Genomic DNA, 501,288 nt, shown 5'->3' on the forward strand with positions numbered 1-501,288 from the left:
AAGCAGAAGTAAAAGAAATGCATAGGGTGGACTAGAAGATCTGCCAGGTATTATCTGGTTGACACTTACAGCGGTCCTAATGGGATGGAGGACATCTATCTCAATGGGGACTTGGTGAGTGGTCTTGGTCCCAGTGCCCTGGTGCTCCCTGAAGATTGAATGGGGACAGCTGCAGCTCTCAGGAACAGGCTGGCTGTGACTGCTGAGAGCTCCTAAAACACTCTTTACGCTGGCCTCATCCCTCATCACACCCATCCGTTGGAGATCCCCCAATAAGCATGCTAATCGATAAGGGATTCTTCCACTTAAATCCCAGGTCCCTCCTCCGGGGTGCCAAGGCAGGCAGCAGCCCCACCTTCTCCCCAAGCAGAAATGGGGCAGGAAAAAACACCTCACCTGTAGCTACCACTCACAACGTGAGAAGAAGGACAAGAGGAGTAGCCAAAGATGATTCCTTCTCCTTGTTCAGCAATCACGGGGATGATGAATTTGATCCCCTTTATAAGCTTTATAGCCCCTCTACTTTGGCGTGATACCTTAATTCGTGCCATTTGTAACTCCCTGTGTAGAGCCAAGGGCTACCTCTAAAGTCATTGCTTCTGTGGCCAAAGCTTTGGAAGTCTTGATAAGAATCTATCAGTTCAAGGAGGTAGCACACTGCCTGCTTTATGGCACTCAACAGCATTACTTATGTGGACTTTGACAAACAGCTCATAAAGAAATAGTACTTTGTGTTGATCACTTGTTAACAGTCCAAAGATCATTGTAGTTTTAGTCAAGCCTCTGGTGAACATTAATTTTAATCACCATGAAAAATATGCTTTCCCTGGACCTGGGATTGCCTGTGAATTTCCAGGGAGAAAGGTGGAGATAGAAATATATGTATGGATAGAGATAAAGTCATTGTACAACTTTGAAGAAACCAGGGATATGACTACTTAGAGTGCTTAATGTGAAAATCACTTTTCCATTATGATTCTTACAAAGTTCTACACAATAAATTAATAGTTCTGTAATACTAATAATTACAACTAATATTGTATAGACCAAGATGTAGAAATTAGAGACTGAGATACAGTTCAATTACACCTGTGCTTATTATTCGCTGGGTAATTAATAGTGGGGACTTTGGAGACATGACCAAAATAACGGGCTTACATTTAATGGGTAGGTATTTGGCATATATGCCTGTGACACTAAACTGAGGTTGTACAAACATGCTCATTGATTAGAGATTCTTCCACTTAAATCAATAGCAACAATTTAAAAACACAACCAAAACCAGGATAGGTGAGGGTGTGGTGGAATTGCTGCATCGGTATTGCCATTGGAAATTGCTCCTGCCTTTTAAAATGCATTTTCATAAAATGCATTTTCATAAAATGCATCAAGACTTGTAGAAAATGACCAAATCATTTAACCCTGTCATTTTGCCCTGGGGCCCCCATCTTAAGACAATAGCACAAATGCAGAGAAAAATAAATGCCCAAAAGTTTTCATCAACACATTATTCACAAGAGAGAGAAAAAAAGGAAAACAATGAAAATATCACACAATTAAGGCAAAGTTAAGCAAATTAAATCATATTCATTAAAAGGAACATATGTGGGCTTATTCATGTTAACTATGAAGTATACAGCAATATTTATTCAGCCAACAAATATTTATCGAGCCAGCTTTACTATATCATGCTAAGCACAGGTAATACAATGATGAACCAAAAAATGGAGATTTTTGCCTTCATAGAGCTTTTGTATAACACTTATAGTGTAATATTTGGTATAAATTAAAAAATAAAAAATTCACATGCTTTGATTATCACTGCAAAAATGAAATGCATAGACAAACTAAATTTTATCTGGAGTAGTAATAGCACAGATTGATCCCCACCCCCATTCTTCATCATTTTACATATTGCATTCAGTACTTGTTTAATTGATTTTAGACAGAGAGGAAGGGGAGAGAGATTTTATTTATGCATTCATTGGTTGCTTCTTGTATGTGCCCTGACTAGGAATTGAACTCACAACCCTGGAGTATTGGGATAATGCTTTAACCAACCAACTGAGCTATCCAGCCAGGGCTGATTCACTATTTTTTAAATTGAAAATATTATTCAACATACATTGCTGGTGGGAATGTAAAATGATACAAACATTCTGGAAAACAGCTTATTTCTTTTTAAGAGTAATACTAAAATAAACATGCAAGCAACATATAACCCAGAAATTCACTCTTGGTAATTTATTCCAAACAACTGGAAATTTATGTTTATAGATAAACCTGTACATGAATGTTCCTAATAGCTTTATTCATAATAGCCAAAAAGTAGAAACAATCCAGATTCGATCCCCAGTCAAGGCTTGTACAGAAGGCAACCGATTGAGACTTCTCTCGCACATCGATGTCTCTCTCTCTCTCTCTCTCTCTCTCTCTCCCCCCCCCTCTCTCTCTCCCTCTCTCCCTTCCTCTCTCTGTAAAAATAAATAAAAACATCCTTCAGTGAGGATTAAAAAAGAAGTACTATTGTTAGCTGAAAAGGCAGAATAATGAGTAGTCTATATAGAAGAGCTACAGCTCTGCAAGCAGATGAACAGGGTCTGAAATAAATTTGTGCAAAAAGGAAAGCATTATGAAAAGCAGTAGGATCTGAGCAAACGCATTTTTCTCTTCAACAAATTCTTGTTAATGCTGTTGGTTCAAGGTCTTGTAGCAATGTGTACTTTTAAAAGAGACTTGGAGGATTCTCTTCTGCCAAGTCCAAGAACTCTCGAGAGAGGCACGGGGTACAGGAGAAAGAGCATGGGCATTGGAGGCCCACAGACCCGGCGACTGAGGTGAGCTTGCTGGATCTACTTGAACCTGTTTTCCCTTTTAAAAATGAGGATAATATTACCTGCCTCATAGATCGTTGTTAGTGTTAGAAATTGTATACCTATTTACACAGAGGAAAAAATCTAGAAGGATACTGTATCAGGATTATGATCAGCTACAAAGAACAGAATCTCAACCACTGTGGCCAAACAAGATAAGCCTTCATTTTATTTCATATCACAAATATTTGGAGGCAGACAGTCCAGTTTTCGTATAACAGCTCCAAGATTAAAGCAGGAGACATGGCTTTTCCAGTTTTTCTCCCCTACCGGTTCTGCCTGTGTGTTTTTTTGTTTCTTTTTAACATACATTTTGATTGATTTCAGAGATGAAGGGAGAGGGAGAGAGAAATAGAAACATCGGTGATGAGAGAGAATCATCAGTCAGCCAGCTGCCTCCTGCATGCCCCACGTTGGGGATTGAGCCCAAAACCTGGGCATGTGCCCTGACCGGGAATCCAACTGCGACCTCCTGGTTCACAGGTCGACCCTCAACCACTGAGCCACGCCGGGCCTGCCTGTGGTTTTGATTCTCACGGATCCAACATGGTCCCTCCACCTTGAGGCATCTAGTGGATAGTGTAGGCAAAAGCCCGCGCCAGCTGAGTCTGCCTGGAAGTTTCCTATAAGCTTTTCTGTTTACATTAGTCAAAAATTACACACTCAACATATACCTCAGACATATTCTAGCTTCTAAACTCTTCGCAGATAGAGCTTACATCTGGCACAGTGACACATACTATATGCTCAACAAATATAGGTTGAATTGAAAAATTGAATTGTCCCCTCATCAAGGTATGACTTGCTATGTGAATTAAGTCAAAAGTAAAATATTAACTTCTTGACTTGATATGACTAAATGCTCCTGTCAAGAAAGTTCTGTATGTTGCTTCCCTATTAAACACCCACCGTGAGGAAAAAAAACAAAAAAAACACAACTTTTTACCTGACTCCCAAGTCATCCTATGAGCCACATTGGCTGCTTTGCTTTGCCTTGCAGTTGCTAATCTGAAACCCAGGAGACAGAAGCCAGGGGCAGTCCAGTGTGCGGCCTGTTTGGAGAGCATGGTCCATGCACTCCCTCGGAGATGGAGCAGCCGCAGGTGCCAGGTTAAAATTTCCAGAAGAACTGTGTCTCGAGGGTGGGCCTGACAACTGTTAGGCAGCCATGAGTGTGAGAAACTGTATCGAGAACTGAAGCGTCCCTAAAATGAGGAGCTCAGTTAATTAGCCTCACCTATGGTTCCCAAGGCAACAAGGCAACAACCCCCTTAGGATCCTGGGTAATAAGATCCTTTCAAACTCACTTGGGAGATATCGTTTGTCTGTGGTCTGCACCTGCCTTGCTGGATATGATGCATAGGGTTTTCACCTTCTGGGGAGCCAGGTCAAAGCATCCAGCAAATGCACATTAGTTCTTACGTGTTTTCAGGTCCCACTGATATACACTAAATATCCCCCAACAAAGTTCCTCCTATTACAGATTCACCCACGGTGTGTGGAAGGAGGTGATGCTGAGCAATTCATTCCTACTCAGCTCCATACTCTTGATTCATAGCATCATAGTTGCTCATGAGATTGGTTCAAGCAATAGCCTGTTTTTTGGAGGTTATTTAGGTCCATGATTCCTCAGAATTTTGTCTCTAAAACCAAAAGCTTGGTGCTTAAACTAATTTGGCAGCAAAATCTGACCTGAACTGATGATGTAAGTGTATTTATGGTCCTTCCTTATTCTAGTTGGTACAAAATAAGCATACATTTCACTGGGGATATATCCATGGATTTAATTATGGGAGACCTCCCTAGACTCTGCTGGAAGCATTACATCATGCTATACAGTATATATGCCATATTTCTGAAAGAAAGAAAGAAAGAAAAACCTCAGAGTTCCAAAACATCTGGCCCAAGGATGTCGGATAAAGGCTTGTGGCCCTGTAAAATTAAACCTCAGGGAGATGAGCAGTGATTGATGGGTTGGTTATTCAGCATGTCAAATTGTACTCGGAGCACCGTGATAAACTGTAGAGTCTCTGCTTTCCCTGCCCAAACATACAATATATCTCACCCTAACTACTGCATGCTGGACCAGCCTCACAGACCTTTTTGCAGACTCATTATACACTACCCCCCCCTCACCCCACTCCCCACCCCACCCCCAATTCTTACACTAGGAATTCTCACTGGCTCTGCCTATACGGACAAGGCAGAACAACTCCACTTCCTCTTCCTGCTTTTCATATCGTAAGAAAACAAGCATCCACCTAAGGCAAACAACGCCAGTTTCTGCAAGTTTCCAGGGAAGGCAAATGAGAAGAACACCTATAAGGAGAACACCTTTCCCCCTTTGTGCATTGCCTAATTCCCTTTACATAGGACTTGTTTTTGTGACTGCTATACGTGTTACCACAGCAAGCTCACTTTTCAAATATCCAAAATAAGTCAGGAGCATGATTGGGATCTTTCATTGAGCAGGAGTCACGTGCAGACTCCAGGCACATGAAGGTTTCATGGAGGATAAAGCTATTAGAGTGGATGAATGGATTAAGGTCTAAAGGTATTTCTGTTGTCCCCATAGAGGAGATAGTATGGATATTTCCTTGTTGTCCTCTGTCCCCAGAACAATGGAATGGACTAATTGCTCCTCTCAGGGGAAACCCATACCCACAGGCCAAAGGGCATTCCAAAGAAAACTCAGGAGTCCTTCCCCATATCTGACGGAAGAGAGTCCTATAACTCAAAAAGGAAACTCAGTAGACTTCACATCCTCAAAAATTTGCATTCACAACCACCATGTACTCTTTGGTGCAGGATCGCGGGACAGATACCAAATCCTCGCCAGAATTAAGATCTTGTGCTTAGCCCTGAACTGTCAGGGCACATGCCTGTGTTTCAGGCTTGATTCCCAGTAGGAGATGTGCAGTAAGCAGCCAATCAATGACTCTCTTTCATCTTTTATGTTTCTATCTCTCTCTCTCTCCCTCTCCTTTCCTCTCTGAAATCAATAAAAAAATATATATTTTAAAAAGAGTTCTACCCAATTTCTGGAGATGGATGGTGGTCATGGTCATACAACAGGAATGTACTTAATGCTATTGAATTGTACGCTTAAAAAATTTTGTGTTGTGTATATTTCACCAAAATAATAATTTTAAAAAAGAGCAAGAGCTGCACCCAGGATTCTCCACCCTTCTCACTTGCTTCCTTTTCCTTCTTAGCACTTATCAATCCCAGATACTGTAGATCCATATGCCTACTGCCTGCATCCCACCCAGAAGAAAAGACACGCGGGAGAGCAGGTGTTTCCTTTGTTCTCTCCACTCTTACATTTGCAACACCCAGAACAGTGTCTGTTACGATGTAAAAACTCCTAACGATTTTCTGAAGGGATGAATGGAAGCAAGCAAATAAGCTAGGTCTTCAACTAGTTTTCCCACCTGTAATTCCTCTCCATCTAACCCACTTCATCCTAAACATTGACCCTAGAGTTATCTGGGTTACCTTTTTAAGACATGGATCTGATGTCATTCCCATACTCCACAGAATGTCACATACATAGATTAACTATGAGTAATAACTTCCTGATTTCTCAGCATGCCAAAGTCTCATATAAGACTTAATATAACAATCATAAACCAACACCATGAGTAACAACAACAACAACAAATTCCTCAAAGTAGCCGTGGCTTTTTTTCTTTTAATCCTCACCTGAGAATATGTTTTATTGATTTTAGAGAGGAAGGGAGAAAGAGAGAGAAAGAAACATCAACCAGTTGCCTCCCAAAAACACTGGGGATCAAACCCACAACCTAGGTATGTGCCCTGACCAGGAATTGAACCCGCAACCTTTTCTGGTGTGAGGGATGATGCTCCAACCAACTGAGCCACCCGGCCAGGGCAGTAGCTGTGGCTTTTTACATACTGTATGCGATCCACAGTCTTCCTCTGCTCAGATCCCTCCCTCATCCAGAAGGCCCCCTCTCTCCCCACAGCTTACCCCTTCAGGAGTGCCTTTATCCTCCACCCTCTCCACCAGTTGCTAGCTATTGTACTCATCCCTCAGGCCTTCTCCTCCAATCTTCCCCTGAATCAAAAGCTATTGCTGCCCTAGCTGGTTTGGCTCAATAGATAGAGCGTCAGCCTGTGGACTGAAGGGTCCCAGGTTCCATTCCAGTCCAGGGTTCATACCTCAGTGGCAGAGTCGATCCCCAGCCCTGGTGGGGGCTCATTTGGGAGGCAACCAATCCACGTGTCTCTCTCACATCAGTGTTTCTGTCTCTCCCTTTCCCTTCCTCTCTCTCTAAAAATCAATGGAAAAATATCCTCTGGTGAGGATTAACAAAGAAACAAACAAACAAAAGCCATTGCTACTTTGCTTGTGCTCCTCTGGTCCTTTATTTGAAGTCTCCGTTCCAGCACTATTTGGGGCTTTTGATCATAGTCATGTAAGCCTCTGCGTCTCTTCCCAACTGTCAGCGTTGAGAGGAGTGTGGTGGTGCTGGAATTCCTTGTTAGGTGTGCCTCCAGGACATTACACTCAACACATTTAGACTCTGTCTGTTGTTTCTCAGCTCTCGGTGTGGGTGCTGGTGGCGGTCAGGCCAGAACACAGCGGTGCCAACTGTGACTTCATGGCAGGTGCCCGTGGGCAGAGGGAGAAGAGGCCCTGTGTGGTTCTCCTGACTGAGTCGTAGGCCTGGGGAATTCCTGAGGGAGGCGACCAGGCAGGTGTTTCCGGTGTGTCCTCACCTGGAAAGAGGGCCCTGATAACTGGGTCCTGAAAGTGAGGAAGGTGGAGTCTTGTTGGTGTTTGCCTTTGCGTCGGTGTGGAGAGAGAAATCAGTTTTGACCCCAGGCGGCCCCCTGGTCTGGTCCACCTCACCACAGGCACCTGTCTGCCATGGAAGGATCCTAGCAGTGGCTGGTGGGGGATTAGATGGAGATAAAGCAGAGGCTCCATGTGCCAGCTGCACTTTCTCACGCACAGACCTGGCTGATTTCTAGATTATGAAGGAGCAACCGAGAGTTCCGGTGGAGCTCTTTTTGATAGCGTCGTGAACAGCCTCTCTAATACAGTAGCTTCTGAAAGAAATATTTTCTTAAATTAGTATAAGTTACTTGAGAATTATCATAGCAAAATTAAAAACAAAACAAAAATAACAACAAAAACAATAGTCTAAAACAATATACTTCTACTAGAGGCCCACTGCATGAAGATATTCGTGCAATAGGCCTTCCCTTCTCTTGGCTTCCAGCACCGGTTTTCCTCCGGCACCCGGGACCCAGGCCTTCGCTCCGGCTGGAATCTGCCTTCTTCGTCTTTGCTGAAGGCTCCAGCTGGAGTCTGCCATCTTCCTCTTTGCTGCAGACCCCGGCTGGAGATTGCTGTCTTGGTCTTTGCTGCAGACCCCGAAGTCTGCAGTCTTCGTCTTCGTTTTGCCAGAGTGCCGCTCTGGTAGATCCCTTCGCGCCCTCCCTGCCCACATAGCAGGCGTCCTGCCCCAACCGACCACTCCGCACCTGGAGCAGCTGGGCGGCCGCCATGTTTGTCCTTCTAATTTGCATATTCCCTCCTGATTGGCTAGTGGGTGTAGCAGAGTGATGGTTAATTTGCATGTTTCTCTTTTATTAGTGTAGATTTCTCTCAGTTTAGCTTTCCTGAATTCAATGGGGATAGCCTACTCATCTTTCCCTTCCCAGTCCTCCCCCCTGAGCAGGAAGAAATGCAGGTTGGGTGACAGGTGTGACGAATCAATGACCAGGAGCATTGGGTTTTGTCCTAGCTTTGCCTGTGACTGGTTGTGTAACTTCAGCTCACCTCTCTGGGCCTCAACTTTTTTAGTTATAAAATAAGATTTGGACAAGAGCAGACAAAAACACCCGTGTTAATAGACGCAATAGATGCTCCCCAAAAAGGGTTCTGAACCCAGATATCTGGGACATTCTGAACTAGACAGGCTTCTCCACTGGAGGGTTTTTCAGGTGTTTGCACTGTAACTTTTCAAGAGGGGGAGAGGGAGAGCTGAGTGTCCCAGATTTCCCTGGCCACAGAATTCCTTTATTCCCGTAGAACCCGTGGGGCTCACGTGAGAAGCTGCTGGAGTGGAGAACCTCTCAGCTACTTGCAGAGCCCCCCTTCCCCTCCCCGGCCTGGCCGCACTGCGCCTTCTCTGGCTGTGCTCTACTTTGCTCCACGCATGTCCCTTCCCGTCCCGGTGGCTCGGCTCCTCGTGACCATCTTCCCGGCACAAACAGAAGAACCTGGTCCCCTTCATTTCTCTGAAAATCGAGATCCAACATTAATTGTCAAAACATAAAACTTATATGACTAATTGAAGAAAAACAACAACAAGCAATCCAGGAAAGTACAAGTGAAGAAAATGAAAAAGTGCCCCCTTTCTTACTGTTCAGAAGTAACTCTAACAGAGCACTAATTACCAGAGGACTCTACAATTGGCAATATTTTGTTTGTTTATTTATTGCTTTGATTACAAATGTATATGGCAAACGTTATAGAAACAGAAACTTTAGTACTCCTATATTTCTAAAACGTTGAGTCAAGACCAAGTAATTAGAGTTTTGTGATATTTGGGTGGAGGGAGTTGTTATGGGTGGAATTGTGTCCTCCCCCAAAAATGTGTTGAAGTCCTAACCCTAGTACCTCAGAATATGAACTTATTTGGAAATACAGTCATTGCAGAGATAATAGAATTCAGATGAGTCCTACCGGAGTAGGAGGGTGAGCACCTAATTCAATATGACTGGTGTCCTTATAAGAAAATGGCCACGTAAAGACAAAGGGAATGAGAGGGAAGAAAACCATGTTATTAATGGAGAAATGCCTGGATCAGGGGTCCTCAAACTTTTTAAACAGAGGGCCAGTTCACTGTCCCTCAGACCGTTGGAGGGCCGGACTATAGGTTAAAAAAAACTATGAACAAATTCCTATGCATACTGCACATATCTTATTTTGAAGTAAAAAAACAAAACGGCAAAAACACCCGCATGTGGCCCGCGGGCCGTAGTTTGAGGACGCCTGGCCTGGATGGTCTTCTCTGTTGCTAGTGGGAGTGGGGTCCTTACGATATCGCGAGAAAAATAATTTTCTGATACATGCATGGGACGATGCGTGATTTTGATTTGAGTGGGATTACAACCCTGAGTTTCCAAAGCCGCATTTCCCTTAATCCAGTCCTGGGAGATGTGCAGCCAGGGATTCAGTAGAGCTAGACGCCAAGCCAGTGCCCAAAGTTTCCGTTCCAGGAGGGAGCTGGGTCTGGTTTAGCATCAGGCTAGTTGCAGTCCATCAGTCCATTGTGTGGGGTCCTCAGGGCCATGAGCCACGTGGACGAATGCAGGAGCTCGAGACCCCCGACAAGCCACGAGCCAAGAGACTAAGCACACAAGAGGCTAGAGCACGTGACCCAAGAGGCAAGAGCGCAAAGAGCAAACTCCTTGGTTTAGAAGATTAAATGTCTCAAATCTTCTGATGCTTGCAGTGGCCATGCCTGCTTTGGCCAATGACCTGTTCCCAGCTGTGACTGACAACGTGCCTTCCCTCACCCAGACTTTACTGGGCATGCGTCTATTCTTTCCCTGTCTAGTCCCTCCCCGCATCGATCTGCAGGGAATGGGCTGGTGGTACCCTGGAGAGTGTTACAAGGCAGCTTCCTGGCAAAGCTGCACAAATAACTATATTTGGCCTTGCCTTTGCTCCTTTCCAGTTGGCTAAGAACTGGGTTAATTACAGCTGTATCAGTGTGACAATGGAGGTCCAGGTTCGAGGGATGCAGCTACAAGCCAAGGAATGACTCCAAAGCCAAGAGCAAGGCATGGAGCAGATGCTCCCCTAGAATCATCTAAAGAGCACCTTGCTCCAGACGGCATAGTCACTTGGGCCTAGAAATGGGGAAAAACCTGGTGGCCAGGAAGCCAAGTGAAGACCAGGTGGCCAGAAGGAACATGGGTTAAACGGACCTAAACATGTCATCAGCTCTCCACTCCCTGCTTTAAAAAAAAAAAAAAAAAAAAAAAAAGCAAAATTTTATCTCCTTTCTGACGGCTTGCTTTTCGTACCCTGACATGAAAAATTCCACACGCCTGTCTTTTTCCAAAAGCCCGCCTTTTTAAACAAGCTAGCTTCGTCCCCAGCTTAAAAAGCAGCCAGCAGAGCGAGCCCCCAGCCAGTTCAGAGGCCCTTCCTTGCCTCCCTGGTGCTCAAGCTTAAGTGTAATAAAATCTGAAAAATTCTCTGGGGTTTGTTCTCAATTTCTATCTTGGGGAACCCCAAGAATCCCAATGCCAGTAACAAGAGGGTGAGTGAAATCACTAGATGGATGGGGCACCAGGCTGGATACCTCCCACTCCCAACCAGGTGTCAAAGCCTTGAAAAGAATACAACAGGAATCCCCCTTCCTTACTCTGCTACCTAGCGCATTCTCTACTGTTCCATTCCTCCTACCCACCACTTGCTTAGGACCAGAGGATCCATCTATATAAAATGCACAGCTACTAGGTAGAATGATCCCCAGGGTATAGAGTACAGGAAAACAAACAACAAACTCACAAACCCGAGATGCAGAACCGTTTTCACACTGTACTACCTTTTACAATTCAAAAAGCCCTCTCACACATGCTTGTATAAATACAAGATCGTCTCTGTAGGCCTATAGCACACACTCTTTTCACAGTACATCTTATTCGTTTACTTTCCATTTTTTTGTATACTTTTCTACTTCTTCCAGGAGACCATGACTTCCTTGAGGGGAAGGAATGTGTTTGTTCACCTTTGTACCCTAGCATGTGGCTTGGATCAAGTAGGAAATCATAAAAGTCAGTTGAATAAATGAGAAATAAAGGTAAAAACACTGCCCTTAACAGTTTCCTTGTCTCAGTTAAATTTACTAAGCCAATTTTTAAAAACATAAACACAGATCCATCAAGCGTGTATGTCACTTCCTACCTCTTTAAAGTTTTGGGTTTTTTTAAATCAGGAAGAGCCAGAGGCAAAAAAAAAAAAAAAAAAAAAGGTCATGAAATCATATATATACACACACACACACACACACACACACACACACACACACACATCCAAACATCTAATTAGAAGGGCCAAAACAAAACCCATTTGCAAGCCCTAGCTCATCATCTCACTAGCTATGTGTGCTGATCCTATAATTTATGGCTACTAAACACGGTTATTTTCCTTCTCTGGGCATTAGGCAACTCAGAAAAGGGTTCCAGAAACATTTCAACACTACTGACACTCATGATTACGAATATTATTAATACAGTTTATTTTATTTTAATGGCCTGTCTTCTAAACTCGTGTATCCGATCCTAGAGAAGAATGTATTCGTAGGATTGCAGCCAAGCACAGCCCTGAAGGCTTTCTACAGGGAGTCCCCCGCCTTCCCAGTATTGACCTGCTTCCCAGAGCCCCTGGGAATCGCCCCTCCTTTTCAAGCTGCCCTAGCAAATTCCTGTTCGGTCAGGTCTCTCAGTCACTGACACACCCCTGGAGCCCAAAGAGAAGTGGCCGCCTGCCCAGCCTCCCACCTCTGGGGGTTTTCTGGATCCCAGTGCCAGTCTCAGGGGAAGTGAAAAGGGGATGACGGGCGAGGCAGGGATATTAGTAAAGCCTAGTTCCAACTTCCTCCGTCTCCTCCCTGCTGGACCACTTCCTTTCCCCAGAGGAGGCTAGTGGCTGCAGGAAATACTGCCCTCAGCACCCGCTACCCCCTCTGAGCAGGAAGAAAGGAATGATCGATTCTCCTCCTTTTTGCACACACCCTCTTCCTTGGTTTCCAAAGAACCTCTCAGCTTCTAGAAGGCCATTGATTTCCCTCCTGCTGCAGGGTTCAGATTTTAGTAAACACAGGAACCTACTGGGAGCTTGGTCAAAGATGTGGATTTCTGTTCTGCCCCTGGAGTTTTAGTTTTCCTTCTGGATATCTTGCACTTTTTTTTTTTTTTTACCTTGGGCGTGGGGTGGTTTAGGCAAAACTTCCTTAAACACTGGTGAAAAAATCCTGAGAGTGCCCTGGCCCGTTTTGCTCAGTGGTTGGAGCTTCGGCTTGCAGACCTAAGGGTCACGGGTTCGATTTGTGGTCAAGGACACATTCCTGGTCAAGGGCACATACCTCGGTTGCAGATTCCCTAGCTCCTGCAACCTATGGATGTGTCTCTCTCACGTGGATGTTTCTCTCTCTTGCCCTTCCTCCTCCCTCCCTCCCTTACACACTCTCTAGAAGTCAATGAAGTAAATATCCTCGGGTGAGGATTAAAAAAAAGAATTCCTGGGAGAAGGAAAGGCTGCCAGACCGGGAGCTGGAGTTGCCTCCTGAGTCACACAGTGCTCACAAACCACAAAGATGAGGAGGGTGAGCTGTGAAGGGACGAGGCTGTGTCTGGAAGGGTGTCCGCCGCGATGTTTGTATGGTGCCCTGCAGTCTTTCAGCTTTCCCCTCCTTCTTTTCTAAAACCACTGAAAGACCCCTCCTGCCGCCTGGCTTTTCAAACCCTGAGCCTACTGAGGCTGGAGGCCCTTATCAGAAGCAAGGTCAGGACCCAACCTAAGCTGGAGCCCCTCCCCACCCGGATGCCCCAGCCCAGAGCAGGGGGCCAGATTCATTTTCCTGCTCCCTACTTCCTTCGCCCAGGGCTGGGCACACATCAGGTTAGGATAAAGGCGTGGCACCCTTGGAGAAGCCCATTATTTTGTAGCTAGCGTGTCCAGAGGACATGTGAACGAGAAGGCTCTTCTCTCCTCCCCTCCAGCCCCTGCGCCCTACAGAAGGGTGCCTTTGGGTTTCAAAGGACTGGCTACTAGATCTGGAGGAAGCAGTGAGGCACTTATTGGATGAAAGGACCACAAGGCGCTTAAAAGGGGAGGAAAAAATGAGAAGTTCAGATGGGGAGAGGGTTCTTGATGACAGCTAGGAGGTGCTTTGAGGGGCCCGTGAGGGTCTGGCATTGGAGTCTTAGGCCAATTCTAGAAATTCAGGAAATCAGGGTGGGATTTGGGGGTCGCTAGTGGGATAGCATAGTGGTGTTCAGAACAAGCCACCCCAAGATGTGCCTCTGTGATATGCAGATTGTTTGAGCTAAAAGGCAACTTTAGCTACAGGCTCAAGAGAAACTTCTGCCTCTCCTTTAACTACCTAGAACAGTGGTTCTCAACCTTTCTAATGTCGCGACCCTTTAATACAGTTCCTCATATTGTGGTGACCCCCAACCATAAAATTATTTTCGTTGCTACTTCATAACTGTAATTTTGCTACTGTTAATGAATCGTAATGTAAATATCTGTGTTTTCCGATGGTCTTAGGCGACCCTGCTAGCGGTTCTCAACCTGTGGGTCGCGACTCACAGGTTGAGAACCGCTGCTATAGAGCCTAAGACCATCGGACCCACAGGTTGAGAACCGCTAGCAGGGTCGCCTAAGACCATCGGAAAACACAGATATTTACATTACGATTCATTAACAGTAGCAAAATTACAGTTATGAAGTAGCAACGAAAATAATTTTATGGTTGGGGGTCACCACAATATGAGGAACTGTATTAAAGGGTAGCGGCATTAGAAAGGTTGAGAACCACTGACCTAGAAGAACTAATGGGGCAATAAGCTATTCTCGCAGATAACTTCTTTGACCTATCAAATAGGGGAGGGCAAACTTCTGTTTACTAAACATCTGTTCTTAACTCCTTGCATTGACCCCTTGACGACCCCAGGTGCATTACCTCATCCCTAGCTCAGGATGTCTTATATACCTCCCACCTCCTTTCTGCCTCTGAGCCTCCCCTACCTGTGGGGTCCCTGACTCTCTTAGGTATGTGGGGTTCCCATACATATAGGGGTGGGCAAAAGTAGGTTCAAAACACAGTTTATTGTTTTATTATTTATTAATTATTGTATTATGTGCTTGTATCACAACTGTAAACCTACTTTTGTGCACCCTGTATGCATTGAATGTGTTTATTTTCTTTTGCTAATCTGTCTCATGTTTATTTGATTATTAAACCAGCCAGAGAACCTTCAGGATAGAGGAAAGTTTGTTTCTCCCCCACATTCCCAAACTTTATATATATATATCAGGACCCCTGATGGTTATAGAGGCAGAGCACAGAGGATTGTTAAAGCAGAGAAACTACTCTGTATACTACTGTAGGGGAGGAAAGACATTCCCTCTCCATTCCTGGGTTGATGGCTGGGTCCATGAAATACACTGACAATAGCAGGCAGATGAACAGGAGAGAAATTTATTAGTCTTTAGTATCATGTGCATGTGTGACCACTGAGTGGTGAGTGGAGGAGACCTTGGTTCTTGTCTTCTTGAAGGAAACATTTCAATCAAGAGACAGTGTAGAAAAGCAAGCAAGGATTTATTGGATGCCCTAACCGGTTTGGCTCAGTGGATAGAGCGTCGGCTTACGGACTGAAGGGTCCCAGGTTCAATTCCGGTCAAGGGCATGTACCTTGGTTTCGGGCACATCCCCAGTGGGGGGTGTGCAGGAGGCAGCTGATCAATGTTTCTCTCTCATCGATGTTTCTAACTCTCTATCCCTCTCCTTTCCTCTCTGTAAAAAATCAATAAAATAAATATTTGTTTAAAAAAGGATTTATTGGCTGAAGCAAAAGCACACCTAGGACAGTGAAACAAAGAAGGGCATAGAAGAAGCAACAGGACAGCCTAGGCTGGCTGCTTGGGCTCACTGGGAAGTCAGAGAAAAGGGGGTCTTGGAGGCAGGGTCAGGGGGTGAGCCCGGATGAACTGCCGCTGCCTGCTGCTCCCCTAGTTGCAAATCTTGTGGGGTCTCTGAGAGGTTAGGGGATAAGTGCCTGTGGGGGAAGGGGAGGGAGAAGGGAATTGCTCGGATGTGCTCTCTGGAGGGAGAGAGCTTGCTCTGGGAACTTCATTTTCCGGGGTTTTAAAGGCTGGGTGTTGAGGGGCGATCTTAGGGGAGAATCAATAGATTATTAACCAGCTTTATGCTAATGTGCCCAAATGAGGTTTATTCTCTTAATTTATCTGCCGTGGGTGTGGTTGGCACTAATTGGATTTCTGTTATCTGTCTCCCTGAGTAGGGTGATTGAAGGTATTTACCCTCTGGTTTGGGAGGAGAAGCAAACCATTTGCTCTTAAGTGTCCTTGGCTTCAGGAAGATAGGATTTACTAGGTGGCTGCAAACTGCTGTTTAACTGTCTGTCTCAGTTTCCCTATTCCGCTTGTCCTGGAACTTTCCTAGCTTCTTACTATTCTATAACACACGCGGACATTCAGGAAAAAAGTGAGTTTCCCAAAAGGCAGTGAGATTTGTGAGCTTATATAGCATCTTCATCAGGGAAGAAGATGGGGATTAGGCTACTTAGAGGAGAGTAAATGATTTTTATAAAAGAAGAATGGGCTCTTAGAAGGGCAGATGGGAGACATAATACTTTATGAAGAAAGTCTTTGGGAGCCAATTTTCCTGCCAGGTACAGGTGATTTCCTCAGCAGTTTAAAGAAATCTTCAGAAAAAAAAAAAAAAGAAAAAAAAGAAAAAAAAAAAAGAAATCTTCAGTAAATAGTTCAGTGAATCTGTTCTGGTTTATTGGCTTAAAGTCTGATTCTGATTTTTCATCTTTATAAGAATGGAAACAATCTGTTTCTTTATTTTATCACAAAGTTTGTACTCTCCTACCAATCTCTCCCTGTTTACCACTCCCCCTAGGCCCTGGCAACCACACTTCTACTGTATTGAATTTTTTTAAGTTATATTTATTTATTTTTAGATTTATTATATATGTGATACCATGTAATGTTTATCTTTCTCTGTCTGGCTCATTTCACTTAGCATAATGCCCTACAGGTTTTCCTTTGTTGTTGCAAATGACAGGATTTCTTTCTTTTTATTCAGGCTGAATAGTATTTATACATACAGGCAGTCCTCGGGTCACGTTGGACTCAACTTAGGTCGTTTCCTGGTTACGTCACCAGCTCCCATTTATTTACTAAAAAAAGAAGTTCCGTCATTTCGACGTATGTACATAGGTGCTTTATGTATTTTTATTATTTATTTAACACAAGTAAAGGTCAGGAATTGTTATCTTTCTTTTACTTTTTTTTTTTTTTTTTACTGTTTCACTTCATTACTGCTGCGTATGTGCTTCATGTGAGTGACGTAGGTGCTTATGTAGGTGGGTTCCGACTTACAGCGAAAATCGCATTAGGTTGTAGGAATGGATCTCCGACGTAACCCGAGGACTGCCTGTATGCCACATTTTCTTTATCTAGTTACCCATTAGTGTTTAGGTTGTTTCTACCCTTTGGCTATTGTAAATAATGCTGAATAAACATGGGGTACAGATATATCTCTGAGATTATGATTTACCTTTCTTTCTCTTTCTTTCTCCTCCTTTCCTCCCTCCCTCCCTCCCTCCCTCCCTCCCTCCTTCCCTCCCTTCCTTCCTTCCTTCCTTCCTTCCTTCCTTCCTTCCTTCCTTCCTTCCTTCCTTCCTTCCTTCTTTCCTTCCTTCTTCCTTCCTTTCTTTCTATTTTCTTTAGATATATATCCAGAAGTGAAATTGCTGGATCATAAGGCAGTTCCATTTATAATTTTTTAAGGAATCCCCATACTGATTTCCATAGTGGCTCTACCAATTTATATTCCCACCAACAATGCATGAGGGTTCCCTTTTCTCCAGATTCTTTCCAACACTTGTTTTTTCCCATCTTTTTGATGATAGCCATTCTAACAGATGTGAGGTGATACCTCCTTGTGGCTTTGATTTGTATTTCCTTGATGATTAGTGATATTGAGCACCTTCTCATGTACCTTTTGGACATTTGTATGTCTTTTTGGAAAAATGTCTATGTAGGTCCGCTGCTTTTAATTGGGTTATTTATTTGCTATTGAATTGTATGAGTTCCTTATATATTTTGTATATTAACCCATTCGATAGGTGGTTTGCAAATATTTTCTTCAATTTCGCATCTTGTTTTTAATTTTGTTGCTGATTTATTTTGCTGTGCAGAAGCTATTTAGTTTGATGTAGTTCCACTTGTTTATTTTTGCTTTTGTTGCTTTTGCTTTGATGTGAATTCCAAAACACAAAATTATTGCCAAAAGAGATATCAAGAAGCTTAGCCACTTGTTTTTTTCTAGAAGTCTTATAATTTCAGGTCTTAGGTTCACATCCTTAATTCATGTTGAGTTGATTTTTGTATATGGTATAATAAGATAGGGGCCCAGTTTCATTTTTTCCCGTGTGGCTGTACAGATTTTTTAGGCCCATTTATTAAAAGACGATTTTTCCTGTTGTATAATCACTGAGTGTTTGTCATACATGGCCTTTGTTATGTTGAGTTACATTCCCTCTATACCCACTTTGGCTCTTCGTCATAAATTAATTGATCATATAGGTGTGGTTTTATTTCTGGGCTCTCAATTCTGTTCCATTAATCTACATGTCTATTTTATGCCAACACCATGATGTCCTGACATAGCCTTGTGGTGTCGTTTAAAACCAGGAAGTGTGAGGCCTCCAGCTTTGTTTTTCTTTCTCGAGATTGCTTTGCTACTTGGGGCCTTTTGTGGTTCCATACAAATTTTAGGATTGCTTCTCTTTCTGTGAAAAATGCCATTGCAATTTTGATAGGGATTGCGATGAATCTGTAGATCACTTTGGGGTAGCATGAACATTTTAACAATATTAATTCTTCCAATTCATGGGCATGGAATAGCTTTCCATTTATTTGTATCTTCCATTTCTTTCATCAATGTCTTATAGTTCTCAGTGTACAGGTCTCTTACTTCCTTGGTTAAAGTTATTCCTGAGTATTTTATTCTTTTGGATGCTATTGTAAATGGGATTGTTTTCTTAATTGGTCTTTTGGATAGTTCAGTGTATTGAAACACAACAGAGTTTTGAATATTGATTTTATGTCCTGCAGCTTTAATGAATGCATTTGTAAGTTCTAACAGTTTTGGGTAGAGTCTTTAGGGTTTTCTGTATATAACCTCATGTCATTTGCACAGTGACAGTTTTACTTTTTCCTTTCCGATTTGGATACATTTTATTTCTTTTTCTTGCCTAGTTCCTCTGGCTAGGACTCCTAATACTATGTTGAATAAAAGTGGCAAAAGTGAGCATCATCGTCTTGTTCCTGGTCTTAGAGGAAAGGATCTCAGTGTTTCACTGCTGGATATGCTGTTTGCTGTGCATGTGTCATTATGTTGAAGTACATTCCCTTTCTAACCACTTTGCCAGGAGGTGAAGTACATTCTCTTTCTTAAATAATGCATCCAGAGAAGATGGACTGTGTGAGCGCAGGCTCTGTTTCTGCAGCAGACATAGGATATAAATGATCTCAGGTTTACGTATTCCAGAGGGGCCATTGATTGGGACCCTCAGAATGTCATGGCTAATGAAGTCAAACAAAGCATTTTAAGGCATTTCTTACTCTAACATAGCTATACAAAGTAAGGCTATCATAAAGTCATAGTTTTGAACAGCAGGGTCAATTTACATGAAATGTCATACCTGTGCCTTTCCTTCCCGTCTGGTATGTAGGTGTTTTCATTTGCAAAAGATAAATCCATGCCAAGAATTCAACTGGACACAACCTAAAACTTGAATCTTAGTGCATTCCTTGAGGGTGGGGAACCAGCTTTCCTTGGCAACCTTGTGTAAACCATCTGCACAAATGTCACGTTTATAAACATGGTCTTGCTTTAAAGGTGGTAATGGGGCTATTAGGATTTGGGAGCAGGTATCGCTTGAGAAACTTAGTGTAAACCTGCTATTTAATACAAACGGTCAAACTTAAATTTGGCCAAATTGTTTCTAGAAGCTATGCAGAAGAGGGAGTGCCAATTAGCATTGTAGGGAGCATGAGAGATTGTTCTATGGGAACAGAATCCATCCCCAAGGTCTCAAAATGAGCATTTTGACTAAGTTTGAGGTGAGAAGAGGATGTCATAAATAATACTTCATGGGAAAAATCCACATTTGAATATGAAATTAAGCTGCACATATGATAACAGTATTTTTCATGTACCGAGTGTTTTGCATGTGGGCCCAGGCACTGCAAATTAGACCTCTCCATTGTACAAGTAAGGAAACTGAGGCTAGTGTCAATAACCAAGTGAGAGTTTGGATTAATTTTTTTAAAATTCTGATTAAAAAAACCCTCAAAAACCTCAGGTTCTCTTTTCTACACCCCAGTTCTTCTCTGTATCTTCAGAGAGAGATTTAGAAGTCATTCTAGATAGTTTTATTTTCCAGTGGTTAAAGGTATATCCACTCAGGAAGCTAAACGAAACTGAAAGCTTTCTAAAATTATATTACACATGCCCGGTGGTGTGGTTCAATGGTTGAGTATCGACCTATAAACCAGGAGGTCAAGGTTTGATTCCTGGTCAGGGCACATGCCCAGGTTGCGGGCTCAATCCCCAGTGTGGGGCCTGCAAGAGGCAGCCAATCAATGATTATCTCTCATCATTGATGTTTCTCTCTCCCCCTCTCCCTTTCTCTCCTAAATCAGTAAAAATATATTTAAAAAAATAAAATTATATTACCCATTTTCTTGCCTTTGTTGTTATACTGAATGCTTACAACATTTTCCTGAAAACTCATTCTTTGCATGGTTGGCACAGTAACTATGATGGTCTAGGGGTCTAAGGGGGGCAGGAGGGAAGCTACTGGCACCCCATTGCGTGCTTTTCCTTTGCTTGTCAGAGCAGGATTTTATTTGCCCCCTGGTGGCCGTTCTTGTGCTTGCAGCCCTTTCACTGACTTCATGGGACTCTCCCAGGGCCTTAGAAACTAAATCATCAAACCAGTTAGAATTGTGTGGGAAGTAACAGTAAATAGGCCTGAAAGGCTGGCCCATAAGGAAAGCATCAAGAGCACCGATTCCCTAACTCCCCTTTTCATGTTAGGGCACCTGATTAATACCTCTTAAGTTTTATGTTGTGTCCAGATAGATGAATGCGCCATTTAACTGAGTTCCAAGTGAGGTACAATGAAACTTTCATTAAAATAAGACTAAAACACACACACACACCACACGATTTTTAAAAAATGTTTTTTAATTGATTTGAGAGATAGAGGAAGGGAGAGGGATAGAGATAGAACCATCGATTGGTTGCCTCTGTACACCTCTTATTGGGGATCCCGCCCAAAACCCAGACATGTGCCCTCACCTGGAATCAGACTGGTGACCTCTTGGTTCATGGGTCAACACCCCATCACTGAGCTACACCAGCCAGGCCACAAATGATTTTATATTCTCATTGATTCTAACCTATCACACTCAAAATTTCCACCAAACTAAACAATAATGTTCTTTCTGAAAAAAGAAATACTTTAATACCCATTGAGCATTTGTTTACAGTGCTTTATTTATTTAATATATTTTTATTGATTTCAGAGAGGAAGGGAGAGGGAGAGATAGAAACAATGAGAATCATTGATCTGCTGCCTCCTGCACACCCCCTACTGGGGATCGAGCCCACAACCTGGGCATATGCCCTTGACCCGAATTGAACCCTGGACCTCTCAGTCTGCAGGCTGATGCTCTATCCACTGAGCCAAACTGGCTAGGGCTGTTTACATTGTTTTATTAATAAATCTTTCGCCGAAACCGGTTTGGCTCAGTGGATAGAGCGTCGGCCTGCGGACTCAAGGGTCCCAGGTTCAATTCCGGTCAAGGGCATGTACCTTGGTTTCGGGCACATCCCCGGTGGGGGGTGTGCAGGAGGCAGCTGATCGGTGTTTCTCTCTCATCGATGTTTCTAACTCTCTATCCCTCTCTCTTCCTCTCTGTAAAAAATCAATAAAATATAAAATAAATAAATAAATCTTTCTTTAGTAAGAAAATAATGGATATAACTTTAGATGAGTGTTAATGTTCCTGAAAGTATCAAAATAAGGTCATATGGTGTTGCAGGCCGTCTTAGTCCATTCAAGCTGCTATGACAGAACACTATAAACTGGATGTTAACAAGCAACATAATTTGTTTCTCCCAGTTGTGGAGGTTGGGAAGTCTGAGCTAAAGGTCCCAGCGGACTCAGTGCCTGGTTCACAGGCTGCTGTGCCCCCGATGGTAGAAAGGGTGAGGGAGCTCTCTGGGGCCTCTTTGATAAGGGGACTGATTCCATTCACGGGGGCTCACCCCGTAAGACCTAATCACCCCCAAAGGCCCCACCTCCTAATACCATCACTTTGGGGATTAGGATTCAACATATGAATTTTAGGGGAACAAAAACATTCAGTCTATAGCATATTAGCACAGTCAGGGCACAATAAAGGTTATTATTTGAACATGAATTCAGTGGACATTCAAATAATCCTAATAATCATGTATTTTATTCTAAAGCTTAAAAAAAAATGGTTCCTGTCATCCCCTCGCCTAGCAGAGATAATTGAGCTAGCCTGTTAAGTTGCCTGACAGGAATGCTGGCTGTCTGAACTGGGAATCCACTATACTCTATCTAACCCACCTGTCTCACCTAACACACAGGAAAACAGAGGTCCAGCCAGTATGTGAATCTTGCCCAGAGACAAACAGCACTTTGGGTTGAGCCAAGTGTAAGCCAGGTGTCTTTGCATGAACACAAACACCTCTCTCATTTGGGTGGCCCATCCCCATTTACAAAGAGCCTCCTCGGCTCCCTTTCCTCATTATACAACATCTATGAGCTTATGGAGATGCCTTTCCCCGCTCTTGACTTTGGGAGACTTTTTGCATTCTCAGGCCTGTGCTGCAGCAGCTGATTCTATACTGACCCTAAAATTAAAAAAAAATATATTAAAAGAATACATACACTCAAACATATTTAAATGTGTGTATGTGCATTTACAGGGTGTCCCCCAAAAAATGTATACACACTTTAACAGCTGATAGCCTCAGTTGATGCTTCTTTCTTTTCAGATTTAACCCACTGGGATCAATAATTATTCAAAGTGTGTATACATTTTTTGGGACACCCTGTATATGTACGTATGGGAGAAACAGCACGATATCTCCGAGACACCCCTTGCAGGCTACATACACCCTGGCAGACACAAAGCACAAAGAGAATGGTCTTCGGTTTGAGAATTCCCGAGTTGCCACTGACACTTCAATAGTAACAGGCTTAAGTGTCTATGATTTCAAGAGGCGTGGGAACACTTAGAAGCCCTCTTTAATGAGTCTCATTTTGAGACAATGGTGAGTTTAGCCAGTCACTCTTCATGCAGTTTTTCACGAAGTCCTTCAAAGAACAAATAGTGAAGCCAATTCATTTCTCCTCTCAGAATTTTTCCTTATTATTATTTTTCTTTGTTGCAAGGTTAAATATATAGGTATGGGTATACAGGCATTGTAAAGATACAGGGTATCACGTGAGGGAGGGAATCAGACAATAAGTCCAAAAACGCTATGGAAATTAATCATCCAAAGTCAGAGGTAGGGTGGGAGGTGACCTATTCTTTTCCCAGAGCTGTTACCCACAATGCAACTGCCCTCAAAAGCAGGACCGGAACAAACTAGACTTTCGGCTGCAGAAGGAAGCTGGGTCTTGGCTTTGCAGCTTCCACTGTCTTTCCAACGGGGCTGGGCATCAAGTGTCCTTTCCAGAATAGGCCAGAGAAGACAAGTCCAGTTTGGTTTTGAAGGCTTCCGTCATCTCCGCGGCCAGCAGCTCGTGGAGGGACACGCCGTCGTGGGAGTACACCCAGTTTTTCCCAGTCCAGTCGTAGCGCTTGGGGCCACTACGAGACAAAACACACACAGCTCATCCCGAGGACAACGCTTTAGCAGAAACACTGATTCCACAGAGGTTGCCACCAAAACACTGACTGGAGTGAAGCTCTAGAAAGTAATGTTTAATGAGGCATATATTTGACTTCTTGTCTCAGGGTCTTTCTATTTAAGAATAGTTACACAGCCCAGCCAGTGTGGCTCAGTGGTTGAGCATCGACCTATGGACTAGGAGGTCACAGTTCGATTCCCGGTTGGGGCACATGCCTGGATTGTGAGCTCGATCCCCAGTAGGGGGTGTACCCAGGAGGCAGCCCATTAATGTTTCTCTCTCTCTCTCTCTCCTTTACCTCCCTCTCTCTCTAAAATCACTAACAGTATATTTATCAAAAAAAAAAAAAAAGAAAGAAAATGTCTGCTTGGCAGATTTTCTCTCCAGATTTCTATCATGAATTACAGATTTAAAAAAAATAGTACAACTTGGAATTTCCAGGAATTTATTATCCAGAAGTATATGCTTCTAAACATGGCGGGGATAGGGTCATGTTGCTGGTATGTGTGTCCAAGTACGATATGGACTTTTCGGTTTTCAGACACAACAAAGAATTCTTTTAGTGGAGCCATCACCGTGGCTTCTGGTGCCCTGCCCAGTGTTTACAAAGCCACAGATCCCCAGAGCTGATGGCTGGACTTGAGCGGATCCACCCAGTTTCTCATACTGGTTCCTCTGAAGATGAAGGATAAGAATGGATGGCCCTCATGCGTGGCCACGGTTAGGGCTGAGACCACTGTTTGAGGCCAAAGAGAACAGGCTAACTGGCCCACACAGGGTGAAACCCCTCAACTTCAAATGAGCAGAGGCTAAAAAAGCAATCAATTTGTGATGAAGGGCTTATCAGAAATGACAGTGATTTCTGGAGTTGTTTTTGTTGAATTATAACGTACTCCCTAGATGTGGTTGGGATGAGGGGGGCATAATGCAGCACAGGCCATCTCAACACAACCTTTTAGCCCACTAGATTTGAAAGCACATCCATGGAAAAGGCAGCAGGAATTAAGTGCCTGGAATAGCGGCGTAAAACACTCTCCCACCCCCACAGAGCACACAGCTCAACTCTGCAAATGGGATTCAACTAACCTTTAACTGAGATGCTCAAAACAAACCAGAGGTCAAACTTTAACTTGCTTTGAAGACAAAGTACAGCTTGTTCAGATGCTGCAATATCAAAAGTGGCTTTTTGAAAAGCAGAGCAATGATTTAATAGAGAAAAACTGTCCAGGCCGGGTTCTGACAAGTGATAAACGTTTCACTTTAGATCTCGTTCACAACCCAATATCCACTTACAGCAGCCAAATGATCAACAGACAGAAGTCACATAACCAGAGTAAACTTTCCTCCTGAGAAGGAGGCGTGCCGTCAGACCTCAGGAAAGGTTCGCTTAGACAGACTCTGAAGCAGGAGGGGGGCACCCTCTTCAGTGGTCCCCAATGTCACGTTTCCAACAAGCTGAACAACGAGAGACTTTGACTTCAGAACATACCTGGATGGCGAAGATAACCAGATTTGCTTGTTCGGGGTCTGCTTGTTGATCACGTAGGTCCCTAGATCTCCACCCAGTTTAATGGTTAAAACACCACTCTAGGGGATCGGGTGGACAAAATGGTGAGGAAAAAAGGAAAAAGTTATCACTTCACCATAATGGCTTCGTATTTTGTTATATCTCCACACTTTGCATTCATATACGGATGCAATATTCATCCTAAAGAAATGTCTTTGGTGTTTAGAAATAGGAAGAAGGTCATGCAGAAAGAACATTGCTCCCAGAATCAGGCCATGATGACTCATAACACTTCTGTCTCACAGTGCCTTCCCTCCTTCCCCGGGAGTTCAGCAAGGCGAAAGTAATCCTTCTTTCCCTCTAGAGAGGAGGAAGCACAGGCACCCAGGGCTGCGGGGCCTGTCTGAGGTATTACAGCTGCCGCACAGAAGATCCGCACGTCCATCTCTGCCTGGTGTGCTCCACCGCCAGCGGAACATGCTAAAGGGCGTTAAAAGCCTCAGACACCAGCTCTCTTGGAGTACCACGGTGGCCCAAACCTGAGATAGGATAGGCTCATTACAAAAAAAAAAAAAAGGAAACCAGGCAAGAAAGAAGGAAGGAACTGAGCCAGCCGCTTTGCCTGTCTTGGCCCCGACGCTGCTGGGAGAAGGCAGACACTCCAGACGAGAGTTTCTATTCCCAGACCCTTCCCAGGCATCTCTTCAGCGTCTCAGATGCGCCTCCCCAGCTTTATTTCCCTCTACAACAGCCCCGAATTCTTCAAAAGACCAGTTGGTCCAACTTGGCTCAATAAATGCTCATTTAAATTTGAAAACACTCTTTCAACAAAGAGCCCTTCAGTCCCAAGGCCTGAGGTCTCTTTAAAACTCCCGGGATAGTCAAGAAACAGCTACACCGCCAGCTCCCTTTCCTGGAGCTGGGGGGCTGGGGAGCCTCTCGCTGTTCCCCACCCCCGAACAGCCCGCAGAGACCCACAGCGTCCTTTCCCTCGGCCTCCCAGAGCCCCTGTCCAAACCAGGGGCCCGAATGGTTCTTACATTTTGTGTTTGGTTCACACACACACAGAGCTATGGAAAAGATGGGGAAAGTACCAGGAATAACCTAACTGCTGGGCCTGGATGGGAGGATGCTATTGGGTTATTTTTTAATAACTTTTTTTTTTTTCTGATTAAAAAGAAGCAGAGAAATTATAGGGACGTTGGGAAAATAAATGATGTAAATGTGAATGTGCCCCCTCCCCTCCCCTACTTGAAGCATCTTGTGAGCAGATCTGTCTGTTCATCCTAGCATCTTCAGTGTCGAGAACACCCATCCTTTATGCAAAATACTAGATGGATACAAAATACATTTGTGGATGAATGAATGAATGAATGAATGAGGGAGCAGAAGCGGTGGATAAACGGGTACTGTGATAACTTGGGTCAAAGTTAAGGGCCAAGTTATGCAAGGCAGAAAGTCTCAACACGCACCACCCCCACCTCCTTCCTGTTCATTGTGTGTCATTAGATCTCCCCCCTCTGTGGAGCCTGAAGCTACTTCGGAAGGAAAGTGCGAGAGCAGGAAGGAAACGAGCTGCCTTTCTGGTTCTCCAGGAGTTGGTACTGCGTTTGGAACTGTCTGCAATAGACCAGATGAGGAGGCCGCTTTGTTCTCTATTGCTATTCCTGAGGTAGCCCTCTGAGTCTGTTTTGGGAATGCGGACAGATTTAAAGGCGGCGGCGTGTGTGAGAGTCAGAGACATTTTACTAGTAGCAGCTGCTGAAATACAGGCACCGGTTAATCAGAACAGACCCCGGCCACAGCTGGCGAGGCTCATTCATTCCTGCCCGTCAATAGCAGCTCTACACAAGTGGAAGCAAACATAGCCATTTCTGTTGTCACCAACTGACTTATGGAAATAGACACATATGGGGCAGCACATTAAGTTAGGGGATTTCTAGTATTTGCGGCTTTCCAACACTCCTAAAACAGACACTGACTTCCCATTGAGGACTAAGAATAATGACTATGAAGCAAGTGTCTGTAACCTGAGACCCAGAGGTGGTTTTCAAGGGATCTGCAAACTGCCTCCCACCTTGAAGCTAAAACTGTGCAGATGGGTGTGTGGAGAAGTTTTTCTCAGGTGAGGGTCTAGAGCAGGAAGATTCTTACAGGTTCTGACCCCCAAAGGTTAAGAAACCCGTGCTCTATAGCAGTAATAGGTCAGCAACTGAGTGCATGAAGGAACATGGCAACAAGCAAATTCTCTCTCTCTCTCCCTCTCCCTCTCTCTTAGAACGAATGCATTCCTGGGTGTATCTGGATTACTGTTTTCATTTGCCCACTTGGCCAGCAGCAAGTTGGCAAAATATCTATAAATGCTGAGTAGCATCAATGAAAGTGTGTTTTGGAGAGGAACGTGGGCCCCATTTCGTTTACACCGTGAGTCAACATTATCACTTGGCAATGTTCCTCCGGGCGTTGGGGTACCAAGAACGGACAGTGTCCCTCTGCCAGGAAGTCAGTCCCATCATGGGAGTGGATGTGCAGACAGACAATTAGAACACAGGGTGACCGTGCTCCACAGTCACCCTCAGAGTGCTGGGCAAGGCAGGACCCGTCTGCCTGGAGCAGCTAGAGGGCTTCACGCCCAACGGGACCCTGGAGCGGTTCAGAACAGGCCTCCCCAACATGTGCCACTTTGGCACGTGGATTATTTTGAGTGCAAGGCCATGGAGACCCTGCGGCCCCAAGAGAAACATTTACCTCTCCCTTAAGGGATTTATGTTTGGGGCCTTGACCATAATAAAAGTTATTACCAGAAATAACTTTTTATGGCGTATTTATATGACAGGGCAGACTTCTAATAACAAAACATTTGCTCTCTTTATTGTCCTGCAATGACCTTCCTCCCCTCGGAAGCCCCATGGCGCCGCACCTCATCCTCAGCTCAGGATGCCATCCATACCTCATTTTAACTGTCGGTCCCTGAACCTCTCATGTATATGGGGTTTCCGACTCTCACGTATATGTGGGGTTCCCCTGTGTTGTATGTAATTAAATTTGGTTATTTCCCCTTGTTAACCTGTCTTCTGTAGATTTATTAGAGCAGCTGAAAGAACCCAGGAGCGCAGAGTAAAATTTCTTCTCCCCAGAGCCCCGAGGGCAGGAGAGACGGTATTCCAAGAAAGCTCAAGGAGCAGAGTTAGAGGTGTTCTGCTGTCTGCACTCCACCCGACAAGCTCCGGGGAGGCCTGCGGGGCGGCCTCACAACCCAGAGACCTAGAGCAGCCACACAGGATGGTCTGAAATGAAAACGTCCCAACTAACGGCAGTTTATGGCAGGCGGTCATGTCCTAGGCCGGAATCTTCCCTGACAAAAGTCAATCTTTACCTTAATTAAGCCTGTTGTCTTTTTGCATCCATACTTTTGGAATGTCTAAGTGATTTCCTTTTTCTGGACCCCCTCAAAGATTAGATACTGCACCAGAGCAGAGGTCACAAAGCCCCATTGTCATCGAGTTAATTATTGACTGTTAACTACCCTGTATTCCCATCCCCATCCGTGTAAAAGAAGTCTGGGTCTATTTTATGTTAATCCTCACCTGAGGATACTTTTTCCATTGATTGTCTTTTTAGAGAGAGTGGAAGGGGAAGAGGAGAGGAAAGAGAGAAAGAGGGGGGCGGGAGGGAGAGAGACATGGACTGGTTGCTTCCTGCACACGTTTGGACTGGGCTGGGGATCGAGCCTGCAACCGTGAGTTACGTGCCCTTGACCAGAATCGAACCTGAAACCCTTCAGCCGTCGGGCCGATAATGCTCTAACCATAGAGCCAAACCGGCCAGGGCTATCATTTTACTTTTTATCCAATTCCAGAAGTTTCCCCTCATTGCCTTCTCCTGCCTCCCTAATCTATCACCAATGGATTTCATGTAACCCACTTACGTCCTCTCTGTCCCCTTTTGATTGTAATCTATAAAGCAGGGTGCAGAACTGCCATTTTTCCAGAGCATGTTCTCAACCTGTTGAGATTTTGCTTCCCGGCCATTGTTGTCAATTTGGCTCAAAAAACTCACAAAAATTCTCGAAAGGTTTGAAAGCTTCTTACATTGACATGTCTTATATGTGAAATATGTAGGTTAGCCTGGATGGCATTCATTCCTGTCTTGCCCATTGTCTCTATTTTTTTTTTTTTACCAAGACCCTGCTGTCCTTACAACCAGACTTTGCTGCCTGCTCCTATTGGTGCATGGGATGATGCTCAACCAACTAAGCCACACCGGCCAGGCTGCTTGCTCCCTCTGAGGGGGTCCCTTCTCGATCCAGAGCTCCACCAGCCATATCCAACAGTATTTCTATCACTTTAGCCTGACAGCTGGGTGTCCTAAATAATTCCACGGTTTAATCCAACATGCACACTTCATGACATTTCCCGATATTAATTAAGTGCTGTCAAGAGGATTAACCTCTGCAGGGGATTTTCTCCCAACGGCAAAAAAGAACCGCTCCCAAAGGCCTAAGCAATACAGTGATTCTAAATCCAAAGGCTGACAACTGCCAAGGTCTGCCACCTGGTGGCCAGTCGGTTTAGACCAGCAAGCCCTTGGCTTCCAGGATCTGGGGCTCAAGTTTCATTCAGTCCGGCAGTTCTGGCCTAAGCTGTGTATTACAGTCAACTGGGGAGGGGATTTAAAAAACTTTAAAACCACAATGCCTTGTCTGGGCTGCACCCCGTATCCGTTAAATAAAACCTCCTAGGGCCTTAGCTGGTTTGGCTCAGTGGATAGAGCGTCGGCCTGCGGACTGAAGAGTCCCAGGTTCGATTCTCATCAAAGGCACATGCCCAGTTGTGGGCTCCATCCCCAGTAGCAGGCATGCAGGAGGCAGCTGATCCATGATTCCCTCTCATCATTGATGTTTCTATCTCTCTCTCCCTCACCCTTCATATCTGAAATCAATAAAAATATATTAAAAAAAAAATAAAAACTTTTAGGGATGGGACCCAAGGATGTACATTAGAATTTCAGTTGAGCTTTGAAAATAAATGCTTCCTATGAATGCACCCTGACCTGCTGTATCAGAATCTCCCAGGAGTGGGGCCCCTGTCAGTATAGTCGGAATATTTCTCAGCAATATCTTACCCTACCTAAAACTAGTGGTCTCGTTCAGTGTTCCACACGCCTGCCTGATGAGACAAACACATGCTGGGTCCCTTTCTGGATTATCTTTACGGGTCTCGAATGAAGCTTCAGAATCTGTATTTTTCAGCAAAAATGAGGATCAAAGAAGGTGAGTGACGCACCCAAGGTTACAAGCCCGTGGAGCAGGGCTGGAACGCGAACCCAAGCCTTTTGGTCTCCCCCTTCACCACGTGCTGTTGGATGCTTCCCTCTGCTGGAGGGGAATCCTTTATTTTAGTGAGCTAAGGTTCTTAGGGAGGAAACAGGAAAATGAAAATAAGTGAAGAGGTACCCCAAAGGAGACGTCATAGTCTTCACACGTGTAAGGTGTGTCTGCAAGGTCTTCAAAAAACTCTGCCAAGGAGTCCAGGGTCTCCTCAGCCAGTCTTTCATAGGTGGTCTCATCCAAGGAGCTGCAGGGAAACAAAAACCACCAAACACACACGATCACCAAACCGCTTCGTTTTACTAACATCAAATCACCACATTTACTTTTCATTGAGATTTATAAAACTGATGGAAAATAGCTAACATGTACAGAGTGAAAATTTAAACAGCCCTGGCCAGTGTTGCTCAGTAGTTAAGAATGTCGGCCCACACACTGAAGGGTCTCAGGTTCGATTCCTGGTCAAGGGCACTTATCTGGGTTGCAGCTTCGATTCCCCGTCCCAGTTGTGGCAACCAATCAATATGTCTCTCTCACATCGATGTTTCTCTCCCTCTCTCTCTTTCCCCCTCCATCCTTCCCTTCCACTCCCTCTAAAAGTCAATGGAAAAAAATATCCTTGGGTGAGGATCAACTAAAATAAATAAAACAAAACAAAACAAAACAGTATGAAGGACTAAGAGAAAAGTAAGCTTTTCTTCCCAAACAGGCAGCCTCATCCCCAGAGTCAACTATGATGACAGCCTCTTCTGTATCCTTCTAAAAATGTTATATTCTTTTCCATATACAAATGAAGCACATTATAGTTTTCATTAATATGTCTTGGAAATTGTCCCATATTAGCACATATGGACTTTCATAATATTTTATTTTATCCTAGAGGCCTGATGCACGAAATTCATGCAAGAGTAGGCCTTCCTTCCTCCAGCTGCTGGCACCGGCTTCCCTCTGGCACCGGGGACCCAGGCTTCCTTCGCAGTCCTGGCTTTGTCCGGAAGGTCGTCCAGAAGGACAGCTGGTCTAATTAGCATATTATGCTTTTATTATTATAGAAGATTATTTACTCAACCTATCCCCTTCAGCTGGACGATGAGGTTTCCATTGCTTTTAAAATTAAAATTTATGTCCAGCAAACCACAAAGTGGGGTAAAGTATATGCATTACACACATCTGAAAAAGGACTTATATCTAGAATGTATAAAGAACTCTTACCAATCAGTAAGAAAAAGAAAACCCAATAGAAAAATGGGTAGCTGAAACCAGTTTGGCTCAGTGGATAGAGCATCAGCCTGTGGACTGAAGGGTCCCAGGTTCGATTCCGGTCGGGGGCATGTACCTTGGTTGCGGGCACATTCCCAGTAGGAGGTGTGCAGGAGGCAGCTGATCGATGTTTCTCTCTCATCGATGTTTCTAACTCTCTAATCCCTCTCTCTTCCTCTCTGTAAAAAATCAATAAAATATATTTTTTTAAAAAGTAAAAAAAAAGAAAAATGGGTAAAATACTTGAACAGATTTCATTCAATAAAAAGATCTCCAATGGCCAATGAACATATGAACAAGTGTAAAACTTTGTCAATCTTCAGGAAAATTTTTAAAATTGCTATACGATACCTCCAGAACGGTTAAAATGAAAGAGACAGGTAATGTCAGGAGTTGGCCAGGAAGTGAAGCAAGCAGAGCTTTCATTTACTGCTGATGGGCCAGTAAGTGGGACAATCAGTTTGGAAAACTATGGGGCAGTTTCTACTAAAGTGCATATAGACAAATGCCGTTCGTTCCACACTCGGGTATATACCCAACAGCAATGCATACCAAGCAGAAACAGACTCACAGATATAAGAACAAAGTGATGGTTGCCGAAGTGGCGGGGGTGGGGGAGGGGCAGAATAAGTGAAGGGAATGAAGAGGTACAAACTTCCAGTTATACAATAAATAAGTTATGGGGATGTAATGTACAGCGCAGGGAATGCAGTTAATAATGGCGCAATAACTTTGTAGGGTGACAGATGGTTACTGGATTATTGAGGTGATCATTTCCTAAGGCATGTAAATGTTGAATCACTCTGTTCTACACCTGAGATTAATATAATATTGTATATTACACTTTATAATAAAACTATACTGTACTGTACTATACTTTTTAAAAATATATATTTTTATTATATTAATAAAGAGAGAGGGAGAGAGATATAGAAACATCAATGATGAGAGAGAATCATTGGTTGGCTGTCTCCTACGCGCCCCCCTACAGGGGATTGAGCCCGCAGCCCGGGCATGTGCCCCTGACTGGAATCGAACCCGGGACCCTTCTGTCCCCAGGCCAACGCTCTATCCACTGAGTCAAACTGGCCAGGGCTATACTACACTTTAATAATAAAAAAAGAAATGCATACCTAGGTTCACCAAAAGATATGCACTATATTAGAATGTTCATAGCAGAAGTACCCTATAGCCCCAGACTGCACACTGCCCCAGTAACCACAGGTAATACAGATAAACTGTGGTATATTCATGCAATGGAATACTATATAGCAAAACAGAAATCCTTATAAATATAACAATATGGACAAATCTCACAAACATAACGGTGACTGAAAGAAGCCACATACAAACATTTAGATTTAATGATACAGTTCATATAAAGTAAACAACCAGGCAAAATTAATCCAGGCTATTGGAAATCAGAATGGTAGTTACTCTGGGGCAGGGAGGGGTTAATAACTAGAAATGAGCAGGAGGCTTGTTTTTAGGGGCTGGTAACATTCTACTTCTTGAGCTATTTTTGAGTTACACGCTATGTTCATTTTTTAAAAAATTTATCAAGCTGTACACTTATAACTTGGAGACACTCTTATTTTTCAATTTTAAGAAACTGCTATAAATCCATAGAGACAGAAAGTAGATTAGTGGTTGTCAGGGGCTTGGAGAAGGGAGGAATGGGGAGAGTTTATTAACGGGCATACTGTTTCTTTGTGGAATGATGAAAATGTTCTGGAGTTTGTGGTGAAAGTTGCACAACCTGTGAATATTCTCAAAACCACAAAACGGTACACTTTTTAAATGGTAAATTTCAGGGTATGTGAATTATAACAATAAAAACACTGCTCTGATAAACCTTCTTGTATGAGCTTTGGTGCCTCTATGAGGAAATAGGTGTAGGCTACAAGGCGTGTCCCAGACAACGCCATCGTCTGAGTTTCCAGGAGGCCTAAGGTGAGACACCAGTGGCTGTTAGATAATTCATGCAAGACAGAAAGAGCTGCCATATGACCACCCACCCCCCGCCTCAAGGGTAAGATGTGGGGAAGGTCACAGGACTGATTAGGAGGTGGTAAGGGGCTCTTCTTTAGAGAGTGGTGGGCCTGGTTGGGTGTGTTGGCGAGAACCTGGAGCAGAGGTTGACATGCGTCCTGAGGAGTGTGGGAACATAAAGACGCAGCTGACTCAGGCGTAAAGTCCAAGGGCAAGAGCTTGGCAGGTGCTACCTGACAGCAGCCAGTTGGGCCACAGCAGGAGTGGGCTGCCCTCCTACTCACAGCAGAACAAAGGTGAGCTTCCCAGAAGCCAGAAGTAGACCCTGAAGAGGGGAATTGCACTTGGGCATCCTGCGAGAGCCCCACCGAGCCTGAGAGTCCACCTGCAGGGACAAGGGGACAGCAGCAGAGACTCCGTGCGGGGAGGAGCTGGAAATGGTGCCAACAAAGCAAAAACCTAACGCAGGCAGCTCGCAGCACTGGCTCGGAGGCTGTGTGGAGGGGCCAACGAACACGGATACAACAGGCCGGGCGCTCTCGAGGTCCCGTGAACCCGCTGCCTGGGAGGCCAACACCTGTAGTTGTGGGGATGGTTAGAATGTTCCGGCGTACGGGAGGCTCCTTGCTGTTAGTTGGTGCGGCATGGAAAAGGTGAACCAGGCGAGAACTGGCACAGCTGCAGGTCGGTGGGACGAAACTAAGCGTTGGGGGACTAAAGGCTGCACACAGACGGAAAAGCCAAAGGAGAATGTGGGCCCTGAACAACAAAGGCCTCTCGTGAAGACAAAAGGAGGATCCAGTCCTGGTGCAAAAACAGACTGAGTGAGCTGAGCATGGGGTGAGGATGCAAAAAATAAGGCAGCCCGGGGCTTCCACCCACGGGAGAAATTTGGATGTGGCTACTGGCTACAGGACTGACTCAGGGTAAAGAGGTCAGAAGCCTACTAGGTTTTTGAGAAAAATGCTGTTATCAGAGAAAAATGAGTCTGGCCTACAAGAGCCTGCTGAAGCCTTAAAGTCATGAGGGCCTTTGAAAGCCCAAGTGCTACCAGCAGGAAGTGGGCAGCAAAGGCTGCCTGACCCCAAGCAGGACACGCTCCCCACTGCCTGCCTCCCCTGGGGCCAAGGAGGATACTCCTGGTGGCAGAACTGGGGTTTCATGGAGGAACATCCCCCTCTGCCAGTTGTCCCAGTGTTGTCTAGGGGGACTCTGTCGCTACCACAGGCCAGGGACATGTCTCGCTTCTGAATGGGAGTTGTGGTGGTCGTTATCTTGCCCTGCTGTATGTGTGTGTGTGTGTGTGTGTGTGTGTGTGAGTGTGAGAGTGAGTGTGTGTGTGTGTGTGTGTGAGTGTAAGTCAGAGATGCCACGCCCAGGCCTGAGAGAGAGGCCGGTACAGCACCTGGACATGTTGACCTCTGAGGTAGATGACAGACCACATGGGCTGCAGTGGCAGCCTTGGGACTGGAGGCAGTGTGTGTGGAGGGTGGAAGGGGGTCCGTGCAGGGATCAGTGGCAGAGGGTAAACTGGAGCAGTGCCTGGCAGCTTTCCACCAGAGCCCATCCCTGCCTTCCTCCAGGGCACCCACAAGACTGCGTTTCCCAGCCTTCCCTGCAGCTAGGTGGGGCCATGTGACCAAGTCCTTCCCACTAAAATGTGAGTGAGGGTCAAGTGCCACTTCCAGGCCTTCCATGCTCTTGCCCCTTTCTGTGGAAGAGACCTGGACAGGGCGGCCTGGCCTTGACCACGCAGAGCACAGTGAAGTACTACCCTAACGACTAAGACATCAAAGAGAATAATAACAAAACTCTGGAAACAACCTAAATGTCCAACATTAGGGGATGGGGTCAATGAATTATGGTACATTCATAAAATGTAATACTTCATGAAAAATAACATGGCAGACAGTGATGCGGACAGATGTATGTGAGTGATGCTGCCGAGGGAGAAAATGGGTTCCGTATGGGATGGTCTAGGTAAGAGAAAAGGGAAAAAAAGTTAATAGAAGTGTGTGTGTGTGTAGTATATATGTTGGTGTGTTTGTTGGGGTGGGGAGAGGAAGAGGGAGAAGGAGAGGGAGAAGGAGAGGGAGAGGGAGAGAGAGAGAGAGAGAGAGAGAGAGAGAGAGAGAGAGAGAGAGAGAGATCTGATGAGGAAGGTATGTTTATCTTACCCTGGGTTGCCCAAACTTCCTGTTGTCCTCAAGTTCATCAAACAGACATTCTGCTTTTTGACACTGAGAATCTGGTTGAGGCAGTAGAGGCTCAAACCCTAAAGCCAAAGTTAGGAAGAACATTACAATTTCTCAGTATATTACAGTCCATTCGTGAAAGTTTAAATATCACCACTTCTACATTGGAGACTAACCATGTTAGAGTTTTCCAGGGATATTTCTCAGCACTTTTCACTTTCTTTGAATGTATTACAATGAGTCTCTCTCTGAGCCTGTGCTATCCAGTACGGTAGCCACGAGCCACATGCAGCATTTAAATGTAATTTTATTGCAATAAAATAAAATGTAAAAAGCCATTCCCTTCGTCGCATGGGCCACATTTCCAGTGTCCTGTGGTCTCACGTGGCTGTGGTCCATCGTCACAGGAAGTTCTACTGGGCAGCGCTGCTCCATCTAGGCCAGTGATGGGCAACCTTTTGAGCTTGGTGTGTCAAACTTAGCCAAAAAACTGAGCATAACTCGGGTAGTGTGTCACTTTGAGGAAAAAACATTATTTCGCAAATGTTTCATCCTCAGGAGCAGCAAATGTTTCATCCTCGGCATGCGGCCGCCTCAGCGGCCGCATGTCATCAGAAATGGCCACGCGTGTCAGTGCTGACACGCGTGTCATAGGTTCGCCATCATAGGCTATTAGCACAGGTGACACCCTGAAGCATCAGTGACTCCTAGAACTTGACTAAAATGAGCAACAAGGAACAGCACGAGGCAGAAGTCCCTGCCGCCCAGAAGAGGGTCTGACTGCAGACAGATCTGATTAATCAAAAGATCTGCAGGAGACAATGGGACCTGTTGAATTTCTTTCGCTACATAACTGCTGAACATCCAGCGAGTCTGCGTTACGTCCAACCCTACTGACCAGCTGGCCAGCGGAGAAAATAACGGGAGTGGGTGGGGTGCTAGTGAGTAGAGAGCTAGAGAGGGGGCCCTCGCAGATGATCTACCCCAGGGCAGGAGGGCAGGGACCTGTGAAGGGAGAGAAGAGGGGTGCAGCCTGAGTGGAGATGGCACAGGGAGAGCCTCCACTGGACTTCATCCTGGGGGGGGGGGGGGGGGGGGGAGGGCACCGAAGGCTATAAGGGGTTGGTGACAATATTTGCATTCTCCAAAGGCCCCTCTGGTTCCCACTAAGAGAAGGGGTCAGAGGCTGCCAGTTTTGGCTCGTGAGCCATCATGCCCTTGGCTGGAAAGAAGGCAGAGGGCACGGGCTGAGAGGTGAACCGAGGAGGACAAGGGGGTGCGGAGCGCAGGCGACTTGTTTAAAAAGGTTGGCTCTGAAGGAGCAGTCAGAGTAGCCGTGACAACCGCAGTGACAGCCACAGCACATCCTACGCCGGTCACTGCTCTGTCTGCACAGACCCGGCCCCGCTCAGCCCCGCCGCCCGCGCGGTTTCCGCGGGAGCCGGGCGGCGCGCGTGCGCAGAGCGTCGCCGGCGTGCGCGTCTCTGCGTCGGCGCGCGGCCCGGGCGGCGTCCGAGCGGGTACTCACCGCCTGGCGGGGCGCGCAGGCCGCAGCGGTCCCGGCGCGCAGGTATCGGCGGCCGCCGAGTGCGATGCTCCTCGCGGGCCGCAGGGTCCCAGCTCGGGTCTGGGCCGAGCCCCGGAGCGCCGAGCCGGACAGGAGGCCGGCAAGCCCGGCGGGGCCCGAGCGTCCACATGCTCCCGGCGATCTGCGCCGCTCCGCCCTCCCGCCCGGGGACGCGGCGGCGACCCCTAGTGGCCGCGGGTTCAGGCGCCGCGGCTCTGCGCCGCGCTCAAGGGCTCCTACGTAGGCTGTGCCAAACGGTCAGAGGTTAGACCTCGGGAAGAACTTCCCAGCGTTGCACTTCTCGTGTATTTAACAAAAAACGGAGAGACCCTCTTGGACAACATAGTGAACGAGTGACTAAGGCTCCTGAGCGCGGAGACCTTGGCCTGGTGACCCTTGGCTGCAGACAGTCTAGCCAGGAGGGATGTGGGAGCTGCAGTCTTGCTGGGAACTGGGCAGGGTGCAGGTCTGAAAGCTACTTGGTGGCCGGTATAGGTTACAGACATGGGCTGCCTGGTTTAAATCCGGACCCTGCACCCTTGCTAGCTGTGTGACCAGTGTGCACTTAATTAACCTCTGTGCTTCATCTGTAAAACGGGGTTTATAAAAGTTTCTACTGCATAGGGTTGTAAGGATAAAATGAATTAATCCATGCGATGTTTTGTTGCACAGGCCCTGGACCCTAACAAGTGCACAATATTAAGTTGTTAATGCATTTTAAAAGAAATTTTTATTTAGGTTGTATATTGCAAAGGCATATAAATTCTCGGTCATTAAAAGGATGTAGTTTTGGGGGGATTCTCGCTCTGGGGACCAGTCATTATATTTTGAGGAAATCCAAACTACCCAAGCAGAGAGATGACACAGGAACTGAGGCCTCCAGCCATCAACCACTAGACATGTGAGCGAACTGGTCTCCAGGTGAGTCCAGCCCCAGCCTTAGAGTCTTACAGCTGAGGCCACAGACGCCATGGAACACAGACAAACTGCCCCTGCTGTGCCCTGCCTGGATTCCAGACCCCAAGGATTTTTGAGCATAAGAGATGTTGGCTTGAGTTTAAGCCAGACCTGTATGTGTTTGGGGAATCTGTTACACAGCCATAACAACATGAACACATGGCTGCCTCCTCCTCTAGTAACTCCAACGTCAGATAAGACGTCCTCCAGTCAAGCCTTTCCTTCAACCAACCCCACTATCTCCACAAATGTGTCTTAGGCACCCTCTGTGTTTCTGCAGCTTATAAGGTAATTGTAAGGGTTTTTGTTTGTTTGTTTTTAAGCATGTTTTTATTGATTTCAGAGAGAAAGGAGAGAGAGAGAGATAAATATCAATGATGAGAGAGAATTATTGATCAGCTGCCTCCTGCACCCTTCCCACTGGGGGTCAAGCCTACAATCTTGGTTCATAGGTCAATGATCAACCACTTAGCCACACCAGCCAGGCTCTTGTTTGTGTTTTTACCTGTTGACTCAATGTCTCCCACACTAGAATATAAGCTCCGGGTCTATCCTGTTCACCATTGTATCCCCAGTGCTAGACATTGTGCTGGGAGATAGCAGGTGCTCAGTAACTATTTGCCAAATGAGTGGATCAATACCCCTGCTCTGTGACCTGCTAGATAAGTTTTATCTGTAGAACGGGGATAATAGTGGTACCTACCACATAGTGTTGAAAGAATTAAGTAAAATACTGTCTAATTTTTATGGTAATAATATCTGGCACATAGTAAGACCTCTAAACAATTATTATTTACTAGGGGCTCAGTGCACGAATTTGTGCACCTTGAAAGGAACTGTGGGCCACAAGGCTGAGGTGGGCACAGGGGCGGCTCTTGGCCCCTCCTCTGCACCCCTGCCTGGCCCCTCCCACCATGGCCCCCGGCAGCCCCGCTCCCACTGCCACCGCTCCTATGCGCTGATGGCGCCGGCCCCACTCGCACCGGCTGACAGTGCAGAGCAATTGGGGCCGGCACCAGCAGTGGGTGCAAGAGGCACCTGCGGGCCCCGATGATCGCCCCTCAGGAGCAGGGGGAGGTGGAGAAGCCCTCAGGGGCAATTGGGGCCGGCAGCTGCGGCTCTCGCACCTGCTAATGGTGCTGAGTGATCGGGTATGAGTGGGGCCAGCGCCGGCAGCAGGTGCAAGCGGCGGCTCCGGCATAGGCAGTGGGTGTGAGCGCTGGGCAGGACTGCGGCATGTGGGAGCAAAGAATTTTCAGTAACAACCAGAGGCTCCCTGATGACAGCGACCGGCGCCCAGCCTTGGTCTGGGGCCCCTGCTCACCTGCTCCACCATCCCGCCATAGCCAATGCCTACCATGTTCCACACGTGCCCCCTGGTGGTCAGCGCACGTCACAACGACCAGTTGTTTGGTTGTTCCACCGTTCGGTCTATTTGCATATTAGGGTTTTATATATATAGATTCTCTCCTCTTTCTCTGTCCCTGAGGTCTAGGCTCAACTCTGACCCTGCTTGGGCAAACTTGGGCTAATCACTGACACTATCGGGCTGTCAGAGTTTATTCAGTCAAGTATTTATTGACTGAATAAACATTATTGGTTCTAATGCTGGAGATGTGGTGATGGACAAACTAAACACAAATCTGTGCTCTCAGGGAATTTACATTCTAAGATCTCTAGTGGCCTAGATACTTTCTCCTAAATTCTCTGTCACGCAGGAACTAGAATTATCTGGCTGAGTTTTGATTAGATGAGGGAATGAGAATGGCCATGCCTGACAACTTGGTCTGGTCATCAGCTTCATTTAATCCAGCTCCAGCAGGTTTCTAAGATTATACGGCAGATAGCCTCCAACTGTGCATGTTTATTTGGTACGGCACAATGCCCAATGGTGTCACTGTAGTTCTTCCGTCTGAGAGCACATTGAGGTTTGAAGAGTTAGATGACAGCTAGAAGAGCCTTCTCCTGAAGCAGTGGTTCTCAACCTTCCTAATGCCGCGACCCTTTAATACAGTTCCTCGTGTTGTGGTGACCCCCCAACCATAAAATTATTTTCCGATGGTCTTAGGCTCTACAGCAGTGGTTCTCAACCTGTGGGTTGCGACCCACAGGTTGAGAACCGCTAGCAGGGTCGCCTAAGACCATCGGAAAACACAGATGTTTACATTACGATTCATAACAGTAGCAAAATTACAGTTATGAAGTAGCAACGAAAATAATTTTATGGTTGGGGGTCACCACAACATGAGGAACTGTATTAAAGGGTCACGGCATTAGGAAGGTTGAGAACCACTGTCCTAAAGGGTCTTGGGGAGGGTTGGGGGGAAGAGAGCAGCGCAGGTGGTGGCAGCATCCAAGGAGCCCCACTTTGGGCTAGCATTTCTTCTCATTTCCCTCAGCAAACCTTAAAGTGTCCCTCTTGTTGGAAAATAAAGCCAAAGTTGTTGTAGAAATGCATCCTTTTGGGGCCAAAAGAAAGTGTATACTTGTGTGGGGGGGTGGCTGGGGGTGGCAAAGCAATTGTTAATACAATTCTCTCTGACCTGCACCTAATTTCAGATGAAGAAATGGAGGTTCAGAGAATTTGAATGATGTGCCCATGATCAAAATAGGACTAGAACCCAGGCCTCCTGATTTCTAGTCCTGTGCTCTTACCCTGCAATCTTAAGAAACAATAATTTCCCTAGTTTCAGTAGATCAGTCCCAGGGAAGAGCTCTGATTGGCTCTGTGATCATATGCCCACCCCTTGGAGCAATCACTATTGCTAAGGGGTAACATGATTGGTCGGTCTGGGGGTGGGGGCAGGACATATTACCAGATGAAAGAAGATGGTAAAACTTGCCAGAATACCAAAAATGAGTACTCTCATAGATGAGGAAAACTTAAGTCTCCAAATTCTCATTCTTGCATGGCCCTGGGCTTCAGCTCAGTGCTCTGACTCAGCGCCCATCACTTAATTTCCTGCCAGGAGGTGACTTCAGCTCTGGGGAAAAGCAAGCCCATTATATTTGCTTGGATTGATTGATACGAGAAATTGCTGGGGATGTTCTTCTCTGACATTTGCTAAGGGCAAATTTTTCTATAACGAGAGATGAGAAATTGCAGTGTGTCCCAGGAGACTGATTGCGGGACCAGAATATAAATCCCAGCTCTGGAATGTAATTTGATAACATGATCTTGACCTTAATATAGATTAAGTTAAGAAGATAGTGAAATTAATTGATCAATAATTACAAAGTGTTTTTGACAACAAACATGAAACGGGCATTATTTAAATACTGTGCTAATTATTGAACTTTCAGTGGCCAGAAAAAAAAAGGAGGCTTGGATCGATTTGCTGAGAAAGGTTCCCTACAGGGTCCCTTGGGGCCATGTGTGATTGTGTTTGATCCTTGATCTGACAGATTAAGAAAGCTTCAGGCAAAGGACTCTCACTGGTTGAAGGGACAAGAGAAAAAAAAGCATGTATCTGACATTGCCCTTTAGAAAGTAATTTTGCTTGTTGAATTGGTGTTAATATGCCAGTAGCCCTCAAGCAAACAGCCCGCTGTAGTAAAAAAACAGGTAGACTTTGTGGACTCAGACAGAAGTATTTGCAAAGCACAATTTTCAAAAAGTTAACAACATACTTCTCATACAAATACATGCTGAGCATGTGTCAAAGACGAATTAATTACAGACATGTTATGGGCTGAATTGTGCTTCCCCCCAAATTCATATGATGAAATCCTAACCTCAAGTAGTACTTCAGAATGTGACTGTATTTGGAGATAGAGGTTTTAAAGAGGTAAATAACGTTAAATGGGGTCATAAAGCTGGGACCCTAATCCGACATAACTGGTGTCCTTATAAAAAGAGGAAGAGACATGAGGGGTGCATGTGCACAGAGAAAAGACAACATGAAGAGGCAGCAAGAGGGCAGCCAACTCTAGCCAAGGAGACAGGCCTCAGAAGAGACCAACCCTACTGACACGTTCATTGTGGACTTCCAGCCTCTAGAACTGTGAGAAAACAAATTTCTGTTGTTTAAGCCACCCAGTCTGCGATATTTTGTTATGGTTGTCCTAGGAAAATACAAGAGGGAATCAGAAGAAAGCAAAGCTGGTTTCAAAGAGGATGGAAGAGACTTATTTATCTAGTTGGTGATAATGAGAATTCTGGAATAAGATTGCTGTTAGATACACAATGGTTAGTGTCCTTCAGGTCTATATAACTATGACCTTCTTAGACAAGAATCATCAGTTTTCTACAAGTTGACATTCTTAAGGCCTAATTAATAGCAGGCAATAAGTCAAACATAGTCCCATTGTCCTAGAACATAGTTTCTCAACAGTAGCACTAATGACTTTGTGTACTGGACAATTTTTTTAAAAAAATATTTTTTAATTGATTTCAGAAAGGAAGGGAGAAGAGAGAGATATGGAAATGTGGGAGATAATCATTATAATCAATGATGAGAGATAACCATTAATCGGCTGCCTCTCGCATACCTGACACTGTGGACCGAACCCACAACCTGGGCATGTGCCCTGACTGGGAATCAAACTGTGACCTCCTGGTTCATTGGTCGACACTCAATCCCTGAGCCAATATATATTTTTTATAGTAAGGTTTTTTTTTTGTTTTTTTTTTAAATCCTCGCCTGAGAATTTTTACTTATTTGTTTATTTTTGGAGAGCGAGGAAAGGAGAGGGAAACATTGATGTGAAAGAGAAACATCCATTGGTTGCCTCCCATAAGCGCCCCGACCAGGATCAAACCCACAACCTAGGTATGTGCCCTGAGAATTGAACCTGCAACCTCTAGCATACAGTATGGTGATCCAACCATCTGAGCCACCCGGCCAGGGCATGACCTGGACAATCTTTGTTGTGGGGGCTGTCACATGCAGAAGACGTTCAGCTGCAGCCCTGGCCTCTATCCACTAGATGGCAGCAGGATCTGCTCCCCCATTTTGTTTGACAATTACTGGTAGCAAGGCTTCCTGATGTTGCCACATGCCATTTGAGGCTGGGGCTGGGGGATTTCCCCCCCAGTTAAGAACTACTTTTGTAGTATAATTGAATTAAATACCCAAAGTCATATTTTCGCCTTATTCCCAAGTTTTATTTAAATATTGTTAATGGTGTTCAAATCACTGCTCTGCCCCTTGTTGTGTGTCCTTGGTCTAGTTTTTAACCCGAGTTTCAGTTTTTTCATCTGTTAAACCAAGCAAATACACTTTTACTTCAGGGGTTTGCCTAGGGATTAACTGAAACTACATGTGCAAAACACAGATAATAGCAAACTCAAGTAGTCACACACTGGTCTCATGGTTGGCCGTGCACCTGTGGCCTGGGAGGATCATAGACATCGGGGCTGTGCTTCAGGGGACTACTGGCTGGTTCCCATCACTGAGAAGCCAGGTCCCTGCAGCTGATCTGGGCACCTCCCCTGCCCACTACCAACAGGGCAGAGTGGGTGGTCCTTACAAAGTTAGGTGAAGACAGGAAGGCAGGGTTACCCTTCCTTTACCTCTGGTCATCACATTGTGCCAGCTTTCTTCTCTCCCTCACCTGACGCAGTTGTCAACCCCGTACACTGCTTTCTGCTAGGACCCAGGGCCCACCTGGCTTCTCTCCTCTGCCTTAGGCAATCACAAGTGCCAGGGTGTAGGGTTGGGGCTTCCATATCAAAGTGTAACTGGCATCTTTGTTGCTATCCTTCTACTGCTGATTTTCAGAGGAGAGCTTGTTGATCAACTGAATTGAATTTATAGGGGTGTTGTTAAAATACTTTATGCCTCAGTAGGGGTTAAGGGGAAAGGAGCTGCTGTGGTCTCTGGACCTCTTCCCTGAAGGAGACAATGGGATTACCTAGGAAAGCACTTCAAGACCAGCCTAGATCCCACCCTGGGAGTCCATTGTCCATCAGGGGGTGCCTGTGTGTGTGTGGGGAGTCTGGGACTGGGGAAGGGGTTTCATTGTTGTTGTTTTTTAAGCTTCTAAATTAGCAGCAGTTTGCTTTCTATTGAGGAGGGGGGCTGGTTCAGAGCTGGTTCAGCCTAAGGTGGTACAGCCCTCTGCTGTCCGTGGGACAATGGCTCCCCATTCCTGCTCATGAGAACCAAGCTGAGGCAGCCTGGGCTGAAGCTCTGGACTGGACCTCCTGCCGAGTGAAGGGAGCCTGCCTTTGGACAGAGGAGAGTCGTGCCAGAGCACTCCCCTGGGCCTTGGCTGCAGGCTTCTCAGCTCCCCTTCACCCAGCAGGGCCGGGCTTGCCCGAGTGGAAGTTGTGTGAATCAGTATGAACTATTCATTATGGGAAGCTGCGTGAACTGTTTAGTGACCTCTTCTGTGTGGGTTGTGACTCGCCAGCGATGCTACATGCTGCACGGGGCAGTAGGGAGGCCCTGGAAGAGGGGTGCACCGGGCAAGGGCAGGGGAACCTGTCCTAGACCCACCGGCACCATTTGCTCACCATGGATAAGAAGGCCCTTAATCTTCCTGGATTTCGGTTTCTTCACGAACAGAGTGGGGCATAAACAGGCTGTCCTGTTTTCCTCACAGATTGTGAGAATCAAGTACAAGAATTAAAAAAAAAAAAGCGGTGGCGGTACTTATGCGCTACGACCTTCTGTGTGGGAACGCTGGAGAGTTTCTTATAGAAATACTGCAGCTGGGTGGGTCGTCGTTTATCATTTAACAAACACTCAATGAAGCCCTGCTTTGTGCCAGGCTCCGATCTAGGTGCTGATGACACAACAGAGAACAAAACAGGCAACAACAACAAAAAACACCCTTCTTACATTCTATTGTGGGGAGACGGAGGACCAACAAAGTAAGTTAAATAATGTTAGTTGTTCATAGGTGGCATGGAGAAAAATAAAGCAAGGAAGAGGGGGAGAGAGTGTAGTAGCCAGCCCCGAATGGCCTCACCCCTGGTAGTCACACCCTTGTGTAGTCTCCTTTCACATTACACCAGGGTTGGTCTGTGACCAGCAGATGTGGCCGAAGTGATGGCATGTCCCATCGGAGATTAGGTTTCAGGAGTCGGGCTTCCTTCTAAGGCTCTTTCGTAACGGAAACTAGACCGTGTACCCATTGAACAGCAGCTCCCCATTTCTCCCTTCCCCCAGCCCCTGGCAGCCACGATCTATTTCTAAGAGTCTGACTATGTTAGAGGCCTCGTATAAATGGAATCATGCTGTATCTGTCCTTCTGTGACTGATTTATTAAACTTAGCATAATTCCCCTTAGGTACACCATGTTGTCACATACAAGCAGGATTTCCTTCTTTTAAAAGGCGAAATAGTGTTTCATTGTGTTTATATACATTTTCTTTCTTTATCTGTCAGCGGATGTTTAGGTTGTTTCCATATCTTGGCTATTGTGACTAATGCTGAAATAAACATGGAAGTGCAGATATCTTTTCAAGATCCTGATTTCAATTTTTTTTTTTTTGTATATGTCCAGAAGTGGAGTTGCTGGATCATGTGGAAATGCTTTTAATTTTTTAAGGAAGCTCTGTACTGTTTTTCATAGAGGCTGTATCATTTTGCATTTCATCAGTAGTGCACAAGGATTCCCTTTTCTCTATATCCTCATCAACATTTGTTATTTTTTGACTTTTTGATACTAGCCATCCTAACAGGTTTGAGGCGATATTTCATAGTGGTTTTGATTTGCATTTCCCTGATGATTAGTTGAGTATCTTTTCACATATCTATTGGCTGTCTGTATGTCTTTTTTTGAGAAATGTCTATTCAAATTTTGCCTACTTTTAAATTGGGTTATTTGTTATTGTTTTTTTGCTATTGAGTTGTAGGAGTTTCTTAGATATTAACATTTTGGATAATAGCCCTTAGCAGACATATGATTTGCAAATATTTTCTCCCATTCCATAGGTTGTCTTTTTATTCCATTGATTGTTTCCTTTGCTGTGCAGAAGCTTTTTAGTTTGATGTAGCTCCATTGGTCTATTTTTTCTTTTGTTGTTGTGCTTTTTAGTGTCATAATCAAGAAACCATGGCCAGGACCAATGTTATGAAGCGTTCTCCTGTGTTTTCTTCTAGTAGTTTTAATTTCAGGTCTTGTATATGTCTTTAATTAATTTTGAGTTGATTTTTGTGAGGCAAGAGATAATATAAAAGCATTTACAAAAGCCACATACGTGCTCTGATGGGGTAATTACAGGGTGCATTAGGAGCACATAGGAGTAGCCCAATCCCTAGCTGGGGGTGGTGGTGAGGGCATGAGGCCATGAGACCTGAGACATGAGGAGTTGACTGGGAGCATGAGGAGCTCAGGGAGGGGGAGGGAGGAAGAGGATAGCAGGCAGAGGGGACTGTATGCACAGACCCAGAGCTTAGGTGAGGAAGGTACCAATTACAAAGGGGCTTCTCAAATGGAAGCGAGCTCAGCTGAATTGGTCACCAGCTCCCTGGGGAGCAAGGCTGCACTCCCCCGCTAAGGTTGCAGTCTTCCTTTGTTCTTTTCTTTTCCTCTCCAGGTTAGGCATCCCTACACCTCACAGGTCAGGTTCCGCTCAGCTCCCTCTGTCCCTTATAATTAGTACAACGTTTTCAACCTTCCTGCATGTCCTTAATTCTGGAACTCCCTCTCTGGTGCCATTGTGTGCCCACTGTTTTTAATCCAGTTTTCTCTTGTATTAGAGAGCCATCTAATTATGAAGATAATTAGAGGTGGGGCTCTCACTTCTCAGCAGTTTTGCTCTGTAGGCTCTGAGGCATTTGTGTGCTCCTGTTGGAAAACGTAGTTAGATTTAAGCCAAGGGCACACATCCAAATGCTGCAGGGGCCAGGCAGGTCCTGGAAGTGAGTGGCAGGCCCTGTGGACACATGCCCTCTTGGACTGCCTTTCACTTTCCTGCCTCTGCCGGAGACACAGTGATAAGCACGAGTGTTTCACTGCTCTTCGCACTGATGTGGAAAACCCACAATGCAAGCAGGATGATAAGCAGCCACTGTCATTGGCCCTGTGCTGTGGTGATAGTGTGAAGGGTGGGGGAAATGGTGGAATGCAGAGAAAATGCTGATATCCGGTGTGATTGCAACCCAGCACAGTTGAATAATGAGAATGCAGGCCTACAGTTCACAGATACTCCAACAGAAGCCTGAAACCTGCATGATTTGGGGGTATTTGAAATTGACTAATTTTTAGTTATTAGAAAATAATTTCACATTTTAAATATGCTGTACAGGCTACTGTAATGCAGGCCACACAAAATATATTTATGACTCATTCAGAGGTTCTAAACCCTGGCTGCACAGTAGGATCACCTGGGTAGCTTTTGAAAGTCCAAGTCACACCGCTGGCCAATTAAGTCAGAATCTCGGGAGGCAGGAGGAGTCATCAGCATGTTTTTTAATGTTTCAGGTGATTCCAACGTGCAGTTAAGATTGAGAAGGACTGGGCTTGGTGAGCATCCGTTTGTGACCTCTGAGCTAATAGGCCGTGTTTTGGATGTGGCCAGTGCTTTGCTGCACCGGAGGCCTTTTCAGTGTTAATTGGCACGTGTGCTGTATCACAGATACCAAGTGTCCTGGATGGGACCTCCGAAGGAAAACCTCAAGTTCTCTTCTGTTTCTCTGGAGAACCCCATTTCCTTGTCATGCAATGTGGGTTGTTCAGTGATGGGAGAAGGCGTCACTGAAAAACTCACGTGCTGTTTTACCTTAAATGGTTGCAAAGGTCCTTACATCATGTACACTATCTGGATCTAGCATGTTAGCCTGCATACGATTTCTTATTGTCACCTGGCTACACTGCCTTTATGTTATGTGACAGTGACGAGGCATCATACACGTGCAGTCACATTGCAACCATGAGACCACGCCCAGTCGGTAGGCGCACAAGACGTTATGTTCAAGGTCTCAGAAGGACCGAGTATGACAGGCCTCATCAGATCCAACCACTGTGTGCACGTAAATGACAGTGTCTGACATTCTTTCCCCACCCTCAGCAGTTGGTGTTTCCCATAGTTCCGTCCTTGACTCTGTTGTTTCTCTTGGATCACGTACTTCGGCTGGAATTCTCATAGCTCTTAAATCTGAGCCACCAGTTGAGTTCCAAACCCACTTTTCCACGTGAATACCTTAGAGCAGTGGTCGGCAAACTGCGGCTCGAGAACCACATGCGGCTCTTTGACCCCTGGAGTGTGGCGTTAGAACCACTTCTTCAAAATAGACTCGCCCAGGCCGAAAACCGACTTCTGCTCATGGGCCACGAAGTTTCAATCGCACTGTACGTGCGCACCCGCATGTGGTATTTTGTGGAAGAGCCACACTCAAGAGGCCAAAGAGCCACAAGTGGCTCACGAACCGCGGTTTGCCCACCACTGCCTTAGAGGAAACATAGACTCAGTGTGATCCATCCTGAATTCTTTATTGTTTTCCATAAATTTGTTACTTTCTGTTTGCTTTGTTTTAAAAATGGAATTTACTAGGAGGAAAATCAAAGAAGAATTTAAAAAACCAGGGCTCAGAAGCATAGAAGCCTCGGAATCTTGTTGGTTAACAACCTCAAAAACACGGGCTGTTTAAGATTCTGCCTTTGGATGACTCATTTGTAGATTCCTCCAGTCCCCACGTGTTTCTGCTTTGATTCAGGTTCCTAGAGGAGATAAACTGATTGGCCTCCCTCGGGTCATGTGTCCACCCTGACTTTGACTCAGGTGGTGGTGGGGGTCCTGTGATTGGCAACCCCACCAGAATCAGATATAACGGGATGGGAGCCGTCCTTCAGAGTGCTGTTACAGAGAAGCGGGAGCACTTCCAAACTAGGGGGAAAGATTTCATAAAAATTGACCCTTTTTTAATGATTTAAATATTATACAAGTAGCACCTCAGTGAATGCATTTGGGAAAAATCAAATAATGAACGTTGAATACTACCTGATTCCTCCCTACTCTCATCCCCAGAGGTAAGTACTACCGAGTTATGATGTATATTTATAGGTCTTTTGTTGTGTGCTTTTAGGTATATATGTGACTATATATGTAAAAATATATGTACAGGTATATACATTAATGTAACTCATTTTCTTTTCACATGAATATGACTTTCTGCCTTCACTTAATTTACAGGTCTTTACCATTCTAAAACTCACAGTTCTACCTCATTGCTATTTTATTTTATTTTTTTGGTTAATTCTCACCCAAGAATATTTTTCCCATTGAATTTTCAGAGTGAGTGGAAGGAAGAGAGGGAGAAAAAGAGAGGGGGAGGAGGTGAGGAGGAGAGAAGGAGACATTGATTGGTTGCCTCCCAAACGCGCCCTGACTGGGGCCTGGGGTCAAACCTGCAATCTAGGTATGTGCCCTGACCGGGAATCGAACCCACAACCTCTTGGTGCAAAGGACAATGTTCCAGCCAACTGAGCCACGTGGCCAGGGCCCTCATTGCTATTTTAATAAGAAAAGTAATTCATGGTCAACATTAAGCAGTTCAGAAGTTTATAAAATGAAAAGTAAAAATTTCCCTTCCTAGAATCCACATTTCCCTAAACCCCTAGTGCTATCCCCTGGAGGTGACCACTGTTTCCAGCTTCTTATGTGTCCAAAGAAATCCTCCCGGGTGAACAAGTGGGGCCTACTTCTAGGACTGCTTCCTTTTTGTATCCTGACAACATTCCGATGCTGACTATTTTGTGTGTTCACTCACGCCTACAAATGTTATAGCACAGTGGTCGGCAAACTGCGGCTTGCGACCACTGACCTAGACTCTCAGTTCCAATAATTACAGGCTGTTGTTGTTCCTTGTGATTAAGCCCCTATCCCAGTGGTCGGCAAACTTATTAGTCAACAGAGCGGCAAACCTCGGCTTGCGAGCCGCAGTTTGCCGACCACTGTAATATAGCAAAATCAGCAGTAGCAAGGGATGGATGATCGCCAACCTTTTTGTTAATAAATGTGATTCTTTATATTACTGTTAATGAACCCTTTCTCCATCTTTTAAACTTCCTGACTCCCATCATATAATTATTTTCTCTTTCATATAACAGAGGCCATTCCAGTTTTTAAAATCAACATTTTATAGATAAACTTGCTATTTATGAATTTGACATAGAAGCCTGATGTTCAAAGGTGTTCTTCACTATTCTGCTAGTTAGGAAGGGGATAAACTAGAAGCTGGTTTTTAAAATTCAGTTCTGATCAGCATCTCTCTCTGGACCAGAACAGGCAGTGTTCTGCAGGGAGACAGACATTGGCAAGTTTTTCTGTTTGAATTCTGGGAAGCTTTCTCTTTCCCATAGCAGACTATTTTGTAGATAGAGTGGAAGTTAGAATTGAATGATATACAAGCACACCTTGTTTTATTGAGCTTTGCTTTATTGTGCTTCACAGATACTACTTTTCTTACAAATTGAAGGCAAGACCCTCCACCAGCAATGATTACAAAATTGCTTCATTTCGATGTCGAACTGAACCCACAATACCTCCAAGGTAGGCCTTTAAGCCTTCTTATACTAATTGCTACTGAGAAACAGCTGCACAGAGTAAAAAGGAGCATCGGCTGGCGTGACTGCTGGGGAGCAGTTTCGGGGAGCAGGGGGATCTTGATTGCCTTCTGAAGGGCGCTGGGAAGCAGGGCTTACTCTCACCTCCTCATTTGGCTCCAGGTCAAGCCCCAGGAGGACCTTGTGGACACATTGTGTCCTGCTAGGTAATCTTTTCCAATCAGATAAAAGGGGTCATCTGCATGTAAAGGGGCCCCCATTCCCTTGGGCATGCTAAGGACTCCCCTGCTCCCCAGACTGTGAAGAAAAGCAAAATGGAAAATGGAGAGAAATAAGAGTGTGATTATTCTGTGTTGGTTCTGGGACAACTAAATATTTGATGTTCTGACCTGTCAAGAAAGCCTTAAGATGTTTCTAGATTGCTACGCTCTTCCAGACCCCGGTGCTTCCTCTAATTGAACTTAGGGACTAATGCTATATGAGCTGTTAAGTATTGGCACATGGCGGCTTAAAGCAAACAGTCCTACTTCCAAGGCTCCGGACTACTGCTAAGAGGTTAACTTAGAAGCAATTGCTTTTTGTGTTTCAATTCTATTGAATAATCTTGAGGTAACAAATGGGCAGAATTTTAGCTGATTTACTGTGATGAAAGCAAAGAGGGGATCTCTAAGGTTATTCTGTGGAGAAGACTTAGAATTCCCATCTCCCAGGGAACTGCCTTGACCCAAAACAGAGAGGCAATCAACCTCTGCTATGTTCTTGAGGGAATGTGTTTGTTTCCTTTTGATGGAAGTTGGGCTCCCTTTGTCATCAACCCTAGGTCTTTTCTCCTTCCTCTTCCCCTCCAAACCGACCCTCTCTGAATACATCAATCCCCACTCACTGGCCCAAGAGTAAACCTTAAGTTCAGAACCATGCCTTGTACACGGTAGACACTTGCTTGACCAGCATTTGCTGAATTGACTGTAAAGACTTCACAACCACAGTAGAAACCTTCCAATCAGAAATTCCTCTCCCTTTTGTTTGGTTCCAGCCTGCAGGGCTGGGGAAAGGCTGCTGTGTTTACTTGCAGTAGCTAAATGTGATGTGGCCAGGGTGGGTAATCAGAACCGTGGGTGTGCAGAACTGACTGTCAAACTTAAAGGGCAAGATGAAGAGAAGATGGAGAACAAATGGATGTCTGTGGCTATGTGTTTGCTAAGTGGGACACATCGATTATATAGAACAACTGGGGAGGGCAGTTCAGAATTCACACTGTGAGCAGAAGTGCATGCTGGCTGTCTTCTTATGGTGGGTGTTGTGGGCTGAGGGAGTGATGGAGGGCCCATCGCTTATACACTCTGACTTAAAAAAAATGGTATTTTTAAAAAATCATTGATAGTACAAACAGGCTGAAAATCAAGATTGACCATATTTTGGGCCATGAAACCAGTCTTAGTACATTTAAAAGGATTTAAGTCATACAAAACATATTCTCTGATCACAGTGGAATTAAATTAGAAAGAAATAACAGGAAAATTCTTTAAAAATCCCCAGATGTTTGGAAACTAAATAATATACTTTTAAATAACGCATAGATCAAAGACAAATTGAAAAGGGAACTTAGAAAATATTTTGAACTGAATGAAAATGAAAGCACATGTCAAGTTTGTGCCACTGAAACAATACACAGGGGGAAGTTTATAGCACTAAATGCCTGTATTAGAAAAGAAGAAAATTTTCAAATCAATGACCTCAGTTTCCACCTTAAGAACTGAAAAGAAGAGCACATTAAACCCAAAGTAAATAGAGAAAGAAAATACATTTTTAAAAAAATGAGATGTAATTGACATATAACATGGTATTAATTTTAGGTATACAACATAATGATTTGATATATATGTATATGTTGTGAATTGATTATCACTGAAAGTTTTGGTACCATCTATCACCTCATATAGATACAATTTTTTTCTTGTGATAAGAACTTTTAAGATTTACTTTCTTAGCTACATTCAACTATACAATACAGTGTCGTTAACTAATGACCATGCTGTACTTTACAGCCCCAGGACCTATTTATCTTATAGGATAGTTTGTACCTTTAGACCAGCGGTCGCCAACCTTTCGGACCTCACGGACCACCAGTTGGCGACCACTGCGCCAAAGGTTTCCTTAAACCAGCCGTCGCCAACCTTTCGGACCTCACGGACCACCAGTTGGCGACCACTGCGCCAAAGGTTTCCTTAAACCAGCCGTCGCCAACCTTTCGGACCTCAAGGACCACCAGTGGTCCGTGGACCACCGGTTGGCGACCGCTGCTTTAGACCATCACCCATTCACTCATCACCCACCCCCTCTCCTCCCCACCCTTCACCTGACACCCTGCTTGTGGCAAGCACCAATCTGTTCTCTGAATCTATGAGAAATCTAATTTTTTTAAGATATCACATATATTTAAGAACATACAGTATTTGTCTCTCTGTGTCTGGCTTATTTCACTTACTATAATGCCCTCAAGGTTCACCCATGTTGTTGCAAATGGCATGATTTCATTCTTCTTTATGGATGAATAATGTTCCTGTGTGTGTATCAATTAAAACTATCCATTCATCTGTCAGTAGACACTTAGGTTGTTTCTATGTCTTGGCTATTGTAAATAATGCTGCATTGACCATGGGGGTGCAGATATATTTTGAAATGGTGATTTTGTTTCCTTTGGATAAATAACTAGAAGTGGAATTGCTGGGTTATATGGTAGTTCTATTTTTAATTTTGAAAGGAAACTCCATACTGTTTTTCATATTGGCTGTACCAGTTTACAATCCCACTGACAGTGCACAAGGGTTTCCTTTACTCACATCCTCACCAAGAGTTGTTATATCTTGCCTTTTTGAAAATAGCCTTTCTGACAGGTATGGGGTGATATCTCATTGTGGCTTTGATTTTTATTTCTCTGATAACTGATTTTGAGCACCTTTTCATGTACCTATTGCCCATTTGGATGTCTTCTTTGGAAAAATGTCTATTCAGTTCCTCTGCCCATTATTATTATTTTATTTTATTTTTCAATCAGTTTACTATCAATATTATTTTGTGTTGGTTTCAGGTGTACAGCATAGAGATTAGACAGACATATATTTTTCAAAGTGTTCCCCACCCCGATGTTTCCAGTACTCACCTGGCACCATACATAGTTATCGCAATATTATTGACTGTATTCCCCATGCTGTACTTTACATCCCTGTGACTATTGTGTAACTACCAATTTGTACTTCTTAATCCTTTCACATCTTTCACCCAGTCTCCCTCTGGTAACCACCAGTTGGCTCTCTGTGTCTATGAGTTTGTTTCAATTTTGTTTGCTTATTTTGTTTTTTAGATTCCACGTATAAGAGAAATCATATGGTATTATTCTTTCTTTGACTGATTTATTTCATTTAGCATAATACCCTTTAGGTACATCCATGCTATCACAAATGATATTCTTTTTTATGGTCAAGCAATATCCTGTTGTATATATGTACCATCACTTTTTTTTTTAAATCACTCATTGGGTTGCTTACAGATCTTAGCTATTGTAAATACTGCTGCAGTGAACATAGGGATACATATATTCTTTTGAATATCATATAATTTGAATTAAAAGTAACCAGTTAAATTAAAAAAATACTTAAATACAGTAAAACTGAATTTTTTTCTTTTGGTGAACAGTTCTATGAATTTTAACACCTATGTAGTTTTGTGTAACTACCACCACAATCAGGGTGCAGAATAGTTCCATCACCCCCCAAATTCCCTCATGCTGCCCCTTTGTAGTCAAACCTTCCCCAACCTAACCCTTGGCAATCACTGCCCTGTTCTCTAACCCCATCATTTTGTCCTTTCAAGAGTATCATATAAATTGATTCATACAGTAAGGAACTTGTAGAGTCTGGTTTCACCACAGTGCCTTTTAGATTCACCCATATTATTGAGTGTATTTGTAGTTCTTTCCTTTTTATTGCTGTACATCATTTTATTGTAGGAATGGACCACAGTTTGTTTACCCATTCACCCACTGTGGGACATTTGGGTTGTTTTCAGTTTTTGTTGATAGTTAATAAAGCTACTGTAAGCATCCTTGTACAAGTTTTTATGCAAACGTACATTTTCAAATCTCTAGAATAAATATCAGGAGTGGAATTGCTTGGTCATATGATAAGAATGAGTTTAACTTTAAAGAAGTGACATTATTCCAGAGTGGCTAAGCCATTCCGCCTTGCCGGGAAGTATGAGAGTTAGAGTTGTTTTTCATTCTCACAAGCCCTTTGTATTGTCAATTAAAAACAATTTAGCACGCTGGCTGGTGTGGCTCAGTTGGGTGGTTGCAGATTTGATCCCCCGTAGGGACGGTGCAGGAGGCAGCCAATTGATGTTCTGCTCTGAAATCACATTGAACTTTCTCTTTATCTTTCTCTCTCAAAATTAATAGAAATATATATTTTTTAAATTAGCTATTTTAATATATGTATAGTGGTATACCATTATCGTTTTACTTTCATTTCCCTAATGACTAATGATGTTGAGCATCTTTTCTTGTGCTTCTTTGAGATCTATATATTTTCTTTGAAGTGTCTGTTTAATTATTTTGCCCATTTCTTTTTCAGTTTTAATGAGCTTTTTGGGGAAATAATTTTACATTAACAGAAAAATTTTCAAAGATAGAACGGAGTCCCTGTACACCTCTTCCCTAGTTTCTCTTAATGTTAACTAACATCTTACATAATTGTGGTAAATTTGTTAAAACTAAGAGATGAACTTTTGTATAACACTGTTAACTAAATTCCAGACTTTATTTAGATTTTAGTTTTTCTGCTAATATATATTTTTTTCCTGCTCCATAATAAAATCCAGAATACCTAGAGTTAAAATTTTCTTCCCTCATTGTATAAATCTCTTGGGTGTCTTCATCTTCTTGGAGATGCTGTACCCAGAGCCGTTCTGCTGCAACCTGGCCTGCCTGATTTCTAGAACTCTTCCATAGTTGCTGTCTTGAATCTCCCTTTACCTTCATCCTGGGGACCCCCTCCCCCACCCTCTTGGGTTGAACTTCTTGTGTTCTGGATCCTATGGCTTTCTCTTTCATGCCTTTGTTTTTCTTAGCTTACCCTCTCTTTTCGGTAAAACACATCTTTTTGGAGTTTCCAGAGAAAGGGAAGATGAAAAATGATTTTTGTATAGGTAACTATTCTACCCTCATATTCAATTAATTTTCCTGGGTGTGATTGTTAATGTTCATATCAACTTGGCTAGGGTAGAGTATCTAGTTTTTTGTTTGTTTTTTTGTTTATCCTCAAGAAATAATATATTTTTAGCATAATATCTCTTTTTTTGTTTAAAGTATTACATACTAGTATGTCTCTCTTTTCCCTGATTGAACCCCTCCCCCCACTCTTACACCCCCACTCTTACACCTCAGGACAAGCCCCCACCGCCCCAGTGTCTGTGTCCATTGGTTATGCTAATATGCATGCATGCAAGTTCTTTGGTTGATCTCTTACCTGCGCCCCCTCCTGCCTTCTCTCTGAGGTTGGATGGTCTGTTCAGTGTTTCTTAGTCTCTGGATCTCTTTTTGTTCTTCAGTTTTTGTTGTTCGTTATATCCCATATATGAGTGAGATCATGTGATATTTATCTTTTCTCAAACTGGCTTATTTCGCTTAGCATAATGCTCTTCAGGTCCATCCATGCTGCTGCAAATGGTAAGAATTCCTTCTTTTTTACAGCAATGTAGTATTCCATTGTAGATGTACCACAGTTTTCTAATCCACTCATCTGCTGATGAGCAGTTAGACTGTTTCCAAATCTTAGCTATTGTAAATTGTGCCGCTGTGAACATAGGGGTACATATATCCTTTCTGATTGGTGTTTCTGGTTTCTTGGGATATAGCCCTAGTAGTGGGATTACTGGGTCAAATGGGAGCTACATTTTTAATTTTTTGAGGAAACTCCATACTGTTCTCCACAGTGGCTGCACCAGTCTGCATTCCCACCAGCAGTGCACGAGGGTTCCTTTTTCTCAGCATCCTCTCCAGCACTTGTCATTTGTTGATTTGTTGATGACAGCTATTCTGACAGGTGTGAGATGGTACCTCATTGTCATTTTGATTTGCATCCCTCAGATGATTAGTGACTTTGAGCATGTTTTCATATGTTTCTTGGCTTTCTGAATGTCCTCTTTCAAAAAGTGTCTATTTAAGTCGGTTGCCCATTTTTTGATTGGATTGTTTATCTTCCTTTTGTTAAGTTGTATGAGTTCCCTGTAAATGCTGGAGATTAAACCCTTACTGGAAATAACATTGGCAAATATGTTCTCCCAGGCAGTGGGCTTTCTTCTTGTTTTGTTGATGGTTTCTTTTGCTGTGCAGAAGCTTTTTATTTTGATGTAGTCCCATTTGTTTATTTTCTCTTTAGTTTCCATTGCCTTAGGACAGTGATGGGCAACCTTTTGAGCTTGGTGTGTCAAACTTTGCCAAAAAACTGAGCATAACTCGGGTAGTGTATCACTTTGAGGAAAAAACATTATTTCACGATATTTATAGTTTAAATAACATAAATGTATAATTGTTATATATAATTGTATTTAATAAACCAAAAGCTAAATATTTAGTGCTGACACGCGTGTCAGAGGTTCGCCATCACTGCCTTAGGAGCTGTATCAGTAAAGATATTGCTATGACAAATGTCTGCTATTTTGCTGCCTATGAATTCTTCTAAGATTTTTATGGTTTCCCATCTTACATTTAAGTCCTTTATCCAGTTTGAGTTTGTTTTTGTGTATGGTGTAAGTTGGTGGTGTAGTTTCATTTTTTTGCATCTGTCCAATTTTCCCAACACCATTTATTGAAGAGACTGTCTTGACTCCATTGTATGTTCATGCCTCCTTTGTCATGTATTAATTGAGCATAGTGGTTTGGGTCGATATCTGTTCTCTGTTCTATTCCATCGGTCTATATGTCTGTTCTTGTGCCAGTACCAGGCAGTTTTGTAAACAGTGGCTTTGTAATATAGCTTGTTATCTGGTATTGAGATCCCTCCAACTTCGTTCCTCTTTCTCAGGATTGCTGCGGCTATTTGGGGTCTTTTTTTATTCCAGATGAATTTTGGGGGAGTTTGTTCTGGGCCTGTGAAATATTCCATTGGTATCTTAATGGGGATTGCATTGAATCTATAGATTACTTTGGGTAGTATGGACATTTTAATGATGTAGATTCTACCCATCCATGAACACGGTATATTCTTCCATTTGTTTATGTCTTCCTGTATCTCTTTTTTCAATGTCCTGTAATTTTCTGAGTACAGGTATTTTACCTCCTTAGTTAAGTTTAGTCCTAGGTATCTTAATTTTTTTGTTGCAATGGTAAAATACATTGTTTTTTAGTTTCTCTTTCTGTGAGTTCATTATTGGTGTATAAAAAAGCCATAGATTTCTGGGTATTAATTTTGTATCCTGCTACATTGCTGAATTCATTTATTTTTATTTTTTTTTACATTTTGAGTGTTTATTATCTTTGTTTTGAATATACATTTTAACTATAAGTTTGTGTAATTTAATTTTTTTTGTTTTTTTCCAGTCCATGTTTGTTGTTCTTTTTTTTTTTATTGTCTAAAGTTTTACATATGTTTCCTTTTTCCCCAATTGACCCTTCCCCTCCAGCCATTCCCACCCTGGGCAAGCCCCTACTGCCCCAGTGTCTGTGTCCATTGGTTATGCTCATATGCATGCATACAAGTCCTTTGGTTGCTCTCTAACCCCCTCTCCCCTACCATTTGTCTCTAGATTGATATATTCTTGTTCATCAAATTATGTTGATCATTATATCCCACATATGAGTGAGATCATGTGATATTTATCTTTCTCTGACTGGCTTATTTCACTTAGCATAATGTTCTCCAGTTCCATCCATGTTGTTGCAAATGTTAGAAGTTCCTTCTTTTATATAGCAGTATAGTATTCCATTGTGTAGATATACCAGTTTTTTAATCCACTCATCTGCTGATGGGCACTTAGGCTGTTTCCAAATCTTAGCTATTGTAAATTGTGCTGCTATGAACATAGGGGTGCATATATCCTTTCTGATTTGTGTTTCTGGTTTCTTGGGATATAGCCCTAGGAGTGGGATTACTGGGTCAAATGGGAGTTCTATTTTTAACTTTTTGAGGAAACTCCATACTGTTCTCCACAGTGGCTGCACCAGTCTGCATTCCCACCAGCAGTGCAGGAGGGTTCCTTTTTCTCTGCATCCTCACCAGCACTTGTTGTTTGTTGATGATAGCCATTCTGATAGGTGTGAGATGGTACCTTGTTGTTTTGCGAATTCATTTATTAAGTCTAGGAGTTTTTTGATGGAGTCTTTGGAGTTTTCTATGTACAATACTAGTGGCCCGGTGCACGAAATTCGTGCACATTAAAAGGGGGACCCAGAGTCACGTCCCCGCCCACCCACATGCGCCTCAAAATCACATGAGACCCAGACCTGGCTGCTCCCCACATTGGGCTAGATCCAGACCCAGCCAGTCCCACCTTTGTCAAGCCCCGCCAGGCAGGGGGGTGGAGCCTCAGGTCCCCCGGCCCAGCACCGGGAGGGGGGCGCAGCCTCAGGTTCCCCGTCAAGCCCCACTGGCAGGGGGCGCAGCCTCAGGTCCCCCGTCCAGCCCTGCTGGGCAGGGGGCGTGGCCTGAGTTCCCCCAACCCAGCACTGGGGGTGCATCTTGAGGTCCCCCGTCAAGCCCCGCTGGGTGGGGGGCACGGCCTGAGGTCCCCTAGCCCAGCACCAGGACAGGAAGCGCACCTTGAGGTCCCCGTCAAGCCCCGCCAGGTGCGGGGCGTGGCCTGAGGTCCCCCCGCCAGGTGCCAAGGCAGGATGCGTGGCCTGAGGTCCCGCAGCCTGACGCCAGGGCGGGGGGCACAGCCTGAGGCCCCCTGTCAAGCCCTTCTGGGTGGGGGGCGTGATCTGAGATCCCCTGCCAAGCCCTGCCAGGTGAGGGGCGCAGCATGAGGTCCCCTGTCAAGCCCCACAGGGGCGGGGGAGGGCGAAGCCTCAAGTCCCTGCTGATTGCTCGTTAAGGCTCCTTAAGGGAACTTGGCCTCAGCTGTGGGTGCAGCCATCTTTGTGATGGAGTCATGGTCAATTAGCATATTCCCTCTTTATTAGATAGGATCATGTCACCTGTGAATAATGACAGTTTTACTTCTTCTTTTCCAATTTGGATGCCTTTTATTTCTTCTTGTACTTCCAGTACTATGTTGAACAGGAGTGGTGAGAGTGGGCATCCCTGTCTTGTTCCTGTTCTTAGAGGAAATGGTTTTAGTTTTTGCTCATTGAGTATAATGTTGGCTGTAGCTTTGTCATATATGACCTTTATCATGTTGATATATGTTCCCTCTAATCCCACTTTGGTGAGAGTTTTTATCAAAAATGGGTGTTGGGCCCTAACTGGTTTGGCTCAGTGGATAGAGTGTCAGCCTGGAGACTGAAAAGTCCCAGGTTCGATTCTGGTCAAGGGCATGTACCTTGGTTGAGGGTACATCCCCAGTAGGAGGTGTGCATGAGGCAGCTGATCGATGTTTCTCACTCATTGATGTTTCTAACTCTCTATCACTCTCCCTTCCTCTCTGTAAAAAATCAATAAAATGTATTTTAAAAAATGGGTGTTGGATTTTGTCGAATGCTTTTCCTGCATCTATTGACATGCCATTGGTATTTTAATAGAGAGTGCATTAGATTGCTTTGGGTAGTATGACATTTTGATGATGTTACTTCTACCAATCCATGAACATGGTATATTCTTCCATTTGTTCATGTCTGCTTCTATCTCTTTTTTTAGCGTCCTGAAATTCTCTGAGTACAGGTCTTTTACGTCCTTAGTTAAATTTATTACTAGTTTTCTTAATTTTTTTTTTGCAATGGTAAATGGGATTGCTTTTTAAATTTCTCTTTCTGTGAGTTCATTATTGGTGTATAGGAAAGCCATAGACTTCTGGGTGTTAATTTTGTATCCTGCAACATTGCCGAATTCATTTATTAAGTCTAGGTACTTGTGTCTTTATCTGATTTGGGGATTAGGGTAATGCTGGCTTCATAGAAAAGCTTGGAAGTGTGCCTTCATTTTGAATTTTTTGAAATAGTCTGAAGAGGATATGTTTTAGTTCTTTGAATGCTTGATAGAACTCGCCTGTAAAGGCGTCTGGACCAGGGCTTTTGTTTGCTGATAGATTTTTGATCACTGCTTCAATTTCTTATGTAGTTTTTGGCCTATTTAGGTTTTTTGATTCTTCTTGGTTGAGTTTTGGGAGATTTTATTTTTCTAAGAATATGTCCATTTCATCTAGGTTGTCCATTTTGTTGGAATATAATAGTTCATAGTATTTTTTTCATAATCATTTGTATTTCTGTGGGATTGGTTGTTACTTCACCTCTTTCATTTCTGATTTTGTTTATTTGGGTCCTCTCTCTTTGCTTCTTGGTGAGCCTGGCTAGAGGTTCATCAATCTTGTTTATCCTTTCAGAGAACCAGCTCTTGGTTTTGTTGTTCTTTTGTATTGTTTTTTTGGTCTCTATGTCGTTTATCTCCGCTCTGATCTTTATTATTTCCTTCCTTCTGCTTACACTGGGCTTTTCTTGTTGCTCTCTTTCTAACTCTTTGAGTTGTAGGGCTCAGTAATTTATTACCATTGTTTCTTGTTTTTTGCAGTAGGCTTGTAGAGCTATGAACTTCCCTCTCAAGACTCCTTTCGCTGTGTCCCATAGATTTTGGATTGTTGTATTTTCATTGTCGTTTGTTGCCATGATGTTTTTATTTCTTCTTTGATCTCTCTGGTAACCTAGTCATTGTTTAATAGCATGCTATTTAGTCTCCATGTGTTCGATTTTTTTTGGATTGTTTTTATTGTAGTTGATTTCCAGTTTTATGCCACTGTGATCTGAGAAGATGCTTGATATAATTTCTATCTTCTTGAATTTGAAGAGACTTTGCCTGTGACCCAATATATGGTCTATCTTTGATAATGACCCATGTGCACTTGAGAAAAATGTATATTCTGTGGCTTTGGGGTGAAATGTTCTGAAGATGTCAATTAATTCCATCTGGTCTAGTGAGTCATTTAAGATTGATGTTTCTTTGCTGATTTTTTGTTTAGAGGATTTGTCCAATGGTGATAGTGGGGTATTAAGGTCTCCTACTATGATTGTATTGCTGTCAATCTCTCCCTTGATATCTTCCAGGAGTTTTTTTTTTTATGTATTTGGGTACTCCTGTATTGGATGCATATATGTTTACCAGAGTTATATCTTCTTGTTGAATTGCTCCCTTTAGTATTATGAAGTGGCCTTCCTTATCTCTTGTTATGGCCTTCACTTTGAGGTCTAATTTTTCAGATATAAGTATTGCTACCCCTGCTTTTTTTTTTAATTTCCATTCACCTGAAAAACCTTTTTTCATCCCTTCACTCTCAATCTGTGGGAATCCTTTGCTCTGAGGTGGGTCTCTTGTAGCCAGCAAATATATGGGTCATGTTTTCTTATCCATTCAGCTACCCTATGTCTTTTGATTGGTGCATTTAATCCATTTACGTTTAATGTTATTATTGACAAGTACCTGTTTGTTGTCATATTTTCCCTTAGTGTTTATGTTTCTTCTTGCCTTTCTCTTTCTTCTTTTTACAGCAGTCCCTTTAGCATTTCTTACATTGCTGGCTTGGTAGTGATAAACTCTCTTAGCCCTTTTTTGTCTGTGAAGCTCCTGATTCCACCTTCAATTTTGAATGATAGCCTTGCTGGGTATAGTATTCTTGGATTCAGATCCTTGCTTTGCATCACTTTGTATATTTCATTCCATTCCCTTCTGGCCTGGTGTGTTTCTGTTGAGAAATCAGTTGATATTCTGATAGGAGATCCCTTGTAGGTAACTTTCTGTTTCTCTCTAGCAGCCTTTAAGATTCTTGCTTTGTCGTTGGTGTTCATCAATTTAATTATGATGTGTCTTGGTGTCGGTCATTTGGGGTTCAACTTGTTTGGGACTCTGTGTACTTCTTGGACTTGGATAGTTTTTTTCTAGCCAGTATCAGGGAAGTTTTCTGTCATTATTTCTTCAAACAGGTTTTCTATTCCTTGCTTCTCTTCCTCTCCTTCTGGTATACCTATTAAGCGAATGTTATTTCGTTTTGTGTTGTCCCAAAGCTCCCTTAGGCTCTCCTCTTGCTTTTTAAGTCTTCTTTCCACTTGCTGCTGTGTTTGTGTGTGTTTTTTCTACATTGTCTTCTACTTCGCTGATGCGGTCCTCAGCCTCTTCTAGTCTACTTTTTAAGCCTTCCATTGTGTTTTTTATTGCAGCTATGTCATTCTTCATCTCCTCTTGGTTTCTTTTCATGTTGGTGACATTCTCATTCAGCTCCTTATAGGTCTCATTGAGTTGTGTGCATTTGTCCTCCAGCTGTTTAAACATCCTTATAATCATTACTCTGAATTCTATCTCTGATAAGCTGCTAACTTCGGATTCATTTAACTCCCTTTCTGGAGATTCCTCTTTTTCTTTCCTTTGGGGATTGCTTTTTTGTCTTCCCATGTTTTCCTTCCAATGTTTTAGTTGTAGATCCGCTTGCTTTGCTACCCAGGATCTTTTGGGGATGGTGCTACTAGTGTAATCTCTCAGGTCTCCTGGGCTTGGTAATCTAGTGTAGCTCCCTACTTGAGCTATTTGGGTTCTCTTGATGTAGGCCTGCAAGCTTGAGAGGCACAACTGTGGTGTCTAGAAGTCAGCAGCTATGGAGGAGAGTGTCCCAGTTTTTGCTGTCTTGCACCCTTAGTTGAAATCGCGTGTGTCCAGCGGGGACTCACAGTGGCACCCAGGAACCGTCTGTTGGGGGAGCTCACAATGGCTCCCACTAGCGCCCTGTGTGTAGATGGGCTCAGGGTGCCTGCCTGTTGGAAATTCACATCTGTGGAGGTGTGTTTGCCGGCGCAGAGCTCTGATGCGCTCTGAGGGGTCCTGGCACTGAGGTTGAGCAGCTAGGGTGAATGTGGGAAGTTATTCAGGAAGAGGGGTTTCAGAATTTCTGCTGCGGGGCAGTGCGTCCTTATCTGTACAGAATCACACCCAGCAGGGGCTCCAAGCAGCTCCCCAGAGGACCCTATGGGTATATGGACTCAGGGTGCCTTCCCTTGTCTGTGGCCGTGTGTTTGCCGGCTCTGGAAGTGTGCACGCGAACAGGTGGTGCATTTGCCCGCGCAGAGCTCTGACACACTCTGTGGGGCCCTGGCACAGAAGTTGCACAGCTGGGGTGTCTGTGGGCAGTTATTTAGGAAGAAGCCGTTCAGAGATTCTACTGCAGGGCTGTGTGCCCTTGTCGGTGCAGAATCACGCCCTCAGGGGCTCTTAGTGGTTCCCAAGCACTGCCTGGGTAGTGGAGTGCCTGGGTGCCTAGGGGGCTCGGAATGTGGCGAATCCTGAGTTCCAGCTCTGGGGAGGGGGATGTTGTACTAACTGCTGTCAGGCGGCGCACCTTTGGAAGTGAAGGTCCCAGGGTCCGAGCGTCTGCAGCTGGGGTGGCAGGTCTTCTACCAGAGTGGCTGTAGTGTCCTGGTTTGCTTCCGAGACCAGACTGGGTGGTGGCAAGGCTAGGATTCTAGTCTCAAGCAGTTCTGTTCTTCAAGATGGCATGGTCTCTGTGCCGCTGGTGTCCTCCCTGGAGTGTTTGCAGCGGCCGCGGGGTTTTGCCATCTAAGACTGCCCTGATTGGAAGCCCCCTGGAAGAAATGCAGGGTCTAACTGTCCCTATTGCACTCACACACATACCTACACGCGTCCACACACACCTCTGTCACTCCTGCACTCGATCACACACTCTCCCTCCCTACCTTCCTGCTGGTCGCCATTTTTTCTCTCCCCATGCCCAAAAGTTTTTGTCTCTCAGGTAACGTAATAGGGATTTTATCCATCTATTTTATAGTGAAAACAGTCATAAAAATAAATATGAAGACCCCTGATATTTTTGAGTTAAGAAGCTTTCCAAACACTATACAACCGAACTTCTATAAATAATTTAAAGAGTTGATTTTCCTCCATCTTAAATTAAATTATCATATAAAAGTTGCCTTTTGATAATAGGAGAGAATTGGTGGGATTTTTAGAAACCAAAGGTCATATTAAGAATAAAGAAAAAAATTCCAAGACTGTATAGAAGTTCAACTTCAGCCAGGTGACTATCATTCTCCCACAAGTATGCACGGGGAAAAAAAATTCTATTTAACTATACTTAGTTATATTGAAATATATGCTCTGAATAGTTTATGTCACACTTGTCTTCTGAGTAACCAATATCTGCTTTCTTATGGCTAAAAGAACTTTCATTTGAACCATAAATAAGAAAAAGTTAAGCTTTTAAAAATGTGACTTTTCATTTTTGTATAGTAAGAAAAATAATTTCTTACATAAAGGATGTGTTCTTTTATATTCCACAAAATATTTTGAGACATATTTTTATGAAGAGGTTTGTATTTAGCAATCAAATAAATGAATAAATTACATTTGAACTATGGTTTGAATCCTAACTAAATCAAAACAGAAAAACTGAGAATGAATTACAAATTATATATATTTTTGCATGAACTTCTTGATCATCAGGAGAATCGTCAGAAATAAGAGACTTTTCTTCTGGTAAGTCAGTATTTTCTTTTAGTGCATCAACTTCTATTTCATTGTCTTCTTTTCAATTCAAGTGAGAGGACCCCTGAGGCCTTTATCTGTCAGTACTTAGAGACCCCTGCACCCGCGTTAGCAGCTGCTCAGCTTCCCTAATCCACGTGGACCAGGATTGGTGGAGCCCATGCCCTTTCTATGGACATGAGAGTTTTACCTAATTTCGTCAGTGCTCTGGTGGGTAGTCTCCAAAGTAAATCTTTGAAAAATTGTGCAAGAATTTCTGTGGGGAAGCACTGCCAGGTGCAGGTGTGCCCTGTGGGCCTTGGGCAGGTGCTGCACACTGTTCTCCCAGAGGAGGGGCCATTGCGCTTCCTCCCAGGGAACCTGCGGGGCCTCTGCTGCCTCACTGTGTCCCCAGGGCTGATGGGCCTGAGACCAGAAAACTGCCGGTCCGATGGTGACAGCGCTCTCCCCCCCGTGGTGACAGTGTGTATGTCCCCACCGGGGAGGTGGGGCATCTCTGACATGTGCTGGCATGTGCACCGCCTCTAGACAGACAGTGGTGATGCTGGCCCAGCATCATGAATGCACTTCATGCTCAGGAATGGCACCACTTAAATATGAATAATAAGATTTATTTATTACTTAAACAGGATTATACAATGGAAAAGTGAAGACTAAAAACAGAAAAAAGAAAATAATAAAGGCAAAAACTCCCCAATACCCCAAAATAATAAAAATCAAAAGATGAAAAATTGTATCATGCCATGGAGAACAAAAAAACAACAAAAGAAAAAAAGAAAAGGAAAATATCAAGTTTTGCCCTTATGACAGGGTGAGCACATTCAGCAAGGAGCCCTTGAGCTGGGCCCCTCCACAGGCAGCTCCTCCTCTGAGGCAGGAGCCAGCATGGGCTCCAGGGAGGGTTCTCCATCCAGCGGTGCTGGGGCCTCAGTTTCTTCTGGGGCCGGCCCTGGCTCCACAGCTGCAGCTGGAGAGGCTGCTGGAGGTGGTGAAAGCTCTGGAGGTGGAGGTGCCTCCAGCTTCGCATCCTGCTCCTGAGGATGGACTTCCGGTGTGACAGGAGGAGCCGCCTCTGCCTCCTGGGCTGGTGCTGGAGTTGGGAGAGGAGAAAAGATCACCCAGGTGCCTGCATTTCCATCTGTTCCCCAAAGACAGAACTCTGGGCACAGCCCAGGACCCACCACAGGACGTCCTCCATGCCCAAAGTCCAGCACATGGGTGGTCTGAGGCTGGTCTTTGTTCCTGGCCAGGCTCTGGGGGTGCTCGCTGTGTGTCTGGCAGCAATCCCTCCCCATAAGTTCACATGGATCTCCCCACCCACTCCACCCCTAGCACCCCCACCTCCTCACCCTTGGGCTCTGCCTCATTGGGCTCCAGGTCTTCCCGCCTGGTGTCATTAAGAGGGCCATAGAGCTCCAAGACATACTTTACAATTGCCCTCCGCGTGTTGGGACTGAGCGGCTTCAAGGCTCGAGGCTTGTGGAGCCTGGGCATCTTCAGTGGAGGAGTCCTCCATCCACCCACGGGCCCGGGCTCCCCAGCCGCCCAGGTGGCCACACGCACTTCAGGCCTGCCCTGGCCCTCAGTGGTGTGGCTCACCGGCCCCTCCCTCCTGGAGGAGTCTTCCTCCACCAGCTGCTGCTCCTCCTTGATCTGGGTTGAGCGCTGCAATGACAGTGACCGGCAGCCAGTCAGGAGGACTCAATCGTGGCCCTAGTCATTGCTGTTTCTGCCCCCTGGACCTTCTGGTCCCGGATCAGGCCCAGCCCTGTGTCTGCACAGACCTCCACCCAGGGGAAATGAGAGTCACCTCCAGGGCTCAGGATAGACCTCGGGCAGAGGGGGCCGCCCACACTCCATGTCCACCCAGCCAGCCTTGACCTGGGGTGCAACCTAACCTATTCCTGTTCCGGGCAGACCCTCCCCATGTGAACACCCATTCACCCCCCCCTCCAACACACACACACACACACACACACACACACACACACACACACACACACACACAAGGAGGGGACATAAGGCTGCTCAGGTGGATCAGAGTGGTGGCCTGGCCTGAACAAAACTGCCCTAAGCCTCCCTGTGTTACCTCCAGGTCCAGCGTGCAAAGGGCCACAGGCGTCATCTGGGCTGAGTTCGGATCCAGCGGCGGGCACGTGGGAATACACTCTCATCGCTGCCTCACTTGAGGCCTCGGCCTCGGGACACGGGGAGACAACACGAAAACATGGTGTCCTCTCCAACGTCTCTATCCGAGATGGGAAGGGGCAGTTATAGAATGTAGCTGCCTGGTTACCAGGTTCCAGGTTCTGTTGGGCTTCATCGTCAGGAAGTGAGGTCACTGCTCATGTCTGAGGAGGTGCTTGGGGTAGGGGACCCAGGGGTGACCTCACTTCCTGACGATGGAGCCCAACGGAACCCGGTAACCAGGCAGCTACATTCTATAACTGCCCCTTCCCATCTCACTCGGATAGAGACGTTGGAGAGGACACCATGTTTTCGTGTTGTCTCCCCGTGTCCCGAGGCCAAGGCCTCAAGAGAGGCAGCGATGAGAGTATATTCCGACGTGCCCGCCGCTGGATCCGAACTCAGCCCAGACGACGCCTGTGGCCCTTTGCACGGCGGGACCTGGAGGTAACACAGGGAGGCTTAGGGCAGTTTTGTTCAGGCCAGGCCACCACTCTGATCCCACCTGAGCAGCCCTATGTCCCCTCCTCATGTGTGTGTGTGTTGGAGCGGCGGTGAAGAGGTGTTCACATGGGGAGGGTCTGCCCGGAACAGGAACAGGTTGGGTTGGGGGGTCAGGACCAGTCATGTTCGCACCCCAGGTCAAGGCTGGCTGGGTGGACGTGGAGTGTGGGTGGCGCCCTCTGCCCGAGGTCTATCCTGAGCCCTGGAGGTGACTCTCATTTCCCCTGGGTGGAGGTCTGTGCTGACACAGGGCTGGGCCTGATCCCGGACCAGAAGGCCCAGGGGGCAGAAGCAGCAGTGACTAAGGTCACGCTTGAGTCCTACTGACTGGCTGCTGGTAACTGTCATTGCAGCGCTCAACCCAGATCAAGATGGAGCAGCAGCTGGTGGAGGAAGACTCCTTCCCCATGTCCAGGAGTGAGGGCCCGGTGAGCCACACCACTGAGGGCCAGGGCAGGCCTGAAGTGCGTGTGGTCACCTGGGCGGCTGGGGAGCCCCGGCCCGTGGGTGGATGGAGGAAGACTCCTCTACCAAAGTCACCCAGGCTACACAAGCCTCCAACCTCTAAGCCGCTCAGTCCCAACATGCCGACCACCTCGAAATCACTCAGTCCCAACATGCAGATGGCAATTTTCAATTCCATGTTGAAGTACTATGCCGATGTTAATGACACCAGGCCGGAAGACCTGGAGCCCAAGCAGGCAGAGCCCAAAGGTGAGAAGGTGGGGAGGTGTGGGAGTGGGAAGGGTCGGGGAGGTCCATGTGAGTTTATGGGGAGAAATTGTTGCCAGACACACAGGGAGCACCCCCAGAGCCTGGCCAGGAGAAAAGACTGGCCTCTGACCACCCGTCTGCTGGACTTTGGGCATGGAGGACGTCCTGTGGAGGGTCCTGGGCTGTGGCTGTGTTCTGTCTTTGGGGGACAGATGGACATGCAGGCCCCTGGGTGATCTTTTCTCCTCTCCCAACTCCAGCACCAGCCCAGGAGGCAGAGGCGGCTCCTCCTGATGCAGAGCTGGAGGCATCTCCACCTCCAGAGCTTTCACCACCTCCAGCAGCCTCTCCAGCTGCAGCTGTGGAGCCAGGGCCGGCCCCAGAGGAAACTGAGGCCCCAGCACCGCTGGATGAAGAACCCTCCCTGGAGCCCATGCTGGCTCCTGCCTCAGAGGAGGAGCTGCCTGTGGAGTTGCCAATTCAAGGGCCGCTTGTTAAATGGGCTCACCCTGTCCGTAGGGAAAAAGTTGTTATACCCCCGCTCCTTGATCTTTTCCTCTTCTTTTATTTTTTTATTTTGTTTTTATGTTCTCCATGGCGTGATTCTGTTTTTTATCTTTTTATTTTTCTCATTTGGGGTTTTTTTTGCTTATATTATTATCTTTTTTCTGTTTTTAGTCTTCATTTTCCCATGGTATAATTTATTGTAAATAATAAATAAATGATAGTGTTCGTATTTTAAATGGTGCCATTTCTGAGCATGAGGTACATTCCCATTGCTGTGTAAGCACCACCACTGTCTAGTTGCAGGATGTTCCCTCACCCCAAAAGGAAACCCTGCACCAACAGTACTCACTCCCCACTCCTCCTCCCCTTAGCAACCCTTGATCTGCTTTCTGTCTCTGCCCCTTTACCTGTTCCAGATGTTTCCTAGAAATGGAATCTTACAATAGGTGCCATTTTGTGTTTGTTGAAGTATTTTTTAAAATCTGAAATAGCATTTTTGTAATTTGAAAGGGAAATTCCAGGTAGTGATCAAATGTAAAGAAAAAAGCCCTTTTAGTCAGTGTGTGCATGATCTAAGATTTCCGGGTAGAGAACTCTGTGCCAAATGTGACCCCATGGCCAGAAGCCAGTCAGGCAGTGGCTGGCTCTTCCTGTGCTCAAAACAGAAAAGGAGAAAAATGCAGAAATCTGGAAAGAAACCACAAGCTGGAAAGCACTCCTCACAACCCAAGCACCCAAGAGCGAGTTTGAACATCCCTGTGGTGGAGAAAACTCTCAAAAGTTGGTGTTTTCTAAAGGGACAAAGAGCAAACATAAGCACTTGCAAGGAGAGGCAGTTCACATGCCAGGATATGTCAGAGTTGCCTGACTATCCCAATGGGGAGAGCGCACTGTCGCCATCAGACTGGCAGGTTGTGGTCTCGTGGTGACCAGGCCCCGCCTCTGGGAGGACCGTATGCAGGACCTGTCAGAGCCCCACAGGGGCACACCTTCACCGGGGAGTGCTCACCCTCGGAGGTTATCCCACAGAAACTCTTGCACAATTTCTCACAGATGTATTTTCCAGACTACCCGTCAGAGCACTGATGAAATAGCTGGGGATTAGACAGAACACTAATGTCCATAGAAAGGGTTGGGATCTACCAGTCCTGGTCCACGTGGAGGAGGGAAGCTGAGCAGCTGCTAAAGTGGGTGCAGGGGTCTCTACGTGCTGACAGATAAAGACCTCAGGGGTCCTCTCACATGAGACACGTGGAAAAACTGTCTACATCCAGGATCCCATCAGTCAGACCACATACATGTGATTTTGACAGGTAGACACACATATGAGAAAATGACATGATACTGTATGGAGAGAACCCTAAAGATTCTACCAAAAACTACTAGTACTGATAACTGAACTTAGTAAAGTAGCAGGATCCAAAATAAATTCCAGAAATCAGTTGCATTTACTGGTATATACACCAATAATTAACTATCACAGAGGGAAAAGAAGACAAGAATTCCATTTAAAATGGAATAAAAAATAAATTATACTGGAATAAATTTAACAAAGCATGTGAAATATCTGTACTTCAAAAATTATAAGACACTGCAGAAAGAAGTTGAAGAAGATACATATAAGTGGAAGCATATACTGTGTTCATGGATTGGAAGAATTATTACTACTAAAATGCCCATACTACCCAAAGCAATTTATAAAATCAATGCAATTCCTATGAAGATACCAATGGTGTACTTCACAGAACTGGAACGAATAGTCCAGAAATTTATATGGAACTACAAAAGATGCCAAATAGTCACAGCAACTTGAGAAAGAACAACTAAGTCGGAGGTATCACACTGCCTGATATCAAACTAAACTACAAGGCCATCGTAATCACACAGCATGGCACTGGCATTAAAATAGACATATAAATCCATGGATCAGAATAGAGAGCCCAGAAATAAACCCCTGTACCTATGGTCAATTAATATTTGACAACGGAGGCAAGGACATACAGTGGGATAAATACAGTCTATTCAATAAATGGTGTTGAAAAAAATTGGACAGATAACGGCAACAAATTGAAACAACTACCTTCTTACCACATACACAAGAATAAACTCAAAATGGATAAAGGACTTAAATGATAAACTCGAAGCCACAAAAATCCTAGAACAAAACATAGGCACTAAGATCTTGGATATTTCTCATAGCAATATTTTTTTCTGATACATCTCTTCAGGCACGGGGAACAAAAGATAAAATAAACTAATGGGACTAAATTAAACTAAAACGCTTTTGCACAGGAAAGGTAACCAGCAACAAAATGAAAAGACAGCCCACTGTCTGGGAGAACATATTTGCCAGTGATACATCTGAGAAGGGGTTAATGTCCAAAATTTATACAGAACTCAACACCGACAAAACAAACAATCCATTTAAAAAATCGTCAAAGGACCTGAATAGACACTTCTCCAAAGAGGACATAGAGATGGCCAATAGACATAAGGAAAGATGCTCACTAATTGTCAGAGAAATGCAAATTAAAATGACAATGAGATATCACCTCACACCTGTCAGAATTGCTATCATCAATAAATTGACAAATAATAAGTATTGGCAAGGATGTGGAGAAAAGGGAATGCTTTGTAGTACTGGTGAGAATGTAAATTGGTGCAGAAACTGTAGGAAACAGTATAGGGGTTCCTCCGAATATTAAAAATGGAATTGCCTTATGACACAGTAATTCCACTTCTGGGTATATAATCAAAGAAACCCAAAACACTAATTCAAAAAGATACATGCACCCCTACGTTTATTACAGCATTATTTACAATATTCAAGATATGGAAGCAACCCAATGCCCATCCTATATAATAAAAGGGTAATATGCATATTGACCCTAATGGCGGAACGGCTGGTTGCTGTGATGTACAGTGACCACCAGGGGGCAGACGCTCAACGCAGGAGCTGCCCCCTCGTGGTCAGTGCACTTCCACAGGGAGAGCACCACTTAGCCAGAGACTGGCTCATGTCTGGCCAGCGCAGCGGCAGTGGTAGGAGCCTCTTCCACCACCACAACAGTGCTAAGGATGTCTGGCTAATGGCTTAGGCCCACTCCCTAAAGCGGGCCTAAGCAGGCAGGTGGACATCCCCTGAGGGCTCCTAGGCTGCCAGAGGGATGTCTGACTGCCGGCTTAGGCCCGATCCCCCGGGGAGCAGGCCTAAGCCATCAGTCAGACATCCCCCGAGGGGTCCCAGACTGTGAGAGGGCGCAGGCCAGGCTGAGGGACCGCCCCCTTAGTGCATGAATTTTCGTGCACCGGGCCTTTAGTCAATAGTTGAGTGGATAAAAAAGTAGTGCTACAAATACTAGTATACAGTGGAATAATACTTGGCCATTAAAAACAATGAAATCTTACCATTTGCAATAGCATGGATGGACTTAGAGGGTATTATTGCTAAGTGAAATAAGTCAGTCAGAGAAAGACAAATACCATGTGATTTCACTTATATGTGGACTCTAAAGAATGAAATAAATGAACAAACTAAACAGAAACAGACTCATCGATACAGAGAACAAACTTATTGTTGCCAGATGGGAGAGGGATTGGGGGGTTGGGTGAAGAAGGTGAAGGAATTAAGAAGTACAAATTGACAGTTACAAAATAGTCCTAGGAATGTTAAGTACATCAAAAGGAATATAGTCACTAATATTGTAGTAACTAGGTATGGTGCCAAGTAAGTACTAGACTTATTAGGGGGATAACTTCATAAATTATATAAATTTCTAACCACTATGCTGTATACCTGAAACTAATATAAAATTGAATATCAACAGTAATTGAAAAATAAAATTAAAAAAATCATGACACTATTTTGAATTACTTTATGAATGAAAAAAATGGAAAGAGTAAATATTATGAATAATTTCTTTTTAAATATAACTTACAAAATTGACCCTATTAGAAGCATAAACCCTATACAGAACAATTGTCACAGAAGAAAATGGAGGAAAATATAAAGAGTTCCCCCAAGAAAAGGCCTAGATAGTGTCATGGGAAGTCTTGTCAAAATGTTTATAAGTCAAAATATAAAGAAAACTTAAACTACTCCAAAGCAGAGCAAGTGGCTTTTTTTTTTTTCAAATTTGTTTTATGGAACATTTATCATTGACCCCCAAACTGATGAAGACTTCATAAAAATTTATTAGTTTTAAAATGTATAAACAATCTCCGTTATGACTGTTCATGCAACATTTTAAATAAGAGTTAACAGATTCTAACAGAATATTTTAAAGATAACCAATAAGGTTTCTTCCTTAGATTATTGAGAATCCATTAATTTATTATTCTAGTTGAGCTAAGGAGGAAGATAAGTGTGTGGTCTCCGTGGACGTAATAAAGACCTTTGACCCTTCAGGTCGTCCTGCTCCCTCTCCTAGGCTGCCAGGCTCTGCACCGTCTGCCACCGGGCAGGAGGGCCCTCCGGGGTTCCCGCCCAGCCTCAGTCTGTCACATGCGCCCAGTGGAGGCCCGTAGAGCAGGGTTGTGAGTGGGTAAGGAGTCCACTTGTGTCCGGGACTCCCGGGGATTCTCAACTCCCATGTTCGTCTACCTTTCATCTCTAAAAATTCATTCACTTCCAGCTGATTTTCCCCCTGGTTTTAATTTTCTGCCAAGAGTGGAACAATTTGTATCTTCCATCTCTCTTTAGAGGAGTTTGTCAACCTTTTGAATTCAGTGTGCATGGTTGCTTTGTAACCTCAGCTTTGGGTTTTCTGGAGAGTTCAGAGGGCAGAAGATCTGTGTCCCAGCTTAAGTAATCAGGAAAGAAGGGCTGAATACTTCCTGCCTCTGCCTTTTTGTTTTATTCAAGTCCTCAGAGAATTGGACAATGCCCACCCACATTGAGGAGGGCAACTGACTTTACTGATTGTACCAATTCAAATGCTAATTTCATCCAGTTCACACCTAGAAATAACATTTTTAAAAAAATTTCTTTATTGATTAAGGTATCACATATTTGTCCTCATCCCCCCATTCCCATCCCACACCCCTCCCCACGGATGCCCCCACCCCCCTGTTGTCCTTAACTATTGGCTAGGCTCGTATGCATGCACACAAGTCCCTTGGTTGATCTCTCCCCCCTACCCCCACCCTCCCCTCCCCTCTCTCTGAGGCCCGACAGTCCGATCGATGCCTCCTTGTTTCTGGGTCTGTTCTTGTTAATCAGTCTATGTTGTTCATCATTTCCCCTAGATGAGTGAGATCATGTGTTATCAGAAATATACTTATAAGAACCGAATGTGAGACGAGCAATAATAGTTATGCTGACAGGCAAATGAATCAGTCTGTAGTGAGTTTCTTTCTGGACCAACAGTTCTTTTGAGACCCAATTTCAATGTCCACCAGTTCCTTATGTGTACATGTTAGCACTGACTTTTCAGTTCTGGATGGTGGACAAATGGTGGTAATGCAGGTCCGACTCCCTCTGGTTTGGTCTCGCCCGGACCCAGGGGTGCGTGGCCTCTCCCGGACCCAGGGGCGCGGCCTCACCCGGACCCGGGACCCAGTGTCACCCAGACCCAGGGGTGTGTGGCCTCACCTGGACCCGGGATCCAGCTTCACCCGGTCCCGGGGGCACGCGGCCTCACCCGGACCCGGGGGCACGCAGCCTCACCCGGACCCAGGGGCGCGCGGCCTCACCCGGACCCGGGGGCACACGGCCTCACCCGGGCCCAGGACCCAGCCTCACCCGGACCCAGGGGCGTGTGGCCCCACCCGGACCCGGGGGCGTGCGGCCTCACCCGGACCCGGGACACAGTCTCATCCAGACCCAGGGGTGTGAGGCCTCACCCAGACCCAGGGGTGCGTGGCCTCACCCGGGCCCAGGGGCGCGCAGCCTCACCCGGACCCGGGACCCAGCCTCACCCGGACCCAGGGGCATGCGGCCTCACCCGGATCCAGGGGCGCGTGGCCTTGCCCGGACCCAGGGGTGCGCAGCCTCACCCTGATCTGGGTCCCAGCCTCGCCCGGACCCAGGGGCGCGCGGCCTCACCTGGACCCGGGACCCAGTGGGGCTTCGTCTTCTTGATCCCAATTCCTGTCGGTCAATTCCCTCTCAGCAATCCCTTCGGCCATTTTCTCAAAGCTCCGGGGCGGCTGCTGCGGAATTCGTTGGGCGGCGGGATCAGCGAAGCTCCGGTGCGCCCGGTGCGTGGCGGCGGGCTGGTTCGAGGTCGTTGCTGCGGCACTCGGGTCTGCAGCGGCGACCAGTCGCCGGGCGAGCGCTCCTGGATCCAGGACCCAGCGGGGCCTCGTCTTCCCGATCCCAACTCTCATCGGTCAATTCCTTCTCAGAAATTCCTCCGGCCATTTTCTCAAAGCTCCGGGGCGGCTGCCACAGAACTCACTGGGCAGCGGGCTTGGCGAAGCTCCGGTGCGCCCGGTGCACGGTGGCGGGCTGGTCCGGGGTCGCTGTGATGGCGCTTGGGTCTGCAACGGTGGCCGGTCGCCGGGCGTGCGCACCTGGCCACTTCCGGGGCACTGAGATTCTCGAAGGACTCAGAGGTCAGCAAGAGCGGAGTCTCCCATTCCATGTCTCCCAGGGGCTTGTCTGTCTGTGCTCGGCAGCGAGTGGAGCCGTCCCCTCAGCCGGAGACCGCCGGGTGAACTGCGCCGAGCACGTTCCAGGCCGCCATTGTGTCGACCGAGCTGTAGTTCTTGAAGTGTGAGAGCCATAGTTCTTAAAGTGTGATTTTTGGCTCACCGGCATCAGCATCATCCCGCGTACCCCTCTCTTTTATTCTAGTTGTAGAGCATCTGCTCAGCCAGCCCTCCGGTGGTTCTGGATGGTGTCTGCTCTGTTTTCCCATTGTAGTTTCAAAATTGTTGTGGTAGGCAACAATCAGGCGTCTGCCCTATGCCTCCATCTTGGTCCTCCTCTGTGTAGTTAAGTCTTGATTGTTGTTGGTGTCACTGGGAGGAATTTTCCTCCAGGCCAATTGGCTGTGAGGACCCGCTGTATCTATAAAGGAAGAATTGCTGTGCAGGAGACAAGTTTATGGGCCGGGACTTGTTCCAGTAGGGCTTTGGCACTCACTGAGTCTGCCTCTTGAATGTGTCCCTTATGCGAGTGGTTGAAATCTGGTGTTGTCTCACACCGACCACTAGATGCCCTCGTTTCTGGGTCTCCTGCAGGTCAGCTACTGTCTGAGGCCACTCAGCAGGAGTTACAGCAAAAACTGCAGTTTCTCCTCTTGCTTGAGTGGTTTTGGAGCAGTCTGACTGGAACTACAGTTTATTTGGTTAAGCTGCCACAGGGCAGGCCATTTATATGCAAAAGCTGCTGTTTGGAGCCTGGGCGGGTTTGTAGAATGTGCGGGGCGGGTCTCAGGGTGGGGCGGGGTCTCAGAGCGTCACTAGGCTAGGGTGTGGCAAACAGCAATGGCTGCAAGTCTGCTTTTTATGCCTTTTCTGCCTTTCCGTGTTTCCAAGTCCCCGTGTCCCGTGCTCCAGCGCAGTAAACACTGATTGCTGGGCGCACCTCTGCAAGAAAGTCGCTCTCACTTTCCGACACGATGGCCGAGAGTCCAGCTTCTCCCCATAGGTGTCTGGGTCTCCCGCGTCTCCCCAGAAACTGGATTTTAGAGTGATCCGGAGCTTATCTCCCTTAGGGTTGGAAAAAAAGCCACGTGTCCCGTTGCCCGCCACCAGCCCGATTCACGCGCCTCCGTACCTCAGCCCTTCCGCGTTTGTTCTTTCTTTTTCCTTCTTAGTTGTAAATCTACCATTCAGCCAGCTCTCCTGTGGTTCTGGGTGATAGACGCTTTGTCTTTTAGTTGTAATTTTGAAATTGTTGTGCGCGGCGCAGTTTATTTGTTTAACTTTGCCGCCATCTTCCAGAAATAACATTTAGCCAAATATCTGGATACCCCACAATCCAGTCAAGTTGACACAAAACCCTTACACACACACACACACACACACACACACACACACACACACGGCTTATTCATCAATGTAACCCAGTAACTAGTCACATACACCTCTCCTATTAACAACCTCATTATTGGTTTAAAGTAGACATGTTAAGTTACATTAATTAGAGGATTTTCTATTTTTTTTGTCTTCAATATTTACTCATGGTTACTCCCCAGTAGTGGCATTTTGAAAAAAACTGATAGTATTTATTAGAAAATTATCTGACCATATTTCAGGAATGAAAGAGGAGCTGTAACTAATAAGCCAGTACACAGAAGAAGAGAAATCCTTCTACAGACAAATACATATTATTATATTAAGAAGAAGGAATAATCACCAAGCTTTTCATAAACAGAATACCTTTCTGAGATTAGTCACTAACCTCAGGTTTTCAATCAGAGACTCTCTAAGGACCACCTGGGCTTTGTTTTGTGTTGTCAGAGTTGCTGCTGCCTCACGTGAATATTGGGTTTAGGGAGAAGAGCACAACCACAAACCAAATCGATGCAAAATTAAATGCATAGCTGGGTGATCCTTTAAAACTACATACAGCCAGCAAGACTGTAGAAATTAAGGAGCATTCTATTCACTCTACATCTCTCCTAGCCTCCGTTCTATAATTTGTTTCTCTTGGTTTCTGATTTGTGTCATTTATTTATTGATCTTATTATTTTCAAAAGCACACACTTTGCTTCTGATTTTGGATCCTCGCAGCCATCCTTCTCGTGCCCAAGTTTGGCCTCAGCTTTACTACTTACCCCAGTTCTCGTTTCTCTGACAGGTGTTCCTGTAAGTAAACACCCCTGGTGCGATCAAGCCCCATCCCCTGGCCAGTGTTCCAAATGAGACGAGGACCTCTGCACTTCTACCTTTTCCTCAGATATTTCACATCTCTTTCACCTTTTTTTTTTTTTGTAATTTCTATCCAATGGCAGCTTTTTCTAGGTGAGCTTACATTAATCCATATCCATCTACATCTCCTACTTGCTCATTCACTCAAACTGATTTGTGTGTTGTTGTATCTAAGTGATGAATATACATTTAAAAAAAAATATATATATATATATATATATATATATATATATATATATATATATATATATATATATTGATTTTAGAGAGGGAGGGAGAGAGGGAGAGAGAGATAGAAGCATCAGTGATGAGAGAGAATCATTGATTGGTTGCCTCCTGCACGCCCCCTACTGGGGATCGAGCCCACAACCTGGGCATGTGCCCTTGACCAGAATAGAACCTGGGACTCTTCAGTCCACAGGCCAATGCTCTATCCACTGAGCCAAATGAGCTAGGGCTGTGTGTATACATTTTAATATTTCCCTGTCTTAGTGGAATCTGTGTATGTCTCTGGTGAGTCATTGGTGGATCATTTGTGATATCTCTGTTCATAGGCAAGATGGAAGCTTAACCCATTGCTTAACGTTAGAACAAAGCTCAATTTCATGCTTTTTGAGAGGATGCAATGAAGCCTTTGTGATTCTGGTGCCCTCGTTGTGAGCTGTAATTAACGTATACCCTTTAGTAGTTGTTTGGAAATGCTTGAGTTTAGACATGCTAGGGATGATAATGAGTTATAGAAAAAGCAATTTTACAGAGTTTGTGGAAGATAATAGCAAGCATCCATATTAACTATTCTTATTATCTTTTGTACCATTTTGTTTTGGGACTTAAAAAAAAAAAAAGCATGTCCATAATTATGTAACCGCTGAGGACTCTGATCATCTCCATTTATTACTGACAGTACAGGTGACCAATTCTTTTTTGAAGTGGAACAAATTAATTGTAACCCTGATAAACTTTCAAAAATGCTGCCTCCTTCCCCATTCTCTCTTTTTTTTTCTTTTATTTTTTTATTTTTATTTTTTCAATTTTTTTTATTAAGGTATTATATGTGTACATATCTTACCATTGCCCTCCCCACACCCCACTCCCATATATGCCCCCACCCCCAGAGTTTTGCATCCATTGGTTATGCTTATATGCATGCATACAAGTCCTTTGATTGATCTCTTATCTCCCCCACCTCTCCCTAACCTTCCCCTTGTAATTTGACAGTCTGTTTGATGCTTTACTGTCTCTGTATCTATCTTTTTGTTCAAGTTTATAATGTTCTTTATTATCCATAAATGAGTGAGATCATGTGGTATTTTTCTTTCATTGACTGACTTATTTCACTTAACATAATGTTCTCCAATTCCTCCCAGGTTGCTGCAAATGATGAGAATTCCTTCTTTTTTATGGCAGCATAGTATTCCATTGTGTAGATGTACCACAGTTTTCTGATCCAGTCATCTGCTGACGGGCACCTAGGCTGTTTCCAAATCTTAGCTATGGTGAATTGTGCTGCTATGAACATAGGGGTGCATATATCCTTTCTAATTGGTGTTTCTAGTTTCTTCGGATATATTCCCAGGAGTGGGATTACTGGGTCAAATGGGAGTTCCATTTTCAGTTTTTTGAGGAAACTCCATACTGTTCTCCACAGTGGCTGCACCAGTCTGCAATCCCACCAGCAGTGCACGAGGGTTCCTTTTTCTCCGCATCCTCGCCAACACTTGTCGTTTGTTGATTTGTTGATGATAGCCATTCTGACAGGTGTGAGATGGTACCGCATTGTTGTTTTGATTTGCATCTCTCGGATAATTAGTGACGTTGAGCATGTTTTCATGTGTCTCTTGGCCTTCCTTCTGTCTTCTTTTGAAAAGATTCTATTTAGGTCTGTTGCCCATTTTTTTATTGGATCATTTATCTTCCTTTTATTAAGTTGTATAAGCTGCCTGTAGATGTTGGAGATTAAACCTTTATCAGTGATGCCATTTGCAAATATGTTCTCCCATGCAGTGGGCCTTCTTGTTGTTTTGTTGATGGTTTCTTTTGCTGTGAAAAAGCTTTTTATTTTGATGTAGTCCCATTTGTTAATTTTCTCTTTAGCTTCCATTGCCCTAGGGGCAGTGTCAGTGAAGAATTTCTTTTGGCATATGTCTGACATTTTGCTGCCTGTGGATTGCTCTAGTATTTTTATGGTTTCCCGTCTTATGTTTAAGTTCTGTATCCATTTTGAGTTTATTTTTGTGTATGGCGTAAGTTGGTGATCAAGCTTCATTTTTTTGCACGTATCTGTCCAATTTTCCCAACACCATTTATTGAAGAGACTGTCTTTATTCCATTGTATGTTCATGCCTCCTTTGTCAAATATTAATTGAGCATAGTGGTTTGGGTCAATATCTGGATTCTCTATTCTGTTCCATTGATCTATATGTCTGTTCTTGTGCCAGTACCAGGCTGTTTTGAGAACAGTGGCTTTGTAATACAGCTTGAAATCTGGTATTGAGATCCCTCCTACTTTATTCTTCTTTCTCAGGATTGCTGTGGCTATTCGGGGTCTTTTTTTATTCCAGATGAATTTTTGGAGAGTTCTTTCAAGGTCTGTGAAATATGCCGTTGGTATTTTAATGGGGAGTGCATTGAATCTATAGATTGCTTTGGGTAGTATGGACATTTTAATGATGTTGATTCTACCAATCCATGAACATGGTATGTTCTTCCATCTGTTTACGTCTTCCTCTATCTCTTTTTTCAGTGTCCTGTAGTTTTCCGTGTATAGGTCTTTTACCTCCTTAGTTAAGTTTATTCCTAGGTATCTTAATTTTTTTGGTGCGATGGTAAATGGGATTGCCTTTTTAGTCTCTCTGTCTGTAAGTTCACTATTGGTGTATAGAAAGGCCATAGATTTCTTGGCGTTAATTTTGTATCCTGCTACATTGCCGAATTCATTTATTAAGTCTATTAGTTTTTTGACGGAGTCTTTCGGATTTTTTATGTACAATATCATGTCGTCTGCAAATAAAGACAGCTTTACTTGTTCTTTTCCAATCTGGATGCCTTTTATTTCTTCTTCTTGTCTAATTGCAATGGCTAATACTTCCAGTACTATGTCAAACAGGAGTGGTGAGAGTGGGCATCCCTGTCTTGTTCCTGTTCTTAGGGGAAATGTCTTTAGTTTTTGTCCATTGAGTATGATGTTTGCTGTGGGTTTATCATATATAGCTTTTATTATGTTGAGGTATGAGCCATCTATTCCCACCTTGTTGAGAGCTTTTATCAAGAAAGGGTGTTGGATTTTGTCAAATGCTTTTTCTGCATCAATTGATATGACTATGTGATTTTTATCTTTCAATTTGTTTATGTGATGTATCACGTTTATTGATTTGCGGATATTGTACCATCCTTGCATTCCTGGGATAAATCCTACTTGGTCATGGTGTATGATCTTTCTGATGTACTGCTGGAGCCGATTTGCTAGAATTTTGTTGAGGATTTTGGCATCTATGTTCATGAGGGATATTGGTCTGTAATTCTCTTTCATTGTGTTGTCTTTATCTGGTTTTGGTATTAGGGTGATGCTGGCTTCATAGAAGGAGCTTGGAAGTGTTCCTTCCACTTGAATTTTTTGGAATAGTCTGAGGAGGATAGGTTTTAGTTCTTCCTTGAATGTTTGGTAAAACTCTCCTGTGAAGCCATCTGGCCCCGGGCTTTTGTTTGCCGGAAGCTTTTTGATGACTGCTTCAATTTCGTCCATAGTTATTGGCCTATTGAGCTGTTTAGATTCTTCTTGATTGATTTTTGGAAGGTTATATTTTTCTAGGAATATGTCCATTTCCTCCAGATTGTCCATTTTGTTGGAATAGAGTTGTTCGTAGTATTTTGTAACAATCCTTTGTATCTCAGCAGGGTCTGTTGTTATTTCACCTCTTTCATTTCTGATTTTGTTTATTTGGGTCCTCTCTCTTTGCTTCTTGGTGAGCCTGGCTAGAGGTCCATCAATCTTGTTTATCCTTTCAAAGAACCAGCTCTTGGTTTTGTTGATCTTATGTATTGTTTCTTTGGTCTCTATGTCATTTATCTCCGCTCTGATCTTTGTTATTTCCTTCCTTCTGGTTACACTGGGCTTTTCTTGCTGCTCTTTTTCTAGCTCTTAAGAGTTGTAGGGTTAAGTAATTTATTACCATTGTTTCTTGTTTTTTGCAATAGGCCTGTAGAGCTATGAACTTCCCTCTCAAGACTGCTTTCGCTGTGTCCCATAGATTTTGGATTGTTGTGTTTTCATTGTCATTTGTTGCCATGATGTTTTTTATTTCTTCCTTGATCTCTCTGGTGACCCAGTCCTTGTTTAATAGCATGCTGTTTAGTCTCCATGTGTTTGATTTCTTTGGATTGTATTTATTGTAGTTGATTTCCAGTTTTATGCCACTGTGATCTGAGAAGATGCTTGATATAATTTCTATCTTCTTGAATTTGAAGAGACTTTGCCTGTGACCCAGCATATGGTCTATCTTTGAAAATGACCCATGTGCACTTGAGAAGAATGTATATTCTGTGGCTTTGGGGTGAAATGTTCTGAAGATGTCAATTAATTCCATCTGGTCTAGTGAGTCATTTAGGATTGCTGTTTCTTTGCTGATTTTTTGTTTAGAGGATTTGTCCAGTGGTGATAGTGGGGTATTAAAGTCTCCTACTATGATTGTGTTGCTATTAATCTCTCCCTTGATATCCTCCAGGAGTTTTTTTATGTATTTGGGTGCTCCTATATTGGGAGCGTATATGTTTACCAGAATTATTTCTTCTTGTTTGATTTCTCCCTTTAGTATTATGAAGTGGCCTTCCTTATCTCTTGTTATGGCATTTACTTTGAGGTCTATTTTGTCAGATATAAGTATTGCTACCCCAGCTTTTTTTTCATTTCCATTTGCCTGAAAGATATTTTTCCATCCCTTCACTTTCAATCTGTGTGAGTCTCTTGTTCTGAGGTGGGTCTCTTGTAGACAGCATATATATGGGTCGTGTTTTTTTATCCATTCAGCTACTCGATGTCTTTTGATTGGAGCATTTAGTCCGTTTACATTTAAAGTTATTACTGAAAGGTATTTGTTTGCAGTCATATCTATTTTTGTGTCTGTATTCCTTCTTACCTGTTTATTTCTTCTTTTTACAGTATTCCCTTTAGCAATTCTTGCATTGCTGGTTTGGTGGTGATAAACTCCCTGAGGCTTTTTTTGTCTGCAAAGCTCCTGATTTCCCCTTCAATTTTGATTGATAGTCTTGCTGGATATAGTATTCTTGGATTCAGACCTTTGCTTTGCAACACTTTGTATACCTCCTTCCATTCACTTCTAGCTTGTTGTGTTTCTGATGAGTAATCATTTGACAATCTGATGGGTGTTCCTTTGTAGGTAACTCTCTGTCTCTCTCTTGCCGCCTTTAGGATTCTCTCTTTATCATTTATATTTGCCATTGAAATTATGACATGTCTTGGTGTGGGTCTTTTGGGGTTGATCCTGCTTGGGACTCTCTTTACTTGCGTAACTTTTATCTTTCCCATATCCGGGAAGTTTTCTGTCATTATTTCTTCAAATAGATTTTCTAATCCCTGCTGCTCTTCTTGTCCTTCTGGCAGCCCTATTATACGCATGTTACTTCGTTTCATGTTGTCCCGAAGTTCCCTTAGGCTTTCCTCCTGCTTTTTAATTTTTTTCTCCAATTGCTGTTCAGCTTGAGCTTGTTTCTGTACCTGATCTTCTAACTCACTAATTCGGTCCTCTGCTTCTTGTAATCTACTGTTGAAACTTTCCATGGTGTTTTTGATTGTAGCTATATCACTTTTCATTTCTTCCTGATTCTTGCATAAGTTGTTGATTTTCTCATCCATCCGATGTATAAATTCTATGACCATTACTCTGAACTCCTTTTCAGTCATGTTGCAAGCTTCATTTTCACTAATTTCCTTTCTTGGCGACTCCACATTTTCTTTCCTCTGTGAGTTATTTCGTTTCCCCATTCTGGCTATTACCAGAAAGCTCAAGCTTCTGTTTGCGTGGACCTGGGCCGTGTGCTGTGGGGACTTCGCTCCACCCTAGTTTCACTGAAGTGCACTGACACTAGGACGTGTGGCTGTCTTTGGTTGGTGGGAACCAGACTTGCCCAGGATCAGTGTCCCCAGTGTTCCGTGTGGTCTCGTGTGCACATTTAGAATCAGGGGCCCTGTCTGCACCACACTGTTGGTATGTGCCAAGAATGAGATCCTTAGCATGTGCCAGGAGTCAGAGTTTCCCTGTGTCTGCACCAAGACTCGAGTGTCAAAGTCTCTGTTGCCTTGTGCGGTTTCTCGTTGAGAATCAGGGTCCCTGTGTGTGCACGCACCAACAATTGGGGTCGCTGGCTCTTAGTGTGAATGCGCTGTGAGTCAGGGATCCCAGGCAGCTGTTTTTCGGCGTGCCAAATTCCCTGAAGTGGGGCTGCGTCCTGTGTGTGCTCTCTCTACTGAGCCAAACCGGCTAGAGCGCACATTCTTAAAAACCTGAAGGTGAGCCGGCTCAGTGCACTCTCCCAAAGTCCCAGAAGGGGGGCGGAGTCCGTCCTGCGCGCCAAATTCCCCAAAGGGAAGCCCCTCTTAAGAATCTCCGAAGGGGGAGCTGTGACCCGCGAGCCAAATTCCCCGAAGGGGAGCCCTCTGTGCGCACTGACAGATTTCCCCGACGGGGAGCTGCTTCTGTCCCGTGCGCGAGCGCACGCCAAATTCCCTAAGAGGGAGCGCGTCCCTGCGCAAAGCTCGGCAGCTTGGGCCAGGGGCGGGTCTATCAGTTACTATGGCGCTGTCTGTGCGCGCGCCAGTGAGCAGCTTGGGCGAGGGGCGCGTCTATCAGTTACTATGGCGCTTTCTGCACGCCTGTGGGCGCTCAGCAGCTTGGGGGAGGGGCGGGTCTATCAGTTACTATGGCGCTATCAGCGCCTGCGAGGAGGTGGATAGGCTCTTTGACTCACGGAAATCTGCCGGGAAGTCTGGATTCTTGTTGTTTGTCTGAAGCTGTGATAGCAGTTCTCTGTCCCCAGTGGCTGCAGGGTCCTGGTTTGTGTTAGAAGCCAGGATCCGAGTCTCAGGCAGCTCTGTTTCCCAAGATGGCGTGGTCTCTGCGTCCGCACCAACCGCCGAGAAGTGTCCGCTTTGTGCGCGGGGCTCCGCCGTCTAGGGCTGCCCTGTTCGGGAGCCCCTTGGAAGACCTGCAGAATCTAACTGACCCTATCTCATACACACACACACACACCACACACATCTACACTCTCCTCTATGGGTTCTTCACTCACACTCTCTCTCTCCCTACCTTCCTGCCGGTCGCCATCTTTTCTCCCTTATCGGAACTGTCTCCTTCCCCATTCTCAAATCGGCTGGTTCAGGCGGACTGTCGCCTGTGTCTATCTGTCTAACTGAACAGATAGACTACCTCTATTTTACTTCTCCCTCTGTTGCTTTCCAAGTTAACTCTCCCCACCACCTTGACTTTTTACAAAATTTCTCTTTTCCTCCAAGTTCTTGAAGGATGAGTGTGCTCTAACAAAATACCATAGACGGGTTGTCTTATAAACAACAGAAGTATATTTCCCACAGTTCTGGAGGCTGGAAGGAGGTCAGGGCACCATCATGGTCAGGTTTGGTAACAACCCTCTTCCGGGTGCAGATGGCTGACTTCTCATCATATCCTCACCAATGGAAAGAATTCCTGGGGGTCTCAATTACGAGCCACCAATCCCATTTATGAGAGCTCCACCCTCATGTCCTAAGCACCTCCCAACGGCCCTACCTTCTAATGCCATCATTTTTCATCTTTTGATTTTTATTATTTCGGGGTATTGGGGAATTTTTGACTTTATTTTACATCTTTTTCTATGAATTATCTGTTAATATCTTTTGCACATTATTATTGAATTTCCTCCTTATTTTTAAGATTGCCTTATATATTAAGGATATTAACTTTGTGATATATATTGCAAAATTTTCTCAGTTTGTCAGTTATGTTTTGAACTGCAAACATTTTGTGTCTTTCTACATTAAATTTTATTAATACTTTCTTTAATTGCATCAGTATTTGAGACCAATCCCATTTTTCCTCATGCAGGTAAAAGAAGAATGTATGTTTTTTTCTGGTACTTACATGATTTTATTTTTTATATTTAGGTTTCAGATCCATCTGGAGTTTATCCTTGTGTGTGATGTGTATGATCTAATTTTGTCTTTTTCCAAATGGCTAACCAGTTGTCCCAGAATCACTTATTAAAAATCTATCTTTGGTCTGAAGATTTGAGAGGACATCTTTATATGATAGTTCCAGGTAGTCTTGGGTCTACTGCTAGGCTTTTATTCTATTCCAGCCATCTTTGTGATGGAGTGATGGTCAATTAGCATATTCCCTCTTTATTAGATAGGATAATTAACTATCAAAAAGAGAATTAAGAAAATAATCCCATTTACAATTTCATAAAAAAAAAGTAACATACCCAAGAATAGCTTTAACAAAGGAGGCTAAAGACCTATACTTGGAAAGCTATAAGACACTGAAGAAAGAAATGAAAAAAGATACAGATAAATAGGAGCATATCCATAAGTGGATAGGAACTACCAACATCACTAAAATGTCCAGACTGCCCAAAACAATATATAGATTCATAGCAATCCCTATCAAAATACCAATAGCATTTTTTTCACAGAACTAGAACTAATCTCAATTTTTATAGAAACCACAGAAGACCCCTAATAGGCAGGTTTTTCTTTCTCTCTTGGGTCCAGCCATACCAGTCTTTGTCAATCCCCACAAAGGCCCGATGCAGTAACTTATTCCTCTCATTGCAGAGCTATTCTGCTTTTCCTTTAGCTTTTTATCTGTGACTCATACTTCGATTCAGCTCTGTCACTTGAGGGCACCTCTCTCAGTAATCCACATGAGAGCGAAGTTGCCATATTTTCCCTTCATACCACAGACTAGTTGGACAGTTGTGTGATCATTAAGTGCTTTTTCTAAATACTTCTCCTGCTCTTTCATTTGTGGCACGTTTCTTTGTCTCCACACTTTGGCCGCCACTGGTGTTTCTTTCTATGTATTAGGTAGATCTGCTATGACTCCCAGTCATAGGGTGGCCTTACATAGTACATGCTCTAAGGGACCTCGTGGCTCAGTCTCCTTGATAACCTGTGTTGGGTGCTCCAGGATGTCCTTTCTGTGGCCATGTGGGCCCTTCTGTTGTAATTGAGTCTTGATTGCTTTTGGCCCATTTGGGTGTGGGTTTGACCCTCAGGCTGGCTTACTCTGAGGATCAAACGTGACCACAGTGTACGAGGTGCTGTGCAGACGCTACCCACGCAGAATGGAATTGGCCTCAGCAGGCTCTGGTCCCTGATGAGATCTCCCTTTGGACCTGCCACTTGTGAAGCTAATTGGGTCATTCATGCTCTGATATTGTCTAAAGCTGCCCACTGGGTGTGTTGGTTCTGGGGCCTCTTGGATGGGACTCCGGTGCAGGTGAATCTCAGACGCTGCCTGTGATAAGCCATTTCTGAGAGAGGAGCTCTAGGAAGGAGTGCCTGGGCCTGAGAAGGAAGACAATCTTTAAAAAACCCCACCATTTTTAGGACCATGTAAGGAACCGAAGAAATCATTGTCTGGGAGCCACTTGAAAGCGATTTCTAGTTCTAAGATGGAGTGAGCTTTCTCAGCCAAGATGAGCAATACAACTTAGCCTCGCCTTGTGCTGCAGGGGCCACGGCGTAGAAAGGAGGGACCATAGAGAGCTTTTAGGCCTGAGGAAGCGGTTAATCAGCAATAAAGGACTAACAGGTAAAAAAAAAGTCTGCTCTTCCCTTGCTTGTTGTTGTTGATGAGCTATCAAACATAAACCTTCTGCTCACCTTCTAAGCCAGCAGTTGCCAACCTTTCGGACCTCACGGACCACTGGGGCTGGCGACCGCTGATCTAAGCGACATTCCTGGGCAGCCCGTGTGGCTCAATGGTTGAGCATAGACCTATGAACCAAGAAGTCACAGTTTGATTCTTAGAGCACATTCTGGGGTTGGAGGCTCAACAAATATTTCAAACCCAGTTAGTGAGTCCTGTGCCTGTATAATATTAAGACTTAGATTATGTAGAGAAGCTTGAATATTTCGAAGGGCAGAATCAAGCCTGTTCTGCCGCCTTCAGAGTGGCTAAAGCTGCTGGTGCCAGCCGGTCACTTCTCCCCACCTGCTTCCTCCCTTTGCCACCACCTGGTGCTGACTGATCGTTTTAACTCCTGTCTGTGTGTATGAAAACAGCCACTCTTTTCTTTTTAAGAAGAAAATAAGGGTAACAACAACCAAAAAAAAAAACCAAAAAAAACACAACACACACACACACACACACACACACACACACACACAAAAAAAAAAAAAAACACACACACACACAAAAAAAGGAGGGAGGTGGGGAGGTGTATAGAAAATGAAATACGTAGAGATAAAGAAAGCATTTTAAGTCACTCCGCCCACTGAGAAGTTTTCTTCAGACCTGATGTTTGGGGCTCATGCTTAGGGATCACCTTCAGGCCAAGATCTGGGCATGTTTGGGTGTGCTTCTGAAGTACATACACCTAGCGGGGATCATTTTAATACCTTTCCTTTCCGAGTTTCTTATAGAAAGCCCTACTCCTTCCGTTCAGAAAGAGCACATTCTGTTTCCATGCTGCCTTGGAAGTCTTTTGTAGGGACAAGTTGGTGCTTCATTGAAACGCTGTATTATCTAGAGTTCGTTATCTTTTTGGGCTATGTGATTCTGATTCTAGGGAAGCTACTAGTATGTCACAACTCTGTAAGTTGAAGTTAGCTGATGGCAATGAAAAACCCTTCTTGCCTGGAGATAAGCAAATTCCACCCAGTGGAGGTGCAAGGGACTCCTGGCTTTTCACTGAGAAAAAGCTGGATTTGTCACATGTGCACACTGCTTTCCCTCTGTCTCAGCTATAACTGCATGTGCTCTGTGCATTCTCCTTTGAACTGGTTGTAACATCGGAACAGTTTCCTCATTGAGGAGTTAAATAAAATCTCTAAATCATGTTTTTTTTAAATCTAGGTACAAGTCATGATTTTATCTTTTTTGAAAATTATCCTTAAACCCTTTTTTCTAGTTTGCAGATTAGGAGTTACTTCTGGCAAGCACCTCTGTCACCAGTCATCACTAAGTTATAAATAGACAATGTGTTTGTCTTTCTTATTTCTACAGCCTAAATTCATCCTATTACTTACATTTAATTTCATGTTAATCCATTTCAGAAGTCAGGGGGATGGAAAATAAAACTGTCTTTCCGGATTGGGAAAATATTTTTATTTTTATTAATTTACTTATTTATTTTTAATTCAATTTATTGGGGTGACTTTGGTTAATAAAATTATAGGTTTCAGAGGTACAATTGTATAACACCTCATCTGGATATTATCTATGTTCACCATCCAAATTTCAGACTCCTTCCATCACCATTTACCCCCTGTTTACCTTCTCCTACCTCTCCCCAGCCTCCTATCACTCTGGTACTCACCATACTGTTGCCTGTCTATGAGGGTGTTTTTTTTTTGTTTTTTTAAAAATGTAATTCTTCACCTGTTTCACCCAGCTCTTCTGCCCCCTCCTCTCTGACAGCTGTCAGTCTGTTCTGTGTATCTATAAGTCTGTTTCTATTTTGATTGTTAGTTTATTTTGTTCATTACATTCCACATTTAAGTGAAGTCCTGTAGTATTTGCCTTTTTCTGTTTGGCTTATTTCACTTAGCACAATACACTCTAGGTCCATCCATGCCATCATTAAAAGTAAAATTTTCATTTTTTCTTTTTATGACCAACTAGTATTCCATTGTGTAAATGTACCACATCATATTTTTTAATCCACTCATCTATTTATGGGCACTTGGGCAGCTTCCAAATCTTGGCTATTGTAAATAATGCTGCAAGGGACAGAGGAGTGCATATATTCTTTGGAATTAGTGTTTTGAGATTCTTTGGATACATTTCTAGAAGTGGAATCTCTGGGTCTTAAGGCAGTTCCATTTTTAATTTTTTGAGCTAAGTCCATATTGTTTTCCAAAGTGGCTGCACCAATCTGCATTTCCACCAATAGTGCAAGCGGGTTCCATTTTCTCTGCATCCTCGCCAACACTTGTTGTTTGTTGATTTAATGATAGCCATTCTGACAGGTGTGAGGTGACATCTCATTGTGGTTTTAATTGGTATATCTCTGATTAGTGACATTGAACATCTTTTCATATGTTTATTGGCCATCTGCATGTCCTCTTTGGAGAAGTATCTATTTAGGTTCTTTGCCCATTTTTATTGGATTTTTGTTTTCTTGGTGTTGAGTTGTATAAGTATTTCATAAATTTTGGATATTAACTCTTAGCAGAGGTATCATTGGCAAATATGTGTTCCCATTCAATGGGTTGTCTTTGCATTTTGTTGATGCTTTCCTTTGCTGTGCAAAACTTTTACTTATGAGGTAGACCCATTTGTCTATTTTGTTTGTTTCCCTTGCCTGAAGCAATATATATGAGAAAATATTGCTCTGAGGAATGTCTGAGATTTTATTTCATATGTTTTCTTCTAGGATTTTTATGATTTCAAGTCTAACATTTAAGTCTTTATAAACATTGTTTGAACTCTGTCTCTGGTATATTGCTTTCCTCCATTTCATTTAGTTTTTTTCCTGGGGATTTCTCCTATTCTTTCATTTGGGGCCTGTTTATTTGTCTTTTCATTTGGCTGCCTCTCTGTACTTGTTTTTGTGTATTAGGTAGATCTGCTATCTCTCCCTATTTTCATAGGATGGCATTATATAGTAAGTGTCTTCTGGGGCTCATTAATACAGTCTCCCTGGTCTCCTGAGCTAGCCGCTTCATGAATGTCCCTAATCCTAATCCCAACAACCAACCTGGATAAGAACATTTTCCTACTCCACAAACATTCAATGAGATGATAGACTGGAAATATCCAGAAATGAGGATTCCCACTTACACCATGCCCAAAAGTTTTTTTTTTAAATTACTTTATTGATTAAGGTATCACATATTTGTCCTCATCCCCCCCCCCCCCCCCATTCCCATCCCAAACCCCTCCCCACGCATGCTCCCACCCCCCTGTTGTCCGTGATACTGGTTAGGCTCATATGCAAGCACACAAGTCCTTTGGTTGATCAATCTCCCTTATTCCCACCCTCCCCTACTTTCCCTCTGAGGTCTGACAGTCTGATCAATGCTGTTCTTGTTCATCAGTCTATGTTGTTCATCATTTCCCCTAGATGAGTGAGCTCATGTGATACTAGAAATTCACTTATAAGAACCAAAAATGAGACAAGCAATAATGGTTATGCTGAGAGGCGAATGAATCAGTCTATAGTGAATTTCTTTCTGGGCCAACAGTTCTTTTGAGTCCCAATTTCTATGTCCAACAGTTCCTTATGTGTACATAACAGCAATGATATTTCAGTTCTGGATGGTGGACAAATGGTGGTAATGCAGGTCCGACCCTCTGGTTTGGTCCAGTGCAACCTGCAGTGACGCACAGCTGCTGACTGCTAGTATGGCAAGGCATCGTCAACGTCTTCCATCTCTGGACTGTTTTTCTTCTGTCTTCATGACTGGAGCACTCCTGTCAATTCCTCTCTGTTGCAGGAATCCACATGGTCTCGGAGTTGTTTTCTGAAAATATACAAACATATTCTCGACCAAAAGTTAATAAAGGAAGCTTTTCTATAAATTTGACTTGTGATCCTTTTTCATTTTTTGCCCAAACAATTTTCCTTTGGCTTGTTTTGACCCCATGTATGTTTTACCTGGGTGTCTTGCTGTTAGCATTACAAATGAAAGTTAATTTTCTAAAGTAAAAAATTTCTAGATGTAATCTACTTACAGGATATTTATCCTTACATGATATTCTTCTACTATCCCCCCTTTTTTGGTTTACATATTAGGAGGCTTTTGGAAATTTTATGCTGTAATCTTGATAGCTTTTAAATTTTAATTTTTTGCACTAAAGTGTGACTGCTTTAGGTTCATTACATGTTACGCAATTTTACCATGAGATGAACTACCAAAAAAATTTTAGTTATCACTTTAGGAACAGCTTTTTTGTCCAGTACAATTGATTTTTCTAGAATATTCGCTTATTTCAATTAGCCAATTTAAATTAGCCTGAAAACTTGACTACTATTTTACTGTCAAATTTAATACTCTAACAACCATCTTATTTTACCCTGTAAATATTAGTGGAAAGGATTATTTGCCTTCTTGTGTAGGCCCTGAGCATTCCTGGTGCTAGGCTGGGTTTAGATATCAAAGACCCCAGTTCCCCGCATCATGGGTATAAGACATCTCCATCAAGTCTTGTTTCAGTGAGAGGGCATTTGTTGTCGGCCAAGTCTCTGTCTGTTACCTGGGTCCCGATTTGAGCTGGGCATGGGAAGCTAAGCAGCCATGGGGGCAGGAGACCTCCCTCAGCAGGGGTGAGGGTTCAGGCTCCTGCAAACTTGGGGGGGTGAAGGTCTGTGCCCCACCTCTGTTGACCCCCAAGTTCTCTCCTGATGGCCCCTTTGCAACTGTGCCTGTCTTAGGTTGTTTCTTCCCTGAGGAATCTTTCCCATCTCTGGCTAACCAGCCATCCTCCGGGGCCAAGCAGGGTGATGTGAGGTTCAGTTCTGTCTCCTTGGTCGCCTACGCCCCCGTGGCCTCCACGCCCAGAACCTGCCTTGGGATCCTCTCGCCTGCTGGCAGGGCCCCAGCACTGATCACATATCTTGTGGAACCCAGGTTTCTTCTCCAGGGAGAACCCAGCTCACCCCACTGGGCGAGAGACAGATCCATGGTACCAGTCATCACGAGGCTTCAACCTCGGCATGAACAGAAAGCTCAGGCAATAGCTGTGGGCAATTGGATTGTGCGAAGAGAGTCCTTCTTGGCCAAAAGGGCAAGAGGAGCCAATATAGAATGCTCAGGTGCCTTCCCAGGGGGCCCTCTACACATTGAAAGGGATTAAATCCTTTCATGTCCTTTTTAAATTGCTGCCAGACATTCAAAGAATTAGTTTGTAAGTTTGTTTGGGCTAATTGTATATTATGCTGTTGTAATTCTAAAATATCTAGAGATGTGTTACCTTTGTCTCCAAGCACCAAAAAGATGATTTTTTATGGATACCCAAGGGTGTGAGGTATTATTATAGGTAACGGGATAACACAAATCTGGGAAAAATTATAATGACATTGTAGAATAATATCATGTAAGGATATTCTTTGCTCTAGGCCATGGCAATTCCATTTCAAGCTGGCTGCCAATTTCTTTTTGTATTGACAAGGTCTTAGTCACATTTTCTACTCCTCTCCCAGGAGCAAGTAGTGATAGTCCCTTTCTTTGGTGTCCACACAAGCCAAAAACCTCTCTTTAATTTTACATACAAAGGAGCAATGGTTTGATTTTGTGTCATACAAAAGGGAAGCTGGGTGGAGACCCCTGTGTAATTATACTTCCTTGCCTCCCCCCCCCACACCCCCGCCATGGTCCTTCTGGATGACCAAGGTGTTTGGTATTATTGGTGACTACATTAGGAGGGGGATCAGCCCACGTAAGGGCTCTTACCCATGAAGGGTCAGGAACATAAGTCCAAAATACTTCCCCATTAGCCCCAGGTAATATTACTGTACAGCTGATGACTGCTAGCATGGCAACTAAGATGTTCTCAGGCATCCTTGGGGTTCTGGTTACCTCACAATTTCTTTTTTATATTTTTTAAATTTTTAATTATTATTATTATTATTATTATTATTATTATTATGTGTGTCCTTATTCCCCCATTACCCCCCATCCCCAATTCGTGCCCCACCCCCCTGTTGTCTGTGTCCATTGATTAGGCTTATTGCATGTACACAAGTACCTTGGTTGATCTCTCCCCCTTTCTCCCACTGACCCACTCCTTCCCTGAGGTTTGAGGTTCTGATCGACGTTTCTCAGTCTCTGAATCTGTTCTTGTTCATCAGTCTATACAGTTCATTATATTCCACAAATGAGTGAGATCATGTGATATTCATGTTTCTCTGCCTGGCTTATTTCACTTAGCATAATGCTCTCCATCTCCATCCATGTTGTTGCAAATGGTAGGAGCTCCTCCTTTATTACTGCAGCCTAGTATTCCATTGTGTAGATATACCACAATTTTTTAATCCACTCATCTGCTGATGGGCATTTGGGCTGTTTCCAAATCTTAGCTATTGTGAATTGTGCTGCTATGAACATAGGGGTACATATATCCTTTCTGATTCGTGTTTCTAGTTTCTTGGGATATATTCCTAGGAGTGGGATCACTGGGTCAAATGGGAGTTCCATTTTTAGTTTTTTGAGGAAACTCCATACTGTTCTCCACAGTGGCTGTATCAGTCTGCATTCCCACTAGCAGTGCAAAAGAGTTCCTTTTTCTTCACATCCTCACCAACACCCGTTGTTTGTTGATTTGTTGATGATAGCCATTCTGACAGGTGTGAGATGGTACCGCATTGTTGTTTTGATTTGCATCTCTCTGATGATTAGTGACTTTGAGCAGGTTTTCATATGTCTCTTGGCCTTCCTTCTGTCTTCTTTCGAAAAGTGTCTATTTAGATCAGTTGCCCATTTTTTGATTGGGTTGTTTATCTTCTTTTTGTTAAGTTGTATGAGTTCTCTGTAAATGTTGGAGATTAAACCCTTATCTTTGATATCATTGGCAAATATGTTCTCCCATGCAGTGGGCTTTCTTGTTGTTTTGTTGATGGTTTCCTTTGCTGTGCAAAAGCTTTTTATTTTGATGTAGTCCCATTTGTTTATTTTCTCTTTAGCTTCCATTGCCCTAGAAGCAGTATCAGTGAAGAAGTTCTTTTGGCATATGTCTGAGATTTTGCTGCCTGTGGATTCCTCTAGTATTTTTATGGTTTCCAGTCTTATGTTTAAGTCCTTTATCCATTTTGAGTTTATTTTTGTGTATGGTGAAAGTTGGTGATCTAGTTTCATTTTTTTGCACGTATCTGTCCAATTTTCCCAACACCATTTGTTGAAGAGACTGTCTTGACTCCATTGTATGTTCATGCCTCCTTTGTCAAATATTAATTGGGCATAGTGGTTTGAGTCGATTTCTGGGTTCTCTATTCTATTTCATTGATCTATGTGTCTCTTCTTGTGCCAGTACCAGGCTGTTTTAAGAACAGTGGCTTTGTAATACAGCTTGAAATCTGGTATTGAGATCCCACCTACTTTGTTCTTCTTTCTCAGGATTGCGGCAGCTATTCGGGGTCTTTTTTTATTCCAGATGAATCTTTGGAGAGTTCGTTCTAGGTCTGTGAAATATGCCATTGGTATTTTAATGGGAAGTGCATTGAATTTATAGATTGCTTTGGGTAGTATGGACATTTTGATTATGTTGATTCTACCAATCCATGAACATGTTATGTTCTTCCATCTGTTTATGTCTTCCTCTATCTCTTTTTTCAGTGTCGTGTAGTTTTCCTCGTATAGGACTTTTACTTCCTTAGTTAAGTTCTTAGGTATCTTAATTTTTTTGGTGCGATGGTAAATGGGATTGCTTTTTTAGTCTCTCTGTCTGTAAGTTCACTATTGGTGTATAGAAATGCCATAGATTTCTTGGTGTTAATTTTGTATCCTGCTACAGTGCCAAATTCATTTATTAAGTCTAATAATTTTTTGATGGAGTCTTTAGGGTTTTCTATATATAGTATCATGTCATCTGCGATAAGGACAGTTTTTCTTCTTCTTTTCCAATTTGGATGCCTTTTATTTCTTCTTCTTGTCTGATCGCAATGGCTAGTATTTCCAGTACTATGTTGAACAGGAGTGGTGAGAGTGGGCATCCCTGTCTTGTTCCTGTTCTTAGGGGAAATGGTTTTAGTTTTTGCCCATTGAGTATGATGTTGGCTGTAGGTTTGTCATATATGGCTTTTATTATGTTGAGGTATGATCTTTCTATTCCCACCTTGCTGAGAGTTTTTATCAAGAAAGGGTGTTGGATATTGTCAAATGCTTTTTCTGCATCAATTGATATGACTATATGATTTTTATCTCTCAATTTGTTTATGTGATGTATCACGTTTATTGATTTGCGGATATTGTACCATCCTTGCATCCCTGGGATAAATCCTACTTGGTCATGGTGTATGATCTTTCTGATGTACTGCTGGATCCGATTTGCTAGAATTTTGTTGAGGATTTTGGCATCTATGTCCATGAGGGATATTGGCCTGTAATTCTCTTTCATTGCGTTGTCTTTATCTGGTTTTGGTATTAGGGTGATGCTGGCTTCATAGAAGGAGCTTGGAAGTGTTCCTTCCTCTTGAATTTTTTGGAATAGTCTGAGGAGGATAGGTTTTAGTTCTTCCTTGAATGTTTGGTAAAATTCCCCTGTGAAGCCGTCTGGCCCCGGGCTTTTGTTTGCTGGAAGCTTTTTGATGACTGCTTCAATTTCTTCCATAGTTATCAGCCTATTGAGATTTGTAGAATCTTCCTGAGTAAGTTTTGGAAGGTTGTATTTTTCTAGGAATGTGTCCATTTCCTCCAGGTTGTCTAGTTTGTTAGAATAGAGTTGTTCATAGTATTTTTTAACGTTCTTTTGTATTTTGGTGGGGTCTGTTGTTATTTCACCTCTTTCATTTCTGATTTTGTTTATTTGGGTCCTCTCTCTTTGCTTCTTGGTGAGCCTGGCTAGAGGTTCATCAATCTTGTTTACCCTTTCGAAGAACCAGCTCTTGGTTTTGTTGATCTTTTGTGTTGTTTTTTTGGTCTCTATGTCATTTATTTCTGCTCTGATCTTTATTATTTCCTTTTTCTGCTCACTGTGGGCTTTTCTTGTTGCTCTCTTTCTAATTCTTTGAGTTGTTGAATTAGATGATTTATTACCATTTTTTCTTGTTTTTTGAGGTAGGCCTGTAGAGCTATAAACTTCCCTCTCAGGACTGCTTTCTTTGTGTCCCATAGGATTTGCAATGTTGTGTTATTATTGTCATTAGTCTCCACGATGTTTTTAATTTTTTAAATTTCTTCTTTGATCTCATTGATAACCCAATCATTGTTTAGTAGCATGCTATTCAGCCTCCAAGTGTTTTGTTTTTTTTTGGAATGTTTATATTGTTTATTTCTAATATTGTGCCATTGTGGTCTGAAAAAATGCTTGATATGATTTCAATCTTTTTGTATTTGGGGAGACTTTGCTTGTGACCCAATATGTGGTCTATTTTTTAAAATGTCCCATGTGCACTTGAGAAGAACGTATATTTCGTGGCTTTAGGGTGAAATGCTCTGAAGATGTCAATTAGGTCCAAATCCTTGCTCAGTTTCCTCTCCTTCTGGCACACCTATTATGCGGATGTTGTTTCATTTCATGTTGTCCCAAAGTTTCCTTAGGCTCTCCTCCTGGTTTTTAATTTTTTCTCCAGTTGCTGTTCAGTTTGGGCTTTTTTCTCTACCTTCTCACTTACTAATTCAGTCCGCTGCTGCTTCTAGTCTACTGTTGAAACCTTCCATGGTGTTTTTGATTGTAGCTACCATATTTTCCAGCGTATAAGACGACTTTTTAACCCAGGAAAATCTTCTCAAAAGCCGGGGTTTTATACGCCAGAAAATACGGTACCTGTATCCCCCACAAGCTGCTATTCCAGTGCTGGAGCTGAGAGTGAGTACCGTATTTTCCGGTGTGTAAAACCCCGGCTTTTGAGAAGATTTTCCTGGGTTAAAAAGTCGTCTTGTATGCTAGAAAATATGGTATATCACTTTTGATTTCTTCTTGATTTTTGCATAGGTTGTTGATTTTCTCGTCCATCTGGTGTAAGAACTGTACGGCCATTACTCAGAATTCTTTTTTTGTCATGTTGCATGCCTCCATTTTACTTATTTCCTTTCTTGGTGATTCCTCTTTCCTTTCCTCTAGGGATTATTTTGTTGTCTCCCCACTCTATCCCAGAAGGTTCAAACGCTGAGTTGCAGAGGCCCGGGCCGTGTGCAGTGGGAGCTTCGCACCACCCAAGTGTCACTGAAGAGCTCTGGCTGCTGTGGGTTGGTGGGAGCCATGCCTGCCCAGGATCAGAGTCACTGGTGCTCAGTGCAGCCTCATGCATGCACCTAGAATCAGGAACCCTGCCTGTGCCATGCTGATAAAGAGACCCGGCTGGTGTGTGCCAAAAATAAGAGTCCCTTAATGCATGCCAGGTGTCAGAGTCCTCCTCTGTCTGCACCGAGAATCGAGTATTGGAGTCTCTGTTGCTTGGTGCAGCCTTGCACTGAGAATCAGGGTCCCTGTGTGCGCATGCGCCAAGAGTTGGAGTCACTGGTTCTTAGTGTGTGTTTACTAGGAATCAGGGACCCCAGGCGCGCGTGATGAGAAACAGAGTCGTCACTGTGCTCAGTGCTGCCTCACGCAGAGAATCAGGGTCCCTGGTTTACTTGGGGGGCTGTGTTGCACAGCCGCCCTGTGTTGGCAAGAGGTCCACTCCTGAGCTGTGAAAAACAGACTTCCATGTGCACTTGCCTAGAATCAAAGTCAGGTGGCACTGCCGCCCTGTGTAGGCATGGGGTCTGGTCTCGTGCTTGCACTCTGTGGGAAGCAGATTCGCACTGTCTGTGTGCCCAGGCTCAAATTCGGGCAGCAGAGTGGGAGCTGCCCTGTGTGGGCATGGGGTCTGGTCTCTGCAGGAAGCAGATTCCCAGTGTCCGCGGACCCAGGCTCAAATTCGGGCAGTGGAGCTGGAGCCGCCCTGTGTGGGTGTGGAGTCTGGTCGTGCACTTGTGCCCTGCGGGAAGCAGATTCCCAGTGTCTGCATGCCCAGGCTCAAATTCGGGCAGCGGAGTCAGAGCCGCCCTGTGTGGGCAGGAGGCCTCCTTGCGCAGGGTGGGTCCAGCAGTTCCTATGGCTCTGCAGTGAGCCTGTGGGGAGGAGGATGGGCTCTGTGACTCACAGAAATCTGCAGCCTGGATGTCTGGATTCTTGGTGTCTGTGGATCTGCAGCTGTGGTCACAGGTCTTTGTCCCCAGTGGCTGTAGGTTCCCGGTTTGCATCTGGGACCAGATTGGGTGGTGGTGAGGCTAGAATCCTAGTCTCAAGCAGTTCTGTTTTTCAAGATGGCGTGGTCTCTGTGCCCGCGCTGGCTGCCCCTGGAGTGTCCAAGGAGGAAGTGGGGTTTCGCCATCTAAGACTGCCTGTTTTGGCAGCTCCTTGGAAGACCTGCAGGATCTAACTGTCCCTAGCTCACACATACACACACCACACATGTCCACACACTCCTCTATTGCTCCCTCATCCTTTCACACACTCCCCTACCTTCTTGCCGGTTGCCATCCTCGGAATCCCGACCTTCATTTTAAAGTCTATTTTGTTGGATATGAGTATTGCTACTGCAGGTTTTTTTCTTCTTTTCCATTTGCATGGAAAAATTTTTTCCATCCCTCCACTCTTCATCCTGTGTGTGTCTTTTGTTTTGAGGTGGATCTGTTGTAGACAGCATATAGTAGGGTCATATTTTTGTATCCATTCAGCTATCAGCTACCTTATGCCTTTTGATTGGAGCATTTAGTCCAGTTACATTTAGGGTTATTATTGATAGGTACTTATTTATTGCCATTATATTTCTTAATGGCTAGGTTTCTCTGTTTCTTCTCATTACAGCAATCCCTTTAGCATTTCAAAAGTTAATACCATGTTTGCTTACAAGAAAACGTAAAGATTTTACACTGAACATCTTACTCATCAGGAATGTCTTTCTGCAGCCTTGGTCATTTTACTTTCTCATGTTCTCCCCCCGCCCCCCCCCCCCCCAGTGTATGATTGATTATGCAGCTTCTTGAGCCTGAGCTGCTTGGGACATTCATGAGATGGTGTAGGTATATTCATTGTTTAAAACATTCATTGCTTCTCTCTGTTGAGTCCACTCTTATGTGAGAAGTATTCTTTTCACTCCTTTGACACTGGACTTGTTTCTGTCATTTGCTTTGGCCAGTGGAAGGTGAGTATTGTAAACAGCATTTAAGCTGAAGTTTTTTTTTATGAGTTCCCATTGCTTGGTTACACTACCTTTTTTTTTCTTCTGCCATAAAAGTGACATGTTCTAAATAGGGACTGCTCTAGATCCCCATCCAGAGATTTTGGGATTGTTTGTTACCATAGCATAACAGTAAAAGCTGGCTAATATACCAGGACACTGGGGAAAATCTCCTGAACAAGTTGAGCAGGACCTGCTATTGGCTTCCCAGGGCCAGAGAATTTTCTGTCCATTTTCATCTGCTATGAGAGTCAGTTTATTTAGGATTCTGGAATATCTAAAAATGAGAAGCATCTAAGTTATTTCTTCTTAATTAATAGAAATATACAGGCCATAAACCATTGGAATTACTATACTACCACAATTGAGAACAAAATATTTTATTTTTCTCAATAAAACTATAGTTTACAATAGTATTTACTAAATAAATTATATAATTTCTCTTTTACAAGCAATAAACTAAATCACAAATATTTCAAAGACAACGTGTATGTACACGACATAAGGCCTTTTATAAATAGCTCTGCTTTTCTCATTTCACTAGTAAACAGTGAAAACATCTTTATAGAGGCTAATTATCTCTAAAGTATATGCAGACCTATTATGCTGATCTTTAGATAAAACCAATTTAAACATTTAATGACATGGGCTGTGATTATAATTTTGCAAAAAGAGCAGGATTTATACTTTATGTACCATTTTGCACAGATGAGTTTTTAAAAATATATATAAGCAGATTACATGTGTTGCTTATGTATAATCACTGGATGCATGCAAAATGAAATAATGCAAGTATCAATAGGAAAATAGCACTTTCAAGTCCAAAAAAGTGATTGGCAATGGTATAGAAAGCAGCTTAAATATAGTTCATGCAGTTCTTCACAGTTCGGCAAGCAACAGCAAATGATAGAAGAGTGTGGTATTTTTCACATCACATCTGCTGATCAGCCCATGGACCAAGGCTCCCCTGACATCTCGCAGACTCCTAAGTCCAGTTGATTGTTACTCTGTGTCGTGGGGCTCAGCCAAGTTCCTTTGGGAAATCTGGAGTGGAGGAACGTCTCTCCTACCACTGTGTTCATGTCTCATCCATCTGCTTAGGTGGTCACCATTTGCACTTACTGGGGGGAAAAGAAAGAAAGCAGCTGTAAGACTTAGTTTTGGTGTTGATTGATAACTGCTCCTCATGAGTGGGAACACAAGTCCATTATTTCTCCCAGTGACTTGTGCCTGGGAAATGTGCGAGTTGAAGTTGGGGTGCATGAGGCTGGGATTCTGCGATGATGAGCATAGCAGATGCATCTCTGGCGGATCCGCAATATGTTATTGACATCAAGGTTTATCAAGTCTCTGCTAAATCACAGCCCAGTGCTAGAGACTCAGAAGGAAGCAGCACCACATAAGACGGCGGTCGCCAACCTTTCGGACCTCACGGACCACCAGTTGGCGACCGCTGGAAGACACACTCCTGCCCTCCAGGTGCACAGGGCTTGGAATGTGCTGTGGTATATCAGGTCTGAAGCCAATCAGAACAACTTGAACACTGTCTTGAACTCATGAATGCTGTGTTCATTTTCAAACACTGTTCCTGTGGCCAGGGAGTGAAGATATATCCAGTAAATACTTAACCTAATATGATAATCATTTAAAATCAGAGGCAGCTAATTCAACCAGTGACAGTTCCACTAAGCTGTATATGGGGAAGCAGTCTCATGCTCAGTCTTTAGAGATAGACACAGTGGGTTAACTGTATTGATTTCCTAATTATTACAGCTATAGAACATTATGCTAGTTACTTAACTTTTTTTGCACCTTATTTTATCTGTAAAATGGAGGTAAAAAAACAACTACTCCACTGTATAGAATAGTTGTGAGGGATAAACTTTTCTATGGAGAGGTAGTGTGTATGGGTACACATATATACAAACATGAGTACACATACATACAAAAATACAATATACAAAAATCATAATACATATCACTTAGCACAGTGCCCGGCATATGCTAATGCTCCCATAGTAGTACTTAAGAAGGTTTGAGCTGGATCACGGAGATTGTGTGGCCTAACATCTTCATTTGGAGGCTGAAAAAACTTCAGTAAAAGTTTGAAATGACTCCAAAAATTGTTAGAAAAGAAACTATGTCAAGTAAAGATGATTGTACTTACTTACTTATTTATTTTTTAAATATATGTTTTTATTGATTTCAGAGAGAGGAGGGGAGAGGGAAAAGATAAAAACATCAATGATGAGAGAGGATCATTGATAGGCTGTCTCCTGCACATCCTCTACTGGGGATAGAGCCCGCAACCGGGCATTTGCCTTGACCAGGAATTGAATCATGACTTCCTGGTTCATCGGTTGATCCTCAATCACTAAGCCACACCAGCTGGCCAAGAGGATTCTATTTAAAAACCAGTATTTCATTGTGGAATTTGAGCCTATTGTTAGTTGTAATTTTTCTTAACTTACCAATTTGTTTAATAATTTAGATTGTTCCCTCTTATTAATGTTAGAGAGGTTTCCCTGCTTAGATGTACAATATGCTCAAACTCAGAAATCATCTTTACTCAGAAATCATCTTTCAGAAATAGCTTCAGTGGTTGGTGCTGTGAGCTAGAGCAGTGGGCAAATGGGAATTGCCTACATGCTCGGGGCAGATGTTAAGGTGGACTTTACTTAGGCTCAATGTGATAACTTTGATGTGTGGTACATATCAATCAGTGATATAAAATGATAAGGTCTTACTAATTAGATTTGAGCCCTGCTTTCTTAAAACCAAAAAATAAAAGCAAGTAGTAGTTTGCTCTACTGGCCCTATAGATGACCGCTGGAGTTCTGTGTCTGGTTTCTAATGCCAGACTCTGAGAGGGACATATATCAATCTGAGTCATGTGTGAGAAAATCCACCTGTGAAGGGCTCCAAACTGAGGACTCGATGGAAATGGCTGAAGACCTGGGCTTTTTGGTCTAGAAAATAGGAGTCATAGAGATGGGGCATAATAGTTGTCTGGATATGTGAAGGCTAGCCATGGGAAGAAAGGGTTAGGCACGAGGTTAGTTAGTCCTAGGACACCTAAAAGTGTGACATTGTCATCAATAGTGGCCCAGGTGGCTGTGATCCTGGGGGCGGGGGGCGGGTTGGAATATCAGAATGTGTAAAGTGAGTGGAGTGGTAAAGCTTCACCCCTCCCCGTCCCCCCCATCAAGCATCCTCATCCTCCCTCCACCCCAGCACATGGGCCCAGTGCGCCATCTGCTGCGACCCAATGGGTGAGGCTAAGTGAGTCCAAGGCCAGAACCGGAACAAATGTGTGGAAGCCAGTTTTGCTTCAACCTGGAAGTGCTCTCTAACCAGAGTAGAGAAATGAGTGGTCACTGGAGGGGAGGGGCAGTTGCTGTCACTGGGGGTGAGGCTGAGGCTGACTGGCCGCTGGGTAGAGCTGAAGCAGAAAGGTGTGTGTCCTAAACACGGCACCCAGAAGATACTCGATATGTAGAGGCCAGCAGAGCAGATTCACCAGTCATGGCGGGGCTGTGTCAGATAATCACAAAATTCCATTTCAACCACAAGATTCTATCAAATACTATATGTAATTTTTAGTTTTACATTTATTATTTTTATTTAAATATAATTGGTATACAATATTAGTTTATTTCTCACTCCACACCTCTTTCAGTCTTTTCTCTGACACATATACCCCTCAGCCTACTGTTTAAAAATTCTATTTAGTCAATAGGATTTCCTAAGACCTGGAATGTGATGTGAGGGAATCTCAGGGCAGAGCTGAAAGGAGGCACAACTTCACGACAGTCAGACTGGCCGAAATGCTCAGCACTAAACAGTCCACGAAGTCTCCCATTCTGAAAGTTTTAACCCTCAGGGGTGCTATTTCTTGTTTTTAACTACAACTACTTCAGGGTTCAGCCCATGGGCCCCTCAAAGCAGGATCTTTTCCTTTCTGGAGTCCAGGAGCCTCATTTTGGTTTGAGGTTGGAGTTCCTTCCCAAAGTACCTCCGAGTAGAGCATTTTTCTCCAGGCTTTTGTTGGCAGTAAGCCTGTTATCTATATCCTGTTCCTATACCAAGCCCGCTTCCATCAGCAATTCCTGAGTTCTGCTTCCCCCAGCCCTGCACTCTTCCCTTTCTGCTGTATGTTGTTCTTATTCTTTTGGCCGATGTTCCTTCTGTTGCTATGAGAGCACGACTCCTCCTGCCGCAACATCACTTCAGTCCAAACGCAGCACCACCACACGGGCATGTAAAAGCGTCAGGATGCCTCCCCGTGGCTCTGCAGTCTGTCCTCCTCTGGGTCACTAGATGGCCCTGCATTCGAAATTCAGGGATTTCTGAGAAAGCAGCCACCACTGGGCTGTGGGAAGTCCTGAGTCTTTTTTCTTTTACCTAAGGGTCTATATTTCTGTTTTATTATATTCATATATCTGTCTTATTATATTCATATATCTACCTCAGATTTGGGGATTACTTCCCAAGGCACAATCACTCGGGGACAGATTGGGGTGGGGGATTTCTCTGTCCAATAGCAGTAGGAATCCAAAGCTCATCATTTTCTTGGGAGGTAAAACGACTACCTATGCTAGTGTAGAAATCAGGACACGGCGTATGAATGGAGTTGACCTCACCGCCAAGGGATCTGATAGATGGAGGGAACTTGGAGAAGCGTGGGTCCAAATTTCCTACCTTTGCACTTAAAAAAATCAGACTCGGAATGAGATGAAATTACTCTTTTCCAAGGGCCAGGGACTGTGGGCCTTTAACTAACAATCCTTGATGCGGGACGTGGGACTTGGAATGTCCTTGAAGGGCACACACAGTCCAGATGAAGACGACCATGTTGTCCCCAATCTGGGAGAAGGTTTGTGGAAGTCTGAGGTGGAGGGCCAGGCCTCCTGCCCGCCTCCAGGTGCCCCAGCAGGGCGTTCTCTGCCGACCGGCAGGGAGACCCAGGGAAAGAGCTGGCACTCCTCTTGGACATCTCGTGGGATGGACTTGGGATTACGGCCTCTCGTCTCAAAACCGTTAGTGCAGCCCCAGTATCTCAACATGGTTCCCCGCCTGATTGATTTGTTTTCCGAAGACCCACGGGATGCCTGAGGGCATCAGTGATTTATATCGGCTCACGATTCTACAGCGGACTTCCCAGCTAATTGTGAACCCAAAGGGTTACCTTACTATCTCATACATCATATAGCCCTGGGCCGCAACCGAATCCACTCTGACCCCTGCTTCTTCTGCATTAGGAGAATGTTGTGGGGAGGAACATGGGCCTGGTTTCATTCAAACAGGAGCGCTGGCTTCTCTCCCACGTACGTAGAAGGAAAGCCTGAGATGCCAGCAGCTCCCAGGCATGGTCTCCAGAGGAGGAACTAGAAGCTTCTCCCTCTCAGTACTTTTAACCATTAGGGGTTGAATAGTGTCTCCCCAAATGGCATATGTTGAAATTCTAATCCCAAGTATCTCAGAATGTGACGTTGCTTGGAGATAGGGTCTTTATAGAGATAATCAAGTTAAAGTAAGATAATTAGGGTGGTCCCTAATCCAGTATGACTGTGTCCTTATTCGAAGAGGAAATTTGGACAGGAGACAGACACACACAGAGGGAAGACAATGTGAAAACACAGGGAGAAGATGGACATCCACACGCCAAGGAGAGAACCCGGAACAGATCCTTCCCTCACAGCCTCCCAAGGAACCGACCCTGCTTGGACTTCTGGCCTCCAGAACTGTGAGATGATAAACTTACATTGTTTAAGCCACCCAGTTTGTGGGACTTTTGTTATGGCAGCCCAAAGAAACCAATACGGTAGCCATTACTGAAATTTAGAAAGTTTTTTAAAAAAAGAAATAAGGCTCTACATATATTTGAATTTTATTATACTCAATCCCATCCCCTATAGGGGGTTACTTAAAAAGGCAAAGGTACAGTCTCCTAGAAACTGAGCAGCTGTAAGGGACGACCTATCAAAGAGTGAATGTGAAGAAAAGGCTTTTTCCAACTTGTATTTGTTGATACTTCGTTAAAGTTGCTGCCTAAGCAGGAGAAAAGAGCAGTTTCTGTGCTGAACCCCCGAACTGCCAGCGAGCCCTTTCAAAGAGGCTCAAGTGGACCGGGCCTGCATGGATGGAGAAAGGCACCCTTCCACCCTAGGGAAGATGAGCACCTTTAGTTTTGTGCCTGACTGTAACAGCAGCCTCCAGTCCAACTTGAAAGGAGGAAGATGCTGCCTGTCCCGTGCGAAGGACGTGCCCCTGGCGAGCGTGCACGCACAGCACGGAGGCTACGATAAAAGACATAAAAGACGTGGAGTAGAAACAGTCCATTGAGTGATAACACTCACTCTTAATTAAGCTTCCCTTCAAGGACTTCCATCACGTAGCCCCCTTGGTCAGAGGGGCCTTCCTACCAGTAGGTGGCAGTAGGCCTGCAGGAACCAGGAACACATTCGCAAGCCCAGTTCATAAACTTGAGTGTGGTAGGAGCCTGCTGTTCACCTGGGAATCAAGTGTATTTTCTCTCTCTAATGTAAAGCAAAGCTATTGGCTGAGCTTAGGAGGGGAGCCTGGGGGAGTCACAGCTCTGCCTTACATGTAGCACAGAGGACTGACAGGATGCTCAGAGCTGCATCTCAGCCCTGGATGTGTGGGGAGCTTTTGAAATACCAATGCCCTGGTTCACTTCAGGGGTTTTATTTCTACATACTATAGGCACCCGACAGGTGACTGTATCTGCTAACACATTCATTTACCTGGCACCTTTTTGTGAGATTCCAAAATAATTTGGACACATCTAACGAACCTCCCAGTGACTCAGCCAGGGAGATGAAACGTGAGTGGGGAATGGGGCCATGCATGGCCGAGACCAGGACACCCAGGCAAGCTGAAGGAGGAGGAAACCAAGCTGGCCTGTGAGGCCACAACTCACCGTAAAGCAAGGACAGAACACAACAAAACTGCCGCAGCCTCGCGGGCTGTCATTCAATGGCTAACTGTGGGCCTAATGTAACTGAACAGCCAGTGTGCCTTCAAACTCCAACTCCCGTTCCCTAAGCGAATCCTTAAACTGTAGTTTAATACTGTTTGTTGAAAGTAAAATCCTCCTGGTACCCTCCTAATCTAGCCTGACGGGTTGCCTCATTATTTTGAAGCTTGCATCTCTCATTTCAGTACAGGAATCACTTCTAGGTGCCATGGTGCTCAGGCCGTGGGATTTTTTTTTTTTTCTTTCAGGACTTCCAACTACTTAAGGGGACCAAGCATTTCTGGAGATTTAAAAAAAGGGCCCTATTTTGGCCTTCCTGAAATCTCCTCATTTCTCAACAAGTGGTCAGATGGCGGAAGGAAGTGGCATTTTGGTTAAATGGCCTCCAATCCAAAGGCAGTGTTTTCCTCTTCCTACTTTGCTCCCACTAAAACCTACCAAAAACCTCAGCAGCATTTTTTGTCTTTGTTTTTGTGTCAGTGGGGAATCTTGTTCTCTGCCGAGAAGCAATAGAATTGCCACTGTCTCAAATGAACACCCCTTGCAGCAGCCAACACCAGCCAGAGAAGGAGGGATGAAAGACACCTGCTACTTCACGTGTGTGCCATTCACCGCAACGCCAACCGAGTCCAATCCAGAAGTGCCATTTCTCTTGTCAGAAAGCTCCACTGAATTTTCTAAGACACCCTGACCTGATTTAAAATGTTTTCCTTCTTTTTCTCACACATAACAGGAGAAGCTGTTAATTCAATCATTTCCACTTCTCTGCCGCCCTTGTCCCATGATCAAAGAGTGTTATTAACCACCCTAAGGACACGTTCAGTCATCAGGCCACCCAGCAGCGGCACATCAGAGCGCCATCTCCAACACCAGCATGCCAAGAAAATGGCTCGGCTCTCTCTTCTCCTTTGCCCACAGCCATCTTTGCACTTCAAATAGCCGTTTTGCAGAGACACGTACCTGAGTGAAACTACCTATTACTGAGAGGATGATAATATGTAAAAAGAAAGGGCATATCCTTGGGACTAAATAATAGAGGCAAGAAAATCACTCTTGAGTAGCAGCCATCTTTCAATTATCCATATTTAAAAAGTGATCCTGTCTCTCTCTCACCTATCCATCCCCAGCTAGTCACCCACAACATTTTTCTGCTGCGATGACTTTGTTAGTTGTTCCTCTTCCCATCAACACCAAATTGCATTCTACGCCAGGCAACGAAGCTGCCTTAGTAACTGAAATAACAGCTACCGCGACCATGTCAGTGCCTTAGGATGTCCGACTATTCAAACAGTGGAATCTAGCTCTCCTCCTAAGACCCCACCATTGCCCATTTTAAGTCAGTAGAGCCTGTTAATCTCTATTGTATTCTTTTAAATACCTTAATCCCATGGTCGGCAAACTGCGGCTCGAGAGCCACATGCAGCTCTTTGGCCCCTTGAGTGTGGCTCTTGCACAAAATACCAAGGCCTGGGCGAGTCTATTTTAAAGAAGTGGTGTTAGAAGTAGTTAAGTTTAACCCTTTGCACTTGCTTGCTTTTTTCTCGATTCCTTTATTCTAATGCTAACCGTGTCGAGTCACACTCGACATCCGGGTGCAAAAGATTAAAAAATTTGGCTCTCAAAAGAAATTTCAATCATTGTACTGTTGATATTTGGCTCTGTTGACTAATGAGTTTGCCAACCACTGCCCTAATCTATGTCATCAACTCAAAATTCAATGGAAAACACATCTTTGGTTCTGGGATAAAATCATCTTCTGAAACACCTCCCTTGATTTGAATATTTGCAAATGATTCAGATAACCTGAAACTCCAGAGCAGTGATTTTCAACCTTTTTCATCTCATGGCATATATAAACCAAGTACTAAAATTCTATACCACACACACACACACACACACACACACACACACACACACACAAAAGTATTTTTTGTCAATCTGACCAAATATAGGTATAATTTTCATTCATTCACACAGGACAGCTATTATGTTGACTGTTGTCATTTTTTTATTTGACAATCTAAGGGAAAGAGGTCAGTGCCCCTGACTAAATAGTCAGGTATTAAATGTTTTAAACATTCTTGAAGTGCACAGTTGAAAATCGCTGGTCTAGAGTATGAAGGTGAATGGCCTTTTCAGAGCAGTGCAGATAGCTAGGGACATGGAGCCTGAACGAAATATTTTAATAAGGACAGTGGAATAATGAGCTGTCTTATAAGGTACCCTATCCTTTTAATTTTGTGTCAAATCATAGGAAAAAGCAGGATAGCTGGCCTAATTTACATATACATATGTGGGGCGATCCTTAAAAGAAATTTCAGATGTTTTCTGGTGTGCAATAAGTCATTTGCATTTAAAAGATATGTTTTTAAAGAGGTATAAGCAGTATTGTCCATTAGTACAAATAATAGCACCAGGGGAGGTCACAAGTACCAAGAGAGAAATGCTGTATCTTAAAGGAGGAGAAACATTACAAGAGAAATCTGACGACGTTTGGTTACAACATGGAACACAATGTTACCACAGAAGCCTCCAAGTGCCGTTCAGGTAAAGGTAGCTCTGATTAAGAGAATTCAAGTTAGGTCAAGAGGCAGGAGAGACAAAGGTGTAGGCAAGATGGTTTCCCTTCACATGCTTTTCCTTTCCGTTCTCTTTCATAGTCTTGAGGCAAATAAGAATACTGAAGGGGAGGGTACTGGGCTGTATCCTTTCAGATCTGGAAGAGCATACAAAATCCTATCTAATAAAGAGGGAATATGCAAATTGGCCATCACACTGTCACAAAGATGGTGGCGCCCAGTCCCCTCAGCCCCACCGGAGTCCCCCAGTCCTTTCAGCCCAGCCAGGGGGGGGCGGCAGGCACACGGTGCAGCTGGACCCGCCCTCAGCCCCCCAGCTGCCCAGGGCCAGCCTGAGGTGCAGGCAAGCCTTGGATGTCGGCTGCCCAGCCGACAAGGGCTGCCCGAGGCTCAGGTAACCAGGGCCAGCCGAGGCTTGCACTGCCGGCAGTGGCAGCAGCAGAGGTGTGATGGGGGTGTCGCCTTCCCCTGATCGCCAGGTCGCCTCCCGCCCCTGAGGGCTCCCGGACTGTGAGAGGGGGTAGGCCAGGCTGAAGGACCCCCCACTCCAGTGCATGAATTTTCATGCACCGGGCCTCTAGTAAAAAATAAATCTCCAGCAGGAAAACATACCCTAGAGTTATAAGGTAATGGTGCAGAACTTTCTAGATATGTTGCCATCAAACTTAAGTTTAACTATTGTGAAAGTTTATGGTAGAATATGTGGTGAAACAGTGGAATTTGGAGAAATGACTGTATCTACTCTGGACAAGCCTAGTCTGCAACACCTTGTAATTTAGAATAAGTCACAGATGGTCAGAGCTGGAAGGGTCTTAGCGATGATTTAATGATCCATTTTATAGATGAGAAAACTGAGGCCCCCATAGAATGATTGATTAATTTAAGGTCAATGATGACTGAGAGGCAGAGACAGGCATAGAATGCAGATGTCTATTTGTAATTAATTCACGTCCCATTTGGTTCTGCAACAGGTGAAGGGACTAATTTGAAGGACTAGAACAACTGTAGGGGCTATCATTTCTGGGGATCCATGAGGTCCAACTCTTTTCCTATTAATACTAAGGTGTTATTTGCCTTTTCATTCTCACTCCCTGTCACGGGTGTACATGTGAAGTACAATGATGTGCCATTCTGCAACAGACTAATGTAGAAACATATGAGAGGCCAACTTCTGTTAAGTCACACATTAGGGATTGCAAAAATGTAAAATAATGCCACTCTCCTCACTAAATTTATTTTGTTCTGGATTACATAGTTATTTTCATAAACATTTAATAGAGTTATTTTAAATGAATTAACATTTAAATAATTTCTCATCTTAATTTTTAAAAAATTATCTTTATTGTTCAGAGTATTATCAGTTTAATTTTTAACTATGAACTTACATACAGAAAAACTCTTGGGTTCCTCAATAACTTTTAAGAGTATAAAGGCGTCCTGAGATCAGAAGGTTTAAGAATGACTATACTAGAACCATAAAAAATGGAAACAATGATGAAAGTGGAATTGTACAAAAACCATTCCAACATAAAACCTCCACTCCGTCCTGTTTTGGCTCCATCTCTCACTTTTAAAAGCATGACTGAACGTGATGGCTGTGGGACTGTGACAATCATCAGTAACAAGTACAGCGATTGGGTGCTGCATGGTTCCACGTGTAGGTAGGGCTGGATTGGACTGTCCGCTCTGCCATCTACCAGCTCAGAGAGCTGATCAGGTGCTTCGGTCTCCTTATCTGCATGAATGGAGACACATATAACACCCACCTTCATGAAAGAGCTAGTGTAAGAAGAGCACCAGGACAGTGCCCAGCCGAGGTCACATGCTTAGTTTGGCTATGATTATTATTCAAACTCCTCTGCTCTTCCAACAATACCAAACTGTTTCCCTTACACCATTCTTCTTGAACATTCTCATTCTGTATTGAAATTTAAAAAGAATCAATGCTTATTAACCCAAGCTGTCTCTGTATCCTCTACATTGTTTGTGCAATGTTACCTTGTTGTCTGACTTTGGTTGCGCCTTTTAACTTCTCTAGGTCTAATTTGCATCTTGCAAAGGAAGCCTAATTCCTAATCCAGGCAGCAGTTAAGTGTGTGGCTCGGGGCTAGTGTTTACTGGTTTGAACGCCAGTCTCATTGCTTACTGGCTGCATAACCAGGACAAATTGCATCATCTCCATGTGCCTTAATTTCCTTATCTGTAAAAAGTAGAAGCTAGTAACCACATCTGCCTCATGGGGTTGTTGTGAGTATTAAATAAGTTAATATATATATAAAGTATTTAGAACAGTGTTAGGCATGTAGGAGACACTCAAAAATGTTTCACAGCTTATTGTTATTAGCTACAAAATAAGCTGAGGCTAGATCAGTTTTCCTCCAGCCTTGGGGAGAAGAATTTCCACTATCTTGTCACTCTCTCCATACGCTGACTCCCCCTCCCTTCCCTTCCCTGTCCTCCAGTGCTTCTGAACCACCACAAAAGCTGGGCTGGGATAACTGGTCAGCAGACACACCAGCCAGCTAACCACCTCCACCTTCTCTTTCAGTTCCCAACCCCCATGATTCCTTTTTATCTACTTGATCCTCAAGTGCTCTCACTACAATCAGTGATGGATACCGCAGCTTTCCTCTATGGCTTCTGAGGCAAGTGTCACCCTTTGCTGAAATGCTTTGCTTTCAATATCAAAGACATAAAACAAGAAAATTAGACACTAATAAAACCAGATTTAAGAAGCAGTGTACTCATAAACGAAACTGATAGTTACCAAGTGGAACACAATGATGAATAAGACAGCTTTTCTACCAGAGGGCTAAGGGAGAACGGATAAGGAACTGGTACCGGCTATGCCATTTAACCACCTTGTGATCTTACATTCCCCTCAGCAGAATCACACTCCCTCGGTTGGTGCACATCTGGTTTTTGTAAAGATCCACACAAGTGGCCTGAGTCCTCAGCTCATGAAGATGAAGTTTCACATGGTCTTTCATTTCAGCTTTCTTGGTTTCTACTTTCAGATGTAACAAAACTTAGCATGAGACCAAAAAAGTACTGTATATATGTATTTTCCTATTTAATTTCTTATCTTCTTGGTTATGGAGAGGAACCAACTCTTCTGTGAAGATTTTTAAATATACACATACCTTACTTTTTAAAAGTGTGAAGAGGAGCATTGCTTAGTGGGAAAAAATTCTGTTTGCCACAACCAGGATATGCAGGGGTTGTAAAAAAATTCTTCCATAACATTTTTATCTGGGGAGGGAGCTTCTGTTTTATATAGTGGGTCTTCATGGAAAACCTCTCTGAGAAGGAGATGTTTGGGCTGAGACCTGGAGGAAGTGAGGGAATAAACATGGGACAGCTGGGATGGTGTGCAGACAGAAGTAATAAGTGCAAAGGTCCTGAGGCAAAAACATGCTTGGTCTGTGAGAGGAGCATGAAGGAGGCCAGTGTGGCTGGAACAGCGTTGGTGAGGAGGATAGAGGCTGGGGCAGAGGTCAGAGAGGCGTGGGAGACCAGATTGGATAGGGCTTTGAGGACTGGAGTTTACTCCAGGAGAGAGAGGGAGACACTAGAGGGCTTTGGACTGAGGAGTACAATTTTGGGTGACTGAAGTCCTGCAGAGTACACTTAGGAAACGCAGTGCTACGTTGGGGGATATGGAGAAGCATAAAATGAGGTGTGGAGATGTGCTACTACAAGACAGTGGTGTTGGTTCCCGACGTCAAGCTTGCACAATAACAGTGATGTGGTGTACAGGCTCAGGCTTGGCAAAAGTTTAAAAAGCAGAAAATTCTAAATCAACATTTCCCCGTCCCATGAGATTTGGTGCAGGTGTATAAGGACGTGGAGAATGAGCATGAGATATACTTTTCAGGGAAAATGTGCACTCTCCTCTTTTACAGTCCGGAGAAGCGTCCTAGGCCTCATTTAACGATCCAATTATGCCTCTAGAGACAGCCTGAGGGACAGTAAAGGGTGTCCACACACATGGTCACTCATGATTCTCCAAGCAGCCTGTGAGGTGGGCAGGGCAGGTGTTATTTCTCTTCTTTGGCAAATAAGGACACACGGCCCGAGAGGTCCCTGCCCAGATCACACAGCTGCTTGGTGACTAATGAGGGAGGGAGCCAAGATTCTGGATGCTGAATTCAGGTTCTTCCCACAACCTCCCTTGGTGCTTCTAGGGCACCAAGTTTTCAAGGGCAGTCTTCCTCAAATGAAGATTCACACACAAGGCAATACAGTTGAGTCGAGACAACATTACTTGGGGAATAACATCGAGGAGCCTCACTTTGCTCAGCATTAAGGCATCTGCCCTTTTATTACACCTGGTGATTTAGTATCTTACCCTAGATATTCTTTCGTGTAATGTTCTACGTGAATGGTGGGAAAACATGGCTTGTAAAAAGACGCACCATTTGTAGAAGTGACAGGGTGCCACTATTTCTTCGAACACCCAAGCATGCCTGGTCTTACAGAACTTGTTCCGTGTAAACCATGACCTGTATCCATTTGTAAACCCGAAGGGAAGGGGAAGAAACTAGAAATTACTTACTAAATAAACATCGAGCACGGAGGCATTATCGTCCTGCATTTCCAGAGCATTTGGCTCAGAAGTCAAGTAGATGGTCCCCTCTTCTGAGGTAAATGTTGAACTGGAAGGTAACCCTTTACTGGAGAAATAAAGAAGAATAATGATGAGCGTGTGACCTCCAGAACAAAATACAAGGACACTTCCAAAATTGCAGTTGAGCAGGCTAGGAAAGGTTTTAGGGATACGACATTTTTTTTTGAGAGTTTGAAGGAAATATGGTTACACCTGAGATGTGCTCACTTGAGTTTAAATAATTTGGTTTGACTTATAGTGAATTTTCCATCTCCTTCGGTATATGAAACATTTCTTCACATTTCTGAGAGGTGATCTGTGGGTCCTAGGCCTTGACAGGGAGAATTACTGTGACTCTCCAGGACCACTGTCATCTTTGACTTTGAATAGTTGGTTCTCGATGCTTACGTTCCCCTCTCACAGTATTACTCATGCTTTGCTAGTTTATAGAAGACTAAAGGCCTGGTGCACGAAATTTGTGCACTCGGTGTGGGGGTCCCTCAGCCCGGACTGCACCCTCTCGCAGTCTGGGAGCCCTTAGGGGATGTCCGACTGATGGCTTAGGCCCGTCCCCATAGGCTCCCACCACCACTGCTGCGCTCGCCAGCCATGAGCCCGGCTTCTGGCTGAGCGGCGCTCCCCCTGTGGGAGCACACTGACTACCAGGGGACAGCTCCTGCATTGAGCATCTGCCCCCTGGTGGTCAGTGCGTGTCATAGCGACTGGTTGTTCTGCTGTTTGGTCAATTTGCATATTAGCCTTTTATTATACAGGATAATCTTGTGCATAGTAGGCATTGATTATTTCTTTCTATTGTTTTTTCCTTTCTTTTTCTTTTTGGCAAGAATGGTTTAACTACAGCCATGGTTCTGAAACTTCAGTGTGCATCAGAAGCCCCTGGAGGGCTGATTAAAACCCACTTTCCCGGGCCCCACCCTCCGGAGTTTCTGACTCAGTGCGAGCCCATGGGTTTGTGTGTCTAACAAGCTCCCAGGTGATGCTCATGCTGCTAGTCCAAGGCCTACACTGTGAATGGCAACGAATTACATAAACACATAAATGAATCACATAAATACCGAGCGTGTGCTTTGTGAGGGTAGCTTAAACGTACCCTTAGTAACAACAAAAGCCCAAGTCATATTGAAGAGTCATTGATGAAGGGAAACCACCTTGTTTTGTCATGATACCAGTGCTCACTGTTTAGGTAATTGGTCCATTTTCATAGTATTTAAATTGGGGATTAATTTAAGGGCTCAGAAATGCACAATCTTTCTTCCACTGAAATAAAAGTTAGGTTTTTAACCTGTGGAAATTTGCCATGTGGTGGTTTTGCGGGAACAAAGTATCTGCAGACAATGGTGGAAGAGTGTGATATTGATTTTAGAGGAGCTGGGAGAAGGAGAACTAACTTGGCAGTGGGCTGTGGCTTTCCCTGGGCAGTAAGTAGGGCTGAGAGCAGGAGTGTGGGAGACCGGCTTCCTCTCTCACCTTCCCCATTACCAGGGCCTGTCCCCTTCTGGGCTCCGCTCAGAGCTCACTCCTCCTGAAAACCCCCATCTAAAGCCATCCTCTGAGTTGCTTGTCTGAGCCTCCCAGGTGGATGCGAGATATTAAAGACATTGTATTCCCCTGCCCTGTCCTATTCTATTTCTGTACGTATCTATCTAGTAGTTGAAGATATGTGAAATAGTTAGAAATCCTGACCTTTACGATATCAAAAATTCTTTATGAAAAGAATTGCGTGATCATCATGTTAAGCCCGGCTGGCATGGCTCAGTGGTTGAGCAGCGACCTATGAATCAGCAGGTCACGGTTCGATTCAGGGCACATATATCTTAAAAAAATAAATCATGTTCATTTGAATTATAAAGAAAATTATAAGAATACAGACCATTGCTAAGAGGGAGTGAAGGGAGGAATCTTCCATAAGTCTTCCAGTTGATGTATTTGAGAATGTGGGAATCAAATTTTGATGATGTGATACTGAGGAAATTGGGTATTTTTTTCTGTAATCATATTGAATTTTAACTAAAATAATTCGTAAATGTATCTATTAAATCTCAAAGAATACTCTAGGTTTCAAAGAACTAAAACCACTTCACTTTTAGCTTGATACATTTTCTCCTAAATTCTGGACACAGTATAAGAAGGTCTCTCTCTTAAAAAAAATCTTTATTGATTTCAGAGAGGGAGAGATAGAAACATCAATACGAGAGAGAATCATTGGTTGGTTGCCTCCCTCACGTCCCACACTGGGGATCAGCCTGCTACCCAGGCATCTGCCCTAACCCAGAATTGAACCATGACCTCCTGATTCATAGGTTGAAGCTCAAGCACTGAGTCACGCTAGAAGTTCTCTTGCTGATCAAAAACCCAAGATGGGTTTACAATATGGGAAACAGAGTCTGTTCCAATTGATTTTAAAGAGCAACATGAATGTGGCTTTTCCCTATCTAGCTGTTGATTTTATGTTATAAACCTTCACAGATTTCTTGGGTTAAGTAAACCACCAGTTTTCAAGGGCTGCTATTTTGAGAGGCGCTGTGTAGCAATAAACATGACCCAGGTTATTTTTTGGGTCAAAACAACGATGCAGTTATGGACTTTATTTGACTTTTGCCTTTCAGCTGTTAAGATGCCATTCACTACTCCTGTGGGTACAAAATGATCCTGCTGGTTAAGCCTTATGAGAAAGATAAATTATTTACCTACTTAAACCTCAAAACTAAAAACAAGGTGGTCAGAAAATATGTAATTGTGGTGTGTCACTGGGTTTTTATTTCTATTTTTAAGGGGGGTGGGGATTTGAGTTTATATATAATTAAATAAACCTCTAATGGATCTTGGGTTATTTTGTAAACATATATTTGGTGATATTCAAATTTGGTGATATCCCCTTCTTGTCTGAGTGTTTAGTTATTAATTTTATCGATATTCCTCCTAAGATTAAGGGGATTACTGAGATTACTCTAGAAGTGCTTTTCTTTTTAAAATTATTATTATTATTTCTAAATGTTATTGATTTTTTACAGAGAGGAAGGGAGAGGGATAGAGTTAGAAACATGGAGAGAGAAATCAGCTGCCTCCTGCACACCCCCTACTGGGGATATGCCCGCAACCAAGGTACATGCCCTTGACTGGAATCGAACCTGGGACCCTTCAGTCTGCAGGCCGACGCTCTATCCATTGAGCCAAACCGGTCAGTGGATAATTTAAAATTATTTAAATGGCATTACTGTAGTGTAAAATATAGTCAAAAGTAATCCTTCTCTTTCTACTGACCTCTTGTGATCCAGAGATTCACCTCTCCAGAAGCAAACCCAGTTTGCAAATATTTTTCAATCTAATATTTATCTTTTATTTTTGGAAACTAGGAGTAAGCTACTAGCCTGTTTAAGACAAAATTAAAATATAAAAGAAACCTAGAGTATTCTTTGAGATTTAATAGATACATTTACGAATTATTTTAGTTAAAATTCAATATGATTACAGAAAAAAGAAATACCCAATTTCCTCAGTATCACATCATCAAAATTTGATAAAATCTAATAGGCATATTTAAAAAAACACCATTTTGCTGTTTACACTGTTTTCCACATGTATTAGAATAGTTTCCTATCTTAGTAAGTAGAATATTCTGAGCATTAAGTTTGGGGGACAAAAATGTGACTCACAGGAACTTGTATCAGATTATTTAGAGAACTCATAATTCAACAATGAAAAGGTAAATAACCCACTTAAGAAATAGGTAAAGGATCTGAACAGACGTTTCTCCAAAGAAGATATACAAATAGTAAGCACATGAAAAGATGCTCAACATCACTACTTATCAGGGGAATGCAAATCAAAACCACTATGAGATAGCACTTTGTACCCACTAGGATGGCTGTAATAAAAAAGACAAACAAGTGTTGGAAAGAATGTGAGAAATTGGAGACCTCCCGAATTGCTGATAAGAATGTAAAATGATGCAGCTACTTTGGAAAATAATTTCACGAGTCCTTAAACCATTTGAGCCAGCAATTTTACTCCAAGGTATATATCCAATAAAAATGAAAGAGATTTTTTGAGGTTGAATTATTGCTAAATTAAGAAATAGGGAATTCCCACAAAAACCCAGTTTCCCACCACTTTTTATGAGAAACCAGAACAGCTGGCAACTCTGAATAGCAATGAGGTTGTGGCTGCTCCCTTTAAACTGGGCCTGTCCCCTCCAGTTCTCCAGGGTCCCCACTACTCTCTCCGGCATTATCCCGGGCCTATTCTACTTTGCATCACCTCTGTCTGGCCCCTCTGTGTAGCTCTCAGCCCACCACTTGTACCTCACAGATGAGGAAGCTGAGCCCCAGGGAGGTGCAGTGGCTTGCCCTGGGTCACACTGAATACAAATTTGCCAAAACCAAGGCAGCTAAGGCAATGTGCTTAGGAACTTGCAAATAATCATATAAACCAGCAAAAACAAGTGCAATATATGATGCTTGATGTGAACTTGGTGATTTTTGTTGTCTTGAGAGGAGTAAAGATGGGCCGAAAGGGTTGAGAAAAAATAAGTAGGTAGAATATGCTTTACAAAGCAACATCTTTTGTAGTTATAATGTCTTTATTATGTTAAATTATAAACTGGGTGTTTCATAAACAAATGAAATTCAATGATCACAGTTTGAAACTTTGCATATTATTTTTTGTTTTGTACTTACAAGACATATATGTTTCAGTACAGATTTTCTTTTTAAAAATTTATTGGGGTAATATTAACATTGCTTTAAGTGTATGATTTTATAATATATTTAAGTGTATGATTTTATAATATATCATCTATATATTGCATTATGTGCTCACCACCGAAAGTATAGTCTCCTTCTATCACCCCTTTACCATCTTCATCCTCCTCTCACCCCATTTCCCCCTGGTAACCATCATAGTATTGTCTGTGTCTATGAGTTTGTGTGTTTTGTTTGTTTGTTCTTTCTGTTTTATATCCCACATATGAGTGGGGGGTTCTTGTCCTTTTCCATCTGACTTGTTTCACTTATCATGATGCTCTCAAAGATCCATCCATGTTATCGTAATATGGCAATATTTCACCATTTTTTATGGCCGAGTAGTATTCCACTCTGTGCGTGTACCACAACTTCTTCATCCAGTCATCTGCCAAAGGACACTTAGGTTGTTTCTATGTCTATTGTGAATAATGTTGCACTGAACATAGTGGTACATATATCTTATGAATAAGTGTTTTCAAAATTTTGGGGTAGATACCCAGAAAAGGGTTTGCTGGGTCATATCGTAGCTCTATTCTTTTCTTTTTAATTTTGGTAGCTCTATTCTTAATATTTTTGAGGAATATCCATATTGTTTTCCATAGTGGCTACACCAATTTATATTCCTACCAGCAGTGTACCAGAGTTCTAATTTCTCCAACACTTTTTGATAGTATCTTTCTATCAGGTGTGAGGTGGTAGTATCTCATGGTTTTGATTTGCATTTATCTTATAGCCAGTTAAGTATATTTTTATATATTTGTTGGAAATTTGTATGTCTTCTGTCTGTATGTCTATTTTTAGGTCCTTTGCCCATTTTTAATTGGATTGTTTGTTTTTGAGTTGTATTAGTTCTTTATAGATTTTGGATATTAGCTCCTTATTGGAGGTACCATTTGCATATATCTTCTCCCATTTATTTGGTTGCCTTTTTTGTTTTGCTGATGGTTTCTTTTGCTGTGTAGAAATTTTTTAGTTTGATATAGTCCCATTTATTTTTGCTTTTACTTCCCTTGCCTTTGGGGTCAAGTTCACCTTCAAAACCAAGGTTCATAAGGTTAGTACCTATATATTCTTCTTTGTATTGTATTATTTTAGATCTTATTATCAAGTCTGTAATCCATTTTGAGTTAATGTTTGTGTAGTGTTAGAGAAAAATTTAGTTTCATCCTTTTGCATGTGACTTTGCAATTGTTCCAACACCATTTATTGAAAAGGCTTTCCTTTCCCTGTTGTATGTTTGTGGCTCCTTTGTAAAAATTAGTTGCCCATATATATGTTTCTGGGCTGTCAATTCTGTTCCATTGGTCTATGTGTGTATTTTTTTTGCCAATATAATACTGTTTTGATTATTGTAGTTTTGTAATGTAATTTGAAGTCAGGGAATGTGATACCTCCAGAAAGCAAGATATTCTTGTTCCTCAAAAATTAAAAATAGAATTACCATATGATCCAGCAATCCCATTTCTGGGTAGGTATGTCAAAGAATTGAAAGCAGACTCTCAGATATTTGCTCACTTAGTGTTTTAGACTGAATTGCTTCTCTCCCCTCACCCACAAATTCATATGTTGAAGTCCTAACCTCTAGTACCTCAGAATGTGCCCTATTTGGTGATAAGGTCTTTAAATAGGTAATTAAGGTTACATGAGAGGTTACATGAGATCATTGGGGTGGGCTGTAATCCAGTATGACTGGTGTCCTTATAAAAAGAGATTAGGACAAAGCCACACAGAGAGAAGACTGTGAAGACCGCAATCTACAAGCTAAGGAGAGAGGTCTCACAAGAAATCAACTCTGCTGATACCTTGATTTTGGACTTCTAGCCTCCAGAACTGTGAGAAAATAAGTGTCTGTTGTTTAGGCCACTTAATCTGTGGTACTGTGTTATGGCAGCCTTAGCAAACTAATACACCCATATTCACAGTAGCCAGTAGGTGGAAGCAATGCAAGTGTCAATTTATGGATGAATGGATAAACAAAAATGTGGTATTACATTCCATGGAATATTATTTAGTCTTAAAAAAGGGGGAATTTACATTAAGTGACAGAAACCTGTCATAAGAAGATAAATATTGTATAATTCCATTTATATGCAGGACCTAGAGTAGTCAAATTCATAGAGACAGGAAGTAGAAAAGGGTGGGTGGGAGCTGGGGAATAGAGAGTGGTTAATAGGTATAGAGTTTGTATTTTGCCAAGTGAAAAGAGTTCTGGCAATTGTTTGTACAACACTGTCATTGTACTTGACATTACTGAATTGTGCACTTTAAAATGGCTAAGATGGTAAATTTTATACTATGTGTATTTTACCATAATTATACAAAGCAACATTTTAAAATAACAAACATCTAATATTTAACAAGAACAAAGCTATTTAAGCTTCTACTAGTTTAATTCTTAAACAAGATGACATATATGAAAAAAACTCTGTAAAATAGCCCTATGTAATTAGGCATTTATATAGTAAAGTCCCAGTAAGTATATTCTGAATAATCTGACTTACTAACCCATCTTGGCATTGAGTGAAAGTTACATAACCATTTCATTAATCTCCATATTTGTTATCATTATTCAGTATGAACTGAGTGAGATCGGAGCACAGAACTGGCATGTCACTTCCCTAAAAATCTTAGATTTGGTACTGTCTGCCACCTGAGAAAGGATAAGAGTACATTTTCAGGAAACAGACACCTGAGCTGATAACGCATGACAGGCAGAGCATGAACTTTGGAATCAAATCATTTACCTTTGAATTCTAGCTCTTCTACTTAATGTGTGTGATATTGGGTGCATTTCTTAACCCTTCTGAGTTCTAGTTTCCCACATGTAAAATGATACTATGGAATGTGCAGGGTTATGGAATGATTAGTGATAATGAACATATGACACAAACATCCACATAGGTGCTAGGATGTAGCAGAGATCAAAATAAAAAAAAATCTTTGCCTCATGGAATTTACATAGTATTGAGGAAGACAATGAGATAAATACTTAAAATGTATAGTTATGTTGCTCCAAAGTGCTAAGGAGAAAAATAAAACATGGGAAAGAGACAGAAGCGAGTGAGTGGCTTAGTCAAACTCTCCTTGTTTGATCATGGGAGTTTGCAGGATCTCAGACACTAGGAAGCACAGAGATGTCCCTTACACTGCAAAGTATGGGACTCAGGCAAGCCCCCTCAGCTGGGCTGGGACAGGTGCCCCCACTCCCTGCTTGGTCTCTCTAAAGTTCACATTCTGACAACTCTTGGTTTCTCTAACTGCTTTTAAAGGCCGCAGGTGGGTGGTCAGCTAATGACTGCAGAACTGGTTTTGACCACTTCCTTTGGAAGTCCTGTGGTCTCACACCTTGCTGTTGGTTTGGGCCTCAGCAGAAACTGATAGCAAAAATATTTCATTTTAACAAAATGTTATGTCACTTTTAGCAAAGAGATTAGTAGAGGTTATACACACTCTTGAAGATGAAGGTGCATTTTTTCCTAATCAAGAAACCTGCACGCAGGGCATAAAGTGTTATTTGGGTTTAGGAACTTTTATACTTAAATGTGTATGTCCATTGCTACTTAAAAATTTAGTGAAATGTAAGTATTAATAGAGTAGGGAGATAATACAAGAATAAACCACCCAACCTCAATAAATACATCCAGAGCCTTCTTTGATGATATCCCAGGTAATGTGTTCTGAAAAGGATTTTCACTTAAATGTCTGCTACTGATCAATTTCATATTTATTTTCTTCAGTTCTGGCATTGGAAAATATTCCTGTTATTGCGCTGTTTTCTTACTGTACTGTTGGCTTCCTGGGCACAAGCCTATTTGGAATCAATTTCTAATTTCTCTGGCTGAGAGTTCCCCAGATTCCATTTCAGGGGTAACTTATAAGCGAGGACACTTCTCTTGGGGAGAAATGCCCTCAAAACCCAGAGGCCCTGCCCTTCTTTAGCCTCCTTGTAGCTTGGGAAGATCCACTTCTGGAAGTGGTGTGAAAGACGAGACTTTAAAAGTCTGGCTGTCTGCCTGGGTTCTGCACCACCAAGTTTTGCCACAGTTTCCTCAGTTCAGACTGTCTGAAGGCTAATTGCACCTAATGTGCAACGAAGCACTCAGGAAACTAGTCTACCAGTTCGGTTCTTCCCTTGCAAATGCAGAGGAGCGGCCAGTCCTCGGCAGCTGCTCTGTGCTCTGCTGTCTGCACGGTGCAGGCTTGTCACAGGAAAGAGGGCCAGGAGGGGGTACTTCACATCCTCCTAGCACTCTCCCCGGGAGCAGACATTAATGGCCCTCTGATGCCACACAGGCCTCGCTGTCATTTACAAAAATGCTCCTTTCTGTTCCCAGCAACGTTAGTTTGGCTTCACTGGAGAGCATTAGCCCGGCTGGACTGCTGGAAACAGTCATCAATAATGTTACAGCTTGGAACACTCACTTCTGTTTGCAGACCTAATGAGTGCTTTATAGCTAATTCACATGGGGCGTTTGCTCAGAGAACATGGGTACAGTCCACAGTGTTTTCTATTTTAAAAGTCATCCGCCATCACAATATATCATGTGATACCGAAGACTTATGATGACATTAATAACCTCCTGCCCCTACCCCCATTAACCCTAGGGGCAGCTCCTTTTATGACTTTTCCTTTCAGCTCTTCTGGTGGTTCCCTTCATATCTTCTTCTCCCCATTATAATAATATACTTTATTTAAAAATTTTTCTTAAGTTGAGTTTATTGGGGTGACATTGTTTAATAAAATTATATAGGTTTTAGGTGTACAATTCTATGGTTTTAAGTGTACAATTCTATAATACATCATCAGTATATTGTACTATGTGTTCACCACCCCAAGTCAAGTCTCTTTCCATCATCATTTTTCCTCCCTTTACCCTTTCTACCTCCCCTCAGCCCCCTTTTCTCTGGTAATCACCATACTGATGTCTGTGTCTATCAGTTTTTGTTTTGGCTTAATCTCTTCACCTTTTTCACCCAGACCCCCAACGCTTCTTCCCCCTGACAGCTGTCAGACTGTTCTCTGTATATGTGAGTCTGTTTCTATTTCATTTGTGCGTTTATTTTGTTCATTACATTCCACATATAAGTGAAATCATATAGTGCTTGTCTTTTTTTCTGATTGCTTATTTCACATAGCATAATACCCCCCAGGTCCATCCATCTGTCACAAAAGGTAAGATTTCCTTCTTTTTTTACTGCCGAGTAGTATTCCACTGTATAAATGTACCACAGCTTTTTTTTTTTTTTTTTTTTATCTACTCATCTACTGATGGGCTGCTTCCAAATCTTGGCTATTATAAATAACGCTGCAATGAACATAGGGGTGCATATATTCTTTTGAATTAGTGTTTTGGGTTTCTTTGTATATATTCACAGAAATGGAATTGCAGGGTCACGAGGCAGTTCCATTTTTAAATTTTTTGAGGTACTGCTTTTCACAGTGGCTGCACCAATCTGCATTCCCACTAACAGTGTATGAGGGTTCCCTTTTCTCCACATCCTCGCCAACACCTGTTAATTTGTTGATGATGGTCATTCTGACAGGTGTGTGGTGATACCTCATTATGGTTTTAATTTGAATTTCTTTGGTGATTAGTGATGTTGAGCATCTTTGCATATGTATATTGGCCATCTGTATGTTCTCTTTGGAGAAAGTGTCTATTCAGGTTCTCTACCAATTTTTAAATTGGATTGTTTGTTTCTCTGGTGTTAAGTTTTTAAAGGTCTTTATAAAATTTGGATATTAATTCCTTATCAGAGGTATCATTGGCAAATGTGTTCTCCCATTCAGGGGGTTCTCTTTTCATTTTATTGATGGTTTCTTTCACTGTGCAAAAACATTTTAGTTTGATATAGTCCCATTTATTTATTTTTCCCTAGCTAGAGGGGATATATTAAAAAAAATACTGCAGTGAGAAATGTCTGAGATTTTACAGTTGAGTCTAATATTTAAGTTTTTAATCCATTTAACGTTTCTTATGTATGGTGTAAGAAGTTTCTTTTTTTGCACATATCTGTCCCATTTTCCCAATTTATTGAGTAGATTGTCTTTACCCCATTGTATGTTCTTGCCTCCTTTGTCAAATATTACTCAACCATAAAAGCATGGGTTTATCTCTGGGCTCTCTATCCTGTTGCATATGTCCATTTTTATGCCAGTATCATGGTGTTGTGATTACTATGGCCTTGTAGTATAGTTTGATACTAGGTACCATGATTCCTCCAATTTTGTTCTTTCTCAAGATTGCTATGCATATTTGGGGCCCTTTTTGGTTCCATATAAATTTGGGGGTATTTGTTCTAGCTCTGTGAAATACACCATTGATATCTTGATAGGAATTAGGTTGAATCTATAGTTTGCTTTGGCTACTATGGATATTTTAATGATGTTGCTCATATATGTTTATTTCTTAGATCTCAATTCTGTTCCATTGCTCTGTGTGTCTATTTTTTGCCAATATCATACTGTTTTGATTATTGTAGTTTTTAAATACAGTTTAAAGTCAGGAAATGTGATATCTCCAGAAAGCAAGATATTCTTGTTCCTCAAAAAATTAAAAATAGAATTATCATCTGATCTGCAATCCCATTTCTGGGTAGGTATGCCAAAGAATTGAAAGCAGACTCTCAGATATTTGCTCACCTAATGTTTTAGACTGAATTGCATCTCTCCCCTCACCCCACCCCCAGATTTATATGTTGAAGTCCTAACCTCTAGAACCTCAGAATGTGCCTGTATTAGTAATAAGGTATTTAAATAGATAACTAAGGTTACATGAAATAATTGGGGTGGGCTGTAACCCAGTATGACTGGTGTACTTATAAAAAGAGGAAATTAGGACAAAGACATACAGAGAAAAGATGGCCGTCTTCACACAATCTAAGGAGAAAGGCCTCATAAGAAACCAATTCTGCTGACACCTTGATCTTGGACTTTTAGCTTCCAGAACTCTGAGAAAATAAATTTCTGTTGTTTAGGCCACTTAATCTGTGGGAGCTGGGAGAGGGTGAGGTGCCAGTCAGGCTCAGGGAATGTCACTGACACTCCCTGAGTCTGCCCAGACCTCTGCACTCTGGCCCAGGCAGCTAACTTCTCAGCAGGGCGCAAGCTCCGTAGGGTGGGTTGATGGAGAGTCCAGAGGGTGGGGCTATTGCTTTCTCCCAGGCTGCTGCCATATGGAGGGGAGTGTCCACCTCAGAAGATGGTGTCTACAGTGTGGGAGAGGGACTCAGCACAGGGGCCTCAGCGTCTGTCCTCACACAACTCTAGTCTGTTCCACCTGCCCTCCCTGGGCGTCCAGGGTGAGTGGCTGCAGATGCGATTTTGTGCATCGGGCCTTTAAGAGGGCGCCTGTGTCTCTAGAGGTCTCCTGTCTCTCCCTGCCAGACAATTCCCACTTGTTCTCACAGCCAGATGTTAGGTGGGCATCTCTTCCTGGCTCTGGGCTGGGAAGCCCAGCTTGAGGTTGAGACCCCACTCTTCTTGGGGGGAACTTTTCGCAGCTGAGATATCCCTCTGGAACCTCAGCCGCCACCTGTGTAAGCAGGGCCAGCATTTTTCTCGTCTCCATCCTTCTACCAATCTCAATGTAGCTTCTTCAGTAAATCCTTGGTTATAAGACTTCTGATCAGCTATTCTTCCGTCCGTTATTCTATCTATACTTCAGTTGTAATTCCAGTTTGTCCAGGGAGGAGGTGAGTGTAACATCCACCTCCTCATTATCTTCCCTTCATATCTTTTGTGAACCTCAACCTCAGGCAGCATCTATTGATCCCATCTGAAGGACACTGACCCTCCTACTCTGCACTTCCTCCTGACATTTGCTATTTATATGTTATTTTGTTACTATGAATAATATACTAAATTACCTTTTTATTCCATTAACCACACATTACATCCGTTCTTTGCCCCTGCATTTCTCTTACTTTGTATTAGATACACTTAAAATATTTTTTATTTCTACTTTGTCATGGCTATTACTATTTATATGGTATTTTGAAGTTATAACCAAAATTTTTCTGCTTTATCAATGGATTGGCTCCAAAATTAGAAAATTGATATATACAGTTTATTATGACTATGTAAAATACTGTTTAATGCCTGGCCAGCAGTTAGGGTTACATATCCTTCTCTGGGTGCAAAGTAAAATGATCCTGTATCAAGGTTAAGTGGAATCTCTTTTTTTTTAAACTTCTGCTTAAATCTAGAGAGTGTCTGGACTAAGAGCAGAGGCCTGGATACAAGCCCTGCTCCTCTGGTTATTAGTTGTAACACTGGGCCAATCATGCAAGTGAGCTCCTGGTTCCTCATCTTTATATATAAAAGGCTAATATGCTAAGTGTCCGTCCGACTGGTTGCTATGACGCACATTGACCACAGCAGGAGCTGCTGTGATGCGTGCTGGCCATTTACAGAGAAATGGCAGTGCAGACCTGGTGCCAACAAAGCAACACTCGGTTTCCCCCAAGTGGGACACAGGTCCCGCCACCACCCTGGAGCGACACCCCACCAAATCACAGCCGACGCTGCCATGGCCCAAAATGCCGCCCACAGCCCAGGCCAACTGAAAATGGTGGCTGTGGGTGCCAGGTAATGATGTCACATAGCAACGCCCGGCTTCCTCTCCCTAGCCATGACTAGCCTCCTTGCAGTTCCTTTAGCCCAGGAACACCACTTGGTTTATAGCCAGGTGCACACATTTCACACTTTAATCAAATGTCTGTGAAGTGTTTTCCCATGCCTCATTTCATTTGATCCTCACAGAAGTCCTGGAGTAGGTAGGTAGGAGACTCGGTAGAATCCTATTTTCTTTTCATTAGCCAGAAAAATGGAGATTTAGAAAGTTTAGAAACTTGACCTGACTGAAAAGAAATGGTGGACCTTGAAAATGACTTCAGGTTTTCTCACTGCGCAGAATATAGTCAAACACTGCTGCAGTTAAATATTTTACCCTTTGTTCTCCCTGTGTGATCTACAATAATGATCTGTTTTGTGTTGATATTTACTGCTGTGTTGCTGACAATGACCTGAAAGAGAAGTTGAGGTGCTTCAGGAAAAAGTTTAGCTAAATCAGAAAGCAGGTCTAATTAAGCAAGTTTTTTCTATATACTAGTATACTACAGGCCCGGTGCATGAAATTCATGCACTTGGGCGAAGGGGTCCCTCAGCCCGGCCTGTGCTCTCTCGCAGTCCGGGACCTCTCGCTCCTTACCGCCCACCTGCAGGAGAGGCTCCTGCCACTGCACTTGCCAGCCATGAGCCCGGCTTCTGGCTGAGCGGTGCTCCCCCTGTGGGAGCGCACTGATCACCAGGGGGCAACTCCTGTGTTGAGCGTCTGCCCCCTGGTGGCCAGTGCGCATCATAGCGACTGGTTGTTCCACCAGTTGTTCCGCTGTTTGGTCGATTCGCAGATAGGGCTTTATTATCCTATATAATAAAAGGGTAATATGCGAATCGACTGTATGGCGGAACAACCGGTCGCTATTACACACACTGACCACCACGGGGCATCTGCTTCATACTCAACACTGGAGCTTCCCCTGGTGGTCAGTGCTCTCCCACAGGGGGAGCGCTGCTCAGCCACAAGCTGGCAAGCGCAGCGGCCCACCTCTATGGCAGCGCTAAGGATGCCCGACTGTCGGATATCCCCCGAGGGCTCCCAGACTGCAAAAGGGCGTAGGCTGGGCTGAGGAACCCCCTGACCCGCCACCCCGAGTGCACGAATGTTGTTCACCGGGCCTCTAGTATAGGATAAAAGGCTAAGCTGACTTGTGATGCACAATACATATAAAGTTCTCGCTGGCACCAATCGCACGCATGTTTCGATCTGTCATTGTCGATCGTGAATTTGGTTGACACTTCTATTATATAGAAAGGGCGAATAGCAATATTAAAATATTTCTTCTAATTAATTTCCTTTCAATGTGCACAAATCCATGCACCAGGCCACTAGTGTGTAAATAAAAATGACTGTCCCCGCCCCGCCCACCTCACAGGGCCAACAAGAGGACCAAGTCAGATATGGCAAATGAAAGGAAGGCCAACAGAGGGTAATGCTGTTCTGTATAAACAACAGGAGTTATCACTGTGACTTTTATCTCTGCAGGAGAGGCTCCTGCCGCTGCACTTGCCAGCCATGAGCCTGGCTTCTCTGCCCCCCCCTTTTTTGGGGGTACAAGACAGAGGGAGCTTTGATGAGGTCTGCTTGCATAGACAGATTTATCATGATTTTGGAAAGAATTCCATTTCTGCTCTTCTAAGTTTAGCTACCAGAACATTAACTGATAACAAATGTGGACAGGAAGACTCTACCTGCAGAGAAAACCCACAAATACAATCTGATCTCCGTGAAATACTGTACACACTTGTTCAGTCCTAGAGCCACCTCCTGCTTACGGGAGGGCACATTCCAACACGACTCGGCATTTCAGATGTGGCGGTCAACCCCACAACCGTGTGCTCCTCTCGGAAAAGCCCTCTGGCTTGCGGGGTGGCGGCTGCTCTAGGCTGTGGAATGCTGAGGCTGGGGTTCCTGTGTGTAGCAAATCTCATGCCCCCGCCAGCATGGAGCATCTCCTTCATGCTGAGCTCCTTGCTGAGTGTACACGGAAGTCTCCAAGACTCCCCAGTGCAGACCTAGAGACGTGGGAAGCCCTTGGCCATGGTCACTGTGTCCAGACTGCTTTACCGCCCACCTTCCCGACCCACCATGCCAAACAGGAGGCTGTTTCTTTGTCTTTTCAGCCGTGAACACAGCTGCTGCTCTTCCACGCTCTCCCCCTTTTGCTGATTTTAGACAAGGGGCCCTTCTGTTCCAAACAAAGGCAAGTGGAGCACAGGCTCGCTCTGGTGTGGACAGACGGCTGTCACCTGGGTGTGTCTTGGATTTAACAGTGTGCTGCCAGGTCTGTTAGTGAAACCAGATCCCAGTAGTCCTTCTTCTAGTTTTAAGTGTCTTTCCGGAGAAACAGCAGCCTTCCTCACGGTGCTCCAGAGACCACCAGACCAGACTGGCCCCAGAGACTTGCGAAGGCACGGGTAGCAGCTACGTAACCCTACTCTGACCTCAAGAACACTGTGGAACCAAAACTGATGGACCTAAGGTAGCATAGATGCTACTTTTACCACCTGGGGCCCCTTGAGAAGGGAGGGGACTTTCAATAAAGAAGATCTGGTGCAGGGACCTCGTCTGGACACACACACAGGACTGGTAATCAAACTGCCAGACTAGAATGTCTTGATTCTCACTTGCCCCCTCCCACTTCCCTAACCTTAGATGGCTTAGCTCTAAGACCACCCAATCAGACCCCTGGATTAGAATTAATAATTATGTACAACCTCTCCTTACCCTCACCTCTTAAAATTGATCTCAAGCCTTTGTTCCATGAAAACTCCTGTGAGCCTCGTCTCCTTCGGGTGGCCTGACGAGAAAATCTCTCTCCCCGAGAGACCTGCTGCCTCAGACTTTCGGCTTCTCTGTAAGCCTTGGTTCTGTTTCATTCTGGGGCAGGAAGCAACTGAGATCCCACCACCAGCAGGCTTAGAACTAAACAGAGAAATGTGGGGAGGCCCTCCCTATAAGGCAAGTATGTATACGTGGGTAGTGGCTGGAGGGAGAAACCTTTTCAAAAAGGAATCCTCATCTTCCTCATCAGGGACCCTTTTCACCAAATCCTACATAATAAAAAGGTAATATGCAAATTGTATCACTCCGCTACGCCCACGATTGGGCCAGCTGGAGGCGCGTGGGGCGGAACTCAGGGTGGCCGATTGGCTGGCGGTAGGAGCGGGGGGCGGGGACTCGCGAGTCCCGGACCCCTGCTCCTCTTGCCGGCCTAAACGGCCAGCGCTGCGGAAGACGCTGGTGGTGGAACTCGGGGTGGCCGATTGCGTGGCTGCTGGCACCAGTTTTCTGCCAGCAGCAGTTTTCCTCTGGCCACCCGCCCGATTGGAGCGCCTCCCGATCGGAGTTCCTCTCGGGGTGGCCGATCGTGCTGGCTGGAGGCGCTCTGATCCACGGGTGGCCAGAGGAAAACTGCTGCTGGTGGATAACTGGTGCCGGCAGCCAGGTGAAGGAAAAGTCGATTGCATGAAACTTCGTGCAACGGGCTCCTAGTATCTTTATAAGGTGTTTTTTTCAACATCCACCCAAACATTTAAAGCTACTAGTCATCATCAACTGTGATGACTGTATGACATTATTTCATTTAATCATTAAAGATAACACTGGTAGATTGCATCTCGTCCTGTTGATTTTGTACATGTGAGTACTAAGGTTATACTAACTTGTATAACTACAGTTAATAAATGGTGGCACCTGGGTTTGAACCCAAGTCTGACTCTGGAGCCATGTAAACATATTGCTTCAAGCTATCGGATCACTGCAGAGATGTAGCCCTTTGCTGTATTCCTTTTTAATTTATTGATTGATGGATTTTAAAAAGAGAAACATCAACTTGTTGTTCTGCTTATTTATGCATTCATTGGTGGATTCTTATATGTGCCCTGACCAGGGATCGAACCCCACAACCTTGGCGAATCAGGATGACACTCTACTCAACTGAGTTACCCAGCCAAGGCAATTTGCTCTATTTCTAAGATAGCCCCAGCAACAATGGCTCAGTAGTTACTTTATAAAAAAGTAACTACTCCTGTGGTCAAGGTGGAGTAGGTCAACTCTGTGCTTGCCTCCTCCCACAACCACATCAAAATTGCAACTAAATCATAGAACAACCATCATTGAGAATTGCCTGAAGACTAGCTGAATGGAGCCCCTATAACTAAAGATATAAAAAGAAACCACAATTATAAACTGGTAGAAGGGGTGGAGAAGTGACAATTAAGAATCCAGAGGGATATCTCAGCTGTGGTGGGGCTGGGGTCTCAGCATCACACCCAGCTCCCTAGCTTGGGCACCAGTACCAGGAAGAGGAATCCCCATAACTTCTGGCTGTGAAAACCAGTGGGGACTACTATATCCTAGTGAAACGGAGGGCTGCGGAATCATGGGTATTCCCCTTGGGCCCACACATAGACTCTCACTCTGGGCTCTAGTACAAGTATGGCAGCTCGAAGAGCACCAGGGACATATGGGGAGAAACTGGACTAACAGGACTCAGGGTCAGGGCTGGAAAGGAAGGGGTTAAGGCTGTACTCTCTGGGGACTGAAGCACTGGCAGGCACCATTGCTCCTTTATTGAGCCCTCTCCCCTCCCAACTGACAGGTGCAGGTAAGCACCAAATCTGAATTCTTCATTAACTTGGCTAACACCATTTACCCAGGCCAGGTGCATCCCTGAGACCCCATCCAACTCTCATGTGATGCTCAAACCACTCTCAGCAGCTCTTCCACACAAGCGACCAGCCTTGGTTCATGCTGCAGAATTTCCTAAAATGTCTCAGAGGTTCTCAAACACCAAACAAGCAGTGGCTGGCCTGAGCATGCCCTGTACCTCTTACTAAGTGGTCCCAAGCCACTGGTCTCAACTTGCATTGTAACTCCCATCAGGTGGCCCCAAGCCTGGCATAAGCTGCAACCAGCATTGGTTTGGAATGTAGCTTCAACTAAGCAGCCATAAGCCCAGCACAGTGGAGGATGGCTCCAGTTCACAACATAGCCTCTCCCAAGCACCTCCAAGCCCAGCACAAGTGGCAGCCCACTGCAGGTAACTTTGTAGCTCCCACCAGATGGCCCCAATCTGGGCACAAATAGTGGCTGACCTCGGTCTTCCCTGGAGCCCTCATAAGAGGCTGCAGAACCAGCATACCTGGTGGCTGGCTTCGGGCCATGCTGTGTATCACCCAACCAGCTCACCTAAAGGGCATACACCTGGCACTAGCCTCACAAAGAGATCCCCCACTATGTGGATCATCAATATACAATAGCTTGTCCACTGTAGTCACAAGCAGCCCTCATAGCCACATCCTGAGGGTCAATCCCACCCACTTATTTGATAGCAGCAATCAAGGCTCAGCTATTACACAAGGGACACTCCTGGAATACCTAGCTCAGGTGAACAGGTTAACTGCACAATTGGACCTCATAGGACACTTACTACATAAGATACTCTGCCAACCCTGGGAGACATAGCAGATGTACATACTACATAGAAACAAAGAGAAACAGCCAAAATGAGGAAACAAAGTAACATGTCCCAAATGAACGAAAAGAGCAAAAGCCCTAAAAATAACTAAACAAAATGGAGACAAGCAATCTACCAGATACAGAGTTCAAAACACTGGTTATAAGGATGCTGAATGAACTTAGAGGAAACATAGATGATCTCAATAAGAACTTCAACAAAGATATAGAAATCATAAAAAACACATCCAGTAGAAAGAATGCTATAATAAAAATGAAGACCAGGGAGGAGAAAACACCTAATCAGAACAGCAAAAAAATAAAAAATTAATAGTAATAATTACAAAAATGAGGATAGTTTAAGGGACCTCTGGGACAACACCAAGCATACCAACATTCACATCATAGGGATACCAGAAGGAAAAAGGAGATAGCAAGGGATTGAAAACTATTTGAAGAAATAACGCCTGAAAACTTTCCTAACCTGGCAAAGGAAATAGACATACAAGTACAGGAAGCACAGACAGTCCCAAACATGATGAACCCAAAGAGGCCCATACAAAAGCACATCGTAATTAAATGAAGAAGATATTTGCCAATGATACATCTGATAAGGGGTTAATAGCCACAATATATAAAGAATATAACAACTCCAAATCAAACAATCCAATTAAAAAATGGGCAAAGAACCTAAATAGACATTTCTCCCAAGATGGCCAATAGACATATGAAACGATGTATAGTATCACTAATCATTAGGGAAATGCAAATTAAAACCACAATCAGATATCACCTCACACCTATTAGAATGGCTATCAACAACATATCAACAAATAACAAATGTTGTCAAGGATGTGAAGAAAAGGAAACCCTCGTGTACTATTGGTGGGGATAAATTGTTGCAGCCACTGTGGAAAACAGTATGGAGGTCCCTCAAAATTTTAAAAATAAAATTACCATGTGACCCAGCAATTCCACTGCTGGGTATTTATCTGAAAAAAATCTAAACTACTAATAAAGATTAATGCACCCCTATGTTCACTGCAGAATTATTTACAATAGTTAAGATACAGAAGCAACTTAAGTGTCCATCAATAGATAAATGAATAAAGAAGAGTTGTTACATATATACAATGGAATATTACTTGGCCAAAAAAAGAATGGAATCTTGCCTTTTGCAACAACAAGAATAGATGTACCAAGTGAAATAAGTCAAAAAGAGAAAGACAAATACCATATGATTTCACTTGTATGTGGAATCTGAAAAACAAAATAAATGAACAAAAACAGAAACAAACTCAGAGATACAGGGCAAACAAATGGTTGCCTGATGGAGAGGATTAGGGGTTTGGATGACAGAGATGAAGGAATTAAGAAGTATAAATTGCTAGTTAAAAAAATAGTCATGGGGATGTAAAGTAAAGCATAGGGATTATAGTCAATAATATTGTAATAACTATGTATGGTGTCAGATGGGTACTAGACATTGGAGTGAACACTTTGTCTAATATAATATACACGTGAAACTAATGTAATATTTCATATGAAGAGTATTTAAAATATTTTTATTGACTTCAGAGAGGAAGGGAGAGGATGAGAGAGAATCATTGATGGACTGCCTTCTGCACACCCTCCACTGGGGATCGAGCCTGCCACCCAGGCATGTGCCCTTGACTTGAATCAAACCTGGGACCCTTCAGTCCACAGGCCGATGCTCTATCCACTGAGCTAAACCGGCTTGGGTTAAAAATATTTTTTTAATTAAGTAGATAAAAGCAGATTTATCTGGCTAAGAGGAGCAGAAATAAATATTAATGAATAGTAAGAGAAACTTGGATATACCTCATATGCAAAAATTAGAGATGGATCTTAGACAAAATATGAACTCTATAACAATAAGTTTCTAGAAGAAACCAAAGGAGAATGTGCCCATGACCAAGGGAGTCATGACTAGGAAGGGGCAGAAAGGAATTTTCTGGTGTGAGGGGGTGGTTCTTTATTTTGATCTGGGTGATGGTAACTGGAGTGTACACATTTGTCATCATTCATGGAACTATACATTTAAGATTTGTGCATTTCCCTGTAAGTAAATATTTCAATAATGAACTGTCAACATCAAAAACAGTACCTGCTTTTCTACCAGCAAAACTTTCAATCATCTATTCAAACATATACAGAGTGCCTGCTTTGTCCCAGGTACTGTGCTAAAAGGAAAAAACAAGTGGCAAACAGTTCAGACCTGGCTGGGTCACTGAATTTAGGAGCTTCAACAGTATTAGGGAGATGGATAATAAATGTTAAAAAGTAGCCAATAGCTGCATATATCATTGTTATAAAATACAAAGATGGAAGAAAAATCCACCCAGAGCAAAAAATAAAAATAAAAATAAAAAACCTTGACAATCAAAGGAATTTCTATTGGACTTCACAATACTGAATGGCCCTGCTCTCTTAGAAAACCTGCTTTCTCGTTCACACCTGGCAGAACCTAACATTAGAATTAGTTTTCTTCCCTGAGCTCTTATCCATGGAGTTGAGAGAGAAGATATTTAAGTATGTCTCAGAGTCAAGGCTTGTGGGGATAAAACATTATAATATGAGCAGTCCACAAAAGATCTCCAGGTAAGTGGCATGCACTGCAAACCCTTAATTGTACTCCAGCTAGGGGGCCCCCTGGCCTCCATGACTGGGAAGGAAAAGAATGCCGTGAGAAGAATGAGCTAGAACAAGGGGCTGATTCTGGCACTGACCAGGCATCATTAGCTGAATGTGCTGAGATTGGGGAAGCAATTCAACCTCCCCGAGCCCATTTCCTCCCTGTAAACATCAGGACTTTGCATTGGATGAGGTCCTTCCAGCTTCCAAAAGCTTTGATTCTTGGCCTAGTTGTCCTTCTTTCAACTTTCTCAGAAAACCAAGGTTTGAGCTCAGAGCAGCCTATCAGAAATACAGTATGCTGCAATGGAAAAGCCCTTCGCTGTGTGAGCAAATGAAATCACTCAGGGCTTAGGAGAAAATGAACAAAGAATTCCCAACCGCAGCTAGCCCTACACGGCACCTCAGTGCCGTAACTCCACGGACCATGGTTTGCAGTCAGGTACTCTGCAGTCTCTTTACACTCACTTGCTATCAGAACTGAAAAATCCAGAAGGACACATTTATTCAGACTGATGGTGCTATAGGTTGAATTGTGTCCTCCCCTAAAATTTCTGTGCTGAAGTCTTTGCCTCCCCCCCCCCCAACCCCCCACATACACACTTCAGAATGTAGCCTTGGGAATAGGGTCGTGGCCGATGTAAGTAAACAGGAGGTGTACTCAGGTAGGGAGGGCTCTAATCTGACTGGCGTCCTTATAACAAAGGGAAATTGACACACGGACATATCCACAGGCAGAACCCTATGTGAGGCGGAAATGGAGGTGAAGCTTCTGTAAGTCTGGGGATGCCAGAGACTGCTGGCAAACCACTCAAGGGAGGCCACAGGCATGGGACAGACTCCCTCGGAGCTCTCAGCAGGAAGCAACGGTGCCAACATCCTGGGCTCCCCACCCCCAGAGCGGAGACAATCAAGTTCTGTTGTTTTAAGCCACCAGTGTGTGGCATTTGGTTCTGGCAGCCCTAGCCAACGATACAGGTGATACAGATGCACCAAGGAAAACCTGGCCTTGGCATACAGGCTGGCTCGCTAACGTTCGCTCCCTTTCCTCGCCCACGACGCCAGTAACCTTAACCTGCAGGGAATTTATACTTTGGGGACCTGAAAGGAAACACCATGCCACTGCTTTGCTAAACACTGCCTTTTCTGTCTTTAGAGAGGAGGGCCCTTCCCCAGTAAAATCCACCAAATATTTGTTGGGCTGTTACGGTTTACCAGGAATCTTTAGACAGCGCTTGTGCCTGGACTTTGAGACTTTCCTGGGTCCTCCTCCTAGGACTGTGCTCAGGCGGCACAGCGCTGCAACGACCCCTCCCCACCCCCTCAGCATAGAAGTGGCATCCTTTAGTCAAAACCCAAACACTACCAAGTCTGCAGGAGCTGCTGGGAAAAGAAGAATCTGAGAAGATTTAAAAGGCAGCCTCGCTCTCACAGGTGTACACTGTGATTAGAACTGCTCAGGGCTTTCGGGAAACCACAAGCAGAATTGAGTGTTCTGTGCTTGCTGGCTTCAGAGAGGGACAGAATGACAGGAAGGTTTCACATACACGGCTAGGTCAATACCAAACTAATTACAAGGTCTGACCCGAATAATCAGGAAGTGTCACAGGAACTATGGGTCCCTGCTGGAGAGGTGAGCACCCTGCCCTGAGTCATTAGGAACCGAAGCAGTTTAGGGAGAGGGAAATCGGACAGAGCCCCAGTGCGCAAAGCATGGGAGGCACCTGGCCGGGGTGCTGTGGGAGGAACACAGGACTGGCGCCTCTGAGAAGAACTGGGACTTACTCTGGTTTTTAAATCATAGCTCGGCTTTAATCTCTGGCAGTGACCCTTTAATTTTTAATTTTATCTTTTTATAAACCTAGATAGGCTTTTCTTTTTAATAACAAAGGGAATTTTATTTTGGCAAATCTTTGTAGATTTTTTTTTTTTTTGAATTCTCACCCAAGGACATGCTTAGAGACAGGAGGGGGGAGAGAGAGAGCAACATCGATCAGTTACCTTCCAGGACCGGGACTTGAATTGGCAACCTTTCGGTGCACAGGGCGACGCTCAACCAACTGAGCCATGCCAGCCAGGCTAAATCTATATAGTTTTATTATGACCAAAACTGGCAGTGTGGTATAAAGTTTACATTGAAAGTTTTCACAGAAACCCTAACACATGCCTGAAAAGATTTCACAGTGGAGTGCTGGTTGCTGGTCTAGATGATGTCAAGAACTGATGGATCTCATGATTCAAGACAGAATTATGGGTATCAAGTTAATCCTTAAGGATTAAAAAATAATTTTTGTTTTTCTTTGTGTTTTATAGTAAACTACTGATCAACTATGAAAGTTTAATCTTCTGAGACAAGGGCTTTCAAAATAATCTAGCTCACGAAGCGATTCGATGAACTTAAGAGAGAGTGACTGAACCCTGCCATGGATGGTTTCAGAGTTCACAGGTCAAAAACACCAGAGAGGCTCTGAGCGTTCTCCACCCTAACATCAAGGGCCTTTCTCTCCACTCTCACACCTCCTATGCCACCCTCTCCCCTTCCCCCGATACCTCAGCCAGTGGCGTGGATGGACAAGCTGATATTTATAACTTGATCACTGAAAAAGGATCTGCTTGTCAATTTTAAGAATTAGCACTTCTAAGACAGAAAGATCTGCCCATGCATAAACTCCAGTAAAACACTTCCCTGCCAGTAAAACACTTCCCTCAACCAGTTTCCATTCCAAAAATGGCAATAACTAGTAATACCCAGTAATAGCCAAAACTACATAAGTGCTATGCTGTAAAAATGCAGAGTTGACACTATTGTGGAGATGCTCTCCCCCACCCCCATTCTGCCTGTTTTGTCCTCCATAGAAGGCCCCTTGCTTTTCTCAGCGAAGCGTGGAATGGGTTGCCCTGAAACGCGTGTCCTGCTCCAGCTCCCCTGGGATGGTGTGCAGACTGCACGGCATGGAACGGCTCTAAGGCCGGGGCTGCTGTGGGGCACAGGAACTGGACTGGCTCTCCAAGGACATCTCAAGCCACCTCTATGGTGTCAAGACAAGTAGAACTCCTTCCCTCCCACTGGAAACCCGCAGGCAGAGGTGACAGGGGCTGGGCCAGGCGAGTTCATTCTTGTGTATTAGAGGCACCAAGGGCCCAGGAAATGGCATTTTACAACTTGCTGTTTGTGAAGCAGTTGGTTCTAGAGCTCATACTTTAAGGAATACTGGCTTACAGACACAGAAGGAAAGATACTACATGGTCTCACTTATATGTGGAATCTAACAAAAGTGGACTACGTAGAAGCAGAGAGTACAACAGTGGTTACCAGGAGCCAGGAGGTGGGAAATGGAGATGTTGGTCCAGGGGACAAAGTTGCAGGTCCGTAGGGTGAAGTATGGCGTTCCCACGTACTGCACCTGAGTTAATACTGCTGTGCTGTGTACAGGACATCGGCTGAGAGTAGATTTAAGGTGCTCCCACCACACGCACAAAAAATGCTTGTACAGTTTTCTATCTCTCCCTTCCTCTCTGAAGCCAATAAATATATATATGTCAAAAAATGGTTGTACAAACTTCCAGTTATAAGTAAATCTTGGGGATGTAATGTACAACATGGTGGCTACCGTTAACAAAGTTGCAAGGAGAGTAGATGTTAAATAAATACAAAAACATAAAAATCCAAAACTGAACCAACCAAGCAAAAACAAAACACAAAACACAGTCCCTACCTTCAAGAGTCCAGTGAAGGAAAGAAACAAGCTAACTTCGAGTAAATAAAACCAAACGCTTGGTCTCCACAACACACAACACATAAAATGTAGCTACTATGTGAAGAGACGAGTATGTCGATTAGCTTGACTACAGTGATCATTTCACTATGTACAGCTAATCATCATGTTGTCCACCTTAAATATATACAATTTTATTTCAAAATACATAAAAAAAATAGTTCTGGGTGGGAACAGTTTATAATCACTCATGCAAAATAAGTACTGGAATTACAAAAAGTCCCAAATATATTGAGCATAATAAAACCTTGATGAGTGGCATTATGTCTTATTTCCTACATAATCTTTTTGGAGAAGTTTGTCACAGACATTCACAATTAATGTATCAGGTTGTCATAAGTAAATACTAAAATCTAAGGCAAAAGAAGAGAAGGGAAAAAATACTGGCTTAGAAGAACAGTAAGGCAGTGAGGAGTGCAGACCAGAGGTGACGGCCATGCTTGTGTGCAAGACCGAGGCCGGGGACCGGAAGGATCCATCCTGGAAGGCCTGGGAGGACCGGAGGCCCCATCACTGCCCAAAGCCTGTGCCTGGGTTCCGTGCTGGCTCTGCTGCAGCTGGCGTGGAGGGCGCCGGGAGGGGTGGGCAGGCCGCTCCAGGGGAAGGACCTGGCTGAGGGTGAGGAGCTGTGAGTACTACCACTGACTGTACTGGGGTCAGATCTGTGTCACACTCACCGCCACCTTCCAGAAAGCACACATAAATAAACTAGCATGTAATTAGTCACTTTGTAACACACGGCACCTGTGATTTTACACTGTTCATATACCTGCCTTTTTATGTATTACTGTGCTTAGCAATCTACAATAATAAAAGCATTACATGCTAATTAGACTGGATGACCTTCTGGATGAAGCTGTGGCGGGGGCCTGAGCCCCTTGCACGAATTTCGTGCATCGGGCTTTTAGTCGGTAAATAAAAATATTACGTTTAAAACCTGTCACTGAAATCGTACATCCGCTCCAGAGAAGTCTAAATTATCCATTTTTGGAATCCGACTGGAGCTGTAGTTATTTTGGATAAGGCCCGTCTTTCATGTGCGTGTCTAAATCCTACTTACATGAACTATCTCAATGGCTAGTAGTAAAAATGCTCTCAGCATTTATCACGTGGAGTCCTGCACAGCCTTTCCTTAGATGAACTGGTTCTGTTACTCTGAGCTGACTTAGGAGGCGGCACCGGAAAGCTGTGGTTCTCCTCCGGTTCCCCCTCTAACCAGTGGTGCTGAGCCGCAATGTGGGCAGCTGTCCATCTCTCTGAGCTTATTTTTTATCCATGTACTAGTGGTAAAAATAACTCTTCTTATCTACCTCAAGGTGGCTGTGAATACTTTATATGCACGTGTCTAACAGGCTCCTGCTCTCGGAAAGAACCTGATAAAGATCCTCTTCCCACATAAGCTGGAGGGAGGTGCCGGATTTACCTTCCTCATCGTCTCCTTGTCTCTAGCAATATAAGAGCAGCTGGAGGATTCAGTGAGGTGCCTCCTATACACTCGGTCATTTGTGTTCAGTACATTTTAGCTGTTATCAGTATTATCATGGAAGATTTTTATAATAAAGAAACAGGTACTTTATGGACTTCAGTAGCACAAATGTACTGGTAAATGTTTAACAGACTTTTGGGAAAAATATGTGTGTGTGTGTGTGTGTGTGTGTGTGTGTTCTTCTAAGCCAAAAGAATGTGTAGCACACTTTACAAATAATAAAATATGCAATAGTCTTTACTGTAACTTCCATATAATTAACTGATTGTCACAGAATAATACTCTTGCTGATTTTTGTAGGAATTCTGCATCCATAGCCAACCTATAATTGTAATTGAATGCGTAGTTCTAACACAATGTTTGTTGGTACTTTACATTAATAAGATAAAAGTGAAACGGGAGACATTTGCAGAACTTCACTCATTTGTTACTAACATGAGCTAGTTCTCTGAATAATGGGAAAATAATTTTCAAATACTGGAAAAATATTTCCTCAATTTTTGGTGCTATTGACAATGCATTTATACATGCAACATATGTTTAAGTTTTAAAAAATAGACAACAACAAAACAATATATCTAGCCTACTGTGGAATAAGTACTTCTTCTTCAATCTACCAGAGTGACATCGCTGAATGAGGAGCTGGTAAGATGCACAGTAACATACCGTTATACAGTATATCCATGACATACATCCAATGTATGTCATGAGCAAAGATTAGTAGAATTGCAGTAAAATAATTAGGAAGGGATCACTTTTTGAGTATTACCTTTAAAAATATATGTCATTTACTTGTAAGTTATGTAATTTAATTTTGAATAAGGCCGTGCTTAACAACTGGCTCACAAAATTGACAGCTAACTCTCAGGAGCCAGGAGGAGCAAGCTTCAGAACACCACTCCACAAAGGCAAACTTTAGGGGCCATTTATTGCATAATGATTACCAAACACCTGTGGTAACCATCAAAGCTTAGGCTAGTCCTGTTACAAGTACATAATGAAAAGCATCTAAAAGACCTGGTGGCATAGTGCCTGGTCTTGACCACCTAGAATTAACTCCAACTGTAATTCTAGATGGCACAGAGTTCCAGTGAAAAACAATGTAAAGGAAAACAAATGCTCCTTTAAACAATTCTAGACTTCACCAGTCAATGATTTTAGAAAGTCAGCATCATCCTTTACAATATTTCAGAAAAGATCAATGGAAAGGTCACTGGATTCGGGGTTAAAGGACCTTGATTCAGGTCTTGATTCTGCCACTAACTACCTGAGTGATGTTGGAATAAGTAATGTCACTTCTATGCACCTTAGTTTCCTAATTTCTAAAGTAAGGGTGTTGGACCCTAGCTGGTTTGGCTCAGTGCATAGAGCATCATCCTGCAGACTGAAGGGTCTCAGGTTCGATCCCAGTCAAGGGCATGTACCTCGGTTGCAGGCTCCTCCCTGGCCCGGGCCCTGGTCAGGGCGCGTGCAGGAGGCAACCAATTGATGTGTTTCTCTCACATCAATATTTCTCTCTGTCTTTTCCTCTCCCTTCTACTCTCTCTAAAAATCAATGGAGAAATATCCTCAGGTGAGGATCAAAAATAAAAAAATAAAAAATAAGTAAAGGTGTTGGGCTAAATGGCCAGTTTTTCAAAAAATGAGGAAATCAACCTCTATGATCAAAAGGATATCATGTCCCATAATGAATTAAAAACAAATACATCTTCAATGTTACTCCCCTGATAAATCTATTAAGACCCTCTTACAGATTTTCAAAGTCACACTCCCCTTTGTTCTTCTGAACAAATGTATATTTGAGTTTCTTCTAAATGCGTCTTCCCTTCTGAAGCTTGTTTACTTGTGAGAACAAGGCACTCTTTTCCGGTGGATCATAAAGCAATTCCCGGAAGGGGCTGGGGTGGGAAGCATAGGATATATTCAGGTACAAAAGATAACTTTCAATGTTGATGTGTTAGGAAGACAGGGTGTGGTGGTCCCAGCCCTGGCCTGGTGAGTGGTTCTACCCTCTGGCAGTGTGGTTCTTATAAATGGCCAAGTCTTGTTTTAAAATTCTGAGTGTGTGGTCTTTCTTTTCAACACCGTTCAGTTTTTAAAAATCTACAGTTTTAAGCCTATTGTGCCTGTGATCAAACAATGACAATAATTACCACCCTAGATATAGTAAAGGCTACTCCTAAATGAGGCATTGAGCCTGGCACTTTACATATATTGTCTTTTACAATTTTAGCAGCCCATTGAGGTCGGCATTACCACCTGAAGCAAACGAGGTCCTGAGAGGCTGAGTGCTGTGCTCAAAGACGCAGGTTTGGCAGGAATGCAAGTGTATACGTCCCTCACACTGCCCACCACTACACACAACAGCCCAGCGTGGCCCAGGTGAGACTGCTGCCTGTCGTGGTTTGGAATGAGGAAGAGAGCCTGGACAGCCTGGACAGACCCAGAGCCCGGTGATTTCACTGTTAGCAGCTCTCCTGAGACACAGTTGGGAGCTGGGGTGCCTACTCTGAAGTGGCCAATGTGACACTTTACTAAGCAAAGCTTTATTGTTAACACATATAAAAAACAACAACCCAACCCAGTAAGGCTTGCCCAACATACTGCGCAACCCAACAGGGATTTCCAAGCGAAGATAAATACTATACCTGCAGAACAGACTGGAATATCGTTTGTGAGAAAAGCATGGGCAAGACCTGTGCATGCTATGTAGATTGCACAACTGTGCGAAAATACAACTAACTCTAATTAAGCAATTATCAGAACACGCTCTCAATCAGCTATTAATGTGACCCAGATTTAAACATCAAGAACAATTCTACGCTAATGCTAATCATCGGCAAGGACGTGATGCAACTAGAGTAGTTACACATCGCGGGGGTGGGGGTGGGGGGCAGTTTAAGTTGAAAAGTATGACCACATGCGTACCTTTTGACCCAGCAATTATAATCCTAGGTATATATATCTCATAGAAATGCATTCCTATGATACCAGAGTCTTGTATGACAGTGTCCTTTGGAGCTCTATATAGTAGCCTTAAACCAGAAACAACTCAAATATCCACCCTATATAATAAAGAGGGAATATGCAAATTGACCTTCACACCTTCACATCACAAAGATGGCCGCCCCCAATTGTCACAAGATGGCCGCCTCCACATTGTCACAAGATGGCTGGCGGGGAAGGGCAGTTGGGGGCAACCAGGTCTGCAGGGGAGGGCAGTTGGGGGTGATCAGGCTGGCAGGGGAGCAGTTAGGCGTCAATGAGGCCTGCAGGAAAGCCGTTAGGGGGCAATCAGGCAGGCAGGCAGGCAGGTGAGTTGTTAGGAGTCAGCAGTCCTGGATTATGAGAGGGCAGTCAGACATCCCCCAAGGGGTCCCAGATTGGAGAGGGTACAGGCTGGGCTGAGGGACACCTTCCCCCCCAAGTGCATGAATTTCATGCACCGGGCCTCTAGTTATCAATAGAATGTATAAATAAATATTGGTATAATTACACAGTAGATACTATTCAGCAATGAGAATGAATAAATATAGCCACATTAAGCAACATGGATGAAACCACAAACCATCATATTGAGCAAGGAAGCTAGATACAAAAAGAGTACACACTGTATGATTCTGTTTATATAATGTTCAGAACCAGGCAAAACTAATCTACAATATTGGAAGTCAGGAGGTGGGGACATATGGGAAAGAGGAGGCCAGTACTCATTGCAAAGAGCCTTGTGAGGGTTTACAACAACAACAACTGCAGCTCTATGAGATAGGGATTGTTAATCCCACTTTACATAGATGAGGAAAGGGACTTCTAGAGGGGTTATGGAAACACATCCAAGGTTTACTTATCTATAATAATAAAAGCATAATATGCTAATTAGACCAGACATCCTTCAGGATGACCTTCTGGACAAAGCCAGGGCTGCGAGGGAAGCCCGGGTCCCGTGTGCCAGAGGGAAGCCGGTGCCAGCAGTTGGGGGAAGGAAGGCCTACTCTTGCATGAATTTTGTGCATCGGGCCTCTAGTTTATATATAAGTGGTTTTAGCCAGAATTTTAAGCAGATCCAAGTCTTCTCATTCCTGTCTTCACACTGTTAATATTAAATACAGTGGACTTCTCTTTTTGCCCACTCAGCACTCTTGATTTGTTGGTAGGACCTGCCTACTCAGCCTTTGGAGAATGAGGCTTCCCTGGTTCCATGTGGTGCTGTTGGGGATACACATCACGGTACCTCATCCCAGAGGGTGAGCTGTTGACTCAACCTCTGCCCATCAGACTCTCTGAGGGATATGAATCGTGGGTAGATAAGTGATGGATGAAGAGTGTAGGAACTCAGTAATAATAAGATCAGTAGCAGCCAGATATGAGGCTGTCCATGAGCCTGAGATCCTTTGGATGCAAGCTCCGTGACAGCAAGAGCGTGATAGACTCCTCCCACCCCTATGTCCTCACCCCATGGCACAGTGCTGGGGACATGGTGGAAGCTCAGAAAATGTTGTTCAATGAATAAATAAATAAATCCACTGAGGGGCTATATTTCATATTCTCCCCTTGGCTTGATAGCTTAGCCTTTTCTTCAGATTATGTGAACTAACTGCTATTTTTCTAGTTATTTCCTTTGTAATGCCAGTTTCTCTTGCTTGCAAGCAGAGAACACTATCTGATACCTATTATTTCCACAGAGTTGTTACATGTGCCATACTATTTGAGGACACACCCTAATGGACTTCCTTTTCCTACAACAATACACTACCCATTATTCTCACCCAAAGGAAGGAAGAAGAAAGAGAACTCCTCAGTTGTAATAGCAAGGAACTATATAATCTCTTAGGCGAATTTATTAAGTGGCATGAGGTCTCCATGAAAAAAACAAAAACAAAACACCTACAATATGTGGGGAAGTTGTTTATTGGTATACTGTACTTGATTCATCCTAAATCCAGACCAATTTCCACATGTTTACCTAGGGAAAGTCATGCAAATGAAACCAATGCAAGAGGCATATGAGTTCACAGGAAATGTTAACATTTTCTCAGGAAGGGATGGGCTGATTGTTTCTGAGAAAAGATATTAAGATGTAAAAATCAATAGGGTGCCCAGAACCAATTTCAGAGAAATCATATGCTTTCTTGCTTGACTTTCATCTCCTTGAAGGGGAAAAGGCTGGAGTTGATGTAAAAAGAGCACACTAGACTAATTATGGTGACAACTGTTGCCAAGCCAATAGTCTATGAATAACGTTTCATAAGTCTGCAGCATCTGGGACACGGTCCTACAACACACACCTTTCCCTCAGGAGATACACAGCCTGGTTTTCTAGATTTGAGACACAGAGAAATTACAGCTGTTTGTCCAATATGGGCAGCTACATATAAGCAGGAAATTTTTCCTTACCCTTGACACATATGCATGAAAAACTTCTTTGATCTAACCCCAAACTATGGAAACTGGGAAGTTTGAGCTATTAGAGCCAAAGTTATTCATATCCAGCCTTATCTGGATTGAGATTTCAGGTTAAAATATAATCTTCATACCACACTAATCACAGCTAAGGCTACCTACAAAAAGACCCATACTAGTTGACAGGTTACTGAGTCATCCTTATGTGTACAAGTGGAATACTAAGTATACCTCATTTAAAGCAAAGCCTCAAAAGGTAGTTTTAAAACATGATCCCCAACATTCACCCTACAACAAAATGCTACTGTAATGCATGATTGTAGTATAGGTTTCGGTGATGTTATTTTGAGGGAAGAAGCACCAACTACTTAAAAACAAAACAAAACAACTAAACTCCATTATCATATTTGGATTTTGTATGTTTCCCCTAATGCTCTCATTCTATTCCCATCAGGATATCACATTACATTAGGACATTGTATTTCCTTGGGCTCCTATAGACTGTGAAAGTGTCTAAGACTTTACTTATTTTTGAAGACCGTGCGAGTTTTGAGGAGTTTAGGTATTTTGTAGAAGGTTCCACAATTTGGGTTTGGCTGATTTTTTCTAATGGTTATACAGTATTGATAGATTTTGGGGAGGAAGATCACAGAGGTAAAGTATCAGTCTCATCACATCATAGCAAGGATACATACTATTAGCATGAGTTATCACTGAGGATGTTGACCTTTATTATCTGGCCAATATGCGTGGTATTGATTAGGTTTCTGCACTGTGAGTTACCCCCACCTCCCTTTTCAAAGTGGACTCTTGGGAAGCAAGCCACTAAGTGCAGCCCATTCTTAAGAGGAGTTATGCTCCACCTCTGTGAAGGCAAGTCCCTACACCAGTTATTTGGAATTCTTGTATGAGAGATTTGTCTCTTCTCCCCATTTATTTATTTATGCAATTATATAGTAATTAGTGGCCTGGTGCACAGATTTGTGCACATTGAAAGGAACTTAATTAGAAGAAATATTTTAATATCGCTATTCGCCCTTTCTCTATAATAGAAGTGCCAGAGATGAAAGAAAATTAGTAAAATGTACATGAAAATAATATATAAGTTGATTAATAAACAATAACATTATGTAACAGACATGATATAAAAACAAAAACATATAAAAACAACATTGATAAAAACAATGACTGATAAATTGATTAACCTTTTGCACTTGGATGTCGAGTGTGACTCGACACGGTTAGCATCGGTAGCAGCTCGTATGTCGAGCCACACTCGACACGTAGTTTCACTGCGGGAGGAAAGGGGTTTTTGTCTATTTTTCCAGTATCTTTTCTTGTTTTCATTAGCATGAAAGGACAAGTAAAATGTAAATGCTGTCTCAACTGATGCCAAAAAAGAAAAAATGAAAAACCGATAACGCATGTGAAATTTATTAGGAAACTAGTACATGATCTTGTTGGAGAATTCAGAGATGGTACACTAACTTCCAGGGGTAGATTATTATCCACTAACTTAGATCAACTTTTAGATGGAAAGCTCCATATAATCACACCTCACCCTAACAAAAAACACAAAGATTGTGTTGTTTGTTCTAACAGAAAAATCAAAGGAGGAAGAAGAGAGACGATTTATATTTGCGAAACATGTGAATGTAAACCAGGTCTTCATGTGGGTGAATGTTTCAAAAATATCACACCATGAAAAATTATAGAGATTAAAATTACTCTTTGAATGTATCAATCATTTGCAATATAAAAAAATCCAAATAAATAAGTTTGTATGAAAAGAAACTCCAGTTTTTTATTCTACTGCCGCGCTTTGTAAAATCTGGGGTATTTAAAAAATTAAATCCCGAGTAGAATAAAGGAATCGAGAAAAAAGCGAGTGCAAAGGGTTAAACTTATTCTAATATCTCCCTGTATACCACATTAAGAGTAAAAACACTTTCAGAGTGCGTGACTCATTTCCCTTGTGATGAAGTATTTACAACTTTAACGTCACATGCTCTTCGAACTCGAGAGGAAGCAACATATAACTGACCATGTCCGAAAACGGGTTCAGGTAGGAATATTCCTACTCTGTCTAGAGTCTGTCCTTGTGATTTATTAATAGTCATCGCAAATACTGGCATCACGGGAAACTGTCTTCGAATTAATTTAAATGGGAGGCCAGTGTCAGACGGGGACAAATCAATTCTTGGAATCAGAACAACCTCTCCTTCCACAGATCCTGTTAATACTTCAGCTTCAATTATGTTAGGTTGCAATCTTCCTATATAATAAAAGGGTAATATGCCAATCAACCAAACAGAGGACCGACTGGTCGCTATGACGCACACTGACCACCAGGGGTCAGATGCTCAATGTAGGAGCTGCCCCCTAGTGGTCAGTGCGCTCCCACAGGGGGAGTGCCGCTTAGCCACAAGCTGGGCTGATGGCTGGCGAGTTCAGTGGCCTGCCTCCACAGCAGCGCTAAGGATGTCCGACTGACGGCTTAGGCCCGCTCCCCGAGTATCCTAAGCCATCAGTCAGACATCCCCTGAGGGCTCCTGGACTGCGAAAGGGTGCAGGCTGGGCTGAGGGGGACCCTACCCCCCCCCCCCGAGTGCACGAATGTCATGCACCCGGCCTCTAGTTTGATAATAAACCTAGTACCATTACAAAGACCCCATTTACTATTAAGATTTCTCAGTAGCATGATGATTGCACCTACTTTCAATTTTAATTTATGACACGGCATTCCAGAAGGAGTAATGCTATTAAGAAATTCGATGGGAAAATTTTCCTTTTCAGTATCATCCGCTGAATCGATGGAATCATCACTCAAGTAGGTGTGAAAATCTCCACTGAGTATATCCAAAATTTCTTAATTTAATTGATGAACATGCTCATTTTTTGGACAAAGAATCAAACGTTTAGATATATTTTTAATATTATCTGTAGATATACTATTTCCAAAGGTAGCTTCAATAATAAATCCATTACAAATCATTTCACAGGGGATTTCAACAATATCCATTCCTAAATGAAAACTGCTATCAAGTTTGCCATCTCCAAGTTTTACTAACCATTCACTATATAAGCAGAATCCTCTGATCTCTTATTTGTTTTAAGAGACAACTGTCTGAAACATCCCCAAACACTACAGTACTTTAAATTCGTTTGTACTATGGCTGATCGCATAGCATGGGGCACAACACTGAGACATTGTCGAAAATCCCCTCCGAGAAGGAGAACTTTCCTACCAAATGCAACATTCAGATTCATAATTTCTCTTAGTAATCTATCTATGGCGTTTATAGCATGACTGGATGCCATGGTGTATTCATCAAAAATGATGAATAGTTGGTCTTCAGACATATTTTATCAACGACGCTTTCTTTCAGCTTCAGAATGTCAACAAAACCAACCAAATTCACGATCGACAATGACACTCTGAAACAAACGGTGTGCGATTGGCGCCAGTGAGAGTTTTATATGTATCGCGCATGTGCGAGTCAAAGTTTATCTTTAAAGTGCCAGAACGCGTCATATGTACTGGCTGGCCGGTAGGTCGGTTAGACAGTTGGATGGACAGTCAGTCACTTAGCCTTTTATATATATATAGATAAGAATTCTTGGATATTTATTCATTCTTTGGAGAATTGTTCAATGCTGTGCTATTTTATTGCTCAAATTGTTCTAGCTTTGGTTACTGAGAGCTCTTTCGGTTGGCCCCTATGCCTTCTGACATATTCTTTTTTTTTGCTTTTTGAAGACCAATTCCTTTTTTTTTTTTTTTTAATAGAGAAGGATAGATATCTGTGTTTTTGGATGGCTTGTGAATGGAAACAGTGAAGAACTAGGTTGAACCTTCTAATCCTTAGTAAATACAGAGCTCTGGTGTCATTTTACAGTTAATCCAAAGGATTAAGATTGACCTCATTTACTTCGTCATTCATTTATTGGATAAACTTTATATGCCTCCAGTGTGTTAGAGGATTGAAACTGCGTTAGTTTTCTTAAGCCACTCCTAGTTCATGATGGATATTCAGGCTGAAAGGCTACGTCTTTCAGAATAAGGATGTCCATTGGAGGTGGTGATGGTGAAATAAACTCTGTTGGAACATTAGCCTTTTCCAGGGATACCCTCTGCTTCCCATCTTCACCTCATACTTTCAAATTAAATTGCAGCTTTACAATAACTGATGGGGCCAGTACCCTAGTTAGAACCAGCTTCTAGGCTGCAGGTCCAGGGGTAAGGTAGAACGAATGCAGAATTATTCATTCTTGGGGACCCAGGTACCCTCTGATCCTGCTTGTCGGGTACAGTGCCCAGCAGGGAGTATGTCTATAAAAATGTTCGAAGGGCTACTGTATTTTAAAAAAAGGGTATTTTAGCATATGTTATATTCTAGGCATTGTACTTGATAGTGATATACATTTTCTCATCGTATCCTCACAATAACCTTACTGTCTTGTGTATAAGAGGTTAAGTCATGGAGCTGGTGAATGGCAGAGTGGCATTCTAATGCAAAAGACTGTATGTAGGTTACCTGTGTAAAGTGGACCTCACGGTTAAATAATCTTACGGTTTCCTCAAAGGAAGCCCATTGTGCCAAGTGTGTGCAGGGCAAGCTTCAGGTCTATTTAAGGGCACACGCTTGCTGGTTTGGTTTCACTCCTTTATAAGGAAGGAAGGAGAGGGGTTATACATGTGCCACAGATTTCTTTTCCTCCCAGGAGGCTCTGTAGTTTTTGTGACCAAACACTCAAGAACTGCAGGAGTCAAAGGAAACCTAAAGGCATTCTAGTTAGAAACGCCACGCGATGTTTCTCTGTCTCCTACAGCCGTCTTCCCAGATGGCTGTTCAGTTCCAGTGAGAGGCTTAGCATTTCAGAGGTAGCCTGTTTCTTCCTTAACCACGCCGTTTAACTCTTCCTTCTATGGAACAATCAACTCTTTGTAACCTCCATGCCTGGGTTTAGACTCCCCTGCTGGGAAAAAAGCTCGCAGCCTGCTTCCACACGCCAGCCCCAGCAGCTCACCCTGGACTGACGTGGAGTCAGGTTAGCACTGGGTCAGCGACTGCGTATTCTGTGGAAGCCTCAGGGGAGTACCCCTCACAGCAAGGCGGCCACAGAACTGAGAGGCCAATTTACTCAAAATTCCATTTATCCACACGTACTTCTGTCCTGAGCTAGCTGAGATCGGATGTTTACTTGGGATGAATAAATATTAGCTCTTCACTTCCCTTCGGCCCTTTACTTCTTTTAATGATATAATAATCATCCTTCTGAAATTCTTAAGAGACATTTCTGCCCACTGTCACCACCCTCTATGGGTGAGGGTGGGACCACATACAGTTCTAAGTGTCTATCAGATTCAAAGTTCAAAACAAACAAGTCAAGGAAACCTTGGGCCTGCCTGAATATAAAGCAGTCTTTAAGGAGAATGACGACTTAACTGGCAAAAGAGAAGGAAGTGTAAAGGCTGCCACTGGGGAAGAAAATGCGACTGATTTCATTTCCTTCTGATATGAACAGCAGGTGCTCAGATGCACTGAGCTGAGAACCAAGTGAGATAAGGAGAAAATAGGTAGTTCCACCCACTGCCAGGGGCTGAGAAACAGGAGACATCTCTTCATTCAAGTTCTTTTCCCGTGCGGATCAGATCTCCAGTTTTAATTTAATTTGGCTTGAAGACTCTGACCCAGCGAAAGCTACTGTCAGAGCAGGAAGAAAGCACATGGAAACCGCCATCACCAGAGACTGCCCCCAATGGGAAGCGCGCAGTCTAAGGAGCGATTGTCTCCAGGGTAAGAGCTCTATGGTTTCACTCCAGGAATGCAGAGTCTTAGGCAATGGCTATATAATGAATGGTCACCAGCTGCTCTCATTGTAAAAGTCCCTGAGCAGGGGAAGTGTGAGTCCCTGTAATCGCTGAACCAAAGTAAACTAATATGAGAAGAAGCATCTACAGTATCTCCCCTCAGAAATGGTCGCAGCGCTGGCTTCCTAGGCATGTCGCCCTCAGAGGGGGCCGTGCTGGGTTTCACGCTCTGCTGTTGCCATCTTGAAAATGTTCATACATTTTAAACAAGGGCCTCAGACTTTTATTTTGCACAGAATCCCACGGATGGTAGAGCCAGTCCGGAATGGTTGTGATGCTTTGGAAAGGTTAAGCAATGTTGCGTAATAATCTAAATCAGATATAAGTTCCTTTTATCAATGTAGTGAGATGAAGGTCCTTTCTAAAAGCGAAAGAGAGGTGACATTTTAGGGTGATAAACAGAACCATAAGGTTTTAGAGACTTGGTTACTAATCCTTGAGATCATGGTTACTAACCAGCAGAATTTGGCCCAAGGTTGTATGACATTGAAATGTTTAGTTGGAGGGGGAGACAGACTACTTAGAATTCTCTTGAAGTTGTCCATACGACACAACTAGTGCTGTTGGCTATGAATGTTACCCTCTCTTAGTTTTTCACGTGATAAGCATTTTAAAAAATGTTAACTGGCTTTCCCCAAGTTCATGTGCCCACAGGGCCGGACTGCAGGTCATTTCTTGCAGCCGGGGCGTGAGGGCAGAGTATGAACTGGGGCGGCCTGAGTTGTGGCAGGACAGGTGTTAAAGAAGTTTCTTCCCCTTTCCTGGGGACTCTAATCAACCCAAGAAGAAAGACAAAGATACTGATATCAGCGGTTCCCCCAACTAAACAGCTCAGGCAGCTCCCCCTGCAGTGAAAACCACAGACGATAAGCCTCAGCCACACACTTGAAGATTCTAATCTTGTTAGTGTCCTACTTTGTGTGTTTGCAATAGTTTTATTAAAATATTATACAGACACCACACAACTGGCCCATTTAAAGTGTACAGGTAATGGTTTTCAGTCTATTAGGAGTTGTGTAACTATCGCCACAACCATTTTAGAACATTTGCATCACTCCAAGAAAAAAGCTCATCCTGAGCAGTCACTCTCCATTTCCCCAGCTCTCCCAGTGCTAGGTAACTCCTAATCCACCTTCCGTTTCTACAGATTTGTAGTGGCACACTTAAAAAAAAAAAAGTTTGTTTTTTTAAAAAATTGATTTTAGAGACAGAAAGGGAGAGGGAGAGAGAAACATCAATGAGAGAGAACCATTGATCGGATGCCTCCTGCAGGGGATCAAGCCCATAACCCAGGCATGTGCCCTGACCAGGAATTAAACCAGCGACTTCTCAGGGCATGGGATGATGCTCAACCAACTGAGCACGCCGGCCAGGCTGTAGTGGTACATTTTTAAGTGTGAGCAGACAACCAAGGATCACCAGAAACCTGAGAAAAGTCACTGCTGTAAAAGGTGAGACAGAAATACACAAGAAAGCTAATTGGAGGGAAACCTATTGTGCTGGGAGGAGAAAATGCCAAAAGCCCACATCTCAACTATCAATTATATCCTTAGATAAGTTACTATAACTATGAAATAATGATACTTAAAAAATTAGAAAGAGGTCTTAGCAAGTAAAAATATAATAGCAGAAGTGACTCAATAACAAGGTTCTGCCCTAGCTGGTTTGGCTCAGTGGATAGAGCATCAGCCTGCGAACTGAAAGGTCCCAGGTTTGATTCCGGTCAAGGGCACATGCCTGGGTTGCAGGCTCGATCCCCAATGGGGACTTGCAGGAGGCAGCCTATCCATGATTCTCTCTCATCGTGGATGTTTCTGTCTCTCTCTCCCTCTTCCTTCCTCTCTGAAATCAATAAAAAAATATTTTTAAAAAGCTGAAGGACAAAATTACATACTTAAAAAAAAAAGAATAACAAGGTTCTATGAAAATACAAGGAAATTTCACCACAAAATGGAGCAAAGAGACAAAGAGATGGGAGACAGAATAAAACAACAGAAATATGGAAGACAGTCTAGCAGTTCCAATTTTCAAATGAGGATATACAGAGAGAGAGAGGAGAGAGAAAACAGAGGTAAGAAATCATCAAGAAAATATTTTAGGCTAAAAACAAACAAAAAAGGAAAAATAAAAGAAAAAGAAAATTTCCTAGACCCAAAGGACATGAGCATGCGGACTGAAAAGGCCCATGGAGTATACTTTACAAGGGATGAAAATATGACCCACTCCAAAGCACTTTATCAGGAAAAGAGAAAATCTTTAAACTTTCAGACAGTGGACGAGAGGGCAAAGGGAGGAATATATGTGGAGGATTAGGATGCAGAATGGCTTTGAACTTCTCAACAGCAACCTAGGGAGCTGACGACAATGGAATAATGCCTTTAAAAACCTAAAGCAGTGATTTTCAACCTTTTTTGTCTCATGTCACACATAAACTAATTACTAACATTCTGTGGCACACTAAAAAATGTTATTTTTTTTTGCCAATCTGACCAAAAATAGGTATGTTTTTCATTGATTTACAAAAACATAATAGTAATTTCCTACACTTTTTGCTCGAAAGTGACTTTAAAAAAATTCTTCTATACTTGTACAGAAGAATTTCTGGTACCAAGAATTAATCAATCAGATGCAACCTTATTAGGTGATGCACATGACCAACAAGATGCAACTCTATAAGTGCCCTGACTAAATAGGTATTGCATGTTTTAAATATTCTTGTGGCACACCGGTTGAAAATCACTGATCTAAAGAAATCATTTCCAAAATAAAATTCTATACCATGCCAAACTATTACGTACGAGTGAGCTTAGCAAAAAGACATTTCAGACAGGCAGATGTCAAAAATTTATTTCCCATGAATCCTTTCCTAAAAAAAATACTGGAGGGCGTGTTCCACAGAAACAAGGGAACAAGATGAGGAAGATGTGAAAACTATGAAGCAGGGGAGCCAACACCAGAAACAAAGGGACTCCCCAGAGCAAAGGGGAGAAAGTTCCCCGGATGACAGCTGTGCACCACAGACAGCAGACTGGACCGGGCCACACTGGGGAGAAGGTCTCAGGTGGCTGACAGGACAGTGGTGCACAATATCTGATGCAACTGAACCCATCAGACGTTGGTGAAGAGCTTGAGACTCAATTAGTAAGAAGTACGTAGACAACTAGCATAGCAAAACATCATTTCAGGGGAAAATACCAGGAAAAGTAATGACCTTGCAATAGGGCATATTTGTGAACAGTGTTTATGACATAACTAGAGGCCCAGTGCATGATTGAATCATGCACGTGTAGGGTCCCCTACACGCTTTTGCTTTTGATCACGGGGAGCTGGGTGCCTGTCCGCTAGTGCACCAGGCCTTTCAGAAGCCTCCAGCGCGGCGGAGGCTTCTGAAAGGCCTGGTGTCTGAGCGGACAGGCATCCAGCTGCCACGCTTTCACTTTCGATCGCTGGTGCACCAGGCCTTTCAGAAGCCTCCGGCGTGGCGGAGGCTTCTGAAAGGCCTGGTGCTTGAGCGGAAAGGCATCCAGCTGCCACACTTTTGCTTTTGATCGCGGGGAGCTGGGTGCCTGAGTGGACAGGCACCCAGCTCCCACGCTTTTGATGGTCCGTGGCCGCTGAGGGGGCTACCCTGCTGTTGAGAGGCGCAGGGGGCGGGACTCCCACCCCCTGCGCCTCTCAACGGCCGCTGAGGGGGGCTGCCGCGGACACCTGGCTACCCTGCCGTTGAGAGGCACAGTTGGGTGTCCGCGCAGGCCCCCTCAGCGGCCGTGGATCTGGCCTCGATCTGGCCCTTGAGAGTCGCAGGGGGTGGGAGTCCCGCCCCCCTCAGTGGCAGCGGATCCGTGCCTCTCAATGGCCGGATAGGCCACCCCGAGTCCTGCCCCCCAGCCTCCCACCGCCCAATCGTGGGCGTAGTGGAGTGATGGTAATTTACATTTTACTCTATTATTAGATAGGATAAGGTAGGTAACAACCTAACCTGAATTACAATGCAACTCCACTAGTAGGATAGAGGGAATGAGAAGGTTAGTGAGAGACAGAGGTGATAAAAGGGAGCTATATTATCCTCTTCCAAAGTGAGAACAAAAAACACCAGGAAGTAGTGTTTTGTTTAGAGATGATGGGGAGTTTGCCATCCCCCAAAATGCCTCTTTGGAATATTGATCATTTAAGCTGATTATTTTTAAGGCCTAGAACGCTACAGTTTAATTTGAACTAGGTGTGGCAGAGAGGACTTTAGATCAAAGTTTCTTCTGTGTCCCATTGTCTCTAGATGGCCCAGCAAACATCTGTTTACTCAACATTAACTGTTTTCGTCTATCCATGAGTTGCCTTACTTCCCCCTTTGAAATCCCAGGTTCCTATGCCCTCCCTAATCCAAAATCACTGGCTTTGGAATTCCTCATGCTTATGTGACTTCCTTGTGTGCACATCTTAAAACTTGATTTTCTCCTGTTAATTGCCTTATGTCATTTTAATTATTCAACCAGCCAGAAGAACCAAGAAGGGAAGAGGGGAATTTTCCCTCCCTCACAAGAAGAAATAGCCAAAAAGTTAGATAAAAAGGTAAAAATGATTACCTTTGCTGGAGAGGAAATGGGGTAGGGAGTGAATAGGATATATTTTTATTGAATTAGATCTTGGATAAAAATAAAACCAAACATGAAAAGAAGTATGAAGAGAACATTTGGTACCATAGAAATGTATGATATAATTTAAAGTGGCATTTACACTGCAATTACAATAATATAATGAACCATACAGAGCCTAACTGGGGTTTACAAAGGCAATAACAATTCTATCAAGTGATGGGATTAAGAATAACTACTTTCTTTTCCAAATTTCCTACAGTGTAAAGTTCCTATATAGCTTTCATAATCAGAAAATGAATTCAGAAAGCTGAAAAAGTCTATTCCTTAGCATAGGCTGAAAATTGGTTCAGAATTATTTCTGTTTTTCAAATCCAAGATTTCAAATTATAAAGGAAGATTCTGGGTGGCTGTGTTTTCTTTCTTATTCTTTTTTTCCTTCCAACTCAGCATTGGGAATATTAGGAACCAATCTTCTAAAACTTATCAATTAATCAAAGGTAATGATTATGTTTAATTTCTCCCCTCAGTGCCATGAATCTCTGATATGGTTTTTGCAACACAATAAAAACAATACTTTGCCAAGTCTGAGGAAGTGAGAAAAAAATATCTCCAAATATCCAAAGTTAATACTGCTCGAACAAAGAAAAGTCATCCTTTTAAAATGTGTGGTGTGAGACATTTGTTTTATGATGACTTTCATTTTAATGTTTAAGAAATGAAACAAAATGAACTCTGTAGTCAGTTCTTGAGACACCTCAAGCAACATTCCTAGGAACCCATCGGATTTAAAAATAATTAAAAATATTCATGCCTTTTCATTGCAAATGTAATACATGATGAAAAATCTCAAACTACTGAACAGGAGAAAAAGCAAAAAAAAAAAAAATCATTCTTAGTTCTACAACTCAAAGCTGCAAAATCATAAACGCTGCTTGTCTTGTCTCTGAATGAAAACGAATAGAAAAAACTTAAATTTCTTTGACTAATATTTGCATAAATCTTTGTTTTTTAATTTGTAGGATGCTCAGTTTCAAACCCACTCCAACAGAGGAGGCGTTTAGTTTCAGGGGTAAGTGATCACGTGGGTGATATTTTGATGGAAACAGTCTAAACAATTACTTCAGAAGCTGAAAAATCTGTCTCATTTTTTAAAATCCTGGCTTCTCCCTTACAGGCTGTGTTTGGCACTATCACTGGTGCCTGCACGACCACCACAGTGCTCTGTCTTTGCTAACAGAACCCCCAATTTTTAGTTTAGGTAGAGGGTGGAGACCAGTAGTGTCAGTGCAGGTAGGTCTCTTCCCAGCCTCCTTTGCAAAAAGAGGTGGTCATGTGATCTGGTGGGGCCGGACTGGGAAAGCTCCCCCTAGGTCCCCTGTAAACGGGGTAAAAAACCAAACTGTTGTAATGAGAAACACCCTCCCTTGTTTTCCTTGCTCTTTTTGTTTTCTTCTGGCATAAATCCCTGGAGCGAGGACATGATGTGTGAGGCTGAGGCAGTACCTTGTGACCATGTGGCAATGCAGAGGAGCAAAACCAAAAGGTAGAGAGGGTAGCAAAGGAGGAAGAGGGACAGAGCCTGGATCTCTGGGACTGTCACTGGGCAGCTGTCCTCACCCTGCGCTGCATCGTTCTGAACTTTATGTGAAGTAAATGACAAACATCCTTTATTACGTATCAGGCCAGCACTGCGCAACTGTTTTAGTATCATGCCATTCGTATAGGACATGGTATCAGGGGAACATGGAGGAGACTGCTGGTATCTGAGGTGAATAACCGTGGTGGCTTCAGCTGCCCCAGGCCCCGCTCAGTACCCTGAAGACTGAGGGGATAAACATCTCTGCTCATCTCTTTGGGGCTCACCAGTGGGTCTCACCATCCTGGCTGGAAAGTTCAAGCTCTGTCTACTAACGGGTTTTCTGTTACTTGGGCTGAAGCATTTCCAGTACTGGGCTCACTTCTACTTTTCCATACAAAGTGATGAGATTTGATAAGATATTCTTTCTCTAGCAACATATTGATATGGAGGATACTCTGACATAAGCCGAAATCACATCATGTGAGTCCACTGACTGGACTATTTGCTATTTGTGTTCTTTTTTGTCAGTTATAGGGCCATTTCCAAATTGACTAAGATTACATTGCGTGAGATTTAAAAATGGGAATGCTTTTAACTGATACATTGGAGACTACATTCATAATGGTTGAAGAATTATAGATTTTAGAGGGAAATATTTCAGTAGTGTCTAGAAGTTCATTTTATGGGTCAAGTAGTGTTTTTCATACAATCTTAGGTTTGGGTACACAATGGCCTTGGTCATAATGGACTGTTTTAGGTGACTGTTATGGATGTTTCTTTGTAAGTCCCCTTTTACTCATTCCACCAGTGCTTACCTTATAGGGTTGACAAGTGCATTCAATAAAATAAATCTGTAGAGTGCTCAGCAGACTAAATGGTATAGAATAGGTATCCATTACATGCTCTTAGGGTTATTATCACAAACAAAAAAAAATGAGAAAATTGTGCATTAACTAATGGTAGCTATAACTTACCCGTTTTCAAAAAATTACCTTCTACATATAGTCAGAGGCTTCAAAAATATTAGGTAAGTGCTATGAAAATGTGAAGCTCTCACCACCCCCCAGAATTCATGTAATTATTCCCATCTGAGGCCAGCTCCCAGGTGACCTGCCTTTCTGTCTTGGCAAAGAGGTGGCATCTCCAGTTACATCGGAGAGCTGTGCTCTTCAACAAAAATATCCAGTTCCCTAGCTCTTCAGAAATCCCACTGAGCGGGCTCTATGTGGGAGCCCCTTGTTTATAAAAAACTGTTTCTATGTCACCGAGGCCAGGAAATCAATTTTAAATCTGTCTCAACCACAGACTGACACGTGGGATTGAGTGACAATCAACTGGGGGACTCTGCTAGCTCATGGTGCCTGGGGTGCTGAGCCCAGGGCTCATCAGTCTGCACTTGAAAAGTTAAATGTGTGCCTGGTATTATAACAACTAAGATGTGTTACAATGGCTAGAAGCAAGTGATCAATACACATCTTCCTGGAATTAAACTTTTTTAAATAAAACAGCATTTCACTTTTCCGGGATCCTTTCTTAGTTCATCCAAGCTTAAGTATTTCCAACATTGTATCTGGCTCATGGAGGAACCTCTTCTGAGCACTTACTATGCCAAAGACAATGGCAGGTACTATGAGGGATAGGCAGTTTTTGCCCTTTGCACTCTCCTCCTTTGCTGCGGGCATCACCACAGCTCCGGGCCAGTCATCTTTCTTGACTCTGTTCTCCTAACTCAGTGGTCGGCAAACTGCGACTCGAGAGCCACATGCGGCTTGCGAGCCGCGTTTTGCCGCTCTGTTGACTAATGAGTTTGCGGACCACTGTCCTAACTCACTTTGCATAGGTCTTTCATTGAACTGAACATCAGTAGCCTTCTATTGTATCTATTAATACAAATAGTATAATTTCTTAAGCAAAGATTTTCCATATTTGCTATCCTGTCTAGCATGCCCTGTGCTGAGAAGGCCTTCCCCACATGTTTGGGGATATTGGATTGAAGTGTGAGTATGTGTAATCTCTATATTAATAGATATGATAAGGATCCCAGCCCAAGAACAGACATGAAGCAATATCTATTCGTAGGATTTAGATCTGCCTGGTGGGCTGACCCAGTCCAAGTCTATTTGCTGAGGATTGAGGAAGGTCAGTGAAAGCAAGTGAATTGAATCATGTCTAGTTCATGTAGCAGGCTAACCCAAGGACTCTGTTTTGATCCCAGGGTGAGAGACATAGAGAAAGTCATAGAGGGGAAGGGGAGAGGGAGAGTACAAACCGACAAAAACCAGGAGAGCTATTTCCTCAAAGTCTATAAAACATCAAGCACAAGTAATATTGTTTTGGGGCCCCTCTAACAAGTAAGGGTGCTCTTACCCATGTGCCGTGGCTCTGGGCCTCTGGGCCTCCGCTGTGGATGGCTAAAGGCCCAGCAGGGGGTGGATGGGACCTTCCAGGCCTGGTGGGAGACTGCAGTGCCTGCTGAGGGACGAGTGAGGAGTGACGGCTCTCAGTGGGACTGGACTTGTTGTGATCACCCAGTAGACACCTTCGGGGACTCAAGGTACATTTGCAGGGTACGTGATAGGGGACTCAGCATCTGCCTCAGTAGATGGGAAAGTGGATTTTGGTATCTGACTGTAACCCCATTTGTTCTCACATGTTGGTGGGACCTGGTACAACTCCAGTTACATGCAAAGTTAAAAAGGCGCAAAAGTTAAATGCAGTATAACTTAGCTACTGTTGTGTTATCAACATTTCCCATGAACCTTGCCCTTCCATGGGGTTTGTCTGTGGAGCATGAACGTTGTTGGGAAGACCTCTGATGCTTCCTGATTTTCTGACTCCTAATGAGAAACCAATCTAAGTAAAAATACAAAAAAAGGGCTCTTCACAAAATAGCCTTTGAAACTCATCACACCCTACTAGGACCACACTCACTGTGGATGAATCCATTATTTATGATGCTGTCTATTTGGAAAGAGGCGGCCCTGACCAAGGAGTTAGGAAATGTAGGTCTTAGTTCCTGTTCTGCTATTAAGTTATGTTGCAACCTCAGCATCCTCACTCAGCAACTCTCTGGTCCTCTCTCTTAAAACAATTATATATATATATAATATTCTTATTTCAGAGAGGAATGGAGAGGGAGAGAGAGATAGAAACATCAATGATGAGAGAGAATCATTGATCGGCTGCCTCCTGCATGCCTCATACTGGGGATTGAGCTGGCAACCTGGGCATGTGCCCTGACCGGGAATTGAACTGTGACCTCCTGGTTTATAGGTCAAAGCTCAACCACTGAGCCACGATGGCCAGGCTGGTCCTCTCTTAATTTATGGACAAAGAAGCAGAGGCAGATGGGGCACACCCCAGCTAATTGTAGTCACCTCCAACCCCTCTGAAACTACAATAAAAGGTTAAAAAAGACATAAACCTACAAAAAGGGCAGAAGCTGGGAGAGGCTAACAGATACAACATTTGGGAGCCTGGAAAGCACATGCACAGGTAGTAACTGACCTAACAAACCCAAGAGAACGGAATCCTAAGCCGCCGCTTGGGGAAGCGAAGGGACACATTGCCAGGCAAAAACGCTGCCCAATTCCAACGGAGACAGAAAGCTTTTTTAATTCTCTCTGATGAGGACATAGAACAGAGGATGTCTGGACCCAGGGACACCAGAGGCACTCGAGGGAAAAGAGAGTGATGCAGTGAATGTCTGCATATTAATGCTGAGACATCCACCCTCTTTCCTGCCCCAGGTCCCAGAAAGCTGACAGCCAGGCCTCTCCCCTCCAGCTGGAAGTTGGAAGCCTCTCCTAAAGGGAATCTGACAAGGTCAACAGCAAAGATTGGGAGATACTAACATTGGTTCCACCTCAAATAACCTTTTAGTGAAGCTTGGTCAACTCAAATGCTTAAGCTACTAGTCAGTGTTTTAGCTTCCCATTCAAACACTTGGTTGAGCATCAAGTAAGAATTTCCAGAAATTTGATGAAAACCTTCAATATGAAAGACATTGACCAAAACTGACAGAAAGAGGCAACCTGAATGTAAATTGAGACCAAAAGGGGGGTAGGGGGAAGAAAAAGAAAAATCCAATGCTGATATCCTCAGCGAGAAAAAGAGAAGAAATTATAACCATCATATAAAGAAAGATTGCTGAAAAAAGGACACTTCAGTGAACAAAAAAGAATTCTTATAAAATACGTCAACAGCAATGGAAAACTTGGTGGAAGGATTAGGAGATAAAGTGGAGAAACTTAGAAAGTAGGATAGAAAGACAAATAGATGGAGATGAAGGGAGGAAAGTAAATGAGCGGACAGATAAAGGAGATCGTACAGGCATAAAAAAATGGTAGAAATGAGAAAATAGGGGAGGAAAAAAATAGTTAAGAAAATTTCAAACTCAAAACATGAATGTACAGAATGAAAAGGCCCGCTGAGTGTCCCATACAATGGCTGAAAATAGATTTATTCCATAGCGTATCATCATGAAACATTGAGACAGGAGGGGGAAGCTGAAGAGATTATAAAAAATACAGGCCATACACAAAATTTCAGGAATCAGAACAGCACTGGATTTCTTAATGGTAACCAGAAACTAGGATAATAGAGCAAAGACTTCACAATTTAGAAAAATAATTACAATTCAGAATATAGAGTTGTATATCAGCTAACCTATCAAGTGTTAGGGTTAGAATAAGGCTTGTTTAGACATTCAAGGCCTTGAATATTTTGTCCTCCCTGAATATTTTTCTTAGGAAGATACTGGAGGATGTGCTGCACCAAAATGAGGGAGCAAACCAAAAAAGAGGAAAATACAGGGTATGAAACCGGGAAATCCACGCAGACAAGGAGTTATTAGGATCCTAGTATGGTGGAGAAGGGAGACCCCAAGGTAACTTGTACTTCGGGCTCAAGAGGGCAGTCAGTGCAGACTGGAGCAGGTCAGAGGCTTTGGGGGACACTCATGCCAGACAGTGAAATTAGCGGGCCCTCCTGGCCAGCGTGGCTCAGTGATTGAGCTTTAACCTGTGAACCAGGAGGTCACAGTTTGATTCCCAGTCAGGGCACATGCCCAGGTTCCGGGCTCAATCCCCAGTGTGTGGCGTACAGGAGGCAGCCGATCAATGATTCTCTCTCATCATTGATGTTCCTATCTCTCTCTCCCTCTTCCTTCATCTGTGAAATCCATAAAAAAATATTTAAAAAAAAGAAGTTAGCAGGACTCGATGCATCTAAATAGTTTGAGAAGCAATTAAAACAACTAGTACTAGAGAGTTTGGGCTTCCATTAAGGACAAATACATAGAAAGCTAAGCAAACACAAGAATGAGATGATTATTTATTACAGAGAAAAAAAGATACAGAAAAGGAAAATCAAACATAGTATTCACACAGTCATAATAAAACATGCAATATGTAAGCACAATCATGATGTAACTATACTGGGAGACTGGAAGGGTGAGGAAGGGAGGGGATAGGTGGGGAAGGGTGCATGCGATGGTGGATGTGGAGTGAGGAAAAGACAACTAAGTCTTAATCTTCTACAGGGGGAAGTTATTAGGTAATGCCCACACCCAAAACAGCAAGAAACAGCCAAATGAGCATGCTATTAAAGAGATATGGAATTAACTGCCAAAGGAATCAGCTAAAAGAATTGATGGTAATAACATCTAGAGACAGTAAAGTACTTAAAGGGAGGCAAATAAGGACCTGCTTTTTTTTTTTTTTTTTTTAAATGTTTTTATTGATTTCAGAGAGGAAGGGAGAGGGAGAGAGAGATAGAAATTCAATGATGAGAGAGAATCATTGATCGGCTGCCTCCTGCAGGCCCCACACTGGGGATCCAACCCGGGCATGTGCTCCAACCGGGAATCGAACCACAACCTCCTGGTTCATAGTCAACATTCAACCACTGAGCCATGCTGGCCAGGCAGGACCTGCCCTTTTTCCTAAAAAACTTTATACAGCTATCTGACTGTTAAACTTGACATACAGAATTTTGGTACAAAAAAATAAAAAATAAAAGGGCTGGATGACAAGATGTCAAAAGGACCCTTCCATTTCCATAGCTCCACGATTGTTTGAGGACAAGCTGTGCTCCTGGGATTGGGGAAACATCAGGAGGGTGGGCAGGAAAAAGGCAAAGAAGTGAAAACTTGATCCACTGCACAAATTAGCTTTGCCCTGGCCTTGAAATGCCTGCTTTCTCTCTTCTCATGACTCAGTGGCGGCAAAGAAAATGGCAGTCACGGCCGTTGGGATGACTGGGCACCAACCCAGCTGCACTCACATATGAACAAAAGATAAAACACCTCTCCCAGACCACGCGCTGCAGCACTCAGACGCACCCTGGCAGTGTGATGAGAAACGAGGAGAGAAAAGACGGAGAAATGCTCACATATACTTTCTCCAAGTGGCCACCGGGACGACCTTTACATTTCAGCCAACTCCTTTGTTGAGAAAACAAGTCTGGTTGTTTTAAAGTTCTTGTGTGACTTTCCGATCACTAATTTTTAACATGGCTGGCCAGAAAAATAAGGGCCTCCTTTATGTCATTATATATTTCCTCTTGATTACCTTATCCTTGAAAGCAGGCTATTAAAATAAATACATTTTGGATTAATATTATTCTGACTTGAGATTTTTATCATCGCCTCCCAATTCCCTCATGTCACGTACCCAATGCTCCTGACCCCCCAGACTATAATGAGCTAAAAGCAAAAGGCTGGTTGTGTTTAGTCTGCCTGTCTGGGGCTGGGGCTGTTAGTTTCTCTGAAATTAATGAGTCCTCAACACAGGTTTACTGTGGACTTCCAGGGTGGAATTCTTTTCCCAAAGACCAGCAAGTCATCTAGATGACAAGGAGAGAATTTCACAGGTAACAGAGGATTCAACAGGGGATACGGGAATCAACTTTCTCCTAGCCTTGGAAGAAATAGTTTGTTATTCTTTGTGTATATTTGCGGCTTATCAGAGAAGCAAAAGGAAAGGGGATTCTGGCAGAGCCTCGCCCTACAGGGTGCCAGGGACGGAGGAGGAATGGCGGGCGCTGCTAAAGCGAGCCTGGAGGAGGGTCACCCATCATGGCGCTCAGGCCCTGGAAGTCACCGCCGCTCTGTAGGCGAGAGAGGCGATGGCTCAGAAGGCAAGTGGGAATGCCATGGGTGGGCCGAAAGGGGGCACCTCAGAGCGAGGCCACAGCAGCTGAAGCAGCGGAAGTGAAGCAGACAAGCCCGAGGTGCTGCCCTGGGTGAGGCTGTGGGGCCACTCGGGCGGGAGCAGGACACCAGCTTGTATCAGACCCGCTTAACCAAAGCATAGAACTAGCTATTGAGTGTGATGTGGACAAATAGAAAGGACAGAGAGAAGTGGTCAGGATAGAGAGGGCGACTTCCAGGGGCCCGGAAGGACCAAATAAAGTTCTAAGCAGAACAAGAGTCAGCAAAGCCCATGCAATTCTAAAGAGAAGGGCTTTCCCATGCCCAGCTCAAATCGGGACCCGGGTGACAGACAGAGACTTGGCCGACAGCAGCTGCCCTCTCACTCCAACAAGAATTGTTTGAGTTGTCGTGTACCCATGGTGTGGGGAAGTGGGTTTTTGATATCTAAATCCAGCCTACCACCAGGAATGCTCAGGGCCTACTCAAGAAGGCAAATAATCCTTCCCACTAATATTTACAGGGTAAAATAAGATGGTTGTTAAGAGTAATAAATTTGACAGTAAAATAGTAGTCAAGTTTTCAGGCTAATTTAAATTGGCTAATTGAAACAAGCGAATATTCTAGAAAAATTAATTGTACTGGACAAAAAGCAGTTCCTAAAGTGTTAACTAAATTTTTATTGGTAGTTCATCTCATGATAAAATTGCGTAACATGTAATGAACCTAAAGCAGTAATATTATAGTGCAAAAAATTAAAATTTAAAAGCTATCAAGACTACATTATAAAATTTTCAAAAGCCTCCTAATATTTAAATAAAAAAAAGGGGGGAATAGTAGAAGAACATCATGTAAGGAAAAATACCCTGTAAGTAAATTACATCTAGAAAATTGGTACTTTAGAAAATTAATTATAAGGCTAAAAGCAAGACACCCATGAAAAACACACATGGTGTCAAAACAAGTCAGAGGAAAATCATTTGGGCAAAAATGAAAAAGGATCCCAGGTCAATTTTATAGAAAATATCCCTTTATTAACTTTTGGTCGAGAATATGTTTGTATATTTTCAGAAAACAACTCCGAGACCATGTGGATTCCTGCAACAGAGAGGAATCAACAGGACTACTCCAGCCATGAAGACAGAAGAGAAGCAGTCCAGAGATGGAAGATGCTTACGTCGCCTTGTTATACTAGCAGTTAGCAGCTATGCGTCACTGCAGGTTGCCCAGGACCGAACCAGAGAGGGTCGGACCTGCATTACCACCATTTGTCCACCATCCAGAACTGAAATATCATTGCTGTTATGTACACATAAGGAACTGTTTGACATTGAAATTGGGTCTCAAAAGAACTGTTGGCCCAGAAAGAAACTTACTACAGACTGATTAATTTGCCTTTCAGCATAACCATTATTGCTTGTCTCATTTTCGGTTCTTATAAGTATATTTCTAGTAGCACATGATCTCACTCATCTAGGGGAAATGATAAACAACATAGACTGATGAACAAGAACAGACCCAGAAACAAGGAGGCATGGATCAGACTGTCGGGCCTCAGAGGGAGGGTAGGGGAGGGTGGGGATAAAGGGGAGAGATCAACCAAAGGACTTGTGTGCATGCATACGAGCCTAACCAATGGTTAAGGACAACAGGGGGGTGGGGGCATGCGTGGGGAGGGGTGTGGGATGGGAATGGGGGGATGAGGACAAATATGTGATACCTTAATCAATAAAGAAATTTAAACAAAAAATAAAAATAAAAAAAATAAAGAGAAGGGCTTTGGCCACTCAGTCAGGATCTCTGCAGACTCAGGTCAAGAATAGCTGCTGAGCTGAAATGTCGTCTGGTCTAAGGTCAGAGGGGCTGGGCTGAGAAGCAGGTTTGGGGCCTATGCCCCACAGGTGTTGCGGTATTTATTCCCCACAGGGGGTGCTAACCTAAAATACCTTCAGGGCAAGGGCTCTTTGTTTAGGGCACATCCCGGTCAAACTGAGATATGAGAGAGGACCTGAGGTCCCATCTCCTCACGATAATCTGGAAACCCGTCCATTTTGCTGTGGTTTTGCATCTCAGGTATTACATGCCTGTCCTTTTAATTCCTTGAATGACTCCACCTGTTTCAGCTGAACCACAAGGCAAAGAAATAGTTCCAGTCCTCTGTCAATATAGAGAAGGAGAGGAGTACCTTGAAAGAAGTTTATTTCTTAAACTCTAGTGAGCATAAGTCCTGAGGAGGTAGCGATGCTTTGGGGAGCATTTCTCAGTGTTCTCTGCAATGCCCTCTCCACAAGTGAAAAGATATGCCCCACGCTTAGGTTCGCCTGTAACAAAGCAGGTTTCTGCTTCAGGGCCCTAAGGAGTGTTATTCTCCCCCAAATCTGTATCATCACTTGCTTGTTGACCTAGTTTCCTGACACTGGAGAAAACATGATTAAATCCTTCACTGTAAGAAGAATGGAAGCAAAACCATCCCTCTGCCCTGTGTGTGCTCTAGACTGAGTGATAGTCCATCTGGGGTGGTGTGGGGTCCTGGCATGAGTGATGGCTGACCTGTCTTTCTTTGTGGACGCTGGAGCTGAAGAACCTTAGGTCTATGCTACATGCCTGGAATTAGCTCAAACATTCCTATGAGTTCTTACGATCTACTCCAGTGCAGCACCCGGGAGAGCATTGCTGACTGTCAGAGAGACTTATTGGTAAAAACTGAAGTCTCTAATGGCACCGACCATTTAAAAAAATTACAGCCACTTTCTACTACTCTTACCTTGGCATGGTGAAAAAACCTGTCTCATTTATAAGGAAGTGATTCCTTAAATCAATGCCTGTGCTTGCACACACATTCTCCCTTTGTACAGCTGTGACCTTTGCAAATCTTTTTTGTAAAGACCTTACATCTATCTAGTTTTTGCTCTATGGATTGTGGCTATTATTTATATCCGGTTTCAACTCTGCTTGGCAAGGCTGGGGCCGAGAGTCACCAGGACATTCCTCAGGCTCCTTGGCCAGGTGGTGCCGGTGCAGGACCCTGGCGGGAGAGGAGCAGGTGGGAGGGAGGAAGTCTTTGGGCCTCTTCTCATTTTTTTTCCTTCCTTCTTTGGCTGGTGTCTCTGGAGGCAGCTGTGTCCCCGCCACTATCCCAGCTCTTTACCAGGTAAGTGATATCCTCTGCCTCTGTCCCTGCCCCCAAAGTGGCAGCCGGTCCCCAGGTGGGGTCCGCCTTCATGAGTCTAGGACTTAGGTGATGGCAGCCTCCTGCAGCTACTTACCTGGGTCTCTCCCCTCCCCCCTTCACGCTGCCAGCCTCCCCACACTCCCTAACCAATTCCCTTTACTAAGTCCTCTGAAATCCCAAATGTGCTTTCTGCTTCCTTGACTGGAATGTGTTTAGTCAGAACTAATGAAGTACTCTGCATGGCTTGTTGCCAAGGCAAGCCCATCTTGCCCTTTCCAGTGGAACTTACCGGAAAGCTGCACGGTGTTAGGATCTGGGATCACTTGGTTATTTTAACAAATACTCTGATGTGCTTACTGTGTGCCAGGTATTATAAACACTTTCCGATGGCCATTTAATAATAATGCATATTTTACAAATGAGGAAACAAGCACATAAAGGTAAAGTGACTTGGCCAATGCTAGATAACTAGGAGTGGAAGCCTGAGGGCTAATAATCTAATTAATAACTTATAATAATTAAAATGCAAGAGAAAGACCCAGCCCCAGGAGGGCGTGGGGGTGGTAAGAAGGGCTGTCTGCATGGTTGGAGTAACCAGATTAAGAAGCATAAAAGCACAGAGTCTGGAGAGGTCAGATTTAATCCCGGCATCGGCAGGAGGCCTGCAGAGCCTTCCGAGGGGCCAGTCCCTGTCTGGCATGTAGGCACAGCAGGTGGCTGCTGTGTTTATAACAGGTACTGCAAGCCTGCACTGCCCCTCCCTTGAGGTTATGGTTAGAGAACTGGAGTTAGTACAAACTTCTTGCAACCAACTTTCTTCTCCCTTCATTTTGTAAGTAATGAATGTCCTGCTAACCTTACTATGTCAACAGAAGATAGTTTTCTAAATCAAGCCGAAACCTATCTAACAAAAGTCTCTTCTCAATGATCATGTAACATTTGGTGTCCACCTGCGGACTGGAAATAAAAACGTGAGGAAATAGCCCTAGCCAGTTTGGCTCAGTGGATACAGCGTCAGCCTGTGGACTGAAGGGTCCCCAGTTCCATTGCCACCAAGGGCATGTGCCTTGGTTGCAGGCTCGATCCCTGGCCCTGGTTGGGGTGTGTGCAGGAAGCAACAAATCAATGCATCTCTTTCACATCAATAGTTCTCTCTCCCCTTCCCTTCCCCTCTCTCTAAAATAAAATCAATGGGAAAATATCCTTGGGTGAAGATTTAACAATAACAACAAAACCTTGAGGAAATAGCTGTTTTGGGTTTCTTGTGAATTGAAATTAATATGCCTTATTTTGAGTGTTTGAACACAGCCAGTCTCTCACATCTTGGAAAGTGAAAATCCTCACTCAAAATTACAGGGGAAAAAGACAAGGCAAATGAATGAAGAGGAAGAGAACTTGTGTGGATATTACCGCATTTCCATTAAAGCATCATCTGAAAGTCATCTTTGTGGATGGGGGCAGCCATCGAATAGCTGAGGCCCGAGCCTTTGATTTCTATGTCAGTGCTGTGGGCAGAAACCATGGCTCTACATTTTAGCCATCTGACCTCAGGAAAGTTACCTAATGTTGTAAAGCACCCTTCATCTGTCAGCTAGAGAAAATAAACACAATGTCAGGGTTTGTTTTCAGAGCTGCTGTGAGAATTAAGCAACTTCATTCAGGTAAGGAACTTAACACAGACTCTTAATATGGTCCAATAATTAGCTATTATTGTAGTTGTTATAATTATTAAATTATTATTAACGGTTTGACTAGTACGATGATAAAAAAAAGTCTCCCAGAGCCATGATGCTTTTAAGAAGGAAACTTAGCCAGTGACTTCTAGGATAAACACCATAGGTAGACATTGACTTAAGCCCACCACTTTGCCTACTGGGAATATTTCAGTTATGAAACCGCAAAAAAATGGCTCAAACACAGGGCCAGGATTCATGTTAGGGAGAAGAACACAACCAATCAACTCTCTGCGAATAGCACACACAGCAAGCAGAGGCGGGAAGTACCTGGAGGCCATGACGAAAGAGTGGAACAGTGGGAAGGACAGAGGCTTGGGACCCAGAGACCTGTGCTCTGGTTTACATCCCATTAGCACGTCCTGTGACCTTGGAGAGGTCACATAATGCATAGCTCTGCATTTCTCCTTAAGTCTGTATGATAATGGGTCCTCTGAACTTTACAGATGGATGGCTCTATTTGGGTCCTTAAATGTGAGTGGTAAGCTATTTGAGGGGAGGGGCTTGTGGCCAGAGACAACTGTTCACCCCTCTCCTGGGTCTATAATACTCTCTCGGCAGGAAGAAAGGGGCACAGAGCTGTGGTCCGATCCACTGGCTCGACCTCTGAGGCCTGGGACGTTGGAGTCAGCCTTTAGAAAGCCTTTGCCAGCTGTCCCTCTATGTGCAAATGAGCAGGGACTTTTCCTCTGACCACCTACCCTTCTCACAACGTCCCCAATGTCTCCAGGGTGAGCCCACCATGGAAACAGCCACCAGCAAAGCAGGAGACGGAACAGCATGGCGATGTCGGTGAAGGCATCTTTGATGGTAAAGTAGAAATACATCGGAATGCAGCAGGGCTTTCGATCCTGATGCATAATCAGAGCTTTAGCTTTGCTACCAACTGTGCAGGAAATCATGAAGAGAATTAATATTCATGAGTCTAACCAATTTCCACATCAAATTGTTCTTAACTTTGAGATAACACTTTATTTGCCTCTGCCTTTCTCAGTGCTCAATGCATACCTCCTTTAAAAGAACAGAGTTCCTACTAGGAAAGAAAAGCCAAGGATCAAAAACTCAGAATTTAAAGCCCACTATTTGCCTGGGAAGCGTGTAGCCACAACAGTTTCTCTTCATTCCTGTGAAGTGCACACTCTGACCCCGAACTGCACAGTGAAACCTGGAAATACGTGCTCCCAATCACCAGGGTCAGCAGATGCTTTAAACATGGCACCATTTTCCTTTGCTTCCTAGTCCATTTTTGAAGTACACTTAAAAAGAAAAAGAATGGATCGCCACTGGAGTTTTTGAAGTTACAAAGAATAACCCTTTAAAAAAAGGAACAATTCTAAGGACAGCACTTTCTCGCTGCAGGATGCAATTTTGGAGTGGAGACATCCAGGCATTAATCAACACCTTTCAAAGTCAAGGATTCGAAAAAGACGGGTGGAATGACAACTGCTAGTTGAAGTACTTACAGCTGATTAAAGTGCAGATATATATATAGCATAATGTTCAAAAGGAAAACAACCACTTGGCCTTAACAGAAAAAAAAAAAAGATTCATAAAGAAAGAGAACAACCCCGATGTGAATGATAACATCGATATTCGACTTTCCTTTGCAGGCTCTGGGATTAGATGTTAAACCCTAGCAGGCTAGATGAGGTTTGGAATCCTTTGTATTTGTTGCTTCAAGAGATACCACGAGGGCTAGGAGGGCTGTCAAGGAAGATAGGATAGAAACAACATCTGATCATTTCTCTTCAGTTTGCTGGTAAGGTTTCCCTGTGGAATAGTCAGGGTCGGACGCCGTAAGTGGGAGAAACAGGAATAGTGATTCTCAGGACGCCATTATTTGTCTTGAGGGTTCGCCATTATTTGTCTTGAGGGTTGGGACGCCATTATTTGTCTTGAGGGTTCCTAGCACCTTTGTGTCTTTCCTGCACCTTTTCCATACTACTTCCCTAAGGCAGTGGGTAAGATATGAGGCTTGACTGTGGCTTCTCCTCTCTATCAAGGCTAAAGCTGAAATACCCACAGGCAAGCAACTGCAGGGGTGAGTAAAGCAGAGGGTAGTGAGCTGGAGGGTTCATGCTTCTCCCCTCAGTGGAGCAATACCAGGACCAAATGTAGCCAGGTAGTAGTGCCAAAGCTCATGGTTTCTCTCTCTCTCTCTTTTTAAAAAAATATTTTTATTGATTCCAGAAAGGGAGAGGGAGATAGAAACATCAATGATGAGAATCATTAATTGGCTGCCTCCTGTACGCCCCTACTGGGGATCGAGCTCACAACCCGGGCATGTGCCCTGACTGGGAATCGAACCATGACCTCCTGGTTCATAGGTCGATGCTCAATCACTGAGCCATGTCGGCTGGGCCAAAGCTAGTGGTTTTTCAAAATAATCTGGGTATTTTCATGAAACTGCTTAATTCTCAAATGTTAGCTTATTTAAAAACATTCTGGGTTCACCAAAATGCTTTTCTCTGGCTTGCACTGTTAGCAGGGCACCCACTGATTGTGGCGAAGGCTGCAGGGCTGCAGGCAGGCCAGCTGGGTGGTGTGCTCAGGGCTGATTCCCGATGTCTAGCCGGCGCACATGCCCCCAGCCTTTCCACAGAGTTTGTCAGCACTCAGTTCCCTCTATCACATCCCTTTCTGAGTAAGATAGAATTGTTTCTTGTTCTTGTCGCTGAACCCAACCTAGGCTGACAGTTGTGAAATTGCAACTGGGAGATACAATGCCAAAGAAGACATAGTTCAAACAATTCATTTCAACAACAAAACAAAACAAAAGAGAGAAAACAGAGAGAACGTTTATGCTTTTCATATTCAAATAAATGATAACCGGTGTCAGCATAAATAAAAGGACCAAGAATTACACCACGACCCGGAGCATGCAGAGGTAGGGCATGCACCGGGGGCTCCCACGCTGGCCGGGAGGGTTGGGGGTCAGCAGGAGGCAGTGCCGCACCCTGGGAGAACCTTATAAATTCCCAAGAGTTGAATACCTTGAGAGTCTAAGGCTTAGACCAACACTGGATACCTAACTACATACAACCACTGACACCAAAACAAACAAACAAAAACCCTTTAATTTTTGTGCTGAAAGTTCTGAAATAATTTGATAGCATACCCAATTATATGACCCTGATAATGAAAACAGAAGCAAACCATAAGTCACCACCATGGCTTCATATGAGAATTGTTTTGACCTTGCAAAGAACTTCCTGTATCTTTTCAACCATCTCTCGAGTCTATTTACATCTGAGAGCAAAAGAACGGTGTGCAGCTGGACCATGCAGATAAAAACACATACCTGTTGCTTGACTAATTTACATAACAAATTTGAACAGTCAAAGTACACATTCATATAGGTATACGTCACCTTAAATTTTTCCAATCCAAGGAAGCTAACCAAATCACTTTTGCAGCTCAGGTGAGCCGAATAATTTATGTTGGAGCCTTATTTGTTGGCCTTCCCACAGGGCTATCCAAACTGCAGCCCAGCTGAGATTTGTGGCTCACCGGCGATTTGTTCCGCTTCTCTAGGCCTAGCCTGGCTGCCTCACCTGCTGTCACCTAACCGGTATCCAGCCGAGAGAGAAAGAAACAGCAACGAAAAAGTATTTCTACAGAAGCTCCAAGCCTTCACTTGCCAAAGGACCGAGCTAGAATCTATAAATATGCATATATTAAAAATGAATCTACCATATCGAATGAATCAAGCTGCTAGCCTGAAGGTGGGAAATGACGTACAGTGCAAGAAGCACTTTACCTGCACAAATTTGATCTTGATTCTCGAGGGCTAGATTTCAACAAGAACTTGTTCAATATTTAAAAACAGATAATTATTGAGAGTCTGTACATAGTAGTCCCTGTCCTCAAACGAAATCTAATTATAAAACTGTGTATGTAAAAACAGAAAACGTAAAACAGCTAACCCCACAGACAATGTTGTGACCTCTTTGTGAAGATATTTTCTATTCCTAGAAACAATGTTTGGGAACATTCTGTTTAAAAAGGAAAATGTCTAATGAATTAATTTCCTATCTAACCCACCTCAATGCTCAAATTTACATTAAGTGTTTAAGAGTCACTATATTAGTTTCCCATTGCTGCTGTAACAAATTATCATAAACATAGAGGCATAAAACAATAAAAATGTATTATCTTACAATGCTGGTAGTCAGACGTCCTATGTTCCTTTGTGGAGGCTCTAAGGCAGAATGAGTTGTCTTGCCTTTTTTTGGCTTCTAGATTCTGCCTGCATTCCTTAGCTCATGGCCTCTTCCTCCACTTCCAAAGCCAACAATTGTCCCATCTTCAAAGCTTTCTCTCTCTCTGACCTGTGCTCTGGCATCACATCTCCTTCTCTGACGCTCATCTTCCTGTCTTCCTCTTTTAAGGCCCCAGTGATTACAACTGACCTATCTGAATAATTCAGGTTACTCTTCCCACCTCAGGATCTTGAACTTAATCAAATTGGCAAATTTTGCTATATAAGGTAATATAGTCATGGGTTCTGGGGATTAGGGTGTGAACAATTTTGGGGGGCATTATTCTGTCTACTATAGTCACTAATGTCACTCATATAAAAAGCATTCAAATATCTTTGCAGCTAGCTCTGCAATATTAACAAGATTGCTTGCTTAAAAAACCCATTCATAAGAAATCACTAAAAAAAAAAAAAGAGAGAGAGAGAAAATAAACAAATGAGACTACATCAAACTAAAAGGTATTTGCATAGTGAAAGAAGCCATCAACAAAATGAAAAGAAAACTTACTGAACGGGAGAGGATATTCCTCACCAATGCATCCTATAAGGGGTTAATATTCCAAACAGATTAAGCAACTCATATAACTTAACAGCAAAAAAACTTCCAAATAATCAAATTAAAAAATGGGCAGATGACCTGAATAGACATTTCTCCAAAGAGGACATACAGGTGGTCAACAGACAATGAAAAGATTCTCAGCATCACTAATCATCATGAAAGAAATGCAAATTAAAACCACACTGAGATATTATCTTGCACTCATCAGAATGGCTATCATCAATAAATCAAAAAACAGCAAGTGCTGGTAAGGATGTGAAGAAATGAGAACCCTTCCGCACTATTGGCGAGATTGTAAATTGATGTAGCTACTATGGACATTATGGAAGTTCTTTTAAAAAATTAAAAATATAACTACCATTTGACCCAGCAATTCCATTGCTGGGTAGTTATCTGAAGAAATCCAGAACACTAATTTGAAAAGACATATGCACCCCTATGTTCACTGCAGCATTATTTACAATAGCTAAGATAGGGAAGTAACCTCGCATCCATCAATAGATGAATGGATCAAGAAGATGTGGTATGTATATATGTATGTATGTATAATGAAAAATTACTTAGCCATAAAAAATAGTATCTTGCCATTTGTGATAATATGGATGAACCTAGAGGTTATTGTGCTAAGTGAAATAAGTCAGACAGAGAAAGACAAATGCCATATGATTTCACTTACATATGGTCGCCAAATGGGAGGGGTTTAGGGGGATAAGTAAAAAAGGTGAAGGGATTAAAAAGTACAAATTGGCAATTATAAAAATAGATATGGGGATGTAAAGTACAGCACAGGGAATATAGTCAATAATATTGTAATAACTATCTATGGTGCCAGATGGGTACTAGACTTACCAGGGTAATCACTTTGCAAGGTATATAAATATCTAATCGCTATGTTGTATGCCAGAAACTAATGTAATATTGCACATTAACTGTAATTAAAAAATAAATTTAAAAATTATTAAAATAAAAATGATGAAAGATTTGTCTTCTTCCACGGAATCAAACATAATGATTAACATAAGAATAATCTGAGGAGTTTTTCCCTAAGGTGCATTTCTTGCCACAGTAAAAATCAACCAACAATGTTCTCTCTCTCTCTTTCTTACTACGGAGCAGGTGACAGGCACATCCTGGTTGTGAGGGACGGCATGTTCTCATTAAGAGATACTGATCTAGTTGTGATGTTGATGTGGTAACAGCCAGTGTGGCCATTTGATCGCGCCAAGTATTACCTGTTAGAATACAGCGTCGTCCTGTCGTGTGGATATTGTTCATTGACATATAAGGAAGAGGATGAAATGGTGGTCGTCAAGGAAGCAGCTTCAAACAGGGATGGTGTGCTAGGCACCAGGTCGGGCCTGTGCCGGGATCCCAGCGCTGGGGAACAAAAGCAACACACACATCATGAATCTCAGTAAGAAATGCAGCTTTTGTGTCTATAACCGTTGAAACGCGTCAAAATAATTCATTTTACATATTAGGCTGCAAATTAAGTTAACTGAGCTCCTCTGAACTGCAGCAGAAATGTAAAATAGTTTCTTGCAAACAGGTTAAACAGGAAGGAAATTGCACTAATTTACAAAGTGGCTTATGGAAATGACATTATGAATGCTCTTTTAAAAACCTAATAAAGTGATTTACTGTTTCAAAAGATGACATACAAAGCTCCTAGGGGCTTCAGGAGATAATTCCACAGAGATTAAAAGGATGATTGGCAAAGGTATAAACACAAAATCAAACCTGATTTCCCTCCCCAGGCTATGCACGTATCTGTGATTCTCAATTTAGATCAAGAACTGAGACCTTGTCAGAGCCAGGAAACTCGTTGTACACGTCACAGCCAGCTAGTTATACTTCAACCACATTGGAGCCCACGCATCTTTGAACACTATCCCAGGCTGTTCTTGACATCACATTTTAACAGCAAGGCTGCCCTTTTAAAAATGAGAAAATTCTTATTTCTTTTTTAATATGTAAGTGTCTATGAAAATACTTACCCAAGAGACCTCCCTCAGCAGGAAAGTGGAATACTCAAGGCTGAGGAGTGACCCATGCCTACTCTCAAGATTCGATGTGGATTTTTGAATCTGCATCATTTTCTTTTCTTTTTAAAATATGTATTTTCTTTTTTTAAATATATATATATTTTATATTTTATTGATTTTTTACAGAGAGGAAGGAAGAGGGATAGTTAGAAACATCAATGAGAGAGAAACATCGATCAGCTGCCTCCTGCACACCCCCTACTGGGGATGTGCCCGTAACCAAGGTACATGCCCTTGACCAGAATTGAACCTGGGACCCTTGAGTCCGAAGGCCGACGCTCTATCCACTGAGCCAAACTGGTTAGGGCTTCTTCTTTTTTTTTTAATTTATCTTTATTGTTGAAAGTATTACAGATGGCCCCCCTTTGTTCCCCCATTAACCCCTCCCTTCTCCTCCCCCTCCCTCCAGGCTTTCACGACACTATAGTCTGTGTCCATGGGTTATGCCAGTGGTCCACAAACTGCACTCGCGAGCCACCTGCGGCTTTTTGGCCCCTTGAGTGTGGCTCTTCCACAAAATACCACGTACCATAATTAAGTTAATAACAATATACCTACCTATATAGTTCAAGTTTAAAAAATTTGGCTCTTAAAAGAAATTTCAATCATTGTACTGTTGATATTTGGCTCTGTTGACTAATGAGTTTGCCGACCACTGGGTTATGCGAACATGCGTATAAGTTCTTTGGTTAATCTCTTCCCACCCACCCAAGCCTCCCTGCTTCCCTCTGAGATTCATCAGTCTGTTCCATGCTTCTATGTCTCTAGATCTATTTTGTTCAACAGCTTATTTTGTTCATTAGATTCCACATATAAGTGAGATCATTTTAAATCATCTTATCCTAAAGTTTACACAACTGTACATCCATTACTGGCCAGCCTGTCAGAGACAGTCCTTTAAATAAAGGACGGTCACCCAGAGCAGAGCTCCTCTAAAAGGAGACCTGGGAGTGCCCAGAGAGCGAGTATAATGGGCGGACCAGTCCTATTCTTAACCTTTTGCACTCGGATGTCGAGTGTGACTCGACACGGTTAGCATCGGTAGCAGGAATCGAGAAAAAAGCAAGCGAGTGCAAAGGGTTAAAGTTCTGTGGTTGGGCTCACGGATTTTTTTTTTTTTTTACTTAGGTAGGTATTTCATTTTTTAATTTTTATTGAGATAGAATTGACATATAACATTGCACTAGCTTTAGGTGTACAACATAATGATTTGATATATGTGCATACTGCAAAATGATTAACACAAGAAGTTTAGTTAACATCCATAGCTACAACCCATGACCCATAGTGACAACATTTTTCTTCTTGTGGTGAGAACTTTTAAGATCTACTCTCTTAGCAACCTTCACATATGCAATAGAGTACTGTTAACTGGTGTCACCAGGCTTTTCTGTGGATTCTTTTTAATCATTCTCCCAAATTAAACTAAAACAGACAATAATAAAAACAATATGACTGGAAGGTGTTTCTGGCATTCCGTTATAGGCACAATAGACTCAAAATTATGTATTTTCAGGAAGTGTGTGTGAATGGAAGCTGATCCTAATAGGCACTACCACGTGAGTGTGATGTTTGGGATTTGGGATTTGAATGGGGTATAGATGGATTGGTAAACTAAGGAGAATTCTCATGACCCTAGTTTTATTAACTTGGGACTGGGAATTCCTAACCATGCCAATGTTTAATTGTATACTAAAGTTGCTGAATTTAGGGCTAAATCTAACAAAAGTTAGGTATATGTGACATACAAAGAGAAAATTATAAAACTGATCCAATTCATTAAAGAGGACCTAAATAAATTGATAACTTGTTACACTGTGATTGTATGTGTAAGTATGTGCTTATATGTATTTAATGTGTATATGTGTTTGGAAAAAATATATATCCACACATAGAACAAGGTCTAGTAGTAAAAACACCAAAATGTTCAGATGTGTTACCTTTAGGTAGTGGGATTATAGATCTTCTTTTTGAATATTTTACTGACTTTTAATTTATTTATACCATATATCATATGTTAAATTGTTTATGTGTTTTAAACATTTTATGTTAACTGTATCATACTGTAAATACCCTTTAAGATTATGGGCTTTGTTTTTTAGAGCAGGTATTCTGTAAGCTTCCTACTGTGAGTTTCCATGTATAAATAAAATCACAAGAATGTTTTCTTTCTTCTGCTTTAAAGTTACATATCTTTACCTTCTTCATCAAGGCTGCTGAAACTTTGCCCTTCTGTCAGCAAATCCCGCTTCTCATCTTTCCATTCTTGGCTAATTGAGGACACAATCTCCTGTGAGGTCGCCTTCAGGGCGGCGATGGAATTGCACCGTTTTTTAGAAGGTGAGGCCTTCAAAGCTAGACAAAGGAAAAAGGAGAGACAAATGAAGATACTTACTTTAAAGCCACATTAATATTTTATTTATTAATATTTTGTTTATTATTAACATTTTAGTAATTATTTGAGTAGCATGCAAGAAACTTTGGTTTATATACATGAAGAAAGCGAAGTGAAATTGTGTTTTGGCAATTTTATTTGTTCAAAATGACTTAACCTAAATCAGAATATCCTGGAATAAATTCGAGTTGAAAGTCTCCCCAGATTTTGAAATAAAAGTCTTATTTGAGATGAAATTTAAATGTTTTGTTGCTAACTAGTTATTTTTCCTCCTCCAAGCAATGTTTTTTTTACTGCTGGGAGGAGGCTGGGTGGGTGGGTAAACGCAGATGGTAAGCTAAGGAGAATTCTCATGACCCTAGTTTTATTAACTTGGGACTGGGAATTCTTAGCCATGCCAATATTAATCTTATACTCATGTTGCCCAATTTAGCCAAGTTACTTCCGGTTGCTTTTTTCTTGCAGCAACTTTCCACTAAAATTTCCTGCCCTTTGGGTCTTTTTTAGGTCATGGTTATGTCAGATGTATAATTCACTCCTGATGTTTGTATAACAGTATTCTACAATTTCAGGAGTGTCTTGGGAACATGAACCAAGGCAAATGTACTTCCCCATCAACCATGCTCACAAAGGCTATGACTTTATTTCTGATACATCAGGTGGCGCTGCTTCAGCTGCAGCTGGACGATCCCCATTTATAGTCACTCTTTTTTAAAAAGGGCGTTTTTATTGATTTTAAATAGAGAGGAAGGGAGAATGGGGAGAGAGAGAAACATCGATCTCCTCCTACTGGGGATCAAGCCTGCAACCCACGCATGTACCCTGACCAGGAATCGAACCGGCAACCTTTTGGTGCATTGTTTAACCCTCAACCACTGAGCCACCCTGGCCAGGGTTACATTCACTCTTTGCTGCAATAATTCTTCGTGGCTTTCCATGTTATAGAATTTCCTAGGAGGGTGGGGGAGAGGGAAGTTGAGGCTTATTTATGTTTTGCTGTCCCTTGAACTTGATTTTGGCAGTATCTCTCCTCCTTGAGGTTTGCTTATAGGGGTAACTTGACAGCAGATGCATTATAGTAATCGTGTTTGGCCTTGGGAATTTCAGAGAGTAGATTGCACTGCTTATCGGGGGCCTTCCCATAGGCAGCTTGCAAGAACTTAACTGGAGAAGGACTTTGGGACACACAGATGAGGGAAGCATAGAGGGCAATCTCTCCACTGAAAGCGAAGGGACAGTTTATGTGTCCCATGAGGAGTCTTATCACCATTATAGTATAATCACCATCATAAATAACTTTTGTAGAGGGCTTTAGAGTTTGGAAGCCAACATTCACATTCTCAAATTATCCACATGGTCGTCTGAGCGAGACGGGCCCTTTGATAGGTCCAGAAACTGAGAACAGAAACATGGCCTACTTAAGGTCACCGAGCTAGAAATCATGAAACCCCAGGTGTCTTTCATTTTTTTCTCGAGTTATCTAATTGGGGGTTCATTTCCTCGCTTTCTTAGCATTCTATTTTATAGTTAAAGTAAAGGGGGGGCGGGTGGAGATAAAACTAGAGTTTGTTTTCCCTTGAGAGGAGGAGATTTTAAAAACGGATCAAAATTGATTTTCATGGTAAATAAGTGGCCCAAATAGATCACATTTTCCTTACCCTCCTCATTCTATCAAACAGTGGTCACATTTGCTTTACAGGTCTGAAGTAATGTCCCATACACTGGCTTTTGCTTTAATACTGTGTCTACTAATTTATAAAAAAACGTTTAATAAAACAATAGGCAGATGGTTTGGGTTAGCTGGTTACTTTCTTTTGTGCCACAGAAACTACTGGATTTGTCTTTGGCTAAAACACTATCTGGGGATAGGTATCCCATGTCCATTTCTAGCCCTACATCCTGCCACTCAGCAGCCTCTACACCTACTGCTTTCCAGCTCACCTATCTGCCATTCCCTGAACCTACTCCTGGGCCTTTGTATATGCTGTTCCTTCTCCTCGAGATGCCCTTCTTGCCTCTTTTCCTAATGAACATTGGCCTATATTTTCAGGACTTTGTTTAAAAATTATTGTCTCTGGGAAGATCTTTTGGAAGAACTGGTTTTAATTTTCTCTGTGTACCTATAGTAGTGTATGCAAAAACACTATTCACCATTGCTTTGCTATATTATAAATCTGTAACATGGTCCAATCCCTGACTCAAAACAGACTTTCTATATTACTAATGCTTAGCATAGTACCAGGTACGTAATAGGTGCTCAAATGTTGGTTGAGTGAATGTATTATTGTCCTAAAATCTTAGGATAGTTTATTTCTACAAATTAATGTCTATTTAGTCCTTTCAGGAAACTAAGTTTTAGTACAGTTAGACATAATATCTGAGTAGAGAATTTCAGTGAGGTTTCAACATTATGGGGACTAAAATTTCCAGAAGAATTTATAGGAATTTGCAGACATTATTACATTGGCAGCATGACTCAAGTCTGGATGAGATTAATGGATTTAAGAAGGTTAAACAGACACTGGGTAGCTCAACTGGTTAGAGCATCTTCCCAATTGCCAAGGTTGCGGGTTCTATCTCGGGTCAGGACTCACAAGAATCAACCAATGAATGCTTAAATAAGTGGAACAAAAAATTGATGTTTCTGCCCCAGCCAGTTTGGTTCAGTGGAAAGAGCGTCAGACTGTGGACTGAAGGGTCCCGGATTTGATTCTGGTCCAGGGCACATGCCCAGGTTGCAGACTCAATCCCCAGTAGGGGTGTGCAGGAGGCAGCCACTCAATGATTCTCTCTCATTATTGATGTTTCTATCTCCCTCTCCATTTCTCTCTGAAATCAATAAAAATATTTTTTAAAAATTGATGTTTCTCCCTCTTTCTTTCCCTCCCTCCCTCCCTTCCTCTCTATCTCTCTCTCTCAAATCAATTTAAAAAAAAAAAGAAGGTTAAACAAACTGATTTGAAAAAAAGAAACTTGAAAACCAGGTACTGTTTTCAGGTGTTAGGACAGCGGAGTTTTCACCTACAAAGTATGCCTTTAGGCATTAAAGGCTTTAAATTAATCACAGTTGATAAAACATCTTGAAGTTGTACTTTCACTTGTCAGTCTTACTAATTAAATTACTACTGCTTGAAATGCTGGAAGTAGATAAAAAGTCCATTCATTTGTCTGATTATCAATCAAATAATGATTGAGTGCCTACAGTGTGTCAGGAAATGTGCCAGGTGCTGGGAATATATATGTATATATGAGAGCACCAGACACAGTCACACTTTTAAGGAATTTATAGTCTAGTGGGGAAACAGAAAAACAGCTTTTATAGCTGAGTATGGTAAGTTCCACGGCAGAAGCACCATCTAAACTGAGACCTGAAGGAAGACCAGGATAAGGATGGAGAGAGAGCTGCAGACAAAGGGATGAGCACGTGAAGAGACGTGGGAGTCAGCCTGGCACATCTGGGGAACTGACAGGAGCTCAGAGCTTCAGGAGCCTAGAGGATAGGGTACAGCATGGGATGAGGTGACAGAGGTCACAGGGGAGGGAAAGAAAGGTCACGTCACAAAGGGACTCAGAAGCCAAATTAAGGATTTTATGTACCAGAGAATACATGGACATTAAAAAAACACCTCAACTCCTCTTCAAACCATGGAAGGGTTTAACAGGTACTAGTAATTAGCGAGAGAACATTTATATTTTAATTGATCCCTCTGGCTGCCGTGTTGAGGAGACTAGATTAAATGGGGACAGGACTGGAGGCAAGAGACCAATGTGGGGGCCATAACTGTATGCAAAAACCCTTCAAAAACCAAAACCACACAGACAAAAAAGAAAGTGGTTGTGTTAGAGACATTGTGAAAGAAAGAAAGGGATGAACCCTCAATGTTTCAGAGAGAGACTAGGTATTGGTGAGTGACTGCGTGTGGGAGTAAACATAAGAATGACTGTAAAGAAAGATTAAGAAAATAATTCCATTATAACAACATTAAAAATACTTAAGAATAAATTACACAACCTGCAAGACTTGTACTCTGAAAACTATAAAACATTATTGAAAGAAATAAATAGTCTTAAATAGAAAGAAAGACATCCATCTTCAAGGAGCCTTAATATTGTTAAGGTGGCAGTACACCTCAATTGATGTACAGATTCAACACAAAATCCTTATCAAAATACCAGCTGCCCTTTTTTTGCAGATATTGACAAGCTGTTTCTAAAACTCATACAGAAATCCAAGGGACCCAGAATAGCCGAAACAGTTTTGAGGAAGAACTCAAGCTTTTGAAGGACTCAGACTTCTGATTTCAAAACTTACAACATTGAAGTAATCAAGACAGTATGGTATTGGTATAAGGATATGTAGGCATAGAGATCAACGAGACTTGAGAATCCAAAAATAAGTCCTCACATTTGTGGACAACTGATTTTCAATAAGGTAACAAAGATAATTCAATGGGGGAAATGTAATAGGTGCTTTTCAACAAATGGTGCTGGTACAACTGAATGTTCACATGCAAAAGAATGAAGTTGAACCTATCTCATACCACATACTAAAGATTAAATCAACATTTGTAAGTCATATATCTGATAACAGAAACTTGCTACATATAAAGAACTCTTACAATCAACAAAAAGCCAAATAACTAAAAATGGGCAAAGATGTTTTTTCTAGGTCCTTTCAATTCGGCCTTTTGTGGGCACTATGTTATTTGTGTGGTCTATTTGTTTCTACATTATTTTAGGTGGCTTCTCAGTTTTTAAAATATGGAAAAATAATAACTTCCACAAAACATGAAACATGGAGAAAGCCACAAGGACAGAAATGTCTTAGAACTTTGACAACTATTCACCTGTTAGACAAGAGGTTTGTTGGAATAAACTCTGTAAACCTTAATTCAAAGCATTCAGAGCACGGATGAGACTGTCCCTTAGATTGGGGTTCTATTATTCATCACTACTAGAGGCCCAGTGTGTGAAATTTGTGCACGGGTAGGGTCCCTAGTGGCTGTTGGCCGGGGCCTCCCTTCCCTGGCTGTCAGCTGGGACCTCCCTTTGTTCCACACCGCCCCCTGGTGGTCAGCACATGTCATAGTGAGCAATCAAACTTCCAGTCGGTCGAACTCCCAAGGGGGCACATTGCATATTAGGATTTTACATATATAGATAATAGTAAAAACCATTTACTGAGAAAAGAAATGGATAAAGGATTTGAATAGACATTTCTCCAAGGAAAATATAAATGGTCAATAGGCATATAAGATGTTCAACATCAGTAGTCATTAAAGAATTGCAAATCAAAACCACATTGAGATACCACTTTATATCCACTAGGATGTCTAAAATAAAAGACAGACAATAACATACATTGGGAAGATGTAGGTAAACTGGATCCCTCATATATTGCTGATGGGACTGCAAAATGAGGTAGCTGCCTTGGAAAAGAGTTTGGCAGTTCCTCAAAATGTTAAATGGAGTTACCATCTGATATAGCAGTTCTACTCCTAGACATATATCCAAGGGAAATGAAAACGTATGTCCACACAAAAACTTGAATGTCGGAAACAAATCAGTTTCACTAAAAGAGAGATGTTGACAGAAAGCCAGGAAGGCTGGTCAACAACCTTAATTGCTCTAACCACTCACCCTTTAGTTGAGACATTGTTAGCTGAAGCAGCCTCCACCTTTGTTTTTCCCATGTAAATTTCTATTTATCCTGGCTAAGATGTTTTCCCCAAAGCCTCAATAAAAGGGATGGCAGGGCCAGAGCAGGGAGTAATTCTCCCACTAGAGTTGGACTACCGCCTGGCCCCCCATTTCGCCAAGTTGAATTTCTTCAAGTCTCCTTTCATTTGTGTGCGGCCCTTCTCCAGAACTCGAACCCTGAACCGGAACCCTGGACCATGCGGGACGTGGAAAGGGATTCCTACACTTGTACATGAATGTTCATAACTGCATTATTTATAACAGCCAAAATAGGAACAATGCAAATATCCATCCTCTAATGAATGGATAAACAAAATGTAGTATAGCCATAAAATGGAATATTATTCAGCAATAAAAAAGAATAAAGCACAAGATGACTAAGCCTTGAAAACATTATGCTAAGTAAAAACAGCCAAACACAAAGGCCACATGCTATATGCTTCCATTTATATAAAATATTCAGAACAAGCAAATCCAGAAAGACAGAAAATAAACTAGTAGTTGCCAAGGGCTGGGAAGAAGAGGGGATGGAGAGTAACTAATAATAGCTATGAGATTTCTTTTTGGGGGTAATGAAAATGTTCTAAAAATAAACAATGGTGATGGTTGCACGACTTTGTGAATATACTAAGGATTGCAGACTTGTACACTTTAAAAGGGTCAATTTCATGGTATGTGAATTATATCTCCGTAAAGATGTTATAAAAACAGACTAAAAATCAAAATGGAAAAAAAGTCAATAGATTTGACTACTTGAGAAGTAGAATACTTGTTACATTAAAACATGATAAACTACACAAACTGGGAAGATTTATAACACATGCCATATTTCATGGACTTGGAGATGCTACTTATATACTACTAAGAAACAAACCTCCCAAGATGGAGGAAACTCATTAAAGCTGGGACACCAGGGGCCACATGGTCCATAAACCTACCAGGGCATGGGAAAGTCATGTTTTTCCAGCCTTGGCAAAGGGTAAAGGAAGGTGGAAAATCTTCCTTGAAGATGTGACCACTAGTTGGTAGTCAAACAGGCCTGCAGGCTGAATAAGTACTATCTTACAGTTCCTCTTAGGCAAACAAGCAAACAAAACAAAAACCTTAGAAAATTTAATTGGTCTCAATTTAAGACCAATTTTAAGATTCTACTGAGATAGTCAAGTGTGAGACAAAAGTTTTTCTTAAGACTAAAAAAAGTTAAAAAAGTATTGATATCTTTAATATGTAAAATTCATATAAATTATTTGAAAAAATAAACATCTCATATAAATGAGCAAATATCACAAAGCTCAATTCTCAAGGGAAAGACAAATGGCTAATAAACATGACTAAAGAGTGAACTTCATCAGTACTTAAGAAACACAAAATAAAACAATCAGATAACATTTTTTACTTATCAGCATAGCATAATTTACAAAGAATAATTCTGGCTAAGGGCTAGAAGGGTTCAGACTGCTTTGGAAGTCTACAGTGATATAATCTATCTCTGCAGTTATGTGCATTTTAACCCCCTAATCCTCCTCCTTGAAATATATCCTAAAAAAAATAAATAAAATAAAAATCATAATACGCAAATTGACCATCACACCCTCACAAGATGGCTGCCTGCGACCAGGCTGGCAGGGGGGTGAGGGACAACCAAATGACTGAACAAGCAGGCTGCGTGGGGAGAACAGGCCGGCAGGTGGGCAGTTGGGGGTGACCAAGCCGGCAGGTGGGGGGGCAGTTAGGGGTGATCAGGTTGGCAGAGGGGGGTAGTTGGGGGCGAGCAGGACAGCAGAGGAGGCAGTAAGAGGCAACCAGGCTGGCAGGGGGGATGATTAGGGGCGACCAGGCTTGCAGGGGGGGTGGCAGTTAGGGGTGACCAGGAAGGCAGGCAGGTGAGCGATTAGGAGCCAGCAGTCCAGGATTGATTGGGCCTAAATCAGCAGTTGGACATCCCCCGAGAGGTTCCGGATTGGAGAGGGTACAGGCTGGGCTGAGGGGACCACTCCCCGTACACGAATTTTGTGCACCGGGCCTCTAGTAATATTATAATATTTAATCAATGTCATCCCAATAAATTTAATTTAAAAAATAATAACTGTGTCAGATGGTTACTAGACTTATGGTAATCACTTCATAAGATATAAAAATGGTGAATCCCAATGTTGTAGACTTGAAATTAATCTATTATATGTTAACTATAATTAAAATAGATTTAAAAAGCTTCTTTGTATAATTTCAATCTTTAAATTTATTGAAATTGTTTTTTGACTATCCTGAAGAATATTTTATGAGAATAGTCACTGTTAACATTTTTATATATTCCATTAGAATTTTGTTGTACATTTAGGTGGGCATAAATCTATAAGGACTAAGTGTACCTTTAATATACCATTTTTATTTGTTGCATATTATTCTATTACTTGATTATATCATAATATATTTAGTTAACCAACATATTATAGGGTTAAACATTTAGGCAATTTCCAAGCTTTTCCATTACAAAATAGGACTTTAATGATTATGACATCAATAAATACCTGACTGCGACACTTAATATAATTATTGATTACTGCTTCTGGAAAGTAAATTAACTCTTCCAATAAAAACCTTGCAAAGATACACATACTGAAGTCAGCATGTAAGTGCTAAAAGTAAAAAAAAAAAAATTCATTAAGAATCTTACCTTGAATTTTCTTGAAAACTCGGGAATTCATAAACTTTAGAAATCTGTCTGCATAAAAGCTTGGTCTGTGAACGGAAACAGTGTCCTGAAAAGACAAATCAGGTAGCACAGTTTACCTCTCAGACAGTTCATTTCAAGCTCGAAGAAAGATCTATGCACTGGCTCTCTGTGGGCCAAGGCCCTTAACCAGCAGGTGTGGGTGCGGAGAGCCAGAAAGAGCAGTGCCTGGGTCCTGTGGGGCCCAGGAGTTGGGCTGCGGGAGGAGGCACAAGACTCAATCTGAGCAAAGATTCCAGATACTCATGATGAAATAAAGTATTAAGAGGGGCAGGTGGGAGACAGCAAAAAGGCTCTGCTTTATAAACCCAAACTATCCTTATTCCATTGTGTGCCCTGAGGGACTTTTAAATTCTTTTCTGCAGACAGGTAGCCAGTGCCTCAAGTCATCTGGAAGAAGGGGAACACTTAGTCAGAACAAAAACTGGGGAGGTAAACAAGCAAAACAACCCTAATGTAAGAGTGATATCTAGGCCAAAAAAAAAAAAAAGTGTGCTGGTTTCATCTCCCAGTAATAAGGTGCATTGACACTGGGAAGATGCCTGGAGACAAGGCTGACTGACAACTCGCGTAGCACTGAATTATCTACTAATTAGGTAGAATTGAATTGCATTAAATTGTTGACTCAATTCTCTCATGCTTGGTAGGAGTCTTTAGGATGGAAGGGGCATTTTATTCCAAATCCAGGAAAGGAGATTGATGAAGGAAGTTAATTCTGTATGTTCATTCAGTAATCATCTATTTACTATCCAAGAAATATATTCTAGAAATAGTATATTTGCTTATTTAATGCTCCATTTTGATTCCAGGATTGTGTATTCTGCTAAGAAAACTTCTAAAAATGTGTTTAGATTCAACCAAATGTCTGCAGTGCATCTGGAAGAGAAAACACACCTTGGACCAAAGGTCCGGAGACCTGGTGCTGGTGTGAGTCCTAACTTCACAAGCTTTTGTGACCATGGGAAAAGAGTGTCTCAGTGTATCTGTTTCTTCATCTGTAGAACAGATGAAGGGTATTAATATGAGGCATGAGGCAATTCTGTGACCAGCATGTTATGAAGGACATTGAATAGAACAGCCCTCTTTAGCCAAGTGATAACGGCCCTGTAGACTATCGGTGATGCTGTCAATGTGGTGGGAAGCATCCCACTGGTTGGACATGCTCTCCCCCCAGTATCCTGGCAGCTCCTGTCTGAAGTGGACACATATTCCCCACAAGTACAGTAACTGAGAAACATCTTAGGGAGCAAGATGATTAAGACTCAGCCTTGCCTTCCAAGAGAAGTTGGACTGTGGTTCTCTTTGGTATGAAGAAACATCCTATCTAATAATAGAGTAACATGTAAATTACCATCACTCCGCTACGCCCATGATTGGGCGGCAGGAGGCTGGGGGGCGGGACTCGGGGTGGCCTATCCAGCCATTGAGAGGCACGGATCCACTGCCACTGAGGGGGGCTACCCTGCTGTTGAGAGGCGCAGGAGGCGGGACTCCCGCCCCCTGTGCCTCTCAACGGCCAGATCCGTGGCTGCTGAGGGGGCCTGCCGCGGACACCCAGCTGTGCCTCTCAACGGCAGGGTAGCCAGGTGACCGCGGCAGCCCCCCTCAGCGGCCGTTGAGAGGTGCAGTGGGCAGGAGTCCCACCCCCTGCACCTCTCAACAGCAGGGTAGCCCCCCTCAGCGGCCACGGACCATCAAAAGTGGGGGAGCTGGGTGCCTGTCTGCTCCGGCACCAGGCCTTTCAGAAGCCTCCGCCGAGCCGGAGGCTTCTGAAAGGTCTGGTGCACCAGCGGACAGGCACCCAGCTCCACCGTGAAAAGCGAAAGCGTGTAGGGGACCCTACACGTGCATGATTCAATCATGCACTGGGCCTCTAGTCTATAATAATAAAAGTGTAATATGCTAATTAGATCAGACATCCTTCCGGACAACCTTCTGGATGAAGCCGGGGCTGCGAGGGAAGCCCAGTTTCCGGGTGCCTGCTGGCGGCCGGAGGGAAGCCCAGGTCCCGGGTGCCAGAGGGAAGCCAGTGCCAGCAGCCGGGGGAAGGAAGGCCTACTCTTGCACGAATTTCATGCATCAGGCCTCTAGTTGTTTAAATAAGAGGCACGTTTGTTAACAGACATAAATCTTAATTATTGCTTATAATTTCACAAACATGTAAACACAGAGAGTGTCTTAAAAAAAATCAACACACATACACACACACACACACACACACACACACACACACACACAAAGAAGATGCGTTTTAACTAGACAAAGGTAGGGGTCTCTTAGAAGCATCTGACCAAGAGAGGACCAGGCCATTCCGATCAGCAATCTCATCTGGTAACAGGAATTAACGTTGTCATGGAAAACAGAAGGGGGTGTGAGAGGGCGTGTTCTCTCTCTCCCTTCCATGCTCAAGGCATTATGGAGTCTCTACTTTTCTGAGCTGAAAGGGAAAAACTTAAAGAAGGAATCTTTTATCTGAATAATAAGCCTCACTTTAATTCTTAGAAACAGACTTGTGAACCTGTTGTTTACAAGTGCGTTCCCACTGACGTCATTCCACAGCCTGTGGACAAAATGCAGATTTCCCGCTGAAAGGTTATTACCAGTCTTCCTCAGAACAAAGAAAGTACGTGTGCTAGGAGAAGAACAGCATCTATAATTTATCCCTCTTCAAAGGAAAGCATCTGCTAACATCTTTTAAAATTTTGTGAGCAAATCTGGGACCCATGTATTCTTTGGAATTGTCACTTCAAGTTATTAACTGAGGGAGGCTGAGACCAGTGCATGTTCTGTTAGTGGCAGGAAGTTCAAGTCTAACATCAGATAGGAACACCCTGTGCGCAGGGGTAGGGGGTGGCAGGGAATAGGGAGGGAGGGAGGGGAAAGAGGGAGAGAAGAAGGGAGGGAGGGAGAGGGAGGGAGAGGTGGGGGGAGAGGGAGAGAGAGAGAGAGAGAGAGAGAGAGAGAGAGAGAGAGAGAGAGAGAGAGAGAGAGAGAGAGAGGCGCAGAGAGGCTGCTTCTTGATAACTATATTCTTGTTCTACCAATTCTGGGTCCAAAAGACATTCTCTTCTCAGTGAGCTTTAGTCATGTATAAATTCATAACAATGGAAAAGCCTTTACTTCCCATGCCCTTATTATGTGTTAGGTACATTATTTATTAAATCCTCACATTTGTCCTATGAGGCAGGTACAAGGTACTATGACTTTGCCCTGGTAGAGCTAAGAAATCAGACTAAGAGAGGCCAAATAACAAGCAATGTGTTTGGATCACATGGCTAGTCAAGTGGTGAATGCAGGGTTCAAATCCAGGGCTGCCTACCATTAAGGTCAGGTTCAAAACTCTCTGTAGCTTGGTCTTGTGAAAACTTTCAACTGTCCTACTGGTCTTCCCAGTCCCTATGAGAAGTCTCCATTTACTCCTAATTTCTTCAGATTTCACACAGAAACAAGATCATTTTGTTTTCCTGGCCTTTATATAGCTACCAGACTGGATGGCCTCTATTTGAATAGCTGTTCCAAGTTATGTTGTCTTCGGTCTTAGATTTGAACAAGCTGAGCCTGATTCTGTGTTTGTAAAGACCCTTGTTTCCTCTCCAAGTCTAGTGACACAGCTTTCCAGACATACTCTGAAGTCTCCGAGAAATCAGAGGAATATACAGTTTAATAAGGAACACGATAGCCACTTACCCCATCATAAACAAGAGCTTTCCAGGAATGTTCTAACTTCTTCATTAGCCTAAGTGTAAACGGGCAGAAAAAGAAAATGAGAATGTAAAAATCCCTCTCACTTGGTGAATTTTCAGAATCTTTTGTTGATTTACTTTTTTAAAATTATAAAAGACTCCCCCCAATTTCTTACCTATATGATTGCAGAATGTCAATAATGCCCATAAATAAAAGCAGTTTTTCTCCCCTATGGCTTTTAGCTGGAATCCCTCCCATTCTGTTGATAGAGCAAAAGAGAAAATATTTTGTAATGTAAGAATAGGAAGTTAAAAGTCATTTCTAATAAGTAGGCTGTAAATAAAAATGGACACTCTTTGAGAATTCTGGTCTCAGTTAAAGTTTTCCTTGGAATCCAGCATGATGTCGTTCCCACAGATCAGAGTGACACCTAAGCTGTCAGCTCTGGAGAACTGGGTAGAAAGAGGACAATTTTAAAAGTATTCCTATTTTAAAGCCATGAGCAAGAATTTTAAAGTATTTTAAAATACTGCTTTTTGAAAATGCAACACTTTTATATGTTCACTATGAGATTTCAAAATAAAATATAGAAAAGCACAAAGAAAAAAATGTATAAGGAATCCATTCCCAGGATGCAAAGATAACCTCTCTGAAATCAATAAAAATATATTAAAAATATGCTTTTATTTGTTTTAGAGGAAGAGGAAGGGAGGAGAGAGAGATAGAAACATCAATGAGAAACATCAATTGGCTGCCTCCTGCACATCCCCTACAGAGGATTGAGCCTGCAACCCGGGCATGTGCCCTGGCCGGGAATTGAGCTGGTGACCTCTTGGTACATGGGATGACCTTTAACCACAGAGCCACACCAGCTGGGCAAGTAATATATATTTTAATGACTGTAATATTTCACTATACTGATAGAAAATAAGTAACTTGTTTAATTGATTGTTTGACATTTAGATGGATTTGCAAGCAAGGATTTTTTTACAGTTTAATATGTATGAACTTCCTTTATGAAAGTGAAATATGCTTGTGGTTTAGTCATTGTTGAAGAATCCGAGAAGGAAGCCACTTACAGCCAAGGAAAATGATTTCTTTCTTTCAGTCTCCTTGCTCAGCTGGTACACGCATGTGATACAGTCAGCCATTTCAATAATTTTCTTTGGTAGTAAGTGTTTCTGTTAGTCGGTATTCACTTTATACAATAAGCTAACTAATCCCAAAGTTACTATCACATCTGGCAGTGGTGACGGACCACATCTGCCAGGGGAGAGGTCTAGAACAACAGAATCCTCTTAGGCAGATCAGAAGCTCTTAATTGGGGACATAATTCCAATCATGTATTTGCTTAAATACATGTTTATTTAAATTCAAAGTATGATGGGTGTTTGGAATATGTAGTAAATGGGGGTAAAAACATTTTCAGCCATCATTAAAAAATAGAGCCATTGCGGAGTGGGGGGAAACCAAGTGGGTGAAAGAACGATAACTCAAAGCATGGCTACCCATCCAGTCATCCACAGAAGAATAGAAATGAAGCCTGGCTTAGGCGGGTCCTGGAAATATCAAGGGGAACAGTTTGTAAAGTATATGACTGTCTAACCACTATGCTGTACACCTGAAACTAGTCCTATATAATAAAAGGCTAATATACAAATTGTCCCCTCGGCCGGGAGTTCAACTGGGAGTTTGACCAGGGGGCATGGCTGGCCAACCGCCCACAGCCCCTCCCCCCCGCCGGCTTCGCCCCTGACTGCCCCCCCTACCCTGATTGGGGGCAAGGCCAGCCCACCAACCATCCATGGCCCCTTACCCCAGTCAGCCCGGCCTGATCTTCCCAATCGAGTTGGGCCAGCAGGACCCGACCTGTGCACGCATTCGTGCACTGGGCCTCTAGTACATAATAAAACTGAATGTAAAAATTAATTTAAAAAAGGAGCAGAGTTTGAGAGGAGAGACACCCAGATATTTCTTCTCTGTTCCCTCCATATTTCAGCCCAGGGTTCCAGCAATGGCTGTGTCCCACAACCACAGTTCACTTTGGCACCCATTCTTCAGGGACCATGGGGCTCCTCCCATTGTCCCTGTGCCTTGGAGTGGTACTAGTCTTTAAGCCCTGACTAGCTATTGCTGCTTCCCTTCACCCTACCCACACTTAAGTATCTTCATTGGAAACAAACCAACAAACAAAAAAAGAACTGAAACCTGGCTTAGTTCATTTTAGCATCAAGTAGGAATCTATTCCCAAAGAGCCACCATGAAGGTAACATGATTGCATTTCATCACTCAACGATGTGGGCGGCCCCAACCAAGAGGGCTTGTGGGCGGGTGGCTGCACTTACGTGTCCGGGTTCTCTGCGATGATCCCGTCCCCAGATTTCCCTGGACCCTGGATGGATTCCATTGCTGTGGAGTAGAGAACCTTCTGCATCCCAGGCCGCTTCGCATCAGGCGCGTTTTGTGCCGTGTCCTCTTCTTTCTCTTTGAGGCAATGGTCTAAGATGTGGATTCCCAGCAAAAGGCTATAGTCCATGATCTTGAAGCTTTCCAGCACCTGGATAAGAAAAAGAACCAGGAGTCCGGTCAACTCCAATGGCCTGCAAGTCTCATCTACACAGAACCAGCGAGCTCTAGCTATACAGACACACAGCTCCTGCATCCCTCCCAGGAGGGTGGCTGATAGAGGAAAAATCTAAATAAAAATTATTAGGTCATGTGCTGTAAGGATTATCATAATGGCTCAAAGATAGTATTTCTATGCAAACCTAAAGTATGCACATCTTTTCCTAATGTTCCACGTACGTTACTCTAATGGTATTTATTGAACACTTTCCCTGTGCCAGGTACTAAGTGGTTTACTTGGGTTCAATCCTCACAACTCTATTTCACACGTGAAAAAATAGAAGACACAGAGATAAAGTAATTTGTTCAATGCCACACAGCTCGTAAGTGGCATTGGCTGGACTGAAACCAAAAACCAATGGTCTCTACAACTTGTACCCTCCTCAGCATGAAGACTCAGCTGGAATATTTTTGTCTGGATTTTGCTCTCAACATCTTAATCTTGCGGGAGTTCATTGGTCTTTTCAAAGATTTCCTTTCAAAGTTGCCATTTGGTTCCGTAGCAAGTCTTTTTAAAAATCATGATCTCAACAGAGAACATGACTTACTGCTTAATTATCCACTTGGCAAACAGTGGGGAAGAGAAGGAATTAAAAGTAGTTGGATGCAGCCAGAGAGATAGTGATGTCTATAGGCACTTGTTTACCCAGCGGTTGAATATCCTAGAATTTCCTAGCTTCTCATTTTCCCTCAGCCCAACTGCTTTTTGATCAGCCATTTATGACACTATAAAGAGGGGTCAGGCCTGAGCATTTGCATACCTGTGGCTGCCACTTCATGGACCCTTTGAGAGCAGGCTCTGTAAACAAAGCACATGTGGCCTCGGAAACATGGGTTGTCTCTGGGCCATACATCTTCGCTGTCAGTGAGGAAAATGGAAAGTGGGCTGCAAAGGAGTATCAACTACTCCCTAGGGCTCACCCTTCATCTCTTGGATGCTAAGTTGGGAACTTTCAGAAAGGAGGCAGGCAAGAGCTGAGAGGAGAATCTTAAACTTACGAGGTTGAGGCCGTGAAACGTTCTAACCCAAGAGTCAAGAGAGTGGCCTGATAATAATGTGGACCCAGCTTCCCTAACCTGAGGAGGAGTGCTCCAAATTGGAAGGAGAAGAAAGGATGGAAGGAACAGCTTTCCCCATAGACTCAACACTCTGGCATCAGACCCCCTGATTGGTTTGAGTGCCTCACCCCTCCACAGAGTCGCACAGAGCCAAGGAAGAAGACAGGCCAGCTCTGCATCAGGGTTGCCAAGAACCCAGGTTCTTACAAGAAAACACAAACAGAGACTGGATGCTTACTTCAGACAGAAACAAGTGCAAAGGGATCTTAGGCCTTTTATTAGCCATACTGAATGGACAGCTTGGGGACTGTGTCCACTCAAGAGCTCCATAGACCTGCACAGGGATCACCACCTGCAGATGCCAATTTTCATATCACATTATCAGTGCTAGTGGTCCCTTCTTACACTGTTGGATAAGGACATGCAGGATAAAGAGCATGGACTCTGTGACCTTCGGCAGGTCATAGCACCTCCCTGTGTCTCGGTTTCTTCCCCAGTAAATGGTGACAATGCTATTACCTACTGCATGGGGTGCTTGTGAAGATTAAATATGGCAATGCAGGTCAAGTGCCTAGAAAAATTCCTGGCACAAAGAAAGAGCTAATTAAGTGCTAGCTATTATCATCATAATTATAGGTCATGGTGACTCATTGCTCACGCTAGTGTGAGAGATTATAGATATTCGGTTGAAATAAACACCCCTGGAGTTATATTTCTGAAATAAAAAAACTCCTAAAAATCCAACAAAGACATGACTATTTCTAGCGGCTTACCAATACCCTTTTGGTGAATCCTGATTCCTTTAAAAGCTTTGGGTTGGTGGGTACCCAATAGTATAACTTGGATATTCAACGGGAAAAGGTCAGCTGACAACCCAGCAATTTGGTGAAGAGGCTATAAAATGATGGCCTCGTGACCTAAGGGAACAGTCTCCATTTTAATGGGCAAAAACCATAGCCTTATGCCCTGACAGCCCAAACTACCGCTTGATAAGGATTCCCTCAAAGTGGTGAAATGGCTTCAAAAGCAAATGCTAATCAGAACTAGTGACTATGTGGCAAGTTCCTAACAGGCCTGGGAGCGTACAGTGGAGTGGTACAGATCAAAAGGCACTCCTGATACCATCACACTTATTTCATTTTCTTCTGCAAGCTATCCACACATAAATTCTGCTTGTCTCTTTAGAAAATAATTTTTCTTATATTTTTAATGCATTGTCCAACCTGAACTGCTTTGTTTGTACTTGAAGTCTCTTTTCCTGCCCAAGGACAGGCCAAAGAGAACATGTGCATTTTATAAGTGGTACACAATTAGGCTGTGGTCCAATTTCAGCTACTGATGCTATCCCAGTGCTTTAAGTGGCCGAATGTTTATCCTGGTTTATTTTTAAAAAATAAACTTCAAGAGTTTATTTTTGTGTATGGTGTAATTTGGTGGTCTAGTTTAATTTTTTTGCATGTATCTGTCCAATTTTCCCAACACCATTTATTGAAGAGACTGTCTTGACTCCGCTGTATGCTCTTGCTTCCTTTGTCAAATATTAATTGAGCATCATGGCTTGGGTCGATTTCTCTGTTCTGTTGCATTGGTCCATATATTTGTTCTTGTGCCAGTACCAGGCAGTTTTGAGATAAGGACATGCAGGATAAAGAGCATGGACTCTGTGACCTTCGGCAGTTCATAGCACCTCCCTGTGTCTTGGTTTCTTCCCCTGTAAATGGTAACAAGTGACTTTGTAATATAGCTTGATATCTGGTATTGTGATTTTCTCCTATTTTGTTCTTTCTCAGGATTGCTGCAGCCTTTTTAAATTCCATATTAATTTTTGGAGAGTTTGTTCTAGGTCTGTGAAATATGCAGTTGGTATTTTAATGGTGATTGCATTGAATCTATAGATTACTTTGGGTAGTATGGACATTTTAATGATGTTGATTCTACCAATCCATGAACATGGTATATGCTTCCACTTGTTTATATCTTCCTCTATCTCTTTTTTCAATGTCCTATAGTTTTCTGAGTACAGGTCTTTTACCTCCTTAGTTAAGTTTATTCCTAGGTACCTTAATTTTTTTGTTGCAATGGTAAATGGGATTTTTTCGTTTCTCTTTCTGTGAGTTCATTATTGGTGTATAAAAATGCCAAGATTTCTGGGTGTTAATTTTGTATGCTGCTACGTTGCCAAATTCATTTATTAAATCTAGTAGTTTTTTTATGGAGTCTTTAGGGTTTTGTAGGTACAATATCATGTCATCTGCAAATAAGGAGAGTTTTACTTCTTCTTTTCCAATTTGATACCTTTATTTCTTTTCTTGTCTGATTGCAATGGCTAGCACTTCTAATACTATTTCAAACAGGAGGGGCGAAAGTGGGCATCCCTGTCTTGTTCCCATTCTTAGGGGAAATGGTTTTAGTATTTGCCAATTGAGTATGATGTTGGCTATAGGTTGTCAAATAAGGCTTTTATTATGTTAAGGTATGATCCCTTTATTCCCACTTTACTGAGAGTTTTTATAAAAAAAGGGTGTTGAATTTTGTCAAATGCTTTTTCTGCATTAATTGATATGATCCTGAGAGATTAAGAAAAAGCAACAAATAAATTTGTAAAAGAGATTCATTTTCTCTCTACTCTTAAATTGGATTGTCAGCATCCTTGAACAGTGCCAAATTGTCTTTAGGATTTCAGGCTCCTACTTTCAGAGTGAAAAACCTTAAAAATGATCAATTCCAATCCCATTGTATGGAAAGGACATGATAGTTAGAATTTGGTGAGGCAAAGTCACCATCCCTAAAAAAAAGTTAAAGAAGAAAAAGGTAACTGTACATATATTTTAAATCAGATTTTAAAACTTCTGTAATGAAAAATTCTGGGAACAGATTTTAGGGATGAGCATTGTAGATCTGCATCAATTAGGAACGAAGTAGTTCTGTTATTCATATCCTTCCAGTTCTTTAATTAAAGGAATCCATAAATCTTCCAAAATCTCAACATTGTGAGCTTTGAGAGTATGCAACATTCTGCAACGTGACAGCCACCAATCAGTCTAGTCTGTCACTCAGGCACACACGTTTTTTTTCCAGAATGTCTGCCTATCTGTGCATTTGTTATGCAAAACACAGGTTGCAATGCAAATACAGGTGCTTTTCCATCTAGCCTGGGCAAGACCCTATTTCCTCAGCTGTAAAAATATGAAAGCAGAAAGGGTTTATAGACATATGCAAAGCTGAAAGCAAGCTGGATACCATAATGCTTTTTATTGTCAAAGCCAGATTTTTGTCTCTCTCTCAAGGATTCTTTTAAGTCAATAATAACCCTGGAATGTAGTAAAAAGAAAAGTTAATGATGTCAAAGCAGCTGGTATAATACCCTGAAGCTGTGATCAAAGAAATCTGTTCCTGAAATAAAAGCATATTCTCCAAGCTCTCAGGGCCAGTGATGCATCAGGAATGCTCTAGTCTCATGCAGTTTCTGTAAATTCGGAGACTTAATGTAGATGTTCTAATGCAGAATAATAGACACTGCTGTCCTCTCTTCATGGCTGAAGGTCATAAAGAGCAGCTGGTCCTTCTTTTCTGCCTTCTCTGCCATACCCCTTCACGCTGGCACTGTTACTTGTCCTGCTGCTAGAAGGAGCTGGAATGGCCGCATGGTGGTGAAGACTCCATGCTCTGGGGCTAGTTGGCTGGGTTTGACTCATCTCCCCCACTTTGTCCTTGAGCAAAGTATATAACCTCTTTGGGTCTCGGTACTCATCTGGGCAATAGAGAGAACAGGGATACCTATCTCACAGAGTTAGTGTGAAGACTGAATGAATCAACATCAAGTCTTAGGACAGTCACTGGCATAGAGAAAGCACCCAATAAATGTTAGCTGTTCTTCTTGTCCTGCTCCTCCTGCCCCTGCAGAATCAACCATGGCTGACACTCCTCCTAGAATCTCCACTCAACCTCAGCTGTGTCTTGCTTTCCTTGGTTCTTTGCCTACTTGTCTTTCCCACTCTTTCCTTCTGTGGCCTCAAGAAGGTTCACCAGAGTTCTCTCTTCAACTCTTTTCTTTCTCTGCTGTTCAGTACTGATATTCACTTACTCTTTTGTTGGAAAAAAATTGAGTGTTTTGTCTGTGCCCAGCACCATGGAAGTTGCTGGATCTTAGGGGTAAGCAAAACAGATACCTATACCATCCTCAAAATTACACAAGCCTGAGTTACATATTGGAATAAGGCCTGGGAGGAAAAAAATCAGGCTCCTGCTTTTGACTGGGGACTATTTCAATAGTGCAGGTGAGAGGATATGACACTTGAATGAGGGGGCAGCAGGAAGTTCAATGGAGAAGTGGATAGATTTGAGATTATTTAGAGGGATATTCCAACTATCATATCTCTATAGACAATTCCTAAAATGTCATATTTATTACGAACTCACTCCTAAGCTCTAGTCCTATATATTTCTTTTTAAAAATATATATTTGTTGATTTCAGAGAGGAAGGGAGATGGAGAGAGAGATAGAAACATCAACGATGAGAGAGAATCATTGATCAGCTGCTTCCTGCACGCTCCCACACTGGGGATCGAGCCTTCAACAGGGCATGTGCTCTGACTGGGAATAGAACCACAGCCTCCTGGTTCATAGGTCGACACTCAACCACTGAGCAACACTGGCCAGGCCCAGCCCTATATATTTCTGATGGCCTCTGGACATTTCTAAACTTCCGTACACTGTCTTGCTGCAACCCTACACTCTTATTTTCCCCAAAGCAGTTCTTTTTCTTCACTTCTCTCTTTTATTTGAAACCATTCTAATGTGGATTTGACTCCACGTCTCCTTTTCCTTTCATTAAATTGCCCAATCCTTCAGCTTCTATCATTAAAATGTTCCTCTTCATTAATGATTTCAACTCCCTATTTTCCCCTTTCTGATCCATTCCTGACACCCTGGCTTGACCAGGTCCCATCACACCCCTACTCAAAGCTTTTACTCTCTCCTCACTGCTTGGTGCCAATGCCTCAACTTGACACTGAAGGTCCTCTCTCCTATGGCTCCAGACAACTCTGTTTATTTAATACCTGCCTAGAGTCATTTTGCAGGCGAGTCAAACTGGAATCCCTTAATTACCCCTAAATGTGCCCTGAAGATGGAAGCCCTGATGTTTTTGCTCATGCTGTTTCTTCTGGAAGATTGTTACTATATTTAAAAATTTTACTGGGTCTTCAAAGCCTATCTTAACACTTAACTCTATGAAAATTAGACTCATGATCTCAACAAAATGTTGGGAACATGTCTTCCCTCTGAAAACCCAAGCACATTATCATGCTCCTCTATGGAATACAATTTGACCTCAGGTTGTAACTGTATTTTTCCAATCATGCACACAAGAGTGCTCCTCTCACCAAAGGTTGCTTTACTTTGTGCTCCTTGCTGTGCACTGAGAACATAGCAGAAACGTGTATCTGTTACGTTGCTTTTCATGTGAACAAGTGAATACCAAAGTATTCAGCAGCAAGAATGTATAGCACTGCATCTATGTCTTAAATATGAGGATCTGATCTCCTGCTTCATGATGATGTGATTACTGTGATTATGTGCTCTATATTGTTAGAAAAATAAAGCTAATTGTCTACAGTGTTTTTAAACCTACCCAATACCAGAGAATATTTATACACACTGTGTCAAGGGCAAAAATCAAGCTATGATTTACAGAGGCTCTTTTGATTTACTGTTTTATAGGCACACTAAATGGAAGATAAAAGGCAAGCTTGTTTTGCTACAAACGAGGCTGAGCTCAGAGTCTGTAAAAACATCGCTTTCTTTTTAGGAAGCCTTTGCAAGGAGTGTGCGTCACAGGCTGGGTCAACTGCAAAGACCTTTAACCATCTAAGAGGTTAGAGGGTGCTTGGTGCTGGCCCTAAGGAGGCTCTGTTCTGAAACACTTCTCAGGGCCTCCTTGGTTTTCTGTTTCTTGGCCTTTTCCAATATGTAAGGAATGCACAGTTAAGTTGGCATAAAACTGAGAAAAGATAATCATCAAATAAGTCTTTAAGAACTTCAAAAAACAGCCACATTTAAAAATTGGTACCCAGCACCAAAAGATATTCAGTGACAAAGACAATGCAACTCAGGTAATCTGTAAGTGATGCTTTGTGTAAGATGGAGAAGGATGGTGATACTAGGACAGAAAGAGATGCTTTATTAATTGGATCGCAGGCAAGCAAGGTTTCTGTCAAAGGCATGCAGTAACTTTCCATGTCACAGCGGTTCTTAAGGAAACTAATTCATTCAATAAATATTGCATTGAGTACCTACTAGGTGCCAGGCACTCTCTTGCTTAGAAATCATTTGAGCATTCTAGCTAATGGATGATAAAATGAAAACTTCACCATTTTACAACCCTAATGAATTAATGAATCTAAAATCACAGAAAGAAAGGCATTCTGACATTATGTGCCTCCTGATGGGAAGAGACAAGACCAAATAAAAGTCGTCAAACCTAAATTTGATCAATCATCTAGCTCCAACAACCATTCTACAGGAAGAACAGGAGAGAGGACCATGTTAAAAGAAACCATGGGGAGGTAATTAGCAAAATACAGACTATGGGATAAACAAACCAATTTCTTCAACATATACTCTCACAAAGAAAAAATCAGTTATTGGGGGATTAGGAGGGGCTTAACAAGTAGGCCCTATTTAAATCCTGATCCAAAGGAAAAAAGTCATTTCTCAAAGAATTGGAAATTTGAACAATGACTATGTATATGATAATTAGTAAGAATTAGTAATTTTGTAAAGGTATAATGAGATTGTGGTTATTTTTTAAAGGAATCCTTATTTTCTAGGAATTCTTACTAAAAAAATATATGGGTAAAATGATGTGATACCTGGGATTGCTTCAAATCCTATGGGAAGGAGGACAGTGGGATAAAACAAGATTGGCCATGAGTTGAAAATTGTTGAAGCTGGATACAGTGCACATGGGGGTTCATGGTAATATTCTGTCCACTTTTGTATATATTTGACCTTTTCAAAAATAAAATTGAATACACTGCTTTGAAATGCTTAAATAAAATGCATTTATACTAGTATACTGATTTACTGTTAACTTACCACTGTCTCTTCTGCTGATGGGGTAGAGATGATACAGATAAAAATAAAAATAATTTGGGATCTTAGCTGAAGTGGTTAAAGCAGAAAACTTGCTCTGTTCTATACTGATTTCACCTGATCATTCTCCAATAGAAGCTCTAAAGAATTAACAAGTTAACAAGTGTGGAGCTGACAGGAGGATGTATCAAGGGCCCTGAGTATTTTTCCAATTGGCTTACAGTCCAGTCCCTGAATCAAGAATGAGTGACTGGCAAAACATATGTGTTAATTCAACAATAGAAGACAACTCAAAATAGCATCCTCAAGAATTTATGCAAATAGACAGCCCTGGACACATTGGTTCAGGGAGACATGAATCCAAGGACCTGTCATTCCTCCCAAAGTAGGCCCTCTTGGAGTAGGACTCTAGAATTCCTTGCATGGGAAGTCGAGTTAATGCTGAATGCTGCTTTTAAAACTCAATTTCCTCAAGAAAGTTCAGAGTGTTCTTTGCTAATATAATGAAGAGAAAAAACAGGCTGTGACAAGCCATACAATTTTAGCTGGTAAAGCAGTCTGAAATAAATATTCAATCCTTAGCTTAGTTATGGCAATATTGTGTTTTTCACTGTGTCTAATGTAGTGATTTTTGAATTTTGGGCTGTGCTGGATTGATCTGTACCAACAATTGTTTTGCTCATTTAAAAAGCTTGAAGTAATAGAGGTATACCTTATAGGTATTAGAAATAGCCATCTATGATTTCAAAAGATTATATATGTGTGTGTATGTATATATATATATATATATATATATATATATATATATATATATATAATCAGCTTCTATATTAGATGAGTTTTGGATTTTTCTCTATAGACACTTTGTTTCTAAAGTTGTCTTAATAAATTATTTTGTAAACACATTTAAAAGTAATATTTTATATTAAAATTGCCAAGATTTTCCCATTACATGATATATCTTCTAGTTGGCTTCATCATGAATGATTTGTGGCTTAATAGCTGAGAGTATATGGGCTGGCCAGCTGCCCAGTGAGACTCAGAGGCCACACTTAGTTCAAGTTTCCACATCTCCTTTCAACGTATGAGATGAAATTCCTGAATCCTCATCACTGTCTTTTACAGTCCACCCCCTCAGAAGAACTGCCTCTCTGGGTAAATATCCCTCCTCCCCTCTCCACTTTGCCCTAATGGACAAAGAAAAAGAAGAGAGTGGGAGAATCTGTCCATGATAAATAAAACTTTGATGGTTTGAACTTAGACTTTAAACTCTAAGCTTCTTAAAGGCAAGGACCATATCCTATTCATTTTTTGTACCTGCCATGGACTTAGAATAGAGCCTTATGCACAGGAAGAATTGAAAACTATTTGCTGAATGACAGAATTAATTCAGTAGGCAGTTAAGGCAGGATTTGTCAAATAAGATTCCTGTGGTGTTTTGAAGCCAGAGAAGTCCAGCCAATCCATGCTCTGAGGTCATTAAAGGTTCCCCAGGGCAGGACAAATCTTAGGTCAGGGAAAGTCACCACTGTTGTTGAACAACTTACAATTTAAGAAGAACAGCAAGTATCTATCTGTAGTGGAAGTTTTAAGCAGTGATGGAAAACCTGGGTTGTGCAAGGTATCACTAGAAATGAATTCTTTGGGGTCTTGAGGTATTATAATTTACTTTTAAAATAGTAACATATATTTGGTCAAAATTAAAGAAAGTATAAGAGGTTGGCTCAATGCCACATCCCACACAGCACGAGGGTGATGGTTTTAGGTGGAAATAAAGTATCGTAAGTGGAGGGGTAGTGTTCTTGTCTCTGGTGTTATCAACATGTGATCGAGATCCTACATTTCCAATGGTGTTTTCCTAAAAATATGGAGCAATAAAACAGGGATAATTTACACAAGCCCTGAGAGGGAGTTCAACTTTGAATAAGGACACTATACAGTAAGAGGTAACTGATTACATCAGAAAATACTGAAATATTATGACTAGTACGTTTAAGTTTGGGGAAGTAGATTTTAGTGAGCAAGATTATTTTCTCTGCATATCTGAGGGCAGAGGAGGTAAATATGCAACCTGGAATCACTGATTTCTCTGTTCTTTGAAAATTAGGTGGCTGACATTTCCCCCCTCAAATTGCTAATAATCTAGAAAAAAGTTGGGTAGCTCTTTCTGAAAGGGCAGTATCACAGGATGGCGAACCCCCACCCCCAAAGAAAGTCCATTGTGAACTCAGATTTCCAAGTACTGGTGAAAAGGAAGAAAATGTTGAATTGGAATCTAGAAGAGTTTGTCTTTGGAACAGCTGGGGCTGGCTGCATGTGGGCGAGGCTTACAAATGAGTTCTTCCTGGAGAAATGAAGTTAATGAGATGCGGACTCCAGCCAGGCTCACATTGAAGCTGGATGAGGATAAACAAACATCCCTGATAGCTATGGAGGACTGATATATCCAGTGGACTATGTATCTTTTAAAAATATGTTTTTTTCTGAAGTATACATATAGAAAAGTACACAGATGTGTTTTTTTCTAATGAAAAGTCAAAATTTAATGTGGAAATTCATTAATAACAGATTGTCATTTCACTCTTATAGGGAGGCACAAATTCTCTCATGGAGATTTTCCATCTCACTGTATAGAAGTGCAAAATTTCTAAGGGCAAAGGTGAGAAGAGTTATACTTGCTGGATCAAAATGCCAAACTTAGAAATGTCTTAGAAGGAAGAACATTGGTAACACCAAAGGGACATTCCCTTGCAGAGGCAGGGGGTATATACAATTGTTGAGTGGTACTGACCGGGATGAAGAGTCATACACATGAGTCAAAGCCTTTCAAAAGCCAGTATGTGCTGATCTTTTTGGAAAGAACTAGAACCAGTGTGTGGCCAAGGAATTACCTTGCCTTTCACAAGGAAGTCGAGCAGGTGCCTTTCCTACAACACCATGGATACTCAGTAAATGTGCACTGGATGTTGAATGAATAAAATAAAGCCCTATAAAAACCAAACCCATTTTCCCCTTTAAAAGTGTCTCCAGTTGCCTAAATTAAAGATAAGATTGCATTGAAAAGGTGCACAACAAACCGAGTAACATACCACAAGACACATTTCTGAATCATTTTCTAAACTTTGTAACATTTTCCCAGACCCCAGAAACTCTCACGTACTCCTAAAGTCCTATAACTCAGTCCCTCACCAGATTCCAGAAGTTTCTCCTAATCTGTGGAGCCTCCTCTCTATTTTATAAGTTGCCAGCTTTTGCCACCCTGTCCCCTTTGGCTGGAGTATTTATAACCCTGCTCTATTCCACATGGTCATCTGAGTGACTGACTGACACTGGCCACTGGATCCACACTGGCCAACCTAAGAAGCTTTCCAGACACATCTTCAAAGCCAGGTTGCTGCCATCACACCCCAACGGCCACTTCACCTTCCTGCTATCGCTCTCATCTCTGCTTTCCCAGGATTCCCAATAGGGAAGAGGATATGACCCATGGGGACATTTCCTTACCTTTGCCACCTCCCCTCAGATACTTTGTGAGTCCCCCCATTTGACCTACATTGACCTGACCTCCAGACTTAGGGTCATCTCCAAAATGAAAGACATAGTTTCTTATAACTCTAAGGCAGGAAACTCTGATATACTAGCTATAGCATCACTTCTATTTCATAAGCTGAAAGACTTTAGCTAACATTTCTATTTCCACATCATAAGTTATTTAAAATGAACGCTAGCTAGACACACTACCTCAGGAAATACACTGAGTTCTCTAATCTCTAGGTACTATTTCTTTTAGGAAGAAAAAAGAAAGTTTGCTTCTTAGGGTTGAAGAAGATATTTTCAGTCTCCCATTTCCATTCTTTCGTTGGATTTGTTGTAATGCTCCATATGGTTTGAAGTGAGGGTTTAAAAAACAACTAGTGGCTTGATAACCCTCCAGTTTCTGTAGTTAATGAGTTTTCTCAAGAGCCACTCCCACAGCATTCAACGGCACACCTCTAGCCCCTGGTCTCCCTCGCCACGAGATAGAAAAAAACAAGATTTAAAAACAATAAACTGCACTGTAACCATCACATTCCTCAGAAAGAAGTTTTGCTTTCAGGTTGATAGGATTTCATGTGCACACATGTTGGTAACAGTTGGCAAGTGTCAATGTGCTTGATTATGTTTTTCATTAAACATTTAAAATTAAATGTTTGGATCACTAACTTTACTTTGTGTTCCTCAGTTACTTGGCACCATGTTCCTCTCTCCTGCCTTCCCTGAAGTAGGTTGCAAGATTTCGTTAACTCATTGCCCTATGGATGAACTGAGCCTTGGAAATGTGTTCTTACATGAAATCGTGTATTAAGTACTGTATTTTTGCACATGTAGTTTATGATGTATTTTAAATGCTAAGCTATCTTGGTATCTATAAGTTATATCTAAGAAGGAACCCTCCCTCCACCAAAAACGGGAACAGCTCATTTTGAAATATTGAGAATTACTAGTTGGGCTCAAATTGAGGTATCTCTTACTGAGTAGCAAGATGACTTGAACATCACATAGACGAGTATTTTGATTTTTGTAGCTACTCTGAAAGTCACTGGTCCTCATCATCGTGTCCCTTCTGTTAATGCCAGCCGAGGCCCCTTTGCATCACCTCCCGTGTGAGAGCTGAACTGCAGCAGCTGGCAAAAAGCCTGGACAAACATCAGCCCCTTGCCAGGACTGATGAGCGGCCGTGTTGTACAGACAGCCTTAAATGGGGACACCAGTCACCACCTAAATAAGTAACTGAGTAGATGAAGAGGTCAACACAGTTGCAATTGACTAATTTACTGGCCATTAACAGACACTCGCCAAATGAGCAATATGAATTTACTTCAACTGATTATCCACAAATTCACAACACTGATACGATGATTTACTCTGGTTCTACTTCAAAACAAACCATGAGTAGGGTATTACCAAAGTCTGCTCTTATGCTTGTCAATTAGGTAAGATTCACATTAAAAAAATGTTTGCTATTGTTATCTCTCGTGCTTCACCAAAAGACTAACACCGAGACAAACTGCTATCCTATTAAATGATATGAAGGGTAGGAAAATAAAGTCCCACAGTTCCTAGTCTCCCAGAGAACAGATTTTAATAGGCAAACAATAAACATACACCCAAGTAATTACAATATAATGTAGAAATATCAATGGCCATAAAATAGGGTTAGATGAAGTGCTATGAGCCTTTAAAGTCTCATAAAAATTCTTATCATTAGAAACACACGGTGAAGTCCAATACCTTAGGCCTCTCCTCCTTAGGAATCCCTAGCAATTGCATTAAATCCCATAAACATATGATCAGCCATTTGACTTAAGTGTTTTTCTGTTCCATTGTCACCACTCTTCCTATATCCCCAAACTGCTTCTTTTACTGGGTTTACCTTTGGCTTTGCTAGAGTATATACTCAAGTAATTTTTAAACAAGAGACTTCAATATAGCCCTATTAGAATGGCTAAAATAAAAATTGTAGTAACAGCAGCAAATGCTGGTGAGGATGAAAAGAACCTAGATCATTCATACATAGCTGGTGGGAATGTCAGATGCTACAGCCACTCTGGAAAAGAGTATGACAGTTTCTTACAAACCCAAACATGTGCTTACCATATGACACAGCAATTGCATTCAGCATTTATACCAACGAAATGAACACATACGCTTATGCAAAAACCTGTATGCGAATGTTCCCAGCAGTTTTATTTGTAACAGTAAAAAAACTAGAGAACACCCACATGTTCTTCAGGGAGTTAACGATTGAACTGTGGTATACCCATACCATGAAACATCACTCAGCAATAAAAAAGGGCAATCTATTGGTACACACAATAAGTTGGTGGATCTCAAGGGTAGTGTGCTGAGATCCAATCTCAGAGGTTACACATGATTCCAGTTATATGGCATTCTTGAAATGACAAGATTATGAGATGGAAAATAGAATGGTAGTTATAGAAAGGATTGGAGAGAGCTGTGGCTATACATAAAAGGGTAGCATGATAGATTTTGGTGAAGGAACTGTCTCAGTTGACTATGGTAGTTACATAAATCTACATATGTATAAAATTAAAACTATATACATACATACCCCCCATCACACACACACAAACGAGTGCATGTGAAGCGGGTGAAATCTGAAAAAATTATGTGGATTGTACCAATGCCAATTTCCTGGTTGTAATAGTGCCCTAAGGTCATACAAGATGTTATCCATGGGGCAACTAGGTGAAGGACATATGAGAGCTCTCTGTATTTTTTCCTCCAACTGCATGTGAATCTACAATTATTTAAAAATAATTTTTTTATAAACGATAATTTACATGTAGAAAAAATTTTAAAGTCCTCGCATACATGACAATGTTTTCATTTCTATTCTCACAAGGAAATCTGGCTTGGTTAGGCCTGGACATCTATGTCCAAAATCATTTTCTCTCAGACTAGAGCAGGGAAGGCATGGATCCACAGTTTCCCAAGAAATTCTGATTTATGATTTTTTCCAGCTCAAACTATCTTTGCTTCTATGAGTTGGTTTTACTTATTTGCTCATAACTTTAATATTGCCTTATGTTCCTATTGCAACGACATCAAAATAACTACTATTATAGATAGCAAAATTCATAAAACAAGTAGAATCAGATTATGGGATTATAGTGTTTCTAGAACATATTTGAAAATCAGTGAATGTATCTATGCCTTTTTAAAATTTATCTTTATTGTTGAGAATATTACAGATGTTCTCTATACCTCCCCATTGTCCCTACATGTAAAGTCAATGATACATCTCTCCCCTTCTCATGTTTAGCTGAAGACTAAAAACATCCAATTTCTTACTGATAAAGGCAAGAGCTTAAATGTAAGCACTGTCATAGTAAGAGAGATGTCTTTTAGGTCTGAAGCACTTTTTCCTCTTTAACGATCACTGAGAAAGCAACCAATATTAAAAAAAAGGACAGAGAGAGAGAGAAGTGTGTGTCTAAACTAAATGCAAAAAAAAATTAATGCTAAACAAAATTATAGCTGAGGGATAAGCCCTAGCCATAATGCTAAATTAAGTATTACAGAAAATAACCCACATTGCAACCCATACAAACATGCCCATAGCTGAGAAGAATCTGAATTACAAATTAGAGCTTGCCATACTTAGAAAGATCCCAGTTTGCACATCAGAAAGTCTCATTATTTTTAAGATTGGTTTCATTAAATACTGAGAACCTATTAATATTTATGGTGACAGACATTTGTGTGAAAAAACTGGTTCAACACTATTTAAAAATTAATAACTTTACTGCTCAACAAAAATGATAATAAATGTAAAATAAGTCATTTAGGTAAAAAATGATAATAAATGTAAAATAAGTCATTTAGGTCATTAATTATCAAGACTGTGCCTGATAGACTCCCACTTGAAGGAATAAGAAAGATTTGGATTATAAATGCAAGTTCTTGCTAATATTCTTTGTCAACGTTATTTCCCCAGAATTGTCAATAAATATTTCAGGATGTAACTAACAATTTATCAAATCAATTAAATGAGACTCTTGAGATTTTCATAAATAAGTTACGTCAGAGAAGAAATAATTATAGAAAATTAAAATGCCTATGAAAATAGTTTCTAGTTGTTTTTCTAAAAGTAATACATACATTTCCAAATAAAAGAGTTTTTAAAAATCACAATCTTGTAATATACATTGCATGTCTACAATAACAAGTCCTACAGTGCAGAGAGGTAAAGGAATGAGCTTTGGCAAATGGTCCAGCAGATGAGGCATGCCACGAGAAGACCAAAACTTGTGCAGAATGTGTCTAGCAGATCAGAATGGCTAGAGAATAGGAAGTGCTCCCAGAGTGGGAAGAGAAGGCTGACAAAGGAAGCTAAAGGAGCATCTGGAGATGGCAGGGTGCATCTTAATGTTCCAAGTTAGGAAGCATGGGCTTTGGCCCAAAGGCAGTGGGGAATCTCAGCCAGAGGACCTTAAGGAGCTGGTGATCTGATCAGAGGATCTTTTTGGCAGCAGCACTGGGGACATGTTGGGAGGCAATGATACTGAAAACTAGTCAAGAGGCTACTGCAAAACTCAGGAGATGAATTATCAGGGTCTTAATAAAGGCTGTACATGTAAAGAGAAGGGGAAGATCCAAGAGTTATTTAGGAGGCAGACTGGATAGGACATGGTGATTTGCTGAGTCTGGAGAAAGAATAAGAGAAGGGACGGAAGGAAGGAAAGAAAGAAGGGAGGGAGGGAGGGAGGGAGGGAGGGAGGGAGGGAGGGAGGAAAGAAGAAGGAATGAGGGAGGGAGGGAGGAAGGAAGGGAGGAAGGGAGGGAGGGAGGGAGAAGGAGGGAGGGAGGAAGGGTTAACTTCAAGGTACTGATCTGGGCAGCTGGCTGCATAATGACCACGCTCCCTGGGCCAGGGAAGAGAGGAAGAAAAGCAGGCTTGGGGGAAGATGACAGGCTACATAGGAAGAGCAGTTTTCAAACAGGATGCACCTCTCAGCTACTTTGTTACATGGCGACCATAGGGAATGACTTGAATAAATCCTACTTCCTGTTTTTATAGCAAGTGACCTGTGATGTCCTGGCAGTACTCTCTGCTGTCATGACTCTCACCCTGGGCCAAAAGAGTTCCGAGTGGCCAGTATACTACGTGGAGGAGTTGGTCACAGATGGACAAGGGCCGAAGGCTGAACTGGGGAAGCCAGGGAAAGGGACGAAGGGTGGGTGGGGGAAGATGGCATTTGTCAAAGGGTTAGGAGGCTCATCGTATCTGTCTGGGAAGAACAGAAAAGCTGGGGTCCAAAGGTCTGGGATGTGTGGATTTGCCACTTCTAAGCTTACGAGGACCCTGGCACCATCAGAAAGGGGCTTTTGACATTATCTGGCTCCTGACTGCATTTCTCTCCTACCTCACATGCTCTCCCTCACTGTTAACCACTGCAGCACCAGACGACCCCAATTCATAGAATGCATCGTGCTATTTCATGCCTCACTTACATTGTTTTATCTTCCTAGAAATAAACTTCTTCGGCTTTGCCTACCTGGAGAACGCTTCTCATCCTCCAAAACCAAGTTATGACCTCCCCTACTCTGATCCTCACAATACCTTAGAGTATAATAATTGTACTTAATATACTGTATGTCAGTTTATAAAAAATAGAGGCATTCACCTCACGGTGGCACCTGGTAGGTCTGAGACGTGAGTGAAAGGATGTGTCCTAATATGGTCTAGGGCTCCTTTCTCTGCTGGGCTGCTGACACCATAATACAGTTCCTTGATTGATTTGTTTCTAGAGGCTCAGCAGGACCACCTCACTTAGAGAATATTTACAGCATCGATTCCCCACTATTGGGTGCTGGCATGGGCCCTGGGGAGACCTTCCAGCCTCCCTGATCACCACAGCACCTCGGCCAGCACTAAAGCTCAGTTCTGCAAAGCGAGAGAGATGTGAGGACAAGAGATCCTCTAGGCAATGCCAACCACAGATCCCATACCAGGAGTTGGCCCTTCAGAGGATGACGTGAAGAGAGAGGGATGACTGCTATCTGGCTCTGGGATGGGTCTCGGTCGGTCTCTCTCTCTCCCCCCGTCCCTTCCTCCCTCCCTCTTTTCCCCTCTTTTTCTCCCCCCTCTCTCTGTATGTATGTATATATCCTCCCCCCTCTCTGTATGTATGTATGTATGTATGTATGTATGTAGGGAAACATTGAGCTCCAAGGATTTTCTGAACTGTTGTGTGGATGGGCATTTTTCTGGGGAGACAGTTCACACCTTTAATCAGTTTTGCAAAGAGGTCCATGACTATTACATACTAAGACCTACCATTCCAGATACGTGCCTTTCTTGAGGCAGTTCTGCTCAGAGAACCAACTGCTAACTTGAGATCACAGAGGCCTTGGTCATAGTCAAGGCAGATCATGGAAGGGACTCAGGTTCCTACCCTCCCCCCACCACATACACACACACACTGCCGCACTTACACGCTCCCATACACCCCAGAAAAGCCATTCTAAAGATAAACATTGTGTGCCATTTAAGGAAGGTCCATGGTTCTTCTACAAGATCAAGTGCAATGAGTGAGAAGAGTGAGCCTTATGATACCGCTACACTGGCCTTTATGTTCCTTAGAGCAACAAATATTCCACAAAAAAAAACGGCAAATCTCCAGGGTCTCACTCCTGATGAAAAGTCATGTTGATCCTGTTCTATCAGTCTTGGCCTCAGGAACGGTAAATAAACAGACAAATCCTGTGCCATGGCTCTTTTACATTTGACCTTTCCTTTTTCTGGCATAGAAGCCTGTGGTTTTAAGACAGCAGGAAAAGGTTTCCATATTAAACAGGCAAGAAGCTTGCTTGCGCGAGCGCTCTCACACAGGCACTAATAGAAAGCAAATCTAAAACTGGAGAGGCTTATACTAAACTCTGGGGAATTGAGAGTCACTTTTCACCCACATCCTGTAAGGGCAGAAAAAGCACAGGAAAAGGTTTCTATTAAAATGTATGTTTTTTTTTTCTTTTTTAAGGAAAAACTTAAATCATTCATATTCATCCAGATATCTGAATAGCCCAGCTGGACATTTTCCCCCCTTGGTTCCCACTGTTTTCCCCCCTTACTTCTGAAAGGATAATTTTAAAAAAATCTTTACAGTGAATCTTTTTACATATCAATTGTTAACAGCACATGCTTTGTACCCAAATAGCTGTGGGCTCTGCCACTGACTTGCTAAGTTGCTGGGCAGGTTTCTTAACTTCTTTGAGAACCTCACTGTTCATGGATTAAATGGGAGTATGAATAGTACTGATTTCCAATGGTTACTGAGAGAATGAAATAAAATGGTGCATTAAAAACATCTTCGACTAGCCCGACGCATTCCGAGCATTCACTAGATGGTAGTTAAAAAATAGAAGCTAGGGAATAATATCTCTATCAATGAAACAATTCCATAGACATACCTTCGTGCGTTATCAGACATGTTGAACGTGTAGACAGAAAAAAGTCAGACATGGTAGGACTGTTTTCTCAGGGAGAATTCCCCACCTTACATACCACATGGGGTGGTTAGAATGCCTTCCTGAGCCTCAGGCGAGCTCGAGTCTGGCAGAGAGGGGTCCTCCCTCCCTGGCAACACTGCGGGTCATCTGCCCAGGCCCACACAGGGCCCAGAAAGCCACAGCCTGGAAGGCATCCTTTTCCCAGCGACCAGGCCCTGCTCTTCCCACCTGCTCTTCCCGAAAGCCCTGGTCAGACCCAAACCAACATGCCTTCTGGCCATCTTCACTACGGTGACTCTCCTAGGTTCATCTGAGCCAGGAAATGATATTCCCAAGAATGTGTTCATGAAATGATCATCATCCTTCAGAACCCCTCAGAATTGCAATTTCATCCTTTGTCTTCAAAAGGACTTGTACTTAACTTTCCCTAAATTCACCATGTCAACAAAATCTTCCCTGGGTTTTGGCCTGACACTTTTTTTCTTTAAGTATTGAAGGCTGGGGACTTCAGACTATGAATTCCTCCTTCCTTTGGACAATCACCCTGGCTAAGTTTGGGTAAAATGGTGTTTACTCTGTTAAGCCTCATTCCTGATCGCCTCTTATTCAGATCACATAAAACACATTCAGCAAATGGGCTCACCACATGGTCCGCATCCACACTGGATTTCCAGGAACCCACTTATCAATCCCACCACACACCTTTTCTCTAAGCTTCTCTTGCCTGTTGGAATCTTACTTCTTCCAAGATTTCTACATGGTCTAATCACGGCTTTAAACCTAAATTTCTTCAGCCTCTGGTTTAGCTACCGTCCCCACAGTGGAGGATGAAAAGAAAAACAAATCTTTTTTTCATTTTATATATAAAAAAAAAGCTGACTTAGCTTATTAGTAACATCAACAGATGCTCTAGACAATTCCCTCATCATCCACACATTCCTCTGATGCCAGGGAAGCATGAGTCAGCACCAGGATTGGGACCAATGGGATTCCACGTATCCGCTTGGCACATTTCTTACAATTTCTTACATCACCACAGGTAACTTTTCAAAGGAAATCCAAAGCGTTTCCTTACCCGACAGTCTCTCTGAAGAGTTTTCATGAGCGCATTGTATGTTTCTGTATCAAAATACAACCCTTCGTGCATGTCTTGTAGGAAATCTAAGTCCTTAAAGGTGGGGTTGGACTTTTCTCTTTCTTTTCGGGATGCTCTTCGCTTGTAGGTCGAGCCTTTCAAGTCGTATGTAAAGTGCATTCTCATGGAGCGCGGCAAAACATTGTTCATCACCACGATTCTGATGTTAATGCCCCCTGATTGCATGCAATACAGTCCATAAAATTTTGGCAAAAGAGTCCTTGGATTCTGGTTTAAATTCTAAATAAAGAAAAAGAAAAAAAATGATTAAAATATCCTATTTTTACCAAATAAGCTCCACTAAAGATGTGTTTCCACCTATTTTAAAAAATAGAACATGGTTATCTTTACTAATGGCCATTGCTAAAAGTTTGCTGTCCCTAATCTAGTTCCTTCAATTGGCTTATTTCAATAGCAACTTTATCATTCTAAACTCAAGACACTAAAAGTAGCTGAATTAAAAATGGACAAAGTCCCAAGTTAGCTCCAAGTGAAAAATGGGCAAAGAATTGATTAGTGCCGTGTGTGACTATTCTCTACGGTAGCCAAAGACAAAATTAATTGCTTGGGAATAAGGGATGAACATTTTAAATTTTAATAGCTCCGGAAAAACTGTCTTCCGAAATGGCCGTCCGATTCACAGGCACACTTTGTAAGATTACACATTTTTCATCACTCTTATCAGTGCTGAGTATCAAACTTTAAAAATCTTTGTAAACATGATTGGTGAAAAATGAAAACTTTAAAAAATAATTTGAACACCACTGACTAGAGAAATGTAATATTTCTGATTTATTTTTAGGTACCTCAAAGACAATTTTCTGCTAACATCCATCCCCTTGCTCATTTATCTATAGGTTTTTGTCCTTGTTGGAGTCCTTAATATAGTCTAGATATTCACCATTTTCCTATTCTCTAGGGAGTAAATATTTTGTCCCAGTCTTTTTAAAATATAAAAAGAAAGAATACATGCCTGTTTTTGTTCTACTTGAAAAGTAGGTGAGAAAGGAAAGGCAAATGTATAATGAAAAGTCTCTACTGTGCCTGAACCTTCCCCTAATTCCCAACTTTTGAGGAAACGAATATTCCCACTTTCGTTGTATCATTCCAGAAATATTCTATGTGCTTATCTTAATTTGTGCTATTTTTTTCATTATACAGATGTTTTGTTTTTTTAATGTAGTAACATTTCTGAACTCATTTCTTGGGCTTTTTTGGCTTCTTATTTAACGAAGCATTTTATATCCCAAGGTTATAAACGCCTTCTCTTCCAGAACTTTAATAGTTTTGGTCATTACATTATGTTTTTACACCATATGAAATTTGTATGTGTGTGAAAGATCTAAAACAGGAATTTAATTTTTTTCTTCAATGCTTAGCCATTTATTAAAGAGTCTATCCTTTCCCAATTGAGTTTAAGTCCCTCCTATATCATACGGTAAATTATCAAAACACATTTCTGGACACTTTATTTGAATCCACTGATCTACTTGTCTACCACATCTATAATTTTAGTATGGCTTTATAGATTTTTGATATATTTAGGGCAGGCCCACCATTCTTTTCTCCAAAATGTTTTGTCCATTCTTACAACTCTTCCCTTCCACTGTTTAATTTTTTAGGTGCTCTTAAAATAATACTTGTTTTCACTTGCAAATGAATCAGCTTTGTCAAGTTCTAGGAAAAAATTATATTGGAATTACAATGGATTATATGTTTATTTGGGGGTAATTGAAATCTTTATAATACTGAGTTCAGAAATGATGCATATGTCTTTATATTTCACATCACTTTTATGTCCTTAAATATTTTTAACTTTCCATCATATTAGTCTTTTACATTTCTTTTCATAATCTTAAGTATTTTAGAATCCTTATTATAAAATTTTGCAGGAATTATTGGTCATATGTTATAATAACTTTAACTTGCTTTCCCAATCAGAATTATAGTATGTCTTCATTTACTTATCTTTATTTTTCTAATAATGTTCCTTATATTATCCTCATTATGAATGTAATCTTTCCCCCCTTATATTCTCCAAGTCTATGTGATGTACATAATAGAATACATGGATTTTGTAAATTTGTCTTATATCTGGTGTATTCTTACTACCCAGAAACTACCAGTTTATTTTCTTGAAATTTTGCTGATTTTCAATTTTACAATTTGTAAAGAACAGAGTTTACACTTTTCTTATATTTCCGTACCAAACATTTATTGCTAAGAATTCTAGCAAATGTATCAGAAAGGACCACTGATGAAGGACATCCTTTTCCTTTTCTGTCACATCCAGTGAAAGGGCACTGTTCTTCTCAATGAGATATGTGACTTCTTAGAGACTGATAAAGGTATAATATGTGAGTATTCACTTAGTTATTACATTAAAAGGCTTCCCTGCCCATTTATAGGATTTTAATTAAGAAAAGATGTTGAATTTCGAGTGCCTTAGTTTCTCTTCAATGTCTGTTTGGAAAACTTCATGATGTTCCCATGCTTTTCTTGTTAGTGGGATGAATTATATTGTTTGTTACACTAGCTTACATGACTTGGGTAAAACCACTTGTTCAGCTAAATTTTAAATTTACTGAATGTTCATTAATTTCAATTTAATACCCATGTAAGAGACAAGTCTATCTAGAACTATAGAAGCTTAGAACTACAGACGTTTAAGATTTGCTCACTTAGAGGTTAGCCAAGAGTGTGATGTTAGTTTGATTCCAATTTTATATTACTTTAAAATGTGTGTATGAGTACAATATAGCCCAAACAACATATACCAACTTATACCAAATATTAGTAATACGTATCTCTGGGAAAGGAATTATGGATGGTTACATTCTTTTTTCCTTTTCTGTATTTTTTATATTCTCTAACAGAAAGAAGAGAATTTGCTCAAAAATAAAAGCTGTTCTTTCAGGATCAAGACCTTTTAAAATCTGTGCACTCTGTCATTTAAGATTTGTATTTAGATGTCTGATCACTCTATTTACATGTGTGGCAGACGTACAGCATTTAATGTAGTCTCTAGCAGACTTCAGAATTAAATCATCTTTTACACCTAAATGAGCTGTGTGGCATCTCATCAATTCTGTTTTGAAACAAAGACGGCAGTTATCATCTCTCTTAGCAAGTGAGCAGCAGGACTGGGGGCTTGAAATCTAAACTGCTTCCTGTAGCCATTCCAACCACAGATCATTAATAACTGTCATGAAGGTATCAATACAAGAGGGGGATGAAGATGAAAAGGTTACTTGGAAAAGTGTTTATTTTTGAAAAATTTAGGCTAAATGTCTAGTAAAATCACCTAGACTAGGTTACTGGTTGTTTGTCTCTAAAACATTACATGAAAGGTGATTTTCACGTCATTATACTTACCCTATGAAATTCTGAATTATAGTGGTTATTCTGGAATACATGCTGGGACATAGTGCAGGGGTTAAAGACACAGCCTTCTGGAACCCTACCACCGGTTTTCAAGTCCCACCTCTACAGCTCACTCCCTGAATAACCCCTGGCAACTTATTCCATTTATCTTTGTCTCAGTTACTCATCTACAGAATGGCAATGACTGAAGGGTCCAAGATTGCTGTGAGGATTAAATGTGTTAGTACAAGAAAAGCACTTGTATCTGTTCTTAACACAGTTTAGCACTCAATGAATATTAACCACTCATGTTATTAGTATGTACTGGGAGCAAGGAGCTTTGTAATGAATGCATTGCTTCCTTTATCTTACATCCTGTATATTTTCTTTATCACACCCACCACATGAAACAGGTATTTCCCAGCTTTTAAAGATTGAAAAGATTAAGGCTCAGAGGTTACCTTGCTTCCTCATGGTCACACAGTCAGTTAATGGCTGAGCTGGGATTTGAACCCAGGGCAGGGCGAGTCGACAGCTATGCTCTACTACTCAGTTCTATTTTGCTTTTCAAAATCTAGTCAACAAATGTCATAGTATAGTCTAAATACAAAATAAAGTTCACCAGAGAGAAAGAAACATGCCAAAGAGTCACTGAAAACACACACAGAAATACACTTTTGAAGAGAGCAATTAAATCTCAAGCAGAAGCTTTAATTTTGTGCAGCTACTTACCATGTAATAGCCTGGCAGCAGCTTCTGAAGGAACTCTGCCTCTTTATGCTGAACTGTTTTGATAATAAATTCATCATCACTGGTCACAAAAAACAAGGATCCACTGGCCCCGGGGTTGGACAGCTCTATCAGCGGTTCATTGCAGAGGGAATACTGCAAGAGGAAGGAGGAAAACCACAGCATTACATATCTGGCCATTTGGAAACAGGCAGCACTCTCCATGAGCTTTAAAAAGAGGCTCCAGGTACACTCAGAAGGCCCTGTGTGAGATTTCAGAAACTTTAATTGATCCATTCATCTTAATAATATTTTGATGGGACACAGACATGCCCTTCCTTACCCCTGGTGTGATATGATAGAATCATAAATCATCGCACGTATTCGATGACATAGCTCAAACAGTAGTGTTGACTAAGGTGCTTTGTTTCTAACAAGTACCCATAAAATAACAACTAAAGGTCGGATCCACACTGTGCATTTGTCACTTGAACACTGACACCTGTTCTCTTCTCACGATTTATTCCCCCAAAGGATGTTCTCTACTCATGGCTTCACCAAGGAAATGTCTCTAACATCTGTACCTCCAGCCCAGATCTCTCTCTAGGACTCCAGACCTGTACCCCTAACTTTTTAATGGATTTTTTTTCACGTAGTTATATCACAAACACTCCACATGCAACGAGTTCAAAATCCAATTCATCTCAGGATATGGTTAGCTCATGTGGCGCCTTTGTGGGAATTAGACAGAGGTGCCTCTTTCTCCTGGCAGATGTGGCACTGGGCCAGTTACAAGGTTGGTGAGTAGGAGGGCTGGATTCCAGGCTCCAGACCCTCCCCGTGGCCAGGTGTTCTTGAAGGCGCACACCCTGCACATCCATGCATGGTCACTCTACACCTGCCTCCTGCCGCATCCTCCATCTTCTCCTTTCTCCCTGCCTATCATAGAGAATGGAAGCATCTTTGTTCCCCAACACTTGGGCATTATCCTTAATGCCTCATATTTCTTCACCTTCCACATCCAGACTATTGATTATACCGACCCCCTCATGGCATCTCTTTTGCCAATACCTTCAGTTCAATGGTTTCATCACTTCATGCCTTGATTACTATGGAAAGTTCCACCTCGTCTCAACTACCCACGCTCCAGCCCTCCAGTGCATTCTCCATCAGGAAACCAAGGGTCTTTCTAAAATACAAACCTGAACATATCCTTCCACGCCTTCACCACTTTCAGTGGTTTCCACGGTCTACATAGAAGATAACACCCAAGTTTTTAGAACAGATGTTTTAAGGCCATGAAAGGCCCAGCTCTGCCCTGCAATCCTTTCTCTCTTCACTTCCCTCTTTAAATTCCAGCTCTAGTCATAGAGAGCTGCTTCCCATTTTATCAAATGTGCTGCACCCTCTTAACTACTAGCCTTTTGCATTTCCCTCTACCAGAAACAACCTCCAGACCACCTTCACCTGGTTGACTACCACTCCATCATGAACTCATTCAACATTTAAAATGTCTATTGAACCCGTGTAATTTCCCAGGCACTCATGAAGCTTATATCCTAGGAGGAGGAAACAGTGAACTAACAAGTGAATAAATTATACATCAGTGTGTGGTAAGTGCTATTGAGAAAAATGAAGCATGAAAGGGGGGGCAGAGAGTCCCAGCAATGAGTGAGGTCTGGGTTGCAGTACATTTTAAGTAGGGTGGTCACGGAAAGCCTCCTTGGGAAGGCGGCATTTGAGCAGAGGCCTGTGGAGACCTGGGGCATTTCAGGCCGAGGGAAGGACAACTGCAAAAGTGTGGCGCCCTGGAGAGTTCAAGGCATAGCAAGGAGGCCAGTGGCTGGAGCAGGGTCAGCAAGGAGGAGAGCTGAAAAGGATGAAGCCAGAAGGGTCGGGCTGGCCAGAGCATACAGGTGCCACAGGCCACGGTAAGGACCATGGCCTCTTCCCTAGGGGAGCTGAGAGCCGCTGGCGGGTCTGGAGCAGAGCACTCCTCCGTGTGCTGTGTGAGGACCCCCTGCAGGCGGGCGAAAAGAAGATGCAGGGAGCACAGAGAGGAGGCCGTTACAGTGACTTGGCTTTCAGTGTCGCTAGCACTCATTCCAGAAAACTCCCTGGTTCCGCGAGTCTTGATCAACTGCTTCCTGGCATTGGATGTCCTCATCACACAAGTTACTACGAAACACCTTAATGGCCTATTTACAGCCTCCGAGCTCCCATTAGAGCACGGTGAATGCAGAAACTATGAACATATAGGGGACACTCAGTGACTTTTTGTCAAACAAATGACTCGACTCCACCAGCAACAAGGGCTGTAAATCTCACCAGAAGCGCCAAAAACTAGCAGAGAGGTCAATTTTTGGTTATTGAGCTCAGCATTTAACTAATAATCCTCATTACTGACCAGAGAAACACTGGGCGCAGAGCAAAGGTAAGGAGGCGAATATGCGTGTGATCTGACTAGCCCCGGGGAGTGGCAAAAGCAGGGATTTAAAGAACCATATCCTCTGATGGAGGCCTCTGACCACACGGCTGAACACCCCTCCAAGGCTTCCATCTGGGCTTGTGAAGGTAAGTCCAAATCACAGGAAAGTCAGAGAGGAGGGGCGGCCGAGGAGGGAGGAGAAACTGGGAGAAAATGACTAAAAAACAGTTCTCTAGGTGTTCCCTTTTAGATTCTCCTGCTTTGGCAGCACCGCGGATAAGGGGAACAAAATTCTCCAAGAAAAGAAAGAAACAAGTGCTTACTGCCTTCCTAAAAGGCACTGGCAACTCCCAGCTCCTATCTCTTTCTCCTTCCTCGCTTCTTGACGCTCTTGTGCTGAGCAGCCCTATAGCCTTGCCCTTATGGACAGTTGAGGACAAGGCAGGAAAACAGCAATGGCCATCAGTCTGCGCACAGGATGCCATAAAAGCCGAGAGGAAGCAGAGGGCACTCTCCTGCTGTGAGCGGTGTCCGTGTGGCGGGGTGATCAGTGGCAGGGCCTGGGACTCAGGACCAACGGATGTTTGTAAAACACGGCTCTGCCAGTGGCTGCTTATGGAACCTCGAGTAGGTAATGAAGCATCCTGGAGTCTAAGGCATCTCCTCTCTAAAACAAAGATGATAATGCCTACGAGAAAGCAGCTGAAAGCTTTTAGAGTGGGTGCTTTCAAAATGCCTGGCAACGGCTGGCCATTTAGCTATGGCTGGTGCTCATTTTGATTACATGACCATATGCAGTGGAGAGAGGCACTCAACCTGCAATACACAGGCAGGTGAGGGAGGGCTCGCGGTGCCTTAGGATGTACTGGGGCCTCAGCCCGACTCCGACGACAGCAGGCCTGCCCACAGATACACTGAGAAGCAAGAAAAAAGCTGGGCCTTTTCTACAGTCATGAATTTGAGACCCTGGAAAATAAAGGTCTCATAAAGAATGAAGGCAGAACCCAGACTCTCTTTAGAAATTCTGATTCCTTGTTCCATGGGGTTTGAAGTCTTGGCTCAGAACCTTCTCATGGATAGGAGCAAATGCTGTGAAAGTACAAAAACACAGAGTGTGGAAATTAGAGGCTGCAAATAGAGAAATTAGGGGGTGATTCAGGAAGAGCTGTCTAGAGAAAACTGGAGTCAGACCTGAACATCTGCTCCCAATTAGTCTCAAATTCTGCTATAAGCAGTGACATAATATGGAGATTATTTCATGGGTTACTTAATTGTCCAATAATACCCTTTTATTATGTAGCTTATAAATTAATATGAAGGGGGAAAGTAAAGTGTTCTGCCGCATTTTAATAACTTTTCAGGGGTCTCGACAAGCACAGCGTTAGTGTGCAACAAACTAGCGTCATGATACTGAACAGGAATATTACCATTGTCCTCAATGATTATATGGTTTCTCCACCCACAATTCTGTTACGTTCTCTTCTAAGCAACCTTCCCTGAAAGGTTGCCTTTTAAGAGCAAGTAAGGAGGAGAGATGGGAACATTTTAATTAGCCACACGATCAACAAGCCCCCGGTGCGCTCCTGGGTTTTATGTGCCTTCCAGGCACTTCCATTTGTGCCCGCTGTTCCAATGTATTCACTCTCTGGCTTCTGTTTCCTGCAGGGCCTCCCTCCTATACCCCTGGAAAGAACGCCCCGCTGGGCCCTGCCAAGGTAAATTAACAATGTAAACGTGCGTGGTGTGATCCGTTCCCTGGCCATTTCTTCCCCTGACTGTGTTAAATAAGCACCCTGCTCTCTTTCTCATTGGTATCCGTGAACCTGAAAAGACATCGTATAAATCACCCTGGGGTTTTGATGGAGAAGGAAGTGAGCCGAAGGCTGTTGCCCAAGCAGAGACGGGGGTGGGGGGTGGAGGGGGAGGCTCTGGGGCCCCTTTGCCTTCCCTTGGGAGGTGTTTATTTAGGAACAAATAAGGAAGAAAAAGCGTTTGCATGGCTGAGTGGGGCACGCAGAAGCACCTTCACCGTGCTGTCTCACAGTCCAAATTAGGCATGTTTCATCATGACACTTGCAATGGAACAGCATTTTAATGGAACCGAGAACATAAACAGAATAATTCAGGCTGAAATCTAGATGCAACAGCACAAAACTAAGGAGAAATACGTATGAAGGGGTTCCAATATCAAACCAACCTATCTAGAGTTACCAATCACTACCTAATGTTAGCTCCTCCTTCCCCCACCTTTAGGTCAGTCTAGCTTCACAAATTTGGGTTTAAATGGCCCATTTGACAGATGGCAGGATGCCCTTGGTAGAGATTTGCACTATATCCTACTTTTTTCCACACAGTTTTTCGTGGTACATCTTATTTCATTTTTCTGTGTTTATTTGGGCTTAACTTTCCATAATACGTTTTGTTAGGGCTGTATGAGCTCTTTGGCTATATTCTTCAGACTGGATAATCACTGTTCACAGTTTAAAGAGCTAGAGAATACCTATCTTGAGACCACAATTAATGAGAGGCCTGTGACTTAGTGGGTTGGGAAGCATGAGGCCAGATGGTAAAAGAAAAAGAACACTGTTGGGGGAGGGGGGAAGAGGGATGGGGAGACGGCTGTTTGTTCTGGTATGGACACTGTCCCCACCAACGTGGGTAACCTTGGCATTTCCCTTCACTGACCCCAGCTTCAGATTCCTCATCTAAAATGAAGGGTTGGGCTAGAAAGTCTCTGAGGCTTATACCTGACTTTCTGAAGCATGCCGTGTCATACAAAAGACCATTTCCTCAACTGCCACATTCCAGGTCCCTGGGTGGGGGCCCCAGATTGAGTGGTTTGAAGGTGAGTGTCTAGAAGCTCCAGACCGATAGGGGGAGCTGCCTCAGTACTGGGCTGTGGATGTCCCCAGCGCAGGGCAGGTGGGTGGCTGTGGCCAATGGGGGCCAGGCCATGTATTACTAGAGAGCCACTGCCCCTGCTGTGTTTTTTGAAGGTCCCTGAGATGGACCCAGTTATTGAACTGTGTGTATAGTTATAAGGCTGGTGGAAAATGAAATCAAACAAAAGGATACTTCCTGCCCGGTCTTATCTTTGTCTCCCCTAACTTTTCATTATGGACAAATTTCAAACATATATAAAAGTAGAGAGAACTGTGTAATCAACATCCATGTGTCCGTCTTTTAGCTTCAACATTTATCAACTCACTAGTGGCCCGGCACATGAATTCATGCACATTGAAAGAATTTAATTAGAAGAAATATTTTAATATAGCTATTTGCCCTTTATAATAGAAGTGTCAACCAAATTAACGATCGACAATGACAGATCGAAACACATGCGTGCGACTGGCGCCAGCAAGAGCTTTATATGTATCGTGCATGCGTGAGTCAACTTAGCCTTTTATATATATAGAATAAACTTGCTTAATTAGATCTGCTTTCTGATGTAGCTAAACTTTTTCCAGCCCAGTGAAGCACCCCAACTTCTCTTTCAGGTCATTGTCAGCAACACAACAGTAAATATCAACGCAAAGCAGACTATTATTGTAGACATGCAGGGAGAACAAAGGGTAAAATATTTAATTGCAGCACTGTTTGACTATATTCTGTGCAGTAAGAAAACCTGAAGTCATTTTCAAGGTCCACCATTTCTTAATTCTTTTCAGTCGGGTCAAGTTTCTAAACTTTCTAAATCTCCATTTTCTGGCTAATGAAAAGAAAATAGGGTTCTACTGAGTCTCCGTCTCCTATCTACCTATTCCAAGACTTCTGTGAGGATCAAATGAGATGAGGCATGGGAAAATGCTTCACAGACATTTGGTTAAAGTGTAAAATGTTTGGACCTGGCTATAAAGCAAGTCATGTTCCTCGGCTGCAGAAACTGCAAGGAGGCTAGTCGTGTCTAGGGAGAGGAAGCTGGGCATTGCTATGTGACATCATTACCCAGTGCCCACAGCGACTGTTTCCGGGCTGGGCTAGGCTGTGGGGCGCATTTTGCACCCTGGGGTCTCAGCAACATTGGTTGCAATTTGGTGGGCTATTGCTCCAGGTTGGTGGTGGGGCCTGTGTCCCAGTTGGGGGAAGCCGAGTGTTGCTTTGTCGGCACCAGGTCTGCGGTGCCGTTTCTTTGTAAGTGGCCAGTACGCATCATGGCAGCTCCTGCATTGAGCATCTGCCCCCTGGTGGTCAGTGCATGTCATAGCGACCAGTCAGATGGTCGGAGGGACACTTAGCATATTAGCCTTTTATGTATATAGATGGCTAATTTTGTTTTCTCTACACCCCCAACCACTCCCCTGCCTGCTTCCCTCAGATTCTTTTGAAGTAAATCCGACATCAAATCATATCATCCATAAGGTACTTCTTAAAAGATAAGGACGCCTCCTTTAAAACAGAACAATACCATCATCCCACCAAAACAATAGTTCAACAATGTCAAATATGTAGTCAGTTTCTACATTTCACTCATTTCCTATAATTAAAAGAAAACCTATTTATTTGAATTATCTGGCCATATCCTATATAATAAAACCCTAATATGCAAATCAACCGAACGGCGGAACAACTGGTTGCTATGACACGCACTGACCACCAGGGGGCATTCACTCAATGCAGGAGCTGCCCCCTGATGGTCAGTGTGCTCCCACAGGGGGAGCACCATTCAGCCACAAGCCAGGCTCATGGCTGGCGAGCGCAGCGGCAGTGGTGGGAGCCTCTTCTGCCTCAATGGCAGTGCTAAGGACCCCTTGGGGGATGTCTGACTCCAGCTTAGGCCTGCTCCTAAGCCAGCAGCCAGACATCCCCCAAGGGGTCCTGGACTGCAAGAGGGCGCAAGCCAGGCTGAGGAAACCCCCCTACCACCACCACCAGTGCACAAATGTCATGCACTGGGCCTCTAGTCTTTTTAATATTCCTGATCAAAACCTTTCCCTCCTGCCATATTGGCCCACTCAAAGTTATTCTAAACATTTAATGCATTTGTAGCTTTGGTATCACAGTCATCTCCCTCTGGCCCCTTCCAACATCTTTCCCTTCAAATCCCTTGTAATTTTAAAATCACACACGCCCATAAGAAGCCCTCTTAATCATTAACCCAACAGAGAGAGACCCCCCTCCCTCTCCTCTGAAATCCTGGAGCATTTAATGTGTTGCTTCTGTGTTTTTATTTACTGCCTGGTAGAATGATTGTTTCCCACATAAACCAATGATTCCAATTGGATTCTAAGTTCTCTGACTATCATGAATTATAATGTCTTGAATCACTCGATAATTATTAGTGAAGTATTTTAGTTACAATAGGTGTTCAAAATAGGCAATGATTCGTTTACTTTCTGCCAGGTACATGAAAGAAGATTTTTGCTCCCAGAAGCCATCAGCTTAGTCTCCTATGCACCTTGGTAAACACTTTAACCTCATTATAAAAGTAACCTTTCCAACTTACAGGCTCATTACTGTGACAGCTACATGAGGACTTGTTCAGAAATGAAAGCTGTGCTGTGAGACAGAACGAGCAGCAGCATGGGCTTCCCAGCCTTGGGGGTCAATGGCCACAGGAGAGGCCTACTCGGGAGAGGGCAGAGGGGCAGCCATCCCAAACTGACTGGATCTGTGTTATAAAATGCAAGTGTATGGTACCCCTTTGCCTGCAGAATCTCAAGGAATATCAGAAGGAAAACACATTAATTTCTAAGGTGTGGCAGAAGATGAGGGATTGATCTTATTTTCAATAATATGATATTAAGATCCCAGTGGTTTCCCACAAACACGTTCCTTGAATGACATTGACCCTCAGTAATTACAGACTGGCTAGAAAACAAAGAATCTTCTCTAACCGCCCCCCCCCCCCCCACACACACACACACACGTCAAATGAGTTTGTGTACTTGAGTGGCTGGGATGGCAGGGTTGACAATGCTGGGTAGGGGTACCTGGCATTTCAATTAAAGGGGTGTGATGAGGCAGAGAGCACATGGACACACATTTCAGGAAAGCAGGATGCCCAGGGACTTTCTATTTAGTTCTCCCTGCTCTATAAAGACTTATTAATGTGCCTTGAGGAACCAGTATTATTTCATCGGGCAGCAGTCATATGATTTTCTTAAGGCCAAACGAAAGAAGCGGGTCATTCATGGGTTTTCATTGGCACAAAGGAGAATCTGCTTGGAATTTAATAATTTCCATTGTACCCAAATTAAAAGATGCATTTCAAACACTCTGTTATAAGTGACAAATGTGGCTCTACTTCCGTTGCAAAGCATTATTCCAGGATCTAGCTCAAGTCCTATTCATATCATTCAGAATGAGATGAACCATAAATATTTGATGGCATCCTTCCTTCAGCTTCTTGAAAACTGATTTTGAAGAGCCCCAGGTGTTAACAATGATCAAATGACACAATACACCATTTTCTTCTTGAAACAGAAAGAAGTCCCCGACTCCTTGAACAGGAAAAAAGTAAATATCTGAGGCCACATCAGACTACCTCACAGAAAGGCTGTTGTATTGGTGCTGCCGTGCGCCAGAAGGAAGACAGGGAGAAAAGACAAATCTAAGAATAAAACACGCCCTTGTACCAAATGAAAACACATTTAAAAAGAACCTTTATAAAGAGACGTTGAGAACAAAGATATCCAGTTCCTCTAAAATGATATTCCATTGTAGGTCAAGGTGAAAATGGTGTGGGCTAAGGCAGGATTGAGATGAATGGTGTAAATAAGGCAATTAAAACAGAAAGGCTTTCCAAGAGAATCCAATCAGCAAAATTCACAGGAGTATTTAGAACTAATTATAATATATCTGTTAGAATAATTATCTGAAGTAGAAACCAATACCAGAGATATTTAAGTATCAATCACGATGGCAGATTTTGTAGCCATCAGTTAAAAACTGCAATCAAATCACTTGCTCTGAAGCTAAATATATAATCATGAGAGTTGGAGCTTTTTACTATGCCCCAGAGCTTTATAAAATAAGAGACACAAGTCACTTATCACTGTTGCTATGAGACAAATGTTTACATCACACATTTCTGGAAAAGAAAGGAAAATTATAGATTCTTACCAAGTAATCATCAGGCTTGATGCCAAAAAGCTCTCTGAAATATCGGAATGCTAGTGGAGCATATGTCTTAAATCTGAAGTCTGGGTAGTGATGTGCTGGGGTCAGATTGCTCCCTTCACTGCAGTTAAAATAGTAAAAAGAATAAGAGAAAGAACATTAGCGAAGACAATTTTGATTTCAAATTCTAGCTCTACTGGTCCTGAGCCAATTTCCCCTCTACAAAAAAGCACCCCCTGAGAGTGGGTCTCTTGAAGTTCATGTTTCAAAGGAAGGCGAGTGGCCATCGGGTAAAAACAGATGCTAACTCAGTGAGGGCCACTCCAAGCAGGCAGCCCCTGCCAACCACACCATGTCTTCAGCCTGAGAATGTGTCACCATCCCCCTGTGCTTCCTTCCTGGGGAAATCAACCCATCTTTCTCATGAAGCCATAGTTGACTTGCTTTAGGCGTAAGATCCAGGGTTTAGTGCGTGGAACAAATTTTAGAAATGCTTTTTTTTTTTTTTTTGCCATGAATTTTGAACACTGGATAAATTCTTTGAACTACAAATAAGTAAAATAATTTTTAAAATAGATGAGAACCATGGAACTGGAAATAGATGGGGCCTGGATCTGTCAAGTCTTCCTTAAATCCATAATTATAGGCAAAGAGACCTTAAATTTTTTAGTGATTTAAAAACCTGATTTCCATCCCCACTTAAATCATTTTCTTTTTTTCCCCCTTCTTCTGGGCTCATCTTTGAATTTTTTTTGCAATATTTATGATATATGAAATGTGTAAAGTATAAACCAGTGAATATCCATGACCCCAAAATGCTGCTTAAGAAATAAAATTTATCCATATAGTTGAATCCCTTCTGTACTTTTTACTGATCTTATACCCTTCCTTCCCCTTAGAGCAGTGGTTCTCAACCTTTCTAATGCCACGACCCTTTAATACAGTTCCTCATGTTGTGGTGACCCCCAACCATAAAATTATTTTCGTTGCTACTTCGTAACTGTAATTTTGCTACTGTTATGAATCGTAATGTAAATATCTGTGTTTTCCAATGGTCTTAGGCTCTACAGCAGCGGTTCTCAACCTGTGGGTCACGACGCACAGGTTAAGAACTGCTAGCAGGGTCACCTAAGACCATCGGAAAACACAGATATTTACATTACAATTCATAACAGTAGCAAAATTACAGTTATGAAGTAGCAACGAAAATAATTTTATGGTTGGGGGGTCACCACAACATGAGGAACTGTATTAAAGGGTTGCGGCATTAGAAAGGTTGAGAACCACTGCTAGAGGCATCCCCTAGGCTGAATTTTGATGTTTATGATTAGTTTTATTTTTTTTTACTACATATAATAATGAATTTCACATGATATCAGATAAGTCACCTAATCTGCCTGTACTTTAATTTTTCATTGTGAAAAATTAGAACAATGCAGTAGAGTAATATGATTTTATATAGAGATTCAATATCTCTTTTTGCCACATTCTCAGTGGAATATCAAAACTCTATGCAAGTTTATTTGGGTCTGACTTTCATGATAACACACCGATAAATAAGACTGTATTTCTTTGACTATTATTAAGGCTAGTTGCACTCTCTTAACTCACACTGGATACTCAGTGTGGTAGCTAAGGTGCTCTTAACATCTTGTAGTCCAGGGAGAACTGGGTTCGAGGTCCAGGTCTACCATTTACAAGCTGTTTCCTGAGGCCAGGTACTGAACTTATAAACATGAAACAGCAAAGGGAATGGAAATGTGAATGGCCATGTGAATGGCATGTGGGAAGCCCTTAATATGTTTGAATGACTGAGACTTCATGGGAAACAGTCCAGAGTTGAACACTTCACATGAGTTGACCATATGTTAAAAAAAGGAAAGAAAATGACAAAAGGGGAAAATACTTGTAATACATATCACAAAGGGCTAAACTCCCAATATAAATTGCCCCATGCCCTAGTCAGTTTGGCTCAGTGGACATAACATTGGCCTGTGGACTGAAGGGTTCCAGGTTCGATTCTGGTCAAGGGTGATGTTTCTCTCTCTCCCCCTCCCTTCCAGTCTCTCTAAAAATCAATGGAAAAATATCCTCGGGTGAGGATTAACAAACAAACAAACAAAAGAGCTCCAGTCAACACTAAAGAAAAAGACCAAAAAGTTAATTTAAAAAAAATAGCCAGAGATATGATCAGGTACTTCACAGGAATGGAAATATAAATGATTTAAACATATGAAAAGTTGTTTGACCTCATCTCTATATATAAAAGCCCAGCGGCCGAATGGTGGAACAACCAGACTAACCAGTCGACCAGTCGCTATGATGTACACTGACCACCAGGGGGCAGATGCTCAAGGCAGGAGTTTCCTCCTGGCGGTCAGTGCACTCCCACAGTGGGAGCACCGCTCGGCTGACTGGGATGAGTGGCGCTCCCACAGCTGGCCAATCCTCGCAGGCCACGCCCCCCACCAATGCACGAATCCATGCACTGGGCCTCTAGTTTTATTAAATGTCACTGAGAGACCATTTTAGCTATCAGGTTAACAAAAATCCAACATTTTGTGATAGCTCAAGGGAAACTAGGAACCCTGAAACATTAGTGGGAAAGCAAATTGATAGTTTTCCTATAGAGAATATTTTCACAACTTGTCAACATTACAACTGTACATAACTCTTTGTTCCAGCACATGCATGCTTATACTGTATGCCACAGATAAAGTAGGCCATGGACACACATGTGTGTCTGGTTATTTATGACAGCATTGTTTGTAAGGACGAAGAGTTGGAAGCAACCTAGATGTCTTTCACAAGGGGACTGGTCAAATTAATTATGGTTTGCCATACACTGGAATATTATGCAGATATTTTACAAAGAACAAGGAGGCTTAATATGCAATGACATGATAAGATCTCTAGGATAAATTGAGTGAAAAAAGCATGATGCAGATACTGTGTGTGGCGTGCCACCATTTATATAAAAAAAGGAAAAAATATATTTTGGGCAGGTAGATGTATAAAAAACATCCTTGAAGGATGCCCTGGCCCAGTGGCTAAGTTGGTTAGAGTGTCATCCCGTATACCTGAGGACTGCAGGTTTGATTCCCAGTCAGGGCACATACCTAGGTTGTGGGTTTGATCCCTGGTTGGGGTGTGTTTGGGAGACAACCAACCTATGTTTTTCTCTCACATCAATGTCCCCCCCCCCCCCCTCTGTCTCTCTGAAAATCAATAAAAACATATCCTCAGGTGAGGGTTAAAAAAAATCCTTGAAGGATAAACATGCCCCTAGGAACAGTGATAACATTGAGTAAAAAGGGCACAGAGACCAAAGTGATACTTTTCAGTCTTCCTTTTAAAAGCACCATGAGGATAAACCCTTCTCTGTATTACTATTCACAACATTAGAACATTTTAAAAGTGAGGGTTAAAAGCCATAACCTTACACACACACACACACACGCACACACACGCACACACACACACACACACAGCACTGCACGCTCGGTGCCACAACAGAAGGGGTTGCTTCTGCACATCAAGCTGCTCCAGTGACTAACAAATACCAGCCTGACATGATTGAAGCTTTCCTGAAAGGAATGGAAATTAATGGGGCTGTTGGCTCCAGATGGAGTTTGTCAGGAGCTACAATGCACGAGAGCAGAACCAACCAGCAGGCCTGGCGAGGATCGGCCCGCAGACACCAACCTGGGTTTTCTGAGGTCATGCACTGGCAGAACCACTGGCTGTGGCGTGGGGTCTGGCCACAGATGTCCAACACAGAGGCTCCTCAGCACACGGAGAGACTGCTTAGCTAGGGCAGTTAAACAACCGCAACCAACAGGAATCTGCTGCCAGAGGAAGGGCCCAGGGCTCTCCTGCCTGCGCTCGGTGGTCTTCAGAAGACTGTGCCCAGCACCTAGACCTACTCAGCAAAAGTCAAGTCTCCGGAAGAGCAGACTTCTTCCCAAGTTAAGATTTTATCAATGAACTTATGCAGTGTTTTTTTTTTGTGTTTTTTTTTTGGGGGGGGGGGCGGGGGAGAGGGGAATCTACTTTTCTCTCCTGACATAAATTAGAGGCTATGGAAATTTCAGCTGGGAGGTTTTCAGTGGTGGTTCTAGATGTCTGACCCCCATGAGCTGGTAAAATTCCAACAATAAAACTTTGGAGACCACATGAAATTTCCAACTTTATGTTACCAAGTAGGAACCTACACAATTGAGCAAACACACGGTACTATCCCTATCAAGTTATAAAGGAAAGGGTCTGTTAATGCCATAAGAGGAAGAAACTCTGACTAAAGAACAGTATTTGCTCTATCCTGTACTTTTCTCTCTTATTTCATCAAGAAGCAGTCCAACTTTGAACATGGACTGACTCTGGCATTTTGATATTCACCTTTTCTGAATAGAGTTCAATTTTTATTTAAAAAAAATGCTTTTAATAATTTTAGAGAGTGAGAGGAAGAGAGAGGGATAGAGAGATAGGAATATCGATGAGAGAGAAATTCCCCCTACAGGGGAACGAACCTGCAACCTGGGCATGTGCCCTGACCAGGAATCGATCTTATGACCTCTTGGTTCATGGGTCAATGCTCAGCCACTGACCCACACAGGCTGGGCCAGAGTTCAAATTTTAAGGCCAAAGCCAGTGCTCACTATAAGTCCAAAAATACACATTTCTTAATGGCAACGGATGCTTAGAATTACAGTGTTGAGACTTGAGGAGACATTAGCCACCATCTGAAATTTCCCATTTAGCAGATAAAGAAATCAAAGGCCAGGAAGGGAAAGTAAGGGCCTAACATGGTCAGAAACAAACAAGACTGGGAAATTAGATCCACACCAGAGCAGCCCCTGCCAATTCAGGCCAAGGTGGAGATCCTCTCATTTCCACATATGACTCTATTTAACCAGTGAAATAGAAATCGGTCCTCTCTTTTGACAAATGAGATAGTACTCTTGGATGGAAAAACAAAGCAAAACAAGAGACATACCCCTTGCTGGTGCCAACCCCCACTTGGCTGAGCTGCCTTGTGCGACAGGAGACTGAATCACCTTTTGAGGCCAATCAGCTGGCAGTAGTTTTTAAAAGTCAGTAGCTGAGCCCTAGCTGGTTTGGCTCTGTGGATAGAGTGTCAGCCCACAGACTGAAGGGTCCCGGGTTCAATTCCAGTGAAGGGCACGTATCTTGGTTGCAGGCTTGATCCCTGGCTGTGGTCAGGAGGCAACCAATCAATGTGTCTCGCTCACATCTATGTCAATCTCTCTCTCTCCCTTCCACTCTCTCTAAAAGTCAATGGAAAAATATCCTCAGGTTAGGATTAACAACAACAACAACAAAGTTGGCAGCTGAAAATAGCTTAAATTCTGAAAGAAAATAATGTATTCCGGGTGTCACTTACTGTATTACATGGTGTGTCATTGATTATTTACATGTTAAAACCTCCCAAGTGGTTATTACCATACCAGGAAATTGTGCTTTCAAGAAATTGTGCTTTCAGGGCAATTCCAAATAAGTTAAAATGTTATATAATGTTTGGTACATGCAATAAATCTTTTATTTTGAAATAAAGGAAGAGGTATATAACTTTTATTGCTAGGAAATCAGTTTCTTCCCATCCCCACAACAGATGCTGAGCAAATACTTAAAAGAGTTTTTACTTGAAGGAACATCATATTATTGGCTTGCCCAGCAACAGCCAAGTATCTCACTTAATCCCGAGAAGAGAATTGTGACAGTTTTGTATTCTATGCACAAATATATAAAACTTGGTGTAGAATGTCTGTATAGATTGGGGCAGGGAAGTGGCGATCTTTGAGAGTCTCTGTTGCAGCTACTCAAGCCTGCTGTTGTGGAAAAGCAGCCACAGGCAATATGTAAGTGACTGGATGTGGCTGTGTTCCAATTAAACTTTATTAACAAAAAGAGGCAAAGAGCCAAAGTGTGCTGTGGGCTGTAGTGTGTTGGCTCCATGGGATACATGCAATTCTTGGATGAGTTTATGTCAGCATTACCTGACAGGCAGGTAGTTGGCTAGTGTGTCAAAATCTAACATCTAGCACAGATGTCTGGAAATACTTACATAAACCTTTGATGTATAGGTTTGCGTGGCATTTAGAATAATGTTTTACCCTCACAGTAGTTCTGTGGAATTCTCTCCCCGAGTGAGGGTACTCCCTAGCTATTCAAATAAATCCTGAACAGCATGCCCACCACCACAACGGGCAGTCCATTTTCTATAAGCATCCTCACATCAAGCTCAGTTCTGTTTACAAGGCAGGAGAAATTTGAGAAATTCTTCAGTTAGGTAATTATTTTTGAAAACTGAGAGATATGTAACTTTTACTGCCAGCATTCCAACCGTATTTCCCACCCCGGGGAAGGCAGTGATGGCGCCTCCTGCAGGGGAGCGGAGGAATGGATCAGAGTTGCTGGTCAAGGGGCCAGAGAGGCAGATTCAGGGTCACAACTCTAAGGTAAAAGATGGATTTATTTTCTGATTCAAAAAAGCAGAAATTTTGTTCCTGTGCTTTATTGCCATAGTGTAGGGAAAAACAAACCTTTAGAGCCAGCCACCCCTAAATTCAAATCCTGGCTTTACCATGTATTGGTTGTATAGCTCTGGAGTAAGCCATTTCGTATCTCAAGACCTTGGCTAATTCATATGCAAAATTTTTTTTGTAAAGATGAATGGTAATTAACATTAAATATTAATGTTATATATATATCAATAAAGCTATGCTTGGTTCATAGTTGGTACTTATAAACCTTACCTCCCTTTGCCACCTCTGTTGCAACTACCATATCTGAACATGGTACAAACGTTATGAACCATCCTTTGCTCCTAATCTTACTTGCACGTGAAAATTTATCTGCAATCTTGAATTTATGATCACAGCACAGAATGTGGGGTCAAAATATTAAGATCTGGTCATGGTTCTCTACTCATCTACTTGGTAATATTGGAAGAGCATAGAACCAAACCGTTGACAGGGCTTTTATATTCCCCTTCAAACCTTAATCAGGTTCAGAGCTTTTTCCATCCATAAAATGAAGTAACCTGTAGACCAAATACATACTATCTAAAAATAACCTTGACTCATTTTTCAATAAATAAATAAAAAATAACACAATACACTTGGTTGCTAAGGGAAACGGATTTCGCAGCTTCACAGCAGCAGTGATGAAAACATCTCAAGGCACCCCAAGGAATGAGTTCCCTCCATGATCTGGACGGACTCACCAGAGGCTTCAGAATGCTTCAGTCGCTTCCAGCAAGAGCCAGTCCACCCCACCTTCCCTCATGCTTTTCCCCAGCAAGTGTAGGGTATGGATGGGTAGGGAGGAAGCATTATTGGGCAGCTTTATGGAGATAAAATTGGCATACAATAAAGTTCATGAATTTTGTCATGTGTATACCCCAGTGTAACCATTGCCACAATCATGACACTGAACTTACCATTTTTTTTTTTTGCGGCATTTTGATAGCTATAGTAAAAAGGCAATGCAGTAAGTCCTCCCTTAACATCATTGATAGGTTCTTGGAATTGCTGAGATTGATGTATAACAGAATCAATTTTACTATAGGCTAACTGATATAAACAAGAGTTACGTTCTTGTGGTCAAATAATCTATGGCAAAGGAGGCAAGAATATATAAATGGTATTGGGAAAACTGGACATATAGATGCAAAAAAATGAGACTAGACCACTTTCTTACACCACATACAAGGATAAACTCAAAATGAATTAAAGACTTAAATGTAAGACCTGACACAATAAAACTAGAAGAAAACATAGGCAGTAAACGCTTTGACATCACTATTAGCAATGTTTTTTGAAAATGTCTCCTTGGGCAGGGGAAACAAAAGAAAAAAAAGGGGACTATATTAAACTAAATTAAATTAAAAATGTCCTGCCCAGTGAAGGAAACTATGAACAAAACAAAAAGACAACCTATTGAATGGGAGAAAATATCTTCCAATGATATACCCAATAAGGAGTTAATACCCAAAATACATAAGGAAATCATACAATTTAATATCAAAGAAACAAATGTTCTGATTAAAAAAAAGAGCAGTGTACCTGAATAGACTTCCAAAGAAGACATATAGATGGCTAATAGATATATGGAATCATACTCAAAATCACTAATCATCAGGGAAATGCAAATTAAAATCACAATGAGATATCACCTCACACCTGTCAGAATTGCTAACATCAATAAATCAACAAAAAAATGTGTTGATGAGGATGTAAAGAAAAGGGAATCCTTGTACACTGTTGGTAGGATTATAAATTGGTGCAGCCACTATGGAAAACAGTATGGAGATTCCTAAAAAAGAAGAACAACCATATGACTCAGCAATTTCATTGCTGAGTATTTTATCTGAAGAAATCCAAAACACTAATCCAAAAAGATATATGCACCCCTATATTCACTGCAGCCCTATTTACAATAGCCAAGTATGGAAGCAACTTAGTGTTCATCAATAGATGAATGGATCAAGATGTGATACACACACACACACACACACACACACACACACACACGCACATGCACACAATGGAATATTAATCAGCCATAAAAAATAAAATCTTGCTATTTGTGACAACATGCATGGACCTAGAGGGTATTATGCTAAGTGAAATAAATCAGACAGAGAAAGACAAATACCATATGATTTCACTTATAGGCTGAATCTAAAAAATAAAATAAACAAACAGAAAAAAACTCATATATATACTAATGTATATGTGCATATATATACATACATACATACATATATATATATATACACACACACACACACTAGAATATATATGTGTATATATATCTATAATAATAAAAGTGTAACATGCTTATTAGACCGGGTGTCCTTCCAGCCTTCCAGACAACCTTCTGGATGAAGCCGGGGCTGCGACAGAAGCCTGGCTCCTGGGTGCGGAGGGAAGCTGGTGCCAACAGCCGGGGGAAGGAAGGCCTACTCTTGCACGAATTTCGTGCATTGGGCCTCTAGTGTGTATACACACACACACACACACACACACACACACACACACACACACACACATATATATATATATATATATATATATATATATATATAGAGAGAGAGAGAGAGAGAGAGAGAGAGAGAGAACAATTTGATGGTTTCCAGATGGGAAGGGTTGGCGAGATGGGTAAAAAAGGTGAAGGGATTAAAAAATACAAATTTCCAGTTATAAAAATTGTCATGGGGATGTAAAGTACAGCACAGGGAATATAGTCAATAATATTCTAATAACTACTAGTATGTATGGTGTCAGATGAGTACTAGATCTATTGGGGTGATCACTTTGTAAGTAATATAAATGTCCAATCACTATATTGCACCCCTGAAACTAATATAATATTGTTTTTCAACTGTAATTGAAAATTATAAAAGAGAAAAGTGCCTATGAAGACCTTATTTATGTGCTCCTTATTGTAAAGTATCTCATACAGTGTCATGTATAATTTAGTTGCTCAATAGACATAATTTTAATATTTAAGATTAATTTTAAAATCATGGAGTTTTATTACATGATTCTTACAAGTAATAAGTCTAAGAACAAATTTTGTTATTTACTAGGAAGATTATACCTTAAAATTAGAAGTAATGTTCTAGGCCAGTGGTTCTCTGACTTTTAATCACCTGGAGGGGTTATTAAAGCAGATTCCTGGATCCCACCTCCAGTGTTTCTGAGTCAGGTGACTTGGGGTGGAGCCCAGGAACCTGCATCTCTAACAAGTTCCAAGTGATGCTGATACTGCAGGTCTGGGGACCACATGTTGGCCCATGCTTTCCCCAGTGCCCGACAATGGCTGGCTCTGTTGATTGGACACCGTGAGGAGAAGAGATCAGCAAGGATGGAGCACCCTGCCCTTCTTTATGAACCATCTTCAGCTACCTGCTCCCACCCCCCTGAACTCACTGCCAGCCACCCGCCCACAAAAGGCCTCTGCTCCCCTTGTTCTTTGTAGCTGAAGAAAAAAATAAGACTGACATGTCTGGGAAAAGGCCCTGGAAGACCACGAGAGCTCGAACATCCTGAGAACACATTTATAGGAATTATGGTGCTAACAGATAATACCAAAAGGTTAAGGCAAACTCATGTCCTCCTGAAGTTATATAAAAGTATGTAGTTAATGCATTGTTTTTTTGAGTGATAAACAGACTGTTAAAAACAAAAACATGGAACAATTTCCAGCTCTAGAAAGAAGAGTAGTGTCATAAACAAACAGGATTATATCTTAGGCCTTGGGTTGTCCATTTTCTGTATGGAAACTAGTTCTCGTACCTGCTAAGGGACCCTAGAAAAGCAAACTTCAAAAATGTTGATCAACTTTATTCTTCAACCAAGAGCTATGAAGGAAAATGAGTCTGTCTGGATTCATACCTGACTTTCAGTATTTATGGGCCCCTTAGTGATTAGGTGGGCACAGTCACCTACAGGCTTTACTTCCAGTCAGTTGACTCCTAAACATACAGATAAATGTAAGTAGCACTCCTCTGGAGATTTTAAATATATATACTAGAGGCCCGGTGCACGAAATTCGTGCACGGAGGGGGGTTGTCCCTCAGCCCAGCCTGTACCCTCTCCAATCTGGGACCCCTCGAGGGATGTCCGACTGCCCGTTTAGGCCCTCTCACAATCCAGGACTGCTGGCTCCCAACTGCTTGCCTGCCTGCTTTCCTGATTGCCCCTAACCGCTTCTGCCTGCCAGCCTGTTTGCCCCCAACTTCCCTCCTCTGCCAGCCTGGTCACCCCTAACTGCCCTCTCCTGCAGGGTTGATCACCTCCAACTGCCCTCCTTTGCAGGCTGGGTCCCTCCCAACTGCCCTCTCCTGCTGGCCATCTTGTGGTGGCCATATTGTGTCCACATGGGGGCAGGATCTTTAACCACATGGGGGCAGCTATATTGTGTGTTGCAGTGATGATCAATTTGCATATTACTCTTTTATTAGATAGGATATATATTGATTTCAGAGAGGAAGGGAGAGGGAGGGAGAGAGAGAAACATCAATGATTAGAAGAAATCATTGATCGGCTGCCTCCTGCACACCCCACACTGGGGATTGAGCCCACAACCTGGTCATGTGCCCTGACCTGGAATTGAACCATGACCTCCTGGTTCATAGGTCAGTGCCCAACCACTGAGCCACGCCGGCTGGGCATCCTCTGGAAATTTTTGTAAGAAGTAAGGTAATGAGAACACTGAGAGCTGAAGTGTCACCCAGTCATTCTCATACAAGTCTAGTAATAACTAATAACAAAAGTGGCTTATTTTGAAGAAACATATTTAAAAAAAAATAAATGTGTCTGACAAGTCAAACCTCATAGATCCAAAGACAAAATAATTACCTCCAATCAACAAACTTATTTGCTAGAACATGAGTAGTAAGACATATTTAGGTAAAAGCAGAAACATTATAATAGGAAAATATGCTATATCTAGAATCAAATATTTATATAAAAAATCCTGTCAGTAGTGGTGACATTTCCAATTTAATAATGATTACTTCTCTTCTTAGACTAAGCTAGTACTGGACTTAAATTTTTGGTTTATTTACTTTATTTTGATAGAGCAGACACAATATAAAGCTTGCTATTGTAACCATTTTCAAGTGCACAGTGCTGTGGCATTCAGTACATTAACACTGTTGCCCAACCATCACCATCATCCAAACTCAGATTTATTTGCTGAATTGATTACCCCCTCCCCCAATACAATTAAGTTAAGGTAGCATGTATGGGTAATGTGGGTGTTTTTGCAAATATGTTATCAAAATATTGGGGTTCTCATAAGTTTTCTTGAGGAAAATTAAGTGGAACGAGTTAAGTTAAAAAAGGAGCTAAATGAGTGAACTCAGATGCATGCCTAATTGTGGGTCCTCCCAGCCCCCCTTTTAAATTAGGGGTAACAAGAACCTGGTGCCAGCTGCCGCTTCTTGGACGTCCTCTTATTCTAAACCTACGCAGACATTACTCTGTAACGACTGCACTCTTTCCCACTGAATCTCAGTCTTTCTCCATAAGGCCCTTCAGGCCATATCACAGCTAATGACAACTGGCCCACAGGAGGAAACCCGTTTCCCATCTCCACAGAGAAAATGCAGGCCACCTGATGCGACAGAAAGCAACCATCCGTTGGGCTGCTTTGAGCGTGCGCTGCATTACGTGTGCACTGGCCAAGTCTTCAATGTGGGGTGTCGCAAGGAGGGTTCTTTAGCATGAAAACATCACACAAAATAAATCTTCTTACCTGGGCAGGAACACACTCTCCACCACGTAGAAGTCTTGCATGAGAACATCGCGGTCTGGTTTGGAAGTGAGGTTACCCACTGTGTATCCTATTCCCAGCTGGATAGCACCTTTGATGGCAGATGATGCAGTCTGCAAAGCAAACACGGGTCCGGGATTAGCCTCAATAGTCGGGGCCTTGTTCAGTGTTACCAGCAGCAAAAAAGGAGTGAGGTTTTCTTTTTTGCTCCTAGGCAATGAGGAAGCTAGGCTTGGAGAGACGACAGGCTGCTTCTTTTGATGGAGAGCTCATTCCAAACACCAAGGACTTTTCTTGTCATGAAATTACTTTTGTGGTAATCCTTCCTACCGATGTTTTAAAAGTCAAATTATAGTCCCAAATCTCCATCTTTCTTTTATTGAGAACTTTGAAACTTGCCAGAACACTTTCAGTAGGTAGCACCATAATTTCTACCAAAAGATAAATGGTACACTTATTTTTTTTTTAATTCAGGAGTTCTATACTGTACCTAGGGGTCAGGAAGAATATTTTATCTTCATAAAAAAATGAGAGAACAAAAAAGTAATTTGAGTTTCAGGAATACGCAAAATTTAATTTGGAAACTGCTTACGAATATTGCCATTGATATGGATCCACAATCAAAATTTCCTATACCGATCTGTGATAAAACACATAGCACTAGGTCACCAGTCTTTCCCAAGTACCACTTTTCCAGTATCATTCCATAATTAAATTGACATAATGTTAACTTGGGGAATTATTGTCACATATGTATATATACATGTGTGTATATGAATATATATGTATATATAGTTGTAATCAACGTAATAGGAGATATAGAAGAATAAATCAATTTGAATGCATTCTTCTTAATGGTGAAAATGTATCATATTTCTATGCCTTGCAGTGCCTTAATGTAATACTATGTATACAGAGGGAGCTAAATTAATACTTAAATCAGTGGTTCTCAACCAAGAATATCTGGCATTGTCTGAAGACATTTTCTGGTCGTCATAACTGGTGATGGTAGTTTTACTACCGGCATCCAGTGGGTAGAGGCCAGGGATGTTACTAAACATGCTACGATGCACAGAACAGCTTCTCATCACAAGGAATTATCCAGCCCAACCATCAACAGTGCTGAGGTTAAGAAACCTTGACTCACGTGAATATAACAGAAATCATCTATTTTGTAAAACAATACTTTCTTTTTGAGTTAACATTTTTACTTAGCAATCCCCCCCCACACACATGCTTTATTTATTTTTATTTCTTCACACTTTTAACACAGAACCTATCTCTCTTCTTGAAAAAAAAAAAGTATCCTCTTGATTTCTATGATAGAACATGGTCTTGGGACAACTTTTACCTTTTCCGGTGGGCTCATTCCTTCACGGACTTATATTCTATTTGCTATAATTGCAGCCTCCCTAAAGATTTGGTCATTGACCCTCAGATTTCCTTAATTATATAGATAATCAATCCTTTCTTAATGGCTTCAAAAACTATCTCAATGCATATGACTCTCAGGCCCTGTAAGCCTATTTGGATGCTGTTCTACCATCACACATCCAGCATATACAAACCAAAACTAATATCTTCCAACCTTCCCACCCCACCGCCAAGACTAGTTTCTTTTTCTAAGGCACTAGAAGCCTCAGTCACCCAAGGCTGACCCCCAGACAAACCACATCTAGCACAGGGCTTAGGTCCCCAATAAACACTTGCTGACGTCACCTGAAATGGCCACGATCAATCTGTCCTGCTTAGTCACCCCACTATCACTTGCCCATGAAGTCGTCATTTAATTGCTTTGCTTCTTCCTCCACTGCAAATATTCCATAGCCCTTAGTCTGAGGACAACAACCGACCACTGTCCTCCTCCCTGCAGGAGATGGAAAACTGTCTTGGTGGTTTTCTCTTTTCACTTGTCTTTTTACTTACGATCCTGGGGGCAGCAAGATGGCAAAAGACTGAGACTCAAACCATAGTGCAACTGGTGCTTTAAAAAAAAAAACAAAACAAAAGAAAAAAGTTTGCTATTTTAATACTCCCTCGCTGAGCTCTGCCATGCCACCACTTGGCATTGGTGACCTTTTGTACCAACAGCTCTGACTTCTGAAGGCTGACATGATTTTCATTTTAAGCTCTCATAAAAATTCAAAAGGCATCTCTCCTCCTATCCATCACTCCAGCAATACGGCACAAGATGTGACATCAGTACTTTCCGGGCGACCCAACTCCAAAACGTTCTGTTCCAGACCTATCAATAGCCTCACACGCTCTCCAAGCTTGCTTTCCCCTCCCCACGCCCCACCTGACTCTCTATTTCTGCTTAATTCAGTCATTTAACACTTCATGGGCTGGAACACCTGTCAAACAGATGGAGTAGCTAAGTCTTTGTTGATGGCCCCCCGCCCCCGCCCCCGCCCCAGCAATAGAAAGTAGTCAAGGTTGTAGGAGTCTGTATCTTGTGTTTTCAAACTTTAGAAAACATGAGACTCACTGAACGCTTGTTAAAACAGATGAAAGGCAAAACCATGGAGACAGTAAAAAGATCAGTGGTTGCCAGGGGTTGGGGGAGGGGAGGGATGACTAGGCAGAACAGAGAGGATTTTCAGGGCCAGGAAAAAATCTGTGTGATGCTATAATGGTGGATACATATCATTATACATTGGTCTGAACCCACAGAATGTACAACCCAAGAGCGAACCATAGTGTAAAGTAGGGACTTCGGGTGATGATGCTGTGTTCACGCAGGTTCATCAATTGTAACCAATGCACTCTTTTGGTGGGGGGTGTTGATAGTGGGGGAGTCTGTGCATGTGCAGGAGGTAGATGGGAAATCTCTGTACCTTCCTCTCCATTTTCTGTTAACTTACACGACTCTAAAAAATAGACTTACAAAAGAAAGTCAATGGGCATTGAAAACCAAACCAAAACCAAAACCAGACCGGTGGGTGCAGCCCCAGAATTTCTCACTGAGAAGGTGTGGGGTGAGGGTCAGGAACCTGTTCTTGCTTTAAGGGGCACTGAGAAAGAAGACCGCCTTTCTCCTGTGGTATAAGATCAGATTCTGAGTCCCGGAAGGAGTAAGATTTTGGAAAGGCCCCTGTTGACATCTGTCTAGTTAAAACAAAAAACAGACTTGTAATACAATTGCTTTTCCCTTTAGGCTTCTTAAAATTCAAGTGCTCTGATGGGAGAAGTAATAGAAACTGCAAAAAAAGTTAATCTTTTTTGATCAACCATTTGTGCCAGACACTTGATGGATAACCACAATGATTATCACAATCTATCACAATCATAGCACATACTTATACAGTGTTTACTAAGGGGCAGGCACTGTTTTAAGTGCTTTTGGTTATATGAACTCTTTTATCCTCACAATGACCCTATGAAGTAGGTACTATCATCATCTCCATTTTTCTGACTCAGAGAGGGTTAGTCACTTATACTAGGTCACACAGTGCAGAGGTGGAGATGGGACTCAGACCTGGGGAGTTTGGCTCTGGAGTTCAAAGTTATACACAGGAGCACTGCAGCCTGTCAGAACCTCTGAACTCACTTAACCCTTTCAAGGACCTTGCAAATTAGCAACTACCACACCATGTTACAGGTGGGAGATTTAAGGCCAGCAAGGTTAAGTGATTCACCCTGTTTGCATTGCTAATGTGTGGTGGAGTCTGGAAGCAAAGCCCACAATGTTTACACATCATTTTTGTTGTCTTATGTTTTTTTTTTCTTTCCAAAATGAGCCTAGAATCAAAGTCGGAAGTTCTCCTTAAAGTCTGGCTGCTTGACCTCAGCAAAGGTAGCAGCTTGGTGAAGCCATTCCTTTTGATGAAGTAGGGATAAAAATATTTGATTTGATTTGAATCATATGCAACCACAGGGAAGTCCAAGGAAAACTTGTAAGCCACTTGGTAAACCAGCATGAACACCACTGTTAATGTCACAGCTAGTAACACGGGGAGATATAAACACAAGGAGGTATTTCGCTGCCACAGGAGGACTGGCACCTGGAGGTTTCCGTGTCCCCTCTGTGTAAAAGTAAATGCTTGAGCATTGATGCATGTGGGTGTAATTAAAAAGCATCTTGCCTACTTCAAGGCAGTGTTTGGTTGTGCTCATTGTGCATGTGGTTTCTTGAGTCACAGGAGTAAAGGTCCCATCACCTGACATTTCCCTGCGGTGGACAGGTGGGCGAGGCTGCAGTATTTCCTACCACAGCCTCTCCTGAGCAAGACGTGCCTGATAACTAAAACTGAACCACCACCTGGAGTGTCTCTGATTAGCAGATTGTAAGTCATGATGATGACCAAGAACCTTCTGCGTACTGCAGGTGGTTGCTCCTTTAGAACCAGCAGTTCTTTCCCTGCAAACTCTTGAGCCACTAGCCCTCTCCTCCTTTCTCAGGGACACCCACCAGCAGGCCAGCAAGTCCTTAGAGAGTCAACAGCTTCACACACACGCTCAGCCCTTCCAATTTTCTCTGCACGGCTTTGCGTAGGCTCTCAGAGAACTGAGACCGGGCCATCTTCCCAAAGGGGTCCTTTGACTCCTTTATAACAGACAGCGCTAGATTTCAGAACACAGAAAAACAGTCTATTTTTGATTCAGGACTTTTCGAGGGCTAAGTGGAGGCAACAAGCCTGGATATTAGAAAAACCTCTAAAACACCTGATACTTCAAGAGAAAAACATATAATATTACAAAAGCAAATCATAAACATTTACTTCCATAGATCCTCTTTCCTAACCCAAACTTGTTCAGGGATGATGGTAATTCTAAGAGGAAAATGAATGTCAGCTTGCATGTCTGTAATGTAGTCTACTTTTCAAAGCACTATATTTTTAACTATTGGATTTGATCATCACAGTTGTTACAGAAGTAGGGTTTATAATGCCCATTTTATGATTAAAAAACAAAAAACAAACAAACACCTGTGGCTTTGGGAGATTAACTTGATCTAAACTCCTTCTCTCGTGTGTGATAGAGCCGGGAATGGTCCTCTGAGCTGGGAGGCCTCAGGTCAGTGCTCTCCCACTGCACACTGCTGCAGCTGTCTGAATTTCCTCGGCTGGAGATGAATCTGATGGAAGCTGAGAAGTACTTGAACTAGGAGATGATGATGATAGTAACAATAAGACTAACCGTCTACGCACACCCGCTATTAGGGAAGCAATGATCCTGACAACAGAGTTTAATGACCTTACGTTAGTTACAGGAAACTGCTTTCTACAGCACAATGTCTATGAAATTAGATCACTTAATATGCCATCTGATAACACTGGCTGTAAAAGGAAGTATTAAAATATTTCATGTCAACAGCATTTTTCAACCCTAAAGTGTTTCACCCCTAATTATGAGATTATAATAAGCCAATAGGTATGCTGCCAGAGTGGCTTTTTTCAAAAGTAAAGATATAATTGTGTCACTACCTTGCTTGAAACCCTCTAATGGTCCCTGGTATTCCCTGCAGCTATAAGAACAAACCCCTTAGCTCAACACGGAAGCCCATCTTATCATATTACTTCCTCCCTACCTCACACTGACTCCTGCATCCAATATAAAAAAATATGTTTTTGTTTTTATAAACACTTGTTGACATCACCTGAAATGGCCACGATCAATCCATCCTGCTTAGTCACCTCTATCCTTTGAACTTCCAAGTCCATGAACCCCTAATAACTGCACATGAAAATTTCTGCTTGTATTTTCCCCAAAAGGGGTTCTAATGTTTTCTCTTTTTTTCTCATAAAGTTCATTTTCTCCAAACCACAGGTCTAGAGAGTCTAATTCTAAATTAGAGAAGTCCATTGACAAGGCACCTAAGACTAGGTCATAAAAAGGGGTTCGGTGACACCCCTTAAAAGCAAGAGAAGGCAATCCTTGTCCAGCCAGGGAACACCCACTCCTGTCCCTCATTTCCATGGTTCAAGTCCAGCTCCAGGTTCTCCCTCCTGTCTCTGAACTTATACTCAAGAAAGAAGGCATAGACTTCTTATTTGTCCCAAGGATGGAACTTTGGGAAAAAGAGAGAGGAATCACGCATGAAGCTGGTTGTAGGACTATGGAAATGAGCCAGTTTGCTGGTAGGCAAGCATAAACCTTCTCAAAAAGATGCAGGACCACATCTTGCCTTCAGGTTCCTTGAACCATTTCTCTGGTCCCTCCTTGTGTTAGTTTCTTAAGGCTGCGGTAACAGATTACTTAGTGTCTTCAAACAACATGCACTTATTCTCTTACAGTTTGGGAGGTTGGAGGTCCTGAAATCGAGGCGCTGGTAGGGCGGATTCTTTTGGAGGCTCTGGAGGAGGACCCATTCCTTCGCCTTTTCAAGCTTCTAGAGGCCGGCCGCATTTCTGGGCTTGTGGCCCCTTCCTCCGCCTTCAAGGCCAGCAGCATCTTCAAATCTGTCTCGCTCTCTCTGAATCCCTTTCGGTCTCTCCTTTTCTCTTTTTCTCTCTCTCAGCTCTGCTTTCGTGAACACACCTCATTTTCTGACTCTGACCTTCCTGCCTCCCTCTTATATAGACCCTTGTGATTAGATTGGGCCCACCTGGATTATCCGGATACTCTCTCCATCTTGAGGTCCTTAACTGAATACACCTGCAAATCCCCTTTAACCATGTGAGAGGTAATATAGTCACAGGTTCTAGGGATTAGGACACAGACATCTTTGGGCTCCATTATTCTGTGCACCACACTCCTCTATTTCAAGATTGACTCGGGCGTTTTTCCCAGTGTTGCCCCAAAAAGAGAAGAGCTCCCCTCAGAACTCCATTCACTCAGATGCTGTTCATTCTGAGAATTTTCTGTGAGCTAGGCATTGTGCTAGGTGTTAGGGAAAGCATGAGAAAAAAAAAAAAGGAAAGAAAAAAAAAAAAAAGAACATTGTCCTTGCTCTCATGGGAGTGTCTAAGTCTTGTGGGGGAAAGAGATATTAAACAAACAAAGATATACATACATAATGACATTTGTTGTCAGTGATGTAAGCAACAGGGTGATGTAACTGAGATCACAAGGGTGGAGATCCACTTTAGAATAGCAGAGTTAGGAGAGGTCTACCTGAGGAGTGATATGCAGGCTGAGACTTGAAAGGTGAGTATGAGCCAACAGATGGGTCATATCAACAAAGGCTGGCTGTGTGTACCCATCACGTGCCAGGCATTCTTCCACAAACTGGGGATACAGAACTGACCTGGCCAGAGTCCTTGCCCTCAAGGAATTGAGAATCACATTAGAAGGTTAGGGGAATTGATTGTGAGGCAGAGAGAAGCAGCAGTTCAGGGAACGGAAAGCAAACCATTGTGGGTCAATTATGGTGGGAGAACATCAGAATAGGAGGCTGGAAAGGCAGGAAGATCTAGATCTGGGCCTCAGAGGCCATGTTCAGGGTTTGATATATTTCAATAAGGGAGCAGCATTCTAATTTGGCTATTTCATGGAGAATAGACCGGAGGGAATATATGAAGGAAAGCGATTAGGAGACAGTGGTTCATATTGAGATGGCTGAGAGTAGGAGGATGAACAGGAAGATGGACAGAAGAGTTGAATGTGAGATATACAGGGTGTCCCAAAAATGTAGACACATTTTGAATAACAATTAATTCCAATGGGTTAAATCTGAAAAGAAAGAAACATCAATTGAGCTATCAGCTGTTTAAGTGTGTATACATTTTTGGGAGGACACCCTATATATTGCAAGGAGATACACAGGACTTGCTATGAGCTAGAAATGAGGACTAGAAAAGCACTAAAATGCTTCCTGGTGTTTCCTTGAGCAATCAAGAGGATTGAGGTTGCTTTACTGAGTTGAGGAGACTGAAGGAGGAACACAGTTTTGAGGGGAAGATTAAGAGTTCTACTTGAAATGCCAATAAGACATCCAAATGGAGATGTCAAGATACAAGTCTGGAGCTCAGAATGGAGGTTTGGGTTGAAATTTTGAACTTGAGTGTTTTCAGGATATAAATGGTATTGAAAATTAAAGGGCTGTGTAAGTAACCTAAGGAGAGAGGGGAACGTTCTCAAAGGGCTCTGAGCAAGGTCAACATTTTGGGATTAGACAGAGAAAAGAGAACCTTTGGAGGAAATTTAGGAGTGACTGCAAGGGTGGGAAAACATGGCTTCAGAAAAACCAGAATAAATTTTGAAGAAAGTTGTGATAACTGTCTCAACAAGTGGCTGTTTCATTTGATAAGATGAATGTTACCTACAACTTGATGGAAATATCTAAAGCTAGGCGTTAAATTCACTATTCTTTTCCCATTCACATCATTGATTCATGCATTAAGTCCAAGTCTATTTTTAAAATATTTGACAAACGTATTTAATAAGCTCCAGTCAAATTATGGCTTCATTTGAACCATATTTTAAAAATGTCCTATATATTTAAAAATATTAAGTTAAAAAAGTAGGATATAAAATAAAATGTGAAGAACACAAACTCACAAGTGTGTTTATACACATCCACAGAGGAAAACAAGACAGGAAGGAAATACATTTAACTGCAATAATTATCTCTGGGCAGTGTGACATTGGGTGATTTTTGCTTTCAAGCTTGTGCTTCTCAGAGTTTCTAAATTTTGTGTTATAGGTAAGAAAAGGAATATCCTCCAATGAAGGTACTATTACTATGTTTATAAAGACATTTTGAGGGATAACAAAGGCATGTTTGGGATTTGTTCATCTTTTTATCCCCTGTGATTTATTCTGGGCTTAGATCATCTGCTTTTCTAGGATGACATTTAGGGCAGGTCTATGCCCCTTCTGATGACTCCAAGAATAAAAGGTCTTCTGCTCATTTCTAGTCTCAGATCATTCAAAATGGTCTCATGCAGGGATTTGGTTTGTCTAGTCCATTTAAAGCAAAAACTTTAAGGATACTGGGGGTGGGGGGAGCCATCTCCCCCTCCCTGCCACTGCCACAGCTGGCCTGGCACAAGCTGGCCACCAGCCGTGGGAAGGGCTGGGGGCCTCGTTCTCTTTTCTGCCTGCCTGCTGCAGGGAGCAGGAAAGGTCTTACTTGAAGGGTACAGTTAAGATGTCTCAGGCACTCCACGTGTATCCACCGCTTTCTCTGTGGGATGATGTCACAGAGCAGCAGCTGTCCCTACAGGCGGCAGCTGTGTCCTCACCCTTTGGGAGAACACATCCCTGGCTGGTAGTTCCTCAGAGATGAGTACATATCAGCTAATCTCCATCTCTGTGCCCTCAACTGGTCACAGGTCATTATCCTGAAATTCTGGGAATCAGCAAGCAGTACCCAACCCCAAACTCCCCCTGACCTTGCTCTGATGGTGATCAGAGCAGCTGACAGACAATTCTCTCGTTCTTCCAATTTCCCAGAAAATACTACTGTCTATTGCACACACCCTCCCCCCCCCCACAGGCTCCAGTGAACATATATCACACTTGGGAAAGAGGTCTCACCGAAGTCCTCTTTCTAGGCTGGACATGATGGACAGACCCTCTCTCCACACTCCACCCTACGGGCATTACTCCTGACATATCTACTCTCCAACATTCCTTTTCAGTCTTCATATCTCACAACCCAGCTCCTGCATAGACTCGAGGTGATCACTAAACTGGACTTAGATCACTTCCTTCCCCAAATTCAGGCTGGCACCTGACCTTGCAATGTGATTAACATTCTTCCAGCTTTTCAGTTTATACTGTCCTAGACTGATTCACAGGTCCTGCTCAGAACACGGGGTTTTGGTTAGCTGCTCACTGTGCTCCATTCCACCTGCCACATGACTCATCATTTCAGGCTTTTTTTAAAAAATACTACCTCCCAGCGTAAAAACCACTGATTTTTGGACTTTCTGTAGAAATGATTCTAGTAAATTCCTTGCTTGCTCTTCAAGATTTTCTACAATCTCATTCCTGCTAGTGCTAATTGTAATAAATAAATCACCAAATGCTAACTTCTGTAAAAAGTACACCCGTGAACACATTTATTTCTTAATCAGGAACAGCCCACTGCGGGGGTCCCTGATTGGAGTGCTTTTCTCTGTTGGGTGGTGTCCTGCATGTTTGTGGGGGTATCCCCTAGGGCCGTGGTCGGCAAACTGAGGCTCTTTGGCCCCTTGAGTGTGGCTCTTCCACAAAATACCACGGCCTGGGCGAGTCTATTTTGAAGAAGTGGCGTTAGAAGAAGTTTAAGTTTAAAAAATTTGGCTCTCAAAAGAAATTTCAATCATTGTACTGTTGATATTTGGCTCTGTTGACTAATGAGTTTGCCGACCACTGCCCTAGGGTCTCAAAGTCCTCCAAAGTGCAGCTGCTGATAGGAGAAGCATTAATGGCGAAGGACGCCACTTCCCACTTCTTGCTCCCCATACAAGGAGTCACAATGCAGGATATTCCTCCAGATCTGCTCCGCAACCCTCTCCACGCTGCTCTGGGTCCCGGGACACTCCCTGCTGTGCAGCCACTGTACATTAAAGGGCTTCCCAACTCTGGCCTCCAGGTGGGTTTGGCCAATGGGAACCTCCACAGCAGGATTAAAGGGAGGTTTGAGGGTGACATCAGGTGTTTACTCCTTTCCTTCTCTTCCAGTGCGTTTGACTCAGACCGGTGTGTCCTTCTGAATGTTACAGCTCCTTTCTTGTGAGCCTCTCCAGATAACTCCTATTTGGGTTCTAGAAACTGTACCATTCTCTTACCTCTCAGGCCAACATTTTGACTCAAGATACTGAACTATCACTTGTAGTTTCCTTATACTTCTCCCACATCTTTGCAAACAGTGCCTTTTAAAAACTCTTTTCAGACCCCCCAGTTTTAGTGTGTCATCCATTTACTGTCCAGACCCTCTAGATCAGGGGTCCTCAAACTTTTTAAACAGGGGGCCAGTTCACTGTCCCTCAGACCGTTGGAGGGCCGGACTATAGTTTAAAAAAAAAAACTATGAACAAATTCCTATGCACACTGCACATATCTTATTTTGAAGTAAAAAACAAAACGGCAAAAACACCTGCGTGTGGCCTGCGGGCCATATTTTGAGGACGCCTGCTCTAGATAAAGACCCACTCACAGCTCACTAGCAAGGATGAGCCACACGGCCTCACCAACATGCTAGGAAGGCTGGCTTCACAGCTTTGTTATGGAAGAGGGGCCACAAATTCTGGTGGGAAGTATTGTGTTGGCCATACCACAGATCCTATCGCCTCTACACAAACTCAGAACTTCAGCAGAACCATCCCGTTTACACTTGCCTCATGATTCCTGGCCTGCACATGCTGGTCTCCATGCTTTCAATGTTGTCCTTCTCCATTCTATTTGGTCTCCTACTTACTGTCCTGGGTCCAGTTTTACCACTGTTCTCTCCAGGCACTGTTCACATGGAAGCTAGACAAGATTACCCCCTTCTCCCAGTAAGAGTGATTTCGTAAATGACTTTGGGGTGTTCTGTTACTTTTATGGCTGGCAACTACTTTTCTAATACAATTTCTTCAGCTATTTACATTTTCAAAAATTAAGAATACTTCAGTACCATTATAATGATGTCCTCCCCTGTGCCTGCATGGACCACCTATGGTGAAATTGTCCCCAAACAAGGTCATTCTGACCCACTAGATACTAACCAACCTTGGAAGAAGCCCAAGACAGATCCACTTTATATTTAATTTTCCTTATTACTAAGGAGCCTTTTAAACAAGATCCCACTGTATCCACTTATTTGAAAGAAGATTTGATTCTCTAAGTGTGATAGAAAAAGGCAGAACAAAGAAAAGGTGATTCATGGTTTCTTTTAAATCATCTCCACCTACTTATATGATTGGGGGCGAAGCACACCCTCTCACTGAAATGGAAAAACATATTAAGCAAACACTTCTCATTAACAGGAAAATACTGTAGTCAAGTATTCAGCAGTGGAAAATTATGCACACTTAATTGCCCTTAAAAGAGATATGCCATCAACTGCAAATGAAGTTTTTGATTTAAGATAGAACAGGATTACAAGTGCTATTATATTAGCCTTCTAGAAATATTACCGTGTAGGCTGAGACATTCCTCCTAAATGTGACATAGTATAATATCCTTAATACTATTCCTACACACTAGGGACAAGGTTTCATTTGTTTGTATATTCAAATAAAAATAGTATTTATTTGATACAAATACAAATTTAAATTCAACAGATAAAAATAAGGATTGAGTTTTCATCCTTCTAGAATCATAAAACAAATTTCACATAGTCTTAGAGTATTGCATTTGCTTGCAAGGGAGTTTTCAATTTCAAATAATATGTCAATGCTAAGCACTGTTTTGGAGGAATAACAAAATGCTATGGCAGATGTTGCTAGTTGTCCTCAGTATCTATTCACCCATTTTATTTAGCAGTTGTTTTCAATGAGGGTTGGTTTTGTCTGGCAATATCTGGAGACAATTTTGATTGTCCCAACTAGGCAATGCTGCTGACATCTATTGAATACAGGCCAGGGATGTTTACATCCCACAGTATACCCTTTACCCCCACTCCCCACTCCCCAACTCCCGCCAACAAAGAATTATCCAGCCCCAAATATCAGTAAGGCCAATATTGAGAAATCCTGTTGTACAGTAATAGAAATTTTAGTAGGGTATTTTGCAGGGTTCTCTTGCAGCTAGGTGTAGTCGCATGAGTAATTTCTGACCACTGAGATGTGACAGGAAATGATGTGTCCAACTCCAAGGTCAGACCCCTAACTTCCTGTTCTCTGCAGATGTGAGGGGTGAAAATGAAGCAGCCATCCTTGATCATGTTTGGAAACTGTGCATTGTGACGACAGAAAAACAAGAGAGAAACCTGGGCCCCTGGTGACTCTGCAGAGGAAGTAAATTACCTCTGCACCGTTACATGAGGGAAAAACAAGCTTCAACTTTGCTTAAGCCACAATCATCCTGGTTCTTGCTTCAACACATGAGTGAACCTATATTTCAAGTGCATATAACCTATGAACTTAAACCAAATGCTCTTTATCTGAAAAGTGATGCAGGTTCAAAACTACCTCAAAATGAAAGAGAAATGTCTGCACAGCTAGCCTTGCTTAATTTAAAAAATTGAGCATGTGGTTATTGAGAAAATGTTACGTAACTCTTAACTATTAAAAAGTAAAACACAAATGCACCCTTCTCAATCTTGCTTTTTAGGGTTAACTAGTGTCACTTGTTTGGTGTGTGTTCTTCTAGACTTTTTTCTCTATCCATTGAAAATGTATATACATGTCTGTACATTAAAAATTGGACTCTACTACAAATGCTAGATTGCAGTTTACTTTTTTTCACACAATATCCTTCCATGTCCATGTATACAGATAGCCATTATTTTAATGGTTATACAGATGTTCATAGTTGTATATGTTCATGGTTGTATATGTTTTAATGATTCTCTTATTGGAAGGAATTAAGGTTCTTATTCTTTCGCTGTTTTTAATAGCAAATAATGCTGTAATGAGTGTCCTTGCTCATATATCCTTACACACTTATTTCTGATGTATTTCTGCGGCACAGATTCCTAGAAAAAGAATTGCTGAGTTTAAGATATGCACTTTATGCTTTGATAAGGATGGCCAAAATGCCTTCTAAAAGAGATTTCATCGATTTATATACTCATTGACAGAGTAGAAGAATGCATTTGTCATCAAACACTCACCAACACCATTAACTTTTCCTAAACTTGCTCTTTTAGTTCTTATTTTCCTGATCACTAGAGAAGGCTCTCTTCTTTGTGTGTTCATTGTATTATTTGCCTTAAACTTAATAATTTTCTTCTTTTATGGCCACACCCTAATAACCATGCTTGATTATTTTATACCAATAAAGTTAAACTGCATTTACAAAATAATCCCTGTGGAAAATTTAAAACAATTGGACTCCATATTGACCCAGTGGAATTTTTATTTGTTAAAATTGTAAGCTCTCAGGGGGCAGAAACTGTATCTATTTTATCATCTACACTAATAAAAGAGAAAGATGCAAATTGACCGTACCTTCATGACGCCCACCAGCCAATGAGGAGTGAGTATGCAAATTAACCCAACAAAGATGGAAGGTTAATTTGCATACATAGGCACTGAGCAGCCGGGGGCAGCGTGGGAAGGCAGAAAGGCGGCTCCAGCGGGAGCAAAGGCAGTGCCGGCAGCCAGGGGAAGGAAGGCCCATTCTTGCATGAATCTTCATGCATCGGGCCTCTAGTCTACCCAATGAAGTTCTTCTTTACTCCGCTTTACTGTAACAAAAATATGCACTTCTCTAGATAGTTTTTAAATTTGAAATAGTACTTTAGAATACTTTACACCCATATCACAGTAGAAACTGTTTTTCAAGCTGGCTGGCGTGGCTCAATGCTTGAGAGTCAACCTATGAATCAGGAGGTCATGGTTCAATTCCTGGTCAGGGCACATGCCCAGGATGCAGGCTCGATCCCCAGTAGGGGGCATACAGAAGGTAGCTGATCAATGATTCTCTCTCATCATTGATGTTTCTCTCTCTCTCCCTTCCCCTTCTTTTCTGAAATCAATAAAAAATATATTTTTAAAATTGTTTTTCAATAACAAATAAGAAATGAACTCCTTAGTTGGTTCATTGGGACAGGGGACTTCTGGAGAAACACAATTCTGGTGGTGTGATGGGGGTTGAGAAACACACCTTGGCAGAGAGAGATACAGAGAAGCTGTACAAGGGCCTGCCTACCCATCCCTTTACAGTCTTACACTATAGGGTTGGAAAGGACTCTACAGACCCTGGAGAAGCAATCGGGTATCTTTAGTGGGGACTTTTCATATTAGGGTAGGGTTTTCTGGCCATACCTCTGCTTCATCCCCTTTTTAGGAGAAATGAATGTTGCACATTGAGACCTTGTCACCATTCTACTAGCTGGCTGGCATTTTCTGGGTCCTCATTGTGATCCAGGGATTGAACTAAGTACTTTAGAGGTGCTTTCTCCTTTATATGCATTTACCTTCACAATAACTATACAAGGAAGGAAAAATATTACCCTGATTTACCTAAGATGAAACAGATTCAGAAAGACAAAGAAGCTTTTTCAAGGCCACACAGTGAGGAAGTGACAAAGCTGGCCCTTAAACACAGATCTGTTAACCCCAAGTGCATGCTCATAACCATTACATCCAACATAGAAACACAGAGATATCAGCTTTGCCCACTGTGCATTTCAATGCAGCACAGGTCCAGGTAAATTCCATGGCTACTGCGACTACTTGTTTCTTGGTATGTGGGCCTATTTCTAGGTAACACCGAGCCAGCTTCTATTATTTTTTCTTCTGCATTCTCCATTAACCAGCACGTACATGGTTAACTCTACTTGCCCAGAGGTGTGGAGGTGGGTTAGGGCCAAAGCCAAGCCTCACTCCTACGGAGTTCCCAGGAGACATTTTCACAGAACTCTGCCAGCTCAGGTACATGGAGTCATGGGCACAGGTTTGAAATGCAAACTAGATGGGGCCCAAGTGATCAGGTTTCACTGCAAGGTTGGTATTTAGGAACATTCAGAAAAGAAATTAGGATCTAGGCTCGTCTGTCAGCTTTACATAGGACAGGTATAGGACAACCAACCAACTCCTCTCCCCCAAAAGTAACCCTTCACAATCTCCACTCTCTCTTCATCCTTTTTGGCTTTATATTATCTCCACCTATCTTGAGAGGGTACTAACCCATAGCCCTGCCCTACATGTCTTGCCACCCCCTCCCCAAGCTCTTGGTGAATATGAACACACACACACACACACACACACACACACACACACACACACACAGTTTTTGTTTCTGGTTTAGGAATGGGAGGGGATAATGACAACTCTTTCAGGGAGGCTCAGACCTGCAAGGCAACGTAATATACTTCTGGAAATACCAGTGACATACAAGATCTTGTTGTTATTTATATCTTTTACCACCTCCCCCAAGAGACCCCCAACCTTTCCTTTTCATTTCACCAACTGACCTCTTTAGGTTTTAAAAGGAAACTGTGTTTAGGGAAGGAGGGAAACAGCCAGTGCTCAGGCTCTGCTATGTTGACAGGGCCATCACTATTTCATAGTTCATTCAGTCTCTGACTCCATAAAACAGAAGGGCTTATTGTTGTTCATTTACCCAAATAAAGAGAACAAACACACAAGTGACGCTAACTACTGGGCGGCAGTCACTGGTTATTTTTTCCAATTGTGCCTTGATTTGCATTATACGTAACTTATTTTTATAACTAAGTTTCGTGATCTGTAAAAATTAGATAAAATGAGGAAAATTATAAATAGTATAGAAGTAGGCCCAAAAGAACTAAAAATTTTTTGCTTCTTCTTTCAAATCTCTCCCAGCTTAATATTTTCCCTTAATTTACTAGTATAACATATTATATATATTTATTTCTATAACATAATCATGATATATTTTATATATATATCATATATATTAGTAATACTCTTGAGTAAGAGATATATCTCACTCATATCTATAATCTATAATAATAAAGCATAATATGCTAATTAGACCAGACATCCTTCCGGACGACCTTCCAGACGAAGCCAGGGCTACGAGGGAAGCTTGGGTCCCAGGTGGTGCCAGTGGGAAGCCGGTGGCAGCAGCCAGGGGAAGGAAGGCCTACTCTTGCACAAATTTTGTGCATTGGGCCTCTAGTATATCATAATATATACAACATATACCATATGTATATGTCATAGGAATAAACAACATTTATAGAATAGAAAGACAAGAGAAGGAAGAAAGAGGAAGGGTTCTGATTGCCAAATGAGATAGAATCATTCATAAAACAAAACTAAAAATTTTATAAACTAAAAATAAAGTGATTTTCATAGATTGACAATGAAAAGCATTATTTGCTAGTGATGTGCTGCTTTCCAAACTTCAATCACTTTTCCATATGCAAGCCCTAAACATTCCTTATAGAATAAAAGCAACAGATGTGAGGTTTAAGAAATGATGGATATTGATAAAGGATGAAAAAATGGCTTCTCTTTAAATTCCTATGATTAAGCTTTCTTTTCTGAAAGAATGGGGAGTGAAACATCCCTCTTTTCACAATTAAATTATTTTAAATGATTGTAATGATAATTAACAGTATTATTTCTACCTTCCTGGTAGTTATGGCTATATTTCTGGAAAGCCACAGGAAAACAATGCCAAGAGTTTTAAACAAAAAGATCTGAAATGTTAATGCCAGTAATTTTCTGAAGGGATTTTAAATTTGGAATTTAGGTGTTTCCTGAATACAAAAAGATTGGTTTTAAGCATTTAAAGTCTTAAATGTAATAATTCCATTTTTTATATACATTTATGCACTTATATGTTTATATACAGCAACATGGCCTTAAATTCTGCTGTAATTGTCCTAAGTGCTTATTATGTGCCTGGTCAAATTATCTGCATTATTGATTTCTTATAGTAACATTATTACCTCCATTTTATAGATGATGAAACTGATTCAGAAAGATTGCATATTTGAACAATAAATCTGAGTCGTTTTCACAAAAAGACTATCAAATGGAACTTCCCTAAAAATGTACAGACCGATATATCAGACAGTTCACACATTTTTCAAAAATCCCTATAATCAGGATAAAGCATCAAAGTTGGGGGATAATTTTAAATATTATGTACACATTTAAGTTTGGATTAAGCATTCTTTGCCCATGTAACTTCTATGTTTCAAGATCTAGAACTACCTTGCATCCAAGATGTGATTTTCTCCCTGAACACTTCCAGAACCTTGGAATGCAGTTTCTAAAATCCTGTCTGGAAATCCTGTACATTTGAACAAAAACCCAGCCATTGTAGGTGCTCAGGACTCTCCCATCTGCTGGCAGCTCCCTCATAGCCTTTCAGCTCCCTCACGTCTGATGGACTTTCCTCCCTTATCCTCTGGATCTCTCCTTCATGGCCTTTCAAATCCCTGTGGTTTTCCTGGTCTGAGAGGCTAGGATCACCCCTTCACCAGGAAAGCACTTAGGTCTTTGGAACAGAAGCACTAGCAAAACTGGCTGGATACCCAGGCTGCAAACATGTCAGGATGAAACTGAGTCCCTGGCCAGAGGGTTGCCCGTCACCATGGCACCTGCATCCCTGAGAAGCGCTACGATTGGGCTCTGCCTGCAACTAAGATGCTTCTGCGTGCAACTTCTTACTGTCCCCGGGTCTCTCCAGAGCTGGATGCTGGGGTGGAGGACAGGTGACTAGTCCAGGACACATGACTAGTCCAGGACACAAGTGAAAAGACACTTAAATGGAGGCACCTACCTCTGCCACCAACCTGTTTTTGACCAAAGGTAGAAAAAGGGAAGAAAAAGCATTCATAGACAGTGACTATCGCCCTCATTTCACAAGTGCTCCTCATGTTAATTTGCAAATATGAACAGACATTTGGGATCAGAAATAGCCTACAAATCTGAGTTGGGGGCCCCTTCTGCTACCAGACAGCTGAGAGACTCTGAGGAAGTTATGAGCTATCCCTGGGTCACAGTTTCTTCCTCTGTAAAATGAGCTATCCCTGGGTCACAGTTTCTTCCTCTGTAAAATTTGATTGCCAAATTTCTTCCACATTGAACATTCTACTTTCTAATTTTATTTTTCAGTATGTGCATTTGTCTAAGGTTTAAAATTTAATTCCAACATTTTCTCTCTCTCTCTCTTTTTTTTTTGTTTTGTTAGAGTTACTCTATTAGAAAATTCAACAGCAAGTCACTGCATTTTGCCTACTTTGGATCACAACTCTTAAAGTAAGTAAGACTGATACTGAGAAAGGAGAACAGCGTAGTCATTTCTCCTAAGAAAAGCAGGCGGAAGCAACCTTGCTTCACTCATGTGCAATTTCCAGAAGTGCCAGTTAGAACTTTTCGCTGTTTCTTCCTTTTCTCTTGAACTCAGAGAGAACATTATTAAATGGCTTTTGATGTTGCCTGAGGCTGTAAAAATTGGTGTCAGAGGTACTGACAGATAAACTCCTAGTGCAGGATTCTTCCTACTAGAGGCCAACACCAGACTCTGACACCTTTCTGGAGCACCAGGTGATATGACCGTTCTCAGCAGTTATCCTAGCACTTCTTGACTTGATCCCAACACACCTGTTTTCCAGTGGCCCAGCCTAACATGGACCACTGATGGCCCCGGCTAATGGATGACCTGCTACTGTCACACAAGTGAAAGTGCCTGGCCCATAGTCCATTGCTCAATAGAGGGGTGCTTTCTTCCCCTTTCCCTGGGAACAATTAGAGGAAACTGGTAGGTTTCTGTAGCCCAGACCTCACCACAGCTCTCTCTCCAACTACACTGTCTGCCTTCTAACCACAGTGCCTTACTCAGTGCTCAACTCAGCGTTGGCTAAATGACCAAGTTGATCCTATCAGGTGGGTGAAGACCATCTCAACACTAAGATCCTATGAGGCTATGGATACATCACTTCGGATGTGGGGATTCTCTCTCTTTAGGTCCTGTAGCAGCCAATTTTCAGAATGCCACAAGCAAGCAGTTCTCTTGCCTAGAAATTTGTGTTGCGTTCTCTTACATGCTCCTTGAGTCTGCGGTACAAAGGCCTGGCTGGATCCTGATCTTGTCTTGACCTCTGGTAGACTCCACCTGCCTTCTGACCCACACCCTGGTTCCTCTCTGCCAGGCCCACTTGGGTATGGCCTGTCCCTCTGCATAATCCTTTCACCCCTCTTCCAGCACCAGGATCTGATACATGGCCAGAGGCAGCTACAGAGGATCCATTAGAAACAGCTTGTCTTATGAAATAGGCATAGCTGGTATACTATGTGGCCTGGGGGAAACTTTGACAGTCGGGCTGGGTAAGAGAATAGCTTTATCCAAGAGGAACAGTGTCTCACTGTGAAATGAACAGCCCCACTCTCTTCAATCAACCGCCACCACCCAGGGCCGCTAGACAACAGCGCGGGTGGTCCTGACAGCAAGCACCACAGCTGCTCATCTTACGGGCTTGGGTGGTGGAGAGGTGTCATTTTCATGCCCTCAGTCCTATAAGATGATCATGATTGGAAATACCTGTGCCTCTATCCCATGATTTAATTCGTTAGGAATTTAACCAGTGGGGAAATTCCAAACAATATGGACATTTTCTTTGCGGGAAAAAGCCCAAGCAATAGGGAAATTTTCTTTCAAAGATTCCAAAAGGAACAAGGAAGTACGAATCATTCTCATGATGCTCAGTCCCTGAGTTGGATTACGGAAGGCAGCCTCCTACCCATTCCTCCCTCCCTGGGTCCTCTCTCCTTCCAGCTACCGCTGCTATAGTGGCCTCTGCCAAGGCTGGGCCGTGCTGAGGTTCATCACCTGCCTCAGGCTTCCCCGACTGGGGCTGTTTTTGTAAAGTATGGAAAAGGGTAAGGCATTCCTTAGTTCTTTATATTCTGAATCATCTTCTCTAATTCTGCGCTTGGTTATCCAAACTATATTATGATCCAAGGCAAAACCAAAAACAATACATCTAAATCCTCAACCACAGAGTCCACAGATGTGACGAGGACAGGGAAGCTGATGTTCAATTCTAGTCACTGAGAACAGAGGCCGAGAGAGACTGCACAGGGGCCATCCTGGGCTGTGGGGCAAACTTGTTCCCTTATCCAGCTAGGCTACAGAAACACCCCCACGCCATATACTATCCCAGTTATGATTACTCTACATGCCAAGTAGTTTCTAAATTAATAAACTCTCTTCTAAAGCCAAGTATCAGATAAACCATAAATTCCCTGAGGCTAGGGTTTCTGTGGAATTTTGAACTGGATAATTCTTTGCTGCAGGGACTGTCCGAGTATTGTAGGATGTTGGGCAGCATCGCTGGCCTCTACCCACTAGAGAAGCCTCCGGAGACCACTGGTGGTCCGTGAGGTCCCAAAGGTTGCGACCGCTGCACTAGAGGACATTAGCACCACTTCCTCCAAATGTGACAACCAAAAACGCCTCTATACCCTGCCAAATGCTCCCTGAGGGAGGAGGGCAAAATCAGCCCTGGTGAGGACCACAACTTCATGGAAGTGCAAATCTCTCCAAACCTACACCAAGATCAATCATCCTTCTCTCACAGGTGAATGCTCCGCATTGATGCTTGTTTTCCTGTCTGCTCACATGCTGTCCATGTCAACGGAATGCCATGTATTTTAGGCTTGTCAAGAACAATGTCTTAACCTTTCACAGTTGTTGTAACTCACATTTTGTTTCAAACCAAGTGCAAAACACAATTACTCAAGTGATTTGCAAACGAAACACCAACAATGGAGATGGGGACAGGAAAGTGCACTCTGTTCACCGGTGTCCTGATCCAGGTCCTTAAACAGGCAGCTGGTGTGTGTGTGCGCGCGTGCCACAACCCTGTCTACCCTGCCACCTTCCACACACACACGCACACATGCTCACAGACGCCGCTGCTCTGTCCCACGGCAGATATGGCACTCTGGTTCTCGAGGGTAGACTGCACAGGAAGTACTAGCCATCTGTGCACGAGAAATGCCCAAGCAGAAATCAGCACGGAGGGCATCGCTGGGGCAGATGGCTCGGTGCGGTCACCCCAGTGCAGCTGTCAAAGCACGGGCAGTGAGAGCGGTGCGCCGAGAAAGGCTGAGGATCCAAGGACTCAGAACTTGAGCTCCAGCTCTGCTTCCTGTACTCAGCACGTCCTTGGACGGGGACTTAAGTAGTATTAGGGTTTCTACTTCTTCACGTGCTACCAGAAGCATTTCCACGCTAACAGTTTAAGGTTCTAAGATTATAATGCAGACAAATGTCAGTTCTACCCACTCCACGATCCTTCTCCTTTCTAAATTAATTATTTCTGCTACTTCCACCTCACGTGATGGTAACTACTCTCAATTCAAGAGAAGCTGCAAAAACACCCAGGATATCATTCACTTACTTTCAAGAAAAAGGACTAATGCTGTCATCAGAGGTGATGACCTTATTCCTATTTTTTTTTTTTTGCCTGAGATGAAATCTCTGTAGCTAACTAATGTTCCGTATTCAAAGAACTATTAAAAAGATCCATCCAAGTTTATCTAAATTGTGTGCTGAGAAATGGAAAATACCAGTCCCATGGTACATATGAAGTCACTGGGATATTTACAGTCTTTGATTCCAACCTAAGGATCACTTGACTCTATACCCCATGTAGAGATTTTCCATATATCATTTCCTTCTTCCGGACATGCTTCATAAACATGACCTGCTTCTGTAAACACTAAAGAAATAGCGACAGCAAACGGTACTGTGGGAGATGCATAATAATGTGGGAAATGAAGGACACTTGACTGCACTATCTCTAGCAGTGAGCTGGATCAAAATTTGATTTTCAAAATTGTGTTCAAATATTGACTACTACATGTGACAGTGGTAGCATGAGCCACATTGGCTTTTCCATCACATGGAATAGCATCAGAAGCCCAGTTTCAGGCTTATACCTGGTATAATGATCTCTGATCTATGAGATTTAGGTCCTGGAGGTGTGTTCATTACACTTATTGATTTGAGGGAGAGAGATCAATAGAAGAGGGAAGGGAAAGAGAGGAGGACAAGGAAATACAGACATGAGACAGTCTCCATACCTCAGGACCTCAATCAATGTCTACTGAGCATCCCAGACAGACTGACAGTATATGCTAAAGGGGTGACATGGTGCTCTAGGTGCACAGAAGAGGACACTGTAAAACTATATAGTGGTAGACAGAACAACGGCCCCCAAACACATCATAATCTACAGAACCTGTGAGTCCTTTCACTATGTTACCTTAGAGAGCAGAATATTACCTTACAAGGTTGCTGATAAAACTAAAGTTGCTAGTCAGCTGAATTTGAGACGACAATCTCCCCAGACTGTCTTGGATTACATGGGTCCTTAAAAGTGCAAAAAGAAGAGGCAAAAGAGAGGGTGGGAGTTGGTGCCAGTTGGGGTAATGGAAATACTGAGGGAAACACTATGTAAAGTATGTGATTATCTAACCACTAAGCTGCACATCTGAAATCAACAGGAAGAGAGAGAGAGAGAGAGAGAGAGAGAGAGAGAGAGAGAGATACAATGTGAGAAAGACTCCACTTGCCATTGTTGGTTTTGAAGACGGAGGAAGAGGCCATGAGCCAAGGAATATAAGTGGTCCCTAGAAATGGAAAGAGGCAAAAAAAAAAAAAAAAAAAAAAGGATTTTCCTCTACAATCTTCTAGAAAGGACTAAAACTCGGTCAACCCCTTGATTTAACCTGGCAAGATGTGTATTGCATGTCTATCTTACTGAATTGTAAGACAGTAAATTTGTGTTGTTTTAAACTCCTAAGATTACCGTAATTTGTCACAGTAGCAATAGGAAACTAATACATATATCAATTTTAAAACACTCTCAATACTTTTCAGTCCTATCTACCTTTTCACTCTGCCTCACTAGCCCCAAAAGGATGAATCTATTTTTAAAAAGGTGTTCTGTTAGGACTTCTCTGGGGTTTGGAGTAAGTTATTTTTATGTCAAGGCCGAAGTCACACTTGCCTGTCAGCACACAAGTTTAAACACACTGAAGTCAGACCAAGGGGACTGATTGTGTGCTGAAAGTCTTTGTTTAAATTGAATGCTTATAAATAATTATTCCCAAGCTACTTCTCACTGCTAATTTACACTGGGCCAAAATGAAGGAGTTCAGGTTGTATCTCTGTGGTCCCGGTGTATGGTACAAATCAGGCCCCAGATGGCTATTTGTTGAATGAATGAGAGTGATGGGTTTGACATGAAAGAGTGCATATTGGCCTTTCGGAGGGGAGATGTTCTCTACAGGGCCTCTTTGGTCTAGAGATGACCAAGGCCAGACCCAACAGGAATGCAGTAGTCTGCCTTCCTCCTCTGCTTCCACAATACGACTTCTACTTCTTAGACTCTGGTTATGGCAGAACGCCCCTAGGCTTAAAGAGCAAGTGTGGGCAGGACACAGTGCCATGCTTTATGAATCTTTATTTTCATGACAGACTTCTGATAATTTTCTGATGTATTCATTTTCCCTGGATCACAGAAAAGAGGGGAAATCTCCACTTTTCCCCATAGAGGATTAACCTTTTTAAACCCATAGGATCATTTTCATTTCTAATCCACAGGGTATTTAAGGAAGGGTGGGACAATATGCAAGATATTATCGCTTTGCACCAAAGGAAAATGAACTCTGACTCTCTGAAAACAGATGAGAAATAAAATGTAACCTTTTTCTCCATCTTTCACCTTCTCTTTTACTTTTGCATAGCATCCTCTAGGTTCTTAATAAAGCAATTACTGCAAGAGATGATCACAGAATAAAAACCACACAAACAAACATTAAAGAAAAACGAGCAAAGTAAAAGACATTTAATTGTCATCTACACCCCAAATTTTACAAATGAAGAAATAGAGCCCTAGTCAGTTTGGCTCAGTGGCTAGTGTCAGCCCATGGACTGAAGGGTCCTGGGTTCGATTCCAGTCAAGGGCACATGCCCAGGTTGCGGGCTGAATCCCTGGTGGGGGGCATGCAGGAGGCAGCCAATCAATGATTCTCATCATTGATGTTTCTATTTCTCTCTCCCTCTCCCCTCCTCTCTGAAATCAATATATATATATATATATATATATATATATATATATATATATATATATGAAATAGAATCCCAAATATAATATGAACTTACATTCAAAAGTAAAGTTGAGGTGAATGAACAAAAAATTTCTGGCAAAAACAAAACAAAAACAAACAAACAAAAAACCCCACAACTCTTTTTTCTTGCCTCAGACAAAATTTCTCAGGAGAAATGATTTCAATAACTTGGCTACCCTAGGCTAGCTTGTGAAAAGCATTAAATCTTAGGGTAATTTCCACAGAGATTACTCTGCTCTGTGGGGGAAAGATGAGCAGGCCTAAAGGAAGACATTCTAAAAATTGTTCCAAAGTATAAGGAAATAATATAATTACCCTGTCTGTCTGGACTGACATCAAATCTAAATTAAATAATATTTTATGAGAAACACAGTTTTACTATTTTCAAGTACTTGGAGTAGCTCAAAAAGCAAACTGTGTTTCCATGGACCGTCTTTCCATAGATTGCTTAAATCAATTATATAAAAAGTCAATATTCAATTCAGATTTTAAAAACTTTTAGTAAAATTAAAGTCAGAAAGAAACTTTCTTAATATGAAAAATAATTATTGAGCTAAGTAGCAACATTATGCTATTGGAAGCACAAGAGAGACACTTCCCAAATGTATTCATCAAGGGATTTTTATTTATGTATCTATTAATAACCTGTATGTGCTGAAAAATGTACTCTGGGAAATAGTACAGGAGCCATTTGTCCTTTAAAATCATGAACAAGAGGTGGGAAGAGATCAACCAAAGAACTTGTATGCATATATGCATTACCCATGGACACAGACAATAGGGTGGTGAAGGCCTGGGCAGGGGATAGGGACGGGCTAGAAGGGGTCAATGGGGGGAAAAAGGGACATATGTAATACTTTCAACAATAAAGATTAAAAAATAAAATAAAATCATGAACAAGACAAAGCTGTCCTTTTATTACAAAGATTCTTTGACATATGTTCTGGAAGATCAAGCTAATAAAATAAGACAAGAAAAACCAAGTACAAAATACTGGTTAGAAGATGAAAAAATATAATTTATAGATTATATAATTGCTACCTACAATATTAAAGAATCAATCATGGACCGAGCGGAATAGTTTAAAAACATCAAATTGTAGTTTACAAAATAAACTCACATGAATCAAGATCTTATACACTCCCAGATAAAAGAATATAATGGGAAATAAAAAGAATCCTATTCATAGTAGGAAAAAAAATCCCAAAGCAATAACAACCCTCACATAAGTTACTCTGGGATATATTTAGCTAAAAATAGATACAAAATCTCTGAAGAAAATAAAAACTCACTGAGGACCATAAAAGCTTACATATATAGACAATTCATTTTTGGAACGGAAGACTCAAAGATGCTAATTCTCCCTATGTTATTAATAAATTTAATATAATTTCAACAAAAATCACAACAGAAATCTTTTTAAGAGGAAGTGACCTTATAATTCTAAAGTTCAATTAGAATATTAAATGTAAAAACATCCCCAGGAAATTTTTGAAAATTAAGAATACTATGGAAAGTCTCATGTTACAACGTTATAATTAAAACAATGTTTTACTAGCATAACATTTAAAAATGAGAGCAAAGACAAAAATTTTAAGGGAAATATTAACAAATTTGGCTTTATAAAAGCTTGGGTCCAAACCCAACAACAATAGGTAAGCAAAATTAAAAGACATTTCAAACCAGTAAAATATTTGCAACAAAAATGCATTGCCCTTAATTATATAAGTAGCTCTTACAAATAAAATAGCAAAGGGTATTATTCATAGATAATTGTCAAAAAAAGATATACAAATGGCCCAACTTACTGGGAATAAAAATGAACACAAATTAAAATGAAAATTAAGGCATTTTCACCTATCCAGCTGGCGAAGATCTTTAAAAAAGAACAGTGCTCAGTGTTAGTGAGGACCTGGGAAAACAGGCGCTCCCCTAAATCAGCTGGAGGGAGTCTAGAGTGAAATAACCTCTAAAAGTAATTCAGTAACGTGCAGACCTTTTAACTTGGTTCCGTGAGGTCATAGGCCAAGTCCTTTTTATTCACTGTTGATTCCCTGCTAACACAAGAATGTGCCCAGGTTTATACTGAGCAAGAATGCATGGCATTCTGGGACCTTGGAAAGCAGAGATCAATGATGCTGGTGGGGATGGGGATGCAGCGGGGATAGGATTGCCGAGGGTGAGTTTGGAAGATTTTATACCCATAAGCAGGAAGGTGCGGATGGCTGTAATGTTTCCTATTCAAGTGTAGATTGTTAGTTTAAATTCTTCCTTCTCTGGGAGGGAGCCTGAAAGTAAAAGGATTGTCCAGAATTGGCCAGACTCTGCCTTGTGCCCTGCCACTATGTATGTCCCCAAAGGGATCTTGAGGGCCAGTGGATACCCCACTGAGAATGGCCACATCTGCTTCTGCTCGGTGTGGGCACGTGGCTTCTGAGTGAACGCACCCTTTCTTTGGCTAGATCAATCAATCGCCCTGTGTAGCTTCTTCCCACCCATCTGTAAACGCATCTGAAACAATTTAAGACCACCATAATCCGAAAAAAGACATTTAAAAATTAGCAATATGAAAGTATCCGATATGCTAAACAATAACAACAAAATGCTTAAAAATAAATGAATGAATATAAAGATAACCAAGGCAGCTCAAGTTAGCATACCCCAAATTCTGAAAGGAAATGGAAACTTAGAGCATATTTTACATTAAGTACTTCTGTGAAAAACAGGAATTCATCTTCCCAAGCAGAATCTGTATTGACTGTGCTTAGTTTCTTCCATGATTTTCTTTGAAACACATGTGACACAAAGCTGAACATTTCCTGCTCACCCCCAAGTCCCCACCCTCCTGTCTTCAGTGGACACCCTCACCCCATTCTATCGCACTCTGCGTCCTTAGGAAGATGACACAGCATTTTCCCGGGAGAGGCCCACTGGCCCAGGGAGAGCGGGAGAGCAGTGCAAGGGCAGAGGCAGATGAGAAGGAAGGGCGGCTCTTGAAGCCCAACACAGTGTCTCAGCTTAAACCAGACACTGAGAGAAGGAAGATATGGCTACAACAGAAAACTTTTCATTGATTTAATGTATGATAGCAAGCAAAGAAAGTGTTTTCCCTTCTGGACATAGGGCGCGCGCGCGCGTGTGTGTGTGTGTGTGTGTGTGTGTGTGTGTGTGTGTGTGTATATGTGTGTGTGTGTGTTTGTGTGTGTATATGTGTGTTTAAGGTGTCTTTTATGGACAAAAGTTAGGTTTCCTTTTGCCACAGAATCCCACTGCTTTTTGAAAACCACCTTTCGCCTTAACACTTAACAGTGGGGACTGCCATCAACAGAGAACAGGATCCCAAGGCATGTGGAATTCCACACTTGAACAATGCCCCAGTATGGAGAAGGGGGGGCACCGACCTGTTCCTTCACTAAGCATGGAGTTTTACCCGGTCTGTAGAGTCCTTGCTCTCAGGAAGCTGACGTTCCAATGGGGGTGAGTAGGGATCCAGCAATAATGGTAACAATTGAATATTTATACAGCCAACGACTGTCTTCCAAGTACCTTCTCACATATCCTCAGAGTGAATACTCGAACCACATGTGGTATTGTGCGCAGACAGTAAGCGTCTTGCATGAGGCTGAGCTCATCAATGGCAGAGCCAGCCTGACTGTCCTGGTTGGACGCCCTTCTCAGGCAACGGCGGGTGAGCAAGGAGGGAAGAGTGGAAAGGCCAGCGCTCTCACCACCGCCAGCCTTTGGGTCCTGAGCCCAGCTTCCATTTCTGTACTCCTCCATGGCTTTGTGAACGACGTAGCTGCTTTTAAAACTGCTAGGTTATTATTCCCTCTCACTCCCTTTGAAATAGCAAACCTGAAAAATCATAGATCCGGTTTCTTTCATGTTATAAAGAAAAGGATGTGTACTATGCTTACTAGAGAAATGGGCTGCCAATCAACCCCAAATTCTGATCACCCCCCGGAAAATTACTGGCATCTGTCTAGGGGCAGCCTTTTCATTGGGCCAACATCTGGAAAGAAAAGAACCTTTCAGCAACAGAAAAGACTGCCTTCTTAGATTCATTGCCGAAGCCCTTCCGTGACTGGCTGATCACGAGCAGTCTGCTGACGATAGGCAAGGGACTTAAGGATGCCATATCATTAATAGGCAACTTTCAAAGAGCCATGGAGTGACCCATGATGCAGACAATCACTGTAATCTTTGAAGCCAAAAGAGCTGAACTGAGCTCTTTCAAAGTGTTCTTCCTGCAATGCAAACACTCAAAGCACAAATTCTACCCCTTTCCTGCCCCCTTTATTCCCGCAACATATCTCACCTCTAATTGGAGATCCGGGTGGTAGGCTTGAGAATATATCTATCTGTAAAGTCTATAATAATTTCAGAATTAAGATGAAAAAAGTGATACATCTCTTGAATGCTATGTGACAGGCCCTGTGTGGGACCCTACAGATGTCAAGATGATTGAGCAAGGCACCTGCCCTCCAGCTGCCCCGGGCATAGGTGGCAGGACATTACTGCAAACAATGATTACAGAACAAAGTCGTCTATGATACAAGAGAGGTGGGTACAGGGTGAGGGAGGCCTGGGAAGGAGTGACTAACAATCACTGCCTGGAAGGGTGAAGAATAGATATGACAGTTAGTTATATATATGATATATATGATCGGCATGGGCAGAAAGGAACAGGGATGGACACAGCCCGTGTGGCTGGAGTTAGACGTGTGCCGAAGATAATGGCAGGAGATGGGTCAAGACACACCCATTGGGAATAGACTGTAAAGGACTCATATGCTGTGCTTTGGAGTCTATATGTTCTCTGTAGGTGATGGAGGCCAATGGGAGTTTATATGAGAATGACTTGGCTGGCTTTGTTTATTTTAGGAATATAACTCTCTGGAGGAGGGACTCAGAAGGTAATAGTAACACGTGGATGTTCCCCAGTCCTCGGCCTCTCTTCTCCATCCATCTCACCAATTCCTGTGGACCTTCAGCTCAACAGACTGAATCTGGGCCCTGGACCTCTCCCGCGAGTTCCAGATCCACACTTTCACCACCCACTTGATTCTTCGCCCTCAGTAGCTCATGGACATCCCCAAATCAATAGGTCCAAACTGGAAGATTTCCCCTCACAAACCTTTCCCCACACCCGTGGTTGGCAAACTGCGGCTCACGAGCCACATGCGGCTCTTTGGCCCCTTGAGTGTGGCTCTTCCACAAAATACCACGGCCTGGGCGAGTCTATTTTGAAGAAGTGGCATTAGAAGAAGTTTAAGTTTAAAAAATTTGGCTCTCAAAAGAAATTTCAATTGTTGTACTGTTGATATTTGGCTCTGTTGACTAATGAGTTTGCTGACCACTGCCCCACACCATTCCTCTTCATCTCCATAAATGGGCACACAACCCAGGTGCTCAAGTTGGAATCCTGGGGCCATCCATCCAAGCCCTCACCCCGACATGCAACCATGAGCCAGACCATGGTTGTTAACTCTGAAATGTACATCTAACTTGTTCCCTTCATGCTTCCTCTTCCTAGTCTACCATCTTAGCTTAGACTACTGCCTATTTCTCTAACCCAGGGTTCCTCAAATTAGCACTATTGGCATTTGGGACCAGATGGTCCTTTGTTGTGGGGGGCTGTCCTGTACATTGTAGGATGGGTAGCAGCATCCCTGGACTCATCCTAGATACCAGTAGTACTGCATGCCCACCCCTCAACCCCATTGTGACTGCATTGTCTACTGGGAGACAAAAGCAGCCCTAGGTGAGAGCTACTGCTCTCATTTATCTCATCTTGCCCACTTCCTTGAATCCACCAAGCTCCTTCCTGCCTCCAGGCCTGCTCTTCTCTCTGCCAAAAAATGCTCTTACTTTCACTCTCTGCCTTCCTTCTCATTCTTGCAATGCCAGCCCTTGTGTCACCTCCTTGGAGAGCCCCCCGAATACCTTATCTAAAAGGCAGCACTCCTACCCTTTTTTAGTTCATTAATTGGACTTTTAAAGTTAATAATTATTTTACTTTGTTTACTTTTTCTGGTCTGTCTCTACCATGACAATGAAAGTATTATTGGGGCAGGAACTACGTCTTGGCCTCTATCCTACCCTCAAAGCCCAGCACAGTGCCAAGCGAAATAAATATTTGTCAACCGGATCAATGAATGAATGCAATTAAAAGTATGTCTTATATCCCAGGCATTGACCACACCCTTAAAAATGACAAAGCCACAACATGAAAAATTCACTTGGAAGAATTTAGAATGTCATCCAGACAACCCATATTTCAATCTCCTGCTCAGTAACCAAATGCTCCCTGATCCATAATGCAAAGTAGAGCACTTGCATAAGGAGAATATTGGGCATAAAAGTAAAAAGAGCTCATCTTCTCTCTGCTGGGAAAAAAATGTACAGTGGGATCCTATGAAAAGTTAAGCATTTTCCTTATATGTCCTGACCAATGTGGCTCAGCTGGTTGGGCATTGTTTCATGCACCGAAAAGGTTGCCGGTTCGATTTCCAATCAGGGCACATGCCCAGGTTTTGAGCTGGATCCCTGGTGCAGGAGGCAGCTGATTGCTTTCACATGGGTATTTTTCTCCCACTCCCTTCTCCTCTCTATAAAAACCAATTTAAAAATCTTTAAAATTGTTTGTCCTTATATTTGAACCTAATTTGTGTCTCTGGGTGTGCATGTGTATCAGAAGTTGGGCAAAAAAGATAGGAGGACTAAGAATATTTTTTTAAGAATCTTAATTTACAGTCTGTAGAGACCATGACCACCTTCCTTCTCTTGCCTCCTTAATGTTGTGCTGAATGTCTCAGGCGGGATGGCTTCCACACGAAGGGCCGGGATGTCTCATCTCCCTTTCGTGGTAAAATAAAAGTCGCAGATACAGGGTCCACAAACTGAACAGAAGTGGCCAAAAATCTGGGGGAACTTGATAGTAGATATAAGACTAGAACCTAACTTACATTGCTGGTCTTTTTCAGAATTCAGACTAAAGAAGTCCATAATTTTAACCCTTTGCACTCGCTTGCTTTTTTCTCGATTCCTTTATTCTAATGCTAACCGTGTCGAGTCACACTCGACATCCGAGTGCAAAAGGTTAAATTTCTGTGTTCTCGAGCAAATTCTTAAAAGCCACTTTAAAATTTTCTGTTAAGTATCCAGACAAGGGAAGTGGGGGAGGGGAGATAGGGATAAAAATGGACAAGCCATGGGCCTTGGGACAGGGAGCCTGCTGGCCAGAGCAGAACCACGTCAGCTAAGCTGCGCAGAGAGATGTGCAGATTGCCTGTGTATAGTGAGCCTTTTAATTTAAAAGCAAAAGCAATGGTGTGTCCTGAGAGCAGGCACTCCCCTTCAGAGGGCCTAACCGGCTGCAAAAACAGAAACCCCCGCCTGCCAGCCTGCCCTTAATGCCAAACGCAACAATGTGACACCTGTTGTTGCCCCTGAAGGAATCTGTGAGCAAGTGTTGGGTATAGAGTTTTCTCTCCTAGAGTTTTGGAGACATCAATGTAGATAATTCAATGAAGTCACCTAAGAAATGAGAGTTCTCTGCCATGAAAAAAAGCAAAAAAACAGCTATGAAATTTTTATTCCAGCAAAATGCTCTGCTAACAAACAAGTCCACAAAAAAGAATTTCCCCCAGAAGATTGTCATGAGCTCTAGGTTCATCAGAACTTAGGATCGAGTGAAATGCCATTTGTCTTGGCACTTAAAATCAATTTGAGTCATTATTTGATTTTTTCACAAGGGCCCATATTTTTTCTCTTAAGTAAATTGTATGGTCATAGGAAGCAGGGACCACATCTTACATGCATTTCTTTTCTTTCTTTCTTTCTTTTTTTTTAAGATTATCTTTTTATTTATTTTAGAGAGAGATGAAGAGGGACAGGGAAAGAGCGAAACATTGATCAGCTGCCTCCTGCATGCCCCCTACTGGGGATCAAGCCCGCAACCCAGGCATGTGTCCTGACTGAGAAACTGGGAATTGAATCCGGGACCTCTTAGTGCATGGGAGGACGCTGGACCAACTAAGCCCCACCAGGCTGGGCTTACAGCATTTCTTTTGCATCTCCCTCTTCTATCTCATGTCTCTACCCAAATAGTGGGGAGATTGCAAACTGGCCCCTGCCTGAGGGCCAGGGTACATTTTTGAAAATTTTTGAATCACTTTCCAACCTTAAAAAATGGGAAGATTTCATATCAGCATCCACATTTTTGGCTTCCTGAAAAATCTGGCAATCCTGAGTGAACACTCACGTGTAGCTCTATTCGCTGGAGCTGAGTGCCCCCTGCCCCCTCTATGGGCGTATAATTTCCTATATGTTTACCACTTTCCTCCTGGTTATTTCACTCCCTTACTACCTGCCTGGCCCCTGAAGGCTTTTGTGTTTACAACTCTTAGGAAAGATCCTCAATGAAAGAGCGGAGAATGGAAATAACCACCCTCTGTAAACGCCGCTAGGCAGCCCTTCATGTCTGTCTTAATGGACAACATGTTTGTTTTAAGCAGCTAAAATAAGAATGATCATTTTAGCCATTACCTGGAGACATTAACTTCACCTACTCACGTTAGCTGTTCCTCCTGATAATGGACGAGAGAAGCGGGCCCCTGGAGGAACAAGCAGCAGCCAGCCCTGGTAATCACGTGCAAACATGTGCGACTCGGAGTGCCTGACATTATTCCAGGAACACTGAGTTCCCTAGAAACACGTGGAAACCACAGCACTCATGATGCTGAGTACTGCTGGCAGCTGCCCAATAAATCTGGGGATTGATACAGAAAGCCTAAGACTGCTTGTTAACTCTCACCCACACCGATTTCTCTTCTTTCGGACTTTTTTTGTCATAGACCCCTGTGTTCTGAAATTGTTTTCATGTCTTCCCTTCTCCATCGACTGTAAGTTCCTTATAAACGCCTTTGATAGCCTTCTCAATGCCAAGCATAGTCGATGGGGTTGGTAGGGGGCAGTTCTTAACCTGGGGCCTATAGATCGGCTTCAGTCACAGGCAAAAACCTAATTGAGTCGTCAAAGCTTCTTATTGAAAAGGTGCAAATCCCATAGTCAGGACTGGGGAAAAATTTTAACTTCAAGGCATTTGTAAAAGGGACAACAGGTAATAAAATGGTTGGTGGCCTTGATGACACTCATCTAGTCCATTAGTTCTCATTCCCAGTTTTTTTGTCATAGCTTTTATTATGGTCATGGGCAGAAAATGTTAAGCTACACAGGGTCAACTCATGCATCCCGCTGGTAGAGGCTAAGTCAATAAAGAGCAAATTGACTTAGAGCATCAGCCTGTGGACTGAAAGGTCCCGGGTTCAATTCTGGTCAAGGGCACATGCCCAGGTTGCAGGCTCAATCCCCAGTAGGGGGCGTGCAGGAAGCAGCTGATCAATGATTCTCTCTCATCATTGATGTTTCTCTCTCTCCCTCTCCCTCTCTGAAATCAATAAAAAAAATATTTTAAAAAAATAGGGAGCAAAACCGCCATATTTTGGGAACATTAGTCCAATCAGGTATAGCACACTAATCATAATATCTAACCCATATTTGTCTACCTTGCCTGAACGGATGCTATCAGAATCTTCCAGGTGACTTTAAATCAAGATTCATAAAACCTGAGCATTCTCCTTATCAGCGATTAATTTAATGACTTGCTCATAATAGCAAATGTAGTTCGTTTGAAATAAACTATATCTTTATGAAGTTCTGCAGGTTTGTGGAAGACATGTTTCTTTTCTAAATGTATATAAACCATATGTGTACTAATTCATGCTAGATTTATGCTAAGGAGCAATCTCACATCTAGTTTCCAGAATGTACTTTCTCCTCATTCAGAAAATAGGGTTGCTATTTGCTTATCTCCTGTCTTTGGACAATTTTTCCTTTCTTCTGATTTCTCAAAGCTCACATTCAGTGGTTTCCCTATTCTAGCTTCAGGTTCTTTCACCTAGGAAATGGCTCACCTGGGCCTAGGGACAAACATATTTGCTGTAATGTGACTCTATTATCACCTCTTCTAACCTCACATGGACACCACCAGTTTCAGGATCTTTTTGCTTAACTGAGGAGAGTTAAATGGAATAATTCAGCTGGGCTTTTACCAGCCAGTAAAGCAACACTTTCTCTACATGATCCCTTCTTGCTGTGCATATCAGCACCATGTTTACTGAGGACTCAAGTCCTAGGCACTGTGCTGAATTTTAAAAAAATATATTTTTATTGATTTTAGAGAGGAAGGGAGAGGGAGACAGAGATAGAAACATCAAAGATGAGAGAGAATCATTGATCGGCTGCCTTCTGCATGCCGCCTACTGAGGATCAAGCCCACAACTTGGGTATGTGCCTTGACCAGGAAATGAACTGTGACCTCCTGTTTCATAGGTCGATGCTGAACCATTGAGCCACACCGGCTGTGCTGTGCTGTCTTTTTGGTACTTTTCTTACACAGAGACTGCATACCTTCTCCTCCATTGTTTATATTCCTTTTAAAATTAGAAACCATCAAAAGCATCCCCATGCCATCACATATTTTTTAAAAAAAATCATTGGGTTTTTTGTGTGTGTTTTTTTTTTTTGTCTTCTTAAATTTCCTACATCTTCTCTTACTTATTGGAATTATTTGCTCTCTTGGGATCTGATTTTTGGTTTTATAACCTTCCCAACATTGCCGAGTCGAATATCCTTTAGAGACACTCATCATAGAATCATACCTCTAGTATGATTAAAAACTTACTTTACTAAATTCTTGGGCAGGGTATGCTTAGCAAACTCTAAGATGGCACGGCCACATTCTATTACTTTTGCATCACTAAAGAGCTCCTGAAAGTCAGAATTCAGTCAAGAATCATAGTGCATTTGACTGACTGAGACAACTGCCTAAAACTGATAGGAAGCAATGACAGGCTGGCCATTTGACCTTCTCTATGTTGGTCTCATGCTTGACTGAATTTACAAGAAGTAAAAAAAAAATCTCTTGAGTAAAAGAGATAGGATTTGGTTTTCTAACGGTGTCTAAAAATAAATAGTGTATTGTTGGCTTAGGCCAGATGCATAAATTTTATAACACATATTATGATTTCTGAGTGCTTGGATCTTCACCCTACTCTTCCCCAAGCATAACATCGCTTAGGACGGCAACCTCCCTGTTTATATTTCTAGGTTTGGCTGAGCAGAAAAGTCCAAAGACAAGATATACCAGGAAAAAGGGCGTATTTTCCTACATGAAGATGGAACAGGAAACACGACCGGTTCCTGTTAGTTTCATGACCTGAACATACGGACAGATCAAATGCAATTCATGACAAAACTTCTCGCTAGCTATCTGTTAAAAAGTGAAATGTAAAAGGAAAAGTTACGATATAATAACCCTTTGATACATAATCTTCCTACTCCCAAGGGGAAAGGAGGACAAGGACTTTTAAAAAGTTAAAATGCATAGTCAATTTAAAATCAGGAGTAGTGGTGCTTGGGAATGTATACTACCCAGTGATGTTTCTCGATATTAGCTTGGTGGCTAGGAGCCAGGGGTTATCAAAGTGAAAGAGCAGTAAGGTAATGTACACGGGGAAGTCTAGAAGGAGATTTTGTGGAGTGAGCGGCAAACACAAAATCTGGGAGGCTTGGAAAGAGGTGGGCAAGAATCTCATCTTTAAAAATATTTTTTCAAATACAAAGGTAGAAAATGTTTAACATTTTGATGGAAAGTAGTGAGTCAATTAAAGGATTTACCCGAACACAGAACACTGTGCATCCATCAGGACCTTCTTCTTAGGAATAAGAAGGGTCTTCAAAGGACTGCCTTCTGTCGGTGTTCTCTATCATCGTCACTGGTGGGCAGAAAAATGTCCGTGTCCTAACCCTCGGGACTTTGAATATGTTATGTAACATGGCAACAAGGAGTTACGGTTGCAGAGGAAATTAAGGTCGATACTCAGCTGACTTTAAAATAAAGGGATGAGCCCTGACCAGTTTGGCTCAGTGGATAGAGCATCAGCCTGCAGACTGAGGGGTCCCGGGTTCGATTCCGGTCAAGGGCATGTACCTTGGTTGCGGGCACATCCCCAGTGGGATGTGCAGGAGGCAGCTAATCGATGTTTCTCTCTCATCGATGTTTCTAACTCTCTATCCCTCTCCCTTCTCCTCTGTACAAAATCAATAAAAATATATTAAAATAAAATAAAGGGATGATCCCAGATTAGCCAGGAGGGCTCAGTGTAATCACAAGGGTTCTTTAAAGTGTGAAGACCAGTCTTCGCTGGCTTTGAAGTTGGAAGTGAGTCATGACACAGGGAATGTAGGCCGCCTAGGAAAGCTGGAAAAGACAAGAACATGGGTTCAGCCCCTGGAGCCCCCAGAAAGGAAAGCAGCCCCGCAGTCAGACTCCGACAGAACTGGAAGATAATACGTTGGTGCTGTCTAAGCCACCAAGTGTATGGCACTTCGTTATAGCAGCAATGAGAAGCGAAGGTAGTAACTTACATACAAGAACCTGTAAGGATACTAACATTCTTTCTGAGCTGAGGCAAGAAAATCAAACACTCGCTCACCTTTTTATAGGTCTTTTCTTCGTTTTGTTTTCCAGGTGCTGCATCTCCACTGTCCCCAGCCGACGACATCTGCAAGAGAAAAGAGTCCCTATTTGAATTTACAGCTGTACTCCCAGGTACAATATGCCAATAATGTTGCTAACGGAGAGCATCTATTTTGGTTAAGTACATTTTTGTCGTTTATTGTTGCTATCTCCAAGAAAGGAAGAGATTTCTCAGAATACTAAAAAAAGAAAGAAAAAGAAAAATCAGTGGTCCCCAATCTTTCCGAAATAAGTCTTTACTTCTAAATCATTTTAGTAGCATACTTTACTCCATAGGAAAGATGCTATGGAAGTCCAACCCATAAAGTTTCTTTCTAAAAAGACTTTATTTTTTTTTCCTTCTGGTAATGGATGCTTCCTGTACAAATATCTGGAAAGTACCAAAAAATAAGAACCAGAAGACAAAATTACTCAATTCTACAACCCTTGGGCAACTCCACCATTATGGCATATTTGCTGCTACATCTTATTCCATTCATTTGCATACTGAATATATTATAATACCATCTTACCCAGCATTTTTCACTGAACATTTATGTGATAAGCATTTTCCCATTTGATTATAAAAATCTCATTGTAAGAATAAATTGTTTTTCTAGTTGCAAAATATCACTGTGCAAACACAATTGTGTGTTATTAAAGGATAGCTGATGTGGTCCAAGGATTTTACCTGTACAACTAAGTATTTTATGTTTCTGTCTTTGCTCAACTTCAATGTTTTCTTGGACTAGATTTCTAGAAATACTAGGCCATTATAAAACTGAAAGTTCTTGCCTAGTTGGTGTGGTTCAGTGGTTGAGAGTCAACCTATGAACTAGGAAGTTGTGGACTAGATCCCCAGTACGGGGGCATGCAGGAGGCTGATCAATGGTTCTCTCTTACCATTAATGTTTCTCTCTCTCTCTCTCTCTCTCTTTCTCTCTCTCTCTTCTTCTCTGAAATCAATAAAAATATGTATTTTTAATTGAAAATTCTTACTACATAATGCTAAATTTATTTCTAAGAAGAATATACCCATTTATGCTAGTAGCAATGAGTGGGAACTGGTTTCATTACATGTTTAGTAATCATTATTATCATTTTAATTACCTTTTCTAATTTGACAGGTTAAGAAAGCATCTCCTAATTTTAATCTGCATCTTTAAAATTGTTAGGGAAAGTTACATTGTTTGCATATCTTTTTCTTTTTTTTAGCTCTTTGCATTTCTTCTTTTGAGTTTTCTATTGTTTTATCCATTTATCTAGTAAAGGTATTAGTGTTTTAGGTGTTGGTTTTTATTTCCTTATTGATTTTTATGTGTTAAGATTATTAATCTGTTTGCAAGCACATCATGAATATTTTACATACTGCTGTCTTTAAATTTGTTTTATAATTATGACAGAGAAGTTTTACATTTTTCACATTCAAAACTATTGACTATCTTTTTGGTTTCTTCCAATGCTTTTAAATGAAATATTTTTTTGGGGGAGATACCAGATGTATTTATTTCTCTCACTTCTTAATGATAAAGTTTTTTTTTCATTTAAATTTTAATTCATTTGAATGTTTAAAACCAGTTACATATGTGTAAAAGAATACTACATAATCAGGGAACCTAGATATGAAAGGCCTCATCTTAAATTGCATGAAGAGCATTCTATGCACCAAGGAGGGGTAAACTTCTTTCTCATAAGCCTTTGAAGCACATTTTAAATCTTGGGCTTTTAACAAACATAGTGTTATAAGCTTAGTATGTGCGAAACCTTCGAATTGGCCAGCCACTTCTCCGCATTGGAACTAAATGCCTGAGTTTACTCGCCCTTTCATGATTTGATGAGTCCTCTTCCTATTCTTTCTCTGACCTCAGCTCTTTGGAGTTACTCCCCCCTCACTCCCTCTGCTTCACATATTTTTGTTGTTTCTCAAACACATCAGCATGCTGCTGCATTAAGGTTTCCGCTTTAACTATTCCCTCTGCCTGAACAGTCAAGCATAAACAGATAAGCATAAACCTCTGCTTATCTCCTTCAGGTCTTCACTCAAATGCCAACTCCTGTTTGCCGAGTAGCTTGACCGTCCTATTGTAAACGGCCACCTGTTCAGCTCCTCCCTGCCCCCATACGCCTGATCCCCCTTAACTCGCCTTCTCTTTTCATTTTTCTGTGTCTAACATACTATCCAGTTTCCTTATTTATTATAGTGGGTTTTTGTTTGTTTTGGTCTGTCTCCTTCTGAAGAATGTAAACTTCCCAAACAGGAATTTGAATCTGTTTTGTTCACTAATGTACTTCGACCACTTAAACTTTACCTGGCACCTAGTAGGTGCTTAATAAATATTTGTAGAATAAGTGAATAAATCAATTGATAAGGAAGATAACAAGATGCCATCAGATCAATGTAGACACACCTGACTCGATTGGTCTGAGTGTTTTGTACTTGGGAGGAGAGCTGACCCCTTGAGGGAAGGTGATGACATTACTGAGGAGTCAGACACCATCAATCACACTGTGTGCAGGACACTTTGAAAGGTGCCAGGGTATGGCATCATTAGGTAGCCTGCCTGGAATAAATGGCGATATTAACCCCTTATAATGTTCTCCATAAATGAAAAGGACTTTTTAGGCTACAGTTATGTCAGTAGAAATAATCTCCACGTAGGATTTAAATCACTTTTAAAAATGTAAACTGTTACTGAATATGCCACATTTTCATTTTTCTGGCATAACTACTCTCAACCTATCTGCAAATTAATTTGGAATTAAATTAAGTTTCAAAAAATATGCGAAGGGCTCCTTGATTATTTTAATCAAATATGATTATTCATTATTTTCAATCATTTACAAATTTTAAAGGTAATATTGTGTTTATCGTAAGAAAAGCAAAACATGTATTTTATTCGAAAAAAAATATAAAGAAGAAAATAAAACTATCACCTTTAATCCAACTACCCAGAAATAATAATTGTTAATATTTGGTTATTTCACCATTTAATCTTTTCCAAATGTGTGTTGTTTTTGAACAAAACTGGAATCATATATTATATACAATTTTGTATTTGCCCTTTTCACTTAACCGTTGTATCACTAAATATTATTTAGAAATAATTTCAAATGTCTAAATAACAAAATTATAAAATTTTATCATATTTTAATATTTATTAATAGACATTTGGGATGCATCCTATTTTTCTATGAAAAACTAAACTGTACTCTGTTTTTATACCAACAGGATGTCTACTTAGAGCTGCCACAGCTTCCCAGAACAATGACTACGGGGTAAAATACCGTATCTACTTTATATCTCTACCAGCATCAGGTATTTTCATTTAAAATCAAACAAAACATTTTGCCAATTTAACTTTGGGCAAAAATATCCATCTTATTTTGCATTTATATGATTAATTGTAAGGATGAACATTTTTGGTCATATTAATTTCTTTCTTTATATTTTTCGAGTGAATTGCCTATACAAATCTTTAGCTCATTTCTATATTAGGGTGCATTTGTGTCTCCAATTTAGTTTGTAGTAATGATAATAAAGAAGGGTAGGATTTTTCTCTAACCTTCAACTATTTAATAGGACCAACAGAATGGACACTTCCTTAAAGAATGCAATTTCAGAATAGACTGTGGAATCTTAGAGGGAAGGCAGGGGTGGGTGGGAAGAGATCAACCAAAGAACTTGTATGCATATAAGCATAACCCATGGACACAGACAATAGTGTGGTGAAGGCCTGGGATGGGGAGGGGGAGGAAAGGTGGGGTGGACTGGAGGTGGGGGGCCGCTAGAAAGGGTCAATAGGGAAAAAAAGGGGACATACGTAATACTTTCAACAATAAAGATTAAAAAAAAAAAGAATGCCATTTCAGTAACTTTACTTCTAAGACTTTGCAGCTTTTAAAACCAAAAAACTTCAAGGGAAACTCTTAAAAAAAATAACCATATTGAAGAGCTGACTACTTGGCATGAATGAAGGACAGATGATGAGAAGGTCTGTTTTATTCTTTTGTAAATCACCCTGACTGGACAGTAGGGAAGCAGAGGAGAGAAGTAGGTCAACTTCTGTTTTTTTAAAAACAATTTACCTTAAGCAGCACAAAACAGATAATAATGACAAAGGGAGGTCATGAAATGTCACCTGGATTCAAAGGTGTTTTGTTTTTTTTTCCTGTGGGGTGATGCTTAACAAAGGTCACACGAACCTATGAACCAGGGCACCCGAGTTGGAGAGGCAAACGAGATGCTTAGGATGTCCCGGTAAACTGCAAATGGCTATTAAAATGGTTACAGTGTTAATTACTCTTTGTTCTTAGACTTGCTATGTTCCTGCACCAGTTAAGTGCATCGCTTATAATTATGGAAGTCAAGGTAAGTATGGATTAAAAACATTGTTTTCAAAAACATTATAATCATATATATCTCTGTGTATACATAAGAGGAAGGAGAAAAATTCATAGAAATACTGGTGATTATCTCCAGATGATGTGGTTATGAATGCTTTGGTTCATAAAATTATATAGGCTTAAGGGGTACAATTCTATAATACATCATCTGTATATTGTACTGTTTTTTCACCACCCCAAGTTATGTCTCTTTCCATCACCGTTTATCCCCCCCTTACCCTCTCCTACCTCCTCCCCTCTGGTAATAACCATACTGTTGTCTATGAGGGTTTTTTTTCTTGCTTAATCCCTTCACCTCTTCCATCCAGCCCCCCACCCTCTCCCTTCTGACGACTGTCAGTCTGTTCTCTGTCCAAATATTCTGCACTGAGCACTGCTATATTTAAGAATATGGAAAATACTACTGCTATTAAAAAATTTAACCACACACAATAGTTAATAGCAGAGATCACATCTGGGTTCTGCCCCTTTGGGCATACTGATGTTCACAAAATTTCCTGTTTCCATTTGCTTGCTGCTTATTTTAAATTTGATAATGCCGACGTTAAAGGTCATGAACTAGATATATGATTTAGAATATTTGTTAATAAGTATAAAATAAAAGAGGTAGGGGCTCTATAACGAGGCAGTTGGAATGAATTAAAAATAGGGACCATATTTCCTTACCTTAGTGAGTGAAACGGCAAGTCATCTGTTGTTGGTGGTGAGGGGCAGCTGGTTCATTGTTGAGACTGTTTTCCTTCCCAGGTTCCTGTTAAAATAGAAATCACTGGTCATTACTTTTCCATATCTCCACCTCATCCCTCCAAAAGGACCACAGGTGGCTACTGGGATCCCTCCCATGCAATAGGTAAGTTTACATTAAAGGAAGGAATGTGGGTGAGGGGAAAACAAAGGTGGGGAGAACCAGATGAAGCCAGCAGTTCTGGCTATGCATAGAATGTAAGCCATGTGACTCAGTACAGGCTCCAGTTTCACTCTGAGATTCCTAGTGGTCACAGCAAATGAGAAAATGATCAGTTACCTAAATGCCCAATGTCTATAAGATAAAAGCAAACCAGTTGCTCAAGTGAACCACAGGTATGGGGGAATTGAGGCCAGAGCAGCAATTCCTTCTGGGGTCTTCCTGTAGGAGACCCTATGTGAAGTGTGATGTACCCTGCGGTACATCCATTGTGATTTTCATGAGTGTTATTTAGATGATACAACAGTTTAACAAACATCCCTTGGTATAATAATTTTTATACAGGAGATAACATATACATGGCAACCAATTTTAAAACACAGAGACGTATAAAGAATGGTAAAGACCCACTTGTATTTGCCTACTCCGAGATAACCTATATTAACAGTTTGTTGTATATCCCTTTCAAAATCTTCCCCATGCTTGTTTACACACACACACACACACACACACTTCTTTCTTCTTACTCTTACCAATATGTTTGAATTTTTTTCAAATCTATGTATCTGTCTCATTTTAAAATAACTGTAACATATTCCACAAGATGGATATACCATCATTCAATCAACGACTTCCTCCTGATGAACATTCAGACTCGTCTCCGGGTTTGGTGCCATAACCAGAGCAGGAATAAACAGCCATATTCAAATATCTCTGAAGTTCTAGTCCTTTCATTTCTGTGGGAAAAAGTCCTGGAAGTTGGATCCAACTTGATAAGCGCATGAACTACTTGAAGGTCCACGGCTCCATTCCTCTCTGTATAAAGGCTGAAGCCATCAGTCAGTTCAATGGTGCGGGGAGAGTACCTGCTCACGGACATACTATTGGCACTGGATGGCTGCCACCTTTAAAGGTTTGCCAACCTCATGGGCAGCTCATGGCTTCTCGGTTGTTTTAATTTCATTCCCTTGTTGCTAATGGGGCTGATCCTTTTCACAGGTTTCCTGGTCATTTAGATTTCCAGTGCACGCCCTTCTCATATTTTCTACTGTGCTGTTTATCCTTTTCCCTTTTACAATCAATTTGAAAGATGTCCCAGTATATTAAACACCAACTCTGCCATATAAAATGTAAGCTACTGTTAATCTTTTGGCTTTATTTATGTTGTCTTGTCCTGTAGACATTTTTAATATTTACATTGTCAAATATGCTAATTTTTCCTAGATGGATTGTGGATTTACTATCTTACTTGGGACAATTCCCCCCAACCCGATGTCATACATGTATTCTCCTATATTTTCCATTTTAAACATTAGATCTTTACTCCAAATGGAACCTAACCTCATTGTCTCCCAGGTAGGCAACTAATTGCCCCAACATCATTTTCCTTATAATCTATCTTTTCCTTACTAGAAAGGCATGCCACTTTTAACATATATCACCTTTTCCTAGATACTGCAATCTATTTCTGCACTCTTTACTACATCCCAAGATTTGCTCATTGATTCCTGAGCTAATATCATACTGCAATATGATGGCATACTTTGATAGCTATTGGTGCAGGTTCCCCATATTATCTTTCTTCTGAGTTTACTAACTTTTCACATTTATATTTTTAGATGGACTTTAAAATCATATTGATTGATCTGACAATCTGTCCCCCTTCCAAGTTGGGATTCTGACTGGAGTTATATTTAATTTATATTCTAATTTAGAATTGATCTTTTTGGAATTTTGAGTTTTCTCATTCAAAACTCAAAAGATATATATATATATTATATTATATATATAATATGTATATATAATATATATATATTATAACTTTTACTCAAACGATATATATATATTATATATATACATATATATAACATATATATATATATTATATATATAAACTTTTACTAACATCTGACTTTTTGGATTTTTCTTATGTCTTACTAAACTCATTTCCAAATATTTTAGTTTGTCACTATTTTAAATAGGGACTTCTCTATTTTCCTTTTAAACCAGTTATTAATTCAAAGAAAGAAGAACAATTGGGCTTCATCTATTTTCTTCCCAGACCTGTTACCAAGCCCACTTACCAGGTTTTAAAACATCTTAAACAGAATCTCAATCACATTACCTGCAATATTTATACAGCTTATTCCTATGTCTTTTCTTATTGCATTCTCTCACCTTCTAAAACAATGCTGAGTAACAGCAGTTGAGTAATAGTAGTAGTACCAGGCATTTATAACATATGTAATAAACTTCATGTTTATTAGGAATGTCTGTTAAATTATATCAAATGCGTTTTCTGCATCAGTTGATATAATGATCATACAATGTTCTTTATTCTGTTGTGTCAATGTGTAACACAGAGATTTCATAATGCAAATCATCCTTTTAATTCTAGAATAAACACTAACTTGGATTTAATTTGCTACCATTTTAAAAAGGGCATTTTCATGATTCAAATGAAATGACTGTTGTCTCATCTTTATCAGGCTTTGGTATTAGAAATTAATACTTTTCATAAAGTTGGAAGGCTTTCTCTTTTTATATGCACTCAGATTTTTTTACAGTTATTAATTTCTTGGAATTTATAACCTCTCTTTGGATTGAATTTTAGTAATTTACTCATTTTTTTAGAAAATGATCAATTTTCTTTAGATTCTAAAACTTGTTGTCTTATATAAAGTTGTCCATAACATTTTCTTACTGAATTCTTTTAATCCATTTGGGATCCAAGTAATGTATTTTCCCTTATTTCTGATGTGTTGTGTGTGTGTGTGTGCATGTACTATATATATTTGTATTATATGCATTGTATATACATATTCTTAATGTTGTGTATATAATGTATATATTTTTAATGAAAGTCAGATTTTCTTTGTTTTGTGGCCATTTCCATTAATTTAGCTTTTACTGTCAATATTATCTTCTTTCTTTTGGCTTATTTTATAAATTTTTAGATGCAATACTTAGTTTCCTTGTCATTCTTTCAAAAGTATAGTACCCAAAGCATTTAAGTTAGAAAGTACTTCTGACTATATTAACCATCCTATACAGTAAAAGCCTAATATGCAAATCGACTAACGGCAGAATAACTGGCGGAACAACTGGTCACTATGATGCACACTGGCCACCAGGGGGCAGACACTCAACGCAGGAGCTGCCTTTAGCCCGCAGGCCCCAGAGGGAGGTGACCTGTGGTGGCAGCGGCAGGGGGCGGGGCCAAGGTGGGTGGCACCAGGCCAGCCACGGCGGATGTGAGTGGAGGGCCCCCAATCACCCCGCTGGTTGCCCCACAGATCGGCCCTGATCTCCAGCCAGGCCTAGGGACCCTGCATGAATTTCGTGCAGCAGGCCTCTAGTTTCCCTATAAATTTTTATGTGAAATGTTCTGTTTGATCAATTTCCAGATAACCTGTCATTTTGAATTTGATCTCTAATTTGATCAAGAAGTCATCTATAAAAGAGTTTCATAATTTCAAATATTTACAGTTTAATTATTATCCTTTCATTGTCCGTTTCTTGTTTTACCACTGGGATCACAAAATAAAATGAATAAAACAATTTTTTCCTCCCCAAATTCATTAAGTTTTTTCCTATGGCCATAAAAATAGACTTTTTATAAATGTTCCATTGATACAAGGGGAAAATGTACATTTTCTATTTATCGGGTACAAAAACAATATTTATTACCACTCTATATCATTGTATACTTTGTCAAATTATGGAAGAATACATTAAAATTCTCTAATATGTTTATGGTTTTATCCTAAGCTCCTGTATTTCTACTTTTTGGTTTTTGCCTGAAAATTTACATAACTATGCCTAAAATTTACATATCTAAGGATAGGCATATAATAGTCTCCTTATGAATTGCACTCTTTATCCTTAGAAGTATCTTTTCTTATTTAATATTTTGGTCTTGGGTTCCATTTAGTTGATGCTAATATCCTCACTTTTGCTTTCCTTTTATTTGTATATGCTTGGCATATCCATTTCTTTATCTTCAACTGTTCCGCTGTCATTTTATTTTAGCTGTGTTCCTTACAAATACCTTAAAACTGGATTTTTGTTTTATTACTGCCAATCTAAAAGTCTTTGTCATTTTAAAGGGCACTTCAACAAATTCACACCTATCGTGGTAAGATTGTATTTGGTTTGCTTCTATAATATGTTTACTATTAATGACATTTATTGTTACTGCATTTATTTTTATTCATTCCTTTTTTTACTGGATTAATCAATTTATAATTCTATTTTCTTCCTAGTAATTAAAAAAATTGTATTCTAAAATACTTGCTCAGTTATCTATTATTGAATCATTTAAAAAAATATATTATTTTTTATATTAAATAAAATGACGGCCATCCCCACAACCCAGACATTTTCCCCTCAGCTTACAGCAGTAGACAGGAGGACTCGCCACCCAGATGGCCTTTCCAGGAGGGAAGGATACTCACTGCTGAGGACAAGGCCAGCAGACACCTCCAGCTCTCAGGTCCTTCAGGGTCTGCCTCTGTGACAGCCACCTCACCCCAGGGTGCAGCCTCCCTGGGGCAGCCCACATGCGGTGACTGAATGATGGGGCAGCTCCCCACCAAGCTGGCCCCAGATTTGTGGGTCCCGCATGGGAGTTTGCCTTCTCCCTCTGCTTGCCCAACCATGCTTCCTCCTTTCTCCTTTCACAGGTTTAAGCTCATTAGCCTTAAACTCTGTGGCTTAAAAAAATGACAGAAATTTACTCCCTCACAGTTCTGGGGTTAGAAGTCCAAAACCACGTTCCCCCTCAATCCCTGCACAGAATCCTTCTTTGCCTCTTTCTAGCTTCTGTTGGTGGCTATTGATCCTTGGCATTCCTTAGCTTGTGGCGATGTTACTCCTATCTTTGTCTCTGTTGTTACACAAAGTTCTCCTGGTGTGTCTCTGTCTTCACTTCAAATGACGTTCTCCTTTTCGTATAAGGACATCAGTCCTATCAGATTAGGACCCACCTTAATGACCTCATCCTAACTTGATTACATCTACAAAGACTATTTCCAAATAAAGTCATGTTTCATTTTGGGGGACACATTCAACTCATAATATAGGTGTTGACCCCTAATAAACATTTTCACTCAAAAATCTATTCCAGTGCTTGCATCCAGGGAGCCCAACCCCTGCCATCTCTTAGCTCTTCTGGTTCACAAGAGGAAATTATTAAAATATTTTCACTCTCTCCCTGGCTGCTCCTCTCCAAACTTCGAAATAGCTCCTCTGAGCTGACATGACTCTGCTGTTTCAAGAAATCTTAATTAACAATTTATAGTTCACAGTCACATTACGATAATTTATGTAGACTTTACCATAAGTTTTATAAGGTTCTTTGTTCATCATTGTTTCTTTGGCTGTTCATCTTCCCTCACCCTGACACCTTTGTTCTGATTCAATTTTCACTTGGTTGGAACACTTCTCAATAGTTTCTTTAGAACATGGATGGTCCAGCACATGGGTGGTCCACTCTGAGTTACTCCATGTCCATGTGCAATGTCACTCCAATGTCTTTCTTTTTTTCTCATATATAACTAGATCTCTTGGCCAGTACAGGATTCTTTGTTCACAGTCCTTTCCTTGTATCTCTCTATTAACATGGTATTGCTGTCTTTTAGCTTCTTAGCTTATAGATGAGTAGTTTCAAGCTAGTCTGATGCTCCTGCATTGGTAACTTACTGGTTTTCTCTGTCTAGGAACCTATTTAAAAATTCCCTTTTATTTAACAGTTAAAAAATTCCATAAGGATATATGTCCTTTTTTCATTAATACTGCCCTGCAAAGGGAAACTGAAAAGAAGTTATTGCATAGAGATCTGATGAGTTGACTTAAGCCACGAATAATATTTAGGCTATCTAGATGAGGAATGAATAGAATTCATAACCTTCAGGCAGTCTTGCATGAATATTTTTTCTCATAACCAACTTTTGATAAGAGTTGGGTGGTGGAACACTGAAAGTTATAGTCTCTGGCAAGTGCCTGGAATGCAGAAATCCTAGTGGCCAAGTAAGGGCATAACCATAAGACTCAGGTCTCCTTGGGAAATGTATTTATATGTAACCTAACACGAGACTCCCAGTATGAACTTATTTTCTTAAATTATTTTTAACATTAAATAGAGCCAACTTATGGTGTCATAAGGTTAGACTGTTGAGACATCAGCTCAGCTAACATTAATATATGCCAAGAAAGGAATTTTTTTTTTACTGTTTTATTGCTTATCTATTCTTTCTGGTATTTAGTATCTGGATTCTGTTAGCTTCAGAAAGAAATAATGTACAGTATTTCCTAACTTTCTACATTTCTATGCTTTCATTAAATTTGAGGGGAGGAGAGATATTATCATTTATTAAGTAACAACTATGTGTGAGATGCTATCAAATACATGATCTCATTTAATTCTGCAAGTGATCCCTTGACATTCTTCCAATTTAGCTTGTGCTGTTTTGACACTTATCATGGACTGTCCTATAATATCCATGGGATGTAGACATTTTAAATCTTGCCAAGGCTCTTGCTGTGAGGCTAGTTTGTAGAAGTGAAGCCCTTAGTTTGCAAGTGAACAGAGGGGATCCCCCAGCACCCAGCATGGCTTTGCTGTTTTCTATACCAATGCTGGGCCATGCACCAAAAACAACTAAATCACTACCTCTGCATAGTGGGTCTTGGGAAATTAGTATTTTTAGCATGCTTATAGGCGTGGGATCATCTAAGCTACTTTCACCAGTAAAGGCAATAAAGATGTTTTGTCACTTCAAAAGAGTTGTCAGGGTCCAGTAGGGATAACAGACACCATTCTGGGTGTGTAAAAGAGAGGGAATTTAATACATGGAATTAGTTATAAAAGTGATGGGTGAGCTGAAAAGCTAAGCAAGAGATGGTGATGAAATGCAGAGGTTAACAACAGCAGGAAGCCTGCACACCGAGAGGCGGGGCTGATAAAATAATATTGAATGTCAACTGTAAGTGAGAAAGAAAGAAAAAGCTGAAGGTATCGCTTGGGTCCAGAACATCTTGGAGAAGGTTGACTGGTGGAAGTTAAGACTACAGAAGGAGGGGTATGTTTGGAGGCACGGAGAAGACAGTCCTTGTTGGAGACACCACCCAAGACAGAGAGAGAGTGGGGACAACACCTGGATTCTCCCTCACCCCCTCTACCCTATGGCTTCCATCTGACACGGGAGCCTGAGAAATGCATCCTATAAGGGATGACTGCCCTGCGATACAGAACAGAAGAAGAGTAAGGAATGGCTGTGAGGACAAACAGGCCAACGATGAGCCATAGAATGAGATATAAGACTAATGAAAGTGGCAAAGCAGATATGAGCTAATGATATACATGAGAAACATGAGTCTCAAAGGAAATGTGGATTGGGAGGTAGTTAGGAGCTGGTGCAAACATTTCTGTTTGTGACTGGGGATTTTCAGAGAGCTTAACTAGATCACTACAAAGGAGCTAGGGTCTCCTGCAGCCTCTTCATTAAGTGTAGGGGTGAGGCTATGACTTGGGATAATCTGCCTGGGGCAAGTCAGAGGCGGCAAGGTTGAGATCTGAGCACAGTCTGACTTTTTCCCCGTACCACACACTCTCTCCTAGTTATCTGACAAAACAATTGAAAGATTGTCTAATAAATACTGCAGTGCATTTTTTTTCCAATTTGTAAATGCAATCGAAAGGTTAGCCAACCATACTAATGCACATAACTATATCCTGTAAAACATGTTCTACATCAGTGAGTCTCAAGCTAGGGGGAATTTCTGAATGTACAAGATGGTAGGGGGAGATCTTAAAAACTCGGTAGTTACCAAAACTTTTAGAGATATTGCACTTGGGGGCCATATTTGAGTTGCTCAGCAGCAACCCTTTTAACCTCGAATCCCTCCTATGGCCAGCTAGTGTCATATAAGTTAGTGTTTTTAATTTGCCACAGATGAGTCTGCTCCTCGTGCAAGGCCAAATGAGAGTGGCAATGACTAATTACCTCATTACCCAAGTAAGTAGGCCAACCTGTAGATGCAAGAGGTGAGGGACACTAGCCATGAGTCCTTGCTGGTCTTCCCATAAAAACAAACACTTCGTTAAACACTGATGAAGCAGAGCAACAAGCTCTCACGGGAAGGACACTGGATAGGCCTCTGAAGGTTTGGGCTTTATGTCCATCTCTGCTACCAACTCTGTGACCTTGGCCTCTCATCCACTTCTCTCCTACCATGAATTTTGCTGACTCCATTAGGTAACGCTTCTAGTTTGGTGCCATTGCCAAGGTTCTTGGGTAGAGCCTCACCTCAGATCCTCCTTGAAATGAGGAGGAGACTAATTAATTATTTGATCACTGTGAGTGCAACTTGCCCTCCGGGAATTGATCATTTACAAGATAACCATATTCAAATGTTCATGCCATTCAGGCTACACATGGCAACATTTCCGAGAACATTTCCCAATAAAGAAAGCAATTAAAAAATGATTTGGCCTTGGTCATAGCTTGAATGTTAATCAAATATGGCTAAATTATGCTCTTCTGAGTTCATTTTCATTATCTGCCAGCAAATTAATTCACTCTTTCATTCATTCAACAAACATGTATTGAGCATTGCATGTCAGGCAATGGCCCTGGAGCCATAAAGGCAAAAACAGATCCTAGTCTTCAAAGAAGTCATATAAAAGGGATTAAGAAGTATGAATGGGTAGTTACAGAATAGTCACAGGATATAAAGTACAGCCTAGGGAATAGAGTCAATAATATTGTTATTTCTAATTAAATGTAGTGGGGTGACATTAGTTAATAAAATTATATAGGTTTCATTTGTGTACAGTTCTATAATACATCATCTACCTATTGTATTGTGTTCATCACCCCAGACAATAATATTGTAATAACTATGTATGGTGACAAGTGGGTACTGGAAATACTGGGGAGAACATTTTGTAAAGTATATGATTGTCCAGCCACGATGCTGTACACCTGAAACTAACACAAACTAACACTGAATATAAGCTGTTGTTGAAAATAAAAAGTCACATCAACAGGGGACAGATGTGGAGACAGCTGCAATGCAACCTGACATGTGTTTTACTCTGGGTTCCTGGAGGAGAAACTGCCCACGTCAGCCAGTGGGGATCATGGAAACCTCCACTTATGAGTGACACGGGAAAGGACTTTCCCAGGACACCAGGTTGAGAAGAGAGGATGAGGGCCATTGCCTGGCTGCTTGCTGAAAGAGACCCAGCGGCAGGAAGGAGTCTAGCACATGTTTGCATGGTGTGCTCTGAGATCACGGCTCTTGCACTTTAAGGATTTACCCAGAGGCAGCCCACGGTTTAGGGCATTACTTAAAGGATTACACACTCTGGATTGCACATTCCATCTATGATCCTAAGTCCCTGTTCCATCCTCTGCCTAAATAAAAACACATTTGTGGAAATGTACATGGATTCATGAAAACCTAGAAAGCCGTTCTCAGGAAAGTGGCAGCCTTGTCAACAGTTTTGCCGGGGAGGTAAGGATGACTTCAGTCCTCCCAGGGTCCGTCGCAGAACAGCAGGAAAAACCTAAGGCTTAAAAATGGGACGGCTTATTTTCCAAGGCTGAAATAGAAGCAGCAAAAATAAACTAAACTGAAGACATCCTTGACGTAGTTTCCAAAGTAAAATGCCTATATTTTTCAGACCAGAAAACATTTCCGTTGTGTTAAAAAAGCATAAGCTTAGATTTATTTCCTTAAAATACCCGCATAGACTCTCAATGAAATGCAGAAAATCCTCAGCGGAGGACACCTATACACACATATGTTCAGACACATGGTCAGTTACACATTTGTTTGCTCAGAAGCTGTAAAAAGAGAACTACGGTGCTCTTGTAGTCAACGTAAAGCTCCCCTATTCTTACTGATGAAATTAATTTACAAATGTTTTGTTTCATGTATCTAATATCTATATAACCAAGCTACTGCCCAAACCGATTCCAAATGATGGCACCTGCTAGCTGTGAATCCAAAGGGAGACCAATCAAAACAAATTGCAGGGCTCTTATAGTCTCTAATAAAGCACGTTCACCAACCCGCAGAATGGTTCTTTCGGAGTGAATAAACAGAATAGCTATAAACGGCAATGTCAAAGGACTCAGCATAAAATGAACTACTTGAAATTCATCTTCCCAACAAATGTTGTGCTGAAAGAATTCCTAAGTCTTTTCAAACCAAGCCTTCCCTGCAAACATCAGACAGAAGAAAGTAGCCGTGAAAACAACTGGGAGGGACGTGCTGCGTTCAGATCAGTGTAACTCACAGCCTTCCCAGAAAAAAACATTATCGCATAATCTTCTCCTGCCCTGATTTTCATGTTAAATGCACAAAGCCAATTAAAAATGGAACTTTCATTTGACCCAGTGATCCCACTTCTAGGAATGTATCCCAAGAAAACAGAAACATCAATCAGAAAGGATATATGCACCCCTATGTTCATAGCAGCACAATTTACAACAGCTAAGATTTGGAAACAGCCTAAGTGCCCATCAGCAGATGGGTTAGAAAACGGTGGTAAATCTACACAATGGAATACTATGCTGCTGTAAAAAGGAAGGAACTCTTAGCATTTGCAACAGCATGGGTGGACCTGGAGAGCATTATGCTAAGTGAAATAAGCCAGTCAGAGAAAGATAAATATCACATGATCTCACTCATTTGTGGAATTTAATGAAGAACATAAACTGATGAACAAAAATAGAACCAGAGACATAGAAGCATCGAACAGACTGTACAACCTATGAGGGAAGGCGAGGGGTGAGGGGGTAGGAGATCAACCAGAGGACTTGTATGCATGCATATGAGCAAAACCAATGGGCACAGATAGTAGGGGGGTGAGGGCTTGTGCTTGGGAGTGGGGGTGGCAGGGGAGAGGTCAGTGGGGGAAAAGGGAGACTCTTGTAATACTTTAAACAATAAAACATTTTAATTAAAAGAAATGCACAAAGTCATAGCCTGTGTTGGAGTGTGTTTGGTGTTGGTGTTGGAAGGTGGCAGAAGAAAGCTGAGTCAGCAGAGTAAACACACACGTGGTCGTGAGATGTGGCCTTCCAATGGGCATGTGGGAGAGAAACCATGGAGACTTAATAAACACAGTTACTTTTCCATCTCTTCCCAGGGACATCGGGGATACTCACTAAGATCTCACAAAGTAGAACTCTGCCTCTACATAATGCTTGAATTTTTTTTTTCTTCCCCAGATATTGCCAGACATTTGACATCATGTAGCCTTCACAATATATTTTTACTACATTGTAAAATTTTTTATTTTTTTCAATTTACCAGATTATGCTCTCTGTCCACATTATATTGCTCAGCTATTTTCCTCTTTTTTTTCCTGCTAAGAGTACATGCCTCAGGAACTATTCAATTATCACAATAATAGTTATGTAAACCATATACGAATTAAAGCCAGTCGATGACTAGTAGAAAAACTGTTTAGACTCAGATGTAAATAACCAAAATCTATTAAGTTTTGCTCCTGGCACTTAAAAGAGAAGTCAGAAGACAGGCACAGGGAATAATGGGAAAGTCTTTTAATAGGATTAGGAGTTAATACCTTTTGCTTGGCTTTGCCTCTAACAACTTATTCACTTATCATAGTCAGAGGGCTTACATGGAAAGTTCTAAAAAATGCAATACAAATTTTAAAAGTTTTGAAAAAACTAAGGCCAAGAGATCAAAAATCAGTGATTAATCACTGTTATTAAGTTACCCAAGTGTTTGATATGTGCTTGGCTCTGTACAGATTTGAGAAATACCCAGCAGAGAGCTGCTTTCCACAAACCAGCAATTTAATGGGAGAATCAGGACTCAAAGGGGTTGTTCAGAGGAGAGCGCAGTGACAGAGGTCTAGAGCAAGGAGTCCCACGGGGTGGGTGAGATGTCAGGGTGCAGGGAGGATCCAGGAGGGTAGAAGGAAGCGACTGGTGTGTCTGGGAAAGGCACGCCTGGGGGAGAGGAAGGGTATTCTCACCCAATATAGGAAATCAAGTTGGAGACAGTGATCAGTCCCAGGCTCGATGGCCTTGGAGCCAACTATGGATATGACAAATTAGGGCACATCTGCTGAAGGCTTTGGAGAAATCAATAAGAGTTTTCACAGGAGACAAGATGAAACAGGAAGGGACGACCAGCTCTAAAGGGAGAATCTAGCCGCTGCTGCAGGGCTCATGGTGCTGAGAACCAGGCGACCAAGATGAAGCTGGACACTGAGAGGAAGGAGCCCTGAGAACCTGGGCTCCGACTGGGTCTGAGGGAAGAAGGGGTTCCAGCCAAGATCTCCAGCTTCACTAACCACGGAGGACACGGGCACTGGGAGAGCAGCTGTCTCCCTGCCCAGGCGGCGGCCCTCACCACACCCATCTCAGCCTCGAAATGAACCGAGGAGGGACAAGTGACCCAGCCTACAGCACCGGTTATCCACAGGGAGAACTCTGCTACACACAGGGACTGGCTGGGTCAGGAGGCGCTGGGCCTTGGACTTGCCTTGTCAGGTGGAGTCACAGAAGAGTAAATCTAAGAACTGTAAGAATTTTTCGGAGGGCAGAAAGATACACAAAGCCCCTATGTAATACATACCATGTGTTTCCAGACCGATAAACAGAGATAGTACTACTGCCTGACACCTTCCAGCCCTGTGAACCTAGCCATACGCCCTCGCTGGCAGCTGGGTTCTGGGAGGGCCCTGGATAAAGTGAAAACAGTGATGAGATGACCACTTGCGGCATATTCTCACCCAGAAGGGTGTTCACTCACTGAGTGTCTGTTCCAGCACTGCTCTGTGGACGGTGCTTCAGGGAAGCAACAATAAATCCGACGGCCCCTGTTATGGAGGCACTTAAAAGAGAAGCCAGAACACAGGCACAGGGAATAACGGGCAAGTCTTGGACAGTTATTCTCCCAGTAACTCCAAGGAACAGGTTTCTGTCATTATGCTCATTTTACAGATGAGAACACTGAGGCGCATCCACCATTCACTGGAGCTCTTTGCAGGGGGTCTCATCCTGACAGCCAAACTCGCCCTGACTAAGACAGAAAATATGCCACAGGCTTCGCTGAGAGCATCACCCCTCCACCCGTCACCCTCTCCTCGGAGCCACGCCCTATGGGAGAGGTGGTGACAACGTGGTGGCCACCGACTGGCTCCGCAGTCAGACCTCCCTGCTTCACCAGCTGTGTGGCCTCCTCAAGTCACTTAATCGGTGTGCCCTTGTTGCTCGTCTGAGAAATGGTGAAAATAACAGGACCCTCTCACAGGGTAGTTGTGAGGAGTGAGCAAATGTAAAGTCCTTACGGTAGCCCTGGCATACACTCCATAGATTTAGCATCATCATCATCATCATCATCATCATCATCATCATCATCATCATCAGCTACCCTCACCAGCAAGAGCACTGTGAGACAGAGCAGATCCCTCGCTGCTCTGCTTCCAATCTCCCCGTCCTACAGAGGAGACTCGGAGCATGAGACTCGGAGCAGGGACCATTCAACTCCCTGCCCAGCCTGGCTCACTGCTCTCCCCTGCAGATGCTCGCCCCGCCCTCCCTCACTGCGGAGAGGAGACTTCTGCACACTGTGCCTGCCCTCGTGCCCCCTCTCAAGCCCCAGGAGAGCACACTCTTCCACAGCATGGAGGGTTCTCGACGGCCCCGGCCTGTGCCCACAGTGTTTGCTCAACTTGAACCGGCCTCTCCGTGACCCTGTGTCTTTGCTCTCTGAGGACATCCTTGATTCCTTCCATCCGGGAGGAACACAGGGCGCTCCCGGCCGCGCTTTCGTAACCCTCCGTCAACCACTTACACCTTGGTGTTTACATGACCCCAGACTGCATTCGCCCTCATTTTTTAACGATAATTATTACGGCTTATGTACATGGTGCACTTCTTTGTGCCAGGCACTGTTGTAAGTTCTACACGAATTAACTCAATTCATTCTCCCAATCACTCCAAGTAACAGGCTCTGTTATTATCCTCATTTTATAGATGAGAAAACGGAGGCACAGAGAGGTTACATAACTTGCCCACGTTGACATGGTTAGTAAGTGGCAGCCAGGATGTGAGTGCACGGGCTGTCCGTATCCAAAGTGGGACTCTCAGCCAGTCTGTCAGCACTGCCGGTGTTAGGTCTTTGTTCATTTCCTTAAGTCCCCCACCTGACAATCTCTACGTCTTGCCTCCTGCTTCAGAGAAGGATGAATGGTCCCTTCATTTGCTGCCTTTTCCATCGGAGAACTCATGAGCACCGTTTCCCATCCGCACGTCTCCTTTCCTACAACACATACCTGTCTAGCGCCCTCTCTCCATCATGTATCATTGTACCTGGATTGTCACCCTCTTGCTCTCATCTGACTCTTCACCTTGAGAATGTGAGCATCTCAACTCCTTCCTGAGACCCTTCCTCCTGACACCTCCCTCACCCCGACGTTGCCCTCTGGCTGCAACCCTGGCTCACTCCTCACACTCAGGGTCAACTGCTCCAAAGACTAGTGTTCCCCCCGCTGCCTGCACCCCCCCCTCCTATTCTCTTTTGGACATGCACAGCAATAGGGCCTCCCCCAAAACCACCTCCAGGTTCACAGGTGGACTCCCTGTTGCTTTGGCAACACAGTTTCATTCATTATCTTCCTGGACTTCTCTGAAGCACTGACCTGGGAGTACCCTGCACACAGTAGGGTACTGGGCTGACAATGACCAGTCCTCCTTCCCTGACAGTCCCCCATCCCTTGGCTACAGCACATGGCCAACTCTGTCATCTGCCTACCCCCAAACCGTTTCCTCATGCTCTTTACAAATGGAAGCCTGATTCTGCCTGGGGAGGCAACGTGCTCAGTTAAGCAACAAGAAACTTGTATTACCAGGTGTTCTGGAATGAGACAATGGTAGTGGTTTATGTCCAGAGAAACTTGTTAGAAGCACACCCAGGTGGCCTGGGCATTTTGGCCACGTGTCATCTGCCCTGTGGGTGGCAGACTTGATAGCGAGCGTGGGCAAGGATTCCATACACGCCTGGTTTTCCTTTCCTGACATCCCTGGCTTTGCCCTGCCTCTGTGAACACCGCTGGGTCTCTTTGGCAGGCTCCCTCCCTTTTCTCAGCTGCCTCTTAAATATTCGTGTTCCTCGTGGTCTTCTGTATTCTTCTCGCTCCTTCTGAATAATCTCTTCCACCACCCATGGGCTCAGCTGCAGCCTCCCTGTAATAACTCCCAAATAACTCTTTTTTTTAATTTGTTTTGTTACTCTTCACTCAAGGATGTTTTCCCATTGATTTTTAGAGAGAGTGAAGGGAGGGAGAGAGACAGGGAGAGAGAAACATCGATGTGAGAGAGACACATCAACTGATTGCCTCCCACAACCAAGGTACGTGTCCTTGTCCGGAATCAAACCCAGGACCCTTTGGTCTGTGGGCTGACACTCTATCCACTGAGCCAAACCGGCCAGAGTCCAAATAACTCTTGAGTCCAGGTCTCTTCCTTGAGCCCTAGGTCGCCATTTTCAGTCACTCTTAGGGTTCTCTGTGTCTTATGGGCACTATAAATTCTACATGTCCAACTGCAGTTCATCATATTCCACCCGCTCAGAGAATGCTACCATCATCCACCTCGTTGCCCAAGCCAGAAATCAAAGGGCCATCCCGACTTCTCCTTCACGCCCCATCACAGCCCCTCCAAGTTCCTTCCATCCATCTCCTTGATATTCTTTGATTCTGACTCTTCCTCGGCATTTTCCCTGTTGCTCTCTTAGCTGAAACTAAGTTTCTAGCCCAGATTACTGCCTCTGCCTCCTAGAGTGTCTGCCTGTACTGCTAAAGGGAGGGTTCTATAATGCTAATCTGCTGATGCCACTCTCCATGACAACCCTGCCGTGGCCTCCCGCTGCTTCAGGGAGGAACTCAGTCTTTAGCACAGCCTGTACACGACCTCTCACGACCTGGCCTCTTGAACTCCTTTCAGCCTGCTGCCTGCCCCCGACAGGGCTGCAGCTCTACGGGATGCCTTACAGTTCCCAGAAGCCCAGGCACTCTCCTGCCTGCCTCCTGCTCTTGTGTTAGCTCCAGAGCCTGACAGCCACTGCCCTCTCTCCCTGGCTATCCTTGTCCAGCAAGACACCGCTCAGGCATCACTTCCTTCTGTGAATCCACGCTTAGTCCTCCAAAGCCAGGGCTCAGTGCCTCTGTGGCCCTCCTCTGTGCCTGCTCCTATTGTACACTTACTGACTATACTGTAATCATGAGTTTAAGTTTCTTTTCTTTCCACTCTACTATCAGCCACCTTCAGGGCAATAGTAGTTATCAAATACCCAGGGACCAATCAAGCATATAGACTGCAGAACCTAGCACAGTGCCTGGCACATGGACAGACTGAAAAGCTGGAAGTTTAATAAATGTATGTCTGCCACACTTAGATGAGCTGCCTTGAGGGCAGAAAGGATTATTCTCAGTCCTTTAAGTTAAGTCAATGCTTAATAAATGTTTTCTTCTTCCTCCCTTTTAGCATTGGATAATAAATGAATGTCCAGTTTCAAGAGTGAGAAAACAAGATGAAAAATGAGGATAGTGATCAATTCAGCATCCCAAATACTTCCATGAGAGTTTTTTCTTCCTTCTTTCCCTCTCCTTCCCTCCTCCTTCTTTCCCTTCTCTTTCCTGTTTTAACTTCACTTAACAAAAGTTTCTCTCAGTTTCTTCAAATGGGTTCTCTCTTAAAATATTTTAAAAATCTATATATATAAAAGCCTAATATGCTAAGTGTCCAACAGAGTGGTCAACCAACCAGTCACTATGACATGCACTGACCACCAGGGGGCAGATGCTCCGACTGGTAGGTCCGGCCAATCGGGACTGGGCGAGACAGGGCTGGACAGGCCCTGGAACCCTTCCTCAGTCCCTCCCCTGCCACCGGCCCCGATCGGCCCTGATAGGGACTGGGTGAGATGGCCCTGATCGACCCCGATCGCCAGCCAGGCAGAGGGACCCCACCCGTGCATGTATTCGTGCACCGGGCCTCTAGTATGATTATAAATGCAACTCAGATCCATTATAGAAGTCTGGGTAAACATGGAAAATCACACAAAAAAATAAAAGCAGCCAGCAATCTCCCCACCCAGAGCTTTTCCCTTGGAGGGTCTTCCTCTAATGTTTTCTGTGATGCTCACACACGGCCCTCGCCCTACATCTGCTCACTGCTTCTAGAATGGCACAAGAGGCTGAAACAGGCCACACACTCTGGGGGCAACCTGCAGCCTTCATTCCATCAGAACGCAGCACAGCATTAGACACAAAACAAAATAAGAAGACCCCAGGAGGTAACCCCATGGAGCCAGGGTTCACTTCTTCTACAAGGTGAAGACATCAACGTGAGATCCGGCTTCTCTTGGAAAGAGCTGCTCTTCGTCTTCCAACCCTACGTAGCGATATCTACGGCCCTGCGGTCTGCAAAGTAACCTTACCTGTAAGCGAAAACAGTTCCGGCGTTTCACTTATCTGTCGGCTGAGACTCAGACCACTCTGGCAAAGACTTCTTGTTAGGTGGTGTATTAAGTCCACAGGAGTAACTTGTAATCTTATTATGAAACAATTTCAATTCCCATGGTTTTGAAAATGCGGGGTGGGCAGGGAGGGACTTCAAATCTTCAGCCTTAGGATCTATTTCAAATCTTACACCACTGACGGTGGCTCTGAGCTCACAGCTGTGCTGATGGCTCAGTACCAAACAAGCACACCCTCTTCTCTCAGCGTCAAGGACTAGGATAGACCTCGGGTTCTTAAAGGCAGTCCAACTAAAAGAAATCCAGGAAGGAGGGAGCATGATTGTGATTATTAGCAGGCCACAGGCAAAGAATGCGTCCTTTCCCCAGTGCTAATACTGCTAAGTCTCCCTGGAATGCCAGGCTCCCTCCCGCCAGGCTTGCCACTTCCCTGTGGAGAGCCCTACTCGCCCTACTCGGGAGTTGTCATCAGGACACACGGGACTGAGTCATGGTTCAAGGTTGGCACCCAGCACCCCTCCCTGCTACACACGATTTCAATGCACCCGATCAGAAGGCAGGCAGAGGAGTCTGGAAAGAGTGATGGCTTCAAATACCCAGGGACCAATCTGTGATGGCAGCAGGTGCTGGGAATGGCATGGACAGATGTGACTCTGTTCAATAGTTTCCTGAGTTTTTGGGGCGAGAGGGAAGGAGGAGCTGCAGGTATGGAGGCAATAGCTGAAAATATTCTGACACTTGGAACGCTTATAGCTTAAGCATCTCAAGAACTTACTAATAACAGAGAATTTGGAGCCGGGTACCCAAATGTCCTCCTACCCTCCCACAACCCTGGACGCTTAGCACACTTTTGTTTGAATGACAAGCCCCCAATTCCCCTAAAACACCCCTTCTGACTTAGCAAAAGTCTCTGTAGAAAATGAGAGAAAGGTATCTCCGCAGGGCAGATCCGACCCTGCATAAAAGGGCCCTTTTTCGTCAGCACGCTCAGGGCCTGGCAGCTGAGTGTGGGCACATTTGCCCTTCAGCGGGGCACCTTCGTAGAACCCCACACAGTAGTGCTGCACCCCCTGGGCAGGGGGTCCCTCCACAGACCATCAGTGGGATGGGTCTATCAATAAGTAGGGAGCGGTGGAGGGTCCAACTGCCCCCGACTCCTCCCAAGGCCAGAGAACCCATGGAGGACTGGATTAGTCCTTCATTTAGCAAACCTCTGTGCATGTGCAGGTCCTGTGCTGGGTGCTGGGTGCTGGGTGCTGGGGGAAAGGCATGGTTCAACCTCAAGCACTGGCACTAGGGAAAGGCCCATCCCAACAATGGCAGGACCCAGGAAGGAGAACAAATGGGAGCCCACAGACGTACGCTATGAGGTTTCTCTTCACTCACCAGCCTCAATGGGGCACCTGCTGCCCACACGCACCTTCCCCCCCATCAGCGTCACTGTCTCCAGTTCCTCAAAGGAACCTGCGTGGGAAGGGCTTTGGATTTAGGAATCTCAGACTCTTCAGTGTCTGGGACAGCACGGGCTGGCTCCTGACCCCTGGCCCGGCACCTTCTCTCTGCCCCCCACCCCCACCCCCAGCAGCCGTGTCCCACGCACATGTGTAGACACCCCACAGACATCGCTCCCCATCCTTCATGTCCAACAGTGTAGTCTCTGGGGCATGGTTCTCCCTCAGGAGGATAAACTTGGGAAGGAAGCCCAGGCCGTCCAAGCAGGCTTTGGGTCCTGTGGGGCAGGGGATTCTGGAATATGGGGTCCTGGTTCCACAGGGTGTGGCACAGGAAGGAGCCCCTGGGCTCCAGCTGGGAACATCCCCTTGGCTTCTCCGACTTGTTGCTTCATGGAGAAGGGGCTCAGCCGGAGGGCCAGCGGAGAGGCCCTTCAAGTACAAGACCCAGGTTAGGTGGTTGTGAGGAGGGAAGGGCCCCTCTTGCCTGGCTGAAGAGCAGTATTCTCTAAGAGCCAGAAGGACCGACTGGCAGCCACAAGACAGTGTAATTGGTGCCCAGATGGGTGAATACAGGTTGCTCAGGGCAGTACATGGAAGGGGCACAGCCTGGACCCTGGGAAGGCTCCTTTAAGGAGGTAACACCTACCTGAGCGGTATCTTAGGTAATGACTCACAGAGATTGAGGTAGAAAAGGCCGGGATGGGTGCTCCCAGGGCACAGGAACAGCATTTTCTAAAGCATGGAGGAGGGACAACAAGGTGCCTTCTGGAAATTACAAGTTATTTGTCATGGTGGGTGTAAACGGGCACAGGCTGGGGAGGGATGGTCTGGTGTAGTATGCCAAGGCATTTAGATCAACAGAAGAATCACCAAAGAGGATTTCATTCATTTTCACAACTGGCACGTGCCATAATGATTGAGTCACTGATGAACAAAGGACATGTACTACAAATAAAGTTTCAGTATTTCCAATTATACGACCATCGCAGCGCGGTCACCTCAAATGTAATTTTAGCTAGACCCCAGGCCTTTCCTTAGCTTTGGACTTACATGTCCAACTGATACTTCCTCTGGGTTTCTCACAAGTATATGAGGCATGATACCTCCTAAACAGAACTCAAACACCTGTACTACCACCCCTCCTGACTTCCTCATCCCAATCAATGTCACTGCATTCTCCCCATTTTACTCTCCTCCCTCTCCGTGCCCTCCCACCGAGTCCTGCTAATTTCTCACAACCACCTTCTCCTCTCCATCAGGGTGGGGGAATTCACCCACGTATTACTCTCCAGATTTTTGTTAATTATGCTACCTAAATGTAAAAAAATTCCTTGTTTACAAAATAAGCTCGAAATTAATAAAGGCATCATTATACTTTGAGGAAGTTTAATTCAACTCTGGGCTCCAATAAATTATCCTTTTCAAGTATTCACATTGACTATTATGTGGAATTCAATGGAATATTTTAAAAAATTATCATGGATGCAAATTCATTTATCAAAAAAATCATGGCAGCAACATAACCGTACTACATGCCTTATTTAATGTGGAAAATATTTAAATATAATCATTATGGCTTTCTTATAACATATTTAGTCTAAAACCTCTGGTTCCTTGCCACTATCAATCTACTGTGTTTGAAATCACAGAATGTACAGCTCAAGGCTTTTTCAATGCTAAGATCAACAGACATGCACAGGGACCTGGATTATATTTTGGAGTACTACTAAGAGCATGAGAAATTTAGCCGATAATCTGAATTATACCTCCTTTGTTCCATCTTTCTATTTCTGTGAATCCTCGGTCATAATCTCTAAGCTATGAAATCTAAGGCAGAAAACAAAGTATGTCATTGAGATAGGAAGTAGTTATAAGAACATCTTATTCAGCCATGTCCATTTCATTTACTCTTTTAGAATCAAATGATTTATTAATTTCGTAAGGAACAAACAATTTTGTTTTTTAAAAAACCATAAATATAGAGAAACAAGGAAACATTAAATTAGTAAAAAAAAAATTTAAACTTAAGAATTGTTTTAAATGAACATTGCAATTGGTGCTTGCTGGAAATTCCTAGAAATCACTCTGTCTTTCGCACACTTTGTGAGGACGGACACTTCTCACATCCTCATCTCCCACAGGAGTGCTCAGTCACTTATCAACCTGCTAAAGAGTTACTTCCTCTATAAACACCTTTGCTATTTCCTTCCTCTGGATTCCTGTACCATCTTGGATATAGGTCATTATATATCGCAACAAAGTACTGCAAAGCACTGCTGATATTGTATTTATATGTGTGCCTCTCCAAGAGCAGCTTAAGGACTTGCTCTCTTTTCTTTGTAACAGCAGCTCCTAACACAGTGCCTGGTACATACTGAGTATTGACCAGATATTTACTGCAAAAATGAATGATTAAGTTCATCTCTATTATTCATTTTTTTCTAAGACCTATACATTGGATGACCATATTAAGTAACCCTACTATTGCTAAACGTGATGGAATAGCGAACTGTCATTTCTAGGTGCATGAAACAGAAATATGCTACTTTTATTGTTAAGACTTCAGAGATGTTTCCCTGGGCAGCTGGAGGCAATATTTGATAAAGTCTTGACTAAGAAGGTGTGGGATCTCAAGTTGCTACAGCTAAATGGCAATGCCCTCAAGTCTGTAGGACAAATATCTAACTCTAGCTTCCTTCTCCTCACCCCCCACCCACATGCTCCAGTCTGTCTTCCACTGAAACGGCAGAACAGTAACAGCCGACCTGCTGGTGATGTCACTAACCCTGAGCTACCGTTCAGTCTAGTCACGGAGTGAAGACCCAGAGCCACAGTTTCCTGGTGACGTGAGCAAAACTCTCGAGTGCGGATGACATGAGGAAAAGGCTGTCTTCCATGCATGCATAAAATCCGAGACAGATGGCAGAGAACTACGCTTTTTCTTTTCAGTCACACAGGTGCTCCATATATGACCAGTAAATAAATCACTCAAACTGGAAAAAAGTGTTTTTAAAATGGACAAAAGCAAATTAAATTAATATGCCAGCTATTTTATATTGGCTAGTCCAAGGAAACATTTTGGTCTTTAAATCTGGCAAGTTGTTCAGGTGTACATCAGAATACTGTTTGTCACTGAGAAAAAAAAAATTGTACAATCTGAGAGACAAAAACAGTTGGTTAACTAATAGAGGGTAAAATAATGCAGAAGTATATTTAAAACATTCATTGTATAGTACATGGGGAAAAGCAGCTTAAGGAGCTGACTATGCAGTAAAATAATGTTTTTGTGTGAAAATTACATATGCATATTTAGTCACTAAAAGAGCCTGGAACAATATACATGGGAGTGTAAACAGTGGCATCGCAGTGAATTGTACTGCTTTTTTGCTTACTAGAATTTTCTAGTTTCTAAAATGAACTTATATTGCTTTTATCATTAGAAAGTATAATTTATTTGTTTTAGTTTATTTAGTTCTTATCTTCTAATATTTTTCACATTATTAAAATGCATGGTTGCTTAAAAGTAAATGTCATCTAAGCTCCTCTCCTGTTATATAGAATTCGATAGATTGTGTTGAAGTCAAAGCAGATTTCTGTATTCTGGGCTGTGAAACTGTTGGAAAACCCCAACAATTGTCACGAGTGTTAAGAAAACTAAAAGGAAAGCTTACTGACTTTATAGTCCACCAAAGTTGCAACATCACTTCCCTGGACTGCACATTGTAAGAGTTTTAGTCTCAAAGATTTTCCAAGGCCTAAAACCGCTCACAATGTGTAACAATGCAATACATGCACACCACAGTCTCCATGAACAAACACTGCCTACTTCCTAAGCACCATCCATCATCATTAATAAATACTGAGTTCTTTCTATAGATAAGAATTGGTATTTGGAAAGAATCACAAGCCATTGTCCCTTTCTTTAAAGCAATCTGCCATAAAGGTAAGGGATTATTTCATATTTTATATACATTTATATCATTATATACATATTTGTATATGAAGTATATTATGTATTTTGTATATTCAGGTTTCCATTTATTCAAGTTACCAGTTTCCTGGTAAAGAATTTTATGAGCCTCAGCCCCTCTAGTCCTTTCCGCTTTGAGGTAGGAACTACTCCCATTTAACAGGTGAAAAGACAAAGGCGCACAAAGATTAAGTAATTTGCTTAAAATCACAAAGCTCATAGGAAGGCTAGGTCTGGAATGCAGTTCTACAAGTCTGCAGAGGCTGTGCTTTTAACCATCACATTATAATTCCTCCCCCCCCCCTTCTCCCCGCCCCCCCCCCCCATCCTTCCAGTAAACAACAAAAGTAAGGGCTATAGGCGGCAGGCAGCACAGTGATCCAGAGGAAAGCAATACTACCTAGAGCCAGAGAAGCGGAGGAGGCACCAGGAGAGAGCCGCACTGGATTGGAATCTTGAAAGACAGAAATGCAGGATCAAGAAAGTGTAGTTCTAGGCGGAGGCATTTTCCCCTCCTGGCTACAAATACGGCATGGAGGTCCCCGAGTCCGAGACAGACTGACTCACCCACAAGAACGAACCTGACAGTACTGTACGATTAGAATGAAATCTGAGCATTTCAAAGTAAGGGAAGCATTCTTCCTTTCTTATCATTACTGGTGCTCTCCTCTCCTGCCATTCCGCAATAATTTTAAAAAGGAATAAGAAGAAAAAAACAAAAACCTGTTCCTCAATAAAACCTAAGAGGACAATGAACTACTTTAAAAAATTTACAGCACCCACGGAAGAGGGAAATGTCTCTGGGTTAGGAAACTGGGCCAAACTTACAGAAATAATTGTGTCACGGGTGTGGAATTAAATTTCAATTTAGAAGTGGAAAAAAAGCCATCAAGAGAAAAAAGTGACAAGGGAATAAAATGAACCAGACGAATTCGTGAAGGAAGTGAATCAGTAGGTCTTTGGCTTTAACCGTTTACTCATGTTTGGAGTAAAAACATTTACTTATGGATTTTTCCCCCTTGGAAAAAAAAATGAAGGGAGGGGGAGGGGGGAGGAAAGAAGGATGAAAAGTTTCATTTGCCCTTGGTTTTTTCCAAATCATAATCATATATCTGTGATGGGATATTTATTGTGAAATGCTAAGTAACAATTTACTAATAAAATGGGGAGAGGGATGATCTTTTACTTTAGTTCTTCTTTATCCTCAAGGATCTAAAAAAAACAACAACAACCCACCACTTTCTTCAGCCATCTGGCTGTCCCCAATTCTGCTCATCATATTCTCTCTTAAACCTACTCTAATCGGGCTTCTACCCCACCTCTCCAGTGAAATGTCTCTCACCAAGGTGACCTGTAACTTGCATGTTACTAAATCCCATGGTCAATGATCAGGCCTCATCTAATTTGAAAGCTGCAACTGACACACTTGATCATCTCTCTCATAGGCTCCCCATCGTTTCTAGGATACCACGCTCTCTGGGTTTTCCTACCTCCCTGGTGGCTCCTTCTTCGTGTCCTTTTCCTGACCTCTTAATGTTAGCGAGTGCCCCAGCATTCAGTTCTTTTAATTCTAGATATACAGTCAGGTGATCACATGTATTATTCTCTTGATTTTAAATACCATCCACAGGCAGCCAGCTCCCAATTATCAGTGCATTTCCACCCCAGCCCTCTTTCCTAAACTCCAAACTCAAATATCCAATCACTGACTTGACATTGCCTCCTCAATGTCTAATGAGGATCATTTATTTAACATACCCAAAACTGAGCTTCTAATACCCTAGACTCATCCGCACACCCACAGCCAAGAATGAAAAAAAAATCTTACTTCACTCACAGGTTTCCACTCTGAGTGTATGGCAACTCCATCCTTCCAGTTGCTCAGGCCTAAAATCTTGGCATTATCCTTAACTTTTCCCTCTCTGATGCCTCCCTGAAACCTGTCAGCAAAATCTATTGGCTTTACCTTCAAATTATGTCTAGAATTTAACCACTTCACACCCCTTTCCCTGGATATCACCCTCATCCAAAACACCATCATCCCTTACTTGGATGGCAGGAAAGCCTACCTGATCCCCTGGTTTACCCCTGCCCTTCACAGTCTGTTGTCAACCACAGCAAGAGTGTTCCTTTTAAAACCCAAGACAGATCATGCCTCTTCTGTGATAAAATCCCTGCAGTGGCTCTCCATCTCTTATACCGAAAGCCACCATCATTCAATGGCACAGAAGACCCTATGACATCAATCTTTGCAACAATCCCCACTCCTGCCCACCTCGCTAAGCCCCCTCCAACTATGTTTTTCCTTCAATAACTCTGCTCCAGCCACACTCATCTCCTTGCTTTTCCTCACTCTATAGACGATGTAATTGACTTATCTGTTATGTGTATTGTCACCCCTCCCTTTACTTTGTTAGAATGTAGGCAGAATAAGTACTCTACAAGGGTGGCAGTCTTTGCTTTGTACACTGCTATTTCCTAAAAGACTAGCCAGTGGGAGGCATATGATATGTGCTCGAACCAAAATTGCTTAATGAATGAATTTCTAGTCTCTTGGCAAACCACAGGGCCCAGCCCCGTCACTGGATTTGTTCCACTGAGAATCTTACTCCATTCCTTCCTCTTAAAAATAGTCGTCTATGCCATTTACTTATCCATTAATCATCCACCTAAAATCAATGTTAGCAACTATAACATTTATAATATGCTACGCACAGGCATCAGGGATAGAAGTAAAAGGCTGAGGCTTTGGTTTTACACAGGACAAAGAGACAAGAAATCATATAAAAATAGTTCAGCCAGTTGACAGCTTCACAGAAGAACACCATCAAACGGACCCGGGCTGGAGAGGCAGGGCCATCGGGAAAGGCTCTCCAGAAGATGCACTCCTTAGATGGAGTTAGTGAGGGAGGAAGGTTGGTAGAGACTAGGGAGAAAGGAAGGAAGGAAGAGTCGTTCCAAGCAGAGGACATGGCTTGTCAAAGCACAGCCAGTCTATAGGAGTATGCAGCCTTGTGGAACCGCAGGCAACTCGGTGTGGCTACAGCCCACAGTGTGGAAGTCAGGGGATACGTGGAGGTAGAGGGGTCTCCTTCCACTCACACTGCAGGGTTTGATTTAATCCTGAAGTTAAGGGGTAGCCATGCAAGTTGCATTTTAGAAACATCTGGTAACAAGTAGTGTGGCAAAATGAAGCCGTTAGAAAGACTACTTAGATAAGAGTAGAATTTTAATTAAGAGTTCGAAAACTGGTATACATTGACTTAAAATAACTTGGCAATTATTATTATTTACCTTTTTTTCTTCAGAAGACACAAAAGAAGAGAAATTAAGAGAGAGACACTCAAAACGTCTTAAACGCATCCCGATTCAACTTCAAATTCCCAGTGAAGTAGAACAAATAGCAAACAAATGTTCATAAAGAAAACCACCATCGATGTCATTTTTTACTCCCTGGGGAGCTCATAATGATAATCCAAGAGAGGCCTCACACGCAAAAAAAAAAAATCCAATCCGTTCATCGTCTCCCCACTCCCATTCTCCCTTGAACAGCTCATATTTTTCTTTCCAAAAGACATCAACACTCAATAGCTACTTGTCACTAGAGTTCCGGTAATCCTCCTGGCATTGCAACAGTAAAATCGTTCTTTGTCCTAAAGCCAGGGGAAGGTATTGCCTGAATCACAGGAATGGTTACCTCAACCAGCCATTTTACTTTGCGAGGGCACAAAAGCTCTTTCTCAATTGTCTACTTTCACAACATGCCTTGCTAGCCAAGTCTTAGACATTAGTTTGGTTTGGAAGACCATTTTAGGCAATTGGAAAAGAACCAGAACTATCCCTGGCATTGATCCAGAACTGAACTTCCTTTTTGCAGGTAAATAAAAGCAACAGGTACTCTTGTTCTCAAGTTTCAATCATACTGCCTTGGAATTTGTTAGAGTGATTTTTACCTCTCCCCAAGTATTTATTCCAGAAGTTCAAAAGGAGAAATAGAGATATTAGGTACCAGAACCAAAGACCTATTTCTCTTTCAGAGTATCAATTGGAATTCAGAAAGTTGATGAAAAATCAAAGCACAAAACATTCTTGCCAACAATACCTGTGGGCGTGTGTGTGTGTGTGCACACACGTGTGCGCGTGTGCACGTGTCTGTGTGTGCATGTGTGTGTGTGCATGTGTGTGTGTGCATGTGTGTGTGTGTGTGTAATTTACAAAGTCCAATCTACCTAAGAAAAGCAAGGAGGGAAAAATAAGAGGAAATCTAAAATGGAAGGAAAGCTAAATATGGCTTCAAGCACACAGAGCAAGGCTCATAAAATAGGTCAGAGAGGGTATGTGTGTGTGTGTGTGTGCGCGCACACACACACACACACATGTGCTTGAACATTTGGTTGTACATATACACGACTTGACTATATGTTACCTGCCTAACTTCTCTGTTATAAAATTATTTTCTCAAACAAGCCACAAATAGAACTACAAGTCACTTTTGAAGCGGTTTTGAAAATATTTACAGAACTTCCAAAAAATGATACTAACCTTTTGGAACAAATTGTTGCTTTTGATGGTTTGTTTAAAAATGTCTAATGCTGGCACATGACACTGCGAAACTTGAAGTCTAAGCACCCACTCTAAAATGTGTTCAAAGGGGTTTTCCTTTTGGGGTCCTCTCACTCAATTGTGATGTGTTTGTCTATGAAGTTAAAAAAAAATACTAGTTTCACAAGGATTGCCCAATCGTTATGAATTTAAATCTCTACCCTTTGGGCTTATAGAGAAAGAAGGAAGGTTTCTTATTATTTAGGTAATAAAAGGCTGTAGATCATTCTTTAAATCCTGCTGTTACTTTTCCTCTAAATAAGGATGCATTTTTAACTCACAGGATTTCTTGGGGAGACACTGGAATCAAAATGGTTGTTTTTGTTTCCCTAGGAAGGATGACCTAAGGATACTGTACAACTCAAATATAACGAAGTACATATATGTATGTATGTATGTGCATACCAGTATGTGTGTGTGTGTATATGCATGTATGTATACACACATATTAAAAAATAAACCACAATCTGAAATTTGTGGTTTGGGGATTTCTTACTCCAAATAGCAAATCAGTTAAAAAATATGTGACGCCTGATTTCCTGTTATACCACTTTAATTTTTTTACTTATTACTAAAAAAAACACAAAAAACAAAAAACACACACAAAAGAACAAAACCCAATCTCCCCGATAACTTCCTCTAATATGGTAATAATAATTAAAGCCATCATTTTTATAAACATATTTGATTCCAAATGGAAGTGGCAGCACTAGCAAGCTGGAAAATAGGCTTTATCTCAAATAAGAAAAAAGTTTGTTCATAAGGAAAAGACAAAAGACCTAAATTCAAAAGAAAAAAAAAGTATAAGAGACTTAAGAAAACGTATTTGGTTTTCTCATCTGTTAAATGGAAATAGTCATAGCACCTACCTCACAGGGTTGTCATGAGGATTAAATGAACACATACAAGCAAAGCACTGAAAATAGTGTCTAGATCCATACTGAGTGCTCAATAAATATTAGTGCTAATTCTTAACTATTGGCAATGCCTCATGTTACTAAACCATCTTTTACTTTCTCAGAAGGTAAAGCAGTCTTAAAGGGATCATGATCTTGTGAAAATTTTGATAGCACTAGTAATGATAGCCGTATTTCACAGAGGGAGTACACTAAAAAACTGCTCATGATTGCTCAAATTCAGAAGAGGTAATTACAGAGGAATCAGTGTTTCTGATTTGTGAAGGGAAGCTATCATCTAAAAGAGAGAGATGAGGCTTGTTCTGCATGTTCCAGAGAGTCGGACTTGAATTAGATGGTGAAAATTACAGAGGGAAATGTCTGCTCAGTGTAAGACTCTCCAGCATCCGAAAGGGAACTTTCATGCACTGTTGGTGGGATTGTAAAATGGGACAGCCACTATGGGAAACAGTATGAGGCTCCTCAAAAATTTAATGACCAGCAATCCCACTTTTAGGTATTTATCTGAAGAAATCAAAAACACTAATTTGAAAAGACATTATGCACCCCCAATTTCATTGCAGCATTATTTTCAACAGCCAACATATGGAATCAATCTAAGTGTCTAATGATAGACAAATGGATAATATTCCATATATACAATGAAATATTACTCAGCCATAAAAAAGAATGAAATCTTGCCATTTGTGACAACGTGGATAGACCTAGAGGGTATTATGGTAAGTGAAGTAAGTCAGACACAGAAAGGCAAATACAGGCAGTCCTCGGGTTATGTCGGATTCAACGTACCTCGTTGTGTGGTTACATCACCATCTCCCATTTACTTATAAAAAAAAAAAAAGTTCCGTCAAAAAGTACGTATGTGCTTTATGTTTTCTTATTATTTATTTACCACAAGTAAAGGTCAGGAATTGTTATCTTTCTTTTAAAATTTTTTTACTATTTCACTTCATTACTGCTGTGTGTGTGCTCCATGTGAGTGACATAGGTGCTTATGTAGGTGGGTTCCACTTACAGCGAAAATCGCGATGTCGTGCCGTAGGAACTGATCTCCGACATAACCCGAGGACCAACTGTACCACATGATTTCACTTACATGTAGGATCTAAGAAACAAATGAATATGACAGAAACTCACAGATAAGGAGGACATTTTGATGGGTAGTTAGATGGGAGGGTGACCTGGGTGAAAAAGGGGATGGGATTAAGATGTAAAAATTGCCAGTTACAAAAACAGTCACGGGGATGTAAAATAGAGGATTGGGAATATAGTCAATAATACTGTATCAACTACCTATGGTGTCAGATGGGTACTAACTGGAGTGATCACTTTGTGAGTTATATGCATGTCTCACCACTAGGCTGTACATCTAAAACTAATATAATATTGTATGTCAACTGTAATAAAATAATGAAAACAAAAAGATTCTCCAACATCCAAGACACTCTCCCTTATAATAGGATGGAATGCCTTGAAGGGTAGAAAGGATAATGTTACTGTGTGTGAAATCAATCAAGGATGATAAAAGATTCCTTATTGAATCCGCAACATTATTGCGGTTGTTAAGATAACAACAACAATGACAACCACCACCACCACAATAATGATAGTTAAAACACTTCTACAGAAATTGCCCCGAATTACTGTAAAGACTGTACCTATAGTGACCCCGGTAATCCTTACCACAGTCATCCTTACCACAGCCACCTGGCTCCATAGTGTGTTCTTAACCACAATACACTGCCTACCTCCGTTCTGGAATGCTGAGCAAGTTACTTAACCTCTCTGTGCCTCTATTTCCTCATTTATAAAATGAGACCAGTAATAGCACTTATCTCAGATGATAAAGATTAAGTGATATATCACGTTTGTTTAGCACCTAGAACAGTGCCTGACATACAGCAAGCACTTTGCATATAATTTTTATATAAAGGTCATTTCAACTTTTAAGAACATTTTTTACGTGGACAACAAGTTAGGGGAGGCATAAAGAGCTGTCTTGGCTATAGTGAGCAATCTGACTCAAAATTTTTTTTCCTTTTTTATTTTATCAAAAATTTTTTGAAATCAAATTTTTTTTCTTTTTTTAAAAAAAATTCAATTAAATGAAACTCAAGGCATGCTGATGTGGGACTGATTTTCTAACTAAATAAAATTAGCCATGAAAAATAAGGGCAAAACTGCTAATGCAAGCATTCCACAGTGAGAGCAGATTCTCTGTATGCTTTGTCATGGCTGATTGAATGTAATCTCCCATAACCCACTGCTGACTTCTCTTACCAAGACCCTGGCCCTTCTTTCAATTCCACTTTCAGCAGACTCCTTAATTGCTTCACATACCTAATACTTAACCAACTCCCAAACCTAGGTCATTCCAATCCACTTCTTTAGTACCTGCAATCCAACGGCAACCTGGCACCCAATATGGCTTAATCAACCTACTCAAAGAGGCAACATTAAAACTTTATTTCACTCAAGCTTCCAAGTCTACTCTTGCTCCGCCCTCAAATATTGTAGATTCCTCAGTAACTAGGAAATAGAAGCATTCAGATACAAATTCTCACTTTTCATATACTTTCCTCCACACTCCTAAAGTCCTGCAACAGCAAACCAATTCAAATTTGCTGAGCTTTGCCTAGCTGTTCCATCCTCCATCCATTTCCTGCTCTAAAAAATAAAAATAAGTTCTTCCAGACCTCCTTTTTAAGACCAACTTGTTCTTCTATTCCCTGATGCTACCCAGAAAATATAGGTGGACATCATCATCTGGTTGGTTTGTTGTTCTGGCTACTATTCCCGTCTCCCCGCCCCCCGCCTCCCTTCTTGGATCTTCAAAAGTTTTCTACCCATCCATACACATGCCATACAAAAATTAAATTTCAATCTTGTTTCCCTCATGAGCCTTGACCCTTTCCCCATTTTACTGCCAGATATCTAAGAGTGGTCTCTTGCTATAGGTATGTAACTGGCTGAACTAATAAATGCACTGGGAGGAAACCTGATACAGGTTATTCTTGATTATCATCAATCTTTTAAATATGCTTAAAGGTTCTGACATCCAACAACTGCAAATTTAATGATCATTTTTTTTCCATTTACATTGTGTTTTAAACAAAAATAATAAAGGAAAATATGCCACCGATGTTTGTTATATATGTCAAACTATACTGTAACTAAATGTTATGTGCTTTGGAACTTCTAGCACAAAGTTTATCGATTAGCAATACTAATATCCCAAAAATGTTTTTTTGAAGGCTAATTCTTCATGATCTAAGTCCTTACATTGTGATTGGAGTTATGAACAATAACATAATAATGTAAATTGTCTATATAAACTCTTAGAGACACATTTGATTTAAAACTTACTGCCTATATAGAAAAAAAAAAGGTTTCATTAATAAAGGTTTCTCTACGTTTCTCTATCCAGGGATGGGAAGCCTTTTTTCTGCCAAGGGCCATTTGGATATTTATAACATCTTTCGGGGGCCATACAAAATTATCGAGTTCAAAATTAGCCTGCTGTATTTGGTTAGACATTTAATTAGCTCACCCCTAATGTCTTGGCAGGGCCAGATCAAATGATTTCGCAGGCCTATCTCATGGGGCCGGACATTCCCACCCCTGTCTATACCTTCAAGGAAATGATCTGGCAAAAAGACCTAACATAGGAGAGAACATAAAGTATTTGACAAGCAATCAAGCCATTGAAGGTGGAGCACAGAAAACAAGGGGAGGAGAGGCAAGGGCAATCCCACTGGGCCTCCGGGGCCAGAATCCATCCCTACAGGTTGATAGCATGACAACAGGAAGCAACCGCAAAGCTTTAAAGCTGGGAGAGGGAAGGGTCAGATTTGTAATTTTAAAAGAATTGTTCAGGTTGCTATATGGAAAATAAGTGGTTAGCCAAGCAGAGCAAGGGTGAAGGGGACAAATGGGAATCAGAAGGCAGCTTCAGAAGCCCAAGAGGGAAATATGGGTGGCAGTAGAGATAAAAGAAGATTCTAGAAGAGAAAATCAGTAAGATTTGGGGAATGATTAGCTATGGGGGAAAGAAAGAAGAGAGATGTAAATGACATGTTGGTTTCCTGAATTTATATACATATATACATGAAAATGTGGAATAACACATCTTGCACAATATATACAGAATTATTGAAATTACCTATGGGAAGAGAAGATGAATTTTACATAGTAACAGATAGACTTTCAGTTTTTACTATATAGTTATCTGTTTAAATATTGCTTAAATATTTTTATAATCAGGACATTACTTCATAAATTCACATGCAATAAAAAAATAAAGCATTTGCCTGGCTGAAAAGGATAGAAATAGCATTTTAAGGAGAAGGAACAATCTATCAGAAGGTACAAACACATGAAAGTGTGTGGCATATTTAAAGAATATCAAGTAGTCTAGTGTTTGCAGTAAGAAGGATGTGTATTGGGGCAGGATGAACAGAGGATTAAAGCTTCTAAGAGTATGGCCAGTTCATTAAAACAAAAACAAACAAACAAACAAAAAACACCTATGTTAAAGAAAGTATTCCTTAAACTGCGGGAAATCGGGAAGCATATAGTTCTTAAGCATGAGGGTGAATAATCAAGTTCCTATTTAGAAAGATCACATTAAAGGCAGTGTAAAGAGTGGGCCAAATGAAGGTAAGAAGATAGGCTGGCAGATCACTTCGACAAGAACTTAAGCTACATCAGTGGCAACAGAGATATAGAAAAGAAGAGATTTGAGATTCATTTCAGAATAGACAGGACTTGGTGATTAAGCTGGATGTGATAGGGAAAAGAAAAAAGTCAAGGATGTTTCCCATGGTTTCTAGTTTAGGAAATTAGTGGTGACATCATCAATTTAGGCAATTCAACAACAGGTTCAATGAGAAGACAATACATTTTGCTTTAGAGAAGTTGAGATTAAAGTACCTCTGGAAGCAGGTCAAGGTGCCCAACAGGAAGTTAGATATACAGGTTTGAATTTGAAGAAAAAGATCAGACATGGGTATTTGAATACTATCACCTAAAAGAGAGAATTTCAAGCCTCTGCACATCTTACCCTTGACGTAATTTCACTGAATTCTTGAGGCAACTGTTAAAAGTTGACCAGTTCCATTTATTCTTATAGTTGTAAAAATTCCACATAATTGTTAAAGTCTCTGTAGGCAATAACTTTTAAAAGCCAGAGGTGCCAGATTTCCCCCCTTCCTTCCTTTTCTTCCTTCCTTCCTTCCTTCCTTCCCTTCCTTCCTTCCTTCCTTCCTTCCTTCCTTCCTTCCTTCCTTCCTTCCTTCCTTCCTTCCTTCCTTCTTTCCTTCCTTCCTTCCTAGTTAAGATGATATAAGAAGTATAATATAAAACATTTTGGTATTAAATATTTTCATATTTTGTCTTAACTGTAAAAGGCAAAAAAACACACAAAACACCCAAAAAACATTTCACAATTCTACCTTTAACAAAACCTAAGTCAAACACTGATATACCTATGTGACTCTCCACTGATTTTCAATTGCAAGTCATTGACAATTAGCTGACATCCCCAAGGCATTCAACTCCAGCTGTAGTTTTAACCAGAGGTTCCTGAAACAATTCCACAGTCCTGTTGCTGCTCACTGTCAGAAATCCGAATCATACTGTACTTCTGTCTAACTGATGATGCCCTAGTTTGGTGGGAGGTGGAGAGGAAGGACCAGTTGGCAAGGAAACAGCCACTTCCTTCCTGAGCCGGGGAAAACTAGGAAGGTGACTGATGGGCAGAGCCAAAAAGCAGCCAAAAGTTGCTCTGGCTTCTTGTTGGCAACAATATCCACTGTGGCACAACTGGATGTTTTAAAGCATATGAATGATTTTTATCTGCCTGGATGCTCTGCTGAAGCTCAACAGGATTCCCCACACATTTTCTACATTTGAAAAGCATTTAAGTGTGCAATGGTTGCAAAGAATCTGGCCTCAGTCTATGTGCAGTGGGCTAAGACTGCAAGGCACGGTTCCATTCAACTTTAGTGTTTGCACTTTCTGGTAAAAAAAAAAAAAATTCATTTTCTTTAGTTATATTTGTACAACTTATTAGAATTACTATTAAATTTCATTTGGAAATATTTTCTTAAATAGGTTTACTTTTATGTTTAATTTTAAACGATTTGTTGCAAATGTTTATATTTTATTCTTTTATCATTCCCCCTCCCATCCACTTCTGTACCCAGAAAATTGAATATCCAAGGATTCCTGAATAAAACAAGACAACCACTGGATTGATATAACTAACATATTTTAAAAATAGCGTAAATAGTAAGTTATTGTTCATCAAATAGAAATTAGCAATCACTAAAAATAACATTAAAAATTAGTGTGGGCATGAAGTATGGAATTTTAAAACATCAGTTTACTGCACTGATTAATTCAACATTTATATTTGCATCAGAACTTAATAATCCCATAAATAAATAGAGCTCTCAATTATTTTTTAAAAAAATCAAGGGATAACATATGTATTTAGACATATTAGCAGCGTAAAGATGTATGCTTCAACACACTTATTGGGAAAACGTCTGAAAATATTACTACACTGAAGTAATCCGCAGGAACCTGACATAAAAGTTCTCTAGAATACCAACAGTTCAGGAAATTCCAAAAAAGGAAAAGGGTCAAATAGGGAAATAGCCTCAAATTAATCGACAAAGTTCAGTGCTTGCTCCAACTTGATTTTTCTCTCCATTGCAAAAAAACAACAACAACGAAACAAAACAACCGAGTCTCAGGGATAGGTGGGTGAGTCACTTAGATGAAAGTTCATCTACTGGAATAAATGGAGAGGCCGCTTGGGCAGGTGACACCGGAGAGTCGGTGGTAGTGCTGACTTTCGCTGGTGAGTTACAAGAAGATCCAGTACTGCTGCTGTTTCCATCCAGGGTATCCGAAGAGACACACACACCAGGATCTGACAGCTGTGCAACGTCAGAAGAAAGCATGTTGGTGATGCCCTGGAAGAATCTCTTTGGCTGATAATCAGTTTCCATTTCACATTTCCTTTTCAATGGTCCAAGAACACTTGGTCTAATGCAATTAATGGGACTCTGGCTTCTTCGAGTAGTAAATCGGGTCGTTGGGCTGGGAATCGGACTTGGAGGCAATCCGTTGCTACTCACAAAACTTTGCAAGGATGGTGAAAAGCACTGCTTCCCAATCCCCCGGGTGGGAGACGGTGCTGGTGACACCGGAATGAAATCGATGCGCTTCGGGGAGGCGGACTTCTCCACATCGTTGTCACTCAGGCTGAAACTTTCCTCCCAGGAGTGGCTTATCTGCATTGCGTTCTGCACCTCGCGCTCGTGGACGGTCTCTCGGTTGATCAAGTCCATGCCCTCCTCCTGTTTGATCTGGTGCAACCGGCTGCTGTGCATGCGGACCGGGGAGGCTGGCAGCAGCAGGCCGTGGCGGTTCGGGAACGTTGTGCTGTTGCGCCTGGCGCTCGGCGCCTCGGCCTGGAACACCGGCGAAGTGTCACTGAGGCCGTGGATCAGAGGGGCGCTATTAGACCTCCGGAGGGCCCCGCCGCCGCCACTGCCGCCGCCCTCCGCCGGGCTCCCGCCCGCACCCGGAGGCAGCTCCAGGTCTAGCTCCATCTTTTCCTGAGCCATGTCGGAGGCCAGGGAGGCGGGGCGGTGCTCAGTCAGAGAGCAAGGGCTCCCATTCCCCGCAGTCCAGGACCGCCGCAGGCGCCGCCGCCGCCACCACTGCCGCCGCCACCGAGAATCTGTCAGCGGTCTCGATCGTCTGCGCATGCGCCCCTCGTCGCGCAGGCGCCCTGCGAGATCTCTCGTGGCGCCGGCTTAATGCGTAAGAGCTGCGCCGCAGCCCCAGGGAGAGGGGCGAGCAGTGGGTGGTTCTTATGCAAATAGCTACTGAGCACAGGCTCCCTTTGACTCGTTAATAAAGTTACCATACTCCGGAGTATATGTTTATAAAATAAGAGCTCTGAGAGGCCCTTGGTGGCGTGGGGCTGTGGGATGTCCCGTGCATTAGCATTTGGAATAGCCCCAAACTGAAAACAGTCCAAATGTCCATCAGCACGCCAATGGTTGAATACATTATACAACGGAATTCTTTACTCAACAACACGTTTGAGTTACAGTATAATGTTGAATGGAGGAAATCAAACACAGAAGAGGACAACTCTATGACTCCACTTTAATGATATACAAGAACAGCTGACATCAATCTATGGAGGTCGAAGTTAAAATAGAGGTTACCCTTGGGACTGCTGACTGGAAGGAGCACAAGGAAATGTTCCATAATCTGGATCTGGCTACCCAGGTGTATACATAAGTAAACACTTACTAAACTGAATACTTGAAATGTATGTGCTTTATTGTATATGAAGTTAGACCTCAAAATGCTGTTGATATAAAGAAAGAGAATGGGAACTTAGAATGTAAATGGAGGACAGAAAAGAATAAGAATGTATTTCATTGGAAGAAATACATTTTGTTCAAACATTAACCATGAGCCTAACTTTAAATGGAATGCTAAGCTTCTAAATCTCTCTGACACATAACAGTGAAAGAACAGCTACCTGGCCTTGACAGTAGGAAGAATGGAGACAGGAACACCCGCGTACGTACACGTGTACACACACACACACACACACACACCACACACACACACACACACACACACACACACACACCTTTAGCTACATTTCACTGGGCCCCTAAACACCAATAGTCTCCAGCAGCCTCACATAAGCCCTGGATACTTGTCTGAAGCCAGTTACAGGTCACCAGCAGAACCACCAGCTCTCCCTGGTCCTGTTCCGACAGAGCCCGCCAAGTTATTTCTAAGAAGGCATGAAGGAAGGAATGAAGCCCCTTTTACAGCCTTCGACTTTCTCAACAGCCATCTTTGTGTTCATTAAAAAATGATTCTGCAATATTCTCCTAGCATAATTCATTAAATGGAACAGAGTTAAATTAACACCAAAGCAGCTCAGTGGGAGCTGTTATTACACATGGGAAGAATGAGTTTGTGTTTAAGGATATGATTTTGGCCACAAAGAAATTACTTTGTGATCGTAATGGAAGAAAAACAGTGGATGATCTCAGAAACTGTTATCAACTATTCACTCCACAATTATGGAGAACCCACTAAATGCAGTTGCTTTCCATAGTATTTACCCTTGAGTTGCTTGATCTAATCCTTAAAGCAACAGCATGGAATAGAAAATCAAAGCAGACATTTACAAAGGGGCTTCTGACCCCTCTCACCTTTCAACTTTTATAGACACTAAAAATCAGGAGGTCATGGTTCCATTCCATTTGATACCTGGTCAGGGCACAGGCCTGGATTTCAGACTCGATTTCTTGGGGCGGGGGGACATGTAGAAGGCAGCCAATCAATGATTCTCTCTCATCATTGATGTTTCTCTCTTCCTCTCTAAAATCAATAAAAATACATTTAAAATAAAATACTCAGTGCTCTGAACATAATATGATCCCACCCACTTTCCCACCACTCTCACCAGAGGGCTTCCTTTGTTCTGTTGCTTCTAGTTTCTCTAGAAGAAAATTCGCTCTTCAGCTTCTTCCCTGAGACCATAGTAATTTTTAGAGGCATGCATTTCTGTGGTCTGAAATGTATGAACCGAAACGTTCATACGCAATCAGGTAGACAGTTTCCAGGAAGGAAAAAGAAGAAATATCATACTATTTAAAAATTTTACTCTGTAAGCCTGTCTAAGCAATAGATCCCATGGGGCAGATAGAGGCCATCACAGTCACTACAAATGTGTCTAGATCAGTGAATGCCATTCCCTTCAGCTGTTTGTTAATCCCCAGCAGCAGCAGCCACCCTCCCTGGCCGGACTGAACTTTTCAATTGGGACTAATCCCACAGGGGTTTATTCTTATGTATTCATTTGAAACCCTGTTTTGAATGACTGCTATTGTCCTTCCTGGCATATACTAAACTGCACAGGGACACTCCTTTGGCTGTGCCTGACAAGTTGAATTCAGCCTCTCTCAGAAAAATGAGAAGAATAATGAAGAAAGTAGGAAAAGATTCAAGATGCTTCAACAATTGCCATTTCTCAATATGCATCTTTCTCTCCACATAGCTGATACCCGGTAGGTATGTTTTGAGGAGCAGGTCCAAGGTTCCAAAGAAATTTGAACCCGCTGCCATAATCTGCAAGATTCCCAAGCCACCATATATGCATTAAGGAAATATAAGGCATGTGCTCTCTCTATATATTTGGCTTTAGAGGGTGGCAACTGCACATCCAAGAGCCACCCAACCTCTAAGACACATTGAGCATGTGAGGTTTACTACTGAGAAAGGGCAGTGTGTCATTTTCTCTCTCTTTACATTAAGATGACAAGGAAAAGCAACAAAAAGGAAGCGTATTAATGGCGGGGGCACCCTAATGCCTCCTGTTTTATCCTAACTAATCTATCAACAGAATGACCCTATAATGCAGTATTCTTCTGCCTTTTTCACCTGCAGCTTAATTTGTTACCAGAAATATATGTTTGCCACCCATGGAGTTCGGCCATCTGAAAGTTCCCACTTGTTAGGAAGTGGTATAGGTTTTCCTCTTGACTCTTCTTTTGAAAACGAAAAGTCTAAGACATTAGGTTTCTTCAGCCCTAACAATTAAGACACTTTTCACCAGACAATGTTGCCACTGTCACCATCATACAATAGCAGCTTACATTTACTAAGGGCAGATGTGCCCAGTATCCTTCCAAGTACTGTGTGTATATCAACTTATTTCATTTCTATACTATCTCTAGGATTACTATCCCTATTTTATAGACGAGGAAAGGGAGGAACATAGGCATGAACTAAGTTGCCTGAGGTGACAGAACCAGGTAAGTGGTAGAAGAATTAAAGCCCATAGGTTTGGCTTCAGAGGCTGAGCTCTTAATCACTACCCTCTGCTGCCTCTCAAGAAATACACTTGGGTTCCTCAAACCTACCATGCTCGTGGTGCTCCAGGTTATCTTTGAATAACACTGATGGGGTTGACATGTACAGGATAATAATCATGCTTATCAGAAAGACAGATGAAGGGTATATATAATTTCATGGACTTCCACATACGTCGCGGTTACACAATTAAGCAAGTAATAAATGCCCTATCTTCCCCAAAGCAATCATGAAAACAAGTGCTAATGATCAGAAACAAGTGCAGGATGTGAGATCTGTAAGGGAATTTAGAAATCACCTACACTTTTATCAGCCAGGAAACTGAGGTTCAGACAGAGCCAGTGATTTCTTCAAGGTCAAAAAGGCGTCCAGGACAGAGTCGGGTGCTTTATTAAATTAGTAGGGATTCCTTCCTAACATTTGCTTCCCTTTCACTTTAAACTCTCTCTATATAAGCAAAAGCACCCACTGTCATGGTTTTAACTCTGACCGATGTGCTGATGTCTCTGAGATTTATATCCTTAGATAGGGCTGACCTATCTCCTCTAGACTGTCATAAATACCTACCTATCAGACATTCCCACTGCTTATTCCATAGGTCCTTCAAACTCATCCATGAACAAATTCTGTTCTCTCTACGGCACATCTACTACTTCTCCAGAGAATGAACTACACAACAATCTCTTAAGACAACCACATCAAAACTCAACATATTCTAGATCTCTCCTCTCCTTCATAGCTCCCACATAACCCATCACTAAATCTCTTTAACTTCACCTGCTTAACATCTGACATCCGTCTCTTCCTTTCCATCTCTATTACCAAACATTCTATCTGCTCCCAACTATTTCCTTAACTTCATACGAGTCTTGCTAATTTTAGGATGACTCCAATACTACCCAATATACATAATTGTTGCCAGAGAAAATGTTTAAAAATAATCTCATCAGGGTAGCCCCTCTGCCTTTTGCTAAGATTCTTTCATTAACGTTCCCCAGTAGGGCAGGAGGGCAGGGGGACAGAGTACAGAGAGGAAGGCAGACTGAAAAGAATAAGGGCAGAAATGGGGGGTGAGGGGAGTGGCTAATCCTAACATCTCCCCAAAGCTCTAGTCCCTTTGAATGAGAAGTGCTACAATATAGTATTTAGGAACTTGGGCTCTGAAATCAGAGAACCTGGGTTGAAATCTATGTAACTTCTGCATTGATGTTCTTGGGGGATCAAGTTACTTACTCTCCTTGAGATTCAGTTTCCTCATCTAAAAAGTGAGGACGATAGTCTCCTCTGTTAAATGATGTAAACATTAATTGAGGTAATTGTTAGGTTGAATTGATAACCCTACCCCAGGAACTGGCTTTTCAAGTCATTTCACTATGGACATTCCTTTTGCTGAGACCACATTTCAGTTGTGGTGACCACATACCATTATCTCCCCTCCGGGTATGCATCAAGAAGTCTCCGCCCAGAAAAAAGCCCGCCAAAAGTCCTTTAAAAGCCGCTGACTCCCGTTACTGGGTGCTGGAGCCATCCAGTCTCAGCCACCAATTGATCGAATAAATTCGTAATCCCTCACCTTTCTAGCCTCGTGCATTCCCCCTTTGACGACTTAACAGTAATATTCATGACATGAGCATTTAGAACACAGCCAGACATGAGATTTCTCAAAACAGATACTGGAACCACAACCAGTACATCTTATTTAACTAGACTGTTATCTCACTTTTCTTTTCTGTTCAAGGCACCAACCTCCTAGCCAGCTTCTTATCCAATATTTACTGAGCACCACAACTAGATGCAATTCAATCTGAAGGCTGAATAAATCCCAGTGGCACAGCTTCTCCACTAGAACCCTGAGATTTTGAATTCCTTTATGCCCCAAAGGGGCCAAATCTGTTATGATTACATCTCTATGGAGGGTGTTATAAAGGTGAAAAAGACCCAAGGGAAGTTGAGAGTCCAGAAAGGAAGCTGCACATTATTAACTTTAATAGAGGCTGGATTTTGTGTCCTCAGCCCTTAGTAAGCGTCAGAATCACCTGTGAAATTTTGAAAAACAAACACAACAGAGCCCCAATATAGAGATTCCCACTCAGTAGGCTGGGGACAAAGTGCTGGTATTTTTCTTTTTAAAAAATTGTCCGAGTGACCCTGATGTGCTCCAGAGGTTGGAAACTCCTGGGGTAACAAGCGTAAGTACTTACTAAAGGCCTAACAGTTCAGATGGTGACGAGACTGCTTTCAACCGAGTGAAGGGAGGAGCAGATGGTTTATGAAGAACCCTTGATAAGAAGCACCCAAGGGAGTCCATTTTAACCTAATCTGGAGCACAAGAAGTCATGTTACCAATAGTACTAGTTGAGTAAGTCCTTAGAGTGAAAATTTTTGTTTTTCTGTTATCTGGAATTCTTCCTATCATTGTTTTGAGCCCAAGAAGTTAGAACCTCAATAAGTTGGAAAGGACTGATGTCCAAAGGCCAGGAAAGAGAGGAGGACTTGCCTCCCTCTCCAGGAGCTGAGATATTTTGCCTGCAGAAGGCCCCTGCCAAGGGAAGAGAGAGCTGAAATGAAGTTGCAGGCTTTGCCAACTATATGGTACCTGACATTTGAGAGACCAGCTTTAAAAGAGATTTAAAGTGACACTCGGAAATTTTATTGCCTAAGAGTGAGCAGAAAGTTTCCTGGGTTTTCATCCAGTACCAGAAGTTGACCTTTCCCACTGAATAAAATTACAGGAAGAGGAAAAAAAAAAAAAAAAAGAGAGAGAGAGTTCTGATTATATCCTAAGAGAGCTGCTTGTTACACATAGAGTACTTGTCAAATGTGGCAGAATGCTGAAGAAAATAAGGACTGTGAGACAGCCAAGATGGGGCAGAATAAGTGGAAGTTACACTCCCCTCCTCCCAGGATCAAACTAGAATTACAACTAAATTACAGAACAATCAACGTGAATAACCAACCAACAAAGACCAGCTAGAGAGAAGTCTTATCACCCAGGATTCACAGAAGAAGCCACATCAAAACTGGTAAGAAGTGTGGAAACCAAAAAGGGCTGATCCCCCACTCACATGTGGTGGTGGAGAATCCGGAGGGATATCTCAGCTGCAAAGGTAACCCCTGAGGAGCATGGGGTCTCAACCCCATAAAGGGCTCCTCAGACTGAAGAACCAGAGTCAGGAAGAGGACCTCACATGAGATCAGGCATTGAAAATAAGCAGATATACATATATTTTCCACCAGAAAGAGATGGGAGTCCGCTAGAAACCCAGGCACCCTCTCAAGGGCCAATGCACAAAACCTTGTTCACAGCAACTCACCCTGGGAAGGCAGCTCAGAGCAGACTGGAGACACACAGGGCAAGATTGGGTGCTGTGTCTAGAGGGCTAGAGGGACAGCACCATGGCCCCAGGTGAGTGGCGGCTGGCGTTGGCGAACCCTGAAACTCTTGTTGAGTGGTCTGAGGCCCCCCACTGGCACTGAGCCTGAATCTGTATCAACCTGGTGAACAACCCTTGCCTGTACCTGGTGTCTCACTGAGAAGCTCCCTCACATAACTTGTGTACCTCCAGAGGCTCTTTGGGTAACTAAGCCTAATAGGCAACTGGCAAGTGGAGGCAAATCTTGAGGTGCCTTGAGCCTTTTCTGCCCTGGCCCCTGGCTCTGTACTGATGTAAGCTGTCCTTGGTACGCAGCTTGACCCCTCCCAAGTGTTCCCAGCTCCCAGCAGAAACAGCCACAATCTGCGGATTGCTTTGTAACTCATAACTGGTAGCCCAGGACTGGTCACATCTGACATTGACCTGCATCAGAGTTCCTCCCAAGAGGCCCCAGAACCAATACACCAAGAGGCAGGCTTCAAACCCCGTCGGAACACAACCCAATTAGCTCTACAAATGGCACAACTAAAGAACTATTTCTCAAGGTACCAGACCCTGCTGGGGCAAATTCCGCTTCCTGGGGTCAGACCTGCACAACAGCTCAGACACTGTGGTCACGGCCAATCCTCACAGCTAGCCAGACTCAGGATCGACCCCATCCACAACCAGGCCAATAGCAATCAAGACTCAACTACAACGAAAGATCTCACATAACCCACACCAGGGACATTCCTGGAGCGTCTAGCTCAGGCCATCAGAGAGACTGCACCACTGAGCCCCATAGGACACCTACTACACAAGGCCACCACATCAAGACTGGAAGACATGGCATATCTGCCTAATACACAAATGGTTAAAAAATGGAGGCAGCCAGACAGACTCTGCTTTGAAAAGCTTGGTTGACTCACATTGAGAAAACATTTTTCAAGTTCTGACTAGGTGCCAAATGCTTTCGCATAAACTGAGAGGAAAGTAAGGCCTAAAATATCATCATGATGGTTCACGGAATGGTTCCATGGACAGGGTTTCCTTAAACTTTGTTCTTTCCTGAAAAGTGGATAGTGGTAAGAGAAGAAATACTGATGATACAAAAGAAAAGACATTGAGACAGAAAGCCCTGGAGTGGGGAGAGGAGATGGAATTCAGGGCACAAGTAATAGGTTATAAATATTTGTTTGTTGAAAGTCAATAAAATAACCTTTAGCTTTAGAACAGCCAAATCTGAGGAATTTACTTTTTTTCTTTTTTTCATGTATATTAGCCAGTTAGTTTCACAGTGCTGCTTATGTTTAATCAGCTCCATCACTACCAACAGAGAAACTTGCAACTTTCTTCAGCAAAAATGAAGGGGAAATGCAATTAATGCTATTACTTCTAGAATATCTAGCAGATCTGGCAGCCAGACAGAATATAAGCTAGGAAACAACAACAACACACACACAAACACACACAAACACACACACACACACACACACACACACACACACACACACACGGCCAACAGCATAAGTGACAGTGAAAGCCTGTCCCATTTTTCCTACTTAATTTGCTTTTGGAATCTGTAAAACTTACTAGTGAAGACTCAGTCTTAATGATGTGTCCAAGAACAGAAAGATTTCCCTGGCTAAAAAGAATTCTCCACATGCTGCAGAATTCAGAAGGAAGGATGCACTGGGGATCATGTAGACAACCACCAATTCCCTTTGAAGACGGGCCCGCAATCTTTTAACGTTTAAAATAACCATTTTTCAATTTAAAAAATAAGATGGGAGAAATTTGGATGTGTTATTGGGTATGAACAAGTTGTACATTTAATTAAGCAAAGTTTTCTTCATTTTGTTCACTTTTCCCAACAGGGTGATCCGTCACCAACTCCTAGAGGCACTTCTTTACCACTAAGAGCCTAGCAAGTTCTCTGGTTCATTATCAGCACCAGGGGTTCCAACTGACATGCTTCCAAAGGTCACAGATAGATGGAGTGATAGCACCAAGAGAAAGCGTATGTGCACGTAGCTGACTGAGGAGTCCCTGAGCATGCGCAGGATACAACCAGCTCCCTTCCAGCCTCTATTGCTCTTGCAGAAAAGGACATTATTCATTGCTGGAGCTTCTACGTTTCAAGAGAGGCTGAAGATCCAGGCTTGTGACAATGTGGACTCTTGCAATTCATAGGTGTCAAATTTTTAAAAATTAAGAAGCTAACACATTAAGTAGGCCTGATCAAAAGAGTATAAAAGCTGGCTTAGGCTCATGCTCTAGACTCCTGAGAACCCATTCCTTTCTCCTATAGTCTCAGCCTTTTCCTCCCAGGATGGTCATCCCTCTTTTCTTTCCGAAATGTCCTTTGTCATTTTTATTTATGATTCGACCAGTGGCCACATGCTGAGCAGGCAGCAGCCAGCGTTATAGGTGAAAGAATGCCCTGCAGTACTTTGCTTGGGGCCTGCTTTATGTCACGTGCGTGTGAATGCCCGTGGGTGATACCTTTGAAACCTCTCCTAGTGGTTCTTCCCACCTGTATCCCTGCCAGCAGCATTATTACTAGCCAGGCATCTGACTTCTCATGTTGTTTCTAATAATTTTCCTGTTGATTCTCTATTTCCTAGGTATGCACTTAAAATATCTACAAATAATACTAAGTTTGCAACTTCCACTCTAATGTTTATATCTGTTATCTCCTGGCTGGTACTTTCTGAGTCAGGTTTATAAAAGTGAGCATTCTTATCATACATTAAATTTCAACTGGAATGCTTCTTGTGTTTCACAAGATCATATACTTAAAATAAAGCAAAAGACATAACTAATTCTACTTATTCTAAATGCACCAAGTTTTGTTTGTTTGTTTTTAATCAGGAGTGTGTGTCGGATAATTTTTTTCTCTTATCATAGATTGATTTGTTGTTGTTAATCCTCACCCTAGAATATTTTTCCATTGATTTTTTTTTTTTTTTTAGAGAGAGTGGAAGGGATGGGGAGAGACACAGAGAGAGAAACATCGATGTGAGAGACACACATCGACTGGTTGCCTCCCGCACACGCACCAACTAGGCTGGGGATTGAGCCGAGGATCGAGCCTGCAACTGAGGTACGTGCCCTTGACCAAAATCGAACCCTCGACCCTTCAGTCCAAGGACCATACTCTAACCATTGAGCCAAACTGGCTAGGACCATCTTTTCTATATTAATGAATACAGATTTACATCTTCAGTTTCAATGGCTGTAAAGTATGGTTACACTGTGACTTTCTTACTTAAATTCCTGACAATAGGGGATAGGTAGATAGGTTAATTTTTAACAATGATTTCTAACAATGCTGTGTTGAACATTATTTAACATTTTGCATGCTCACATCCAGTTGTACTTGTAGGACAGATTAGTAAAAGTAGAAGTGCTAGTCAAACAGGTACATTTAAAAACATTTTTTTTTGTTTGTAAAAATGTCTATATGTCTTATATTAAAAGAACAGCAAAGAACAAAATAAAGATTTCCCGCAATCCATTATGCAGTGTTAGCTTCTGTTAACATTTTGTAAACTATATATCCACCAAGTCAGTGCACACTCGTTTTTCAACCATAAATGAGACTATATTATACACTAGATTGCAACTTACCATATCATGCTGTCTTTTCCTGCACAGCATCATTCTATATCACTATAAGATATACAATGGATGAAAGAACCATACTTTGATTATTTTTCTGAGGGAAATTTGAAATGTTTCCAAGTGTTTGCTATTCTAAACAATGCTGCAATAAATATTGTCTTTATTTTTTGCTCCATTGTTCAATTATTTCCTTAGGCTAAATTCCCAGAGGTAGGACTGCTAGATCAGAGGCTATGAACCTCAACGCTTCTGATGAACACTTCGCCCTTGAGAAAGTCTACATCTATCGACATTCCCTACAGAGTCCAAGTATTTGTTCTCCACATCCACATCCACTTCAACCTCAGAATATTGTGCTTCTTAGAATTAGATAATAAAAACGTGGCTTTTTTTTTTTTTTTTGCATTTTCAAGATTATTGACAAACCGGGCATGTTTTTTGGCCCTTTACAGTAAGTTAGTAAAATCACTTTATATGATCTATTCCCTCTCTATAAACAAAATAGCCATATATCTTAAAGCCTTAGGTCCCATTTTGCTAGAGGATTTTTAAAAAGAAAAAGAAAAACATGCCTTGCATTTTTAGAAATAGCTCTGGTGCTCTTGCTGGAATTTTGCTTTAAGTTTATTCCAAGCAAGGAAGAACAACCACTTTCTCCATGTTGTATCAATGCAAATATGTACATCATCGTAAAATGTTTTGCCAGAGCAGAGAATTCGGAATAGCACAGGTACACCCCTGGCTTTTCAGTACAGTGTAAGAATTTTAATAAATATTTCATTATAATATAGCCTCAGCTCTAACTTTTCCATGGAACAGACTTGCCAAGAGGCAAGTTCTGTTTCATCACAATGCCAACATCTGTAATCTTTGAAGCATTAAAATTTAGGAGCGCAATCTTTCTCAGAGCTTTCATTTTCATTTTTTAAGCGCTTTCATTTAAAAATAACTACCCATTATGAACAATTGTGATTGATTTCCTATAGAGCAAAACATGGTGAACATTCACATTTTTAAAAAATAGTTAAGAAGAAATGACCTGCAAGTGAATTCAAGATAATGAGCAGTGATTGTAGCATTCTATCAAAGCATTCTGATTTAAATGTTTAAAGACAATATTCAGAATACATATTCCAAAAGGCAGTGAATTTACGTGGCCCTTCTCCACCTTAAAAAAAAAAGATATAGTTTTATTTAAAAATGCACATGCCAAACATCATTCTATATGCTCCAGTGTTTTGTGTTTTTTTGTTTTTTTTTTTAAATAACTATCATCAAAGAGATCCAGGTAATTACAATTCGAAATGTATAATTAATTTTGGGGGATACATTGATGTTAGTGATGAAGGAATCACATAATAAAGGTGAGGGCAAGACAAAATGCACTTTATCGAGCATAACTAGAACAAATTTTCTTTCTTTTTCGCATTATTATTGTTTTGATAAAAGATCTGCCTGAACTTGGAATGCTTGATAGAATGCATAAAATAACATTATAGCATTAAATGAAAGTATAAAAATCTAGTAAAAGAAATGTATATTCCTAAAGCATTCAGTAAAAAGATACTAAACTTCTAAAGTCCTATAATAGTACTTTGATAAAAGAATGTTTATTTATATACAAATATAGGAACTTCAAGAGACAAATCTTATCCTCCCAATACATTCATTGAAGTACAGGTCTCCAAATACAATGGATTCCAACACCGAGTGTGAGAGATGATTAAAACAACAGGTTAAGAAAATAAGATGATACGAAGAAATGGAAAGGCCATTCCAGCCCTGGCCGGTGTAGCTCAGAGGTCAGAGCGTCGGCCTGAGCACCAAAGGCTCTAAGGTTCGATTCCCCATCAACGGCATATACCCAGGTTTCGGGTTCACTCCCCACTCCCAGTCATGGGCTCTTGTTGGGAAGCAACCAGTAGATGTCAGAACATCGATGTCTCTGGCTCCCTCTCCCTCTCTCCTTCCCCCTTCCCCTCCCTTCCTTCCTCTCTCTGAAAAAGCAAGGGAAAAAATATCCTCAGGTGAGGATTAACAAAAAGAAAAAAGCCATTCCATGTAATTAATAGTACTGTGAATTCACCCACAATAATGGGCTTAACTGACTAATGATTCCCAGAAATAACTCACTATTTAGCTCCTGAACGCAATGAAAAAATGACCACTGTGGAGAGTGTGTATTATTGAAACTACGTAAATCCCATTAAACAGCAGCACCCTTAAAGAGATGAAGCTGGGAAGGTGTGACACCTCCTGAAAGGATGCCTAAAACAAAAGTGATGATGACAAAAGAGGCTGGCGCAGGGGTGCGTCAAAAAACAAAAGGGCTACCTGTCAGAGGAGAAAGCAGAGAAAATCAGAGTGTCTCCACCATTTCCAGAAGAGATGGTGCCTTGACCCAAATGCTCTGAGGACTCTCGTCTGGCAGACACACCTGTGGTCAGTGAGACGGGCTGATTCGCTGGGTCGGCATCCTCTGTTGAAACCAGCCCTTTAAAGCATTCATCTGCATTCGCTCTGACTCCTCGTCCTCACATAGGAGGCCATGTCAAGTTGTCAGGGGAACTGAAGAAAGTTTACCGATTCATGGGAGGAAGACACGAGGTTCCTACCTCATTGCCGCAACGATCCCATCATGCTGCGTGGTTTCCATTGTAAAGTGGAACATACATTGATAAAGTGACATTTTTCTTCATCCGTCTCTGATGGTTTTGAGTAAGACGACTCAATTCACCAGGGTCTAATCAGCCTTGCAAAATGATGGCTACCGTTTATAAATCTACTCAGCTGCACATCACCATTTAAAAACAAAAAATCATTTGACCATTTCCCTAGGCCAACAGCATTATGTCAAAACTCCTCGGCAGTAGCTATGCAGACTTTGAATGCTTATCCAGGCTCCTGTAATACCAAGCTTGTCGTCATCAACAGCTGACATTTACGTGCTTTTTATGTCAGGCCCTGTCCTAGGCATTCTATTTATGGTATCATTTAAAACAAAAACCCATGAGGTAGCTTGTGCTGTCTTCATTGTTTTACTAAACAGGGCATCAAGGCACAGAAAGGTCAATGCTTGGCTTCATCACATTCCCACATGAATGTCACACTCCAGTCATACGGAAATACGTGCACGTCTTGCAAATGCCGTATGCGTTGGCACACCCCTGTTTCTTTGTAGACTATTGGCTTTGCCCACAACTGTTCAACTTTTTTAACTGACCATCTCCTATTGATTCTTCAAGACTCAGTGTAGGGAGGGCCTCATCTGAGAAAACTTTCTAGACACCCTAACTGTCCTAAGAAAAGTTAGATACTCCCTCTTCGGTGCTCATGGATGTACCCACTCACACACAGCATAAGAATTTTAAGAGTCCATTTGTGAACCTGTTCCCTCCCCCCGCTCCCCCCACCAGGCTACAGGCTTTCTTGTGGGCAATGCCAGGATCACTGAATAAGGTCTCAGTCACTCACTGAACAACTCCAGGGGTGCCATTCATATAGACTACAGTGTGGCATAAATGGCCACTCCTGGAGTTGTGCAATATGGCAGCTCTAAGGATAGCATCCCATTGCCTTCCAAAGAATTTGACACAGAGTATGCACTCATAAACATTTCTAAGTGACTGACTGGTTGAGACAGATCTCACCATAAATGTGCAATGGAGGTTAACCAGTGAGGTCTCCCAACCAGTTTATTACCCTCCAAACCAACACTTCATAAGGTAAAGTCTAAATGACACTGTCAACCTAAAGAAGGGCTAGAAAATCCATGCCTGGTCCCCTTCTACACCAGCTTCTTGTACAGTTCCTCTAAATGCTAAAAGTGAGTTTCGATTTCCCTCTATGCCTCTGATAATGACATAATAGTCTGCAAATGGATGTGACATTTTCACCAGAGATGCAAATAATTATAGTGATAGGCAGTTATATAAATCTACCCAAAGAGTTAACTGAAATGCAAATTAATACCGTCCAATTTTTCTATTTTAATGAGCATGTTCCCAAGGACATCATGATTCTATATTCGGAAAAACAACATTCCACAACTTTCAACCACCTGCTCAGCAGAGAGAAAAAAAATACACACTGAACTTTGGCAAAATTTATTTTATCTCTGATTAGAGATTTTTTAAAAATGCTCAGGCAATACACCCCTATTTCTTTGGAAAGATGCAGTTTCTACCTTTCCATGGATGAGAACACAGCCGTAGGTAAAAGAACCTTCTATATATAACTAGCTTTTAACACACAGCGAGAGGTTGAGGCAGGTGTCAATGAAGAGAAATTATTTAGTCATTCAAGGTCACTCCTTTGCCCTAATTCCTTCAGTTGACTCCTGTCTTTTACTAACTGATGGCTGCCTCTAATTCAGAGTGGGAAAATAGAGCAGAGAGACAAAAGTGACTAGCCCTGAAACCACTGGTAAAAACTGTGAAGCCACAGAGATATGGCCATGCATGGCAGGCAGAAAAATGGTCCCCCAAAAATGTCCACATCCTATCCCCAGCACCTGTGACTAGGTTGCGACGATGGCAAAAGGGACTTAAGATTGCAGGTGAAATTAAGGTTGCTAATCAGCTGGCCTTAAAATAAGATGGATCTGGATTATACATTAATCACAAGGTCCTTACATGAAAGAGGGAGGCAGAAAAGTTGACGTCTGAGTGATGCAAAGTGAGTAAGGTTAATACTGGCTTTGAAGATGGAAGGGGGCCATGAGCCAAGGAATGCTGCTGGCCTCTAGAATCTGAAAAAAACAAGACAACAGGTTCTCCCTAGAGCCTCCAGGAGAAAGGCAGCCCTCCGGACACCTTCCTTATAGCCCAGTGGGACCAGTGTGGGGCTTCTGACTTTCAGAACTATGAGGAAATAAATGTTTGTTGTTTCAAGTTACTTACTCTGTGCGAGTTTGTCACAGCAGCTAATAGGAAACAAATACAGGCAATTTCCCTCGAAAGAAGAGATAATTTCTATAATTTCTATAACATGTGAACATTTATTCCCCCAAAGGAGAGCTAAGAACTCTGGCAGACTACCATATTTGATGTGGCCATTCTCTTCTCTACTTCTCCACTCTCACCTAAAATATCTTAATATATAAAGAGGTAATATGCAAATTAGGCCGGGACGCCGTAACGGGACAAACGGACAGGAGGAGGTTGCCTGTGCAGGTGAAGCCCAGAGTGGAGACACAGACAGAGACAGAGACGGGGGCCTGCCTGAGCCAGCGCAGCAGCTCCGGTGGCCTGGAGCGGACACAGGCAGAGGGGCTGGGGTGGGGGCGTGGGGCCTGAGGCTGGCTGAGCCACTGTGCCAGCTCGGGCAGCCCCAGAGCAGACACAGGCAGGGGGGCAGGGGGGCGCCAGTCAGGCGTGGGTCCCGGCCGCCTGCAGCGGCGGTCTGGCCTGACTCCTGCGGTGGCCCACGGGGTGCCTCCTCACAAGGCGGGAGGCGGGGCGCCTCCTCGCCCACGGTTTCAATCACGTGCTGGGCCTCTAGTATATCATAAAACAAAACACTTCATAGCTATCCATTTTATTATTACTATTTTTTAAATTTTCACCCGAGGATATTTTCCCATTGACTTTTAGAGACTGGAAAGAGAGGGAAAGACAGAGAAATATTGATGTGAGAGAAACACATCGACTAGTTGCCTTCTGCAGGCATCCCAACCAGGGCCCGAGCAGGGGAGGAGCCTGCAACCAAGGTGCACGCCCTTGACCGGAATCAAACCCGGGACCCTTCAGTATGCAGGCCAATGCTCTATCCACTGAGCCAAACCGGCTAGGGCCATAGCTCTCCATTTTACAGAAATACATTTCACTTGGTGTGGCATTTTGCACCTTTGTGCATACAAGGTTTGTAACATTTTATGAGCGCCAAAGGAACCTCAAAGGAGAACATCTGGTCCATTTCCAATTACAAATTAATGTACAATTAAAGACATCCAGGCCAGAAGGCCTTGGGTAGTACTATATTCCAGGTCACACAGCTAGTCACAGAGTCAATACAAGTCCCTTGTTTCTCTCTCTCTTGAGATAATTCTCTTTCAATTCCCTGTGCTACTAGTAACTGGAATTGAATGCTGTGCATAAAACTAAACCAGCACACCAAGTGTGTGTAACTGAGGTGAACTGTTATTCAATTACAGTTTACCTTCAATATTACTTTGTGTTGGTTTCAGGTGGACAGCATAGTGGTTAGAAAATCATATACTTTACAAAATGCTCCCCCTGATATTTCCAGTGCCCAGCTGGCACCATACATAGTTATTACAATACTAGAGGCCCGTTGCACGATATTCATGCAAGAATAGGCCTTCCTTCCCCTGGCTTCACTCCCAGCTGCCTGGGAGCTGGCAAGTCCCCGCTCCCGGCCCACCCAGGAGCCGGCAAGTCTTCGCTTCTTTCCGGAGCACCGCTCCTGTAGCTCCCTCCGCAGCCACCCCTCCCCCTCATAGCAGGCGTCCTGCCCCTCCCAGCTGCTCCCGCGCCTGCATATGCAAATTAACCTGCCACCTTTGTCGGGTTAATTTGCATACTCACTCTGATTGGCTGTGGGCGTAGTGGAGGTACGGTCAATTTACATGTTTGTCTATTATTAGGTAAGATTATTGACTAGAGGCCTGGTGCATGAATTCATGCACGGGGGTGGGGTCTGGTCGGCCTGCCCTGATGGGTCCCATAGGCTGGGCTGGCAGGGGGGAGGGGCTGAAGGCAGTTTGCTGACCGCCCCGCTCCCAATTGGGGTGTTGGGGGCCAATCACGGCCTGGATCAGGCTGGTTGGCTACTGCAGTGCGTGTCATAGCCACCAGTCATTCCGGTCATTCTGGTTGTTCCGCTGTTCTGGTAGGTGGGCTTTTATTATATAGACTAGAGGCCCGGTGCATGAAATTCGTGCACTGGGGGAGGGGGTATCCTTCAGCCCAACCTGTACCCTCTCCAATCTGGGATCCCTCGGGGAATGTCTGACTGCCTGTTTAGGCCCGATCCTATAGGGATCGGGCCTAAACAGGCAGTCAGACATCCCTTTCACAATCTGGAACTGCTGGCTCCCAACTGCTTGCCTGCCTGCCTAATTGCCCCTAACCGCTTCTGCCTGCAAACCTGATCACCTTCTAACCACTCCCCTGCAAGCCTGATCAATGCCTAACTGTTCCCCTGCCAGCCCGATCATCCCCAACTGCCCTCCCCTGACAACCCGGTCACCCCCAAATGCCCTCCCCTGCATATTCCCTCTTTATTAGATAGGGTTTTTTCTTTAACATATTGGACAGCCCTAATTGGTTTGGCTCAGTGGATGGAGCATCGGCCTGCAGACTCAAGGGTCCCAGGTTCGATTCTGGTCAAGGACATGTACCTTGGTTAGGGGCACATACCCAGTGGGGAGTGTTCAGGAGGCATCTGATCAATGTCTCTCTCTCATAGATGTTTCTAGCTCTCTAGCCCTTTCCCTTCCTCTCTGTAAAAAATCAATAAAATATATGTAACAAAAAAAGAAACATTTAAGACTTCTCCATATCTGCCTGGCTGGTGTGACTCAGTGGTTGAGACCACAGGCTGCCGCCACTGGGAAGGGAATCGTGCCATAGGGGTGTGCGCCCCTCGCAGGCTTAGACTGAGCCCAGGCTATGGCTGCTAGGAGGGGGATCGCGCCGTGGGGGTGCACGCCCCTCACATGCTGAGACCCCAGCCCAGGCTAAGGCTGTTGGGGTGCACGCCCATCACTGGCTTAGACTCAGCCCAGGCTATGGCCGCTGGGAGGGGGATCGTGCCATTGGGGTGCACGTCCCTCGCACTCTGAAACCCCAGATAAGTCTATAGCTGCTGCGAGGGGGATCGCACTGTGGGGGTGCGCGCCCCTCGCACTCTGAGACCCCAGCCCAGGCTATGGCCGCTGGGAGGGGGATCGCGCTGTGGGGGTGCACGTCCCCCGCACTCTGAGACCCCAGATAAGGCTATGGCCGCTGGGAGGGGGATTGCACCCTTTGCAGGCTGAGACCCCAGCCCAGGCTAAGGCCGTTGGGAGGGGGATTGTGCCATGGGGGTGCGCGCCTCTCGCAGGCTTAGACTCAGCCCAGGCTATGGCTGCTGGGAGGGGGATCGCGCTGTTGGGATTTACGCCCCTCGCAGGCTTAGACTCAGCCCAGGCTATGGCCGCTGGGAGGGGGATCGTGCCATTGGGTTGCGTGTCCCTCGCAGACTTAGACTCAGCCCAGGCTGCCACCGCTGGGCGGGAATCGTGGTGTGGGGGCGCAGGCGCCTCCGAGCTGGACAACCTGCGTGCCAAGGCTGGGCGGACTGGGGGACTCCGGCAGGGATGAGAGGACTGGGCACCGCCATCTTGTGGCCATGGGCGCCGCCATTTTTGTCACGGAGTGATGGTTAATTTGCATATTACTGTTTTATTAGATAGGTTTATATTCCCTATGCTGTACTTTACATCGTGACTATTTTGTGACTACCAATTTGTATGTCTTTTCAGATATCTATTGGCATCTATCTGTATGTACTCTTTGGAGAAGTATCTACTCAGGTCCTCTGCCCACTTTTTTATTGGATTGTTTGTGTGTTTTTTTTGGTGTTGACTTATGAGTTCTTTATAAAATTTGGATCCTAACCCCTTATCAGATGTATCATTGGTGGACATGTTCTCCCAGTCAATAGCTTGTCTTTTCATTTTTTGGTTTTCTTTATTAATCCTCACTCAAGGATATTTTTCCATTGATTTTTAGAGAGAGTAGAAGGGAGGGGGAGAGACAGAGAGAGAGAAACATCGATGTGAGAGAGACACATCGATTGGTTTCCTCCCGTATGCAGCACGAGGATCGAGCTTGCAACCGAGGTATGTGCCCTTGACCAGAATCCAACCCAGAACCCTTCATTCCATGGGTTGATGCTCTATCCACTGAGCCAAACAGGCTAGGGCTGCCTTTTTGTTTTGTTGATGGTTTCCTTTGCTTTGCAAAACCTTTTTAGTTTGATGTGGTTTGATTTGTTTATTTTTTGTGTGTGTTTCCCTTGCCCAAGGAGATATGTCAGCAAAAATATTGCTGAGAGAGATGTCAGAGACTTTACTGCCTATGTTTTCTTGTAGGAGTATTATGGTTTCGAGTTTTACATATTTCACATAAGTCTTTAATCCACCTTGAGTTTATTCTTGTTTTTGGTGTAAGAAGGTGGTCTGGTTTCATCTTTTTTTTCATGTATCTGTCCAATTTTCTCAGCACCATTTATTGAATAGACCGTCTTTACCCTGTTGTATGTTCTTGCCTCCACTGTCAAATATTAATTGACCATACAGGTGTGAGTTTATTTCTGGGACCTTTAGTCTGTTCCATTGAATTATATGTCTATTTTTATGTCATTATCATGCTATTTTTGACTACTATGACCTTGTATGATAGTTTGATATCAGGTAGAGTGATAGGGGAGTGAATCTTTAATTTTATTTAATTTTAATTAAATAAAAAAATTACCTGATGCTTGTTTGTGTTATTGGGAAACTTTTAAATATGTTTGGAACAATCTGGAAATGTGAATCTACTTTTTCAATGGCAAAGCTTCTGAAATCTAAATACAGCTCAAGTATTTCTGATAAACATCCAGGGTCTGAATGTGCTATTGGTACAAAATACACACTGGATTTGGAAGACTTCATCTGAAGACAAATATAAACATGTCAATTTTTTAGATACTTCTGTGTTGAAATGCTAACATTTTGTATGTATACTAGAGGCCCGATGCACGAAATTCATGCAAGAGTAGGCCTTCCTTCCCCTGGCTGCAGGCACCGGCTTCCCTCTGGCACCCGGGACCCAGGCTTCCCTCACAGCCCTGGCTTCTCCCGAAGGACAGAAGGACTTCGGGTCTAATTAGCATATCATGCTTTTATTATTACAGATTAGGTTAAATAAAATACATCATTAAAATTAGTCTTACCTGTTCCTGTTTATGTTTTAAATGTGGCCACTATAAAATTCAAAGTTATGTGGCTCTTATTATATTTCAATCAGAAATCGCTGTTCTAAAAGAATAGATTGAGATACACAAGTATTTTAACCTGAAATTCTAGGAAATGGAAACACAGGAAAAAAATACAAGATATCTGTTTGATGCAAAGAAGAAATTACAGAGAAAACATGTGACAGACTATGTACACATGATCAGAATTCTCAAACTTGTAATGAAGTCAAAGATAAAAGAAAATTATTTTCTCATTTTATTTTTAATCACCTGGAATACAAGGATGATTGGGATGAAAAGATGTTTAAAATTACTCTTCTCAAAATTTCCCTTGTTTTTGGTTGGCTCTTAATCTACAGCTGACCTTATCAAAGAAAACCGTCGAGTACACACACTGCATAGCAGCCCCTACACATTTTTAGAAATTTATTTTTTCCTCAAATGTGTCAGGCTGACAAAATGAGAATACAAGCAATTCACAAATTGTTTGCATTAAATTTCTAATTCAATGCCTCCCTTTTTCTGGCTTTGGTAATGGACCAGCTATCAGTTTTAGAACTAATATGACACTAGGGAGAGAGACGGGCAGATCTGGGTAACAGAGGTCTTAGGGAACATTTATGTAAAATGTCACATGGCATGGCCAAAGGGCCTAAAACATGCCTGGAATTTGGCCTCAGGAGTAAGACAATGTGTCCAACCTCCTTCTGCATGCTATTCTTTACGCACAACAGGAATGAGCCTACGCTGAGAATAGCCCCGTGTGGCAGGCGACTGATCAAAGATGCCATGGCAAAGCCTATGCTGTGAATCAGAGAGGGAGGCCAGCCTTCAGAGGCCACCCTGCCGCTCAGAGAAAGGCAGGTTTTGTTCAGGTGACCCTAAGCCTCCAGAGGTCATGTGGGATGACCTCAGCTTTGTTTTCCAGGCTCTCCGAGGACACCCGGGTCAGTGATTGAGGACTGTGGCAGGCCAAGTGGAGGTCAACCTGAGATTCGTCCTTGGGACTCTGGCCAGCTCTGAGGCTGCACGAGACATCTCATTCTCCAGATTCCCACGACCCAACAGCCTAGTTTTTCTATTTAACCACTCCAGCTCTAGGAAAAACACATGTGATTGTACTATTTAGATAAAAGGACAATATATAAATGTATAAGCAGTGTGATCGCAATTATGCAGGATCCGGAAAAATAATCGCAAATGCCAAAAGTTTATGGATAGGCCTATATTCTTTATATTTTTCAATGTTTTCCACGTGTGGGGGCAAAACTTTTATTACTTATACAGGCCAATTTCCCTTTTTCTTTTTTTGTATAAGGGGAGTGTTAAAAAATAAAAAGTGTCCATATTACTAAATATACTTGAATATATTTTGAATTAGCATGCTCCTTGATATGAACACCTAATACATTTTGTAAAACACTTGTGACATCATTAAGCAGAGGTATATCCATAAGTGTGTTTTCAAAGTGCCATACTGCTAATCCCCAAACTAGCATCAGTACTACAAACAAAAGTGGATTCTTTAGGAAAGATATCTCCAAAGAAGCACACACTAACACTAAAACATCTGAGTGTAGACGTCAACCATTCAGTTACACTGTACCGCTAAGTCCTTGGTAATACTGCATGAAAAATTAAGACTTTATGTGACATGAGTTTTTAATCCACTTTTCTAACACGAGTATATTTCAAAATTTTCTTACAGATTTTTTTAAAGATCAGCAGGGCAAATTACTTAGAATCTAAAATAAAAGGTATTTACTTATTAGATGAAGACAGCACCTTACTGGGCACCTACCATGATAGATACTGTGGGGATATAACTTTGACCTCTATCTCTGTAACCAACATAGCATTGTAAAATTTTAAAGCTGGAAGGACTGAATTTTATAAATGAGTAAACACAAAGTATTGGCTATACTGAAATAGTAAACTTTTCATACATTTGTAAAGTTAAAGAAAAGTTATCTATACTAACAAAAGGGTAATATGCTAATTAGATTGGACGTCTTCTGGACGTCCTTCTGGACAAAGCCACGGTGGTGGGGCCGAGGCAGAGGTGGTTAGAGGCGATCAGGCTGGCAGGGGAGAGCAGTTAGGGGGATCAGGCCGGCAGGGGAGAGCAGTTAGGGGGATCAGGCCAGCAGGGAGAGTAGTTAGGGGGATCAGGCCGGCAGGCAGGTGAGTGGTTAGGAGCCAGCAGTCCCGGATTGTGAGAGGGATGTCTGACTGTGAGATCGGGCCTAAACCGGCAGTCGGACACACCCCGAGGGGTCCCAGATTGGAGAGGGTGCAGGCCAGGCTGAGGGACCTCCCCAAACCTCGTGCATGAATTTCATGCACCGGGCGTCTAGTTCCATATAAATAAAAGTCAGAGTAACATATTCTTTAATAACTCGTTTGAAGGGTAGATAAGGAGATGGTGTATCTGGGCTTTAGTCCTGGCACTATCAGAATTTTATTTTTTTAAAAACGTATTAAGGTGAAATTCACATAATGTGTAACCATTTTAACGTGATCAATCCAGTGGCACTTAGTACATGCACAGTGCTGGCATCCACCCCCTCCACTAGTTCTGAAACTTGTCCGGCAGTGCAGCGATACATTCCGAGTATATCCCAGGTGTGTTCCATTCCTGATCCTGACCACTTCCCAATGAAGCCTTGGACTCCTTGAGGAACTCTGGATGCCATTCAGCAAAATAGGGCAATTTGTATGTCTCTTCCAGAACCCTTTAACAAATGTCTGTCCAAGTGTCTATCAGCAAAGTGAATAGCCATACAATTACCTAGAAAAGTCAATCGGTGGAACCATCCATGATAACTAATTAATCACATTTTTAGTAGCTGGACTTTTATTACCTCAACTGGAGGCCCGGTGCACAAAATTTGTGCATGGGGGGTAGGGTCTCCTCAGCCCAGCCTGCACCCTCCCCAATCTGGGACCCCTTGGGGGATGTCACTGCCTCTGTTCCCTCATTCTAATCTCCCTTTGCGGAAGCTTGCAGAATACTCAAAGTGTGTCTGGAGCCCAGGCTCACAAGAGGCCAGTTCATAGGCTCTCTATGTAGATGCCCCTTTGGCAGGCAGGGCTTATTAGAGACAGGTTTGCATATATTTGACCCTGATAATGGCAGACATGCTTTAAAATTACCATGAATATTTGCACACTACCTTAGAAACAGGCTATTGTGCTCACTGTAAAATTAATACCAGCATCTTCTGAGGGTTCATTATGCCTCTGACACAGGTCCAAGTGCTTTCAATGTGTTATTTCATTTAATCCGGACAAAGGTTATAAGGGGATTGGGATTTGGAGAGGTTCAGTGACATGTCCAAAGTCATTCGCTTTATATGTGAACAGCCAGAATTTAAAAGTTGATCTATTTGATGGAAAAAAAAATGTACTCTGATCTGCGAGGCACACCCCTTCCCCGGGACTGCACTGCCAATAATGATCCCTGAACCACTTCTATCAAGAATTCCAGCGGGGCCCTAGCTGATTTGGCTCAGTGGAGAGAAGGGCCCCGGGTTCGATTCCGGTCAAGGGCACATGCTGGGTTGTGGGCTCAATCCCCAGTAGGGGACATGCAGGAGGCAGCCGATCAATGATTCTCTCTCATCACTGATGTTTCTATCTTTCCCCTCTCCCTTCCTCTCTGAAATCAATAAAAATATATTAAAAAAAAAAAAAAGAATTCCAGCTGGGATAAACCAAAGCCACGTGGCTTAACTTTGAAAGACACAGCCAGGCAGGACCATGGGGAAGGAGCAGAGGGTTGGCACCTGTGAAAGGCTCAGGCATTCCGACTGCTCATCATAAGCTGAAGTGCACTAGCAAACACTGGTTTCAATCCACATCAAAGACGTTTCCATTTATCAGCAGGGAGATGTTAACAATGTTCTCTTATTGAAGGCAGCATCTTGTCCCCAGTGCCATCTAAGCACTCCCAACCCCCCCCCCCCCTTCCCTAAACTCCTTGTTCTCCCACAGGTCTTATGGCCATCTGATATGCTATACCGCTTGCTTATTCATTGTGCATATTATTCTGCGCTAGAACGCAAGCTCACTGAGAACAGGGAATCTTTGTGTTTCACTGCTGTGTCCCCAGTGCGTGCAGACACAATGGCCTAAATTACAGTTGGAGCACATTGCTTCTCCTTAGAAAAGCAGATGATGGTATCTATTCAAAAACACTTTCTAACATTTCACCAAAACTGCTAAACGCTGCTAAATATTTCGCACATTTGAATAGAGACATTGACACATCCATAAGTGAATTCGACAGAGCAACATCACAGAGGAGAAAGCTGTAATTAGGGAACAATAGAAATATCACTGACAGATGGCAGGGGGTTTTCTTGCTGTTACAGACTATCCAGGGAGTTATATGAAGAGTTCAGAGAGTTAGCATGACTGACAGGCAATCCAAGCATTCAAACTGAGCCACGATTCCTCAGTTCTTGGACTCAGTGTGGAGGAGCAGGGGGTGGGGGGGATTAGGACATGGGTATCTTTGGAGCCATGCTTCAGCCTACCACAAGTAGGCTAATGTCTGCTCCCATTTCACCCAGGAGGAAGCTTAGCATCATGTGTCCAGGGACAGAAGGCTAACAAAGTAGTGTGGAGGTGGGATTTGGACCCAGCTCTGTCTACCTCTGAAGCTCATTCTTTTTTCTTCAGAGTCTAAGTCCTGGACTGTGGGCACTGCCCCACCGTGAGGCCTCATATTCTTTTCTTTGTACCACACCACCTACAAAGGCTGAGGAAAAGATCTTAAACTGGCAGGTCCCAACCTCTGAGTGGAGACTATTGAAAGGAGACTAAAAATCCACATGTGCTCCCAGCGCTGCCTGTAAAAATCATGAAAGCACACACTTCCAGGATGTGAGGGTCTGGAGAATATCTGTGGTAATTCATTATTTTCTTTACATAAGTTAGTGAACATTTCTTATCCCCATGGAGGCATATTTTTATACAAAGAATTACCTATAATCCTTGCATAGAACAACGTATAGTCTTCCTTCTGAGTCTTAAATAGTATTTATCAATAATTGAAGCTCTAACTGCACACACATACCCCTCTAGGGTTTGTAGCTGACTGTGAGTGGAAGTTATTGCCAATGGAGGGAAGGATGTGGTGGGTCTATGTGTGGGTAGGTGCTGGAGTTTTCATAACCCCAGAAAATTTTTCATGTTAAAAATTCTGGGTATGCAGCCATAAAAAGGAATGAAGTGGTACAATGTGGATGAACCTTGAAAACAGTATACTAAGTGAAAGAAACCAGACACAAAACGACACATGTATACTTGCATTTATATAAAATATCCAGAATAGTTAAATCCATAGAAACAGAAAGCAAATTAATGGTTGCCTAACGCTACAGGGAGTGGGGAATGGGGAGTGACTGCTTGTGGTATGAAGTTTTACTTTGGAGTGATGAAATGTTTTAGAATCAGATAGAGATCGTGGTTGCCTCCGTTTTTCACTTTGAAATGGTTAATTTCATGTCACGTGGCTTTTACCTGGATGCATATAGGAATAAATAAATGGAGGCCTCTATTCTGAGCAAACATGGGGTAGACAACCCATTTCTTTGCAATGCAGTATTAAGTATTGTTCTGGTTTGAATCCTAGGGGCAGCTCCTAGCCAAGAAGTTGATTGATTTTATATAACCCTGGGCAGAATCCATCTTCTACCACTTTACTTGTTGGACTTTGACAAAAAGGTTTAAAAGAAGTTATAAAAATCATAAACTCACTCTTTAATTTTTGCTACTAAAGAAAAAACTTGCTGTAAAAAATAGCTACGTTATGCCAAAATTTATTTTAAAGTAATACTCAGGATAAACACTTTACTTCCAACTCCCCTACATATTAAGTTGCCCACTTGGATTTTCCAATAAAAGAGCCAGAAGAGATAATAAAACGAAAGTGCTCTGTGAACTCCGAAGCACATTTCAAACGTAAGGTTTTATTATTAGTGTAAATAATGATAATCATCAAACAGACAGCATCAAGGAAAACGCTGCCATGCCACAGCGTGGTTTCAAAGCCATGGCAGTGATAACTAGCCCAGGAAATTAGTGGTCTATTACCATACAATCAACAGCCAGGAATTAAGCAACACTTGTCAACAGCTGCAGTTTCGATGTGCTAATAACCAGATAGGACCAACCAGAAGAATGTGCATGCGTGAGATAAGCTTCCCCCTCCTGAATTAAAGATTGTCCCCGCAGGGAGCCTGGACTGCCCCGAGGGGCCCTGGGTAGGATAACATTGCCAAAGGAAGAATGTGCAGTTCTGACTGGTGGCCAGGGTGAGGAGAGTCTGCTGAGCAGCCGGGGAAAGAGTGAAAGGTAAGGCGATCGATCGCCAAGCCTCCTTCAAGCCAACACCGCCCTCCAGAATCCAGCTTCTCCTTCTCCCTAGGGAGGAAGACTTTCCCACCGCCCATGGACCTTCCACTCTGTGGGTCAAGGACAGGACGGGGATGTGGCACCTGTACATGCATGACTTTCATAGGACTGAATCTTCAAGAGAACTTCTCTCGCTCTGCACCACGCAGTATAGATTCTGGGCTGGGAACTCATCTTTCCATTCCAAACTGAGACCGGGCCACTGTCGCTTCTGTGCACGTGGAAGTGGTGAGCGAGGCCACAGTCCTGCTGCAAGGCCAGCTGTGATGAGAGGGACAGCAGGGGAGGTAGAAGAGGACACCCCAAGAATGAACTGGGGGTGCTGAGCTCTGGGCCATGTTTGCCATTTGTCCCTTTGGTGACCTCACACCTAACTTCTCCTCCTGGGTGTGGTTATCTGTAAAAAGGGGTGATAGCCCTGGCCTGCTTGCCTCAAACAGGGTCTTGTTAGAAGAGAGTAAAAGTGAGAGTCAAGGTGGGGACAGGGGAGGGGAGACAATAACAAACAATAAGGTACACAAAACGTTAAGCCTTATATCAGCACTCCCTAAACTAAGCCCCAGCATCCCATGTAACCAAGACCCTAGATGTCAAGAGTTAACCTGAAAGAAGAGATAAACTTGGGAAGTGATGGCTTAGACACTTATAAACCCATTGGTTTATATTACTGAGTAAAATAGATATGGATTTCCCTTTATGGGATTTACAATTTGATGGTGTAATACATGCTGGGAAGGAAATAAAGAGAACGCAGTGGCAGAAAATTAGGGGGCGGTCTATTGGGTAGGGGGGCAAGGATGTCTTTTCTGGGGCAGCAACACTGAGAATCCTGAAGCTCAAAGGATCCAGCTATGCAGAGGAGTGGGGCGCATGGCAGGGAGCATCCAGAAGGGCGACGCCACAAGGTCGGGAGAGGAAGGGGTGAGGACAAAGTGGTCAGGAGGCCTGGGAGCCTTTTCCATGCCATGCTTCTTGTGAATCTCCAAGAGTGAGGGGTAGGATAAGCATCGCTTCCCAAATAAAGTATTACAGGAGGTTAAAATGGACATGCCAGCTAAGCTACTAGGAGAGCCTAGATATGAGATTGCAAAGTGAAGTGCCTGGCCTACGTGCAGTTCTTCAAAGGACAGAGCCCCACACCATTTTCACTGACCTGTAACTAACTCCTCGTGCACAGCGAGGGTAAGACAGGCCAGGCTGTTGGTGGCTAAGAGGGTTCCCCTTTAAGCCAGCCCTGTGCAGTCCTGTGGCAGCACAACGTACAGGACTAAGGGAACAGGTCCGAGTACCGGCCCTTCCTCTTCCAGCCTAGCGAGGGGCCTCCACAGAACTGGCTGGAGAACATGAGGCTCCTCCAACGTGGTGACTTCTGCCTGAGAAATCTAAAGCAATAGAGGTAGGCTGGCAGGATGCTGAGGGGCAAGCCCAAGGAAATAACACCTGCACTGGGATCAGCCTGCACCCCGCAAGTCTGTGGGAGCAAAGGATGTGTGACTATTTCTGATCAACCGGACACAAGCACAAGGATGGGGCTATATCGTGCCTGCCTAATAAGAGCTACCTCTTGCACAGCAATGGAACCCAGCAGACAGGAGTACAAATGAACCAGTGGGTTTTCTAGAGACCGAGAAAGGAGAGAGTGCGGCAGCCACATCAAGGAACCTGAGGTAAGAAGTCCCCAGAGATAGGTGAGGGGATATTTCTGAGCCACCTACAAGAGGGTCCCCTCAGAGAAGGAGTCAGTTCTAAACACCCACAACACAAGCACAGCTCTCCTGTGATGCCACTTGCCAATAACATATTTCCTCTCCCCCTTTCTGTCCTCCCCACCCTGCCCTAAGCCAGAAGTAACAGCTACTGATTGAGCAAGAGAGAAAACATCCAGCACAGCCCCTTCTCTCCGCAGCAGGCCCTCGCTGGAGGAAGGAGAGCTGCTGTTAACAGGAATGAAGTTGGAAGCTTTGACTATTACATGTTACTAGACATTTTAACGACCGGGAAAATTAAAGTGGGACTTTTTATTATGGAAGAGGAATCAGAATTGTCATGTGATGTGCTTTCAGACAGAAACAGGGGAAATACTTTCCACTGAATACATTTTAATGGGAGACTATATAAAGTTGGGGGCGGGGGGGTTTGATGGCATCCCATGAAATTTATTTACTCCAGGCTGACTACACATGGAGCATCTTTATGGCAGCATATCTCATGGAAAATGTACTTTCCAAAAATGCACACCCCCCCCCCCACATACACAAAAATGCCCGAGCTTGAACACTAAGATCACCAAGGTTTCTGGGTTCACCTTGCAACACCTGCATCCTTTGCAGGGCCTTGCAGGGCCTTCAGCAGCTACAGTAACTGCATCTGACCTCCTGCCCACAGCAGCGGTTCTCTCTCCTACACCTTCCTCCTCTTCCAGAAACACAAGCATGGTTCAGGAAGGGATCCCTGCCACCAGGACCCGCCCCCTGCCAACACACACACACACACACACACCACCACCACCACCACCACCACCACCACCACCACCAGCACCAGGCTCAGCTCTGATCTGCATGAAAGAGGCTTCAAGCTTCATGAGTCTTCTCCTTAGAAGTCACCCTAATAGAATTCCTTCCACTGGGACCTAGTTGAGAAACCCGGAGGCTCAACTCATACCCAACAGTAGCTCAAGGATATCAAGGCCAACATCCTTTCATTCATTCTCCCTTGTCTTACGTGTCATGAGAAGCGAGCAGTAAAACATGAAACAGAACTCATCTTCCATAAACTAGCACTTGGATCAAGCAAATGTGCAAACGTCAGCAGTTTCAGCATCATTAGAGGCCAGTGGGTTTCAACAAATCAACACACTGGCCGACTTTGTATGTGATTGGAAATAATGCTTACCAAATCCACACTATATAAAAAAGATTTCTCCTCACGCATATGCCCAGCTCTCATGAGAGCTCATTTAAAAAATGGAGGTCATTTTAAAAGAAGTTTCTGGGCCTGATGTCCACTATGTTTTGAACTCCTTAAAGGCAGGGACTGTCTCATCTACTCCTGGGGCCTAGCATGGAACCTGGTACATAAGTGGGTTCAATAAAAGTCCTTTGGGTGGGAAGTGAAAGAACAAACAAATGAACACCGTGGTTCACATTTAAGTTAGATTATGTGAATACAATAATTAAACGTTTTTAAATAAAAAGAGAGACATGCTATCCATCATTGCTGACTACTCCATTCTATTTTCTGCAGATGATTTTTTATCGATTTATGTGAATCTTGTATATAATTAGATACATTAGTGCTATTTTACTGAAAAGATTTTCCTAAGGCTACTCTTCCTACAGGCGCTGAGACCATGTTATCTGCCCTTTCACCTCCAATGAGAAACAGTGAAGATTCATTATGGTGTGTGACTCCATCTAAGGCAGTGGTCGGCAAACTGCGGCTCGCGAGCTACATGCGGCTTGCGAGCCGTGGTTTGGCGCTCTGTTGACTAATGAGTTTGCCGACCACTGACCTAGACTCTCAGTTCCAATAATTACAGGCTGTTGTTGTTCCTTGTGATTAAGCCCCTATCCCAGTGGTCAGCAAACTCATTAGTCAACAGAGCGGCAAACCACGGCTCGCGAGCTGAATGTGGCTCGCGAGCCGCAGTTTGCCGACCACTGATCTAAGGCATTCAATGGTCCAGGTTGCTCAAAGGGAATAACACTGTTTAAAACACGTATACTTAGGGTCGCCATTTGACCCAGTGATCCTACTTCTAGGAACATATCCCAAGAAACCAGAAACACCAATCAGAAAGGACATATGCACCCCTATGTTCATAGCAGCACAATTTACAATAGCTAAGATTTGGAATCAGCCTAAGTGCCCATCAGCAGATGAGTGGATTAAAAAACTTTGGCACATCTACACAATGGAATACTATGCTGCTGTAAAAAGGAAGGAACTCCTACCATTTGCAACAGCATGGATGGAGCTGGAGAGCATTATGCTAAGTGAAATAAGTCAGTCAGAGAAAGATAAATATCACATGATCTCACTCATTTGTGGATTATAATGAACAACATAAACCGATGAACAAAAACAGATCTAGAGACAGAGAAGCATCCGTGAGATGCTCAAACCTCAGAGGGAAGGTAGGGGAGGGTGGGGGTAAAGGGAAGAGATCAACCAAAGGACTTGTATGCATGCATATAAGCATAAGTGATGGATGCAGACAACATGGGGTGAGGGTAAGGGCAAGACTGGGGGGATGAGAGGACAATGGAGGGATAAAGACACATTTGTAATACCTTAATCAATAAAAAATTTAAAAAAATAATGAAACACATATACTTCAATGAATTAACTTTCCTTTCTTGTGGGAATCCCTTTGCAGGTGAAGCAGAAAGAGGGAAGGCTTGCTAGCACAGGGCTGGGGGCATCAGGCACTATAAAAAGGAAGGTCACCTGATTTGGAGGTGGACAGGTCTGTGGTCATGTTCTGTTCAGCATATTTAAAGATGGATTTATATAAGGCAGTCTGCAACTCTACAAGAGTTGAGATCCAAACTCAGGCATTTAGAACTGGGAATGCATCTTCCCATAGAAACAATAAATATAACTAACAGAATTCTGGAATTACCAAGAGCCTCAAAGTACATCTGATGATGTAGAAAAACTCCCCACTAACTGGAGTATTTCCTAATATAGACTCTGTGGTGTTGAGATCCGGCAAGCCCCACAAAACCAATGCAACCTATAATGTAGCCAAAATACCACATGCAGGGACCCAAGACAGCGGCAGAATGCTCACCTCCTCCCAGAACCAAACGGGAATTACAACTAAATTACAGAACAATCAACTGAACACCACCTGAAGACTAGCTAACAGAAGTCTTATGACCCAGGATTTACAGAAGAAGCCATATCAAGACGGGCAGAGATGCAAAAAGGGCTGGCCTTGCACCCATGTGCTCCAGTTGAGAATCAGGGGAGATCTCTCAGCTGCAAAGATCCTCCCTGAGGAGTGAGGGGTCTCAGTCCCATGCCAGGCTCCCCAACAGGAGCACCAAAGCCAAGAAGAGGAGCACGCATAACTGTAAAAGTCAGTGGGGATTCTGCCTACCAGGCGAGATGCAGGTACGAGGCAGCTAGAAACCCAGATGCCCTCTTAAAGGGCCAATGCACAAAATTCTATTTTGGGTCACTTACCCTGGACTCTGGAGAAAGGAAGGCAGAATGAAGTGATACAGGAAGAGACTGGGTTGTATGGCTTTAGGGAATGGGCTGGAAGGGTAGCCACCATTGACCGTGTGCTGAGTCCCTCTCCCACACCACCCACAGACACAGTCTTTCCTGGGTCAAGCACCCCCCTCCCTACAGCACTGGCCTGGGAGAGTGCACTAGCCCCACCCTCCTGAATCTCTGTGGTCCTTCCTGCCTGGCTCCCACCCTGTGGGGGAGCCCGCTAACTGGGGCCAGCCTGAGCCTGGGCGGCAGACTTTCTTGGGGGGCTCTCAATGATGCCTGGGCAGACGGGATGTTAGAGACACACATGGACAGACTGAGTAGAGTGGCTTTAGGGCAAGGGCTGATTTTCCCATGCACCCAACCAGTGCAGTCTTTCCACTGGAGATCCACTAGCACGAGCCCCACCATACCAACTCCCTGTGGCCCCACCCTGCCAAGCTCTCGCACTGCAGAGGAGTCTGCTGGCTTGGCCAGCCTGGGCCTGCATCGCCGTCTTTCTTGGAAGGCTCTTGACGAGGTCAGAGCAGATTCCAGCAGTGTCAGAGATGAACAGGGAGAGAGAGACTGAGTTGTATGGCTCTAGAGCAAAGGCCATTCCCCCCCCCCCCGCCGCCCCCCCCCCCCCCAGCACGCCCCGACGGGCACTCACATTCCTGTGCAGAGCCCTTCCTCCACCTCTTATTCTACTGGCTTCACCCTGACAGCTCCCTCAAACTGCCCCATTGCAAAGATCCACAGGCCCCAGGTGGGTGGCCTTGGTCTATCCTGAGACTTGTGCTGAGTAGCCTCAAGCCCACCACTAGTGCCAAGTTTGAATCTGTATTAACCTGGTGAACGCCACTTGCCTGTACCTGGTGACTCACGGAGAACCCACCTCACGTAACTCATGGATCTCCAAAGGCTCTTTCAGCAACTGAGCCAAACAGGCAGAAGGCAGGCAGAGGAAAATCTTGGGGTGCCTTGGGCCTTGCTGACCTGCCCCCCGAGGCTTCGTACTGGTGGAAGCCAGCCTGAGTACGCACCTAGACCCCTCCCACATGCACCCAGGCCCAGCAGAAACAGCCACAATCTGTGGATTGCTTTGTAGCTCCTAACAGGTAGCCCAGGGCTGGTAACAGGCAGCCTCTGACATTGATCTGCACTGGAGTCCCTCCCAAGAGGCGCCAGAACCAACACACCAAGAGCAGGCTTCAGACCACATCAGAGCATCACCCAGTTAGATCCACACGCAGCACACCCAGAGGGAAACTTCTGCAGTCGCCACACAATGCCAGGGCTAGTTCTGCTTCGCAGGGTCAGCCCCTCAGAGCAGCTTGTCCCCTGTGGTTGGGGTCATTCCTCACAGCCAACCAGTCTGAGGGTCAATAACATTGTAATAACTATGCATGGTGCCAGGTGGGTACTGGAAACATCGAGGGGATCACTTTGTAAAGTATATGATTATCTGACCACTATGCTGTATACAGGAAACTGATGCAAAATACTATTGAATGTGAACTGTAATTGAACAATGAAATTACAAAGATACTACACGCACACAAAAAATCGTAGAAAATTATTTTAAAACATTCAGTAATGATTCATTTTCACCTGTTCTCTCTCACCTTAGTTAAGATTATCTTCCAACTCTGAGATTCCCTGATGTAGAAAGTGAGGAGACATAAATTTATTATTTCTTATAACCTAGCCTAGCCCTCCCCACACCCTACAACTGCCACAAAAATCTTCCAGTTAATGTGCGATAAGAAGTTTATCTGCCGCCTGAACAAAATGCCGCAGGCCCAGCGGGGAGAGAGAGATAACCGGGGGCGGAGAGAGGAGGCACTGCTATTAGCATGTGGGGTGAGCAGGACACAGAAACGAAAGCCCTAGTCACCAAGTTTCCCTCCTTTACCACTTTGTCCAGCGTCAGCCCCATTCACCTGGTTGTGCACAAACACAACTATTCCTGGACATCCCGAGACACCGCTGGGTCCCATGCATGCAACGTCTTAGGGGTCCTCCATCCTCCTCACGCTGACCCCTGCCTGTGGCGCCTCTGCCCACGAAGAGGTACAAAGTGCCCTGGAATATTTCCTCCTGCTGCTTCTCTGAATGGTCTAAGCTGGCTGCTTGCACTTGCAGGATGTTCACAAGCCAAGTGTGCTGAGCTTGGAGAGTGCCTACAACTTTGTCTCCAATATGGAAAATTCAGAAGAAACTGCAGAGATGACCAGGGGAATCTGATTTTGCATAAAAGCTCGAAGCCTTACTCAGATGACATGACTAATACTCATGATATAATGTAAATGTGAAACTGTTTTATGAAACAGCTTTTATGATTCTAATTTTGAAATATACAGGGTGGGACAAAAGTAGGTGTATGTGTTCATATGGAAAGGAACACAATAGTTAATAAATAATAATACAAGAATAAACTGTGTTTCATGCACTCACAACTGCAAACCTCCTTTTGCCCCACCCTGCATATACACAGGATAGCTTACAAATTCTTATTTATATCTGTTTAGAAAAAAAGACTGGAATGGAAGGAACTACTCCAAAACCTTAACAATTATTTTGTCTGTGTTACGAAAATACAGGGTATTTTTTACTTTATAATTTCTGTATTGTCTCTGTTTGGTTAAATGAGTAAGTAATTATATAAAAAGAGGTAAAATGGCATTTAGAAACACTAATTAAATAGTTTAAAACATAGATATATTTTTATTTCCGAGAGGAAGAGAGAGATAGAAACATCAATGATGAGAAAAAAATCATTGATTGGCTGCCTCCTGCACACACTCTACTGGGCACCAAGCCCCCAATCCAGGCATGTGCCCTGACCAAGAACTGAACTGTGACCTCCTGGTTCATAGGTCGATGCTCAACCACTGAGCCACGCCGGCAGTGCTAATTTTAAAGCTAAAATTTAGAATCCTTAAAAATGACTTCATTCCACATTTCCCCCAGCCTCTCTTAATTTTGTAGGACAACCTCCTCTGGCCCCTCAGATGACTTCTGAGCCTGAAGTCTTACAACCAGTTGACAACTAGCCAAACGGTGGCTTGAACTTAGATCTTGTGACATTTACCGTCTGTGCCGCTCCCATGATCTCACAGTGTCCCAGAGTGAGAGACTAATGAACTTCATAAGGAAATACTCCATAAGGAAGGAGTAAGTTTTACTGTGCACACCTACACTTCTCATTAAATCAATATTTGTCTAGAGTCATATCATCGTTTTATGACATGCAAACAATTCGGTTGCTAAAGGAGCTCTGGTGACCTCATCAGAGCTATTGAACCAGAGTTCCAATTATGAAGTTTTCACTCCTGCTTTGCATAGAAGCCCACTTTGGAGACTTGCAAGATGAAAATATATCAGAAGGCATCTCGGTCCTAATGGCAGGCATCTCTGTGACTATAGAGAAGAATCAGGTTATTTCTGTCTTCTGCTGTGACTACACATATAACAGCCACTTAACTTCCATCCCACAGTATCATGCTGCATTAGAACTACTTAACCTTTATCCAGCTCCAAAATATGTATAGAAAGCAGACAGACTGAAGACCTTCTTCAAAAGCACCTGTATCCTAAAGGGCTTTAAGTACTTCCTATTTATAAATATGAAACCTTATGAACAGCCAAGCACTGCTTAAGTCTCACAAAAAGATCAGTTCTAAGGTCTTTCTTTTCCTAAGGGATAAATGTCAGACATTCTAGGCAAACAGGCATACAGAGGAGGCTTGGAAGTGGCTTCCTAGTTTGCCCTGCTTATCGTGAGCTGGTTGGGCTGGGAACGCATTCTAGGCAAGGGGTGGGCGGCGGCCTGGAAGGACACAGGAAAAGAGGACGGGCCACACTTCACAAGTCAAAGAACTGTTGTTCAGATAAGCAAGGAGACTCTACCCGTGGTCACAGCAGGCAGCTCATTTCCTGCCCAATGTGCTAACCGAAAACATACTACATGAACCCAGGATAATATATGATGGCAGGCAGAGAGCATGCAGGCGTCTGGGCAATACGTTGGTCACCTGTTAACCGTAATTAACTAGATTTAGAACCTGAAGTTAGTTGTACATGTCACATGAATAGAAGGCAAAGCCTAGAGCAGTGATGGGCAACCTTTTGAGCTTGGTGTGTCAAACTTCGCCAAAAAACTGAGCGTAACTCGGGTAGTGTGTCACTTTGAGGAAAAAACATTATTTTGCAAATGTTTCATCCTCGGCATGTGGCCGCCTCAGCGGCCGCGTGTCATCAGAAATGGCTACGCGTGTCAGTGCTGACACGCGTGTCATAGTTCGCCATCAATGGCCTAGAGCATGCCTAGATACAGCAGAGCAGGGAACGCCTGAGATGAGCTGTGGAAATGCTGACATTGGAAGAATTCATGGTAGAAGCAACCCAGGGAGAAATTTAGGGAAAAGCAGGCTGCAAGGTGCTGGAACCTGGGGTATCTCAGGTTGCCAACATTCCTCCCACCAAAAGTGGGAGTGGGGCACTGAGGAAAAAGCCCTAGAAGGAGACTGAAACTTATGTTCAGCTGTAAATGCTAAATTCTTAAATATTTTAAAGTTTTAAGGAAATAATGTGTTAAAGTTATCTCTCTTCTTTATCAGTCAAAATAAAGGCCCCCCAAATGGAGCAAGGACCATGCCAATGTACCCCTCAATCAGAGACTCTCAACTCTGAGAATTCAGTCCAAGTAAATAAGAAGGAAGCAAAAGACTAGATTTTGCATGAAGCGGTATATATAATACATTGTGTTCTCTAAGAGCAAAAAATAAAAACACTGGATCCTATTGGATGACTAACGTCAGGGGAAATTAGACTAGGCAAGAGAAAATTAAGGCATGGAAAGTATTTTCAACCCCTTCAGAAATGATCACATGAAGGTACATATGGGGGAAAATATGAAGTTTAAAATTTTTAAATTGAACATTCACTATGGCTACAACGAAATCACAGTAGTGGTGTTGGGGAGAAGCTGCCGGGAGTGTCAGGCTCAGGAGCCGATGGGACCCAGGACCGTCTGGGGTAGGCTGATGAAGAATGGAGGTGCTGAAGGCACGTGCCCCACGGGTGAAGTCCTGGAGCTGGTTTTGGGCTGTGAAGGAGAGGCCCCAGTCTTATGTGGAATCCCAGGAGGTGGGCCTGAGCCCTAACCAAGCAAAGATGTAGTCTTCCTTCGGTCAAATGGGGCTCAAGGGTTGAGAATAAGGATGGTCTTGTAGGACCCTGAAGGAGGGAGATGTGAAGGAACTTGTAGATGAAAAGAAAGTGGAGCCTGTAAGGGTCTGTTTAATACAAAAAATAATCGAGAAGGTTCTGTTTAGAAACTTGGCCACACTTCCTGGGGAACATGAGAATGAACTTGTAACTGCTTGATAGAACACAAGAGCGGGAACGGGGCAAAGTGGTTTGTTTCACCCCACCCATTGCCATCCCCAACTTTCAGATAAGGAAACGCAGACCCAGAAAGGCATACCAACTGCCTGCCCAAGATGACAACCCGCTCACAGCAGTGCCAGGGTTAGCACCAGGTCTTTCTCATTCCAGCATTTTGTATATGATGCTACACTCTCAGATCAGCCTGACCCGACAAACCCAGAACTCTCCCAACTGCATCTGAACTAACTTGAAGTAATCATTTTCACTATAGGAGCACTATTGCTTTAGTTTATAATCGGGGGAAATTCAGGAAAGCCATAACAAGAAGAAAATCAACTTTAGTTTCAATTTACAACATTTTAAAAAGTCTCATTATTTCTGTTAAATTTACCTAGTGGTCTTGGCCCATATTCATAGCTGGCGGGTGTTTATTTCATTGTGTGAATATTTAGTCTATAGGTTTAGCTAACCCACTGAAGTTTGTGTCACCAGCCACACAAAATATATGGATTTTTCAGATTTCTATGCAAGCCTGGAGGATCTTTCTTAAGCCGGCACAGAGAAAAACCTGAGGGCCTGCCGCTGGAGACTTGGGTGCAGGCTGACTGACCCTCAGTAACTGGGCTAAGGCATAGGAATAGAACCAGCTGTGAATTTCTTTAATTATCCTCTCATCCTCCAATTTTTCTCTGTTATGTGCATTAAGGAGACCTATAAGATATTTTTCTCGAATGCTTTGATGTCTATGGATTTCTCTTCCAGTACCAATCTAAAACCCTTGTCTAAAAAGAAAACAAAATGAATGGTCACAACATATCTGCAAAATGATGCTGGTTCCTAAGGATCAATGCAATTTCTTCTATGGACTTATAAATCGTTTACATGGTGGTAATTCAGAATTTTTGCAAGGGAGCATTTCTACACTGACAGGTTTAGGAATTTAACCTTTTCAAAAGCTATCCAGCCTGGCTGGTGTGGCTCAGTGGTTGGGTGTCAACCTATGAACCAGGAGATCACAGTTTGGTTGCCAGTCAGGGTGCATGCCTGGGTTGTGGGCTCAATCCCTGACAGGGGGGCATGCTGGAGGCAGCCTATCAGTGAGTCTCTCTCATCATTGATGTTTCTATCTCTCTCTTCATCTCCCTTCCTCTCTGAAATCAACTTTATATATATATATATATATATATATATATATATATATATATCCAGAACATTTGCTTGTCTCTGGTTTCTGGATCCTCTCCCACTCTCAAAGATTTACTCAGTGATCACCACAGTAGCTCAGAGATGGTATCTGCTAATTCCTTCAACACTCTGAGACGCAATCTAGTGTGCTCTAGAGATGTGAACTCATTAAAATTACCCAGATGCTCCTTTATCCATCTTCTAAATCCCTTTTAATTAATTCCTTTTCATTTTGAAGATCATTCTCTTTGCTAGAGAAGTAAAAGCAAATCAGTTCTGTATATGTCATCTATTAATGCTAGCCTTACTCCCTTACTCTGTCTCTATTCTAATAGCTCCATACACAACTAAAAAGCAAAACAAACTAAAGCTATTCTCAAAATACAATTACATACCACACATAGTACGCAGTTAGACACACGCACACACTCACTCACTCACTCACTCACACACAAAGTTCAACCTAGCCAGTAAATAAATTAATACAAAATGTCATTCTATAACAAACCACGAAAACACATTTTTAAGCAATAAATAGTAATGTAGAACGAGCAGTCAGACATCCCTTGAGGGGTCCTAGATTGGAGAGGGTGCAGGCTGGGCTGAGGGACACCCCCCACCACCCCACGCACGAATTTCATGCACCGGGCCTCTAGTAGGTATATAGTAAGTGACTGAATAGACAAAGGGGGAGAACAGACAAAACTCCCATGCAGAAGAATTTCACCTACTTTTCTAGATACTCCTCCTTCAAGGAGGAGGAACAGAATTCCCAATCCCTGAGGGTGGGTGGCACGCAGTGACTCCCTTCCACACAGCACAGTATGGAAAGGGAGGGGAAAGAAAGGTAGTCGAGAAACCTGGTACACATTACATAAGCCAGGTAATCAAGATCAACATCAACAGTGATATCATGTTATAGTGTGTACTTCTGATATGATGTGATGCGAACAGCACCCAATCTCCCCAGAGCACATTAACCTCAGTCTAACCATGAGAAAAGCATCAGACAAATCTCTACTGAGGGACCTTCTATAAACAACCTGACAGTGATTCTCAAAACTGTCGAGGTCATCGAAAAGAAGGAAAACCTGAGAAACTGTCACAACCAATAGGAGCCTAGAGAGACATGGCAACTAAATGTAATGTGGGATCCCGGATGGGACCCCAGACAACTACAACAGAAAAAAAGGGCAGGCGGGGAAACCAGCCAATCTGAATAAAGCATGGCCTGTGGTTAATAAGGTATCAACGTTGGTTCATGAGTTGGGACAAAAGTAGAACACTCATGTAAGATAATGATAGGGAAAACTGGGTGTGAAGCATAGGAGAATCCTCCATCCTATACCCTCAGACTTCTCCATATCTAAAACTCTTCCCTAAAATAAAAAGCTTGTTCAAAACAATTCCAGGAGATCATGATCACTGTCTTCAAAGGCTCCTCCATCTTCTACATCGTAAAGTAATTCTTTCTTCAGTGGTCAGTGTTAAGTCCAATATAGTACCTCCCTTTGTTATATTCTGAGAAGGGACCAAAAAAAAAGCCCAAAAGATATTAGATTTTCGTTTTGTTTTTAGCCCAATTACCCAGCCAGCAGAAGCTGAGATGGTCATCTCCTATTGCCTCCTCAGTTTTGCAGTCTGTGTCAACAAGGTATTATCTGCCTTCGCCTCCATCTGTCTGGTTAGCAGAAGGTCTCCACATCAATCAAACTGATGGGCTTTTTTCTCCCCTTTTGCCTCACCAAAGCTCTTCAAAATGGTTCCTTCATCAGAGTGTAGATTTACAGATAAACATGTCCTTTCTCCTTTATCAATCCTGTTTCTCCTCTTCTTTTCCATAGATGGAGAGACATTCCTATTCGTGTAGTCTCGGGACCAACTGGACAGGAAGCCATGGGAACAAGCATCAGTCACCACGTTAAAGAAAAAAGGGTGGAGAAAAGGAGTAGGAACTTCTAGATCTGGTCTACTGGACACAGTCTGGCCTCACCTGCCTGCTACCCCAGTCCTCACGGCCAAGTTCTTAACCAAGCAGTAGAGATAAGCTGGCGGCAGCTTTGAGCCTCTGTTCTTGTCCTTGCCTCCCACCTAGAACATTTCCCTGTCCCTTGTTTCTTCTAGCTTCCTTAATCCCGTGACTCCCACACTGCTGTGATCTTTTCTTCTGAACTCTTTCTTTGTTGTTGTTAATCCTCACATGTGAATTTTTTTTCCATTGCTTTTCAGAGAGAGAGTGGAAGGAGGAAGAGAGAGAGAAAGAAACATCAATGTAAGAGAGACATCGACTTGCTGACTCCCACACATGCCCTGACATGGGGCAGGGAGCTAACCGAAACCCAGGTATATGCCCTTAACTGGGAATTGAACTTGAGACCCTTCTGTGTGCCAGCTGCCACTCTAATCACTGAGCAACACTGGCCGGGGCTCCCTCTGAACTCGTATAAATCATGCCTTACTTACTTTGCATTCCCAGCATTATTGGTCATGGTTCATGAGCATATCTCCTCAACTATACTGTAAACTCTTCATTGGGGTGAACTTCATCTACTTTTCCGCACACAGTTTATGTATTTATTGGTCATGCAATTGTCCAGTAAACATTAGCAAATATTTGAGTGTTTACTCCTGAATGTTTATTTTGCAACAGCTCAATGAGGTAGGAAATAATTACCCCCATTTTATAGCTGAAAACAGTGAAAAATAAAGGGAGTTGAGTGGTTTTCCCAGGGTCATATGGAAGTTACAGAGCCAGAATTAGGACCCAAATTCAAGCTCTTAGTCTGCCTCCAAATAAATACTGCCCAGTGAAATGATCCCATACAGAGTCTAGGTATTTTAATAAACGATGAGTGCAGAAGGAAAGTTAAAAACCTTGGATCTGTGGACCCCACACTGACTGAGAACATTTTGATTCAACTCCTCCCTCCAAACCTAAACGTCACACAGAGTTTATGTACAGCACAGACTATAGGACTCAAGGTAGATAGTACTTTAAAAAAAAATTCCTGATTGATGGATTTTAGAGAGAGAGGGAGAGGGGGACAATGGGTGAGTGAGAGAGAGAAATATCCATTTGTTGTTCCACTTATTTATGCACTCATTGGTTGATTCTTGTATGTGCCATGACCGGGGATTGAACCCGCAATCCTGACATATTGAGATGATGCCCTAACCAACTGACCTACGTGGTCAGGGCAAGAAGGTACTTTTTAAAAATGTCTTTAGGAAGTACTATGGCTAGTCTTCATTCTTCACACATTGACCGGTTAGAAGGACTTACGGACACAGAATGAACAAATAGAGAAAACCAAAATATGCAAGTCTGTACAGTTTGAAGTGCAATGCCAGGCTGGCTCATATGCTCTGAGGAAACTGGGCAGAGAGAGAGAAGGCACTGTGCGAGAGGAATAACCAGAACCCAGCCCCCCACGGTGTGACCATGGACAACATACAGCCAGGTTTTCTTCCGTCGTCTGCTTCTCATTTCCCACTGGTGAGCTTGTGCTTGGATGATCAGCTTCTTAAAAGATTTCTAAAAATAAGTCACCACCAAATTCTATTACACAATCCACAAGTGTTGACATTCGCCTGATGGCCCATGGCCAGATTCAACAACCTTCCTTCTACTACGGGGAAAAGGTGCTGAGCTCCGCAGCAGGTGCACAGCATCAAAACTGGGAAAAGGCTCCAATTCCTTCTGCATCACCAGCAGCACCACCACCAGATGATGAGCCTTTAAAGTATAGCTGTACACGGCGCCAACAAGCAATTGTGATGCCCACTCCATCCAACCAAGAATTACCAGGCTTTGCCTGAGGGGCAGGCAGACCTCTTCACTATGCTTATGCCAGCTGCTACTCAGCTCTGAGCTCTCCCAGAAAGCCTTGACCAGGAGAACACTGGCCTTCCTACATCTGTTAGGCGTGTTCTTTTCTTTCAGACCCCACTGTCTTCTGTTTACCAGGCCCACGTGTCTGATTTAGCTATCAGACTTGAGACCAGCATCTTCTCTTCTGAGGGCCATAGCTCTGAGTTTCCCAAGAAATATGCATGAAGACTACATGAAACCTACGATGGCGGATACCCAGGTGGACTCAAGGGAAAATACTGGCAGAGTATAAGTTAGAAATGACAAGGGAATGAATTTCCTTTGAATACCCAATATGCCCAAACCAAATGAATACATAATTTCATAAACACCTGAATAGCATTATTACACAAGCAAGAGTGATTCATGTCTTTTTTTTTTTTAGTAAAGGGAATTGTTTTGGACAGTTTTATTTATTAAAAATAAACAAGAAAGATCCTTCTTCCCCCCAAGAACTTAGAATCCAGCGACAAGATAAAAACATACCTGAAAGGCGATAAATCCCATAACAGAGGTATAAATAAAATGCTTATCTCCACCACCTCACTACTGATTCCAGTGTCAGGAGTTTCTAGAAAGCAATCTACCCTGGGACTAGCTCACCAGAGCCCGCTAAGGGCATGGTTGTGGGAGCAGAGTCCCTGGAGGATGAAGTGGGCTGGAAGGAGCTGAAAGTCAGCTTCCTCACTTCCCAGCCTCCTTTTACCCACATTATAACGATGGTTGCAATTTGCTTATTATGAAATACTTCCCGAAGAACAGTGAAAAACAGGAAATTTTCAAAAGCAAGGAGTATAATTCTAACATCTTATCGCTTTTTAAAGTGTAATTTTCAGAGCAATTTCATAGCACGTGTTAGCTCTTGTGCCTATCTTCAGATCTGGAGAGAATAGCCACACACACCAGAAGCTTAATTTGGAACCCCGAGGCTGGCTTCTACCCTAACTCTGCCACATTCGACACTTTTGCCACCCTTCGTTTTGTTTTGTTTTGTTAATCCTCACCTGAGTATATTTTCCCCTTTGCTTTCAAAGAGAGTGGGAGAGAGAAAGAAATATCAATGTGAGACACATCAACTGGTTGCCTCCTGCACATGCTCCGACTCAAGGTGGGGAGCGAACCCAAAACCCAGGTACGTGTCCTTGACCAGAAATTGAACCCAAAACCCTTGAGTGCTTGGGCCTACACTCTAACCACTGAGCACACCAGTCAGGGCTGCCAGCCTTCTTTTGATTGCATTATATTCCCCTAATTAAATGTGTTTGCCTGGCTCCTCTAATCTGTCTACATATATATAAAAGGCTAATATGGTAAGTGTCCCACCATCCAACCAGTCGCTATGACACACACTGACCACCAGGGGCAGACGCTCAATGCAGGAGCTGCAGAGCTGCAGTGACTTGGCAGCGGCGGTTCTTGGGTGACGCACCCCAAAACCAGAGAGGAGGGAGTCTGATTCCTCACTGGGCCACGCGATTCCACCTTTGGCCGTGGGTTGTACTGTTGCTGGGGCACTGTCGGCCCCAAATATGGTGTACTGCACACCCTGTACAACATTTGCAGAGTGCCCTCTCGCACTCTGGGACTCCTCGGGGGATGTCAGAGAGCTGGTTCGGCCAGATCCCCGCAGGCCAGGTCGAGGAACCCCACCTGCCGGAAGGACCCCGCTCACTCCGCAGATGCCAGGGAGGGATAACGGGAGGTTGGCTCCAGGGTGTGTCCAGCCCGTCTTGCCCAGTCCTACCCACTGGCCACCTTCTAATTAATTTCCTTTCAATGTGCACGAATCTGTGCACCGGGTCACTAGTCTATTATAAATTCCTGGAGGATGAAGACCACTAATTTAGAGTGAGGGGTTGTAATTGTCTCTTCAACCCAACTCCTCACTCTAAATGTCATCCCCATTGCCCTCAGCACCTTTATAGAAAGCTTTGCTCATAAAAGTGAATGAAAACAGCTTTTACTTAGTTCCTGCTCTCTATATCACCTTATCTCAGTTAATCCTCTCAAAACGCTATTGAACGAGGCAATCACAACTTCAATTTAGAGGCTGTTCTTTGCTGGGCAAAGGGGATTGGATTACCTTAGAGCTTGTCCATTGTACCATTGGTATGTCAAGTTCGCCTCTCCTCAACTTCCCTTTCCTCTTATCCAGGCATCAGGAGTATCAGATATCGTAGTGTGTGGGTCAGATATTCATAAACTGAGGTCAAATGGAAATACTACAACTTTTAGACAAGAGTTCTAGAACAGCCTCTAAGATTCTAACATGGCACTCAAACATGACACATGACCCTTGAAACTCAATTATCACACATATTAAGAAGGATGCATAGGCTTGTGCTAAAGGTAACTCTCCTTAACAGTGATGACTACGGAGGTCATATCTGTTAACTTGTTAATGATTGAAGGGTGAGTAGAAGCAGCTTCCAAGCCCAGACCGGGGCACTTTCCTGTCCTAAGACTGAAAGGAAAGTGCCCCAATCTGGCCCCATCTCAGGGCCGATCCTTTCCCATGAAAAGAGGAGGAATATTGGAGGTACATCCTAAATTCAAAGCAATCAGGAAATCCATTATTCCTTTCCCTGATTCCATCCCAGTTGATTTGTATTTGTGCTTTGTGTATACAGAGAATGGGTGGGGCCCATTTTAAAGACCTAATGACATCCTTGGAATTTACTATCTAGTTTCAATACAGCCGGATGTGACAAGCTCAAGAGTTGCACTTTTCAACATAGTCCAGGTCAAATTCCATTCTAATACCTTCGTTGGGCTTACTGAAATTCTCTGCTTTTCTAGAATTTAGTTGTACATGACAGTACTTAAGGGTGTGATATCAGTTAAAAATTTAAAAATTAGTTTTTTTATGGAATAAAAAAATGTTCTAGTTAAATATGGGCTATGGAAACAGACCTAACATCTTCTTTAGAGTTTTTAATTAAAAAATAAATATCATCTGCTAATAGGGCGCACTTTTTGGGAATTGATGCTAGCTCCAGTTAGGCGTGAGGCACGTTTCTTCAATTACCCTACCTTCACCTCTATTGGAAGCATAGAGAGGACTGCCCCTGGTGTCCCAATTCCTGACTATCGGTATCAGGTACTCCAAACCTTTTTGACCTTGCATCTTATTTTCTACTTCTTATGATATGCTTTCAAATGTGAATTATATTCTTGTGCCGCGCCAGCACAGCCAAGGGTTCGGCGAGCCTGAGTGGGGGCAACGAAGGATGGAGAAATGATAGACAAAGAGAAAAAGCTGGGTCTAGGTGGATCTTCTGTGCCTTGCTGAGGCCACAGAACAGATCCAGACTGCAAAACTGGAGCTTTATTTATAATCAGGGACAAACAAGGTAATCTACAATGTTGTTGTAAGTTTCACTTGTTTTGGCAGCACTTGCTGCCCCTCCCACAGCCCACTAGCTACCCAGGAAAGATCTAGGGAGCAGTCACACGATCAAGCTTAATTATGCTTAGAGGACTGTGCCCTCCAAGCTGGGACTTGTTTGCGACTTTGCCAGCAGGTCAGTCCGAGGCTTAACCCTATAACCGCTTCCTACATCTTCTCATACTCTTCATATCATATTCATATACAACCAAGTACACAAAAAGATAAACAAAATCATTAAAGCAAATTGTACAAAAGTACTCTTTGCTTTCTTATCCTTAACAGTATACTTGATTATTAATAGTCTTTCATAATATTGTATCTATTTTTCCCAGTTATTTGAACATATGCTTTTAATTGTTTTTTCATTCAATATTATTTTGTATTAGTTTCAGGTGTACAACATAGTATTTAGCCAATCATATACTTTACGAAGTGATGATTTCCAGTACCCACCTGGCAACATAGTTATTACAATATTATTGACTATATTTCCTATGCTATATTTTATATCCCTGTGACTATTTTATAAGTATCAATTTGTACTTCTTAATCCCTTCACCTTTTTCACCCAGTCTACACACACACACACACACACGCACACGCACACTAGCTACCATCAATCTTCTCTGTACCTATGAGTCTGTTTCTATTTTATTTGCTCATTTATTTTGGTCTTTCAATTTCACATGTAAGTGAAATCATACGGTATTTGTCATTTTCTGACTGACTTGGTTCACTTAGCATAATACACTCTAGGTCCATCCATGCTGTTGCAAATGGTGAGATTTCATTTTTTTTTTTTATGGACAAGTAATATTCCACTGCATATATGTACCACCACTTCTTTTTTTAAATCCTCACCCAAGGATATTCTCTATTGATTTTTTAGAGAAAAGAAAGGAAAGAGAAACATCTATTAGCTGTGTCCTGTACACACCCTGACCTGGGATCAAACCTACAACCTATGTATGTGCCCTGACGAGGAATAAAACCCACAACCTTTTGGTGTATGGGACTATGCTCCAACCAACTGAGCCACCTGCCCAGGGCTGTACCACCACTTTTTTTATCCACTTATCTATTGATGGGTAACTGGGTTGCTTCCCTATCTTGGCTATTGTAAATAATGCTGCGATGAACATAGAAATGCATATATTCTTGTGCAATAGTGTTTTGGATTTCTTCAATATATAGACCCAGAAGTGGAATCACTGGGTCATAAGGTAGCTCCACTTTTAATTTTCTGAGGACCCTCCATACTGTTTTCCACAGTGGCTGCACCGATCTGCATTCCCACCACCAGTGTATGGGGGTTCCCCTTTCTCCACATCTTCACCAATACTTGTTATTTGTAGGTTTATGATGATAGACATTCTCAGGTGTAAGGTGATATCTCATTGAAGTTTTAACTTGCATTTCTCTGATGATTAGTGACCTTGAACATTTTTTCAAATGTCTATTGGCCATCTACTAGTATACATCCTCTTTGGAGAAGTAAATACTCAAGTCCTCTGCCCATTTTTTGTTTAATTGGATTGTTTGGTAGTATTTGTTTCTTTGGTGTTGACTTGTATGAGTTCCAGAAAATTCCAGAAAGAATCAACTCATAAATTTTAAATTGCGTCCTCTTCTGTGTAGTGTGATGAAATCTTGTTCTCTGCTGCTCTGTCCCACTGGGACCTGGGACGTGAGTTATCGCCTTGTCCAGTGTATCACACTGTATACGCTCCCCGTCCATTAGTCACTTAGTAGCCATCTCAGTTATCAGATTCACTGTTGGGATGTTGCAGGGCTTGTGACCCTTATTTTACTTAATAATGCCACACTCACATAACTTTTATCACTGTATATTGTAATAATTGTTCTACTTCATTATTATTGTTGTTAATCTCTTCTTGTGTCTAATTTATATATTAAACTTTATCAAAGGTATGTATGCATAGGGCAGTGGTTGGCAAACTCATTAGTCAACAGAGCCAAATATCAACAGTACAACGATTGAAATTTCTTTGGAGAGCCAAATTTTTTAAACTTAAACTTCTTCTAACGCCACTTCTTCAAAATAGACTCGCCCAGGCCATGGTATTTTGTGGAAGAGCCACACTCAAGGGGCCAAAGAGCCGCATGTGGCTCGCGAGCCGCGGTTTGCCGACCACGGGCATAGGGAAAAAGGTATAGATAGGGTTTGAGGCATCCACTGGAGGTCTTGGAATGTATCTCGCAGGGGGAAAGGGGACTCCTGTACCTCTTTAGGAGACAGTTTCAGAGGAACAGTCAAGTCACCTTAGGGTCAAGGAGCATGCACTGTATACCCTGTGAGGTGTCACACCCATGGCTCTACCCTGAGACATAACCTACAGTCTCACAGCTAAGAGAGAAGGCTCTGGAGTTGGACAACCTGGCTTAGACACCCAGGTGTGTGGTCTCAAGTAACATACTATGTCTGCTCCATGGTTTCCTCACTTATAAAATGATGACAATAGTACCTATCCCATGGGTTGCTATAAATATCCAACAAGTTAATGCCTGCTTATTGTTTAGAAAGTACCTGGAGTAAAGTAAGCACCCAAATAAGTGTTAGATAATCATCAGCAATGAATGTCATGTTAGGGCCCCTCCTTCCTTTACACAACTTTCTAAACATAGACTATGTCCACAGTATTTCTTATTTTATAATATTCATCTCTTACCCTCTACCCATTTTAGTTACGTCATGTTGTTTATTATCTTTATGTTTTAATTACCAATGTAACTGCTTTGTTTCTATAAAAAATGCATATATAAGGTAATAGAGTAAATGATATAAAGGACTTTGTGAAAACAGCTATTAATTATTTTTTTAAATAAATTGTTATTTTCCGATTACAGTTGACACACATTACATTAGTTTCGGGTGTAATTCTGGCATTCTTTTTTCCCCCCAATTACAGTTTACTTTCAGTATTATTTTGTTTTGGTTTCAGGTGTACAGCATGGTGGTTAGACAAACATATACTTTACAAAGTGTTCCCCCAATATCTCCAGTACCCACCTGGCACCACGCATAGCTATTACCATATTATTGACGATATTCCCTATGCTGTACTTTACATCCTCATCACTATTTTGTGAGTTGCCCAGTTCAGGGACTGCTTCTTAATTGGTACTTTTTAATCCCTTCACCTCTTTTATCCAGTCCCCCAAAACCCCTCCCCTCTGGCAACCACCAGTCAGCTCTCTGTGTCTGAGTCTAGAACAGCCATTTCTTTTTTAAAAAAATTTCTTTATTGATTAAGGTATTACATATGTGTCCTCATCCCTCCATTAACCCCCCAAATCCTCCCCCCACTCATGCCCTCATCCCCTGGTGTACGTGTCCATTGGTTAGGCTTATATTCATGCATACAAGTCCTTTTAGAACAGCCATTTCTTGATTTTCCTGTTCCTACCACTAGTTCCACCCAAGACAACCAATCATAAAATTCTCTGTTTCGCTGTCTTGGTAGTTATCTCTTTAACTCTTGATAACATGCTTAAATCTGTTGTTCATGATTCTTATCAGGGACTTTACTCCTACTGCTCCCTGGCCTCTACCCAAAGTTTTATCAATTATCATTTTAATTCCTCTGTTCATTACCTTTGTAATTTTAAGTGCTTACTACTAAATTTTCATTTATGTTTCCAACAAAAAAAATTTTTTTAGGTAAAACTGTCTTTAGTCACAGACAGCATGATTATCTATGCAAAAATAAATTCTGTGGTGCTACTAACATTACTAGAATTAATACATGAGTTTAATAACTCCACGAGTTCCCCTCATTTTGGTCAGGTATTATCTATGTCATTAACTCCAGTCAAACCCCTCTGCCATTTGACACAGGTCCTCAAATATTTCTACTATTATTTGAAGGTTTCCTTAGCATTTGGGGGATGTCCAATTAGCCTCGAACAGCCTTTAAGATTCCACAGGTGTTAAAAGTGCTTTCTACACTGAGTGGCCAGATTATTATGATCTCTGAACGCATAATAATCTGGCCACTCAGTGTATATAAATATATATTAGAGGCCCAGTGCATGAATTCGTGCATGGGTGGGGTCCAGCCAGCCTGGCCAGGGGGAGGGGACATGGGCTGTTGGCCGGCCTGCCTGCTGGTCGAACTCCTGGTCGAGGGACAATTTGCATATTAGCCTTTTATTATATAGGACAGTGGTCGGCAAACTGCAGCTCACGAGCCACATGCGGCTCTTTGGTCCCTTGAGTTTTTACAAAGGCCAGCTTAGGAGTACCCTAATTAAGTTAATAACAATGAACCTACCTATATAGTTTAAGTTTAAAAAATTTGGCTCTCAAAAGAAATTTCAATCGTTGTACTGTTGATATTTGGCTCTGTTGACTAACGAGTTTGCCGACCACTGATATAGGATATACACTGAGTGGCCAGATTATTATGTGTTCAGAGATCATAATAATCTGGCCACTCAGTGTAGATAACTTCTGGGAGCTTCTCTTAGTCCATCTAAATAGGAACCAACTGAAACACTGACTATCTTTGAATGTAAGGCATAGTGTTAAGCACTCTGTGTGGTATGATGATGACAACCACAAACCACATAATCTAAACTGAATAAGCAATAAACTTGTTTAATACATTGAGCATCATTTCTTACTTTGGACTCTATCATATGAATTATTTGCTGCCCACCAGCACTGTTTTTCTTTAACATGTAAATGTGAGTTTTGCTTTCTTCAACAAACTTATATCCAAGATTCACTTCTTTTTAAAGATAAAAGTTCATTGCTCTCCTCATCTATGATGAGGGTATGTTTAAATTGTGGAACGCTGATAAGAACTTTAGCAAAGTGTCTCCTTGTACCCTTGGCCTATGGGAATAGGGGAGGAGAATTCTTCTTTTATGGGAACCTCATCACAGCAGATGTTACATGCTTTGATTCAGATCTGCTTACCCAGGGGTTATAATGGTGGCTGTCTGGAGCCTGAACTCCTGCTGTAATTCTTATGAAATAAATTCTCTAATGTGCATGATGCTTTTGTTCCAGAGTACCTCAAGGGCCATCATTCTGTCTGCTACACATCATGCCTTTGAAGTAGTCCAGGAGCCAGTGTACAGATTCTCAGACCATAGATGAGGAAAGAAAAAAGGTACAAAAGAGGTCAAGCCCCTGGATCAGGGGTCACTAAAGTGTCAGGAGAGGGGCAGGGTAAGCAGAATACCTGCTTCTTGGACCACAGCTCTCACTGCATCCAGATTCAGCCTGTGCAAAGTGTCATTTAAAAACAACAGGAAGTTTGACCCAATGAAACCAGGAGATAAACTCGGCTCACAATAAGCAATAGTAGTGGAGCTGCCAAAAGATATATTCTCTTCCTCTGAAAGTTTCAAATAGTGGGAATGATAAATGACAAGAATTCTGACAAGAAGGATAAACAACAGGAGTGGGTTTTGTGTACCATTTTTCAAATTAAATTTCTTTTCTTTCTTTTTTTTTTTTAGTGAGAAATAGAATATTCTTACAAACACACTGTAAGCAGGCATTTTCAATTTAGTTCAGGTACATTAACTGACATAAATCCTAATAGAACTTTGAGTTGTTCCCTTTTCACTTCATTCTGCTAAAGGAGAAAAAAAATAATCGAAAAGGAGGAGCAGCTAGTGTGCAGAGGACGCTGAGCTGAGAGGCTGGGTGGGAAACATGAAGCGGGCGATGTGGTCTCAGCTGTCAGGACTCCGGTCTGCTGGGAGAGATAAGTAGAGAGCAACTGAAAAGTCAGCTTCAAAGAAAAGCTGCAAAAGGGTCGTAAGAACAAGACTTCCACAGTGGATGTTTGCCTGAGAAATCTCTCCAGGCAAGTGTGGGGATCAGAGATGCCTTCTAAAACCGTGATAAATGTGTGGGATCATGAAAATCTGATGTCATTTCCTTAAACAGAGAAGAAAACAGAAGATTTGGTAAGAAAAAAGTGGAATATGAAGAAATGATATTACAAATAACAATCAGAAAATTATTTTGTTCTCAGATATTTTCTTAGTCTACAAACCTTTTCAGGGAAGTCTCATTTAATCCCAATGGCCATAATCACTGGTGAGAGAACATAACTTTCTGTCTCCATCAGGGACCTGTCTCCTTCCATCCATGCTCATACACCTTCCTTCTAGATCCTCCACCTAGATGTCCTGTGGGTATCTTAACTGCTTCCACTCCCATGGCTTGAATCACTGCCCACAGACCATAACATAGCCAGTATCTCCATCATGGACTTCTCTCCTTACAGCTGCGCCCCACCTGGTTATTCCACAGGTTTACCAAGTGCATGTTCAAAATCGGATGCATCATCACAGCCTCTGCCACCATTATATGCTGCCTCTTCCCTGTACACACTCTCAGTTCATCATCATTCTCCAACATCTCCAGCCACTCAAGCCAGAAGCCAGAGAATCATCTTCTACTTCTCCCGTTCCCTCAAAATTCATAGGAAGTGGTCATCAAGTCCTATAAAACCCCCCTCCTAAATCTCAAATCTGCTCACTTTCCCCATCCTCACTACCTTAATTTAGATCCTCATAATATCTCTTACCACCAGTCTCCTTGTCTCCAATCCCTTTCTCCTCTCATTCATCTCCCAAACTATAATCCATGTTGCTGATCTAACATAAAACATGAGCTCACCACTCGTCCATGAAAATCTTCCAGCTGTTGCCTCGTTGCCTATAGAAGAAAAGTTCAAACTCCTTAGCATGTCTGACAAGATGTCCATGGTCTGGCTCCAGTATACCCCTCCAGCCCAATCTCTTTCCATCCACACCCGCCCTACTCAATATCAGATTGCACAGCTCCAAAATACCCTAACTTTTATGAATTCATGTATTTTTATGTGTTGTGCCCAGTACAGAGTAAGGAATTAGAAATGGTAGTTGCTGTCACTACTACACAACTACAAGGACAACAATCACACAATGACAATGATGAATGTCAACTAGGGCTAGACTGGGGATAGTCTTACGAACCAAACCAGGGCTTTTAGATTTTAGACATCGTAAAGTATCCAAGGATTTGGGGGCAGAGTGGGGACAAAATTATAACCTCTGGTAGCGGGTACTATAATTGATTAAAGATGGCCATAGAGGGAGATATGAAAGCTGTTTGGGAAGCTGCTACCATAGACCAGGTAAGAAGTGTTAATACAAGGAATATAAGTGAGCATAGAGAACATGTTTTTTACAATTCCTCAGGACTTGTTAAGTGCACAGAAACAAGTAATAAAAACACCAGTAAAATTACAAAAGTAAATTTTTTAAAAATGAGAATATCTGATAAAAATGTAGAATTTGGGGAGGGGGATGTATTTGGATTTTAAAAAGGTGACAGCTGCAAGTATAGATTTCATAATAGAGGTACTTTTCATAGAGGTAAGAGTTGGGATCACAAGAGCAGATGAGTGACTAAAAGAGAGTGAGGCATGAGTTATTCAACTGTTCTAAATGTTATGGGCCAGAAAGCAAGAGATGGGAAAATACTAAAATCTGGCCAGAAATAAGGCTGCTCATGGGGAAAGGACCTTGAAGCAGTGAGGGCCTCACAGATCCTGCACGGGCCGGGTTTCACACCTGCCAAGCACACAAGAAACTAAAAGGCCTCAGTCGGGGCTGGAGGATGAGGGTTGTCCTTACCAGAGTCCTCTTCATTCATCCCTTCCTGATGCTGCTGGATGAGCCACCAACCACTTGGGCCTCAATGCTTGTGTGGTTGGAGGAGGAACTAAAAGACTTTTAAGTACATTCTGGTCTTCGACTGCCATTCCCAAGACTTTCTGAATGGTGTCTATACCAACATCATTCACATGCACAACAAGAAACTGAAGTATCACATGTGTAATTATGATCAGTATATAAAGACAGGGCTGGAGCTGGAGGAACCAGATGAAGAGGTCTCGCTGGGAGCAAGATCAGATTGTGCACATGAAGAACTACACTGCTAGGCAGTGCTAAGCTGGCCCGGCAGGCCCAGAGCAAGGAGAATGCAGAAAATGATGGCATCGGGACTGATAGAGAGGGTTGTGACCTACAAGACACTGTCATTTCATTACCCACCATGTGGCCAGATCCCTCCACCCGTCATTATGGTGCAGAATATGAGCTTCAAGTATACAAAAGATGGGCCTTGCGTCTACAACAATCTAGGATTTGGCATTGATCTGGCACATAAGTGGCTCTGGTAGGGCCCAATGGAGCGGGGACATCAACTCTTGTGAAGCTGCCAACTGGAGAGCTACTACCCACAGATGGGATGAAGTGAAAACACTCGCACGGGTGTTACCATCAACATTTACACGAGCAGCTGGACTTAGACCTCTCATCTTTGGAGAACATGATGAACTGCTACCCAGAGATCAAGGAGAAGAAAAAAATAAAACCAACTAAGAAAGATCATTGGGCAATATGTTCTCACTTGGAAATAGCAGGTGAGCCAGATCCAGAACCTGTCTGATGAGCAGAAGTGCCAAGTGTGTTTGGCCTGGCTGGCCTGGCAGGACCCTCACATGCTCTTCCTGGACAAGCCTACCAATCACCTGGATATTGAGACCATCGACACCCTGGCAGATGCCATCAATGACTTTGAGGGTGGTATGATGCTGCTCAGCCATGATTTCAGATGCATTCAGCAGGTAGCACAAGAAAATCTGGGTGTGTGAGAAGCAGACTCTACCCAAGTGGCCTCCAGGCATCCTGGTCTACAAGGAGACCTTAAGTCCAGGCTGGTGGGCGAGGAACTCCAGTTCACCAGAAGGACCCACAATCTGAGGGCCCCTGGGGCCACTCTCCTGCATTGCAGCAATACCTCTTCCCAACCCCTCTCCTCCCCGCAGCTGCCTTAGCTGCACTCTGCGACCCTATCTACAGCTGGGCAGTACCAGTCCATTTCCTCTCCTTCCAATTACTTTTATCCATGTCTGGACTCAGCTGGCTGTTCTCACGAGCCCCTTGCTGGTTCCTGACAATGCCTACACCCTGATTGGCCAGTGAAGGAGCTTAGGATTCTGGTTTTCTGGGTTTTGGTAAAGTTGGAGGAATATCCTCCAGCCCGCTACCCCCTTTTCTTTCTGCTTCTGGTTTGGAGCTCTGGATCAGGGCCTTAGTCCGGATCAGTTTTCAAATAATTATTTAACAGTATAACTTTTAGACGTGTGTGGCATCTATAAAACATCCAATAAAGAAGCAAAAATAAATAATAAAAGAAATACAACAAAAAGCTTCCAGAAGTCTTCTGACAAATGTGGAAAGTGACTATTCCTTACATAAAGTTTGCACAAAATGAAACGATGCATCATGCTTACATTATAAATTGCCACGCAGGAGAGGGAGTTTCTGAGAAACTGCAAAGCCAAATAATGAAGCCCAACTGTACACAAAGCCGGATTTCCATTCTGTTTTCTATAAACGGCCATAAGCAATAGTTATGTTTCTCTCTTAAACCTGAGTAATGAGAGACTGATTTCCCATTTACTTGATTTCCCATAAATCTTCACCATTCTGTTTAAACTACATGTCTTGGGGAAAACAATAAAAGGGCATCATTTCAATATAGCTTGCCAAAGCAATACTGCTATTGTGGGTTGTTTTTTTTTTTCATATAATGAATTCATAAGCCTCAGGACAGTCTGGTTTACATGTCACTCCCTAACAATTAGGAAAATTGTTTATATTCACTTTTCTTGTTTTATGGAGGGCATTACAGTTTGTTTTCTAATGGAAGATGGGCATTAGGAAACTTGGGAAATTTTTCTGTGCAATTTCTCCAATGGAAAAAGAAATACCTTTGGTAATCTACAACCTCTCAAGGAATATAACATTAAAAACGAAACTGTCACCAATCACCCATAAATTATCACTCTGTTTAAGTTAAAAGAACAAGTCTATGAAAGCATGCTTTAGGCCATAGTGTAGTAAACACATAAATATTTCATAAAAAGAAAAAAGAAATCATGAATAAATATCTCAGTTTAAAAAGCTAGCACTTTATCTGAACAGCACAAAATCGGGACAAAGAAAAACATGCTCTTTATTGGCCAATGGAGTAAGTGAATGAGAAAGATCTAAAGCTTGCTTGCTTGCCTTACAACTAGACCTCTTAAGGCTCTTCTTGAAAAACTGCTTTTGCCTTTTTTTTTTTTTTTTTTTTTTTTTTTAGTCAATCTCAATGCATTATATGAGTCTCTTTGAGAAACACAATTCAGACAATATGGAAACATCTGGCTCCCAAGGTTACAGCAGAGTCTCAATAGCAAACAGTGAGTAAAAGGGCAATCACTGCTGAAAGCCACAAAAACAGCACCCCCAAAAATAATCAAGGAAAGGAAGATGAGATTTTACGTGGGGCCATTTAGTTCAGGGGCAAGAGCCTTGCATCCCTGAATGGATAATAATGCTATAAATTTATCATAGCAAAAAAGATACACTCTATTCTGTACACTCTTTTTAAAAATCAGGGAAGGTTGTGACAACTTGGGGGAAATTTTCTAAGCAAAAATTGGCTATAATAAATGTTGACACTTAAAGGAGCAAGCAAACCCTTCGTAATCAGGATGTTTATTCTAGAAGCAAAAGCCTGCCCCAAAGTTCTGAGTAGCCAAGCATTCCCTGTTTTAAGCTCCTTCCATGTGGTGGTTGAATGGCCAATTAAAATGGGCAGGCTTATAAAAAAAGACCCCGAATAGCCACAGCTATCCTGAGAAAGAACAAAGTTTGAGGAATCACAATACCAGATATCAAGCTATATACCATGCCACGGTTCTCAAAACTGTCTGGTACTGGCACAAGAACAGACATAAAGACCAATGGAACAGAACAGAGAACCCAGAAATCAACCTAAACCATTATGCTCAATTAATATTTGACAAAGGAGGCAAGGGTATACAATGAAATCAAAACAGTCTCTTTAATAAATGGTGCTGGGAAATTTGGTCAGATGCAAAAAAATGAAACTAGATCACCAACTTACACCATACACAAAAAACAAACTCAAAATGGCTAAAGGACTTGAATATAAGACAGGAAACAATAAAAATCCTACAAGACTCCATAGGCAGCAAAATAGCAGACATATGTGGTAGCAATATATTTACAGACACATCTTCTAGGGCAAGGGAGACTAAGGAGAAAATAAACAAATGGGACTACATTAAAATAAAAAGCTTCTGCACAGCAAAAGAAACCAACAAAACAACAAGAAAGCCCACTGCATGGGAGAACATATTTGCCAATGATATTTCCGATAAGGGTTTAATCTCAAAAATTTACAGAGAACTCATACAACTTAACAAAAGGAAGATAAATGATCCAATCAAAAAAATGGGCAAAGGATCTAAATAGACACTTATCGAAAGAAACATACAGAAGGCCCAGAGACATATGAAAACATGCTCAAAGTCACTAATCATCTGAGAGATGCAAATCAAAACAACAATGAGATACCATCTCACACCTGTCAGAATTGCTATCATCAACAAATCAACAAACAAGTGCTGGCGAGGATGTGGAGAAAAAGGAACCCTCCTGCACTGCTGATGGGAATGCAGACTGGCGCAGCCACTGTGGAAGACAGTATGGAGTTTCCTCAAAAAACTAAAAATGGAACTCCCATTTGACCCAGTAATCCCACTTCTAAGACTATATCCCAAGAAACCAGAAACACCAATCAGAAAGGATATATGCACCCCTATGTCCATAGCAGCACAATTTACAATAGCTAAGATTTGGAAACAGCCTAAGTGCCCATCAGCAGATGGATTAAAAAACTGTGGTACATCTACACAATGGAATACTACGCTGCGGTAAAAAGGAAGGAACTTTTACCATTTGCAACAGCATGGATGGAACTGGAGAGCATTATGCTAAGCCAGTGGTCAGCAAACTCATTAGTCAACAGAGCCAAATATGAACAGAACAACGATTGAAATTTCTTTTGAGAGCCAAAAACCGACTTCTGCGCATGGGCCACGAAGTTTCAATCGCACTGTAAGTGTGCGCCCACACGTGGTATTTTGTGGAAGAGCCACAAAGAACCGCATGTGGCTCGAAAGCCGCAGTTTGCCAAGCACTGTGCTAAGCGAAATAAGCCAGTCAGAGAAAGATAAATATCACATGATCTCACTCATATGTGGGATATAATGATCAACATAATTTGATGAACAAGAATAGATACAGAGACAAATGGTAGGGGAGGGGGGTTAAAGAGCAACCAAAGGACTTATATGCATGAATATTAGCATAACCAATGGACACAGACACTGGGGTGGTGGGGGCTTGCCCAGGGTGGGAATGACCTGGGACGGGGATGTCAACTGGGGAAAAAGGAGACATATGTAAAACTTTAGACAGGAAGGAAGGAAGGAAGGATAAAATGGGCAGGCTTGATGTCTCCATGTATTTCAGGCAGAAAAATATATATGCTGTCTTGACATATTTTGAAAGTAAACATGTTTTTCCTACAGTATTTAGGTTCTTGTTAAACTAAATTAGTATGAACTTTAGGAGGAGCATTATTTGAAAAAAAATATAGACATGCCCAAGCTTGAAGGCCATATTTCATCACTGTGGTTATTTATCCTGTGTAATAGACAGGGCAGCCTTAGGAGTTACTTTCCCCCCAACTCTATCAGATGCCTGCTCTCCATACTTCACAAGGCTTTCTTGATGGAAATTAAAACTTTGCAGGGGAAGCTTTGTGGAGATGTTCATTCACAACCCTCCATGAACCCACAGGGTAAAAAGAGCACTCGATGAGAGGTCATGGTCAGCACCTCAGGTATACAACACAGTGTTCAGCCAATCATATACCTTCAAGCGTACAACATAGTATTCAGCCAATCATATACCTTCAAGTGTACAACATAGTATTCAGCCAATCATATACTTTAAGAAGTATTCCCCCCTATATTTCCAGTACCCATCTGGCAACATACAGTTATTATAATATTGTTGAGTGATTTCCTTTTTGATGCAAAAATTGTTCAATACATATGTATTAAATCCCCACCACTTACCAGGCACAGTGCTGAGTTCCAAGAATACAAAGACAAATAGAACATGATGCCTAACCTTTCACATTGACAAATATTAGCTGAACACCTAGGATGTGCTTACCACTCCCTCAAGCAGGTCATAGTATTGCTTCTTTTGATCACTCCTTTTTGTTCCCTTACTTTATAAACAGATGTTACGAATGAATGATATAATGATCCTGGTAGTGGGTATGTTTTTACTTTTTTTTTTATAGACAAAAGTGTGTATTAAGTATTGAAAACCCACTACCCAACATGTTTTATGTAGTGTAGCTAAGTAGTATTCCATGAACGCTTGATTTTTCAATAAAACTATGTACATGTCTATGTCTATACTGGGTTACAGTGTATAACGTACAGATATCTTAAAGGACTGAGCCATACAGGGTTGTGTGATGAACCCACTACCAGGATCATTGTATCATTCATTCGTAACATGTGTGTCCCCAAAGTTGAAAACCTAACTCCCAATGTGATGGTATTAGTAAGTGAGATCTTTGGGAGGTAGTTTGGTCATGTGAGTGGGGCCCTTATGAATGGTATTAGTGCCCTTAAAAAAGGGAAGCCAGAAAGCTCTCTTGCCTTCTTTCCACCACCTGAAGATACAATGAGAAGTTGGCAGTCTGCAACCTTGAACAGAGCTCTCATCAGAACTCAACCATACGAGCACTCTGATTGCCAGCCTCCAGAACTGTGAAAAATAAATTTGTTGTTTATAAACTGCTCAGTCTACAGAACTCTGTTACAGCAGCCCGAACTAAGACAGTTTGCTATTTCTTTTTTATTTACAGGTCAAGTGACACTGAGTACCTGAAAAAGCCATATGCAAAGATTAAATGCAAGCTTAGCTTAGGCCAATTTACATTAACTAGTTTCTATAGGATCCTACAATTCCATTTTTTTTTATTTCATCCTAAAGATATCTAGAACATCAAAGCTAATGCTTTTAGCCTCCAACTAACTCCTTTCTCAACAACTGCTTTTCTCTTACCTAATTAGCAGTCTTTGGTTCCTGTTTGAATGAGTGAGTACACCTCGAGGATTCCCACGGCACTCTGAAAATTTGGGTTGGGCAGATCCCTGGGATCACACTGGTCTTCATCCTGTGCCTGTAAGAGCAGCTGACTTGAGTTACCACTGTGGGCTTGAGGGAACTCCAGTAGAGCAAAAGCATTGGGGTAGAATGCGATTTGGAAGAGGAAGTCCTCAGAGGTTGTGCAAGAGTTCAAAAGGCCACCAACGTAGAAGCCCCAGAGGCCAGAATGTGTCTACTTCCATGAGGGATTGCCTGGGTGTGGGAGGTAAGGATCTGTCCATCAGAGTCCAGCCATCTCAATTGTTGTGGCTGCAGTATGGATGATGGATTAGAGGAGGGCCACAATGTACTCAGGAGCCCAAGGAAGCTATGGCTAGCATCCAGAGAAAGATGAGACGCTGGACTAGGACAGAATCAGCAGAAACAATGAGAAGGTGATGGACAGGGGAAATATTCAGGAAGCAAAATCAACAGAAATGGGTGATGGATTCGATGCAGTGGATGAAAAAGACAGGGTCAAAGATGGCTCCTAGGTTTCTGCCTCGTGCTGGGTAGTGACTAGTGGTGCCTATCACAGAGCTGGGCAACACTGCGAGAGGACCAGGTATAGAGAGAAAAGATCTGGTCTTGGGCATGTAGAATTTGAGGGGCCTTTGAGATATCCATGTATAATGGCAATTATGTAATCTAGAGCTCATAAATAAAAAATTCTAAATTCAGTTATGTTTTCTTTTTTAAAAAACTTTCCTTCCCAAGCTGAAACTGCCTGAAGCAGACAAAAGAATGTGGGCTTTAAAACGAGAAGAGCCAGGGTTGGAACCATCCCTTACTGGCTCTGTGCTCATGAGCATGTTCCTAACCTGACTTGGTTTCCATTTCCTCCTCTGTCATCTGGGAACATGTTGAAGATGAAAAGAAATAGCACTTGAAACGTGCCTGGAATAGTGTGAGTTCTCAGCAAAGCCAAGCCAGAACCTTATTCATACTTTTTGTATACCCTGTAGCACCTGGTACTGTCCTGGCCAAGGAGGTCCATCAATATCGTGTACAGCAAACAGACTTGAAATATTCTGAGAACTGTCAGTAAACCACCGTTTCCTCTTGCGAGAAAACCACTAGCTCTCGAAATCATTCTTCCACTTGGCATCCTATTGAAGTGACACCCAATCGTAAGTTATGCACAGAGCATGTGTTACTCCCATCATCCACTGACCCTGGTCTACCTCCCAGGCTTGGGAGTATCTAGTATTTGGCGGGGCCAGCAACTCTCTAGAGTATTTTTTTGTACTATCAGAAGCCCTAGGTGTCCAATCCAGTCGTGTGCATCATACTCATGCCAGAATTCATTCACCTAACCAAGCATTGCTTCCTCCTCCCAGAGGACGTGACTGTCATTCGCATGGAGTTGCCATCAGTAGCTTTTAAGAACTGTCTTCATGGCTAAACCTGTTCAGCTTGAGTTAGCTTAACGGTGGGCCAGTTCATCTTGACAGGGTGGATGGGACTTCTCCATTCATTTAAATATTTACTAGGCATCTACTATGTGCCAAGCACTAGAAAAGGAGTGTTCGAGAACCATGACTTCTGCCCCCAAAAAGTTCATTATCTTGGGTTGAGTGTGAGTTTCTTGGGCAGAGGTGGTAGAAAAACAAGTTAAATACCTAAATGTATAAGTATCCCTTGTGATAAGTGAAGAAAACTTATGAAGAAGGTCCTCTTTAGGATAGATGATCAGAGAAGGCCTCAAGAACAGGTGACATTTGCCCAGCTTGTGTGGCTCAGTAGCTGAGCACTGACCCAGGCACTAAGAGGTCACCGGTTCGATTCCTGGTCAGGGCACATGCCCAGGTTGTGGACTCCATCCCCTGTAGGGGCTGTGCAGGAGGCAGCCAATCGATGTTGATGCTTCTCTCTCATTGATATTTCTATCTCTCTCCCCCTCTCCTTTCCTTTCTCTCTAAAATCAATAAAAAACCTTTTTTTTTATTAAAAGAGAGCAGGTGACATTTAAAATGATTAACTTAGAGAAGCTTAAAGTCCATTCTTACCTGTGTACCCTAAGCCAAATTCACATTTAAGTCATCCTGGCTGCTTTTAAAATATGTTTAGCTGGTGCTTATCTATATATATAAAAGCCTAAGCAACCATTACAACAGAACAACTGGCAAGACCTGTTGGCCAGTTGCTATGACACGCACTGACCACCAGGGGGCAGACGCTCAATGCAGGAGCTGCCCTCTGGTGGTCAGTGTGCTCTCACAGGGGGAGCGCTGCTCAGCCAGAAGGTGGGCTCACAGCTGGCGAGCGCAGCTGCAGGGGTGGGAGCCTCTCCCACCTCCACGGCAGCAGCAGGTGCAGCGGGCCGGGATGAGCACAAGCAGTGCAGCACTTGGCGCACTGCTACATCCCCGAGGGGTCCCGAATTGCAAGAGGGTGCAGGCCAGGCTGAGGGACCCCTCCGCCGCCGCCCGCCATGCACGAATCCGTGCACTGGGCCTCTAGTAAATAATAAAAAGAGCAACCATTTCATACTTATATTGTAACTTCTGTAACAAAAAGAGAAATAAAAAATCATTCCTAGGCATGTTGGTTAAAAAAAGGTTGGAGGTCTGATGAATAAATAACATTTATTATGAAAAATGAAGTTTAGTATAAACTATTGAAACTAGTATCTATCAGCTTGCCTGACATTTCTAAAATGATCTAGAAAATAATAGAACCATTAAAATAATTACGAAACGTCCCAAGGCGATGAGTGATTTCCTTTTGGATGCATAAATTGTCCAATACACATGTATTAAATCCCCACCACTTGCCAGGCACAGTGCTGAGTTCCAAGAATACAAAGACAAATAGAACATGATGCCTAACCTTTCACATTGACAAATATTAGTGGAACACTTAGGATGTGCTCATCATTCCCTCAAACAGGTCCTAGTTTTGCTTCCTTTGATTGCTCCTGTTTTGTTTCCTTACTTTATCAACAGATGTTACGACTACATGATGCAACGATCCTGAGAGTGGGCATGTTTTTATTTTTTTAACACAAAAGTGTGTATTAAACATTGAAAACCCACTACCCAACATGTTGAGTCTACTGCATTTCTTGTGCCTGTCTGTGAAGCAGAGAAACACATTTTTATGGCTAGCTATAATTGTATCCGTTTGCAAACCCCTTGCTCAGCATCACTGGATGGCAAAGATTTAAATGTCACCTTTTCCTTCCAAAATGGATGAAATTTCTACAGTCCTTGTCTTTAGTCCTGGAACTTTAGTTCCAAGTCAGTTATCCTTCCTGAGCCCCCAGAATTCCAACCATGGTCTGAACCTCAACTGAAAGACACCCCCCCCCCAATTTTAGGGAGCAATACTGCACACCCAACCCTTTATGTTTCATTGCAATTTCACAACCAACTTTCCACAACTCCTACAGAAAACAAGTCTCAAGAACTCTCTGCTCACCCATTATGTAAACTCCCCCAAACAAATTGCACACCCATTGTTTCTTCAGCCCCACAAACCATACAGAAAACGGTCTATAAGAAGAGACTTCAGCCCTAACTGGTTTGGCTCAGTGGATAGAGCATCGGCCTGCGGACTGAAGGGTCCCAGGTCAAGGGCATGTACCTTGATTGTGGGCACATCCCCAGTAGGGGGTGTGCAGGAGGCAGCTGATTGATGTTTCTCTCCCATCGATGTTTCTAATTCTCTATCCCTCTCCCTTTCTCTCTGTAAAAAGTCAATAAAATGTATTTTTTTAAAAAGAAGAAGACACTTCATGCTGTTTTCCATTCAAATATGGGGCTGTCTTAACTTAAATGATACCAAAGTGCTTCCAGCTAACTAAACACGTAACCGGGTCCCAACTGTTTTCTATGTTTCAAATCTTCCCAAGAGTAATCTAGTTTGGATAGGATTCCTGTGCTTTCTTATATCACCGTCTCCTTTACACTCCTCTGATGAAGTCGGACAGGAGTAAATACAATTGAGAATGGGGCACACAGAATCAAGCCTGTTTTTCCTGGCCGAACCTTGTATGCTGGAAGGGACCTGACTGATTAAAGCAGCTGGTTGTTTACTATACAGTACACTTTAAAAATTTCATCAATAGATTAAGTTTAAAGTTTATTTTTAAAAAGAAAAATACTGAACAAAAAGCTAGATTTCCCTTCCATTTAGAAGAATTGCCAGATCCGTCCACAACTGAACAGCCGAGCTACATAATGTACGCTTCGAACTGGGCAGCTTCTACAAAAATAAAAGGACTCCTCCCAAATCCAGTTAATGTACTTGATACAAAGAGAACATGTTTCTGCAACAAATACATTTAGAACGTGGTGTTTTACACAGTAACTAATGAGGGCCCTAGCCATAGGGGGGAAAATGACTTTTCCAGGATATTAAATATTCTGACTCACCATTTAACAGAAGTGCAAGCAAAAATGCAAATGCAAATGAAATGTATACACATTTATGACTTTATCAGATGTATGACAGGGCCACCTTTGGCTTCTGGCTTTATTTACCAGGAAGAGAAGCTTGGAAAACCAGCATACATTTGTATTTCTCTTCAAATAGTTCCCTGTCTCCAAGCACTGGTTGTAGCAAAGTATTAATTCTGAGTCTGTTGATCAACCTAGCCAAGAGAAACACAGTGAATAGATAAAAACAGATAACTTTGTCTTCTTAAAAGTAAGAAATGCACCTTCACCATAAAAACCCCAGGCACAATCTTGAATATGAGCCTTCTTAAGAATTCCACATTAGCCCTGATCCTCCTGCTAAACATCTGTGTGACTGTGAGCAAACCATCTCACCTCTCTAAGCCGCAGCCGGCTTACCCATAAAAGGTGCCAGTGTCTGAACTAGTTAGTTAATACCTGAAGTCTCTATCAGAAAGAAATCACCTCAATCCCCAATGACTGGTTCTGTTAATAATATTTAAGACCCATTCTACATCTTTGCCATCATTCTTCTAAACACGACTTTTCAGGTAAAGAGAGGTGGAAAGAGAAAAGGATTCTTAAAGGGAACAGGCGCTAGTTTGGTTTTGCTCATTAGGTTCCCCCACTGAAGCCATGAGCTGGTATCAGCATCTGCTGAAATTTACTCAAATATAAAAAAGAGTGGTTGGTTTCTCCCTCTCAAGACATACTCTTCCATAAAATGGCACAAGTCAGTTTCTACTGTTGTATCCTTCAGTGGGCTACACATTACTAGCAACTAAGTTGGGGGGGGGCAGGAAAAGAGCATGGCATAGAGGACATGAATCTATTGTCTACATGGAGTAAGAAGAGCTCTTCTCTATGTGATGTGTTCAGGAAAGAGAGCAACAATGGGCACCTATACCTGCTAGCTTCAGGGGGCACCCCTTTTGTAGGTAAATTATCTTCTGGGTCAGCAGGTGTTGGGATGAGATGCTTGAGCTTGAAGTTACTTCACTCACCTCCGTCATTCAACGGTTATTTATTGAGTACTTAATGGTATGTAAACCCCAAAGCTAAAAAAAAATAAACAACTAAAGGGACCATTGACTGACTGGAATTTTCTTTTTTTTGGGGGGGGGGGGGAGGGGGGCGGTTCCAAGTAAATTCTGACATGTATTTTAGAGGAGTTCAGCTCCTCAGAATATTTTCAAATCAAATAGTCATACTAAACAATACAGATGCTGAGCTGAAGTACACTTGGAATTTTTCTTTCCCTTCATTAAGTGGTATGTGATGAAGGGGAGGGAGGAGTAAATTACAAATGAAATAGAGAACTAGATAAATCCTTAGTTAATACAGTTATAAAAGCCCCCCCCCCCATAGAAAGTGATACCATTGGATTACAAACACACTGATAAGCATTATAGAATGCTAAAACTAGAAAGAGAAGGATAATTCAATACAGACCTCATGTTTTATATGTGGGGACTGAAGGCTCAGAGGTGTATGATTTGGCCCAGGTCATACAGACAAACACAGTGCCAGAACTAGAACCCAGGTCACCAGCAGGCACACATCACAGTCCCTAGGGTACTGCAGCATCTGTGATGTGTCCTAACAGCTATCGGAAGTGGAACAATGGCATAATCCACAAAGCAATGGACTAGGCATCGGGAGCTCAGAGTTCTAGTCTTGCAGACTTCACTGGATTAGATATGACACCATGGACAACCCCCAATCACCTGTCTAAGCCTCCTCATCTGTCAAGTGTGAACGGTAATTCACAGGGAGACTGTGCAGACCAAAATAAAGGCAGAAGCTCTGACCACTGTGAAAAATATCACACAAGCACAAAACCAGCCCTGGCTGGCGAGCGTGGAGGTAGTGTGGGTATTTTAGAAAACCTTGCTGTGACTCCACTTCCAGTCCCTTGTTACCTTGTGAAGACCCAGTACGTGTGAGCCTCACGTTCCTCCTATGTGGTTAGTCGTCTTTGCCCTGCTTCTCTCAGAAGGGGTCAGAATTACATGAGAACACTGAAAAGCATTTGCAAAGCCGTAAGGCACTGATGCAAACGTAAGGTGTTATTATTAAATCCCTCTAGCCTTCATTGGGACAAAAACGTGCCACGGTCCAATCATTCAGTTCTTAATAGTTTCCTTCTTACGTAAGACATCATTATACATCAGTCTCAGACTTACCAGCTTTCCCGTCAGTCCTCTCAGTCTCCACTCACATTACTACGTACAGAGCCGTTTCCCTCAGCTCCAGACCTTGTCCGACGCTTACTCAACTGGCATGAAGTGGGATGAGAAAGGTTTTTGCCCCAGGGCTTCCTTTCAGCTGGAAATGCTCTGACAAAAGCTTCCATGAACACTAACTACTCTACTTCACCTTAGAGAGGTAATGAAACCAACCCTTCCACTTTTCTCCCCTGGTCCGCAGAACGCCAGCCTCTCCAAAGAACAAGAGAGAAGCCGGGCTGATGATCTTCACCAGAGAGGCAACAGGGATTCCCCAAACCTCCCCTCCGCAGCACTGATCAGGGGCCGGCCTCTCCTTCGCAGACTAACTCATCCAAAGGCCCAACGCGTCCCTCAAGAGTCACTCACCCAACAGCGAGGGCCTCCAGCAGGCTGAGCATGTCACAGACACGTGGGGAGGGAGAGGGGCGTAGTATTTTTGGTCTGCAACCCTCCGCTGCTCATAGAAAGCATCAGCATAACTCACATTTCTTTGTTGAGAGCCCTGATTTCCAGTATGTAAGATGAGGGAATGCATCAGCCTACTGGAACAACTTCTCTGGAACAGGTTTCTACCCAACCACGCCGGGCAAATGAGACAGGTAAACTGGGGGGGAGGGAGGGAGGGAGGATAAGAAATGACAACAGGCTCATTTGCATAGATGAGCGATAAGCAGACATTTGTTGTCTTCAGTTCTGGCAACTCCTGGCACCGGCCTGGCAAATCAAACCCAGTCATTCTCCCTCTCTGTTGCCCCCACACGCTCACCTGCCCCCCCCCCCCCCCCGCCCCAGCTGTTGGGGCAGTTGACGGGGCTGGGGTGGACTGGGGGAGAGAAGCCGAGGAAACGCGTTCGTCTGGTGCAGCATTTCGGCTGGAACCGTACCGCACCTGTTCAATCCGGCTCCGGTGCCAGAAACGACCAGAACGGCGACTTGAAAGCCCCTCTTGGAGATCCCCGGGCGCCTACCAAGTTCGCCGCTAGTTAGGGTGGTGGGAGATGCCTCCTGCTACTGCCAAACTCAGCTCGTTATCCCGAAAAAGGGACGGCGCTCTGCTCAAGCGAACCCAGAATGATCCGCGAGTGTCACCGCAGCCCCGTGTCACCGGGGTGGCTAGCGGGTGGGTACCCTCGGGGAGCGCGCAGCCGTGGACCCCGCGGAATGAAGGTCCCGCTTCGGTAGCCACGCGCACTGCCTTCTCCCTGCCCCCAGCACAACGCGGACGAAGTGGGAGCGTAGAGAGACCGCCGGGACTCGTCAGAGGCACAGAGTCCCCAACCCCGAGCGCCAGAGGAGGGTCCAGGGAGGAGGGGCCGTGGACGCGCAGGAAACTTACCTCACTCGGGCAGCATTCGGGCGCCTCCGCGGTCGAGACCAGTTGCGCCACAGTCTGCAAGTTATTGGGGTGTTGTTGCTTTTCCCCGGCGAAGGGAGAGCAGTGAGGGCGAGGGGCGCGCGGGGCTGGAGGGTCGGCGGGCCGGGGGCGGGGCCGGGGCGCTGCGCGGAGAGCTCGCAGGTGCTGGGGCCCGAGCCGCGGGGCCAAACTCGCCCCGGACGCGCCTCGGCGGGGGCGCGCGGCTGCAAGTGTGCAATGCGCGCGCGCCGCGGCGAGTGTGTGTCCCCGCTTTCCCCTTCCTCCCCCGCCAGTCCTCTGGTCAGACTCAGCAGCGAGCGGACACCAAAGCCCCAGCGTCTCGGAACAGCTCACTGCCCGCGCAGCCTCGCCGCCGCGCACTCCAAGGCCGGGTCCGGAGAGCAGCGGCGCCCCCGGGTTGGGGCGCGGGTCCCGGCGCAGTTACGCGCCCGAGTCGAAGCCAGGCGCGGAGCGAGCGAGCCGCGCGGTGACTGCCGCGGCTCGGGGAGGCTGCAGGCCCCGCCCGCCGGCCGCCCAAGCTCTTCCCCTTTTCTCTCCACCCCCTTGCTCCATCCCGCACGCCCTGCAGGGAAACCAGACCGGTTTGCAGCAGCTGCGGCGGCGGGAGCCTCCGCCGCAGTCCGATTGGGTGCCCGAGTCCTTTCCTATGGACGCGGCTCTCTGTCCCGGGTGCCCAGGCCGGAGTGCCCAGGCCGGAGAGCAGGGGCCGCACGAGCCCCTGGGTTTGGCCGGTCCCTCCAAGTCTCCAGAGCTAGCCGGGAGCTTCCCGGCGGCTCTCCGAATGCTGCGTCCGGGCTAAGCAGGCTGTTTGGGATAGGGCTCCCCCCTGCCTCAGGCCGTTGAACTCTGCAACGCCCGGTCGCCTAACCGCTGGACTCGGCTTGGAAGGGACAGGCTAGGATTCCAAGGCGACGGTGTCTCCCCTCCTAAGGACAGCAGGTGTTCCCAGGAAATAAGACCTACTTCGCAGGTAGGGAAGAGTTGGCGAGGGGGACCCCGCGGAGAGAAGGCTGGAGGGGCGTACAGCGCTTATGGGCTGTGATGGGGTTGGGGACCAAATCCGACTGAGTGGGTGTGGGGCACTTGTATTCTCACCTGCTGTCAGTGTAGCACCAGAAAGGGCAGATCTAAAGAACTCTTCTAGGGAAAAAATGCCGTCATGGCTGCTGTAGCTAAATGTACTCAACAGGAACCGAAAAGGTAGCGGATCTCTCCCCGATGAACCGAAAGCAAGGGGTATTTCTAACCCTCCTTACTTCCTTCCACTTTCCTCTTGCTTGGTGTGGCTCACGTTGGAGCATCGTCCCCACGGGTCGCGGGTTTGATTCTGGTCAGGACACAAACCCAGGTTGTGGGTTCGATTCCCATCGGGCGCCTGAGGGAGGCAAAGGATCATCTATGTTCTCTTTCACATCACACCAACGTTTCTCTCTCCCTCTCCCTTCCTCTCTAAAACAACAACTACAAACCACTGATGGAAAACGCGGGATGGATACATTCTACCCGAGGAAGACCCAACAATTCATAGTCCTTATTGTCAAAATCACTGACTTGGTGAGCTACCATGACTTTCTGTTTAAAAGGATACTCCCCAAATTCTCAGCAAATGAAACCCCTTTTTCAGTTCTGAAATCTTTTTATACCCCCCCCCCCCCCCCACATTGAGGAAGTGTATTACGGTTTAATATCAGCTCAGAATGGAGATCAATAATTCCTTGGCAACACAACGCACATTCTTAGACTTTTTCCAGCTTACTCCTTCCAGATGTGTCTGGCATTTTAGGGCATCGCTTGGTTAGGACCTGTAAAGTGCGTCTGGCATCCTAAATCTTCAAAGCCCAGAGTAGCCACACACTTCTATCCAGGTGGCTTGATTTTACAGAAGGGAAAATGAACACCCAAAGATACTGACTCAAGGGCCAAAACCCAGGTTCCTTGGTTCCCAATTCCTGAAGAAATGAACACTGGATTAATAAAGTTCAATCAGGAGTCGATAGAGGGGGCAGTGGAGGAAAGAGGAACAGGTCAAAAGAACCTTTATTGGCCTGGTGTGAATCACTGTGTAGGGGGCAGCAGCACACCGCTGTAAGCGGCAGGAGGTGGGGCTCTGGGAATGGTAATCCCAGTCTCCCCTTCTCTCTCCTCAGACTCTGCTCTGAAATCCCAGGAGGGGAAAATGAATCTGCTTCCCAGAGAGGTAAGTGAAAATGCAACGTCAGTTCTCAATATCTCCTGGGAATGCGGGAGAGGTGAACACAGGTAAAATTAAATTTAAATCACAGTGGATCAGAGATGGTCATGCACATTATGTACAAACGCACACATACATGTGTGCACACAGCCCTTGTTTCCCATGAAGAGCCAGAGTGATTCCTTTCTGTAAAGCACAGATGCCAACAGCCGTCAGTTTCCAGAGAGACGCCACAAAGCAGACTGACCACTGGCTACTTAGAAAGCTTAACTCTGTTGAACAGATTCTAAACCACTATACCAAGAGTCTTAAAATCATCATTACGGTGAATTAATCAATGGAACAAGGAACCACATAGTGTGAAACCTGATATTTCTTCCCTATTCTCTCTAAATCTATTAACAAGAATTTGGGAAAGTCACCCTCTATTGGAAGTAAACCAAGATCAATATCACTAGCAGTAATGACTTGGCAAGAAAATCTGGAAACATTTTAACAATCAGAAAATGCTCACCTAATTGTTTTACTTAATTTCAAGTATAATTTCTCCAATGTTTCCAGATCTTAGTCCAAAATCTTAATAATGCTATTCAATACTCCCCGATAAGGAATAAGCATAGATTCCTGGTAGTAGATTTGATAGCATTAATGCCCCTAAGTAATGTCCTCTCTTATCCAGGTCCTTTTCCTCTGACATTGTAGTCCCTTTATGCTGTGAACATAAAACTTTTTTTGGTGTTTTTTTTTTTTTAAAAAAAAGTTCAGCCGGCCAGCAGGGCTCAGTTGTTAAGCATTGACCTATGAACTAGGTGGTCACGGTTCAATTCCCGGTCAGGGCATATGCCCAGGTTGCGGGTTGTGTGGGGAGTGCAGGAGGCAGCTGATCAATGATTCTCTCTCATCATTGATGTTTCTCTCTCTCTCTCTCTCTCTCTCTCCCCTTTCCTCTCTGAAATCAATAAAAATATATTTTAAAAAGAGAGAAAGTCCTTTTTTAAAAAAAAATGCTTGTGCATTTTTGCTTCTGTCCTTAGAATCCTGCCATCACCATGAGAACAAGCCCACTGGAGGATGAAAGGCCCCATGGGGCAGAGCTGAGTCATCACTGCTGAGGCCATCCTTGACCAGACAGCCCTCAGGTGACTGCAGAGGTACAAGCAAGTCCAAATGAGATCAGCCAGGCTTGGTCCAGATCAGCAGAACCACCCACCAACTGATATATTCACTGGAAATAATACATGGTTACTATTTTAAGTCACCACTTCAGTTATCTATTGCTGCATAACAGCCACCCCAAAACTAGTAGCTGAAACCACCACCATTTACTATTTTTTATAATTCTATGAGTCAACTGGACTCAGCTGGGCGTTGGCCAGAGTTACTCACTTGGCATCTGAGCAGGAAGGTCTGAGAAGTCTTCATTCACACATCAGGCACCTCAGTCTGCCGCCACATGACCTCTGCCTTTCCAGGTCACTAGGTTGGGCTGGAAACACAGCACGTGGTCCTTTCTCCTGGATGGCCAGACTTCTTACCTGGCAGCTGGCTTCCAGGGGGGAACTGGACACTGCCAGTCTTCTTAAGGACTGAGTTTGGGAGTTCTAGAACACCCACTTCATTCTATTGGACAAAGCAGTCACAAGACCCACCAGACTTAAGAGGAGAGGAAATAGACTCACACTTTTGGTTTGAGGGAAAGCATGTATGTATAAAAATAAAAGGGCCTTATCACAGCCATTTTGGGGAGACTATCTCACCTGCTAAGTTTTGGGGTGGTTGTTGTACCCTGTTAGCTAAATTTTTCTAAGCTATGGGACTTTGGGCTAGGTATAAAACTTTTCTGGACCTTTCAATGAAGTGAGGGAGGTTGAGTTTGTATATTTAACTTTTTCTTTCGTGACGTCTCAAGGGCAAGCCAAAGTCCCATACATATCCAGAAAGGAGTTGCCAGGGGGAATTTGTGCAGCATTGGTCAACTATGGGTACTTCTAGTAGATCATCTGTATCTATTCTTCAACTAGACACAATCCTGAAGAATCCACATGAAAGGCATGCATTGTGGCGGGTCCAGGCAGCCTGGGTGGTGGGAGAAGGAGCAGGGGCCAGGCAGCCCAGGCTGGAAAAGGCTCTGGGCCCGCCTTGGCCCTCAGGCACCCAGCAAGCACCCGCCCAGCAGCCCCCCCCCCCCCCCCTGCCCAAGAGGATGGTCAGCCCACACCACTGAGGGGGCGGTGAAGAGATCCATGGGTTGTCAGCTATACCTGCTCCTGCAAAAGTGGAAATGAAGAAAAATAATTTTTAAAAAAAGGCAGCAGGAAAGGATAAATCTGCAGACAAAAAAGTCCAAACAAAGGGAATAGGGGAGCAAAGGGAAAACAGACTGAAGTGGCTGACCAAGAACTTAAAGATCTGCCTGCGGGAAATGGAGAAACTAAAAACGAGAATCCAGCCTCGGATGAAGCAGGAGAGAAAGAAGCCAAGTCTGATTAGTATCATATTAATAATATTAATTATATTATAAGACATATAATACCATGTCTTATCAGTGGTTCCTGTCTCCCTTCCTATACAATCCAGAGGAATATTTTTATCAACTATTTTATAGTGTAAATGCTTTTTTAAAAGAGGAAATCATTTGCTGATTGTTTATTTTTTTTTTTGGTACAACCAGAAAATAGTGGGATGTTGAATATGGAAGGCTTTATCTTAACATTCCATAGGTGGGGGTCATTTCTATATCCTATCATACAAAGCATACTAAATGGCAATATGGCATCAGTTGTGCATTTCATATGTCTTGAACATTTTAAATGACTTCTATTCCCATGTTTTTGGTAGTATTGTTTCCTAAAGAAAACCCCTCCTCGATCTTGGCTCTCCCTGTCAGAATTTTGTGCACCTGTAACAGCTCTGGTGAGGCAGTCCAGTTTCCCCGGTAACTTTGTTAATGTGCTGTGAAAGATTGAAAGTTTCATCATGTAGTATATATGATATTACATTGCAAATTAGTGGGACTTTGATGTGATAGCATATCAACATTTGAAGATATAAGCTCTTGATACTCCGTTAAGGAAAATTAGCCTCCACATTTTAAGCTGAAAATTCACTGGAATAACTGTTTAGAAAAACATCACAACTATGTAACTTTAAGTTTTTGGTACATATGTTAAGAATTGTGTACAAATTGAAATGTCTGTGTATTTATCCTCAAAACAATTGATAAAATGTCAATTATGAAAGAAAAAAAATAAAGGCATGCATTGCCTCCACAGGCGTGAAACAGAAGGAGAGGCTGCCTTCTTCACAGCCCCCGAATGACCACCTTCCATCACACTGTCTTCTCTTTCTGGAAACTTGGTTTCCAAGCAGACACGAAAAGCCACTGCTTAGCTGCCTCCCCTGTATACCTCTGTAAACCCCTATGTACATCTGAAATGAGATGCTCATTTCAGAGGACTCTATGTCCTCTGATTTCAGTTTTGCTCTTCAGGTTAGCAAAGGCTTGAAACCCTCATCCTAATGCCTTCCTTCTTTTTCCCTGAACCATCTTCCTTTCCTCTAGCTTTGCTTTTCTTTTCTGCTGCATCTTTTCTCTCTTAATCCTTTTTAAAAAAAAAAAGGAATTGAGAGAGAGAGAGGAAAAAAAAAAGTCAATGAGAGCGATACATTGATTGGCTACCTCCTACATGCCCCACTCTGGGGACCAAGCCCACAACCTGGACATATGCCCTGACCAGGGATTGAACTGGGGACTTCTTGGTTCATGGGTCGATGCTCAACCACTGAGCAATGCCAGCTGGGCTCTCTTAATCCTATTCATTTCTTTGTTCCTCCTTCCTCTCAGGATTGGAAAGAGCACTGAGCTAGGAGTGCTAAGACCTGTTTTCCTACCCCACCTCTGTCCCTGCAACAGTGAAGTCTGTATTCTCTCTCAGCTTCAGAATCCTCAGATTCAGATACCTGTCTATATCCTGAGGGTGTTTGGTGAGATGCACTGAAGAGTCATAAACCTAACAGACAATGACTCTTACAACCCCCTTTCAACACATACAGTAGCAAAACTTGGAGGAGGTTGAATATTAAGGCCTCAGAACCCCTTAGAAGAGGTGTACATGCATCTCAGCCTTTCTCAAACAATTCCCAATACCTAAGTACTGTTTTGCTAACTTTTTCATTTTTCAGTTAGAAAACATGCAACTCTGCCAGCTACAAGCCCCACTTAACTCACCATTCTTTGTCCAGAGGTTGGTGTCATTCTAGCTCTCAAGACTAGCTCATTCTTCAGCCAGAAACTATAACATCTAGATGCCCAATGTTAGGCATTCAGCTCTGACCCTAAAAATGTGCTCCAATATGCCTGGTAATCCATCTACAAAATATGAAAAAGAACTTTAAAAAAGGGTTTCCCTAACAAATTCACCAAAATACAAACTTATATGCATTGAGATTATAATTACGTAAAAAAAAAAAAAATGCACATGAACAACTCCTGAAATTAAAGTTCTTATGCTAGCGTGGGGAAATTCTCAGATTTAAACACGTTTCAATGTTGTGTTGTTTTTACACTTAAAAACGCATATGCTATTAAAACTTCTAATTTCCACTAGCCTATACAATGTTTTCTGCTGAGTTCAGTTACTCCTTTACTCTTGAACATGTTTTTCTTGTTAGAAACAGACTCACATTTTCTAGGTGAATTTTTACTTTTCCCAGAAATTATTTTTAAAAAAACCACAATATAAACTTAATAGTGTTTGATTTGAAGAATGAACAAGAAGTGAGAGAATATCAGAACAGAGGGGAGACAGAAGGAAAAAAGTAGAGAATTGTTAGTAGAGCACAGAGAACCAATGTTTATTTCAGAAAGCGTCCTAAAGACACTAACATGTAGACACACAGTTTTTATATCAAGTCTGACCTTGGGTGTTAAGGAACCTGAAAGTCAAGGCCTTCCTATGAGAGAAAGCACCCGCCCCCCCTTTTGTTTGGAGAGGCCGTTTTAAAAGCTTGATGTAGGTGAAGAAGGCAGAAATGAGTCAGCAATGTTCCTCAAATCAAAAACTGCAAAATCTATTGCAATTATTGTACCCTGGGGAACAGTGTGTGGAGACAACTTAACCTAACGTCACAAAAACAAGCTGTAGGACCAGGGGTAAAACCCAGGGCTGCCATCGTATTCCCTTGAGCAGAAGAGGGTCAGCCGAATCTGCCCTGGCCTCATCGTGCCTCAGCATAGGTTTGCCACGCCGCGCTCTTCTTTGTTCTAATATGTGAAGTACTCAGTTATTTTCTTCCTCTTTAAAACATTAAAAGAATTTCTTATCAATGGTGAATACATTTGACATCAGACGGGTCACCATAAAAGAGAAACAGATCTAGAAAGAATACCAAGAAATAAAGGAATCTACAGGGAAGGCTGGGAAAGAAGGAAATGAATTCAATAAAGACACTCAAGTTTCCTAAATAGAGGCCACAGCAGTCCACTCAGGACATCTGTGCGGCTGATGCCTGCCTGTCACCATTTGGAGAAGGGCTCAGGTGTTAGCCGGAAGCGAGATGAGCTCTGCTCCGATGGAGGCGCAGCTCCCAGAGCCCAGATGTGGAGTCTCTCCCTGTTGCTATCTGAAGGGAGGGGTGCGCATGGGCTAAGGGTGCAGGACTGGTTGAAGAGAACTGAACGCTGACTTTAATCATCCAGTGGAGCCCCCTTTAAGGTTTCCCAAGTCCTCCGTGACACCTCCACATGTGCATGCCCCTGAAAGACAGCACTGACCTGTGCTTTTGCTTCTCCAAACATTTAGGGACTTTCCTGGACTTGAAACCATTTAGGTAGAACCTTCCTAGCACGCCTCTCCTCTTGGCGACATTTGCATTTCTCTGCTTGGCTGGCAAAACAGGGCTCTCATTTTGCCACCACTCTAGAGACATTGTCCACCAGCTGGCCCAGCAACCTAGAATATTTTGCTGGGGTTGAGGGTAGAAAAAGGAAATATGCAAATGGATATAACATACAACCCTCAATACCAGTGAATTAATACAATAAAGGTTCATCTCTTATTCGACAGGGTTTGGCCATAGGGTTGACTTCAGACGGTCATTCAGGGACCTTGGCTCCTTCCATCTGTGGCACCATTGTTTTTCACATTTGGCCTCCAAAATCCCTGCTGAACTGGAAGAAAGCAAAAAATTTAAGATGCCTGGTATGGACAAATATCACCTCCCTCTGCGTTCCACTGGCAAGAACTCAGCCATGGCCCCAGCTGATGACAGGGAGTCTGGAGATGTATGTATAATAGCTGAGCCAGGGAAGGAGAGGAGAGCCTAGGTATGGTGAGCACTATATTCTCTGCCTGATGTCTACATTGAAGACAAGTCATCTGAGGTTTGTTCTTGAACAGCTCTGATTGGAGACTCGGGAGGGAACGTCTTCAGTGGTCAGGCTGTTCTCCTGAGCTTGTATCTGGGTGTTTCTTCCAGAATTTCAGCCTATCGTGTGTGTGTGTGTGTGTGTGTGTGTGTGTGTGTGTGTGTGTGTGTGTGCCATTCTGGATGGCATTGCTGTCTTGCAAGTGTCTGTGGACATACAAGACAACGTAAGGAGTCAACTGCCTACATTGTTAGAAAACTGAACACTTGAGGCAAGTGGAAAAAGAGGGGTCTTCCAGAGCCTCTGCCATCAGGAGAGCGCCATTGCTTCCATCATCCTGGGAGGAGACAGAATCCCGCAACCAGCTTCCGCTGCCACTAGACACTCTGGAGCTTTTGGTGAGGGGGAGAGAAACATAAGTCCAAGCTCCACCTGCAGCCACCCTGTCTGAAGGTGCAGGTGATCGCAGGAGAAAGGGTTATAATGAGGGAAAGAAAAGGAGGATGAGTGAGCAAGAGGCATATGGTTTTTTCTAGCACAAATACCCTATAAGAAAAATATAGAAGTTGGGGTTACTGTGAGGATTTACAGACACTTTAACCAAAAAGGCAAAGCCACACCATGAAGATGGTAAGTTAGAAATGTTGGAGAATCGCCCATTTTTTTCTTACTGCATAAGACTCCGCTCCGTCTTTTTCTGTGTAAGGGGTGGAGTTGGGTGGGGTGGGGTGGGGTGGGGGAGAAGCAATGGACCAGGCTACATCCTCTCCACGTTCTACTGTCTCTCCTTGGTTTGTATTTTCCATTGGCTGTGGACATTGTGTATATGTGTGTGTAACTTCATATTTTCCCTTAATTTTAAAGTAGTGAGTGTAAGAGAGAAGTCCTCTATTGTGACCATTCTGCACACAGAAATACAGTGGTGTTTCCAGAGACTTCAAGAAGAAATGGTTAGAGAGGTTTGTTTACTATGTGGGGTTTGTTCACGATATCATGATAATAATAAAAGGCATAATTTGAACTTGACCATATAGTACGATCTCAAAAAAGTACAGCAAGTCTAGAAAAATGTCCTTGAGGAAACTGCTAAAACGTTAGCTATTTTTGCCTTTCAGATTATTGTTGTGCTAATTTTTCAAATCAGGAAATGATAAACAATTGAGGAAATACATTAACATTTAATGATGACAAAAATTTACGTATGATTTAAGAATTTAGAAAATTTTATGAAGGCAGAAGAAATTACTTAATTTCCTTTACCCAGAGATTGCCACCTCCAACATTTGGTATTTGCTTACTTTGTGGTTTTTTGTGTTTTTTTTTTTCTTCAATTTTTTTATTAAGGTATTATATGTGTACATATCTTACCATTGCCCCCCCACCCCACTCCCATATATGCCCTCACCCCCCAGAGTTTTGCATCCATTGGTTATGCTTATATGCATGCATACAAGTCCTTTGATTGATCTCTTATCTCCCCCACCTCTCCCTAACCTTCCCCCTGTAATTTGACAGTCTGTTTGATACTTTACTGTCTCTGTATCTATCTTTTTGTTCAAGTTTATAATGTTCTTTATTATCCATAAATGAGTGAGATCATGTGGTATTTTTCTTTCATTGACTGGCTTATTTCACTTTGTGTTAAAACATTTTATAGGTTAAAATAACATGTGTGGAGGGCAAAGGATCTGAATAGACATTTCTCCAAAGAAGATATACAAATAGAAGATAAGCACATGAAACAGAACTCAACATCATTAGCCATTAAAGAATGCAAATCAAAATCACAGTGAGATACCACTTCACACCCACTAGGGTGGCTAACATTAGAAAGACATAAAACCAAGTGTTGGTGAGGATGTGGAGACACTGGAGCCCTCATACAGTGCTGGCGGAAATATAAAATGTTTTGGAAAACAGTCTGACTGTTCCTCAAAAGGTTAAACATGGAGTTACCGTATGACCCAACAATTTCATTGCTAGGTATTTGCCCAAGAGAAATGAAAACATATATTCAGATGTCAACTTGTACACAAATGTTCATAGCAACACTATTCACAATAGCCAAAAAATAAAAATCTACACTAATAAAAGAGAAACATGCAAATTGACCGTCCCTCTGCTACACCCACCAGCCAAACAGAGTGAGTATGCAAATTAACCAAACAAAGATGGCAGTTAATTTGCATACGCAGGCATGGAGCAAAGACTGAAGACAGAATAGAAGGAAGCCAAGCGCTGCAGAAGGGAGCAAAGCTGCGGAGAAGCAAGCGGGGTGGCAGAGATGGGAGGGAAGCCCTATTCTTGCAGGAATAAGCCTGAAGAAGCTCTATTCTTGCAGGAATCTTCCTGCAACGGGCCTCTAGTAAATAAATAAAAGGGGGGAAAAAAAAACAAGCCAAATCTCCAATAACTGATGGATGGGTAAATAAAATACAGTATATCCCTATAATGGAATATCATTCAGCAATAAAAATGAATAAGTACTGATACATGCTACTACATAGATGAATCTTGAAAACATTATGCTAACTGAAAAAGGCCACATGTTATATGATTTCATTTATATGAAATGCTCAGAATGGGCAAATATATAAAGACAGAAAATAGATTAGTGGTTGCCTAGGACTGGGAAGAGGAACCCTTGCTGAGGAAATGGGGAGTAACTACTAATGGGTACTGGGTTTTAGGGGGAGATGATGAAAATTTTCTAAAATTGATAGCAATAATGAATGTACAACTCTAAATATACTGAAAAGTATGGAATTGTACATTTCAAATGAGTGAATTGAATGGTATATAAATCAATACCAATAAAGGAGTTGTTTTTAAACAGCAAATACATAACATGTCCATCTCAAAAAATTTCAAACCATATAAAAGAGTCTACAATTAAAAGTAAGATTTCCCTTCCCACTCACCATCCAACCTCTAGTTCTAGTCTCAGAGAAGAGCACTTTTTTAAAGTTTCCGGGGTTTTTTGTCCTTCTGATGGCTCTTGTTTTAAGGTTAAATAATATAGTTATACTTTTTATAAAAGTATATTTGACATTCTACTCTGAAAGAGAAGGACATTAACAAACACAGTTTACTATGTCCAAAATCCTCACATTTCTGCCTCCCATTTTTTTGTGATTTCTTATTGTTGTTGTAGTTTTTACTTTTATAACTTTAAAAAATATATTTATGTTTCTTTTATAACTTTTCAATTTTAGATATCATTTATTAACTAGAAGGAGGTAGATCTTAGATGTTTCAACAATAAGCTGCATGGGAGGCATTCAAATAAATGGAATGCTGAGTCCTATCGACAGAAGACTGCCGCCTACTCTGCTTAATTATGGCTTCTGCATAGCAATCAATAATGCGGGCTTTTCAGTCTTGGGTAAAACCCAATTGCAGCCACCTTCAACTTTCCATGGACTTAAGGGTGGGTGGAGTTTTAGCAAAGAGGGCCCCAGAGTTTCTTTTGTTTTTAAAAAAAGAAATATATTTTTATTAATTTCAGAGAGAGAGAGAGAGAGAGAGAGAGAGAGAGAGAGAGAGAGAGAGATTGAGAAACATCAATGATGAGAGAGAATCATCGATCGGCTGCCTTCTGCATGCCTCCTATTGGGGATTGAGCCCGAAACCCGGGCAAGTGCCCTTGACCAGAATCAAACCCAGGACCCTTCAGTCCACAGGCCAACACTCTATTCACTGAGCCAAACCGGCTAGGCCCCCGAGTTTCAATCTCTGTCTATAGGATGTTGGCAAGACAGGCACAGGAGAGGGTATCGTGAACCATCTCAGTTATTCCTCAAGTAGCGGCTATAACAAAAGCTCAGTCCTTTACCTGTAGGTAAAAAAATAGGGGTTAGGCCTGGCCAGCGTGGTTCAGTGAGCATCAACCTATGAACCAGGAGATCATGGTTCGATTACTGGTCAGGGCACGCGCCTGTGTTATGGGCTCAATCCCCAGTAGTGGATGGCAGCTGATCAATGATTCTTTCTCATTGTTGATGTTTCTCTCTCTCCCTCTCTTTTTCTCTCTAAATCAATAAAAAAATATATTTTTAAAACAGGTGTTGTGATGGGGAGAGAATGAAGCAGCTGGAAAAATGTTGCCTGCTTCTGTAAAGAGTTCATTTTCACTACAAGGATGACAGTCCCATCGCTTCTCGGCCTTTTGGCTAAGATCAAGTGTAGTATCTGTTCTTATCAAGGATGACTTTCTCAGAATGCATCATTCTTAGATTTCCCTGCTTCTTCTCCAGTGGGGATCTGGAATTATGGCTGATATGCATATTATGTTCTATAAGAATTTTTCAAACCCTTTTTATTTTATAAAATTAAGCAAAATGAACAAAGCATACATAGAACTATAATGACCGTATCACTTCAGCAAAACCCTAACTTTCTCCACTGCTGCTCATCTATCCTGCCACTGCCCCGGCCCCAGGCCATCGCCTCTTGCTTAGATGACCACTGCACCTGTTAACTAGTCCCCTTGCTTCAGCTCTTGCCTCCGTACAGTCCATTTGCCAAACACTGTGTGTGTGATCTTTAAAACATTGGCTATCACACTGCTGCTTAAAATCCCCCAAAGGCGTTCCTCTGTCTTAGAATAAAAGCCAACTCCTCACTGTGGCCTTCAAGGCCCTGCATGCTGGGACCACGGCACACATGTCTTCTGTATCACTGCAGACCACTCTGCCCCTTGCTGCTTAAGGTCTCAGTCATACTTGTCTATTTCTTTCTCTTTCACGAACATGCTGAACTACTTCATGCTCAGGGAATTTAAGCTTGCTGTCCCTTTGGCTGGAAAGGCTTGTAACCTGGATCCTCCCCCGCTGTCTTCTCTGTTCATGTGAACCTTGACTCCTCCATGTCATTTCCTGCAAGAGGTCTTTCCTGACCATTGTGCTGAGAGATTTATGGTCACCACCTTCCCTCTAGCGCGCGCGCGCACACACACACACACACACACACACACACACACACACACACACCAGTGCTACTCAGTGTATTCATATATATGAGATAAAGGGCTTAGAACAGCACATTACAAGTCTTCAGTATTGTTAGGTCTTTTCCCTTTATCACATATTCACTAAATTTCTCTTGTGCATTTATGCGTTTACTTTTCTATGGTTGGTCTACCTCTCCTCATTGTTAGCTTCATAGGGGCAGGGATTATGATTGTTTTGTTCGTTTATATAGTTCCTAGAACCTATAAAGAAGCCTGGTACATGCTAGGTGCTCAATAACCATTGTTGAAAAGATGAAACTAACTATAGGAAAAATATATACATATATGACCAAAAAAATACTGGAATAAAGCCACCAATAACTCTGGGTCAGTGGTCGGCAAACTCTTTAGTCAACAGAGCCGAATATCAACAGTACAACGATTGAAATTTCTTTTGAGAGCCAAATTTTTAAAACTTAAACTTCTTCTAATGCCACTTCTTCAAAATAGACTTGCCCACACCATGGTATTTTGTGGAAGAGCCACACTCAAGGGGCCAAAGAGCTGCATGTGGCTCGCGAGCCTCAGTTTGCCAACCACAGCTCTGGGTAGTCGGATTCTTGGGAGACTTTTGTTTTCCTCTCTTTGGTTTTTCAGATATTTCATTTTTACATAGACCATGTATTCTTTTTAAATGTAAAAAGAAAGAGTTAATTTGCAAAAAGACTTATGTTTGTATGCCGTATGGAATGTCAGTTGGTCAGTTTCTGCAGGCGTGCAGCAGGTTGCAATCTCCGGACCTGGGTTTAAGGATAACCGGTTCTTAAATCAGAAGTCATCTGACATTCTTCAGGAAGAGTCAGTGCTGTGTCCCTCAGTGTATGAACATGTATGCAGGCCCTGGGGAAAGCCCCTTGGGAGGTTTGACACCTCTCATTCCATCAGCAGCCGCGTGTCATGTGGTCAGCCACCCACCTCTTTATCTCTAGCTCCTTAAGTCAGGAGTTCTGTTTAGCTACAGACCTTGACACTGTGGAGGTCAGCCAAGGTCAGGGCTTGGTAAGAATGACTCACACCCGGATCCATGGTCTCCGCTGAGCACAGTGATCACTGTGATTTTCCAGGCTTGGCTCCCAAGAGGTGGGACTCATTCCCTGAAACACAGATCCATGGAAACCCCTGAAGCTGCTACGAAAAGGGTGTTTGGCATTGAGATTTTTAAAAAGAAGCTTCTACTCTCTGGTCTTATCCATGTGGCTCTGATTCAAAGTTGACTGTCCAGTGTGAACATGCCTTTTAGGCTTGTCCAAAAGAGGGCAATCATTGCAATTTTAAAAAGTTATTGTGGTCTGGCTGGCGTGGCTCAGTGGTTTAGTGTCGACCTATGAACCAGGAACTCACAGTTCAATTCCCAGTCAGGGCACATGTCTGGGTTGTGAGTTCAGTCCCCAGTGGGGACACGCAGGAGGCAGCCAATCAATGATTCTCCCTCATCATTGATGTTTCTCTCTCTCCCTCTACCTTCCTCTCTGAAATCAATAAAAATATATATTTTTAAATTATTGTGAAATATTGCAAACATAAATACAAGTATTAACAAGAATACAGCAAACAATTGCAATATCAGAGTTAAGCTTAATAAAATCTGTACATGTCTCAGTTTCTTTGGAGTCCCTTGTCTTAAAAAATAATTACAGATAGAGTATACCCAACCCCAATTCCAATCCTTTCTCTCTTCCACAGTGGCAGTCAGTATCATAAAGCAGCCATTTATCATTTCCTCCGCATGGTTTTATATAGCCATGTATCCATCAACTTCATTAAACTGTTTTGCTTGTTTTCAGCCTTTATATAAAGGTTGCCATACATCACATCACATTTTGCAACTTTTTCTTGTTGTTCAGCATTCCATTTACAAGATTTGTCTTTGCTGATACATGTGATCAGTTTTATGCGTCAATATGACGAGGCTACCGTCCCCAGATATTCAGTGAAACACTAACCTAGGTGTTGCTGTGAAGGTATTTTAGAGGTGTGATTAAAGTCTATAATCAATTGACTTTAAGTCAAGGAAATTTTCTTAGATCATTCGAATGGATCTGATTCAGTTAAGAACAGAGTTCAAGCTTCTTTGAAGAAAGAAATTCTGATTGTAGATACGGCTTCAGCTCCTGCTAGAGTGTCCCAGCCTGCCCTTCCTGGTGGCCTGCCCTAGGATTTCAGGCTTGCCTCTCCAGGACCACAGACAGTTATGTCAAGTCTTTGCACTAAACCTCTTACCATATATCCTCCACTAGTTCTATTTCTCTGGTTGAACCCTGACTGATATGATATATGTACCTCTGACTCATTTCTTTGTGTTGTTGTATAGTAGGCATCAGAAAACTTTTCTTGTAAAAGCTGATCAATATTTTAGGCTTTGTGGGCCATACAGTCTCTGTTGCAACTACTCAATGATTCATTATGGCATGAGAGTTGCCATAGACAGTACGTAAAGGAATGATAGTGGCTAGGTTTCAATGAAGATGTATTTACACAAATGGGCATTAAGCTGGATTTCACCCATGGGCTATAGTGTGCTAATCCCTGCTATATTATATGCCTTTGTGTAAAAAACCATAATTTATCTATTCTCCTGTTGATGGACATTGTCTACATTCCCCCCTTACTACACAAAGCTGTATTTAACATTCTGGTACGCATTTATTTTCTTGTGCACATGTTCAGAGTTTATCTCAATCTATCTAGAAGTGGAATTTCTGGGTCATGTGGTATATGAATATTCAACCTAACTAGATTTGTACCAAATTACATACTAAAGAAATCATTCCCATTTACACTCTTATCAATTGGCCAGGAGAGTTCCAGATTCGCCACGTCTTCCATACCACTTGGAGTTGTCAAACTTATATTTACAATTTGGTGGATATAAAATTATATTTCACTATAGTTTTCTTTTGTATTTCCCTAAAATGTGAGAAGCATCTTTCCATTTGATTATTTTCCATCCATATATCCTCTTAGATCAAATATCTGTTCAAATCTTTAAGCCACTTTAAAAATTGGGGTTTCTTTCTTATTATTGAGTATATATACACTGAGTGGCCAGATTATTATGATCTCTGAACGCATAATAATCTGGCCACTCAGTGTATATCCTATATAATAAAAGGCTAATATGCAAATTGTCCCCTCAACCAGGAGTTCGACCAGCAGGCAGGCCGGCCAACCACCCATGTCCCCTCCTCCTGGCCAGGCTGGCCAGACCCCACCCATGCACGAATTCATGCACCGGGCCTCTAATATATATATATATATATATATATATATATATATATATATATATATACACACACACACACACACACACACACACACACACACATATACATACACACGCTGAGTGGCCAGATTATTGTGCGTTCAGAGATCATAATAATCTGGCCACTCAGTGTGTGTGTGTGTGTGTGTGTGTGTGTGTGTGTGTATTAGTTTATATTATCCTATATAATAAAAGGCTAATATGCAAATCAACCAAATGGTGGAGTGACCGGTCACTATGATGCACACTGACCACCAAGGGGCAGATGCTCAACACAGGAGCTGCCCCCTGGTGGTCAGTGCACTCTCACAGAGGGAGCGCTGCTCAGCCAGAAGCCAGGCTCATGGCTGGTGAGCAAGCGGCAGTGCCAGGAGCCTCTCCCACCTCTGCGGCAGTACTAAGGCTATCCCTGCAGGGAGCGGGCCTAAGCTGTCAGTTGGACATTCCCAGAGGATTCCTGAACTGCAAGAGGGTGCAGGCAGGCTGAGAAACAACCTCCCCCCCTGAGTGCACAAATTTTGTGCATTGGGCCTCTAGTCCTATCTAATAAAGAGGGAATATGCAAATTGACTGTCACACCATCACAAATATGGCGGTGCCCATAGCCACAAAATGGTGGCGCCCCGTCCCCTCAGCCCCGCCAGAGTCCCCCAGTCCTTTCAGTCCCACCGCGGGGAGGGGGGATGGCAGGGCACAGTGTGGCCGGGCCCACCCTCAGCCGCCCAGGGCCGCTCGAGGCTCAGGTAACCAGGGCTGGTCGAGGCTTGCGCTGCCAGCAGTGGCAGTAGCAGAGGTGTGAGTGGGTGTCACCTTCCCCTGATCACATGGTTGCCTCCCACCCCTGAGGGCTCCCGGACTGTGAGAGGGGTCAGGTTGGGCTGAGGGACCCCCCCCCCCCCCCCCACCTCCAGTGCATGAATTTTCATGCACCGGGCCTCTAATATATATATATATATATATATATATATATATATATATATATATATATATATATATAATGGATACAAAAACATTGTTGGATATGCAATTTGCAAATATTTTCTCTTAGCTTGTCTTTTATTTTTTGAAGTATCTTTTACAGAGAAGAAGTAATTGATGTTGATGAAGCCAGATTCATCAGTTGGTTCTTTTATGGATTATGTTTCTGGCAACATATCTAAGACATCTTTGCTTAACCCAGGGTCATATGGATTAAAAATGTTATCTTCTAGAAGTTTTACATTTTTAAATTAGGCCTATTACATATTTTTAGTTAATTTTTGTATATAATATAGGATGTGACTCAACGTTCTTTTTTTTTTTCTTTCTGCATGTAGATGCCAGTTTTTCCAACACTATTTGTTGAAAAAAACTCTTTCTCTATTGCCTTTGCATCTTTGTCAAAAATCAATCAACGTACATGTGTGGGTCTATTTCTGGTCTCTCTGTTCTGTTCCTTTGATCTACTTGTCTATCCTTTGCCATTACCACACTATTTATTTGTTGTTTCTCTCCTCCATTTCAGTAGGGATCTTTTTTTTTTTTTATATAGCCTCTCTGCTATATCTCCCATAACTAAACTAGTTCCTGGAATATAGTAGTTGCTCAATTAATGTATTGAATAAGTGAATTAATTGACACTGTCTGATTACTGGAGCTTTATAGCAATTTTTAAAATCAGGCGACATGACAACTAATGTTGTCCTCCTTTTTTAAAACTGTAATGATTGTTCTAATTCCTTTGCCATCTCATATCCATTTTAGAATCAGTTTGTTGACATTTACAAAAAAAAAATCCTGCCAAGATTTTAATTAGGATTGTTTTGAATCTGTAGATCAACTTTGGGAGACCTGACGTATTAACAATGAACATGGTGTCTATTCTCATTCCTTATGCTGTGAATCCTTTGAATCTGGCAACGCATCAGTTTCAGTTCTGGAGTTTTTAATTGAATTATTTCATCAATGATTTGATTCCCCCTCATTCCCAAAGTCCTCTCACTTCAGTGCTGAACTTTCTAGACTTCTCCTCTAGTTTCTTATCTTTTTCTCTCCTTGTCATTTTGCCCTACTGTTGGGGAGATTTTCTCAGATTTATCTTCTAAGCCTGCTTTTGAATTACTTTTATTTCTGCTCTGAAAAGCTCTTCTCCCAAAAGCTCTTTTTGTTTTCTAAATTTCCTTTATGATAGCATCCTGTGCTGATTTCACCGATGCAATGCTTTCTCTCTCTGCAGATAGGTATTACAGTTTATGGAGATGACGTTTTCTGCTCCCTAAACAGCCTGCTTCTTCCTAGTTCTGTTTTTATTTGTTCATTTTGATCGTTGGAAGATTTCCTAGGTTGTCTGATGATCTTGGCTGTCTGTCATGATGAAGAATGGGGGAGCTACAGTGCTGATTGGACTCTCTGAGTGGGCGTAGTGCTTGTTACCTCTGAGCGTCTAGTCTAGGGTATCATAGAGTCATTCCTCCTGGGCTGGCCAGATTCCCCAGTGAGAAGAGGCTTAAAATCTCCTGTCTGTAGGGCAAGTGTCTGGCCACCGATATTCTGGAAGCAGAGTGGGAGAAGAGGTCCTGAGGTCTCTGTTAAGTACTCAGTACACTTACTGTCACTTAATTTCCCTGTTATTGGCATGATTCCCATTCCTATCTTAAAGGGAAGAAAAAAAAAAAAGGATTTTTTACTGGATGAGTTGCAAATCTCCTGCCACAAAGAGATAACACACAGAGAACCACTTTTGGAGAGCTCCAGGGCCCTGAGACCGAGAGGAAGGAGGGCTTCCTGCTGACACTGCTGTCTAGTAAACCCCTTTCCTGGACCACCTCTCTTTGGCTTCATTCATCAGCCCAATAATCCAGTGTAAGAGGTTCATTATTTGACTAAGCTCTTTCGTTTTTACAAACTGCAAGTGCATTTCTCTGGCTCTTAAATCTTCACACCCACTTGTTTACTAGTATTGTGAGCAGGTGAGCGCACCAAATCAATTCACTATTGATGGGTCTCAGATTCACAAAGGGAGTGACTCATAGAATCATGTTGCCCCAACATGAACCAGGGATCCCTCCTATTTCCCAGAAACAATATTTTTTTTTTCTCCTGTAACTACAGGCTCTGAAACACGGCTTGAGGAGGAAGAATCTGAAAAATAACCAAACTTAATATGACTCTATGCAGGAAGTCACTGATCATGAAAATGTCTTAGGGAACCGGAGACCCGCAGCAGCACCTTTGGTAAATAGGATGGGGATGGAGGCTTCAGTGGGTTTGCTTCCTTGTCTTCATTCAAGACTCAAACGCCAGGCCTCTGTCATCTATTCTTGAAAGATGAGAAGGTGAAGAAAGAAGGAAAGAGGGTTCTAGACAGGAAGGAGCTGTCAGGGAAACTGGCTTATTTGGAGAAATGGCAGGGATGTTGGGGGGGCCTGAGGGATGAGGGGGGGTTTGTGGGCTGCTGTGGAGGGAGAGCAGGGGTTGGCAGAGATGAGTGGAACAACCCTCCCAGGAGACAACCAGCTGGAAATAAGAAGGGGCAGGATAGAATCCCAACTGGGTGATTTAGAAGATGAATGAAAGCGAAGGCACCAAGGAGGGAAACAGAATGATGATAATAAAAATAGCAACCAAAGATCAATGCTAATTAGTATGCCAGATGCTTCAATACATGATCTGCAAGCTTCAGCCAGCCTGCAGTACAGATGCAAAAGCAGAGGTTCCCAGAACCCCAGCGCGGCAAGGTCTGGCTGCCCCAAGAGTCAAGCTGCCTTCTATCACTCCAAGCCGCCTCCCAATTTGTGCCTAGTTTATTCGAATATTCATTCGGCCAGCCAGCCAGCTAGTACCCACTAACTGCTAAGCTCTATGCTGAAAACAACAAAAATAGCTGTCACTAAGTGGCAGAGAAACCTGCCTCCTTTTCAAATCCATTTACTTGCTCAAAATATTGTTTATAGCTCTGCTAGCGCCACTCCAGTTCTTAGATGCTACTTTTGCATGTGAGCCTCTCTTATGTGGATTGATGGAGGCCCGGCCTTCCCGACTTACACGTCAGGTCACAGTGAGATCAGAGAAGCTCTCCTTCAGAGCAACCGAATCTGCTCAAACATGTCAAGAGCAGGAGTAGACGACTCCCCAGCATAAGGTATGAAGGGTTGCAGGGCTCCCAAGGAATGTTTAAATGCCCTTATCTGCTATTTAGATTCGTAATCATCTTTCGTCAATGTGGGAAATGCCTCGTCTACGGGCAGTCATGCTGCTATGGCCTCTGACGTGTTGTGGGCTGTGGACAGCTGCAGCATTTCACCCAGGTCCTTTTCCAGGGAAACCCTCCCCAGGGCATTGAGGCAGACATTCAGATCTTTCCCACATTCCTCTTGCAGCTCTCAGCCACCAGTGCCATTTGCACGGGCCTCTTCCTTGCATTGCCCAGCAGGCTTGTGTATAGGCTACTCCCACTTTCTGGAATGCTTCCCCCTACTCTTTCCAGGGTTAGCTCTTTCTTGTCATTATGCTCAGTTTGAATGGCAACTTCTAAGTTCAACCCTAAGTAAAGTAGGTTCTCGCTGTAATCCTCCTGCTCATCACAGCACTTATTATAAATTAAGCCAATTTTTGTGTGTTTTTCTGATTGCTAGTGTGAGCCGCATGAAGGCCTGGGGCTCTCTGCCCTGAGTGTCAGGTGCTCTGCACTCCACATAGTGCCTGGCAAAAGTAGTAGTTCAATACATATATGATGGGAAAATGAAAGTCAAAATCACACAGGTTCACACTGCATGTTCTAAGAGCGAATTGGGATTTATATTATTATTATTAATTATTATTATTATTATTATTATTATTTATTGATTTGAGAGAGAGATTTGTTGTTTGACTTATTTATGCATTCATTGGTTGATTCTTGTATGTGTCCTGACCAGGGATGGAACCCACAATCTTGTCATATTGGGATGACACTCTAACCAACTGAGCTACCCAGCCAGGGTGAATTGGGATTGCTTAAAATCTTAAAATTCTGGGTAGATAGATGCTTTTGTATATGGAGAGGTTTTTTTTTATTATTATTCTACCTTCTGTTAGATGCTCAGTAGGATAATTTCTAAATATGAGGATTTTATGGGATATGTTCACTGATTTCCTTGTGAACAAGCATCATGTAGTGATAATTTTTTTCCATGTAGGACAGACTAGGCATTGGTCCAAATGAATCACGCGGGAGAATTTGTTCTGAATTCCTGAACTACCAAAAAGGCCAAACAAAGAATCACGTGGCTCTTTCCTTATCACTTGCATAATTGCCCTGTCAAAGATTTAATTCTTGTAGGCGTTTTAGCTCTCAATTTCACAAACAAGTGTTTTTTAGAAAACTGAATTACTTACAGTCTGCTTCCTGAAATAGAAAAGCAAAGTCTTACAACTACAATATCATAGTTGTGCTTTGCTTCTGGGATATGGACTCTCCATGCAAATTAGAACAAATCTTTAGCTTCAAAAAATTTGAGGCTGAACACAACAAAAACAGGCTACAGACAAATAAGAATTTTCATGACATTTGGAATTTCAGTGTTGCTCTAGTACTGGGTATCACCAGGCACCTAATGTTCATGACATTGCTGAGCAACAGGTAGCCTTATCCATTCTTTAATTTATTATGCTGCCACTAGAGGCCCGGTGCACGAAATTCGTGCGGGGGCGGGGGGGGGGGGGGATGTCCCTCAGCCCAGCCTGCACCCTCTCCAACCTGGGACCCCTTGAGGGATGTCCGACTGCCCGTTTAGTCATTCTTTTCTTGCTCCTCCATTTTGTCTTGCTCAGCCTTCTTCTCTGGGATCTTTCCTCCAGCGACTGCTTTGTGTCAGTGTTTCCTAAGCTCTCTCCTCAACTCCCTTCTCAGTCTGTACTGTCTCCTTAAGCCACCTGACATACAATTTCAGAGTTTCAATCCTCAACTGGATGCTGATAGGATGCAAATCTCCATTCTCAGCCAGGGATCTCTCCCCAGAACCCCAAGCCTATATACCCAATACCCTATTAAATAAGTTCCCCTGAATGTGCTGCAAGAAACTCAGATTCAACATTTCCAGCATCAAACGCAATAACCACCCCTGAAGTTTTCAAAAACTTCCTGCTCTGGGCAGACTCCTATGAGGCATCTGATTTGAAGACACACATATTTCTAATTGAATGCCTCTTCATTCTGTAGGTACTTGAAACTGAGGGGCATAGATAGTAAAATAGTTAAAATATTAGAATTGGCTCCTATTTTTTTAATCCTCACTCGAAGATATTTTCCTACTGATTTTTAGAGAGAGTGGAAGAGAGATGGAAAGACAGAGAAATAGCGATGTGATAGAAACACATTGATTGGTTGCCTCCTGCATGTGCCGGGGATGAGCCTGCAACTGAGGTATGTGCCCTTGACCATAATCGAACCTGGGACCCTTTGGTCTAAAGGCCAACGCTCTATCCAATGAGCCAAACCGGCTAGGGTGACCCATGGCTCCTATTAAAGTGACTTGCACACTCCAGGTTTCTGTGTCCAATTCTGCTGAGTTGAGAGTCACCGTCTCTCTGACACTGGCTCTCTCTCTTCCTCTCAAAATAAATAAATAAATAAATAAATAAATTTAAAATAAAGTTTGGGAAAATATTCTTTCAATATGAGAGTAACTCAAAGTATGTAATAAATTCTGAGTAATAGAAGGACAGTATCTATTTACCCTCAGGATGCAGACTGAATTAGTCAGGGTAAGCTATGCTATGCTGCTTTAACAAAACTATAAGAAGAAACAGAGAAGAATCTCAGTGGCTTAAAACAATATATTGTTTTTCCTGTAATAGACAAATATGATTGGCAGTTTAGTTCATGGGTAGGTAAGTTACTCAGGACAAAGTGCAATTCTGGGGGGGGGAGGGAAATCTGCTCTTCCTCCTATGAAGGACAGCATCACTCAATCCAGTTTCTTAAGCCAGAAACCTGGGGGTCATTCTCAATTTATCCATCTTTTCTACCTCCATATCTTGTCACACTCCAAATGCTTTCTATTCTACTTGCTGAATATTTATTGGACTTGTCTCTTCTATTCTATGTTCTCTTCTTTAGTTCAGGCCCTCACAGAAAAAAAAAGAGTACGTATTTTTACTTTTAGATGGACACTGTTCTAAGCGCTTTGCACAAATTTCCCTTTAAACGTGCACAGTTATCTTATCTATTATTATTATTATTATAAACCCAATTTTCAGATGAGGACATTGAGGCGCAGAGAAGCTGACTAACTTGTCTCAGCTAGTAATGAACTGAGCTGGGGTTTGAATGCAGGAATCTACATGCATAGCCCCGAGGGTACACTGCCTCCATAATCTGTAGCCTGGGGCACTGCAATAGTCTCCTAGGTGTCCTTGCTGCCTCTTCTTATCCTTCTGCATTCCTACATACAGGCACCCAAATGGTCCCCCAATAATGCAAATCAGGTTAAATTCATTGAAAACCGTTCCATGGTTCCTCATCTCCTGGAAGGCAAAATCCAAACTTCTTGGCATGACTGGCTTTGCTCTTCAGGTGAGTTCTCCAAACCCCATCCCTGGATTTCAGTTATCACCTGATCTAGGAGCTGATCTTTTCCTCTGTAATTTACTCCCAGGTCCATACCCAACATCTTATCATCTTGATAAGCACCAATCTAGTCTTCCAGATTCAAATATCACCTCCTCTTCTTTCCTTTTCTGAAAATAAGGTCTTTCTTTCATTGACTTCCTATATCACTTGCATTATATTAATAGCATTTGTCCCATAGCAATAGAATTGTTATTAGCAATGTCTCTAATCTGGACTGCAAGATTCTTGAGGGAGAGAGAATGTCACAGACAACTTTACATACTATACATCTGTGATATGTCATGCAGTTTCTGGCACATAGTAGGTATTCATCAAATACTTAATTATCACTTAAGGGATAAGAAACTTGGACCTGAGAGTATGGAAAATGATTGCTTAAATACTAGAATAGAATCTGTCCAGCAAAATTTACAGGCTGAGTTTCTAGAAATTTCTAGCCATCAAGTCCAATCATCCATCTAATATTCAATTTTCTTCTACCATATTCACACATTTTATAGACACTTCTTCAGTGCCTATTATGAGTTAGTACCTTGCTAAGATGTGGACAATAAAAACAAGGTACAGTGCTTATTTCTTATAAGAACAAATCCTTTCAGAGGCTTAAGTGTAGGGGACTCAAGTAAGAACAGGTAGTACCCGTGAAATATGGCAGAAACCATGAGACAGGTAGACACAGTAGGTTATGAGAGCAGAGAGGAGACACCAAACCCTGTGTGGTGTGTGAGAAGAAGCTTCTTGGTGGTGGTAGTGAGACCTCTAAGTGAAAAAATTCCAGCGAACAAAGAAAGCATTGACTTTTCTGAGCTCCAATGTAACTTGAGTAAGCAAAAAACAGAAGCTGAAGGGCTTTGTATGCCATGCTAAGGATCTTTGGTTTTATCCTAAAAATTGTGATGAGTTGTGAATAACCTTAGACCAGACAGTACTAAAACTGGTATGATCTTTAGGAAAATCACCCTAGCAGTGGGAAGCAGGGAGACAAGAAGTTGTTCAATCATCTAGGTAAGAAAGAATGAGATTCTGGCTGAAGGCGCTCGCAGTAGAGAATGAGCAGAAGGTAGATGTGAAATAAATTAGTGACATAGAATCAACATAACCTGGTGACTAACCATGGAGAGTGAGATGAATGAGAGGGAGGAGTCAAGTATGGCTTCCAGACTGGCGGAATGACAGAGCCATTCATGGAGGTATGGAGTATGTGGGAAGGAACAAATTGGTTGGGAAGGGGAGGGGCTGGGAATGAGTTCATGTTTGAAAATGTTTGAGATTGTGGTGCTAGTATTGCATCCAAGTGGAAATACCCCACAAACTATATTCAAAGTTCAGGGAGGAAAATGAGTTTTGAGTTGGAGATAAAGCACGAAAAATCATCAACATATAAATGTTAAATTAAGGAAGAGGGGGGAAGGACTAAGGATGGACCTCCTGAAGAATATCCATTTAAAAAATAAGAGGGCATGCTAGCAAGTGACCAGGCAAATGCTTAGATGTCCATTTTCACAGAAAAGAAGTCAGGAAGTCAGCATGCTCTTAGATACATAGATACCACAGCCTGAATCTAAGGAGTGGGGTATGCTAAGACCACTGAAGAGCAAGGTTGCTTGTGTGTGAGCCATACAGTGACCTAGCACTTCTCAATAGCCAGAAGTAGTCTATATATATATAGCTTTAATGAATGAAGAACATGATTTAAAAATAAATCTCTGATATAAAGTCAGGGACATTAAATATAGTTGAGGAATGGTATGAACACAGATATGAATAGCAATCATTATCCCTTGCAGGAAACTGTTCCTGAATAGTTTCCTTAATGTGCTAGTATTTATGTATTTAAATTCATCTAACCTCCAGCATGTATATTTTCAGATTTTCATTTTGCGGAGAGAACACTCCTATACCCCATGAAACTCATTAATAATACACAAGTCCAAGCATTGCAATTGTGCTGAAGTTTTATTGTTTCCTAAAGGAGAGAGAGAGAGAGAGAGAGAGAGAGAGAGAGAGAGAGAGAGAGAGAGAGAGAATGAATTAATGCAAGGAAGATAATTGAAGCCTTTTCTAAAGACTTATTTCCTAAAGCCTTTTGTACCAATTCTTTGGTCCTCGCGGCTGGGAATGTGTATCTATATATTTATGTGATATGCAGTCCCACAGTTTCCAAGCACCTGGAAAATCTAATTAGCCTGGTCTTGATTGACTGTGCGGGATAATGCCATGGTCCTCAGTCTGTTCTTCATCTCCTACAGCGTGCTTACTGATATGAAAATGAAGACACAGTAAGAGTTTCCATGAGCAGCTGCCAAACAGGCTTCTTATGGTATCTTGTCTGCACAGAATAATTGTCCATAAATAAGGAGGTCTTTCCACCAATCAGGGGCTGGGAAGCAGGCTGCTCCCGAGGAGAAATCACAGCAGCAGTTTTATGACTACAACCCAGTTACACCATTCGTGGCAGAGCATTTTTCAACCCTTGCTGGGGGCAGCTCACCAGCAAATGGCCTTGCATGGGTAGGTAGGGACGGCAGCGAGAGCATCAGGAAGTGGAAATGTAAGACATGTTTGGTTTCCTTATCATTCAGCAAAATGCTGCTGCCACCTTTGGCACTGGCATTGAAAGTCAAGGAGACCCATCCCATAGAAATGGTCCAAACTACCCTTTGTAGGAGTTGGGAGAACTTGGTTGGGAAGTGGATTAGTGGGCCAGAGCAAAGGTGGCTTAACCATGAAGCTGGTGAAGCTTAAGCTTTCGGGCTCCTCACTAGCTTTGGCCCCTTCCAAGGCCCTGTATTCATAATTTTCTGGTTAACCATTGGCATTCTTTATCTTAAAGAGAACCCTAAAAGTTTCATAAGCTTCAGGCCCCATAAAATCTGGATCTGCCCCTGAGCTTGGGTCAAGTTGTTCCCTGTGGCTGAGCCCACTAGTTGTTACACAGGATCCATTCACCCCCATTCCTCTCAGTGGGCCAACCAGGCACCCCCTCCAAGCTGTAACGGGGCATGACTCCCCATCTAGAGACTATATTTCCCAGGCTCGTTGGAAGCTGGGTGGGGCCACGTGACTAGGATTTTGTCAGTGGGATGTGAGCCCAAGCAATGTGCACTTTCTAAAGGTGTGCAGTCCCCTTCTTCTCTTCCCTGCTGGCTGGCAAAAGGCATGAATGGGACCAGCCACCTTCAATCCAAAGAAGGACGCTATGTGTTAACGACAGCAGGTAACGATAGACCATGTACCTCCGCACTGTTACTTGAGTGATATAAGCTCATATCTATTTAAGCCTCTATCGTTTTGGAGTCTTTTGTTACAGCAGCTTAGCCTGTACCCTTCACTGCCAGTGGGCCCACTGGGTCAGGGTTTCTTTCTGAGACGATGCGAAATGGACAGAATTGACAGAGTAAGTCTGAGTCAAAGCCTTTGAAGGGTACTGAAGTGTCAGAAGCCAGAGAGAAAGATGCCAATATGAGTGACCAGGTGAGGAGTCATGATCAATAGAGGATTCACAGTCAGGAAGCTGGTCGACACTGGACTAGAGTGTGAGCAAGATAGGTCGGTCCCGGAGCATGGGCCAGGGCTCTCATATGAGATTTTAAAAAGAGATCTAGAAAGAAAGAATCAGCAGTTGGCAGCAGAGGAATAAGCCAAAAGATGCCGAGGAAGAAGACAGAAAATGAGACAAGGCCACCAGGAGAGAGAAGCAGAGAGGAGTCGGCAAGGCAGTTGGTAGACGGAGGAGCTGTCAGGAGCACAGCTCATTGCCTCTCAGGTACCCAGACCTTGGGATGGAGGATTAGAGCCACTGCTGTGCCTCATACTTCCACAAGTTCTCCATGAGATGCTGGGTTTGCCACTCGGAGAAAACATCTTGCTCTCTGTACTAATCTGTGTTACCACACAATAAGCCCTTTAACAGAGACTGGACTGATCTGAAGATACAAAACCGAGATCACCAGAAACACCTGTATTTCCTCCACATTTTCCATTTCTTTCTCAGTCTGCACTCACTGTCTTCATGACAGAGCTACCACACAAAGGAGACTGAGTGAAGCCAGTTATTTTTTGGGTCACAAAGGTGCGATGTTGGAAAAGTCAGGGGAGTGATGGAGCGTGCGTATCCCTTCTTTGCATGTAATTTGTCCGGACGAACCTCAGCGGAATGACACTGTGTCCCTGTTCATGTTCGCAGCAGATACAGATTTAGAATAGTTTGTATTTAGCCTCACTGCTGGGAGAGCTGTCAGAACATTGCATGCTATTCTGGTTCCCGCCGGTGAGTGCCAGCTCTGTGGGAGGGAGGGACAGAGGTTTCACACCGAACCCAGGAGACATCCACTTTAAGGAGCTATTTTTCTGAAAAGGAAAAATGACGCCTCAATAACACCTGGCAGATGCCTGCCAGCCTCAATCATAGGCACCTGTAGGTCACCTCACCTCAATGTTCCCCACCACAGACTCACCGACTGGGACACAGAGCCTCATTCCTCAGTGCTCCTCCTGCTCCTCCTGCCCTCAGCCCCCGGCCAGCGAGCAAGACTTCCAGGTCCCAGTCCTGCACAGAAGGAGCCAGGAACTCACCTCTCTATCCAACAACAGGCAAAAAGCGGAGCCGACTGAAAAACCAACAACTCTTCTCTCATCTGTAGCAGAGGGAGGACACAGGGCAAACCACTGTCCCCGTGACTGGAGAGACGGACAGACAGAGGGACAGGCGGCTTCCAGAGACTTCTGACCCGCACAGGAGCCAGTCCCAGGAGGAAAACCTGAACTATAATTGGCGAATGACAAGCTCATTGCAGACAGCTCTGAGAGTTACAAACTCCAGGGGGACCTACTTGGGGTCCCCACAGTATAGTCAGATTCAACCAGGCTCCCATAGTCACTACTGGGAAAAAGCCCCTTGGGCTTCTGGAAGGGGGAGGGGAAAGCAACTCTTCTGAAATACTCCCAGCACTCCGCTCTTCTTAACGAGGCCCCCAGTCAGGAGAAACTGTTAACAGGAGCCTGTCCTGTTGAGGTATTAACAGAGCCCCACTGACCCGGGAGAAGGGAAATGCCTAAATCCAGCCCATCTAGCCATCCTGTCCGATCTTAGGAGTTGGGGGAGACTCAGAAACACTTGGGAAGTTCACAGCCCAGAGGCACAGACTCACTAAAAGACTAAGACCTAATCATAGGAGGATGGATTGCTTCCCATCCCCCCACACCTATCACCATCACTATCCTTATATAATGTAGTAACTCCCAAACAAAGGCGACCTTTGCCCTCACTTCTACATTCTGCACATACTAGCTGAGAGTCTTCACCATTTATTGACCCCTATGTACTGGGTACTGCACTAACCATTTTAGAGACATTATCTATAATTTTCACATTACCTCCCTAAGCTACATATGGAAACACTGAACTCAGAGAAATAATTTGCCCACGGTCACACAGTTGGTAAGTGGTAGAGTCAGGATAAGAAACTTGATTATCTTATTTTTTAAAATACTTTACTCTTTTATGACATCCTCCTTTGACATTCAATATGTCATCTCCCTACTTTGAAACTTAGATAAACAAACAAATACATGAATGACTGGGGGGGAGGGGGGGCAATACAGAATTTGTTTTATCCTAACATTGAAACACATGACAATTTAACCCCAAATTAATTTTCCAATCTGATATTTGGTACTTCTTAGCCCCAACCTTCTATTCTAGTCACGCTAATCTAGTCACCACCCCACACAGACCACAGCCAATCCCCATTCTATACGTTTGTGACAGTCACCCAGTTGGAATGCCAGCTTCACATGCATCTGAAAAATCATACCTACTCTTTAGGGCATATCTCAAACTCCACTTCCTTTATGAGGCCAACATGACTGTCTAGAATTACGAAGGGCCTGAGAGTTCATCCTATTTGCAAGATCACAATTTAGCCAGCTACAGTTTCATGCATGTGGCAAAAGACTAGGAACGCCTGGGGCAGAGACAAAAGATAATTTTTATTCACAGCAATAGTGACAGTCAGAGTACCTGCTTTTATGTGCCAGTTCCCAAGTCTTCATGCCCATGGGGAATATGAAGAGGGCCAGGTGCAACCTGCATACACAGGAGGCTGCGTTACAAGAGAGAAACACAAGCTCAGGGAATTGAAATCTTTTATAATGGATAGTAAGCATGCTCCCTTTTACTCTACCTTCCAACACCGGAAGCAAATCTGTACTGTGCTTCACAGAGATATTATTTCCATCTTCAAATATTGTTCACTATACAAACATCCTTGAAAAGATAGTCCAGTACAAAATCGATCAGCCTCTGCTCAGAAGATGGGCAGAAATGTGACTCCCATGGGGAATGGTCTCCCGAAATGATAACCCACCAACACTGATATTGCTTTCCTCTGAGACTTTAAGATAGTATTTCTCTAGCTTAGTGATGTACAAAGCCCTTTAAAAAAACAAATTCTCATGTACTCCCAGGGTTCACTTAAGTACTTGTACTGTAGCATTATTTAAGCACAGGTAAACCTAGGATTAGCCTCATTTACTACACAAAGGGAAAAAGAAAATTAAATGCAAACCCAAACAAGAAAAACAATCAATTGCATATTTATAACATCAAATTATAGAAATTATTGTTTGGCTAAAACTAAATTGTTGATGTAGGATTTGGTAGTTAAAAAAACAAATGACAACTTTTAGCCCTCCCCCAACCTTCAGGGAGGGTGCGGCTAGAAGTTGAATCAATTGCCCACTGTCCCTAATTTAACCAATCATGCTTATGTAATGAGGGCTTCATAAAACACAAAAGGATAAGGTTCAGAGAGCTTCTGGGGTGCAGAATGCATCCATATATGGGAGGATGAGTGCACCCCAGTCCCACAGAGACAGAGCTCTTGAACTTATGGGACTTTTACCTGGCTGTTCTTCTCTATCCTTTATAACAAACTGGTAAATGTAAAAAAAAAAAAAGTCCAAATCTAGACTTATTCTGCTCTTGTTCTTTGATTTCCATAAATATCAATTTGAATAATGGCTATTTGTATTTGGTACAAAATTATATTAATAACAAGAAGGTTTTGTTTGCTAATTCAGGGAATCATATCTTATAGTTAACCAAAATTGAGGCAATTTTAACGTTGCAGTGCTCTATAAACTCTGGAAAGTTATCATATCCACTTGACATTTGTTAGTTCTACTGAATTACCAACAATCTGGACTGAATGTGTTTCTCTAATCTAATTATTGGCATTAGTATAGGAAAATCATATCTGAAGTTTCTTTTTCCTAACAGATGCCAAAAACAAATTTCTGGTTTTATTAGGGAGTTAAGTATTTGATTGTTGAAAGAGAGGACTTAACAACAACTTGATCTTACTAATAAGTTTTCTTTATATCATAGTCTCTTTGACTTCAACATAAGACATTATTTATTTATTTCTCTCCCAAGAATATGTTTTTATTAATTTTTTTTTGAGAGAGAGAGAGAGAGAAACATTGTACCCAACCAGGAATCAAACCCACAACCTGCATATGTACCCTGACTGGGAATGGAACCTGCAACCTTTGATGTACGGGATAACACTCCAACCACCTGAGCCACCTGGCCAGGGCAACCCAGGATGTTTAAACTCCTGGGAAACCTTTGCTTTTGCAGGGGATCACATGTTCTCTAGTGGTTATTTGGCTCCAGCCCCTCACATTTTGTACCCACTGCAGCAATCACAGTACTCCATTACTGTACATTCCTGTCACTTCCATGATGGCAAATTTAAGTCTCAATTTATTTAAAAGCAGCAACATGAAAATCTTACTCAAGAAAAAGGGGTTTTCAACAGCAAATTAACACTATTCAGGACTTTGACAGGAGGATGGTGACAGATTAATGATACTTTGTCATGAAGACATACCCATTTAGCAGTGGCCAGACACTAAAAGTCAATAAAAGTCAATTGCTTAGCAATTACACATACTCAAATGCCATATATTTTTTTAAATTTTTAAAGGTGCTTTAATCTTTAGAGGTGCTTAGAATGGAATCACTTTTTTTTCATAATCCAAATTTGATTTTCATTTTAATTATTTTAATGAGGGTTCATCCTTTTTTAAAAATTCTTTATTGTTGAAAGTTTTATATATGTCTTCTTTTTCCCCCATTGACCTCTCCCCGCCTGCTCCCACCCCCCAGCACATGGCCTCACCCCCATATTGTCTTTGTCCATTGGTCACACGCATAGGCACGGATACAAGTCCTTTGGTTGATCTCTTACTCCCTACCCCCTTCCCTGCCTTCAAATGCCATATTATGCAGAATAAATTTAAATAGTTTTGATTACCATAATTGAGAAAAAATAACATTAAAATATTCTTATTGAACATTGAAAACCCTAAAATCTGCCTGTCCCTGAAGTGGCTACTATATACCTGTGAGCACCAGTCCTTGAAAAGTGTTAGTGCCAATGTGGGGGTCACAGTTCCTCCCATTTTTTGTTTATTGAGATCTGTAGATCTGTAGCTTTTAAAATTTACCATCTTAACCATTTTAAGTGTATATTAAAGTGTTAAGTACATTCACATTGAAATCTTTCCTTCTTGCAAAACTTAGACTCTACACGTATTAAACAATAACTCCTCATTTTCCTGCCTCCAGCAACCACCATTCTACTTTCTGTCTCCAGGAATTTGACAACTCCAGGCACTTTATGTAAGTAGAGCCTTTTTTGTGACTGGACTTCTACTTTGGACAGAACACTCCCCCCCCCCCCCCCCCACACACACACACATATCAGATTAGACTCAGACAATCAGTGTGTGTGTGTGTGTGTGTGTGTGTGTGTGTGTGTGTGTGTGTATTAGAGGCCCAATGCATGAATTGGTGCATGGGTGGGGTCCGGCCAGCCTGGCCAGAGGGAGGGGACATGGGCGGTTGGCTGGCCTGCCTGCTGGTCGAACTCCTGGTCGAGGGGACAATTTGCATATTAGCCTTTTATTATATAGGATATACACTGAGTGTTCAGATTATTATGTGTTCAGAGATCATAATAATCTGGCCACTCAGTGTATATATATATATGTGGTGGGGGAGGAATACACTTTTTAAAAACAAACAAAAAAGATCTTTCCTGTTCTGAGCTCCCACGCACGGGTGCTGTTCTCTTTGCCATCCGGTTCCCATCAAGCTGATCTGTCAACAAGTTAAAATGTTGCCTCCATTCCTTTTGGTTTCCCAGGCTGAAAGCGATTAGATTAGACCAGAAAGAAGTAACTTTCCATCCATGAAACTCTTTCTGAGGGTTTGGGGTAAGAATTTTTGAGGATTGATGAAAGCTCTGTACCCTTTCCCAGAAAAACACACAGGAATGCCTCCTTTTGCACGTAGTTTCAGGGGTTTGTAAACACGATTTAATCTGCGTTCCCTCAAAAGCAGCCTCTGAGATAGGGATTTGGGTACAGATCCTTTATTTGGGAGGCAATCAATAAAGGGAGGAAAGACAATAAAGCGCGTGTTGCTTAGTGGTGCCTCGCGCGAGTAATGGGCACCAGTTTGCTGGAGGTCCTCTGAGACCATGTGCGGAACATACCTTAGCACTGCCCCTCCGAGGGGTGAAAAAGCTGGATGGTTATCCATCGAATCTTGCCCTTTATTGATTAAGGGCTGTAGAGTCATTGTCCCGCTATCCCAACCTGCCCCGCCCTTGGACCAACCTGCTCCAGCAGCCACAGAACACGCTCCGGGAGGGAGACGGGTGTTGGAGAGGAAGGCTTCCAGGTGTTGGCGAAGCTGAAGGGAACCTGTGGGTGGGCTGAGGGGATGTGGGTGGGTTAGTAACACTGCCCAGATCTCAGGAAGCTCACTGTGCATAGCTCTGGGCTCTTGGCTTTCCTTCAATGAAGAATTAACAAAACTTTTCCTCTGATTTCTCCCCTGAACTTTGCCTCAAACATGTACTCAAATGAATATGCTGTCTCCTCTTTTTAAAAGTTTAATAGACTTGACTTTCTAGAGAAGTTTTAGGTTCACAGAAAAATTGAGTAGGAATTACAGAGATTTCCTATATACCCACCACCCCATCCGTGCATAGCCTCCCCATTATCAACACCCCCGCCAGAGCGGTGCCTTTGCTACAGCTGATGAGCCTACATTGGCACACTGTTATCAATCACAGTCCATAACTTACATTAGGGTTACCCTTGCTATTCATTGCACATTCTATGGGTTTGGACAAGTGTACAATGATGAGTATCTACCATGATAGTGTCATACAGGGTAGTTTCATTGCCCTGAAAATTCTCTGTGTTCTGCCTATTCATTGTTCTCGGCCCCCAACCTCTGGTAACCAGTGATCTTTTTTCCTGTCTCCATAGTTGTGCCTTTTCCAGAATGTCATATAGTTGGAATCACACAGTAGGAAACCTTTTCATATTGGCTTCTTTCACTTAAGTTTCTTCCATGTCCTTTTATGGCTTGACAGCTCGTTTCTTTTTAGCACTGAATAATATTCCGTGGTCTGGATGTACCAGCTTATTGTATAGAACCATTCACCTGCTGAAGGGCATCTTGGCTGCCTCCAAGTTTTGGCAGTTATAAAGCTGCTATAAACATTGTGTAGGTTCTTGAGTGAAAATAAGATTCAACTTCTTTTGGTGCAGAACAAGGAACACAGTTGCTAGATTGTACAGTAAGAGTACATACATTTAGTTTTGTAAGAAACCAATCAACTGTCTTCCAAGTGGCTGCACCATCTTACATTTCCACCAGCACTGACAGCCCCCATTTCACCTTGGCCATTCTTCCCATAATGAAGAAACAATATTTTTACAGCCTGTCCTCCTTTAGTACATATAATAAAAGGAGAGTAAAAGTTACCAAAACAAGTTTTAAAAATTAGAGAAAAACAAAATTGTTCCCCCCTTAGAGAAGAAATTAAAGTCATCCTTGAAAAAAATTTGGATGGATCAAATTGTCTGGAACCATTTGTATAAGATTGGATTTGCCTCTTGGTAGAACTCACCACTAAAATAATTTTGAGTTGGTGATGATTCTTTGCCTTCTCCTCTTTCTCTTCCTCTACCTTCTCTTTCTTCTTTTTTTCAGGGGTGAGGGTAGGGAAGGGGTTGGGTAGATTTTTTTTTTAATATAATTATAAATTCTCTTTCTTTAATGGTTATAAGTTCATATGGTTTTCTATTTCTTTCTAACTCAGTTATGGAAAATTATATTTTCCTGAGAAATTACCCATTTTGTCTAAATTTTCCAGTTTCTTTGTATAAAACTTACATTATTCTTTTATTATTTTGTTATTTTAATACCTGCTTTATCTTAGTTTATATTTCCGGCTTTATCTTAACATGTTTACTTGTGCATTTTCCTCTTTTTATTTTACATTCTAATTCTGCCCCACATGTATCTATTTTATTTAAATTAAGATATTTGATTTGGTTGATCTTCTCCATTGTGTTTCACAGTAGAAAATACTAATTCCCTACCCCCGCGATTTACATGTGAACAGGTTTCCCCAAATAGTCCTGACTCCTTTCCTTCAATATCTGTTGTTGGGCGACAGCCATTGGTCCTCATTTATTGGTTGGGTGAATGAAAACCATCCTAAGCACATTGGATCTCTTTCGACCCTCCAGACCAGTGCTAGATAATCATCCCAGGTGAGTGGGACTCTTTCTAGTGTGTAGTTCCAAATTCTACAAATGGAGGGTGGGCAGGGAGTACTAGTAGATCTATTTGGCTCTTGCTCTAAATCACAACCTCAAAGAGTTAATCACTAATAACGGTGATCATTTGATCTTCATATCTATAACTCTTTGTTGGTCTTTCAATGGATTCAGAATTTGAGAGAAAACAGCAAAGTCACTTATTTGGCTCTCTCAAATCCCAGCAACGTTTGTTTTCAATTTCATTAATTTGTGCTCTTTTTTGTATTGTGTTCTCCCTTCTTCCTTTGGATGACTTCATGTTCCTTTCAGTTGCATTTACTTGTAGTAATGTTCTCTTGAATATTTAATTTTATCGACTATCTTTCAATTCTAAAGAATTTTAATTTCCATTGTAATTTCCTTGTTGACTCATCGATAATTCCAAATCTGGCTTATAAGATTGTTTTTATTTCTGAATAATAGCACATCATGAGGTTATGCTTTATGATGACTATTTAAAGACCTTCAATTCCAAAACAAAAAACTTTATAAGAGAGGAGAATTTAAAGAAAAATCAAGAAAGCAACCTAAACATCTGGCTGCTAACATATCAACCCCAAATAATTAGAGGCAATCTCAATGTTTTCCTAACTCGGAATCCACACTTTAAGTCCCATAATCTCTGCAATTTGCTGTGCTTACTTGAATACTTTTAAGATGGTATTTTCCCATCATGATATCCCTAGTGTAATATTTTTAATCATCCTGGTTTCTTTTTTAAATTTTTTTAAATTTATTTTTGTTAATCCTCACCTGAGGATATATTTTTCCATTGATTTTTAGAGAGAGTGGAAGGAAGGGGGAGAGACAGAGAGAGATAGAGAAACATTGATGGAGACACATTGATTGGTTGCCTCCTGCAACCAAGTTACATGCCCTTGGTAAGAATCAAACCTGGGAGCCTTCTATCCAAAGGCCAATGCTCTATCCACTGAGCCAAACTGGCTAGGGCTTATTCTAGTTTCTTAAAGTTAGTATTTTATACAATGTTGGAAATAAAATGGACCTAACCTGGAATTTGTATTCTTTTTCCCTCGCACAAGATTCATAAAACTTCAGAGGCTTATCACCGTGATTTTGTAGGTTTCCTCGTCATGATTTGCAAGGATATTGAGTTGAGTGCCAAAAGGTCCACTTCCTTATCGTGCACTACCATTTGTAAAAGCATAATTTTATTAAGCCCACTTGAAGTGCAATTTGATAAATTGAAGAGATTTCCCCCCAGCAGTCATGTTCCCAAGTAGCATAGAAGTCAGCCAGCTCTTCAATGCTCTTCCTGATATAAGCAACTACTACTTTCACTGGTCATCATATGTAGTTCTACCTAATACATATCAACTCTCACCACCTTGTTTGGGATTTCCTAGGTATCTTTGGTTTCTTAACAAACTGGGCAACACATTATGCTCAGCCAGGCTACTTTATTTTAAGGATTGCCTCCATGTGTGTGTACATTTTAACACAACCAAGTTAAATTAAGAAAGCTAAAAGTAATAATAATATCTTGATATCATCAAATATTCTGACCATGTTCACACTTTTCTGATTGTATTATATATATTTTTCACACTCAGGAAACAAATATGATCCATTCATTATAATTGGTTCATAGGTCTCCTAAATTTCCTTTAATCTATAAATTTCTCCTCTGTTTTCTCTTCTTGAAACTTTCTGTTGAGGAACCCAATTGATTTGTTTGTTCTGTAGAATCCCACAATCTGGATTTTGCTGATTGCATCCCCAATGCATTAACACTTTCCTCTTTCTCTTCTATTTCTTGTTAGTTAGTAGTAGATCTAGAGGCTTTGGCCAGACGTGTGATTTTATTTTGTTTTGTGTATTGCAAGACTCCTCTGCAGTTGGTGTTGTGCTTATCTGAGGAGACACATAACGTCTGGTTGTCCCTCTTTTTGTGATATTAACAGTTTTAGGTGAATACTATGTCTAGATCCATTATTTCCTTATGGTGTGTAAAAGGATGATATTCTAATCCTATCATTACTTTTTCAGTTTTTAGCTAAACTCTCCTATAAATTCTTCCATAAATACTTTTTAAAAAATAGTTTATTGATTTCAGAGAGGAAGGGAGAGGGAAAGGGAGAGAGAAACATCAATGATGAGAGAGAATCATTGATTGGCTGCCTCCCACAGGCCCCTATTGGGGATGGAGCCCACAACCCGGGCATGTGCCCCTGATTGGAATCTAACCTGGGACCTTTGAGTTCACAGGCTGATGCTCTATCCACTGAGCCAAACTGACTAGGGCTGTAAATACTTTTGGTTACCCCAAGTTTCAGTTTATACAGGGAAGTTAGGATAAATGACAGATTCTTTCTCTTTGTTTACGGGTTTTCAAAATAATGTAGTTGGTCTATAAGTCTACCATCATGTCCCGGTATCCTCCAAGGTGATCACTGAGGTGTTTTTTGGTGTGTGTTTTTTTTTGAAGTCTTAGTATGAAGTCATAGATTTTAATACATTAGATTTAATTCACTTCTGTTATCATCCTTATTCTTGCTCAAATAGTCTCATTTTGGCCAGTGGGAGCTATTCATTCAGTTTGACTCCCAAGTCATTTTAACACAATAGTTCCTTGTGGTCTGTATGATATGACATTATAGGTTCATTGTGAATACATCCTGGACAAATCTGGAATTAGCTATGTTTCTAAGGAAGCCTGGTTTATTTTAGTGAAAACTGGTATTTCTGCATTAAAAAAAAAAAAAAAAAGAATGTGCCCTATCTGGTTTAACTCGGTGGTTAGAGCGTCAGCCCATGGACTGAAGGGTCGGGAGTTCTTTTATGGTCAAGGGCACGTACCTCAGTTACAGAATCGATCCCCAGTCCTAGTCAGGGTGTGTGCAGGATGTGTCCCTCACAGCGATGTTTCTCTTTCTCTGTCTCTCTTCCTCCCTTACAGTCTCTCTAAAAATCAATGGAAAAAATAAAATATCCTCAGGTGACGATTAACCCCAAAATAAAAAAAAGCAGCATGTTGGGGTACTTATTTATTGTGGTGGGATTTTTATCATTATTTCTTGGCATTTTTAGTCACCAGAGTATCTCTGGCCCCTTCAGTTTTGCCTTTGTTATTTTACAGTTATGCTAAGTTGTGTCTAAGTGTCCTGCTTTGGGTATTCCTCTCCCTACTCTCCATTCTGTCCCCCTAAAACACCTATTAGATGTATGTTAGAACTTCTCATTCTGTAAACACTATTTCTTATCCTAATTTTAATATTTGAATTCTGTCTTTGTGCTGCATCCTAGTAATTTCTTCTGGTCTACATTCCATTTTGTTCATGTTCTTTTTATCAGCATTTTACTTGTATTATTGTTTCCTTATGTTTTTAATTTCATTGACTACATTTGTATTTTTAGAAATTCCTTTTGTCAATTTTCAATTCAGCGTATTCACATTTCATAGTTGTTCTTTTCATATATTTTCTTCCTTTTAAGTCTTAATTATCTTAAAAACATTTTATAGTCACTAACGGATAATTCCATTTCCCGAGACTGGGAGTCTCATCCTGCCGTGTGTGCCTCCAGAGAGCATTTGCAGATGCATTTTCCAGTCACTACAGGCGTATGACCCACCCAAAACCACTTTCATTTTTATTTCTCAGACTGAGGCTTCCTGAATTGTATGAGTCATGTAAATTTGAAATCCTAACCCAGGCCTAATTCATGTGTGGACATTCCTATGAATACAAATTCTTAGGGGACATATATGTGTGTGTATGTCACTATAAAATCTATCATCTATCTATCTACTTAGACTGTAACCCAGAAGTTTTCTGGTGATTGTCCCGTGCCAGTAGGCAAAGTTACAGCCCTAGAGTCTTGGCTTTATGGGGAATCTCATTTGCAGCTCCCCACTTTGCAGAGTTCTAAAGCCACTACAAGACCCTAAGTAACTGAGACCCTTCTCCAAGCTCCCACAGTGACAGTCTACTTTTTACAAACAGTTTATCTAGATCCATATTAGTCTAAACATCTAAATCAACCAACTAGTCAAAATATCAAGATTTTGACTGGAAAAATATTGATGTACCATGTGGATCAGATATTCTGATTGGTAATTAGACATTAGAATTCCTATGGGGAGAATAATTAAATGGATTCTCAAGAGTGAAAATATTGGTTCTTAACTACATTTCACAGTCAGATGTCTACACTCAAAACATTTATATGATGAATGGCACATCAGTACCCAAATTCAACTGGCACACTCCCCAATTTATCTCTTTGTGACTCTCTTTGTTTCTAGCAAAATTGCTCTCATAATGTTCCTGCAGAATACTCGTTTTCAGTGATCTGAACCAAAATTTTCTGCCACCAATATAAAACAATGGATTCCCAATTTGCAGAAATCTCTTACCTGATAAACACCACTTTTTTTAATTTTAAAAATTTCCCCACAGTATTTGTTTCTAATATTTGTGAACTCCAGAATTACTTGTTGGCTACTATTTAAAAATAGATGAATTAATGGGAAACTTATAGTATCAGAAAAACTCATAAACTTGATATGTCAAGTATACTCTGTATAATAGTTACTCACCATATGATGACATTTTGGTCCGTGATGAACTGCATATACAACAGTAATCCCGTAAGATTATAATGGAGCTGAAAAATTCCTATCGTCTAGTGTTGTCATAGTTGTCCTAACTTCATAGCACAATGCGTTACATATTTGTGGTGATGCTGGTAAAAACAAGCCTACTGCTCTGCTGGTGGTATAAAAGTAGAGTACATATAATTGTGCACCATCAGTGATACTTCATAATGATAAGTGACTATGTTACTGGCTTATGTATTTACTCTATTTTTTATCATCAGAGTGTACTGTTTCTATTTATTTAAAAAGAAGTTTGCTGTAAAACAGTATGCGGTGTTAACACTGGCAGCAGCCTCATACACTCCATGTTTACCACGTCTCTTAACTGCATCACTTTCTCTCGTGCTTAACTCTCGTGTTGTCTTACACATTTAGGGTAGCCTAAGGGTGCAGTGTTTATGAAGTCTACAGTAGTGCAGAGTAATGTCCTAGGCCTTCACATCCACTCACCACGCACTCACTCACTCACTCACTCACCCAGAGCAACATTCAGTCCTGCAAGCTCCTATACAGGTATAGCACTTTTCATCTTTTTGACCATATTTTTATAGTCACTTTTCTATGTTTAGATAAATTTAGATACACAAATACTTACCATTGTGTTACAATTGCCTACAGTATTCTATAGAGTAATATGCTGCCCAGGTTTGTAGCCTAGAAGCAATAGGCTATCCCATAGAGCCTACCTGGGCAGTACACATCTAGATTCCTGTAAGTGCACTCTGTGGTCTTTGGAGGAAGATAAAATCGCTTAACGGAGCATTTCTCAAAACGTATCCCCATCACCTGACTGTGTTCTTATCTGTGAAGGTGCAGAGACCTGCACAGAGTTTACGTAGTAAAGTCTTCACTTCCGTAAGTAAACTTTCCTATGCTCTTGAGTGTTTCCATCTCTTTAAGGTACTTTCCTGCTCTCAAATTCCATTCATCTATTTTTAGCCAACTAGGTAACTTTGTTAAAGTTATCCTATAAGGGAATTAGACATGTCAATACTTCATGGCATTCTGCAAAGGGCACTTAATTTCTAGGTGTTCTGACCCAAGAGAAACAACGTTTTTCAAAACCTGTTGTCGCCAGAGATGTATTATATTGCAAACACACACATAAAATAAGGACAACTTTGATAAAGTTATAATGCTCTAAATATACACCCATAATGTTTCAAAGTTGTTCAGCCTCCTTGTCCAGTTTCAAAGCAGGCTCTGGATCAAAGAAACAGTCTGGCATCCAAAAAACAAATCATTCAAAAATAACTCAAGATATGTACTTGTCTTTTGAGAACACATTAGAGGGCATACCTCTCAAAATTCCTCTCTTATCTCTTGTTCTCTTTCGACATACACTAGGGCAACTCCCACACTTCTTTTCTCAACACTCCTCAAGCTCCGCCTACAATCCTAACTCAAATTTCGCTTATCCTTCTCTCCCTCCATTTGTTTCACCCATTTTTCCAGCACAAAACTCCCAACATCACAGACGAATTGGCAAACTGGGACCATCCTCAGAGGTTAGAGAAGGAGAAGAAAGGGAGCAGGTAGAACCAGAATCCTCTTCATTGTGAGACCCGGGACCATCCCAGCTGGATAGTTTTCCTCCTGACACACACATTTGTGCATATCTGACAAGGTTCACGCATGCTGTGGTAAGAGCCACGTGACGTTTTCTGTGCTACTTAAACTCTTCGGGTATCAGTTTCCTCACCTGTAAAAGGTCGATGAAAAATAGTATGCCTTTTCCAGGGTGGTCTTGAGCAGTAAGTGAGATTATATTTTTAAAGCATTTAGGAATAGTGCATGCTGTATGGTAAGTGCTCACAAAGGGTTAGTAGTTAGCACTACCTGACAGTAGTAGTAATCATACCCATGGCAGAGAGTAATGCTGTAAAGACACAACTTATACTGGTTGATAGGCAAGAGGCAAATTACCTTAAGCAAAGGCCTGGGGTATTAACATAAGCAGATATTAGAATGGTAATGTTGGTAAGGGGAGATATAATAACATTTTACACTTTTCTCTTTGAGTACTTTTTATTTTCAAAAAAAAAAAAGTACTCAAAGCCATAATATACTTCTGCCTATCAACTGAAACATTTGTATTGTTATCTTTCTGTCTAATTGAATAACAAGCTTGTGTTGTGTGCACCGAGCACTCTACCAAAGACTTGATATATATTATCTCATTTAACTACCACAACAACTGTGCAACATGGGGGTCAGTATTGTTATTTTTTCAGGTGAGGAAACTGACGCTTCAGAGAGTTTCCTTCAGAGCAATAAAGACATTTTTCTTGCTTTGCGTGTCTGCTGTCTATCATGGTACCTCCCATAGCCTGTAACAAAGATTTATTGACTGGATGAAAGGTCTTCATTTTGGTCCTGGATCTTACACCCAAAAGAGGTTTTCAAAATCAATCATGAAAGTAGGCACAACCATAATTTAGGAACAAATTCCCCCAGACTATTCTAGAAGGGAAACAGAAGATGGAAATGGGAAACAACACCAGCATCTGGGTGGGAGAAAATGTTAAAATGCACAGCTGTGAAGACTGCCAAGGTGATAGGGCCAGGGTGGATGGCCAGGATCACAGAAGGGACAAGTCCACTTTATAAGCCACCGGTAGAGTTAAAGTGGAGTCGGAGATTCCATCCTGCGTTCCTCATGCTGTTTGTATTTCGAGGGCTAGTACTTGTGGGTCTGGGCTGGTGGAGCTGCTGAACCGGAGACTGGAGTGCAGGCTACTTCAGACCGCACGGCAGCTGCTGTGGTCTCCTAAGACCCACAGTCTCAGGAAGAGGGGGTGGGTTCAGGAGTCTGGGCAAGCCACCCACCAACCCAGGGCTTTCCAGCTGAGGTCTGATGCCTTCTCTTCCTCATTACCCGCAGGGTGATGGGCAGTGGCTCAGTGGATTGTCACTACTCTGTGGTTTTCTCCCGGGTGAGCTGGAAATTATACCCAAGCTGACAAGCTCTGCAGGCTGCTACTAAAAATGCAGAGCAGAAAATTTACCCACTGCCGGGCTCCTTGCAAGAAACACATCCCCTTCTTTTGAGCAGCCTCTAGAACAGTGGTTCTCAAAGCGTGCCTGAACCGGCAGCGGCACCATCACCTGGGGTCTTAGGTCAGGAGAACTGAATTAGTTACAGAAAGCATTTGGATGGGGCTGTGTGTGATGTTAAGAGTTTCTTCCCTTGCGCTAGCCAGTTTGGCTCAGTGGATAAAGTGTCAGCATGCAAATTGAAGGGTCCCAGTCAAGGGCACATACCTTGGTTGCAGGCCAGATTTCCGGCCCTGGTCAGGGCACATGCGGGAGGCAACCAATCGATGTGTCTCTTTCTCTGTCTCTCCCCCTCCTTTCCACTCTCTCTAAAAAATCAAAGGAAAAATATTCTCAGGTGAGGATTAGCAACAACAAAAAGAGTTTCTTCCCTAGCAGGCCCTTTTTCATATATATATATTGGATGGCTACAGAGCAGTTGAAAAAAAAAATCTCAAAATTTCAATTCACTGCTAAGGCTCAAGATTTAAATGAGAGGAGATGAGGTTCTAGCTTCCATTCTCAAAATCTCAAAATGGTTGCTGGAGTTCTAGTCATCATACCCGCTTCAGGCATAAAGAATTAAAAGGACTTGCCTAGCCACACTATATAACAGCTTCTGCTTACATCTCATAGGTTAATCATCTCTCTAAGGGAGGTTAGGAAATATATGTGTGTGTGTGTGTGTGTGTGTGTGTGTGTGTGTGTGTGTGTGTGTATGTGTGTGAGGGAGAAAGAGAGAGAGAGAGACATTGCCATCCCAATAATATATGATTTTTTTTTTTAAGGAAGAAGAGGAAAATGGTTATTGTAGAAAGGCAGTCTTTGCCACACCATATTTGGATTTTGGTTATTTTCCTGTGATCAATAGAAAGTTATTGACAAGTTTTATGGAAAGACTAGAGGCCCGGTGCACGAAATTCGTGCACGGGGATGGGGGTCCCCTCAGCCCAGCCTGCACCCTCTCCAATCTGGGACCCCTTGGAGGATGTCCGACTGCTGGTTTAGGCCCGATCCCGGAGATTGGGCCTAAACCGGCAGTCAGACATCCCTCTCAATCCTGGACCACTGGCTCCTAATCGCTCACCTGCCTGCCTGCCTGGTCACACCTAACTGCCCCCTCCCTGCCAGCCTGGTTGCTCCTAACTGCCCCCTCCCCCCCGCTGGCCTGGTCACCCTTTACTGCCCCCCCCTGCTGGCCTGGTTGCCCCCAACTGCCCCCCCCCCCCTGCTGGCCTGGTCACCCCTCATGGCCCCCTTGCTGGCCTGGTCACCCCACACAGCCTGCTGTTCAGGCGTTGGGTTGTCCCTCACTAAACCCCCTGCTGGCGTGGTCATAGGCAGCCATCTTGTGAGGGTTAATTTGCATATTACCTCTTTATTATATAGGATAGGACAAGATTGGCTGCATTAGTGGAAGGAATGGGGTTGGGAAAGCAGAGTGAATGGCAGCATGGATTGGGGGGATGACTATGGAAATACTGCAATGGAGATAGTTTTGAGAGATATTTTGGAAGTGAAAGAGATAGTAGGCCTTGGTGATAAATTAGGCATAGGGAGTGAGGAGATGAAGGAATAAAGGATGGTACATGGTGGATGGATAATGTTGCCATTCAGTGAGATACAGGACAAAGGAGGAGGAGCATATTTTCTGGGAAAGGTCACAAACTTGGTGTTGGACAGGCCGGTGAGGAGTGCCTCCCAACTGGAGATGTACTAGTAATGAGTAGTTGGGCACTAGGTCTGGACCACAGAGAGGCAACCTGTTCTGGATATATAAGTTGGTGTCTATTGACGTGTAGATGATAATTGAAATCATAATTGATAATGATTTCCCAGGGATAGTACAAAACGTGAGAAGAGGGTTTAGGCCTGAGACTTGAGGATTTTCAACATTTAATAAAAGGAGGAGGAGAATGAGCTAGAAAGGGAGACAAAATAGGGGCAGCCAGAGAAGTGGAAGAAAACCAAGATGTAAGGTCCCAGAGCCAAGGACATCCCAGCGAGAGGGACCACATCCAATGCTGACGAGGGCCAATGAGCTGAAGACTGAAACTGTCTTTTGGATTTAAACATGGAGACCACTAGGGATCATAGTGTGGACTCTTGGAAGAATGTTTGGGATAGGAACCAGATCATAATGGGCCAAGGAGTGAATCAGGTATGAAAAATGGCAGCAATGAATAACCAAGTCATTAAAAGGCTGACTCTGAAGGAAAAGAGAGACTTGGAGTGGTAGCAGGAGAGGGGATGAGGCCCAGGGAGGCTGCTTTCTAACATGGAGGGGTCCAGAGGAGATGGAACTCTGATGGGAAGGACCTAGTTGAGAGGAGAGAAGGGATAATGGATACATCCAAGGTTTCTTTTTAAGGAAGGTGGGAGAGTGTTGTGTCCCAAGCATAGGTCATGGGGTGACCCTAATGAGGTTGAAGAGAAGATGTAGTTAAAACTGGTGGCTAGATGAGGATCTGGGGCCAGAGATAGGATATTACAGTTCAACATCTTGTCCGTATCCTCTCCAAGGTAGATCATCTTGGGGAAACTGAAGTCACACAAGCACTGTTATCTTTAGAAAAAGTGCAGAACACATTAAAGTTGCCATAAAATGGCAAGCCACTTCCATTTCATCTTTTCTCTCAGAGGCATCCAGTTTAACGAGACCTCAATAAAATACTGTAGTTGGAGTAAGGGATGAATGAACCTTCATAAAAGCATGTAATCCCTATACCATGTAAGGTGGGTGCTACTGTAGTCTCAGGTTTGCCGGTCAGGAAGAGAGGTTTAGAGGGGCTAAGTGGGCTGAGTTTATCCCTGTTCAGTGGTAACAGTATTCCGAGTGTCCTCTGCCTGCGGCAGGATTCCCACTGCCAGGTGGGCTACAGCCCCACCAGAAAGGGTGCTGACTGACAACCAGTTCGGACACAGCCAGCCCGCGCAGGGAGGCAGGTCCCCCCCTCTCAGATGAGCACCTGTGCTTGCGGCTTGAAGGCGATCACAGCATCCTCCCTTCTTTGAGAGTTTCTCTTTTTGAAGTGTCAGAGGGCACGGAAATGATTACGAAATAGAAAGGGGAGAGAAATGAAACAAGAAATGCCACCCCCAAAGGGAACATGTTTATTTAAGGTTTATCTGCAGAAACAGAAGGAAAGTGTCGATTTGACCGTAAAAAATGCTCAGCCAAACGGGGGCCAGGCGGGACTCCCCGGTCGCTGTTCTGGGGTTTCCAGGCCTTAACGGGGCAGCCTGAGGGCAATTTCCGCAGGCGCTGAAAGGCCGTGTCGGCTCCTGCTTCCCCAGAGCCCTTCTCTTTCCTCTGTGCTGTGGTCTTTCCCAGAGCGGTTCGCTTATTTCGAGGAAGTGCCAGTCGCAACGAGGCATCGGGGGAACTAGGTCACATTGGAGCTGGGCAGCTTCTGTGAAACAAAATGCTGCCCAGGGCTTTTCAAAGGGGCAGGCGTCTGGTCATTGTCAATAGACCTTAGTGAAATGTGACCCTCGACCAGAGGTGACCGGAGGTGCGCGCCAATTGGCTTCCTCTTCTTTAAGCTCCCGTGACCTGCCAGCAGAACTGGAGTGACAGACATCGCCCGCTGGTGTGAGGCCGCAGGTACTCCTGGGAAACCCCAGAGCAGGTTTTGTTGTTGTTGTTGTTGTTTTCTAGAGAGAAAGGACGCCTCTTGGGGCCTTGTTCTCCATCACTCCTTCTAGAAATCCAAGAAATGCTTCTTAGCTTCCTTTCTTCCCTCCTCCCGCTCCACCCAAGAAGAAAACTTCCCCAAACCTATACATCCTGAAGACAGTGAATGAGACAACACTGTGGATGATAAAAGGGCCACATACGGACACCCCACAAGCTCAGGGGAGGCCTGCTTGGTGGGCTTACAACCTCGGAGACCTAGAGCCACCACACAGGATGGTCTGAAACTAAAACTTCCTAAGTGGGTCATGGTGGGTACTCATGTCCTAGGCCAGTGGTCGGCAAACTCATTAGTCAACAGAGCCAAATATCAACAGTACAACGATTGAAATTTCTTTTGAGAGCCAAATTTTTTAAACTTAAACTTCTTCTAACGCCACTTCTTCAAAATAGACTCGCCCAGGCCGTGGTATTTTGTGGAAGAGCCACACTCAAGGGGCCAAAGAGCTGCATGTGGCTCGCGAGCCGCAGTTTGCCGACCACGGTCCTAGGCTGTATCTCCCTTGACAAAAGTCAATCGGTACCTTAACGGAGCCTGTCTGTTGTCTTTATGTAGTATGACAGCATATCTTTGGAATGTGGGACCCCTCAGGGCACAACCTCCCACGGAGCACAGGATCACTGGGACCCCTCATTGTTACCTTGTTGCCGAAGTACCATCTGTATGTGCCGTAAATGGTAACTATCCTGTGCCACCAGTGTAAAAGAAGTGTGTGACTCAGAGATTTCCCCACTTAGCTTCCTCCCTCCTCACTAATCTGCCACCAGTGGGTTCCATGTAACCCTCCTTCCGTCTCCCTAAAATCTAACGTATAAAATAAGCAGTGAAACAGCCATCCTCCAGAACATTATCTCAACCAGTTGAGATTTTGCTTCTTAGCCATTGTCATCGGTTTGGCTGGATGTTCTTTTGTCGACAACAAAAATGGGTATTTTTGGTTGAGGCTTCTTGGTTGGAAGGAATTCATGGCCTTTGGAGGTTGAATCAGGAAACTGCAGAAGGCCTGCAATTATTCAGTGTGCCTTTGTTGGGGGGGGGGGGGGGGGGGCGGGTCAGGGTGCCAAGGGGCTAACTTTTGGATTATGCAAGTCTAGAAATTGAAGGCAATTAATAACAAAGGATAGTGGTTGCTTCACAAAAATATATATTTTTTTGCTCCAAGACTCTCAAGTGAGAGGCTATAGAATATATGCGACATTCATAACCTTATGAGGCAGATGGTCTCTGCCTTGACGTATGTTGTTCAATTGAGATTATTGGGTTAAAGTCTGGGTCCCGGGAAGGTGATGCTTCTGCCTTCTTACCTTCTACCTTTGTAGGTCATTGACTTCACTAACCTTTCCCAAGGCTTTAAAATCTCTTTCTGGGACATTGAACTTCACTGAAAATCAGTGTATCAGAGGAGGAGGCTGGTAGAAGACCAGGAAAATAACCTATATACTAAAAGGCTAATATGCAAATTGTCCCCTCAGCCCAGATCGGCCCAGAATTTTGGGCCCCACCCTTCACCCTCTGGCTTTTAACATGATTATGCAAATTGTTGACCAACCGGGAGTTCAACTGCTTGCTATGACGTGCGCTGACCACCAGGGGGCGGCGTGGAACGAAGGAAGGTCCCACTGGCAGCTGGGAGGCCCCGATCAGCGCTGACTGCAGGCCAGGCCTAGGGACCCTACTCATACACGAATTTCATGCACTGGGCCTCTAGTAGTAGTCATAATTATAAATATAATAACAATCTTCATAACCTACATTTATTTCCCAGCTCCTGAGGAAACCGGTTTAGAGTGATGAGAAAATGTTTGTCATAAGAAGAAGAACTCCCATCCAGACCCTGGGTCTTGACCATCATGCTACCCTGCCCGTAGGGAATGCCACTCGCTAGGTGTGGAGAGCCACGCGGAGGAGGAAGCCAGCCAAGCTCGCAGGAGGCAAAGGCGGCAAATCCACTCTGAAGGCACAAAGCCATTTTCACGGAACCCAGAGCTGGGCAGAATTTTGGACCCCGCCCTTCACCCTGGCTTTAAACATGACTATGATTCACTATGAAGTGAGAACTGGCCAGTTTAAGGCTTCCAGAATCCTTCACCCACTTCACGTAGGTGGTCATCTCCAAGCACTGAGCCCCCGGTGAGAGCCCTTCCCTGACTCCCCACAGCCCTTCCAAGGAATACAACTCCGTAAAGAATTTCCTTAAAGCGTTTTACAGGAGGTTTATAGACTTCCTGTGATCTCCACTGAGCCTTGTGCACTGGGCCAGGGCATACATTGCATTTCCATTTTTATTACTCCTGTTCTATAAACTAGGAAACTGAGTCCCAAAGAGGTGAGGCAACTTGCCCAGGGCACTGAGCTAGTTGGGGACAGGGCTGGGACCGCAATGCCGGACCCTCAGTCCCAGGACCTGATTTGTCCTCAGACACCCTCACCCTGCCTTCAGCATCAGGAGACGTTTGCACTTGGGATAGGAAGCAGATACGGTCTCCACCTTATTTTCTTAGGAAGAATTACTATTTTCTTTGGGAGATGGCTCTTATTCTCATCCAGCTGATAAGCACACAAATAGTTCATGGTGTTTTCTGAACCATTTTGCAGGCACAGTTTTCTGTCCTTCTCCCCCCCCCCCCCCCTCCCATCTCCGACCCCCTCTCCCCGGGGGAGTTTGTGTGCTGCCCGACACCCAGCAGGTGTTCCATATGTGTCCGTGTCAGTGAGGCCTTGTGAGGGACTAACAGTGGCAGCTGGATGGAAAGAGGAGAGACTTTGGAAGGAGGACAATCGGTGCTTACGTCCGGCCTGTGCCCTCTCTGGGAGGATCACTAGGCAGGAGGCTGGCCTGTCAGTGCTTTGGGCACCCCAACCCAAGAGGAAGATCGTAGTCCCTACCTCAGAGTGACAGCGAGACCTGAGACGATGCAGGTACGGCCTTGAGCACAGCGCGCGGAGGAAGCAGACAGAAAACGCTCTCTGCGGACTTGTTAGCACGGCTACCTTACCGCCTTCCTGAAAGAGTTCCAGCTCATCAGCGTTGAGCCTGCAGAGCTCCCTCCACGTATCACAGCAGGTGCTTCTGCTGAGTCCATAGACGCACGTGGTTCTCTTTTCTCCTCACTCAGGCGAGGGGGAGGGTCCCACTCAAAACCACAGTTCAACCCAGTGCAGCTGAGCACTGACTGCAACTTCCCCAGCTGCGCGCGGGGCTGCATGTTGAGAGGATGAGACCCCCTGGGCAGGTGTCTCCCTCACACCCCACCAAGTTCACCAAAAACACGACTTAAAGTTGGGACAGGAGCCTTTGAACCAGAACCCCCGTTTTGCTATTTGTGGCCCCCTTATGCTAAGTGCGGCTGCTGGGGGAGTTTCCTCTCAGTGTGTAGGTGCTCCCACCAGGACCAGCAACCACCAGAAACCAAGCTGATCCCACTCACAGGGCTCCGGAGGCCCCCTTAGGAGCGCACATTCACGTGGACCAGTCACTCCCCAAAGAGCCGACCTCCCCTCCTCCGTGCCAGCGACGGACATGGCTGCTCCCAGAGCCTGGCTGCTGTTCCGCAGGGGGCCTCTGGGGCCAGCTGGTTCCAGCTCAGGAGCATCCAACCTGCCTGCTTGTTTTCCTCAAAGCAGTCTAGAAAGAGGACGTGCCGCCTGTGTGGAAGGGGGGCTCTGTGGGGAAACATGACACAGTTCTACTGCAGCGGAGCGCACGCAGGCCCCCTCCCCACCCCCTTCGCCCCCCACTCCCCTCAGAACAGAGCACATGGCCACAGAGCTCCTCCAGGTCACTACCTGGAGCTCCATCACTTTATCCTCCAATGCACCCATCCCGGTGACTCAGGCAGGGGAGGACAATGAATGGCTTTGCCTCCTGGAGGCACCTCTTTCTGGGACTTTATAGGCCCAGAGGTGAGCTTCTTGGCAATCTTTCAGCTCCTCTGTCCGCCCCCCCCCCCCCCCCTCCCGCTCACTGCATGGAAACCATCTTGGGAGAGACGTGTCCTTCTTACTGGGAGCTGTGTCCTTTGTATAAAACACCGTAACAATCATTTCACAGCAGCTCGAGCTGCACCTGGAATATGTCCAGGTGAGCCTCTCGAGTATAAGATGTTTGTTGTTCCACCCTGGCCTGTGAACAAATGCTTTTCTCCTTTCTGAGCTTACCCGTAGCTAACTCTTAGCGCCGAGTCTATGCCGGGCTCTACACTGAGGTTGACTTGCTTTATCTCATTTACTAGTAAAGCCAACAAAGACCCCATCAAGTAGGTGCTACTGTTGTGTCCATGTTTCTGTTAAGAAAGGCAAGGGAAACGCTAGAATCCCTGTGGCTAACCTCTCTGCCTCCCAGGTGGAAAATGCTGTGAGCTTTGTGCTCTTTAGGGATGAAAGTACCTTGAGGGTGGGGACCAAGTCTTAAAATCTGTGCCAAGTTCACCGTCCGGTCATGGCTACCAGGTGGGTGTTTCACAGTTGCCATAATCAGCCCATTTTCTCAACAAGAATTTCTACAAAGCATGTCTATTTAGAGCCTCCTAGGTTTTCAACTTAGTATCAAACCCTATGGGGTAGACAAAGGCAGCACATGACCTATTTGAGAGAGATTAGTCCGTAGGAAACAAAGAAATCAATTAAATGTTACACTAAAAATAAATATTTCAGCCCCAGAGAAAGGGGAGAACAGAAGCATGGAGAGGCGGCAGGTCCTGGAAGAATGAGGCTCATGTCAAGAGGTTGAGAAGAAGAGGAAGGGGAAAGGGTGTGAGGAAAGTCTTGGGGAAAAGAAAATGGGACTTGACCTGTAACAATGTAATCTGTACATTGTAATGTCTCTTCACCATCAAGGCTGGGAATTCTAGAAGCCTTACAGAGTCGCTGCTCCTGATAAAAACAAATACTTCTTAGCTCATCAAAGAGATTTTTTCCCCCTAGATTTTTTTCCGTATATAGGAATGTTCCAGAAGCAGGACTGGCCTGGTTCTTTCCAGGTCTGTTCCCTGTCCATCCTCTTCTAATTATTTTCTCTGAATTTAGTTTTAGAAAACTGAATGCCCAGCATATATAATATATATATATTTTAGAGGCCTGGTGCATGAAAATCCATGCACTGGGGGGGGGGGGGGGGGGGGGGGTGTCTCTCAGCCGAGCCTGCCCCCTCTCACAGTCTGGGAACCCTCAGGGGTGGGAAGGCAACCTGGCGATCAGGGGAAGGCAACACCCCATCACACCTCTGCTGCTGCCACTGCCAGCAGCGCAAGCCTCAGCTGGCCCTGGTTACCTGAGCCTCAGGCTGGATCTGGGGGGCTGGGGGGCTGAGGGGACTGGTGGACTCTGGATGCAAGCTCACAGAGCAGCCAGGCCAGCCTGGGGGCAGGCCCGGCCTTGCCACGCACCTGCCGCCCCAGCGGGGCTGAGGGGACTGGGCGCTGCCATCTTGTGGCTGTGTGTGCCACCATCTTTGTGACAGCATAAGGGTCAATTAGCATATTCCCTCTTTATTAGATAGCACATATACACTGAGTAGCCAGATTATTATGATCTCTGAACGCATAATAATCTGACCACTCAGTGTATATCCTATATAATAAAAGGCTAATATGCAAATTGTCCCCTCGACCAGGAGTTCGACCAGCAGGCTGGCCGGCCAACTGCCCATGTTCCCTCCCCCTGGCCAGGCTGGCTGGACCCCACCCATGCAAGAATTCATGCACCGGGCCTCTAATATATATATATATATATATATATATATATATATATATATATATATATATATACATATATACACACACACACACACACACACACACATATATATATATATATAAACACACATACATATATATATATATACACACACATACATACATATACATATATATACATATATATACATATATATATATATATACACACACACACACTGAGTGGCCAGATTATTATGTGCTCAGAGATCATAATAATCTGGCCACTCAGTGTGTGTATGTATATATATATATATATATATATATATATATATATATATATATATATATATAATGTATTTCAGAGAGGAAGGGAGAGAAAGAGAGAGATAGAAACATCAACGATGAGAGAGAGTCATTGATTGGCTGCCTCCTGCACCTCCCCCACTGGGGATTGAGCCTGCAACCCTGCAACCTGGGCATGTGCCCTGACTGGGAATGGAACTGTGACCTTCTGGTTCATAGGTCGATGCTCAACCCTTGAGTCACACTGGTCGGGGGGTTGGGTGCACAAGCCCCTACTTCCCCTGCCTGCTGAGTGTGGTCTTTGGGGATGATGATGTCAAACCTTGATTGATCATGCCTCCCGTGACAGGTGATGTGCCAGGCATTTTTCATGGGTTAAGACATTGAATCTTCACAAGAAAGGTAGCTCATTAACTACGACCACCCCCTCTTTCATAGGTGAAAAATGGAGGTGTCGCAAGATGCAGTAACTTACCCAATGGCACGCTTCTGGTCATTAGCAGAGCCTGGACTCCAACCTTGGAAGTCCGTGTGACCTCCAAGTCTATGTTCTCAGTCCACTAATAACTGCCTCCCATGTCACTGAACTTCACGGCGTCCCCGTTTCCTTATTTGTAAGATATTCAAAAAACCTACCCCTATGGAGAGGAGGAGGAGCAATGTGGAAGGGAAGCATCGAGCCACGCTTGGACGTGGTGCGGTTTCACAGTTCCTGGTCTGCCACGGCCTCGCCCTGTGATGCACTTGTTTTCGTTCGAGTTCAGTCATTACTAGTTTTCACCATTCAAAAGCGCTGAGTGTGCACATTAGCTTTGTCTTGTCCAGCGACTTCAAGGATTCTGTGAGCATTCAGGAAGTACAGAGGACTCTTACGTATTTTGTATCTTTCTCAATCGTATCACGTCCCCCAAATGGACACTCAATTACTTTATCTTTTAGCTTCTCCCTTTCTCTCTTTCTCTTCTGCAGCTTTATAGATCCCACTGAGTGTGAAACTAGGAAAGGACTTCCCACAGGGGTGAGTCTACAGGTAATAAAGGTGGAAGGAACAAGGCTGTATTGTTCTTCGGTGGCAGCGGGGAACCCCAGGTGCTCTTAGGTCAGGCATTAAATACTGTTCCACCGAATACACATACCAGGCAGGTGTCTGAGCAGGTGGGGTGGCCCCGGGCACATGCTGAACGGGACACATGGGAGGCTGGTGGATATAATTACACCTTCATAAAGATGAACGCTGGACTCTCTCCCCTGCAGTGTCTTAGCTGCGGGTGCTAACATAAATATTTTAATTAGTTTCAGCTTCCAAAAGAGTCCCAGACTTCCAAATCTGCCTCCTATAGGGAAAATACTTTTAAATCTCACCAGCTGGCAACAAATCCCTCCCAAACGAAAACTGAAAACCAAAAATCACTTTTCTAAGTAAACGAATAAGTGTACTTCTTCAATACACAGCTTCATTATGCATTTGGCAGCCTCCAAGGACACAGTCTTGGGCAAAAGTGCAGCCCCCAGATCTTTTACCGTTTACCTCGAATGCCACCACCAAAGCACAACAGAGGTCCTGTAAGCCACCACCCCTGCATTTGATTTTTCAGAAAACATAGGTGAGTCCCAGGGAGTTTAAGTACCTAAATACATAACTAATTTACAGTGGTTTCCAGGTAAGGTTTCCCCTTCCTTCCTTCCTTCCTTCCTTCCTTCCTTCCTTCCTTCCTTCCTTCCTTCCTTCCTTCCTTCCTTCCTTTTGTTAATGTGTCCTCATATTGTCCTCAATAGTCATTCGTGGCTCTCACCATCCTATGAGGGAGGTACCAATATTCCTCTTTTACACGTGAGGAATCCGGGCTGAGACCCAACCAGGTGACATGCCTGGCACCACAGCTGGCGAGCGCTGGACTTGCCATCAAGTGGTTTGACTAGCTCCCTCCTAGCCTCTGTGTGGTGCCCTTGGGCCATTGTAGAACAGATGAAGGCAAAATGTACCACAGGCGTGAAGGGCAAAACACTCCTCAGCCTTTTAATGTAACGTCCTTCCTTTACTTCTATACAGGCCACTGTCTGGGGGGAGAAGGGGCTACGTTTGGGAGCACAAATCAGAGTGATACCAGTCGGATTGGAATATGTGGAGTAAAAAAGAGAAAAATCTAGGTTAACTCCTAACTTTTCTCTCTGAGCAACTTGGTAGACTATTTAGGCCAAGTGTGCTTTTAGGAAATAACCCCTTACATTGTAACAATGCCTCTTTCACTTTTTCAAAGAGTTCTCACCCCTCCGCTCCTGTGGACATAAACGATCACATTGAGTTTTATCTAGGCTATTTTCAGAAAAGATTAAGTTCATGGATTTCTAGGATAAAGAAAGAATTTTGATTTTATTTTGTTGCTTCAGGTAGCATTCACTATACAAATACTATTCTCTCTTAAATCCCAATAAAGTTTAAGTAAACTTTCAAAACAGAGGGGGATATGTTATTTTCATTATAAAAGGTATTCCCACAAAATTCTTTAAAGCAGTGGAATTTTCTCAATATTCATGTATTTATTCCACAAATCTCAGCAATGTGCTGGGCACGGTGCCAAGGGCTGTGTGTAAGGTGCTGACGTGAGCAGTCTCGGAGGAGACAGACAGGGAATACACAAATGGGGTTTCAAATGGTCAGAGATGGAATGAGTGAGAATAACAGTGGGCAGAGGGAAGGGGAAGAGGCGAGAGAGGGAACACATAACTAGCGTAGGGAACAACATCTGCAAAGACCTGGAGGTAGGGAAAAGTTTGGCAAGTTTGGGAAACAAACAGCATGGCTAGAGTGTAGAGAGAAGGGGGAGAGCAGTTGAAGATGAAGTGGTAGTAGGACTACATTGAAATGATCTCTTATTTAGAAATACATCATCACTTCCCAGAGAACGCAGGAAGTGAAGACAGCTATCATGTTGGGAGCCACTGTTCACGAAAGAAATTTCAGGAATCCTATCTAATAAAGAGGTAATATGCAAATTGACCGTCACTCCAACACAAGATGGCCACCTCCACGTGGACACAAGATGGCCGCCACAAGATGGGAAGCAGGGGAGGGCAGTTGTGGGTGATCAGGCCAGCAGGGGAGGGCAGTTAGGGGTGACTGGGCCCGCAGAGAAGGGCAGTTGGGAGGGACCAGGCCTGCAGGGGAGGGAAGTTGGGGGCGACCAGCCCTGCAGGGAAGGACAGTTGGGAGGGACTAGGCCTGCAGGGGAGGGCAGTTAGGGGTGACCAGGATGGCAGGGGAGGGCAGTCAGGGGCAATCAGGCCAGCAGGGGAGCAGTTAGGCATCGATCAGGCTTGTAGGGGAGTGGTTAGGGGGTGGTCAAGCTGGCAGGCAGAAGCGGTTAGGGGCAATCAGGCAGTCAGGCAGGCTAGCAGTTGGGAACCAGCAGTCCTGGATTGTGAGAGGGGTTTCTGACTGCCCGTTTAAGCCCAATCCTGAGGGGTCCAAGATTGGATAGGGTGCAGGCTGGGCTGAGGTACACTCCCCCCCACCCCCACCACCACCACCACCATGCACGAATTTTGTGCACCGGGCCTCTAGTGAAATTATAAGTTTCTCCCTGAAATGATAAAATTAGTCAACGAGGAAGTGATTCGATTCCCATACACTTACATTATTCCACAATTGGGTAAAGTGTGTCACATTTTTTCTGTGTAAGTTAAGAACTCCTTGGGTGACTTGCTGGCAATTTTTGTCAACTTTGGGGAAAGGGTGGGTAAGACATTCCAAACTGGTGGCCCACAAGCTGACTCTGGTCCAAAGCCAGGGTTTCTTTGGCCTGGACAGTATTTTACAAACTCTCAGTAAGTTGCAGTGGCAGGAAATGCCATCTCCTCTTGTAATGGGTGCATAGCCACTCTACATTCCCCAGCCTCCCCCGCATGCAGGAGGGACCACGTGACTGAGCTCTGCCAATGGGATGTGGGCAAGCGTGCGGTCCTGCTTCCAGGCCTTGCCCATGAAATCCCTTCTCCCAGGGCTCCTGGCGCTCTTTCTCCCTCCATCCGCAGCTGAACGCAGAGAAGGGAAATGTCAGAGAAGATGCAGAGCCACTGGGGGCCGGAGCAATGGGTCCTGGTCAGAGTCTCTGAAATGGACCTGCCCTGGCTGTGATGGGAATGAAAAGGAAAACGTACGGCGTTCATCACTGAGATTCTGAGTTTGTTCCAAGGGTGTCTTTGTTTCGGTCCCTCCAGAATCAGGTTGTAAGATACAGGTTGGTGTTTGTAACTCTGGGGGAGTTGCTTAGGGTGGAAAGAGACAGGGAAGATCAGGTACCATTTCAACATCACACCCTCTTAGGATCGGAAGGAAATTCTGTAAGGCCACTTATTGGTGATGTCATGTGGTTTTTAAAAATGTCTTTATTTAAAACGCCATGTGATTGAGGCAGTGTACACTCAGTTAAAGCACTCTGACTTGGGAGTCGGACAATCGGGTTGAAATCCCAGCTCTGATACTTACTACCTTTACTTGCCTTCGGGAGCCTTGGGGGAATAGCCATGTTTACCTCATGGAGTCTTTGTGAGGGTAAGTGAGGTAAATGCCGTGTGTGTGTGTGTGTGTGGGGGGGGTGGTTATAAGTGTTATTATTGGCAAAAAGATCAAATGCAAAGGAAAAGCAATCCCGATTAGACTGGGTTTCCAGTCATGCCTCTTGCTGGAAGGGACCCGCACACACAATGAGCATGTGCAGAGTGGCAGGGGAGCCACTTGGACAAACACTCGTTTTTCTTGGAAAAGGGGGACACATTTCCATGAGCATGAAGACTAGGATTATTAAGCGAGCATTACACCCTCCCCTCTCCCTGCTCTTCCAAACAGATAACCTCTCTACTGTAAGCTCCATTTGGTGGGAAAGGAAGAGCGATGATGGAAACAGGATGGCCACGAGGACAGGACTGGAGAGCGGCATCCCTCAGTGTTTGTCCAGAAAATGAAGTCCGAGGAGGGAATGTCCATCTCTTTTTCTGTCTTCTCTCTTCACGTGTCTTACACATTAGAAAAGAATAGGACACTTTTGAATGAAATCACGACCTTCTTTTGCCAAAGAGGGAAACATTGATGGGAAATGCTAATGACCTCATTTACCTCTGAGGCACGACTGTGCCCTCGTCTGGTCACCAAGCTGTGAAGAATCATTGTGCTGTCCAATAATCGTACCGAGAAACAGGGCAAAGGCACTGCCTGCGGAAAACGACAGACCATGCTAGGCCTACCTCAGAACGGCAATTTGGCCAAAGGCCACCATGTCAGCTGTGGCACTTGGTAGATTTTCCTTCATTACGGTGCCCGGTTTATTGCTCGGGGAAGATGCTCCAGCTCAGCTGCTAAGTGAAATAAGGTAGGTTACAAAAGAAGATGTGGGGTGTGATCATAATAATCACCTTCTGGTAAAAGCATGGAAAGTGTCCATTAGGTTCTTTTTTTTTTCCCCAGCCACAGAAATTCACTCTGGCTCGTAAGTAATGGAATTATTTGAAGGATGTGGAATTTCACCGAACTATCACTTAGCTATTGTTGCATAACACACCACTCCAAATTTAGTGGCTTAAAACATCCGTTTATTTGTGTCCGTGATGCAGGATGGGCTTCCGCACGTGCCTGAGGGCAGCTGTGAGTCCACCAGGTGACCCAGTTTCTATACGGGGGCTGAGCCCCCTGGGCTGACCTCCACAAGGCTTCCCATCCCCCACAGTCTGGTCCGGTCTGTTCTCAGAGTCGAGTCAGGGCTCCCGGAGAGAGTGTGGAGCACAGAGGGCTTCCTGGAGCCTCGGCTCTGGGCTGGCACGCCCTCACTTTCCCTGCAGTCCATTGGCCAAGGCAAGTCGCAGGCAATCCAGATCCAAAGGCTGTGGGGCTGGACTCCACCCCTTCATACGACTCCTTGTTAGGAAGGACACTGAGATGAAGGTCACCAGCTGGGACCACCCGTGCAATACATTTTCCATAACAGAATGGAAGGAGAGGCTGAAGAATTAGTTCTCAAAGGGCTAGAACCCAGGGACGCTCCAGGTGTCCGGTGACGGGAACTAATGGGTGACCTCCTCTCAGGAGGGAGGAACGCCGGAGTGCCCAGTCCCTGAGGCTCACGTGGCTGGACACCGGCATCTCCCCTTGCTCACCTGCCTACCGCGTTGTCAGTGGAGAACCTGACGTCTGGCTGGCAGTCCCACTAGAAAGGATTTTCCACTGGTTGAGGGGTTCTCCCCAGGGCAAAATGTGGGTGTGGCCCCTGAAGAAGACAGAGTGAATGCTGGGCCACCCGTACCAATCTGCTTTCTTCAGACACCAAAATGGTAACAGCAGTAATATCTGTGTGTTGGGTTTACGGAAGAGAGTTTTCTTTTTGTTTGTATATATTTCTGAAATTTCTCCAAAAAACATATATCTATTATGTAATTTTTTAGGTTATAAAAATAAATTTATAGAAACACACAAACTTGTGGCAAGATTGGGATATAGTGAAAAGGTATTTGGACTTCAGGTACTTTTAGCTCCACCCTCTTCTTCCTCCTCTTCCTCCTCCTCTCCCATGACTACTTCTACCACAACACACATGCACGCGCGCACACACACACACACACACACACACACACACACACACCCCTCTTCCATCTCATTCCAGAAAGAAAACTGCTTTGAATCTCTGTAAAATGATAAGAGGAGAGGAGATTGTCTCCAAAGTCATTTCCATTTATGAATAATGAATACATACATAACTCTAACTTGCCAGATAAATTATTTTATATCCTGGTTGACACTTTCATTTTTTCTCAATAGACTACATTTTAGCCCTCAACCTCAAACCTGATCCATAAGCACATGTGAGAGGAAGGTTTTCTTCACCTTCCTCCTCTTTGGTCCCCAACAGCAGATGCTGACGTGACAGTCTAATGAAAGACCACTGGGATCTAACAGATGCTCCTCCCTCCCTGGGGAATGCTCGGGACTCAGGCTTTACATATCAGAAATCAGTCCCTGCAGAAAATATCCCTCCTCACCCATTACAACATGCAGAGACTAGTGGGAAAAGGAGAAAGGAGAGGGAGAGGGGGAGGGGAGGGAGAGAGGGAGAGGAAGAGGCAGAGGGAGAGAAAGAGAGAGAGAGAGAGAGAGAGAGAGAGAGAGATCATGGGGGCCACTGATACATGGCTTTGACCTTGTGGGTTGGAATTAGGGTAGCCAAACAAATATAGGACATTCAGTTAATTTGAGTTATAGGTAAACTAGAGGCCCGGTGCACGACAATCATGCACTGGGGGGGGGGGGGGAGAGGTCCCTCAGCCCGGCCTGTGCCCTTGTGCCCTCTCGCAGTCCAGGACCCCTTGGGGGATGTCCGCCTGCCGGCTTAGGTCCACTCCCTGTGGGGATCAGACCTAAGCAGGCAGGCAGACAGACATCCCCCTAGGGGTCCTTAGCCCTGCCACGGAGGCGAGAGAGGCTCCTGCCACTGCCGCTGCGCTTGCCAGCCATGAGCCCGGCTTCTGGCTGAGCAGCACTCCCCCTGTGGGACTGCACTGACCACCAGGAGGCAGCTCATGTGTTGAGTGTCTGCCCCCTGGTGGTCAGTGTGCATCATAGTGACTGGTTGTTCAGCCATTCAGTTGATTTGCATATTAGCCTTTTATTATATAGGATAAGAAATAACTTGCTGATGTATGTCCCATATATTGCAGATTTTGCCAATTTGAATGGGACAGACATACTAAAAATGTATTTGTTTTTATCTGAAATTTAAATATCATTTGGTAAATCTGGCGACCTTAGTTAGACTAGATTTCTAATGTTATGTGTTCCCCCTAAACCACCCTCCTCTTGGGCACAGAGAAAATATGCTACCTCAGGGGTCGGCAAACTCATTAGTCAACAGAGCCAAATATCAACACTACAACGATTGAAATTTCTTTTGAGAGCCAAATTTTTTAAACTTAAACTTAAACTTCTTCTAATGCCACTTCTTCAAAATAGACTCGCCCAGGCTGTGGAAGAGCCACACTGAAGGGGCCAAAGAGCCGCATGTGGCTCACGAGCCGCAGTTTGCCGACCACGGTGCTACCTGAACCAGACTTTGGCCAGAGAAAGACCTACAACGTCTGACTGTTTTGAAGCATCTGAAAGAAATCAAAGCGGAAACACTTTATGGAAGGATATTCCTCATTTCCCTGTGGGCATGTCAGTCTGGACCTGGAATTAAGAGTCTGGTTCTAAATTCAGGGAAAAGGTAGTTTTTTCTTGTTGATTTATTTTTCCTTAATATAAATACTGTGTGTGCGTGCATGGGGGTCCCAGGACCCAAAAACAGGGAAACAAGATTGACCCTTCACTCTGAGAACTGAATTAATGAAACTGACTCAAAATATCCTTGAAACTTCCCAGAGCAGCCATAAGGCTGTAGGGAAATCTGCAATATTAGCAGACACAGGAAAGGAATGTGTGATAAGAAAGGGGGTAAAATAATTGCTGACCTGGGGAAGGCGGGCTTGAAGAGGAAGGAGGATTATGGCCATGCCTGACTGGTACTGCCTGGGCCGTTCGGGCAGTACGGGGCCGGGGGCCGGGACACCAGCCTAGTGAGGAGAGAACCTGTATTTTGTTCCGTGCAGCATCGTGAGAACGCTGGCTCCTTGAAACAGGCAGTCTGCCTCACGCACCAGCGTCGATGGTACATTCTCGGAGAAAACGATAGAAAAGTGCACTCTGTACCCCAAATACATTCACTGGGACTGCACGTCACGGGAGGAGTGGCAAAGGCTGGGAATGGCGGTGCTTTCTCCTTAGTCATTGCGCCTTTGCACAGGATTCGGTGTAGCAACCGTTTCATCTGTTCACGTCCTCCCGGCACTAATGAGGCTGCACTATTTTAGCCTTTATTGACAAGGAGGAAATGGCAGGCAGGCAGGTGTCCAGAGCACGAATCAATGAAAGGACAATTTCCTCCGTGCTTGCAAGGGGTGGGATGCTTCAGCTGCTCGAGCTCCATCCTTTGGTTATGTTTCCTAAACAGAGCCCAGGGGGATTCTGAAACCTGCCAAGCGAGCCACTCACACACCTCTTGTTTACAGTCTTCCCCGGACCACTGCAGTCTGAAAGCATGGAGCCAAGGTCAAGTTCCCTCATTTACCTGCTGTTTACCAAATGCTTAGGCAGCTCCTGCTGTCTGCCGGGCCCTGTGTTAGAATAACAACTCGTTTAAACCTCCTGTTAGCTGAATGAGGTAGGAACCGCTACCATTTTCATTTTAAAGAGGGGGAAACCGAGGCACGGGGTGGCTAAGGAACCTGCTCAACTCAGTGCGCATTTTGTCGTGGGCTCTCCTCTTTGGTATGAGCTGGTGTAGCTGCACCTCCTGGCTCCGCCATTGTTAATTCTCCTGTTCCTGGGGGGACCCAGGTCCCTGGTGGGACTGGTGGGGATGGAGTTTCATCCTATTGCTAAGTGGGCTGGGAAAGATAAAATGTAACATGGCTACTCTGGTAGCCTTGGGGCACAGTTGAAATCAGTTGTCTCAAGGAATCTAGTTCTTGGCTCCCCAGTATGAATTTCAGGGGCTGCCATTTCACACAGTCATGTTAACTTCAGAGAGGAAAACCCATGCTGGCAGCTCTCGTCCCCTGAAATGTGGCCATTGGGGATCTGAAATGTTCACAAACGCTTTGAATTTATCTGAAGGTAGAGATAAATTCCTTTTCTAATGTTAAAAAAAATGTCTCCATAAATTATCTAGGAAAACATTTAACTAAAAAGGTGAAAGACCTGTACTCTGAGAACGACAAGACAATGAAGAAAGAAATTGAACAAGATACCAAAAATGGAAGGATATACCTTGATCATGGATTGGAAGAATTAGTATTGTTAAAATGTCTTTACTACATAAAGTAATATACAGATTCAATGCAATCCCTATTATAATACCAATGGAATTCTTCTTAGCCTTAGAAAAACTAATCCTAAATTTATATGGAACCACAAAAGCTCCTGAATAGCAAAAATATATATATATATATTTTTGAGGAAAGAACAAAGTAGGATGTATCATGTTTCTTGATATCAAACTGTACTACAAATCTACAATCACCAAAATAGTACAGTACTGGCATTAATATATATATATATATATATATATATATATATATATATATATATATATATGAAATTCAGTAGAGAGCCCAGAAGTAAATCCTGGCTTATATGGTCAATTAATCCATAACAAAGGATGTAAAGATATACAATGGGGTAAAGGCAGTCTCTTCAATAAGTGGTGCTGGGAAGACTGGCCAGATACATGTAAAAAATAAAATTGGACCACTATCTTGCACCATATACAAAAATAAACTCAAAATTAATTAAAAACTTAAGTGTAAGACCTGAAATAATAAAACTCCTAGAAGAAAACATAGGCAGTAAACTCTTTGATATTATTCTTAGCAGTATATTTTTGGATATGATCCTTGGGCAAAATAAACAAAAGAAAAAAATAAACAAATGGGACTACATCAGACTAAAAAGTCTTTGCACAATGAAGGAAACTATCTGTAATAATAAAAGCGTTATATGCTAATTAGACCGGACGTCCTTCTGTCCTTTAGGACGAAGCCAGGGCTGTGAGGGAAGCCCAGGTCCCAGGTGCCAGGGGGAAGCTGGTGCCAGCAGCTGGGAGAAGGAAGGACTACTCTTGCATGAATTTTGTGCATCGGGCCTCTAGTGGGACATATAAAGAGGTAATATACTAATCTACCCATTATGGTGTCCCAGTCATGACCAGTCTGTGGGCGGGGACTTCGGCCCCCAGCCCTAATGTCATGCTGCCTGCGTGCATCCCCGCCCAGCGCTAAGGTGAAGCTGCCTGCCTGCATCCCTGACTAGGGATGTGACACTGCCTGTGTGCATCCCCATTCAGCGCTGACATGATTCTGCGGGGGCGGGAGGGAGCTGGGTTTCATGGGGGACATCAGGCTGCGCCCCCCACCCTGGTGCCAGGCCAGGAGGCCTCTTGCTGCATCCCCTGCCCCAGCACTGGGCCGGGGGACCTCAGGCCGTGTCACCCCCATCAGGGCTTGACAGGGGACCTCAGGCCACACCCTCCCCCGGTGCCAGGCCAGGGGACCTGAGGCTGCGCCCCCCGCTCAGCGCTGGGCTGAGGGACCTGAGCCTGCGCCCCCCCGCCTGGAGGGGCTTGACAGGGGTGGGGCCGGCTGGGTCTGGGTCTCACCCAATGGGGGTGGGGCCGGCCAGGTCTGGGTCTCCTGCATTTTCGAAGTGAATGCGGGTGGTGGGCAGGGACTTGACTCTAGGTCCCACAGAGCACCCCAGACTCTGACAGGAGGGAGATTTTCATATACATTTTACTAATTTTCTTTCATCTCTGACACTTCCATTATAGAGAAAGGTCAAATAGCCATATTAAAATATTTCCTCTAATTAATCCCCTTTTAATGTGCATGAATTTCATGCACCAGGCCACTAGTTAATAAAATAAAAACAACCTATTAAAATGGAGAAAATACATCCAATAAGGGGTTAACATTCCAAAATATATAAGGACAGTCAAGGAATACAAACACCAATAAACACAGTCCAACTGAAAAAATGGGCAGAGGACTTGAATAGACATTTCTCCAAAGAGGAAATAGAGGTGACCAATAGACATATGAATAGATGCTCAACATCACTAAACATCAGGGAAATGCAAATTAAAATCACAAGGAGGAATCACCTTGCACTTGTCAGAATGACTATCATCAATAAAGTAATAAATAACAGGTGTTGGCCAATATTTGGGGAAAAGGGAACCCTCATGCACTGTTGATGGGGTTGTGAATTAGTGCAGCCATTATGTAAAACAGTATGGAGATAACTCAAAAATCTAAAAGAAAAGCTGCCATATGATCTAGCGATTCCACTTGTGGGTATTTATAAAACAAAGAACACCAAAAACAAAACAAACAAACAAAAAAAACAGAGGCATGGATACATGGAACAGACTGACAGCTGTCAGAGGGGGAGAGGGGAGAAGGGAGAGGGGGAGGGGACTGGATGAAAGAACGTGAAAGGATTAGCCAAAAAACAGACATACATGAAAGATAGACACAGAGGGAAAGGGAGATGGGAGGGTAGGTGGAGGTAGCAAAATGTTGGGGGAAATGGGGACAGAAAGAGACTTTGCTTGGGGCAATGGGTGCAGGATGCAGTGTGAACATGATGTTTTATTGAATTGTACACTTGAAACCTGTGTGGTTTTAAGAGCCACTGTCATCCCAATAAATTCAATTAAAAAACACATTTGAAAAAATATATGTACCCTTATGTTCACTGCAGCATTATTAGTAATAGCCAAGATATGGAACGAACCTAGATGTCCATCAATAGATAAATGGATAAAGAAGATGTGATATATATATATAAAGAAATATTATTCAGCAATAAAAAAAAGAATAAAATCTTTCCATTTGTGACAACATGGATTGACCTAGAGGACATTATGCTAATTGAAATGTCAGACAGAAAATGACAAATACCATATGATTTCACTTATATGTGGAACCTAAAAACCCCCACAAATGAATAAACAAAACAAAATATAAACATATACATAGATATATAGAACAAGCTGATGGTTACTAAAGGGGAGATAGGTAGGGGGATAGTAATGTAAAAAAATGGTGAAGGGACTAAATAAATAGAAGATAGATAATTCAGTTCAAAAGTTTGAATACCAAACTTGATTTCTTTCCTTTAAAACTTTTTTTTCATGGCTACTATTTATTTTGCTGATATTTTAAGGAAAGTTTTAAGCAACTATTAACCAGCCACTAACCAGAATATAAACATTCAATGCTCAAATATGTTACCAATAAGGGATTTTTATAAAAACAGGGTTAATTTGAATCCAAAGGTAATTTTAAAACTCATACACATTGCATGCATCAATTCTAACCTTAAATTTTTATTATGATTGGGTATATGATAAGTGGGTTGACCATATATAGCTCATCATCTAAGTTGCAGTCCTTTTAAGCATAAAAGGGGGAGTTATTAATAATCATGCCCGGACCACCTGGCATTAAACAAAGACTCAACAGATACAAGCAGAAGGAATGGTCCCTCTAATCACACATGGGCACAGGGACTGGCATCTTCAAGCTATGATACAGTCTATTCTGGATAAGGACATCCTGCAGCGCCCTGCTGTTCTTGTCCCGGGCTGGCACTGCGGCCAGCCAGGTTTATAAGTGCTGTGAGAGCGCACGGCGGTATTCTGATAAGAACGGCCTGGGGGCCCTGCAGACCTGCTTCTGCCCGTCACTGACGCAGTCGCTTAACGAGAGCACCTGGGACCACGGCCTGGCTAATTCTCAACCGATGCCCCACTGCCATCTGAACTTCCAAATGGCTTTCTCTCTGAGTCCCCCTGATAGTCTCTGGTTCAGTGGAGGGTGACAGGATGTCACGGAGCCTGGAAACCCTGTCAGCGGAGTGACAGCTGAAGGAAGTGGGGACAGAGAGCGTGGAGAAGAGAAACAGGGGCCCCCAGGGAGGTGACAGAGAGCGGACCTGCTGCCACGTGCAAGAAGGGAGAGGTGTGTTTCGAGTGGCCAGAGTGCAGTGCAAAATGGAAACTTCAGGTAACGGTACTTTGGCTCAATTTAAGTGATTTCTCTCTCTCTCTCTTTTTTTTAATTTTTGAGAGAAATGTTTTAATGACAAAATTGCACATGCTCTCTGTAAAAACAAACAGACAAACAAAACCAGGGCACACCCCCCAACCAGGACCAGGGATTGAGCCTGCAACCCAGGTGCATGCCCTTGACCGGAATCAAACTGGGGACCTTTCAGTCCGAGGGCCCACGCTGTATCCCCTGAGTCAAACCGGCCAGGGCTATGATACTCGTTCTTCAGAGAAAGGATGTTCAGATTATCTAAGCTGCTCACAAATGGAGGGGCTGTCTAGGAGTTTTAGCGACCAGCCACACTGAAGCAGAGGTTGGTGGGCCACTTGGCTGGGACATTTGAGAGGAGATAAAAGCCACCGATGGGAAGGCGGGGAGAGTTGGACTGGGTGCCTTCCAAGATCCATTTCAGCGCTCTGATTCCCTGACCTCCTGTGCACGCCCTGGGCAGGGAGCGAGACCCAGGAGGAGCCCTGGGAACAGGAGCATCCAAATGGCCCCCCTCTTCACCCCACCCCACCCCACCCCCACCCCCACCCCCAGCAGGAGCAGCGGTGCACATGCAGCCAGGCCGGTTCCCGGAGCCACTCTGGGCCTCCTGTGGCAGCCAACAGCTGCTCTCTGGACCTGGGGAGCTTTCAGTGTAGGTGCCTCCATGTAAAACAAAACAAATTCTTCTCTAAACACTGCAGGTTCCACGCTGACAGCAAATACTGTCCTTCTGAAGAGCCTGGCAGGGCAGGAAATTACTCCCTCACCAGTTCCCTGTTTTGACATTTCATCAAGATGGAATTCAGTAGCCATGAAAGATAACATTGTTATATTTGACCTTAAGAAAGACACACTGGTTGGATTTTATAGTGTTCAGGATCTCCTCTACTTGTATATATGTTAGAGAGATGTATTTCTTTTTTATCTTAAAAACAAAGATAACTTCCAGAAACATGGCACTAAGAGTATATTGATCATCTATACACTGAGTGGCCAGATTATTATGATCTCTGAATGCATAATACTCTGGCCACTCAGTATATATTAGAGGCCCGGTGCATGAATTCGTGCATGGGTGGGGTCCAGCCAGCCTGGCCAGGGGGAGGGGACATGGGCGGTTGGCCAGCCTGCCTGCTGGTCGAACTCCTTGTCGAGGGGACAATTTGCATATTAGCCTTTTATTATATAGGATGTACACTGAGTAGCCAGATTATTATGCATTCAGAGATCATAATAATCTGGCCACTCAGTGTATATCCTAACGACATTCACCAACTAACATAATTGCTTTCTCTCTCTCCAAATATATATATTCGCCAAAATGTATACCCACACTTTGAATAATTATAAAGGCAGTGTTTAGTAAAATACACTACCAGCTGTTAAAGTGTGCACACGTTTTGGGGGACACCCTGTGTCTATATTAGCTTCATCGGCAGGAACTGCTCTGGGCTGAATGCCCCTCCCCCTCCTCAGACTCATGTAGAAACCCTCCCCTGCAGTGTGACGGTATCAGGAGGTGCGGCCTTTGTGTGTGTCAGGTCATAAAGGTGGAGCTCTCACGATGAGGAGCAGTGAGAGTTCGTATAAAAGAGGCCCACAGAGCTCCGTGGGGCCTTGCCCAGGTGAGGATACAAGGACAGGTCTGTGACTTGGCCCAGTGATCTTGACTTCCAGCCTCCACACTGTGGGAAGTAAATTTCTGTTCCTTATGAGTCACTCAGCCTATGGTAGTTTGTAGCCCACGTGGACTAAGACAGGAAACATTTGAGGTAAGTTGTGGACATCATGAGCCTTCCCACCTCAATATATGGGCAAAAGTCTCCTAAGGACAAGGGCAAGAATTATGATCAAATTTAGGACATTTAGCATCCATATCATACTATTACTGAATATAGTCATATTCAAATTTTGCCAGTCTTTCCTATATTGTCCTTTAAAACATGTTTTCTAGAATTGCAAATGTACACTTAGCTGTCATGTTTCCTTAGTATTTTATCTTAGAACTAGAGGCCCGATGCACGAAATTCGTGCAAGAGTAGGCCTTCCTTCCCCCAGCTGCTAGCCACAAGCTTCCCTCTGGCACCCGGGACCCGGGCTTCCCTCACAGCCCAGCTTTATCTGGAAGGTCGTCCGGAAGGATGTCCAGAAGGACGCCTGGTCTAATTAGCATGTTATGCTTTTATTATTATAGATATTATGCTTTTATTATTTTAGATAGTTCCTCAGCCTTTGTCTTTTCTGGTATTGATATTCTGGGCTAGAACAGGCCCTTGGATGTCTAGCATGTTCTTTGATTTAGGTTTGTCTGGCGCTTCCTTTGGACGAGGTTCAAATCATGCATGTGCTGTGTCCTCAGGACTTCACACGATGAGGCACCTGCTGTCAGTTTGTCACCTTATTGGTGATGTTTACTTTGACCATGGGGTTAAAGTGGTTTCCAGGTGATTTCACCACTTTAGGGGAATCTTTCTTTTAATAATTAATCATCTGTGAGTAGACATTGGTGGTGTCACCCATATTTCTTCACTCTAATGGTAGCTTTTCCCTTAGTTGGGATAAATAATCTGTGGATAGATACTTTTAGATTGTGTAGACAGCTTACTTACCAACAAGCTGGTTATAGTGTCCATTGATGCCCCTTGCTTGAATCAAGTACAATGTTACTAAGATAGGTAGATGCTTTTGGAAAGGGGACTATTATCATACTTAGGTTTCCTACCTGTACCCCCTCTTAATTATTCCTCCCTCGACACCAAAAGGGATACTCCAGGCAAACCATTTGGGCTAATATGACTAAAGGTCCCTAACAGCACTTTCTTCCCACCATTCCAGATTTTGAGCTACGCCTGGAGGATGAGACAGCTATGGTTCAACAAAGAGAGCCTGGATTGAGAGACAGATACGCAGATGAACTGGCGTCTCCACTTGGCGATTCCACGGGCCCCTCTATTTTTTTTTTTTTCTTTTGGCTGTCGATACTACTAACTATTTTTTAAAATAGATTTGTTATTGATTTCAGAAAGGAAGGGAGAGGGAGAGAGAGATAGAAACATCAATGATGACAGAGAATCATTGATCAGCTGCCTCCTGCACACCCCACACTGGGGACCAAGCCAACAACCCAGACATGTGCCCAGACCAGGAATCAAACCGTGACCTTCTGGTTCATAGGTCGATGCTCAACCACTGAGCCACACTAGCCAGGATATATATATATATATATATATATATATATATATATATATATATATATATATACTATTCTTTACAGCAAGCATGTCAAACTCGCAGCCACGGGCCACATGCCTCGTTTACTTGGCCCATGTTAGCCTTTGAGTTTGACATGCTTGCTTTACAGCCTTGTGGTCCAAGTTCAGTGGCATTGGTATCACATGGAAGCTTGGGAGACATGCAGAATCTCAGGCCCCACCCAGACCTGCTGAATCTGAATTTGTATCTTAATGTGATTCCCAGACTATTTACAGGGCAGGGCAATAGTAAGTTCACAGTTGTTCATGTGGAAAATAATACAATAATTTATCAATAATGATGCACAAATTAACTCTGGCCTTGCTGATGTGGCTCAGTGGTTGAGCATCGACCCACAGGCCCCTCTAAATGAACATGTTCTGAACTGAACGTCTTTGAGGGGTTGAGTCCCTCAAACCTGTGCCTCCTCCAGAATTCCAGTTTCAGTGAAGGCCACCACCGTCTACCCAGCGGCCCAAGCCAAAAATCTGGGCAGACTTCTCCACTCCTGACAGTTCCTTCCCCTCCACATCTAATTAACAGCCACGTCCTGTGTGATGATATTTTCCAAACACCTCCAACTGTTTATCCTCCTCTCGCCAGCCGCCCTCTCACCTGGTCCAGGCCGCCATCATCATCTCTCACCTGCTCTTCTGCAATCGTCTCCTGACTGTCCTCCTGCCTCCAAGGTTTTGTGAACTACAATCCATTTTTCTCGCTTCAGCCAGAGTGACCTTTCTTCAGCATAAATCTGATATGTCCCCTCTCCTCCCCTCCCATTAAGCCCTCTGGTAGATCCACACTGCCAAGGATCACTTGGTTAAAGCGACAAGTCTCAACTCCCTAACAGGGTATGCAAGGCTCCCACAGAGTTGGCCCACTCACCAGTGATATTTTTCATCTACCTCTTACTTACTTACTGGCCTCACTTCTGGCCAGATAGATCAAGACAGGCTCAAGGTGACATATACATGAAATGTGACTTTGAAAAAAAAATATGTACACACATATCCTCAATATGCACACACATATCCTAAATATGCACACACATATTCCCACTTCCCCTAGGAAATCATGGGAGCAGTTCTGGCCTGGCCATTTCCAGGACTCTGTAGAATGCTGCCCCCCAAAGCGTGGACCCTCCTCTTTAGGTGAAGAGACAGGTACTCACCAGAAAATGGTTCCTTCCAAGTTTGTTCATCAGGCAGGTGAAGCCATTGAAAAAGATGGGCCACCAGAGGGCGCACCATGACCTGCAACAGGCTTGATGTGCGATGGGTTCCACATTCATTTTATCTTGAAAGAAAAGATATTGGGAAACATATTAGATATATTTATTTATGTGTTCTGACCACCACATGCATCCCAATTCCCAGGACAGCCGGATGCCTTTATTTTTAAGTCGTATCCATGGTTTCAGGACAAACATGCTGGAAGAAACCTTGCCCATCACTGAATGGAAAAGGAAATATGAAAGCTCAGGTTATTGTTTTCTCTAGAAAGTCAAATTACGCTTTAGATAGCCTCTCCTTAGGCCAGAACTTTTGATTTATTTAAGAGACTTCTGAAACTCGGTGTGGCACATTATTCATAAGTATTAGAAAATTCTCAGGAATATGGAGGGTCAGGCAAAATTATAATAAAATATGACTAATTATAATAAAAGTGATTGAGCATTTACTATGTTCCAGCTACTATTCAAAGAGTTTGAGGTGTATTATAAGTAATTATGAATATATTTAATTCACATAATAAGCTTAGACATTAAGTGTTACTGTTCCCATTTTGCAAATGATAAAGCAGGCCCCAAGCATTTCAGCAACTTGACTGACATCACACAGTTAGGACTGGAGTGTAGGACTATCAGAGTCCTAAGCTCGTGTTTCTGCTCAGGGTGCTGTGTGTCTTGGCAACCTCTCGCCATTCTCTTCGAAGCCCACCTTCTCCGTTTCGGACTTTTCCGCTTTCCTCACTGACAGTGCTGGGCACGACTCCAGCAGTCATCTAGAGTTATACTCTGGCTCCAAATCGCTCCACTGTTTTCTAGACTTTACCTTCTACTCCCAATCAAAAGTGGGCTATCCTGTGTCTCATTCCTGCAGGACCACAGTGTCATGCTGTTGTACCTTTTAGTGCCTGGTAGGTCAACAGGTACTTATTGAACATCTCCATGCTAGACCAATAGGATGCCCACACATGTGGGATTCAGTAAATGCTTGTTGGATGGATGGATGGATGGATGGATGGATGGGTGGGTGGGCAAAAGAATGAATGGACAAATACTACTATACTGTTAGTGACAACAGAGGAAGTTTCAAGTAGGTGACAAACATGAGTTCTGGAATAAGAAAGATTTGGATTCTGGCTCTATCATTTGGTTGGTACCTAGTACTCGTCACTAAATATTTCTGGCTGTGGTCATAAATAAGAAAGATTCTAATCCTACCAACTGGAGATTACATTTGAAGATGTATAGCCTTTCATTCGTTTTTTCTCTGGGCTTATTCATATTCACTTTAACTCCTAAAAATTGAATTACATTATATTCACTGTTTGTGTTACCTGACTTCAGCCCAGGTAACACATTTTTCTTCTTTCTGCTTTGCCACCCGACCCTTGTCTTGTTCAGATACAGGACAGCCATGTGCCTGGGGAAGGCTGGGACCTTCTCCAGCCTGAGGGAATGAAAATTAATTGGTCCAGGCCATGACTTTTTTTTTAACATGTATGTATTTTTAAATTTATCTTTATTGTTGAAGGTATTACAGATGTCCCCTTTATTATTTTTTTCTCCATTTACCCCCTCCTCCCCGCACCCACACCCCCATGCCTTCACCGAACTATTGTCTGTGCCCATGGACTCTGCATAACAGTTCCCTGGTTAATCTCTCCCCCTCCCCCCACCCCACCTCCCCTCTGAATTTCATCATTCTGATCATGATTCTATGTCTCTGGGTTTATTTTGCTCATCAGTTTATTTTGTTCATTGGATTCCACATATGAGTAAGATCATATGATACAAACCTACATCCTTTCTTTAAAAAAAAATGATTGATTTTTAGAGCAAGAGGAAAGGAGAGGGAGAGAGAGAAACATCAATGTGAGAGCATAATAGCGATGGACTGCCTCCTGCACACACCCTCTCTGGGGACAGAGCCTGCACCCTGGGCATGTGCCCTGACCGGGAAATTGAACCAGCAACCTTTTGGTGCACAGGACGATGCTCAGCCAATGGAGCCACTCTAGCTGGGCAGTCTAGGCCATTCTTGATCCTTCCAGTCATCTTGCCAGTGATTGGCTTAGGAATAAGCATATGGCATTATTTTGGCCAAAGAAAAAGGAGAGAAGTTTGAAGGAAGCTCTGGGGAAAAAAAGTATCTTTGCTCTAAACAAACAAACAAACAAACAAACAAACAAACAAAGCTGACCTGCAAAAAGAAACTTCCCCTTTTCGTGCCTGGGTGTGTCTGAAACAATGATTGCCATTTTGCAAAACTGAGGAGGGAGGGAGCCTGAGAGGATCAGCCAATCAGAGAAAGACGTGGGAGCCGGGACTGCTGCTCCATGGTTAAGCTTCTGAATTAACCGGCCTCGCAGCCAACCCTACACGGCCTTGCTAGATAAGATAAATGGCCTGGCTGTTTATCTGTCAATACCTTCTGTTACTTGTAACCGAAAGCATCCTATTTGACAGACTGTTTTTCTCAGATATTCTCCTGCCATATTTTTCAAAGGGGTCTATGCTATTCTCTGTACTGACCTGCAACTGCCTCCCTTTGCCTGGACACGGAGTTCATTCCCACGTCGTTGCTAACAGCATTGCTGCAGCAGCAAACCTTGCATTCATTTTACATTTCATTTCCTGAGTTTAAATTCTGGGTTAAATGTGATGAAACGTTTTAAGGCTTTTAATGCACATTCCAAATTGCCCGGGAGTCATTATTGGTGTGTTTTGTGCTAACCTTTAAAAAGTCTTCTTGTAAGGCCTTCTTTCTTCACAGTTAGCTATCAATCACTGTAAGAATCATTTTCAAAAGGTATTATTCCTGCAAGTGCGAACTGATTTCCAACATGAGTTTCAGGTGAGCAAAGTATGTCTTCTCACACCGCTTGTTCTTTGACCACGTTGCCTGTCATTCACATTATTCCAGTCTTACGAGGTTGGGTCCCAGGGCCAAATAAGATCCCGTGTTTGCCTCTCCCGGACATCACATATACATGGAATCACGCGACGTGTGACCTTTTAGTGTCTGGCTTCTTTTTGTTTTGGGATCCATCCAAGTTAGAGCAGGCATTGGTACTTCACTCCTGTCTGTGGCTCCAGGAACATTTTGGAAAGTAAATTCTGGGCTTCACCCAGACCGATGAGCCCAAAGGCCCAGCAACCTGTGTCCTCACAAGCCCTTCGATCGATCCGCTGCGTCCTAGAGTGTACGCACCACTGACTCAGGGGATCCCAGTTACGCTGTTAAACGCAGAGGAAGTTGTTGGGTTCCTATACTCAGGATTTTGTTATTCTGCCTAGAACTCAGAGTCGCTACAGGTGTTTTTAAAAACAAAGTGGTTTTTTGCCTTTTTCTGAGTCGTAGGCGAGGGCTGTCAGGATCTGTCAAATTCACTTCTTGTCTCAAATAGCGTATCGAAAACCTAGGGCACATTCTTTCAAAATAACCCTAGACTATTTTTAATCTCTCGACATTAACGTCAACCTTTTCCGTTTTGTTTCCATCCTATTTCTAGAATGGCCAACTGCTTCTGGAGCATCTCCAGATGTGCCTTCCGTTGCCCCAGCTGCACAGGGTAGGCGCCCACAAATGGGACTGCCCCGGCTGACCCCTGCCTTCCCTCCCCTGTGACACAATACGGATTTGTCCTGTGAACACGCATGCCTAGACCCAAGAGTCCACTTAAATGGCTTTCAGACACAATGAACCTAAAGAAATTCCTATAATTTGTCACCCCAATTCTAAATCTCTTCTCTGGTATCCCCGCCTTAGGGTCACTTGGGCAGCCCACCTGACCCTCTGCCAGCCATTTGCAGATTTAGAAAGAAGGATGGTCTCGGATGGCATGGGAGGAAATGCATGGAACTCGGAGGTAAACGGCCTGAGTTCACATGCTGGCTTCATCCACGCTCGTGTTCACAACAAATACGGTGTTTACTGCGCACCACGGAAACTGTGCACTGGCTGAGAAGACGGCAGCGAACAAGATAGACGCTGCCCCTCCTCCACTCCATGTTGTGGAGCTTAAAGTCTAGTGGGAGATCGAACCAAGCAGAGAGGTCATTTCAGCGCTGCGTGGGGATGCTGTGATGGGGAAGGTGCCTGCAGTGTGCCAGGGGGCGTGCGGGAGAGGCACTGACTCCGGGGGTGGTGTTGGGGGGCTGGGGGGCGAAGAAGGCTCTGAGGAGAAAGAGATCGTCGGGTTAGACATGAAAGAGGAGTAGAATTACTTAGGAAAGCTGGATATGGGTGGGGCAAGGTGGCTTCAATGGAGATGGCTTTCCGGGGAGAGGAAATGGCACATGCCGAGGGTGGGAGGAAAGACGGAGCGTGTCTCATGCTGAGGAACCAAGAGGCTTGCGAAGTTGCTGGACTGTCATGTTGAGGGCAGGTCTGATAGGACCTCAAGTTAGCAAGAGAAGGGGCTGTTTTTCCCTAACAAAGGTCAACCTTTGCCTTGAATAAAAAGCTGTAAGGTAGATGGTTATGATGGCCCAAAGGATCAGGCCTCCCTGAGTTCACTCCCCTTTCGCAATGGGGCCCTGACACCCCTCTCAGCCAATGGTGGAGCCCGCGTCTCCTTCCTCCGGGCTGGCCCTGTGACTGGCTTTGACCCACAGAATATGGTGAAGGTGACACCACAAGTTCCAGCCTAGATCTTGAGGGTACTGCAGCGTTGACTGTAACAGTCTGAGAGCCCTGAGACCACCCGCCATGCTGTGAAGGAGCCCAGGCTAGCCTGTTGGAGGGTGTGAAGTCCAACTGAGAAGAAATGAAGAAGCCCAGCCAACAGCCGGCACCAACTCCAAGACATGAGCGACTCACCTGGCCTTGCAGCCCCCCTGGCCCTCCGGCTGAACGCTCTGGACCAACAGAACTCCCCAGACAACCCGCAGGATCGTGAGAGGGACGGACCACCTCTGTCTGAGGCCACCAGGCTTTAGGCTGATGTTTTGCGGCAGAGTCTACTTGAAACGGGGTGCTTTTGAGAGTTAGGTACGCGGACTCGTGACTTAGGTTTGCTCAGACCACAAGCACTGCTATTGCCATATTGCATTCTGTGTCGAGCAGTAAGGACTTATTGAGCACCTACTGTGTGTAGGTTATTGGCTGGGTGCTCTGAAGACTACAAAAGTCACTGTAGCTAGACAGCTCAGTCATGGCACTTGCAGCACCTACAATCTCATTAAGAAGACAAGATGTAAACTTCAGAAAGTTAAACAAGAATACACTAAATTGGAAAAGACATGCTATCCAGAGAAAAACAAACACTGATGAAGTTCTTACTTAGTCTTCAGAACTACGGCCTCGTTCTTTAACTCCCACAACTCTATGAGGACGGTACAATGAGTATTCCCGATTCCCATTGTACAGATGGGAAAACGGAGGAAGCTGCAGTTAAATTGCCCAGAGTCACAGCCAGCAAGCAGGCGAGTGAGGCCGGGAACCCCGCCCTGGACTGTGAAGCCTGCGGGCTTACGCATAGAGTGAGCCCTGCCCCAGGCGAATGCAGGGGGAGCCCGGCTGGGGTGCGAGGGGACAGGCGCTCTGGGGTGGGGATGTCAGAAGAGGCCTAGGGGAGCAAGACCTCAGCCGGCCTTGGAAGGTGGGCAGGAGTTGGAGTGGATTGAGATGGAGGGCTGCAGGCAGGTACCCGCATGGACACTGTGGCAGAGAGAGGGGAAGCACGTGGCAGGTCTGAGGACCACGAGCCGCTGAGGCAGGTGGGTCAGGACCTGCCCCTCTACCGGGTGCTGGTAACTGCCCTCACTGGGCGCTTACATCCCAGCGCCACCCCCACTGCCTGGCAGAGGGGGGCCGAGGAGAGGCGGGCTGGGAGGAGCTTGGAAAGGGGGAGAAAACGGAAGTATCACTGGTGGGCGTGGGACAGAGCCAGGAAACTGGGCTGGGAGGGTCCCCAGGGCCACATCCGCTGGGGTGCGGGCACCTAGCAGGAGCTGCCTGCCAACTGCCCGTGCCCCTCAGCCGGGACAGCACCGACGCCGGCGGCCGTGTGGCTGCAGCCGGCCGGCTCCCCGGGCTGCAGAGAGGAGCTGCCCCGGGCCCTGCCCGAGTGGGATGTGCCCGACCATCTTCCCGGCCGCAGCCAGGAGCCATTTCTGGAGAAACCTGGTCAGTGACTCCAGAGGGAGGGGTGAGCTCCGATGCTTTGGAAATTCTTACTCCGGAACAATCTCTGAATTATAACGGAGCATGTTGGCGAAAGACCAGTTCTTGTTTGTCGTAGGTAATTTCGGCCAAAATATGCCACTTGACCTTATAAATACCCATTGTCCGTGGGGTGAGGGTGGGCTTGCTGGCTGTTTGCAGGTGTGGTTACTGTCCGTGAGGACTCCGTGGCACCCTGGGCGAAGCAGGGGACCCCCAGCACACCCCACACTTCCTCACCCGCCCCCCCTCCGGCACACGGGAGAGCTCGGGCCCGCGGGGCTGCGGGAAAGGCTCCGAGTCAAGAGGCATCTAACTGGGCCCTGACGGGTGCGGCCAGCAGAAGGTACACCAGGTGTGTGTGTGTGTGTGTGTGTGTGTGTGTGTGTGTGTGTGTGTGTGAACTGAGCAAAGGCCTGGGTGCACATGCAGGGGATGGAGAAGAAAGAGGAAAAGGTCTAGTCTCAGGACAGAGCTCGGGAAGTAGAATCGGATGGGCAGGGAAAGGCGACCGGGGTGGGGTTGGGGCGCCGGCGCTTCTCGCGCAGGGACATTTAGAGACATGGCACTGCCTTCGGAAAGCACGAGAGAGCGTGATGGGGCCCTGGCCCGTGTCTCGGTGGTTAGAGCATCGGCCCACAGACTGAAGGGTTGCAGGTTGGATTCCTGGCTCCAGTCGGGGTACATGCAGGAGGCAACCAATTGATGTGTCTCTCTCACATCGATGTTTCTTTCTTTCTCTTTCTCTCTCTCTCTCCCTTCTACTCTCTCAAAATCATTGGGAAAAAAATATCCTCTGGTGAGGATTAACAAAAAACAAACAAACCAAAAAAGGAGAGAGCGAGATGACAGGAAAGCAGCCATCCTGTCTGTCCTGTTCTTAATTCAGCTGTGTATCCAGGGAACAGATGGATGAAAAGAAGTATGAGAGCATCCTGTGTAAATTATTATGAGGCTCCACCCAGACAAATCCTAAAATGAAAAAGCTATCATGTGCATATTACGGTTAACTTTATAAAAATTATGCAGCTAATACATGGTTGGGCAGAACAGTTTGAAAATACAGATAAGCACAAAGGAGGGAAAAGAAAAAGAAATATCACTTATAATTCCACCACTCAGAGGTAATCAATACATGACTCAGACTCTTCAGTGTGTGTACATGAATATTCAATGGATGTGTATCAACATATATTCCACAAATGGGCTCACACTGTTTTAGAACCCACTTGGAAAACATACTATACTAGTGATTGTGAGTGTCTCCATATTAAATATACTCCTGGGCCTCATTTTAAATGGCTGGCTATTATCCCCTGGTGCAGAACATCTTGAACCTTCTCCACCCCCCACTACGATGTGTATGAAAACAAGTGCATTCATTCAGGCAATATGCTCTCAGCCACATGCACTTGAAAAATAAGCCCGAGAGTCGTCATTGTTGCCATGATGCTAACAGCCGCCCGGCTCCTTTCAGCGCTTCCTGATGGAGCTCAGCGGTCTCCCTCTTCCGAGTCCCTGGGCGCTGCTATTAGGTGGCACAGCTCCTTCCGAACACGGATGACTCATTGGGGGAATGTGTGGGCTACTTCTGGCCAGACTTGACCCCTCCAACTCTCTCAAAAAAAGAAAAAGAGAAGAAAAGAAAAGAAAAGAAAAGAAGAGAAGAGAAGAGAAGAGAAGAGAAGAGAAGAGAAGAGAAAAGAAAAGAAAAGAAAAGAAAAGAAAAGAAAAGAAAAGAAAAGAAAAGAAAAGAAAAGAAAAGAAAAATAGTTTTGGAGTTGTTTGTGATCAACACGAATTCTCGAAACAGAGCAAACTTGAATGGATTTAATAAATCCTGGCCAGTGTTTCGTGCAGATTGAGCGACAGACAATGCCTTTTCTACCAGGGAAGCTGTACCTGGGGCTTCCCACAGTTACCTGCTGACATCAGCCCAGCCTTGAGGCGGCGGCAATGCTGGGCGGAAGTGTGCCCCCATGGTATGCAGAGCGCATTTTCCACCGGCACCATCCGCACACGATCAAGTATGTATCTCAGACAAAAGCATCTTTGAAATGATGACATTATAAACAGATAGGTTTGAATCTCACGGAAGAATGAAGCAGAAGGCTCTCACTGCTTCCCTCTAGTGGTTCTGTCCTGTTTTTTCGGGTCTCTGGGCACTAGTCGGGTCCTATAGTGGGAAACCCAGCGCCCTCTTGTGGCCGGCAGGGGGAGGCCTCTGATTGAGAAGGGGACTGCAGGGGGGAAGAAAAGCCAGTAGACGGGCAAAGATAAACTAGACTGGGGTTGATGAACACCGAGTCACCTCCACCAGAGCTCGCGGGTTTACTTTCCCTCAGAGATTGCTTAAAAGCAGAATGAACTAATTCTCATTTCTTTAGCATGATTGAATTCTATGTCTGTTTTGTACTACCTTCTGTTATTGTTCTATTTACCCTGTTATGTTGGAACGTCCTGTTGGAATTAGCCAGTTTAAGAAATACAGTATTGTAGCATTTATCACACACGGCCTGTGCACGAAGGGCATGCTCTAGAGAACTGATGGTGTAACCCTGAACCACTAAAACAGGTGCCAGGCTTTGTAGACGGAAGACAGTGACTAAAGACGTGGGCTCTGATAAGACATACCTAGTTCTCATGCGGGTTCTGCCACATGCTAACTGCGAGGCAGAAGGTACTTAACTTCGCTTCTCAAAACCTCACTTTCCTTTCCTGTAAAATGAGGATAAATCATAGTTTCCAGCCCTGGCCACTGTGGCTCATTGGTTAGAGCGTTGGCCCATGCATGAAGGGTCTCGGGTTCGATTCCCTGTCAAGAGCACATACCTCGGTTGCAGGTTTGACCCATGGCCCCTGACAGCATGTCTGTGGGAGGCAACCAATTGATGTGTCTCTCTCACATTGATGTTTCTCTCTTTCTCCCCCCGCCCCTTCCATTCTCTCTAAAAATCAATGGAAAAAATATCCTCCGGTGAGAATTAACAAATAATAATAATAATTTTAAAACCTTGGTTTCTCTCACGCACAGTTGTTGTGACAATTCAAGGCGAATATGTGAGGTGTTTGGCACGGTGCCCAGCTCACGGTACTTAGCCAGTGGTAACTATGTCTACTTAACCAGGAAGGTGGACATTTTGAAAGGTGCTTTCTTAAACTGAGCACAATGACCACACCCACTGTTTTGTGGAACACTCGGGTTTTTCCTTGTAAAAATCAGCGCTGAGCTAATAAGAGCAGTGACGTGCTGGGAAGCAGCTGAAATCTGAGTATGATTCTCCTGCTTTGTTCACCAAGCTGATGGTCTGTCTGCATCTGATCTGCCTGCAATGCTTTCTGAGCTCTTATTCTGTTTCCATTTTTACCTGTTCCCTCACTCCCTTGCTGCCCATCTCTCACACCACCGCTGACCCGCCCTTCTTTCGACCTGCTTTCAGTCAGAAATAAGGTACTAGCTCCTCAGAACTCTGCCTTATGCAGCACATTTAGACTCCAAATGCCTGAACTGTTTCCTCTCTTTGCAAAACACACAATCTCTTCTCTGAATACATCTAGGCCTTTTAGTCCTGTGTAATCTATACCCAGTGAGCAGTAAATATTTAAAAGAGCAGACGTGTTAGAGGACGTTCCTCAGGATGAACAGGAAATCATGTGCTGGGAAGTTAGGAAGCAGCCCTTTTGTTTTGAGCTTTGCATCCTTGGGGGTGCCCGGGTTCCTTTACCGGGGCTGGAAACACCGCCCCCTGGTGGTGGGGAGAAGGGCAAAGCTGTGAGGGGTTAGCAGCGAAGCACTCAAAAGCTGGGGTGTGGCCGAAACCGGTTTGGCTCAGTGGATAGAGCATTGGCCTGCGGACTGAAGGGTCCCAGGTTCGATTCTGGTCAAGGGCATGTACCTTGGTTGCGGGCACATCCCCAGTAGGGGGTGTGCAGGAGGTAGCTAATCGTTGTTTCTCTCTCATCAATGTTTCTAACTCTCTATCCCTCTCCCTTCCTCTCTGTAAAAAATCAACAAAATATATTAAAAAAAAATAAAAAAGCTGGGGTGTGGGCACACAGACCCAGGGAGCTGTGGAGAGCTGAGAAGGGTCTCGATGGCGCCCCCTGGAGTCCTCATTAAGTATGTGGTGCATAAATGAATCAACTAATGAGGAAAGGCCTCAAATGTCCCTCTGCAGGGACACACAGGGAATCCTTTTTTGTTTTACATTACAAAGAAGTAATATACATTTATATACAACTTATATACGTTTATCATGTAAATTTGTCTTTACATCCCCATTACCCAGTGCTCTCTGGATCAGGTTTTGGTAAGGAAGCATTCCTGGGCCAGAGAGCTAAGGTTTGCTCATCCAGGCCAATGGGGTTAGGGCCTAGACCTTCTCGTGCCTGAGAGTCTAACTAACTGGAGTAGCCAGTGCATTCGAGTGCCCTCAGAGGTCCTGGACCAATGAGGTCACGGACCTGGCAGTAAAATGGACAGCACGGGGTCCCACATGACCCGGGGCCTGTCACTACCAGTAAGTCCATGACCAAAAGGAAAGGAGACCCTGCAAGTCCATATACAGGGCCGCCTGGGGAGGGGCCAGTGGCTACAACGTGAGCAGGGAGGAAGAAGAGGTCGCTGTGAACATGGTGGGAGGAGCCGCAGGTCGGCAGCAGGCATAACCAGTGGATGGCATCGTTTTTATGGCAGTAAAGCTCTTGCATGAAGACGAAAGGAACACACGGGCATATGAAAACCCCAAAACTCAAAATACGAGATGGCTCTGTCCTCACGCCTCACGAACAGAGAAGGCCATTACTATCCTCTATTCCAAGGGGAGGAGTAAAAATCAAAGCAGAATGACCCCCTTCACAACGTTCGCGTTACGTGAACCGTGTCAGGTTATTCAGTAGAAACGTTATGTTTGCCTGCAGTGAGGTAGTTACGTTCACAGGAAGGCCCATGTCTTTCTCCTGTCCTTGGTAAAGGCCCCCGTGTGGGTGGGGCTGCAGGGGGTGGGGCTGCGGTGAACTTGGGGGATGACCGCGTAGAGCACCCGCTGGACTGGGCAGAAATAGCTGTAGACATCATACCCCAAATAAGATCCCGGTACACAGACGCTGTTACAAAAGTCTGTGTGTTTTAGAGTCTTAGGAACAAACAAGGAAACCAACAATAGTGCATCCTGATTCTCGACTGTGTTCCCAGTGGTTGAGCATTCAGGGGGCGTGAGCTCGGGAGGGATGAGGTGCCACAGGCTCGATGCCCCGGAGGGGGACCCAGGCGGCTCCCCTTCCACCGTATTAGAACCGGAAGGTCCATCGGCGTTGTGTGCCCTCTTCCCTGTGGACAGGTGCGCATTTTTTTAAAGCCTGAAGTCAAGCACTGAGCTGACCCTGGTAACACACCCTCTAAAGAAAGCAGAAATAGAAGCCCTGGCCACAAACTTGGGCTGACTTCTGCAGCTTGAAAAGCACAGCTAATCCACACTGTTATTACTCGTGAGCTCTAACCGCGGGCAGAAATGTGCTATCGCCAAGGGAAATGTGGAATGTTAGGGCCCAGCCTGTAAGGATACAAAACGGAACTGAAGATGAACTCGCCCGTTCACCATGCGCTGACCCCTGTGACCCGCCTTGCTCTGCGCCCGGGGAGAGTGGTGTGCGAGCAGGGGCCGCGGCCAGAAAACGGTGCGATGGAATCTCTGGTCCCAAGGTAACGAAAGTAAACATCTGTGGTAGAAATGGCGGGTTAGTATGAATTAGTACCATTATTTGTGTTGGAAATTTGTGAAAGAAGGGGTTGGTAGTTTTCTAGAAAGAGGATTTCTGCGTAATCAGAAAGAGCGCAGTGGGTAGGAAAGCCACAGCCTGGAGTCCATCCACATCTGGTTTTCTGTATGTAACGTCCCTGCCCTCGACACTGGGGGGTACTTTCCATTGCCAACAAACGCTGCTGGCGGGGCCTGCAGAAACAACCTTTTTGGGGGCCCTGCCCAGACCCAACTCACTGTACCAACCAAGGGTCCAAAGAGAGACTTCCTCAGAGTGGGCTCCGAGCTTCGCTCCTCCCTTGCATGAACCCCTAGCACCATGGTCTAATTAACGTCCTTAACATAAACCCATTCTATGAGAATTATGTGCATATATAATATTTGACTTCTTGTAATATATGCACATAATTAGAGACCTACTCCAACCACAAAAAATTTGTGCTCAGGGGAGGGGACCCAAGGAGGGAGAGGTGGTAGTTTTAGGAAGATTATCAGCAATTTTCTGTTTACCACCATCATCTCTACCACCACCACTACCACCACCACCACCATCATCACCACCACCACCATCACCACCACCACCACCACCACCACCACCACCACCACCACCATCACCACCATCACCGCCACCATCACCGCCACCACCATCACCACCATCACCGCCACCACCACCATCACACCACCACCACCACCATCACACCACCACCACCACCACCACCACCATCATTACCACCACCATCACCACCACCACCACTACCACCACCACCACCATCACCACCACCATCATCGCCATCACCACCACCATCACCGCCACCATCACCGCTACCATCACCACCATCACCACCATCACCACCACCATCACCGCCACCACCATCACCACCATTACCGCCACCACCACCATCACACCACCACCACCACCACCATCATCACCATCACCACCACCATCACACCACCACCACCACCACCATCATCACCATCATCACCACCACCACCACCACCACCACCATCACACCATCACCATCACCATCACCATCACCACCACCACCACCACCATCATCACTACCACCACCACCACCATCATCACTACCACCACCACCATCACCACCACCATTATCACCACCCCATCCCCACAGTACTCTTCTTCATTATGGAAGTAAAACAAGACCAGGAGCTACATGACCAAACACCTACAAAAGTCATGAAAGTAAGAGAAATTATAAAAGCTTGCTGAGTGGTAGGCCTCCTGAAAAGGCATTCAAATTCAGGGTTTTGTGTGTGTTTTCTTGCCTTTAAAAAAACACAAACAGACACTGCTCTGGTTAAACAAAATATATCTGTAGTCCACATTCTAACTAGGGCCCATCAGTGTGTAATCTCTGATGTTGACCATCCCTTCTTTCACAGACAGCTTTTAGAGTGAATCTGTAGTGTCGGCATCCTAGAGGAGTGATTCTCAGGCTTAGCTGTGCATTTGAATCACCTAGGAAGTTTTTAAAACATGCTCACAAATGAGTTCTTAATTTCCCCCCAGCCAAGTAATTCAGAATCTCTTGGGGAGGGGCAGGTGTCTAGGCATCAATATTTTTCAAAGCTTCCCTGAAGAGTCTAGTGTGCCTGGGGTTGAGGACCACCCTCTCGGGCTGCCTGCTGCTCTCCCAGACCCGCAGAAGTAGAAGGAGCGCTGAGACGTGAGCCAATAGGAGGTGCCACCAATACCTTTCGGTTGAGGCCCAACATGGAGCAGACACTGTCAAGGGTCCTGTCAGTTCCTTCGCAACCCGACACACCTGGCTTATTTCCCCAGACCTCACGGCTGCGAATTTCAGATTCAGCCTTGAGGAGACATTTCTTTCCCTAGAACCTTTCCCCTCCACCCAACTTTGCAAACTCCAACAGTTCTAAACCCACGTGCTGAGAATTAAACCTTGACCCTCAGCAAGGCAAGAATCCAGACCCCTCAAGACTCCAGGGGATGCGGTTAAAAAGAGGGAGGTTGAGCAGAGCAAACGAGGACACCAGAGCCAGAAGAAGGACCAGGAAGGACAATGAAAGGATGGGACACTTGGCTAAGCAGCAGTGAAGGGCCTCACCCAAACACAACTTCAACTCAGACAAAAGTCCCACATGTTTATGGCCAAACATGGTCACAGAGGATTGTGTATTAGTGTCAAACTATTAATGCCACTTTATCAAAATAAACTCTGCTATCAGCTTAAGGCTTAAAGTCAATTACTTTGTCTTAAAATAGTTGCTTCAAGGTCTGCATGTGTGAGTGAGTGTGTGTGTGTGTGTGTGTGTGTGTGTGTGTGTGTGTGGATTGCACAAGAAGTAAGTTGGAAGTAAATCTGTAATGGAAAAAGTTGTCCTCCTGGTGTCTTGACTTTAAGGCTGAAAGAAACGATAATCCAACTTCTATTTCTGGATGTGAAGAAACTGGGGTCTGGGAAGGTGAAATGACTTATCTAAGGTCATACAAGGAGCTCGTGGCAAAGCTGGAAGTGGATGATGCTCTATCCTCCAACTGCTGTTATTCAAGGACAAAGACTGCTATCCCCATCCCAGGTCACCAAACTAAAGATTTTAAAAAAAGAATTGAAGGCATTTTAGTTCCTTCTTCATGTTCTGGAAGCTCATTCTCGATGCCTAACCTCTTCGTCTCTGAAAGGACTCTGGCCGTCCACTTCAGGCTTTTGGGCTCTCTCTCTTTAGCGTGGACACCACAATGGCCCTCGGGTTTAGCTGTGGTTCTCCTCCTTTTTCGCCTGTAGATTCTTTCTGGCCCACGTGAAACAGAAGACCCAGGGGCCGTGGATACGATCCCCGTCTCCCGGAGAACATCCTCGCGCCCTCCCTCCCTCCTCTTCCCCATGTCTGTGGGGCTCATCCCAGCAGCCCCACGGCCAAGCTTACTCCCTCCTCTCGCTCTGTTCCCCTTCCCTTGGGTCCATGCCTCATTTTCTCAGAATCATTTTTTCCCTCAACTAAGTTTCTCTTTCATATATTTTAGTAATTATTCATTTATCCATCTCCCTTTGCCAGCCAAATCTGTACTTTTGGAGAACAAAAGCTATGTTTGTCATTTTGTACTTCACAGCACCCATTTTATTATGTGGTCAGTGAGTCATTGAATACATGGATGAATGAAAGAAATAAAGACAAAAATGAAAGAAGCACGTGTGGGACTTCCTCTAAAGCTGATGGCTGGCGGTTCTTTCTTTAAGGGAAACAGACCTTTTGTCCAACTGTGTATATAAAAACACAATTAGAAAAGAAGGCATTTCAAAACATGATTTCACAAAGCTTCCCCCAAAGAGTCTACTTTCTTCCTTCTGCTTATGCCAAAAACAAGAACCCAGAGAACCTAAAGTTAACATTGATTTAAAGAATATATGTATTTGATGCTTCTTTGTGATTGAATACGCACTGCTTCTGGCCCGCTGGGGGTAGAATTAAGACAGGCTCAGCCCTAATGAGAACAGTTGTGAAAGAAAGCCCAAAATGCCCCAAACTTGTTACAGAACCTAAAACTGTTAGTATAGGCAGCTATTCATCTTTAAACTTCTGAAAACTAATAATCCAACCATCAGAATGTCTAGGAGTCATTACATCTGGGCCTCTTGTCCAGGATGAAGCTCTCCTATCGGCATAAAGCACTGACATGGTTAACTTGGCAGCATGGGGCTGTTTGCTTAATTAAACAACTGGGACCCCCCTCCCAGCAGAGACCAGGGCCCCCGGGAAATGGGCAGGTACGTTTTATTGGCTGGTATTCTCCCATTAGAAGCTTCTCCTCTGACATGGTCATTTTGAACTGACACTTCCCGTTGGCAGATGGGATTTGCACAACGTTCTTTGCTGGTCTTAGAAAAAAGATTGTCACCTTTAAACGATCCGTTTTCATGAAGTGACAGCTTTGCCATATGCCGCTTGTGGATTAAATGCTCCAATCCACACAGCCCAGTGCTTACGTGTGGCTGTTAGGGATCTCAGAGAATGCCATCCACCCATCCCTGGAGGGGTATCTCTCATATGACACCAAGTCAACTTTGGAAACGTATGAAATAACTTTTTTTAAAAAGCTTAATTCAGGTGTACATTTTGTCAGTCTCCCTAGAAGACTGCTATGGCTACGTAGTTTGTACAACGGCCAATGTGGAATCTTTGACTTCTTGTGAAACCCAAGAAGAACCTTATGAAAAGTCTCTTTCCTTCCTAATTCTACAACCCAGAAAATGAACCCTTAGGCAAGTTACTTACTTTTCTGTGTTAAGTTTCTCACTCTCTAAAATGGTTGAGGTGCCTGGCCCTCCTTTCTAAACTGTCCCTCATTAATATATGCACATAAAAACATATATTCACAGAAAACTCACACACGGTAACTTGTGTTAAAAAATTATAAGTATAGAATCAAAACTTTTTAATCTAAAGCCCAAGTGGTTCAAATGACATATTTGGTCCTTTTAAAGCATGTAATCTTGGAAAATTATCTACCTCCTCTGAAATTCAATTTTCTATCTGTAAAAGAAAGATAAAACCAGGCATCTTGTATAATTGTTAATAGAGATGGCATTAGATGACTCATAAAAGTATACTTAGCACAGCTTCTGGTGCGCTGTGCTTTAAAAATGGTTTCCTTTTCAACTCCTACTTACTTAAGTCTTTTTTTTTTTTTACTTCCCTACATTTATTTATTTATTATTTTAAAATCTTTATTGTTGAAAGTATTACATATGTCTCCCATCTCCCCCCATTGACCCCCTGCAGCCCACCCCACCCCCTGCCCCAGGTCTTCACTTTATATGAAAACATACAAACGGCTAAGACTGAATAGGAAGAAAAAACATCTGAACAGATCAATTACTAGTAAGGAGGTTGAATCAGTACTCGAAAATCCCCCACTGAAGAAAAGCCCAGATCCCAGATGCCTTTACTTGTGAATTTTACCAAACGTATAAAAAAGCATTAATGCCAATTCTTTTCAAGCTCTTCCAAAAAAATCAAAGAGGACAGAGCACTCCCAAACTCACTTTTTATGAGGCCAGCATTACTCAGATACCAAACCAGAAAAGGACACTCCAAGAAAAGAAAACTGTAGGCCAATGTCCCAGAGAAATACAGACGTAAAAATTCTCAATACATTTTGGATATTAACCCCTTATCAGATGTATCATTGGTGAATATCTTCTCCCATTCAGTAGATTGTCTTTATGCTTTGTTGATGGTTTCCTTTGCTGTGCAACAACTTTTCAGTTTGATGGAGTCCCATTTGTTTATTTTTACTCGTTTCCCTTGCCCAAGGAGATATTTCAGAAAAAAATATCGCTAAGAGAAATATTAGAGATTTCACTGCCTATGTTTTCTTCTAGGAATTTCATGGCTTTAGGTCTTACATTTAAGTCTTCAAACCATTTCCAGTTTATTCTTATATATGGTATAAGATGGTGGTCTAGTTCCATTTTTTTTTGCATGTATCTGTCTAATATTTCTAACACCATTTATTGAAGAGACTATCTTTACTTCATTGTATGTTCTTGCTTCCTTGGTTGTAGATTAATAAAGAACTCAGACAACACAACACCAGAAAAACAAACAACCCAATTAAAAAGTGGGCAGAAGACCTGAATAGACACTTCTCCAAAGAGGACATACAGATGGCCAGTACACATATGAAAAGATGCTCAACATCACTAATCATCAGAGAAATGCAAATCAAAACCACAATGAGATACCACCTATACCTGCCAGAATGGCTATCATCAATAAACCAACAAACAACAAGTATTGGCAAGGATGGGCAGAAACGGGAGCTCTAGAGCACTGTTGGTAGAAATGCAGATTGGTGCAACCAGATGGAAAACAGTATGGAGTTTCCTTAAAAATTAAAAATGGAATTTCCTCATGACCCAGCAATTCCACTTCCGGGGATATATCTGAAGGAAAAGAAAACAGTGTGTCCAGGAGATCTGCACCCTCATGTTTCTAGCAGCATCATCTACAACAGCCTAAGTGCCCATCAGTGGATGAATGTGTAAGGAAAGTGTGGTTTATATGTACAAGGGAATATTGTTCAATCATAAAGAAGAAGGAAATCCCGCCAATTGCAACAACATCGATGGACCTGAGGCCATTATACTAAGTGAAATACATCCAACAGAGAAAGACAGATACTATATGATTTCAGTTATACATGTGGAACCAAGAAAAGAAAAGAAAAGAAAAGAAAAGAAAAGAAAAGAAAAGAAAAGAAAAGAAAAGAAAAGAAAAGAAAAGAAAGGAAAGGAAAGGAAAGGAAAGGAAAGGAAAGGAAAGGAAAGGAAAGGAAAGGAAAGGAAAGGAAAGAAGGAAGGAAGGAAGGAAGGAAGGAAGGAAGGAAGGAAGGAAGGAAGGAAGGAAGGAAGGAAGGAAGGAAGGAAGAAACTCATAGAAAAGGAGATCAGATTTGTGTTAGGGTAGGAGGGGGAAGAATGGGATAAAGGTACAAAACTCCAGTTATAAGACAAACAGGTACTGGGCATGTAACGTACCGTGTAATGACTATAATTAGCACCGCTGTATGGTATATTTGGAAGTTAGTAAGAGGGTAAATCCTAAGAGTTCTCATCACAAGAGAAAAACTTTTTTTAATCTATATGAGATGATGGATGTTAACTAAACTTATGGTGGTAATCATTTCACAATATATGTAAGTCATTATGCCATGTACCTTAAACTGATATAGCCCTGCAGGTCAATTATATCTCCATAAAACTGGGGAAATTTTTTGAAAGTTGAGTGGTCAAGGGTATTTTCTGGTTCACCTACTCCAACTACTTCATTTCACAGATGAGGACAATGAGCTTTAGCAGGAGCCCAAGGCTATAAACGAATGAGTAAACTAAACCCAAACTCAAATCCAGGTTTCTGGATTTCAACCTCAGAGCCCTTGTGATTATACTGTCGTAAAAATTACATTGCTACATTTTCATCGATCGCACATCAGAGATGTAATATGTGGGGCAGGACTTCATATGCTGGATCTTGGGCTTGAAGTTAGAGAAAGGGGAAAGGACTTGCCAACTTTCAAAGTGAATCATTAAGGAGATGGAGCCAAATGGGGCCCTAGTGGTGCGGGGAGGAGGTTGGAAGACTCATAAATATGAATGATGGCGATACATAGTGTCAGGATTACAGGAGATTATTGACAATGGCCAGTTTCCAAAAGATTGACTGGCCTGTAGGGGTGAAGTGAAAAAACCCCAAAATATATTATTGAGTTGTGTCCTTTGTTCATTTAGTCTCCCATCTTTATTGTCTGAGAGGCTGCGAGATGGAGCTTTGTGAAGTTTCAGGATAAACATCCATAAATACTATCAAAATCTCATAGTTTGTGCCCTGGCTGGTGTGGTCAGGTTGGGCATCCTCTGGTGCACAGAAAGGCTGCCAGTTCCATTCCAGATCAGGGCACATGCCAGGGTTGCGGGCTCCATCCACAGTAGGGGGTGTGTAGGAGGCAGGAAGTTGATGTTGCTCTCTCTCCCTTCCTCTTCCTTTACCAATTAACAAAAAAATCTTTTTTTTAAATTTCATAGTTTTTAATTTCAAGGAAGTGAATATTAAACCTTCTTTCCTCCATCCCCCAATTTTTAAATACAGGGCCGATTTCATTTCAAACATCTAAATATAAACTACCCTCAATTCCTTCTCCTCCTCCTCCTCCACCTCCTCCTCCTCCTCCACGTTCCTCTCCCCTTCCTCCTCCCTTTTCTCCTGTGACCTTCCTCTTCTTTTTAACTGACTTCTGGCTGAAATAAATGGATAATCATAGAAGCTTTGAAATGTAAGCTATTTATTGTAATTTGACTTGTCATATTTATTAAGAAGAAACCTCCCTGAAAGAGCTACTTCACAGAAACATACCCAGACTTTAATAGCCCAAACACATGGTTTCCAGTGCTCCTTCTTTGGAAGTTTATCCCTTGCTTTGTATACATAATCATGACCAGCCTGTTTTATGATGGCTGGTAACTGGCCCAGGCTACAGAAATAAATAATCATTGGTAACCATGTCTACCTACTGTAAGACTCAGGCTCCACTTGCAAACACACACACACACACACACACACACACACACTCACAAACATACACATTCACACACACTCACACACACACACACTCACACACATACACATACATACACATACACATATACATAGACACACATACACTCACAAACATACACATTCACACACACACTCACACACAAACACACACACTCACTCACACACATACACACTCACAAACATACACATTCACACACACACTCACACACACACACTCTCACACACACTCACACACACACTCACACACACACACACACATACACACTCACTCACACACTTTGAAGCTGAGAATCATAACTTTGCAGGTTGTAAAACCCTGAGTTGTTATTTCAAGAGAGAAATATGGTTTTGTAAGTGTGAAGACGAATGCAATTTTCACAAGGTTGATGATTTCATGTTACCTCAGTGTTTGACAGCTTTATTAACCTGCTTGCTAGCAAGGGTGGATTCAATTCAAACTCTTCCTCTGAAAATTAAAAGAAGCCACTTTGGTGAGCACAGCAATTTACATAATCGCTAAGCTTCTCTATGACAATGGTATTTGCATCTCTGTAAGATTTTGGGCTATGAGTGTGAGCAGTAAGGGTAGAACAGCTTCAGAGGGAATGAGTATGCAGAAATGAATCCACTCCAGGCAGTAATTTGGAAAGTTACATTTGAAACACAATTAGAGCACTAATCCTAGAACTTTCCTTAGCCCATGGAGCCCCTCTATGTTAATCAATTCAGTGAGCCGAAGAACAATTCAACAATAATTCTGTTATGTCATGGTCAACCCTAGAAAAACACGCCCCAACTTTTCCCAATTTCTCTCCTTTTTGAGAAAAACAGCAAGTGCTTAGAATAATTTTCCCCTAGTCCTCTCTAATAAAATGGTAATATGCAAATTAACCATCACTCTGCTACATAAGCCACGCCCACCAGCCAAGTCACGCCCACCAGCCAATCAGGGTGAGTATGCAAATTAACCCCAATCCAAGATGGCTACAGCCACAGAGAGCAAGGTTTCCCAGGTAACAGAGGAAGCCAAGCTTTCCATAGCCGTTGCAGGCCTAAGCCTCCACTCAAGCTACAAAGTTTCAATTATAGAAGGTAAACAAATTCAAACAAATGGCGGCAGAATGGAGCTTGAGAGAGCAGGCCAGGATTGCCGGTGGCAACAGGGGAAGCAAAGCTTTCCGCACACCCTGGCCGGGCCCACCCGCTTAAGGCAACAAAGTTTCAATTGTAGAAGGTGAATTAACTGCCACAGAAATGGCTGCTGCCCCGGAGGGAACAGCAGGCTTGGCTCCGCCCCAGGCTACAAAGTTTCAATTGTAGAAGGAAAATAAATTCCAGATACCAGGGCCTCCCCTTGGGTTGCCAGGGGGCGTGGCCGGCCTGCAAACCACCACAGGCCCCTCGCTCAGGCCGCCCCACACCCCAAGGGAACCCCCACCCTTATCTGTGACACCCTTCAGAACAAACCAGCTGGCCCCCACCCGTACACCAGGCCTCTATCCTATCTAATAAAAGAGTGATATACAGATTGATCATCACTACAACACACAATATAGCTGCCCCCATGTGGTCAAAGATCCTGCCCCCATGTGGACACAAGATGGCCACTAAAAGATGGCCAGCAGGAGAGGGCAGTTGGGAGGCACCTGGCCTGCAAGGGAGGGCAGTTGTGAGGGACCAGGCCTGCAAGGGAGGGCAGTTGAGAGGGACCAGGCTTGCAAGGGAGGGCAGTTGGAGGTGATCAACCCTGAAGGAGAGGGCAGTTAGGGGTGACCAGGCCAGCAGAGGAGGGAAGTTGGGGGCAAACAGGCTGGCAGGGGAGCAGTTAAGCATCAACCAGGCTGGCAGCGGAGTGGTTAGGGGGTGATCAGGCTGGCAGGCAGAAGCGGTTAGGGGCAATCAGGAAGGCAGGCAGGCAAGCAGTTGGGAGCCAGCAGTCCTGGATTGTGAGAGGGATGTCCAACTGCCCGTTTAGGCCCGATCCTGGTGGGATCGGGCCTAAACGGGCAGTCGGACATCCCTCCAGGAGTCCCAGATTGGAGAGGGTACAGGCTGGGCTGGGGAACAACCTCCCACCGTGCACGAATTTCATGCACCGGGCTTCTAGTGTTTTTACATAAGACAGTGGTTCTCAAACTTGGGTGAACTTCTGAGTTCCCTGGAGTGATGGTAAGACACAGATTTCTGAGTGCCACCCCAAGAACTTCTGATATTTACAGAGGGAGAGAGAATATAAATAATAAAGCAAAAGTAGCAAAATGTTAATAATTGATGAATCTGGGTAACACATATTTTGGAGTTCTTTACTCTTAATGTGACTTTTCTGTAAATTTGAAATTCTTCCAAAATAAAAATTAAAAAACTATACCATGACACTATTTTAATATCTGAAAAGAAAAAGAAAACCCGTATGAATAATGCCTCCATGGGCACTTGTCTTGGGATTGAGTCGTGCTCAGTACTGAACAGCCAACTTCCTTCTTGACTCATTGTTATCAATGCATTATCCTATATAATAATAGACTAATATGCAAGTAGACTGAGCAGTGGAACAACCAGAACAACTGAACAACTGGTCACTATGATGTGTGCTGACACCAGGGGGCATGCCCAGAACATGGCGGGCATTGGTCGCGGCATGGTGGTGGAGCAGGTGAGCGGGGGCACCAGACTAAGGCCGGGCGCCGGTCGCTGTCATTGGGGCAAGCCTCTGGTGGTTACTGAAAATTCTTTTCTCCCGCACGCTGCGGTCCCGCCCGGCCCTTGCACCTGCTGTTGGCACCAGAGCCTCTGTTCGCATCCAGTGCCAGTCCTGATCACTCAGTGCTGTCAGTGGGTATGAGTGGCGGCTGCTGGCCCTGATTACCTCTGAGGGCTTCTCCACCTCCCCCTGCTCCTGAGGGTCGATCAGGGCAGCAGCCGCCACATGCACCCACTGACGGTGCCAGCCCCGCTCGCACCGGCTGCTGGTGCCGGCCCAAATCGCTCCATGCCATCAGCGTGTACAAGCGGGGCTGGCACCATCAGCATGTGAGAGCAGTGGCAGTGGGAGCAGGGCTGCCAGCAGAGAGCAGGCCGCGGCAGGTGGGGCCGGGCAGGGGCACGGAGAATGGGCCGAGACCAACCCCTGCGCCCACTTAAGCCTCGCGGCCCACAGTTCCTTTCAAGGTGCACGAATTTGTGCACTGGGCCCCTAGTCAATAATAATTGTTATTTTAGTACAAGACTCACAGAGTCTGAGCACACACATGGATTCCGAAGCAGAGGCTTGCATAAGTGATTAGAACATGGGCTTTGTATCTGGACAGTCCCGGTGTGATTCCTGAATCTCCCATTTACCAGTTTTGTGAAGCTGGGAGTTATTGAACCCAGGGCTACCGCACTGAGGTCTAGGAGGCACCATTTACATAGAAAACAAAGGGAATGATGTTCCCTGTAACTGTGCAAGGCTGTGACATTCAACTTTTCTGAACCTCAGTTTCCTTATCTATAGAATGGGAAGAATAATAAAACCCACAGTGGTTACAGAGATTAAATGATAATGCTTATAAAGTTGCCTGGTCCATAGTAAGTGCTCGAGAAATGGTAGCAATAGTAAAGATGATCATAATGGTCACCATTGGAAACCATGGATTCTCCCGAAGGAGAAATGGTCTCCATGGCCCCTTCCCGTACCAAAGCTGTGATCTGGAGACTGTTCCACTTAACGAAAACAACACAAACTCTTCTCCTTTATTATTATTATTTTTCTCCTGGGAGACCTTCATGAAAAGTCATGATTGTTGTTATTTAACGCCAGAGAGAAATTAATGGTTTTCCCACTGCATGAATAAAAATAGTGTTTCCTTTGAAGAGGAATACGTGTCGTACCATTTCCTGGTGGTGCCAAGACCCAGCACGTCGCTGATGTGCTTCTGTAGGCTTTCTCTCTCCCAGGACATTGTACACTGGGAATGGTTAGGAAGCAAGCATTCACTTGGTTATCTCCTTGAAGAGCAAATAGGTTGTTGCTGCAAAAAGTCATGCTAGGCAGCAAACCCAAATGACCAGATGAAAATAAAGCCAGAGGTTAGTAGACCAGAGATGGGTGTCAGGATGCAGGCTGGGAAAGTGGCTCAGAACTCTATCTTTGAGTGGCAGGTGCGCACTAGTGCTATATTTCCATCCCAAAAACTGCCGAGAGAAGAGTGGATTGGAGAGTCAGGGACTCCTCTGGTCCCAGCTACACCTCAGAGTACCTCTGAGGCCTTCGCAAATCACCTAACCTTTTTTTTTTTCTATAAAAAGAGGGAGCTGGGTTATATCAGGGGTTTCACAAACCACTTTTGAGCCACGGAGTCCTTTGTTAAAATCAATTTCACGAGAATCCATAGGTGAAAGCTGAATAAATGTAGAGATGCTCTGCAGAAATTGGGTCGGTGCGTCTAGACTACACTCACCACTTAGCTCTGGCAGCTCCAGAGGGAAATCGGAGGGAATCCCGGGGTTCCTCGGAGCACAGATTGAGAACCACTGAACTGACTGCAGTGCCTTCCAACTCAAACACTTCCCCCTCTCGCTTTGATCGGTTTCTTCAGAAGACTGACCATATTTGGCACTTCATTCCATAAAGCTTTCTTCTTCAAAACCCTTCACAGTCTCCCTCATCTCTGCATGGAAGCCATCATGCAGTTCACCTCGTTTGTGGGCAAAATTTAAACCTATTAGCCCTTGGCTTTCGAGGGAGGCAATGTCAGGGCCACGGTTTGAAAACATCAAGCCCTGCCTCCAATGAGGAAAGAAGAGACTAGTTTTAACACGTGTTCCCATGGTTAGTGTTGTCACTCATGCTGATTCTATTTGATTCATAGTTTTCGTTTCATCCTTCCCAGTAGCTGGGTTTCTAGAGCCAGTAGCCATTAGGGTGAACCAGCGTGAAAGTTTTCATGCTGTTTATTTATCAGCTGTGGAGAAGTTGCTGGAAAGCCTAAAGGGAAAACAGATGGCTTTTTAAAATCATCTTCCCCAGAGAATTGGGGTACTTTCCTATGGGACATTAGAGACAAGGTTTTCCTTGTCATAAATTTAGTCAGACAGATGGCACAGACAGAGAAGACGGATTCTAGAGCGTTTCCATGGCGATTGCCTTGCCCTATTTGCGAGGTTGTGCATGGCGAGCGGTATCTAGGACAGAGGTGAAAATGCAGAGATTTCTTTCTGCAGCACCCACGGATGTTAAGCTATTCATTAGCCTTTGTTGGGGCCCCTAACCAAGCTGCTTCCTAGTTATTGAGGGGAGGGGAGAGGGATAGCAAAGACAACAAATTCCTGCCTTTTCTTTCTAGGCACTTAGAGTACTGGATGAAGTATGAGTGGATAATGTAATGAAACCAGTGAACACGTCATTAATGCAGGGCTTTCTTAAACAGGTGCTGTCCACCTACGCAGTGTCAAGAATACAATTCCTGTAAACCAGGTTAATCATCAGCTTCTTTATTTATACTCCACGTAAGAGGCACGAGAGCCCTCTGACTACGTGTCTGGGTTCTGAGCTAGACCTCCTGTGTTCGAACCCAAACACTGCCAGCTTTTAGTTGGTTGATCCTGCATAAGTTAAACTTGCTGTTATTCCGTTTCTCATCTATAAAGATGAGGGATAACAGTGGTATTTCGCTCACAGAGTTGTTGAAAGGATACCGTGAGTTAATGCATGGAAAGGGCTTACAATAAAGCAGGTGTTCCTATGGGTTAAACATTAGCAAGAGGTATGAGCCCTCAATGCAACTTTATTCCCTAACTTTCAAAAGGTAAAACTCATGTGACCTGAAGGAGAGAAAGAGCAGACTGGTTAAGGGGAAACTGTTATCTGGCTTTATGGCCTCTCGTAAGCAACTTCATCTCTCCGGGCCACCGTTTCCTCGTCTGTAGAATGGAGGATGCTGCACCGATCGTGGTGATCACCTCACAGAGATGAGATGAACTCCTTCCCCAAAATCTGGTTTGGATATTGAGACTGATGAAGGCCCACGGACAACAAGAAGGCCTGAGAGAGTTCCTAACTCACACAATGAGGCTTTCTGGGGAGAGGAAGGTGCAAGCAGGTTCAAGAATGGTTTAGGGGAGCAGAGCAAGGACGCTGGCTTTGGGGGTTTACGGTAGTGAGGGGGTAGGGTTGGAGCTGGGTTTACATAGTTTGAACTTTCCCCTCGGGCGAGGAAGGAGGGCTCGCCTGGGCTTTTTTTTATAAGCTTGCAGAGCTGGGGCCAGACAAGGGGTGTGGTGGGAACCTGAAAGCTGTGAGCAGCTACGGATCAGCACTGGGGTCAGATCCTCCATCATACCATCTTAGAGGATGGCTGTGAGGATTAAATGAGATGACACATATATAGCCTTGAACTCAGTGGCCAGAAAATACTCCATAAATGCTATCTCTTGAAATAAACATTGTTTCCTTAAAAATCACTCAATTTTTAAAACTCACCAAAAAATTCGAGCAACTCCTGCATTTTTCTTGTTCTATTTAGATGCATTAAAAACAAACAAACAAACAAACAAACAAACTTCGACGTAATCTCTACAAGTGAAGAAACAATCGCCAACAGTCCTCCACCAATGAACAGGCTGTGTTCTAAGAACTCTGTCTTAAATTGAGTGTAACTTGAAACACTTTTTCCCATACAAACAATGTTATAAATAGAGCTAAGTTCCCAGAGGGATGCCTGAATTTTTCCTAAACTACAGTTAAAACAGTCCTGGAAAGAACAGGGAACTCTGAACACTCAAACAGCACCTGGGGCTCTTGGAACCCCAAGCTCTTCTGGCTGCCAGTGACCCTAGGGTGGGACTGAACCCTAAGACTTTGAGGGGGAGCCTGGTGTGGCTGGTGAGGGCCCACATGCAATTACGTTCCCAACAACTTCTAAGCCACACCCTGATGGGACTGTCTTGTTGGGTCTTAGGGCGATCCCACACCTCCGGGAGTGCAGTGGGGCTTGCCCTGGAGGGATGGGGTGCTTCCCTCTCAGCCGTCCTAGGGAACGGTCAACAGCGGGGCAGGGCCTGAGCACTGCAGGGGTGGGCCTTGGCCTACGGTGAGCCAGATTCTGAGGTGTGGGGCGGCCCAGAGTGGGCGTCTGGGCAGAACCGCCTCTGGTCACATGAGAAGGCCAGGACCAAGCAACGAGCTCAGGGACCCACAATGGGTGTGCGCCCGTGCTAGAGCGGGAAGGTACCGCTGCAACTCTGTGTCTGTTCCTCCCAAGGTACCAGTGTGCCGTGGTTAATGCATGATGTGGCATGGAAGGGGGCAGCCTTCATAAGGGAGGACAGTCCAGGGCCCGCTGAGAGGGCATAGGTCAGGCCGGGCAGACTGGCAGAAGAGAATATCAGTCCCTTACATAGCTCCTACTATGGGTCAGAGGCCATGCTCGGCATTTTATTAACACACCCAAACTTTCTAATCACCGATGCACCATTACTATCCCATTGTACAGATGGGGAAAGTGAAGCATGGAGACGTAGAATAACTTGCTTAATATCAGACAGCTAATAATTGGTGGTGCCAGAAATTGAACCTAAGCAATTTGGCTACTGAAGCTGGGCCCGTAACCACAGGGTTTTATTCCCTCTCACACAGAAGTATTCACCAGGCGCAGCCCCAGAAATGCATGGAAAGGTGTACACGGCAAAAGGCCAGACCTCCATCCAGGAAGCTGGATGGGGCTGGGACAACTGTGAGTGGCTTTATGTTCTAGGCCAGTGGTCGGCAAACTGCGGCTCTCCAGCCACATGCGGCTCGCGAGCCGCGGTTTGCCGCTCTGTTGACTAATGAGTTTGCCAACCCCTGTTCTAGGCTATATACCTTGCTCACATTCTGAATGTTTTATTTATTTTTTTAGTATAGATGTAGCAGATGTTGTAATGAGTGCCAGAGATAAGAGGACACGTAAGATTTGGTCCCTGGGCTCAGGATGTTCTCACGGTCGGGTGCAAGAAACAAAGAAGCAACCACAAGAGCCACGAGAAGGGTGTGCACCACCCGAGGCCTGGGGCCCGTCAGCGATGCCTCGTGCCTGTCTGGAGCTGTCTCCATTTTTCTCAGCCGCTCTTTTCCTCTCCCTGGTGGGCACCGAATGCCTCCGGACTCATGCAGAGTCTGCCTTCCCTTCGCTGCCTGCCCCGTCTCTCCTGCCCTGATGGGAGCCTGAGGTGGTATCCGGGCTTGTCCTTGTATAATAATTTAAAACACCCGAGATTTACTTGTCTGAGATCTGTCTTCCCGCTGGATGGTAACTGCCCGTCTCTCTTGTTTCCTGATGTGTCCCTATCACCTCGGACGGTATAGACGCTTCATAACCATTTGTCAGTTTAACTCTCTACGCATGGGTATGAGATAGGCAATGAGAACCCCTTGATAAAGTTGAAAACTTCTGAAGAACTTATTTGATATTTAGGGATACTGTTGTCCTACAGGCACTGTTGGTTGGAGTGTGTGTGTGTGTGTGTGTGTGTGTGTGCGCGCGCGTGTATTTAATTTTTATGATGGAAATTTTTACACAAGAGCGTGTATGTATGTTTAACAGATAAGGATTTTTTTTTTTTAAGTAACTGCCATCTGGAATTTTTAGCCAAAACTCATGTCAACTGGATATTTTTCTATAAAGTCATTACGGAGAGAATTTATAGACTCATTCATTATTAATGTTCATCTGACAGCTTGTCATGAGATACATTATTTGATGCTCATTCTTTTAAAACCATTTCCTGCCTGGCTGGCGTGGCTCAGTGGTTGAGCACTGACCTGTGATTCAGGAGGTCATGTTCGATTCCCGGTCAGGGCACATGCCCCGGTTGCGGGCCCGATTCCCAGTGTGGTGGGTGCAGGAGGCAGCCAATTAATGATTCTCTCTCATCATTGATGTTTCTATCTCTCCCTCCCTCTCCCATCCTCTCTGAAATCAATAAAAATATTTTTAAAAATAAAAAATAAAACCATTTCCTTTACTTACTCATATAAGCATACCACCAAGCCTCATGTCATTCCACTGAATGCAATCATGTTATTCAGTCTCTGGTAGCCAGTGGTAAGTGGTGAGGTGACGGCCTATGTGCCAGTAACCGAGCTGAAAGGTAACATCCCAGGCCATGAGCTCCGTCCTAACTCACTCCTAAGGTTTGTGCCCAAGGTGATGGTCTAGAGAAGGATACTCCTTGGAAAAGTGAGTCAGGATCAGCACAGAAGCGGTTTCCTCATGGCTCTGAGGTCTGCATGAGCTAACAGTGACAAGCCTGGCACATGGGAAGCAATCATTGCTGCTATTAAATCATTAAGTAGCTATTGTTCATATTCCCTATGGGGCCAGGCTACCAGCTCCATGATTGCAGGGATTGTTAGCATAACTTTAAGCCAAACTCATCTACTCCCACAGCAGGCAATTTATGGACAAAGGACTCTCTCTCCCTCATTTCCTTCCCTGGATCCCGTTTCAGTTCAGTTCTGCCCACATCCTGACCCCCGGCTGTCTCCAGTTTCCATCCCGGCTTCTTCCTGTGGATGCTCCCACCTCTCCGGATGGCCTGGGTGGACCAAGGTGCTCTCTAAGGAGTGTCCGCCTCGGTCCTCTGCTTCCCGCCTGGTTTTCTAAGGGAGAAAATCCTGCCCCACCTCCACCTTTGTAACAAACTCCACCACCAGCCTCATCGATTGTTTCCAAATATCTGCCACCTCTGTAGCGGGCAGTATTCTGGGCCTGGAGACACAGTGTGAGGAGAAAAGCAGGCTCCCTTGCCTTAGGGGCAAGGGGTGAGGCTAAAATCATCATGATATCTGTTCTCTTCTTTTATTGAGAGCAGAGGTGGGAAGAGACAGAGCGTTTCATCCAGGGAACGGGTTGCCGAGCCATGAAGGGTGAGAACCACCAGTACACTGAGTAGGTGCCCAGCCTGGCCTCTTTGCCACGCCCTCACCAAAGCAAGGGACCCCTTCCCCTGCATGCCTTCCCTCAGGGCCGAGCTGTGAGCTGTCTGGGATCATATCACGGACCATGGCAGAATAACCATCCTTTTTAGAGGGAATCGTCTTCTGTGTCAGATCCTACCTCCTGAATTGCTGTGCACTGAGTTGCTAAAAGAAGAACCGAATGTTCTTATTCTTTGCTCTGGAGTCAGGCCCTGGGCGCCAGAGCGCTGTGTCCCTGGAGAGCTGAGTCATTGTGGAAATCTGTCCTCCTTTGGCCTGGAAGACGATTGCATTTATTCTCGTCGGGATGCAAAGGGAAGGAGGAAAAAGGAGCGAATGCTCATTCTGTGCTTGCTTATGTCTGTGGTCAGCAGACAGCAGAATTATTTTTAGACAGATGCAATGTGCACAGTGGAAACTGCCTTTCCTCACTCTCACCATTTGCAGCAGCTTGGATGGACCTGGAGAGCCCCATGCTAAGCGAAATAAGCCAGTCGGAGAAAGATAAATATCACACGATCTCACTCATTTGTGGAATATAATGAACAACATAAACTGATGAACAAAAATAGAGCCAGAGAAAAAAAGAAGTATTTTAGAATATAATAGAAGTAATCCTGTTATTTGCAGATTTAATATTTCCTACAACTTTTGTGATATTATACTATGATAGTACAACTTTGGGACTATTATTATATTTAAAATATTTTTCTTCTTGAAGAAAAAAAAAAAGAAATTGCCTTTCCTCTAAATGGGCGATTCTACCACATCCTAATGGACATGAGCATCGCCTGGACAGCTTGTTAGAATGCAGGTTGCTGGGACCCGCCAACCCTACCCCTTCCAGCGCCCCCAGGTCCCTGATTCAGTAGTTCCGAGGGGCGGGGCTGAGAGAGTGCTCTCCCAGGCTATGCGGATGCTGCTGGTCAGGAGACCACATCGCCCTGAATAATTGTTTCCATCGTTCCCTTTAGCAGTAGCAGCCACCTGTCTCTGACCCTTTTCCTTCTGTGCCCTTTGGGAATCCTTGGTCTTTAAGGAGTATGGCGTGCATCTCTACTTCCTATCCGGAGGACTCACCTGTGCGGGCTCTGCCTACCGAGTGTCTCTCACCTGAGAGCCCAGGTAAGCGTCTCTTCAGCCTCCCATGGCCAATCCATGGCCACACCCGCCTTGAACCTCCCCCATGACCTGGCAGGTGTTGCCATTCCTGTTGGTGCTTCACGAGGAACTAAAACGGGCTCCACGAGCTCTTTACCAGCTCACCTCTGCACGCAGGGGCCACATCCGCTTTCCTGCCATTCGGGTGTCTTAGAAGACAAAGGCTCACCTCCTCATAACGAGGCCCCCGGTGAGTAAAACCCGTGCAGGAAAAGTCCCGGACTTGTCCACCGAGCCTTGGATGTGGTAAATGATTCCTGAAGCGTCCGTGCAGTGTGATGCCTGTCCGCAGTGTCCTGGGTGTGCGGAGGAGGGGGTGGTGGCAGGAAAGCATGTTAAAAATAAGCACTTCGAAGGCTGTCAGTTCCTCGTGGTAATAAACACAATTTGAATATTAAAAAAGAAAAAGTGCATGCCAACAACCAGACATTAGAGTAAAAACTTCCCCAAACTCTGCAATTTCACAGAACAGTCTGGGAGTAGGTATAGCTTTTGCTGACGAATGTCTACACGTAGACATTCCATGCCCTCGGTGGCCGCACAAGAACCACATGAGAACCTTCTCTCACTGACTCGGATTTGCATGACAACACTGTCCAGCATTCACGTGGTGCTTTCTCTGTTTCAGGTACTGCTTTCTGCCCCTGACACAGGCTAAGCTGATAAAGCCTCACAACCAGCTTGGGAGGTAGGTGCTATTCTTTTTTTTTTTTTTTTCTTTATTGATTAAGGTGTTACATATGTGTCCTTATTCCCCCATTACCCCCCATCCCCCCCAACTCATGCCCTCACACCCCTGGTGTCTGTGTCCATTGGTTAGGCTTATATGCATGCATACAAGTCCTTTGGTTGATCTCTCCCCCTTACCCCCACCCTCCCCTACCTTCCCTCTGAGGTTTGATGGTCTGATCGATGCTTCTCTGTCTCTGGATCTGTTTTTGTTCATCAGTCTATGTTGTTCATTATATTCCATAAATGAGTGAGATCATGTGATATTTATCTTTCTCTGACTGGCTTATTTCACTTAGCATAATGCTCTCCAGTTCCATCCATGCTGTTGCAAATGGTAAGAACTCCTCCTTTTTTACCGCAGCATAGTATTCCATTGTGTAGATGTACTACAGTTTTCTAATCCACTCATCTGCTGATGGGCACTTAGGCTGTTTCCAAACCTTAGCTATGGTGAATTGTGCTGCTATGAACATAGGGGTGCATATATCCTTTCTGATTGGTGTTTCTAGTTTCTTGGGATAGATTCCTAGGAGTGGGATTACTGGATCAAATGGGAGTTCCATTTTCAGTTTTTTGAGGAAACTCCATACTGTTCTCCACAGTGAATGCACCAGTCTGCATTCCCACCAGCAGTGCACGAAGGTTGCTTTTTCTCCGCATCCTCGCCAGCACTTGTCGTTTGTTGATTTGTTGATGATATCCATTCTGACAGGTGTGAGATGGTACCGCATTGTCGTTTTGATTTGCATCTCTCGGATGATTAGTGACTTTGCGCATGTTTTCATATGCCTCTTGGCCTTCCTTCTGTCTTCTTTCGAAAAGTATCTATTTAGGTCAGTTGCCCATTTTTTTTATTGGGTCATTTATCTTCCTTTTGTTAAGTTGTATAAGTTCCCTGTAGATGTTGGAGATTAAACCTTTATCAGTGATAACATTGGCAAATATGTTCTCCCATGCAGTGGGCTTTCTTGTTGTTTTGTTGATGGTTTCTTTTGCTGTGAAAAAGCTTTTTATTTTGATGTAGTCCCATTTGTTTATTTTCTCTTTAGTTTCCATTGCCCTAGGAGCAGTATCAGCGAAGAAATTGCTTCGGCATATGTCTGAGATTTTGCTGCCTGTGGATTCCTCTAGTATGCTGTTCTTATCCCAGGAAAACTGTGGCAAGGTCATGCCCTCATGATATTTGTTATACCCAAGTACCACCTCGGCTGTGAGGTGCTTATTCTTTTTTTCAAGGTGATGAATTAAAAACAAACCTAACTTTACTTCCAAAGGAAACTTCATGTCTCCAACTGTAAATGGAAAATCAGTATCACTTGCCACACATAGGAGGCAACTATGAAAATGGATACAATGACCAAAAGCAATGGCATTCACTTCTGCCTGGCTTCTCATGCCTGCCCACGTCAGAGATTTGCTCTGTGTTAGGGGAGAGGTGGAGAGTGGGAAGAAGCAGGTGTTGCAGAGGTATTAAAATATATTGAAACCAAAATATAAATACAAAACAAATAACAAAAAATAAAATGTAAAATATTAATGCCAGAGTCTCCTTAATACAGTCATAACAAATGAAAGACTTTTAAACATACTTTTCTATTATGTGCTCTGGATTCCAGACTCTATTTCCTTCCTTCCTCACCCTGTGTCATCTGACTGTCCTGAGCCTCAGTTTTCCATCTTAAAATGAAGGCAACCTCAAAAGTTTAGACATAACACATACACAAGCGGCACATAGTAAGTACTCAATAAAGCATTATGAACGAAGGTCACTCCTGAGGGGAGGAGAAACGACCTGCCACGTATCTTAGTTCTGAGCTTCATACGAAGCACAGGTATGGGCTTTCCCGTGTTCTTGCTTCGGCAGAGCAAGGGCAGGCTAGGAGAGGCGGGGGTGACGATTCTCATTCACAGAGACAAAGCAAAATGCTGGGGAGGCTGTTGATCTGAGGAATCATCTGCTGGGGGTCCTATGTGGGTGGTAAGGAGAGAGAGGACACTGCACATTTGAGTATCTTAAAGTTGTTGCAAAACAAGGGAGATCACAGAACCCAGTCCCCTTTGGTCATGGCCATGACCTTTGGCTGCAGGACCTGCCCCTGGCCCCTCAGCCGTGAGAGGCAGCCGGACCCAAGCCCCGGTCGCCTTCAGTTCGAGCCCAGACCCCTCCAAACCACACTGTTCCTCCCACCCGCTGCCCCATGAGCCCCTTCCCCTGACCAAGCCGCTCCGGCTCTGAAAGCCGGAAGGCACTGATGACCTATAACCCACATTTCCACGGGCTGGGCCCCAGGATCGTAATTTCCAGAGTGATTATTGGCTTCAGTCCTATCTACTAATTTGCTAAGACGTCTGTAGCCTTTCTTAGAAAACCAGAAAAAAAAAAAAAAAAGCAGCTTCGTGCCAAGTCCTGATTATATCAATTTTTCAAAAATAAATCCATACCAAGGGGAAGCAGTTCAACTTGGCGGGGGGACCGGGGTGGTGGTGGGGGAGGGGGGAGGTGTTCGAGTCTCGAGGGAATTTTGATTCACGCTTCGGAACATGGCCTGGCCTTTGCAGCGCCTCTCCAAGGGGGCAGACAGGGAGGGGGAGCGAACAGGGTTACAAAGCCTCGCTGAGCGTGCAGCTAAGCTCCAGACAAATCAGGAAGGAGCAGCCCCCACTTCGCTCAGCAAGAGGGGCTGGGTGGGAGCTCGTCCTGGGCGAGGAGAGGAGGAGGAGTGAGCACCGGAGAAAGGACAGGGACGTGGTCCTGGCTGTGACGCGGTGTTCTGGGTTATATCCGTGCTCATACGCACCCTGGGACCCTTCTCGGGAAGGGATTTGGATCCTATTTGGGAAAAGGATTTATTTCTTAGTTTTTCACAGCAAACACATGCCCAGGCGGGCGGGCGTGGGGAGACAGTGGGGAGACAGGCAGGATCAAGCGAACCAGAGAATGCCTGTCTCTTTTAAAAAGGCAGCTGAGGCACAGCTTCCGGGTGTGACATGTGGGACGGTGGATGCAGAATGCCAGACGTGCCGGTTACTCAGTGTTACCTACTCTTCTTCTTCTTCTTTTTAAATACTTTGTTTTTATTGATTTCAGAGAGGAAGGGAGAGGGAGAGAGAAATAGACACACCAATGGTGAGAATCATCGACTGGCTGCCTCCTGCAGGCCTTCTACTGGGGACGGAGCCCGCAACCAGGGCATGTGCCCTGACCGGGAATCGAACGGTGACCTCCTGGTTCATAGGTCAACACTCAAACCACTGAGCCACGCTGACCAGGCTTACCTACTCTGCTGTATTCGCTGAGGGATGCTGGGGCCTTTCTCCTTTGTCAAGCACCCTCCTGTTAGGTTCTGCCAGGAGGGGGCACTAGAGGCAGCTGATGGCAGGAGATGGGCCTAGGGGACCTGCTCTCTCCCATTCGCTTACCAGAACCACCAGCCTTGCCCAGCAGTTACCTTCTCCCCAGCAGCAGCTGCTGGGTCCAGATTCCAGCTTCCCTCCCACTCCACTTCCCACAGCCTGGCTGCGCCCATAGCCGCCATGTGGCTGCCCCTCCTCAGAGGCCCCAGCTCTACAGCCCCCCTCGGAGCCTCTGGATTTTGATAACCCCTGTTCATTCCCTTCATTCCTCCAACCCTAGGACCAGGGGGCTCCTCCTGCAGGGACTACATATAGCTTACCTCAGCGTCCCCCCCCCCCTTTTTTTTTTTTTTTTTTGCTTACAGCCTCCCCAACACTGCTTTCATGAATTTCCTATATTAAATCTCTCGGTTGAAATACCCCGCGTGGGTTTTGTTTACCTGACTGGACTCTGACTAGCCCGCTAGTTCTTCTGATTTTAAGAGAAGCCAAGAACCCAGACAATTTTATGGGAAGGAACCACGTGTCTGAAGACCAGACTCGGCCGCGTAGCTGACGTAGTGCTACAGCCCGAGATGAGGCGAGGCGTCTCTCTCTGGTTGCTGGGAACATCATCTGTGGGATTGGGACGCTACACCCGTCCCCAGCAGTCCCCTCCACGGAAGGCAACAGCCTGGGCCAAGAATAAGCTCCTTCCTTTCCGAGGGACAGCCTGTGGCCGATGGCTGGATGAGGCAGGGCAACAGAGGCCTGGCCTCTCACTTCCATCTGGGACACCGCTGTAGGGCCCGCCAGCTCCAGAGCGCCCCGCGGGATCCATCGGCTACGGCCTCTCGGTTGCAACCCCATCGGGGTCAGCTTCTCCACCTGCCCCGTCTGCCGCCTTCTTTTTTCTTTTCTTTTATCCTCACCTGAGGATATGTTCACTGACTTTAGAGAGGAAGGGGCAGGGGGACGGGGGAGGGGGGGAGAGAGAGAGAGAGAGAGAGAGAGAGAGAGAGAGAGAGAGATTGACTGCCTTCTCCGCATGCCCTACCAGGGATGAAACTCACAGCTGAGGTATGTGCCCTAACCAGAATCGAACCTGAAACCTTTTGGTGTATGGGAGGATGCTCCAACCACTGAGCAGCCCAGCCAGGGCCCAACCTGCCTCGTCATGTTCCTCCTGGTGAAGCTCCCTAGAGAACTTCCTGTAACATGTGGCATGCAGCGCTCCATCTCAGCCTGTTTCCAGGGAACCCCGTCTAGGCCAAGGCTGCTCCAGTTTAGTATATACCAGGTGTACCGGTTAATACTGTGGATTTTTTTCAATAGATGGAGTTACACATATGTTGATATATATGTGATTTGATATGTATGCTATTTTGTTGTATTGACAGCAAGCTTCAAAACTTCATATGTCAAATTTGCTGAAGGTGTTAGCATCATAGATATTTTTATTCTTAAAAAAATGTCAAATTCATGCCAAAAAAAAGAGCATTGGTGGGAAGTTTTAATTCATTACTTTATTTTGAAGAAAAGTGCTGCTGAACGTTATCATATACTTCGGGAAGCTTATGGTGAACATGTTCATGTCAAGATACTTGTGAGCACTGGTTTAAATGCTTTACAAGTGATGATTTCGATGTGGAAGACAAAGAACATCCAGGTCAACCGAAAAAGTTTGAAGACCAACAACTACAAGCATTATTGGATGAAGATGCATGTCAAACTCAAAAACAACTTGCAGGAAGATTAAACGTTGCTCAGCAAACAATTTTCGATCATCTACAAGCAATGGGAAAGATTTTAAAGGAAGGAAAATGGGTGCCACATCAACTGAACGAAAGACAAATGGAAAACCGAAAAGTCATCAGTAAAATGTTGCTTCAACGGTACGAAAGAAAGTCTTTTTTGCATCGAATTGTGACTGGCAATGAAAGTGGATTTATTTTGAGAATCCCAAACGCACAAAATCATGGGTTGATCCAGGTCAACCATCAACATCTACTGCAAGGCCAAATCGCTTCAGAAAGAAGACAATGCTCTATGTTTGGCGGGATCAAGAAGGTGTGGTGTATTATGAGCTTCTAAAACCAGGTGAAACCGTTAATACTGATCGCTACCGCCAACAAATAATCAGTTTGAACCACGTTTTGATCGTGAAACAACCAGAATGTGCCAGAAGACACAGCAAAGTAATTTTGCTTCATGATGACGCACCATCACACACTTCAAAACTAGTTAAAGACACGTGAAAAGATCTTGCCTGGGTAGTATTAACCTACCCGCTGTATTGACCAGACCTTGCTCCTTCAGATTACCACTTGTTCCGATCGATGGCACACACACTTTCTGAGCAGCACTTCAAAACACACAAAGAACACACGAAGAAGTGGAAAATTGGGTCTCTGAATAGTTTGCCTCAAAACAAGAGAAGTTCTATTGGGACGGTATCCACAAATTACCTGAAAGATGGGGGAAATGTGTAGCTAGCGATGGACATTACTTTGAGTAAAGCACTTTTGATGTTTCTCTTGAAATTACCATGTTTTCTTTGATCACAAAATCCACATTGTTAACCAGTACACCTAGCAGATATCGCACCCATATAGGAAGCATGTGGAAAAAATAGAAAACACCTAATTTCACCAAAATAATTCAACTGAAAAAAGAAGGGAAAGGAATGAGGGTCAAAGATGTGGGGAGAGTAACGGGGCAGTCCGTGTGAAACGTTAGGGGAAGTGAAGGGGAAGTGAAGAGTACCCAGAAGCAAAGCAGTCATTAAGGGCACAATGACTTCCTACAGCAGGTGCCACTGGAAGAGCCAGGAAGACACAGCAGCCACCTCAGCCTTTTCTGTCTCCCCAGAGCTTGAGTGGACAGAGCAAAAAACCCCGCCAGGGACGTCATCTGAATGAACTTGAACTCGCTCCACCAGCACAGGCCTCCACAGCCTGACGGGGGAACGAGTGCTCCTTTGCAGTGCGCCTGCGCTTCCTCCCTCTTGGGCAGCGCTGGAGCTACAGGTGATGGAGATGCTGACAGAGCCCAGCTATGGCCCGGGCAGGCGGAGCTGCCAGACTGCCCCCCCCACCCCCCTGTGACTCCCAGCCAGCCCAGTGAGGAGAGAGCACCAGCCGCCCGGGCTCTTCACCTGCGGCGGGAAGGCCGCCGTCCGCTGCACTGGCTGGTGCAGGAGAGGCGAGGGGCCTGGGCCAGGTCTGGCCTTTGCAGGTCTACAGGAGGCAGGACGTGCACCTCGACGGCCTGTCCCACTTCGGGGAACATGAACTTGCTTTTTCATTAAAGGATAACACGTTCCTTTCCCTGCGGCCCCCTCCCGCAGCTCAGCACGTTTGCTGACCAGCAGGTTGGTCAGCACAAGTCAGATCACGTCAAAGGGGAGACGTGGGGAGGCAGGGGTCAACCACGCTGTAATATTTAACTATATTACTTAGAAGCAACTGGAGAAAACTCATTTTAATTTTCAACTTCAAAGGGAGGCCAAGGCCAAGGGGATTACTGTAGAATCCCCTGGGGACGTATTAAGGAATAACGTTTTGAAGGGCATGGAAAATAAAATAAGTGAGGCCTCTCTCTTATCAGAGGCCTGCGGCCTCGCTGGCTCCTGTCTGTCTGTGGGTCTGACATTGTCAGGGGAACAGAAGAGACAGAAAAATAACCATTGTCAGTACAAGTGTGAGAGACGATCACACTCTGAACACGTGCCACTCAGTCACATCTTTGAATGTGTGTTCCGACGACTGAAGATACAGAGAAGTCAGACTGGGAGTGAACCATTCCAGGGATCCGATTAGCCAGCATCTCACACTCAGATGAGTGGCCCAATCCGATGGCGGGTGCGCACATATGCTTCTGGTAGACAGAGGAAGTTCAGCTGGCATTGGCATCCCTTACTTGGAATATTAAACGGGTCCAAACCTCCCAGAGCATTTCAAATGGCAGCAATCCACTTTCTGGCAATCATGTGTATCTTTCAACATGCAACATTGCAACTGGCCACCATAATTTAAAGAAATGTCTTAAACACAGCTTCCTTCTTTTATCCATTCAAAAAAAAGAATGATTGAGCCACTGCTGTGTACCAGACCCCGGGCTTGGCACTGTGTGTAAAGGCAAGGAGGCAAAGCAAAAGCAGCCCTGGCCTTGATGGAGTTCATTGTCTCCCGGAGAATACAGACCTTAGAACAAGTAAATAATCACAAGTGTGCTGTGTGCTGCGCTGGAAGTACCTAATCTCATTCAGGAGCCAAGGACGGCCTCCCTAAGGAGGTAACAGCCTTCTGAGACTCCACAAATAAGGGAGCGTTGGATACATGGAGAGATGAGGGGAGGAGAGAGATCATCTCCAGGGGCCCAAACATGAGACAGCATGGCACATGCGAAAGGCTGAGAGCAGCCCCAGATGGGAAGCAGTGAAGGCTGGCGGGGGAAGATGGTCAGGCACCCACTACGGAGTGCCTTCCCGTGGCTTTACCCTTTGAGATAAGCAGGGAGGTGACACGTTAATAGATCCTCTGTCTACAGACGGCAGAGTGCATTGAAAAGGGTTAAGACGAGGTTGTGGAGAGGGGGTTAGGAAGCAAATGCTCTTGTCCAGAAGGGAGATGACAATGTTTGGATCAGAATGGGTAGCATATAAAGGAGAGGGTGAAAGATATTTCAAGACACCTGTTTGAACAATTTACAGGAGTGAAATAAACAAAATTTAGAGGCAAAGAATGTTGAATGTGAAGGGCCCAGAATGACTCCCAGGGTTTGTTTGTCTAGGTGGGGTGGATGGTAGTGTCTGCTCTTGATGCAATAGACCAGGAGGTGGAGCAGGTTGGGACTGGGCAGCGGGGAGAGGACGGGTCAGGCCTGAAAGGCAGGCCCAGCTGTGACCATGAATCGCTCTGAGCTTTCTGAGTGCACATGCTGAGATATAGGTTTGGAACTGATATAGTTATGCAGGTAGAGAAAGGTTTGGGACCCAAACAAATAAATGAGATGATGTAAATCTGGAGTCCTCAGACTTGTTAATGAGGATCTACAATCAGAAATGTATTTTACATCACACACACACACACACACACACACACACACGCCCCAAGCACAATTACCCTGAAAATGCTTACCGTTGTCATGTGTAATGTTCAGCCACCCTCTGTTCTTCCTCCCAATGCTGGTCACGACCTTCTGTGCTGATTTAGTGACCTGACAATGCGTTGCTGTCCACAGTGTGAAAAGTCTAATCCAGAGTGCAAGGCGAGAAAAAAAGAGGGTCCAGCACAGAGCTCTGAGGAATTCCACTGTTTAGGGCTCAACTAGAGGAGGTGGCGCTTACAGAAGCGGAGAGGACCCGATGGAGAGGTGGTGGGAAGGCCCGGGGGCCAGCAAGGGCTCTCCTGACACTTGTGAGATGAAAACAGCAGCTCCCAGGGTCACGTCCACACCAGGTCATCTCCAAAGCCAGCAAGTGCCATCTCCACCTTGCACCCCTTTCTAGAGCAAGGAAGCCTTTCCTGAAGCCCCCAGCGGCCCTCCCTTTGATCTCCTTGACCAGGCTGGGCCCCTGGACAGGCCTCGGCCAATCACTGACAAAGGCAGCAGGTTTATCAAGTTTGGCTGAGGCTGATCAACAGCATCCCCAGTGGGGCTGGGAGGGTTTAGCACAGGGTAGGGCGGACACCTGACCAATACCTCTAACCGGGGAGGGGCGAGGGGAAACAGTCACGTAGACTCCTTGCTACCTAAAGTGTGATTCAGGGACCAACAACACCTGGAGCTTGTTAGAGATGCAGAAGTTCCCTCGCTGAACCGGGATCTGCACGTTCTCTAGAGCCTCAGGTGACTCCCAGGCACGTGTGATTGGAGGAGCCCTCACACTGCTTTGCAATGTGTTAATTTACTCTAACAGGGTTCCTTCTCATTTTCTGCATACGGAGGCAGAACAGAGTTTTTGTATAAACACAGCGAGCTTCCGGCTGGGACCAACCCACGCCATTAATATTGTTCCTTCAGATCACCCTGTTCTGATGAGGTGTGAGCTCCTAGCCCAGGCTGACAAGTCAATGGGCTGCTGAAAAGTTATGTATTCTCTACAGCCCTAGGCAGGATCTGCGGGTTCGTGTGCTTTCAAACAATATATATATATATTTTTAGTATAGTCCAAATCGTTTCACTGAGTCCATAGGATTTCAGACTTTGCATGAGAACTTCCACACGCAGGCAGTGGGAGCTAACCCCTTTCCCGAGACCCAGCAAATAGTGAAAGTATTGGGATAAGCTTTCATTGAGTGAGTTCTGCCCAGTGTTTGAGGTTCTGAGACTGTAAAAGACACATAGAGGGCTTGAAAAAAAGAATAAATTTGGTTAAAGAATTGGGGGATAAACTTAAGAGGAAATGTTAAAAGAATTAACATACCTTAGGCTGACCTATGCTGGACATAGTGAGAGTACAAGAAATAAGCTTTTGTTATTTAAAGTCATTAAGTCTGGGGTTGTTTGCTACAGAGCAAAACCCAGCTCATACCCACGATACACTTGTAAATGGTTGGTGCTCAGTAAATACTACGAGTTTATAATTTTAAAAAATCCATTAGAAGCAGCAATTAATATTTACCAATTATAAATTAATAAAGTGAAATGACTTCTTAAACTCAGGTGTCAAGAGAGACACTGTGGCCCAGCCGGCGTGGCTCAGTAGTTGAGCCTTGACCTTGAACCAGGAGGTCATGGTTCGATTCCCGATCAGGGCATGTGCCTGGGTTACCTGCTTGATCCCCAGTGTAGTGCATGCAGGAGGCAGCTGATCGATGTATCTCTCTCATTGATGTTTCTATCTCTCTCTCCCTCTCTCTTCCTCTCTCAATGAAATCAATAAAATATATTTAAAAAATAAAATAAAGGTTTCTAATCATCTGAATGTCACAGGCCCATAATAGTTTACAGTTTCTGTTGTGGCACAT

At 43.2% G+C, this 501,288-nt stretch overlaps 3 protein-coding genes, 1 long non-coding RNA gene and 1 pseudogene across 9 annotated transcripts; 2 read left to right on the plus strand and 3 right to left on the minus strand.

The window, feature by feature from the left end:
- Positions 1 to 21,589: 21,589 nt before the first annotated feature.
- Positions 21,590 to 37,649, minus strand: FXN (frataxin). The gene is given in 6 exon segments (XM_079789585.1): positions 21,590 to 23,613; positions 25,144 to 25,241; positions 30,617 to 30,737; positions 35,920 to 36,017; positions 37,466 to 37,600; positions 37,602 to 37,649. Coding segments are annotated over 6 exon segments (636 nt in total). The 5' UTR covers positions 37,635 to 37,649; the 3' UTR covers positions 21,590 to 23,462.
- Positions 37,650 to 100,846: 63,197 nt separating this feature from the next.
- PIP5K1B (phosphatidylinositol-4-phosphate 5-kinase type 1 beta) lies at positions 100,847 to 392,192 on the minus strand. 4 transcript variants are annotated; one of them, XM_079790914.1, is made up of 15 exons: positions 391,089 to 392,192; positions 283,304 to 283,388; positions 278,211 to 278,279; positions 241,028 to 241,158; positions 228,740 to 228,857; positions 219,253 to 219,405; positions 215,098 to 215,397; positions 194,572 to 194,783; positions 192,402 to 192,485; positions 192,230 to 192,278; positions 188,486 to 188,570; positions 179,916 to 180,071; positions 176,904 to 177,048; positions 114,536 to 114,653; positions 100,847 to 101,519 (listed from the first exon to the last, which is right to left on the minus strand). In XM_079790914.1, the coding sequence occupies exons 3-15, from the start codon at positions 278,277 to 278,279 to the stop codon at positions 101,517 to 101,519; spliced, it is 1,623 nt and encodes a 540-aa protein (XP_079647040.1). In that variant the 5' UTR covers positions 283,304 to 283,388; positions 391,089 to 392,192; the 3' UTR covers positions 100,847 to 101,516. The 4 variants fall into 4 exon arrangements, with proteins under 4 accessions (XP_079647040.1, XP_079647039.1, XP_079647042.1 ...); XM_079790913.1 differs by lacking the exon at positions 391,089 to 392,192 and adding an exon at positions 387,473 to 387,966; XM_079790916.1 differs by lacking the exon at positions 391,089 to 392,192 and adding an exon at positions 386,621 to 386,642.
- Positions 317,449 to 319,788, minus strand: PABIR1 (PP2A Aalpha (PPP2R1A) and B55A (PPP2R2A) interacting phosphatase regulator 1). The gene has a single exon (XM_079791198.1). It carries the CDS (start codon positions 319,654 to 319,656, stop codon positions 318,793 to 318,795), a length of 864 nt encoding a protein of 287 aa, XP_079647324.1. The 5' UTR covers positions 319,657 to 319,788; the 3' UTR covers positions 317,449 to 318,792.
- On the plus strand, positions 372,482 to 374,242 carry LOC307111089 (ATP-binding cassette sub-family F member 2-like; annotated as a pseudogene). The gene is made up of 2 exons: positions 372,482 to 372,535; positions 372,923 to 374,242. The product of its transcript is annotated as an ATP-binding cassette sub-family F member 2-like (transcript).
- On the plus strand, positions 388,120 to 391,097 carry LOC307111199. Of its 2 annotated transcripts, none has more exons than XR_013814535.1 (3): positions 388,120 to 388,481; positions 389,659 to 389,708; positions 390,737 to 391,097. It is a non-coding gene; the product is annotated as an uncharacterized lncRNA (long non-coding RNA). The 2 variants fall into 2 exon arrangements; XR_013814536.1 differs by lacking the exon at positions 388,120 to 388,481 and adding an exon at positions 388,504 to 389,065.
- Positions 392,193 to 501,288: the final 109,096 nt, after the last annotated feature.

This window comes from Cnephaeus nilssonii (assembly GCF_951640355.1).
Source record: "Cnephaeus nilssonii genome assembly, chromosome: 14".
In the NCBI taxonomy this organism is placed as follows: Eukaryota; Metazoa; Chordata; class Mammalia; order Chiroptera; family Vespertilionidae; genus Cnephaeus; species Cnephaeus nilssonii.

Bases quoted from the DNA above. Each gene is read 5' to 3' on its own strand.
- PIP5K1B (XM_079790914.1), bottom strand. From the start codon at position 278,279: ATGTCGTCGGCTGGGGACAGTGGAGATGCAGCACCTGGAAAACAAAAC. The intron at 228,858-241,027 runs GTAAGAAGATTT...TTTTAACTGCAG, and splicing joins GAGAGTGTGTTCCTGCCCAG to TGAAGGGAGCAATCTGACCC. The intron at 194,784-215,097 runs GTAAGGAAACGC...TTTCTTATCCAG, and splicing joins CTCTTCAGAGAGACTGTCGG to GTGCTGGAAAGCTTCAAGAT.
- PABIR1 (XM_079791198.1), bottom strand. From the start codon at position 319,656: ATGGCTCAGGAAAAGATGGAGCTAGACCTGGAGCTGCCTCCGGGTGCG.